At 36.9% G+C, this 465626-nt stretch overlaps 5 protein-coding genes, 5 long non-coding RNA genes and 3 other non-coding genes across 22 annotated transcripts; 7 read left to right on the top strand and 6 right to left on the bottom strand.

Annotated features, from left to right (window-relative positions):
• The first annotated feature begins 1088 nt into the window (after positions 1-1088).
• LOC101740429 (uncharacterized) lies at positions 1089-130449 on the top strand. 6 transcript variants are annotated; one of them, XM_038010926.2, is made up of 16 exons: positions 1089-1262; positions 116435-116639; positions 117130-117343; positions 117894-118174; positions 121321-121472; positions 122112-122263; positions 122673-122719; positions 122812-122994; positions 123405-125366; positions 126033-126128; positions 126320-126513; positions 127222-127447; positions 127689-127981; positions 128098-128242; positions 128460-128658; positions 128956-130449. In XM_038010926.2, exons 1-16 carry the CDS (start codon positions 1214-1216, stop codon positions 129112-129114), a joined length of 4557 nt encoding a protein of 1518 aa, XP_037866854.1. In that variant the 5' UTR covers positions 1089-1213; the 3' UTR covers positions 129115-130449. The 6 variants fall into 6 exon arrangements, with proteins under 6 accessions (XP_037866854.1, XP_062524545.1, XP_062524548.1 ...); XM_062668561.1 differs by lacking the exon at positions 127222-127447 and adding an exon at positions 126793-127018; XM_062668563.1 differs by lacking the exon at positions 1089-1262 and adding an exon at positions 76775-76815.
• A 922-nt stretch (positions 130450-131371) lies between these two features.
• Positions 131372-138233, top strand: LOC101740564 (ionotropic receptor 21a). The gene is made up of 9 exons (XM_062668484.1): positions 131372-132094; positions 132851-133047; positions 133532-133663; positions 133748-133909; positions 133985-134226; positions 135093-135233; positions 135484-135679; positions 136033-136231; positions 136391-138233. The coding sequence occupies exons 1-9, from the start codon at positions 131372-131374 to the stop codon at positions 136928-136930; spliced, it is 2532 nt and encodes an 843-aa protein (XP_062524468.1). The 3' UTR covers positions 136931-138233.
• A 4673-nt stretch (positions 138234-142906) lies between these two features.
• Mef2 (myocyte enhancing factor 2) lies at positions 142907-229663 on the bottom strand (the record flags this gene model as incomplete). 2 transcript variants are annotated; one of them, NM_001043440.1, is given in 9 exon segments in its annotated part: positions 142907-143765; positions 144935-145110; positions 148223-148344; positions 148908-149143; positions 149613-149913; positions 151188-151253; positions 154867-155004; positions 158892-159040; positions 229413-229663. In NM_001043440.1, coding segments are annotated over 8 exon segments (1218 nt in total). In that variant the 3' UTR covers positions 142907-143640.
• Positions 146142-146213, top strand: TRNAH-GUG (transfer RNA histidin (anticodon GUG)). The gene has a single exon. It is a non-coding gene; the product is annotated as a tRNA-His (tRNA).
• On the bottom strand, positions 189127-191902 carry LOC134198849 (uncharacterized). Of its 3 annotated transcripts, none has more exons than XR_009973096.1 (4): positions 191764-191902; positions 191373-191623; positions 191037-191223; positions 189127-190369 (listed from the first exon to the last, which is right to left on the bottom strand). It is a non-coding gene; the product is annotated as an uncharacterized LOC134198849 (long non-coding RNA). The 3 variants fall into 3 exon arrangements; XR_009973094.1 differs by having other exon boundaries at positions 189127-190242; XR_009973095.1 differs by lacking the exon at positions 189127-190369 and adding an exon at positions 190392-190706.
• On the top strand, positions 201416-203730 carry LOC134198882 (uncharacterized). The gene is made up of 2 exons (XR_009973146.1): positions 201416-203306; positions 203591-203730. It is a non-coding gene; the product is annotated as an uncharacterized LOC134198882 (long non-coding RNA).
• Positions 229664-248577: 18914 nt separating the features above from the next.
• Positions 248578-251628, top strand: ae3 (alpha-esterase 3). Its single transcript, NM_001128314.1, has 3 exons — positions 248578-248791; positions 249474-250735; positions 250838-251628. Exons 1-3 carry the CDS (start codon positions 248609-248611, stop codon positions 251343-251345), a joined length of 1953 nt encoding a protein of 650 aa, NP_001121786.1. The 5' UTR covers positions 248578-248608; the 3' UTR covers positions 251346-251628.
• Positions 251629-287620: 35992 nt separating this feature from the next.
• On the bottom strand, positions 287621-287692 carry TRNAE-CUC (transfer RNA glutamic acid (anticodon CUC)). Its single transcript has one exon. It is a non-coding gene; the product is annotated as a tRNA-Glu (tRNA).
• Positions 287693-312875: 25183 nt separating this feature from the next.
• LOC134198884 (uncharacterized) lies at positions 312876-316975 on the bottom strand. The gene is made up of 2 exons (XR_009973148.1): positions 316641-316975; positions 312876-313083 (listed from the first exon to the last, which is right to left on the bottom strand). It is a non-coding gene; the product is annotated as an uncharacterized LOC134198884 (long non-coding RNA).
• Positions 316976-320742: 3767 nt separating this feature from the next.
• Positions 320743-322332, top strand: LOC134198885 (uncharacterized). 2 transcript variants are annotated; one of them, XR_009973150.1, is made up of 3 exons: positions 320743-320871; positions 321148-321403; positions 322273-322332. It is a non-coding gene; the product is annotated as an uncharacterized LOC134198885 (long non-coding RNA). The 2 variants fall into 2 exon arrangements; XR_009973149.1 differs by lacking the exon at positions 322273-322332 and having other exon boundaries at positions 321148-321563.
• Positions 322333-341013: 18681 nt separating this feature from the next.
• Positions 341014-362214, bottom strand: LOC101742277 (peptidylglycine alpha-hydroxylating monooxygenase). The gene is made up of 9 exons (XM_004932331.5): positions 361794-362214; positions 357919-357976; positions 357208-357295; positions 354006-354081; positions 351703-351829; positions 350080-350128; positions 348860-349005; positions 347795-347984; positions 341014-346977 (listed from the first exon to the last, which is right to left on the bottom strand). Exons 1-9 carry the CDS (start codon positions 361899-361901, stop codon positions 346809-346811), a joined length of 1011 nt encoding a protein of 336 aa, XP_004932388.1. The 5' UTR covers positions 361902-362214; the 3' UTR covers positions 341014-346808.
• Positions 362215-363089: 875 nt separating this feature from the next.
• LOC134198848 (uncharacterized) lies at positions 363090-397209 on the top strand. The gene is made up of 4 exons (XR_009973093.1): positions 363090-363257; positions 363470-363588; positions 396261-396389; positions 396892-397209. It is a non-coding gene; the product is annotated as an uncharacterized LOC134198848 (long non-coding RNA).
• Positions 378344-378416, bottom strand: TRNAV-AAC (transfer RNA valine (anticodon AAC)). The gene has a single exon. It is a non-coding gene; the product is annotated as a tRNA-Val (tRNA).
• Positions 397210-465626: the final 68417 nt, after the last annotated feature.

The following is a 465626-nucleotide window of genomic DNA, read 5'->3' as shown; positions in this document are numbered from 1 at the left end:
TTAATATATGTCACATGAAGAATTAATACAATTTAATGTTTAAAATGAGATTTATTCGAGAGAATTGAATATTTGTATTGGATTTTCGAGTAATTGAGGATTGTTCTTTCTGTGTTAAATTTCCTTATTTGTGAAAGTGGAATCAATTGTTCGTTAGGAAGACTATAGATATAACAAACCATTTTATCATGTTCAGTTTTCTTAGTACTTAAGAAAGTGAAAATTTTTTTTGAATGAAATGCTGAAACCCTATTTTATTATCTGTATAAACTAACCACTGGTGCTAGGAGTCCGCACGGGTAGGTAGCACCGCCCTGCCTATTTCTGCCGTGAAGCAGTAATGCGTTTCATTTTGAAGGGTGGGGCAGCCATTATAACTATATTTGAGACCTTAGAACTTATATCTTAAGGTGGGTGACGCATTTACGTCGTAGATGTCTACGGGCTCCAGTAATTACTTAACACCAGGTGGGCTGTGAGCTTGTCCATCCATCTAAACAATAAAAAAAAGGTTATATATTGCAACACTCTTTTCTGTATTACATTTTTGTTGTTTAAATATTATACTATTCAATTGAGACTCAAACCTGATGCTTCCAACAGGATGGCTGCTTTAATATTGTGATGCGTATGTGTTAACAGTATTTATTTTATATCCGATGGACCGCGAATTCGTCGACCAGTCTATGCCATACAAAAATATATATTACTAAGGTGTAAAGTCATACTGAATAAATAAACTCGTTGTAGTCGTAATTCGGTATAATTTTGCATTATTGATTAATAATTGTATTAAAATGGTCAAACGGATGATGCGATTACTATCTTTTTAAGAAATGCCGATAAAAGATAATAGATTTTAAAGAGCTAATCCAATGTCATAACCTCATGACAATGGCATTACCCAATTTACAGGGTAGTGCAATCGTGTACATTTAAGTATGCTCAAAGTGACATTAGTGTTAGTGTGAGACACTCGCTAATCACTGTCACCCCAACCTCGCCTCGCGAAGCCTTCAAGTTTAACAAGTGTATCGTTCTCACCCCACCACGAGTCGATTCAACTCGATCGCGAAGTGCTGCAAGTTGATCACTCCCGCGCATGCGCGCTGAGCTTACGCGCGTCTTCTCGTGTACTATGCGTCGGTGGTGACTTGACGAGTGCAAGTGTTGTGTACTATTTCCTAAAGACCGTGATCTGTGTGCCTTTACGATGAGGTCTTGCAGCGCACTCGCGCTTTTTACGTTAGCCGTGTTGACAGGTAAGAAAATTTGAAAAGAAATGTCTATGAATTCTCTTTTTATTTTCAGGATTATTTTTTTTTTTTTTATTAAATTTACTAAGATTTATTTTCATGAAAATTACTACAACCGGATTCCAGCTGCAAATATAATACAGCAATTTTAATGACGTGCTATATTTCAAACGGACAATTCCGTCATTGTAGGAAGTATGGACGTTAATAAAGCCGATGAAAAACTATCGCACCTCGCCGCGAAACTAAATACTTTCCCGTACTTGCGCAATTACTTGACAAGCATTGATTAACTGCGATTCTGAACTCTAATTCGATGCTCTACGACTATCATTTTAAAATACATTTTCGCAATTCACATAGACCAGAATTCCGCAACTGAATAAAATTTAAATCATTCATTAACGTGAGGTTAGCTCAATGTCAAGATACTATACTATATTGATATTTTCTTGGGTTTTGTATTGAGTTGCGACATGCCGAATGGTAAATTACTTTCATTTTCTTTGAGCTGAGAGCGGTGTAGGATTTTCTTTGGACATGCGTATGGGAAATACTGTATTAAAGTTTAGCAATAACTGCAGCTCTAACAAAAGTTTCAACTTAAATCGAACAATGACCCGTTTGTTTAATGAAATAAAATAGGTTGCGGTAAGATATCGACTACCATTCATATTTTCACTCACGCGTTAATGCTGTCGGTGAAAAATTTTAAACATATATTTCCTGATATTAATTTACTTTTTTTTTGTGAGTTAATTTTCGGGATTGAAAAAAATGAATTTGTAGACATTGAATTCCATAATTCCCTCTAATGAAATATTTGCTATGAATTAAGGGATTGTCGGGTTTTTATCAAAAGTGTTTATTATTTGGGGCTTGAAGATAATCCTAAAGGGTAGGCCGTGGTTCAGCTCAGCATAACCACTGATGATCGCTCTCCATAGCTTGAGCGTTTACTTACGTGTCATTAAAGACCATAAAATTCGTTTTGTACAGTATTTAATTTATTTGTTTCTTTTACCAAATATTACCAATTTTATTGAATAATATCATTGCAGCACAAATTGTATTAATTAACCGTGCTATGATATGAATTATGTAATTTAATGATTATTATTAATAATTCCTTCAATGGCACAGCCAAGTCGCTGCCAAATTGCCTTTGGAACGCAAGTAAGTGTCAGGTGAAATCGATGTGTTATTAAATATCAATTAAATAGTTCAATCATCCGCGACCACGTATATTACAAAGCATATATACGAAACATCAAATGTTAATTCGTAAAATAAATGAACGTGAGATTAGCTCGAATAGGAGTTTAGATCGGCGTAAGCATGATTTGTTTATTAAAAGAAAAATCGCAAGAAACAATCGAATTTGATTTTACAATATTTATATTATTAAATCTGGGACAGATCATTGAGGGGGGAGTCTTGGACAAGTCTATATTTAACAGTGGAATTATGCCAGCCGATGAAGGATTAAGTTGTAATAAAATATTCTATTTAATATCATTTGTGTGTTTTAATTTTTACAAACTTAAAATCGAACTGATTTTATTTTTTTGTTCATACATTACTGAAATGTCAATCTAATAATACAGTTTTATATCTTGGCAATGTGGCTTTTTATTTTTCGTTTTAGAGTCGTTTAAAATGAAAACACATCTACATGTTTCTTTTAATTGTTTCACAAGATAAAAATCTAAAATCCTAACTTTATTTATATCTGAAACAAGATTATTACTGAGTATCATGGATAACATTTAAAAGCTGAAGTTTATTGGAACAAGCGACATAATGTTTATTTTTAACAATTTATTCATGCAACACAACTTTTTAAAATCGACCGCAAAATTTACGAATAAAATTTAAAGTAAGTCTCCCATGTCAACAAGAATGCATCGTATTTTAACATTACAGGTTATGTAATTTAACCTTTTTCCTCCCGGGTGAGCCCGTGGTTGCCCTCCTGTCCTGGTGAAACTGAAAAGGCTTCAGATTACCAAAAATCCTTCTTTCCTAAAAAAAATACGTAAGTTAATTGTAGAACCAAAAGATTCTAAGCTATTTAGTATAAATATTATTAATCAAATATCGAATGACCGAGCCACTGTTACAATTAGAAGTCGACGTGGCCTAAAGGATAAGACGTTCGGTGCATTCGTATCAAGCCATGCAGCTGTTTCGGGGTTCGAATTCCACAAACAGATACCAATTTTTCTAATGAAATACGTATATAACAAATGTTCACGATTGACTTCCACGGAGAAGGAATAATAACATATATTAATGAAAATAAAACACGCAAAAATTCTAATTTGAGTAATTGCTTGTGGTAGGACCTCTTGTGAGTCCGGTAGGTACCACCACCCTGTCTATTTCTGGCGTGAAGTGTGCGCTTATGATGATGCCCACGAATAGAGAGAAGGTGTGATGATATTCTAGAATAACACTGTACAACCAAAACTCATATTTCTTGCCTCATACTGTAATAACACACCATCTTAGAAATCAACCATCACTAGATCGAACTATAAATTTGACTTAGTAACAGCAATGTAACAAAATACACAGTCTAGTTACAGTCATTTTAATTTTTGCCTCAAGTCATACATAATTACATACATACATAATTGAACGGTGGGACAGTAAGTAGCTGTACAATGCAACTGAGACTTCTTCAACTTTAACCACACGACCCCGTTGATGAATGATCTCATGAAAAATGCATTAAACTTATGAACCGTTAAAACTGTTGGGTGATTGAGGTGTGGTCTCACATAATAAAGGCATGTTAGAATTTAAAAACGTGTCCTTTAAAGAACAAAATGAATCATCATGACCTGTAAATGCTAATAGTGGAAAGGTTGCGGTGATGAGCTAAAAATTGTATCTTTTTATTGGCATCGTAAGAGGTGTGTTTTAGGTAATCTGGCTGTTATAACCTTTTTTTTTTTTTTTTTTTTTTTTTATTTTTTTTTTATGATTGAAAGTTTACTGGTGGCCCGAAGGCCTTTCCAGTTTCACCAGGACAGGTGGGCGAGCAAAGGCTCAGCCAAGAGGGGTGGGATTTGCTAACAACTGCCCGAGCGCCTCCGAAGGAGACCTAACAACTCAAGAGCAATTGTTTCGCGAATGAATCTACTACCGGATCGGAATCGCGACCCGCTGAGAAGATCCGGCGAGAAACTCAGCGGGCTGATGCATGGGTTAGGTTGCACGTCGACCTCTTTGTCGAGTTCGACGAGTACGGTTACCGGGGTCCCTAAGCCTGCCCCTAGTATTAGAGCTGAAGGCATCTAATGCAAAGGTTATTGGATCTGATGGATCCGTAAGGACGTGTCTAGGGCGTCGACGGTGACTGGCTCCTGCATGATCAGGATTCGGGGAGTAGTCAGCGGCGGCAACGATAAGGCGATTATCATGACGCATAGCCTTATCGAAGTATCGTTCCGACGCTGACTTCATGTATTTCCGAATTGATTCGAGGCCCAGGTCGTCGTGTAGGTCAACGTTCCTCACGAACCACGGAGCCCCGACAGCTAACCTGCAAAAGCGGGATTGTAGGGATTGGAGGGTGTCTATGTGTGTGCGGGCCGCGTGAGCGAACACCACACTCGCGTAAGTCATGACGGGCCTTATGCAAGTTTTGTAAAGTGTCACCTTGTTCCGAAGGGACATTTTACTCCGCTTACAGATCATGGGGTAGAGTCTACCGAGAATAAACGCGGCACGGTCACGGACTGATTTTATATGCGGGCGGAATGTCATCGATGCATCCAGGGTAACGCCCAGGTACTTGACCTTCCTGGCCCAGGGTATGGGTTGTCTAAAGAGAGTAATCGGGGGTGTGAGATTCCTCCTCCTAATCCGGGAGGAAATCCGTGTGGAGCTTCCCCTCTGAAATAGCACCGCAGTACTTTTCGCTGGGTTGATGTCTATGCGCCATTTTCGGAACCACTGTCCTAGGGCTAGGGCTGCGCTCTGAAGCTTCTTCGCGATTAGGGACTTATTTCTACTAGAATAGTAAACAGTCGTGTCGTCGGCGAATAAAGCTAAATGGGTCGGCGGCGACCGGGGAATATCGTTGACGAATAAGCTAAATAGGAGGGGTGAGAGGACAGAGCCTTGCGGGACTCCAGCTGTGAGAGGTCGTGGGGAGGAGCGGGTTCCCTCGACTCGATATCGAAAAGAGCGGTTCGACAAGAAGTCCCGTATGATGAGCACGAGACTATCCGGCACGCCCATGTTGAATAGTTTGAAAATCAAACCATTGTGCCAGACTTTGTCGAACGCTTTTGCGACGTCGAAGAAGAGAGCTCCCGTGTATAACGGTTTTGGTCGATTAAGCCCCACAAGAATGTGCTCCGTGAGGCGGTGCACCTGTTGAACGCATGAGTGATTTGTACGGAATCCGAATTGTTCATCGATGAGAATGCCCTTGGATGAGACGAAGTCTCTGAGGCGTTTGTAGAGCAGACGCTCATACAGTTTGCCTAGAGACATGAGGAGGCTAATCGGGCGGTAGCTCGTCGGATGATTTTTTGGTTTACCGGGTTTATGTATGCCGATAACGTCCGCTTCTTTCCACACCGCGGGAAAGATACAGTTCGCCATAGCGGCATTGAAAATAGATGCCAACATCACGATGAGTTGGACGGGTAGAAGTTTAATAACGCGGTTAGATATACAGTCGGAACCGGGAGCCTTGCGAGGACGTAGGTCTTTGATCAAGTCTTTAACTTCCATCGGGGTGACGGGTGGTAACGCATCCGATGGTGGCAAGGAGGCTCTGCGTTCTACCTCACTGTCTACTAATTCTACATGAACAGGGTCCACGGATTGAGTGCTGGGCGTGCACTGGGTTTGCAATGTATCGGCCAGCAGCTCTGCTTTTTCGTCATCATCGAACGCCGCGAGTCGGCCTGAGGGGCCTACGAGGGGGGGCATAGTTACTACCGTATCCGATTTGAGAGTACGAGCTAAGCGGTAGTAAGACCTTTGGGAGGGCGCGAGTCCTTCTAAGAAATCAGACCATCTGGCATCTCGGACTTCGGCGATGCGAGACTTTACGTCGCGTTGTAGGGCACGCATTCGAATACGATTTTCCGCGGTAGGATACCTGTCGTAGGCGCGTATCGAGGCGTTCTTAGCTCTAAGGAGTTCCCTAATATCGTCGGACAATTTGAAGCGGTGAAGGAAGTCCTCCGCTACAACTTGTTTCGATGACCTATCTAATGTCGAGGTGATGTGTGACGTTAAGATGTCTATGGCTTCAGCGGTATCCTGAGGAGACGGGATAGAGTCCGGGTTAAACGGGAGCGATGGTGGATCAGATTCAGCCAGGCTGATGCCCAGCGTGTGCCAATCCACCACAGTCCTCGTGACGGGAACGGAATCGGGAGCGTGACCGAGCTTCATAACGACGGGACGGTGGTCTGAATCTAACTCTGAAACTACTTCGATCGAGTGTAAGCGCAGAGTTACGTTTTTTAATAACGCTATGTCGAGTATATCCGGGCGATGCGCGACATTTAGCGGGTAGTGAGTCGGGGTTAGCGGAGCGACGATATCGAAGGTGAGATCATCGACTAACGCGTCAAGCCGCCTGCCATTCGGGGTTGTGGTGTGTGAGTTCCACCTGATGTGTTTACAATTTAGGTCGCCCGCCAGAATGACAGAGCTCCCCATACCGAGCAGCGCCTCGATATCACTGCTTAGAACGATCTTATCCGGTGGAAGATAAACGGACGCGATAACGATCGCCGCGTGTCCCGTCAGTGAGATTCGGCACACTGATGCTTCGATATTAGCGAGCGCGGGAGGATCGAGCGGGAAGTTATAACCTACAAGAATGTCAGTCTCGACAGACATTTTATGTCACAAAAATAGTGTTATTTCTTTTGTTTTGTCACTTCTAATTTCCTTGTCATACACGCAGGCTATAATAAATTGGCAAAGATGTCTTGTGTTATTTTGTATTGAAATTATTAATTGTTTTAAGACGAACTTCCTTCGAGTATTAAGGGATTACCGGATTACGAAGAGTGATAAAATTAATGTTGTTACTGGAAACCTGAGATTTAAATTTCAAATGTATTGGAGTAGAAATTTAAGACAGGAATACATGACATGCAAAATAGTAGTAATTATTAAAACTTATCGATGACATTGTTAGACTATGTAGCATTATCATAGTACCATACGCCACTAGATCATTTGTATATATACGTGTCTACTTCGGAAAAATGGTGTCTTCAGCAAAATCAACGGCTCAGTCATAGTCTACAAGTAACTCAGTTCTTGCCTATTAGGCTGAAGAATTTAACAAATCTTATCTCAGCGATAAATCCTGAAAGACTGAATTTAAAATTCTCTATATTTCATTCAGCTCTTAACTAAGACTACCATATACTACTTCAAAATTACGCCACGATTTTGAAACCTAAAACCCTGTACAAAACTACGTAATATCATATGTCAAAGATTTCGCGCACCAAACGTTTTGAATGAAATGTCAAAAGATGCAATGTTTACTAGTCCGTGTGTACAGCTATAACATGCTCTCAACCCATAAGAAATAAGATTCAGTTTCGTTCGTAACTAAAATAAGCTTGCTACGGCTAAATCGATAACACGCGTATTTTTCACTGATGAAAAGCGTTGACAAAGCGAACGGTTGGCACATAGCGTATACGCATTCACAGATTATTCGCCGCATTGTTGTGAAAACGACTTACTAGTTCTGAATGAGATTGGTCGTGAATCCGTGATATGCCGGTTTTAGGGGGACAATGGGGATTTGGCCTCACGAATTGCATTTTAGATTGACATGTGCCGTTGCCAAGTTCGTAAATAAAGTAAATTTCTAGAAAAAACTGGAACAGGAACTTTTACAGTTACTTGACCTAATATGATAGGTCAAAACGGCATAAAAAGTTTTTTTTAAATTATACTATTGATAAAAAGAGAATCTTCACGGAGCTTGTCATATTGCTCACTAGACCGACGCAGACAGTCCGAATATTATTTGTTTGTTGTTCAGAATAACAATTAACATCACAATTAAAAAAAAAAAAACATTTGCAATAACATTATATTTTGTTCCATAATTTTTAATCGTAGTTTTTACTTGTATCTGTACTGCAACAAATTAATAAATCGAGTTAATGTCTTATGAGGGTGACCCTATTCCCGTTAGATACTCCTAAGAGCTCTTATATAACACCGGGTCTACCCATCGAAGTTTAAGAAATAATAATTAAGTTACGTCTGAGTAAAACATATGCGTAAGTAAGTTCATTTAATTTTTGAAGCTCCAAAATTCAATATTTATGAAGTGGTGGTATTATATAGAGATTTGTATACAAAAGCCACCTCCTGAACTCTGAGAATATTTTTTTTCATTACAAATTGAACTCTAACACAATGAACCGAGCGTTTACATCACAAATAAATAGGTTATTAACGAGAATAGAAATTTTCAACAATGCCGTATTAAAAAGTTAAACAAACCCAATCCTACTTTACAATATCCGATCAACTCGGTCAAGGACGGTTGAAATTTCACAAACAGCATTAGCTATTCCGAGCCGCCGTCAGAAACCCATATAGGAACAAAAGAAAATCTAGATTTGGACCGAACCTTGTCGAAATGTCAACTATGCATTCTGAATTCTTTAGGTATGTTTGCTCTAACGAATTCTCATTATGCGTTGTCTTTTGTCATTAACTCTGTGAAATTGCACAGTAGTATTGTTCTAAATAACTTTTCTTTTAAAACAGAAGGTAAATTTTCCTGCTTTTTACCGCATATTTATTTAATTTTTTTACGATGTTTTTACATTGAGGAGTGGTATCGACGCAATCCTAAAATATGTAGTTGGGATAGCCGGTATAGTAACGCTAATTTCAACTACATATCTCAATGTTGCTTAGGCATTCGGTCGGGATCTAGTAACAAACAACCATACGACTATCTTTGCATTAAAGAGCAGTAATTTTCCCTTTATATTCGAAATGGGGAATCGTATCGTACAGACCACAGACATTTTATCACAATATTTTCCGTTTTATCCAGAGAACTACAAAAATAAACGCGAAAGATGCTTTTAAATAATCTGAGCTGCTAATTCCTTAAATCGCCACTCGGTTTATTTATACCGAGAATTGATGATGCATTTCATAAGGCATTGTAAAGCAACTGAAGTTTCAATAACACGTGACATGCTAGTATCTGTGAACTTTACCATTTTGGAAGTTAAAATTCCAGTGTATGCCGAGTTGTTCCAAGTCTGTTAATTTGAAAAGGTCTACCTTCACATGCACATGACACATTCTATTGCAGATATGTATATGTAGATGTTTCTGTTAGAGCAACTAACACCATTTAATGAGTCCATCATAAACATTCACGGCGGTGTATTTTGATGTAGAGCCCGAGATTAGTGCACGTTTTTGAGAAAAATGTTTCGAAGGAAACATAAACCTTGTGTATATCAAAATATTAACTAGATGTTCTTAGAACAAAATTATATTTTTCAATGCCCGAGCATATGTAAATATATATTGTACCTAATAACCCACAGTCGATCTGATTAATTGGTTACCGGATTAAATAGCCATCACAACGTAACGCCACAACATATCTTGAGAGTTGAGGCAAATTCCTTTGCATTTAACGCCTAAGTCCTAAGTTTTCAACGGGAATCGATGACTGCTTCGTTACGTCTGCTGATATGCCTTGTCCGTACTCAATGTGGTTTAAAATAATTTTGTAAATAGAGGAAAACTTGAAATAGTGACTTCCTTAATTAAGTACTAAAAGATTTTTTTTAACTGATTATTGATACCTTATGTATTTAACATTTTGTGACAGATAAATTATTTACGATACTACGTAGTACGGTTTATTTAAATTAAATAGGCGGGTCAAGGGCGTATGTTAAATATCAATAAGTTTTAGAATTTGAATTAAAATTTTAAATGATGAATAATTTTGAGTATATATACACATTTTTTTGCAATCTATCTACGTATTGTATCAAGTTTTCTTGATTGTCTAGTTAATTATATTATTAAGTGTCAAATTGGGAACATCTGGAAAATTTAAATGTAATTTTTATTCATGTTCTTTAATGACGATCACGATACGGCTTTAGCTTTTTTGATTTCAGTATCTGTGTAGACATTGCGAAAAGATTTCATTCTATATGAATAATATTATTATAATACATTTGCCTTATCGATAACACTTTATTTGCACAGAAAACAAATTGAATTTATTTATAAAATTAGTACCTTATTAATAAAAATATTTGTCTAAGAGAGTTAGTTACTCTTTATCTAACTCGAGTTAAGAATAGAATATAGAATTAAGATTCATCATATTCTTCATCAGTTTGTAATGTGCAGGCGCGGTGTTTCTTTGTTGGTCAGCGTCAGCTTTTCCCCTACCTATTCGTTGTTTGCCTAAGGGACTATTCCAGTTACGGCAAGGCAGGTGCGTCAGCAAAATTGAATTTCGAATAGCAGTACGTACGATTTTGATAAGCAAAATGTTTTGTTTAACTATTCATTGTAATTTGTATATATGTAGTTGATTACTGTTTATTATTTATGAATGTCGCGCATACGTAACTTGTGTGGTATTAGTCTAGGTCGCAATACACCGTCTTTTTGTTTGAGCCGTTGTCTTATATAATAGCTTGCCCAATAACACGATTTGCATAAGGACTGTGCGTATTGCATTTGTACATGGCTTACGCATTTTTTGATTGGGTCACAGTTGTTGACTGCTTGCAGTAGGGGCAAATGAGTCCTGGTGTAAAGTGAGGATCTTAAGGAGACGCAGCTAAATAAAAGACAATCATAATGACTTTAATTGTATTACACAAATTGTTATCTTGCTGATGAATCGAATCGTAAGACAATGTAAGATGATGTATGATTGTATGATTCTTCTTCGTTGTTACATACAGCCGAGAGTTTCTCCTCCTTACGTCGATAATTCTCAATGCTGAGGGTCGTGGCCTCCGCTAACAATTTTCTCCTGTATTATCCTGCGCAATAGCAGGAATGCCTGATATCTTCGTCTGTGTACAGCCGAGAGATAGGGATTGTAATTGGTTGAGAAATGTGAAAAAACACTGTTTGAGGTTACTTGTATCTATGATTAGTAGCGGGATGGATTATTTTCATACACGATTTCCTAATAAAACGAATATAATGTGAAGTAGAGTATCTGATTTGTTAATTATATTACCAACGACTTAGTCTCGATGTGGTAAAAAAAATCAAACACAATATGTACAAAATTTTATTTAGAATCCAATGCCCTAAAATCTTCGATCGACAATAGTAACTATTACTATATATAAAGTTACTATTGTTGATCGAAGCCTAAAATAGAATGTTCTTCGGTTAAGAGCACTGATAATACACAAACAACACTTAGATTCCAAATTTCGAATATATTTAATTAACATACCGAGTTCATAACAATTGTATCCTTTTGTACAATACAACCAATAAATATCTAAGTTACCGACCTTATTATATATGTAGACAATTACAAAACAAAAGAGTTCTCGTAAATAATTCAAAGGGTTACGTAACACGTAGACGTCCACGTCCGAATGCACAATTCTAATTACGTTTAAGCTATAATTCCGAGCGGTCGCCAACATTAATTGCCCGTTTAAATCGTAACACGGACCATTATGCTACTCTTACCGGCCTTACATATTATTATACGTATTGCGTAATATACGAATGTACACAGAACCAAGGAATTGTACTTTTTACATTGTTTCAAACGCACTTTCACGGTCACGCGCTCGGCGACTTTCTTTTAGCGGACAATAGTGTAGGTCGTGTTTATATTATGTGTATAGATGCGTTAATACGGCTCAGTATTAATTCTAGTACTACTTGTCGTTATGATAGTCGCCTTATCGTTGCCGCCGCTGACTACTCCCCGAATCCTGATAACGCAGGAGCCAGTCACCGTCGACGCCCTAGACACGTCCTTACGGATCCGTCAAATCCAATAACTCTTGTATTAGAGGCCTTCAGCTTTATCGCTAGGGCAAGGTTAGTTATCCTAGCGTTCGAGCAGCTGTTATCTAATCCCACCCCTCCTGTCTGAGCGTTTGCTTGCCCACTTGACCTGGTGAAATTGGAAAGGCCTCCGGGCCACCAGTAATCCCTCATTAATAAAAAAAAGTACTACTTTTATCTACTCTGTGACTAAATAACATTGATAGTGCTGCGAACTAATAAACCTATGGTGTATATATAGTGACTTATTTCTGTAATGGAATATTAGTTTTGGTGAGATTTCAATTGTGCAGGTTAAATATTTTATTTTATTTTGAGCTTAGCAAAATCGGTATGATTTATTGTTGTTAATAGACTAAATTTTCGTTTATCTAATATGAGATATGGCCGTTAGTGTGAATTCCCGCTCGTCAATTTTCCAAAAAATAATAGTTGCTCTTTTGGTACACGAAAGAAGGTAAAATTAATAATACCTTTTTGAGATAAGCGTAAGGTGAGGGCATTTGATTTTCAGTGCCTTCAGGAATACATCACCAGGTTTTCAGATTTAATGATGTTTGTAACGAGAAATTTGTTCACGCGTAGTAATTGGGTGAACTGCAGGTAGGGAATATAATATGACAAGTACGAGTAAATCCCACCATTCTGCATATTGCTACCGTGAAGCAGTCATTTGTAGTGGTGGATGTAACACTGAAAATACAAATGAGTTAGTGTTGTGTTTGACTTTATATCCATAGGTTGAAAGCTTGTCTGTCTAACTCTAAAAAAATATACAAGTATATTGTGTCTATAATGAAATATGTATTGCATTAATTCTAGTTATAGTTATTAAAACAGATGTGTTCATCTTGTTAAATGATGCTATGTCATTATTCGTAATTATTCGAATAATCGCTACTATGATGCAACCGATTAAGTAATCGATACTTTTAGTGTTTCGATAGTCACGTCTTTCTTTTTGGAAATCGTGATCCGCAAATTGTCGGTTTGGCGGTACTTTTTTTTTGTTATTTTCAATGTTATTTCGTAAAGTAAGATCTTTATTTCCTTGTATTTCGAATTGTTTCAATATTTGAGTCAGTTTTTGTAATTGACATTGTTATGTAAGTTAACCCAGGGATTTCTTGGTTAGTCGAAAGTTTGATTATTATTGGCTGAATATTATTACTTTTATTGTAATATATGTTATGAGGTGATTAGATTTGCGACCTACTGCAACCATCATGGTTGCGATGCAAATCAGATAATATATCCATAAATTTATTATAGAATAAAAATACCTATATAATTAATTAATGTTTTAAAACTTTTTACAGTTATTATATCAGTTCGAAATTCACATATTATTTAACTCTAAAAGAAAAGAATATTATATTATACATTAAATATAGTAAATATTAATTAAATATTAGTAGGTATAACAGGTATATTTTTGTAAGCTTAAACGCAGCCTTGCTTCTGTATTTAAGTATCAATTTCGATTTATTCCCCATTAAAATTAATATATTCTCAATGGACACCTATCTCTAGATTCAGAGGTCAAAAGAAATTGTCTTAATAATCATAAATGACGATTTTTTCTGTATATCAATCTTAGTAGTATCATTGCACAAGTTAAGGCTTATCCGATAGTGGGATGTTTTCAGGTGATACCTTCTATAAGCTTTTTGCCAAGTGATTTTTGCAAGTCATGATTACATCTGGTCCCAGAGTGTCCCTCCCCCCTTATTTTAGCAAATTCCAAATCATCAACACTCTTCTTGCAAAAACTCATTCTGATCCAGCTCTTGAAATTATTATGTCTTTGATTTAATATATAAATCAGCTCCCAGCAACTTCACCTTGCTAATTAATTCAAAGAAACTGGCTTTTTCGTTTTTAACTCGCGTCATACTTTGAATTTCAGAGACACCACAAAAATTTTGTACGAAATACTAAATTGGAGTTGTAGTTATCAATATTATTGTCTTTGTTTTTTAATTGAAATTAATGATTAAAGTCGTCAATGTCTAATTCAAAATAGTTTTTGGAATATATGAGTTAGTATTGCAACTGCTATTGGGATAGTTTATGTCTATACGAACATCATCTCAGAATCATCATCAAAGAATCTCAAAACTGGTAGATGGATTTTTGCTTAGATGGGTGAACGAGCTCACGGCTCACCTGGTTTTAAGTGATTACTGGAACCCATATGTCCAGTATATCTACATACATACAACAGAAATGCCGTCACTTACTACGTTCATCCACAGTGCGTTTCCAGAGATCTTTTTTGCCACGTACCATCCGGTTTTGGAAAGAACTCCCCTCCACGGTGTTTACCGAGCGCTATGACATATCCTTCTTCAAACGAGGCTTGTGGAGAGTATTAAGCGGTAGGCAGCGGCTTGGCTCTGCCCCTGGCTTTGCTGACGTTCATGAGCGACAGTAAATACTCACCATCAGGTGGGCCGAATGCTCTATATGACTATACAAAAAAAATCCACCTTGAGACATCAGTTCTAATTCGTAGCTTTTTTGTATATACGGTAAAGAGTAAAACTTTATTTACTAATTTAAAAGTGTTCTTTGGACAGCCCTGGCCACTACTTTTCGTCGTTGTTATTACGTTGTGAAGCAAGCAACTTTATAGATACCGTGACAGTTTACATTACTGGTGGTAGGACCTCTTGTGAGTCCGCGCGGGTGGGTGCCACTGCCCTGCCTATTTCTGCCGTGAAGTAGTAACGCGTTACGGTTTGAAGGGTGGGGCAGCCGTTGTAACTATACTTGAGACCTTAGAACTTATATCTCAAGATGGGTGGCGCATTTACGTTGTGGATGTCTATGGGCTCCAGTAACCACTTAACACCAGGTGGGCTGTGAGCTCATCCACTCATCTAAACAAAAAAAAAGAAGTTTTCACTTGTGCTGATCCAACTGATTTTGAGATTTGTTTCTAAGTTTACATTTAAAAATGTATAATTATGATCGGTCAGCGTAAACTAATAAACATATACTCTTGATACTGCAATGTCAGCGTGAAATCGTCTACTGAAGTTCGCCAACAAGCCTCGTACGGAGAAATGACGAGTAACTTTCCAGTAGTTGCGTAATGACAATTGGTCATCTTATTTCCAACGTATATATTATGCATGATCTTCCAGAATAAAAAAATAAGACTCGACATCATCAAAGGAAAGTAAAAAAAGTACGTTACTAATTCGTTTATTTCCTTTTTCAAATTTAAGTCAGTTCAAATTGCTTATCTTATATCTTATATCTTAATTTGAAGACGTGCAAATCAGTATAACATTTAGGTATTTCATTAAATACAAGTATAATTAACTAGCGACCCGCGCTCGCTTCGCTTCGGAAACATTAAAACACATATGAAACCAAAAAAATAAATAAAAAATAAAATAAAAAAGTAGCCTATGTTCATCAGGGACAATGTCGGCTTCTAATGGAAAAAGAATTTTTCAAATCGGTCCAATAGTTTCGGAGCCTATTCGAAACAAACAAACAAACAAATCTTTCCTCTTTATAATATTATATACAAGTATAATTAATTGAATATCTTATTAAACAACAAGTTTTTCATTTATTTATGAGAGAGAGAGAAAGAGGGAGTGGAGAGAGAAAAGGTAGGGAGAGTATACTTTATTGTTTATCAAAATCAAAATCATCAATAGGCAGGTATAATTTGTACAACGGGCCGGGCGGTCACATCGTTAGAGCGGTCTCTTCCAGACAACCGTTTTACCACAAAAAAACTGAAAAAATGCAGTAGGTATCTTGCGGTGTGCAATAAACAAATAACTATTTATATACAGATAGATCTGTCAAAATCTGTGTAAAACTTTCAATAGATAATAAAAAAAAAGTCGTAAGTAAACATGTAATTATGCTACAATAAATTAAGTAATTAATCTGCCTCTTGCCAACTTAGCTACAGTATGGAAACAAGAATAAAATTTCGCGTTTCTATTAATATAAATGATGTGTGTACGGGACGTAATACGCCATATTGTGTAATAAGATAGTCTATTTTAAAGAGTTTTTAACGAAATTACTTCTGATAGTTAGAGAGCTATTTTTAGACAGGTATGTAACAGGGTATACAATTATTTTTTTAGATTTTGTTTTCAATTTTAAATTTCGAACAGTTTTCTGAACATAATTTAAAATTGTTATGGTACCGTACTTAGAATAGCATTAATTTAATGGTCATAATAATAATATTTATATACATGTAATAAACAATACAAATAGTTAATTAGGTACTAATTAGATTTAAGCCAAAATCAAAACAACAAGTGACCCCTTGAATCGAGATGAATTTAATGTAAATTGTTATAAATTTGGTTCGAAATAAAGTGTGGCGGTAGCCATCACAGAACACAAGATATTTGACAGATGCATGATTCTCGCTTACGACATTTTCAAGATAAGCTTGCATACCTATATACAAGTTACGTACAACAAAATTTGGACCGTCGCGTCGGTCTGCCGAGCAATATCATCGGCTCGGTGGAAGATCATCATCCCTTTTGTCGTTATTCCCCACAAAATTCTAAGTATGTACTTGTACGTGCGAAGTTTTGGTTTCAACTTTTTACTATTTATTTATTTTTTATTAGGTTGCCACAACTCGATATAATTAAGGTCTTATCGCTAAATTAACCGAACATGTTAAGATTGTTAAGAAACGAAAGCTTACTTTATTACTCAAATAAAATGTATAATATGACAATTTTAAATCCGCGTTTTATGATGTAAAAGTATGTGAGAGTAAGTTACAATGTGAAATGAAAGGATTTTATCCTTTTATTCTTGAATATTATTACTTCACCTATTTTAATGATTCTGTCATTTTAACCAGTTATTTAGTGTTAGTGTACTCTCTTTTTCTCTCGCGGTGCTAATCATTTCTCATTTAACATTTAATTCTTATTTAACATTATCAATGAGGTGAAGAGTATTAAGGAAAATCAATATGAAAATGTATTGATGAATCCTAATATTGTCAACAAGATCTATCTGAATGAAAAATTACAGACGGAATGCAACCTGGAACCACTGTGCTCACCCTGGGTATGTTCTCAAACTCAAACTTTTTTCTTATTTCCACGAAACTATAAGCAGCTTTCCTGGACCTATTTCTCCTATGAAGCAGTAATTCCTTTCGGCTTGAAGGGTGGGGCAGTCTTTGTACTATTAAAACTGAGATCTTAGACTCTTGTCTTAAGGTAGGTGGCGGTAATTACGTTGTAGATGTATATTGGCTCCAGTAACCACTTAACACCAGGTGGACCGTGAGCTCATCCAGTAATCTAAGCAATATTTTTTATTTAACAATCTTGAACCAGATATGCATTAGCATCATCTGCCTATGTTAGAAATAAAACAGATGGGCGGTCTTCACGTCTTGATTCTAGTGTTAATCAGAATGCAATATAACAGTTGCAAGCAAATCGATGTTAAGCATGCGTCAGTGCGTTCATTAAAACGTTTTCACTCGCTTCGAGAACTGGATGTTAACAAACGAATACGTTTTGTAACATGACGAGTAATTTAATCTGTTTGGAAAATTTGTTATGTATTTTACCGGGACGGCGGGATGGATGTAACGTGCTCTGCGTCAAACCTGTCCGTCCCGCCGTCTCAGTAGCCCCGACTGGGCTCCGGCCCGGTCCGAGGTAGGGGCGCGGTTGTGAGCGGCAGGAGTTTTTAGTGAGGTTCATCTCCCACATACGGGATCCGGCGATTTCCTCCTGTGGAAAAATTTTTTTTTACCGGATGTAGTTAATGTGGAGTATAGGACATTAAAATTATCTGAGATTTTAAAGTCTTTTTAAAGAACTAAAAAGCAGTAATGGATAGTAGGTCAGTCTTAATTAAAATTGATTTTTACTTTATTGTAAACAAAAATATCTAAAAGGGAAAATCAAAAACATAAAAAGCGGCATGTGAAAGAGCGGGCTTCAATCGTTCGCTTTTTCATAATCGCCTGTAGAGGAAACTGCCTAAATTTATACCAAAAAGATTTTCATTACGTATGTAAGTAATGAAGTTCATAAATCATACGGTTTTTGTACTAACATAGCTAGTTTAGCTTTCACGATTTCTTCAAGAAACTTCTTGTCACTCGACTTGATGAGAGGGAAACACGGAAAAACATTAATAATACATACAAGTAAAACAAGGAAATGAAATTTTTCTATCTTAAAATTTATAAATGCGAAACCGTGGACGTAATGTTTCAAATGAGTTGTTTGAGGAAAGGCTTGAACTTCATGTGTTGTTAGAGTATTCTACACGTGTGTGTAGCGTTTACTTGTACCTCGAAAAATGATCGCTAGCATTCTTGTTGACTCTCTGAGTCGAAGCAAAAGTACTCGTAATGTGAATCTCATTCAAATTTAGGCATGAGTCTAATAATAGAAGTTTCAGCCTTCAAATATATTTTTTATTGCTTAGATATGTTGACGAGCTCAAAGCCCACCTGATATTAAGTGGTTACTGGAGCCCATAGACATCTACAACGTAAATGCGCCACCCGCCTTGAGATATAAGTTCTAAGGTCTCAGTATAGTTACAATCTTGAAATGCATAACTGCTTCGCAGCCGACGTAGGCAAGGCGATGGTATTTACCCGTGCGAGCTTATAACACGTCCTACCACCAGTGATTACGCAAGAATAACATCGATGGAAATCATCATCGAGGAAGTCGTTCATGAGTATTTGTTAAGTCCGTATTTCATTAGAATAATATGTAATGTCAGCGAGATTTGAACACCGGCTTAGTCGCATTCTGTCCGCGAACCGGCAAACGTAGTGTAGGACGCCCTCCTGCTAGATGTAGCGACGACCTGCGCAAGGCACCTGGCAGTAATTGGATGCGTAAAACCGAAGATCCTATGTCCAGCACTGGACTGCCACAGGCTGATGATGATGATGATGTAGTCAGTAGATCAGGCGTCTTAATATTATTCTTTAAGCCACGACGACTTTAATGACGTGAAAGTGACTAGTTGCTTTGGAATAATAGTCCACCCGCCCTTCAGACCGAAACGCATCTTTACTTATAGTCCATCTGGGTTCAAAAGTTCCTGTACTATTAATTGACATAGACTAAACGTGCTGAATGAGATACGCCGCATGTGTATAGCACGCAACCTCCATTTACATCGATTAGGTAACTTGTCATTCGAGAATAGAGCTACATACAAAAAGTAGTAATGTACACCCGATTGCCTTGATCAGTGAAGGCTTCTAACAAAATAGTAGAAACTTGTTCTTACTATGCTTTACTACGAATATTTAAAACAAAATGTTTGAATATTCGGAAATAGAATTTGTGAAATTCGTTATTTCACCACCGCAAAGCGATTGACTGGCGACGATTGATAAAGAATTAAATTATATTATGAATATTGTGATAATTTGTTGTAATTTTTAAGAAAAATAAATCATTTTATACGAACAAATCTTAAATCTAAAATTATGTCAAAATCAAGAAGAACCATGGTTCAGTACGAATTCGACATGTTTTATCTCGCTTCTTGTATTGTTGTTATTTGTTTTTAATATTACGAATATACTTCTCGAATTGTATTGCGACATTACCTTATTCTAACATACACGTTAATAAAAATCAGTCTTCCACATAATTTTCATTTTCAAGCGAATATACTGCGCGTTCCGCACATTCCGTGGTTCGTAGTCAATCAATCGCGTCATTCACGTATCCGGTGTACGGCGATACCGAAGCGACGGATTATCGAAAACATAATAATAACACTGCTTTCTTTTCGTATTACGAATTATTAAGTGTTATTGAGAGTGTGGTAAGAACGAATAACGTTTTTAACGTTGTCGCTGTGTGTGGAAAGGTTAGCATTTAAACTTTCGTGTCTGTAAGCGATCGACCGTTAAATGTTTTAAAGTTTATTGATTACGCTAGTTAGAGATGCACGTTCAAAGTTTGATGTTGTCTGTGAGTACGTGTGACAATATACTTGTAGATCTTTCTTTCTGGTCGTTCCCTCAATGCTGAGGATCGTGACTGTATGTCAATCTTCTCCACTCGGTCCGGTTCTGCGCCATATGTACCGCTCACTGTATCTGGCCTCCAGTCACCTCCTTGAGTTGGTCCACCCATCTAGCTGGCGCTCTTCCTCTAGCGCGTTTCCCCTCCCTTTGTCCGGGAATGATGAGTTTCTCCAGGCTGTGTAATGGGGATCGTATTATGTGCCCAAAGAAACTCCGGATCCTTTCCTGGCATTTCCTGTAGTAAGATAAGTGTCAGTTATTGCAGGTAGTTTTCAAATAGGCTCGAAGGAAATCTAAAAACAAAATTAGTAAAACCAATTGTGAAATTTACTCATATTGAGAACATTCTTTTTAAAGTAGTTGAAAAATAAATAATAAGTTTATTTCAATTACTTGTAAAACTCCCGTAAATAGTAGATTTGAGTTAATGTTGCTGTCGAAATCTAAAATGATTCAAGAATAAAATTGTGTTCATCAATTAGTTAAATTGCAAGTTCTGCGCGAGACCCGACCGCGCAAAGTGCTAACTCGGTTTTGTTTTTCTGTGTGAACCGAGTTGCGAGTAAGCAATTAGTCTTCTTCTCACAGAAATGGTCTTGTGGTTCATTGCGTATTTGAATCAAGATAGGTTTCGCCACGAGCTGTGTTTTAATATTCAATTGCATTACATTTTAATTACCGAATGTTTACTGTGAATCTTTCGGTTTGTCTATTAAAGTACTCTTTGATGAACAACTGATGAAAATTATCTGTTACCGTTCGATAATGGCAACCCTAATTTAATTATAAAATGTAGTAATCATAATAGTGACTGATAAAAGTAAGGGTAAATAAAATGTATATATTGAATTTTATAAAGATTTAACAAAGCTATGTTTCTAAATTTCCATCAGATTAGATGGCAGGCTTAGTTGCTTCTGCTCCCGTGTGAAGATTGGACGTATGGCACGGAATGCAAGGGGAATCGTTTGGTGGGTTGGGCCCTAAAGCATCCTTGGGTCTGTGGTCTGTTCCCAACATCAGCAGACCGTCACGTCCCACATTCCTCGTGTGCCCGCTATGCGTGGACACCTTTAGATGTCAGGCTTAGTTGTTTCTGCTCCCGGGTGAAGATTGGACGTATGGCACGGAATGCAAGGGGAATCGTTTGGTGGGTTGGGCCCTAAAGCATCCTTGGGTCTGTGGTCTGTTCCCAACATCAGCAGACCGTCACGTCCCACATTCTTCGCCTGCTTGCTATGCGTGTACACCTTACGAGGCTCACTAACTGCCTGCAAAAGAAAAAAAAGATTTAGATGTGTCGTGATGAATGTCATATCTCATGTCATGTCATAAATGTCATGTCTTTGAGAGATCTGTCCTTAAGAGGTTATCAGGAACCCAAACGCAATATGAATACTGCTGTCCATTTTCCAAACAGAAAGCTAAATTCTTTTTTTTGGATAACCTGTAACACATAGGCTTCGCTATAGAGGTAACGCTTTATGATATAATCTGTGCGAGCTGTCATCACGTTTTCCGATCAATATATAATCTATGGTCAGCCCGGCGCTTAACGAAATCTACTATTAAGAGCAAAGCGTTTGAATTTAGGGTGCTGTGACCGTTCCCATAAGAAATACAGTCGTGACCGCAAATTGCTAAGTCATGTTGCCGAGCAGTTTAGGTAATCTTTGTGGTGCATTTACGACATCATTAATTCGACTCAGCATTTTAATGTAGCAGTAGTCCAGAAACATTGAATTTCTTATTTGATCCTTTGAATGTCCAATGAAAGGTGCTATATGTAAATTAGTTTTAATGAATTATTCCATTGAATTCAGAGACAAATATGAATGCGCTTAATAATTTTTTCTGTTTTCTGTTACAGGTAAACTGGCTTCTAATGCTAAGAAAACTGCAGCGTTGATAATAACAAAGATGGTATCGTATTTTTAGTCTTGCGTGTTGACAAAACGATAGAGAAAATCAAGTTTTTTTTTATTTTTTTTATTTTTTTTTTATTGCTTAGATGGTTGGACGAGCTCACAGCCCACCTTGTGTTAAATGGTTACTGGAACCCATAGACATCTACAACGTAAATGCATCACCCATCTTGAGATATAATTTCTAAGGTCTCAAGTATAGTTACAACGGCTATCCCACCCTTCAAACCGAAACGCATTACTGCTTCACGGCAGAAATAAGCAGGGCGGTGGTACCTACCCGCGCAGACTCACAAGAGGTCCTACCACCAGTAATAATAACGCAAATTATAATTTTGCGGGTTTGATTGTGTCCCTGTGCCTCAATAATCTCCAATAGAATCTGTTAGAAATACTTTTTTTCCTTGAATAGAACTGACCGCGACCGAAATCTTATTTAACTAAATGTACACGTTATATGTATACAGGAAAAAAAAAAACTAGAGAAATCACAATACATTACAGAATCGCAGCTGTTTTTCACACGTCCTCGCGTAATTCATTATGGCCGACACAATGGCGGATTTATTTTGTAACTAACGTATCTTTTTATGGTTTTTCTCAAGCAAAGGCTGAATGATTAAATATAAGTGTATTCACGTTACTAAACATTTTAAAATACAAAATTGGGCTTTATTGTTTTTATTTTTTTAATATGCTCGGAATGTCACTAAAAGCTTATTCAGCGTCGTTCGATTTTTGCGTTATTTTAATAATCAAAATTAAGATTAATTAGATTAGAATTAAATATTCACTACTATTTAAAATGTTCACCCCAAAACAAAGCCTTAATATTACCTTAATTTAAATTCACATGAAAAATAACAGTTACGAGAAATCATCTTTATTAGTCTTGTCGATGTCTCCCTCACCTTTGACCGCAGACGCTAATCTACTTGTAAATTCATAAGGTCATTGTCACCATCTGTCTACGTAATCCGCTACATAGTGTTTCACAATAAATAGCCAACGACTTGAGTATTGTAATATGCAAACATGCATTAGCGAGTTCTTCAGTAACTTACTGTTTGATCAATGCCCGTACTGTTTATTCAATATGTAATTAACACGTACACGGTTTGTGCCTTTTAAAGTGGCGACAAAGCTATTCTACAATATATTAGAAATAATAGCAGTATTCGTTTCAATGTCAATTCCTTTTAAACCGCTCACAACTACATATTTGCGTTATAGTATAAAATAAATTTCAAAGACCCATTCGCTCAAGATACATAAGAAGCGGCTAATTATTAAAATTAACGGATTACTGTTTGTTAACAGGACGAAATTTATCAGAAAACTAGCTAACCCGGTAGACTTCGTAGTGCCTCAATCGATAAATAAAAGACCTAAGTTTTTGTGTAAAATAAACTTAAAACAAACAAAAATAATTCGTCCGACGGGGGACACATCGAAGGAAAAACAAATTTTTTATTTTTATTTAATTCCGAGCATTTTCATATTTATCTACCTTTTAAACCTTCTCTGGACTTCCACAAATAATTCAAGATCAAAATTAGCCAAAGCGGTTCGGCCATTCTCGAGTTTTCGCAATATTAACGAACAGCAATTCATTTTTATATATATAGGTATAGATAGATGACATTCGAGTTTTATATGTTGGATCATTGCTAATCCAATTTGAGGAGCTGTTCTAGCACGCAGTGCAATAAATTTTACGGTAGGCAGCGGCTTGGCTCTGCCCCTGGCATTGCTGACGTCCATGAGCGACGGTAACCACTCACCATCAGGTGGGCCGTATGCTCGTCTGCCTATACGGCAATAAAAAAAAAATGAACGACGAATTGGACGCAAGATATTTTAACAAATGCGCGTATTATTTACAATCAGCGATATTTACAAAGAAGCATAGTAATAAAAGTAATTTGGAAGACTGTGACGCCGTATTTAAAAAATATGTGAAAAAAGTGTTCATTTAAAAAAATGAAACAATACATTTTAAAATTACATTCAGTTTACATTTTATATCATTTTTTTTCATTAAACTGTATTATTACAACTAAATGTATTCATAATTAAAGTAAATGCTACTTTGTTTTCTAATTATACAATAAATAAAATTTACGATGCTAGTTCGTAGTATTATTAGGCATGTCCAAAATGATTGCGATATTCACTGCATACATTTTTATTAGATGGTTTTAGGTGTTAATTTATGCTCAATGGCAAATCATTATTTATTGATCATTGCTCTTAACGCTATTAGGTTTTATAAGCAACGCGAAATACGTATAAAATACGACAATGTTTATTTTAATAAGTCCCAATTTATAGTATGTCCAAATTCGCAATACAGTGTACTTAACTAAGTTTCATGAAAATGTATTTGCTTTAAGTGAAATACGAATTTAATGTCGATTTTTATTCATTCAAATGCACTAAACATTGAATATTGGAAATGATTCAAACGAATTCATCTCCTAAAAACATTTTACTACATTTGACTCGAATGAAATTCAAATAGTAGTCCGGTCTATTTACACATTCAAGTTTACATAAATTCCCATAAAGCTGAATATTGGCATAGTTGTTCAAAACATCATTATAAAGAAAATCTCAAAAGTCCTCATCGTTCCGAGGTGTGCTAAAAATTTGGCACGGGGTCAAAGGTCAAAAAAATGAGTTTTTTGCGATTTTTAGCGAAACGGTGAGTTTTTTCGCAAAATTACCCCAGTACAAAATTGTAGATCACAAAATTCTCTACAAAAAATATATCAATAATTTTTTTCCTAAAAGCCACCATTTTGGAGATATAACGTTCCGAAAAGTTGGATCAGTCGTAATCCCTCTATTTTGCACACGTTTCCACGCCACCTATGAGGTAGTGTACAAAGCGCGTTTTTTTTAACGTGGTTTCCCCAGTAGGCCTATTCCACGGGTCTGCTGAGATTTTATATGTTTTAAAACTATTGCAAAATAATATTATATATTATAGTGGGCAAAAACAACGGCGGTGTAATTAAATAAAATACTTAAAATAAAAAGTTAGTCGTCTGATTCATAACTGTCCAAGATTTCTGTTTCTTCTTCTTCTTGATCTTCTTCTCCTTCTTCTTCCTGTTCATCCTCTTGTTCTTCTTCTTCTTCTTGTTCTATTTCACACGTAAACTGCCCCAATAGCGATTCCTGATCGGTATCAAACGAATCTTCAAGAGTTGGTGACTCAACATTCGAGCATGATCGGCCTTGACAGTGTGTGCATGCCAGGGAACAAAACAGTCCAACTTTTCTGCAACCACATTTTGCACTACACCCTTTCTTGCAGTTGCAAAATATTGTGTTGAGAAGTTTCTCAGGTGCTGGTGGAAGTAAAGTTTGAACTGGCTCTAGTGTATTGTCGATCAACTTCCAACCCCAGTCTTTAGGGTCCAGCTGATTACCAAGCCACACTTGAACTTGGTAATATACCCGAAACAGATGTTGATGAGCAGCTACTGAGGTTGGAGGAAGAGAAGCTAAGTTGACTTGTTTTTTATTACGCGTATTTTTCACGAAAGATGTGTATCGCAACTTATCTAAGCAAGTGGTTTTTTTGGGGGCTCCGTACATAGCAAGAAGAAATTGAACTCCGTTGGTGATAACATGTTGTTGAGTTGAATTACTATTTTTAAAAACTTCAGCACATTGTAGTAAATCTTTTTTTTCAAACATTTTGAAAACTTTTGTTTTTCCTCTCCTGTAAAAAGCAGATGTCGTATCGCAGCCAGTTATTGCGTGTAGAAACAATACATGATTTTGACATTTAGGAAAATTGGATAAACTGTTTGATGAATATATTTCCGATTGATTTTGGGCTTTTCCGGGTTTAAAAAAATAAATATTTTTTTCAGTTGGAGTTCGAGCAGTAAGCAAGACGAGTAAATCAACATCCTCACCAACAACAACAGTTGTATTTGTCACACTGAATTTCTTTATCGCTGTTTCAATAATCAATACATCAGCATCATCATTAGCTTGTTCAACGGATATATTCTCAGCAGTAAATTTTGCTTTCAACATCGAAATAAACCTAGATTTATTGTGATTATTTGCAAAGAATTTCTGTTGACTGGTAGGAACTGTCATTGATTCATCGAATATAATATCAGAAGAAGTTGATGAAGCAGCATTTCGACGGCGTTGCTCTGCTGCTTTAATATTTCTCGTATAATCATCATATCCGTCAAATACGACAGTAACTCTGGAACCAAAATGTCGACGTACATATTGAACGTATTTATCTAAGATAACGTTAAATGTTTCCTCGCTATCCCACACCACTCGATGTAATAAGAATCCTCCGTCAATTATGTACGTTGAATTAGTGTTATTAATATCAACATTTATAGTCTGAAAACAATCGTAAATAGCCGACTTCTGGGTCTTGCGCATTCCAATGTCATCAAATAATGTTAACGGATAAGGAGCTAAATATTTCTCAATTTCATCTTGAAAAGCCGCAGTAACACTCATACGTTGGAATAATAACACTGGGTCAACAGGTACTTTTTCTTCGTGAACTTTTACGGTGCTACTCATAGCTAAAAGAGGAACAACTTTGTCAGCGCGTTTAAGTTTAATATCTTTAAATGTCAGTCCAGTTATTTTAGCAATAGAGATAAGCCCAAGTTCACGTGCTTTATAGCAATTAATTGTATTATCACCAACGACACCACTTGCAATCGAGATGACTTTGTTAACCTCTGGGAAAGGATCATGAATCGAGAACCACTCAAGAAGCATTCGTATGTCTTTAGCGTCTTTTTTTACACGTGAATCACTGGCATCAACATGCTGTTCAGTCGTATCCATCCTAACATTAGCAAGATCTTCTAATTTCTCACAAACTGTGTTCATTGCATGCATGCTGTAAACCCATTTACTGATTACACTTTGTTTTGTACTTCTTCCTCGAGCAATACCTCCATCTGTCTTCATGGCTTTCATCATAGACTGTTCGATAACCATGTCTGTAGAAGTTCCACAACTCAATTTATCTGAGCGTCTCACGGTGAAAAATCCTTCGGTAAATTTTTCGTAAACTTCAGGATCCATCGAGTCCTGTAATTGCATCATGTCTTGTAAATACAAGTGTGCAGATTTAGCATATGGAAAATGTCCTGACGAGTGGAAATAAGGTAACATTTCTTTTACACAACTTAAATGAGCTTTCCAGTCCCCCATACGCTCAGCTCTCAAAAATTCTTTTGCAAGTGAAACCATATTAAAATATTGTATCCCAAGTTGCGCTGTTGGTCCTCGTTCCTCAAAATCTTTCAATTTCATATTAAATTTATGAAGTAAAGCACCTGATACTTCATTATCATTTTCAATATCTGAATATGAAAGAGTGCTATCTAATATATGGTCAATATTTATGATTAAATCTGCTCCCATGATATCATTAATATCTATTGTTTTTAATATTGTAATTGCTAAAGCCAGCTGGAGTAGTGTATGTGCTCGAACAGCTCTTGCGTAAGCATGACCATTGAGCATTTTTTCTAATGACTTTGGTGCATAGATTTCTGAGAGTACTTCTTTTATCCCGCTACCTTGCATAATATAACCAATTGCTCCGAGATAAGACATGAGTAGATGAAATCCTCCAAGTCTGACAATAATCTTCGATACTTCAGAGCCGTCAGGTGCGGCTGATACAATTTCTCGAGCTTTCGCATACAAGGGTTGGTCGAAAGTCACGATACAGTGTGGCCGTAACGTTTCGCGTTCTCTAATGCACAAAGTAAAGTCGTATAGACAGTATTATAGTTACTAGCTGGTTGATGGATGAATGGTAAAAATGTAATCTGAGATTTTGAATAATTTGTATGGTAATTTGTTAAGCGCTCAATAAAACCGTTCCAACCAGGTAATGATGTATTTTTCCACTTTCCATAAAACCATACTACATCAGAATTTTTATGAAAAGATACTGTTTCAGTTCCATATCCAAAATCTTGGACATATATTTTACTGTAACCAACTACATCACTATTCTGATAGATCTGTATTGGCACATGAGCTTTTGCTTTGAAGTGTTTTGCTGAAAGAACTTCTTTTATTCGTTGCATAGGTTCTTCTAGTAAAACAGAGTGCTTTGGAGTTACAATTTGAATTATACCCATTATGTGGAGTGAATTGTTACCATCTAGCGTATTAACATTTATATCAGCATTATCTGCAACGTATTGAATAAGTGTGCCACTTTCAGGTGGTAGGACATGAGGAAGAGGATGAAAAACTGCTGCTGACTCGTACATCAATGTATCATTATAAGAAGCACACAAACCAAAAGACGACAAAATTTGTATAAGACGCTTAGACCCGAACCTCCGATGAAAAAAAACTGAAAGACCTAACTGTAATTTGGACTTGAACGATCTTGGTCGAATAGCAGTCATGATACTATGACAAATATTGGTGCATACTAGTTTTAAATGATCGAAATTTGATCGTTTATTTTTTAAGATCATTTGCTCCAAAAAAAATGTCAGTGACTGTGGGATGTCATTATTTAAATCTTCAAACATTCGACCTGGTGGAGGGTAGTAGGAATTATCAAATACCGAGGATTGAATATCTTCTCGAATAATAGATGCTGCTGCTTCTAGAGTTTTTAATCGTTCTTCTTGTTTATTAATTTTTTTATTTTCGGACCAAGATTGATTTAAAATTTCATGGTGACTGTTTATCAAACATACAAATGTTAACGCTCCCGGTTTTTCAGTGATAATAATTTTATCGCCATATTTCAGTTTAAGTCGCAGCTTAATAGTCCTGTTATCTAAAGTTAAAATTTTGCTAACATCTTTTAACTCAGCCAAAGTAAACTGACAGTCATTGCTACTCTCAATGTATGTAAATATTTCCTGCATTGCCAGATCTGTTGCTTCATCTTTAGGACGACCAACTGTACCGCCAGTAGTCGGTTTCAAAAAAGAAGTATAACATTCTTGGTGATACTTTGCTTCAGCAGCAACTAAATCATAGTCAAATTCGATTCGAGCAACAACAGCTTTCGATATAGCATCGGAACGAGTTCGTGCTACTTCCAAAATTGAATGTTTGAATTGGAGTGTACTTACTTGACAAATTTTACTGCGACGATCTAAGGATTTTTTTCTCTGCAACTCTTCATTCAATTTATTGCCACAAAATAAACATAGTTTTTTAAAACAAAAAGCTGAATCACTTGAACGGGATCTAGTACGAGGAGGACTACTTACTGTAGATCCTGTAGATGTGTTAGCTTCTTGTTCTTCGCGTTTTCTTTTGATGGCAGCAGCAATAGAACACTTCCGCGTATAAATTTTACGACAGTTGCTATGTATTGTCACAGATTTTTGTTTTTTAAGAAATTCCGAGTATCCATCATCTCTTTCAGCACTTGCATTAATCAGTGTCTTCATACCACGATCAACAGTTACAGTTTCACTTTCAGTTAAAAGATGAGTACAAATAAAACAATATTCTGACATTTTTCTTATAAAAATCTAAAACGCACAAAATAGGTTAAAGATAGGTTAAGATAAGCACATGTTTTCCCTACGCAGTGGCGCTCAAGACTAACGGTATGTATTTCATATATTGGGCATGCCAACATAAAGCAGGTATACGACCCTAGCCACGCGGACAATAGAATAAAAGACAGATGTTATCCCAAGGTTATACTGACGTACAAATTTAGGAACGGGGTTTCATTATACCTGAGATTCTCGTAGTTTAACTTATATTTTACATAAGCAAGTTACAATAAATAATAGCGAACTTATTTTAGTTCTATTACACCTTTAGTGACTTTCATATGTGGCGTACGTGTGCAAAATAGAGGGATTACGACTGATCCAACTTTTCGGAACGTTATATCTCCAAAATGGTGGCTTTTAGGAAAAAAATTATTAATATATTTTTTGTAGAGAATTTCGTGATCTACAATTTTGTACTGGGGTAATTTTGCGAAAAAACTCACCGTTTCGCTAAAAATCGCAAAAAACTCATTTTTTTGACCTTTGACCCCGTGCCAAATTTTTAGCACACCTCGGAACGATGAGGACTTTTGAGATTTTCTTTATAATGATGTTTTGAACAACTATGCCAATATTCAGCTTTATGGGAATTTATGTAACCTTCCTCCTGATTTTAGGCTTAAATAGACCGGACTATAGTGATAGTCTTGTGTGCGCATACTCATTGACCGACAAAAACTTTCTTAAGTTACACAATGCCTAATTACAAGATGTACATATGTATGTAATAGGAAAATCACTTTTCCGTACTCAGGTGAAGCGTTACATAGCGTTTATTCGATAAACAGGATGTTTGTTATGTTATTGTTTTCCTTCCGAGATCGAGACAATATTGGCGAACATTATAAGAAAAACAATGAGCGCTTCCTTCATGTGAAAGTTCGTAATAAGAGTGTGAGAATGTGTTCGAGTAAAAACATTGTCTTCCTTGATTTAAAAGGCCTTTTAATTGATAAAATTATTTGGTTGCTGAACAATGTATTAAATAATCTAACCCGGTTTGAGAAATATTGGTTCATTTTAAATTTTGGAGTATTTGATTAAACATGACAAAATAGATTTATAGTGGTCGCTTTTTTGTTTGAAAGTAAATCTCTTCTTTTTCTAAACCATTATATAAGCAAGTCTCTATAATTAGTTTCCACAGTTAAATGTGATGAAATTTAATCAAACCAACAAAATATGCGAGTTCGGGTTTAAAATGTGGAATTGCAAACTATTGGGAATGAGGCTTCGTGGTGTCCTTAACCTTTCGGATGCGTGACGCGTGAAAATGACATTAATTTTTGACAACATCTTTCTAAGGGGATATAAACGTGCATTCAAATTTAAAATTAAAATAACTGTCCTTTATTTTAATTTAATCCTAAGCAAATTTTATAGCATACTTTATCAAGTAGTACGATTGGAAGATGTACGAGTATGTAGTTTGATATTGGCCGGCAGCTTTCAACTTCGCTAAGGAAATATAATATAATAATAGAAATTTCAACGCTGAACGAATAGTAAGTGTAATCAAATCGTTGTTTGAAGGGTGGAATATCCGTTAATAACTTCGCACAGTAAAGCTCACCTTACCACCAGATGAAATTAATAATCTCTTGCTATATGCTATAAAAATATAATACAACATCGTGAGAGAAGTCCTTAGTATAAAATGATACAGTACTGTATTTTTTTAGATCAAGGACATATTTCGTCTGTTCTACTCAAGTTGTTTTCCCACGATACACAGTGTACAATTTAAAAACATTACGTTTAGATATAAGCGTTTTGAAAACTGCGTGTTCTGTGTTAGTATCGGTGGAATCTGAAATTAAATACTACGTAATATGGTGTATAGTAAAATTTTAAAAAGGATAAGAGATTAAGTATTTTTTTTTAATTTGAAGTTCATTAAATAGGCGTTTCTCTTAATTTTACTGGTGGCAGGACGTCTTATGAGTCCGCACGGATAGTTACTACCACCCTACCTATTTCTGCCATGATTCTGAAGATTGGGGCAGCCGTTATACTGTAAAAACGGAGACTTTAGAACTCATGTCTCAAGGTGGGTTTACGTTGTTGATGTCTATGGGCCCCGGTAGCCACTTAACACCAGGTGGGCTGTGAGCCAGCCCACACATTTAAGCAATAAATAAATAGAAAGTTGTAAATTGAATGTCAATTTTACTACAACCAGTTCCGGGCTCCTGAGTTTCATTGTCAAATACACTTCTTGTTTTACGTGTAGTGGTCAATTCCAATTTTTAAAATATGCTCATTATGTTGCTTTCTTCAGTTTTAGAGTATTGCACACAATTAAAATAACTTTTAACATACGGACCTATCATAAGTAAGCCTATTCACTGAAATCAATGTCAGTTTTTAAGTGTGATCGTCAAGCTCGGTGGTCTAGACATGAATGGATGTCTTAGGTGGTATCTATTTGCATTAAAATGTCTACAGGCATTAATTCCCTATTATTGTGTCGAATCTTATGCTTTCTAGATGAACAGCTGATTTGAGGTACAAATAACAGATTCTCATAGATGTGTTGTATAAATATTCGTAGTAAGAAATAAGACAGACCTAAGTATATCAGTACTTTTCAGACGTGCTATTTGCTTGAAAGTTTGAAGATGTTATTTAAAATGTTTAAGATTAGACCCGCAAAACGCATGTCAGATAACGTAATACACAAATAATAATATATTAACATTACATTTTTTACAAACTTTATAGTTTAGTTACGTCACATTAAACTTGTTCATAGTTCGAATGAGGTTCTCGTATTAAGGTCGTTAAAGGTCGTGTCATCGATGTTTTTAGTATTGACGCAGATCTATAACCGATATTTGGACATAGCATTTTTATTCCTCACATCACTCTTCGAAAATACGCAGTGAAAACGAGACAGCAGATCTTATAAAACTTAATACTTGTCTATAGATCGGGCAGTGATCGTAGTGTAAATACATAATGTGGATATTAATGAGTTACCAGGCCGGATTCTTTCGGCAAATTTAATCATGTTTGTTTTACATACTTTTAAGCTATTTCAATTGTATTTATAGTTACATAGGTTGATGAGCTCATGGTACTCATCGTGTTCATTGGTCTTCAAAAAATATTGAGTATCGCGATTATTTTAAAGGCCCTATCAAAAATACCTGATTTAACACGTAACACATATTACAGCATCTAGTCGATAGAAATTCTGTGTCTGTACGTGTGTACGCGACCTTTATAAGGTGTTGTTGACATTTCGATGATTTTACGGTTCGAGCTCACAATAACCGGCAATTTACGTCAGGATCAACGTTTTTACGTATTTACCGTTTCGCATGGAATGTGTTGAAACGTGGAAAATTGCATTTTAACACACTACACACACACACACACACACGTTCTTTGTTGGAAATTGCATTTTAACACACACGTAGTGTGTTCTTGGTTGGAAACGTACAAGACATGGTTGTTAAGTTTGTGTAATTCGCTGTGTAATTTTTAAAACGCTTCTCTATATTAATTGAATTAACACGCTGATGTGACGTAATCAGTAATGTAGGAAATGTGATTTTACGAAAGAAAGAAAAAAGATGCTAACGTATTTGAAAGATCCAATTTATAAAGATGTCCCATATTTATTTTGAAGATATTCTTTAATATATTTTACTCGTAAATGAGTATAAGCTAAGCTCACACTGTCCTGTACCACTGTTCAGTCTGTTTCTATCACAAAACCATGCAATGTTACGCGGCTTCAAGAGTGCGATAGCCATAGTAACAATGCAATTCTGACTTCGAGCCCAATGGGGGATGACGTCATTCATGTGATATCTATAGGCTCCGATGATCATTTCAAATCAAGTAGGCCGTGCGTTGCTCCGTCACCGGTAAATTTACGATCGTTGGTTTGATCCTGTATTTGGTTTGATAAACGAGAATGAGAGAAAGATAGAGTGCGAGAGAAATAGAGATACATTGGTGACTGAATTATACTGTGTATTTATACATATCTGTACCCGTCCGCTTCGCTGGGCATTTAAAATTAACATTATTATTTCTCACCCCCACAAAGATTCTCATCATTAACGCCCCCGCAACTGGTGTAGAGAGTCTAACACTCATATAAATATTAGCCTATCCATTAAGTACATGGATACCATTTTATTATTTTCTACATGGATACCAAGTTTCAAGTCAATCGGATGCATGGTTCAGTAGTTATAACGGAACATCCGTAAAACACTGTAGTTTTATATATTAGTGTAGATTAAATGAATTACCTATCGCTCTTTCAATATTTACGTTCGTAGAATCACAGCAGGAAAATCTTAAAAATATATTTGATAAATTACACACAGGTTATACATATTAATTCGGAAAAATACCAAAAAAAGAAACACGTCGTTGCACGGTGATGTAATTTATTACCGTAAAACATTGTGATGTTTGATGATCATTCGTGTTTCCTGTATTAGGTTTTTAGTGGTGATGCGCCGTATTGTAATATAAGTCTGCATGGGTTAGTATCACAGTGGATCCATCCTGCTCATTTTGGTCAAGCAATCATTCATTCTAGAAGGTTTCAAAAGAATTTATACAATACAATTGAGATTTCGATGTCGTATCTTAAGGTGGGTGACGCGGCATTACTGATGTGATAACATAATACAATAAAAGTATCTATTTATTCTTTTTGTTATCCAAAATGTTTGATAGCGCGTTTTAAAATTGAGTTAGTTTTTCACTAAGTGTTTATTTTCGTAAAATTGTTAGTTATAGATATAAAGATGATTTGTTGTCCAAAATTTATGACATCATTGAAAGTGATGTATACTTTGAACACGTCTCGTCTATAACTAAATAAGTAATGGCATATGATTCATTAAAATATTTATACTTTATAAGCGAATTGACGACTCGCCTAGTGTGCGATGGTAGCGGATAATTGTGACCATCTATTTTGAGATATGAGATCGAAGTCATATTTAAGCTTGATATTATAGTCTTTGATCAATTTTGTACTATTAGATCGGTAGTTGGTATGTCTCAACTTTGAACAGACGAATGAAATATGGTTCTAAAATATTTAGCCTGCACGAATTTTTAAAAAACATAAGAATATCGTTCTCTAGGAGAACTGCTTAACCATAATATGAATTCGAGTCACTGGCAACACAAGTATGTATATTATGTTTGGCTCTAGCATTATTAGCATTTGTGTAATATATTTTATTCGAAAATAATTTATTTATTATAAAAAATATAACCAGATATTATCTTTTTTTATTGCCCTTGTAGACAGAAGAGCATTCGAACTACCTGATGGTGAGTGGTTATCGTTGCCCATGGACGTCAGCAATGTCAGGGGCAGAGTTAAGCTGCCTACCGCTTTTACCGCTATCTCTACTTTACATCGCCAGACTCATTCTTCTTCTTTCACTGCGACGGAAATTGTAATTAGAGAAAGCATAAATTGCTTATAACATGTATTCTAAAACGACCAGCTACAGAATTGTGTGTTAAATTGTTTTTACTTATCTACCGTTCTTATAGAAATCTATAAGATAGATTTATCATCTAGATAATATAATATCCGTACTATTTAAAAATACACATACAATAAAATAATACTACCACTAATTGGCAGTAGTATTCTATACGATTTTTTATTGCACTTTTGCAGTCGACTGCACACGCTTTAATTTATCACTGCACAACGGATAAGACTGTTAAGATAATTGTATCATTGTAATTATTTTTATTACTATTGCCAATGGAACGCATTATGATCAATATTAATATTATTCAATATTGTACACATTCAAATCGAGTAATGTTTTGAAAGTGAATGTGCAGCTTAAGCAGAATTTGTCGAAAGTAAATCTCAATCATAATAACTACATTTCGGTTACGTAATAATATTCATTGTTTAAACAATTTCATTTGAACTCTGAGTGAATGACAAAATTGGCGGGAAGTCGCAGTCTTTAGTTCCCAATGCATTTTACTGAAGTACCTGATCACTGGAATCACGGGAAATGGCTAAAGGTTGAAAATAATATGTATAAGTCTATGGAGAGAAGCGAAAAAGCAAATTTTCTAAAATTCATAGATTTTTAAAACTTTTTTTATTGCTTAGATAATTCTTTGATTAACACAAAAAAAGTCTAAAGTATATTATTTTCCTGACAGTCGCACTTATCAACAGTCTAGAGTTAGTGACGTCATTATGTACTATAATGTATTAAATGATTGTTTGTCTTAAAATATATTACATATGAATATAAAATATGTATGTAGATGGAATTTCTTGTAAATCCGACACCCAAAATTCTTCGGAGATTCTGTCGTTTTAGAACCAGTTGAAGATTAAGGTCAATAACCTTATTCAAAAAGCTGTGAATGCGAAATGCACTTCATCCCTTTTTTATTTATTTAAGTACACTTAGCTTAGTTTTTTTTTTAGTTTCAAATAAATTACACTTACTTCAAAAGGGGTTTGGAATTGTTATGTATCTATCTACTTGAGCAATAATAATATGGAATTACATATTATAAGTATCTTTATCTATTTTGGCACAGAATAATCTTAAATATGTAAATTTAAATAAATTTATAAGTAATTCAATTTACACTCGACTGTTTTTAATCATTACGAACAGTTCAATAAACGCTCTAATGCAATTTGTTTATAAAGTTCATTATCCTATAGTAGAACTTATTTCGGAACTGGTCATGACTAAAAAAGATATCGCTCCGTTATTTCGTCTGCAATGTTAATTTTGTATTTGAATTTTTATGGAGATGATGAGCAACAAATGGAAGGTCACGCTTGTTGAAATCGAAAGTGTTAAATATAAAAACTATGAACGGTTCGCGTAGGTACGTTTTTCGATTGTTTTAAGCACGTTTTTTTTTTCTTCAACTAGATAAATATTTTAGGAATGTGTTTTAAATATTGGTTGTTAAATTTATTATACTAAATTTGAAATCATTATACTAAATAGTTTATATTGCTTCAACATTCGCAAACATTTGTTTTTAGCTGGTAATTTTATCTTTAAAAATTTTCATTGCATGGTGGATTGCTACATATTTATTCATTCCGATTTGAGCAACCGACGCGCGTGGACGTGCTCATTGTTTTGTCGGAAGTGACTACCGGTGATAATAGATCATTGTTCGTGGCACATCTGTGGCCCAAGTGTTTCTCGGAATTTGTACCTGCGCCTAATTGCAAGGCATTGCCGCCCGGGAACTGTGCAGTGGTTCTATTCACTTTAATTCTATTCTATTTATTCTATTCACTAAAATTTCTAAAATTCCTAGAATCGCTTCGGCCAATTTAGTGTTACCGACGCAGGGGCCTCGCCGCAAGGCGAGCGCGTGTTTAAGTCCCGGGGCCGCCCCCCCCGGGCGAAAATCACGTAAAGATGGAGGAAAAACTTTTCATCGACTTCATTCGGGAAAAATACCCGTCAATCGCGCCCGAATTCGAAGCCTATAGGGCCTCATTTGGTAAATATTCTCCCTCCGCATCTCTCGCCGCCGTCGCCAAACATACCTCGCAGGCATGCCTCGCGTGCCCCGCCGCCGGTCCGTGTTCAAGCGCACGTACGCACGCCGCCGCCGTAGCGTCTAACGCCCCCGCCCCCGCTACCCCCGCGCCCGCGTCAATCACGTCAGTTTCGTCCGTCGCGACCTCAATAGCGTCTAGTTCAGGCTCCGATACCGAATCGGAGATGGACTTCGAGTCCGCCACTAGCCCTCAACCCGGAACCTCGGATGGGTTCCAAACTGTAACGCGCGGTAAAAAGCGTACTCGCGTCGTGGAGTCCCGGAGCTCCATGACGAAGCAAACCAAGTCCGCGACCGCCTCCCGACCGCAGGTAGTCGTAACGCCGGAGTCGGACTCCGCCCGCCGCGTAATCCCACCGCCGCGCCCAAAAACCGCGCCCGCGCCTAAAACAGTTGTCCCGCCCCCGCTGATACTCCAGGAGAAGTCAGCGTGGAATCGCGTATCCCAGGCCCTTCAGGCCAACAAAATTAATTATACCCATGCGCGTAACGTCGCGCATGGGATTCAGATTAAGGTCGCAACGCCGGGCGACCATAGGGGCCCTCTCTGCTTACCTCCGAAAGGAGAACATAGGTTATCACACCTATGCTCTTCAGGAGGACCGCGAACTCCGCGTAGTGATACGTGGAGTCCCCGAGGAACTCGACATAGACTACGTAAAGGAGGATCTGATCGGTCAGTCCCTCCCAATAATTAGTGTGCACCGGATGCACAGCGGACGCGGCAGACAGCCGTACAATATGATTCTCGTCGCGCTAGAATCAACCCCGGAGGCAAAGAAAAGAATCTCATGTCTCAAAACGATATGCGGCCTCTGCGGGGTCACCATCGAAGCCCCCCATAAACGTGGTACTCCCGGGCAGTGCCACAGGTGCCAGCTCTATGGCCACTCAGCGCGTAATTGCCACGCGCGCCCCCGCTGCGTGAAATGCCTCGGCGATCACGCAACCACAGAATGTTCGCGTGTTAGGGAAACCGCGACGGAACCCCCAAGCTGTGTCCTATGCCTTAAGCAAGGGCACCCGGCAAACTACCGCGGATGTCCTAGGGCTCCGCGTAAACGCCCGAACCACCCAGCCCCCCGAACCGTCGACCCAAAGACTTCGGCGCCTTCAGTGCTGAAACCAGCCTTCGTATCGGCTGCGGTTCCCACCGTCTCAGCGTGGAAAAAACCGCTGCCGTATACGAAGGAGGGAACACAAAACGTACCCCAGCTCCCGCCTGCGACACGTCACGCGCCTCAGCCCCTGCTCGCACCTCGCCCCGCGCCCGCGTACCGCCCCCCGCAACCCTCAGTCGTCAACGACTTCGCGCTCGTGCGCGACTTCGTCACCGCGGTAAACTTTGACCGTCTGCGATCGTTCGCAGATGCTATCCGTAGGTCGGTAACCCCCGAACAGCGGCTCGCGGCCGCTTTCGATCACATGGACATCTACGAGTCCGTGTCTCGCACGTTATAAAAATTCTTTACCGGTAATCAATGGCGCAAAAAGGTAGAGAAAAACCGTATTCCCTTACGTTAGCATTCTACAATGCTAACGGACTCGCGCGGCAACGCGATCAAATTTTCGAATTCCTCCGCGACAATCTTGTAGATATTTTGTTAGTGCAGGAGACCTGTCTGAAGCCCTCGCGTCGTGACCCGAAAGTCGCGAATTACGTCATGGTTAGGAATGACAGACTCACCGCCTCCAAAGGCGGGACTGCCATTTACTATAGGCGGGCCCTGCACGTTGTCCCTCTCGATACTCCCTCGCTCTTACATATCGAGGCGTCAGTGTGCCGTATCTCGCTGACGGGACACCAGCCGATCGTCATCGCATCCGTTTATCTCCCCCCGGACAAGCCCCTCCTGAGCAGTGACATCGAGTCACTGTTCGGCATGGGAGACTCCGTCATCCTGGCAGGCGATTTAAATTGCCACCACACTAGGTGGAACTGCCATCGTACGAACGTTAACGGTAGGCGTCTCGACGCGTTTATAGACGACCTCACTTTTGAAGTAGTCGGTCCCCCAACTCCAACATGTTATCCGTATAACATCGCGCTCCGTCCGAGCACTATAGACCTGGCATTGCTTAGGAACGTAACTCTGCGCTTACGTTCCATCGAAGCACTGTCAGAGCTCGACTCAGACCACCGACCTGTCCTTATGCAGCTCGGTCGCCCTCACAACCCAGTCACTGTTACGAGGACCATGGTGGATTGGAATAAGCTGGGCACGTGCCTAGCCGAAGCCGCTTCGCCAATCCTCCCTTACGGCCTGGATTCGAATCTATCCCCCGAGGACACCGTTGAATCCATAAACATCATTACCGATCACATCTCTTCCGCGATCATTAGATCTTCAAAAGAAGTCGATGTGGAGGACAGCTTCCACCGCATCAGACTATCCTCCGAACTTAGGAATCTCTTAAGAGTTAGGAACGCGGCAATCCGGGCCTACGATCGGCTTCCCACGCATTCAAACCGGATTCGGATGCGTCGTCTACAACGCGAAGTCCACTCCCGCCTAAGCGACGCGCGTAACGATAATTGGCATAGTTATTTAGAACAACTCGCGCCCTCCCACCAAGCATACTGGCGACTAGCTAGGACTCTCAAATCCGAAACTACCGCTACTATGCCTCCCCTCGTACGCCCTTCAGGCCAACCACCGGCATTCGATGACGATGACAAGGCTGAGCTGCTGGCCGATGCACTGCAAGAGCAGTGCACCACCAGCACTCAACACGCGGACCCCGAATACACCGAGTTAGTCGACAGGGAGGTCGAGCGCAGAGCTTCCCTGCCGCCCTCGGACGCGTTACCCCCCATTACCACTGACGAAGTTAGAGACGCGATCCACAATCTCCAACCTAGGAAGGCATCCGGCTCCGACGGCATTCGCAACCGCGCGCTAAAACTCTTGCCAGTCCAACTGATAGCAATGTTGGCTACAATTTTAAATGCCGCTATGACGCACTGCATCTTTCCCGCGGTGTGGAAAGAAGCGGACGTTATCGGTATACATAAGCCGGGCAAACCGACAAACGAAACATCTAGTTACCGTCCGATTAGTCTCCTCCCGACGATAGGAAAAATTTACGAACGGCTCCTTAGGAAACGCCTCTGGGATTTTGTTACCGCGAACAAAATTCTCATAGACGAACAGTTCGGATTCCGCTCTAAACACTCGTGCGTACAACAAGTGCACCGCCTCACGGAGCACATCCTGATAGGACTAAATAGGCGTAAACAAATCCCGACCGGCGCCCTCTTCTTCGACATCGCGAAGGCGTTCGACAAAGTCTGGCACAACGGTTTAATTTACAAACTGTACAACATGGGAGTGCCAGACAGACTCGTGCTCATCATACGAGACTTCTTGTCGAACCGTTCGTTTCGATATCGAGTAGAGGGAACTCGTTCTCGTCCCCGTCAACTGACTGCCGGAGTCCCGCAAGGCTCCGCGCTCTCCCCGTTATTATTTAGTTTGTATATCAATGATATACCCCGGTCTCCGGAGACCCATCTAGCGCTCTTCGCCGATGACACGGCTATCTACTACTCGTGTAGGAAGATGTCGTTGCTGCATCGGCGACTCCAGATCGCAGTAGCCACCATGGGACAGTGGTTCCGGAAGTGGCGCATCGACATCAACCCCACGAAAAGCACAGCGGTGCTCTTCAAAAGGGGTCGCCCTCCGAATACTACTTCGAGCATCCCACTCCCTAATAGGCGCGCAAACACCTCCGCCGTTAGCCCCGTCACTCTCTTTGGCCAGCCCATACCGTGGGCCTCGCAGGTCAAATACCTAGGCGTCACCCTCGACAGAGGGATGACATTCCGTCCCCATATTAAAACGGTACGCGACCGTGCCGCCTTCATATTAGGACGTCTCTACCCTATGCTTTGCAAGCGAAGCAAACTGTCCCTCCGTAATAAGGTAACTCTCTACAAAACTTGCATACGCCCCGTTATGACGTATGCAAGCGTAGTGTTCGCTCACGCAGCCCGCACCAACTTGAAGCCCCTTCAGGTTATTCAATCCCGATTCTGCAGGATAGCCGTCGGAGCACCATGGTTCCTGAGGAACGTGGATCTCCACGATGACCTGGAGCTCGACTCTGTCAGTAAGTATCTACAGTCGGCATCATTGCGCCATTTCGAGAAGGCGGCACGACATGAGAACCCTCTTGTCGTGGCCGCTGGAAACTACATACCCGATCCTGTAGACCGAATGGTAAACAGTCGACGTCGCCCAAAGCACGTCATTACGGATCCTCCCGATCCATTAACGGTGCTTTTAGGCACCACAAGCACCGGTCACCGTCCTCGTCGAACCCGTCGCTTGCGACGAAGGGCTCGACGAGCGAATTAACCCCTAGACACAGCCCACTGAGTTTCTCGCCGGATCTTCTCAGTGGGTCGCGTTTCCGATCCGGTGGTGGATTCTGCGAAGCACTGCTCTTGCTAGGGTCAGTGTTAGCAACTCTCCGGTTTGAGCCCCGTGAGCTCACCTACACACGTTAGGGTGAAGCTGAAATAGCCTCTCAAGGCTATCAGCATAGGTAGGGAAAAAAAAAAAAAAAAAAAAAAAAAACATATTTAAATAAAATTGTTTGTACTCTATGCGTTCCTAAAACAACTGTACTTGTTCTTACTTGATACAGTTGTTGTTGGCACTTAAGGGAAGGTTTTTATCTCAATACCATGAAATTACGATAGGGAAGCGCGCGTGTAGTTTTTCATACAATTAGCAGAAGTGATATGCAGAGCATGATCGCGTTTCATTAGTTTAAAATAAATTAAACTTTCTGGCGGCAATGTGAAAACTGACTCTGTATTGTAATATTTTATTTCGACAATTTAGTTTATCTTCAATCATCAATATAGTTTATCTTTATATTTGAAAGTTTAATAATGGTAAATTGGTAATGGAAACGTTCAGTATTTGAGCAAGTAAATAAATTTGAGGAAATCCAAAAATATCTCCCTAAGGTCAATTGAAGTATCAGTATTAATAAACTCTCGCCAGTTTTTGACATGATTATATTTTAATGATATTTAATAAATTCCATATTAGTACTTCTAGAGCGAAAAAAGACGAAGAGCATTTTTTTTTTTAATTGTTTGTTTGTTTGTTTGTTTGTTTGATAGTAGTTGATTTTAGTAAATCACAGTACATATATAATTGCAGAAATTATTATTAAGTTATTTAGATAGTAAAATTTATAGAGTACTCAATATTTCAACAGTTAACAGGTCCAAAAGTCTATTTTAAATTTTCCAATTTTTTGAGTATTAATTGAGAAAATAAAGTCTAAATAGAAGCAGTTATAGGCGCTAATGCTACGACTGCGGAGTTACGTGCATCAATTTCACTTATTCATAAATACATAGAACAATACTCATAGTACACGTATTTATTAGTGAAATCACAGGACATGCACAAGGTTCAACTAATGATAGTTTATTAGACAATAGCCTTCATATGTGTTTGCTTTACGCCTTAATTGGGACCCTCAGATGGACGTTTTAATGATGCTTATTAAGTAAATAAGAAAAAAGAACTCTTGCCTTATTATTGCGTAAGTTTTTGTCAAGACAAAAGAACATTGCGATTTCGTGGTAACAGTGACTCATGGCTAAAAGCTATTAAAACTATCTAGGTATTAGGCATAATTAAGTATGTGAAAAAATTATTATTTGAGCAGAACTCATGGTCTATGTTATTGATATTGCAATGATATGTGTGTGTCGCTATCTATCTCGAAATTGTAGTTCGAAGTCTTGAATATATTGTGATATCTTCGCACTGGTTCATTTTTAAATATCCCTTCAATATTGTTATTAATAGTACTTTACTAATTGTTACAATTTTTGTCATTATATGATTTGAATATTAAATTTTATTCTATTTAATGTTTTTCCTATTAACCATTATCATATTTAAGTTGCATTCTTATTATTGTTCAGAGATATCAAACGCTATAAATGAACTGACAATAGCGAAATTCTTGTAGTATCTATATGTGTATAATGACGGAGTTTGGCATTCTTATTGCTAATAAATTATAGTGTTCGGGTATTTGGAAATTCTATCATTGATATCACAGCATCGGAAAGCATTTCAAAACGCATCACGCCCACTCAAACGTTTCTTACAAAATTTATTAGTAAAATATTGTAGTATGCTAATATATTTAACAAAATTCAAAGTTTGTATAATCCTTTTGCGTATCCTTTGAACGATTTGTGAATTCCAACAATCGTTTAGTCTGCGAAATTTGTTTTCTTCTAATCTTTTCAAGGTTTTTAGATTGCAATATACATTACAACATTTGCGTACATTTAGTAGCGGTAGTTGTTACCATGTTAATCTGTTTATTAGTTGTAGTCCACTTAGTTCTTCTTTCTGGTCATCAAGTTTTAGTACAGCATTGATTATTTACTAATGTTCACAAAATTACCATACCATAAGAACTATTTTCGCGCAAATCAATCATGCTTTCATTTTTAACAAAATTAGTTCTAGATAAGACTTGTTTTAACATTTTTACTATAATAAAAGGTTCAAAAGTGTACAATTACGTTGTTATGTATTTTTTAGTAAATTTTTGTTTACTTATTATTACGGAAATACCGGAAAGGTTATTATTAGTGGTCCGTGAAATTTCACCAAGAATCTTACCACGCTAATAATGTTATTGTCTGTCTCCGTCGGATTCGGATACCGATCTCACACCATTGTGCTACTGACATCTGGCAGTGCTGCGGAGAAAACTTGAGTTTATGTAACTCTTTCTTTTGTAATATTTGGGGATAATTAAAATGACTAGAGGTAATTAATTGGAATTGTAAGTTTGTACACTATTATGATTCTATTTTATACTTCTATAATCACAAATTTCGCCAAGACTACCCTATAAAAAATATTAACAAAGACAAACAATATTTAATCTCAATTTGACAACAGACGTCAAGTAACAAAAGTTTGACAATAAATAGTATGCATGCGTGTGTGCGTCAAATACATGGTATGTAGTGTGTGTAATGTTTTCTTTATTGATTTAATGTATCTTTTATGCATTATTTTAAAAAAATATTAGCATTATGCACTTCTTCTCTATATTCTTTAAAAGTGTGGAAAATTTCATACTCCTCCGTTCGCGCAATTTTCGTAAAAAGGGATACAAACTTTTCGCTTCACGTATTAATATATAGATAATAATTATTGTTTTCGTTCTTTTCGGTTTATTAACTCTCCAAATGTAGTTGATCTAAAATCAATTTACAATTCGATTTAATGTTGTTCAATGTTGGGGATAAAAGGAATCGTGCTCTGGAATAAGCAAGTGATGTCAAATTGTTTAATTGAAGTTTTAGGGAATAAGCTTATGGCCTACAGTAAACGTGGTCACGACAATAATCATTCCCATGGTTCCCGTGGTTACCCATGGAGATTCCCCAGAGAATTGTTTTTTTTATTGCCTAGATGGGAGGACGAGCTTACAGCCCACCTGGTGTTAAGTGGTTACTGGAGTCCATAGACATCTACAATGTAAATGCGCCACCCATCTTGAGATATAAGTTCTAAGGTCTCAAGTTTAGTTACAACGGCTGCCCCACCCTTCAAACCGAAACGCATTACTCTTCACGGCAGAAATAGGCAAGGGCGGTGGTACCTACCCGCGCGGACTCACAAGAGGTCCTATCATCAGTAAATGGGTAGCAGTATTATCTAAATATGCCAGTTTACTATATGATATTGTGTTTATTACTGCTGCTATGCAAACGGTGCGCTTCGCTTCGGACGCATGGTCAGTCACAGTGGTGTGCATATAATTAAGTCTTCAATCCATGTGTACTGAAACGTCATCAAAACCACTGTTTATAAGCCACTCTGAAGTTGTGGTCTGTATTCTGCAGCACTTTATCAAATTTTAAAATACAATTTGAAAATGTCTAAATACAGTTTCCGGTTTTATAAATTAAAAATAGACATGTGTTCAAGCACTAATAATATTAATGATAAGATCGCCAAAATTGATTATCTGAATCTTAATTTTATTTTGTAGTAATTTTATTAGGTTAGTTTTATATTATTTACGTCAATTGTTATTACGCAACGGCTACTTCATTTGCAAGTGCTCAAGATCGTTATTCAATAAGCGGTATCGATTATCTGAGTATCACGATGTGTTGATGTTGATAGATAATTATTTATAAGTCGATTCCCTGCGCGCACAGGCTTAATACACAATGTAAAAAAATATTGTAGTATCTGTTTTTCTAGGTAATCATAAAGCATTGAATTGCCCCTTAAAGTGTCTATTTAGGAACTTTTAATGATAATTTATAGCTATTTTCAACTTCTGGATCATATTGACGGAAAGAACGGAAACTTATCAAGAGAACATTTTTGCAGATTAGAAATTATGTGATCTGCAAATACAATAAATATATTTACTAAAGCACTACAGCGCAAAAAATTCTATTACAATGATTTTAAGTCTTTATAAATTTTTTTTGCCGTAGTACGGCTCAATAAAGCGAATGAATGAGATTCGCACGTAATATGTGAGAGGAGCCTGGTATAATTAAAAAAACATTTAAAATATATATTCTCAATACTAGCTGCATCATAAAATAGGTGGAAAGTCTTATATAACCGAGTTTGTGATCTAATCAAAACTAGTGAATGCGTATTTGATATAACCATCAATTAAATCGTGTGGATTCAGCCAATGCGATTCGCCTCACTACAATTATTCGAAGTAAATACACAAAGTCGATAGCTTAGAGTAATAATATACCCGTCAACTAGCGAAAAGTAGTCCTATTATGTAATGCTTTCATGGGATCGGATGATTTAAATAGATTAAAGTAAATGCTGTAATAGAGAGTAGCGAATCGATAATCGGTTCTGAAGGTAATCGATGAATTGCGTGAATTAGATTAGTGATATTATGTTAATAATTTTGTCGGACATCAACTGTCAAAAGTTGACGTTATATTCGAATGAAGTTTCCGGCTTGATGGTTTCATTAATTAGATATTTCTAATTCAATTGTAAAACCTGGTAGTCCGGAAGATAAAAGAAAAAAATGTATTTTTTCCAGGAAATACTACCAGCTTTTTCAACTGTGGAGAAAATCTTATTTCAAAACGATATTTTATCTAAGCACTTTGTTAATTTTAATATCAAGTCTATTAAGTCTAATATCTAAGCAGTAATTGTCCAAGACCTAATGCACAAGGGTGCAATGCAATGCATCCACAGAATGATTCTAGACATAAATGCCCTTAGTTTTTATTGAGTGAGATACGTGAAGTATTCCTTGTACCTATTTTATTTATTGCTACATCATTTTATAAGAAATCCTTAAACTGTTTTGACAAAAATTATTTTTAATGTCCATTTGCTTTTGCCAGAAGAACAACGTATACAATGATACTTAAGACGTATTGTATATAATGATTCCGTAATTCAATGTCCTCCTCCTCCTTCAGTCGATCGCTCATTGCTGAGCATCGTGATGCGCCCGCCTGTGACTTTTTTTGTAGCTTGTAGCCACTTTTGTCGGTCAGTGGCACAGTGAAGTGCTTGGTTCAATTCAATGTAGAGTAGGGTTTATTGAACTTCGTTTCGACACCAAAATTACATATTAATAAATGTAGTAAACAATCCTTACATTTTGAAAAATGTGGACTTTATATGCATATTTGAAATTGTATTGTATTATGGTTTTTATTTCATCTTCTCTTCTATTTTATCGTTTTACGTGATTTATTTAAGACCTTTTAACTTCTTGACTAATTAATCATTAGCCGAGAGATGTCAAGTGTCAAACTTAGACATAATTAATTATAGTTTGGATTTATTTCATCATAAGAGGTGCTGTTTTAATGTTTGCACGTCTTAAATCGACAGAATGTACAGACGGAATTAACGTGTTTTTTATGAACCATTGTGAACACTACATTCTAAAAAAATTAAATATTTGCCTACTCTAAATGACCACAAATTACTCAGCCAATGTCTAAATTCCGGAATTATCAATTAGAACGAAAATATACCTCGTATAACGAATAGGTTTTACAGCGATGCTGACTCTGACCGAGAATCCAATGGATCTCATGTTATTGTCAGGGTCACTAACCAATTGACTAATGGGGCGGTCAAACAGTTAGATGATTTTTTTTATTTTTTTTTAGATTTAATACGCAGGCTAATTTATGAGAATATTTAAATTGGCAGTCACGATTTTGTAATTTTATTCGACGGATTTTTGACTGGTTTTGTTGATGGCACTGTTTAAATTATTGTGTTGATATTAAAATAGTTTTCCGTTTTGTCTTCATTTTGGTTGAATTTGATCAATAAGAAGCTAGCTTATTAGAATAGATTTAGTACTGACAAATGCTGTTCGTAACATTAGTTTCATCAATTAACTACTATTACAACAAATCTTTGATTAACCAAAACTTTCCTTCTTTAAACGAGTTTTAAAACACTCTTCATCCAGCATTGCTGATATCCATTAGTCACGTTACGGCTTGCACACTGATTAAGCTCTATTCTTGTTTGCTATAAATTCCGATAATATTGAAAAAAAAAACTTCAGAGGTGTCAAGGGACACCCGGATGGAACGAAGTTCCTTTCGATTAATTAGTGAAGGAATTGTAATATATTTTTTTAAGATATAATAATAAATTACGGCATTATGAAGAAGAAAAAGACAATACTATGAACTAAATTACTATTGTTGAAACGCTATCTCGAGAAACTGTACTCATTACGCGGACCAATCGGATACGAGCAATATCACGCGATAAGCGCCTACACATTGATTGGTCAGAATGACGGATTTAAAAAGTGTCGTGACAACTTTTCGTAAGAATTTTTTCCGTCTAGCCCCCTTTCACAACGCGCGATAAGGAACTTCGTTCCAAAAAGAGTAATTTTCGTCTAAGAATGTATGTGTTTAATGGTAAAAAAAGGGAATGGATAGAAAGAACAAATAAGAGCTTCACGAAGTCCTTCCTACTTGGTGGTAGGGCTTACTGTAAGACCGCGCGGGTAGGTATCACCTATCTATCGGGGTCGTCGTACTCCCTTGCGGGGGTGCGGAGCGGGCCTCGGGGTGAACCCCACTACCCGGGCAGAAACTTCCTGCCACTCAGGGCAGGGGTGAAGTGGTTGCTGGGGGGAGATTGGGGGGGGGGAGATATTCGTAAGCGCATCTCGGCATTGAAGGTCACCGCCCTGTCTGTTTAGTATACATATATGGAAGCGTAATGCATTCCTGTTTGAAGGGTTGAACAGTTAATATATTCAATCAATCAAATTACAAATGAATCTTGCCTTTTTAAAATCCCTCGCTAAACCAGATTCTCTCACTTGGCCCTAACAGCAGGCAATATAACCCCAATTTTATTTTAAGGGAATTCAACAGTGCCATGGAATTCACGATTTTTCCTTGTACAAATTTTGTGACAACACATCTTGATTTTGTTTTTTTTTTTCGCAGGTAAGGAATGCTGTTTTATTGAAAGGAATCGCATAAACATATATCTTATATCTGGTTTGGTCCTGAAAGTAAGTTGACTTGATATTTGAACGTTTAAATATTTTTGTGATCAATATTGATAAGAATGGTGATATTTTTTACATTCGCATTCATATTCTTACCAGAGTAAAGTTTGTATTATTATATTGTAACAAAAAACCGAAAGGAAAAGATACTGAGGGTGACAAATAATCGAGTTTGAAGCCATTATACACAGTTACATTATGGAACATTACTCATAACTCCTCACTTCACAATGAATTTGCACTTACATTTTATCTGTACTTCTATACTAATATTATAAAGAGGAAAGATTTGATTGTTTGTATGTATTGAATAGGCTCCGAAACTACTGAACCGATTTGAGAAATTCTTTCACTATTTGGAAGCTACACTATTTCCGAGGGACATAGGTAAAAATCTTTTCAAAAAAAAAAAAAAAAGGGAGCCTTACTAAAACTCCAACAATGTAACCCAAGGTGTAAAAACATTACCTAAAACATTCTTTACATCGCGTGCCCTGCGAAAACTATTGATGATAGGTTAAAATAATGTAGAACACATTATTATGATTTACAAAAAGTCTCGCGACAGCATATTTCTAACAATTATAGCGATGCCGTAATAAGTGTTCTTTTATTTAAAAAAATAAAACAACGTCAAATTTTAATATCGTTGAAATTTTTGTTAAACACCCGAGCGGACCCGTGCGGGCTGCTAGTTTAAAATAAATTTATACCCAGCAGTTTATTATTTTTAATTTATATCTAGTCGTAATTGTACTTGTTTATCACGAAGGTCGATTCTACTTTTTATACAATGAGTTCTAGTTTCATTAAAATACCTGGTCATACAGTTGCTCTACAATAATGTGGAACGTTATCAATAGTTGAAGGCCTTGTACTTAGTTTAGAGAAAGATAATGATATTTTCTGTTGGCGTATGAGGCCTAAGTTTTAATTTAATTTGTATCATGTTCTCATAATGTTCTTTTGTAAATTTGTTTTGCGTGTAACATAACGCCAACTTAGAGCTTGCAAGTCGTTTATTTATGGAATTATTTTAGCCAAATGTTCTTTGGAAACAGTCCAATTTATGTCTACTAATGATATGTCTGAGTATTGTTAGACTTTGTTTCAGGTTTCTCGATTTTTAAACTTTCTTTTCACTTACAAACGGTCAGTCGAATCGAATTTGCGAAGTTCCTGCGAGGTAAATTGAATCAAAACGTGTACAATTTCAGCATAGGCGTTACATAAAACGAACTTGCCCCAGATCGGGCCGTGCCGATCGTATCTCGCGGCGACACCTGATTATTCTTGTCCCACCTTAAGTTTGCGAAACGAACACAGCAAGCACGCTTTGCTTTTTATCTACTATAATAATAATAACCTTTTATTCAGATAAGTAATTATGTACAAATTTCAACATATTAATTGGTTTATTGTTACTACACTACTGGAAAAGGTGTCTCTCAAGCCTCAAATGTAATCACCTTTTTTTTTCATGGCTGATCTAGTTGAAGAACTTCCTGCTATCTCTTTGATCTCTTTTGCCGATCACCGAAATGAGTTTACTTTTGCATTTTATGTTTCATGGATACCAATTATAATATATTTACTTTTCTGTTTGCTTCTAATTATATCATTGGATTCTACGGCTAAGCAGAAACACATTACTGCTTCACGGCAGAATTAGACTATGTATCTACCCGTACGGACTCCCAAGAGGTCCTACCACCAGTAATTACGCAAATTATAATTTTGCGGGTTTGATTTTTATTACACGATGTTATTCCTTCACCGTCGAAGTCAATCGTGAACATTTGTCAAGTACGTATTTCATTAGAAAAATTGGTACCCGCCTGCGGGATTCGAGCACCGTTGCATCGCTAGATACGGAACGAATGCACCGGACGACTTATCCTGTAGGCCATGACGACGACGTATGCAGACGATCCCGCTTCTCAATTTAAACAAGATTTTTTAGATGCAGAATAAGTTATACTATGCTTTGAAACTAGTTTCCAGTAAAATTTCGATTAGCCACAATTGTGAAACAGATCAATCGCACGAAAACATAACAACAAAGGGAACGAACAAAAGACGTTTGTGTTACGTTAACTTCGGAAATCACGACGATTCCGTGAAATAATTCAATAGTTACACACCTTAACGAATGGACGAAGTGCGACTTGGCCGTTGCGTAATGTTGTTATCACGAATACTGTAACAGAACGTTTTACCGATCAGATATTGCGAAGTTTGCAAAATTCGTATCCCGTTCGTATCGCTCGACGTTTTTCCTGATTGCTAAATACGTATTTACTTATCGCTTTCGCTCTAACTATATATGTTCTTTTGGACACTGTCGTTTTAATTTGTATTTATAAATAGGTATTTATACTGGTGGCAGGACGTCCTATGAGCTCACGGTTAGGTACCACCGCCCCACCTGTTTCTACCGTGAAGCAGCAATGCGTTTCGGTTTGAAGGGTGGAGCAGCCGTTGTAATTATTCTGAGAACTTAGAATTGCGCATTTGCGTTGTAGATGTCTATGGGCTCCAGTAACCACTTAACAGTAGATGGGCTGTGAACTCGTCCACCCATCTAAGAAAAGAAAAAAAGAAAGTATATTAAAATAGAATGTTACATGATTTTGTTGACAGACATATCTTAAGTGCATTATGGTGAGGTGTCCGTGGTCAATAATTATTGGATGTTCGAATATATCAGGATCGCCGTATCGGACTTTTCTAGGGCTGTAATTGAACTATAACTCACATCTTGCCGTCAATCTTTAAGAATAATTACTTTCATCAAAAATAAACATCGGGCAAACCTAATTTAATAACTTTTTTTTATAAATTAATAAATTTACATAGTTATCCGTGGCTGAGCGTTTTGTGAGTCGATACCGGTAGATACCTCTATCCAGTCTATTTCAAGCTGCAACTACACGGTCCGATTTGAATGATGATAGAATTGTTATACGTTATAACAAAATTGAGAATCAACTTTATATCTCACAGTAAATAAATACAAAAATTTATTCCTTTCTTAAAAGTTTATAGTTAGTTGTTTTCTGTATTTTTGTGATTTTATATCACACATAAGCGTACATACGTTTAGTTTTTTCTTCTTTCTCTGTCAGTTGATTTTTTTTTTCTTTAATCGCTATGAACGACTTTATTTATTAAAAAAATTTTCGGGAGATTTTTTTTTTCAAAATTACAATACAAAAGAAAAATATCTATAAAACGTTTAACTAAACTAAATCTTGATTCAGTGTTTATGGCTGAATTTCGATCATTAAGTAAATAATAGTTATAATTCAAACGATTATTAATTATCAACAAAGAGACAGAGAGATTACTCGAAGTAATTAAATTTCGTGGCACCGAGATAATAAAACTGGAAATGAAACTGCAAACGGTGTAATCAAACCATTCTATTATAAAGCCCTCAGGCATTCCTTAACACACTAAAGTATTTTCGCAATACCAATGGCTTTAATTGGTTCAGTATGTCACAACAGCCTTTGGAGTTACTTGCCCAGTACAAGCGTTAAGAAACAAGTGTAGTGGGGTTTATGTAACACTGCGAACAGAACCGGAGCGTCGGATCGAGTTTGGGTTTATAGTCGATATAGCAACTTGACTCAAAGCCAGGGATTATAATCGTATACAGTAGACGCTTGAATAATAACAATTCCGAGATTATGTTCATTAGTCTTCAAGCTGCCTATAGTGAATTTGTACCTCTTTTCGTAAAATTTAGTTTAAGTTTCAAAATTAAGAGAAGATAATAACTGTATAAAAATGAAATACTTATTATTAATTATTATTACAATATTAATACAATGGTAAGGACTGGATGCGAAAGGCAAGAGATCGAAAATAATGGAGTGCATAATATGAATCGACCTACACTTAGCATTGGGTGTACACAGGTTGACGAAGAAGAAGAATACAATTATTCATAATGATAAAAATATATTTGATTGAATTGAACATATGGCATTCTTTCTTACGAATATTCTTATTATCATTTCATTTAAATCATTTAACGGCGTTATAAAACTAAATAAAAATATATAGAATATGAATCATTTTATTAATATGTTTGTAGTGACAATTTCAAAACCTGCTTATTTTATTCTGCTTTATTTAAAATCCACATTTAAGAACTTTTTTAATAAACACATGTGTATAATTTTAAAAGAATTTATCGAATAATAGAACAGAGAAAAAATTATAATTAATTGCATTATTCGCATGAGCTGTCACTAATAAATGTACGTTCATTGCCGGGTTAGAGCATCAGTCGTTGACCCCCTACATTTTGTTGTTCCGAACAGTTCATGTGATGTTTAATTTGCATTAAAAAAATATAGATGAGATGATCGAGTTGAATACATAGTAGGTACTGATTGATATGTTTTCATGTGTGTAGCTAATGTTTGAAATTCAGATATTAAGGGCTCGGCAGATTTCAATAAAAATCGCGGCTGTTATTAGGTTAGTTACTTATTAAAAAAATTGTCGAATGTTCTTGAAGAAGAATTCGATTGGTGTCTGCGCAAGTGTACTGTAGGTTTTTTAATGGGATGTCATCTATTTATCGTAATTACGAATCCAGAAGTCAATTTAATTTGTTTAGTAAAAATCAGGCCGTATGGCGTTTTATTTGGACATTAGCTTAATTAAAAATTTAACATAATAAGAGGTATTTTAGACGTAATCTATTTATTACCTTTTTTTCAACCGTTTTTGGGTCGTCAATAACTTAGGATATCGATATCACTTGAAAATATAATCGATTCTTAATCATCTAAATTGATGTCTCGCCTAAAGTGGCACCACTTCATCGTTTGCTGTCGGTGTCGCAAAATGTAACTGAGGCATTCTCCCGAGAATGGACAGCAGTGTTCTTCGAGTAATATACTAGGGTATATTGTAAGCATGGGTCAGTACCCGTCTCGCGATCAGGCTTGAAGCGTAGGATTGCTGTACGAGTCATAGAACGACGTCGCCTCTCTACGTGCGTAGCAGATGTCACATTCTGATGTCTATACACTCTGGAATAACTCCATACTAGGCTAGCCGTGAGCTCCACCTCCGATAAAAAATAAAAACCTTTTGATTAATAGTCGTGTAATCGATTTTCATTTCAGTTCCTGTTATGTCAATGCCCAAATATATAAAAGTATACAACGGTTTATTAGAGACCATTTTTTTGTTATCATGTTTGGTCGTGTCGTGGACATACAACTGACGCCTTTTGGGATGTAACAACATAACTAAAATTCAAATGTCAATATGTCATTCTCCTTATAATAAACCAAACTGGTCAGACACACCGTTATGATAGATAGCATTACCAAATACATTCTTACGACAACTCACTGTTTAACTTAACGAAAATTTGTATTATACTTCCTTCACGGATTATGTTTATTGCATAAAACAGAGTTTTTAGTCACGAGTAGTTTGATCAAGCGTGGCTTTAGAGCTCGTTAAAAAGCAATTTCAGTTTCAGATGCAGTACAAGTTTTTTCGTTTTTCGTTCAATGTTTTTTGAATGTGTAAACTCAGCTTTCACTGCAGTTGCGACAATTGTCAGATGAACGTAATATTATATTGTTTGCTTGTTTGTTTTTTTTGTCTTTGTGTACTGATACTCCCTGATAAGAGTCGTGACGACTAAATAGTACAAGGACTAATGCGTATAAACAACGCTTGTCTATTGTCAGGGTCAATAGAAATGTTACCGAAATTGCTACTTTAGATTTAAGGCCGTTTGTTTTCAACTATTTATTTTCTGAAACTTTTTGATAAACAATAACCTTGTGGTCTTTCAACGATTGAAAAGAAAACGATTGTCGTCTAGGACTTCGAAATCTGTAAAATATTCGTAACATCTGCAGGTCTAACGCCTGTAGCAAAATATTTCAAGAACGATTTTTTTCTAAATATTTGTGAATGAGCTCAATGCCTAGCTGATGCTAAATGATTACCGGAGTCCAGTTGTTGGCATTTTAATGAAATTGAAAGGTATCAATTAAATTGAATAACATTATTTTGTTTTTTTTCTTTAGTTAATAAAATCTACTAAATCTAAAATTGTTGTATGTTATGCTGAAATAATATGACGTTATATTTATATGGGTAAATTTACGAATGCTTAATATAAATTTTCTATGGGCAGACGAGATTACAAGTCTTCTGACGATGTGACGTTGTCGCGCTTGAGATATGAAGCCTCGGTTGTTTTACAATAAATTAGGATATACTCACTGAAAAAAAGGACATACTCATTACCCCTCAGCACATGACTGAGAAATAGGCAGAGATTTACAAATTAATTTCACCCTAAATTTAAATCGTTCGATGTCATCCGGCTCAAAAATGGTTTCAAAAGGTCTATTTCAAAAATAAACCGGTATACTTAGTATTATGCATAATGTAGCTTAGTTTCACCACTGGCTCGAGTTATTTTCGTAATCCTGCACATGTTAATACAATCCCCGGGTATGAAACTACGAAGCGGCACATTGACGTTGAATTTAATTTCGGACCTCCGTTTTTAGAGAGAGCTCGTTTTTGGTACTTTGTTTCTTCATGTTTATTATATAGACGATTGCTTATTATCAGGCTTTTCATATGTTCCTATATTTAAAAGATATTGTTCCTGAAGGTTCGTGAAGTATTTATTTTATCACATTTCTGAAATAAAGATTGTGTAATATTGTGAAAAAGATTCAACAAGAGTTGAATTTTTTTCAGTAGCAGCTCAAAACCCTAAAACAAGGTTATTTTCTGTTTTCATTCTTAAATCGAGTTTTAGTAATTTAATTTTTTTTTTTAAAGCATCTCAAATTGTGGATGCAATTCACATTTTTATTTTCTTGATTCGCATTTAGTTATAAGAACGCACTTTTTACTTATATATGAACAGAGTATTATATTTTTAATGTATTATATTGTTTGTAATATTTATATTCGTGTACAATAATATGGCCTTAGGTGTACAATATTATTTCTGTCGTTTTGAACATTTTACAGTTTTAACGAGACTAAAACTAATAACTAATATATGGGAGATTAAACGTACCTACTATAATTTTTTTAATTAAATTTAATTTTAAATACTAAATTTGTTTGTAATCGATAATCTAACATTAAGAACCAAAAAACCTTTAAGGCTTGCATGTGGTGCCTTATAAATTCGCCTACGTCTCTTATACAATTAAAAGTTATATACAGTGATTACAATGTGATTTTTGTATTAATAAAAATGTGTTAAATTCAGCTACTATCTAATTAATTAAAACAATTAGGTGATTGGGATAACCAAAATTCTATGAAGGAATATGAAATACGGCTTAGTTTTAATTTGACATTACTTTTCCGAAGAAACCGAAGAAAAATTCAAAGTAAGAAAGTTCAGTTCCATTTTATTTTATTACGTCCACGAAACTTCGGCGGCAGTTTTAGATGTGACGACATATTTCCTGTGCGGCTGGTTTCAATGGTATTTTACTGCATGAATTGTGTTGATGCTTATCTTATCTAATATTGTATTCAATCAATGTTAAGCAGCATTTTATTTCTAAGCTTTAGTAGTTGAAAATTGTAGTAATCGATTATGTATAAGGAATATTATCGTGTAAACATGAATACATTTTTTTTCCACCTAATCGCTGGTAGCCTAGAGGGATTATTCCAGCAGGTTCGCCAGTAGTCCGGTACTGGGACTAAATCGAACAGTTCGACAAAAAGTCTCGTATGATGAGCACGAGAGTACATCAAACCTTCGTGCCAGACTTTGTCGAACGCCTTCGCTATGTCGAAAGAAAGGGCTCCAGTGGGGATGGGTTTTGCGGTGTTGAGCTCCACTAAGATGTGTTTCATGAGGCGGTGCACTTATTGGACGCACGAGTGCTTGGCGCGGAATCCAAGCTGTTTGTTAATGAATAAACATTTCTAGATGGCTCGTAAAGTTTGCGTATATCTGGGAGGAGGATCATTGATCTAGTTCTTAATCACTCATTCCCATTTGGTACATAGGCCTCGAGTCCAACATATCGGTGTAGTACACCGGCGAATAGACCTACCCAACAAAAAAAAATAGTAACGTGATTTATTGTAGACACTTTGACATTTAACAACTATTTAATATTATTTACTGGTGGTAGGACCTCTTGTGAGTCCGCGCGGGTGGGTACCACCACCCTGTCTATTTCTGCCGTGAAGCAGTAATGCGTTTCGGTTTGAAGGGTGGGGCAGCCGTTGTAACTTACTTGAGACCTTAGAACTTATATCTCAAGGTGGGTGGCGCATTTACGTTGTGGATGTCTATGAGCTCCAGTAACCACTCAACACCAGGTGGGCTGTGAGCTCGTCCACTCATCTAAGCAATAAAAAACAAAAAAAAATATTATCAGTTTCCGATGTTTTCGTGCGTTCAAGTGTATTCGAATTAGAAATTCAAGGCGATTAAAATTTAATGCGATTAGGGGAGATCGTATAAATACTAATAATAGTTTTCTCTTTCACAGTTTATTATGAGATTTCAATCAATCCAAGTTTTAACGGAACTAATATAATATTATTGTAAAACAACCGATCAGTTAGTTCGGTGCGAGTGCAATTTTGTTTCATCTAGACTTTTCCGCATTTCCACGCATGCTTGAGCTCGTCTTCATTTTTAATTATATATGTAAGGGACACTGAAGTGTAACACCTAGAAATGTCTTCAATTCTAAGTAATTGTTTTAATATATGAGTACATGCTCGTGCTATTTGATATTTTTTGTGGTCACACGCCCACCTGTTCTTGTGAAACTGAAAAGGCCTCCGGGGTACTCATCTAACCAGTAAGCTCTAAGTCATAAAAAAAATTGTGGTCATCGATTACTTGACGCGCAATATGGTTTAAAATCTTTGCAATGGTGTAATCATTTTAATAAAAAATTATTACCTTTTCCTTTTTCGTGCCGTCTTTCAATTTGGAGCGGTATTCAAAATATATTTTAATTACTGATTTCAATCTAATCTGTATACACTATTATGATTAAAAGCGTATTAATAATTAGTAGTAAGAAGTAAAATGTTTATCGTAGAAATATTTTTTATCTATTTGGTTATCACATCTAGTGCCTGTTTATAAACACGGATAATCATATTCGCGTTTACTCCGCTTTCCGCGACGCGTTCACGGAATGTGGTTTCAATGCTGTTTCTCGATATCACTCTTCCGTGGTGAGATCTGAGGCGGTGGCTCCCTGTAATTTTTTTTTTTTTTTTTTTTATTTTTTTTTTTTTTTTTTTTATGATTGAAAGTTTACTGGTGGCCCGAAGGCCTTTCCAGTTTCACCAGGACAGGTGGGCGAGCAAAGGCTCAGCCAAGAGGGGTGGGATTTGCTAACAACTGCCCGAGCGCCTCCGAAGGAGACCTAACAACTCAAGAGCAATTGTTTCGCGAATGAATCTACTACCGGATCGGAATCGCGACCCGCTGAGAAGATCCGGCGAGAAACTCAGCGGGCTGATGCATGGGTTAGGTTGCACGTCGACCTCTTTGTCGAGTTCGACGAGTACGGTTACCGGGGTCCCTAAGCCTGCCCCTAGTATTAGAGCTGAAGGCATCTAATGCAAAGGTTATTGGATCTGATGGATCCGTAAGGACGTGTCTAGGGCGTCGACGGTGACTGGCTCCTGCATGATCAGGATTCGGGGAGTAGTCAGCGGCGGCAACGATAAGGCGATTATCATGACGCATAGCCTTATCGAAGTATCGTTCCGACGCTGACTTCATGTATTTCCGAATTGATTCGAGGCCCAGGTCGTCGTGTAGGTCAACGTTCCTCACGAACCACGGAGCCCCGACAGCTAACCTGCAAAAGCGGGATTGTAGGGATTGGAGGGTGTCTATGTGTGTGCGGGCCGCGTGAGCGAACACCACACTCGCGTAAGTCATGACGGGCCTTATGCAAGTTTTGTAAAGTGTCACCTTGTTCCGAAGGGACATTTTACTCCGCTTACAGATCATGGGGTAGAGTCTACCGAGAATAAACGCGGCACGGTCACGGACTGATTTTATATGCGGGCGGAATGTCATCGATGCATCCAGGGTAACGCCCAGGTACTTGACCTTCCTGGCCCAGGGTATGGGTTGTCTAAAGAGAGTAATCGGGGGTGTGAGATTCCTCCTCCTAATCCGGGAGGAAATCCGTGTGGAGCTTCCCCTCTGAAATAGCACCGCAGTACTTTTCGCTGGGTTGATGTCTATGCGCCATTTTCGGAACCACTGTCCTAGGGCTAGGGCTGCGCTCTGAAGCTTCTTCGCGATTAGGGACTTATTTCTACTAGAATAGTAAACAGTCGTGTCGTCGGCGAATAAAGCTAAATGGGTCGGCGGCGACCGGGGAATATCGTTGACGAATAAGCTAAATAGGAGGGGTGAGAGGACAGAGCCTTGCGGGACTCCAGCTGTGAGAGGTCGTGGGGAGGAGCGGGTTCCCTCGACTCGATATCGAAAAGAGCGGTTCGACAAGAAGTCCCGTATGATGAGCACGAGACTATCCGGCACGCCCATGTTGAATAGTTTGAGAATCAAACCATTGTGCCAGACTTTGTCGAACGCTTTTGCGACGTCGAAGAAGAGAGCTCCCGTGTATAACGGTTTTGGTCGATTAAGCCCCACAAGAATGTGCTCCGTGAGGCGGTGCACCTGTTGAACGCATGAGTGATTTGTACGGAATCCGAATTGTTCATCGATAAGAATGCCCTTGGATGAGACGAAGTCTCTGAGGCGTTTGTAGAGCAGACGCTCATACAGTTTGCCTAGAGACATGAGGAGGCTAATCGGGCGGTAGCTCGTCGGATCATTTTTTGGTTTACCGGGTTTATGTATGCCGATAACGTCCGCTTCTTTCCACACCGCGGGAAAGATACAGTTCGCCATAGCGGCATTGAAAATAGATGCCAACATCACGATGAGTTGGACGGGTAGAAGTTTAATAACGCGGTTGGATATACCGTCGGAACCGGGAGCCTTGCGAGGACGTAGGTCTTTGATCAAGTCTTTAACTTCCATCGGGGTGACGGGTGGTAACGCATCAGAGGGTGGCAAGGAGGCTCTGCGTTCTACCTCACTGTCTACTAATTCTACATGAACAGGGTCCACGGATTGAGTGCTGGGCGTGCACTGGGTTTGCAATGTATCGGCCAGCAGCTCTGCTTTTTCGTCATCATCGAACGCCGCGAGTCGGCCTGAGGGGCCTACGAGGGGGGGCATAGTTACTACCGTATCCGATTTGAGAGTACGAGCTAAGCGGTAGTAAGACCTTTGGGAGGGCGCGAGTCCTTCTAAGAAATCAGACCATCTGGCATCTCGGACTTCGGCGATGCGAGACTTTACGTCGCGTTGTAGGGCACGCATTCGAATACGATTTTCCGCGGTAGGATACCTGTCGTAGGCGCGTATCGAGGCGTTCTTAGCTCTAAGAAGTTCCCTAATATCGTCGGACAATTTGAAGCGGTGAAGGAAGTCCTCCGCTACAACTTGTTTCGATGACCTATCTAATGTCGAGGTGATGTGTGACGTTAAGATGTCTATGGCTTCAGCGGTATCCTGAGGAGACGGGATAGAGTCCGGGTTAAACGGGAGCGATGGTGGATCAGATTCAGCCAGGCTGATGCCCAGCGTGTGCCAATCCACCACAGTCCTCGTGACGGGAACGGAATCGGGAGCGCGACCGAGCTTCATAACGACGGGACGGTGGTCTGAATCTAACTCTGAAACTACTTCGATCGAGTGTAAGCGCAGAGTTACGTTTTTTAATAACGCTATGTCGAGTATATCCGGGCGATGCGCGATATTTAGCGGGTAGTGAGTCGGGGTTAGCGGAGCGACGATATCGAAGGCGAGATCATCGACTAACGCGTCAAGCCGCCTGCCATTCGGGGTTGTGGTGTGTGAGTTCCACCTGATGTGTTTACAATTTAGGTCGCCCGCCAGAATGACAGAGCTCCCCATACCGAGCAGCGCCTCGATATCACTGCTTAGAACGATCTTATCCGGTGGAAGATAAACGGACGCGATAACGATCGGCGCGTGTCCCGTCAGTGAGATTCGGCACACTGATGCTTCGATATTAGCGAGCGCGGGAGGATCGAGCGGGACGCAATGCAGGGCTCTTCTATAGTAAATGACGGTACCACCACCACGGGCAGAGAGCCTGTCGTTCCTGACCATGTTATAGTTCGCGATTTTAGGGTCACGGCGCGCGGGCTTAAGTAGGGTCTCCTGCACTAAAAAGATATCAATTTGGTGGTCATCCCTGTAATCTGAGGTTCTTGTGGCTATTCAATACGCTTGTGGAAATTCTTTGTTCATTTCTATGCAGTAAAACTATAATCATATTCTAATAGTGTGACTTCATTATCATTAGCTCTCAGACGTCCACTGCATAGATCTCCGCTAAGGTTCGCCACAAGGACAAATCTTGCGAAGCCCAGCCTAGTATGATCAGAATTCTCGAATGCAAGTCTTCCCGTTCTCCCATTATGAGTCAGCAATATACGCTGTAGCTTTATAGAGTAAAAGAGTTTCAATATTAAATAAAATCTGTAATTTAAAAACATTTGAACTAGTTTTATTGAGATAGATTTAGATAGATTTAAGTCGTCGTGGCCTAACGGATAAGACGTTCGCTGCATTCGTGTTGAGCGATGCACCGATGTTCGAATCTCAGGCGGGTACCAACTTTTCTAATGAAATACGTACTCAACAAATGCTCACAATTGACTTTGACGGTGAAGGAATAACATCGTGTAATAAAAATCAAACCCGCAAAATTATAATTTGCGTAATTACTGGTGGTAGGACCTCTTGTGAGTCCGCGCGGGTGGGTACCATCGCCCTGCCTATTTCTGCCGTGAAGCAGTAATGCGTTTCGGTTTGAAGGGTGGGGCAGCCGTTGTAACTATACTGAGACCTTAGAACTTATATCTCAAGGTGGGTGGCGCATTTACGTTGTGGATGTCTATGGGCTCCAGTAACCACTTAACACCAGGTGGGCTGTGAGCTCGTCCACCCATCTAAGCAATAAAAAAAAAAACTGGAAATTAGTAAATTTATAATTGAGAATATTCTTCAGAATTAAGGGTGTCAAGGCTTACAGATTCTATATTATTATCATAAATTATAACTAGTCATTCCAACTTTAAATTAAAATTTACGTATCGTTCCATTAAGAAGTATCCTCCAAATGGGGGAGCCACACAACAAATCTATTCGACTATCAATCGATACAAGAACGCAATAAAGTTTTAATGAAATGTAATTGCATCTTGTCGATAATGCCAGGCATTTGGTTTTGAAATAACAACGTTTTGGTTAATGACAGAGACGTACTTGAAATTTTGTAGATTATATTTGAATTCAATTGATTATATAATATGATATTATTTGCGCTTTATTTCGCGTATATGTTAATTTGATGACAGATCTGTAATTTATTTTTAAATTATTTTAAAAATCATTTAGATTTATAAAAAGTGTCAAATACAGTATATAGTTGGATTGTGAGCGACAAAAATATATCAAAACGGTAACGTACATTCTTTGCTATTATTTTTCATTTATATCGGATTTATTTTGCAACTTAATGCATAATTATGATGTTGTCATAAATCACTAAACTGTTTGTCCCAAAAATCGGAATTTCTTCGTTTTACCCCAGCTTAACATAAAATATATGTTCAGTACTAGAGAATTATATTGAGTAGTTAGCAATAATATAAATGCTTACGCCAAGAATATATTATTATTATGAGTGTCAGTTGATTTTTGCTAGCAATTGCAGGTCCGAGATGTTTTAATGTACGCATTGTTCTTATTTAAATATATTATCGACAGCGGCGTTAGTTGGAGTGTATGGTATGTTCAAAGAAACACAAACCAAAATTGTACCATTCATTAAAATTTTTGCAAGATTTATTTTAAAAAAAAATTACCCGTAAAATTAACACTTCCTGAATTGGACCCTGATTGTTTATTTTTATGAGGTGTTGCCGGGCCTCCCGGCAATTTAATAGGAAATGTATTTATGGCCCTCACGCTGCTCATTTCATATTTCATATTATAATCATTTTGTGCCCAGAGACGAAATTTGAAATGCACGTATTCAAATTTACATAATTAATTTGAGGAATTGCAAAGTAGTTGCTAACGTGTTATCGTACAATTCGTAAGGCGGAAGACTTCGAGACAGGTGTTCGGCGATCGTTAAAACCGGATCTCATTACGATAGTCGGCAGCCTCTAACATAAAAAAAAACATAATAAGACAATAAAATCGAACTGTCCAAGGAATGTTTGACGTAACAAAGACGATCGCTACGTAACTGGTTCGTTGTAGTATTACAACAGAAACTTTTTGTGCGACATTTAAAACTTAGTTTCTCGGCAGTTAACCCTTTGAGTTCGAACCGTCGATAGATCGACTTTCTATTAACAAAGTGCGGAGCGTCGAAATACCGACTATTGCGCAGATTTTTAAGTATGCATGAAGGTATTAGGTATCGACCCGTACGGATGTACCTCAAAGCGCGCATGCATAACGTTTTTAATAATTTAATAGCATTTATAAATATCGATTTAAGTTATATTGCTGTAAATTTACGTTTTTTTTTAATTTAATGTTTATAAGGTAATTTTTTTAAATCCTTTATTAATTTCTGCAAATTATGTAAAAATAAGATCAGCGTTAAAAGGGTTAACTTCCGATGTGAACGTTCTAAACCACATTACGAGGTCACGTAGTCGTGTTTTACGGGCAATCGAAAAGTATCAAGATTATGTCGCCGGAAGCCAGGGCGGACGCTTTGGCCTTGCACCGGCGTCTTTGTTTATTTAAAAAATTGATCTGACATGATCTTCGATGCGGATGAAAGATTGCGAACGCCTACTACATGTACTAAGGTCGGTCGGTAATACCCGTTGACAAACTAGATCTTTTACAAGACGTTATACAAACGCTGGAGATAAATTGTGTAACTGCAGTACGTATATTTTGATGAATCGTGCGCGACTAAATTGAGCTCTAGCAAAAGTCCTATGAACGAACCCAATATGTAGTAAGAAGACGATTATCTGAGACTTCTATCTATACTAATATTATAAAGCTGAAGAGTTTGTTTGTTTGAACGCGCTAATCTCAGGAACTGCTGGTCCGATTTGAAAAATTCTTTCAGTGTTAGATAACCCATTTATTGAGGAAGGCTATATAATATCACGGTAAGGCTAATACAAGTGAATCACCAATAAATAATGTTTCAAAATAGGGGTTTAAATAGCTCCTTAACATTCTATAATTCAAAAATATTTTCACTTTCTACGTAAATGAAGTGGGAGTAAAATTTATGCCAAAGTAACTATTCCACGCGGACGGAGTCGCGGGCAAAAGCTAGTTTACTTTATAATATTACGACAGTGCTCGAAAAAATAATAACGAAATGGGTTGTTGAATGGTAACCTAAATTAAATAGTTAATAATAGCTCAAGGATCAAACTAATTAATTGAACAGTTTGTTAATGTCACGGGAGTAGATCTGAAGTATGCACAGAGTCACGTTTTTTTTTGATCGTTAAACTATTCTGAAGACACATTCAGTAAATTACGATTTTAAGGCATTGTAATAAGAATGCAGTTAATGGATTAAATAAATTAGTATGTAAGTGACGCTGATTCAACGTCACGTCGAAAGGCCGACTGTTGCAAGGGCGCGCTCACAGAATACGTCCTACTTAAGAAATGTCGACATTGCCAGCTGACGTGTCAATGAAATATCACAGCTCAATGTTTTTGTTTCTTATAAATTACATTGATTATATAAGACAAAGATCATTTTGTAATAAATCTGCAAATACGTTCTCAAAAACAATAGTACAGTATCAAAAATATGATTTACTAGCGGTCCGCTACGGCTCCGTTCGGGTCTTTAACAAAAGTTTCAACGACGTTGTTTTATTTTTAAATAAAAGAACACTCATTGCGACATAAGTATAATAGTTAGACATATGCTGTCGCGACCCTTTTTGTAAATAACATAGTACATTATTTTATTCTATCATCAATAGTTTTCGCAGGGCAAACGATGTAAAGGATATTTTAGGTATTTTTTTTACACCCTGAGCTATATTATTTGAGTTTGAGTAAGGAACCCTAATTTTTTTTTAAAAAGAATACAGCCTATGTCACTCGGGCATAGCGTAGCTTCCAAACAGTGAAATAATTTTTCAAATCAGTTCAGTAGCTTCGGAGCCTATTCAATACAAACAAACAAACTAATCTTTTCTCTTTATAATATTAGTATAGATGTAAAATCTAACTCATAAGATTACTGGATGAACCAGTAGTTTTTATTATTTAAAAATCACAAAGATGCTAATGATATTAAAAATTTAAACGAAGCCGTATAACCAGTTAGCCGCTAGTTCTTTTCCAACGGCAATTATTGACATACAGTAAGTACTCTGTAATTTACGTTTTTTAATCGATTGAGAACAAAACGTCTCGACGACGACGACGTGAACGCGGAAATCGGGGTTTTACACGCGAAGGTCATGAACCAGTTTCGTTCAACCCTCGCCTTTCACTTACAGACACTTACAGTTTACAATGACGATTGCGGATTTATCGCGCCGACTGGTTCATAGACTTTTTGTGACGTGCGTTCGCCAATGTTGGCAGACTGTCGTCATAAATAAATTTCTTTACATGAGTGACGTGTAACTTTTTTTATTACGAATGTTAAGAAGACAAGCCTTTGGCTGATCAAGTGCGACGGTTTTTTTCCACCTATTCGCTGGTAGCCTAAGGAGCTATACCACTAGGCGCGAAGGGATTGGTGAGCTCACAGGCTCAACATGTGAGAATTGGCTAAGACTAGGGCTAACAAGAGCAATGCTTCGCAGAATCTACTATCGGATAATTCAGGTCGAAGACTCCATTGTACTGTATAACCGTTATTCGAACCCTTAAGCTGGAAAGCTAACTACGTTACCCTCGAAATAGGCAAATAGCTACGGGCTGGCAACACGCCCAACTCAATGAAGGTGGAAAAATTTAGGTGCTCTTATTTCTAGTTATTCTTTATAATTCCATTGGCTATTTCCGCGTAGCTACTGCAGCCCTTGTTAGGCGCGGTCAAATCGAGGCCAACTACTCCGCTCACTTGCAATCAGATCAGGTTGTTCGCTTAACTGGAGTATGGTACATTTTGATATCATTAAAATTTATATACACATATTACATACGCTTTTATCGGTTTCAATACACGATTTTGTCCCATATTTTGAGACCTTGTGGTAACAGTCAGGATTAGATTAGATCAACAATCATATCAATACAGTATATTATATTAGTTTATAACCCACTGGGTTTCTCGCCGGGTCTTCTCAATGAGTGGCGATTCCGACCCGGTGGTAGACTCAGGGAAGCATTGCTCTTGCTAGGGCTAGTGATAGCAAATTCTAAGAATGAGAACCTATGAGCTTGCGTTCAGCTACTCATCTGAACGTTGCTAGAATAGCTCCTTAGGCTACCAGCGATTAGATATGAAAAAAAAAGTATATACTCGGTTATTAAATAAAGAAAATTCTCCATTTGAAGCGGCAATACTAGACTATGATTCGGTACTAATAGTTGATACAGTCTACAATACCGTCTCTAACAGGTCCACCTTGCTGATAATACTATGATTTACAAAAATAATAAAAAGAAACGGTTATTCGGCTACAAATTAGGATCCCATGTGTTATGGGAACCAGATATGTATACTTATATATACATTTTCACCTCAATTTTGTTGCACTAGATGAATGAACGAGATCACCTCTGTTACTTTAGTAGTAAGGGGGGCTGATAGACATGAGTGCCGCTTTCTCACGTTAGGTACGTTTTTCTCTAGAGACGTGAGTGACCTGTCAGTGGGACTTAGACCTTGACACAGTCGCATTTCTCGATCGAGTACACCGGGCGTCTAATCCTTTAGGCTTCAATAGCCTTGGACATACAAAAGTGTTAGGGCATAACACTAAAACTAAATTATAAGTTGCTATTATTAAGACTTTTTAATGTGGTCGGAATTTCTAGGCTTAATGGCCGCAGAACCAGTAGTGATAATTGAATAATTAAATCATTAGAATTATAGGCTGCATTAAGCTTTTTTGTATTAGTGTCGAAACATAATTCGCTTTAAAAATCCAATAAAATGGATATAGCTGCTATATCTCATTACTTAAATGAGACACGACCTCGCTAGTGATTGCAATGTACGTGTTTTTGTTCTAATATCACAAAAATCAAAACAAACGATTTCTACTTGTGTAATATAACAAGGTAAATTACCCTTAACGACCGGTAAACTGTGGTTAATTATTGTGAAATAGTTTGATAGCAGACAATGTAAATATCGGGTGATTTTTCGTTTCCTAACAATTGTTTCCTTAATAACGAAAAGTTTCCACTATTCATTTTTTAATCAACGCTACCTCTGAATAAAAAAATGTCTCGTATCTGCTAGTATTATTATTGATATGATAGATAATAATAATAATAAATGGGAACAAATTACACACGCTCATTTGGCCTCAATTTAGGACTCCCTTTGTTTATGGGTACCAGAGACATATTTATGTACTTATGTATGCTTTATATCTATATACTTATTTACTATATACCTATCTACTATATATTACTATGAACCTTTTACGAAAATTGCGCGCATGGAGGAGTATGAAATTTCCCACACTTATAGAGAATATAAAGCAGGAGTGCAGAATGTTAATATTTTTTTTAATTATGCATAAAAAGTATATTAAATAAATAAAAAATTTACCCAACACAATTTGACTGTCAACCTTTTGTTGTTGTTCAAAGTCTGTGGTCAAATTGAAAATAGATTAATATTGTTTGTCTTTAATATTATATGTCTATCTATACTTCTATACTAATATTATAAAGAGGAAAGATTTGTTTGTTTGTTTGTTTCGAATAGGCTCCGAAACTACTGGACCGATTTGAAAAATTCTTTTTCCTTTAGAAGCCGACATTGTCCCTGATGAACATAGGCTACTTTTTTTAATTTTTTTTTAATTTTTTTTTTGGTTTCATGAGTGTTTTAATGTTTCCGAAGCGAAGCGAGGGCGGGTCGCTAGTAGTATATATAGCCTTGGCGAAATCTGTGATAATAAAGTAAAAGTAAATAACCATGTAACTTTTGTTTTGCGGGGTGAGAAAACGGAATCTAAGTATTTTTTTAATCATTTTCTTTGTGGGCTCCAACCTATTCCCTCGGGTAGCCTGGACATTCTCTTTAAATTTGTTTTTGTGTAGTTGCCTCTGTGGTACAGCGATGTGTGAAAATACAATGGCGGAAGAGAGTAACGAGGATAGTACCAAAAAAAAATTCTCTGTAAATTCATCGTGTTGCGCAACGCAAATATAGTGTTCAAGGGCACATAGGTGACAGCTTTAAGTCTGTTACAAGCGCACTAGAGTTGTTCAACCAGTATCGGCTTAAGTTTTTGTATTAGAGGCAAACTCAGCCTAATTTTGTTTTGAGTGCTTTTGTTTTGAAGACTCCGCTCTTATAAAGAACACAAAGTAAATGTCTCCATCTACCCCGAGATAAGCATTGGTAAATTGGCTACCTTACTAATGTAAGACAGAAAAGACAGACTACTCTCGTCCAGGTTCCTCTAAGCTGAAATTAGGTGAGGTTTTATTGCCATCGTCTAATAAAAATGCTAAAGTATTGCGATAGATAGCTAAAAACTTTTCAATAATACAATTAATACTATAACTACTGCACGCAGTAACGCGGTTGTGCTCATAAATTTGCTATTATCCATGGACGATCCCTCTTCATCAAATGAGCTGCAACCTCCTCTGCCAGTATTAGCAGTAACGACCAAATTAAAGAGATAACTAGTAGCAGCAATGAGTTCAAGTCCACGCGTAACCTCACCAAACGGAGAGTTTGCGTAATGATTGAATCTCGATCGGACGTCGCACTTTACGTTGGTGATGTAAACTGCTTTCACCTTCCACGGAGCCGGCCCAGCGACATTGACCTTGTCGTATTGTGTAATATTATGACATCTCGTATCCGTTTCATGATTCAAGTTTATGGTGGTCATAATGGAGAATATTCATCTGTATTTTAACGACACGCCTTTTTCAATTAATATAGATAGCGTTATCACTTATGGCCTTATGATATTGGGGCCGTAGGCTGTGTTGTATTCCCAGTTCCATTAGCGCAACATAACTATACTTGAGACTTAGAACTTATATCTCAAGGTGGGTGCCGCATTTACGTTGTAGATGTCTATGGGCTTCAGTAACCACTTAACACCGGGTGGGCTGTGAGCTCGTCAACCCATCTAAGCAATAAAAAAATAATAATTATATAGCAGTTCAGGAATGATTCGTTGCAAAATTAAGTGGGATGATATTATCTACTGGTGCGATAGTTAAATATGCCCGATTACTATTAAAAATTAAGTTTTTGCCACAATCAATTCTAACTTTTTCCTTCTAAACGATTCTTATACATTTCGCAGTTGTCCAGATAACGTGTTTCTTGCCGTAGACCTATTATAAAATTATTATACTTTGGATTTTAAATGGCCTTGTATGTATTTTTTTTGTTTTTTTCGCAATAACCCACGCCCTATGATAAAGGGGACGGCCCATTTCAGGCCCAAAGCGGACAATAGATTAGAGAAAAAATACTTAGTGCATTAATTTTGTCATAAATAAATATGCATTTACTTTCTTCCAAATAAGCGCGACTACAGTTTACAATAAGTAGTTTAAAAAAAGTAACTCTATTGAAAAAAACAAGAATTTTATTTTTGCGGGAAAAATATTGCCAGCTTCAAAACCTTTTACGTATTAAGTAAACATTTTAAGTACATATATAAAAAATAAATAAATCATTTTAAATATTATCATTAATCAATCGATTTTAATCGATTTTAAGCACATAAAATAACATCAAAGACATACCCATTGGACTTTAACTTGTTACTATACTTGAGACCTTAGAACTTATATCTCAAGGTGGGGTGCGCATTTACGTTGTAGATGTTTGTGGGCTCCAGTAACCACTTAACACCTGGGTGGCTGTGAGATCGTCCACCCATTTAAGCAATAAAAAAAAACTTAACTTGTATTGTTATTTAAATATGTACAACTAAAACAAAAACATTAAAAATAAAATATAATGTGTACTCGTAAAAAAAAGATTAAGAAATAAATCCAATATCGGTTATTTAAAAAAATGATCGATATATGAATTTCATGTAATTATTTTTCTTTATACTGACAACACTGATTTTAATCTGACTGACTGAGACTTCGCTTGCTGCTTGTGCTTGCGTTCAAAATGGATGTGTTTTGATTTTTCTTCGATTTATTTTGCTATTATCAATAACGTTTCATACTACGGCTGAAAACCATTGTGTGAATTGTGGTTTTAACCTCACCGAGATTTAAAACCGTGTATATGCTCTCCTGTGCTATTTTTAGATGATTTACTAATTGTGTATGAAGATGAAGAAAAAATAGAATAATATAGATATTTAAAGAAGTATGTGTGTTTATTATACCCTAATAACTACAATTGGATAAAAATACATTAGGAACATCTTAAACATTAAAAAAAGAAAAGTTCTTGAGGTATTTATATAGAAAATTAACCTCAAAACGAGTTTTTTATTTTTATTATATTTTTTATAATAATGGCGTCAATTTCAATATATTTTTTAGATATCTAATACATTTAAGAACTTGAATCAGTCCATTTTTATAGTAATATTTGATGTCCACCTTGGGCCTAGCACACTATGGAGAGTGGGCATTCCCCTTTATACATGGAAACGAAATGCATGGTTTTTTTGAAGGATTAGTCAGATGGCTCGGTTTAGTATGTGAACTAACTCCCTACCACGCGTATATAAGATTATATAAGAAGAGGAAGAGTTAGATAGGAAAGCTAGATGGGAATATTGCTAGCACGGATAGACAATTGGAACATATACCATATTTATCTGATCTTATCATAACTAAAAGTACATTACGGGCAATATTTCTGATCTTCTGATAGTTATGCACTTTGATGGATGGAATAATACAAATGAGACGTTGACACAATATCTCAAAGCGGCTTGTGTCATTTATGTTGTGATATCTACGTACTACGGTAACCATTTCCCTCCAGATAAGCCAGAGAAAGGTGACCTCACCTATGTCGTAAAAATAGGATTAATTTTTAACTAACTAGTGCAAATACTTTTTATTTAATGTCTCTATAATCGACTATGTTGCAAAATTTCTCACATTAGATATACTGATTTAATCAAAAGCTTAGATTCCGCTCACGGTTCGGCCAAGACCGAATATGTCAAATCGGCCAACTTTATTATACATGCGACGAAGTGGGAACTCTGAATTTGACTGTATAAAAAGTCTTACCGACACGGCGGAATTTATGTTAAAATCTTATAAGGATCTCATTTAGCGCTTGACTTGTTAGGTTCTGTAACTAGCCGACACGAATCGTTGGAGAGCGCTATTCCGATTTTATTTAATAATAAAAAGACAGATATTTTAATCACGATTAATGAATACAAAGTAACTGATCGATTGAGAAATTATTTGATTGCGATCGTCACGTCAAGATACTTGTGCACGACTTCTAGTAAAGTTATAAGTAAGAGGTTTAGGCCAGTTATAGTTTTTTTTTTGTTGCATTACATGATTCATCCGAGGTCTGTAGACATCAGAACATAACTATCGCCCGCCATTTTGAGACATGAGGTCGAAGTCATAATTGTTTAATTACTGTCTCATCCTTTAAGCCGGAAGTCACGATTGCTCGCGACAGAAATAGACAAACAAGATGGTGGTTATTTAGGTCCATGAGGTGAATGCATCCTGTCTGTCTTAAAATTCGTAGAATATTAGGTTTCTTGGAATGTAGGTGAATGAAAAACGTTTCTTACTTTTTTATGTTATATATTGCAGTGTTAAGACATTACAATCTGAACACGGCGCAGGAACGTTGCAAAATTAACTTTCAAAAATGCAATTCAATAAAATTCATTGCAAAGTTTCCACATAGTCATTTTAAACGGGAAACAATAAAAATAAACAAGTAAATGGTCCTTGTTTTTATTACAAAAACAATTATAATCACTAAATAAAAATGCGTAAAACGGTCCGAAAAGTTTCCTTAATGATACAAATAAATTCACACGGTCCGTAAATTTTATAATAAGAGTTACGAAATCATTGAAAACACTTGGTATCTAATATTAATTAATGTTTCAGTGATATATCCGAGAGCTGGATATTTTTGTTTAATAATATTTTATAAAAAAAAATTAACTTGGAAATCTTTAATTACACTTAAGGTACTAAACGGTAATTTTTATCATGAAGTCTCACATTCCTACACATATCCTATACATTCCTATACAATCTTTTTCATGGGTTTGTGTTTAAATATGTTAAATAAGATATTATGTTTATATGTTGTATATGTACACATATGTTCATTTCTCTCGAACATTATATATATATTTCTTATATACGAATTATCCACCAATATGTTTTATTTTAAAAATAATAACAACCTAAACTTTAATTTTCATTTTCGCTTTTTTTTTAAATCCATCTGAAGAAATTTGTTAATGGCTTTAGTGTATGTTACTTTATGTATCTAGATCTTTCTAACTGTAAATTTCTTAAAACTATAAAATGAAATAAACATGTAAGTATAACCGCAAGACACGCCTAGATATAAATATAATAATAAAATTATATTGCAATTTTTTATTTATTGTAACACTTCACAGAACATTAGGGTTACAAGTGGTTACAAAATATAACAAATATGATTGGACGTGACATTCTCGCGTACACTCTCGTTTATTCTTGATCTAGATTTTTGAAAGTAACCGTTGAAAGGTCATACAAACAATAATAGAACTAAAAGGAAGCCTTGATATTGTTATAGGAGTCGACAATTTTATATTGATTGTGAAAGACGGATCATTCCGACTTCTTCTATTCTGTCAATCATTGTGATGCGAAGGTAGGTGCTGGTCCTTAAAAACAAACGCTAAGTATATCGGTAAAATTTAGTTGTTTTTCCTACCTAAGCTGATAGCCTCGAGAGGCTATTTCAGCGTAACCTTAACTAGTAGGTGAGCTCACGGGGCTCAAACCGGAGTGATGCTAACACTGACCCTAGCAAGAGCAGTGCTTCGCAGAATCTACCACTGGATCGGAAACGAGACCCACTGAGAAGATCCGGCGAGAAACTCAGTGGGCTGTGTCTATGGGTTAATTCGCTCGTCGAGCCCTTCGTCGCAAGCGACGGGTTCGAGGACGGTGACCGGGTAAAATTTAGGAAGACTGGCTGAACTGACTATGAAATCAATGGTTTTTCATTATAATAATGATTTAGTCTTTTAGTTTCATTGAGAGAATGCATTAAAAAAAACTTGAAACACGTAGATTGCTCTGCTGTAACTAAATCTAAATAATTCACGCTCCACTTACAGACCGCAATAAATCAATTTTCAATTTAATAAACAAGCACTTTGTTCTTCAAATAAAAAGATTTCATTCTAAAACAACGGAGTTATCTAAGCGATATTGCGTACTTGTCCGATTTCAAAATTGCATTCTATTTTAATTTGCCAACGCAGGGCTGCGCGGGATATACCTATATATAATTCGCAATCGCTAACAAAAACTAACGCAGTATTGTTAATATAGTTTGTTGTAGAAAAGAACGGAATTGGTACAGAGTTTCACTTTCCTAGTTAAAGAATGAAACATATAAAATTATTTGAAATTTTTGATGTTCATTTATTTAGATGTTTCTGCAGTGCTAAAGTTCGGCATCGATTTCTCACGGCTTTTGTGCATAATTTTTAATGAATTCAAGTAATAAAAGTGTCTTATAATATTGATTATTCATATCCCACACAATTTTTACTGGTGGTAGGACCTCTTGTGACTCCGCGCGGGTAGATACCACCGCCCCGCCTATTTCTGCCGTGAAGTAGTAATGCGTTTCGGCTTGAAGAGTGGGGCAGCCGTTGAAACTATACTGAGATCTGAGAACTTATATCTAAAGGTGGGTGGCGCATTTACGTTGTAGATGTCCATGGGCTCCAGTAACCACATAACACCAGGTGGGCTGTGAGCTCGTCCAACCATTTAAGCAATAAAAAAAAAACTAGCTTTATCTTTTGATGACAGCATAAACTGCATTTGTTTGAGAGTTATCTATCTAACTTCATCGCAAAAAAGACGGTATCCGTCGTTAAATATGTAACAATGCAATTCAATTCGAACCCATCTCCAGCAAACAACGAAACATCACGATATACGTTCATGCACTATTCGTCCAAGGCTGTGGTACAACCGTTGCTTCCTCAGACATTCTTCAGCAGACATCACAATGTACGGCCCATTGTTCTCCTCGTCGTAAACAATCGCCGCTTATCTCAATGACATCTAGTTCTGCCAATCCATCTGCCTGTCTTCGGACCACGAATGAAAGAGATAAATCATTGACGTCAGCCACGATAGGTTTTATTGGTCAACATGTTTTAAGTATTGTTTTCTATAGACGCGCTTAAGTTTTTCATGTTCTGGGTTACAAATATTATTGCATATATGTATGTATTTTTTTTTATTTATTGCTTAGATGGTTGGACGAGCTCACAGCCCACCTAGTGTTAAATGGTTACCGTAAGCCCATAGACATCTACAAGGTAAATGCGCCACCCACCTTGAGATATAAGTTCCAAGGTCTCAGTATAGTTACAATGGCTGCCCCGCCCTTCAAACTGAAACGCATTACTGCTTCACGGCAGAAATAGGCAGGGTGGTGGTACCTAACTGCGCGGACTCATAAGAGGTTCTACCACCGGTAATTACGCAAATTATAATTTTGATTGTTATTACACGATGTTATTCCTTCACCGTGGAAGTCAATCGTGAACATTTGTTGAGTACGTATTTCATTAGAAAAATTGGTACCCGCCTAGGATTCGAACACCGGTGCATCTCTCAACAAGAATGCACCGGACGTCTTTATCATTTAGGCCACGACGACTTCTAAAACATGTCCTAGTTTTAGTTTTACTCGGTTACTAAAAACGATTTTTAAAATGTAGTCCTTCCACGTAGCTTCTTACTTCGATGTAGTAAATATTTACAATATATTGGAAAAGAGCAAGCACAGAGTTTGTTCCCGATTGTTTTAAGTTGTGAAACTGCATTATTGGCTTTAAAAGATTTTAAAAGATTTCCGTATTAAAAGTTCTACTAAAATAAGGAATCATTTTGAATTTGATTGATTTCGATATCATCCAACTCAATCTAAAGTGTCAGCTTATTCGTAGTCAAAAACCGTTTCTTATTCTATATAAGTTTAAATAACGTTGTGCGGAGTTTTGAATAATTCATCGGAACCCACATTTCGTGTATTTTTTCATGAACCATCAATGTACGTAACGCCCACTTTATTTTTAAATCTTCCATCTCATGATTATTTAATATATTCAAGAGATACACTCTGGTTTATTGATATATACACAGTTATTGATCCTAAATGTGCATGTATGTATGTATACTAAATACAGTAATTATTATTTTATTCATAATGTAATTACGATAATAGATTTGCGACCTATTGCATTAAAATGATGGAAATGGAAATCTCATTCTCAATTATAAATGTATTTCCATAAAGAATAAAAGGAATACTCGTAAAGTTAAAAATTTTAATGTAATCAGTTTTTTTATTGGCAAAGTCATATTCTGAAATATTCCCTGTTACTACCATAGATTATACACTTAATATACGAGTACCTATAGATAACATACAATAATTTTAATACAACAACTAAACCTAACAAGGAGTTTCATTTAAGTTCGGAATTTAAAACCACAGTGTCGGTAAACTCAATATACACCTAATAAAATATAACTCTCGTATGTATTCGTGTTGTGCAATATATTTCGCACTGGCAATATTCCGTTACTATGTCAACGAGGGGCGTTTGAATTCCAATCGCAATTTCAGCAGACACACAAGTACAACGTGCTCTGATTAAGTATCGATAATTTTTTTGGCGTTTGATTAAAATCTATATTTGTTTTATATATATTTTTTGGAAATGTTTAAGAGAACGTATTCTGTTCGTAGAGCGAAAAAATGCATTATAGAGAATTCTAAAAACGAACTATTGTAAACAAAATAAACTGTAAAAAGTGAGACCTTGGAACTCATGTCTCAAGATGGGTGACGGTATCTGCGTTGTACCACTTAAAACCAGATGGGTCATGAGGTCGTTCAGATGATTGGACGACCTCACGACCCATAGCAACCCAAAGCAACAAAAACAAGAAAGTCTTATTAATATCGTCATTAAGTCTGATCCAAACCTATCTGACCTCAACCTCCCTCGTTGTGTTATATCTCCAGTAGTATATCTTTTACAAGGGGCCAAGAAACTTTTCGGTTTCTTCTTTTGTTCCTTTTATTTCATTCTTAAACTTATACGATCAATGAATCTGATAATTAAATATAACATACGTAGTAAAAATTAGACTAATGAAATGGTTTTCTAATTTCGATTTGTATTTATTTCAGGTAAATAAACTTCACTTCAACCTTAGAAAGAGACGTATGCTGAGAGTTCTTAGTACTTAGAGAGTAAGTGCCACATAAACTATAATTGGTATTGATCATCGAACAAGTCATGAAAGCTGTTAGAACATAATCAAAATAGACGTTGAAGCAATCGATTTATATCACGACTGTACAGTATATCACATCACTACAGGACTTACCTCAGTCGTAACAATAGCTGTCAACAAAAAGCACAAGAATCGACCATTACATCAGGCCACCTAATAACTAGATTGTGGTAATAGACCACTTTCACTCGGGCCGAGTGCATTGGCGCAGGAAAACGTTGACCGATCGAGACCGCCTTACGCTAGATTGACAATCAATATAAATTACGACGCGACAAAATATCGATTGTGTTATCTTGTAAAACTAAATAACGCTCACATATGAATTTCAATAAGAATAAGATTTTTTTGTTATATTACTGATGGTATTTAACGAGATCTTTGTTTTAAATACATATTTATATGCTTTCTGTTTTTAATACGCTTTTATTAGCTTCATAATTCAAAATAGAAAATCAATTTTAATAAATTTGAATTAAAAATAGTCTAAGAAAAAAAAAAATTGTTGTAAAAAAAGCGTGGGGTGCATGGTATCAATAGTTATAAATATTTTATGAACAGTAGAAGGGTTATTTTGATAATATCCTGAAAAGCACCCCACTTAATTCAAATTTATTAAAATATATTTTCTACTATTTACTTGGATTTTCTATAAAAGAGAGTATTTTTTAAGTTTTTTTAAACTGTTTTTTTTTTTGATGTTTTACATAAATATAGTAAAAGTATCCGAAGAAGAAAAAATTAAGCGTTAGCCTAGTTTGATACTATTGTATATCCCACTATACATATGTAATATCCCATAGTATACTATACAGTATCCAACTAGGAAATACCATACCATAACTATCGATTATAGTACTTAAGTGTCGGAAATCAATTTTATATCGACATTGGATAACCATTTTCATTGTTCATTGAATTAATCATCGGTTATAAGTACAAAGAATAGAAAGTTTGATTCGACAGAGGTCAGAGTCGACCTTAACGCTCCAGCCTCGACCTTGTCCGTCATTATGTGTCGCAACGAACATCTCTATGGTCAGACCGTATTACCTAATCTTTGCAACCACGCATTCTGCGTCTATTCAAGAATTCGAGGACATATTTTAATGTTATGAAAATTATGACTAATTCATAAATTTTCGATTTCCGAACGATGTGTTTTTTTATTTATATTAAAATTAAATTTTAATGTTATGAAAATTATGACTAATTCATAAATTTTGGATTTCCGAACGATTTTTTTTTTATTACTATTAAAATTAAACTTTAAGAATCGGTAAAAAATCAATGACGTATTATTATATCCTATAAGGAGGTTTAAACCTCGCTGCGAGACCACGATTGATGCTTTCATCTAACACTAGCTTGCTGACTGATAATCTTTAACAGTGTTGCGCTCCCAAAAGTTGCGACATCAAGAAAGTCTGTAATGTCTTGTATTAAAAAAAAACGTCAAACGCGATGACAAGATCGATTGATCAAATAACATCCGAATTATAAACGATTGACATTTTGATACCTGTATGTCATTGAAAATGTCTTCATACGTCTTGAAACATGGTTTTGTAATCAGGAAGCCTGAAATATGTTAATAAGATAAAAAATAATAATGAAATATTAAATTTGCATTAGCTATTGAGTGCATTGCAATAATTTGAATCATCAATACTAACTATTGTTGGAGAATAGAATCCTTCAAATATAAACAGAACGTGCACACTTCATTTAACGGCATTCGTAAGGTCACGTATTGAGATATAAAATGTTGATTAATGCTCATTACGATCACAGTAATCGATATTGCCAAAATCGATATCCTTTTTTTTTCCGATGAATACAATCGATTCATCTTTGACGGCTCGTTCACTTGCGGTCAGTCGAAGCAAGGTCATTTCGCAATTGACCCGAATCAATGGATACTAACGATTTGTGATGGAAATGTTTATTGTTATAGTAAACTTGAATAGGATCATGTTAACAAGAACGTTGAACGAGTGCTTATGATTGATGGTCAACTTGATTTGTTGAAAGCAAGGTTCAAGTTCGTGACGAATGATCTGCATTCTTCAGGCGCACTGTTTGGGCGTTACGAGTAGGTTACGAGCCAAACAATGTATAGTTTTAAAATGTTTTGTTGGCAGTAGCTTGCGAAAAGAAATATTAATTAAATAAATGTTTCTCTTAAATATCGCACTACTTAAAAGTACTTGAAAATACGTGTTCAATGTTAAATGCATCTAATTTTCATTGCTTTGGATGAGTTGATGAGTTCACGCATACCCGATCTTGCGGACCGAATGGTAAACAGTTGACGTCGCCCTAAACACATCATTTCGAATCTTCACGATCCACTATCGGTGCTTGTAAGTACTTCAAGCATCGGTCACCGTTCTGGTCAAACCCGTCGCTTGCGACGGAGGGCTCGGCGAGAAAATGAATCTACAGACACAGCCCACTGAGTTACTCGCTGGATCATCTCAATGGGTTGCGTTTCCGATTCGGTGATATATTTTGCAAAACACTGGTCTAAAGCCAAAGCTAGTGTTAACAACGTCCTCAGGTTAGAGTGAGTTCACTTACTCGCCCGGTTACGCTGGCATAACCTACTAGGTTACTAGCTTAGGTAGGAAAAAACTAGACTTGGGGTTGAAGACTCAATTGTGTCTATTCTCAGGCGGTCCTATTCTTTAAGTCGTAACAGATTATTGCTTTGTGATAGAAGTAGGATAGACCACTGGTATCTATCTTGCAGACTCTCAAAATTACCTACAAGCAAGGAGAAGGACTTCAAGTATTTAGAAACCTAAAAACCAACACGTTTAGTGTTTTGTTAATATACCTTAACGTGTTTAGTAATGTATTTATTTGGTTAAAACAAGTACCTAGCGTTTCTCAATACATTGGACGGTAGTAAGTACGGAGATGCATCTGCGCGATTGCGTCCGCGGTGCATTGACCTCAATAATGCGTTTTGCGGTCAAGTTGCATCAAACCAACATAATGATAGCGGCGTGTAACGCCCTTAACATTTGTTTGGCTTAAGTTATAGGCGAGAGTCACGAAATGAACGTTTAATAAATGCGTCTGTGATTCAGCTGTGTTTGTTATTGTGAAATTATATATACGATATAATAAGACGCCTGGCGTATCTCGACCAATATTTGTATGCTTTGGTAATAAAAATTACATTGAAATTTAAGGTTGCAGTGTCGATCCTCGCTCTCAGTATGTTATCCGAAGCTCGCCTGAGCGTTTGTCGGTTATAAATCGAGTCGCTAGAAAATTAAGACAGTATGTTTTCCGCCAAAACCGTAATCGAAGTTCGACGTTAAGAAATTATCGGGTTATCACGTTTTTCACGGTCGCCTTTAATCCTTCTGTGTTTTTTTATGTATTTGGACCATCGCGCGATTTAAGGAAGTTATATCGATCGAGTCGTAATTATGTTTACCAACGAATATAAAATTTTCTTTTAAGTATTTACATAACGTAGATCTCTAGAACAGCTAAAAGAAACTGGTGGTAGGACCTCTTGGGAGTTCGCACCACCACCCCGCCTATTTCCGCCGTGAAGCAGTAATGCGTTTCGGTTCGAAGGGTGGGGCAGCCGTTGTAACTATACTGAGAACTTAGAACTTATATCTCAAGGTGGGTGGCGCATTTACGTTGTAGATGTCTATGGGCTCCAGTAACCATTTAACACCAGGTGGGCTGTGAGCTCGTCCACCCATCTAAGCAATAAAAAAAAAAGAAAAAAAAGAAAAAAATGGTAGGCTTAAACTACGCAGTATTATTACTTTAACGTATCAAAATATATTTTTGACTAAAACACACTACAATGAATGAAATATTGAAATTGTCGTAGCTTTAGCTTGAATATTAGAGCCAAGATATTAGCGCCAAGACATTCGAAATGTTTTTTTATTACTCGTAGAATAAAACAAATATGAGAGATATTTAATGGTCTAATTTTAAGAATTCCTGATCTATTCAAATAAAATAGCTTGCGAGTAGATTAGTCGGGATAGAAGTAAGCAATTTCATTTTGTGGTTACATCCAATCACGGATGTATAAGGTTAACGATCTGTGTATTGTTAGGGCGGTCTTATATGCGATGAACAGGATATTAAATTCCTGCTTATTGGATTTTCTGATTGTTCTTCTGAAACAAAATGCTCTTGAGCTGGAATACATTGTAATCGTATAGAATAATATCAGCCGAAATGTTTTCCTTTAAATATTTAGACATTGAAAATTGGACCGCATTTACGAAAATGTAAGGTTTGATTTGTTTTATAGTATATGTTCGTCGTATTCGTATTTAATTTCGTAAAAATAATTCTTTTCAATCCAATGAAGTTTAAGAGTTTGCAAGCTGCGTTCTTAATGCATCTGTCATTGTTTTAATATTGACGTGGTTTATCTTAAATGTAAATACCTATACATTTTCTGTTCAACTTTTAAGTGAAATAGTGGTCTCAATTACTCATTTGGTTCGAGATATTTTTTTATATATATACCAGAATTAATTCTTTTTTGAATATAAGTTTATGATACCCGATCAAACGAAAGAAATGAACAAAATGTTATTTCGTTGTTAAAATAAACTTTCAAATGTTGCTGAAATGTTAAATCAATTTGAATATTTTAAAACAACCTTATGACTCACAAATCGATGAGGACAATTATCATAAAAGCTGAGTTGATAACGTAGCTTAAACTATCCATAGATTATGACCGGTTTTTTTTTTTTTATAACGCCATATTGTTGTGTCTTTAAAGCGGTTACTTGCTCTCAATTAAGAAAAATAGTATTATTATTCGCCAATACATGTTGGAAAGAGTTGATCATTGAAAATACGAATAAAACAACATTTTCTGAACATAAATCGTAGCTAGATCGATTTATTGCCCCTGAAATCCCCTGTATACAAAATTTTATGAAAATCGTTGAAGCCGTTTCCGAGATTCAGATTATATACCTATATACAAGAATTGCTCGTTTAAAGGTATAAGATAAGATTCCTCACGGATTAAGGTTTTTTAACAATCGCAACAACACTAAACAGCTATTTACAATACGCAAATGCTATTTATCTTGCAAATAAAGACCTATTTCCAAATTCAATCGTGTTGAATTGTCATAACAATTTCAATCGAGACTTTCCATGCGGTGCTGTAATAGACACCTTAGCAAGAAGTAATGCAATCAGCCCGCGAAAGCGACAGTGGCCTCGCATGCATTTTCCACTGGCCGAGCCCGACCGAAGGTGAAAATATCCGCCATATTCAATCAAGGTTATTAGTGGAACCGTTTCGAAGGGGATTAATATAATTAGAATCAATTTCTGTTTCTTTATTTTATTTATTTATTTATTTATCACACTTCATGTAAAATTTACATTAGCGGCCTTAATGCCTAATGTATTCTCTACCAGTCAACCAAGGGTAGTGCAGAGTAAATAGTGGTAGGTGCAATGAAATTTATATTAAGTTACGAATACATATAAAAAAAAGTATATATATATATATATACATATATACAAAATCACATATACATATACAAATATATATACATACATACATATATACACACATACATACATACAATAGTTTTTTTTTTTTTTTTTTTTATTGCCTTTGTAGGCAGACGGGCATACGGCCCACCTGATGGTGAGTGGTTACCGTCGCCCATGGACTTCAGCAATGCCAGGGGCAGAGCCAAGCCCCTGCCTACCGCTTAATACTCTCCACAAGCCTCGTTTGAAGAAGGACATGTCATAGCGCTCGGGAAACACCGAGGAGGGGAGCTCATTCCATAGCCGGATGGTACGTGGCAAAAAAGATCTCTGGAAACGCACTGTGGATGACCGCAGTGGCCCCAGGTAGTATGGATGAACTCTACTCCGGTGGCGGGCGGTGCGATGGTAAAAACGAGATGTTGGTATCATCTCGAACAATTCCTCAGAGCACTCCCCATGGAACATACGGTATAAAATACAGAGGGAACCGAAGTACCTCCGCAGACCCAGAGGCGCATATACAGTATTAAGAGGAATATATTAATAAATTTACTTAACAAATCTTTATGTTATCAATCTTTATGTTTTTTCTTAATCTTTATGTTTTAGTTTAAAGCGGAGACGATCTTTTAGGTGGTGGTAGGACCTCTTGGGAGTCCGCGCGGGTAGGTACCACCGCCCTGCCTATTTCTGCCGTGAAGCAGTAATGCGTTTCGGTCCGAAGGGTTGGGCAGCCGTTGTAACTATACTGAGATCTTAGAACTTATATCTCAAGGTGGGTGGCGCATTTTCGTTGTAGATGTCTATGGGCTCCAGTAACCACTTAACACCGGGTGGACTGTGAGCTCGTCCATGAAATTAAGCAATAAAAAAAAGCTGTCTAATCGCGTTTTACTAATATTTAATGTTTAAATATTTACAGTTTGTTGTTCAAAGTTTGATAACATGTGGCTGACGAACAATTTATTTATTTATTTCATGCTTATTTCTGCCGTGAAGCAGTAATGCGTTTCGGTTTGAAGGGTGGGGCAGCCGTTGTGACTATACTGAGACCTTAGAACTTATATCTCAAGGTGTGTGGCGCATTTACGTTGTAGATGTCTATGGGCTCCAGTAACCACTTAACACCAGGTGGGCTGTGAGCTCGTCCATGAAACTAAGCAATAAAAAAAAAGCTGTCTAATCGCGTTTTACTAATATTTAATGTTTAAATATTTACAGTTTGTTGTTCAAAGTTTGATACCACGTGGCCGACGAACAAGCTATTTATTTATTTCACAATTTATCATTTTTAAAGTTTAATTAAATTATATTATTCGAAACGCTGGAATTTATAAAATGAAAACAGCCATTTTTCCTTAAGATCGACACTGAACTGAATGCTTTTGATTTTTAATGTTTCATTCAAGTTGGTATAATAGTCAGTATCGCAGTTGCTTATATGGATATCGATTCGATATTTACACAAACAATGAACGATTATAAAAAGTCAATTAAAATTATACATATTATATTGTTTTTTTTTTACTCCACAACATTTTATTTGCCTATTATTAAGATAATATAATAATTGACGGTAATAATTTTTAATATCAATTTGCTAAGGAATGTAACTAATTACTATATATTATAAAAACGCACTCGAGATGAACATATAAATTCGTGCTTTGGAGACGTGCTACGAAGTTGTAAACATTGAAACCGATAAATACAATATTATTATGATCCAAAAACAAATGTCACTTCAATCAGAAGTAGAATCTTAAAGATTTACTTATTTTATGGGCGTCGATAATTCTCAATGCTGAGGATCGTGGCCTCGTGATGTTTTCTTGGGACGATACACATGGTGGGGTCTCGCGTCCTTCCACGGAAGTGCTTTTGGAAGAGATTTACTTCTTCGAAGTCGCTGAAGCCTTATTTGTGTCCGGCTAATTAACCGGCACCAGACATTCGGCGTTGACTGTTTTACGGTGGAAAGGACGACCTCCAACTCAACCCTCCCCTTTTCTCATCCGGACTTGGGATCGGCATTTTATGGGCAATGAAATAAAAACTATATATATACTTTCCAAATAAATATTTTTTCTCATCGTTTTCAACTCTTCTGTTGCTGTTGCTGCTGAAGCAATATTAAGAAATATTACAACACTTTACTGTGGTAGGGCGTCTTGCAAGGTCACACGGGTGAGTATCACCACCCTGCCTATTTATACTGGGCTGTAAAAACTGAGACTTAGAACTCATACCTCAATATGGGCGGTGGCTTTGACGTGGTTTATGTCTATGGGTTCCTGTGACCACCCAGGTGGGCCGAAAAAACACCTATATAAAAAGTCCTAAGACGAATCGAGATGGGTATTGATACACAGTAGTCATTTCTATAGTACTCTAAATAATGAGGAATCGAGACCGGAGGTTTGAGTGTCCCAGTTTCACGGCAGTTATGAAAACGTGAGGATATATTCACGCACGTTGGTAAATCGTGACGCTGATGTAGATTTCGGTGTCGCGTCTAGGACAGACCAACGAAGGAACAGATTGGAGAGTGAGAAATAGTTTTTGAGCCAAATTCTATAGTTACCTAAAATGATCGAAAGTTTAATGAACCTTTTGCTCATTTATCCTTATTTTTTATTGGAAAAGAGACTTAGCTATATTAGCTATTAGGTTCAATTAAAATAATCGTTTTCTGAATTATTATTACAGCAGTAATATCAGCAGGGATGTCTCTATATTAGGTACCCCGAGGAGCTCGTGCTTATAATTGCTTATAGTTGTCAAGATATATTTGCTTAATACTGAGAAACAAAATATTCAAGTATACTAGGTGGGTGAAAATATCGCAATAATAAATGCCGGTACTTTAATTACAAAATTCCGATTCTATCAGTTTCATAACACTATGTAGGTACGTAGCGTAACACCCGTAACAGATGATTACGTCGGAAGCGTATCATGACGGGCGCGCATCGCATGCTTCACGCCCCAAACCATGATGCGGATTTTATGCATTATTTTATTGTTTTTATCTATAGTACATATTAATTTTGTAATAAAACCAAACCACATCGAATTTTCGTAACAATAAATCTATTTTAATTTTACAATCAACAAATCAATCTAAATGTCTAATGACAATGTTCAATAAAATCAGTCGTGGCTAATCGGTGTACTTATTAATTAATGTGTTATGTTATGATGTTATTAAAATTGAGAGGGTTTTTTTAAATCTATATAATAATATAATCAGATAAAATATGATTTCTTAGTGACTTTTCGTTAAAAGTTATCAAAATTTGTTTAGATAGCAAGTGTGATGATAAGTTAGTATTTGATTTTTTTAAATCACAGATTCAATAAGAATGCTACGATGTGAATTTAAATAAATGATTCAAAAATATACTTCAATACTTTACAATGTGGTAGGGTATCGGTTAAAAGGAAATAAAAGATAGTTACGTAGTCACTGGTTCCTGATTTCGAACCAGGGACTATTATTATATATTTTGATTTCAGTATCAGTCAGTCCTTTTCTACCCATCATCGTAATAAAATGCAATATGGAAAACAATTTCTATTTATTTTACTGACAACCCTGTACCTTGCGTGCAGATTACACAACAAATAGAATTAGGCCTTATTATAACAGCATGCACGACGCATGCACATGTAACAATAATTACTGTTATTGTTAACGATACGTAACAAATCGAACTCACATTAAACTTCATTAGTATCACGTACGGTGAGCCGGTAAGTTGATGATAGTGAAATGAATAAAAATCAATGTTTTGAGGCATTTTTGCACATTATAATAACGTGATTTTTCTATTAACTTGAAAATTTCTAACAGTTATGATTATCTGTTGAATAGCTATGAAGCTAATATATAATTAATATTACTTTATAATCTAGATTTACAGTAGTTTCGAACGAATTATTTTGCTATTGAATTATCGGTTAAAATCTTAAGTAAACAGTGAATGGAAATGTTAGTAAATATAGGCAAGATGGTGACCCTTACTAGTTATTTGTTTAAGCATTAGTTTTTTGCGACAACAAATACTTTAACAGTGTCAATTCGAAACATAGTCGATTCGTTTAGTATGGAACTTCTACGAGTATAATGATCTCAAATTGATATTGAAAAATTATCTTAAGTCAAATAAATTTGTTTACACGTCCACAATTGGTAGGTGCTCTCAGTAATTCTGTTTTATCATCTCTAGAGATAGCCTAGGCTTAAGAATACAGTTTTTATTATTGACTAGCTGACCCGGCAGACTTCGTAGTGCCTCAATCGATAAATAAAAGACCTAAACTTTTGTATAAAATAAACTTACAACAAACAAAACGAATCCGTTCGACGGGGGGGACATCAAAGGGAAAACAAAATTGTTATTTTTATTTAATTCCGAGAATTTTCATATTTATCTACCTTTCAAACCTTCTCTGGACTTCGACAAATAATTCAAGACCAAAATTAGCCAAATCGGTCCAGTCGTCCTTGAGTTTTAGCGAGACTAACGAACAGCAATTCATTTTTATATATATAGATGAGCAACAGATACTTGAATTTCGTGGTTCTATTGACTAGCGTCTTCTTCATTTGATGTTATTGTCGCGAAAAACGTTGTAGTGACAAGCCGGTCGTTTGAATACCTATAAAACTGGTAGTCTAGCTTTCGCTACTTAATAGCTAAAGGCCGACTGGTTTATCTAAATATGCGATTTGCATTTTTTATGTGTTTACGCTGCACTTGTACAACGCGTGCCTCTACAAGAGACTTTCGAGAACGCTCATCAAATGTGTGGTGAATTATATTTGTTTTGTTTTTGTTTAATTATTGTTTTGTTTTTTGTTTGTTTTTGTTTTTGTTTAACTGGACTCGATAAATAAAAAAGTACCTACGTATACGGTATTAGAATATTGGAATTATGGAAAATTATGTCTTTTCCCAAACTTGAATTCTAGAGAAGCTAATAAACTCAGAAAGTAATGTTCTGTGTTCGTCTCATGCTAGCATCTGAACAAGGAAAACAAATAATTTATTATCCTTTTCAGTGTATCGTAAAACGACAGGATTAATTTACTGTTTTATTATGTGATCTTTTCACCTTCACCTCAAATTTTATTCTGAATGATTTTTAAAGGCTCCTTAAAAATAACTTAGCCTGTCTTTAAATTTTTAGAGGGGTCGATAAAGTGAAAATCTTCCAGCGAATGAGTGAAATTCGTGGTACGCAGCGAATTAGATATGCTTCTGGTATTTCTGACATCCATGAGTGACGCTAACCAAATTACCTTCAGGGGTTCTGTATGCACAGCTGCCTACAAAGGCATTTAAAAAATTTCAGTAGACCATCTATCTGAATATATTATACTTTTTTTTTTAAATCTCTTCCAAAAGCTCTGCCGTGGAAGGACGCGATAATCCACCAAGTGTATTTTCTCAAGAAAGCCTCATGAGGCTACGACCCTCAGGATTGAGGATTATCGACGCAAGGAGGAAGAGGAGAAAGAGTAGAAGGCTTACTGATGGCCCGAACTGCTATGCTGAAGCTTGACTGGTGAGCGAGCGTGGGCTCAGCCAGGGGGCATCTCGATGCTATGCGGAACACCTATATACGCAAACGTATCTTGAAAATATCGTTAGCCCGATATCCGTCAGATATCTTCTGTTCTATAATAACCACCGCTACGTACTTAATGAGGCGATTCAAACATGCACCCATTGTTTACCGTTACGTAATCTTGACCAAATTTTCTATCGGGTTACATAATTTCGAACAATCAATCGAACACTACCAAGTGTCGCATCCAGGACGAACGCGATACTATTAGTATTCAGTAATCGTAAAACTTTCGCTACGTCTGTATCGATATCCGATAATGACGTTTTGGTCTAACCACGATTAAAATGGGATAATCAAAAGTAAGACACATTCTTTGATAGGAGATATAACCGGCCTAGACTAGTCGCTGTAAATTTTACAAATCACGTTTGATTACAATAGAGATGTGCCATAATCGAGGACTATAGTCCGTTAGCAGAGCTCATGTTTCGAACTAAAGCTAAATTGTGAGTTAAAGACACTTTATCAGACAAAAAAAGCTAAATCGTAAAAGGGAAAGTAGCATTACCAATTTTAATATCAACGGTAATCCATCAAAGTAATAACGAAAAATAAACAACAATATAATTAATCGACACTGATGTTAGTGCTGCTAAGTCATAATTAAATTGAAAATAATCATTTCCACAGTCGATGCTATCCGCCGCAGTTGCAAATTACTGTCGGTGACCACCTTGATTTTTTTTATTGTTATTTCTTTTGTTCGATCAATAAATTTGAAATTTCTCAATCTCTCATTTGTATATTTTACTCGTATTTTTTTAATAAGAATTTGACACTTACAAAATTTCAACGGAAAATAGGATCGAAAAATGTTATTTAAATTGCAAATTACCACAAACACAAAAAAAAACGAAAGTTAAGCTAGAATACTGATATAAACTATTCATAAAGAATGTGGACCGGTTACAAAAGAGAATTGTATCAAATCGTTGCGATAAAAAGCAAGTGCAATAGCTAAAAATAAAAATTTACTAAACGGTAATATCTATTGAATCACCAGTTTTACGCAATGCGAGATTTATTGGTAAATTATCTCTTACCACGTACGAAAACCGATGTCCTTCCGTTGGCTTTCTCTAGAACACGTGAGTGCAATAGTTTACTGTAACGTATTCATGTCGTAATTCGTGATAGGAAACCCTCAGGGGGTACAGTCCGCCGCACAACTATGTCAATGTTTAAATTTGCGTAGATTTATCTGCGTAATTAATAGAGTTAATGCAAGTTAGTTGCGTTTTCCAGGGTCTCTTTCGTTTATAATTTGATTCGCTAATTATAATTTGATAAACAAACTCAAGATACCATGTGTTCGTTTTCTTTTTTCATACATTTTTTCAAATTATTTAACTACTTGTTTTATTTTTATTATTTGGAAAATAATACTATTTTGTGATAAATTCAATCATCAAATCAAGGTATAGAATTCATAAAGGCCAATTAATTAAAGAACTGTATTTTTAGTTAGGGCAACCCTGTATATTGTCACTGATAAAAATAATCAGGTGAACTAAAGGCGTACACCACCAGTGAGTGATCTATAATTGTTATTCTTTTTATTTATTTTTTATTGAATAGATAAACTCACGGCTCACTTGGTATTAAGTGGTTATCGGAGCCCATAGACATCTACAACGTAAATGTCGCCCCACACCTTGAGATATGAGTTCAAAGTTTTCAGTATAGTTACAACGGCTGCCCCACCTTTCAAACCGAAACGTATTATTGCTTCACGGCAGAAATAGGCAGGGTGCCGGTACCTACCTATGCGGACTCACAAGAGGTCCTACTACCAGTAATTACGCAAATGATAATTTTGCGGGTTTGATTTTTATCACAAGATGTTATTCTTTCACCGTGGAAGTTGACTTCCACGTGACTCGTGAACATTTGTTAAGTACGTATTTCAATAGAAAAAATGGTACTCGCCTATGGGATTCGAACACCGGTGCATCGCTCGACACGAATGCACCGGACGTCTTATCCTTTAGGCCACGATGTCTTGATTTGATATTCGTATCAGGACTTACTAAATTACAGTTCGATACAGTCCCGATATCGGAATTCGCGGCTGATTGACATGACATTTCTACAATAATTATACACTTCAACACCGGATCTAATGACTCCATTTATGTTCCAACAATTTATGTCAAAACTAGTTTCTGATTCGCGCAGCCCATCAAAATAAATAATACGTGAAGCAAAAACTTTGTATCCCTTTTTACGAAAATTGCGCGGACGGGGGAGTATGAAATTTCCCATACTTGTAGAGAATATAGGGAAGGAGTGCACAATGCTAATTTTGTTTTTAATTGTGCATAAAACATACATTAAATCAATAAAAAAACGTTACACACACTACCATGTATTTGACACACACACACATACATATAATTATACTCTTTGTTTTTTGTCAATTGTCAAACTTTTGTTAATGTTTAAAGTCTGTGGTCAAATTCCGAATAGATTAATATTGTTTGTCTTTAATGTTATTTATCTATAGTGGAAGTTTTGCCGAAATCTGTGTTTATATCATAGAAATATAATAGTATTTGACAATAGAACCATAATAATGTTTAAACATACAATTTAAATTAAAATTATAGTCGAATTTCGACTACTGCGGGACCACTAGTCAAAATAAATAGTCATGCTGTGCTCGCTTTGTAGATTGAAAATTGAGTGACTAAAGCGTAATGAGTTTTTTAGTACAACTACGGGAGTAGAACAATGGGTTGTCCATCTGATATCAAGCAGTCACTGGACACAAGATCACCAGTAAAACATTCAAGGAAAGTTTTTAGGATAATTCATAAATCAATCCTTACGTCTCATTTGTATCATTTACACGACGAATAATAAATAATATGTTGCAATTTCTTTCGTTATTTCTTCCGATTATTTAGTTATTTATTGCATAAGTAAACAAGCTCACAAGTTATCTGCTGCGTTAAATTGCCCGCAGACTGCCTAACGTGACTGTCACTACTCACCTTGCAACAGGTTCTCTTGTTCCAAGTCCAAGTTCTAAATCTCAATTTTACTCAATCACGGATGTCTCACCCTTCAAATCGATGGAAAATAGAAAGGTTTGTTGAACCTATATCACTACATAGTATAAAACAAAGTCGCTTTCTTTGTCCCTATATCTGTCTGTCCCTATGTATGCTTAAATCTTTAAAACTACGCAACGGATTTTGATACGTTTTTTTTTAATAGATAGAGTGATTAAAGAGGAAGGTTTATATGCATAATAACATCCATTAAATAGTGGAGAAATCAATAATAAATTACAGTTTCCGAAGCGAAGCGAGGGCGGGTCGCTAGTTTTATATATTACGCTTACAATTAGCCCTAACAGTAGTAAAGGCTTCCTTCAAAAGACTAGTTTAGTTTGAATCTAGGTTTGGTATGGTGTCGTAACCAACCCCTTTAGGTTACCTAAGCTGTTTCACTCCAGTTGCGACTTATGCAAAATTATCAACGGCTATTCAACGATTTATGATTTCCCATTTGCGTGAATAGCATCTAACTGGTATCTATTTTATAGAGGTACATAACATGCGGTTATGGTGTATACAGATATAAGATGTTTTTTTTTATAGTTTGACTTTAATTAAAGTTTTAAAAATTTTCATATAATATTTTAAACATACTTTGTTACTGTTTTTAGGCTTTTTTATTTGTAAACGAGATTGATTATACTCCATTCCGTTTTAAGACGTCAATGGAGTTTATAAAAAAATCTATATACGTTACATGAATAAAATAAAATAAAATGATAATAATAATTATTATCTTATTTTTTGGGTGAGCGTATGTGAGTGCTTGAATGATCCCGTAAAATCGATCTAACCAAGTCATTTATTTATGTGATCAGCGAATGGTCTAAGTGATTAGCGATGGCTGCTTTTTGACATGTATTAATTTACTTGTCGCTTTGTTCGCCTACAAACATAAAATAATGAAAGAAGACTAATAAAGTTTTAAGATAATATTGATCTTGGTTTATAGTGGTTAGCAATTAAATTACTTGCACTAAAAAAGTATCTAGCTCTCGGCTCACATCTGTTAAGCGTCCAAATCCATAAAAACCACAACGCGAATGCCATTCAATGCCCACTTAACACGTGAGGTGGGAACACACACGCTCCACCGACCCACACGAAACCTTTGGCTCGCCCTGGATTAAATAATTGATTTAAATATATCGGGACGTCGGGAGGCCGGGCTGTCGCATGTTATTGTTGATTCGAATATGTATATATATTATTGTTATATAGTTATTGCTTTACTTAAACATACTGGGATTATAAAAATAATTAACTATTTAGAGTCAGTGGATTTTTGTATGACAACTGTGTGCGAGTCGAGTGCGACCGCTGTCAACCAGGATTTGGTATGCTTGATGTTTGCTCGCCATGACAAATGCAACTCGGTGCTACCCGCTCTTAATTAAAATTCTATTTAGTTAAATACAAAACGATTAATCGTCTTTAGAATATGAGCATAATTTATTTATAATTTAATATAATTGATAGTGTAATTTATTAAAAACAACAAAATAATTTATAACACTTAAAATTAACAAATTTTCATTATGTAAAAAGTCATATGACGTGCATAAACGTCATGCCAGAGATATAACTTCAACAATGAAATAGGATTGATTTCAAGAGCACATGAGATGTAGTTTTAACGGATGTTAGGTTTTTAATGAGTTTGGTAAGCTTGTGACTTGGACCAAACCCAAGTGGGAGGCGCGTGCCAGAGCAGTCGTAACGAAGGCTTATCAGCAGGCCACATAACAGTACTTTAGTTACGAGACAGTTTAATGGCTTCTGTTTGTAGAAATGTTGCCACTTTATAAATTTATCCGATTACTGATTAGATATAAATTGTTATCTGTGTGCTTTTAAGAGTAGGTTTTTTGATTTGTTATCAATGGGTTTGCTTTAACGTGCAACGTACGTAGATAGGCCTTAGTCTAAGACCAGGTCGCTTTTGATATTATTTATGTTTTAATATTTTTTAGATTGTGCCGTTTTTCTATTAATGTTATTTTTTGAAGTACGCCAGGAGATAACACAATCTTCGCCACATCACTTCTTTATTTCTCATCTATTAGCTATTTAACTCATAAAAATAATATAATATGTATATCTAGATGAATTTGAATTAGTTTAGAAAATAAATAGAAAATCTGCTCTCTTGAATATTTTTAAAAGCAAAAGCTACTGGATAATTTATGTATTTGTTTGTATTTCAAATGGCCAGTTTTAAAATCTGGTATACATATTATATTTATCACATCTCAATACATCTGTCGCAATCTTCCGCGGTCTCCCGATACGAAATGCCGGTCGTCCTTAACATCTAACCCTTTCATATGCTGAATAATAATTACATTATATTGCACAGAACACGAGTTGGTCCGACAATCTGTTAAAGGTCGCCGGAATCTATTGGTATTAGACTGCCCAGGCCCGGCCGTTATAGCGAACGTTAGGGAAGGCATAATATTATGTCCAACATTGGACGTCTGTGGGCTAATAGTGATTGTGACGATGCCCATCACTATGAATCGTGAGCACGAGTATAGCAGCTTCCAGAAAACAGTTCCACAATGCTTGTTCATTCAGACGCTTATCTCAGTTCATTTTACATCTAAAAATCAATACAAAGGCACACGTCAAAACATGTGTTTGGTAACACGTGTCTTGGGTAACTATTGATAAATTATTGCTAACGCCCATTCTCCATAGTGAGTATGCAGACAGTTTGAATTCGTGACCTAAGCGTTTGCCGGTTGGTTATTAACATGTAGGTGTATTATAGCCATTATAATGAAACCAGCTTAATAGGTTTTATATATGTATTATATAATACGTAATATAGAACGTAGCTTTCCGAAATTGGTTTACAAAATAATGTTGTGATATAAAGAAAATTTTCGGTGTCCAAGGTTGATTTATAACACATAAATGTTACAAATCAAATACCTAGATTAGAATCCCACTTAATTAAAAAATAAAATGATTTCGCTTAACAACAAAACTACACTTTTAATATTCAGCTATCAGTCGTGTTTTATTGCAATGAGTTTAACTCATAATTTTTATATCACTTGATACCTTTACCTCATACTAGCGGCCCGCTCCGGCTTCGCTCGGGACTTTAACAAAAAAATTCAACGATATTTGACGTTGTTTTATTTTTTTTAATAAAAGAACACTTATAGCGGCATAACTATAATGGTTAGACATATGCTTTCGCGATACTTTTTGTAAATAATATTGTGTTCTACCAAGTCGTAGTACATTATTTTATTCTATCATCAATAGTTTTCGCAGGGCACGCGATGTAAAGAATATTTTAGGTAATTTTTTTACACCTTGGGTTATTGGAATTTTAGTCAGGTTCCCTAATTTTTTCAAAATGTCCCATGTCACTGGGGAATAGTGTAGCTTCCAAACAGTGAAAGAATTTTTCAAATCGGTACAGTAGTTTCGGAGCCTATTCAATACAAGTAAACAAACAAATCTTTCCTTTTTATAATATTAGTATAGAAAATTACAAACTCGTAGACAATTAAATTAAATAATTCTAATAATGAAAATGGTTTGATTTCAGATAATATACTATATTATTATAATAAAATGCATAAAATTACAATTTTGTTTTTGTATTTGATAGTTTGATTTCAATCGAATTTAATTCAAAATTAAATTCTATCATCGAAAATCGATAATGTGTTCCGGTTTTTATTTATTAAGAATTTCTTCACACTGTTAAATTAAATGTCATAATTCGTTTTTTATTCTTCATAAAACTCGTGTCGAGTCCAAAGACCTCACGCTAAGCGATTATGAAATTTGATATCAAGTGCTAAATCATTTAGAAATTGTGATCAATTAATATTCTCTTACAAAACGTGCCCGCTGTCTTTGATAAATTACGTTCGTAATATTTATTTGTGTTTCATTCCAGCTGGTCAGAGCTGTCTTGTTAGAAAATTAATTTGCGTTGGGAAGCTTTTTGAAATAGCGCTTCTAGAAAAAAATATGGTCGTAGCATAAAATATTTAAGGTTTTTTAAGCTATTTAATAATTACATTCATATATGCTCTTAAACTACGTCATGCAAAATCGATATCGACAAAATTAAATGATGCGTTACAGATTTTAGTTAACAAATTAACGTTTTTCATTTGTCTTTTTCGCCTAGTGATATCAAGTGTCTGTGTGTGTTTATAACTTGCTCGTAGTGGTAAGTTATGACTTACACAATGAAGGGATAACTTGTACGGATTAAGGATTTTAAATAATCCCATCTATTGGTTTATAGAACATATTTGTTTTAGTGAAGCCAAGACAACTACTTATATATTACGTTATTTCATGAGATTTTGCCTACAGTAAAGTTCGTTTATAAATTCGCCCATAAATTTTGTCATGATATACTGCATTATGGGTAAACCTATCGGTTTCGTAAAGATTATGCCAATATAGTATTATCTTTTGGCTTTCGACCTGATGCTGCACTGATTGAGATACTGTAAGTTAATTCTCGGTGCAATGAAACGTAAAAGCTTTTTTTTTCAAAAACAAGCGATGGTTGCCATAATTTTCAAATGTTAACGATGTCACGAAATCCATAAAATATTCGAAAACTGGGAAATATGTAATAAAATGACAATTAAGATTAAACGCTAACAGTAATTCTATTTATCATTTTGTTAATGTATTGTAAAAATCTTCACGAAATTCCGCAAACAATAAGAATTCATATTTAAAAAAGGTAAACAATTTGAACGTCCGCTGTTGCGTAAAGCGATTGCATAATAATTATTGTGTTCGGTACTTTCCGTGAGATACGAGTACGGTCCGTTTGATTGACTGTGGCATTTAATGTTTTAGAAGTGAAGTAATGTATCGCGATGTAATAATAAAGATTATCTAGGGTCGATTATACAATAAGGATGCATACATAAAATTTATACTGAACTATATCTATATCAGAGGTAAATGTATCAAAGACGTTTTGTGATTGACAATTTAGATTATTTATTATCAGAAAACCCACTCTGTCTATCAAATCGTTTAGTATTTTTATGTAGGCAACACGGTTTTGCGAAAATAAATAGTGAAATGGAAATGATTTCAGAAGAACTTATAGGTTTTTTAGTTTTTTATTTTCCTTGTAGGCAGACGAGCATACGGTCCACCTGATGGTGAGTGGTTACCGCCCATGGACTTCCAGGCTGCTGCCTACTGCTTAATACTTTTAACAAGTCTCGTTTGAAGAAGGACATGTTATAGCGATCGGGAAACACCGTGGAGGGGAGCTCATTCCATTGCCGGATGGTACGTGGCATAAATATCTCTGGAAATACCTATACACTGTGGATAACCGCAGTGCCTCCAGGTAGTATGGATGAACTCTAGTCCGGCGGCGGGCGGTCTATCTATCATAGTCTATCTTATTAACTTTACATTTTTGTTTATATTGCAGAAGATGTGCATAAAGGCAGTGAACATAACATATAGGGCCTTCTTGATAGAAAGTGGTTACTGTTAATCGTGACAAGTGGAACAGTTATGATACTTTAGATTAAACTATTATTTCTTGCAATCCGCCCTTAGTAGTAGTGCATAATTTATATTTTTGCGCATCAATATCAATCCCAAAATTACCATGTGGAGTAAGTACTGGTCTGAGCCCAGACAAGCTACTATTCTGCCTCTAAGCTAATATTCTGCCTCTACGCTAATACGCGATCCAGTATGAAGAGTAGCGCAGTTGTTTTGCCAATGTAATTAAGACTTCGATTTCTCGTATCGAAAAAGAGATTGATATGCACATGCGAAAGCCCCTTAAAGATCAAGAGAGCATTTATTTATGCGGTGATTTTTTGTAAAACTTATGTTTATTAGTCTTAAAATTTTTCATATTGTGTAAGTCGCTTTTAACATTATAATTTCGGCTCACAATAGCACTAAACAAATCAATCAACGAATCACAAAACTAATTAGGTGTTTACTTATATATATTTTACATTCTGGAGATCCTTATTCAGCTAAGCATAAGGTTGAAAATTAATAAGCGAGTTCTTATGAACTTAAATTTCGAAGGTGTGAATTTAACAATGTGTAATCCAACTTGTTGGGATGAATCAGAAGAGCAATCGGTCAATGTGTCGTAGGTCAGGAGGTTATAATTAAACGTGACATAACATTTTGTTGCTCACTGTATGTAATAATATGCAAGTGTTTATTGTGTCTCAATGTACATATACATAGAAAAAAGAATAATACAAAAATGAGCCTATTAACTAATATCATTCAATTATATAATGCTAAATGCAAGTTTGATTGAGACGCACGATCGGAAGTCCGATTTGTTATTCTACACAATGATCTACTATGTTCCTCAATTTTAGGGTTCCCGCTAAAAAATAATGTTGAAGAGAACTTGGGAAATTTACAAAAGGATAACACCCTTTTTATTGATAAGTTGGGTGATTGAGCTCACGGCCCACCTGGTGTTAAGTGGTTTCCGGAGCCCATAGACATCCACAACGTAAATGCCACCCACCACGTTGAGAAATGGGTTCTAAGTCTCAGTCGTATAGTACAACAGCTGCCCCACGCTTTAAACCAAAACGCATTAATGCTACACGACAGCAATAAATAGGGTAGTGGCACTCAAACCTCCCAACAGTAAATCATACCCACTGCCAAAATCTTAAACAATAATTTCTTTCAAATATTATATGTATCTTCTCTTTAATGAGTTATTTTGGAAATGACCTATTGTTTCTTTTTCTCTAATATCTGGAAAAAAGGTATAACAATCGACAGAATAAAATCTCATGCTTCCTACGTTTTATCTCACGTTAAGACGATTCACATAACGTATTACGACACAAAATAAGGAACAGACCTCACTTCCTCATCACATTTCCACAGCACGAAAAACCCAGACGGAACCCGATAACTCAAGCAGTTCACGCAGTGTTTCATTAACAAAATCGAAAGTGATACAATTACTCTCTTTACATTCCGAACGGGTCACGATGTCAATATAAATTGCTCGCGACGGCTGACGTCGGCTAATCTAATTACGCCTTCATAATACTTAGGGCGGATTCGACCAAACTTAAATTTAAACTCGAGTAACTATACGAGGAATAACCTATTCCATGATTTTAATCTCGAGTAAATTCATAGTCGTTTTTCCACGTATACTTGCGCTAGGAATAACAATACGCGAATAGCAGAGTGAATGGTGAACAAAAATAAAATCCGGCAAATAAATGTTGTTGTACAACGACATAGTGTAAGAGCATACAAATCGTCAACTCGATTTTGCCGTATTTTAGTGTGAAAAAGTAGCTGTTGTGTAAGATATCCAGCTGTCAAACGTATTATTTTTATTTCTTGTTTGTTTGAGGGAATTGTCAAGTTTTGTCGTGTGGTTTTATCTTTTTTCGTTTAAACGTTGCATTCAGACTATTAATAATCATTTAGTGCATTGCGTTGACTTGAAATTAAAACAGAATAAATATTTATGAAATGACAGAAATCAGATGTTGGACTGACAGACGTCATTACTTTATTCTAGGAATAGCTCCGTTATTCCGTGCGAAACGGCGGTATAGTAACAATTCCCGAATAGGCCCACTATTCTTAGAATTGTAGTTGGTAAAACGTAAAATTGATTTACTCTCGATTAACTGACGAGTTATTCTAAGAATAAGATTTACTCTTGTTTGGTCGAATCGACCCTTAATCGACGTTCTAACAGATAAGAAGTTTACGCCTGTAACAAAAGCATTTCGAACGAAAGTGTTGAGGGTTGTCGGGCTTAATTTAATGTGACAAGAACGAGTTTATTAAAATAACTATTGAAACACGCTCCGTTTTGTTTGCCATTCTTAGATTTGTCCATACCGATACCAATATCAGACTTTAGATTCACACGCTAGGCCTTTCTGAAGATTTCCTGAATATTTCATTGAAATCGGCTCTACAATTTCGGAGTCTCAAGGGAACATATTACTGGTGGTAGGACCTCTTGTGAGTCCATCACTCTGCCTATTTCTGCCGTGAAGCAGTAATGCGTTTCGGTTTGAAGGGCGGGGCAGCCGTTGTAACTATACATGAGATCTTAGAACTTATATCTCAAGATGGGTGGCGCATTTACGATGTAGATGTCTATGGGCTCCAGTAACCACTGTGGTGGGCTGTGAGCTCGTCCACCCCTCTAAGCAATAAAAAAAAAGAACACAAACACACATACACACACACACATACACACACACACACACACATCGGCTTTTATATTTATAGGTTACGTTCAATTCGAATTCGCTTTTAGTTGGAACGTATTGTGTGTTTGTTATTCATTATTTATGTGTTACAGCCGATTTATACTGATGATGTTGTATTTGATTCAGGTAATTTCTTCACGATATTATCTAGGCCTCAGCTTGCAAGAGCAGAATTTGTTCCTGTCATTAAATTGGTGATTTAAAATAAAACAAAAATCATTTGTTGTTAAGTTAGAAAGAAGTTATTCATTCATTTACAAATAGATAAAAGTCTCAACTTACTACTCGGTTCTTTTAATTGATGATTAATCTAATGGCTTATCTATTATAGAACAAAAGCTGCCGCTCTCTCTTCTCCAGGACAGCTTTCTGTCATAACAATTATTGGCTTGAGTTCTTTTTTAAACTGTCATAAAGCCTTCAAAACATTTAGAATTAATATGTAACGGTTTGGTCCAAATAATAAGAAATGAGATGAAAATCGCAATTCGTTAACGTCAATAAATTATAACCAGCTAGAAAATGATAATTTAAATAAAATTATTAAAATTATTACGATCGTAAATACATTAAACTAATTAACAATTTAAAATAAATAAATACATTGTGCACTAAAGCTTTGATGTCGCAAATCTCTACCCGATAAAAATGCTGGATAATTATTATTATATATTTTTTACACAGACGGGTGAACGATCTAACGTCCAACTTGGTATTAAGTAGTTATCGAAGCCTATAGACATCAGAAAACATGTCATAACCCACTTGAGATATATCAGTCAAATTCTCAATTGTCTCCTCCTTCAAATCGAATTGCATGACTGCTTCACGGTAGAAATGTTAGGATTCTAGTACCTACCGGCGAGGGTTTACTATTGTAAATATTCCTTACCTCCAGTAAATGCCAAATGATGATCGCAGTAGTGTAGTCTCTCAGGAAATGCTACAGTCTATTCTCTGGTGAATTTCTTAATCGTCTTTTACGATATATACAGAAAAAGATGACATGGTGTTATTCTGGTCTGATAGCTACGGTAGCTACAATCAAAATGCTGCGGCTCCAAAGCGCGTAAACAACCAATTGCTATCAGAACTATAATTGAACTATAGTGAGACCTTAGAACTCATATCTCAAGGTGGGTGGCGGCATTTACGTTGTAGATGTCTATGGACTCCAGTAACCACTTAACACCAGGTGAGCTATGAGCTCGTCTAGTCATTTAAGCAATAAAAAAAATAACAAAAAAATATATATTATCTATGTATGTATGTATGTATGTATATAAATATCATTGTATTTCAAAATTCGGTCGATCGTGTTGTAAACGCGACTTTTATTTTCTTTTTTTTATTGCCCTTGTAGGCAGACAAGCACATGGCCCACCTGATGGTGAGTGGTTACCGTCGCCCATGGACTTCAGCAATGCCACGGACCGAGCCAAGCCGCTGCCTACCGCTAAAGAATAAATATAACAAGAACCTAATAAAATACAATATATTTCATAAAGACAAACCATACTATTTTCCTAAACTATGCGAACAAGAAACTATACATACGGCCGCGGAGTCTAATCGCTGCAATCTCATGACTTAAACCACGTTTGTTTGGGCAAAACAATAGTGTTGCGATAGTCACGATCACGACTTGCCGCTTGTTCGGGTGTCGGTGGTCGCCTCTAAAAAAAAATAAAGTCCCCTACCACGTGAACAATATCAAAACACGAACGAACATAGTTTTTGGAAATGAAAATAAATGTTTTTTACTGGTGGTAGGACCTCTTGTGAGTCCGCGCGGGCCTATTTCTGCCGTGAAGCAGTAATGCGTTTCGGTTTGAAGGGTGGGGCAGCCGTTGTAACTATACTTGAAACCTTAGAACGTATATCTCAAGCTGGGTGGCGCATTTACGTCGTAGATGTTTATGGGCTCCAGTAACCACTTAACATCAGGTAAGCTGTGAGCTCGTCCACACATCTAAGCAATAAAAAACAAAAAAAAAAGAATAGTTGCGAAGAAGTCTTAAAAAGAAGTTATAAATTTTAAGTTCAGACATCGTTTTATATTATTGATGTTTTATATAAAATTCAAGTATGTGTATCATGTTTTTAAAGTAAATTCGATTTGGAATTTTAATAACGTTGGGATAGATACGAGTAATTTTTAAACTATCTAACAAAAGTTCAAATAAATGTTGTTATTGCAACCTTCGCAAAGCAGTATGAATTTAAATTGAACAAACAAATTTTTGTAGTACAAGCCTCGGTCAGTACTCACGCCCACTTGCCTGTTCTCAGGCTCGAGAGAATGTCGGAAATGTTATAGAATTAAATTACAATTTCGTACTGTAGGTACTGAACGTTAAGTGTAAATGTACCTTACGACTTTAAAATGAAAAATAACACAGTAAAATTGTTTTAAAATAATTTATTCCAACTTCATTCATTGAACTTACGTGATAACGCCATAACCAGATTCTTAATTTATACATACATGAATTGTTATGTAAATATTTTTGAAAATTTTTCAATGCGCTTATTGTTAAAAGTATTTCTCTATATAGTCACTTTTTTATTCCGTATCATCAAATGTTATTAATATGTAGCATCTATAGAATTTATCAGATATGTTGATATTTATTAATTAAGCACGGCATTGCTCCACACAGAACCGAAGGTCGTTCATGGTAAAAAATAATTTAGTTGCAACATGTAAAGTTTTGATCATGCATTACCAAACGTTGGTCGGTAAATTATGATCATTTGGTCGATAATAATATGTTTAGTCGTGGTAGAATTTTTAAGGAAGAATTTATCGAATAATGTGGCAACCTTGTTAGCGAATTTATCGAGGTCATTGACATATCCACTTTTATTAGCAACTTTTTTTCTGTTACAGTCGTACGTTGCTAGACACATAATCTATAACTGTTATTCATAGACAATAACTATATCAGGAATCAGGGTACAGCCGTTACATTGTCTTCTAGGGCAGACGACGTAGCTCGTCAAAATCATCAACAAGCAGTAGCTTTAACCGACTTCAAAAAAGAAGGGATTTGTCAATTTGACTGGGTTTTTTATGACTCAGAACTTTTTTCTAGGTGAACCGATTCAGATTTTTTTTTTTTCATAACGAAAGTTGGAGTCTCATGTTTAATTCAAATTTTATCAAGATGCTACCGCTAGTTTTGGAGTTATCCTTAATAATGCATATTTAATTGACTCTGAGTAAATTATTGAAATTTCCATTTATTTTTAATCGGTTCTCTTTATTGTTAAATATTTAAATGTTTCTTTCAAATTTTAATATGTCAATTTAAAAAAAATAACGCCCTAAACATATATTTTTATGCTCTCTCGGGCTTAGTCAGGATTTTAAAATCAGATAACGCCCTTCAAGTGCTTCAGAATGGTTTCTAGACCCGGACACGTCTTGTGTTTCGCCTTGACATTTGAACGTAAAAGAAAACAACGCTATGCTTTATTGTCACGAAATAAAGAAAAAAAGTTCAAAGTGATCCAAGAAAACGCGAGCAAAAAGTTTCTTTGAATTAATTCGGCAAATGTCAAATACTGTTATGGCACCGTGGATTACTAAAATGGAAGTGGGAACGCTGTTAACTCGTGTTTACGAGCTTAGTGTCTATTAATATGTCTCTTTATCTATTTTATTGCCTTTGTAGGCAGACGAGCAAACGGCCAGCCTGATTGTAAGTGATTACCGTCGCTCATAGACGTCAGCAATGCCAGGGGAAGAGCCAAGCCGCTGCTTAAAAGTTAGTTAGTTATAATACATATATTTTTTAATTATTATTATTTAAATTAAAAACAAATAACTATAATATAATAAATAATATAATAAACGTCAAAGCTTAGAATACAATAAGTTAATGGGATATATTTGAACGATCGAACAAAGAACCCTAATTTTGAAAGTCTGTTGAATAGCTATGAACTTGGATTAAAATAATATTGTATTCGTCACATAGTATTGACATTAACGATCATAATCTAACGGAATGGGCTTATGCAGAAGGGCGCACAGTGCTTGCGTTCACTGTGAGAAGAATCATGACATGTAGAAATCTAATTGTATTTTCTATTTCACTCGCGTGTTTTGGTTGGGAGGTTGGACTTGGACTGAGGTCTGTCTCAAAGCTGGTAGTGATCGTTATGTAGTAGTGTTTACTCTTAAATGTTTCAGTAATCACTTAAAGCCTGGAAGACCGTGGGCTTACTCAAGTGATAGAGTTAAAAAAAAACGAATCTGGTGGTATAGGATGTTGTAAGATTAAGATATCCAACCAAGACTGTTAAGTGACTTTTATTTGTAGATCCTTAAACTTAAATTCTTATGTCATAGATTCTTCTAAAACGTACGTACCATGTTCTGTTGATACATTTTTAATCTGTTTCAAGGTTTTCCGGTGTTTGTGTAATTAGTGTATAAACATAGTTTATTCTATAGACTTAAATTGAAGTAAACTAGTGTAGGGATAAATGGCGTCTAACAAAATAACTCTGAATGCCAAGGTAATCTAGTTTTTGTGGCACGACAAGTGTATTTAATGAAGAAAAAAAATGTACTCAATCAATTACTGTCACATTAGACATTAAATAAATATTCAATAGATAATAAGCATAAATTCTGCTTTAATGAGAAGTACTGACCGTACCTTTTGGTTGTTTTTGACACTTTTTAAATTAAAGTTTAAGTTAAACTAGATTATTAAAAGGTCATTCGAATTGTCTTATTAATCTTAAGTCGCAGTTAAGAATCGAATCTTAATCTAAGGATAACATAATAACTACGTAATAGAATAGTCACGGGCACTAAGCAATAGGTAAAGCACTCTGAGGCAATACATAAAATCTTTTCAGTTCATTTATAAAAATATATTGTTTTTAATATCATTTTCTCAAACGGATAACAGTGTTAATAAAATTATAAATTTTAACTCTATTTATCAAAAATGTCTGGTAAAATTTAACCACACTACATCTGATCAAAATACAAGATCTAAAAAAAAATATCCTGTTTAGTTACATCTATACTAATATATAAATCTACAGCGGTTTTTACGGATGTTCCGTTATAACTACTGAACCACGCATCCGATTAACTTGAAACTTGGTATCCATGTAGAAAATACATGTACTTAATGGATAGGCTAATCGTTCATATATTTACTAATCGATTTATACATGCGATTATAAAATACGCAGTGCCGCGTCACGGAGCTCAGAAGACGATGCCGATATATTTACATTCGATTGTTTTTCCAAATACAACTGACAGACGTCGGATCGAATGAAGTATATTTTGTAACAAGCGCCACCGACGAAAGTGATAACGATCAAGTTAATTGCCTTGAACAGATACAATAATAAACTTAACCTTGTTACATTTATTCTGTTGCAACGTACATACATATTTTGGAGCACTTGTGCATAAAAAGTGAAATGTTGTTTCGATAGCAAGAGCGTGCGGCGTGACAAGCAAATTCAGGCGTTGGTTCAACTTGAGTACTTTCAACGAGTGCCTACGATTTATAAACTATTAAAGATTTCATTGCTGTTAGGGATAGGAGTCACAAAGGTTTTTTTTTTATGATTGAAGGATCACTGGTGGTCCGAAGGCCTTTCCAGTTTCACCAGGACAGGTGGGCGAGCAAAAGCTCAGCCAGAAGGGGTGGGATTTGCTAACAGCTGCCCGAGCGCCTCCGAAGGAGACCTAACAGCTCAAGAGCAGCTGCTTCGCGAATGAATCTACTACCGGATCGGAATCGCGACCCGCTGAGAAGATCCGGCGAGTAAACTCAGCGAGCTGATTCATGGGTTAGGTTGCACGTCGAACTCTTTTTCGAGTTCGACGAGTACGGTTACCGGGGTCCCTAAGTCTGCTCCTAGTGTTAGAGCTGAAGGCGTCTAGTGCAAAGGTTATTGGATCTGATGGATCCGTAAGGACGTGTCTAGGGCGTCGACGGTGACTGGGTCCTGTGTGATCAGGATTCGGGTAAGAGAGTCATACAGTGTAAACGCGACTAATACAGGGGAATCTATACTGCGAAGTGACGCGATGCAGATCTGATACTATGATATACAACTGTCCATGTCCTGCTAATCTTATGGTGATTTTATTCGTGTGCAACTTATATGTTCTTTTGTAACAGTACAAATGATAATTTAGTTATAGTCTTATTTCTAGTTATAGCCTTATTTCTATTGTTATAAAATAATGAAATTGTCCATTTGATTATGCTGAAACAAAAAGTGACGTTCCTTTGAAAGTTGTTAGTGTGTTTTAATTCAAATTAAGTTCTGATGTGAAGCGGTGTTTAGTAGTGCTATCAATGTGCTACAGGATATCTTACTACCACGTAAATGGGATAAAAAGACGTATAACGTATAATAGATACAGTGAATGGAATATATTGTTTTAATGAAATTCTACAAAGACGAAAGCTACTTGTATTTGAGTGTAACAGTGAGAAAGTGAACACTCAAGATAAATTATGCATGTTAAGAGCAAGAGTTTTAATACTTGCATTCTTCTGTGTGTTACATATGAGTGTCAAACATGGTCTCTAACTGAAAATCATCGAGAAAAACTAGCAAATTATGGGAAGGAAATGGATAAAAGCATCGTAAGAATTAGGCTTAGCGAATACGAAATCTGTAAAGAGACGAAAAACTAAGGTTCATATTTGCAATGAGACTGAACAAAAGATATGTTAAGATGCAAAATAAACAAATTGAAAAAACTAGAGGCCAAATGGTATTAAGGAGACAATTTTAGCGTCATACCTTAACTTATAGTTGCAGAAGACAGAACTTAATGGAGGGAACCGTAGGAAGCCTACGCCAAATAGAACGCCGCATTATGCGATATCTTAAGAACTCATTCGCTAAATCTGTTATCAATTTATTGTTAAATGTTGTGTTTAAGTCTGTGTAAAAGTCTTTTAAAGACTCGAATTCTAGAAGTAAATGCATTGTTATTATATTATTAATATCTAAACACCAAAAAGAGTATATGGCCATGTTTAGGTACTAGATACGATACATTAATTTGATATTACCTTTTTAGTTCAGTCGCCAAACAATCACGAACTACAGTTTTATGATTAAGTCGCTGTCAATTTTACTGGTGGTAGGACCTCTTGCGAGTCCGCGCGGGTACCACCACCCTGCCTATTTCTGGCGTGAAGCAGTAATGCGTTTCGGTTTGAAGGATGAGACAGCCGTTGTAACTATACTTGAGACCTTAGAGCTTATATCTCAAGGTGGGTGACGCATTTACGTTGTAGATGTCTATGGGCTCCAGTAACCACTTAACATCAGGTGGGCTGTGAGCTCGTCCACCCGTCTAAGCAATAAATAAATAAAAAATGCATTAGAATTGAAGCTGAAAACTTACAACTCAAGGCAAGGCTCAATATTCATGCCGTATTACGCTGATGCCAATAAAAATGTCATTGCATTTATTTAAATGTACTTTTGAATTTCAATTGGAGCATAAAGTGGAGCAATCAGTTCTATTGCAAAAAAGTATATTCGAATGTTGTTTACTTTGACGTGACAAATGATACACGGTAATTAAGAAGTGATACAATACAAGATTGTGTTACTTGAATATAAATGGATACTATGAATAAAAATAATTAAATTTGTCAATTACTACCGTCTCTACGAAGAGGCGTATCTGGGCCGTAAACAATGGAATAACGCATATTTGATGTAACTAGTGGTCCCGCAGTAGTCGAAATTCGACTATAATTAATTGGAATTGTAAGTTTGTACATTATTATAATTGTATTTTATACTTCTATAATCACAAATTTCGCCAAGAATACACTATAAAAAGTACATATTAACAAAGACAAACAATATTTAATCTATTCTCAATTTGACCACAGACGTCAAGAACAAAAGTTTGACAATAAATAGTATGCATGCGTGTGTGCGTCAAATACATGGTATGTAGTGTGTGTAATATGATCTTTATTGATTTAATGTATCTTTTATGCATTATTTTAAAAAAATATTAGCATTGTGCACTTCTTCTCTATATTTTCTGTAAGTGTGGAAAACTTCATACTCCTCCGTCCGCGCAATTTTGGTAAAAAGGGATACAAAGTTTTTGCTTCACGTATTAATATATAGATATCCGTAGGCTATTGGCCTCGGCCTAAGAATACTCTAACTAGAAATCGAACGCAGAGACATTTCTTAGATATAAATTCCATATTTGTTATTTTTTTGGATGAATTAGAAAAAAGGCTCGTGGCCTACTAATTTAAATTATTAGAGATAAAACTATTAAATTGACATAGCTGATGTCTAAAAACGATGCTGCATCTTTTGAAACAGCGAACGATCTCATGTAATAACATATTGAACGGTGGACAAAAACAATTTCAACCATAAAATTACAAGATCCGGTACGGTAAGTACTTGAAATAATTTAAGTCAATTAATCGAAAGCGAAAGTTTCAAGGCTCTGACACATTTGAACACACTACATTATAACGAATAATCACGAATGGCCAGTTTGGTGTAGTAAAACGATCTGTAGATAGGAACATAAGCCGAAAGGTCGACGTTCCAATGGGGCGCGCCGTCGGCACGAATTCAACACAATGTTTTGTATGTAACATGAGGTGGATATTGCTTAATACGACTTTCGTTACACTTTATATTGCTTAGATTGTTATTACATCTTGAAGGTCTCTTGTTTATTAAATAACCCATGCTCATAAATTTTTGGACGATTCGTGATACAACTATATGAGAAGCGTTCTTGAAACGCAATGTTTTGAAGATAATTTTTTTCGTTGTCGCTTTTGTAGTCTCCGATAATCTCTTTCTCAGAAAGTCAGAAAGTATTTATTATATTAATTGATTCGTGATACTATATGAGAATTTTACTGGTGGTAGGACCTCTTGTGAGTCCGCGCGGGTGGGTACCACCACCCTGCCTATTTCTGCCGTGAAGCAGTAATGAGTTTCGGTTTGAAGGGTGGGGCAGCCGTTGTAACTATACTTGAGACCTTAGAACTTATATCTCAAGGTGGGTGGCGCATTTACGTTGTAGATGTCCATGGGCTCCAGTAACCACTTAACACCAGGTGGGCTGTGAACTCGTCCAACCATCTAAGCAATAAAAATAAAAAAAAGCATTCTTGAAACGCAATGTTTTGAAGATTTTTTTTTTCGCTGTTGCTTTTGTAATCTCCGACAATCTATTAATTGATTATTATAAATATAGTACCTCCTTACATTTACGTAAATTTAAAACAATATAAGTACCATTTTCCAATTCGATTTCAGATTTCAGATGTGATTTCAATCTCGTTTTGTATCCGTCTAAACAAAAACATATTAAATATACAATAAATCATTCAACGCCGTGTATGTCGATCGCCTACTCGCGTCCAAGGAGTCGAGCACCCACCTATTGTAGCGGTCCATTAGCCTCCCACACAATAGCAAATATTCTATGCAAATATTTCCTTTTCGCCTGTATTAGGAGCTTATATCCTTTAAATGTTCACCCAGCCAAGAACTTATCGGATTATATCTCTATTTTGTACATTGACTATATTAAAAAAGAATAGAACTCTGTTGGTTTGCTTTTTCATTTGTTTTTGTAGGCAGCGGCTTGGCTCTGCCATTGTTCTCATTGCTCATGCGGCTCTTGCCATTGCTAAAGTCCATGGGCAACGGTAACTACTCACCATCAGGTGGGCCGTATGCACGTTTGCCTACAAGGGCAATAAAAAAAAAGGTAGCGCGTAATAACTACTGAATCGATTTTTTTTTATAAAGATATAAATTTGGCGGCAGCAAGCCTTTTGGGAATAATACTATTAAAGAAATAATGTTAATAAATGAATATTAATGGCGGTAAGTATTCAGATTTTAAGCGGTAGACAGCGGCTTGGCTCTTCCTTTGGAATTGCTGACGTCCATGAGCGACGGTTACCACTCACCATCAGGCCTATTGCCAAGGTCAATAAAATAATATGTACTTATATACGAAGAATAGCACTAGTCGTATGTGACGACGTAAATTGTAATCGGAACGTCAGAAATAATAACTATTGACAATAAATAAATAATAGTTTAAAAAAACAAAAAATTAAATAAATAAATACGCTTTTATATAAAATCCAACTATAAAATAGAAAATAAAATTTAATAGATTTGAATTAAAAACAGTGTAAGAAAAAATATTAAAATTTATTTTCTATTTTTAGTTATATTTTCTATAAAAGCGTATTTGTTAGTTTTTTTTAAACTATTATTTATTTTTATACATATTGTCCGTGAATCCATGAGACACTTCCAGTATAACATATAAATTAACAAAGTTTACACGATAAAATTGTGTGGTGCAGCCAACATACGAGCGCAAAAGGAACACGATTTATTTATTTGTTGTACATGTCTATATTTTTGTTGTCCAAATAGACGCTCCGGATAATGTCTCGCCCGTGGAGGGCTTAAATATTTTATTCTTACACATACATTGCTCTGATAGCACATTTATTTTAACTGATGCATGGCCACAGCCTTCCTTGCAGCTTAAATGCTTTAGAATACACAAATAGATCATTCTACGTTGTTGCCCGCTGTGATAATTCTTTCCATTGTTTGAGAACGGCTTAGATTTATTTTGTATTTGTGTTGGGATTTATTTTTACATTGCAAAATATAACCTGAAAACCTTCGGTTGATTTCGCGAGCGTTTGACTTTAATATACTTAAGCATTGTTTTTAATGAATATGAAAATGAATGAATATGTTAGAGCAAGTCTGAAAGTGGCACCTGTGACAGAGAAGCTGAGAAGTGCGCGTTTGGGATGGTATGGACATGTGATGAGACGAAATGAAAATGAGATTGGTAAGAGAGTGTTAACTATGAATGTGGAAGGATATAAAGGAAGAGGTAGACCTAAGAAGAAATGGATGGATTGCGTAAAAGACGATATGGGTAAGAGGGGAGTGAGCGAAGAAATGGTATACGACAGAAGAGTATGGAAGGAGAAAACATGTTGCGCCGATCCCAGGTAACTCGGAGAAGGGCAGGATAATGATGAATGAAGGTACTTAAGCATTGTTTTTAAACGATATGAATAAATAATTTTTGAGTAACCAAATTCAAAATAACAAATGATTATAATATATAAAATATTCATAGTGAATCACGGAACCGTCGGTGGGAGTAAGTAAATGTATTTTCAATTGCGGAATGCAAATATTTTAGCAATACGCGTCTCGGGCGCCCACGTTTTTCCTCCTCTTATCGATTAATAGGCCATCTTGTTCTTTTCATTTCGCTAACATGGAAACGCAATCAAAACGAACGCTTAAAAGGAACAAAAGTCGACGATCTCGGTACGGATCAGTTCAAAGGAATTTTGCAAACAATGAAACATGAAATAGGATTGCTTCATATCACAGCGCAATATGCAGATAAATCGTGGATTGCTCGAGCATTTCCCACACAACTGCCCATTACTATGTTGTACTCATGTTGTTCTAGTTGTCCACAAGGAATAATTTCGGTCTCGTTGCCTTTAACTTGCAACATTCTGAGGCACGATCTAGGGAATCGTTGTTTTGATTAATGAACGCGCCGTAAATATGGGGCCGCAGTATTGAGGTCGAAATTCCTTGATAATGCTACGTTTTGTTCATTTAACTACGGATATTTGCAGCTTATGCGCGCTAAGAACGGACGGCCTTGTATTGCAACATTAACAGTCATTTGTGAAGTTCTAACAAAGTAATTAGCCACAGGGGCATACCAAAATACCAATGAATGATCCATTTATAAATAGGCAGAGATAAAGAAAGAAAGCGGCTTCTTTTCCTCCGCTTGGGAATGTGATTAACCAAAGCCCGTCAAAGAATATGGTTTGACACTATATTTCGGATTATTTTTAATTTACCGTGCTAATTAATCTTTGATTTCATATGTTATGAAATAATTCATATTTTAAGTCCAATAATAAAATCATATAATTCTAATGTTCTTCCTGTGAATTGTTGTATATTATTGCAATATAATCTATGGTTAGGTTAGGTTAATTAGCGTAGACATTCCAAAGTACCTTAGGCTTATAGATGTCATTACCAGAGCGCGTGCGGCCTCTTGCAGCCTCATTTACGGCGGCTAAATGTCGTAACAGCTTCATAGGTCTCGTAACCTTTAAAATCATCACCATAGTGATCATTTTTGATTGACGGATCGATGTGTGTATTACTATTAACACGGATTAACAACCTGTGGGAAACTAAAAGTCTATGTTGTATTACAATTGTTAGATACGACGTTTACAATACAAGGTCCTATTGTGACATTATTTTGTTTGTGTACTATTGACAAAAGTGATTTTGTGCGTTTGCCTAGTGTTGGTATAAAATTATGTGAATTATGACGTCATCAGCGACTATTATTAAGCTGATTATGATGTCTTTCTTTAAATTACCACTTAATTATATCTCACATAGTTATTTACACAGCATCAGCTTTATTTGTTTTTAATTTAAAATAAAAATAATTGAAAAAAAAAATGTGAGCCGTCACGGGACGCCTGGCAGATGTGAAACATCGACATTATTTTGTAAAAATAATATGCAGAAAAGAACAGATTGTGATAGGAACTAAAGATGTCATAATGATAAAATAAAATATTACGAAAAAATAATTTGTTTTCAAGTAAAACACAGGTTATGTGTACTGTAGTACACAACACTGTATACACTACGGAGTATACACTATAGGTATCCGAGCTCATTGTAGCGAGAGAGATGGCTTAACGCCGGATCGAGTGGGAGAGAATCGCACAGTCGATTGCGCATGGCGACGCGTCGCCACGGCATGCGTCGCCACGCCAGAAATCGGTTTTACGTGCGGCTATAGACGTTTCACATTAAAAAATGTTTTATAACTCAATTCTCGTGGAAATATAAGTAAGTGGTTGCGGTAACTTTAAGGATCTTGTAACGCACTGTAGATACAACGGCTTTAGGCAGAACTAATGAAATGTGTTCCGATGGCAAGTTGAAAGGTCCTGGAAATAATTAGAATATAATATTTCTAAACAGAATATTAGAATTGCATTCTTAATTGTCATAAAACTTGCTTAACTTCACCGAAAGATCCGAGAGTGTTACTCAGGAATAAAATTTCATTAAACACATTTAAATTTAACAAAATAAAATTCAAGACGAAAGTTTATTTTTGCAAACGTGACTATTTCACTTTCTGTAACGCTAGCACCAAAACGAAACTCAATGTAATAAACATATAAAGAATCACGATGATGAATACCTAGCTAGTATTATTAAGGTATACATTCACTCTAGTCAATTGAAGTATGATTTCAAATTTAGTCATAGTTTTTTGACGTATCGCTGTTTTGATTCACCTGTTATCTTTATCGCGTTCACAACACGATCGACCTAATTTTGTAGAGTGGGTTGTTGTTTTGTTAATGAGTGGACGAGCTCACAGCCCACCTGCTGTTAAGTCGTTACTGGAGCCCGTAGACATCTACAACGTAAATGTGCCACCCGGCTTGAGATATAAGTTCTAAGGTCTCAAGTATAGTTACAACGGCTACCCCACCCTTCAAACCGAAACGTATTACTGCTTCACGGCAGAAATAGGCAGGGTGGTGGTGCCTACACGCGCGGACTCACAGCAGGTCCTACCACTATGTATAAAGAATAGCATATAATAAAATTTAAATGTACATATATATAAATGTAATATATTATATTTCATATCATCCAGTGTTGTACACAGTACATTATTTTACACGGTATTGTAAATTTAAATAGAATGTAATGCAATTAATCGCCAAAATAGAATAGATGATGATACATAGCATTATATTTGTAAGTACCACGATCGATTGTTGAAGGCTCAGTTTCACGAAAATTATGTAGATTATTATAATGTACATTAATTTCGTATGTAATTTCTTAAAACGTGTGCAAGAGACCGTCGGCTGTCCCAAATCCCACACTGTCTCGTGATCTCAATGCACAGACGTGACAAAATTGTTTTCCACAAGCAAGATAAGCTTCATAGTTCCATTCTCATAAGAGATTTTTATCTAAACAACCTTGTCTTCTTGTGAATATTAATCGAAATTGTGCTTGCGAAATTCCTTGCCCATGTTTTTGTAGTTTTTAGTACTAGTGAAAATCACGCTGTATTTATTTCTATCAAAATATTAAAAAAATTTGTAATTTTTTACATTTTATTGAATTATAAAATTTTTAGTTAAACAGTCAAGTTAATAAAAAACACGTGTGGCACTCGGGGACAGCCGCGGTAAAGCTATTGCAAAGAATTTTCATCAACTTATGCAATTACAATTAAACAATAATAATTTAATAATAAAACAATAATAATAATAAGACCACGCTATATTTATATACATGAACAAAAGCAAAACATTAACTGTCCCCTTCACACTCATAAGCTAGACTCCGTGAGAGACAGATGGGCAGACTTTTCATGATGCTCACACCGCGCGCTTATTCACAAACACTACACCAGCGCAACGTGTGAATGTGTTGAACGCGAGCTACATAGTAGGCGTAGTGGGGGTGTCAGGTTATTTTCGTTACGGAATTTCTTGATTCAGTCGCCGCGCTCAAAGCCCGCGATAAAAGCTATGCAATAGCTTAAAAACGAGAAAAGGGTGGTAATGGATGGCTTTATCTCAGGCTCTCGCTCGCTCTCGCTTGAAATGATTTTATAATTTACTAGTGGTCCCGCAGTAGTCGAAATTCGACTATAATTAATTGAACTTATAAGTTTCAACATTATTATGGTCCTATTGTTACAGATTTCGCCAAGACTACACTATAGACAAATACTCGTAATATTAAAGATAAACAATACTAACCTATTCTCAATTTGACTACAGACTTTAAGCAATAACAAAAGTTTGACAATAAACAAAGAGTGTATGTGTGTGTGTCAAATACATGGTAGTGTGTGTATTAATATAATGTATCTTTTATGCATTATTTAAAAAAATATTAGCATTGTGCACTTCTTTTCTATATTCTCTATAAGTGTAGAAAATTTCATACTCCTCCGTCCGCGCAATTTTCGTAAAAAGGGTACAAAGTTTTTGCTTCACGTATTAATGTATAGATTAATTAGGACTACGAGAAACTTAAAACTGTATCATCATAAAGATAAAGTAATGAACAAATGGAAAAAGTTTTGTTAACAATGTGGTCATCTAAACAGCCGTTTTCTTACAAAATCTACAAACAATTTACTGACGAAATACACCTAATATAATATGTAAAATTATATGTAGAACCGGTGGTACATTTACTATTTATCTGATGGTTACTTTACCTTATATAGTTCATATTCCATGCATGTTTTGTGTTAATATTATTTCGTCCGTTCTATAATTTTAAACGTAGTCGACACGTATCATTACGAAATTGAAAAAAGTCACTCGAATTTATTATTTCTTAATACAAAACATGCGTATATTTGAAATAGACTTATTTCGATATTTCAAGTAAAGTATGACTTGTGTTTTTAATATATATGGCGGAAGTTACAAAGATCTTTGAGACATGTCTGGATCGCGCTACTGTTATGTGTTAAAATCATGTGGGTTTCATCAGTTTATAGAATTCGATAAAGGGAAGATCCTCCACAGAGCGGATGAAATTGCTACCTAGACCAACGATCCGAATGTTACTTTCCGGACTTGTTAATATGCAAACATATAGTTAACATATTTTGAAAAATTACCTATAGCGCTTTACAGGCGTCTATCAAATAAATATCTTGTGTTCAATTAAAATATACTCACAAATTTTTTAATTAATTTTTTTTAAAATGATTTTATGACCTCGTTTTTAAGACCTTTCAGTCATGTCTTATTTTAATTTATATTCTTGTTTTTATGAAAAATAATAATATGGAGTGAAATGAAATGAAAATGATTAATTTGAGACATTAATTAACTGGGATGAAATTAAATGAAATGAGATGATATGGGATGAAATATAATCTTAGTAAAATGGTGGTCATTTACTAAGATTTTTTCAGTGGAGTTTTTGGAGGATCCCGAGAAGTTGCGTCCAGCGGCTTTGTTTCATTTTCCCATATTTGTGCACTTTCACAGATATTAAACAGTTAATAAACCACCATTATTACACATTTAAACCCGAAGAAACACTAAATAGACAAAATAAAACTAATCACACAACTGCACTCCTCGCGTTCCCGCCAAAAAGTCTTTTTAAATTAATAACTATAAGTAGTGTCATACTTTGAAAATTTGCTGTTGGTATTGCGAAATTAATTACAGCCCTATAATTTATAGTGACCTTAAAAATTTGAGCGAATTTCGAGAGAATGCAACATTATGCGCACGAACAAATGCTCAGACAAGGTCGCGTGCTGCAACTATTCTACATGCTTTTGTTTCAATACTACCTACTGCTAGCTTAAAGCCAATTGCTACAAATAAAGATGCACAATAAAGATATGAAACAATAGCAAAATTTCGTGAAATGTCTTGATTCGAAGTCGTCGTGGCCTAAAGGATAAGACGTCCGGTGCATTCGTATGCACTACTAGCGGTGCACCGATGTTCGAATCCCGCAGGCGTGTACCAATTTTTCTAATGAAATACGTACTTGACAAATGTTCACGATTGACTTCCGCGGTGAAGGAATAACATCGTGTAATAAAAATTAACAAATTATAATTTGCGTAATTACTGGTAGTAAGACCCCTTGTGAGTCCGGACGGGTAGGTACCACCGCCTTGCCTATTTCTGCCGTGAAGCGGTAATGCGTTTCGGTTTGAAGGGTGGGGCAGCCGTTGTAACTATACTGAGACCTTAGAACTTATATCTCAAGGTGGGTGGCGCAATTACGTTATAGATGTCTATGGGTTCCAGTAACCACTTAACATCAGGTGGGCTGTGAGCTCGTCCACTCATCTAAGCAATAAAAAAAAGTATCCTTCAAAATCCAATAGTATTATTTGTATTGTCTACAGAATGCCTTGCCGCCTCAGACCGTTCGCGGCATCGATCCGGCCCAGTCAGGAGTGTTCCCGTGGCGGCAAATGTTAAACGAGATGTGGACTTCGACTGTCCAGAGGAGTTCGGCTACTATCCTCATCCCACCGACTGCACATTGTACTATGTTTGCGTGTTTGGCGGCGCCCTACTTGAATCATGTACTGGTGGACTTATGTACAGGTAAGATTCAAGCAAATTTCAACATTAACAAACATTCAAAAATACAAATCATATTCGATTCAAAAAGAGAAATCAATGTTCTTAAATCCTTTGTCGATTGAGAACAGCGATTAGCTAACCAGGCACAAGATTATCGCAGAATAATAATTTTAAGTCTTAGAGGAAGTCTGAAAGTGGCACCTGTGGTAGAAAAGCTGAGAAGTGCGCGTTTGGGGTGGTATGGACATGTGATGAGACAAAATGAAAATGAGGTTGGTAAGAAAATGTTAACTATGAATGTGAAAGGATATAGAGGAAGAGGTAGACCTAAGAAGAAATGGATGGATTGCGTGAAAGACGATATGGGTAAGAGGGGTGTGAGCGAAGAAATGGTATATGATAGAAGAGCATAGAAGGAGAAAACATGTTACGCCGACCCCAGGTAACTGGGAGAAGGGCGGGGTAATGATGATGATGATGAATAATTTTAAGTGCGATTTACATTTTTCAGCCACGAGCTCCAAACGTGCGATTGGCCGCGCAACGTAGGCTGTGATGGTGCCAGCGCTGGTGGTGGCGAGGAGTTGGAGCGGTTCAGCGAGCGTGACGACCCACCGCCGCCGCCCCCACCGCCACGACGCACGCCGCCACCCCCACGAGCTCAGCCCAAGCCGATCATCACATCCAGAGGACAACCAAAATTCAATCGCGTGGAATACGAAAAGGTAAATTAAATTAGTTTTAATATTATATTATCAATCGAAGTTCTGATGCAAGATGATGAAGGTAAACGCCATAATAATATATTTTATTATGTTCTGTCTTTAACAATAACGCTTGTTAAGGACTTATTTACAAATTGCTTTGTTATAATTCGTTTTTTCCTATTCATTGATTTTTTTTCAATCATTACGCAACTTTTACAAATTATCGAAAACTAAGCTTAGCAAATAAATAAATATATTTTATATATTCAGAATGTTGTCTGCTATATTTTCTTTTTTTGTGTTACATATATGTGTGTCCGAGCTTACGGGTTCACCTAATACTGTCTGATTACCGGAGCCCATAGATTTCACTAAGTGAATGCCACCACCCCCTTAGGGATCTGAGGTTTAAGTCTCAGTTGTATAATATATCTGTTCAACTCTTCTAAACGTAATGCATTACTGCTTCGCGGTACCTAACGGCTCAGAAGACACTCTACCTGTAAATGTTGTAATATTGGGAACGAGTTCATGCTCTCAAAATAATTTCGTTTTTTTTTCTCGTCAGCAACAACAGCTGTATGCGGAAATAGATGATTTACCTCCCGTAGAAGAAATCGAAAGTGACAGACAGCAGCGCGTTTATCGAGGACAACCTTCGACAATAGGTCAAGTCCAAAAGGATAGAGATGGCTACGGATCTCAAGCTATTAGCTCCGGGAGAACTGTCAACTCGAATATAATTCCAGCATCCTTACCACAAGCCGGTAAAATTGGATCATTTTCTTTCGGCTCGCAAATCGATGACAGACGGGCTGCCACTATAACTCCTGCTCCTCAAAAATACAAGTTAGTATTAATTTTTCAATAAAAAAAAAAATGATTTACTAAATGACTGATGATTTAATGAGAACGATAAACTAAATAATAGTATGATGGTTTCAGTGAAGACATTGACGACGTGACTGACACTCTCCATGACCGACAATTAGACTTTAATACAAATTTAGTTGATGTTACTGACTCTATTCAGAAACCTCTTCTAAGGAAAAAAAGAGAAGTTGCAGTTGATAGCTTAGGCAAAAACTTAACTTTTGTTGAAACTGTAAATAATACGTTCGATAATCCAGAAAATATTTCTAAGCGAAGTGACAGTGGCGAAGAAATGGAATATTACGAAGCAGATCCAGAAGACGTTGGTGTTATTGATGATCACTTTATTCAAGATGATGTTGAAAGAGGGAAAAGGCAAATCAGATACTATTTAAAAAATGGTTACAAGCCTCCGTTAAAAAATTGGGCTATTGCTAAGCCTGTCAGACTTGTAGATCAACAAGCTAGACCTAGCTATAATCAAAATTCACAATCACAGAGATATCAGCCTACTTACAATAATAATTATAATAATCCAGGTCGACTATACTTTTCATATGATAGTAATAGACATTCCACCGCAAATCCACTGGTTTCATATCAAGAAAGTCAAACCGAAAGGCCATTTAAACCTAGTTTACCAGATCCAGCGCACCAGAAGCATGTCCATAATCCTATTAATACTGTAACAAACTTGATTACCAAAAGTCCGCCTATATCGTCACTTTCTAGCAATAATAATCCATTTACTTCGTTGAATGGAGGATTTTATAACAACTCTCCGCGACCGAATCACGAACAAATCCAATCGCATTATATTACTTCTTTACATCACATCAATGATGGCTTATATCACGATTCATCTATTCTCCCAAGTACAGTAGTGACTGGTAAACCGGTCCCAGTTTCTACTTCAGAACGATTACAGAGTACATATAGGCCAAAATCGAATAAGTCTCAGAGTCAGCAATCTGAAAATAAAAACGAATCGGAACACACCCACAAGCAGCCTCAAGAAGAAGAATATGATGAAGAAGGAAGCTCTGAAGAAAACCAAGAGTCTTCATCAGAAGAATACGACGATGACGATTTCAAGCATGATTTTCCGGAACCCCCATATGAATTCACTCATCCAAGCAATAAATACGCGGAAATTGAGAATCCTTTTGCTAATCCCAATTTTGATTTTGATGCATTTTTGTCGAAAATAAGTAACGGTCAGTACACGCCTGCTCCGAAAGTCATACCGAAAATTGTGAACTCTGCTGTAGGTTCATCAAGTCCAGCAAATGTTGGCTCTGTTTTGCCAAGCTCGACATTAAATTACCAGGGCATGAGTACTCCGAAACCATTTACACCTGACAATTCATTCACGACGCAATACAAAGACAAAAATTCAGAATTTCAGCCAGTTATCAAACAATCTCAATTATATGACCAATTCCAAAGTCCAAAACCTAGTTTGCAGTCATATTCACAGCAGCAGCAACAACAACATAACTATAATGAAAACGTCTATACCAAAGCTCAACAAACAGCTGGAACTCCACTTGATGCTATACGACCAAAATTGAAACCGCCGAATTTTAAAGATGACCGTCAGCTTCCAATTACTTACAGTTTCACTACACCCAACTCAATAGATCAAACTAAATTAAAAGAAGAAAATCAGCGCATCGTGGCTGTTACTCCAAAGCCACATCTATTTGCGAGTGGTACAGGTGGACCTCTTATTTTGTCCAACTCCAAACAGCAATACATAAATCTAGAGCATTTTACAGAACCTCAAAATCGTTTCTCGGTTACTACTAGGCCTTATTTCGCAACATCTGTTAAGCCCTATGAAGCACATGTCAAATCGACACAAAAACCACTCACGACTATTACTAATGAGCAACTTTCAGCACTGCAACAGTATTGGAAAAATAATCCAACGGCAAATCCACTTTCAGTACAATCCGTGACAATTCGTCCGGGCAGTAGTCCTAACATTGCGCAGTTCGAGACTTTCTTCGGGGAAACCATAAAGTCTTCCACGAATCCTCCAGTATTCAACCAAAATACATTCACTAGCCTAGGTAGAGAGCAGTTCATTACTACGGTAAAGCCAGCAACGAAACGTAGACCAATTCCTAAGCCCTCACCGGAAATGAATGACTATTATTATGATGATGAGGACGAACAATATTATTATGAACCTGTCGTAAAACCAAAATATATGCCAAGTACAGAAATCAAACCGCAGAGACCACCTCTCGCACAAAATTACAAGGAGTATGACGACAGTTATGAAGATTCCAGAGAAGAAACTGCTACTGTCAAACCATTACAAAAAGTAACACAAAGACCAACCAAATATTATACAATCAAACCAGAAACTACGACCAAAAATCACAACGATGTATCTGCTCCTATCAAGAGCTTTAGTAACAATGAAAATAACAAAATACCCATACCCGTTTTGGTGGAATATGCAAATCCGACGTCATCGGTTTTAATGCGTCCAGATGTTTCAAATTATGAAATCATTCATCACCATACCCGTAATCGCACCATTCATTTAAAGAAACCAATTTCAAATGAATCTGGTCCATACACTAGTGCACCTCCAAAATATTTGAATCAAACGACATTAAGACCATATACAGTTAGGCATAGATTAGCTAAACCGACAACTGTACCTGAGACTTCAAAACAGAATCACACACAAAATAGAGTTCGAATGAGACATCCCAATATTGTTGCTCAAAAACTGACTACTCCAAGAGACAGTTACAATCAAGAAACTCGATTTACTAAAATTAATCATGACGGTAAAACAAACAGGTAATTCAAAAACAAAACAATATTAAATAGTCTAAGAGCAAAGCATTTTGTTAAACTGATTATTGTATTGTTTTAACCAAAGCATCGTAACTAGATATTATTTTGTAGACAAGACGAAACTACATAATTAAATGCACATTATAACAGTTTGACATTATGTACTAACAATGACTTGACGATGACGATAGTGACTGCAAACGCTTTGTATATTGCAAATTGCACAGTTTTTTTCTTCATTTATACTAAGATTATTATTTTTCTATTTTCTCTATTTTAAAAATATGTTAAATTTGTAGCTTGGAACCGACAGAAAATCTATCTCCAGTATCTTATTCACCAAGCCCTCGACCTAAAATGTTGTACAATGGATCTCAAGCGTATAATCCCGATCAATATGATCCATACTATGCAGTCTATGATGAAGACGGCGAGTTATACAAGGATACAGGTATACACAACTCAACAGCATCATTATACTTATTATTTTGGTTGAGGGAATGATTTTAAAATACTTATTTATGAGTATTAAACTGTAAATAATTATCTAATCTAATCTGCCTTGAATTTAATATATTTTTGTAAAGTCCTACTAGAAAAAAGAATGCAAATGAATACGTTCATAAATAATTTAAAAATGAAATTCCATATTACATTCCACCACCATTCCACCAGCAATAAAAATAAAAACTTTCAATAACTTTATATTTGTGTAAAATTAAAGAATTAAAACAAAAAACAAAAAAATTATTGCTTAGTTGGGTGGACGAGCTCACAGCCCACCTGGTGTTAAGTGGTTACTGGAGCCCATAGACATCTACAATGTAAATGTGCCACCCACCTTGAGATATAAGTTCTAAGGTCTCAGTATAGTTACAACGGCTACCCCACCCTTCAAACCGAAACGCATTACTGCTTCACGGCAGAAATAGGCGGGGTGGTGGTACCTACCCGTGCGGACTCACAAGAGGTCCTACCACCAGTAAAAAATATTAGTATTAGGGCGTTGGGAATATACATAGTTCATAAACAATGGCACTTTGAATTTGGTTAATCGAAAGAGGTTCACTTGACGCTCGGGTGTTTGCAGATTATGTGCAGCAATATAACGTTGCATCGGTCCGCCCAGCAGTACAGCAGACATACAGAGGTACTCCACCTCCAGCCAGACGACCCGTCGAAACGTACACGGCAAGGCCGGTGTCGGCTGATGACTACGACGATGCACTCATCCAAGGACAGGTAAGAAATACCATTTTTTTTCCAATGAAACAAGTTTTTTTTTTTATTGCTTGGATGGTTGGACGATCTCACAGCCCACTTGGTGTTAAGTTACCCAAGGTAAGGTTACCCACTTAACACCAGGTGGGCTGTTCCAGTAAGGAACTCATAGACATCTATAACGTCAATGCACCACCTTGAGATATAAGTTCTAAGGTCTCAGTATAGTTACAATGGTTGCCCCACACTTCAAACCGAAACGCATGACTGCTTCACGGCAGAAATAGGCAGGGTGGTGGTACCTACCGGTGCGGACTCACAAGAGATCCTACCACCAGTAAATGTGTTCTTAAATTCAGAAATATTTATTATTATTTTCTTTTATTTAATCTCAAAAGTGTACAACTTTAACACTAAGTTTAATTTCTAGATTAGCAACCAAAATCAATACCAAGCACCCGTTCGTCATTCTACGAGGTAAGCTTTAACTTATTCTTGATTTTGCACAAATATTTTACTGTACGCAAATGGAACACCTACAGTCATAACGAATTAAATTACGTACCCAGGGGCGAAGGTAATGAATTGGGCTATGAGCATAACCCGAGCAGCATAAGGACGACACTGTATGAAACTACTTCTATTAGCACAACCTCTTCTACTACGACAAGCACTACAACTACCACGACTACACAACGCCCTACCACTGCACCATATACTGAAGCTATGACCCCGTCTCGATACACGCCAAGGTACTACAAAAGAAATAATACCCAATTTAAGTTCATCATGGCTTAATTCATAACGATCATAACGTCATATTAAAATATCATTCAATTGTCATTTCTTCTGGAAAACTTTCTAACCAGCATCTAACAAAATGATTACCATATTATTGCATACTTCTTTTTGGTTCAAAATCTTGATAAGCCCTTATCGTATAAATCGTAACATTTCCAATATTTCGTTTCTTTATCAGTCTTCTTTAGAGATGCTGTAGGCTTTTGTGGTATCTGTTTGTGTTACTTGACGTTTGTTAACATTTCCTTTACTAACTTTACCAAAATAGTTCGATTGATTACTGTATTGGTAACTATCTATCTTATATAAGTACATATTATACAGCTTAAATTAGATAGTGTTTTTGCTTTGTATTCAACAGATCATCCACAGATGAAAACCCTACTCCCAAATCTGATACTTCTTCTACTGCCCCTGAAAATGATCCTACCCCTTCGACAACACCGTCTCATATTAATTTATCCTATCTTGCAAAGCCTTTTGAAATAACTGACAATTTACATAGATTAGAACAGACCTTACCGACAACTGAAAAAATGTTGACTTCTAGACGTTCTTCTCGTGTGACTAACAATAACAATAATATCCCTGTGGACGTGGAACAAGTCTCTTCTAATAAAGGCAAGAAAAAACTAGTGTCATTAACGACTGGTTTTTCTATTAGACGAAATTTAAACAATACAAATAACCCATATACGTTGACGGTTCTAACGCGACCAATAGATGAATTTAATAATCCACGAAAAAACCATTCACGTATTAACAATTCTTCTACTGGTAAGCATTCGCAACGATATCGTTATGAAATCAGCGATAGTATAAGTAACGACAACATAAGTCGCAGTGAAGAAGAAAATAATAGTTTCAGTACATCCGCAGAACCAGTTAATCGTCGAACTGATATCACAAAAGAAATAACTGAAGAATATGATATTCCGATTCCTATTATGCCACCTAGTAGAAAATTAATTTCTGTTGAAACAACTACCCCTACAACCACAACAACAAAATACTACTTAAAAACTGTTATTAAACGACCAAGTTCTGTTAGTACTGAACAATTTCAAGAGAATACCGTCAGCACTGAAAGCATTCTAAGAAATCAAGCTGAAAAAGCCGACGTTAGGAGTCAAGATAATATTTTACTCAAAAATCAATCGAGATCGGATAAGTATAAAACACAAACTGAACCATTTGTTTCCCCATATCGTACTTTGGACAATTTACGTAATAGTTATCGAGTGGACGAACAAATTCCAGAGTCTTCTTCGGTTAAAACTACTTCATCTACTACAACACAAAAATTAAGAGATAAATCAAATTCGCTTTCAACAAGAAAAGCTGCACAACTTTCACGTGTTGCACCGTCTTACTACAGTTATCGTTTAGAAGACGAAGTTATCCCAAACCATACAACAGAAGTATTCAGTGGAAAAGTGAAACATGTCATTCAAGCTTTTTTGAACAATGTAGATAATTCACCGATACCACAACTTGTAGAAAAAATACCAGATCAGAGCTCTACGACTCCAGCTTCTTCTACTGAAGAAAGGATTGTGAACATAGGTTTTCAGCGAAAAAGCGTGAAATACACAACCGAAAAGCCTTTACGTAATAATGTTAAAAGGTTACAAATAGTAACTGAATCAAGCATAATTAATACAGATAGAACAAATTTAAATAAAATTAAACCTTCTGAAAATGATGAAACTGTAAATCAAGATTTTGCGCTAATTAACACTGTAGATAGTGTGAGTACAACTTCTGTGGTACATACAACGTCAACAGCAGCACCAGTCCAGAAAGAAAACTATGAACAATTGTATGTACCAAGCAGAGATTACTACTCGTTAAAATTCAACAGCTTAGTAAACAGTACAGATGCTCCAGCACGATTTGTGCCAGCGTCAGAAAAGTCGCAAAAATTCAAAAATGTAATGAATTTAGAACCGTCAACTGAATCTGTCGACGTTGTTGTAGAAGAAGATAGTGAAAAAAAAAATGACGATCAAATTGTTAATAACAACAGTTCTGTTGTTAATGACGAACAACAAAAATACGATAATGGGTTATTTAGTGATATTGCTTCTACGACAAGCACTACAAAAGCAACTACGACAATTAAATCCGAACAGACTACGACAACGACTACGACTGTTAAAAGCATTTCCTTCCCAACGCGAGCCTCTCGAGTCAATCCTGCCATTAAGTTAGCCGCGACAAATCTTGGAGGTGGGCGCAGGAGTTACCAATCTACATCGAAATGTTCATCAGACAACAGTCTGCAACCGAATCCCAAATGCAACGAAATCAAATACCAGAGGTACATCACTCGCCGGCCAGTAGTCTATGCCAGACGTTCTCACTTTAATGATGGTGGAGGCTTCGTCTATTGAAACATTTTTTTCCGCCTCGCGGGTAACTAGCATGAGGATAGAACATCTTGCAGAATCGTTTAATAGCACCTACAGCTAAACTCTTTCGCTTAACATTCTGTTCTCATTGGGGGACTTCATGTCGGTTGAGTCAAGTTTTCTGAATTGTTAACTCCTGACGCGAGACCTTTATACCATTTCCTGCACTGTATTATGGTGAATTTGTTACTTAGACTTAGAAATTATCTTGCAAACAGTTTAGCCAAGTGGAAAGTTCCTCAATGTAGTTGTGCACTTCTATAAATACGCACTTCATCGCAATCATCTTAAAGTAACTAAAAGTGCACAGACATAATTAATTATTTTGTACGTAAGTCGTCTAACCTAAGGCATACTACTTGCATGAATTACTAAAGTAGAATCGAGCATCTAATTAAAAAAAAAACGACAACATCACAAATATTATTAATTCACATATATATTGGTAAGAGATTTATAACTAAAAAAATAAGGAGATAATAATAATGTTAGTATGTTTCGCTTTGTTTTAAAAAATCACGCATACTAACTTTATATTTTCAGAAGAAGATAATGTAAGCTAAATTTGTTTACAGACCTACGAGTACACGTGGGCGCGGTTCAGCGCATTTCTCTACGTCGAGTGGATCAGATGCACCTCTGCCGCCACCCAACCGAGGAACACCCCCAACGTTAGAACCAAAACCTGCTAGATTTTTAATAGATGCATATTCATTTTATTTGTTCACGTCATGCTTTCATACAGCTTCACTTTTTAATTAGCTTTGTACACTATCATTGTTAGTATGTTGCACATGAAAAGGTATTGTTTAAAATGAGTTTATCGTTTCGGGATTATACTAAATGATCACTTTTTGAGCAGACGCAGCCGGCCGACATTGAAACCCTCCACAGCTATTGTCTCAAAAACGACAGAGTTTGTAGACATCTACAACCATCCGCCCAGTAGACCAGCGTCTGTTTATCCTCAACCAACACCGGATAAGACAGCGGCGAAATGCAGGAAAGACGTTTGTTTGTTGCCAGACTGCTACTGCGGTGGAAAGGAAATTCCAGGTTAGATATTTTATTTCCATACGAAATTAAGTGTATTAAAACATTTAAATTGCGTTTATACAATCTGTAACTTTATATTTATTACTGAAATTCTTGGTTGGGGAGATGGAAAATAAATCTGCCAAACATTGGGCATCCTTGATTACATGGTTATCTTACATGGTTTTTACAGAGTCACAACATAGTACATAACTTAGTCAATTAATCGATGAAATAATGTCCCTATTGCATTAAATATCAATATTATGTATTGGTTTTTAAAATTTATTTATGAAATAGGAAATTTACCTGTCAGCGAAGTTCCACAAATGATTTTAATCACATTCGACGATGCAGTAAATGACCTTAACAAAATGTACTATGAAGAACTATTTCAAAGGGGGCGAGTTAATCCAAATGGCTGTCCTATAACAGCCACGTTTTATGTGTCACACGAGTGGACCGATTACAGTCAAGTACAAAATCTTTACGCAGAAGGTCACGAATTTGCGTCACATACTGTCTCGTAAGTCAAAATAAGATGAGCTACTCGAATTCTGAACTGAATCTTCAAGGATAACTAACAATTTTCCGTGTTTTTTTTGTTTGTTTTGTTTTTTGGTTTCTTTCACTAATGGATTTTTATTTTCTCTTCCGCCTTCCCCCTCTTCTATATTTCCTATTCCTGGCACAATCTACACACCACATGCACGATTACCACTACAACAGGAGACTTACCGGTGGAGTCGGTCCCGCAAATTGTTCTTCTGACATTTGACGATTCCGTCAACGATTTGAACAAAGGCCTGTATACTGACCTCTTTGAGAAAGGTCGTGTCAACCCGAACGGCTGTCCGATTACGGCAACATTTTATGTCTCCCACGAATGGACTGATTACAGCCAAGTTCAGAACCTCTATTCTGCTGGACACGAGATGGCCTCACACACGATTTCGTAAGTTACCATAAAAAGATATGGCACAGTTACAAATTAAAGCAGCACCGAATGTAGAGAAAACTTTTACAACACAAATTATACTTTTCTTATCTAATCTGTCAAACTTTGATTACTTTTCTTCAAAACTTCTTCTTTATCAAATTCCTAAGGAAGCAGTAGTCTTTTTTATTGCACGGGCTCATATTGGTGACAAATTATAAGTATATATACATATTTATCTCATTATATTAAATTTCAGCCATAGCTTTGGTGAACAATTTTCTCAAAAGAAATGGAACAGAGAAGTTGCTGGCCAACGAGAAATTCTTGCAGCTTATGGTGGTGTAAAACTTGAGGATGTTAGAGGAATGAGAGCGCCGTTCCTTTCCGTTGGTGGAAACAAAATGTTCAAAATGCTGTACGATTCTAACTTCACTTACGACTCTTCTCTCCCAGTGTATGAAAACAGACCGCCCAGCTGGCCTTATACTCTCGATTATAAACTATTCCACGACTGTATGATACCACCGTGTCCGACGAAATCCTATCCAGGTAAATCAATTACTTTGGATCATTAACTAGTTAGTCAATAATGCCTGAAAAGCCTAAGTCAATCTGCAAGAAATTTAATCCAAGGATTTAAATTGTTTATGATCGTCGTGTTTCAGGTGTTTGGGAGGTCCCCATGGTGATGTGGCAAGACTTGAACGGGGGCCGATGCTCCATGGGTGATGCTTGCGCTAATCCACCTGAACCCGAAAACGTTTATAAAATGATTCTGAAGAACTTCGATAGACACTATAGCACCAACAGGTAATAATAAAATTTTAGTCATTTAAAACCATAACCTCTCGCAGCTCACCTAATTATAGTCTTGGCGACTGATCGCAGGTGATAGAGTAGAAAAAAAAAAGTAAAAGGAAATCGCATTAGAAGTTTGACTTCAATAATTAATTATATTTCTGTAGTTTATTATTTCGGTGCTGATTGATGTTGCTGACACTTTAAAATTTTAATGATCACATTCCAGGGCACCTTTCGGTTTATTCTATCACGCGGCTTGGTTCACTCAGCCGCACCACAAGGAAGGCTTCATTATGTTCTTGGATCACATCAACCAGATGCCGGATGTGTGGATAGTCACTAACTGGCAAGCTCTACAGTGGGTCAGGGATCCCACTCCTATCTCTAGGATAAATAATTTCCAGCCTTTCCAGTGCAACTATCAGGTATTTCATTCTTAATTTATTGTTTCTGTGTATTGTTCAAGTTCGTTTTTCTAACATATGAAACACTTTCGGTTAGTCTTAAAAAATTTCAGCTTAAAGCAGTAGCTTTTTCCACATACACAGAATTATACTTCGATATACCTTATGTTTAATCATCAACTAATTAAAATGGGCCATTTCGGAATATTTAGATCAGATTACCGATGCGGAAACCTATATGAGACAAATTGTCGAACACATAGATTTATCAGATTATTTTGCATGCTAATTATAATACTATCTATTATATCACTGTAGGATCGACCGAAGAAGTGCAACAACCCCAAAGTGTGCAACCTTTGGCACAAATCCGGAGTAAGATACATGAGAACATGTCAACCCTGTCCCGAAGTGTACCCATGGACCGGTAAAACGGGCATCAGATCTTCACGCATCGACAACGACATCGGAGAGTAATCCATACATTAACACAGGTAGAAATATTTAGCATCTTGTAGACGATGATGATCCTATGAATTTATAATTAGATGTCATAGCCAACGAGGCAAGGATCGTTTCATTTTGTAAATTATTTCACAGTAGAAATTTTATTATCACCTGAGATCAGTGCCATTTAGTTTTCGATGGTCACAAAAATAATAATAATATAAAAACAAAAAATGTTTTCGTTGTAAATCAATTCCATTGAATGTTGTGATCCGAACTTTTGTGCAGCGTGCTTTTTAAGACGTGTATAATGTATTGGAAACTGTGATATTTTGTGTTTTCAATCAGCTCGAATGAAGATTGTGTCAATTTTACGTAAACCATGCTTCCTAAAATCAAATTTACTTATATCCATTTGTCTTTAATCATAAATTTTTTTATCTCAAAAAAATACTCTCGTTATCTAGTGCTAGTTCGCTAAGCGCCGGTTATTTTTTTTACTTAGAAACTTTAAGATGATTTATACTAGCCATTTATGAGTATCGTGTTCTTTTAATCTTGCCAGCTTTGTGGTTGACACTGCCTTTTATGAATGTAAATATAGTTAATGTATAGTTTACTAGTAGGTTAATTATGTGTAGTTAAGTCTTCAATGTTTTCGTACTCTGAGTAATATTGAATCAAAATTCATTTTGTATACCACTGATATTTTCTCGTCTGTTACTTTGTGTAGACGTCTGATTACATCGTAGACAAATGATGTTGCACATGTCTATACGAATGTATCGATTTGTTGTAGCTACGAAAACAAAGTTTTAAATTAATTAATATCACAACAATGTTTTTAATCAAATGAATCAAAATTTTAATATAGTTAAAAATACAAAAATGTAAATCTACCCCCTTTTTTAGTATACAGATACAAAAATGATAACAATAATCAAACATCACATTCCATAATAATGTCAAATAATTTTTTTTAAACATACACTATACAATAATGACGTAATTTTAAGCACATAATATGTCTAATGACACAAATTATGAATAATGTTTTCAATTCAATTCAATTCTCGCATTAGTAATGTTTTGGTTTGCTATTGCAATCAAAGTTATAAGAAGCGCTTGCATTGACATTATTTAAAAATATCTATTAGTATTTATAAGTAAATTTAATGTAAATATTTAAAGAATATTATTTAAAATTGGTAGTTTACATTTTTTTTAAAATCTCGTCAAAATTACTGTTTTGAATATATTTCGTATATTTATCATACTTCGTTTTTGGCATAATACCTATTTAAGAGGACCATAGGAGGAGATATGTGAACAGTGCTAAAAAAATAAATGCTATAATTATATAAATATTGTTTTTTTTTCTACTCCTATTAGAACTATTTTCTATGCTTAGAAATGCGCAAGAGTACGAATCATCCAGGGAAGGCTCCGAAATCAATCCTTTGAAGCCCTCGTGGCCTAAAGGATAAGACGCCCGGTAAGTTCGTACTAGACGATGCAACGGTGTTCGAATCCCGCAGGCAGGTACCATTTTTCTAATGAAACACCTATGTACTTATAACCTGATGGATGGATGGATTTGGGTGATGCAGCCGTTGTACTATAAAAACGGAGTCCTTGGAACTCATATCTCAAGGCATTCACGTTGTAGATGTCTATGGGCTCTGGTAAGCACAGGTGGTCCGTGAGCTCGTCCACCCAACTAAGCATAAAATAAATAAATAAATTTGTACTTACAATAAAGCATATGCACTCTCTACTGTACTCATTCAGCGTACGACTTTTAAAGTAAATTTTGAACAAAAATATAATAAGTGAATGTACCGTACCTTCATAATTTGTCATCTTCTTCGGTTTTCGCAATTTTTATTAACCAATTAAAGTCAATATTTCATTGTCAATGTGGGAGATTAAATCATTTAGTTTTCATTAATCAACTATGATTACATAAATAAATACCTATAGAGTATTATAATAAATAACACGTATAGCTTTCTTCACACAATATAATCTTAATAGATCAAATTATTTTACACAAAAATCGATACTTAGTTTTCACATTGGATTCTGTTATAAAATTCTATCAAAATTCTTTTATATTTGATTCGTTCATTTCGTTCGACCGTGACCGCCATCAACCAGATATTGGTCATGAAAAATGAAATTTCAATCACCGCACCTGATCGAACTCGGCAAATTTTCAAAGATCACGGTCAAAAATAAACTTATATAAGAACATCGCTTTTTATTCTGTTCACTCGTCTAAGTCATGGATAGGAGAAGTTTGTACGGTCTTCTGTTCATTTTTTATATCATTTCAAGCCAAGAAATAATTTCTTATCATTCAGAATCTCTTCTTAAAAACGCATCGCGGAATTTATTGTGGAACAAAAAAATTACGTCAATTATAAAAGAACATAATGATTTCGCTTATCACTATGAAAGTGACTTACATTTTGGTAATCGAATCAAAAATGTTAAATCTAAAAGAGCCGTCGATCCAGTGTTTCACGGACATCCGAAGACCAGAGAGGAGTTATGGTATGAGCGCTTCTTAAATAGGAGCAGTGTCTTTGATCAAACGCCGTCGTTAATAAAACTGATACAGAACATAACTCTGACCTACCTCAATGAATGTACGCCGGTTATATTATACGATAGTCAAATTAAACTGAAGGAAAGTTATTTGTTTCAAAATTTACTTAGAAACTTTCCGGTATCGTTTGTCCATGGATACATCAATGAACACAGTCAATTACAAGAACCGAAACTACTGCAGCCTGTTCGGGAGTGTTTGCATTTCATAATTTTTCTCTCTGATGTAAAAGTCAGCGCAAAAGTTTTAGGCAAACAGTCGGAGAGCAAAGTTGTTGTAGTCGCTAGATCTTCGCAATGGGCGGTACATGAATTCTTATCTAGTTCATTTTCAAGAGGATTTATCAATTTAGTAGTCATCGGACAGAGTTTCAAAGAAGACGATGATTCAACTATAGTAAGTTAATTTATTTATTAAAGTTCTGAATAAAAATATACATCTACAAATTTTCTATCAATGCTTTCCGCTTTAAAGGGTGGGAGAGCCGATATATTTAGACCAAAACCACTTAACGTCAGGTGGGCCGTGACGGAATAGTATAGCGACCCCTTTCATTACCCCTTTTTCTCAGAAACGGTCCGTTAAAACAATTAATATTTATTTGGATTAAGTTAAGGTACAAATTAACTAACGTGACGGTTAGCAATCGCAAGATCATTGAACAAATAAATGTAATTGTAGTTAGGGTTCAAGTATTGAGGAGAAAAAAGTCTCGAAGAGTTTCAAATGTAAAAAAAAGAAATATATATTAGAAAGCTAAAGAAATAAAAGAAATAAATATTTAATTTTGAAGGTGATATGTACTGAAACTTTGATTATTTGTTCCCAATAAATTAGACCTCTTAGTTTTGTGAAAAAGAAACAATTTTTTTGATATTATAAAATCTAAATACAAGAAATTTTATGTAAATAGAATAGCGCAGCATGTATTACCGTAGTAAAGGTTGGAAGTAATAATAATTTAATTTGTTATAATTTTGGAACTGAGCTGACTAATGCATTAGTATTATGATGATCATGATCGACTGATCGTAACTTTACCTGATATCTTACATAATAATATTATAAACTAAATGGTACCTTGGGTAGATAATATTATTATACATACCAAAACTATCCTTACTAATCATACATATTTGTACACATGTCTAGGAATCACCGTATATATTATACACTCATAAATTATACACGGACGGATTGGGTGCAAGTAAGCCTGTCGTTCTCAATTCTTGGTCTCATGGAAAGTTTTCGAGGAATGTAAATTTGTTTCCACCAAAAATGACAGGAGGGTATGCGGGACATAGAGTCGTCGTAGCTGCAGCCAATCAACCACCTTTCGTTTTTAGAAGGTAAAATGAGCATTAATAATTTATAATTATACTAAATTACTAGCTGACCCGGCAAACATTGTTTTGCCATATATAAGATTTCTAGGGAATTTCTAGTGTAGAAGAAAAAACTAACTTATTGTAAGTGTGTAAGGATGTGGTAAATGAGTGAAAGAGGTATGTAGTGCTGTGAACGGTGAGGGAATATAATAATATAATAAAAATAACAAAACCTCATTCAACCACATAATACCTCATTATAACAAAAAAAAAGTCCAAATAAAAAAAAATATGTTAGGGGTGGACAACCCTAATCACTTAGTGGTATGAAAAATAGATAGTAGCCGATTCTCAGGCTTACTGAATGTGCATAAAAAATTTCATGAAAATCGGTCAAGCAGTTTCGGAGGAGTATGGAAACGAACAGTGTGACACGAGAATTTTATATATTAGATAATTCGCAAAATTAGTAAGCTCAAAGAATTTTTTATAAAAAAATTTATAGAATAAAATCTGATCTCGATGGTGGAAATCCAAGAGTTGTTTGGGATGGAATTGAAATAAGGTTGTTACATTTACTAGCCGAGAAAAACAATTTTTCTATAGAAATTGTAGAGCCTCAAGAACTTCATTTAGGGTGAGTTACTTTAAATTTTATAACGCTGATTGATGTTGAATGCAAAGTGATCAAACTTTTACGTAGTATCCTTTCATTGACCAGGTCAGGTGATGCTGTTGCCAAAGAAATAGCCAAAGGTCGGGCAGATATTGGTGTAGCTGGAATGTATCTCACTATAGATAGAACCAGAGAAATGGATGTCACATTTGCGCATTCTCAAGATTGTGCTGTTTTTATTACACTTATGTCCACAGCTTTGCCACGGTATCTCTTAATAGTTTTTATTCAATTTTCAATAGCTTCATTTCGTTTGTATTTACAAAACAAATATAATTTTAGGTACCAGGCGATTCTTGGTCCTTTCCATTGGCATGTCTGGGTTGCTTTAACATTAACATACCTGTTTGGTATGTTTCCTTTGGCTTTTTCTGATAAGCATACCCTGAGACATCTGATTAATAATAGTGGCGAAATAGAAAACATGTTTTGGTATGTCTTTGGTACCTTTACAAATTGCTTTACGTTCCTCGGCAGAAATTCATGGAGTAAAACCGACAAGATCACTACTAGATTACTCATTGGTAAGAAATGTTTTGTTTGTTCTAGTTATATCTATAATTTTAATTTTCTTTACCTATATAAATAAAATTAAAATTATAATTAAATTATTATAATATTGTTGCGCGCTGGGGTTTGGGATAAATAAAAATTCTACCGAAGTATAAATTAAAACTGTACTTAGAACACTTAACGAACACCTTAAAATTCTCAATTCACTTCTTATGCTTCGCTTCAGGTGATCCGTTCGCTGTTTCGCTTCGAGTAGTTCCGATTACTGACTGACTGCGTGCCATCTCTGCAACGCTTTTATAGTCAACACGAGATCCCTAGATTTTTCGAGTATATTCTGGGCAAGTCGAGTAGCTTCAATGTGTGTTTCTGCAATCCGAAAATAGATGGCGTTGTACTTCTCGATTTTACTAGTACCTTCGATATTCGTTCGGCAATTCGGCAATAGACTGCGTTACTCTTATCGACGTAACAATATAAGAAATGGAGTGCTAAGCTCACAGACTAATGTTTTTAAATACTTGCTTAGTAATAAGCAAAACTGATGTGATTCACCCTCCCCCTGAATGGGGGCCATTCAAACGTGTGGTTAAGCCCCAATTTTAAAATATTGAAGGTTCACTGACCCAGTTGAAGTGAATTCGTAAATAATTTTTCTATGTACAACAGATATTTATACTTATAGGATCTAAATACATAAACTACAGATATGTAAATAATGTGATGATTTTACTGACTCATGGAAGAATAGCATGATTTACAATACATATGTAACTATACATACATACATTGGGCGAGCAAAGATGCGTAGAAGTACAAATAACTTTATGAATTCACTGGAAGAAATTGGTAAAATTTTTCCATGTTATTATTTTAGGATGGTACTGGATTTTTACAATAATTATTACAAGTTGTTACACTGGCTCCATTATAGCATTTGTAACGTTGCCAATGTTCCCGGAGACTGTTGATACTATTCACCAATTACTAGCGGGTTTTTACAGAGTGGGGACTTTAGGTATGTGAAGAAACGTAGTATTTCATTTATAAGTTGACATTTTGAAGATAAGTGTTAAATTTCCACGTTAACATGTGTATATAAATATAATGCTATTTTATTATTACGAAATAAAAGAGTTATAAATTTTACTAGAAGGAACGCTAATGATAGGCACTACAAAAAAAAATGTTAAGAGGGTATTAATTACGTTATAATGGACTAGAGTACGAGTAAGTATGTAGAATATATTTTATTTATTGTCTTTTAGATCGGGGTGGCTGGGAAAGATGGTTCCTCAACTCATCAGATCCTAATACAAATAAGCTCTTGAAGAAATTGGAGTTAGTACCCAATGTCGAGGCTGGAATCATGAACACGACCAAAGCATTCTTTTGGCCGTACGCCTTTTTGGGATCAAAAGCTGAACTCGAATATATTGTGCAATCTAATTTTACGAAAACCACGTATGTATTCCGATGCTGTGCAAATGTGATACTCAACTGTTCACTGTAGGTGGTAGAATACTTGTTTTGGCTCATTTATTTCTATAAGAACTGTGCTATGACTAAGCTTCTGACCAGTGATTCTATAAATTCTGATAATCGGCAACGAATATAAATGAAGATTTTCAATTTGTTACAATTATCAACTTTACCTGGGATTTGATTGAAATATAATATTCTGCGTTGAAAAAATGAGCATCTTTTGCACTCTAATTTAATAGACAAAGTGAAATAAAAAGTTTAAATATAGTATAAGAATGAATAATCCTAGAATCTAATATGAAACAACTAATAATGTTTTGTAATAATTCTAGATCAAAAAGAGCCGTCCTTCACATTTCTAATGAATGTTTTGTACCATTTGGAGTTACTATTGGATTTCCAAATAATTCCTTGTATACAGCCAAACTGAATAATGACCTAAGAAGGATGGTACAAAGTGGCATAGTAGATAAAATAGTAGACGAAGTCCGTTGGGAAATGCAAAGAAGCAGTAATGGGAAATTACTTTCTGTGAGTGATTCACCTATTTTCTTCTTGAATAGGTATATTGGTAGCTCACAGATATTATTGAGACATTTGAGATAAAATGTTCCTTAAATTTGACCGGTAGTAAAATAAAATATTGCACTTTATTATTATTTAATAAAATAAATCGTTGTTCAAACATAGGCAGTTGGAGGTTCTTTGAAAGTATCTGCAGCTGAGGAGAAAGGATTGACCTTAGAAGACACTCAAGGCATGTTCTTACTATTAGCAGCAGGCTTCCTCATAGCAGCAACGGCACTTATATCCGAATGGATTGGCGGATTCTCTAAGCTATGTAGATTCAGAAAGAAGAAAAACACGCTTGTAAATTCTAGTACCAAAGAAGATTCAATAAATATGCCACCAACTGACAGCAAAGATTTTAAAACAGAGACAGAAAGTGTTCTCCATTTTTGTTCAAGATCTACTAGCCCTGGTTCTAATGAATCCTTAGACGGACAAATTATAAATGTAACAGAAGAAAGTATAGAAATTCATAAGCAATTTACCTCTGAATGGGATTCTAGAAGATCTAGTTCAGTCGATTTGGAGAAAGAAGTGAAGGAAATATTCGAAAGAGATCTGAGGAGACGTGGTGCTGCTTTAAATAATTGTCAGGATGTTGTTCTTGAAACTCGGCAAAGTACTGCGTCGAATAATGCTTTTGGGGATGCTGTTAAATAAATTGCAGAGACTAATTCGGATTCGCAGATCGACGAGGCTTCCTTCGAATTTTTAAATATATAAGCAGTATTTTATTGGTTAATACAAGCTAAAACAACAACCCTTGTCAATTTAGAAAACAAGACCGGCCATTGGTGCATCCCCAACACGTCTTGCCATCGGGGAATGTTGTTTCAAATATAAAATTAATTATTTAATTATGTTTTTATGTTATGTTATGTTTTATGTATATTAACTTTAGAAACAGGCGGGTATTATGAGTATTTTTTATATGTTTTACTAGTGGTAGGACCTCTTGTGAGTCCGCGCGGGTAGATACCACCACCCTGACTATTTCTGCGGTGAAGCAGTAATGCGTTTCGGTTTGAAGGGTGGGGCAGCCGTTGTAACACTATACTTGAGATCTTTGAACTTATATCTCAAGGTGGGTGGCGCATTTACGTTGTAGATTTCTATGGGCTCCAGTAACCACTTAGCACCAGGAGGGCTGTGAGCTCGTCCACCCATGTAAGCAATAAATAAAAAATTTTAAATGTGACACAATTCCCTGGTGACTTGTGGTGATAATCGTGTAGTTGAGCCGGTTTACTTAAGAGAATTATCGTTTTAACTTTAATTGGAGATAATAGATAATGGATACAATTGAAATGAAAACAACAAATGATGTTTATGGATGATTATCATCATATCAGTGATACGATATGTTTTAATTTGTGAATAGTTTTCCAGAGCATTGTGGCACATTACGAAAATGCACTTACAGCCAAGAAAGTTTTTTTTAAATCGACACCTGTATAGTACGTAGTATATGTTGAAAACAGTATACCGAAAGCCGGTATAATCGCATCGCTCCATACACTGTACGTCTTATTCTTTAGGCCACGACGATTTTTAATCTACTTATCTACTTAATATTCTCTTATGTTTTGTAAAAGTTTAAATAAAATACAAAACTGACATCCAACTCTTTATTATTCTTCGAACAGTCATGAAAATAATTTATAACAATTTTTCTAACACTGTCGATTAACATTAATATTCCATTCAGCCACTGAGATGTTCTGCATTCATCAAACAATCTTTTATTTTATACACACGACAGACAATTGTTTCAACGCAAATACAGACGCCATTAGACCTAAATAGATGCAGTATTTGGCCCGGCCTTAACTTAAAAATAATATTATGACTTAAAACATCGGTCACCCGATGATAGTAAAAATATCGAATAAAATACAACAGATTTCTCATTTTTATTGTAAACTCAAACGCTCGTATTCCTAAGTATCTACCTAACCAATTTGTTACATATGTATTGCACAAGTGTTAAGACAGAAACGAATTTGATTTTAATTTGAGTATTCAAAAGGATATGTATCATATTCCTATACTATTAGGGTGTAATCGACTGGTGCAATAGCAAACGCGGAGAGGGGTACATACAAAACAACGTAAAAATTCTAATGTGATTTAAGTTATTGTTACAATGATACTCTCATACTTACGACTACATTTTCATTAAATGCAACGAACTAGATTACAAAATTACAGCTTTGCTATTGTCACACAGCTGGATACGTACAGGTCGAATTATTTAATATTATGTATATACCTAAAAACAAACAAAGCAAACTCTTTTTACACAAACACACAACACCGTTGTGCGTCAATAAACGATTAATTAATATAATATAAAATAGAAATTTAATTAATTACAAATGAAATCATTCCCGATAGCAAAGTTCACAACCTCGGAAATAATGCTCCCAATACCAGCTTAACTGTTTAATTTATACAAAATATTTATTTTCATTACAACATTACATAATATTATTCCGCTGTGCAAAATTTAATATTGCATTTTCGTATATAATATATATTTTTTTGCAAATGTATAGTTTTGAATTTATTTTAGAGTACATGAATAATCCGAATACTAATTTGTGCAAAATAATCAATCTTAATTATTATAATCAATAGTGCAATCTGACTTAATTCTGGTAAATATTGAACAACATAAACAATTTGAAAATACGTTATGCAACTCATGCAAATGGTTTTATCAAATTATTTTATTGTTCCTATTCACACCAATTAGATTTAATTAGATTAAGGACTTTCAATAAAACTTTTATCTCTTAAGAATTCAATTTATCTCTACATCATTGAAAGTAATATTTCCTTTTTCATTTCTCTTCATAATTATATTATATACCTACAACTGATATAATTTAGACAACAAGAAACAAGGTGATCGCTTCATCGCCAACCAAACACGATTGAGCAAATTCATTACAAGCACATAACATAACCACAATGAAGTGTTTTTAGGAACAAACCACCAAACGACTAACGCGAATTTAAAACATTTGAAAACAGGTCCTCGTGTTATCCAATTAACAATGTCAGAAACAGTAATAATGACATTTGGGATGTCAATACGAATTATCTTTTTCTTTTCCATAACTTATAATAAAGATTTTTTAACTGTTTATAATATCTAAGTTAGAAAGAAACCTTTTTAGCCCGGTGGTATAGAGAAAATTTCAAAAATAGAAAAGATAGAGAATAACAGTCCGAGCAAAGAGACAGTGAGAATTTCCCACACATTCATCTTTATACCCATCTTTAAGATATTAATTGCTATGTCATGCTAAAACTAATTTCGATGTTGCTTTCATAAAAGGTTTCTTTTAAATGGTAGGTATTTTATGTTGCGTCTAAAATATATACGATCAAATTTGTGATCATTAGACAAATAATGATAATACAAAATCAATAAAGGTTTAGTGTGAAATTAAAATTGAGAAGTTAATTTTGACAATGCTCTTCTAATTCAGTAAATCGTTTTTAAACTTCGAAATACGTGATTTTATTCAAATCTAAATTACGCATGCTGAGCATTTGCAATTTTGTCACTACTATCTGCCCTATGTCCACAGAATCATAGAATACATCCTTATTCTGAACGTGGACGAAGCTACGAGTAATTACGTCTTCAAAAACATCATTGACCGTTTGCTTACACTATACTGTGTACAGTATACACTATATAACACATTCATCTACATAACATTAAGAAATATACAACATCAACGTTCATAAAACGAGTCTGCTGTCAAATAATGCTTCTGTTAATATATTTTATGACGTAAGCGACGGGCCTAACGTTTACAACAGTGAAGTTATACATATCACATCAACAATAATAATCCTAAACATTAAATTGTATTTTAAGTTTTACAGTTCCCTAAAAACAGGTTAACATTATTATGCTCGGGTAGTAAAATATTAATTCATTTTACAAACTAATCGTGTACTTATACAATGCGAAAATACATTTGATATTTCATCATCTAACGCGTTCAGACTTTTGAACATTGAAACTGGTTAACTTCCCTGTACAAATTTAACCAACACACAATTCACTATCCAAAATTTTGTTAGTGTGATTTGAAGTACCTAACATTACGTCTATAATATATATTGATTTACTTAACAATTATTTTTTACAATCAACCACACAAGACAGTTTCACTGCTCCGAAACGTGGTATAATTACATACGACCGCAGCTTTACTTTTCCGAGACATATAAAATGGCTACTTACATGTGAAGGTGATAAATATTTACCTACAATCTACGTTGTACGGTCGTAAGTTTAACATCTTCAAAATACTTATATTTATCAGGATGTGAAAAAATATTAAATCAAAATGTTATCGTACAAATTTGGTATAATATGGTATATTTAGGCACTGTGAGTAAGGCATCTACAGTGAGATGATATGAGGGGACAGAATAGTTACGTTGTGATATTCAATGACTAAAGCGGTCGTATTGTCTAACTTTAACTGAAGCTGACAGCACGTTAAACTTAATAATGCGGTAAAAATTATTTTATAATTCTTATCGGATAGTTAGTACAATTGCAGCCGAATGCGTTATTTTTTCACCGAATAGTTTATGACTTTCACATTGAATACCTATAGTGTGAATGCGGTTTATTTCTGTTTAGAACGCAGCAAATTAAATTCCATTTTTATTTATACCTGTATAATTCAAGAATTATAAGGGATTTTGGAAAATAACTGATTTTGAAAAACAAAAATAAAACTTATGTATCAGAATCCAAGGTTTCAAATCTTAGCGACTTCTGGGAAATTCAAGATAAAGGGATTGTGATTTTGATCGGAATTAAATTTTTATAAATCTAGAATCGTGTTTTTTCAGCGAATAGTTTTTGACTTTTACATTGAATAGTGTGAATGGGCTTTATTTCTGTTTAGAATGCAACAAATTAAATCCCATTTTCATTTACCTGTACAATTCTAGAATTATAACGGGATTTTGGTAAATAAAAATAAAACTTATGTATCAGAATCCAAGATTTCAACTCTTAGCGACTTCTGGGAAATTCAAGATAAAGGGATTGTGATCGGAATTCAATTTTTATAAATCCAAAATCGTTTTAGGATCGACTTAAATTTGGACAATACGGCCCCAGAACAAAGATTCATATAGTTAGTTATAATGTTTTATATCGAATCAGCATAATAATATTATGGTTACATGGCTATGCTTTAGTTCTTATGTTTCCGCTCCATGGAACCACAAGGCCAACTTGTGTGGCTTGTCAAGATGGAAAACGTCATTCGTTTGGCGAAAATGTTGCAACGGGGATATTATGCATTTATGTGACACAGAGTAAAACAGTGCATCCAATAAACAAACATATGGCATATATTTCGACAGACTTTTTATTATTTGATCTACGTAGTGCGGCATAGTTATGAAGTTAGAAGTCAATTTTGAAACGGATACTCAAGTTTCCTGTACGTTCTTGGATTTAAAAAAAAAAGTGTTTTTTTAGAGAATATAATTAATTCTTAGAATTCCGCTTTATCGTTTTAGGGTCTATAATAATTTGGTATTATTGAAAGTATTTAAATTATATTTTATTGAAATTTATTGACAGTAGTTAAGATAAATGAGTTTGATAAATCCCTCATTTGGACTACTATTCTCATCCAAGGCAGGATAACAAGTTCGCAACATTAGTTCTAAGTACAAAACGACAAAGATGAATCTAGAACGATGAAGATGAATCTAGAAGAATGACATTTATAAGTATTGGGTTTGTGTAAATTTTCTTCAGCTAAGCTGTTATTTTTGATAACATCTTCCAAAAATATATAGCAGGACGTGTTTCATATAGTGCCGTATCAAAATATTCTATATTCATTGTTATATAATTTTAATTTGTATGTGCGTTTAAAGCTGTGATTTACAATTACAGATTAAGTAGAAACTGAAAATATACAAATCTTCAGATCACATTAACAAAATAAAATTTTCTAAACAATAAATTTGTTCCTATACATCGTGGACACTAAACCTTAATTTACTTAAGAAGTACGTTACGAGTTTTACGATAGGTATCATAAATTGACTTTGCAATTGGGCAGATACGATAAAGACTTCGGAGATCAACTATAACTTCGGCCAATAATAAGCTCGAAACATTAGGGTTGTGCAACTACTGATTTACGACTTCACAAGTATGAATTAGATCCGTTACTTTCCCACAGTTCTAGACAGCTGGTGACAGCATCCACGAAGTGATGAATATACTTTGTCAAGGGCCTCTAAATTCATACATCATAACTGTTTCCTTAAAAATCTGCTTAAAGTGCAAGTGTTATCATAAGAAATCTTAAAGCTTCGTGTGGTACCATTACATTCTCATCTCTAGCTAAAATTACTTACACTTACATAACATTCGTTCCTAATAGGACGTGTATACATATTATGTAAATATCATTATGATTCTCATGTGTATAAATATGTCAATAGATATTATTATAGTAGATTTATTATACAATACATTATCTGTGATGATACTACGCTACATTTACAAAAGATTCAAGTTCGGATGTCACACTATATTTATATCTTTAAAATGGCACAAAAAACTTTTTTTTTTTTAAAACACTAACACAAAGTCAACAGTCGCTTGTATAAGTCTTCAACGCACTGATAGAATGTTACAGTCCGTCACGTGACACAACACACAACTCCGCCGGCTGATGCGTTACTAACTCCGAACCGTATTCTAGTGCAATTTATTGTATAAACAGTTACTATAATTAGATTGACTAACTTTAAGCTAAACAAACAATGGCACGGATTGCACATTTAATGACAACTATGTACAAGGGAATTACAGGAGAAATATCTAATACATAATATATTAAACAGTTCAAAATTGTTCTGAAGGGTTGCAACTAGCATTATTGTACTTAATAATTTTTAACATTTATTTATTTATACGAGTGTAATCGCGCGTGCAATTTAACATTAATTACGTATTATTAAATAGTGTAAACTTGAACATTTAACATTCGATCTCAAAGATCTGTGATGGGTCACGCCCATTTTTGGATGAGCCAATGAAAAGTCTCGTAAGAGGTCCATGTTTGATTTCTCACCGTGCCATCAAAAGCACCTTCAGTTTAGATGCACCTTTCTGTATAAGAGTACGCTGTGTTCGATCCAGCACCGTTTAGTGTATGAGTTATGTTCGCGGGCCGGTGTGCGGCGCCGTTGGCCTCGTGCGGCCGCGTGCGGACTCGTGCGGTCTCGTGCGGTCTCGCTTAGCAGTGCGGGTGGAGGGGCCTCGGGTAGGGACCGAAGGCCTCATAGCCTAGCTATGTGGCCCAACCCTCGATCCGCGGCCGCTTGGTATGGGGCTGCTCGTAGTCAAGCGCAACGGCGTTGGAGTGCCTCATGTCTTGGCCTGCCGGCGAGCCCATGTTACTAGACGAAACTGAGCCTGCAAGTAAACGATCCGTTGTAAGAGAAGTTGGACTAGTAATTTGAGACATGTTAATAGATTATTTAGGCGGTCTTTCTAGGCGTTTTCAATTACCCACGACTGAATTAGGAATGTAGTTTCACGAATATGAGGAATTTATTTTCAAGACATTATTAATCTTCATATATCTTGAAAATCGAAAACAAATTAGAAAATATATTAAATATTTTTCAAATGTAAATAAAATATTTATTTATTTATTCAACTTAATGCACAGAAGTACAATGGCGGACTTAATGCCTGAGGCATTCTCTACCAGTCAACCAAGGGTGGTGTAGAGAATCCTGAAATATGACTACACTTTTTTTTTTTTTATGATTGAAGGATTACTGGTGGCCCGAAGGCCTTTCCAGTTTCACCAGGACGAGCAAAGGCTCAGCCAGGAGGGGTGGGATTTGCTAACAACTGCCCGAGCGCCTCCGAAGGAGACCTAACAACTCAAGAGCAATTGTTTCGCGAATGAATCTACTACCGGATCGGAATCGCGACCCGCTGAGAAGATCCGGCGAGAAACTCAGCGGGCTGATGCATGGGTTAGGTTGCACGTCGACCTCTTTGTCGAGTTCGACGAGTACGGTTACCGGGGTCCCTAAGCCTGCCCCTAGTATTAGAGCTGAAGGCATCTAATGCAAAGGTTATTGGATCTGATGGATCCGTAAGGACGTGATGACTATACTACAACAAAATCTGCATTACTAAGTTTTTTTTACTAACTACTTACTAACTTTAATTTACTTTAATACTTGACACAGCTCAGTGCTACTGCTGTGTGAAGCACAATTTCAAAACGTACATTTTGAAGGGTTTTACCGTCTCAATTGCCGCTTCTTATACACCTATCATATTCTAGATATATTTAGTATTTAGAAATATTCGAATATAATAACCGAATCCAAAAAGATATCATCGTCTTTTTGTATTTCTAATCCCTTTGCAATTGTTTTGTTCCGAGAGCAGCGGCCGGTCTGGTGAAAGAAGTTAATGATAAAACAAAAATTGAACTATTGTCTATCGATAAAAACTATTCTTAGGCCTCATATGGATATCCTCCTCCTATAAAGACAAGTTCTCTTGTCAGTCCCTGAAAATACAAAAAAAGGAAACTAATCCTGTCTAAAGACTCTCACCATCAATGACTCCTGGCATTTGATGTGCGGGCTGTGGTACGCTGGCAGGAGGAGGGCCGCGATGCAAGTGATCTGGTGCGCGTGGCGGCGATACTGGTTCCGCTTTGATCTTCACATTGCTTGGTGACGCGGCCGGTGGAGGAGTTCCCCCACCACCCAATACCGGCAGGCTGCCACTGTATTCCAAACGATTGATTTAATCAATGACGACCAACGACCAATTGTTTTTACGGAAACAATAACCATATATTATAAATCAGGCCTCGAATAATTACACTTCAGTAATAAAAGAGAAACAATCAGAAGAATCAGATTATAAATTTAAATTTCATAAATAAGATATTTTCACACTGTGCAATGTTTGTGTTTGTTAGTTTGAGGTCGTCGTGGACTAAAGGATAAGACGTCAGGTGTATTCGTATCAAGCGATGCAACGGGGTTCGAATCCCGCAGGCGGGTAGGTACCAATTTTTCTAATGAAATACGTACTTCACTAACGTTCACGATTGACTTCCACGGTGAAGGAATAACCTCGTGTAATAAAAATCAAACCCGCAAAATTATAATTTGCGTTATTACTGGTGGTAGGACCTCTTGCGAGTCCACACGAATAGTTTTAACGAATATCGTAGAATAGACATCGGATTAATTCGGTTGAGTGTGGTCCTCAATACTTTCACTGTGAAACGTGTTACTGCCAAAGCCGTGAAATTTTAATCTGCTGTTACAGAAAACCTGATTAATTACAATTCCTATTTATTTTTAGTATTATGAATAACGCATTAGCTTAAACTTGAACTTGTTTGTGTTCGACATAAAATAAATAATTCATAACATTCCCCAAATACATATAAACGTTTTCCTAAATACATATAAAAGTTTGTATTTTATTCAATTAATTTTGTGTTTCATAAATATACTTTTGAGTTTAAAACTACATCACTTTTACATACATTCATAAACTTACTCATAGCATTAACTTCTAAATAAGCAACCATAATTTATTTGTGTTTTATTTAATCACTATCAAGATAACAACAAAAACATTTATTTAATAAAAGATGAAAAACAAAAAAGTCTATAAAACGATTCCAATTCTAAATTGCTTCTATTGTTAATTTTTTCAATGAAACGCTAACTTTACTTGGAACGCAGTAATTACATTTTGTATACGTAATTTTCAGCTAATCTCACACTTGTTTCGATAGCCGTGATCGTCTAGTGGTTAGGACCCTACGTTGTGGCCGTAGTAACCCAGGTTCGAATCCTGGTCACGGCAGTGAATTTACACTGTCATGGCGAAGCGTTATTTTTTTAATTTACGTAAGTTGTGCGTATTATTTTGTGAAAATTTACGTTATATTATATATTAACAGTTTTATTTCCAATTTATTTTTGTAATGAATTATCGTTATGTTTTTTTTTATTGCTAGATGGGTGGACGAGCTCACAGCCCACCTGGTGTTAAGTGGTTACTGGAGCCGATAGACATTTACGACGTAAATGCGCCACCCACCTTGAGATATAAGTTGTAAGGTCTCAAGTATAGTTACATAGTTATTTTCGGTATGAGTACAATTGGAACATTGGTCTTGAGGTACAAAACCAGTATTTCGTAGAGTACTTCATAGTTGTCAATCCCCGTGGATGACACCAGAATTACTTCTCTTCTGAGACTTAATTATGATGATCTGTACCGTTTATTTAATGAATTATACATTCATTATTTTATATTATCTATTCATCAACTATTATAAAGGTGTTTTTGGGATTTTTTTATTGTCGCTTATTTTGAGTGAAATTTTATTTATTCACAGTAGCTATCTATTTGAAAATGCTATTTTTTAGGTTTGCTTTTAAAGTTTTCAAAAGCAAACTTAGATAATATGAAGCTTAACATTCTTATTAATTTTCTTAAATTTTCGACATTACTTAATTGACTTAAAATTGTTCACGCCCGTTCTTTTATTCATCAAACTCATTTCGCATTAATTTTTTTTTATCTCGTTTACTTAAAAAAAATCGATTCATATTTTTTTATATCAATCTATTAAGTTGAAATCGATTTGCTTCTGTTCGAGTGGAACATGTTTTTCTTCACTATTATCCGAGAATCGTCACGGGTGGTTACCGTTCTTCAACACTACGTTTTTAAGTTTCGAATTTTTATCAATCAGGCAAAGACGTGATTTTCGAATCATCTACGTGACTTTTTTGTTGTTGCTTAGATGAGTGGATGACGGCCCACCTAGTGTTAAGTGAACCCACCTGAGAAAAGTGTTCTAGGGTCACAGTATTTTTATAGTATACTTTTTGACTTTCGCTACTAAGATATCCATACAGATATAATTCTGAAATTGAAGTAAATAAAGTGTCGTAAGAATATGAATTGCATCGAGCGAATTACGATTTTATGCGGTTTTTTGAGATTATTAAACCTCACCCGAAGTCTACCTTTAATCCAAAAGCTCTAGAAATATACAAGATTGTAGAAGTGGGGAGACGTGGGGTATTTCAAGTATAAACATAAGAAAAATTCACAGTAATCTCTCACTTTATTTAACAACTTACATTATGATGAATTAATGAATTAAAAGTGCATGCGATTTTTAATTTTTTAAAGCACTGTTAGTGTTCCAGGACTTTATGATCGATCGCTGTTATTAGGTACGGTTATAATAGAAAACTGCATACAAACAAAACGATATGAGGATTATGATACTTGAAAATGAACAAGCATGTTACATTGTATCTTATAGAGGTTTCGGACTGCCAACAGATTATTGTAACAAGAAATAAGAAAGCTGATTTAAAAAATCGGTTTTCTGTAAAGTCGGTTTACTGACGACAGTTGAACGTGACAACGTCATAAGAAAATACCGATGGAATGGTTTCATTTTTCAAAAGAAAATTTTAATTTTATTTTTTTGATAGATATTTTGTATGGATATAGAGAAGGAGGTAAATAGAAATCACTATTGAATTGACGCGTGACGCTTCAATTTCTGTCATGACGTTTTCAATGTTCAAATTAGACTCGAATTGACTACGGCGTTCCATGATCGCGTCTTTGTTGTCGTCAAATTGTCGTCAATTGGAGAAATTTAATGCCAGTTTAGCCACGTGATCGTGGAACGCCTCAGAGCGAGGTAACGCCGCACGAGTCATGTTTTTCGGGCGTGCAGCCGGCTCCATCGAACTATAAGACGTTTTCACGTCAAAATATGGATGATGATGTTAGGCGAGACTATAATTATAAAAATACAAAAATCAAAATTGGGCACAGACATGTACCTGTTGTGTTGTAACGTCTGCAGTTGGTGAGCGCCCCACGTCAGTCCGATTCCCATGTCCGAGGTCATACTGAAGTCCTGTGGTCCGAAGTTGGTGAGTGAATAGCTTAGTGGTGTCTGAAATACAATACAGTATTGTTGGAGAAGGAAATAAACTGGTATTTGAAAACAGTTTTAGAACCGCTGGATGTGTTTTTTAAATTTGTTTTTTTTAATGAAGAGCATTGAGTAGAAGATTCGCTTCGTACTAAGTGGTTACGGAAGGTCCCAAACATTACAATTATATTACAAATATTGATTGTACTAGACGGCTATTATATATATTTTTTGGCAAGTAATCGCGGCAGAAATTGGCAGAATGAATTATCGGAATTCGTCCCAGAATACTTTTCATATGCATTGTTAGTAAAATGGGTACTTGCGCACTGCATTTTAATAATAGAGTAGTAGCACTAATCTAACTATTTGTCGATTATAAATCATGAAGTATTAGTGAAATCAGTCACACTCCGTTGTGACTATTACTAATTGTATGAAAATCAAACATTTCTTGAAACTAATCGCACGCCATCGTACTTAGATGTTAGAATTCATCCAACAACCGTATTAAGTTTCAAAATAAGATAAACAGACTTTCGTTTTTATTAATATCTATATAATTAGATATATTGATGTTTTACCTCTGCATATGATATGTCATCTTGCGGTGGTGGCATTGAACTAGGTATAACGACGCGCAGGTTGTTGTGTCGGGGCGAGTGGTGCGGTGGCGGAGCGTGGGCATGGGACTTGTGCGGGTGTCGGTGGGGAGAGGGAGCGGGGCCGGGGGACGGCGACGGGGTACATCCCGCCCCCAGTGGTGATGCGGAGCCTGGGTATCCGTTTGACATTTCGAGCATTCCGCCGCTTGGGTATACTGTAATTCAGAACAATAAAACGGGTGAAAGGTGATATTCCTGTACACGGAATTTCTTGCGCAGAAATGCGCAAAAATAACGTTCGATATTTAGCTCTTTTTTATTTACTTTTATATGTCTGTTTCTGCCGTGAAGTAGTAATGCGTTTCGGTTAAAAGGGCGGAGCAGCCGTTGTACTGTTAAAAGGGAGACCTTAAAACCCATGTCTCAAGGTGGGTGGCGACATTTACATTGTAGATGTCTATGGACTCCGGTGACCACTTAAGATCAGGTGGGCCGTGAGCTCGTCCACCCATCAAAGCAATAAAAAAAAGGCAGACGAGCCTGAAGCCCGTGGTGAGTGATTACTGTTGCTAGTGTTGCTCATGGACGTCAGCAATGCCAGAGACAGAACCAAGCCAAGCAAAGGCTGGCGGAAGATTAACAATACGTCCCAGTAGATCCAATGAAATCAATGAGGTAATTCACCTGAATCGGTTTCCGAAGACGATGGCCGTGGACTGATAGAGGTATGCATTTGTGGACTAGCTTGGAGTAAGGATTGATCGTAGTTCCCGACAGGCACGCTGACCGGTAGGTTATAGTTGCTTCCCGTCACGCCAACGCCGACGCGGCTCCCGTTCAACTGGTTCCTTTGCATCATCATTTGGAATTCCTCGTCGATCTTCGAGTACTTGGCTTCGGTGCGGGGGGTCAGGTTGTATTCGGGTTCGGCTTCCGGGCTGTCAGGCGACATCACTCCGTTCTTGTGCTCTTTCTTTGTGAGTGCCTGTAAGTGTCAGCGGAAACAGCTCAGGTGGCTTGGCAACCCAAAATGGTAATTCCTATGTTGGATTAATATCGCATGCATTAAACGATTAATTACACCCTCATTACACACCGTTAAATTATCAAAATATGGATTTAGAAAAGAATGCCTCTTTCTTTTCGTTTTTTGACATTCGAGGCAATATTGATGATTCGAAATTCTAGTCTAGTCAAAATTAGCGTCAAGGTATACTTAGTATATAAAGAAATATTTTTGTATAAGACTTGATGAAAAAGTTAATCCAAAAGCTTTATATAATCTAGGTGCCGAGATATCAAGAAAAAAAATATTCTAAGAAAGATTAGATTCTTTGAATCTTTTTTTCTTGATTCGAAGTAAGGCTCAAATTTGTTTAGTCTGTAATTCAGTATGTAGCGAAGGGTAAATAAAAAAAATAAAAAGAATCAAAAACAAAAAAGTGCTTTCGACAAAATCTACAAAAGTATAATAATAATATAGGTAGGTAAGTGAATTTATTTAGCGTACATTTGTGTGTTGTGTCGAATGCAATGATGCAACGCTGACTTTGCCTTCATCAATAGTCGGACTCAGGTAGGCACGGTTAATTCAAATAAACACAAAAATATTTACAAAACCCATGCTCGTACAAGGAGAAGCTAACATAAATATTTGGGGTGTCCAGCCATAAACTGTATAAAACTGGGTGTCTGGTGTTTTGTACTTCATTTTTAAACAGGAAATGAACATGCTTCTTTACTACTTTTGGAATCTGATATCTATAGCATCTATCTTCTATTACATTCGTATTTCGGAATACATCAATGGATCTCTTCAGGTTTTTATTATTGCAGCAGATTTGAAATACAACTTGGTCACAATATCAATGTCTTCGCCCATCTTAAAACATCAGATTCTCACAGATTGGCAGGAGACTTAACAGTGGGACCTCACAATGACACCTACTACCAGCATTAACGCAAATTTACAAACTTCCATTTATAATGGAAATTCTTCGGGATTCAGTTTTAAGAACACATTTATTTCTAATTGATTCGAATCTCTGTACAGTCGGATTACTCTAATTGAGTGCAGCGTTTTATCCATTAGGGCGGCATTACTTCAAATATCTATATTGAGAGTTTTAGTAGGAACAACAACAACGTATGCATTAGGTTTGTGTAAGTACATAAGCACGCTGTTAATGACATAAGTCAAGTTTTGCATGGACATTGCATTGCGATCACTGCACACAGATGACGCCGTACTTAATGTACCTCGATGATGTTGCGGTTCGTAAGGGACTCGTGCGGTTCATTGTATTCCGTGTATTTCAGCAGAACCTGAGAAAGATGACAGAAGAGTGATTAATTTTAGGAAAGGAATATAAATTGACTGGTGGTAGGACGTCTTCTGAGTCTGCACGGGTAGGTACCACCACCCTGCCTATTTCTGCCGTGAAGCAGTAATGCGTTTCGGTTTGAAGGGTGGGGCAGCCGTTGAACTATACTGAGACTTTAGAACTTATCTCAAGGTGGGTGGCGCATTTATGTTGTAGATGTCTATGGGCTCCAGTAACAATTTAACACCAGGTGGGCTGTGAGCTCTTCCACCTATCTAAGCAATAAAAAAAAAACCTTTTGGATTTCAGTTTAGAGCCCATTTGTGTGAGCTTAGAGCGAGTTTTTTAAAGTTCTCGATAGCGTAAAAGTTAACTCAAATTTGTATGCAGTTGGAACAGTGCTCCTAGCGGCAAACGTAGGCAAACGTACCAACTTCATACAAATTGGAGTTAACTTTTACGCTATCGAGAACGTTAAAAAACTCGTACTAAGCACACTGGTGTTCATCGGAGCTTACAGTAATAAAAGTGTATAAATTGGCGATAGAATTGAAGTATTAGGTGAAAAATACTAGGTGTAGATTTTTGTTTTTGTAGATTTGTTGAATTTTTGGTTGACGCGTCGGTTTGAAGGTTGGACAATCTTTGGATTAAATAGTATGATTATTGTAATAAATTGATCTACAATATTATATCTTATTGTGAGTAGCAGCATTCAAGGGGTCTTACTTTAAAATTAACGTGATTGATAAACTTTGTGTTATTGAAAAGTCAGTTCATATTTTAATTATAACAATAAAATTTGAGTTATTAAACCTTAAGCATGCATTCCGTCGAATTCATGTAAACCTTAAAAAATACTATAGCGCAAATGTAGTTTAGTTTTATTTTTATAATTTTTGGGCTAATTATTTACTTGGAAATTTAAGTGTAAACGATAACAAAATTGTAACAATGTAATTATGATTTATTATTATACATTGAGGCGTTATTATCGCGACTTGAAAAAGTTTTGCATTTGTTTAAAGTAAATTTAAAAGTATCATATAACAATAATAGTGAACTGTGTTGGTGATTCGTAATTGATTAATTTTATTTTTGTCCACATTATACTTATTAATATGTTTCGAAGCTCGATCAGATTTATGTTATCATTAATTTTTGTCTTATCTCCAGTATTTTTAGACTTATTTATCTGTTAATTTATGTACGTAAATGTAGAAAATTAATAAAAAAAACTTTTTAAAATAAATTTGGTTAATTTTGTGTTTAAATAGAGCCATAATTAAATTATTATACCGCGCCCATTACAGTGTCAGTTTCGGTTCGTGATTTCATTTGTAATTTGTGATTTTAAGGTTTTTTTTTTTTATATTAAGCATACGTTTATAATTTTATGGCGAGTTGGTGAATTTAGAAACACTAAACAGCGGCTGATTTTTTTTTACTAACGTTGTTAATTTTAAGACAACAACGAACTCGTATTTCGTATAGTTTTTGTTTAATTTTTTTATCAACGCTCGATGCCAACGGAACCGAAGCAAATTAATGATAATGAAAAAAGTGGTGCTACAAAAGGAAATGTACTCCGTGAATACAGATAAAACTTTGTACGTAATGTGCACAAGAATCGTTATAATTACGTATGCCTATATTGTTTCTAAATGCGTTGAAGCACTGGAAACCATTTGCAATGCAACACACGAATTATTTTGCTACGTACAGTGAATCAATTGTAGGAAACGCTGTATCGAAATACGTGATAAATACAGTTAAGCTGTTAAACTAATGCTTAGAGAATATTCATTTTTATTTGATTCTCCAGAAGGAATCGTTGTATAAGGCAACCTAGAAAGAGTTGCTCGAGATTGTTGGTGTCCAATAAATGCGATATCAGATATTTTTACCGCCATTATTAAATCCAACGTCCGCGTATCTACAAAAGCTATAAACCTATAATATTTGACGGATGTTGTATAGAAATTAAATTGTGTATTTTGTGTTGACTATAAAAAATAAAATCCCTTCTCATAAATGAATAATAATTTAATTTCATGAAAACTGATCGCAAAAAGAGTGACCCTCAAAAAGAATACAAGCTACAATCTTAGTATGGTGCTGGTGAATGATAATATGGAAAAAATATGCAAATCGACACCTCCTACTGTTGTTGCGATAGTTAAAACTTCTGCCCAACCATTCAATGAATACTCTTTATTATTACTTAAAACAGAGCAAACTTCGTATTTATCTTAAAATATGAACTTTTATTACAATTGATTTTTCAGAATACGCAAGGAATTTAATATTAAGTTCTCATGATGTTTTCTGAAATTCTCGCGCATCGTAAACATAATTAGAAACGTACTTTCGTCGTAGCTGTCATGGAATTGTCAGTAATTAAATATATTTCCATAATTCTAATTATAGGAAATTAAGAGGTGTTGATGTGGTTTGTGGTGTTGAGGTGTGAGCTCAGAAATAAGAGAAAGCTTATTAAGGTCTATACTGGTGGTAGGTGGAGGATTATTTCGTGTACACATCGTGGCCTAAGGGATTTGACGCTTGTTACGTTCGTATTAAGCGATGCGACCGTGCCGGTATTCGAATCCCGCAAGCAGATACCAGTTTTTCTAATAAGACATGAAATGAAACCCGCAAAATTATAATTTGCGTAATTACTGGTGGTAGGACCTCTCGTGAGTCCGTACGGGTAGGTCCCACCACCCTGCTTATTTCTGCCGTAAAGCAGTACAGTCAAACCTGGATAAGCGAGAGTTCAAGGGAGCACAATCTCATTCTCGCTTATAGAGGTTTCTCACTAACCCGAGTTTCTCGCTTATGCTCCCTCTGAATTTCATTTCGCGATTTTCCGGATGCATTCACTATTTTAAGTTTATCACTAATTAATGACAGTACTTTAATTTTCCGTTTTGACGTGATCCAGAACAGAACTTTCTTTCGCAATTGATTAACGATTGAGTAAGTCCGACAAACAGGACGGTACACAGGCACACGTGTCCATTTGAAAAGAATGTGATAAAATAACAACGTCATTTAGTTCCACGAAATAGAATAGGTTTAATATTGACGAGAAAACAATACTAAAACAATGGTAGGAAGTTCCACGAAAGTTAAGAAAGAGTCATAAAATAGCAGATGTTAAATTTGTAATTTATTTTGTCATTTGTTCCTCCTAATAATAGATAAATAAAGCTCGACTGTCGCTTATAGAGGTATAGATAAGTAGCAGTCTCACTTACGGAGGTCCATGAGGGAAAAACGACTCTCTCTTACAGAGGTTTCTGTTTCTCGCTAATAGAGGTTTTGGGAGCTTAAAATGACGGGTCCTGGCTATTACTCTCACTTATAGAGTTTTCTCACTTATCCAGTTCTCACTTACCCAGGTTTGACTGTAATGCGTTTCGGTTTGAAGAGTGGGGCAGCCGTTGTAACTATACTGAGACCTTAGAACTTATATCTCGAGGTGGGTGGCGCATTTACGTTGTAGATGTGTATGGGCTCCGGTAACCCCTTAACACCAGGTGGGCTGTGAGCTCGTCCAACCATCTGAGCAATAAAAAATAAATAAAGGTGTGATCAATAATACTGACCTTGTCCATGTCCGTGCTTGCATATTGGTACAGTTTGTTGTTGGAGCTGAATATGATGAGTGCAATCTCACAGTCGCATAGCACGCTCAACTCATACGCCTTCTTCATTACGCCGAATTTACGTTTGTTGAAAGTAACCTGGAATAAAATCAATAAATAAATACAGGGTGTATTATAAGCCTTAAGGCAAAGTAGAAGGAAAGAGACCGCGGCCGATTACCTAGCTCTTGGTGTGATCAAATAACCGCTCTAACTGGGTTGCCAGTCGCAACTACCATTCGAGAAGCTGAGGACCGGACGAGATGCAAATAGCTCACGAGACAGGCTACGGTCAAGTTTCAGGAACATGACCTTCAGTAATGAAGAAAGCGACGAAGAAGAAGAAGAATTAGCCTTTTCGAATATAAAGATAGGTTCTGATGGTTAACCCAATAGTAATGATAAAATGCGATTGTATTTTTGCATTGAATATAATTAAAGCAAATTAAAGAATGCTAGGCTATTTATTTGATAGTTGTTTTGGTCTGCTAAATATGAAATGACCACAAACTGACTGCTACGACATGTCGAGCTCAGTATATGAATATGTTTTTCATTTAAATTATAGTTGGGGTTTATAGGCGCGTCGGTTCCAGTGTCTTGCCTATTTCTGCCATGAAGTAGGCATGCGTTCCGGTCTGATGGCAAAGCCGTTATTCAAATTCTACTTAATGTCTCAAAGAGGGCACCAGTATTCTAGTTTTAACGTTAATCAGCTTTGTTACTTATTAAAGTGGAAATAAGTATATAAAAGGCCAATTTTATAACATATTTTTTATGCAGTCGCGCTTGGAAGATTAGTACAGTTGGACTATGATCATCATTTATTAATATTGTCTAGATTTAGTGCTATTTAGTTTGTTGAAGCATCGTTATCAGTATATAATAGACAATAATTATTATATACGACATTTACTTGGCTTAGTTTGGATCAAATATTGGGTCATAGTTTGGATCTAACTAATAAGTAGAACTCGTCATGCGTCATAATGAATGCATATTGCAAATTTATTGGATATTTGTTTATTGGGTTTGTTTTAATTTAAGGCAATTTTCCTTGTTCATAAAATTGAGTATTTTCCTATGATCATGCTTTACGATTGTAATTATTAGTATATAATTTAATTTCAGCAGTTTCAAAGGATAATCCTTTTACATAATGTATATATTATCTGAATATAGAATCCCTTATCAGTATACCAATACATAAAACTACTGATAATATATTTAGTATACAAAGAAATATTTTTTTTAATCCGCATAACAACCACACAATTAATAAAATTTTCGCATCAATTTAAGAAACATATTTCTGCTAATTTCTCTACGAGCATTTGGCGAACCTTTAAATTGAATCGAACGATCAGTGTTAATTACAGAAGTGTGAATATTTTGTGTTAAATTTCATATTCTTCATTCATTCATTCTTGATAAAAAAATCATGTAATTGTAATGACTAGTGAAAGCCGTGTTTTCAAGGGATTCCTAGCCCGGATAGGTTATAAAGAAACAATTCGATTGCTTTATCCAGGGTTCTGGATCATACTATAACAAAAGCACCTTTATGCCCCGGAGTTGGTGGTAATAATCCGTGAAGAGACGTGAAGCGAGGAATTTTTATAATCTATATATATAAAAATGAATTGCTGTTCGTTAGTCTCGCTAAAACTCGAGAACGGCTGGACCGATTTCGCTAATTTTGGTCTTGATTTATTTGTGGAAGTCCAGAGAAGATTTAAAAGGTAGATAAATATGAAAATACTCGGAATTAATTGAAGTTTAGGTCATTTATTTATTGATTGAGGCACTACGAAGTCTGCCGGGTCAGCTAGTCTATACTAATATTATAAAGAGGAAAGATTTGTTTGTTTGTTTGTTTCGAATAGGCTCCGAAACTACTAGACCGATTTGAAAAATTATTTTTCCATTAGAAGCCGACATTGTCCCTGATGAACATAGGCTACTTTTTAAAAAAAAAAAAAATATATTATTTTTTTGGTTTCATGTGTGTTTTAATGTTTCCGAAGCGAAGCGAGGGCGGGTCGCTAGTTTATAATAAATTTTGACGCAAAATCGGCCGATCCCTAGTTTCATCCATAGATTATAGATTACTTTGTAAACATCGTTTTAGCCCGTATTTTTTTGCTTACGAAGTATTGTAAAGTAAATTCGAACGTCTTTATCTCCATACTAACTATGGTAAACTTAGGCCACTTTTGCGCTGACGTTTCAACTCGATCACGTTTGCCCTTTTCTTATAGCCACGTTTGTTTTCTATTACAAAAAAAAAAGATTTCAAATTGAACTAAGTTAATTTATAAACTATTAATATAATAATATAAACTATAAAGTATGTTATTTTTAGTTAAGTGGCATTCAAATGAGTCAATTATAACTTTCATCTAATATTAACCACGGGCCAGTTCTATTGAGTTCAAGCGAAATTATCTAACAACAAGCTTTCTAGTTTCAGTTTAGCCGGAGCAAAAGTTTAAAACTAAAGTCGTCCTATACAGCTGTTTGGATAACTATTAGAGTTGTACAGAAGCAGTCAGCCTAAGGATTAATGGCTTTTACTGGCTTCCTCTGAACTTCACAAACAAACTTTTGGAGCACTGAATTGAACATCCTTATGCGTGACTTTTGGATTACATTGAATCCTTTCATTGATTTTACATATGGGAACTCAAGAACCAATTAATTATTATTAGTTCCGTACTGCTTGAGTTTCATGTAGGTATTTATCGTGTCTTTTATTTATTACAAATAATAAATATTTGTAAAAAATGGATTTATTTTTTCTTATATTGTACCTTTTTATTAAAAAAATCACGGAATATTTATCTGTACTAGAGGTCCCGCAGTAGTCGAAATTCGACTATAATTAATTGGAATTGTTTGTACACTATTATGATTGTATTTTATACTTCTATAATCACAAATTTCGCCAAGGCTACACTATAAAAAATTATTAATAAAGACAAACAATATTTAATCTATTCTCAATTTGACCACAGACGTCAAGAACAAAAGTTTGACAATAAATAGTATGCATGCGTGTGTGCGTCAAATACATGGTATGTAGTGTGTGTAATGTTTTCTGTATTGATTTAATGTATCTTTTATGCATTATTTTTTTAAAAATATTAGCGTTGTGCACTTCTTCTCTATACTCTCTATAAGTGTGGAAAATTTCATACTCCTCCGTCCGCGTAATTTTCGTAAAAAGGGATACAAAGTTTTTGCTTCACGTATTAATATATAGATTTTGTTAACTATACCATCATTTTTCAACGAAATACTTGTAGATGAAGTAACAAAGAAACTTCCGGCAAACCTAAAGTTACATCAGGCAAAGCTCAAAAACTAAATTGACCTTCGCAACTGTCATTAATCTGCCTTTCAGTTAAATTACCAGTTTACAGAGACCCGTTACGACCTTTACATTACAAATATTAGCTTCCAAGAAATTCCCAGATTGGTATTTGTAGAGTCCTAAGTTTACTGGACAAGGGCCGAGCTGTGTAATCGTGTAATTAATAAATTACAAGTGAGTGCGGTCGTTGTACTTTTGCGATAATATTTTGCAGTGGGAGCGTTGATATACCACATCTGTTTAATCAGACTTTTTGGATCGTTTCATTCCCATAAAATATGTAGTGTTGAGAGGTAATGCGTCTGTTTTCATACAATTTTAGATCGTTCAAGAATTTAAAAAGGAAAAAATACAATTTTAACGTTTAAAATATCATATGTAGTATCAAGGATACATAAAGAAATTTCATAATACCACAACGCTATGCCAGATATTTTTTTTTTCGAGCTTTAAGAACTTCACAATTCACGGAAAATTCCATAGCTTTAAAATGTATTAGAACCTCTAATAAATATTAGAAGTTCGTAACTGAGTACTTATAATCTTCGTACAAACATTATTTTATTAGCCTTTAAAATTATTAGACAGTACTTTGTGATTCAAAACTAACCTGCCGATTCCGTTCGTCCGTAATCCGGGATATTTGTATTTTCTTCCGACCCATGGTGGCAGCAATCTTGAAAGGGGATGTAGGGAACGGGGGCGAAAATAAAAAGTGCCGGCAGGCTGGCTACTACTGCAGACGTCAACAGCTGTTATCTGTAAACAAAATAAATTATATCGTAAACGTTAACAATTCAGAATCGTTTCGAACAGAATAACGACATTTCGAAGAAATCCAACAAAAAAGACGTACTCATAATAAATCTTGATAGACATTTTTAATAAAACTAGAGGTCCCGCAGTAGTCGAAATTCGACTATAATTAATTGGAATTTTAAGTTTGTACACTATTATGATTGTATTTTATACTTCTATAATCACAAATTTCGCTAAGACTACACTATAAAGAATATTAAGAAAGACAAACAATATTTAATTTATTCTCAATTTGACAACAGACGTCAAGAACAAAAGTTTGACAGTAAATAGTATGCATGCCTGTGTGCGTCAGATACATAGTATGTAGTGTGTGTAATGTTTTCTTTATTGATCCAATGTATCTTTTATGCATTATTTAAAAAAAATATTAGCATTGTGCACTTCTTCTCTATATTCTCTATAAGTGTGGAAAATTTCATACTCCTTCGTCCGCGCAATTTTCGTAAAAAGGGATATAAAGTTTTTGCTTCACGTATTAATATATAGATGAGAAAGAATATCCAACAAAAAAGAAATACACTAAAGGCAATATCGTGTCAATAAGATTATTTACGGAAATGGAATCGACGATTGATACTAGATAAAGCAAACGAGTGATGTAAAGAGCGGGTTTCACACGGGCGATATTAGGAGACTAACAATTTCGAAACATTACTTACTATGATTACATAATAATGACGTCACAACAACACTCCGTATTTATGTAAATCGTATCGAAGATTCAATCGTCAATAACTAAATTCGATAGGAGTATTATTTTTTAATACAATTATAATACAACTAGTATTTAAAATGATACAAATGTTGCGTGCACATTTAAAATAGAATATTTTACAGGAGATGAGTATTGACATGTTCTCAACAGGAAAATAAAGATCAATGTTAATAGTGTGTTGGGTAAAAACGGGGTTATGTGGGCCGATAGTGGGGTCATTATGCTAATCCACATGACGTATCGCTTTGTTACAACAAATGGGTATGTTGACTATACTAACTGTACTTATTTGGAGTCTGCTAACTAATACATCGGTGCCTCTTGCACCGACCTATTAGTTAGTCCTTTTTGCAGAATTATTGTTTTTAAACGATTAGAAAATTTACAATAATCTTTCGAAAGGATGTTCCATCAAATTTGGTTTATTGGAATCTATATAGACCCTTATTTCTCGTAGTGCAAGGGAATCTAAGTTTTGCCCAAGAAGACCTTGTAATATTTGTCACGAATTTTTTATAGTATTTCATCTTTCATTTGACTGTATATACATATAATGAATTAATCAAATCAAAATAAATATTTTTATTATATACCTCATCACGACCACTCTAGTGCAGGTAGTTGCTGTAAGATTTTGACGATTAAAACATAATACATACATAGATAGTCTTATTACTATTTTTTATTATTTTCTTACGCTGGGAGAAGAGTGGCTTAAACGTAACCTTCACCTACTAATTTAAGTACATAGGTCGATGCGACACTTCACGCTTCATCAAATACTTATGCTCTATAAAGCATAGGTTTGGCTTCGGGTGAAGAATTGCTGCCATCTCTGGGTCGGGTTCCTAAATAATAGCCGCTTTCTTTTTAATCCATACCAAAGTAGGTATTTGGATTATCGAGTCTTGATCTCACGGAACGTTTGGAGCCTCTAGATCAGCGGTTTCCAAACTATCTTTTAGCAGGAGACCCTTTTTCTAAAAACAACTGATACCTTAAAGCCTCGAACCACTAGAGTCAAAGTGCTTTAAAATTTTTATTTTGTTTTTTTTGCTATTGATACAAAATACATACCAATTAAAAAAAATTGGTATTGGTTAAGTTATCAGTTAAGTGCACGAGATATCTACCCCTTTGGGAATCCCTGCTCTAGATCTAGAGGTCCTCTTTCCTATTTATACTGAGAAATTCCTCAAGAATTCATCCCTGCTGGTGACACTGCATACATACACATTGATGTTTTTTTTTCTATAGAGTATTTAAAGGAATCTTTACCGCAAGTGACAAGTTTGGCCATTAGTAATCGTAAACATTTATAACCAAATTTTATCATTTAAATCATTTAAAAACAAATCAGACGACTAGCATTGTCTGCCTTCGATGACATGAAGATGGAGAAATTACTTAAAACACATAGCTATTAACAATGTCAAAACACCGGTTAATCATGAGCACTTATAGATAAATTTAACGGTATGTACATTACGGTATAATAAAAATGAAACAAGATTTTGCTCCTTATTAATCAAAAATAAAACGTACAGCCCAAATTTAGAAGCTGTTTCGTCTCTTTATGTGATGTTAGTTCGAAATTAATGCAAAGTAATATATTCTAATTATAATATCAGTTCAAATAAAACATTATTTAAAGTAGCTCACATTCAACACGGCCAGGACCGGTATCTCGAGATGAATGATTACTGATTCAAATTATCGTTAACTTTTAATTTGTTTTCATTGCAAAAAAAAGGAATGATAAATCCAAATAGAAATCTAAATATTCATTGATTTTTAAGCGTTAGTGTTCTGCTAGAGTGCTTAATCTATTTTACGAGTCAACTAAAGTTGTAAATATTTAACGTGAACAACAAGATTAAATTTTATGTGTATTGTATCGGTTATTAATTTTAATCCGTAAATAAAGAATAAATAGTAATTCTATTTAACCAAATCTATGGTTTTGAAACATGCAGGACTTAAAAAGTAATTCAGTGAATACTTGACTTTTATATTGAAGATATTTTTTTGTATCCCTTATCGTGAAAGTGAAAAAAAAAAGTCTTGAGGGAACAAAACTGAATCTATTTGCGAATCAATATAACTAAGTATTGTTATAAAAGGAGAGAGCACGTTAATTTTTACCGTTCGATCAAACAGGTGATTAGATTATCTTTGTTCATGAAACCAATTGATTTAGCTGCTTTTATTTAATGATAATTCAAATGAAATATTAAAAAATAGGATGTATCAAATTAAATTAACACTGAAGCAAATTCCGCACTGTACTACTTTCAGGAATAAGTTAATGATTTTTGTTTTTAATGTTCATTAGAATTGAAATTTATTATAATAGCGATAAAGAATGTTTTTACAGATTTGAAATTTGTTACTGTTGCGCGACTCGCGATCGCTCGCATTTCAGGAGGCACTGAAGCTTGATTCGTGCACTTAAATTAATGCTATTAGTAATTGCAGCGAATACGCAATTAAAACGGAATTGTTATACATCGATCGAACTATAATGTTACTGAAATAAAAGATTAATTTTTCGTATCGCTATGTTATTGTGATGTTACAACGATAAATGTTATTTCCAGGCTTCATTTTAATAATGAAACAATAGAAAGGTGTTTAAATTTTGATGCATTAAAATTGTGTTCGGTGTTTTACTCGCAATTCTACATTCACTGATGATTTTTAGATTTTAAACACGCAAATCACAAATAGGACAACGAGCCCTATTCCTTTTAAACCTTAAGCCGTGAATTCGAACAAATAGTTTCAGTTTATTGAAGAAACTAAGAAAAAAGTATCAGGTGACAGTGGAACTTTTTTACTGCAGTAAATTGTAGTAGTAAATTGCTAATTGCAGTAGTAAATTTACTGCAGTAAATTGATTTTTTATACTTTATAGAAAATGCAATTTTCTTTTTCTTCACCTTATGTCATTAGGCGGTGTCGACACAGCAAATTTTTCTCTTCCATTCTCTTCTATCAGCCATCAGCTCAACACTCACTCCTTTCTCTCTCATATGGTCATTCACACACTCCATCCATGTCTTCTTCGGTCGACTTCTTCCCCCTCTACTTTTTTATTTTTTTATTGCTTAGATGGGCGGACGAGCTCACAGCCCACCTGGTGTTAAGTGGTTACTGGAACCCATAGACATCTACAACGTAAATGCGCCACCCACCTTGAGATATAAGTTCTAAGGTCTCAAGTATAGTTACAACGGCTGCCCCACCCTTCAAACCGAAACGCATTACTGCTTCACGGCAGAAATAGGCAGAGTGGTGATACCTACCCGCGCGGACCCACAAGAGGTCCTACCACCAGTAATTACGCAAATTATAATTTTGCGGGTTTGAAGAGTGGGCAAGCCGTTGTAATTATACTTGAGACCTTAGAACTTAATATATCTCAAGGTGGGTGGCGCACTTACGTCGTAGATGTCTATTGTCTCCAGTAACCACTTAACACCGAGTGTCCGCTGTGAGCTCGTCCACACATCTAAGTAGTAAAAAAAAAGAACAGAAAATATTTTTAAATACCTACTGAATTGTTGTCCGTCATTGTAATGTTTTGTTTTCTTTAATTAATTCTGTTCATGTATCTTATATATAGCGCGTAATTTATCAATAAGCTCAATATTTTTTTGACCGATGAAATTGTGTGACATAAATATATTCAAAAATGCAAAGGTCACTGATCGAATAATAACCAGCTGATATATTTTAAGTCAGAACTAGATTTTTAACGTACGCATGCTAATGTCCTTTTGGAAAGCTGTACATTAACAAAAGATAAGAGCTTCACCTAACCAGAATTCTAGTGGCCTAGAATTATTACAAGTCTAAATGAATACATTTAAAATTATAAGATCGTCTTTCTAACCCAATTTCTAATTAATGTGTGTCATAAAGAGCGGATACAGTTTTCTAAATGAGCATCTTTGTAAAAGAATTCGTTTTGTCAACAAAGCTCTGCCCAACAACGGAGTTTTAAATTACTAAATATAAATAGTAATTGCGGATGTGATTTTGAATACTTATTGTATTAAGGGTCGGTATGTGGGCTAGGTCATCTACTACGAATGGAAAAGATCGAAATACTAATTTGGCTTATTTTGAAGGGTCGAATGTTAGATGTCAATTTCAATACTACTGGGTTTAATACAATGAGTGACCTGTGAATACTGACATGACGAATTTGGAAGAAATGCGCGGTCCGACACTAGTAGTGTTATTTAATATCGAAGACTGAAATTGACTTCTTCGTTTACCTGGGCCATCCGATGAGGAGAATATATTTCACAAGTAATGATATAAACATCATACCAGCCACGCAGGGCAGGGAGCTTCGTTCCGGGTAGTGGGGCTTACCACGAGGCCTGCTCCGTGCCCCCGTAAGGGAGTACGACGACCCCCGAAGAAGAAGAAGCACAACACATTCCGACTCAAACAGCCGAACGGAGCGGAGCTCTCTGTTGTTATTACGTACTTTTATTATGTTATTATGTACGCTTGAAATTTAATAAATGTAATTTATTGAAAAAGTGAGTCTTAATCACTGTCACTATGAAAGGCAATAATAACAGCGAGTAGAGTATACCGTTATTTATAGAGATAAAGTTAGTTTTCTTAATAATGAACCCTTTAAAAAAAAATTCGCATTTTATTTTAGAATTATGTTCCAGTAGATCTAATCCGCTAGAGATGTGTGTGATGTTAAAGTTATTAGTGTGTGTAGCAAAGTTTTAGGTAATGAAATGCTTAATAGGGTTATAAAAAATCTAAAAATAAAATATTTTATGTATCGATATAATCAACTGTAATGTATTATTAATTCACTTTAGAATTCGATTATTCTGTGATGCATTGAGCTGCTTAGTATTATTTGCAGATTTATTTTATTATAAACCACACAACGTCTCATATAAAATGATCTATCCATAGATTATTCGGTGTCGATGACACATAATAGAAATATTTAACTTACAAAAAACCGTTCTCATCACAATAAAATAAATATAATAAATGCTGAATAATTTAATAAATGTATTATACCAAAATGTATGTAACAACTGGTCAGATCTTGATAAAATTTAATACGAACTCTGTAACGAATTCAGTTCACCTAGGAATAATTTCTGAGGTAACACAGGGTAACAACACACACAAAAAAAAACCTGTAGAATTTATAACCTCCTCTTTTTGAAGTCGAACAAAAATCTGATTATATCACTGAATGACGTTACGTTGCATAGCTCGGCTTCTAGGTTTGCTACAGAGCTGAAACTACGTAGGTTTTCTAGGTCGTAGGGAGTCGTAGGGTGAAGTGGGTGGTGTGTTACACGGGGAGTCTCTGCATTTAAATAAATTGCGTCGTATGGGTAATGAGAGAGTGGTCGTGCTAAGCCTTTTTGTATGAAATACATAAAGGGTAATCAATCATATACATGCATTTTCATTTTACACGTAAATATTACGTATAGCTTGATTTTAATATAATATGTTTGAATATTTTCGTAAGCGTATATTTCTTTATAACTATAACTTAAAAATACAACGTAAATTGTACTTTTTTTTAATTCAGCATCAAGCGCCCACTTCCATCAATCTGACTCAGAACTCTAACAAACGTGTTTAGAAAAATACTAAAAATAGACTTTTTGTTATCTAGATTCTGTATACAATTTTTATTGCATAAATGGGTGAACGAACTCACGGTTCACCTGGCGTTAAGGGGCTACCTCAGTTTACAGATGTAGAGGCTGTCACCCAGCTTGAGATATGAAGTCCAAATGGTGCAGCATAATGGCTATCCTACTCTTCAAACCGCTTTAGTAATGAGCTAGTCTCGGACCATATAAGCGCAATATTCGAATTTCACTATTAAAAACTATGAGACCTTAGGACTCATATCTCACGGTGGGTGATGACATTTACGTTATAAATGTCTATGCGCTCCGTTAATTGTTGAACACCAGTTGATCCGAAAGCTCGTCCAGCCGTCTAAGCAATAAAAACATAATCACTATTTAAAAATGTATCTTTAAGACTATTTTATTTTATGTTTGATGGCTTTTACTGGTGGCCCGGAGGCCTTTCCAGTTTCACAAGGACAGGTGGGCGAGCAATGGCTCAGTCAGGAGGGGTGGGATTTGCTAACAACTACCCGAGCGCCTTCAACAAGGGATACCTAACAACTCAAAAGTAGCTGCTTCGCGAATGCATCTACTACCGGATCGGAATTGCGACCCGCTGAGAAGATTCGGTGAGAAACTCAACATCTTTACGACTAGATATCTAACGATTGTATGTTTCGTCATGTGTCTTACGACACTAGTAAAGCATAGACCGAGTGCGCTTTCCGCATTTTATGTGTCGGTCAAGGGGTGTCCCGGTAAAGGGTCAGCGAGACTGGGTCACTGTGTTTGTAGGCTCCCCAGTACGCTGCGTGCGTTCAGGTATTATCGTGTTACAGTAAATATTTCGCAGCGCGGCGTTTTCTAGAATTTGAAGATCCGACAATACGCTATTGTAATTTTTAAAACAAGGAATTATATTTTTTCCAAATAAATCAAACTTTTAGTAGTTTCGTTAATAAAATATTTTATTTTCCTAATATCCTATGTTTATTTTGCGCAAACGATCATAAATTCCTGTATTTTATCTATATATATAAAAATGAATTGCTGTTCGTTAGTCTCGCTAAAACTCGAGAACGGCTGGATCGATTTGACTAATTTTGGTCTTGAATTATTCGTGGAAGTCCAGAGAAGGTTTAAAAGGTGAAAAAATAAGAAAATTGCTCAGAATTATATATAAAAAAAATGGTTTTTCTTTGATGTCCCCCGCCGGACGGATTCCTTTTGTTTTTTTTAAGTTTATTTTATACAAAAGTTTAGATCTTTTATTTATCGATTGAGGCACTACCAAGTCTGCCGGGTCAGCTAGTAGTACCTTGTTTATTAGTTATTAATACACCAATATTTTTTTTGCTGTTCATTATAAATATTAGAAAGAAAAAAAAATGTGTGACTAAGCTGCTATCGGTTTTTTCACGGCTCATTGGATTTTTTTCTTAAAAGGTTAACGAAGGCGTGAAGCCGTGAACCGACCGACCCTCGCTTAAAGGTATATAAAGCGAGAAAATCTTATACGCAATTGCATTTGTGTTATAACACTGGAAGCAAAATGTGAAAAGATTTTTTTTTTCTTTCTCGTAAACAGAGAGTTGCACTACATTCTGAGTTCGGATTTCAAAAACTTCAATCCACGAAACTATCAGTCACAGCCAGACGTTATTCTAAGTGAAAATCTTGAAATTCGAATTAAGTGAAACCGTAAACTACCGTTTTTTTGTTTTTTTCAATGTCTAACATTGAAATTGTGAAGAAATTTCAAAACAACTCTTGTGTAGAGGAACGTGATTGTCAATAAATAATCATAGTCTATTTGCATACATTTGACACGATTTCCTAATTTATTTTAAAGATTTACGTTTTAATTTTATCTTCAGCGCACTGTTTTTAAAATAGAAAAATATTCCTCATAAAGAGTAACACTGCCCTATGTGACTACTTCTTCTTAGTCCCATAGTACATTACTGAAGGATGTGTCCCTGAAAAGCCTTCGTGATTCTTTGTACCATCAGTTTCCATTTCGTTCGGTTTTCGGCTTCTCTCAGGGCGGTCGTAACAGAGAGTCTGTTGAGCGCGGTTACCTGATCTGACCAACGGTTTGGCGGCCGGCCGGCGGGTCTTTTCCCTTCTTTCCCTCCCAATTCCTCTTTCCTTCCCAATTTTTCAAGGTTGTCTGGAGATCGCCGAGCAATGTGACCAAAGTAACCAAGAACCTGTGTGACTTAGACGAATATAATGGAAATAAAAAAAGGGGATTTTTAAAATGTTAGGGGATTTTTAAATGTCAATCTGAAGTGATTCAGTGACTTCAGTATCCCATTTCTTGAAAATTCGTCTAATGAGCGTGGGCGGCTTCTATCCCTTACGCCCACCCACACAGTTAATTTTTCGTTTATTTTTAAAGCGGAATAAGATTAGCAGTTTTTTTTTTAAATGAAAGCTAGTTGACTCCATCCTTTCTAAAGTATGTTAATTACGAATAAATCTCGTTATGATAATTCTAACATGTTCTAAAACCATTATTTAACGTGATTGTCATCGTAGAATTCTTCGATATTAGAACTACCACAATAAAAAATGTTTTGTGGTAAACCTAAAACATATTGAGGGTATCGAAAAACAGCAATCTTTCTAGAAAAGTTGTTTAACGAATTTGTCGACGCCCACAGTATCTGATCTTCTGTACAATTCTTTGCGATCTGAGATCAAAGATACCCTGAGATGCTTTTGACGTTTGAAAAGAAAAACAAAATTGTCGTAAGTGTACATAATTGATAGGATGTTGTTTACCGTAAAATAATACAAACGAACGATATGCTTTCCGTTGAAGTGACAGTTTGGTCAGGACGATGCCTAAGGCTAAAGTAATAGATCCATAATATATTTAACTTTGATGTTTCTATATCAGTGCACAGAAGCTGTATCCACAGTTCGCCATCTATCGGTTCATTGACACGTAGATAAGTGTAATCTGGTATAGACAATTATATCTACCCCAGAATTTCTTGAAAATCACTCGCTTCACTTGATGTCATATAGAGGGTTTTTTTATATTGGTAGATCTAATGCATCAAGCATTATTCACTAGTTAACAGAATTTGATTCAGAAGTAGCCATAGTCGTTGAAAAAATGAAACTAAAAAAATATCCTACCCAGTGGTAAGTGGAACGCGAGCTAGGTCGTATCTCTTTTACGGGTTTAAAAAAATCTATATAATATAATATAAATGGTGAAGAGGTCGTTTCTTTTATACATATAATTCCCTATTACAAGAGATTTGATTTATGGATGAAAAATGTAGTAAACCACAATACTACACACCGCAAAAGAAGTTTCACTTCTTTCACGTGCACTGAGTTGCACGCGCACCATTTTTTATTTATTTTTGATTAGGTGACTTTTGAACTGTTCCATTCCATTTTTCAAATACAATTTTCTATTTATTCTGTTATATATTACGTATGTATAATTACAGGCCATGACGACTGTCCTATCGTAATTTGTTCGGTTTTTACGAGTCGTAGGCACAATTAAAACTAATTCGCATAATTTAAGTATTGTTCGTGATCACAAAAAATAAATGATGACAATATAAAACTCGGGATTAAGCCGTAACAGTAATTTTATTTATTTATTTTATTTTATTTCAGACAACAACAAGTCCATAAATCAACAAAACCAATCAAATAAAAAAGATACATTTATTAAAAATAATTATCAGTTGAATACATTTCAAATATTCCATTCAACTGATACTTACTTCGAACCACCATTATTATTTAGTCCGCAAGTGAACCATGGTCCAATGGTTCAAGTTATGACTTATCCTGTTCTTTAATCTGGAATTGTTTAGAATAAAAATATACTAAAGTATAGTATGTTTTCTGACCTATTGGTAGTCTCCCAGACATCGGAATTATTGTGATGAATCGGCATGTAAGCTTATTGAAGTGAAACTTCCTTATCGGCGTTGGAAAAAAATTTACCGTCACATTTTTCGGTTACGCGTCACATTTTTCCGTTACGCGCCATCTGTTTTGTATTCATGTCTATGATAATAAAATCCTTTTGTTTAAACTTTATCTAATTTAACTTTTTTGTATTCATGTCTATGATAATAAAATCCTTTTGTTTAAACTTTATCTAATTTAACTTTATTTAACCAATTTCTAGAAAGTTGCATGTAGATCATTTTTCGAAAAATAAGGCCATAAAGAAGTTTCACTTCTTACGTGTGTACACTAGTACACGCACACATTTTTTATTATTACAATTCTACGTTCCGATGTCAAACGTTACTAATGTAATCTCCGACACCCACATTTGTTTGTTTACGCACACTTGCGGTTTCCTTATCGGCACACACTGACGGATGCAGTGTTACAAGATCAAAATAACAAAACGTCTAATTATTTTCTTGTTGTATTCGTTACGTTTACTTGAAAATTGCGCTGAACACTGATTGTTTTAACGATAGATTGTTTTTATCAAATACTAGCTGATCCGGCAGACTTCGTAGTGCCTCAATCGATAAATGAAAGACCTAAATTTTTGTATAAAATAAACTTAAAACAAACAAAAGGTATCCGTCCGACGGGGGATACATCAAAGGGAAAGCCACATTGTTATTTTTATTTAATTCCGAGCATTTTTATATTTATTTACCTTTCAAACCTTCTCTGGACTTCCACCAATAATTCAAGACCTAAATTAGCCAAATCAGTCCAGCCGTTCCTGAGTTTTAGCGAGACTATCGAACAGCAATTCATTTTCATATATAGATTAAAATGACTGTCATCTTTGTGGGTGAAAAGATCGTAAGCATGTCTGTAATTTTTTTAAATAAACTTTTAGAACTAACGAATTATGCATCTAACGCAAATCTTTTGGTTACTTCATATTTTCAAACACAATTTTTATTTCTAAAATTATTAATGACCTTTATAGTAAATAATCATAATCCCGATAATTCTTCGTAAATCTTTTGATTGGCAACCCAACCGTGTAGATATCAGTGTGTTAGTGGATGACGTCATGCAATTGTCAGCGTTGTCATGGCTAACAGGCAGTCACCGCTTCTGTTAAACATTTTAGCATTTCGAATCATTAACTCGAAAGGATGAATTCTAAAATGCATTTGATTAGAGCTAGCTTTATTTGTGTTTGTTTAAAATATAAATTTAGCTATGGGTATTAATTGTTTTATATTGTAAAAAAAATTTACTCGATTATCATAAAACGGATTCACACGAGTGAATTCAAAAACAAAATCCAATGAGTTTACAATGTTGGCTTTGTTACATTGCTTGCTGCAAACTTATACCGACTAATTTGTCAGATTTTAAGGCAACAATGGAAGATGATTGCTGGTTAAATTTGTTTGGCAAGATGACCGTTTGCCTGACATTGACATTGTTGTTACAGCTGTGCCGGCCAGCTTGACATTACTTTAGAAAACAAATGATCGTATTGCGAGTCAATAAAAATAATCTTCCATTGTTCAATGTGATAATCAATGTAAAAAAGGCACGTTTATACAAACATAGCTTCATTTACGAAACTCGTCCGTTATTTTGCATATTGTTTTAATGCCACAATTTTGAGTGTTTTTTTGGTCTATAGGTCAGGTGTAGTGTAATAGTGATTTTAAAATAAATCATGTTCAGAAATCATAGTTTAAGCCTAAACATATGTTTGGCATTCGGAGCTTACTTTTATTGTCTTGTGTACATTTCTGCCACCACAGCAATTGTGTTTAGTCCTTAAGTTAAGATGATTAACGCTTTCATATTTATTAAACACGACTTACTGAAACCCTGACAATTTAAATAGCTGAACGACCTACGTATAGCTTAAGTGATTCCGCGACGCTCTTTTTGTCCTCGTAAATTCAAGGACACGAGCACTCTGGTATCTTATTCATCGGGAAATGATAACCTTGCCCCCACCTCCCAGGGCTCAGCTGACGTCACGGTCGCCATCTTGCACCGAGACGTTGCTTAGCAACCGTACACACGACGCAATTTAGAGTCTGTTTGTTTCGATTTTTCTTCGAAGTTGTTGTTTTTTTTTATTATAACAACTATTCTTGTTTTTATATTACGTTTTCAGAAAAAATGAAAAGGTTTTCTTTCAAGGTCATAATGCGTAGTTTTCTTCAGTGAGATTCGTTAAATTCTAGTAGGGAGCCACTATGACTATACATGAGACCTTAGAACTTATATCTCAAGATGGGTGGCGCATTTACGTCGTAGATGTCTATGGGCGCCAGTAACCACTTAGCTCCAGGTGGGCTGTAGCTCGTCCACCCATCTAAGCAATAAATAAAAAAAGCTAAGGAATTAAAATAAAGTAAAGCTAATTTAAAAAAAAAGAGTATTTCCAAGTCAAAATGATAATAAAATTTTGTAGTGACTATATGATTAAAAGATCCGCTCGCATTATACAATTTCGAAGAATGTTTTTTAAATTTAATTTAATTTATTCTTGATTCAAGAACGACGTTAGGCTAATGGGCAAAACGGTAAAACCTAAGATAGCTGCTACGATAAATGAATAACCTCGTGCAATAAATAAAATCAGCAAATTAGATACTAAATTGTGAGCCTACATGAGTTAATACGTGCCATGGTTCTGCTTAATTTTCGTACTTCGAAAACATTTTTCGAAACATCAATTCTCTAATTAAGGAAAGGCTAAGTTATTCAGTTTACTAAATACATCGACCTTGAAGGTGGGGTGGCTGTTTTTACTTTGTGGTGATCATTTAATATCACGCAAAACACCTACTTGTAAGCTTGCCTGCGTATCGAGGATACGTTTCTGTAAGCGTAAAAAAACCATTTAGAATACTTTAAAATCTCAACCATTTTATTTTATTTTATTACGCTAAATAACCCTAACCGATTAAACTAAATGAAAATAAGTCTGAAATTGTCCTGTATTTTTAGTTTGTTAGAAGTGATGTAGTGAATTATTAATAACGATTTAAAATTCCTCTCATTCAAAGTCGGTCGATTAGCAATATTGGATATTTTTTTTTAGAAATAATACTGTTGTTCCGTAGACCTTTCCAGTTTCATCAGAATAGGAGGGCGAGCAAAGGCTCAGTTAGAAGGAGGTGGGATTTGCTAACAACTGACGAGCTAAAAGAGATCTAGCAACTTAAAGGCAGCTGCTTCGCGAATCAATCTACTACCGGATCGGGATCACGACCCGCTGAGAAAATCTGGCGGGAAGCTCAGCGGGCTGATGTATGGGGTTAGGTTGTATATCGAACTCAGCTGCAGCTGGTTCGCGAATCACCGGAGGACAGCGACCCGCTGAGAAGATCCGGCGAGAAACTCAACGGGCTGATGTATGGTTTAGGTTGTATGTCGAACTCAGCGGGCTGATGTATGGGTTAGGTTGCATGCACGTCGAACACGTCGAGTTCGACGAGTACGGTTACTAGAGTCCCTAAGCCTGCTCCTAGAACTAAAGATATCTAATGCAAGAGTCTGATGGACCCGTAAGGACGTGAAACAATATTAGATTCCAAATATCACAGGATAGAAAAAAATCACGCTCGTCGGGTGCCTGGCCGTATTTGTACGATATAATTATCATGTTTTTTTTTAATACAGGATATAATAATGCATTTTAAATTAGAGCTATTAGCAAACAATTTGATAGGATGAAATAGTTGAGAAATTGTGGTTTGTTATAGAGCTCTCAGAATATTGTTTATAACTAAAAGTGTTGAAGAAGTACCATGTATGTTCCATATGTGAATTCCTCAAGTTTCCGTCGGCTGGCGCGTTCATAAATTTCAATGTGTCCTTGTATTATGAACCTGACATGATTTTTTAAGCGAAGCAGTTTTAATGTCACCTGAACGTCTCACATAACAATTATTACGTTTATGTCAATATTTATTTTTCCTCAAAGACTCTTATCGCGATAATTTGCAATGCTTACAAACGCGAGAGAGAGATCACGATCTGTCATTTGTATTGTAGATTTTATTTTGTTCGTTTTAGTTGTTGAGGAATTATTATATATGAACGAACTAGTGATAATATCGCTCTTTACATTTGTGTGGGGGTTTTTGTGAAAATATAATTTTATTACATACTGCTTGTTTTATTTATTTTATTTATTGATTCACTCGATTTGATCATCTAATTGGACTAGTGCAAAATTCAATAAAGACTTGTCTAAGTCAATGGAAAATTTTATGGTATGCGACATGTAAATGTGTTACCGTAATCATAAATTTTATTGTGGATTGAAATAATAAGTTCCATATTTTTGTAAGCCATGTGTTAATGGAATTTTTAGTTTTTTTATATTCCATTAATTTAATATGATTTTCACGGACAACAAAATTGCATACGCATCAAGGGCTAATTACAATAAAATAATATAATTCTATAACTTCGCTTTAATATCCAGATAATCAACAGGATAAAAATAGATGAAGTTAATAAGTTGTAGGTTCGTTTGCTATTTTAGCGTTTTTTTTTTTTAAAAGTTTTTAAGCTACATTATTTGTTTATTTATTGTGTAGATGCATTAAATAGCTCGCGGCTTATCTGGTGTTAGATTGTTCCCGGAGCCCATGAACATTATAAAGCGAATGCCGCCACCCATTTTGAGGTCGAAATCTCAATTGTTCTCAATTCTTAATCTCAACTTTTTACTAGTGGTAGGACCTCTTCCACACGGGTAGGTACCACCACCTCGCCTATTTCTGCCGTGAAGCAGTAATGCGTTTCGGTTTGAAGGGCTGGGTAGCCGTTGTAACTATACTGAGACCTTAAAACTTATATCTCAAGATGGGCGGCGCATTTACGTTGTAGATGTCTATGGGCTCCAGTAACCACTTAGCACCAGGTGGGCTGTGAGCTCGTCCAACCATCTAAGCAATAAAAAAAAAAACGACGAAAAATACGACGTGAATACGACGAATTTGTAATAATACGTTGTCAAGAATATTTTTTAAACTTGTTTTTTCGCGAGAGCACGTCGTGTTTTCATAAGAAAATTTTCTTTTCGTTCTTTTTTTATCTGAAAATGCTTAGAGTTCGGCGTAATTCGACTTGATTGGTTTTCTTTGCTTTGAGATAGTGTGGTAATACTTTATTTTCTCGTATTATGCTTATTCGAATATTATGGTTACTCATAATGACGACTCAAATTTAATTTTAAGAATATATAATGTAACGAATGCCAACGAAAAATGGGAAAAGAAGATGTGATAAGAAAACTCATTATTTTTAATCATCGTATATAAGTCAATCCTTACAAATGAATTACACTGAAAGCGTAACATTGTAACTCTAATCGCTAGATGCTCGATCGACTACAATTGTATATGTAACTATACTTGAGACCTTAGAACTTATATCTCAAGGTGAGTGGCGCATTTACATTGTAGATGTCTATGGGCTCCAGTAACCACCTAACACCGGGTGGGCTGTGAGCTCGTCCACCCACCTAAGCAATAAAAAATAAATAAAAAAGACTACGTCTCTAGCATTACCGATGTCCATGAGCGATAATAAGTCCTTAACACACGATATAAGCTTCATGTTAGCATGGCAACATTTTATTTCATCTTTGATTTTTTTTATTTGTGATTGTTTTTAATAAATGTATGATGCATAATATTATTATGGACGAAAACTTCGCTGATGATCGATCACTAAGTTTTTGCTGTAGATACTGTATAGAAATCTACGTAAGTATTTTATCGTAACACCGATTTTATGTTAATAAGTAGTTCGCAGTTCGTATTTATGGTATGAAAAATTCACAATTGACAGCCACGGAGGAATCGCCAGTAAGTGCAACCTACGGTTAACAATTACGCCCCGCCGATTGTCTGTTGTGTAATTACGGATTAGTTTATTTACACTTGGGTCACCTGTGAAACGTAATAAATTCTCACTGAAAATCATTATGGCTTTTTTTTTAACTGAAATTAATTATGGCAATTTCTTGTAAAATTATGAACGCTCCGAGGCCCATAGGAATAACAAATTGAGCATGAGTTTTTGTGTGACCTCAAAACTCAAAATGGGTTTTGAGGTCGAAATCGATAGAAATAGGCAGGATGGTGGTACCATCATTTTATGTGTTTTGTACTATAAATATCGCTATTTAAATCTTTCACTTCGTTTATTCTAGATAATGCATTTAAAGTAATAACAATTCATCATCATCATCATCAGCCTTTATCTGCCCACTGCTGGACATAGGCCTTCCCCAATGCCTTCCACATAATGCGGTCCGCCGCCTTCCGCATCCAACGACTTCCCGCAATTGCTGTGCTAAAAATAATTAGAAAACAAACAACAGTAGGCTTTCCTTTACAAATACGTATATATTTAACTTTATGCACAAGAGCATAGTGGTCTACTGAGGGCAGTGTAGGGAGCTATGGGAGGTGCATTGCTTTATTGAATAAAAATATGTATATAGTATACTGGTTTAAATTATGTGTGAATATATAGTGCCTTATTTAAATTATTCAAGTTTCAATCTAGCGAAATTCTAATAAAGTCGATGACGCATTATCTGCAGCTCGTAAGCATTTTGTTGTTGATGTCCCGTTTCAAGAAACTGTTGACACCTCAATTTTGGGGTCCATTGAAATCACGTTTCCAAATATAGGGTACAGTGTGGCCATAGTAATGCCTCGGAACTCCACGTGTCAACACAAAAGCTCACACGTGCCAAGCTCGCGTGCTACTCGGATGCATCTAGGGTTGAATCAAAAGTGATTTAATTTGATTGGAAATTTACCCTAATAATTTGAACGTAGTAATTGTGAAAGCTAATTTGGAATTTTGTTATTTAATCAATCTAAAAATTTATAATTAGGTTATTAGAAATTTACTTGCACGTAATGTTCCTGTGTATATACAAAATACAGTAAGAAGAATAAAAAATGTGATATTTTCTGGTATTTGAAAATTAATATTTTATTGTAAATGTTGAATACATTTATTAAAATGTAAATCACGGAACTAACAACGGATGAAAGAAAAGAAACACCAAAAGAAAAAATAGAAAAAAGGTACGCTGTAATGGATTTACTACTGGAGATACCGAAAGAGGGTTGACGTCATGCAGGTGACCAGTTGTAAAACACATCAGTGAAGCTAGAATAAGCCCACGAGGTTACTAGCATAGATAGTATATAAATAAATAAAAACTCATGCCAAATCCCTATGCAGAAAGTGGGATTAGGGGATGAAGAAGTACAGTGTTATTATATAATTTTTGTCATACAATATTTACATATATCTATTAACAAGTATTTATTTATTCAAACTAAGATTCCCTGTATTATGGGAAACAGAGTCTGATATACATGCAAACATACTTAAATACGATTAAATATGCAAATATGAAACATCTAGACGAAGAGCAAATAAACTGAATTATCACAGTAATGTAGGGAATCGAAACCACGACCCTCGGCGCAGAAGTCAGGGGTGCTACTGCACCACCGAATCAGTTGATTAAATTTACAGACAAATTGTTTTAATTATTTATTTTAAGATAATTTTATCTATGTGTGTTTCTAGCGATATTGACTATTATCTATACTAATCTATACTAATATTATAAGGAGGAAATATTTGTTTGTTTGTTTGTATTGAATAGGCTTCGAAACTACTGAACCGATTTAAAAAATTATTTCACTGTTGGAAAGCTACGCTATCCCCGGGTGACACAGGCTATATTTATTATATTTTAAAAAAATTAGGGATCCTTACTGAAACTCCAATAATGTAACCCAATGTGTAAAAAAATTTCCTATAATTCGTTACATCGCGTGCGCTACTTCCCAAGCGAAGCCCGGGCGAGCCGCTAGTATACAATAAGAACATCGTTCGACTGAAACGTGAAATTCCGTAATGGTTGTCCACTCTAGCGAATTCTCAGTGCTTGATTATTGTTAAAGCCTCTATTGTGAGGTAGATAGTCTATACTAATATTATAAAGAGGAAAGATTTGTTTGTTTGTTTGTTTCGAATAGGCTCCGAAACTACTGGACCGATTTGAAAAATTCTTTTTCCACTAGAAGCCGACATTGTCCCTGATGAACATAGGCTACTTTTTTTTATTTTTTTTTCTGGTTTCATGTGTGTTTTAATGTTTCCGAAGCGAAGCGAGGGCGGGTCGCTAGTGTTCTATAAATTACGTGCTACCTAGAAACTGGGTCAGCTGAAACTCTGGTAATAGGCAGCCCTGGGCGCAACGCCCACACGCTCATATGCTTTAGCCTTTAATCCTGTGGGTTCGCAATCAATGAGAGTGGACGCACATTGACGTATGCACATGTTGAAAGCCTTTCTCTTGCTTCATTGTGTATGTTGTTTTATGTTTTGCGGTTAATAAATTATCGATTATTGACCGAAGAGAACCGAGTTTAATCTGTTGTGATTGAGTTCATGTGATGTTAAGGAAATACTGCTGGTAGCACTTCTTGTGAGTCCGCACGGGTTGGTACCACCACCCTGCTTATTTCTGCCGTGAAGGAGTAATGCGTTTCGGTTTGAAGAGCGAGGCAGCCATTGTACTGTTAATACTGAGACCTACCAACTCATGTCTCAAGATGGGTGATGGCATTTAAGTTGTAGATGTCAAGTGGCTCCGGTAACCACTTAACACCAGGTGGGCCATGAGATCGTTCAACCATCTAAGCAATGAAAAAAACAGGTTTTTAAAGTCGAAGCAATTTAACATAAAATATGTACACATTGATTTTATCATAAGATTCTATCTGATTATGGGGTTATTATAAACAACTCTTTGGAATATGTCGGAAGATAATATTAACATAAATATTGTTATAATGCATACAATATTAGAGAGAAGCGAATTACACAAGTACAAATTGGATATCGTATCTATTAGGTCATGGATACTTCAATGAAGCCTTCGAGTTTGCTACCGGTGTGCAGTTTTCCAGAGCACCGGTACGCTTGGAAAAGTTTTAATTAAAGTTAATTCTAAAACTACTCGTGTTTTCATATAGTGCTTGTGTAGCTTGTGTAGTCAGAGTACACACATATGTGTGTCCTAAGTGACCTAGCAGAAGGTACTTTGTAAAACATGGATTAGAACGCAGTTTTAGGATTGTGAGTCAAGCAAAATTGAGCTGTACTGCGAATTGAATTGGGAACATAAATACTAACATTGTGGCCCATTGATTTACTATATTGATGATTAATTGAAATTTTACAGATCATTAAAAAACCGTTCACAGAGTTGACACGAGAATGAACTATGTACTAAAGAAGAAGAAAGAAAGAAAATCTTTATTCGCCAGAAATATAGTTTACAAGATATAGGACATAGCTTCATATATTTCGCCTGTTTAGGCATGCGAAAATTTAATTTATTTTTATATTAATTATAACACAAAATTTACTAAATCTATCTATTTTTACATTCTATCACTTCTTATTCTAATATTTTATTATGTACAACACTTATCATTTAAAAATTCTTGCACACTATAATAAGCCTTGTCTATTAGCCATAAATATAATTTTCTTTTAAATTGAGTTAGTGGAAGATCTCTTATGCTGTTTGGTATCTTATTAAATATTCTGATAGTCATAGGAAAGGAAAGAAGGAAAACGGAACATATTTTTCATTTATTTAGATTAGGGTTTTCTTAGTTGCCGAAATTGGACCATAATAATAACTGAGCCCTTTTTTCTTAATGACATATTATATTCTTTATTAAATAAATGGTTCTAGTGGCTTTATTGATGATATCAAAGCTTGGCAATGGCTAATAACAAAAAAAAGACCACCAGTGGCTAAAAATAGAGAAAGAGGTACTCAAATGAACCTTTGCCTATTTATATACGAGGGCGACACTGAAAATTTCGAGAATTAACGAAGTGACACAACATTACTATTTAAAAATGTATTTATTGCTTTTCGAAGTATTCTCCGCGAAATTTGACACATTTTTCCATACGATGGAACCAATCATTGAAGCAACCATTCCATTCGGAAGTTGGGGTCTCCAAAATGGCCGTTTTGTAGGCGTCCACAGCTTCTTTAGGTGATGAAAATCTCTGTCCACGCAATTTATTCTTTATTTTAGGGAAAGTATAGAAATCATTAGGGCTTAGGTCGGGGCTGTACGGCGGATGGTCTAATAATTCTATGTTTTCTTGCTCTAAAAACTCTTTTGTTCTGTGCGCGGTGTGAGAACTCGCATTGTCGTGATGGAGGATGATGCGGCGGTTGCAGTTCTCTTTACGGAGTTCAGAAACGACCTGTGGCAAACAAATGCTAGCATACCATTCTGCATTAACCGTTCTTTGTCCCACAAGAGGAATAGTCGTAACAAGGCCGGTTTTGGAGACAAACGTGGCCACCATTTTTTTTGCAACACTCCGTGAACGAACAGTTTTTGTTGGCTTTAACTCATTTTCGAACACCCAAACTCGTGACTGGTTTTTTGTTTCGGGTTCGTACGCGTATATTCAGGATTCGTCACCTGATACAATGTTGTATTCAGCATTTGAGGATCCTGCGTGGAATCTTTCGAGAGTTCTGACGCACCAAGTAACGCGAGCCGCTTTTTGCTCTTCACAGAGCGAATGCTGTATCCATCGGGAAAACAACTTTTTTACACCTAATTGTTCATGCAAGATTATTTGTATTTGACTCATGCCAATGTCTAAAGTTGCCTGAATTTCGCGGTATGTCACATGTCGATCTTCCTCAATCAGCTTACGCACAGCATCAACGTTTTTTTGGGTGACTGCAGTTTTTGGACGACCTTGACGGGGATCATCACTGAGCTTGACACGTCCACGTTGAAACTCAGCAAACCAGCGATAAATTGTGGTTTTGGATGGGGCTTCATCACCAAATGCAGAAATCATCCGGTCAACACACTGTTTTTGTGTTAAACCACTTCGAAAGTCATAATAAATCATCGCTCTTGAATTTTCTCGAGTCAATTCCATTTTCTCAACGACTAAACAAGTTTGACAAAACCTCGTGACTAGACCGAGAATCTTTTTTTAAATAAATAAATGGTATTCGATTTTTAAAACCAAGTAGTTTTCAATTAAAAAGATTTTAATATGACAGGAACAGTGGAAATATTCCATTCCCGATACTTTTAGTGCAGCCTAGTATGGATAAACTTATACACTCGTACTTGTCGTTTTTGTAACTTCGTATTTTGTGGAACCGCAATGTATTGCAAAATTAGGCGGCAAGGGCTCGCCGCGCTCGCGATTACTGTGCATTGCGCGTAACATAAGATCACTAGTAACATTGAATTATTTCGAACTGTTTTTTTTTTGTTATCCTATTTTATCCCTTTCTTATGGAGAATGTACAGGCCTTTTTTTTTAACGCTGGGGTATCCATTTACGGATACCCGGTCGAGAGGAGTAATAGACCGGGTTGTGTCAGACTCCGGCGCCTCTAGAGAAGAAGAGGGAGAAGAGGAGGACTTTGGTCTTCCTCTTCTCCCTCTTCTTCTCTACCGGGCGCCCCCGCGCCCGGTACCCATCAGTCCCTGGGGGGGATTAACCCCGCCTTCTTCGCTGAGGAGCCGAAGAGGCATCCCTCTCCCTTTCACGCTCCTCAGCCTCGCGGAACGCCATGACCAGATCGCAAAATCTGGCCATGGCCTCCCACGGACTCTCGTCCTCTAGCATGCGGGCAATGACAGCCCGCAAGGAGAGGTCCCTCCCCAGCACCGCGATGAGTTCTCGCCGCGGGTGCTCCCAACGCGGGCACGCTTCGAGTGCGAGCTGAGCGTCATCGTCCGGATGCCCGCACTGGTGACAACCCGGATGTGGTTCTCTCCTGAAGACCTTCCACAGGTACCTCCCGAAGCAGCCATGCCCCGAGAGGACCTGCGTTATGCGGAAGGAGAGCACGCCTTGTCGCCGATCTGACCATGTCTCCAGCACAGGCACCAGGGCCTCGAGAATGCGCCGGCGGGTGACTGAGGTTCGATTAAGTTCCTCTAGCAACCGCTCCCTCCATTTAGCGTACGCCAAATGACGCGCAGTACGCCTCCACCGACCGACTGCCGACAGGCCGGGTATCCGTCCCCGACTCAGAGACTGGGCAATCTCAATTGCATCAACCTTTGCGGCGCAGCGTTAGAAATATGGCTGGCAGATAGGCAGATGACAAGTGGGCCGACAGATAGGCAGGTGTTCAGTATTTGAATTAGGCAAGGTGGTGTTATCTAACAGTGCGAGAAATAAATCGTATTGCATAATTACCAGAATTTTATGTGATGGGAAAACCATGAACTTGAGCAATAAGCATTAAACGCGTAATAGGTGTTCGCCAAATATTTACAACAACTTAATCCTATTACATCTGCAGATAACGGCACTGGGCTCATTCGTAAGAGACGGCAACCTGTTGCTGTCAGTTGAGGGATTACATAAGCACGCCAAATATTACGGTACATGTTCGAATTCCGAAAAATAAAAAAAAACGTCAAACTTTATTTTTCTGTTTATTTTCCTAGTTATCTGTGAGAGTTGCTTTTGTGCTCCGGTTTACGTCGGCAGTCTACAAAGCTTTTAGTAGTAATATTAAAAAAAAAAAAAAGCGATAGTAGCGTCAACACGGTCCTAATTTTGCCTACCCGAATACAGCTGACACGTTGAGTTGATGTCTCAGTTGTGTTGCTTTATGATTGTTACACAGTTCAAATTGGAACATTTAGTTACTTCGCGGTGGGTATAGACAAAAAGAACGTTCAAATAAGATCCGGATTTCCTTGTAAGATACGTAAGCGTACAAATCTATGCGAGAAAAAAATAATAATAAAGACAGTAAAATAATTTAAAGGCCTTTAAAAGCCATAAATAGATAAAGTCCTGTTATCGTGTTTTTAATCTCAAATAATGTTCAACCAAAATTCTGAACTTAGTTCGGCCTAGACAAAAATCAATGGTTAAGTCGTTTCGTTCTTACAGGCAGGATGGTGGTACCTACCCGTGCGGGCTCACTAGACGCCCTACCACCAGTAATTACGTAAATAATCTGCGGGCTCGATTTATATTACACGACGCTTTTACGGTAGGCACCGGCTTGGCCTTGCCCCTGGCATTGCTGAAGTCCATGGGCGACGGTAACCACTCACCATCAGGTGGGCCGTATGCTCGTCTGCCTACAAGGGCAATAAAAAAAAAACGCTATTCCTATATAAAGGAAGTCATGCACATGTATTTTTTTTTATTGCTTATATGGGTGGACGAGCTCACAGCCCACCTGGTGTTAAGTGCTTACTGGAGCCCATAGACATCCACAGCGTAAATGCGCCACCCTCCTTAAGATATAAGTTCTAAGGTCTCAAGTATAGTTACAACGGCTGCACCACCCTTCAAACCGAAACGCATTCCTGCTTCACGGCAGAAATAGGCAGGGTGGTGGTACCTATCCGCGCGGACTCACAAGAGGTCCTACCACCAGTGATTACGCAAATTATGTATAATTTGCGAGTTTCATTTCATGTCTTATTAGTAAAACTGGTATCTGCTTGCGGAATTCGAATACCGGCACGGTCGCATCGGTTAATACGATAATAATAAATAATAATTTGCGGTAGGCAGCGGCTTGGCTCTGCCTCTGGCATTGCTGAAGTCCATGGGCGACGGTAACCACTCACCATCAGGTGGGCCGTATGCTCGTCTGCCTACAAGGGAAAAAAAAAAACGCATGTAACAGGCGTCAAATCCTTTAGGCCACGATGTGTACACGAAATAATCTAGTAACAAAACATTTTTCTGAACAAAAACGCTTTTATTTAATACCTACTGATGTTCATTGATCGAATAGCCACAGTTGTACGTTGGCAAACTTACGCTTACCGCGACGATAAATATTATCTTTAATGGTTACACTCCGTTTATGTGAAACGAACGTCTTATTTACGTTTGTTAAGACCGAGATAAGAGAAGTCAGGTCACTCTTTGTGTGTATTACAATGTCAAACTGTAGATATTCTGTTTCAATGTAAATTAGACGGAGGTGGCGCCACTCGAGATTTTATCGCTGCATACGAAATTAAGTATCGACTTAAAAACGAATTTTACTGTATACTAGCTGAGTCCTGCGATGTTACCCGCGGTTATTGTCGTACCGCGGGTGACGTCTAAGTTACTCCTTATATATCAGCTACCTATCAGTGAAAGTTCCGTCAAAATTGGGCCAGCAGTTCCCGAGATTAGCCTAAACAAACAGACAGACAAAAATTGTAAAATATGTTATTTTGGTGTATGTACCGTATATATATTCAAATGCATGTAGTAAAAAGTGGTTATTTCAATATTACAAACAGATACTCCCATTTTATTTATATGTATAGATATGCTGTTAAAGGTATATAGAATAATAAATACCTATATATAGATTGTAAGTAAACACGCTAGGAATAGGAAAAACGCAGCGCTGTACCCGTCAAACTCGTCGAAGATTTCGACATGAATCATAGCCTTAGCCCGCTGAGTTTCTCGACGGATCTCCTTAAAGAATCGCGATTCCTATTCGGCATCGGACTCATTCGCGAATCAGCTGCCTTCGAGCTGACAGGTCTTCATAAGAGCCACTTGGGCACCCCCACCCCACCTCACCTCCGGTACTGGAAAATATCAAAAGGCCTTCGGTTTTTCACTGGTGTACAGTTAGTACGTTACTTACAAAAAAAAAAAAAATCAGTCTAGAAACTTTTGCTACTAATAATTCAGTGAAAATACACAAGAAAACGCTCTAAAATTCTATCCGTTTGTTTTAAATGTAGCTAGATATCAATTTTTAAATTTGTGTGTCTCACTGTTAAATCAATAATAATAATTAATAATTAATGGTAACTTCAATACAGAGATTGAGAGACGCATACGACTGGGTTTGTCAGCATTTGGGAAATTCCGTGCAATCCTCATCTCGCAAATTCCTCAATGCCTGAAGACAAAAGTCTTTAACCAGTGCGTTCTCCCCGCTATGACCTACGGCGCGGAAACCTGGACACTGACGGCAGGGCTGGCCCATAAGTTAAGAGTCGTACAGCGGGCGATGGAGAGAGCTATGCTAGGTATTTCTCTAAGGGACAAAATCCGGAGCGAAGAAATTCGACGGAGAACCAAAGTCGACGACATAGCTCTCAAAGCTAGCAGGCTGAAGTGGCAATGGGCCGGTCACATCTGTCGAGCCAGCGACGCCAGGTGGGGGAGGAAAGTCCTCGAATGGAGGCCACGGATGGGTACAAGGAGCGTGGGGCGTCCTCCAACCAGGTGGACTGACGACTTAGTGCGCACGGCGGGAAGTCGTTGGATGCGGAAGGCGGAGGACCGCATTATGTGGAAGGCATTGAGGAAGGCCTATGTCCAGCAGTGGGCAGATAAAGGCTGATGATGATGATGATGATGACTGTTAAATCTAGTATAAAATTAATATGAAAATGCCGTTTACCTTATAAAATAAATGGAAGATAGATTGAGGAAAATACTTAGTAAAATTAAGTTTTAATCAGGTTTTTGTTGATTGAGAATTGATTTTGAAAAAAAAACTCGTTAGAATCAAGTTATTTTCCAAAAGCTATTATCGATTAAGTGGTGGTAAGTTTATCAACGGTTTAATTATTTATTAATTGTCACATTTTAATTGACACTTTGAGACCATACAAATAATTTGAAAATTTGGAAAATCAGAGTAATATAGTCTAGAATGGTGGGCCAATAAAAAAAAAATATTGGCCCACCACATTGGATTTTTTTTATTACGTTTAACTTTACCCTTACCTACCTACGTTTACCTACGTTTTCTTTACATAAACAATAAAGGAATTCATTCAGATATGAGTGTGTTAGATAAATTTGGTGGTGGGGATAATTGCGAACAAAGCAACGAGACTGATGACGGCTCGTGATTCATGATGTAACTAATTTTCAGAATCTGGCGTACGAGAGAGACAACAAAACTCTTCTCTTTCCCATCTCTAAATTATGTTATTAGCTGCTAGTAATGTTAGTGAGTTACTTTACAACTTATTTCAAGGCTGTTTCACAACATTGGTTTTATTACTATTGTTAGCTGTTGCGTATCAATTATATTAAACTTTACGAAGATGCAGATTTTTATTTGATTTGTTTTTATTGCTTAAATGGGTGGAAGAGCTCACAGCCCACCTGGTGTTAAGTGGTTACTGGAGCCCATGGACATCTACGACGTAAATGCGCCACCCACCTTGAGATATAAGTTCTGAGATCTATAGTTACAACGGTTGCCCTACCCTCAAACCGAAACGCATTACTGCTTCACGGCAGAAATAGGGTAGGCGGTGGTACCTACCCGTGCGGACTAACAAAAGGTCCTACCACCAGTAAATTTTCAGATGTTTGGCATAGTGAGTTAATTAGTGGGTAGTTCGACTATTTCGTATGTTATATTATGTTATTGTCACATTGTTGTCAGATTACATTAATATTACTAAGAAAAAAATTAAAAGTAATGTCTCCTTTTATAGAAGATATTAATTAAATGTACAAATTTTGTAATTTTATTTTTTTCCTTTCTATACGGTAGCCAAAGAGATTATTCAAGCAACGCTTGGATGAGTAGGTGAAGTCACGGGCTCAACCTGAAATAATTACTAACGCTAGCTAGCACTATCAAGGGCAGTGCTTAGCTGAATCTACCACTGGACAATCCGGCAAGAAACTCAGTGAGTTGTGTTTTTTTATGCCCTACCTATTCGCTGGTAGGCTGGTCGACTCTAACAGGAAATCCAGCACGAGCCCAGTAGCCAATAGACCAATGTGACTTAAAATGTTTTGAAAATATAGCGTGGTAAACTGATGCTGTATCATTTATTTGCCGCGTGTGGCAGAGTATAATCATATTAAAGAAAAATTAATTAAAAATATTAAATTAAAAAAACAGGACCGCCATGAAAAAAATAATTGAAAATATAAGTAGCCAGCGTCACTCAGGATTATGTAAGCATTCGAACGACCCGATTCAGTTCAGGCGTTTAAGGGAATAAAGAAATACACATGAGTATTTTTTGGGCAGTCGTGTAAAAATGTTTTTAAAGCTAGCAGCAACGTCTTTACTCGCTAAAATGATACTAGCAATAGTCGGCTGTATCACGACTAATAAGGACAGATAATCGTATGATCGTTTACCAATCGCGATATGTCGCAACTAAGGATTTTGTTTACTGGCTTCGGGCACCCGTCTGATCGGCCCCCTGATCACGTAAAAATTTGCGACAGCCACAATTTTGCAGATGCTGTGCAGACGCGTCGCGACCGATCGCAAAACGTCAAATTATTTCGTATCACGTACCGCGATTGTTCGCTTACCGCTTACTGCAGTTTTCTGTCATACAACTAGCGCCAGTCGCAATCGGGTAGCAATAATTGGCACTAAAAAGCCACATTACTTTTTTTTTTTTGCTGAAGAAACCGGCAAATGAATTTATAAAAGCGCGTTACATATAAACATTTCAAAACGTTTAAGTGGAATTCACGTTTGAAACGCCATGTGAGAGCTGCTAATTCTGTTCTTTTCGATGAAGCGTTACTAAAAATAAGTGATCTTATAATAATTTTTGCTTTATTTTGAATAATAGCTATAAAAACGTAATTGTGTCATATCAAACACTGATAACATTTTTTTTTGTAATCGTTTGATAATTTGTAATCAGATAGTTGTTTACGTTACGAACCTATTTAAAAAAAGAATGGATCAAAATTATAGCGTAATTTATTAATTTCATTATCAATTAAGTAAGTAACTAAGCTCACAACCCAACTAGTGTTAAGTGGTATAGACTCACAACGTGAATGCCGCCCCCACCTTTAGAAACGAGGTCTGAATTTCAACTGTATACCAAAACGGCTGCCCCATTCTTCAAATTGCAACGCATTACTGCTTCGCGGTAGAAATGGGCGGAATGGTGGTCTTGCGGGTTAATCAAACGCCCTACCACCAACGATTTCTTAAAGAATATTTGCTAATTTGATTTTAAATAAAAGATGAATGAATCCTTAATCATGGAAGTCTTCCATGTATATATGTCAAATACGTGTTTCATTGGATTTATTGATATCTGCCTGCGGGATTCTAACACTGGTTCAGTCGCATCTTTATTAGAAAGTCGGCAGTCTCTAATACACCGCTTAGGCCACGACGATTTCAAATTAAATAGTAAATTCTAGAATAAATGAGTTAGTTGTATGGTTTTATCAATAATAACGTGTACAACAGATCCATCTTACGCCGACATGAGGCCGACAACGCTAGAACAACCAGTCGATGATATTCTAGGCGAGATGCTGCTATTTTTTATCAAGTAATAGATAGTGGATTTGTTTGACTTGGCAAGAGTAGGCTTTGATTTGAATACCAGAAATATAGTGCAGTCTTTCACAGCTTGAAGGGAAATAAAAGCTATGCAGACTATTCAAAATAATGTTCACCCAAGGTCATGGGCAATATGACGTGAATAGGAAACTGCATGTCAGACATTAACTTAATGTTCTATATTATTTTTAAACAAATGAATCTAATATTTTAAGACAATAAATAAATATTTATTTTTATAATTAGCCCAGTTTTTCGTCGACGAAGCCATCTTAAGAGAAGCTTCATTGCAAATATCAGGCCGATATTTAGTAAGTTATTTGTATTCAATAACCAGGTACTCTTTGCACTCACTCACTGCAGTAAGAATGTTAATCAATCATTATATTATCTAGACTATAGCGGACAACAAACAAGAGTAGACACATCGTGAGCTGTAGTTGTAGAAAGAGGAGAAAATGGAAACTAAGGCGAACCACTGGCTCAAGCAGCTTTCATTTTAGCAGAGGCTGCTCGTACGCAGGCAGAGGCCGCGCATCTTCCAGCTGAGATATATAGAAAAATTCAAGGAATTGACCAATATCGGCAAAAACCATGTTTAAAATAATAAGTTCAATTTTGTTTTAATTTTAGCTGAGCCCGTAATAGTTCATATTACCATAAAAACGGAATAGCGCTTGTTACAATAGTCAAGCAAATCCAAATATATACGTTTTACTTTAGGCTGGTACTACAGTAAATTTTATGACACTAATGAGTATATTTTACGCTAATAAAACTACTCTCAACTTAGCATTTCAAAATGACATTTATTTTTTTATTGCTAAGATGGGTGGACGAGCTTACAGCCCACCTGGTGTTAAGTGGTTACTGGAGCCCATAGCCATCTACAACGTAAATGCGCCACCCACCTTGAGATATAAGTTCTAAGGTCTCAGTATAGTTACAACGGCTGCTCTACCCTTCAAAACGAAACGCATTACAGCTTCACGGTAGAAATAGGCGGAGTGGTTGTACCTACTCGTGCGGACTCACAAGTGGTCCTACCACCAGTAGAATACCAGTATTTAGCTTCATTGTATATTTTGTACTCACAGTATTTGGCATATTCTGCTTCTAGTCTAGGGTTATAGAGCTATCACCTTGCTATCATCCTACTTACCTCGGCCTCAAGTTCAGTTATGTTTCTTTGAAGTTATCGGCAGTCGATATTATATTTCAATTGTGGCTTCAATTTCATGCGGCAAGAAGTTGGACATGTATTACAAACAAACTACGATTTCCTAATTTAAGAATTATTATTCAAATAAAACAAAATTACACAAAAATAATAATTATCAAACTTATCTAACGGCCGTCTGGTGTAGTGGTAAGTGACATGGTCGCTACACAAGGGGGTCGCGGGTTCGAATCCCGCCAAGGGAAGATATTTGTATGATAAATATAAATGTCTTTTCCAGGGTTATGGATGTATATTAAATATATGTATGTGTATAATAAAAATCCTACATTTATTTCCGTTATCTTGTACCTGTAACACAAGTTCTTTACGAACTTATCACGGGACCAGTTAAATATTTATATTTATATTATTATTATTATTATTATCACAATGAACAAAAATGAGTGGTGGTTGATCCACATTTTGTCTAAATTATGAATTATGTTTTTCATTTTGTAAGTAATATTCATGTAAGTATCCAACAAAATCTAGAAGAATTATGAATTACTAGTCGATTTGTTATTCATTCTATTCTATTATTTAAAACAGCAGTATATACAATAATATATATAACAACACAACATACAAACGGGGTTAACATAAAGATAAAATGATACAGAACAAATTGAGCATGACAGATTTAAAACATCGTCTTAATAAAACAACCTCACAATTTTGCTTTCAAATTGTTATGAATCCATCCTTTACTATAAACACAAAAATGTTAAGGAAATATGTATATTTCCACTAAACACAAATAAAAAATTATAGGCAGAAATAATTAGGCTATTCTTGCCCTCTCAGTTCACATAATTAAGAACAGCAGTTTTAAAAATATCTACATAAAATTACTAGAATACAGAGGTTGGACTAAATTTAATGTCTGTTCTCCACAATCCAATTGAACCACCCTTGAATGTTGACATGGTGCTAAGTGCTGTGTTTACTCTTCTCTCCCAAAAAATACAATGTTATGAATTTGATAAGAAACATCAATTTCAGCATCTTCGTCAGAGAGTTGGGGCACTGGAAACCCATGTGTGTTTGCCATGTTATGCAATACAAGCTAACAATTATGGTCTTGGCCATCATATGATGATCATAATGCAGTACTGTATGTACCAACAAGCATCTCCAACTGGCCTTCAATACTCACAATGGTCAACAGTGTTCCTGGTATGACAATAAACATTACTATAGTACTATATATTAACGGCCTTCCCAGTTTTAAATATACTTTTAGATTGAGTATTACTTTGTAGTCAGGTTACTGAGACAGAGCTCATGATGTTTTACTTGCCTAAAAAACAAAACTTTTTCACTATTATGGTGCAGGTCCTGCATAGACATATTCAGTTGTGATAAGCCAGACAAATGTATCATGAAATGTTGCATCAATACTTAAAATGTTAAGATCACTATCACAGATCTGAAAAATTTAATTCTTTAGATAAGTACTATCAAATGTTTGTTATTGTGAATGATAGGCTTCAGCAAAATACTTAGTATTTGCACATTCTTGAAATGATAATGCTTGCGTTCTAAAACCTTTCTTCATATACAGAAGATCTGATAAGTGCAAATGAGTGCCATATATACACCCCAAAACCCCAGGATAGCCAAATTTATTGTAAAACCTATAATGAAAAGAAATTTATTTACTATTATATTATGATTTCAATCACAAAATTATTATTGTTCAAATATCTATGTACTATAAAAATAAGACAAATTTTGAATTAAAAAAAAATTATGTAGGAAAGATTCATGGTGGCCTGAAGGCCTTTCCAGTTTCACCAGGACTTGACATTTCTCAGAACTCTGTTTAAAATATAGCTATATATAGCTAAATATAGCTATAGTTATAAAGCTTCAAGAATATAACTGATCTATATGATTGACTCGTGGAAATTGTAAAATCAGTGGAACTCTTGTGCTCTATACTATAAGATAATTATTTAACTTACCCATTTATAATAACTTGTGACCCATTGTACTGTTTGCAGAAACTTTAAATGTTTCAATAAAACTGGAAGATTGTTTAATGCCATAGCCACTTCCCTAATGGCATTGGATTTGCTACAGTTTAACTCAAAATGCAAAAAGCTCATTCCCACAGGTTTCTGGTATGAAATTTTGCAATGCTGTTAACACCTGTATAAACAAGTTATTTAAAACATTTAGTTAAGAATAAATCTGAAATCAAAAAAACAATGCTACTTTTGAAGACAAGATTTTGTGAATCTTTTATTTTCTTCATTATTTACACATATTAAAATGTTAAATTGAATATATATAAGTACCTTGCATTTTACTTTCTATTCTTGTTCGTCTTGATGATCTAGGTTATTAACGGCTTTAATTCAGAGCACAATTGTAAATATTGATGTTTCGAAATTCTGTAATGTGTTCTGAACAAACTTTCCGATAGATTAAGGGGTCAGGCTTGATCACGAAGACAGACACGCATACGCACTAATTCGTATGTATCCGACCTAATTTCCTTAGACTCCAAAGCCCCATTTATTATTTGAGCTCTGTCCATAGTACATACCTAGAAGAAATATTAATTTGTAAAAAATAAACTTTATAACCTCAACATTATTAATGTACTTAAATTGCCCAGCGTGGTATTTAATGTTAATACTATGGAAAACACAAAAGCAAATAAAGATCTAAACCAATTACACTTACCTAAATCACGTTAAAATAATTTAATTTCACAAATTTTACACTTGCAGATAGTTAGCAACAATTCAGCACCAGATACAAAAGGTGTCGCAAATTTGACAAACGAAATTGCTAAATATCTGCTGTTGTGTGGCACACAAAAGCATCCGTAATACCGACTTTAGGCCAGTTGTTGTTAGTTGTATGGAAAAGAATGCACTAAAGTTTCACAAATCGCTCTGCAGAGGCAGCACTAGTGATGGTCCGCGATCTGCTTTTTTGTTGTAAGTCCGTAATACGAAATGGACAGTTGACAGCAATATTTGCACAATATTTGTCTTCTGCTAATTGTTTGCGAAATACGTGATACAGCTGCCGAAACACGAATCTGTGTCAAGCAGTTTATTCAATCTGCGGCCTGAGACACTCGAAAAATGTGTCACGGGAAAAGCGAACCTATTCTTTGAGTTGTACGGTTGAAAAAGGTAAGGTGTTGAACGAGTACGCCCTTGTAGGTGTGTTTTGTGTCCTTGAATATTGTGCTAACGATGTGTTGCTTGGAAGTAAGAAAGTGGAGCTGTTCCCCTTATGTTTTTTTTTGTTTCATGAAAGATTTTTAACTTAAACCTAATCACTATATAGTATAAAACAAAGTCGCTTTCTCTGTCCCTATGTATGCTTAAATCTTTAAAACTACGCAACGGATTTTGATGCGGTTTTTTTTTAATAGATAGAGTGATTGAAGAGGAAGGTTTATATTATAATAACATCCATTAAATAGTGGAGAAATCAATAATAAATTACAGTTTCCGAAGCGAAGTGAGGGCGGGTAGAGTGGTTTCATATATTATAGACTGAAGTTACTCAACCTTGATCTTTAAGTGCCACAAATAAATATTTGAATTCGAAATTTCGTAAACTAAAGACACTTTTTACCCAATTGTCTATATAACGATTCTTACAAAAATATAATATTTAGTTACTTTATCGTGTAATTTCGTTGACCTTTGATCCGAACAGTTATCGAGGGGTGAAAGGTTAAAGCGACATTTTTGGAACTTTACAGGAGAGCCATTGAAAGTTTAAAATTTGGAAAAAACTCATAACCAAAAACTTCTTCAACTATTCGAATGGGGTAAACTTAATTGAACTTCAATTAAACATCGAGTCGTTGATGCTAATACCAAATAAATCGTACCTTTAATTACAAAGATAAATGTTGCGAATTAAGCGCAATGTCACATAAATCAAATAGTCTTTCATCCTTGTTATTATGTATTTTTTTATTGCTTAGTTGGGTGGACGAGCTCACAGCCCATCTGGTGTTAACTTAAATATACAACTTAAATACGCCACCCACCTTGAGATATAAGTTCTAATGTCTCGGTAAAGTTGCAACGGCTGCCCCGACCTTCAAACCGAAACGCATTACAGCTTCACGACCGAAATAGGCAGTGTGGTGGTACCTACCCGTGCGGACTCACAAGAGGTCCTACCACCAGTAAAATTTGTAGTATAAAATTATAGTATATTTCAGAGGCATCTATTATAAAATTAAAAACAGAATGTTTAATATTATAAACAATAAGAAGAAGTATAGAATAAATACGAAATTAACTTTTCATTTCGGATCAAACTTCTCAACTCTACGTTTGTTTGTTATTTATAAAAGAAATTATAAAACTAATTACAAATAACGTATCGTCTCGTAGAAATGTAATCTGAAATAATTTGCTCTACATTAATTGAGTTGGTCCACAGTCCTGCCAGTCGCGTGCTCTAAGCTCTAACTAATGAAGACTGTTTCCAAAAGACTACTCTTAACAGTTGATTAGCGAATTTCGTCGCCGAATCCCGTAGACGTGCTATCTCCAACAGGAAGTGGATTATCAGGGCCCGTCAAGCGTAATAGATAACATTCATCACATTCGTCTCATAGGGGTGTCAAAACATAAAAAAAAAATTAAGAAGATAAACGTGGCCACTTTTTATTTATGAATAACGATTTTATGCCTTAAAATATATAAACGAAGAATAGACATGAGATCAAAAACTTATTTGCTATGTTATTTAATTACTCATAGCTACGGTGATCACGTGCCGCTAAATGCCTTTACCAATATTGTGGCTTCCATGGAAAATTCCCATTTTTGTCCTTGTTGTATTACGTATGTTCGATTAGAACTGGCACGTCAACCCGAGGTCGTTGTACCAAACACATTGAACGTAATAAAAGGATAAATTATAATGAAAACAGTTGAAAGCCTTTTATTTTATTTATTTATTTTTATTTATTTATTTATGTACACACAGAAAACAAGACACAGTAATGCCTTTTAATTATGTCTGGAAAACGAAAGTAATCACATTTAATTTTGCCACAGAGCCAGCCAGTGATATAACAATGTAAATGCCGCCACCCGCCTTGAGACATGAGTTCTAAATCCTAATCATTTAATATAACGGCTATTTTTGAATGGGCAGGATACTGGTATCTGCCCGTGCGGGATTGAAATATGACCTACCGCTAGTATGCGATCAGCGATCCCTTTTAAACTACAATAGTACGAACTATCAAACTGCCATACCTTTAATAATAAAGTCGAATATTTTTTTCATTGCGTGCCAACCCTACGAATCACACGGCATAATCTCGATCAATATTTTGTTTACTTGCACGAGTTTTGGCAAAACTGTAACGACGATAAGATAATTGGACATTGACAATGCAGTGTATTAAGTGTTATTGATAACAATGACCACGTCATTTGTATGCCGATTTTCTTGAATATATTTAAAAGTATAATATTGAAGTACCAAGAAATCCAAATTTCTTGATACACAAATACGCTGGAAGGGTTAGGTCAAATCAATTCGGTATAGAGATTCTAGATGCAATGCAAGATTGACTTCCACGGTGAAAGAATAACATCGTGTAATAAAAGTGAAACCCGCAAAATTATAATTTGCGTAATTACTGGTGGTAGGACCTATTGTGAGTCCGCGCGGGTAGGTACCACCGCCCTGCCTATTTCTGCCGTGAAGCAGTAATGCGTTTCGGTTTGAAGGGTGGGGCAGCCGTTGTAACTATACTGAGACCTTACAACTTATATCTCAAGGTAGGTGGCGCATTTACGTTGTAGATGTCTATGGGCTCCAGTAACCAGTTAACATCAGGTGGGCTGTGAGCTCGTCTACCCATCTAAGCAATAAAAAAATAATAAAAAAAATGCCCTGAGAAATGTGATATCAGTTGTAGCGCTTATTCTGACATGATTGGAACGCTCAAGCTATTTTCATTTTTCTAAGAGCCTCTTTTCTCGATTACGAAGCTCACGAATAGTATTATTGACAGGCGGTTAACAATGTTAATGACATTGGTAGCGGCTGTGATTCAGTTGCTTGCTCAATGAATCTTAATCTAATAACAATTACGTCCGTACTAATTGCATGCCAATTGAAAATCAAGCGAGTGCGCTGTTCATAAGAAAAATACTATTTAGTTAATCTTGTAGGTATTCCAGATCCAAATCTAATTGGACGGAGTTCGTTGGCATTACGGTCTACCCGTTATTACGACGTTATCAACTACCCACATTTACAAATACAGGAACAGAAACACTTTTTGACACAATAACCCGTTTTAGTAGTTGTCGCATCCCTAATTCTAAGTCTGCAAGTGCAGCTCTTGGTAAGGATTTTCTTGAGATATAATTAGTCAAAGCAGTCAGTCCTAGAATCACTACGAACCGGAAAGCGTGATTACTTTGTTTATTTATTTTTTATTCATGGTATAATAATATGGTGAACGAGCTTAGAGACCAAATGGTTTTAAGTGGTCACTAGAGCTCATAGATACGATAACGTGAATAGCGGCACTGGTCTTCATAATACTCTCTGATTACCGATACTGCTTTGGCAATTTTTATTCTTTTCAGACGTTGGCCTACATAATATGAATGTATCGAAACATAGCAATATACATAACAATGTCAGTAATGTGGTAGAAAGCTAATGTGATAGGAATGTAATAGGCAATCGTGTACACACTTCAAGGTTTCTGCAAAATAAATATTTTAATAAATCAATATTTTTTCCCGATGTTACCGGCCATAATTAAGCGGTATCTTTGTGGCCATTGGGCGAGCTATAAGCAGATTATAATATTTAAACGAAATTATCTTTTTACTAACACAGAAGTTAGATAGTTCACGTGAAAGGCTTTAAGGATCACAAATATTGCAAGATATGTTGCGTAAGGGATTGTCAGTATCGGAGAAAAAGGACCGTAATGTTGGCAACACTGAACGCGCAAAAAGTAATGGCCTCGACCAAGGTCGAATGACTCGGATGCTGTAGCGAAGGGCATTTACTTTTTTTTAAAAACAGTCCTATGGTTTATATTGAAACTTATTTACCAATACTATCAGTATTGAAGGTATACATCTACAATACTTTTATAGCCTTTTGTAAACAAATTACACGTTAATGTTGAATGTTTAAGTTTGTTCTTTTCTTTAAAATAAACGAATAATAATAAAACTAAATAGAAAATAGTCGAAAAAATCGAGGTAGTATATTCTATAGTGCAAGAAATAACAGAAAAGCCGGACAACAAATACATGAAAAATGGAAAATCCATCGGACCAGACAACACTGTTACAGTACGTGTTATATGAATACGATGAATATAATCTGCGTTTATAATAACCAAAGAAACGGTAGAAAGACAAAGAAAAGCCCGTAGAAAGGTTGCTAATGGTACAAATCGTAACAAGAAGATCTGAGTAAGTTTTAAAGGAATGTAGAACTATTTGAATGTTCGTGAACGCAGAGATAAAGTGATAACAAGGAGTGTCTATGAACACTATGAAAGAATTCATGTCACGACAACCGCACTTAGTGGCGTAAAGGACAAGAAGAAAATAACTAGTGAATTAAATAATCGGTTGTACTTGAAGTTAGGTTTTTCAAACAGTTAAAAAAAAAAGTTTAAGCCTAGTTCGTCGATAGCATCCATTCCACTATCGAGTATCGGCATTGGAACTCGCCTTGAAAAACCAGAATTCATTGTAGACCCGTTTAAAAAAGAGAGACAAAAAAAAAAAGAAAAAATCTGCATTGCATGGGAACGTCGTAAGTGCATCTTCGGTAAATTTATCACTGTAATTACGTTGGACTTTAACGCTTTGAATTATGGTATAAATTTCTTTGTGTGGCGCCAAAGGTGGTATGACCATTTAAGGCCAGCAGCACCTGTCAGATGTAGTGTCACGATCATCCTAGACCGGAATAAGGTTTTATATTTTAGTTGTGCTGTAGTGACGACCTGACATGCGAATTGAAAAAAAATACATTTTTTATAGTGAAAATTTAAACCGAGAGATGTATTCTTGATAAGGACATAAATTATTACGATTAATCTTCTGTAATCGTTAACTATTATTCAAGGTTATTTTTTGAACCTAGTTGAATTATTTTTTCAAATGGATTCAAGTACTAACTACGCATTTAATGTTTTCCTTTTTTGCATTGAAAGACATAGTAGGAAGATAATTGAAATGCGTTCCAATTTAAAGGATGGGGCAGCCGTTGTAACTATACTAAGACCTTAAAACTCATACCTCAAGGTGGGTAGCGGAATTTACCGAGTAGATGTCTGTGGGCTCCAGTAATCACTTAACACCAAGTGGGCTGTGAGCTCGTCTACCCATCTAAAGAATACAAATAAGAGGGCTCACATTATGCCCTGTCACCAATATAGCCCGATGGGCCATCACTGTACGCGCGTGTATACGCAGACTATTCAGAGAACACTGCCGCCTTTTCTTCTGTAAATCCTTCCGACAGCTTTGCCACACCTACGGGAAGGAATGAGGTGATGACCTACTGGGTCGATCCTATACAAGTTTTCTCTACCAACTGCATCTTCTGGCTATTCCTGTGGCATAATTACACAATAGAGTATTACTATTAAGGTACCAACAGAAACTAAGCTTTTGTTTACTACCTTATTTTATTTTTTGCTATCTAAGCTGATGGTTTCGAGAGACCATTTCAGCGTAAGCCTAACAAGTAGGTGATCTCATGGGGCTCAAACCTGACGTCGTTGCTAACACTAACCCTAGTAAGAACTGTGCTTCGCAGAATCTACGACCCTATCGGAAACGCGACCCACTGTGAGTGAAGATCCGGCGAGAAACTCAGTGGGCTGTATCTGTAGGGTAATTTAGTCGCAGAGCCCTTCGTCGCAAGCGACGGGTTCGACGAGAACGATGACCGGTGCTTGGGGTACCTAAAAGCACTGTTAGTGGATCGGGAGGATCCGAAATGACGTGTGTGTTTACTACCAATGCAAAACTGTAAACCGAAAATTCAAGTACATAACGTGGTATATAAACAAATAAAAAATCTTACTAAAACGTGGAATTCGCAAGTTAAAACGACAAAACTTATCTTGTTTATTTTTAATGTTTTACTGTGTCACTTAATTGCCCCACAGACCGGTTGGCTAGACAAGATCGGCGCTGGTTGGCGAGTAGCAACGACACTAAATTACTAACCGCGTTGAGATGCGCACACGCACTCGCGCCGCGCATGATTGGCGATTGCTGCCCTAGTCTTGCAGGGTTGCCGAAGAAGTGGAAGCGAAAAAAAAAAATCTTTATTTTCTTCATCTGAACGAAAATAGTGTTTGACGGATTAGCGCTGGTATACTAGCGATACTGTCACCACATTGTCAATGTAAATCAACCAACGCTTTGTTTTTTTTTGTATTTATTTTCAAATATGTCATTTGTTGTTTAATATTCAGGTTTGACTAAATTTTTTTTTTCTTTCAATATTAATAAAAGTAATAAGTAAGTATAATATCTCTACATAGTTTTATTTTCAAGAGAAATTGAGCATCATCCCTACTATCAAGTTTAAATCCTGTTTGAAAACTGCGTATCGTACCTATTACATGGCAGTAGCAGCTAGTAACATATTCTATGTATTCTCTGTATAACATGATTCTTAAAATATCGTGCTCATTAGTATGTATTGTAGAATTCTTACATATCTCGCGGAACTTGGGCGGTAGGAAATGAATAAATCGGAAGCACTATATAATTAAAATTTATCATCTTTATTAAGTCACGTAAAACTCCAAATTATTTATTCTCTTTTTGCTGTTGGTAACACTGACAATACTATTTTGTACAGTCAATGACCTGTTGTTCTGACGAAAGTGAAAATGAATAAAGGCTACTACGGTGGTTCTATATTGTTTGTAAACTATACAGTGCGTACACAAGTGCGTACAGTGCGTACAAGACAAATATTTTCTGATACTATTATAGATCAAACATCAAATGTGTTGGTAAATTTTTAGGTAGGGCGACGTATCGATCGTGGGACCGCAGCAATGATGCGGTTCAGCTTAAAAGATGAGGACGCAAGATTTAAAATACAATTGAATCTTCTGTATTATCTCTTATATCTTATATATTATCTTATACCTTTAAACGAGCAATTCTTGTATATTAATATATATATAATCGGAATCTCGGAAACGGCTCCAACGATTTTCATAAAATTTAGTATACAGTTTAGTTTAGTATACACTAAATATACACTAAGTATACACTAAGTATTATAAGTATACACTTAGTATACATTAAGTATACACTAAAATTTAGTTTAGTATACATAAAATTTAGTATACATTTCGGGGGCGATAAATCGATCTAGCTACAATTTATTTTCAGAACATGTTGTTTTATTCGTGTTTTCAATAATCAAGTTTATCACTAATCAACTTTATGACTCTTCCCGACATCTATTGGCGAATAATAATACTATTTTTGTTAATTGAGAGCAACTAACTGCTTTAAAGACACAACAAGATGACGTTATCCAAAAAAAAAAAAAAACTAGTGACTCATAAACATTGACATCGTCGAGCAGTCGTCTATAAAAAAACAAAAAAAAAAACAATTAAAGTCGTGAAAACTACGCATATTAATTAATTAAAACTGAAATTTTACCATATGCTTGAAATATTGGAGACTCATTAAATATTACTAAGAATGATGACGTAATGTTTGAAGGACACCTCGTTCAGTTAATGATTTCATGCCATGTTACTCGGGCACTATTGACACAGTTTTTAATTATTAATGATCGTTGATAAAATATTGTTTATTACATTATTATCGCGGTGAACGTGGTCCATTTTTGTTTATCGCAATTTACTTGTAGGCAGAGATGAACTAAAATAAAAATACTAAGAAATTTGACTTCATACCGTATGGAAAAACAAAGTTTACTTTGTGATTTAAAATGAAAGGCAAATTTAGATTATAAACTAATGCCGAGTATGCCATAATATAAATTATTAAGTCCTATAAAATGCATTTCGACATTTTTGGGTGGCTCTCAAATTTGTAGAGGGCGGTAAGAACTTTACTTTAATTAAAAAAAAACCATAATATTTTCGGTAAAGTTAATTCACATTTTATTACTACCTCATTCTAGTAAATTCTTGATTTCTTTATGATTATGTAATTTGAATCGAGGATTTGACGAAGCTACATCTAGTTTTGTTATTACGTTGAGCAGTGACGTCATATTTTATAATAAATCATTCGAAAATGACGGAAGACGGTGCTCAACTGAGAATTTTATTATTTCGTTAATATAGAAGAAAAAATATTAATTCTACGATTACTTTTAGTAAAATAATTTGAACTTTGACCTTATTTCGAAATTGAAACTAAATTTATGAACAAATAATGTTATTTCAATATTTGAATATTTTTTTTATTGCTCTTGTAGCCAGACGAGCATACGGCCTACCTGATGGAGAGTGGTTACCATCGCCCATGGACTTCAGCAATGCAAGGAGCAGAGCCAAGCCGCTGCCTACCGTTAATTCATTATTACCTAATTTATGCCTAAACTATGAACTTAGTTCCTAATATTAGAATTTTGAGGAATTTTATTTGAAATGGCAACGTTGATATGGCGGTTAGATTTTCCTAAAACGTATTACTCACGAGGTACGAGTAATTGAGTTTGAAGTGCGTCTTCACCTTAGCTGATCACTGCAATGTTATTCAAGACTAACCTGAAACAAATTCAAAATCATAGGTTAGATTATCAGTCCACTTATTATGTTAAAAATATTAAATACTAATACATATTACTACCAATTATAAATGCAAATATATTTACAATTTCAGTATAATTAAAAGATATTCGTATTTCTAATTCATCTTCAGTCATTCGATCTCAAACAAGCTCATACAAGTTCCAATTTAAAACACGTCGATAAACAACGTTTAGTAGTTCTTTTAAGATTGTTTTTCTGGTGCGTTCTACATATGAGAGCGTATTGAATATTGAGACTTAAAACATATTAAGAAGATGCATTTTCCCACAAATATTAATGCTGCGTGCGAAATAGCAGTTTCGTAAATAGGCGACCTGGATGAAAGATTCGGTTGACGTCATTAAAAAAGTTTATACGGGAAAATGAAAGCGTGGTATACACAGGGCATTTACGTAACACATTCTTTCTTGTATTTAGAAAGTCCATTTATGAGTAATTCAACAAATACTTTACGGAAAATTCCTTTGGGATAGTAGTCTGTTTTAATTCGTAGGTCAGGTTTTGAATTCTATATGTTGGGATTGTACCCGGATTGTTAACGTAATTGATACCATTTAAAATGTTTGCTAAATGCACCTAAAATAGTTTTGTAACAAAATCCTTTAATTCCGTCTTTCCAGGAATTTACTTGAAGCGTCTCGTTGTTTGAAAATGAAATGTATAAAACACAAAAGAAAAATTAGAAAATTGTTATCACGTATGTTTTTGGTCATGTTAAGTACCAAAGTCCTGGTGATTGCAAATGTCGCGACCTCAAGATAAACATAATGTTTACATAACAGTGTTGTATTTGTAGATCTGATAAACTATGACTTGTTTTCAAAGAAGAAAAGATCGCGCCGAAAAATTCCGTTCCTCTGTGAAATGAAGTTATAAAATATATACTTATATACATTTTTGACTCATTTTTATCATACCATTTAGGTAATTGAAGGTTTTCAAATATTTCCCATAATATATTTGAAAACAACAAAGTGTAAATAACAGACACATATTGACAATACTAGATATGTTTGAATATAACAGGTACAATAAATTAACTGTGATTTACTAGGTTGGACTTGGTAGATTGCATTTTTTATCGCGCGATGGACATATCCACGAATCATTTGATTTAGAATCAATTTTTATGGGTTTTTATCAATTCTACTTAAAAACGTTTGAGAGCCATAGAAAAAAAATCAATCATTTAAAAAGACAGACAGATTAAATGCAAAAAAATATATACAGTTAATAAGACCAGACCAAAAATCAGCTCAACTAACATTTTAAATCACCATTTCAAATTTCGTAACTTCAAAATGCGTGACGTCACTAAGCCCAATAAGCCGATAAGCGATTAATAAAAAAAATATCGGAACGAAACAAACAAACAAATCCAATATGACGCCTGTCACGTCACGACCGCTATCGTTCTCGGCTACGTTATCACACGCGCGTAGACGATCCGTTTTTAGAAATATTAATTCAGTAATAACCGTTACTATTTTTAGTAATGGCTAGTCTAAAAATATAACAGTTGTAGCTGCGAGTCAATGACGTTCGCACTTGATAATACGAACGTTAGTCAGTTGTGTCGTTGACTCGATGCATTTCCACGATTTATTGTTTTCGATTGATATGCGTGTATAGTAGTGTATATTATCGAATTAAATCGTCTATTAGATGGGTCAACGAAGAAGAAAGCCACCTACGTTTGCAAAATTAATTTGCTTGGAATGTTAAGAATGAATAAAACTAACAAAATGCATGTGAGTGCAACGCGAGTGACGTCTATGGTTTTGCCGACGTTTTTTTTTTTTTGCTGTGGCATCAAAATAAATTTCATGTTATTTGATTAGTTTTCAATGTTATTTAAATTTCGAATGGAATATCTTAATTTGATGACAATATTAATGCAATTTTTTTTTGTTGCAAACAATTATGACGGCCAGATGTTTTAAATATCTACACTATATTATGTACACATACATATGTATGTTCTTTCTCATGGTTATCAAGTGAATACCAGATGTTAAAATTAAAAACATCGTGTGCCCCTATCCATTCGACTTTTGCTTAAATCAACAAAAGAAAAAAAAACAATTCTAAGCAATAATAAACACAACATTTCAATTTTCAATGTTACATGAATAATTGTAGATCTATTGTGTTCGATGTATAAAAACAATAATCGTAAAATCAAAATTCTGCAAACGATTAGACATTAATAGTTAAATGAGTATGCTTACATAACTATAAGTCCAGTGCTTAGACGACGCGACAGTGGAGCGTGAGACGTGCTCGGTTGAACAAGGCCGACCTGTCGACATTGACCGTGAAGCTACATAAAAAAAAACCACAAAAAAAAAACTAATGTTTCCGCAAATGGAGACGGCTCGCTCGCTTCGAATCGAAATCTGGTCGAAAAGTAAGTTGGAGGTCGACGTACGTCACTCGTATAGTATTTCGCAGATTTTGTAAACATTCAACATATTTGCCGTGGGATTATGGACTTTATCGACATGCGGCTTGTATCTTTTTGTTACTCAAACTTAATGATCGGGGCGGCGTATTAACGATTTACCTACATAAATTTTGATTCGTTTTTTTTTGTACGAAAAAAAAGAGCAATGTTTACGGCTTTAGTTTTTCTGTGTTTGGTTTAATTGGTTTAGAACTCTTTTAGTTTCATAAAATTTCCATTTGTTTCAGGGCGAATGTGCTACATCTGCGGGCGTATCGGCTGCATAACCTTGTCATAACCTCGCTGTTGGTCTTGTATGACAATCGGTATGTTTTACTATTCGCTAATTTAATATTAATAAACTTTTTTTTTCAAGTAGCATCAATAAGTATTTTTATTTTTAAAATTAATTTACGAAACCAGCTATTCAAAATAGCGGTTCCGCGTCCACTTAATTTAAAAAAAATACAATTAGCATATCAAATAACGATGCACGGATTATAGTATAAGTATCGGTTCTAGAAAATAATCTTACGTAGTAACGTAAGTAGTTTTGTTTTAGGGATCCTTGCCCGGTTTTAATAGTCGTCCTTTGTGCAATACTTATTGAATAAGTATTCTAGCCTTCGTAGATACAGGAGTGAAGGCCCTTATTAACGCTGTTGGTAGACGCGGCGTTAAGCATAACTATCCTGTTTATCTATGGCGCAATGTCGCATGCATGACAGATTTGATGAGCATTCGGCTTGGAGGGTAGGACAACCAATATACAATTGAAACTTACATCTAAAGGCTCAAGTTTGGACGGTATTCAACTTATGCGGCTCTTATACTCACCAGCAGTAACAAAAATATTAAACCAATTAGTCCGTGAATTTGCCCATATCCATTAATACAATTAAAAAAAAACTAATTTACAGACAAGGGAATTATCAAAGCACTACGAAAACTGTTTGAGATGACTCCCATACTCATTGTTCTATAACAAGAGGGATCAAATTCTTTATTAGTCAATAAAATTTGAAAAAGCTAAAAATAGCCGCCTTAAGATCTAAAAATGTCCAATTGGTCGCATGATATATGCCAAGTCCGTTTCAATTAATGGAACATATTAATCTGCGCTAGTTAGCAGGCGCCATTGCAACTTAAGAGTACATGCCACTAAGTCTCCTACAACGCGATGATAATGTAGCAAGAGCTGCCGCTTCCCATAGTAACAGTTCGCCACGTTTCAAAATATATTTCTAGTTTTATTGTAGAACCCTGACCTATTGCTTCGAACGAGATTGGTCCTATGATACAAATCGGGCGACTTAAATGAGTTCTAAGATAGTCATGACAGAAATTAGTTTAATTTACTTCATTAGATAAATTGCCTTGTCACTTTAAGAATTACAATCGGCTGTGCTGCAAATACTATTATTTCTATTAAAATTATCGTTTAGAACGCTACTTTACTTAAATGATGCCTAATAGAAGGAATACGAAGTTTTAATTTTTCGAGTACGTAATGCGAAATCATAATGTTGACCTAGCTGCTACAGTTAATAAACCAAGGCAAGGTACTTAGAAACAGGAGATTAAGATGATGAACATTGTAACCGAATAACCAGCACTGCTGGTTTTAAAAAAAACACAAAGGGCCAGAAGTCAAATGGCATTTATAAAGAGGAACTGAGAATCATTTAATTACTCTACGAATAATTCAAATGTACGAATAATATTAAGAGGCATAGGCCTTAGTCTGTGTAATGCTAGTTACTGAAACCCTTGGATATAATGTGACAGCCGGTGTCGAAATGTCAGTGGCGATGGAATAACGGCTGTCCGCCCTTTTCCCTATCAATACTAGTGACCTCGAGGGGTCATAATAGATTCAACGAGCCATTAATGACACTAGTTACTAACACTGGCCCTAGCAAGAGCAGTGCTTCCCAGAATCGACCACCGGATCGGAAACGCGACCCACGACCCACTGAGAAGATCCGGTGAGAAACTTAGAGGCTGTGTTTAAGGTCTACAGAGCGGACTATGTTTCGAAACAGGACAATGTTCGTGGTCATAACCCACCAGTAACTGTATTAGGAATTACAAATAATACAGGATGTTAGAGGTACGCAAATGAATGATAACACTACTACGCATTGATGAAGAGGAATTAATCAAAGTAATGAGCCCGGGTCACAGTGGACGCGTTAAGATTTGTCACTAAATCGTATAAAATAAATTCTTCTGAATTTTGCAACTTCTGAAATTCACTGCCAATCGGATAATTTCTTCAGGAATGTTCAAATACTATTCAAATGTATTGTACAATCAAAATCTATGTATTCATGGAAAGAAGTGAAGTCGCTGTTTGTTTGTTCCTTGAAAGAAAACACCAAAACGGGTTCTCCAATAACATATCGACAATTTATGTTATTTTAGTTGTGAATTGAATAAATTTAGTTGGGGGAATCTAAGGTTTCCACCGCAATATTCCGATGTATCTGTGCGACAAAACACATTCTCCAATGCTATCTTTAAATTTACATTGTCTCGGAAAATCTGTAGCAGTTTGGTCACAACAGAACAGTAATGTAAATCTGTAAATTATGTTCACATCGTCGCTGTTAATATTACTCGAATGTTCATAGTACGTTGGTATTGCGACCTTGTGGTGTTGTCCAACCGTCCGAAAACAATTTAATTATTCATTATTTCGCATTAATTTATTCGATATCGTTTTTTTTGTTCTTTTATACAGAATCTTGTGCTGAATTTTAAGTAACACATGCTTAGTCAGATAAAGTTTTTTTTTTGTTTTAAACACTATGGTACAATGTAGTATGTATGAAGTTAGTTCAATTAAAAAATAAGACAAACATAGTTGAAATGCACGCATTCGTTGAGTGCAAGCAGAATTCGATTCAAGGACCATTGAGTTATGCACCAACTAAGAATTTAATGAAGTAATCAACGTTATATAGTACGTCACAATTTGTCTCCCGAGTTGAGTGTTGTCGTTTTAAAAATTTTTATTCCTACGGATTTGTGTTTGCTCATGGAATGGTTGATAAATCTAATTAAATCTATGCACTTTCTTTCAGAGTCTCAGCAAAAAATATTATTACCTTTATGTGACCAGACATTGGTGTCAGTCTGAGTGTCATTATGCGAATACCACTATGGCATTTCTACTGTGGCACGCATTTAAGACAATCGTGAATAAAACTTAGATCCACATTTTTTTTTATCACAAATAATAAAAATCACGTACTATTATTAAAAACGTTTTCCCAACAAATATATTTTTAAGAATGGCAACATTGTATTTGTTAGGATTTTTTGGCGGGAACGCGAGGAGTGAAGTTGTGTGATTGGTTTTATTTTGTCTATTTAATGTTTCTTCAGGTTTAAATGTGTAATAACGGTGGTTTATTAACTGTTTCATATCTGTGAAAGGGCACAAATGTGGAAAAATGAAACAAAGCCGCTGAACGTAGCGTCTCGGGAACCTCCAAAAAGTCCACTGAAAAAATCTTAGTAAATGGCCATCATTTTACTCAGATTTTATTTCATCTCATCTCATTTTATTTTATTTCATCCCAGTTGATTAGTGTCTCAAATTAATCATCTTCATTTCATTTCACTCCATATTATAATTTTTCATAAAAATAAGAATATAAATTAAAATAAGACATGACTTAAAGGTCTTAGTTACCAGGTCATAAAATCACTTAAAAAAAAATTAGCTTGAAATCGTTCAAGTTACGGTGCACGAAACCACGTCACAGTCAAGGTCGTGGGCGAGGAAATGTCCACTAGAGTTAGACAATGCGCAGATTTCACAACTACACCGCACAATCTGTGCACTCCAGGAAGTATCTGTCGTCAGTGACGTCACTTAGGACTTGATATTTTACTTTTAAATCTGATACATACAATCGCGCACTGGATGTGTACCTAACGTTTGCTTTATTCATAGAAAATTTTGAAGTTTCAGTTTTAACATTAAGTCGTTCTATGCATTCAGCACTTAGAACCTTTTTGTTCCCTACCTAAGCTGATAGCCTTGAGAGGCTATATCATATTGCCTTGTCTAGTAGGTGAGCTCACGGGACTCAAACCTGATGACGTTGCTAACACTGACGCTAGCAAGAGCAGTGCTTCGCAGAATCTACCACCGGATCGGAAACGCGACGCACTGAGAAGATCCGGCGAGAAACTCAGTGGGCTGTGTCTGAGGGTCAATTTACTCGTCGAGCCCTTCGTCGTAAGCGAAGGGCTCGACGAGAACGAAGACCGGCTTAGAACCGTAAGGTCGTTCTCCCGCCAATGCTTTCTATGGAAATGAAAAAATATTTAAATAATAAATATTAGAATTATTTTCCTTCTAAGATTAATCATTTGAGGATTGTGTCAAAGCAATTGTTTTTGTCGAGAACACACCACATTTTTCATTACTGAAGATTACACAATCACAATAAGCAAATTAAGATCCGTAAAAAGTATATTTTTTATATTCGACTGTTTCAGACGTCCACAAACTTATCTTGGCAAAACAGTTTTTTTTATCGTTCTGACGCCTCATAATCGCATAGATAACATGATTTATCGTCTTCGCGGTATAACAACCTCGCGGTACCGAAAGCTTTCCTTCGACCGATTCAATCACTTCGGTAACGTTTTGGGGAACAGTAAATTGAAGGCTTTTGAAAAATAGGCAAATAGGACTCTAATAAAACAATGTAAAAATTACGGTTTTCATTTAACGTCTTTTAACATAACTACATTATTTTCGATGTTCCAAACACTTTAGAGCCATAATAGTCGGTCTATTAAGATGTTATATGTCGACATTTTAATATTTTGCTAACTACCGTCAATTGTTATGTAAAACAAAAAACATTTCTAGACTTTTACGTTTATCATAAAATGAATACAATGACAATAATACACGTGAGACTAAGCCATAAGAGTAAGCTTTAATTATTTCAACCACTCAAGAAAACCGAAGAAAATACTTTACTATTCATTTTCTTTAATGAAAAATAGTTACATGTTTATTAACTTGGAACCACCATCCAATTACAGTCCAACCGACATACTTGAATTTTCTTTTACTAATCATTCATAAAATACAATGGAACGTCATTCAAGCTATCAAAAGGCTTGCATTGTCATTTGTATGGTTCTAACTGTATCAGCTAATCACATGTCATAAAGCAGTTACCGCATCAGGTTTCAATTTAAAAGGCAAGCTACAAAGAAAAGCCAGTTCATTACAAAGTGAAGTTGCTATTTGACGTGATTCGTTTTAGTGCAAGAATTTCATAGTTTAAGCGTATTATTGAATTCTACGATAAAATTGTAAAGTATTTTTTAACTTTGGAAAATGAAAAATAATATTGAAATAAAATTAACGGTTAATTCGTGGATGTAAATTTTATGAAAATTCAAAATTCAACAAAAAAAATAAAAAATTTCAACATAATATATAAAAACAGCATTTTATCTACAGTCGTATGAATAGGGATTTCTTAGGTCTTTAGTGGAGCCTAAACGTAAATGCCGCACCCACCTTCAGATTTGAGGTCGTAGTCTCAATTCCTTCATATAATGGCTAGTAGTCCATCCTTCAAACCAGAAGGTATGACTGCATCGTGCCAGAAATATGTAGGATTATCTAATTATGCATATTTATTGACTTTCATTGCGGCAAATTATTGTTTTAGAAAAAATTGTTCCAATAGTTCCAATAGCCTAGTAGCATCATCATCCGTATACATTGAGCGTTTTAAACCTGAATTCCAGACCTTATAACATACTGTTTTTTTTTTTGTTTTTTTTTTTATTATTATTTTGTAAAGTGTCGTCACTTTGTTCCGAAGGTACATTTTACTCCGTTTACGTATCACGGAGTAAAGTCTGCCGAGAATGTCAGTTTTTTTTTCTTCAGCCAACCGAATTGTGCTATACAGTTAAATTGTGATGAATATTCATCCTGGAATTATATCTCAACATATTTTAATCGTTTAGCATGTAGTCCAAGCCGGTCCGGTAAGACCGTATCGCGTGCTGGAAGGTTCTCTTTGCATACCACAGCATGTTTAAGAGATTGCCTTATCACGAATAACAGATGAAATTTCTCTTTCTGTTATAAAATACATAAAAATAATATTAACAACTGCCGCGTGTACGTCACTCCGAAATTTCAGTGATTTATTTGAATACAAATATAATAAAAATAAAAATAAAGAATACTTAAGGTGCTCTATTAAAATATATCCATAATATTTGATACGTCGCGTATTCATTCATTTAAAATACAGTTTAGATCATTTAAACTTCGGCAACTGAAGAGAACTTGGTAATTTCGAAAACTGGCTGTCCGGTAGGACTGTACAATAGACGGCCTCAGCTTAAATTAATTAAAATCAACTGAGAGAAGTAAAAAAAAACCAACATTTTAATAAACACAGCACTTGTATGTGTGTGTGTGTGGCCGCAAATTTGTACACAGGTTGAAGTTAGTTGTGTGTGAAATAATTTTTCAATTGTTTTGCCTGTTTCCTCGTAGTAGCATCATCATAAAGCATTAAATTAAACATAGGTTTTTAATAATTAAAACTAATTTTATGGTACAATCTCGCAATTTTTTATTGTTATTAAATTATTTTCGACGTACGAAACTTAACAGATTTCGTGGCCACGTTGTTATAATCATGTCTAAGACTCACATACTACAACTTTTTGAGATGATTTTTTTATATTTATTTTATAAAGGTGCTCAATCTGCAGGGAAGCTGTTTAAATTTTTAATACTAGTAGTAAATTGATAAAATTTTATAAATTTAAAACAGAAATTAATTTATATCCATTATAAGTACTTTTTAAATGTTTTGAATCAAATACTCTATGTACCAGTGTAAAGATTGGTCAATATTAAATTATATTATTACAAATAAATTAGGTTTCATTAGAAATGTGATTATAATGTTGATAGAAGCGATGGCAGTAAAAAATCTAGAGGTTCTAATAAAATTGGATCATATAGAACTTAACAATCGTTAAAGTAAATTGAATCAGAGTGGAGTACCTGTAAATGAACAATTTCCGACTGGATTTTCCTTTCATTCCTTTCTTTCGAAACACTATATAAGAATAGTATTATATGCCCTATAAATCGGCGGCAAATCGTAACCAAACATCAGACCACGCGTCGCTGGTAAACGCACGAAGAACACGTAAAGCGGCAATAATCAAAGGAATTTACTCGCCAGCATGACTCACTTGACATTGAATTTCGATGAAAAACCGAAACACCCCATTTCTGGGGCGCACGGGGCCACCATCGATCCCCGTGGAAACGGGGTCGTTTTCACCCCGCTCGCGACCTTGGTCTCGGCGATAGCGGTCGAGCTCCCCCGAAATTTTACGAAGTGTTCATTCATTCAACCTCTACACCTACGCTGGGCCCCGTAGTGGCATTAACATGATCTTCGGTATTTAATGCTGTTAAATGAAATTGAAAAAATAAAATTGGAAAATTTCAAAATTGTTATATTACATTTTCTGTATTCCATTTCAAAGCTCTCTCTTGAGTCTTGTGAAGTGACTTATCGTAAAGGTTAAGCACCTTTCAGGAAGAAATATGAGGACTTATTATTAAGTCAAATAATTCAAGGTAAGTATTTACGCAATGGAAACGGGTACAGAGTGATTATCGTTTTTTTTTTTTATGAAATGCTCTGAATTATTTAAAACAAATAACAGTTTTTCGACATGATTCCCTGAGGCTCGTATTAACATATTAATGAAACCCATCCCTTCAAGATGGTAGTGACGGTACTGTGCTAGACACCTCCCTTAGACTTCTAAGAATAAATTATACTAATTTAGTATTCAGGACACAGACAATCGAATAACACGAATCTATTTAGAAAATAAATCAATTAGCACGCTCCCTAATTAAAATGGTTATATACAACATACTTTTTAATAGCTAATAGAATTAAGCCTTTTCATTAATTTAATCAAATCAAAATCATTTATTCTTAGAAGTAATCGAACTGATTATAAACATTTCAAATGGTTAGTTGGGTACTTGAATAATACTATATAGAATATATTAAAACCAAGAAATGTAATCAAATGTAAAAACTTATTTGTCGAAATAGGTGATAGAAGAAAAATATACCTAAATGTAGGTTATAATTTTTTTGAAAATGGTCAGTGTAAACAGATATCGAGAGACATAACGGCAAGTGAATGAGTGTTGCCCTATAGTAGTTTTTAGACAAATTTTCAGCAATCTTTTTCAACATCGACAGGGTTATTTATATCAAAAAATATAAAAACCTATTAAAATTTAGTTAATAAGGTTTCTTTGAATTCCTAGAAAATAGCAACATAAATCATCCGCATGTCTGTAAACAGATATGGTTGGAACACAGAAACCTATGTTTGTATACAGTTTATGTTTGTTTGCATCAAGAAAGTGCGGAATCAGAATACAAGGAGAGATAAACATGCACACGAGACAATGCAGGGTCACATTATCAATGCGTTTCAATATTTGTTCGTGACCTTTGGAATGTTTTATTACAGTGTATTAGATAACTATTCTTCGCGAGGTTTGTTTATTCTATTTGCCTATTTTAAGTGTTTGTGGATTTAAGAGTTAGCGTGAAAAGAAAGTGGTGTTTTGAAAAGGATTTTCAAAATACGCGTCTACTGAGCGACTATAGAGAGAAAATATTCCAGACGTAGACCGATGATGCCTTAGACGCGAGGTGAATCTACCTGATCTAGTCATAGTGCTGCCGGAGGCTACTACCGAAGGGTTAGATCAGGCCGCTGTTTCTCTTAGATTCTTAGGAGGTATGCAATCCTTGCTAATAAATATCCTTTCTCCTCCTTTTTTTTTTTTTTTTTCTCCTGTTTTGCTCAACCTTCATGTTCACCATCTTCATAAAGGTGGGAACGTTCCGTAGCATCGGCAAATAAGGGTTGTCTGTACTTGTATACAGGTTAAGTAAGATTTTCTCAAAACTGTCGAGAGTGGAAATTGTTTGATTTTTTTCGGATAATAATATAAATACACATGCGGTATTCCATTTTAATTACTAAAATTTTGTTCATAGTTCGATTGCGCTGTATAGTGTTTGTATCGTAGTGTATCGCTTGACTCGGTAACATTTTTATATCCTCCGAATTAGTTTTTATGTTTATGTAGTGAACAAAGACGCATGGAAAAGTAGTTGAGATGGGATACGATTGGGACCCGAACGCCTTATTGCTTTTACAATAGCTCTTATTCTAATGCAAGTGAGATTTCATCTTTATGTTTAAGAACTCCTGCTTGGTTCTTGGCTGCCTATAGTGATCACGAAATTAAGAAATTAATATGTCTGTGAATGAAACACAATAAATAACTAAACGAAAAGCGGAACTAAGAAGCTTTAATATTCATTTTGTAATTTGAAACGTGTCTTGAAAAAAAAAAACATAAAGATGATTCTGATGTTTTTTCTAAAATATAATGAATAAAAAAGATTGAGACGGATAAGTTTTGATTAAACAAAGAGGAAAATGAAAGGAAAAAGAAATATCACGATTTACCTTCCATTTCGAACGTAATTCTTCATACGCTAACTTTTTCCATGACCTTTTACGATAAAGCTTACAGGTTGTAGTGACAATTGAATCTAACCAATCTATATTTCACGCCAAAATATATTAATCAAAGCTTAAAGTTCCGTTTATAAGGTTGAATTTGGTTTGATGAGGTAAAAAGTTGCAATTACCATCACCTTCGTCGAGACATGAACACGATTTTCATATAAGTCGATTGACCAGTTTTGTTCGTACTTGTTTTTTTTCTGCAGAACCAAAAAAAAATATTGACCGTGAGCATTAACTAAAACGTTTAAAAGTTTATTAACTATTAATTATGTAATTTTAATTTCAACATATTAAATTTTTATTTGCAATTCTTAAAACATTTTCATTTTGTAGAAGTTTTTTTTTTTTTTTTTATAGCTTAGATGGGTGGACGAGCTCACAGCCCACCTGGTGTTAAGTGGTTACTGGAGCCCATAGACATCCACAACGTAAATGCGCCACCCACCTTGAGATACAAGTTCTAAGGTCTCAAGTATAGTAACGACGGCTGCCCCACCCTTCAAATCGAAACGCATTACTGCTTCACGGCAGAAATAGGCAGGGTGGTGGTACCCACCCGCGCGGACTCACAAGAGGTCCTACCACCAGTAAAAGTTTGTAACGGAAACGATATTAGTAATGCATATTTAAAAAAAAACTAAAATTGGTTTTTAAATAGATTTTTGTTCATGTCCATTTCCTTTTACATGTTTTTATTCCGTATTTTACTATCAAATTAACGGTATTTTGTGTAAAGCTTTCTGACTGTGTCGTAGTACTTATTTAAGTAGACATACGTGAAGACCACCTTGGAAATTGAATGTGATAGATAATAAGATAACTTGTTATGAACATTTATTTATTTTTATTTATTTCTATTAACATAGAAGGAGAAAAACAATCATAATTTGCATCTTTTTTTTTTTTATTGCTTAGATGGGTGGACGAGCTCACTGCCCACCTGGTGTTAAGTGGTTACTGGAGCCCATAGACATCTATAACGTAAATGCGCCACCCACCTTGAGATATAAGTTCTAAGGTCTCAAGTATAGCTACAACGGCTGTCCCACCCTTCAAACCGAAACGCATTACTGCTTCACGGCAGAAATAGGCAGGGTGGCGGTACCCATCCGCGCGGACTCACAAGAGATCCTACCACCAGTAATTACGCAAATTATGATTTTGCGGGTTTCATTTTTATTACACGATGTTATTCCTTCAACGTGGAAATCAATCGTAAACATTTGTTGAGTACGTAATTCATTAGAAAAATTGGTACCCGCCTGAGCTTCGAACACCGGTGCATCGCTCAACACGAATACATCGGACGTCTTATCCATTAGGCCACGACGACTTCAAAATTAATTTGCGCCTAATTGAAGCAAAAATCTGTGCTTCAATTAGGCGATAAAACCTGTATCTCAAGCAATAGTGCTCTTCGTACAGAGAATACAACAGCTTTACTTCAGATAAACAAAAATAGAAAATTACTACACAAAAATTAAACAAAAATTGAATTAAACATTAGTTTGAAAATGTTAAAATTACCTAAGGCGGGCCGTAAACTGCTTTGCACCCATCTACGCTATAAACAAATTAAATAGAACAATTCCGCATTCTATTATTATACGAGTAATATAACTAAATGTGCTTGAAATCACATAAATTTTGGGTTTAGTAACTAAATGGGCATATGAACCCAAATTAATACTTATGACACTATGTCGAAGTCTCAGTTGCATTGGAATATCGCAAGGCGTAATTGCATTATTGCTAAAATAATCAATATGACACTTCCTTTTCATGGGGTCTCACATCACGCTCTACAAACTACAAATGCTAAAAACATTATTATTTAAGAGATTTTATGACCTGGTAACTAAGACCTTTAAGTCATGTCTTATTTTACTTTATATTCTTGATTTTATGAAAAATGATAATATGGAGTGAAATGAAATGAAGATGATTAATTTGAGACATTAATCAACTGGGATGAAATTTAATGAAATGAGATGATATGGGATGAAATATAATCGCAGTAAAATGGTGGTCATTTACTGAGATTTTTTCAGTGGACTTTTTGGAGGAACCCGAGAAGTTACGTCCAGCAGCTTTGTTTCATTTTCCCACATTTGTGCACTTTCACAGATATTAAACAGTTAATAAACCACCATTATTACACATTTAAACCTGAAGAAACACTAAATAGACAAAATAAAACAAATCACACAACTTTACTCCTCGCGTTCCCGCCAAAAAGTCCATGCTAAAAACATAAATTGAAGGAGCATAGATTACAACAGTTAAAAAATTTTAGTCATGAAATCGAAGAGCTTTGAAAATATATTAGAAGGTAATTATAATATACAAACCTCTTTTCAAACAAAACTCTTAAACTAAACAAGTTAAATAGTCTATTTATTAGATAGAATTGTTTGATTCGTTGATCTTAGTGAAGAGTGAAAACATATTTCGACAACTCGAGAGGCTTTGGAGGTAATTTTAAAGTGTTGCTTGAGAGCAAATCATATCCTCTGCTCCAAATTAATCTCTGTATAACTGCGAAATCTACATCCGTTCTGAAAATCCGTTTTATAGTTTGCGAAAAAAAATAAACAGACAGACACCAAAATATAATGCTTACTTTTACAGGCATACCGGACTTGAAGTCGTCGTGGCCTAAAGGATAAGACGTCCGGTGCATTCGTGTGTAGCGATGCAACGGTGTTCGAATCCCGCAGGCGGGTACCAATTTTTCTAATGAAATACGTACTTCATAATTGCTTACGATTAACTTTCACGGTGAAGGAATAGCATCGTGTAATAAAAATCAAATCCGCAAAATTATAATTACACTATAATTAAATTATAAACACTTAACACCAGGTGGACTGCGAACTCGTCCACCCATCTAGGCAATTAACAAAAAAACCACTATTTTACTCAATATTAGTGTTTACTGGTGTCGATGCGTAAAATAAGATCACGGTTAAAGGTAAAATTAATGTAACACGATATGGTCTCCATACTCATTGAACTGTACCGTTAACTTTCAAGATATGAACTGGCAATCTTCAGTGCGTTAGAGTATAGACAATGACTCGGCTGCGCTCCTGGCATTGCTAATGTCCACGGGCGACGGTGATCACTCACCATTATATGGGCTTGATTCTCTTTGGCTTTTTATCTGGCGTTAAATTGGGAATACACCTATACACTTATTTACACGGTACATACTTTGCACGATTACATTTTAATATTATTTATAAACTAACGAATTTTGATTATTTATAAAATATATTCGAATATAGATACATATCGTTAAAACATTTTTGGGTGTCATTCTCTTGGCAACACTGATGTCAATAGCATACGACTTCCCGTATGGTGATATAAAATTCAAATTTATTAAAAAAAGGCAGGTATGTATCTATATTAATCTATAAACACTAAAAATCTAAAATCGTTAGTCCAATAGATATGAAACTTTGCATACATTGCCACTCTGACGCCAGCGAAATAAAACTGATATATTTTATTATTAAAAATGCGAGCTTATTTATTAGAACTGGATAGTTATCAATTTTTTTTTTGAGCTTTATGTAGATTGTATCAAAAAATAGCGACCAAAAGAAAAATTTAGTTATATCTATGGAGACAAAAATTAATATTTTACTTCGGTTACGACTTTACGCAATAGAGAAGGAATAATGGATGTTGCTAATTTTTTTTTTCTATGAATTAAGACACAGTATTCTTAGGTTGGTTTAAGTAAGTTTCAATAGGTAGGTTTTGAGATTTACATAAATTAATGACTGAATTGAGCCCATAGTAAGGTTTTATTTCGTTTTACCCGGCTTTTTCAGGGACCTATTGTTAATGTAAATATGAGGATAGGTATACATACTTAATTGTAGTAGTCACACACCATGTGGGCCAATAAAATAAAACAGTATTAGAACATATGTATAAATGAAAAGAATCATGCGAAAACCTTATGGGCTCTTCCTACCTATCAACTCTTAAACCAGTGTCGGCTACCACTGTCTAATCGCTAAGTGATTACCAGCTCAGTGACCTTAGCGTAAAGATCAAAATCACGTATCATAATTGATGGCAACTCAGGTGGACTTAATCGTAAGTATTTTCTTTCTATCGATTTATTGAATTCAATTTAATTTTGTCACATTTATTTTATTTTACGATAGTCTTTTAAAGGTGTGAATTTTTTTAAAAAACAAAATAAATTACTTTTCAACGTTTTCTTTTGGTATTTTTATTTTAAAAAAGTAGATCTAACCAAACAATTTTTTTTTTTTTCTAATGCGATGCCACCTCTAACGATTTTTTGTGGCTTGCTATTCCGATTAAATGTTTACAATCTTCGGAACACGAATGACACGTACTACATGGCTACCGAGTGACGTAACGTGATAGCAAAACAGTCAATATTTGATATGGAGCCATTAGCCGCGGTCTGCGATAACACAAGTTCACTAATGAAAACTGAACATTACGATAGTGTCACAGGCCCTAGTGATGTTTTATTGTAAGGAACATAGAATGCAACTGCTGACTCGAAAATTACTAGTTATACTTTTAATACTGGATAATTTTGGAATGCAAAGCATCACTTATTGTCCACCATAAACCAGATTAATGTATTAGATAACTCTTAGATGGACTCAAAAATTAAGAAAAGAGAAATAAGACTACTATAATTTATAGATTTTATAACTTTATTATACAACTATACATTTATTATTAAAACCGTATTTCAGATCTTTTTTTTATTGCCCTTGTAGGCAGACGAGCACACGGCCCATCTGATGGTGAGTGGTTACCGTCGCCCTTGGACTTCAGCAATGCCTGGGACAGAGCCAAGCCGCTACCTACCGCAAAAACGAAACGAAGTGACGACGAAAACAAATGGAAACAAAAATTAAGAGATTAACTTTTAATACTTGATTTAATGTAATATACTTTAAAATACCAAATGCCACATTGTAATAAACAGTTCACTCAACAAGTTTCGCAAATTTAATCCTCTCATGTTTTCGGAACATCCCGTTTTTTTTAATTAAAGACGAATTAATTTTGTTCAAAGAACTAACTGTGTTGAGCAAAACAGATCAAACTTTGCAAAGCCCTTGACTTTGATACCAGAAACTTGTTAAGGCGAACGATAATTTACTTGCACTGTGTCTGTCTGTATTTAATTAGAGGTCCACTCACTTCGGTGAGCGACTTTTTGTAGTTATTATGGTTTCTCGTTAAGGTCGCATCGAGGTCAATCGAAAGTCCCTTTTCCACTTGATGAATACAGAATTGTACATTGAAAATTTTAATTGGACCAAAAAAAAACCAAAACAGGATTTTCCAGATTATATTGTATTGGATTATAGACTCTAAATTAATATTTTGATTCAGCGCGAACCCATTTTAGTTCATAGGCAAAATTCATAGAAGGAAATTACTGAATTAATTAATTAACATATCTAGCAGGATATTTTAAACGTTTAACATTTATTACCACAATATTTGTTAAACTTTTTTCCGGAGCCAATGGGTGTCACAAAAGTGAATACGGTTACCCAAAACCATGATCCTCAATTCTATTGTATAACAATTACCATCTTCAAGCTAGCAAGCAGAACTGATTTGCGACAGAACTACAGAGCTACCAGTATGCTCCAATAAGAGAACGTTTACTACAAAGTAAGGGTCTTATATATTGTTTGCCGCCAAAGTGTCCGAAGGCAGTCTGGAGTATTCAAACTTCTAGATTTAAGTACTTCAGGATAATTACCTACGGCTTACAAGTCAAGAAGCAACAATAGTACGAAATCTCTACGAGGTTATCTAAACGATTAACCTTCGTTCGAAGTAGATCATGTTTCTGACAACATTTGCCCATGTCACCTTCTTCCGCAAATACAACTTTTATATACCGTAAAATGTTACAGACACTGTTTTAGCTATAAAATTTACTAGCCGTTCTCGCCCGCTTCGCTGGGCATTTAAAATTAACATTATTATTTATTTTCATTATTATTTCATTATTAGGGAGTCCAACACTCATATAAAGATTAGCCTATCCATTAAGTACATGTATTTTCTACATGGATACCAAGTTTCAAGTCAATCGGATCCATGGTTCAGTAGTTATAACGGAACATCCGTAAAAACCACTGGATTTATATATTAGTATAGATTCCACATATATAGCAGAGAAATCTGCGAATTATTATTAGAAATATACCTAGTTTGTCATCTGATGCCGATGATACTGTAACAGAAACCATTAGTATTAAAACACTTTACGATTTCAGCAAGAGTCATGCATATACAGGGTGTGTTAAAGATGCTTCCGAAATCAAAGACAGATAACAGAGCCTGTTATATTTAGCACGTAGGAACAAAAAGGATAGTCATGAGATTGCAATGGATATATAGGAAAAACCTGCTTATATCAATCAGGTAATAACGAAAAAATATGTTTTACTAATATTTTTATATTAAATACAATGTACTTAACAGAAATTTATCGAATCAATTTTAATAAAATTTCTGTTTGTTAATTATAAAGGGCGTTACCACGACGTGCCGTGGACTATCAACACTACTTAAGTAAACCTTACAACACAGTATTTTTAATAGTTTCTAGTACAAAAAAATGCAATATTATAATTCGTGATACCTTATCAGCTTACGTTATGTACGCCTCAGATACTAAAATATTATTGTTTGCATATTTAATTATCATTATGGGCTCAGTGATGTTGAATAAGATGTTGCAGCGAGTGGCAAAGACTGGCAAAGAGCAGGTACGCATGGAGATTTCGGGAGTTGGTTTCCAAGATTTTTTTCGGGTCACCGAGCCACTGTAATGAGTATTTAATTTTAAATTAGTAATACGAAACGTTGCAGCTACAAATATGTCTAGGCTGGACAAAAAAAGCTTCGACTTCATGTAGATAAATATTCTATGTTTAAAGCGGACAGGATTACTTTTTTTTACCTAAGCTGATAGCCTAGAGAGGCTATTCCAGCGTAACCTTAACTAGTAGGTGAGCTCACGGGGCTCAAACCGGAGTGATGCTAACACTGACCCTAGCAAGAGCAGTGCTTCGCAGAATCTAGCACCGTATCGGAAACGCGACCCACTGAGAAGATCAGGTGAGAAACTCAGTGGGCTGTGTCTATGGGTTAATTCGCTCGTCGAGCCCTTCGTCGCAAGCGACGGGTTCGACGAAGACGGTGACCGGTGCTTGTGGTATTACCAAATACATATACTTTAAATTTATATATTAATACGTGAAGCAAAAACTTTGTACCCCTTTTTATGAAAATTGCGCGGGCGGAGGAGTATGAAATTTCCTACACTTATAGATAATATAGAGAAGGAGTGCAGAGTGCATTTTTTTAATTAAGCATAAAAATACATTAAGTCATTAAAAAAAAACATTACACACACTACCATGTATTTGAGACAACACATACATATAAAATACTCTTTGTTTATTGTCAATTGTCAAACAACATATTGTTTGTCTTTAATATTGTTTACCTATAGTGTAGTTTTGGCAAAATCTGTGATTATATTATAGAAGTATAATAGTGTTTGACAATAGAACCATAATAATGTTTAAACTTATAATTTCAATTAATGATAGTCGAATTTCAAGTACTCTGGGGTCACAAGTAAACTCTAAATGTGAAAAAAAAAAACTATTTACTGAACATGTTTGTTTGCTTAGTGCTACACTAGCAAATGACAATCCAAGATAGATAGATGCGTTTGCCTGTGGAAATGTTTCGTATGATGCGTTTGAGTGACAAGCTCGTATTGTGATGGATGAGCTGTTATCAGCAGAGATAACCTTCCAGTCCCTGTGCCTCACATAGTGAAAGTGAATTAATTCAACAGAGTATTGCTATTACTGACAGCAGAAGCGTAATAACGAGATTACTTTTTTTACAAATCGAGATTCGTATTTAGAATATTATGTATTCGAATATTACATTATGGTCGTTACTTGACGTGTTTTGGCGGTAGTTTCATTCTTTTTTTAAATTTTTATACATTGATAAACTGATATATAAACTAGATTCGTTTAGAATTATACTTTTTCTCATGATAAATGACATGACCCGGGCGAAGCCGGATATAGCTGATAAAATAATATGACAATAAGTTTGATGGTTCATTATCTTATATACAATAGCTCTATATATATCACCTAGTATTTTATTGACCGGAGAGTGTCATAAGTAATTCTATCTCGGAAAAATAAAACGTGTCTGTTCTACCTGATAATGTTGTTTTAAAATAAGTTTAACACATAATTGGCAATGAACACCATAATTTTGATTTACTTTATTAACTCTACACTTTGCTCTATATTGGTACTTTGATAATTACGTAGAGCAAAGTGTAGAGTTGATGATACGTTGATGAGATTGATACTTTGATAATTGTGTAGTTCGAAAATATACCATCCAAAAGTTAAGCTTAATTGAATATAAAGTCTTTAAAAATCTTATTTATAAATACTAATAAATTATGTAAATTCATGACCAGTAAGTAGCTCCAGCATCCAGTTTCTACCTCAAAACTAGCAAGCGTTCCGACTTGAAGAATGGGATATCCCAACAAATAATTCGGACCTTCATCGTAAATAGCGCCGATATGTTTTTTTTATTGCTTAGATGGGTGGACAAGCTCACAGCCCAACTGATGTTAAGTGTTAACTAGAGCCCATAGACATCTACAACGTAAATGCGCCACCCACCTTGAGATATAAGTTCTAAGGTCTCAGTATAGTTACAACGGCTGCCCCTCCCTTCAAACCGAAACGCATTACTGCTTCGCGACAGAAATAGGCAGGGCGGTGGTACCTATCCATTCGGACTCACAAGAGGTTCTACCACCAGTAACTACGCAAATTAGAATTTTGCGGGTTTGATTTTTATTACACGGTGTTATTCCTTCACCGTGGAAGTCAATCGTGAACATTTGTTAAGTACATATTTCATTACAAAAATTGGTACCCGCCTGAGGGATTCGAACACCGTTGCATCGCTAGATACGAATGCACCGGACGTCTTATCCTTTAGGCCACGACGACTACCACCAGTAATTACGCAAATTATAATTTTGCGGGTTTGATTTTTAAGATATTTTATGCGATATTTAAGAATCTGTCGTAGGGCATTGATGTCAAATCGATTTGAAAAAAAAAAACACTATTAGTACCTAAATCATTTCAAGATGTTCCAAAACATACATATTTTGTTCATTTAAAAAATATCCTTTTTTAAATGAACAATAGCTACTAAACGAGATAGTTCGCATTACCTTCGATCAATAATAGTACTAGATTAAGGATCAGGAACAAAAATAAGACGCTCCAGTGGCCACGTTTGCAGACACGAAAACATCTTCATTTCTTAGAAAAAAGTTTAATAATGTTAACGACTTCAGTTTATTATAAACCTTAATACTTAAACATAAAGTTTAATTACCATTGCAAAATATATGTATTTAGGTCCTTTCGTCAGAAAAAGAATATTATGGAATAAATTTAAAATGTCACTTGAACATAAAAAGTCATCAGTACAAAAATATTTATTCTAAAATGATACTTAAAGCCTAATTTATAAGGTTAAAAATATTTGTTTAAAATTTCGTGCTTATTGTATTGTGGAACTAGATGTAGTTCTTGGTATTACATTTCAATGCTCAGAACACAGTAAGTATTGAAAGACATAGAGTTGCAGAATATACATATTTGTTTTAGGTTTGTTTTGTATGGTCGCAACTATTTTTGACCGATTCAAAAAAGTAGTAGATAATATTTTACATTGCCGCTATTACAACAAATAGGTGATAAAAAATAAAATTGAATAAAGTAAAAAAAATATGAAAGGAAACACGAAACATGTTTTCCACGTATTCTTTATACAGAAGTAATTAAAACAATAATGTAGGTTTAATTACCTTTAAACGGATTCAGTTTGTTATAAAGCTGTCTTTTAGAAGTCATTTTTATATGAGCCGTTTCTTTTTTACAAATATAATGTAATCTTATATCAATGATTTTTTCTATAATCAGTTTAATTTAGGCTTATTTTATGGCTGTGTTCGTTTCCCCCAGAAAACAAATCCTTTTCAGCATATACGCTTAAAATATTTACACATACATATAAAGTTTTTTTAATACTTTTTTGCATTGATTTGCCACCACCATTGAACAATTCTAGAATTTTTATAAGGGTTCAATATTTCTTCTCCTCTTTCTTTCGCGACAATATATATCCATTGCGCACAGCGACAAGGGGCTACTAGGAAATCTACAAACAAAAATAACATTATAAAATAACAAAACTACTCTATGCATTCCCTGTCCAAGAATAGGTGATGTTTGTTACAATAGTTGGTGCCTTGTTGCAAACATTGGCCAAACAGTTACAATATTCGAAAATTGTGTTTTATTTACAATATAATTGTGTTTATTATTTTATGAAAAACACTTAATAATATAAATTTACCAAAAAAAGATATTCCTTCCAAAACCTTGGTGTTACGGTGGTTTTTTACTCAGTTTTTGAACGCGCATTGCAGCGTTTTGACGTCTTAGTGTTGGCTATGATTGGACCATACTAATTTGAAATAAGACCACAAATTTATTTGTGGTCTTATTTTTCGGGCCGTTTTTGAAGCGCTAATCGCGAATCTAGTAGTATTATTGATCGAAGCGCATTACGTAACAAACTCGTGACTCTTATTACGAAGAGCCCAATCAATAAAACGTAATATGTTCTATAGTGTATATTTCACAAATATGGACCTTCGTTACGTTATCATAAGTCACATTTAATATTACAGCTCCGAACAAAGCGCTACTGTGTCATATTAACACGTTTTTTTCTAGTTTCATCTTAAGTTATCACTTTATTTAGAGTCTCAATTGATCCATTTAATTCAATTACTATGTGGTGGAAAACATGTAAACGTCATTAATTTTGCATCATAGGTTCCAATTAAATATTAAGAGCAAATTTTCAAAGCTAAATAAAAATGAGTAATATTTGATATCGAATTCATAAAATGTATTATTGAATGAAACTCGTCCTAAAACAAGTCTTTGATAAAGCAACCACATCCACTGTTGAGTGCGCTGAAACATACCTATACCTGAAGCGAACGAATAAATTTGAATACATCAATACGCACATTTAGTCAATACTAATTATAATAAAATGCAAAACATAAAATAAATATTTACTCAGTAGTAAGTCGGCTATAAACTGTGAGAATATTAATAAGATAAGAAAAAAAAAGAAAAAGAAAAACAAGAAGACAGTTGAACACGCACGTCAAGAACCCACAGGCCGGGCTCTGGCGACCACACTTGCAAAAAAAAAAAAAGACGTTTTACGCACACACGTACACATGTAAAGACATTGCAGATGTGCTCACACGCGTTGTTACGGCAACAACCTACCGACTCGTCTTCATCCGTACTGGGTAGCTTTACTTTAAGCAGGTTAGCTACTTTTTTTTTTCTCAACGTTTATCACTAGACCAAGACGTGTTTCAGACACCTCAACTCGAAGCGAGGTTTCGTTCGAATTATATAGTTTCTTTGCAATTCAAAACGGAAGCAACCGCATAAACGCAGTGCGTGTCGAAGTAATTTCTAAATTCGATATATCTATACATATAAATAAAATTAGAGTGTCTGTTTGTAGTATTGAAATAACCGCTTTTTACTACATGCATATTATGAATATATATACATTCACCAAAATAACATTTTTTACAATTTTTCTCTGTCTGTCTGTTTGTTCCGGCTAATCTCTGGAACGGCTGGACCGATTTTGATGAGACTTTCACTAATAGGTAGCTGATGATATAAGGAGTAACTCAGGCTACTTTTTTAGACTAGCTTCGCCCCGCAGCGTCACCCGCGGTACGACAATAACCGCGGGTAACATCGCGGGTCTCAATTATCAATAATAAAATTTAATGTTTCCGAAGCGAAGCGAGGACGGGTCGCTAGTTTAAAATATTAACTGGTGGTGTATTTAAGCTTGACATGTCATTAGAATTCCATAAATCCCTAATCCTTTCCGGATTAAATTTCATATTCTTCAGTCGCGGAGATAGTTATGCTGCAATTTATTTAGAATAATTTTAGTCTTTTCACGTCCACGGCACGCAGAACCTGTGCAATTAAACCTTTATTATCCCTAAGACTCTCCGTCTGAGTTGTAACTCGTTTTTAATTACATTTTAAGTACACAACTACTTAGATTATTCAGAAGTAGTTACCCGACAATGCTCTCTATCATTTCACGAGACGTCATTACAATTAATATTGTCGAGTGCGCGATAAATTGTACTAAAGATATTGTTAATATTTTAACAGTTTCCTACGTAAAAACTTGTTGAAATCTAAAACAAAAAGTACATTAACGATTTGGCAAAACTTTTGTAAATTTCGAAATCAAAAACTTATGACAACTGATTTAATAACACTAATCTGAAACACATTCAAATTTTTTTATTATTATATTACATTATTTTGAATTCGCCGTCTGTGTAACAGCTTATAATAATAATAAAGCAGTCGTTCATTAATTTTATTGTCTTGCAGAACAACAATTCTCGTTGATACGTAACGTAAGTGGAACCTGTTTTGTAAATTTTTATGTAAAATGTCATAAATGAAGGTCAACATAGCGAAGAACAGACAATAAACTAAACTACTTCTGAATTTCTGATGTATGTTCGAAGTTTGAATATTTTCTATGAATGCCCAAACTAAGTTTACTTGTATATTGTAGATACTTAACAATTAGACTAATTTATAACTGCATCTTAAACAAAACAGGGCACAATACAAATCAAATGAAGAACGCCTTGCAATGATAGTATAATCCAAAGTGCTTACTTCCATTTTGAACTTACGGTTAACTCTTATTTTTAGCTTTTTCTCTCTTCACTACTGGTGGTAGGACCTGTTGTGAGTCCGCGCGGGTAGGTACCACCGCCCTGCCTATTTCTGCCGTGAAGCAGTAATGCGTTTCGGTTTGAAGGGTGGGGCAGCCGTTGTAACTATACTGAGACCTTACAACTTATATCTCAAGGTGGGTGGCGCATTTACGTTGTAGATGTCTATGGGCTTCAGTAACCACTTAACATCAGGTGGGCTGTGAGCTCGTCCACCCATCTAAGCGATAAAAAAAAAAAAAATTAGAAGGTTATTATTATCTAATTTGGTTGATTTTCGAAATTTGCGACACTCGACATAATTACCTGGCGTCAATTAAATTATAATCGTTCCATTTTGTATAATAAAATAATATTTCTTTTACATGGGACTGTACGGCTAGTTGTTGTCAGCGGAATGTATTTATTATTCATGCTGTTATTTAATTTGGTGTATAGTTTAGGCGGATTCCAGTCCGGAACGAGAAAGATCACTAAAAGTCGTGTGACGCGCTAAATCTGCCAATAACAATACTAAAAGACCACGTCAATTCTGTTCAGAATTAAAAGACACGGAACATTGTTTTATGAAAATTCGGCTTAACTCTCTGGACATAGTCTATAGCTTGGCAAGCCAAACTAGGAATAACTGGATGGAATTGGAACTTAAAGGCAGTAAGGATACTACGAATAATCAGGAAATTATAAAATCGGTTCGAGGTCGCAAACCCGTAGTCTAATAAACAGTTGCTGAGAGAGTTACGAAGGAAATGAAACGAAACGAGGGAAAATACTTTGATTTAAAATTATGGAAGATGTTTATCGAGTACAAAGTTTTAAATCAAAGAATTCAATGTAAAAAACACTGAAGCTATGAAAAGGGAAATAGCAATCAGTAGATAATAAGATGACTAGCTAATATTCAATTCAACCATCACCAAACCGGGTCCAACTAAATACGCTACTAAAATTATAGTAATTAAATTGCCTAATAAACTATCTATACTACGTAGCGATGCACCGGTGTTCGAGTCCCGCAGGTGGATACCAATTTTTCTAATGAAATACGTATGTACTTAACAAATGTTCACGATTAACTTCCACGATTAAGGAATAGCATCGTGTAATAAAATCAAACCCACAAAATTATAATTTGTGTAATTACTGGTGGTAAGACGTCTTGTGGGTCCGCACGGGTAGGTACCACCACTCTGCCTATTTCTGCCGTGAAGCAGTAATGCGTTTCGGTTTGAAGGGTGGAGCAGCCGTTACAACTACTCTGAGACCTTAAAACACATGTGGGTGGCGGCATTTACATTGTAGATGTCTATGGGCTCCAGTAACTACTTAACACCAGGCGGGCTGTGAGCTCGTCCATCCATCTAAGCCATAAAAAAAACATCCAGGACGTGCTTTAGTGAAATTTGTAGTCATGAAACTTACATTGGAATGCTATGGAGAATTAACATAAAAAGAGCATTGCATTTACCAATAGCGGCCCGAGAGTTGTAGGGCAGGTCATGGCTGAATGCGTAAACTCTAACGGATGTACAACCGATAGCACTATCACTATTTGAGCTTGCTTGCTGTTATTTAATAGATTTGTTTACTAATTTCTCGTTTAAATTGCAAAATGAATGTTTAAACAAATCATAATTCTTAGGGTCAGTGATTGTGTACGCTGCGTACAAGTATATTGAGGGGTGAAAGGTTTAAGCGATATTTCTCTTTGTAACTAAAAGCCCGTTTTATTTAGCATCAACAATTCGATGTTTAAATTGAATTACAATCAAGTTTATCCTATTGATATAGTTGAAGAAGTTTTTTGTTGTGATTTTTTTTATTCAAACTTTTAATTTTTAAAAGGTTCTCCTGTAATATTGCAAAAATACCGCTTAAACAAGGTAGGCTTTCATCCCTTGATATATTTAATTGTAAAATGGGCGTCACAACAAATTTTTTTATTCATTTTTGTTTCATATATAGTTTGAAGTACCAGGCTAACAGCGGATCGTGGCGGTGTCGCGTTACGCGGTGGCTGTTGACACCAGCGCCTGATTAATATTTATGATACGGCTGAGCATCTCGCATGGCCGGTTCGCTCACTCGATGCGAATTATCTCCGTCCTGCTCCTGCTTACATACATCTTGTATGTCAGATAGAGCGCATTCATACAGTACGGCAACTATTTTTTTCATCACTTGAATACGAGTACGAACGAGAATCCCAAATCTTAGTCTTCATTGTAAATTCGTTTTACGCTACTGCTTCTTTCAGATGGACTCTTATCGGCCGCGAAATGTGATAAGTAATCGTTGATACGGTGTTTTTGAGTACTTATTACGTCGAAATTTATCGCCAATTTATTGTCATTTTACTCAATGTTGCAAATTCATTAAGACTTTTTTTTGTCTCGCGCACACGGTACGTAGGCAAATGAGCTGTTTACTTTCATGCCCGCCAAGTTTCTTGATTACGAATCTAAAGTAGTATGTGGAACGCGGCGTGGGTCCGCCGCTCCGAACCTGACCGTATCGAGGTATTGCAACCGGACAGGCCAGACTTCTGCTAAAAAAACTGCAATCGACATACAGGAAAATTGTGCCCCAGAAACTACGCTCAATTTTAAATCAGAATCAAGAAACTAATTGTCGAACAAATACATGCTATACTCAGAATTAATATTCGGTCGGATTGTCCCAATGGTCTTATGTTTTGTTATTACTCTGAATTACTCATTTGATCATTTCATTAGTCATTTCAACAACCTCGCTTGTTGTTAATTGAAACGCATCCAAAAGTCTCGGGCTGATCTCTCGAGTGAATTATAGAGTCGCCCGACAAAAGCAATCTAATACGTTTATCAATTTTCTACTCATTTGTATATTTAAAAAAAAAGACTTTAGTAACCCTATTTTGCCAAAGAGTAACGTCTTGTTTCCTGTGGGATTAATTCATAATACTAGAATTGCTATAATTGAGCTTGTAGTCCCATTATCATTGTTTGTCTGGATGTTTTTCGAGAGATCGCGCGCCTCCATCGCCGGCCGGCGTTCGCGACTTCGGTCCAAGGTCACGTTATCGTGCTATCGCCAGTTCTCCCCGCTCCAAGGTCAGCGACATGTATTTTCCCGTACACAGTACCAACCGGGATCACTATCCTTCTAATAATTGACATAAAAGCGAGTCCTTCTTACTACAGGAACTGGGCAATCTGGACCGTCGCGCGCCGAGTCTTTATTGTTAATTTGCGAACGCCAGTAGAACATTGAGCGGACGTGCACTCTCGCTTTTAAGCAGCCAGACCGCGGTATAGGTGCTATCAAATCAAATTAGCTGCGTGTTTACATTTTATAAATAGAGCGCGTTCACGTGGCGCCGAAACGAGATAAGCGTCCGTCGACTCGACGAGATCACTCACCGTGGGCTGTTAACATCCTCCGCGGCGGGGCACGGGATCTTCTAAGACACTGACACTGGTGCGGGATAAGTAAGCACTCACTAACGGCGCACTATGTTCAGAGGCACACGCGAGGACTGCACAGCGCGACACCCACGACTAGAATGCGGGCGAGACGGCAGGTCGCGGGGCGCGGGGGGTGACCGGCGGCGACACACAGCTCATACGAAGGCGCGGCGATGAGGACTGCGGCCGAGTGCGAGAGGTCTCCCCTCTATTGGTCGGCGGAGAGATGACGTCACGCGGGGCAACCAATAATACAGCCGCACATAGTTCGTGATTACGACCGCAAGAGGCGCTGCAGTAGAGGAAGTCGTCCGCCCTACAGAGCTTTCTTCTTCAGCCAGGGCGTGTGCTTTTGCAGGCGGATGTAACTTAATAAACTCCCTGAAGAACAATTTTTATGTTTGGCTTAATTTTTTTTCTTTTTTGTAATTTTGTATGAAAACGAACGTTTTTATTACGATTAAGTTAATCCAATTTTTAATTGTAATAATAAATAATAGGTAACAAGAACTGTAGAACATTACAACAACAAATCTATTCAATAACCAAAATTATGGCAAAAATTCTAAAAAAAATATATAAAATATGGACCACAGAAACAAAAAGTAGACACATACGTTATGCAGTTCGAATATGGAAATTCGATAAAGATTTTTTGTGGCTGGTTTAAAAGTTCCAATAAACTGATAAATTAAAGCTTACTTAAAAATATTACTTAAAATAAAATTTAAATTCGATAAATAATAAGCCCCTACCTACAGATATTCGTTTTCACGGGATCTAATTTTTTTCTCTATTACCCAGGAGTTTTCAAGGAAATTGCACCCACGTTTTCTAACGAATCTTAAAAATAAATATACCTAATTGCGACGTGATCAATTCTAGACTTTTCTTTTTAAAAAAAACGTGATTCACCAAAGAAATTCATGATGAAAATTCCTTCAAGCTAATTTAAAAACCCAAAATTATTGAATTGCGTAATTGCGGATTATTGTTTTATCAGCCAGAATAGCACTGTCTTGTTTATCTTCTTCTTCTTCTTCTTCGTCGCTTTCTTCATTGCTAAAGGTAGTGTCCCTGTTTATCACTGTTGCTGTGAAAACTTGCTTTTCAGTTTTAAAGGTGGGTTCGTCTAAATACAATATTAATGGGATTTTAACCTGTTTCTACAAAATGGACGGTAATGTTCTTCAGTAAGACCATGAGGTAGGACGTAAGTACATAATAATATTATGTCAATCGGTCAATCTAAGACAAAAGTTGAACTCTATTATTTGATTAATTTAGAATACTATCGAACTGTTTATTGGTACAACTTGGTACAGTGATCTTTATCGAAATTATTTCTTTATTAAAGAAACAACTGTGCAATTTGATTTAAGATTTAATGGTAGAAAAGCCAGTACTTACTCTAATTTTACTGAAAATTTGAATTCATTGATAGTTCATAATCTTAATCCATATTTATTTAATTCGTTGAGATAGGTTTGAAATATTCATTTTATTAATGTCTACAAAATTTATCGTACGCATTAAATGGAAGCGCATGATTATCTCAAGACAGTCGTAGGCAGGACTGTGTATGCTTGCTTTTTACATAAAAAACAATGAATAAATTTCTTAATTAGATGACAGGCTACACTATAGCCAATAAACAATAGCTTCGTAAATACAATATAAATTCTGCTCGAGTCTTGAATGAAATAAGTTTTGTGATTCGCAAAATTAAACAGAATAGGGATACAAAGTTTGTTACCAAACTTTTTGGTAACAAATTATTCGGTTTAAGCACGTTTTTGTTTTATTGCTTTTGACAATGTAGTAGCTATAGGTTTCTGAGAGAGTAATAAATTATGTGGATAGTATTTATTATTAGTCGCGATTCATAGTTCCCTTCTCATTTTTTTTCGATCGGTTGAAGTTAGTATACTCATTAATGTGTGGTCAGATACAGCAAAATTATTTATATTTTATTTGTTAAAGTTTTGCATTATATTGTAAATGCCTTGAGCTATTTCTATGTTTAAAGAATGAACTCATTCCAAGAAAGAATAGCCAATTTGTATAATGACAATACACCAAATGATGTTCGAACAGATTACGAAAAAAAAATATTAATGTGCAAAATAAATCTGGAATGATTAGTTAGTTATATTGTGAAAGAATAGTCAATTTGTATACGGGCAATACACTAAATGATGTTCGAACCGATTCGGAAAAAACGAATTAATGGGCAAAATAAATCTGGAATGATTATTTATATTGTAATTTGATTTTTTTACATAGACGGTCACCATCTACGTAAAAAAATAAAAAAAAAATTTCAAGAATTCTGCGCACATTTATAATGAAGTGGAGGAGAAAATCGGTAAGAGACAAATTTGATCTAAAGTCATTACTTTTGTCTTATAACTTTTGACGTTTTTGTAAGCCGATTAATCGAAATTATAATCATGTGCTTGATGATCATAATAGGAGTGGGGTTAAAGTATGGAATTGTCAATTTAATGTAGTAGCTACTACTGTAAATTAGACTTTTAATTCTAATGTAAACGATTTAATTTGCATATTCCAAGATTCAGGATTATAAATAATAAATAATAAATATTTACTAACAATCACGCCACGTTAACCGGCCCCGTGATAAGTTCGTAAAGAACTTGTGTTACAGGTACCAGATAACGGATATAAATGTAAGATTTTTATTATACACATACATATATTTAATATACATCCATAACCCTGGAAAATACATTTATATTTATCATACAAATATCTTCCCTTGGCGGGATTCGAACCCGCGACCCCCTTGTGTAGTGACCATGTCACTTACCACTACACCAGACGGCCGTTAAATTAGATTAGATAAATACTTTTTAAATATAAAACTACCTTTAATATTTAAACTGAAACTTTTTGGTAATTGAATTTTTTATTTATTGTAGTTGTTGTTTAATTCAGGGTTTCTACGAAAAGTTTAGTTTGAAGTCATTGTGGCCTAAATTAATAAGACTTTATTTAAAAAAAAAATTATTGCCCTTGTAAGCAGACGAGTATACGGCTCACCTGATGGTGAGTGGTTACTGTCGCCCATGGAATACTCTCCACGAGCCTCGTATGAAGAAAGACATGTCATAGCGCTCTGGAAACAATATAATATAACAATATATACAAATGATGTATATAATAATACTAGAGGTCCCGCAGTAGTCGAAATTCGACTATAATTCTACGAATAAATCTACGAATAATGTATTTTTAAAAAAAAAATTAGCATTGTGCACTTCTTCTCTGTATTCTCAATAAGTGTGGAAAATTTCATACTCCTCCGTCCGCGCAATTTTCGTAAAAAGTTTTTGCTTCACGTATTAATATTTAGATACATATATATTTCGATATAAATATGATTTACAAATCAGCTGAATCGAGTCATAATTTGTAAAGCCGCTGTTTCGGAACAAACAAGCTTAGAAGCTTTTCTAAACGATTGCTCTTAAAGATTCAATCAGTGAGCCTTAATTAAATGATTAATATAATTTAATAATTTGAATAGGTTCCGGCTAATATTTTAGTATATACTTATTTAAAGTAAATAAATTAATCTTATACCTTTAAACGAGCAATTCTTGTATATTAATATATACATAATCTGAATCTCGGAAACGGCTCCAACGATTTTCATAAAATTTAGTATCCCCTGTATTTCGGGGGCGATAAATCGATCTAGCTACAATTTATTTTCAGAAAATGTTGTTTTAGTCGTGTTTTCAATAATCCTCTTCCACGCATCTATTGGCGAATAATAATACTATTTTTAAAGACACAATAATACTAAAGCTATTTCAGCAGATGGCGTTGTTAAGACTCCCGAAAAAAAAATACCGCTCATCGTCTAGTATTAGATTAATTGCGAAGATGAGTGAACGAGCGAGACATAATAACGAGAATGCCTTAAAACTCGGCGTCGTCCAAGTCTCATTTGTAATGTTAGAATAGTTTACCCACACTTCAAGTCCGGAAGGTGTGACTGCTTCGCAGCAGAAATATGCAGAACGGTGGCAACTATCCACGGGATTATAATACGACCACATGTCAAAGATGATGATGACGAAGATGGAACAATCGAGATTACGGAATACCGGAAGTTGAATGATTAATATCACACATGCATAGCGTGATTGTTGCTATCAATAATAATATTTTTTGCAAATTTTAAAAAATGACAAAACTTCATAGCATTCTGAAAACTTCTTGGAGGGAAGTTGATTGTAGAGTAAGATGAATCGTGGCAAAAATGTTTATCGGGGTTGTAGTTTTGCTCCGGTGGATGACGGCGCAAAGTTAGAACAAAAAAGACAAGAACTACTCAAGTAATTTATGGTACAAAAAATAAAACTTGATAATATTTAATAATTTTTTTATGTTTACACTTGAACGAATTCACCATTCACCTGGTGGTGTTTACCGGAGCCTATAGAAGACAGTAACGTAAATGCCGCCACCCATCTTGAAACACGAGTTCTGTAGAAAGTGTATTGTAATTTGTGTCATTCTATTTTTCTATAATAGTATGTATATTAAAAAAGTCATGTCATATTATACCGTGTGGATCTCTGATGATACATGATGTCATTTAATGCGAAAATCATCCCAAAATCTAGACAGACTAATTCTCGTATAATTTACTTACGTTACTGGTTTAATAATCTTATTTAAGTGACTTATGTTTTCACCGGAAAGTTTGAAAGATATGGATAATATGATTAAGTCTCCAACAACAATTCACACAAAGTTCGTCAGGGCTGAAAGACGACCATGCGAAATACCGCGAGAGATTTAAACGGCTCTGTCGTATGGAACCAAACACACCATGACAGCCACAAAATATCTATACCAAAAATGGCCATGTCAAATCTGATGATTAGATATTAACAAAAAAAAAAAAAAAAACTCTTTAATATAGAAAACGCTAAGTATAAAGCAGAGTAAGTATAAGAAACTGTCATGAAAGGTGAGTATCAATTATAATTACTTTTTTTTTTGCTTTATCTGAACGCAACCCCCTTTTAGTTAAGGTAGCGTTTACACTCGCAACGCCAATTACTTTAAGATATGAGGTCAATGATTCCATTGCATTTGTAATGCCACTTTCTATGCGAGCTAATAATACGCCTTAGAACAAGATCACAAGCTATGCGGGCTTCATTTTGTTAGACGATTTCACAAGTTCGCCGAATTTCTTGCCTGAATTAGGTTTTTTTTTTATACCCCTTGTAGGCAGACGAGCATACGGCCCACCTGATGGTGAGTGGTTACCGTCGCCCATGGACTTCAGCAATGCCAGGGGCAGAACCAAGCCGCTGCCTACGGCTTAATACTCTCCACAAGCCACAAGTTTAAAATTAATTTATCGGAAAGTACCCTAAGTAAGATCTTTGTCATTAGAGTGAGCTGTAAACAAAACCCTTAGCGATGCCCGGGGGAGCGACAGCTGTCTCCAAGCCTCAGCATTCAGCCATTAAACACCCACATTGGCTTGCGTAGGCTACATTCGAATTACGTCCTTACGAGAATACAGGTAGAACTCAGTTTTACGTAACTGGCATAAAGTTTCCTGAAACACTCTGAATTTTGTGAGAATTTAGATTTTGTTAGCCTCTGTTTAATGTTCAGATTTGATTGACCTTTTCAAATATGAGACAGGAAATTATATCTAACATTAAAGCAACGTAATGTAACAAGAAAAGTTGAGAAATATGATTTTCAATCATTAGGTACCAACTTTAATAAATAATTGTTTATAGGAACGTGTTGTAGATAGTTATTTGTGTTTTGTTAATAGATGTTCTAAGATATAAACTGCTAGTTAGTAACTTGTAAGCATTTTGATTTTGCTCTTAGAACTTTAGTAATTAAGTAAATTATTTCCCAATAATTGATTGTTTTTTTTTTGTTCTTTTCTGGATGATAAGGTAAGCTGATGGTTCACCTTATCTTAAGTGATCAGTATCATCACAATAAAAAGTCACCCACCTTTAAAAAAAGTCGTTTGAAGTCTGCATCTGTTTCAAAATACATCACACACATTTACATACAGCTGTATGTACGTAAAATAAATTACATGAAAAAATGAAGTAATATAAAAAACTACAATACAATTTCAATGTACTATGTATAATATAATAATTATAGATAGGAAAGTATATATGTTTGTTGGTGACGCAAAATGTCTCAACAGTTTTAGTGAAATCTAAATATATAAAAATGAATTGCTGTTCGTTAGTCCCGCTAAAACTCGAGAACGGCTGGACCGATTTGATTAATCTTGGTCTTGAACTATTTGTGGAAGTCCAGAGAAGGTTTAAAAGGTAGATAAATATGAAAATGCTCGGAATTAAATAAAAATGACAATTTTGTGTCCCCCGTCGAACGGATTCCTTTTGTTTGTTTCAAGTTTATTTTACAAAAGTTTAGGTCTTTTATTTATCGATTGAGGCACTACGAAGTCTGCCGGTTCAGCTAGTTTCAAATAAAGATTATCATAGTAAACGGAATGACACGGGCTATGTCGGGTGCATTTGAAAATAAATAAGATATTGTGTTCGTTTCCGTCAACGCATCTACAAATTGACCAGTAGTTTATCGACTAAAGAGTGACCCAAGCGAATGTTTATCCCCGGAAAATACAAATACTGATGTAATCGCGATGATGAGTAGTTGAACATGATATTCATTGCTGGAGATATAAAATTCGACTTCAAAATTAAATGAGGTGGTTTGATTGTTTTTTATTTTTATGTATGAATCTTTTTCTAGGTGCATCCATTTTAATGATTTTCTAGTTATTTGAAAGCCTATACTTCAATGTTATCAAGATCTAACATTAGTTTTTCAGTTATTCTTAATAATACCATTTTGAATTGACATCCACCACATCGACGATATTCTTATTTTATTTAGTTAAAGTCGGCTTGCTTTTTCTTTATAATACTCGTGGTCAATTGACCGTAAACCGTAAAAGAAGTTTTAATTATATATCTACGACTCGGACCAAAAAAATGCTATTTTATTTGAATATTATTCAACTCTGACAAAATAATAACAGGCTATATTAGAGAAAAATAAAACATAACAAAATTTTATAATTAATTATGTAGATATTTACTTGTCACGCTTCTCTAGTCTCACTTAAAATGAATTTAATTCCAGTAAATTCACGAGCTACACTGAATTGTAGAGCTTAATTTTTATTTAGTTTTTACTGCCTTTTGTTAGTTTTTTTTTAACATTATTTCTTAATTTTTAATATGTGATTTTTTTATATCCTAAAAGTCTGTTTATCTTTAAAATCTAATTTATGTAAGCTGCGTGTATACCTAGACGAGTGTTTTTATCATGTCGTTATTTCTAATTAATGTGAATTTTAATGTGAGTGGACTATATCCCGTTGTTTGAAACAATTTAAACAAAAACAGGAGTCTAATTGTTTCTTGCTTTTGCTGTGATGGAAACAATCTCATAGAACTTTTGTATTTTTTTTGTATTTTAAATAATTTTGCTTACAATAAATTAATAACATAGAAAAAGATTGTTTTGTTGAATACAACAATTTTGATGCACCAGATACCTGAAATTAAATACCATTGATATTTAACAATTACGCTGCACTAGACATAAGTCTTTTCTTGAAAAATATAGTTTAGATAAGTCTTTTTGCAAAGAAAAAAATACATCTCAAATTACTGGTGGTAGGACTTCTTGTGAGTCCGTAAGGGTAGGTACCACCACCTCCCCTATTTCTGCCGTGAAGCAGTAATGCGCTTCGGCTTGAAGGGTGAGGCAGCCGTTGTAACTATACTGAGACCTTAGAACTTATATCTCAAGGAGGGTTGCGCATTTACGTTGTAGATGTCTATGGGCTCCAGTAACCACTTAACACCAGGTGGGCTGTGAGCTCGCCCACCCATCTAAGCAATAAAAAAAATGCATACAACTCTTCTTTTTAGTTTTTAGCATTATTTCGCATAATGCACGTGTAAGCTTGGTAAACTGTGAACACAAGGTTGTGAAAGTAGTGCTTCAAACTTCTGTAATATGCAAGCTATTGAACACGTTTTCCACGAAGTGAAATAGTAATATGGTAAACAATCAGTAATTACTGGAGAAAATCCAACGTAAGCGAAACGGTAAATACAAACTGAAAATCAGACAAACATAATATTATGGGAATCGACCACGTGGTGTTTAAATGTGAAATTATTGAAAATTGTTAGGTAATCTAACGTCTATGGCAGTGATTCTCAACCACTGTTCCGCGGCACTTTTGTGTGCCGCCAAATTTCAAAAGTGTGCCGCCAAATTTCAAAAGTGTGTCGCCAAATTTTGCGAATATATAATAACGTTAATATTATTAAATAATATCATTTTAAAAGAAAAATATTTTAACATGAATATATATTTAAATCCACAAAAAAAATATTATAGTATATTTTAGTTTATTTAGTATATTAAAATTTTTTGATAAACTATTTGTGCAGTGTGTTGTAATAAGTAAATAATTATTTTTATCTCTATTTTTTGTGTGCCGCCAAATTTTGAAATCGTTAAATATGTGCCGCAACAAAAAAAAGGTTGAGAATCACTGGTCTATGGATATGTAGATTCATTATTATTGGTTTGGTAGATTTGTACGCGTTAAATAAAACTCACATTATTTACGTTCATACTGCTTAAAATTGAATGAATGGATTTTGATTAAATTTTGATTATTCTTCTAAATTCTTCTTCTTCTTCGTCGCTTCCTCATTACTGAGGGTTTTGACCACCTTGGTCTAGTTTTTGCACCAGATTCCTCCAATGCTGCCTGCAGCCGGCCTCCTTAATGGCGCTCGGCCGCCGATGACTATGTCCGTCCAACTGGTTGACAATCTTTCTCGATTTCTCTTTCCTTCCACGTGACCTACAACTATTAGTTTTTCCAAGTTGTCAGGATTTCGTCGGACCACGTGTCCGAAGTACTTGATTATTAGGCGATCGTTATTAACTATAATGTGTTTTATAACATCGACGACAAATATTAACAACATAATAAAGGAAAATCAACAAAGTAATAATGTAATACTTCCTCTATTTCCTGTAAGTGAAGTGAGCCGTTTGAGGGAGAATAATATCACATAACAGATTATACTGACTTGGAGGGGATTCATAGCTTGGTATTTGTAATAGGCGAACAAACTTTCTTTTTTCATATTATGTACTTTCGAAGACTAATTGCGGGCCTGTTGAAATATACTCCAAATTCTAACTATAGATTTTAATTGGAAAAAACTATATGACATTATTGCTGATAAAACAGAAAAGTAATAGTTGCGTTTGTATATGTTTATAATAATTATTATTATTTTTCTCTTTTTCTCAAAAAAGGCATGGACTTACCACATGACTCTACACCGCCCTTGGTTGACTGATAGAGAACTCCTTTGGCATTAAGTCCGACACGTTACTTTTGCGCACAAAGTGAATTAAACAATAAATAAATGTATCGCTCAAAGAAACAGACGTGATTCGTTTCAATTCCGTGAAGAGTTCAATGATTACTGAATATGAATTTCAGATAGTCTAACTACTACTCCGACTAATTTATTTTCAAATGTACACCTGTGTGTGTATTTAAAACATCTATTAGTATTAGCCTATGACTAGCCTTTTGTCAGGAGGAAATCACAAGACTTCCGACTAAAACCTCCTGTCGCTCAACAACCAGCATCCAAATCTCGCATGAGACAGAAATCATGAATAGACAAAGGGAGGAAAAAAGTAAAGCGTTTAGTGCGGAGCACATCTCTCCCATCACCCTCCCCCTCATGACTAGCCTAGACGAATATTTTTCTTATTAGGTAAATATAGAGTCGATTTATAAATTGTACGATAGAAAATAGGCAGAATAGCATACTCGTCTTCTTCTTTCTTTCCTATTATCCTCTGCTGGGGTGTGGGCTCGAATCAAATCCTTCCACTTACATCGGTTTTGGGCAGTCTGTTCTAGCTCCTTCCACGTCGTGCCCAAAACACCTAGCTCCTGCTCCACCGAGCGACGCTAAGTTGTTCTAGGACGATCTCTCTTCCTTTTGTCAGACACTTTCCAGGTCAATGCTCTCTTAGATAGGTGGGAATAGCATACGCTCTACTTATAGTGCAAATTTGAGACAAGACTTCGAGGTTTTAATGGTGTATAACAGCTGTCCGATCTTGCCTATTTCTACCGAGAAGCAATCATGTGCTCCGATTTTAAGGTATAGAGTAGTCCTCGGGTTCCGATAACAAGATTGAGGATAAGACGCCTAGTGAATGCGTATCGAACGTTGCGACAATTTAGGTGTTCGAATCCTGCAGGCAGGTAACAATTTCTGTAATGAATTTCACGAATGATTTCCACGGTGAAGGAATAACATCGTGTAATAAAAATGAAACCCGCAAAAAGATGTGTTAGAGCGTCTTGCGAACATGCAGCACCGTGCCTATTTCTGCCGTGAAGCAGTACTCACGTCTCAAGATGGGTGGATGCATTTGAATGCCTAATGTCCGTAAGCTCCAGTGACCACTTCATACCAGATAGGCCGTGAGCTCGTCCACCCATCTCAGCAATAAAGCATGTAGAGTGTACATAAAGTGACTCTTGGGCCTGCGATCTACCACAAGAGCAGCGCGTGATCAAAATGTTTCTCGAAATACTACCATACGAATTTCATAAATATGTTTCTATATTATGTTTGTTTCGCTAAAACTATGTGCCGTATCACATCCAAGCTGGCCTGATATTCGAAATATTCCATGACCGTATTTGTTATGAAACAGGATGGAATTCTAAGGAAAATCTTGCGCGTGATTATGTTTGAAATGTATAAACACGATTTAATAGGCGCGTGCGGCTAACGATCCTGCGCCGAGACGATGTGAGCATGCACAGGAATCCGTCGGGCTATTTCTGGTCGGTTCCCCTCGACGGTTGCGCACGCGCACTACGGGAGATTTACACGGCTGAGTTTAATGTACTTGGAAAATCGAGATGAAAACGAGCCGGGGTGTATGTAGTGCTGTTTGTGTTTTTTTCTTACTTCATATTGCAAAAGAGCGAACGTCGGTTTGGCTGGCGCTTCCATAGTTTAAATAAACATTAACAAATGAGGGTACGATGTTTCTAGGTTCCTGTTTGCCAACTCAAATGTATTCATTTTTTATCATGAAATGTGGCATTAAGATTTTTATAATAGATCTGAGTACTTACAAAGTATCTATTATTTGAATATTTTAGATATAAACGAGTCCTGACTTAATCTAGACCTTGTCACTAATATCTCATTAATTTTCTTCTATACTAATATTATAAGGACCGCAAAAGAGCAGCGTACATTAGATGTACAACAAAGGTGGAAGATGTACTAAAGAAGATAAGGCAGTTAAAATGGCGATGGACAGGACATATGACAAGGGAAAGCAGAATGAAATGGACTAAAATTATAACAGAATGGCAGCCACGTGATGGCAAAAGAAAAAGAGGTAGGCAAGCTAGAAGATGGACAGATGATATAAAGATGATTGGAGGGACAATCTGGTCCAGAAAAGCTAGCAATAGAGAAGAATGGAAGCAGCTGGAAGAGGCCTATGTGTCACAGGACACGCTGATCACTGAACCGGGAAACCCGATGTATTAGATTAGATTTAAGTTAAAACAATTTACTACTATGTGTAAATATCATTGATTAGTATCAGCAATAAAGGCTTACAAAATATTATAAAGAGGAAAGATTTGTTTGTTTGTTTGTATTGAATAGGCTCCGAAAGTACTGAACCGATTTGAAAAATTCTTTCACTGCCTGGAAGTGACACTATTCCCGAGTGACATAGGCTATAATCTTTTTTGAAAAAAATTAGGGATCCTTACTAAAAATCCAATAATGTAACCCAAGGTGTAAAAAAATTATCTAAAAAATTATTCACATCGCGTGCCCAACGAAAACTATTGATGATAGAATAAAATAATGTACTACGACTTTGTAGAACACATTGTTATTTACAAAAGTTGTCGCAACAGCATATGTTTAACTGTTATAGTTATGACGCAATAAGTGTTATTTTATTAAAAAAATAAAACAACGTCAAATATCATTGAAATTTTTGTTGACCCGAGCGGAGCCGGAGCTGGCCGCTAGTCTATCATATTTTCGGTAGCGGCATAGCTGTACCTCAGTCATAAATGATGTCCATTAGCGACTGTGACCATTCACCATCAGATGAGTGACATTTTATCTGTCATCGCAGGAAAAAGATCTGTTCGTAGCGTTCTAATATATATTTACTTTCCTGATTCTTGTTCTTTTATTTTTACCTTACCTTCTCGTGAAAGAGAAAGGGAAGAGAGAGAGGGAGAGAAAAAGAGAGACATATTTAAGAGTAAGAGTGAATTGAAATTACGATCTCACGTCTCGTATCCTCCTCCTTGCGTCGGTTTCCTCATTACTGAGGGTCGTGGTCATGGCCTTGAAACAGTTTGTTTTTTTATAATGCACCGCCATCTGTTCCTATCTGCAGCTGAGTGCAGAGCATCGTGCACTATGGTATCAAGGGCTGCGCGAATCTGGTCCGTCCAACGGGTCGGGTTCCTGCCTCTTGGTCGCTTGCCCTCGACCTTTCCAGTGACCACCAATTTCTCCAAGTTGTCACTGTTTTTACTTGCAGTGTGGCCAAAGTATTCAAGAATCCTTCGCAGGCAAATGGTGGAATCTTGAGCTGAGCTAGGATGGATACATTGGTGCGGTGTGCGGTCCAGGGAATACCCAACATCCTCCTCCAGCACCACATTTCGAAGGCATCAATCCGATTGCGGTCAGCTTTCTTTATAGTCCATGTCTCTGCTCCGTATATGAATATTGAAAACACTAGTGTGCGGACTAGGTTGCTCTTGGTGTTCATAGAGATATTTTTGTCCTTCCATATTTTGTCCAGCTGAGACATGGCACCTTTTGCCATCCCAATCCGTTTGCGAATTTCCGGTTCACAAGAGCCATTGTTGCTGATGTTGGAGCCCAGGTAAACAAAGTTGTCCGTTACTTCTAAATTAAGTGTACCGTTGAGCTCCAGTCTGCCTGTGCGATCAACGATCATGACCTTTGTTTTAGATCTGTTTATCGCGAGTCCGAGGTCTTTGTTAATGCGCTCCATCCTATCCAAGAACCTGCCCATCTCGATTTCGCTGGCTGCCAGGAATATACGTCCGGTATACTATACATATTTCTTAGCTAGTTCCTCTTTTATCTATATTCATAAATAAATTCGCCTGACTATAAAAACATGACATATGAACAGCACTATAACTTATAATCGTAAAGATAAGGCTTAGAATAGCGGCGCTAGATCTCTTCATGTGGGTGTCGTAAAAGACGAAAGAAGGATTCACCGGACAATTAGCACCGAAGTTATTTGAATATTATACCGGCGCAGTGCGATCGGCAACTGGTACTGGTTTACTGGTGTAAGCGCGTGTTGTAGCTACAAGTTTTTTACTGGAGATAGGACCTCTTGTGAGTCCACACGGGTAGGTACCACCTCCCTGCCTATTTCAGCCGTGAAGCAGTAATGCGTTTCGGTTTGAAGGGCGGGGCAGCCGTTGTAACTGTACTGAGACCTTAGAACTTGTATCTCAAGATGCGTGGCGCATTTACGTTTAAACGTCTATGGGCTCCAGTAACCACTTAACACCAGGTGGGCTGTGAGCTCGTCCACTCATCTAAGCAATAAAATAAAATCAAAAAAAACATGCGGTTCTGTTTCAAGGGAAGGATAGCCTTTATAGACCCGACCTTATGTCTCTTAAGTAGTGGCACTCACATTGTGACATCTATGTACTTCGGTAACTGCTTCGGTAAAGTAAAATATGAAAAAAACTATTGTAATGCGTTTATACGGTGGTAATATAAAATAAACGCTTTTAATCACGAGAATTTGCATTAAAACGGTATACTGTCAGCTACAATTTCCGTATTCTGCAATTATCTAAATTAAAATTAAAAAAATACGTAATATACACATTTTTAAACGAAGAGAGCTTATCATGAAAATATCTGGTAAAATATCAATTCTTAACGTAACAATATTTGTATCGCCTAATTTCCGTTTTCTGCAATTTTCTAAATAAAATTTTCAAAAATACGTTATATAGACATTTTTAAACGAAGAGAGCTTATCATGAAAAATATCTGGTAAAATATCAATTCTTAACGTAACAATATTTATGTTAATTAATATGGCATTGCGAAAGTCCATGAGCGAAGGTAACCGCTTACCATCAGATGGGCCGTATGCTCCTCTACCTCCTCAGGCAATAAAAAAAGCTTCCTTACTTTTGAACTATAAATTAAAATTCATAATCTCTGTACCCAGTGTCTTTAACATAGAAAGCTCAATTTAATTACGGTAAGTTTTGTGAGTTTCAAAAGACATATACCATAATAATATATACTAATAATTAAAATTTTAAGTATTCACGAGCGATAATCGCAACAACAATGTAGAGAATTGTGTACACGATACAAGTTTAACGATTTTAAAATGCACATTGCACAATATGGAACACATAACGTTTAACCTTTTGCTTGTCCCTGTGGAGTCTCCCACAAGGTAACAAGCGAGCAACCAAAAAACCACAAGAGACAGAACGTTCACAAAAACTTAAACTTTAAAACGAACGCGTTACAATCAATACTTATCTGAAGTTAATGTTTAAGATGTGCTGTTTTAAATTGTCGTTTTTTGCCAGGACCCACGTGGTGTCACATATGGCGTGGACCACGTATATCGGGCGGCCCGGGAGACGAGATAATGAAATTTTAAGGGAAACATCTCGTTTTCCGAATACCACATACGCATTTTTTTATCTGTTTTATCTCTTGAGAGATTTAATTAAGATAATTTAAGAGATTAACTTTTGATAAGGTTGTTTTTTTTAATTTGTGGGGGAATTTTAATTATATATCAAAATATATAGGTACTTATTAAATTTCCATTATTTTTATATTATGGTAGCTAATATTTACATAATTGCATATTTACGTTGTCGATAAAGTCAAACCATCCCGTCAAAATACTCTTTATGATTTCAATAATTTAAAACTGATTACAATTTTAAAACACTTTTATTGAAAGTCTTAATAAATTAAAACAATTTTTTGTATAATATACCTTTGGAGTATAAATACCGTATTTAGATTTTCACATCCAAAAATAGTCACATCATTATTAATATATGCACTAATCCGGTATCATAGCATATCACAATAATCTTGAGTGGTTTTGGACGATTTAAATTCAGTGTTTTGAGAACACGTTTTCGAATCTTGTTTAATATTTCATTAGCATGGGCATTCGGGTCTAGTGTTTTTAATAGAGACTAGATGATGACCGAGCTTCGCTCGGTTTTTTTTTTTTGATAATGCCATCTTGTTGTGTCTTTAAAGCTGTTAGTTACCCTCAATTAAGAAAAATAGTATTATTATTCGCCAATAGATGTCGGGAAGAGTTGATTATTGAAAACACGAATAAAACAACATTTTCTGAAAATAAATCGTAGCTAGATCGATCCCCAAATCCCCTGTATACTAAATTTTATGAAAATCGTTGGAGCCGTTTCCGAGATTCAGATTATATACATATATATTAATATACAAGAATTGCTCGTTTAAAGGTATAAGATTTGCAGATCGACTTGTGTTTTGTTTGATATTAAGTAATTACGGGAGGTCATATACGTCACAATATGCATGCTATCACCCTCGGAAATTAGTTCAAAATGTCATTAAGATATCGTCCCTCACGCCCTGTAAACATATAGTTGCTTTGCTACAGATGTAATTATTTTATTGTCTTTATGGACAGACAAACAACCCGTATAATGGTGAGTGATCAGCGTCGCTCATGGTCGTCAGCAATGCCAGGTGAACAGCCAAAACAACAGCACAGATTCATAGTAGCTTACAACAACTAGTGATTTCAACGATTGAGGCAATATAACCGACATCGGTATGTACACATTCTTACTGCATACGTGTGTTTCCGATATCCACTGGAGAAAATCTTATTTTTACGCCGTCGTATGTGATAGATACTTTATATTTGTATTGTTTAGTTTATTGTTTTAAATTTCTGAGCGCGTTTTTACCTATATCAGCTTTTTAGGATTAGGAATGAAAAGATGTCGTTATAAAATCGAAGTTGTCGTGGCCTAAACGAGAAGACGTCCGGTGCATTTGTATCTAGCGATGCAACGGTGTTCGAATTCCGCAGGCGGGTACCAATTATTTCTAATGAAATACGTACTAATTAACAAATGTTCACGGTTGACTTCCCCTGTGAAGGAATAAATAACATCATGTAATAAAAATCAAATCCTTAGCAAAATTATAACGGGCGTAATTACTGGTAGTAAGACCTCTTGTGAGTCCGCACGGGTAGGTACCACCGTCCTGCCTATTTCTGTCGTGAAGCAGTAATGCGTTTCGGCTTGATGGGTTGGGCAGCCGTTGTAACTATACTGAGATCTTAGAACTTATATCTCAAGGTGGATGACGCATTTACGTTTTAGACGTCTATGGGCTCCAGTAACCACTTAACACCAGGTGAGCTGTGAGTTCGTCCACCCATCTAAGCAATAAAAAAAAATGAAAAAAGAGGTTTTTGCAGGACCAAGGCAAAGCTTTTATTTTGAAAAGGATTGAAGCCTTGAAAAAGCGCTGGACTGGGTTTGTTGAGAAACTCGGAGACTATGTAGAAAAATAAATTATTAAGTTATCAATAGTCATTATATTCTATCTCATTCTCACTACTTTTTGATCTTCCTAGTATGAGCCCGCACGGGTTCGTACCATCATCATTTCAGAGGCAGCCATTGTACTGTTAAAAATTCAGGACTAGTGTCTCACGGTGGCTAGGGGCATCTACGTTATTTATGTCGACGAGCTCCGGAAACCACTTAACACCAAGAGACCCGTGAGTTCGCTCACCAATCTAAGAAATAAAAAATAAAAAATCTTATGATCTTATGTGTCTTATGTGTGGCACTTATTACCGAGCACTGAAATAAATAAATGAAAATATGTACGACACACCGCTTTGTCGAGAAAAGCCCTTTCAATTTATATGAATAAAAAATAATCTGACGAGCAATAAGTACCTAAATATTCAGCATGAATAATGAATCATTAGCGAAAGAAATGTATCCGACAATTGACAACAACGTGATTCAGAAATTCTCATGAGTTTTGAGACGCAACAATCATGTGTCGCGCACATTTCGTAAGCCCTGCTCCCCTCGACTTAGGGAACGCTGAAAAAAATCGGACCTCACAAAAAACTTGACCCTAATTTCTTAGCACATAGCGTTCAGTTTAGTGATTAAAATAAGTTTAAGTTTTGAAACGGTATCTGTAGGGACACGTTTTTTTTTTGTCTTCTAAGAAACCAATATGACAGGTCAGTGACCTTAACTGGCACACATTTCGAGTTTATTGTTTCGTAATTAAGTTTGTCTTTATATAATTGTAATATCCCTACTTTATTACTGACATATGAAAGAACTAACTACCTGTGTGTGCTTATATTTATGTCACTTTTTACAAGTAGAAAACTTTGATAAAGATTTTTAACATGTTTTTTTTTTCTGTAAATGAAGGAATATTGGAATGGAATTTATTTTAAAAAAAATATATCATTAAAGAAAGTTTCAAATTTTGATATTATCATGAGCTAAATGATTAAAATCCAGTTCAAAAATAAACACAGGTGTAGTCAATTCAAGAATTTCTGCAAATACTATGTACCTTTAAAAGTAAAGAATATTTGTTGCAGCTCTACTTCTATAAAGACGTCGTGGCCCATAGGACAATAACCGATGTTGTTACTTAAGCAGATAGCAATCCTGTCTATTTATTTCATATAGGATATAATAGTGGACGAGCTCACAGCCCACCCATAGACATCTACAACGTAAATGCGCCACACACCTTGACATATAGTTCTAAGGTCTCAGTATAGTCACAACGGCTACCCCACCCTTTAAACCGAAACGCATTACTGCTTCACGGCAGAAATAGGCAGGGCGGTGGTACCTACCCGTGCGAACTCACAAGAGGTCCTACCTACCACCAGTAATTACGCAAATTATAATTTTGCGGGTTTGATTTTTATTGCACGATGTTATTCCTTCACCGTGGAAGTCAATTGTGAACATTTGTTAAGTGCGTATTTCATTAGAAAAATTGGTACCCGCCTGTGGGATTCCAACACCGGTGCATCGCTCGATACGAATGCATCGGACGCCTTATCCTTTAGGCCACGACGACTTCAAAATACTAGGTGAGCCGTTTTACACCAGGTGAGCCGTAACCTAGATCACCCAGCAATTCAATTCTAACAAACAAACAAACAGTAGGACTATATTGTGATTATTATCCGTAGAAAACACAAAAAATATACCTATAATATATAGAAAAAATATACCTATAATATATAGGTATATTTTTTGTGTTTTCTACGGATACTAGCTGACCCGGAAAACGTTGTTTTGCCATATTATATTAGATTTCTAAGGAATATCTAGTGTAGAAAAAAACAACAACTTATTGTAAGTGTGTAAGGATGTGGTAAATGAGTGAAAGAGGCATGTAGCGCTGTGAACGATGAGGGAATATAAAAAAAACAAAACCTCATTCAACCTTAAAATACCTCATTATAACAAAAACAAATTGTCCAAAAAATAAATAATAAATGTTAGGGGTGGACAACCCTTATCACTTAGGGGTATGAAAAATAGATAGAAGCCGATTCTCAGACCTACTGAACATGCAAATAAATTTTCATAAAAATCGGTCAAACCGTTTCAGAGCAGTATGTTAACTAACATTGTGACACGAGAATTTTATATCTAAGATATAGTTTTACACAGCATCACTTTATCGTTACAGATTTTTGCGTATTTACTTTAAATTCCTTATCAATTGACATTATCGTTGACGTCCAAAAGATTCCTCATGTGTAGATAACACATATCGATCGATACTTGTATGAATTCATCTCAGTCTGATATGGTCAAATGAACGGTAGTAATGCGGCTTAAAGTTATATTACCTCTGCTTTTCTTCGCCAGTATCTCTGGTGAGGACTTTGAGTTGCCCATAGTAAATATAGGACAAGGCGCTGTGCTCGGTTCTCATGCTCACGATGGGGAATATTTTACGTTTTACGGGATCCCTTATGCCGATTCTACGTCAGGACCTCATCGGTTTAAGGTAATACTGAATTATTATTTATCTTTTAATTTAAAAAGAAACAAAGTCCATTAACGTTTTTGTGTACACATCATGCATGGCGTGTGATGCAAGATTATTAAAAAGTTTTTTGTAACACTAGTTGGATGAAACGAAGTGTACTAATACTTGGTATAGCGGCTATTCGACCCTTCAAACCAGTAAGCATATTCTTATAAGCTATGGCATTATGCCCCATCACCAGTAAATGCCAGTTGGCGATCGCTATGTGCTGGTAGGATCATCAAGATAACACTGCTGCCAGTTCAGTGCGATACCTACGGGAAGTGATATAGTGGTCCTATTCTGGGCAAAAAACTGTATGAATAACATTAAATTCGAATATGTTTTTTTGACTGTTACATTAATCGACAATTATTCGAATGTCGTCTTCGGCCTAATTCGGTATGAGCGAATGAAAAATTCTTATGAGTCGATATTTCATTAATTAAATTTAGAGTGATCCTTGAACTAAATAACCTTGAAACGGATCTTAATTTTAATTATTTTAAGTGGTTTTCTATAATTATAATAATTGATTCAAGATTTTTGAGACTTTCTTTACGGTCTGTCTTTATGTTACACAGCGGCTATATATCTCACTTAGTAATAAAAATAATCTGCTTTCAGTAAAAATGACAATAAAAATCTGTTTTCGTTTTAGGCACCATCATCACCTCCAAAATTTGAAGGTGCCTTTGTAGCGAACAGAAGAGATGTAAAATGTGTAAGACCACTTGGAGTGGGCTATGAAGGGACAGAGGATTGTCTAGTAGTTGACGTGTTAACGCCTAATCTGGATGCTGCAGCTCAACTACCAGTGATGGTCTGGGTGAAGGGAAAAGAGTTCGACAGTGAATATAATCAAGATTTTTCATTCCGTAATTTCGTCCAGAAAGATGTCGTTGTAGTTTCAATCAACTTCCGTGAATCTATACTAGGATTTTTATGTTTGGGCACTGAAGTGGCTCCGGGAAATGCTGGATTGAAAGATATCATAGCCGGATTGAAATGGGTAAAAGAAAATATTGCTCATTTTGGAGGAAACCCAGACGATGTTACTTTGTTTGGTCATGGTAGTGGTGCTGCTGCTGTTGATTTGGTTACTTTGTCACCCTTAGCTAATGGATTAGTACACAAAGCTATAGCACAAAGCGGTAATGCATTTGCTCCATGGGCTGTAACCCGTGACAACTTAAACTATGCCATTCAAGTAGCAGAGGCTCTTGGACATATCGTGACGAACATTCAGGAACTCTCCGAAATATTTACTAGAACCAGTGTAGCTGCACTTATGGCCGTAATTAATGAATTGGATCTTACAGATAACTCATTGGCGTTTGCTCCATGCTTAGAACGAGAAGCGTTGAGTGTAGAATCATTTATCACTAAATCGCCCTACCAAACAATTTTAGATGGAGAATTTTTACAAATACCTTTCATGACTGGGTTTGTAGAAAACGAAGGTACAATTCGTGCCACAGAAGCAATAGAACACGACTGGTTGCAAAGAATGGAAACTTCATTTCCAGACTTTCTCCAACCGGACTTACAATTTGAAAACGCAGAGGGAGAATCAGCAATTGCAGAGGAAATAAAAGATTTTTATTTCAAAAACGAACTTATAAGTATGTTCAATATTGAGGACTACCTATCGTATCATGGTGATACAATGATACTAGTGTCAACAATTAGAGAAGCTCGTATTCGTGCTGCAAGTTCAAGTTCACCAGTTTATTTATATCAGTTTTCGTACAGTGGATCTTTAGGAAAACCTTTCGTTGGACCTATTCAAGTCGACGCAGCTGCACATAGCGAAGAATTGGCCTATATGTTTTATGAAAAATCGGATGATAATATCCCTTTGCTCGATCTTACAATTGGAGATATTTTAGTCGAAAGATGGACAAACTTCGCCAAAACTGGGTAAGTTTAATGTAGTACTATAATTAGCATGTATTATTTTAACATTTGTAGTTTTAATAATAGTTACTGATTAAAGTTGACATCGTGTGATTTTTATTCCAGGGCACCGGTAAGTGAGACTTCTCAGGTAGTGTGGAGACCTTTTACCACCGAAAACAACCATTATTTAAGAATCCTTGATGACAGCGAAGTCCGAGGTGATCAAGAAACTACACTGGAACTGGATTTACAAAACCCTTATCCAGAAACACTATTATTCTGGGAGGAAATTTACAATGAACATTTCTTGGATGCCAGAGGTAAATGGGAACTAAGTGAAAGGACTGAGGGAACCGAAGACGGTGATGAAAACGGAAGTGGAGAAGAACTTCCGGAAAATGGTGGAGAGGCCGACAACGGAAGTGGTGAAGAAGTAGACGAGGGAAATGAAGGCGAGCCTGAAGAAGACGAGGGAAATGAAGGCGAGCCTGAAGAAGACGAGGGAAATGAAGGAGAGCCTGAAGAAGATAATACACCCGGATCAGCATCAACGGCTATAGCTTATACGTTTCCCATACTAACCGTGTTCGCGCTCATAAACAAATTGCACTTATCTCAGATCATGTCTTAAACCCAGTAGATAACTTCTTCTACTGATGTAGTTTAACGATAAGAAAGTTAGATGAACACTTCATTGGATTTCTCCGGAAATTCAATAAAAGGGTTCGCTACAGAATCCATTTAATTTCATATCAGACATTAATATAGTTGTAAAATCGTATGAATGAGTCGTTCGAAGGAATAATTTTATGTTTCTTACAACTTGTATGGGCATAAGCTATTGTATTTTACTAGTTTTTAATAATTTTTAGAAAATGTACACTTTATATTTCGAAATAAATAGTGAATTCATAGTGCCTTTTTTATTTTATCTGATAAAATGGCCTTCTAAACGACATTATCGATGATCGTTATCTAATATCATATGTCAAGATGTGTATATCTTTGTTTTTACGCTTCGGCTATATGTAAGAAAATTATATAACATGTTTCATTTTTAATACAATGAAAACGAGGTTGCTTCATCATCCTTTTTTTTCGTTTTTTCTTTTAGGCTTCACTCATATTTATATCTTTGATCCGAATAAAGTAAAAAAAAACTTTCAGCTTCAAATACATTGTGGTCACCGCCGCCCAGTAATAACAGCGAAATTTTTTCCGAGTTCTACTACTAAAATTCATTCTGTTTCATAACCAGGTGTTTAGCCGTCTTCTAATTTAGGCCAACTAATTTCTCTATGAATCTTCTCGTTCTCCTCCGTGTATCCCCAATACTGGCGTTTGAAACCTAACTATTTTGTGTAGTTATTATCTAGTAATTAGTTATTATCTACATATTAGTAGATATTATCATTATCGGTCTATAGCAGTTCACTGCTGGACATAGGCCTCTCCAGTTGCACGCCACTAAACGCGATGATCGGCTTCTCCCATCCAACACTCGCCAGCCATCCTGAATAGGCAGTGACTCCATCAAGCCTAAGGGCGTCTTGTACTACGCTTGCTAATTCGCGGTCTCCACTCAAAAACACGCTGACCCCAACGGCTGTTCGGTTGACAAAATATATAGCCGGATATATAAAAATGGATATATTACATAAAAAAACACGGCTTATAAATAGTACTTGCTATCATAAATCTAATGAGCTCGCAATTTATCAGCTAAAATTTCCGTTATCTACCTTCCAAGAATCGCTTTATTTATTGTACTATCATCAGAATCGCACAGAGTTGCATGGTTACTTGATGAATTATCTAGGACGAAATTCAATTTGATTAAAAATTCTATTATATTCTTGCAACAACAAAAAAATCACATATTTAAATTGTTTTAAAAAATAATAATCCGGTTTTATATTATTCAATTAGGAGCGAATTCTGAGAGCTGTAAAAATAAACAAGCAACCACCAGCTCATCAGCAAATAAATTTAAATCAACAACAAACAAGATAAAAAATTGGCAGTAAATTTACATATTATTTATGTGATCGTTTTCTACGAGTTGCCATTATTCACAATACTATTATTACCATATTTCCTGAATCAAACTAATTTAAATTACATAATCTTATCCTTAATTACACAGATTACAAAGTTGAATTTATTAATGATTAATAAATTATTAAACATGTATTTCCGATATCTGATAAGTGCTTTTCGTTTAGATGTTCCACTTCAATTCCGGTCGGTTCGGGTTGATGATTTACGTTTTCTTATTTTATCAAGATTGTTTCTTCTTCTTTTCTCAACCGTGGCTGATAAGAGAGGGCTGATATAGTGTATGTACATTTTGTTCTGTGATGTGCCTGACTGCTTTAAAACTGCCCTGTTTGACGCCATCCTATATTACTAGAATAAAAGCGCCAAACTAAAAAGCAAATACTGGCAATTTTTATAAGAAGCGGCGAAAATCGAAGCAATTTCCTTAGTTTGCGAATCGAGTATATTTCTATTGAGCATCAAAGCGAACTGATCCGCGTCAGCTCAAGAACAAATTGAATAGAAATGAATTCCTATGTTTCCAGTAATTACAGCATCAAAGCGGCCCCTCTTAGAAGCCATGTATAACATTTAATAAACCACCGGCATTGAATTTTCAAATAAAAATCCTTATGTACATTTCAATGCTATTACTTCTGCACTGATAATTATCTGCCTTTGACGTGATTCTAATGTATTATTTTATCTCTATACCATTTTACCCGCATTCATCTCCTTATTCGCAATGATCACAATCCTTTGACGTTTATTAATATTAATTACTAACAAAAGGCAAGGACCATAAAACATGGGCCTCATAAAGCTGCAGAGCATATTGGCGTGGTTGGACATTAATACTGCAGATGTGAACATAATCATAAACAAACTTTATGCAACTCAAACAAAGGGCTTAAATGTTTTTAATTAAATTTTTAATAATCACATCGTCATCGTCAAAATTAATGTTTTATTTCTTTAATGGAGAAACGAGATAAAACATGACATCAAGAGCGAACCGGGTACTTCTTTTTTATTAAAATTACCGCATAAACAATTGAATGCGGCTAGATACAATTTAAAAAGGTGTGACGTTATTTGTAGACTAAATAAGGAGGTAGCTAACTATGCAACAATTATGCTAATGCATACAAAAATCAATAATACACAACGATCGGCATCACACATGACATCTGACATTGTGACAGTTATCAAAATATGTTGAAGTTATCAGATTCTTTTGAATAGACATCATTAATGTCACGAAAAAGTGATTGGACGATCGTTTCGTAATTTGATTAATATCTTTATAAGTTAATTTTACATTCTTGCTCATAATAATATAGTGGTGCTTTATCTCAAAGAAACTGTATTCTCATGGATGACTGCAATAAGGTTTTTGTGATGAATAAAGTAAACAAAAAAAAACTTAAAAATATGTAACTCACAAAAACCTAAACAGTATATTATTGTTATGTTTGCCATAACAAGCTACAACATTGCCGTACAGGGTCTGGCTTATTTTTTAATTGTGGATGACTAATTTGTTCCTCTACTTCGTTAGTACCCTCAATTGTTTCTCGTTACCTATTACGTATAAGTACTTGTGCATTTGTCTGGAATTGCCGCGCACACGTGCTAGCCACGGTTTTTAATGTTACTCACCGTTCTGAAAGCTAGTATTAATGTGGATAATACGTTTTTGTTGAAACGCAGTAAAATGAAAATACCATAGCTACGATAGTTTATGAGATTATTTTGATATTTGTTCGCTTCCTTGATCTTTCTGACAATTTTAAATATTAGACAAGACAACGCGAGTGATAATCGCAAATGTTTTACATATAGCGTTTGCACAAAATATTTATTTTGAATAAATTTACTAATAAATATGTAGTAGATTAGTTAATCGAAAACTTATTGACAGGACCATAAAATTTTGTTTTCTACTTTAAACAAAGAAGCAATCGAAGTAACTGACGATCAATCACACTTTGTCTATAAAATTAAAATTTCAGTCAGTGCAATAAATCATAGCTTAGACCGAATCTCCCAGGCAGCCGCGTACAGGCAAAAGTTGAAACGCAAAAAGAATAACGGTTTTAAATTACTGTATTTTAAAATAGTGCTATCCAGTGTTGTTCCGACCCAATACAAACGTCGCGAAGGCGCCCGTGCCGCAGCCGCCTCTTGCGGGCCATGTGGCCTCACATCCTGCCGCCGCCCTCACCTTACACGTTACAGATTGTTCATTACTTACGAATCTGCGGCTTGTGAAATATTAAATGTTAGTTCAACAGACTATTGGGAGTGCATTTTGCGAGTACGTTATACTGCAGTTATTACAAATGTTTTATCAGAGAATTAATGAAAGTAACGAAATCGCTTCGTTTGATAAAAGCAATATAAAAGATTGTGCTTAATAATTTCTTGATCTACTAGAATTTTTTTTTTTATTGCTTAGATGGGTGGACGAGCGCACAGCTCACCTGCTGTTAAATGAGCCCATAGACATCTACAACGTTAATGCGCCACCCACCTTGAGATATAAGTTCTAAGGTCTCAAGCATAGTTGCCACACACACAACGGCTGCCTCACCCTTCAAACCGAACCGCATTACTGCTTCACGGCAGAAATAGGCAGGGTGGTGGTACCTACCCGCGCGGACTCACAAGAGGTCCTACCACCAGTAAAAAAATAGAAAATTTAAAAAATTTCGGTAAATCTAAGGAAATCTAAGGAAATAATACAAAATGTCGGTACATCTAAGGAAATTTATAGTTTTTAGTGGGGATGATTTTAATGACGACGAAACAAAAACGAATATGATGGAAATTGCTGAATTACTGATGTCTATGTCCAACAGTAACGACTCACTACCAGGTGAGCCGTATGCTAGACTGTCTAGAAAAATAATAAAAAAAATTAATAAGTTGACTGATATTTTACACCCCGCGAAATGCAAAAAAAATCAGTTCATGCGGATTCCGAATTTCGTATTACGCGGGAGAGATCTAACTTCCCTTTAGATTGCGCGTTCACAAATGATTAATTATGTCTATTTCACTTACTAGATATAATATATACTTGCAAGAACGATATGGCATCATTTGCTTGCATTTTCAAAAATAAATTACGGTAACCAAACTTTTGGAACAAATAATGCATTATTATTTATTACTAGCTGACCCGGCAGACTTCGTAGTGCCTCAATCGGTAAATAAAAGACCTAAACATTTGTGTAAAATAAACTTAAAACCAACAAAAGGAATCCCCGTCCGACGGGGGACGCATCAAAGGAAAAACAAAATTTTTATTTTTATTTAATTCCGAGCATTTTCATTTTTATCTAACCTTTTAAACCTTCTCTGGACTTCCACAAATAATTGAAGACAAAAATTAGTCAAATCGGTCCAGCCGTTCTCGATTTTTAGCGACGAACACTAACGAACAGCAATTCATTTATATATATATTGATTATTAATTAGGTAATGAAGTATTTTATTTTCTTTTTTGTTGTAGAATCAAAAGTTGTGAAATACATTTTTTTTTTGTAATACAAAAAAACTAAGAAGCACAGCTTATAATATAATGGTACAGGATTCTTGTTCAAACATCCACGAAGATTAGTTAGTTGTTTTTACACACAAAGCGATACTTCCTTACGATCTGTTAATGAGAACAAAGTAAATTTTAACGATTTGACACAGAGAATACTACGATTTTATGGTAGTATTAAACACTCGTTTAGAGTTACCATGTTTTGAAAGGTAGCATCAACGCTTCAGTGGGGACTTTAGTCGTAAATAATCAATTACCACGCTTAATAGTTATTGTTTTAAATGTTTCATGTTTGATACAGTTGTCATATTAAAACTAAAGGGGTTTATGTGGAAAAAGGTAAGCTTACTGTAGACAACGAATTGGCTGTTCCCCTGGCAAAGCTGACTTGCGTTTACTAGCGACCGTGGCCACTCACATAAATACTTCATAGTAATCAGGTCAACCGTACGTTCGTTTGTTTATATTAGTAACAAATAAAGGGATTTTTGAAATTACTTTCTCCACCTCCCTCAAATATTACTACCAAATATACTCTCTCAAATATACCCTCAAATATTGCCAGCAATGATTGTTTTCAGTTTTTATTTTATTACTTAGATGGGTGGACGAACTCACACTCCACTTGGTGTTAAGTGGTCACTAGATCCCATAGATATCTACAACGTAGATGCGCCACCCACCTTGAGATATAAGTTCTAAGATCTCAGTATAGTTAAAACGGCTGCCCCATCCTTCAAGCCGAAACGCATTACTACTTCACGGCAGAAATAGGCGGAGCGGTGGTACCTACCTGTGCGGACTCACAAGCGGTCCTACCGCAAGAGTTATAAGGTAGTGGAATACAGAGCTTGGTGACACTTTTGACAGTAAGGTTGGCTCTGGTCCTGGTATTGCTGACGTCCATAGGCGACGGTGACCACTCAACATCTGGTGGGTCGTATACCTACAAGAGCATTAAAAAACAAAAGGTAAAAATTTGCTTTGTCAGTAATGCGGCGGTAAGAAGATGACGGGACCGACATACAATTTCTAATGCATTTTCAAACTTATCCTATAAAACAAAGTCTGCAAAGTATTTCGTCATTAAACGAATTTTTTAACGAATTTAGAAAAAAAATACTACAGGATTCAATTTCGATCACCGGCAAGAGCTAATAAGTAGTGTTATTGTTAAAGACTAATCAGAGCTTACTTGTACCTGCTTGAGTTAAGAGGAAAAACTTAGCTTAGTACATGAAAGTAGATTTTTTTTATTGCTTATATGTGTGGACGAGCTCACAGCCCACCTGATGTTAAGTGGTTACTGGAGCCCATAGATATCTACAACGTAAATGCGCCACACGCTTTGAGATATAGTTCTAAAGTCTCAGTATTGTCACAACGGCTGCCCCACCCTTCAAACCGAAACGCATTACTGCTTCACGGCAGAAATAGGCGGGGCGGTGGTACCTATTGTAGGTGGTAGCTATTAAAATTATCATGTCAAAATGAGTTGTTTCGTAAAATAGAATTTTCTTTTAAACAAGCAAAATAAACTTGTATATTTACACTTATGCGCCGGTATTGCGAAATATTTTGACAATATAGGTATTCGAACAAGTAAGTTTTATTCCACAGAGCATGCCCCGGACCCTCGTCACGCATCAGATAAAACTTTTATGTCGTTAATGTAATTTGAAAAATGTGTCGTTTGAATAAATTTATACCGTCTTTACAATAGTTAAATAATAATATCAGCAGGTACCATAGTTTTAAAGAGTCTTCATCTTGTTCTTCATCTTGACTAGAGTTGCCGTGGACGCATGTACCTGTATACAACTCTTTGAGTTACTACTATAAAATTTGTTAAAAGATAAATATGAGATTTTATTAAATTAATAACAATAATTTCCAAAAAGGAACAGCATAGCTATTATATATCGATAAGATAATATTGTTTACCACTTAGCAACTACACCAAATTATTGATTACTAGCGACCCGCCCTCGCTTCGCTTCGGAAATTGTAATTTATTATTGATTTCTGCACTATTTAATGGATGTTATTATACATATAAACCTTCCTCTTCAATCACTCTATCTATTAAAAAAAAACCGCATCAAAATCCGTTGCGTAGTTTTAAAGATTTAAGCTTACATAGGGATATAGGGACAGAGAAAGCGACTTTGTTTTATACTATGTAGTGATACAATCGTTTCTATATTAGATTTGACAATACCTGTTTTAGTAAAATGTTCTCCTTGCTGTTATTGAATTATATAATTAAACATCTAAGTGTCTTAGGTGATAAAGCGCATGCAGGTGGATAGTATATTTCTGTTGCGAAATTGAATCATGAATATTTACAATCAGATTGAATGCGCATTAATTTATTATTTTTGCTTAAGATTGAATTAACTTCTTGCATACAATAATTGACACAATTGATTAATTGTTCAAGCACATCTAGATCCGTTAAATGTTATTTATAATAACAATGTACTGATAATAATGAAGACTATTGTGAGAAAGTGCAGGAGTTTCAAACACAAATCACCACGACCAATAAAGAAAAGTAGGTCTAAATACAAAATTGCACCTTTGTGCTTTACAAGTCCACTTAGCTGAATAGCTTAGATTCAACTAGTCATGTGTTATTGACAGTAGGCGGCTTGTATTTATTCATAAGGTACTATATTGATCGCATCGCGGTATTGCTACAGAAAAAGGTCTGTTTAGGTTTTTCTTGAAATGAAAATATGAAATATACATCGTGATACATGTAAAAAAGGAATTTTGAAATGTGTCAATTTTATCTGATCCAGACGATGATGCAATGCTTTGATATCGTAAATGTTTTCTGTTTTCAGAGGTGTAAGGCACAAACTATTATATATTAAACTATTATATTATACCTAGTGCAGCTATAAGTTCCGTTACAAATCAAAACGCATTTTTTTTTAAAAGAAGTAGTGTAATGTTATTAATATGTATACCTACATACTTATTACAGTCTCAGCAAAAAATAAAACTGGCCCCATTTCATATTGTAATTTGATAATGAACACGAGAAAATATTATGTGGAATGGCGCAAATCGAAACAAGTTTTTTAAATATTATACGTGTTCCAAATTCAAAATAATGAAAAAGTTGAAATAAAGAAAAGTTTTCATGTAACAGTATTTATGGCCAGACTAGTTGCATAAAGGTTATATCTTACTGTGAAATCAACCACCTGATACTTTACTGCATGTCTTAAGGCGGATGCTGGCATTCTCAGTGTAACATCTATGAACTCCAGTAGTCAGTTAACACCAGGGCCATGAGCCCAACCACCTCTCTATGGATTAAAAAATAATTAACAATTGAATGTGTGTCCATAACATTAAAGTTTAATATTGAACATTTCAAACTTTGATTAGTTTTAATACCTACACGATCTGTATATTTACATAATACATTATTTAATTTTATGTTACATTTTGATACAAATTTTATATAAAAAAAAAACGTAATATTCCAAAGGCTTACTTAAGTATCAAGAAAAAGACAAAAACTACACAAGGAATCGTATAAAATTAATTGAAAATAACTAAAAATGTTTTATAGTCGATTTCGAGACTTAATAGTATTGATCAAATCGAAATTCAGAAAAAAAAAACAATCAAAAAACTAAATTAATATGGTTTATGGTCCACAGTTAATTTACTTGCAAAAACCAATTATTTCACGGCACACATATAATTTTGTTTGCGTGCACTATAAGCACCCTCACATAAGTCGGCTTTAACGACAACTGTTACCGGATCGATGTTCCGAAATCTATAATACACCTTTAAATATAACCTAGACATCCTTGACCGATTGTCCAAAATATCCTACAACAAAAACATGGTAGACTAAATATACCTGGTGATAAAATTATCCTAATCGTTTTTGTATGGTAGCGGGTGTGGGTGTGCGCTCTTTTCTGTACACACTGTTTACTGTTGTCTATTTACGTTTTTATTTATTTATTTGTTATTTTCTTACGTACTTACGTATTTATTTCGGTACAATCAGTTTTTCGTTTACCGAATATAAGGCTAGGGTTTTTTTAATTGACGGTAATAGTAATCAGAAGATACGAGATTGAGACCACAATCGCTTCAATTCATCAGCTCTGCTAGGAACATTTATCGGAAGGCAGCGTCTAGGCTCAGCTCCTGGCATTGCTGACGTCCATGAATAGCAGTATCCATTCATAATCAGACAGGCCGTATGCCCGTCTGCTAGCAAGAGTACTAAAAAATACCTTAATTTTCTATACTCTTAGTTTCCATTTTCATTGGATACCACCGTCTTGTCTGTTATTACCGTGAAGCGTGGGGTAATTGCGAGCTCCAAAACTCGCGTTTCAACTTATATAATATCTCTTCTTTTTTTCTCCACCTTATCCCACCAGGTGGGGTCGGCACAGCTAATTTTTCTCTTCCATTCTCTTCTATCAGCCGTCATCTCAACACTCACTCCTCTCTCTCATATCGTCATTCAACACTCCATTCATGTCTTCTTCGGTCGATCTCTTTCCTCTCTACCTTGTACTACAATTTCCATACATCTCTCACATGCATCTTCTCTCTACGCATCACATGCCCATACCACGCTTACAGATTATATAATATATTAACGTACAATTCAAATACTACGGATGATCACTTCGAACGTATACAAAACATAAAGATAGTCTCAAGTGAATGTAAAGACCATTGTGAACATTACTTTAGAAATACATCGTACAAATTGCTTGAAGCTATGAATTATGAAATCGTTCGATGTGCTTTCAGACAAATGAACCGACGGCTTGTTGGGCACTTCTGAAGCTTGAGATCTGGATTCCGAACAGCGCTGAGTAATTGAGGCTATATCGGGAAGTCCTCGAACACACGAGAACTGTGATCGGCATTTAAAAGTTTTGAGTAGCTATGAGTTATGGGATCGCTGTCGTTTTATTGTTTTTTCTTCGCGTTAAGCAGGCAACTGCAGGTTGACTGAGCAGCCAAAAAATTTAAAGATCAAATAATAAATAAAGGAAGTATTTAAAAAAGTATGCAACTTTTAGTATGCACTAACTGCTTACTCTTTAAGTTATATTGCTTATATTATTCAAACACGAAATATGTTTTTGTGTGTAACCTATAATTTCGTGTGCATTAAATTAGTATTTATATATATATGTCCATGGGATATACCTACAGTATCTATAGTCTACATGTGGTCTTTAACTTCCATCGCCTGACAGACCACAGTTATTGGATGAGAAAATCCCTTATATAACATAGCATCGACTTGTCCAATGTCCTGTTTATTTTGGACTAAGTTTTTTCTACTTTAGGACAGTGATAAAACTTACAATTGAGAGTTCGATCGCATGTATCAACATGGTTGGCAATATTGATACGCCAGTAAGAGTAACGCCATCTATCGCCGAATAGTCAAACGAATATCGAAGGATCTAGTAGCACCTAGAACGCTCGATAAGTACAACGCCCTCTATTGTCAGATAGCGGAAACACAATACTCGAAACGTGTGGAATATTCTCATAAATCTAGCGATGTGGTATTTATTGGCTATAAAAGCGCTGCGGAGATGGCACGCAGTCAGTTAGTGATCGGAACTACTCGAAGCGAAACAGCGAAAGGATCACCTGAAGTGAGGCGGAAGAAGCGAACTGAGAATTTTAAGGTGTATTAAGTGTTAAATACAGTTTTAAGCGGTACTCCGGTAATTTTTTATTTATCCCGAACCCCGGCGCGTAACAATTTTCAAGTTTTCTGTCTATGGGCTCCGACTTACTTAACACCTCGTATCCGCAACGAATAAAAGCCACCCAGTGAACATTACTTTAATAAAATCAGAGTAAACAAACTGAAACAAATCAATATATGTGTACTCGAATCACATGGCAAAGTTGATTCGTTTGTTACGAGCACGTGTGTACTGCATCCGGCAGCTTTCCTCTGTCACATGAATACAAGCAATTATTGGAAAACGATTCGCGTGTACGCAGTACTATTAAACGTGAGTTGAGATGTGGTTGTATTGTTTCAGAGATTATAAACGTTTGTTTTCGTCATTCGTTTCCATACAAAACGTCATCCTTCCTTTACCTGCTACATAGACGTATAGAAAGACACCAACTTGTATTTTTTTTTGTTGCTTATATGGCTGGACGAGCTCACAGCCCACCTGATGTAAAGTGGTTACTGGAGCCCGTAGACATCTACAGCGTAAATGCGCCACCCACCTTGAGATATAAGTTCTAAGGTCTCATGTGTAGTTACAACGGCTGCCCCACCCTTCAAACCGAAACGCATTACTGCTTCACAGCAAAAATAAGCGGGGGGATGGTACCTACCCGTGCGGACTCACGCGAGGTCCCGCCACCAGTAATTACACAAATTGTAATTTTCCGGTTTTGATTTTTATTACACGATGTTATTCCTTCACCGTGGAAGTCAATCGTGCATATTTCTTAAGTACGTATATTATTAGATAAATTGGTACCCGCCTGCGGGATTCCAAAACCGGTGAATCTTCTTATCCTTTAGGCCACGACGACTTCAGGTTGAGTCCGTGAGCTGGAATAGCCCCTTAGGCTACCAGCAAATAGGTAGGGAAAAAAGCGTGTTCAGACAAAAATGTAGTACAATATTTAGTGTTTTAATTTTAAACCATTGCATTAAACAATCAATTCCATGTCCGCGGTCCTAGATTTTAGTCTAATTTCAATAATGTAAAACCACACCGAAATATCTTGTCCTAGATCCGGAAGGCAAAGCCTAGTGTCTAAATCTGGCGTGTTGCAATGGCCGTCTCTCAATTTTCATTAATAAACTAGCCGGTTAAGCGGTTTTCTGTGTTCTATGTGTTCCTAAAATACTTCGCTCTGATACTGTTCCTCGTTCGGATCGCTTAAAAACGTCGCTTTAATTAATAGCATTAAGCGAACGTAGAATGGCTTTTCGTGTTTTTTTTTTTTTTTAATTCAATTTCTCATTAAAATTATTTAATTTCGTTTGCAAAGAGATCATATTTATATTTTTATAACGACTAGTGGTCCCGCAGTAGTCGAAATTCGACTATAATGAATTTAAATTCTAAGTTTGAGCACTATTTTGGTGTTAAAAAACTATTATATATTACTTCTATAATCACCGATTTCGCCAAGACTACACTAAAGACACATCATATTTAAGATAAACAATATTAACCTATTCTCAATTTTACCACAGACTTTATGCAATAACAAAAGTTTGACAATAAACATGGAGTATATAAATGTGTGTGTGTGTCAAATACATGATAGTGTGTGTAATGTTTTATTTATTGGTTTAATGTATTATTAATACTTAATTTAAAAAAAGTATTAGGTTTCTGCAGTCCTTCTCTATAGGTGTGGGAAATTTCATACTCCTCCGTCCGCGCAATTTTCGTAAAAAGGGGTACAAAGTTTTTGTTTCACGTATTAATATAATATAACGATTATATGTAATTATTTTTTCTTTTTACTAATTTAATTACTAGCTCGGCGAGTGTTATGTGTTTATGAGGTCTATAAATAATACCTACATACATATGTTAACGTTGCCATCCGATCCTGAGTCATCAGATCGTAAGACTGAATCAAATTGTTACAACAAAAATCTGAACCCTCAAAACGGCGTACTTAGCGGAAGAAATAAGCAGAACTGCGATACTCCTTCTAGTCTACAACAGTTAAAATCATTTCATTCACACTATGTTAATCCTTCACAGTTTTCAAGAAAATTCTATACATCCAAGAATTGTGTATATTTACCTGTCATGCCATACAAGCTTCTTTATTCATTATTCATCTATTAAATTTCGAAGAATATGTATGAATCTTTTTGCACCTATTTTTTTTTCAATTTTTTTTCCAACGTACTCTAAGCTCTATGATATTCATTTTTCCACAGAATTCCTTGGATAGATAGATATTTAATTATCTCTCATATTATCAGCATGCACTTTATTACGACCTCCAGCCGTTACTTAGTCTGTACGAAAGAAATAACCCCGTTTTTTTTTTAAACTGTCACTCTGACCGCATTCGCTTGCTTGCTGAGTAAAACATCCATCAGTGACCTTGCTTAATTACCTTTTAACATCCTAACCCACACAAAACACTAAAATAAAAGGCCATTGGGTCTAAGGGTCATTTTGCGCTAAGTGACTGTGACATTTCAGGTGCATAATTGGGGATAGGACTGACGTATCCCCCCTTCAGTGGGTAGGTGGTGTAGTCAGGCGTCGACGTGTCAAGTCGAGGACTGAATAATATATATGGACAGAGGCGGATGGCTCTACCACTTAGCTGTCTATCAATAATGTATGCAGTAGACTGTTTGCATTCCTTTAATACACCTACTATTTTGCTAGCGTTTGTTCTTTGATGACTGTTGCTTTGATTGAGCCTTAGGATGTATTTTTTGAGACGTTTGGAAAAAGGATCGAGATTATTTGGATTGTTGTTTCTTTCGCGAACGGCCTTTTAACTGTTTCTATGATGAATATGGGTTTTAAATAGAAGGTGGTTAGCTATGAGCTTGAATTTCCATCTGCGCCAATGAAAAATATTGTGTGATATGGCTTCTCGAATGTAAGTTCAATACAGGGTAACATCTTAACAGCATTGATAAATAAAATTAAATGAGCTTTAGTATGTAAAGAAATTAATGATAAACAAATATTGTCAAATCTACACGAAACTTTATTAACACAGCCCTCTCAATAAGGTAGCCATTACTCTAAATGTCAACAGCTATACAAAAACTTCATTAGAGACTCATCGTGGAAGTGAATTATAAACGCATAAGTCTGAGCTTGCAGCGTTCCCGGGAGGCCTGTTCAACATAAATTGTATCTTCTGTCCTTATCCCACTTTAAAACTGTACTGTAAGAGGGAGCAGAACGCAATCACTAGCGCCAAAGATCAGTCTGGGGCGCGAGCGCAGGTGTGACGCCGGATATGCCTGAAAGTACATACACACGAAGGGGAAGGGGGAACAAAAATAATGGGGGGACAAGGGAGGGGAAGCGAACTGCTCGCGTCAAATTTAATACGACACGTATGGTTGGTTTCTTTTGGTTTATTTCGAAATGAAATAAAACGCACGTGTAGAATTAATTGGCTGGGTTTGGTTTCTATTACATTTCTTTTGTGTGTGTTGTTTACATACAATTAAATTATCTGAATTAACTTAAAGAATAAAATTAAATTATTTTAGACACTGGAAGTGTAATTTGAAATGGCTTGTGGGCGTAGCTAATGCAAGGTGACCAACTATTTTTTGTTCAAAAAGAGTAGTACACTTTGCAAGTATTTCATAGGTGAAAAATAGAAGAAGAAAAAACGATAAAAACTTTATTTTCTTTTAAAAACATATTTTTCTTCGGAGTGGATTTTTTTTGCTAAAGGAAATTTCTATTAAAACTTTTAAATTTTCATGTAGGATATGTCCTACTCTAAAATGCCGAATGATTTCAAAGAAGAAATTATATAAACGAGTACTTTCAGAGTACAGGATTTGAAAAAAGTATGGTTAGCAAAAAAAGAGTACAGAACGCAGTAAATAAGTATAGTCGGTCACCTTACTAATGTAAATGGCCACCGAAATGGTCATGGATCATCAAAATTCAAAATGTCAGTCAAAAAGTATAAATACATGATTTTATACGAATCAAAACATTCGAGAACGGATGCCATTAAGGTGGGTTTACATTTACCGGCAAACGTGGGTCAACGACCCGCTTTTTGTGCGCAGCGGCTGCAGCAGTTTCCTGTGACAATTTGTTTCTTTTTTTCTCTCAGAATACCGTTACGGAGTCACATTTTTAATTTCTAAACGACTTTTTTAAAGCATTTTTAAAACGTAATTAAGATAAACTAATGATTGATTTAGAGAATAGTCATACATTAATTAGAACGGCACAAATCGACTATATAGGCTTATTAACTATTTCAAATGGCTTAAATAAAACACTTAAGTCGAAAACAAAATATTATAAGGCCTAAATTAAACGCAATCTCCTTTTGTTCATATGATTTTACTTCAAATTTACAATAATATGTATAAAAACATTATATATATTTTATATCAAAATATAATAAAAAATTTAACACCATAGATGTAGGTATAACGCTGTGTTACGGCTTTTGCTTTGTTTTGTTCTGATGTATATTATTATTGTTGCACTTCTACTTTGAGTGTTGTACAAGTCTGTAACGGTATTTCAATCGCCATTTAACAATATTCTTGTTATTTTACGTATATTTTTTTTTGAAAATGGCGATGGTGTATCTTTTAAATTTTTTTTTCTTCTAAAGTTTTTTTTGTCAATTTTAAATTAACGAACACCGTGCTACTAGTATTTTGGCCTTCGATTTATTATTGTATTAACGACTAACCGATAGTGACTTTTAGGTCGACATGTCCTTCGAATGTGGTTTGTAAATGACCTATAGAGGTAGGCGGCGACTGCGCCGTGCCTCTGAACTTGACGGTAGCCGCTTACCGTCAGCCGTAAGCTTTTCAAAGGCTATCAAATAACCCATATGAATAAGCATTGTTTATTTGCGTTTAAAAGTTTTAACTGACAGCAAGGTAATGAAGGATATTTATGACTTACTAGAAGTCAATCACAAATTGTAGCGTGAGACTAGTCTTGAACTTAAGATCTCTCGTATGAGAAGAACGAATTACATTGAGGGAACGAGCACGATTAGGAATCCCCGGCGATGCCTGGATCGCACAGTCAGTAGAAATACCGTCGCCCACTTTGAGAAATCACCTCGAAATCTCGATAGCCGGTGTCTCAATTAAAACAAAACCTGTTGATTACAAAATAGTTTACATTTACATTTTTATTGCTTCGATGAACGGACGAGCTCACGGTCCACCTAGTGTTAAGTGGTTACCGGAGCCCATAGACATCTACAACGCAAATGCCTTCACCCACCTTGAGGCATGAGTTCTAAGTCTTAGCTTTTACAGTATAACGGCTGCCCCGCCCTTCAGACCGAAACGCATTACTGCTTCACGGCAGAAATAGGCCGGATGGTGGTACCTACCCGTGCGGACTCACAAGACATCCTACCACCAGTTTACTATAAGTTTCATATTCTGTGGTTATCCACTGAGTGTCGCAGCGTCGCGTTCAATTATTTGCCATTCGGATGCTGCACTTCGCTAATTCAAATTGACACATCAGGCCAGACGAAAATATCCGCGACCGTCTGGCGGTCCGGGTGTGAGTCAGGTTGTACCACCCCCCTAACTCTCGGTTCGTACTCAACTCCGATGTTGTCATAATAGTTTTTGACAGTGTAAAACTGCCTCCGCTTGAGTGCATCGAATTTTAAATTCATTTCACAATTGGCCGCTGAGTTGCAAGCTAATTTTTGATATTGTAGTTTTTTTTTTCTAGTAATGCCTAATGTTCCCCCACTATTGTGGGTTAAAAGAGTCGTTGGTCACAAGATTTTAAATATGTTATTTTGTATTGTAACTGTTCCACAAATCACTAACGATTGTTAAACATTACTGAAATAATTACAATCTCAATTTTTTTGCTATTTTATTGCTGTTAAATTGTTTTAATTGCTACAAGGACCTACGGCAGGTCTACGACTCTACGGCGGCAGCTACATAGGTCCCGCTCGGTGCTACGCAGGGCCACACGTGAATGGACGCGCTCGCTCGCTTAGAAATCCTCACGATCAATGTATAAATAATCGTTTACCAATGCGTCCGAAAACACGCAAACCATCGTCCGTAGTACGATATTTCAGGAAGGTATTCCCCCGTCCGTCAGACGCAACTTCAGCACATCCTATTTATAAGCGTCTATGTATAAATTCACTAAAAGTTAACACCGCAACACACGTAACGAATATAAACTCGGAAAAGCCTCTATTAATAATCGACCGACTGACTTTGCTACCAAAAATAATAGTCTAATTGTGAAAAGTTTATGCGCGATGGGTCGTGGACCGGGGCTATCTTGGGGCGGCTAAACTTAGTGGTGCGTGCGAGCCAGATGGTAAAATTAGTGCTGAGACGCCGTCTGGTGCGGTGGTCTTCATGACGCCATCGCTGCCACGTCCATTCACTGCGGCTCACCTCGCGCCGCCGCGCAATTGCCAAACTTACGACATTCCATTTTCGAACTGGCCGCCATATTGTCAACTGTCAGGTCGGCCATTTTGTTATTGATTTATTGGCACAGAAGATCAACAAAGTAATATGTACATTCTTTTAAGAAACAAGCATGACAAACTCTGAGTTGTTTCCGTTACTATTCGTGTTCTTCCATATCGGCCACATTACTATCATAGTGATGTAATTTAAATTAATGAAATCTATGGATACTAGGATTACCCAAACTTCATATTTTCTAGTTTGGCTGTCCATTACAAAACATTTGTCCTCTCATAATACAAAAAATAACGCAAAATGCGAGAGTAATTCGGAGTGGCTCAAATTTCAAGGCCTGTTGAGTCCAGAGGCTTTGACCCGGGGAAATGTGGTGGAGCGGCAAATCAAAGGGTTTTTAAAGGGCCTTTTGTTTTCATCGGTTCATTAATGAGAGGATAATTACATGAAATGTCCGGTGGACAACCTTTCCAGAGGCGTTGTTGTCGTCACGTTGTTAACGCACCAGTGTCTTCATATCAGAAGGCTTTTTATCTACTTTCAGTATACTGACATACTATTTGTTTCAATATTGTCGATACGAAGTAACGATACTAAGCTGATGAATACAAGGTTGCTTCTTGTGACGTGTAATTACATGAACAAGAATCCTTGTGTGACTGTATTGTAAATGAAACATAAAAGAGTAGGTGTGAGAGGGGTATTTTCTGAGACTTTTAATTTCAACGGCTCTTAGTGAAAGTACTTGAATATTTACACGATTTTTTAGAATATAATATTTATTATTAATATTTATTTAATTAATATTTAATGGCCGTCTGGTGCAGTGGTAAGTGACATGGTCACTACACAAGGGGGTAGCGGACTCGAAGCCCGCCAACGGAAGATATTTGTATGATTAATATAAAAAATGTATTTTCCATGGTTATGGATTTATATTAAATATATGTATGTGTATAATAGAAATCTTACATTTATTTCCGTTATCTCGTACCTGTGACACACGTTCTTTACGAACTTAGCGCGGGACCAGTTAACGTGGCGTGATTGTTAGTAAATATTTATTATTATTATTATTTATTTATTTATTAATTATTTGCTGCCATTGGTTACTCTACTCTTTCATCAAGCGTACTTGTTTTATAATATGTCAATAAGTGTATTGGTTTTATCAAAAGATCCGAGAACCAATTATTTCAACCCACACGTCGAATAAATTGACAATTTTTTTTCTAGAGTTTCAGCCTCTTAGACTTACTTATTTTAGACAGATTCTTTAAAGAAAGTCGATAATAAGAATGAAGAACATTTAATGCGAATAAATAAAATGATGGGTACCTATCTACTCGTGAATATTTAGCCTCAATCACAACGTCGATATACCGTAACTACATTGTACATTTCAAGCTTAACAATAAGATCACTTACATTAAATATGTAAGTGATGTTCAGTCATGATGAAGCCAGAGTAGCTTCTCGAGGCTGCTAAAACATAAATTCGTTGAAATATATACCCTTTTAATAACCTAACTAAGACGATTTCACTACGCATCTGCTTTTGACCTTAACCACAAAAAACCACAGCTCAGATTGTGAAATCTTGTGAAAGATTGAGAGAAAGATTGTCAGAATCTGCTGTCTCATTAGATTAGATATTTTAATCTGAGACGATGGTGTAATTCCCTCTTAAAACCAACCAATAATATTTTCTTTTTTAAATTCAAAATTGGAAGATGATCACCCTGCACGCTTATTGTTAGGTAGTTGGTTGCATATATCAGAACAATATTAATGTCCCTATCTTGAGGCCTAATGTTGGTTGATCCTCCTTATACACCGGAATTCCGCTTTACCGCAGAAAGGGTACGTTGTATTTATAAATTTAATGCTGGAATAAATGTAACACTGTAATTATCACTAATTGCTCTTGGCCTTATTCACAATGTAAAAATTGTTACTTACACCAAATTATAAATCGTGGTAAAAACCCGTTAAACTGGTTTATAAATCTGGTATTACGTGAAAAGGTAAGAAAATACTGTCTAGGGCTTACTTTCTTTTTTGAAATTATGAATTTACTTAAAAAATCAAAATCCCATTCATTTTTCAATACAATTTTTCTTGTACTAGGAACGTAAGCCTGATTAAAATAATGTTATTTCTATGAAAATTGTGAAAAGTAGAAAAGCGATAAAACAATTTTTTTTATTTTTTATTTTACAGCTTGCAGTATCATAATATAAATACAATGAGTGTACAGGAGGATTATGATGTAAAGGTTGATCCGTAATGATTAAATACACAATATTAACCACAATCTTCTTCATCATTGATATCATTTATAGTAAGTACCGAAAAATTACTTGCATAAATTCCATCACTATACTGCCTATTTCTCCAACGAATCAATCGTGCTTATCGTATTGATAAACATCTTTTTACGATAAGACGAGCTCTCTTATCTATTTGGAAGACAATATTTTCGTGTACAGTAGAATAGGCTAGTAAGTCTATGATCATTTAAACAAAGCGATTGAAAATACGACTCTATGTCTCAATGTTAGCATTGGCAATGTCCGTGATATTCACTAAAGGATTGAGGAATGTTAACTAAACATTGTCACAGAACTACAAAGCGCCCAAAAGAACAAACAAAACAAGATAAATAAAACCACAAAATGATTCTCATCCGATCATCCGAAGCCATGGGAAGTTTTACAACTGCATCATTTGACTATCGGATCCTTGAGATTTCTATAAATATAACTGGCATTCGTCCAGTATCTGAATGATGGCAATAAAGTACCAGTGATTTAAGCGAAGCGGTCGGGAAACGTTAGGTACTGAATTCTTTCGGCTCGATGAAAACAAGAACGAATACGTCAGAAATTATTGAGCTGTGACTTTGAAGGTTTTGAAACATTATATTTTTATTAGATTATATTGCGGTTCTTAACAAATCAGCACCAAAACTTTTTTGCGTAAATTAGCGGTTGACTCACTTCTATACAACTACTGGAATATAAATACATACGTCTGTATAACCACAAGATATAGAAGAAGCCACCCACAAGATGGACCGACAACCTATTGAGGTTCGCGGGGATCCGCTGGATGCAGACAGCGCTGGGGCGATCTTTGTGGCGAGGCTTGGGGAGGCTTTTATTCAGCAGTGGACGGCTATGATGGGCTGATAGTGTTTTTTTTATTGCCCTTGTAGACAGACGAGCATACGGCTCACCTGATGGTGAGTGGTTACCGTCGCCCATGGACTTCGTGGATGTGGATGATCGCAGTGGCTGCAGGTAGTATGGATGAACTCTACTCCGGTGGCGGGCAGTGCGACGGTAAAAACGAAATGACAGTATCATCTCGAACAATTCCTCAGAGCACTCTCCATGGAACATATGGTACAAAATACAGAGGGAACTGAAGTCCCTCCGCAGACCCAGAGGTTCCAAGCAATCCGTGATATATCTATCGCAATGTAAGCACTGTTTTCCACTTCGCGACAAGAGGTCAGACTCACATATAGTAGGTTTACGACGAAAGGAAGATCTTCCACCGAGCGGGTGATATTGCTCGGTGCGACGGTCCGAATGTTGTTCTTCGGAACTTGTATAAATATTATGCTAGCTTATCTTGAAATTGTCGTAAGCGAGATTCAGGCATCTGTCAAATATCTTCTTGTATTGTAAGATGGCTACCGCCACACGCATCATGGCAATACGTCATCTTAAGTTACCAGCATGAGATTAAAATCTCAATTGTAAAATTATAATAAGTGCTTTTTGAACCGAGACAAACGTTATGTAGACATAATAATATGTTATGTAGGATGGTGACGGCTACCCCATAATTTTCAATCAGGCTTTACTTGCAAATAATGAATTAATATAAATAACGAATTAATTTACCAACATAAATATTTTTTTTTATTATTATTATTTATTGCAATGAATTAGTTTTATCGAATCAAAAACTTATTTAACACCGTTGTGTTTGATGTCATGATGAAATGAAAAAGCGATGCTAAAAAGATACATGCATTAATTACATCTTCGGGATTAAAGCTTGTGAGAAAGTGAAATAGAATATTTCTGAAGGTTTCATTACTAGGGCGTGTGAATGTTCACATATTTTTAGTGATTAGTTTTATTCTATTAATTCAGATTTTTTGAAATAAATTTGTTTTAATAATTAAAACTCAGTTCAATCTCTGACTACATGTAGGTACGTAATAAATTTATAAAAATCTAACTTGTTGCTAAGTAAATATTTTGAATTTTAATACTTAACATTGAATTTAAATTATGCATGGATATCAATGTCTCTAGTTTTCTATGTTCCAATGAATATTAAATATTTTTAATCACTACAAATTTATGCTGCTTTCAATAAAGAAACCATGGTCATATAGAAACCGATTCTTTAGGAATAGCAAAGAAAACACGAGTAAAGAACAATGCTTCCGCACGATACGTTACGATTCAATAATCTTTATGCAGTCACGAAATAAAAAGTTAAAGAATATGCATATAATAATAAAGTTTATTTTTAAAGTTGATTTTATATTACTTTCCGTCTTTTGGTTGGGACAAGTTGTTCTTCTTTTAAATTCACACGTAGATTTGATCTCTTTATCAAGAGATATGTGATGCGTGATAAATATGATCATAATAAATATATTAATCGATTTCACGCAGGGAAATTAATTTTAACAAAACAGACATTACATTAAATATACATTTAAATTTCCAGAATTACGAGCACTGACCGATAAAATCATGGTCTAAATCTATGGCTTACAAATTTTGCACCAGAACACAGAGTAAATGTTTAAATATGTAACATAATCACATCGTTGATATTTCCAATTACATTTTTTCTCTGCGTAATCGTTGACAGCCTAATGGGTTGTTCCAGCTACTCAGGGACCGGTAGGTGAGCTCTTGAGCTCAGTCAGAGAATTTAATATAACAATGGCCCTAGTAAGAGCAGAGCTTCGCTGAATCTACCACCGGATCGGAAGCGTGACCCGCTGAACATATCCGGCGAGAAATTATGTGGGTTCCAATTCAATAAGAAGCACGCTATAGCGATACTCATGGTCAATACTCCGTATTAGTTACCATTGATGTCTTTAGATATCTTTGTTTGGGCCTCCCAATTCAGTGTACCAAGCGGATTATTTTTCCTGGACAAATATTATTTTATAATGTGTCCTCCTCTGAATATATCTTCCGAGCAGTGAATATTGTCTAAGGTAACAGCTACTACATTATGAGGGATTTAGGCCCTTTCAAAGCATTACTTACCCAAGTTCCAAAGTATAATCCAGAATCTACCTCTAAACGTACGAAACTATTTACTTCTGGGCCCCAAGAATCAGTACATAAATGCGCCACAATCAATTCTCAAATAGAAACAGAACAATTTCGAACTGGAAGTACCTACAAGACTCGACAACCATCGTAGCATTTATCATTTATTCACTGCTTTACGAGTGCAGTCGTGTGGCGTTGGGAACTCCTTCCTGCCGCAGACGCGATCATTTGACTCGAGACAGATTTTCGAACATCGTGTAGTTTGTGTTTCAGTTATGGTTCTAAGTTTAGCCGGTGTTAAATGCATGTTTGATGTTACAAAAGCGTTAGGGGTAACTACTATTGTATTCAAGACTGGCTTTTATTTATCTACCAGATTTATCTATGTATGTATATATTTTAAATAGACCTTTAGTAAAGTAGAAACTTGTTACTAATTTGTCAATTTGAAACTAATTGCGACAAAAGCAAAAGCGGATCTTCCGTTATAACTACTGAACCATGCATCCGATTGACTTGAAACTTGGTATCTATGTAGAAAATACATGTACTTAATGGATAGACTAATATTTATATGAGTGTTAGACTCCCTAATAATAACGACAATAAATAATAATGTTAATTTTTTAAATGCCCAGCGAAGTAGGCGAGAACAGCTAGTAGAAATAAAAAAGTGCTAGGCGATTTCATTATTAGACTGGATTTTTTTCTTTTATTATACATGTTCGTGCAGGTAGTGGATCGCATGCAAGTTGGTTGATTACATAGATATTCCTATTATGATATATAATTGTAAATAATATATTGCATGTTAAAAAGCATCTTCAAATTCTCATCGTATATCTTAATGAGATTCTCATAATTACGAAAAAGCGTTTATTTCTTCCTAGTCAGTATCGCTCTTGACAAAGTGGTCTTGATCATCACTTCAGGCGTTGGTGGCAAGCCTCAAAACACGTCGGCACTCATCTATGACAGCCGCTCTCCTCGTGCATTCGTGTAAGAATGATGAGCCATTTACTGCCGCTTTTATGTGGTCAGTCCACTTCATAGGCGATCTTCCTCGTGGCTTGGTACCCTCAACCTTTCTCTGGACCACAAGTCGCTCAAAACCTCTCCTCTGCGGCTAATACGTGACTAAAAAAGGCGAGAATCTGATACTGTCCCAAGGATGATAAACGCTGCTTGATGCCGAGTTTTCGAAGTATAGACTCCTTGCTACGGAATTTAGACCACGATACTCTGAGCATTCTCCTCCAGCACCACATCTCTAAGACGTATATCTTCTTCTTCTCCACTTCCCGTAGGGTTCACGTTTCTACCGCGTACAAGAATACAAGTGTTTACAACCATGATTAAATCCGATATTGGCGTGTATCGATTACTATTACCCATATAACTCAATGCCGAGTGTGTGATACATTTTTCATAACACTCACCTGAGTGTTTCACAGGAAGATTGATGGTTCTCGTGTTTCAATCTCACGTCACGTCGCTACACGAGGTTGCTTTTCTATGTGCTAGCATGAAATGTCAACTCTAACTCGAATGCAAAAGGTTAATATAACAAAATGTTCAGACAGCACCACTACAGCTTTTTTACGATGTAACACGATGTTTTATGATGAACGTATAGATACCATAGCCTATATTGAGACTCTAGGGACTGGGCCAAGCCTCAATTGAGTCGTAATAACGAATTTATAAAACCTTTTAACACAGACTTGCCAAAAAACACCACAACACACAACAAAAGGCACCACAAGTGCGAACTCTAAACCCTATCACGAGTAAAGATTGTGGTGAAAACAGATTAAGCTTGTGTTACTAAAAATACAACTTTTATTTTATCACAGATAATCTCAACCGATGTAACCCATATTCTTTATTGTTTTTGTAAAATTAACTCGACAAAAGATTTGACTTGTAAACTTTTAAGCTATTGCATAAATTTTATCGCGGGCCTTGAGCGCGGCGACCGAATTATGAAATCCCGTAACGAAAAAAACCTTACACCCTTCACTCCGCCTACCATGTAGCTCGCGTTCAACACATTCACACGTTGCGCTTGTGTAGTGTTAGTGAATAAACGCGTGGCGTGATGTCACACTGCATGCGCATTATGAAAAGTCTGCCCATCTCTCTCTCGCGCGGTCTAGCTTATGAGTGTGAAGGGGACAGTTAAGGTTTTGCTTTTATTCATGTTTAATATAGCGTGGTCTTGTTTTATTATTGTTTTAATATTAAATTATCATTGTCTAATTATAATTGCATAAGTTGATAAAAAATGATATGCAATAACTTTACCGCGGCAGTTCCCAAGTGCCACACGGTTTTTCTCCTTAAGGAATAGTTAAATGGTAAAAAATTGTAGGGCGTTTGTGCTTTAGAAATATTCAAATATCATATTTAATTTGTTTGTCGACATAAAATTATAATATTTGTAAGAATTATTACAGCATAAATTATTAATTAATGTAACAATACACATGATTGTAAATACATATTTACTTCATTGCAGGAAAATAGCGCGTCATGTCATTGATAAATTAGTAAAACTATCCTAACAAAAAGGGATGACGAAAACAAGATGGCGCCTAAATCAACAACATTATTTTGTTCCGCATTTAAGTGATTAAAGTCATAATCTGCCTTGAACAAGGTTCATATTTCGTTAGTTAAAACGATTTCAACGTAGGTATAATATTTTATAAACTACGACTGCCCAAACGAAATAAACCAATTTATGACTGTTTATAGAGGAACAAGCATAACAGCACGTCTACCATGCGCGTATAGTAAACGGATCATTAAAAAGCCGCCATCAAACTGGAAAATGTGGAAGGGTCGATGATGGTCACCACGACGGTGAGGCAAAGACTAGTACTTGATAGAAGTCGCAAATATTTTGATATTTTTTACCAATTGAAACACAAACGAACAGGTTCACCACGTGTTGATCGTAAATTACTCTAAAATGGCAGGTTTGTAGCGAATCGTCCGCAAATTCGATTCGTGAAATTTTCTTGTAAACATCTGTTTTTATTTCTTAGGCTTACTCCAAAAGTTGTGAAAAATTAATATAGAAGCTCCATTTTTTAGTAACTAAACTAATTAATTCACAAATTGTGTCTTCATACAATCTTAAATGAAATTTAAAACAACTGGCACATCTACACGCGGTTGTTAAGTTTCATGCTCGGTGCGGGGCACAGTGGGCGCCGCCCGAAATAGCACGCACGTGCCGCTTCACGGCTGCCCACGCGCCGACAAGATGGCCGCCGGCGCATGCGCATGTGTGCGTTGTGTTGCAAGCTGTAGGTACTTGGGTTACAAACAAACAAAGCGGTTTTTATTTTATTTTATTATTTTGTGTCATAGAATGACAATATGAAAGTTGTGAAATATTGAAAAACCCAAAATGGAAGAGTGTCTGTCAAATTTATTTTAATGACGAATTATGGGTGCAACGATAGCAAATTGTTGTTCAGTTGATCTACATAGGAAATTGGATTTTATACGTCACAAAAGAATGCCCAAAATGTTCATCAAAAATTCAATGCTACATTTCCCAATGTTACTAAAACTTTTTACCTCGGTATTTTTTGTGAACTTCTCATATTTTTCACCAGTTAGGTGCACCAAGCAGGTGAGGTCGCTGTCTACCCAACAAGCGTTACTGGAGACATTCCAACGCGGATAGAGTTGTCAACCTTGAGACCTAACTTAAAGGCTAAATTGCATTGGTACAACGATTTTTAGAATTCTGCTGAGCGAACTTGCAATATCAGTTCTACAGAACAAGAATATTAGATACTAGCGACCCGCCCTCGCTTCGCTTCGGAAACATTAAAACACACATGAAACCAAAAAAATAAAATATTTTTTTTTTTTTAAATTAGCCTATGTTCATCAGGGACAATGTCGGCTTCTAATGGACAAAGATTTTTTCAAATCGGTCCAGTAGTTTCGGAGCCTATTCGAAACAAACAAATCTTTCCTCTTTATAATTAGTATAGATTGGGAATTTTGGCAGGAAACTAAGTGAAAAAAACCTATGACTATAGAAAGGTAAATAATCGTGAAACTTGCAAATAGCAAAATTTCCGATGAAACATACGTAGCACAAAAAATATATATGGATTATTTTTTGTCTTCTTCTGTGTTATACTAGTGTACATATGATTCAGTCAAGCTTTGGTATCACGTGGCTAGAAGGTGAATCATTTACTGAAGCTAGCTTTCTTATTTCTGATTTTGAATACCCCCACTAGAGTTATGTATCACAAAAGGAACATGATATAATAATGACCATGGGAAAATAAGACAAACTCCAAAAATTTTTACGGTCCATTTGAAGATTTCAAAAATACTTGCTAATGTCTTGCTAAAATTATGAACACCAGACGGCATTAGTAATGCAAGCTCAGAGCTCAACTATTTCAAGGGTTGCTTCAATTACATTCGTTTAATTCTGTATTTAATAAATACTAAATATTTTGTAAGCCTCGAAGGTTTCAGCTTTTAAAAAAAGTTTTCTCCCCATTTTGTCAAATGATTTTCTTTATCGTGTAGCAGCAAGCTATTAATTACTGCGTCATTAATATACATGATCTTTTCATTTATTTGAATCAACAAATTAAAGATTTCGTAAATCTGGAAGCGGATCGTTTTTTTTTATTGCTTAAATGGGTGGACGAGCTCACAGCCCACCTGGTGTTAAATGGTTACTGGAGCCCATAGACATCTACGACGTAAATGCGCCACCCGAATAAGCAAAAGTCTAAATAATAGAAAAGCTTACAAGCTTGTTTGTATGACCTAAAATTTGGATGTTTGGAGCTTCACCCACGTGTGAGGTCGACTGCTGTGAGCGCTCGTGACGAATTGCTTCAACGTTATAATCAATGCCGATGATCAGCTCGTGTGATGTGAAGGCTGCCGTTGTTTCGCCACAGATCGCTAATTTAAGAAACATTCCAAGAGCGCCGATTTTTCCAGGAACTTGAGAAGTGAAATTTAATATTTCTTGATCACCAAACATTACTTCATTTGTTAAACGAAGCGACGTTCAATAAATTACTCAAACATTAATTAAAATATCGACACTTAAGAGCTTAAGAATTAAATTTTACAATCTAATTTAAGTATACCTACATCGAAGTTTTCGTTTTTTCATTGTTTTAAAAATACATCAATACACAATTAAAATAAACATATGAAACAGCAGAAATTGTGCTAAAACAATAGTCGAACATTTCCATTTCATAATTAATCAACAAAGAAATTTATTTTCATTTAAAAATCTGTTAACGATTAAATTTTCAGTACCGATTTTCTCTTCAAGTTTCCATTCATCGGTTTCGTGGAAGAGAACGAGTCAAGTTCAGTGATCCAGACGTAGGTACATAACTCATCGGGCGTCCATAGTCCATGCTCCATGCGCACACGCTGTGGCTCTGATCTTCATGATGTACGACTTTATGTCGAATCGTGATGACATTTAGAAAATTAACAGTGTTTTTTAGAGATCCACATACATGCTCATATTATGTAAGTCAACATCGAACAAAGAAAGATGCAGCTTATGTATAAACATTTAACTCCCCCACAAGTGACTCATAATGGATTCATGACGCCACGATACTCCATAACTTCTAGCGTGAAACAGAAAAAACTGAATTTTGATAGTTGTGTCGTCACATAAGCGTCGTAAATAAATGATTTATGTATGTAGTAATGACAGAGGTATAAATTTTTCGTAAATTTCAAAATATTCCTAATTCAAAGTAACAAGAATGGGCACAATACGAAGGGAGCGGCGCATGCGCAGTTGAGCACGCGTCGCGGCGCGCGCTTCTAAATATAGCGACGCCTCCCGTGAAGCCAACGCTCTCCGGAGATTTCCAAGATTCCATCATTATGGTTTTTTTTTTCTAAGCGACAACACATAATTTTACGACGGTTTTGAATTTTGACAAATCGCTCTCAACCCTTAAGCTTTGCGGGAGTTGAAGTAGACATAGGTGTGGACGGCAGTCAGCTATGTGATATTTATTGCTTCAGGACACAAACAGTCCCTTACAATAAAGTATACCCACAAATTAGATATTACAAGACAAAAATAATTGTGTATGTGAAGTGGTAGTCAGATACAGATTTCTACAAAAAAAATATCTACCTATCTACATATTATGTATATCATAGCGCCAAATTGTATATAAATATTTTTTTTGATTTCTTTACTGCAGTTGTATTCGTATTATATTCGAGTGAAATCTCTCCTAACATCTATTAATATATTTCACAAGAGATATAAAAAAATATTGCTTTTTCAGAAAGTGATTCACGAGTTTATTCTTTTTGTCCTACAAATTACCAGACCGCACTTTAAGCTAGCGCGAGGGAGAGGGATGGAAAATCGACAGCTGCACGCGAGCAACGCGATCGTAAATATTCTCAAGGGAGGGTAAAACTAATGAAAATGAGACATTATTACCGGAATATTATAATATTATGTGATGTCTTTGCTTTTCATAAGCGTATATACAGACTAATAGTGTAGCAAATTATCACAATAGACCAGTGCTATCCATAGATTAATAAATCGCGATAAGAAGTCCAGTATCGCGTCTGGATTCGACATGGCTTTGAATTAAACATTTATTACAGATTAGTTAGATTAGTAACAGACAGTTACTCGTGGTAGAACCTCTTGTGTGTCCGCCAGGGCAGGTACCACTACACCGCCTATTTCTGCGGTGAAGCAGTAATGCATTTCGGTTTGAAGGGTGGGGCAGCTGTTGTAACTATACTGAGACACTAGAAGTCATATCTCAAGGTGAGTGGTGGCATTTACGTTGTAGATGTCTATGGGCTCCAGTTCTATCCATCTAAGAGATAAAAAATAAAATTATTGTTTTTTAAATATCAATGCTCAACGCTCAATGGCTATCTCTAAAAGTCTACTACATAAAGTACTCATCAACTCAATTGAGGCTCGACCTCAGAAGACTTGCTAACACTAGCCCTAGCAAGAGCAGTGCTTCGATGAATCTACCACCGGATCGAAATCGCAATACTCTGAGAAGATCCGTCGAGAAATATCTATGAATAAGACGATGACGGCGTTTGCATTTGACCAATTTGATTTTTCTTTTTGTCAGGAATCAACATTATACCAGTTCATATGAGAGAAATTCAGTAATTTCAGTATTAAATATTAATATCCTTAGAAATATAGGAAAGACTGCTTGCTCTCTTTGAAAATTTAATAAAAATGATATAAAATACTATTTAATCGGTTTCATTTAATTCATTTTCCGCATTTTTCACAATATCCGCGCTGTTTAAAGCCCTATTATCTTGGAATGTAGAAGTGTTAGAAGCAACTCTGTCTGCCCACTTTCGGGTATGTTTTTGGGTGCTACCACTGAAACCCGTTGACCTGTTCCGACAAAATGTATTATAAAGAACGGCGACACTTTAAAATAATCTTAATGTATTTACTGATTAGACATACATTAGCATAGCTATTGTCGGAGACCTGGAGATCATAGTGGTGGTCCTAGACTTGTGAGACTTCAGTTTGAGTTGAATTACAAGTCTCCACTGCTCGAACTACCTCGAGGCATTTTCACATAACATATATTTTGTAGAGACATACGACACCAAAGAAGTCAGTTTAATGTACCTTGGGTTTATTTTGAGATTTAAAAAAAAAAGTACTTTCTAAAACCACAAGTGCTTGAGTTTAGTGAAGCAAACAACTATTCCATTGTTACCTGTTACAGGAAAGGTATCTTCTACTTATATGTATAAACTAGTTCATCTATATTCAAAGAAACCTTGCGAATCTCCTCATTTCTCATTCGATTTTGCAGGGAAACTCCGAGCATAGCCCTCTGTATTGCTCTTTGAGTGACTTTGAGCCTTCTGATAAGGGCCATTGTCAGCGATCACGTCTCTCTGCCATGATGACATACACTTTACAAATCCCGCAATTAAATTCTTTTAAATTTAATTGCGGGATTTGGACGAACAGTTTGGACAGTTTCAAACTTTATTTATATGTTTTCGTTTGCCAACAATCGAATTTCAACCAGGTCAATGAACTAAGAAAATCACTATTCATTCAAAATAATCGATATCTGTAAATACATCTTCTACTCGGCTGTTCTTGGACTGCGTTTTATAATATTTATAAATGTTAATGTAATTAAATAATGTAAAATATAGACAGGTGGACTGATCATTACGGCGAGGTTTGTAGGAGACCTATGTCTAGCAGTGGAGGTCTGTGGGTTGTAAGTTAGAATATGTAATAATAAATCAATTCCTGATTAATGCATTTGTAATTTCTGGTTAATGATGTATCTGACGATACAGCTTACGGAGATACGTTATTAGCTTTCGATAGTTTTCAACTTCAAGGTTCGCATGAGAATTTTTACATAAAAGTAAAACAAAGCTTAGTGTTCGTAGTTCTAGAATTTTCTTTTCTGAGTTTAGGCTTGTGAATGATGTTTCTTAGTCTTCTTTATTGGCTTTGTGAACAGTTGAGTATGGTAGCCTATCTCATGGTTTACTATCGTTCATCACCATACAGAAAGAACTATGAGTTGATGCCCGTCACTGTGACTTAACGTTTTGCAAAGAAAATTGAAACTAAACCACTTCGTCTACAACAATTCTAAACGATTAATTTCTCAATAAACTTTTCAAATTAAGAATACAAGTTTTAAGAACCACATGCCGCAAATCAAGTTCCAAATAAACACAATGTGAAGGTATGCAACGGTCTATAGAACTATGCACAAGTTTTATGGAAGAATGAACGGTATAACGTGAGGAATAAAAGGCGTTTTTGCGTGTATTCTTTGCGTGTTTTCAGCAGAAAGAGACACGTGCGCCGTGCGCAAAGTAAACCGAGATCCTTTGGCAGCTGCGGCTCGATTGTGACGCTTTGCGTGACTCAGATTTGACGGTCGATTCTTTTTTTTTTTTTTTATTTACCTTCGACCTAAAAGATTAGTACAGAAAAATGAGTAAATCTTTCTAAATAAGCAATTTCTAATTATTTTTTCACAAGAGGTCCTACCGTCAGTAATTACGTAAATGAATTTATTTGCGGGTTTGATTTTTATTACACGATATTATTCCTTCACCGTGGAAGTAAATCGTGAACATTTGATAAGTACGTATTTCATTAGAAAAATTGGTACCCGCCTGCGGGATTCGAACACCGTTGCATAACTAGATACGAATGCACCGGACATCTTATCCTTTAGGCCACGACGACTTTAGCCTTCATTAATATAAATTCACCGAATGAAGTCCATCTCATAGTTTAAACCTAGGATCAAGAAAAGACTGGTTTCAATGTTTCAGTTTAATTGGTTAACTAATAAGATCACACACAACAAAATTGTAAAGCAAAGCAGAAAGTAGCATTACAAACGCCCAACCATATTAACTATTTAATACGAAACTACAACTCAGACCTCTGATATGTATGCAACATAGAACGCATTGAATTACTAATGTATCGAGGTACTTCAAAAGTCAGGTCGAGTACTATTTATAGATATCAATTTCATTGATTTTTTTTTAATTATTCGGTGAATTCAAGGTCTCACTCATAATAAATTACTCCGTTCAGTTTTTATCAGATTTGTGACTCCAGTTTTCTCTATATACTGCTACTATTGGTCCATACTCAGCTCAGTCATAGTCAGTCAACTCACAGACACAGCCTACTGAGTTTCTCGTCGGATCTTCTCAGTGGGTCGCGATTCCGATCCGATGGTAGATTCAGCCCTTATGTCACTGTAGATTAGATAGATTCTGTCACTGCTCTTGCTAGGACTATGAGCTCGCCTACACGTTATTTGAGCCTACTATAACTCCTCGGGACTACTATGACAGTATGCTCAGTAGGTTTCCTATTTTTATTGTAGACAAGCGGTCCGCTCCGGCTTCGCTCGGGCCTTTAACAAAAATTACAAACGATATTTGACGTTGTTTTATTTTTTTAAATAAAATAAAACTTATTGCCGCATAACTATAATAGTTAGACATATGCTGTCGCGAAACTTTTTGTAAATAAGAATGTGTTCTACAAAGTCGTAGTACATTATTTTATTCTATCATCAATAGTTTTCGGAGGGCACGCGATGTATAGAATATTTTAGGTATTTTTTTTACACCTTGGGTTTCATTATTGGAGTTTTAGTAAGGATCTCTAATTAAAAAAAAAATATATATCTTATGTCACTCAGGAATAGTGTAGCTTCCAAACAGTGAAAGAGTTTTTCAAATCGGTTCAGTAGTTTCGGAACCTATTCAGTACAACAAACAAACAAATCTTTCCTCTTTATAATATTAGTATAGACAAAGCAATGCCAGTAAATTGATTTGATTTGTTCACAAGGTAAGTTTCGTATGCTTGACAAATATTCTTACAAATGTGACTCAGATAAGGCGAAATTATGAGTTGGCTTAAAATTTGGTGGCGGTTGGATTATGTTGGACTATGAGTTAGAGCCCAAAGCTCGGACAAGCGTTCTTTAATGACTGGGCTTTTAATTAGTTCAGGTCGGAAGTCCAATGATTTTCTTCTGACCCATAAAATGTTTGACAATTATTATACATCCATTAATTTGAAGTACTAAAATATAGTTTCGTGTAATATATGTGTTAAAATATTATCGAACAGATTTAAGAAACTTGATTCCATGTAAAGCAACTAAAATACTAAATAAATGTCAAAATCTACAAAATGCGTTTTCTAATTTTAATGTAAGTAATAAATAAGAATCACCCAACGCTTTTACGATCATGACGTGCGATATAGATAGAAGGAGTTATTTTAATGAAAACAAACGCGCCTACATTAGCCTGAAATTACAGCATTAAGGAAAAATCAACAGAAAGAAGATAAAAATCGGCCACAAGAAATTCTAAATTCTAAAATTGAAAGTGCATCGATGTTCATCATGTATCCGCGATAAGGGCATATTAATACGATCGGCAGTCTGAATGTACTTGCCAGTTGTACTTTTCTAAAAATTAGGAAAGTGAACGAGACGAAAACTTTTACACGTAGGTTTTAAAACATAGAAAATTTGAAATAGAATAAAAGTTGCAATTTCTAAATAACTCCTTTCCTCATCATCGTAATTATCATAATTTTTAGTCACGATGTTTTCTTCTCGTTTTTGTAACTATCATCGAACTGAATCACCGAATATGCTATGCAACATAATGATAGCTGTATAATAACAAGAATCTATTGAAAATTTAAAGACCCAATATGTACGGATTTTTGGAAAATAAATCAGGACGACAGTTTTCATTTTACACAATGTACTTATATTTTCTAAATGACGGTAGATAGTTAAATAAAATTAACACTTCCAAATTTATAGGTAAATCTGAAAATCAAAGAAATACGTTTAAAGAAAATTCAGGGTTGTCCCACTGGCCAGTGCTACTAATGAAAATATCGGACTTTTGCTTTATTTTACTTTTTAATGATAATTAGAACTTGAAGCAACAGACACGACTTTTTATAAACTCATTTAAGTGACGATCAGCAAATCCGTCGTCCGCCTAGAATCCGCTAAGCCATAGGGGTGATACGCTTTGGCATCGAGCCCAGTTTCGTTTTTGGCTCACAGCCAAATTGAGAGCGTACGTCGAAAAAAAAATGGCGTCGCGCATCTTTGATATGCGTCACAGGCGCGCGCGCATCCAGACCTAACATGATTTTTACGTTATGTAAAATAGGTTTTATTGTCGTTTCGTAACCCTAGAACGTTGTTAAAATCAAGTGGACGACGAATGAAAACATGTTTAAATTTAGAACGGTCAGTACTATGATATATTATATTTTGTGAACATATGTATTTTTTTTATTGCATAGATGGGTGGACGAGCTCACAGCCCACCTGGTGTTAAGTGGTTACTTGAGCCCAAATACATCTACAACGTAAATGCGCCACCCACCTTGAGATTTGCTTTAATAAGCAACAACAAAAAATTGATACTTCGATTCCAGGTCTCAAATTGGGGTTTTCGAATATATACTTATCTTACTTATTTCATAATTGTATCTTTAGTCAAAAATACCATCACCAAGCAAGTTAAGAAAGTCAGTTACATAAATTAAATACATTCATATTTATTACGAATTGTCTCTTCAATACACAAAGTTCAGTAGCTATACCGTAATATTTCTTTTGTTACAAAATGTTTTCATAATGTAATCTTATAAAACAACTTAGCATTACAAATACAAAGTTTAGAAGCTCTATTTCATTATAGAACAATGCAAAACAATAACATACATTCTCTTGTAAAAAAACAACGCTGACAACAAATTTGTCAAAACTTTTAGCTTCATCTGATACTTAGATAAAAATACCAGCAACCCGCCCTCGCTTCGCTTCGGAAACATTAAATTTTATTATTGATAGCTGAGTCCCGCGACGTTACCCGCGGTTATTGTCGTACCGCGGGTGATGCCGCGGGGCGAAGCTAGTCTCAAAAATGTAGCTTAAGTTACTCCTCATATCATCAGCTACCTATCAGTGAAAGTCTTGTCAAAATCGGTCAGCCGTTTTAGAGATTAGCCGGAACAAACAGACAGACAGACAAACCGACAAAAATTGTAAAAAATGTTATTTTGGTGTATATACCGTATATAATATATTTATATTATGCATGTACTAAAAAGCGATTATTTCAATATTACAAACAGACACTCTAATTTTATTTATACGTATAGATTACATCTAAGTTTCCCTCAGTGACCTACCCCAAAACGAAACAAAGGGAACCTTGAACCTTCAGTATCGCTCAATCGATCTTCATCAAGTATTCATGGAGAGGCATTTTCCGGATTGTATTAACTTACATTAGCGGTTAAGAGGTTACCATAATCTACTGACAGTACAACCCACCATGGAAATGACGTCAAACTGTCAGTTGCAATGACTCATAAGTTCGAAAACACGACATTGTTCTACGGGAAATATAGGCAGGACTATGATAACCCACTCTAACCGGCGCCATCTAGGTGGGCTTCGGACAGTCTGCCGACCGAGAGGGCTGGTGGTCGTGGCGCCGACGACCGCCAGTCCGGCGTCCCGAGGGGGAGGGTGATGGGAGAGATGTGCTCCGCACTAAACGCTTCACTTTCCCCCCTTTGCCTTGTCATGAGTTCTGTCTCATGCGAGGTTTGGACGTTGGTTGTTGAGCGACAGGAGGTTTTAGTTAGTTCGACTCTGACATACCCCGCCCAGTATCTCCAGAAAAGGGCGGAAGTCCGGTGATTTCCTCCTGACCAAAAAAAAAAAAAAAAAGGACTATGATAGACCTATGCGAGCTGTCAAAGCGTTCTAATAGCTATCTACTACAGCACTAGCTACAGTAGGTTACTACTGCTGATGTAATTTTGAGATAATTATTAAATAAGTATACCTTAGGGTGGCGCCCGTTTTCAACTATTATCTACAGTGATTTGTTATGGGATTCTAGTGATTTCGTTCCGACTTTTTTAAAGCTACTTCCATACTGTATTTTCAGATATCATTACTGATATATATTATCCGAATTTGGTACGAAATCGCTTCCTTAGAGTTATGAAAGCTATCATCATAATATTATGTACTATTTATTATCTTCTTCAATAATGTTTCAAGCTTAGAGCTATAAGCGACGCTTTGGCCCCTTGCATAGCTAAGTTCACTTAGCAAAAAAAATCCAAAAAGGAATTCCGATACCTGGAATCGAACCCGAGCCTCCTGGGTGAGAGCCAGGTATCCTAGCCACTAGACCATATCGGATCATGTACATTGATATGAAATTTATTATAATTTACAAGTTATCACATACATAGTTTCACACTTTATCTTAACTGATAAAATTGTTGATTATACCAAAATTAATCAGAAAGTAGTTTGACGGATACACAGTCTTTGCCCATTCAATTAACGTTTACAAAAGTTAAATGAATTTAATAATTTTCTATATCAAAACTAGACGGATACGTGTGTTTGTATTTTCAATACACTTAATTAACTAAATCTATAATATAAGTACTATTTTCTTTGGGCGTCACGGGTCGTAGACCTTATTTAAACTATGTTGAGATACGTATTTGAGGTCTGACTTGTAGTTTCAACTTCATCATATATCAGGATCCTAAGGATTAGCTAAGCATCAACCTTCTTCTATATTAAATATAGATATTTTTTTTACTTAATATTATCATGTTTTTTTTTATTGCTTAGAGGGTGGATGAGCTCACAGCCCGCCTGGTGTTGAGTGGTTTCTGGAGCCCATAGACATCAGCAACGTCTAGGGAAGTAAAATGAAGTCGCCGTGGTCTGTAGAATAAGACGCCCGGTATTTTCGTATCAATCAATTCGACTATGCCGCGGCCAGGGTTCAAATCCCGCAGATAAGTACAAAATGTTTGTAAGGAACATATTATTATGTACATAATGTACCTACGTGCTTAACATTTCATTCACAAGTACGTACACAGTACTTTTTTTTTTTTTTTTTACCTCTGGGGAATCCATTTACGGATACCCAGTTCGAGGGGGTAACGAACCGGGTTATGTCGGACTCCGGCGCCTCCTGAGAGGAAGAAGGGGACGAGGAGGGCCAAGGTCCTCCACCTCCCCGAATTCCTCGCAAGAGACTACGCCTTGAAAAAGGCGCGCGAAGCACTTGCCCCGCAGAACGACTACCGACTAAACCCCATCGAGACGTACACAGTCCTGCTTATTTCCACCGTAAGAACGTCGCTTTGCAATATTTTTTGTGTCCCGTTTAAATAGGTGGTAACCTTATGCCGACCTGGTTTAAAGAAATTAACTTGGGCTACAGATATGGCAACGTGAACGCCGACTCCTCAACTCGAGATACTCGTGTCTGTGACTGCAGCCAATGGACATCACAACATCAATCCCGTCACACATCTTCTGATATTAAGAATCCAGAAACCAGTACTGGATAGAGGAAGCTTCCAGATGTTTTACCATCTACATTAATAAAAATGGTTTAGATACAGCATTTTGAATAACTGAATAAGATACCTAATCCTTCAGAAAATGTAGCCTATGCAAAACACATTTTGAGTGTACATTTCATATTAATTAGGTTCACCTTCTCTTCGTATCCCAAAATAAAACAAAAAACAAGCAATTAACCCGAAAATACAGAAAAAAAAACCGTATTATCTAGCACTCGATAAATGTCACTGAAAGCCACGTACGAGCCGGTGTAGAGGGTTGGCATGGAGCCAGAATCAACAGGCGAACTGCTTCCAGCATCAGGGCTATATGGAAAAACATCTTAACACTCTCCGTTGACTATGATAGGGCTGACAAAAGTGGACATAAAATTTGACAGATTTTTTTTCCTATTGAGGGTTGTACTTTTTGTTTGTAGCAGATAGTACCTTAGAAAATATCTAGACGATAATACGTATTTAGTAAATTAGACAAAATTTAATATTATTTGCGATGGTCGAGCTGATAAAAGACTGATTAGTATAAAATACCAGCGGAAGTATCAAAATATCCAGCAAAATCGAATGAATTTGAATATTTATCAGGGAAAACAGGTTTAAGATAACACGATGATAGTATGGAAATGATCTTCAATTTGCAAAATCACGATAAAGAACATTTGAAATTAGTCTTAACATCTGAAGCTTTATAATAACCAAATATATGTATAATTTTTGCACAGAATTCAAATTCGAAGAGCTTCGTTTAAATCACACGCATCAAAAGTACATTGTAATTGAATCAATTTAAAGTATGTAGTTGTTTTTTTTGTAAATCCTAAGAATTATATTGAAATAATGATTTGTTTTTTCAATAATATTCGAATAATAAGAACGAATCGTATATAAGTACAGGAGGCCTGGCTACGTGCCAGCTCTGAAAGTTGTAGTCGTGAAAATTTATGTGTGCGTGTTGAAAATGTACCGACATCACAAAACTAATAAAGTTTTTTTTTTAAATTTTACATTAAAATACTCGATAGATACCTTACACTTTGAATTCTACATTAAAACTTAAAAAGAAAATTAGGTTTTGCCTTTTAATTTTTCATCGTGACATTCAAGAGTTCTTTGAATTCATTTTACTAATACTTTCAATACATTTTTAAAAACATTGAATTCGAACACATGTCTTAGTAGTACGTTTTCTAGAAAAAAATATTTAATAATCCATACTCAAACATAATTAAAACTTTTTTGCAAACAGCGACTGCTACTCAACAATAGTATGTGGAGGAGGCTTTCTCAGGTGGGATTTTATCATTGCCATAAGAACGTGCTTACCAATCAAATGGACTCTCTGCTCAACTTTATATATATGCAGATATGTTTTAGTTCAGTCCCGCGCAGTCTTATTGCAGTTGTTTCTCCTAGATCGATTTTGTAGTAATGAACAAAAGAACAAATATATTTGAAACAAAAAATAAATATACGAAATATTTTCGCTTGAATGAAAAAAAACCTTTTAATGTTTTTTTAGGTGTTTTTACAATTATTAGAAGTGTATTTTTATTTTAAACCAGAATTCGAACGCATTCAAATCATATTTTAAAATCGGGAAAGCTCTTAAAAAAATTATCGCAGTGATTTTGCTGACGGTACATACAAAGAGACGATGACCTCGAATGGATGTCTAGCCAAATGTCGGCGTGCCGATCTCGCGGTGCGTCCCTACATAACAGATAAACAACTCGCCGGACTTGTGCCGTTCCTATTGTAATTACATTTGTGTAGAACCTGTCTTTATAACAGCTAATATCTATGTAAGATACTGGTGTATAGTACTGGTGGTAGGACCTCTTGTGAGTCCGCGCGGGTGGGTACAACCACCCTGCCTATTTCTGCCGTGAAGCAGTAATGCGTTTCGGTTTGAAGGGTGGGGCAGCCGTTGTAACTATACTTGAGACCTTAGAACTTATATCTCAAGGTGGGTGGCGCATTTACGTTGTGGATGTCTATGGGCTCCAGTAACCACTTAACACCAGGTGGGCTGTGAGCTCGTCCACCCATCTAAGCAATAAAAAAAAAAGATTAGCCAACCAAGAAACGTATTTTATTTTGGATTCTTTAAGCTGTTCAAATACAGCAAGCGATGATTCATTTTTTTTGACTCTGAGATTTTAATCAAACACAATAACAGAACAAAAATGTGCTTGTAACGAAATACTAAAAAATAAAATAAATATTTTGTATGCTGCTTCTTCATATGAGCATAGAAAAACTGGACGAATCTAGTTACTTTTACGTTGATTATAGTCATAGTAGTAGAGAGAAGATGCCAAATATATAAATTTATCGAAATTCAAAGAGGACATTTACCTGTTCAACGCGTTTTTTAAATAAATTTTCTTGAAGATAGCTTTTCTTGTTCAGACTCCATTTCACGCAATCAATCTAGTCGCTACGAAAAGGAAAAGTTTCATTAAAATATTTCATGAAGCGCTGGTACAATTAGGTAGAAATAAGCCGGGCCTCAGATGTTCGCTAATGAAGATTGATACAGTAGATCGCATGAATTTTCAAGACAGGAATACAATGAAAGCTAAAAGGCGAACAATGAATTTTCGTACGAAGAAATTTTTTGGTAAAAAAATACTTTGAAAATTTAGTTTTTTTAAACAGTAGTCTGGGGAACTCACGACACATCTGGAATCAAATAGATCCCGAAGCATATCTCATCTCGATGCTCGGCAGCATCTATTGTGGTCTCTCACCTTGAAACATCGAGATGAAATTTCAAATGTATTGCAATAACGACTTTCTTGTAGGGCGTCGTTTGAGCCCCCTTGTAAGTAAGTAAGGTAAGGGAAGTAAGGTAAGGCAGTCGTTGTATTATACATTAAAACTCGTGTCTCAAGATTAGTGACGGCCCTAACTTTATCGGTGTCTATAGGCTCTGATAATCACCCCGTGAGTCGTCTACCCTTCTAAAAAATAAAAAATAAAAACAAAAAGCAAATACTCGTATTTGCCGGCATTTTCTCTTAATTTGGCAACGGATTCGCGTCTCTTACAAATAATTCAAATATTTTTATCAGAAAGCCATTAGGGCTGACAAAAATCTCGGTGTATTTTGTGAAGGTTATTTATTAATGATATGAATCCCTATCCAAATAAATACGTTATTTAATACTTTATTTTTTTCCTACCTAAGCTTGTCTTGAGAGTCCTGAGAGGCTATTTCAGCGTCGCCTTAACTAGTAGGTGAGCTCACGGGGCTCAAACCTGATGACGTTGCTAACACGAACCCTAGCAAGAGCCGTGCTTCGCAGAATCTACCACCGGATCGGAAACGCGACCCACTGAGAAGATCCGGCGAGAAACTCAGTGGGCTGTGTCTGAGGGTTATTATTCATTACAAGTATTTAATTTTAAAGAAAATGGTCTTGTACATAATTTGATTTTAATGATTATCTTAGAAGATATCTCAGTTTTAAAATAACATCGCAGCAAAATAATGATCTAGCGCGTAATAACGATGTACAAGGCGCCGGCCGCCGGTGTGCGGCGGCACAGAATAAGAAAACTAACAAGAAGCACCCAAATTACTTCAAGATAGGCTTTGAAAATTGTAGATTTTTCTGGATTTCTCCAGGATCCCATAATCAGATCCTGATCCTACTGATTACAGGATCATTCGGAAAGTCTACCCTTTTGAACGATTTTTTTTTTATCATAATCGGTTCAAGCATTCTCGAGAAATCGGTGGACATCCATAGATTTAAAAAAAAAGTGGTCGAATTGATAACTTCCTCTTTTGAAGTCGGTTAAAGCATGCTTTTGGTACCTTTAATACCTAGCTCCTTAAGATTCTATTATTCAGAAATATTTTCACCTTCTACGTAAATGAAGTCGCGGGTAAAATTTAAAGTTATCCTAAAGTAACTATTCAACGCGGACGAAGTCGCGAGTAAAAGCTAGTTATCTATAAAGTAAACAAAAAATTGGCCGCAATGAAAATCAGATTACGACGACAATCTGACACACCTATGACTGTTTGAGTAATATTTATGTTTCCTTTGCCAAGTGTGGACCGACGGTGGGCGTTCTGAGTTCGGATCACCATAAGTTTTTCTTTCTTCGGATACTTACTTCTATTGATACCTTTAAAAATTAAAGGGAAAGCACTATCGCTATGGACACTATTTAGACAATTTAGTTAAGACCTTATATCTCAAGGTGTGTGCTGCGATAGTCATCATAAAACAGAAGAAGTCGTCGTTTGAAGTCGTCGTGGCCTAAAGGATAAGACGTCCGGTGCATTCGTGTTCAGTGATGCACCAGTGTTCGAATCTCAGGCGAGTACCAATTTTTCTAATGAAATATGTACTCAACAAATGTTCACGATTGACTTTTACGGTGAAGGAATAACATCGTGTAATAAAAAACACACCCGCAAAATTATAATTTGCGTAATTACTGGTGGTAGGACTTCTTGTGAATCCGCGCGGGTAGGTCCCACCACCCTGCCTATTTCTGCCGTGAAGCAGTAATGCGTTTCGGTTTGAAGGGCGGGGCAACTTTCCTCTGTCTTTACTTTCCAAGTGTGTGTCAGCAATTACGTTTTGATGTCATTGAATTCCAATCGCCACTTAAAGGGCCTTATAGCTAGCTAGGCTTATTCGTCCCCCCAGAACAAAAGGTTGTTAGTCTTGACGGTGTAATTCATTCAAGAATTCATTGTTATCGGACAGGACCAGCTTTTGTCCCTTTTTTCGCGTCGAATTTCGAACCTCCTACGAGATCCCCGTGCTTAGAGGGCGCACAGGGTATGTCAGACTTGACGATCTAGCTTCTGTCACCTATTTTGACACTTCCATCTCATGTAAAGACGGTGACGCCTTCTCTATGAACTCACTTACTTAAAGTAAACAGACAGTTGCTCGCCTGACAATCTAATAACATATAATAATAAAAAATATTACCAAAATTAGCTAGACTACGGTAATAAACACTACCCATAAACAGCAGCTTTGCTCAGCCCGGCATTGATGACGTCCACGAGTGAAGGTAAGTACTCAAAAGTGGGTCGTATGCTCATCTGCTTATAAAGGTAATTAAAAAAAAAATTTTTTTTTTTTCGATCACTCAGAAAACATGGTCAACCTACCACTTGATTTTCCATGACGTTGTGACAGTGCTAAGGGAAACGGTTGAAAAAAAACAATTAAAGTAACATCCGTAGCAGCGACACTAGGCTTGGCTGTGTGGTGGTTTAAAATACCAGCACCCAAACTCTTCCCGTGGTTGACATACTAGGCGACGAAAAGCTTCACCGAAGAGAAGCGTGGTTCCCGTTTGAACCTGATATAATATAATATGTTGTATCAATTCTACCTACTACAGTAAACGGCATGCTTAAACAGGCTTGCTATAGCAAAATCTTCATTTCATACATAAACCATAATAAAAAAAAAACCTAAAACCGACTTCAGTTGAATGTACATTAATTGACCTCATTAAAAAGCAAAATACGTAAGCTCGTTTACCGGGATGATATGTTTTTTCGGGTTGTTTTGATTTAAAAACGAAACTACTGAAAACTTTTTGATGAAGTTTCAAATCAGTTTATAACGGAGGATGAATGAAAGACGGAATTCTGATGTTACAAACAACAAAATACCCCTTTTTTTAAGCCAGTATAAAACAAACACATATTCAGAATATACAATATAGTATTAAAGGCTTGGCTCTAATATATTAATATTTTTATTGTAACACATGATTCATTGCATCAACGAATATATATTTCAATTTTGAGTGTTAAAATTCGTCAGCTCTCACGCGATGACGTCTTTTGTGAATCATTAAAGTGTCGGAAAGTGTGAGTGCTGTAATTTTAAAATTATTCTCCAGTACTTATAAATTAAAAAAAAAACACAAATCTTAAAGATGCTACATAGGTTTAAAGTGACGTGTGTTCACGAGATTGCGCAGTTGACGACAGGCTGCTAGCGTTGATGCTCTAGCGAGATGATGGCTAAACGGGTGCTAAGTATTTCTTACAAAAGATAGAGCATCGTAAATTTAATCACTGTTTAACCCCAAAGGAAAACAATCATAACAAATCTACACTTGCCACGTACCATCCGGCTATGGAATGAGCTCCCCTCCACGGTGTTTCCCGAGCGCTATGACATGTCCTTCTTCAAACGAGGCTTGTGGAGAGTATTAAGCGGTAGGCAGCGGTTTGGGTCTGCCCCTGGCATTGCTGAAGTCCATGGGCGACGGTAACCACTCACCATCAGGTGGGCCGTATGCTCGTCTGCCTACAAGGGCAATAAAAAAAAAACAAAAAAATCCTTCAAAAAGGAACACAATGGCTTTGCGACAGAAATTGCGTGCCCATTGCACACCCTACAATACAAAGTACGTTAAAATCGCACAGCTATTGCTCAATTCGGGTGAAATTTCATAAAGAATTACACCGTTTAGCAGTAGAACCACGTGCCAAATATTTATCTAATCAGCAACGGAAAACATTTAGCTAGCGATGAGAAACGAGCAACAGGCTCCTTTGATTCTTTGGCCTGATTACGTCGAACTTGTGAAAAGTTTTGTCTGAGACAGTGTGACGTTCGGCTGGAAAATGTTTATTAATCTATGTAACTGGGTAGCATCGATTTCTTTTGTCAATATACCCAATATTGACACCCTGCAGAGATTAATCGTTCTAAATTTTTTTAACGGACCACATGACAACGACTATTCTGAGTACTGAAATGTCTTGTGAATAACAACAACACTAAGACAGTTTCTTACGTAAATTATAATATAACAATAATAGGTGCACCACGTCGTTGTTAAATTTATAATTATAAAATATTGAAAATAAATATATAAAAAAACAATCTGGAACCAACTCCTACTATGCTGTATAATTGACGGATAATCAAACAAAAACAAAGAACTTTGCGCCAGTGATATTATTTGTGTGTACTTCAAAACATTGTAATTGTAACAGTTAAATCTCAAACGTAAATTTTATTACACAAAATAATAGTGAAGTTTTATTAATTTTGAAACTACGACACTCTCGAAAATTAACTAGTAAATATGAATCCCTGTGTTGTTTTAAACAGATTAGTTGCAACATTGATGTAATGGTCATTTGAATAAATTAACACATTCCTAATTACAATAACACATTCCTAATCACAGAAATACATACACATTCCTAATATGAAGAGCCCTCCGTTTGACGGCGCAGTATAAATTATCAAGTTTAAAGCAAAAAATGCTGGTCAAAACGACTATGGTCTAATGCATGAAGTAAAATAAACGGTCTAATTATGTATTATCACGGTCTATCCAACGTTTCGATCTTTCCTTCGGCAGCTAGCATTATTTTTGTGAAAGAAGGCATTGACTTCTGTAAGTCAGTATCTCGGTTAATAAGGAGTGTGAGGGCTCCAGCTTGATTGAAAAATTTAGAAAATCTAGATATGACTGGCCATACTGAAACAGTGGTTCAAGAAATTTGCAAATGTAGCCGTGATTCGCCCTTACTTTGGGAACTGGGTGAATAGTGACCGAGGACATATCGACTTGGCATCACACAAGTGTTACAAACTACTGATGCGTTTTTTCATTACCCTGGGTGCTCACAAGCGAGTTCCACGATAAGGGAACTTAAAAAATTGATTCATTTATTTCACGAAATAACGATAACTCCTAGTGCTACACCACACGAGTCAGCATTACTGTCTAGCCTGATTCTGCTTCGAAACAGTTGATCTTTCTGGTTTGATGAGTATCGTAGCCGTTGAATGCTTCGGAGGACAATCAAGAGAATAGAAGGACAAGTACAATAGAAAAATCCGTCACACCACATAGGTGCACCAAAAAAGTATAACGAAAATTATTATATAAATTATTCAGATATTGATATCTTTACAACATCCAAAACTATGTTCAAAACTGCAGTTCATAAGCTTAAGTTAAGTTAAGCTAAAAGTTTGCTATTGTTTGAATCTTTAAAATATTTACAAATTGAAAAATAATAATCTTTAAAGTATTTTGGGTGTTCTACAATTAACAATCAACGTTCATAATCAATTCGAGCGTCCATGTAAACCAACCGCTACATTACACTCACACGCACTTACACACATCGACAAAACACAATCAGATTCAAACTTATTCTGCAAGTTATCATTCGACAAAATTCATCTACCTATTTAACTGCCTTACCTTCACCTTAGTTGGATTACCTGTGTTCATTAATTATGTTAACATTTTTTGGAAACATAATGTGTTTCTTTAATTGGCTCATGTTTGGGAAAACATCCTCTGTACCCTGTGTCTAGTGCTGTAAATGCTGTTGAAACATTGTTGATTAAATAAATAAATTAAATAAATAAATATTTCATTTATATTCGAATTCATTAATTTCAGCCTTAGTGCTTACTGTGGTTTGATTACATAGTCTAATTAACTCAACAATATGAAGCATAATCACTTTCGAGAACCTTTAGTTATTGGTTTCAATCAAATGGAGTACCTACAAATATATGGAAATGTAATGTAAATTGTGATCAAAATAATACTCATTGTTAGTCTAGTGATTTTGTGATTGCGTGAAGCGCTAAATTAATAACGAAAATTATCAAAATCATCTCGTTGATTCCAGATCAGTGTAGTTTCCTATTGTGTGTTGGTAGGGTCCATAACACAGGAGAATCCTAATCTTAATAGTCGGAACCGATTTTGGAACGTTTTTAAAATATATTATCTATACTAATATATAAATCTACAGTGGTTTTTACGGATGTTCCCTTATAACTACTGAACCATGCATCCGATTGACTTGAAGCTTGGTATCCATGCAGAAAATACATGCACTTAATGGATAGGCTAATATTTATATGAGTGTTGGACTCCCTACACCAGCTGCGGGGGAATTAATGATGAGAATCTTTGTGAGAGTGAGAAATAATAATTTTAATTTTAAATGCCCAGCGAAGCGGACGGGTACAACTAGTACATATTGAAGATTAACATCATAGAGAAGATCTCCACCTAGCGAATGATATTTCTCGGTAGACCGACGGTCCCGTATGTGTTGTTCGGAACTTGTATAAGTGCAAGTTTATCTTGAAAATGTTGTAAGCCAGATTCAGGAATCTGTCAAATATCTTGCGTTAAATGATGGCTTTAAATGATAGCCACCACAATGTATTGAAGACCGGATGATTTTTACGACAACCATCCTATAAGACATTTCACACATATTTCAGTACCATATAAAGAAAATAAAAAAGCCATAACCTAATTCGTTCGAGATGTAACCAGTAGGAAGACGTCAAACGGTATATAGGTCGAGCTACTGGCCACACGCCAGGAATTAGTCACTCGGTGTTGTGGCCAACGCGTGACGGCAAACGTAAAGGTTACGTCTGGATTAGAGGCGGACCGTACGCGCAGTTCCATAATACGAAGGTGGTGGCATACAAAATTACCGCTGAAATGAAAAAAACGCGAGATAATTTTAAAATAAAGACTAAATTAACTAAGACAAAGTTTAGAGCTTGCCGCAAAATAGACAAATTATGAATTACTAATAAATAGCTTTTGGCCGCGACTTCGTCGGCACGGAATAGTTACTTTGGCATAACGCTAAATTTTACCCACGACTTTATTCACGTAAAAAATGAAAATATTTTTGAATAATATAATGTTTAGAAATTATTTAAGGTACCAAGTGATGCTATATAGCCTATACCCTTTCTCAATAAATGGGCTATCTAACACTGAAAGAATTTTTCAAATCGGACCAGCAGTTCCTGAGATTAGCGCGTTCAAACAAACAAACTCTTCAGCTTTATAATATTAGTATAGATTGGTAATGTATATTGCTAGTAAGTTCCACTATCGAAACAGACGTTGAATGCGTCAACCGTTATCCATACAATTGAGTCTTCGACATTATTAAGATGTTTATAAGCTCAGAGGTATTATCGACACAATAAAAACTAATTTGGCAACACATCTGTGTGTGGAGCACGGTTAGGAATCTAGAGCTACATAAACTCATTCAAAATTGATCAATTGTGAATTTTGAAGCATATAATTCGACAATAATAATACAGTATGAAATTAATCTTAATAACGTAATTTTCTTTATACGTTACAACTCGCAAATGCTATTTCGATTGCCTCGTTAAAATTTGTGCAAATGCACCCAAAACTATGTGTTCCAACAAAAGATAAGTAAATTATCATGACTCCAGAATTTAAGTCAGTAATTTGGAATTTAGCTTAAAAGCTACCTCCTAAAAGCCGTTGAAGAGATTTTGGATAAGATATGTTATTACTAGAAGTAGCTATATTAAGTGTTGACTCAAGGACGGGTCACCGTCCTCATCGGACTCGTAGATTACAACGAAGAGCTCAACGAACAAACTAACCAATAGACACAGCCTACTGAGTTTCTCGCCGGATCTTCTCAGTGGGTTGCAATTCCGGTCCAGTGGTAAATTCTGCGAAGCACTGCTCTTGCTAGGGCTAGTGTTAGGAAATTCTCTGAGGTTGAGCCCGTGAGCTCACTTTATCTATGCGAATGGGTAGGGAATAGGTAGGTTATATAAAAAATATTTAAGTGTATTAAGAAGTCTATGAAACAGTACTGCAATGTGATACCGAAGTAGCTCTTAAGACATTATAGCACTATTGAAGGCAAAGTACCATTGTACATCAGACTATCGTTTAAGAAAAGAAGACAAAACGAACTATCACGAAAGTTTCGATACGAGCCGATATTTATCTACGATCTGATTCATATACCAGTATCTCATGACGGAAGTGTTGTGTTTCAGTATTGTTCAGCTGAAGTCGTGCTGTGCGTGTTGTGAAGACTGGATGGCGTCAGAGATCACGCACACATCGACGTGTGGGCGGAGCGTCGTGTGCCCGACGACTGCCGGCGCCTCGCTTGTACTGGTTCGAAGATAATTTTAAACTCATATTTTTTTTAAATATAATTTTTTTTAATTTTTTTATTGCTTAGGTGGGTGGAAAAGCTCACAGCCAGCCTGGTGTTAAGTGGTTACTGGAGCCCATAGACATCTACAACGTAAATGCACCACCCATATAAGTTCTAAGATTTCAGTATAGCTACAACGGCTGCCCCACCCTTCAAACCGAAACGCATTGTTGCTCCACGGCAGAAATAGGCAGGGCGGTGGTACCTACCCGTGCGAACTCACAAAACGTCCTACCACCAGTAATAAATGATTCATTTTATATATTACGACAATGAATCCAAATTATAACTGTAATCTGATATTTAACATATTATAAGCATCTCGTAAATTCGTCTCCGTGCGATTGACGAATTCTGGAAGCATTTTATAATATTATTATATGTTAGATAAAATTTGTAAGTTTTAAATAAAATATTCAAAGCAAACTGTCGTTCGAGTAACACGATCGGTCGATCAAAATCACGAGTAATTTATTTAGCTCATAAAGTACTAAAGAGTTGTTCCAACGGAATCCTCTTTGTGTATTTTAATTTGCATTCACAAATTAAATTTGGTAAGTTTTGAGTTACTTATTGACATTTTAAAATAATTCAATACAAAGTTAATGTTATTAATGTTCTTCTTATACTATACTCGTAATGTATAATACCTATCTGTGATTGATATACTTGCAACGTTTATTTACCGTTTTAACTTTTTCTATTAAATGTTTGGATATACATTTTTTTATTGCTTTTTAGATGGGTGGACAAGCTCACAGCCCACCTGGTGTTAAGTGGTTACTGGAGCCCATAGGCATCTACAACGTAAATGCGTCACCCATCTTGAAGCATAAGTTCTAAGGTCTCAGTATAGTTACAACGGCTTCCGACCTTCAAACCGAAACGCATTACTGCTTCACGGCAGAAATGGGCTTGTTGATGGTACCTGCCTTGCCACGGTTTGAACTTAGTTGAACGAATTTGTTAATGTTCAGCTCATTTTTACGATTAACCGAAGGAACTGTCTTACAGTAATTTTGTGGTCGAATTTCAGAGCTGTCACCCAACAATTAAAATAATGAATAAATTAGCTTTTTATGTAGCTACTAGTTACGACCTAGATTTTTTTTTTATATTTTTAACGTGATTTATATTTTTGTAACTTTAACCACGTTTGAGCTTGATGTAACCATTGTGGGATACCCTGTATATTATATTGTAGGTATAGAAGCTACGCTTTGATTTAGTGTTCTATTTTTGATTATAATGTAGTCGTAGAATTACGTATTTTGATTATGTATTCCATTAATACCTAATTGTTTTAAAGTTTGGTAGCTATCAACATTATGGCTACTATTATTTAACGAGCTCTTACCACGATATTACCAGTGGAAATGGCGCTTGCAGCGGCTATGAAATATCGGAAACTCACTAAAACTAAAAATCGTGGTAAGGAAACTAACGTAGCACGTGGTGAGAACGTTATGGTAACAACACTCATTTTACATTCATTGTATATCACCATAATTATTCCTCACGTAGCCCTACCCGACCAGGTTCTCCCGAATAAAGCACTATTAGCTATAAAACAGTCCAAGGTGCTTTTGGATCATATATTACGCATTTACATGTACAAAAGAAGTAACTATATAAATATATATATAAATTACATAATCAGAAACTAACTTGAATATTTTTGTTTATCATGCCACAAGTACCATCTCAATCAAATTAACGATCAAATATATGTTTTATGTCATCCTTCTTCAAAATTATGTTTGAAGAGGCCTTCAATTAAAACCGAATAGTTTAATATAAAGTTTTATTGACTTTCCTTTGAAATTGGAATTACATCCAGTTGAAAGGCATTTCGATGGTTTCATAAGCAGCTTTGTCCTCAGAATGAAGTGAATATTATTTTATGAAATCAACGTGAATGTTCTAAATACTTTTTACTGCACTGTTAAATGAATTAGCACACGGGCCAACATACAAGATGAGACTTGAGGACGTATTCTCAATTATGTTGTTTGAAGACGGTCCCATTCTTCATTGTCGGTGACCTTCGCGACCTTCGAACTCTCAAAGCGGCATTGACTTTGTTACTTTGTGCTCCAGTAACGATTTTAATTAGTCACCAACAAGATTAATCAGAAACACGTTATTCGTATAACAAAAAAGTAATACTATCCCCCGAGTTATATCTTATAACAATAATATGAAGAAAAAAAAAATGTAATCTGCTTAGTCATAATTTTCCAACACAAATATTTTATTCATATTCAATTTCTTGTTATAGCTTAAGACATCAAACAGTTTCATTGAATCTGAATGTAAATAAAAGATTATTGCGTTACCAGTACCTTAATCTTATAGTAAGTAGCCTTAGTAATTCCTTCATCATCACTATCATCATCATTAACAGTCTATTACAGTTTACTGTTGGACATACGCGACCTTTGGCTTCACGTCTCAATTCACTGCCCGCTATCCTGTCTATTATCGCCCCCCTTGTTACTGGTATTACTACACTACCTTTATCGGTCCGCGAGCGGTTAGCGTGGTATGGGTATATGATGCGTAGAGAGAAAATGCTTGTGACTAAAAGATGTACGGAAACGGCAGTGCAAGGTAGAGGGGGAAGAGGTCGACCGAAGAAGATGTGGATGGAGTGTGTGAAAGACGATAAGAGAGAGAGATGTGAGTGTTGAGATGACCGCTGATAGAAGAGAATGGAAGTGAAAAATTAGCTGTGCCGACCCCAGCTAGTGGGATAAGGTGGAGAAAAAGAAGATCTCCACTCTATGTAGTTCTTTAGTAGCTTTTAAGTTTTCATTTATTAGTAATCTCAATTTTTTTTTATCACCTTTGTAGGCAGACGAGCATACGGCCCACCTGATGGTGAGCGGTTACCGTCGCCTATGGACTTCAGCGATGCCAAGGCCAGAGCCAAGCCGCTGCCTACCGCTTTGTTATGAAAGCCGGACAGAAAAGATCAAATAAAAGTATTTTCAAGCGTCCTAAATACGTTTAGCCCAATTTTTTTCGACATCTTCCCTGGGGCAGTCGTTAAAAACACTTTGTGGTTTTTTTTAAAGTATTGTGTGATGTAAATTTCTATATATTTGTTTTAATTATGCTCTACACTTTAGCGAGCGACTGTACATAGCTGCGCTGGCGCACGCCATATACGGGGCGCGTCCCCCTCCGCGCTACCCGCTTTCCAGCCACGTTTGGCTCACATTTCGTCATAGAACAAGTAGCTAAGACAAGCTTATGTGAAAGTAAATCTACCTATATATATATAAATGAATTGCTGTTCGTTAGTCTCGATAAAACGGCTGGACCGATTTGGCTAATTTTGGTCTTGAATTATTTGTAGAAGTCCAGAGAAGGCTTAAAAGGTAGATAAAAATCAAAATGCTCGGAGTTAAACAAAAATAACAATTTTGTTTTTTAACTTTGATGTGTACCCCGTCGGACGGATTCCTTTTGTTTGTTTTAAATTTATTTTATACAAAAGTTTAGGTATTTTATTTATCGATTGAGGCACTACGAAGTCTGCCGGTTCAGCTAGTCTTAAATAATTTTTCACTTTCCGAATTATTTTTGATGATTTGATGATTCGATAACTAGGTTGTTCTATTTAAATTTTAATAATAAATTTTCCTGCGAAATTTACATTAAGCAAAACCCTGAAGCTAGCTACCTTAAAGTACGTGCCAAGAAATGAATGCGTTACACAAATACGGAAATTTTCGTGAACGCTAAATGCACTTTGTTAATCATTTCGTAACACCACATCTACATTGTTGTCTATTCATTACGTTGGAGAGTTGTTTACGGGTCGCCTTGCACTTTTGCTCAACTTTCCGCCGATAAAATTGTATGACGAATTTAAGTTCAAATGGTTTGGTTGATTTAAATAATGTAATCGCGAGATTCAGATGTGTTTAAACTGATGGAGATGTGAATGTTGGTGGCATTTAAATTACAAACCAATCATCATCAATAGTCGTTGGCAGCCGCTCAACCTTTACCGGCTTATACAAATATTAATCATATAAAACTCAAAAAAAGGCACTTTCTTGAGGTTGTGCTCGTGAAAGCGCATCTAATGAGTGAAAATTCGAGTATTATGAAAGCGTGCCCAAGTGTGCCTACCATTAAACCAACCAGATACTCTGTAATGTCAAATAAAAAAAAAAACTTATTCTCTAGTATCTACAGGTGCTTTTGCATAGTCATGGCTACAATCGATTCGGAATTTTAAGGCTGAAAATATTTGGCAAGACGCTCAAAGCTTGCTCTTTTCAAAACATAATATGTCACGTCACAAATAATTTGAAAATTAACAAACCGTTTTAAAAGTTTGATGATCATAGAAAGATTAGAAGTCATTGAACTTTAAATTGAATTCATCCGTAACTAAATAAATAATCAACATAAGAACGACCGGATTTGAGAGCTACAAGGGAGCAAACGAATATTGAATGATTATTAAATTGTAGTTCTAAAATTCTCTCTCCTTACAACAGCTGTCATTTAATGTAAGACTGGCTTTAGAAGAAACTCCTTAAAGACCTTTACGGAAATTATTGCCGAAAATATAACTAGACCTTATTTTTGTCTCTAAATTCATCAATTAAATAACTATTCGAATATTTACATGCGTTCCTAAACCATTCAATTGATTATCATAAAAAATAATGCAATTTTTTTAGCAATTCCTAGATAGGTTTTTTTTCATAGTAATAAATGACGCGCGAGTAGTTATAATAAATCCATGTCTTTCATATAGAAAATCGTATAATGTCATTTAGTACCTTCTTGAAGTGAAGCGACATTACACGTCAACTTATAATTTGTGCACATATTTTGAATATTTCACGATTTGCATCAATAACTCGATGGCGTCAATATCCAGTTTTCCTATAGATCGTTTATTAAAGAAATGACTGACCCTTAACTTCATGCACGAACCAAAAATATAACGCATGAAATAAAATTACTCGAAATGTCAATCAGTCAATCAAATAAAAGGTCAATAGACAGTTCGCGGATAGCAATGAGCTAAAAGTCAAAATAAATATATTAATAATTTATCCTATATTTATGCGGCAACCATAAAAAAAAAAACACAAGTTATCAATTTTTCGATTCTGAGTTTGTAATTATTCGCGTTCAGGGTTAATTAAGCTGCACCACCCATCTCTGTTTTCGGGGTCTGATTTAGTCCATCCTGTATAATAATATGAGGATATAGTATTTAGTATATATGTCAGCGCAGCGTCGCTATTTACTTAACTAAAAATAGTTAAAGTTAACTATTTCCTTGATTTTACGCATGTCAACAACTTTTTTGCGGCCTTCTCGGCGTCACTGATGTCATCATTTTAAAGACACCATGGAAGAAGCCAATCTCTGTCATATGATATATTATTTAAATAAGAAAGTCGTGGTCTTTAATTTTCTCTTACCTTTCTTCCTGCGCATTTTAGTATTCACAGAATCCACTTGACTGAAGTGACTAAATTCAACAAGCATTTCTTAAAAGTCTCCTGATTAGACCCTCAGGGATACACGTTCACTCATCGATTTTTCATCAATTTGCGAAAGAATATGTCTTTCTATTCCCAAGATGATAATTTTGAGAGCACTCAGATTATTTATAAAATAATCCCTTGATTGGAAATATTGAACAAAATTTTCTAACAATTTTCATTTACTACGGCACTTTAATTTCTATTTGGGTACTAGAATAAGTACAGCATTGACTCTTAACCCGAAAAAAAAAAAACATTTATATCAGAGATATTTCATATTGAACTTAAATCCCAAATCACTCCGTATGCAGTTTCATTTAGCTTATGGTCTTCAAATCTCGATTGAAACTCCGTTCAAATGGTATTTACAAAACCAAAGACTTCCTGACTTCCACCGGTTGAATTGTTTATGTTTTAACCACGTCGATAATTTGTTGTTGTTTATATCCGGCTGCACCGGCTCAGCTTTTCAACGTTACGACTCTCGTAGGGTTGACACAAAACATTTGCATACAATACAGTCGCAGAAGGGAACCTCAGTTTTAATCTAATTTCAGAATTTTAATAAAATAAAATAGGAATATAAATAAAATAAAATAAATAGGCAAAGACAAAACAGTTAAGTTCCATTTTCTATACTGTTTATCAATTGAATTTTTTTATCCGACTATTTTGTTTTTATTTTTAGTGGCTATTGACGGACTTTAGTACTGTAAATATTTTGTTTGGTAGGTCTTGTTTTTGTTTTTATATAAAATAACTTTTCGGGTACCATTTTGTTTTCTATTTTATTGCTTAGGTCTGTGAGCGCGTCCGACGAGCCCGCGGCCTATCAGGTGTAATACAGTTATGCCCATAGACATAGACACTGCAAGAGCCATCACCCGCCTTGACTCATGAGCTCTAAGTCTCAGTTTTACAGTATAATAACTGTCTTCCTTCAAACCGAAACGCACGACTGCTACTGCCGCAACAATACTGATCGGATCTTGTTGTGTTTAGTGATATAGACCTGCTCCAATTCTGGGCATTCTCATTTTACAAACTAATTTGATAATTTTAGTGAGTTTCGTGTTAAACGGTGGGCATATTGATATTGTAAAACATCATACCATGAGTTTCTTGCCGATTCTTTTCAGCGGTAAAGACAACTTTGACAACGTTCTCTAGATTCTATAGAATTCTTACTGCCTCCCCTGGATTTTATTAGAGAAAAGAGCACCCTATCTATATATGTGGTGAAGTATTGCAATATAATATATGCATTATGCACGGGTACTTAAACCGTATTAAATTACCTCATATTATTTGATGGGAGATGATTTCCAAGCTTATCTACGGGCTCCAATAACCATTAAGCAACAGGGCCATGGGTACGTCCAATAATGTAGAGGAATAAAAAAACCCATCAATTTGGAAATTTAATTTTGTTTTCAAAGTATGTATTTCACAGCCCTGAAAATCAATTTTGTGTGGAGGGTAAACTCGTTCATTATCGAGTTATAAAACATGTGGCCGGGATAAATTATTGGTTCCCTTCGAGCTAATAATTACAAGCATATAACGTGATTGTTGTTTCTTTTTCGAATGTCATCTTTAGGTGCTTTAGATATGTGTCGCATAATGGCCTCTGATGACTACATAGATAGGTGCCACCACTCTGTATATTTAAGCTGTGAAACAGTTATGTTTTTTGATTTGAGGGGTGGGGCAACCGTTGCACTGTAAAAACTGAGACCCAGAACTCATGTCTTGAGTTACCAACCTTACGTTTTTACGGTAATTACTTTTTAGATTTTTATGAGCTCCGGTAACCCTTTAATTTTCGTGGTGGACAGTGGGCCAACGACTTTGGGGCATAAGATCAAAGTATTATTTGTTGTCATCTTGTAATTGTTTTATATTCCGTTGCATTTTTCCCACTTGATTCTTGTCAAATGGAAGTTACACTCAAGTAATAAACAGCATGAGACATATTCCACGATTCTCAATCACTCTTGGAGAATTTTTCACTGACTTGGTGGTGCCATTGCTTGCGCTCCTTATAGGCCCAGGGTCGCGGGTTCGATTCCCTTATCCCAGCTTGGGGCCAGATCACCGTATGTGATTTGTCGCCGAAAGTTATTTCGAGGATCAGAGCTGTCAGATTAGTTGAAATTTTAACGTGCTGTATTGAGTAGTTTTATTATTAAATAAAATGCAACATCGGTAAAGGCCAATATTAAATGCGTTCTAGTTAGCTATGACACACTCGCTTCGGTATTACGCAGTAGCAGTGTTGGGCGGGATGACCTCTGATTGGCCGCCAGCTGCCCATTACCGACGTATATGGAAAACATGGCCGCGCGTCGCATTACGTGCGCGTACGCTTTATTAACATCATGTTTGTTAGAAAATGACGACGTGTGAAGCGATTTCTCTCGAGGAGTCTCTTTCCTTTCACCTTGCCCGTCACAATCACTACTGCTACTAAATTCTTATAATTTACCCGTTGTACCAATAACACCTCCTTTATCACCTTGTTTTTTTAAATTTCTTGCTATCGCTCCTATTTTCACCCTAAATTTGCGGCTAATATCGCGTATTTAAAGGTCGCATCTACGCCATCTTCTATTGTAAAGGTACCTAGCAAAATTTCGTGTATTACATTATGATAGAGTAATAGATACTTTTGTTGCAATTCTCTTGAGAACACCTAATGTCTCACGCTGAGTATTTCGTTTATGATACCAGATGGTCTGTCAGCCCTGCTGAAAGTGGGCGATCGTATTTGAAGGTCTCGGATCTAAGCGATCAAATTAAGACGAAGAAATTAAGATATGGAAGGTGTCCATTAGTCTCTTCCACGATTTAATTTTTATTGCTTAGATGGGTGGATGAGCTCACAGCCCACTTCTTCCCGTCCAAAACGAGAAAGCACTTGTCAAATCATCAGCAAGAAAAAAACCAATAGGAATTTCATTAATTACTGGTGGGCCTGACAAACATTATCTTGCCCTGTAAATAAAATAAAAACCTATACTCCAATGCAGTTCATCTTACTATTCGAAATATACCAATTTAATTGTAAATTTTAACTAATCGTGCGATCCTCTCAAATACTCATAAAGCATTTGATCAAATTCGATTCCACCGAATTTATGTGAGGAGTAAAATTCTAAGATTTATTAAAACAATTCTAAAATTTTGCTAAACTGATTCGTACCTATGCCTAATGTTTTCATAGAGCACGTAATCGTAGACAAAAAAAATCGTAATTCATATCGATCCGTCCAGGTACTTGAAATCTATATATATAAAAGAAAGTCGTGTTAGTTACACCGTTTATAACTCAAGAACGGCTGAACTGATTTGGCTGAAAATTGGTGACGACGTAGCTTAGAGCCAGGAGAAGGACATAGGATTTTTATCACATTCCCGTGGGACGTGACATAAAACGCGGTATAACAAAACGCAACTGATATGGAATAACAAAACGCAACTGACAGCTAAACGTTCTATGGTTAAATTTTGAAGTTGACCGGTTGATGTGTTCGAAACAAACCGTGTGGCGGAACAAAGCTCGCCGGGTCCGCTAGTATTGTATAAATCAAGCAAAAAATAACTCAACCCTAGCACAAATTAATTTCAGTGATTTTACAGAAAAAAAATTGATCGAAACAGACACGTGGAAGGTATTATTACCGTGAAGGACAACTCGTAGCAGTGTAGATACCCGGGTGCAGGACCACCCCGACCCCACGTGTACGGAGCCCACCCCGTGCACCCCGACGCCCCTTGTCCCGGAGTTCCACAGCCACTTGTTGATCGACCGGGAAACTTGTAAAGAGGTGCTCGGTCGAGTGACGTGGGCGAATAACTGTTTCACCATTCAATCTCATTATTTTGCATTTCGACTGATTATTTTATTCATTAACTGATTATATTATACATTGAGAGATATTTATTTTATTTAAATCAGATTTTTACTGGTGGTAGGACCTCTTGTGAGTCGATGAAGCAGTAATACGTTCCGGTTTGAAGGGTGGGACAGCCGTTGTAACTATACTGAGACCTTAAAACTTTTATCTTAAGGTGGGTGGCGGCATTTACGTTATAGATGTCTATGGGCTCCGGTAACTACTTAACACAGGTGGGCTGGGAGCTCGTCTACCCAACTAAGCAAAGAAAAAGAAAAGAGAATGTTGATTTTGTACTTTACATACCTCCTAAAGATTATTTCAAGTAATTTCAAGCTTTTAATAGATTATAATTGTGAAATTTATTTATTTATTATTTCTACCTGAATGTTGTGCGTATGTTTCTTAATGTTGTACGCCGCTAAAGTATTTGTGTTTTATTTTACACTAGCGAACCGCCCTCGCTTCGCTTCGGAGACATTAAAACACACATGAAACAAACAAAAAAAAAAAAAAAGTAGCCTATGTTCATCAGGGACAATGTCGGCTTCTAATGGAAAAAGAATTTTTCAAATCGGTCCAGTAGTTTCGGAGCCTATTCGAAACAAACAAACAAACAAATCTTTCCTCTTTATAATATTAGTATAGATATAGATATATTTATGTTGATCAAACATAGAATACAACTTCAATTAGTAAACTGAACTTTTCCAAATAGCTGTGGCGAATTCATTAAAGTCTTGTTCGATAAAGGAATCTCATAGTGACATTTGGCTTAATACGCTTTACTTAGAGTAGAGTTTAAGTGTTAACGGTGCTAACGTGTTTATCTTTATAATTAAATGTGCGTTTTATTTGGTATCAGCATTGAATCTCAATTAACTTTACTCCCTTGAAATAGCTGAAGAAGTTTTTTTTTTATTTATTTTTTCTCAAATTTTAGACTAAATGGCTCTCCTGTAAACTTACAAAAAATTCACCCTTGAAATTAAGCCTTTCAAAACGAATAAATTTGTTGTTATGGAATATGTGTGCGGGTTGCAATAATGCAGCCGTCCTACAATCAAATTAAGACTTGGGCTTCGTCTCTTAGGGCGGGAGGAGCATTCACGTTGCCATTTCTATGGGTTCCGATAAACACTGAACGGAACGTGAGACAGCTAACCCAGCCAGAGCTAAACAAAACAAAAACTTTTACTGTTAATTTGGAAGATTAATAACAACTGTTTAGCTGATAGCTACCAGTTACACGTAGTACGTGTAAATCTAAAATTGTTGATAACTTCAATGAATGTGGCTATTATCGCTTATTATTCAATAAGATTAAAAAATCGTTAGTCTAAAATATTGTGTACACAAGCTGAAAATTACATTACTTTTTTTTTTTATTGCTTATATGGGTGGACGAGCTCACAGCCCACCTGGTGTTAAGTGGTTACTGGAGCCCATAGACATCTACAACGTAGACGCGCCACCCACCTTGAGATACAAGTTCTAAAGTCTCAGTATAGTTACAACGGCTACCCCACCCTTCAAACCGAAACACATTACTGCTTCACGGCAGAAATAGGCAGGGTAGGTACCCGCACAGACTCACAAGAGGTCCTATCACCAGTAATTACGCAAATTTTAATTTTGCGGGTTTGATTTTTATTACACGATGTTATTCCTTCATCGTGGAAGTCAATCGTGAACATTTGTTGAGTACATATTGTAGAAATATCAGCTGCGCTGCTGATCGTAAAAACGTGAAGCCAAGTTAAATAATGTTCTTATGAGCTAAACCGAGAAATCACTCTTTGGCCTTTGGCATTTTTAGTTCTTTGTAAGAATTTCAGCGTTCCCGATTGTATTTTTGAGTGGTTTCCGCAAATCACTTAAGTCGCTCCCATTCAATTCAGGTAAACACGGCCCGGCTAATCCTGTTTACGTGATCGAGGCGCTCGTGAAACATTCAGGAATAATGCTTATTGCGGTATCGATTCAGTGACATCGAGTTATCTGCGAGGAATTTATTTTCCGGTTTCGAACTGATTTTTTGTAGCTAGCGTTTTGTTTTCCGTTTGTCCTATCGTTTTGAAATCGACTGAAATTAGCGAGATCGAGTTCTTGATAACTCATAATTTTATTAATTGTTTTGATTAGTCATCATCATTCCTTTGCCCTTCTCCCAGTCACCTGGGGTCGGCGTAACATATTTTCTCCTTCCATGCTCCTCTATCATATACCATTTCTTCGCTCACACCCCTCTCACACATATCGTCTTTCACGCAATCCATCCATTTCTTCTTAGGTCTACCTCTTCCTCTATATCCTTCCACATTCATACTCTCTTACCAATATCATTTTCATTTCGTCTCATCACATGTCCACACCATCCCAAACGCGCACTTCAACTCAACTTCTCTGTCACAAGTGCTACTTTCAGACATCCTCTAATATATTAATTCCGTGTTCTATCCATTCGCGTTACTCCACACATCCACCGCCACGTTTGCATCTCTGCTGCATGCAATGCCTTTCATCTTTCAATTGTTTTAATTAGTATACTAACTAATAATCGTGTTAGGTAAAAACTCTCTGAAGCCAGAATAGGACAAAATTACAACTTTAACGGAAAATAATATGTATTCACTTGTTGTAAGCAATAACTTTGGAAAATTGGTACTTAAGCATTCACTTTAAAGACAAACGCACAACGGATTTTATTTATTGCTGTCATAGGTAGACGAGCTGATACGACCTGATGGTAAGCAGTCACCATCGTTCATGAACGTCAGGAATGTCTAAGAAGCCTACTGCTAAGGACTTACTTTATACCTCATTTGAAAAGGACATGTCATAGCGCTCGGGAAAAACCACGGGTGGAGTGCCAAAAAACACGTCCTCGGACGCATTTTATTTGAACGCAGCGATTCCATATATTTTGGACGTACTCTGTTCCGGTGGCGGGAGGTGCGATGTTACGATTAAAAAGGAGATGAATGAATTATCTCAAGCAATTTCTCAGAGCGCACAGATGACCTACTCGTAGTATAGAATATTCACGATCTTTAGCAGCCCTATTCATGAAGTATATTACCATTCTAAACGATAAGTTTAGTTGTGTTCTTTATTTTATTTATTGCTAAGACGAATCGAAGGTCTCGCAGTCCACTCGCGGGGAAATGGTCGCTGGAGTCTACAGACATCAACTACGTTAGTGCCCCTAATCACCTTAAGACATGAGTTCTAATACTCAGTTTTTACAGTACAACGTCTGCCCCACCCTTCAAACTGAAACGCATTACTGCTTCACGGTCGAAATAGGCTTGGTGGTTGTACCTACCCGCGTTGGCTCACAAAACGCCATACCACCAGTAGATGCCCTACCACCAGTTACAATAAGACCGATAATTATATTATGCCACATGTCTCTCTATGGATCTTATATTGGCAATATACCTATAAGTAAATTCTGTAGATTTGAGATTAAAAGCTGAATACATATCTATTACATAATACTACACGTAATTTAAAATCCATTCTAAATAAAAATTCTATTAATGTATTCCATATTTATTATCAAATTACATTTAAAAATTATTTTGTATTGTCATTATAAGCAGACGCCCAGACGACCCATATGATGGTGGATGGTCACAATTGATCATGAAAACTGCTGCCAGCTACTGAACTAACGTTGAATAAAGAACGTTGCAGGCCGAGGTCTTGGAACGAAGTTCCTTACAATGCGGAGGGGTACCTAATCGGGAAAAAACGTCCGTAACGTAAGATTTTTATTAGTAATGCACACAGTGTACGACTTAACTTTGTAATAAGGTATAAAAAAAAAAATTTTTTATCATTCATTGACCACGATCTCAGAGCGTTCGTTTGCGCAATACATTAATGAACTCTTATGCAAACAACCGTGAATGAAGTGTACCAGAATAAGTTCGCACGTTGTTACCGAATGACCGTGGGTCGTTGCGAAACCTCCAGTTTTATTTTCTTTATACCTCAAATAGTTCCTATCCGGTTTCCCACGACACCACACATCTTTTTTTATTAAAACAAAGAATAAAATCACAAAGACAATCTAACACGTTGCAATTACAACGAACGCCAGCATACAAAGGATTTTAACATCAAAATGACATGTCATTTTCATAATAAATCAATAACGGCAAATGACTCGTGTGTATGACTTTTAATTTTTTATTTGTCACTTTCCCGGGAATAAAGAGAAATTTTCACATCAAAACGTGTCATAATAGCTAGTGGTATTTATTTTAAATGATGTAGGTATGTATTTATGAAAGTCTATTTATTATTTTCTCTGAATTACGGTGATTATGTCCGTAATTTGAATCCCTTAAGTATGCCGTATTGAAAACTGCGAAGAAAACCCAGGAAGATGCCGCGTAGGAGTAGCCGGATGACGTATTACCGAACTCTCCGATCTACGATGGTTTTGATCCAGCGGGTTATCCCAGGGGTTCGAGTTGGCGGAGGCGTCTAGGCGACTCTTTCTTTCGATAGCCCGTCTACCGACGTCTGACGATTCAGCGTCCATTGGGAGACATGTGCTCTGCGCGACACTCCTCGCCTTGCCCTAAGTCTGACTTCAATGCGTCCACCAAGCCGTAGCGGCAAGTGGCGAATGTTGAGCGATAGGGGTTTTAAACCAATTCTATTCAGCTATGCCCTTCCTACCTATTGATAAAAAATACCGTATATGACTAGACAATTTAGCGCCATGCTCATTCATCACCCATCTTACGAAATGGCATTACCTTCTCAATTGTATTGTAATAATGGCTGACCTACCCTTCAGGCGGGAACGCATGTACGCTGCGTGCTGTACATGTTCGCTTTTTTTTTTTTTCCTACCTATGCTGTTAGCCTTGAGAGGCTATTTCAGCTTCGCCCTAACGTTTATAGGTGAGCTCACGGGGCTCAACCGGAGAGTTGCTAACACTGACTCTAGCAAGATCGGTGCTTCGCAGAATCTACCACCGGATCGGAAACGCGACCCACTGAGAAGATCCGGCAAAAAACTCAGTGGGCTGTGTCTATGGGAGTGTCCGCTGCAAAACTAGACGTAATAGTACACCCCTACGCTCAAATTATGCGTCGGCAAGTTTGCAAATGGTATTTTACTGTAGTAAATCGAGATTGTAATGGAATTTACCGAATGACAACCCCTATATTACACTTTAGTAAGCAATGGTGGCATGGAAGTAAGATTAATAATGGAGATCGTAAAAATAATGTTTCCGTTTGTAGGTTTGTTTTTGAGATGATCGCGTGTAGTTTATTTATGCAATAAAATTTTCATAGTAAAAAGTAATCATTGTTTTTATTTTAGCTTTTTCAACAACAACTCAAATCGTTTCAACATTAATGTATTTCATTAATTTGTAAATTAGTGGCGGGATTGATTTACTGTTTAAATGTAAAAAAAGTTCTACCTTTAATGATACAACTACTGACGAACTCAAGTCTAAAATCACATCCTAAAGTTGCAATTATTATATAAACGATGGCAAATGATTTTCGGGAAATCGGCATCTAATTTTACCACCAACTTGCCACAGGCATTCAGTTCGGAAAACAATTTAATTTATAGATTCATAGAAGGAATAACATCGTGTAATAAAAATCAAACCCGCAAAATTATAATTTGCGTAATTACTGGTGGTAGGACCTCTTATGAGTCTGTGCGGGTACATACCCTGCCTATTTCTGCCGTGAAGCAGTAAATCTAAGCATCTAAGCAAAAAAAAAACATCTCTGTGAAAGCTGGTATTCCTTTAACACCATATGGGTCGCATGTTAATCTGCCCTTCCATAGGCCCTATTAGTTAAAGACCCTCTTACATTCTCGACCAAGCGTCCGATTCCCCCCGAGGTCAAAACCCGGGCTAGGTAAAGGGGAAGCTAATAGGCCAATAGATAAAAACTTTTTTCTTTTGACGCATGAGGTAATTGAGTTCGCAGACTACCTAATATCGTTGCTACGTTATGGAAAATTATAATATTCTTGGAAATTCAAATTAATAAGCACTTAAGTACGACAGCGAAATCCTGTCTAAGTACCAGCTTAATTTCGCATTGTAAATTTTAATAAATTGTTTTTCTCCACTAAATTTGTTTACGATATAAATATTTAGTGAATTATTTATTGCGATACTTCATTTTGCTGTCTTCTTTTTAACTTGTCTAACAGTCTATAAATCAACATAAGAAGTAAATACATATAATTAAAATAAGTAAATTGCTACTATATTTTCTTGGGTCTCTTTGAAACGATTGGGTTATTTCGTAACGATTTTACAACTATGTTGACTACGACGACGTCAATTTATATAATTTTTGTGCTTATTCACTATATGTAACATGTTGCCCAGAACTATTATAACACCTCTTCATTACTAACAAGAAAGAGATTCTTAGTTTAAAAACGACTTCAAATTTTTCCTTTTTTTTTTCATTAGTTTATTATGTGACTAACAACTATTACCCAAAAGAATAAACTACACAGATTGTCAGATTTAAAACATTTAAGATGGATGCTAATCTAGTCGAAAACCATTCGTACGGGAACTGTCTAAATTAACTATAAAAACACTGTTGTCAGGACTTCGAATCATGCACTTACAACTTCAACTATCCTACTTTCCAAATAAAAAATCCAAAGCGATTACAGATCGTATGGTGTCCGGTGCTACCGCTGAGGTAATTCAATATGGCATTTGGATAAGAACTTGGCGCCATGCCAGTTAAGTGTGGACCACACGCGTAAAAGGAAAAGCAAAATGGATTTGATGTCTTCACTTGAAAATTATCTACTTTTGGCTTTTTCGTTTGTATTAACTGATTCAATAATTGATTTAGTTTTAGAAAATTTGGCGTTTAATGGCTATGTTTTATTAAATACTGAATAAAATATTAATTCAAGGAGCAACCTTCGATCTCAACTCGCTTCAATGAGGTCACAAACCTGTTACAGTGTACAGTACAAAGTGACGGCACTTTTAGTGTCGGCAATACAAAGACCTACACCTGATCCACTCAAAGACAAGTGCAACCAGCAATCGAAACTTGAATGCCACTTTAAATTGGCTTTTGAGTAGTAGGGGAATGTTTTGTATTGTTGCATGGGGGATATATTAATTAAGACTAGGTCAAGAAAGTGAGCAGTGGTGTTTTGATCGGTGGCAAAATAATGACATACTTGATTAAAATAATTTTTTGATTGTATTTTGCAGGATTGTAGTTCTTAATTTTTAAGTTAAATATCGTTTAGAAGAATACCTTCATTTTCACGGTCGAGGGTGAGGTTCTCATGTAGTTGTCGGGTTTTAGTATTTATTTGTCTTAAAATTGTAAAAAATGTGTAAAATTTTTAGTATTTCTTGGTTAATAAAGTTGTTGTTCGCTTCGTTGATTTGGTCCCACATTTTTACTGTTTACGTCTAACCAGTACTTGTTGCACACTTTGTAAAAATTAATATCTAAAATAAACTCAATTCTGATAATCACATTATTATTTATGCCTATAATATCATGTACTTAGTCTGGCCATAAATACTGTCACAATTTAAAATAAACAAAACATTACATTTGAATTTGGAATCTGTCATTTTTATATGATTGCTCATTGCATAGATTATACACTTAATATATTTGAGAGCTCATTGAGTTTTCTCATTTAAGCGCCAGTATATTGTACAATATTTTTCGATATTAAAATGGAGTGGGGTGATAAAGAGAACCGAATCGCTGTGATTGCATTACACAAAGTAGGTATGGAGCCAAATGCAATTTTTAAAACTCTCCATACGCTTGGTATTGGTAAAATGTTTGTGTACCGGGCTATTAATAGGCGCAATGAGACCTCCTCTGTTTGTGACAGAAAAAGATCTGGCCGTCTACGTAGTGTTCGTACGAAAAAGGTGGTCAAAGCAGTAAGAGAAAGAATTCGAAGAAATCCTGTCCGAAAGCAAAAGATTTTATCTCGGGAGATGAAGATAGCACCTTGAACCATGTCGCGCATTTTAAAAAATGACTTAGGACTTGCAGCCTATAAGAGACGTACTGGTCATTTCTTAACTGATAATTTAAAAGAGAATAGGGTGGTAAAATCAAAACAACTACTGAAGCGGTGCGCAAAGGGAGGTCATAGAAAAATTTTGTTTACGGATGAGACATTTTTTACAATTCAGAAACATTTTAACAAACAAAATGACCGTATTTATGCTCAAAACTCTAAGAAAGCTTCCCAATTAGTCGACAGAGTGCAACGTGGGCACTATCCGACTTCAGTGATGGTTTGGTGGGGTATTAGCTATGAAGGAGTGACTGAGCCATACTTTTATGAAAAAGGTATCAAAACATCGGCACAAGTGTATCAAGATACCATTCTTGAGAAGGTAGTGAAGCCCCTTAACAACACCATGTTCAATAATCAAGAATGGTCCTTCCAGCAAGACTCGGCGCCAGGTCATAAAGCTCGGTCTACGCAGTCTTGGTTGGAAACGAGCGTTTCGGACTTCATCAGAGCTAAAGACTGGCCGTCGTCTAGTCCCGATCTTAATCCGCTGGATTATGGAGCCTCTGGGTCTGCGGAGGGACTTCGGTTCCCTCTGTATTTTGTACCGTATGTTCCATGTGGAGTGCTCTGAGGAATTGTTCGAGATGATACCAGCATCTCGTTTTTACCATCGCACCGCCCGCCACCGGAGTAGAGTTCATCCATACTACCTGGAGCCACTGCGGTCATCCACAGTGCGTTTCCAAAGATCTTTTTTGCCACGTACCATCCGGCTATGGAATGAGCTCCCCTCCACGGTGTTTCCCGAGCGCTATGACATATCCTTCTTCAAACGAGGCTTATGGAGAGTATTAAGCGGTAGGCAGCGGCTTGGCTCTGCCCCTGGCATTGCTGAAGTCCATGGGCGACGGTAACCACTCACCATCAGGTGGGCCGTATGCCCGTCTGCCTACAAAGGCAATAAAAAAAAAAAAAGGTTAGTTTTAGAGAGTACGGCTTGCTCTAAGCGCCATGATAATTTGGAGTCCCTAAAACAATCCGTACGATTGGCAGTGAAAAATTTTCCCATGGAAAGAGTGCGTGCTTCTATTGATAACTGGCCTCAACGTTTAAAGGACTGTATTGCAGCCAATGGAGACCACTTCGAATAAGCTTTTTATACTTTAAATTGTTTTATATTTATGTATTAAACTAACACACTGTAAAAGTAATAAATGTTATTTGCTATAGATTTTTTTTGTTTCCCTTTGTCTCAGTATTTATAGCAAGACTAGGATTTTCCACGTTTAACGTAGCTGCGTTGTGCGAATGCACTAGTGTCAACTATTTTCAACGTGTGACGCTATAAATCTAAATAAACAACTTGGATTTCTCGCAGTATGTGAACAATGTGTCCAGCGTGAAAGGATTTCATGGGTCAATGCGTGTGCCGTCGACGCTTGGCCGCGCCTCATGGTCCCTTTGCCAGCCTATCTACGTCGAGTGAATTATGCACATATTATGTATTAGCAATTTTATGCGCGTAACCTATCACCTGTTTTTTCTTGCCGTAGCAGGCTGACGAGCATGTGGCCTATCTAACGGTGGCCATCGTTACTCCAGGACTTCAGCAATACCAGAGGTAACACCAAAGGTGCAGTCTACAAAAAACAAAAAACAACAACAAACAAACGTTTTACTTTTTCGCGATTAAACCCTTCTTTTTTTAAAGACTGTGTGTCTGACTGTTTACTATACAAAATAATACTGTAGCCATAACATATGACCTATCACAATGGAAGTAATGAAATATTATTGATTTTCGTTTAAAATTTAATTGTGAATGGATTGATGGGGGCGTGTGATAGCTTCGATCATCAGAACTAGATATTCTGTCCCGTTACGGTTTGAATTTTAGGACAGCAGTTTTATACGATACACGTTGTGCCTTAAAATAGTAAAAAAGCTAAAGTATCTATGGAACTTTAGACGTACTTGTAGTGGTCTCGTATGTGAAGGCTTCCAATACCAACAGGACAAAACGTAGCTTGGAGTTCTTCGGCTTGAACACATGAAAAATAGGCATTTATATCTAACTTAGCAAACAATTTACTCTTTTACGCTAATAATGACACACGAAACGAAAAAAAAACATGTGTGCAACTCACACGTGGTAGAAGTGAAACCTTCCAAAATTAAAATACAATTATCCTAAACGTCTTAAGTATATGTAAAATTTTGTCATTAGTAAATAATTGTAAGGTAGCGCCCTCTGTGAATTGATATTTTAATTTCACGTATAATCCTAAATTAAAATTCACTACAAGAGCTTTCATACACACGTTAGTATTAAAAAATCTCACAGATGCGCTGTATTAAATAGTATGTATATTTCTGTCTCATTCATCCTACACATTTTTGTATTTGTGTCTCTTACCTGTCGTTTTTTCCGTTGCATCCGGTTTGAAATCACAACGATTCTAAAGAAGTTTTCACATCAAAAAAATAATTACACATTAAACATTGTTTTCCCGTATTTACACAACAGCAATCATAAGTTTTCATTAACTAGCGTTGGCGTACTAATTATTACCGATCGATTATTAGATCAGTTCGTACGTGAAATCGCGAATTGTCGTATTATTATTATAACAAATATACATTACCCGGATCAAGTCATTTACCATGATAAAATGACCCTGTACAAGAATCCAGGCTAAGTGATATTTGTTAAAAATATTATTTAAATTCGTTCAGCGATTGCGTGATTGAGTAAGCATACAAAGCCTCATAGACACAGCCCACTGAGTTATCTTCTCAGTGGGTCGCGATTTCGATCCAGTAGTAGAATCTGCGAAGCACTGCTTTGGTTTGGGATAGTGTTAGTAAAATCTGTCAGGTTGAGCCGATAAGCTCACCTTCCCGTTCGCGAGAAACTGAAACAACCCCTAGGCTACCAGCGAATAGGTGGTATATAAACATACAAAGTTCACTTTTATAATATTAGTATAGATTATCACTGGTATAGACCCATAGACACAGCCCACTGAGTTTCTCGCTGGGTCTTCTCAATGGGTCGGGTTCCCGATCCGGTGGTAAATTCTGCGAAGCACTGCTCTTGCTGGGGCCAGTGTTAGCAACACTCCCGGTTAGAGCCTCGTGAGCTCACCTACACGTCAAGGAGAAGCTGAAATAGCCTCTCAAGGCTATCAGCATAGGTAGGAGAAAAAAAACTGGTATAGATTTTATTTTAAATAAATTAATGAAATGCTGAAATTTCAAAAAATATTCACCTCAAAATAAATCAACACAATGCAACGTTGCATGTGCGTAAGCGTTGTGTATTACTTACTCTATGTTCTATGATTCATTTTTACTGGCCACAAATGATATCACACGTCATGTAGTAGCGCTCAAAAATTTTTTTGTAAAGTTAGCACGGCAATATTGAATATATTTTTTTCCAAAAGAACTTTTTATGGCTATCTGAATACCTACACTAAAGACAAAAAGGTGAGTTCTCGGCCCGCTAACGTTAAGTAGATTTAGAACCCTATAGATACCACAATATGGATATTGCGGTCCATCGGACGGGAAAGGTTAAATGAGTTTTAAATTAGGAATAGGTCTAGTAATCGATCTCTTGAAAATAATGAAAGAATTTCAACAAAACCACCTAAATTAACTATAATATTCAGATCTTCAAACGTAATTACACGTACATTACATAAGATCGTATACTCTAATTAACGCAGATCAAAATTAATTCCTCCCATTGCATCCTTATAGCGCAGTTCATTAAGCCAGAAGTGTGTTCGCACCGATAATTGATTGACTACCTGGATGGGGGTGGCGTGGGCCGGTTGTCATGGTGACGCCCACGCGAGCTCCCCGCATCCCTTCTCCGCGCCCCCTCGGAGCCCAGCATTGACCCGGGAAACCTTGAACTCTACAGCTGATCGCAGAGCTCCCGGCTTACAGATTTTTTTTCGGCTACGTATCTTTTATCACTACGTCACGGAGTGTTAATACGTATTTATGTGGAGTGCGTCTGAAAGTTTTTATTGTACTTGAGTAGGTTATTTCATAGGCTATTTCGTGGGATAATTCCTTTGTTCTCTGCCATTTGTTGAATATATTTTATTCTATATAAACGTACCTATTGATATGGTGGATAATACACATATTTAGTGCACAAAAATGTATGCAGATACTTACTTATTTACTTACTTATTTTTAATATTTTTATGCATGCAAATTCAATGGGTTGACGAGCTCACGGTATGCCGGTAATAAGAAATTATTATTATCACAACATGAATTTCCTCTCCCACTATAAGACGTAAGATCAAAATCTCAATTGCATTATATAACGGCTGCCGCATCCTTCAAAGCGGAAATATTAAGTCCTTGGCGACAGAAATAGGCTCAATAATGAAACTTACCATCCAACTTGGGTCACAATATGCCCTACCATCAGTACCACAATACGCAAAATAATATTTTCAGGTTTAATTTTTATTATCTTCTATCGTAGAATTTCTTTACGATCTCATGCCTCAAGGTGGGGACGGTATTCACGTAGAGATGTTAATTGGCTTCGGTAACTGATTAATCAATAACCAAATGAGCCGTGAGCATGGTCCTTCAATAGAAAATATTAAAAAAAAAAAGAAACATCGCTTCAAATAGTAAAACCGTTTTAAATAATTGAATTGTAAACAAAAGCCGACGAGATCTTCAAAGAAAACGATATCTTGGATATTCTCCTTTCCATTAAATAATTATAAATATCTCGAAGTAAACCAAGATTAATTAAAAGTTTAAATATTTAATATCCGATTCCTAATCGCTTAACTCTCCACTTGGCGCTTTGTTTTGAAATACTATTGTAAATTCTAAATAATATTCCAGGTACGCTTTGTTTGTTGGATGAAGCACGGAATTTGTAATTATATTTTGAAAATTATGACAGAGGATTTTTAAGACGTATTGGATTCACGTGACTGTCTTTTATTTTTATTTTTTTATTGCTTAGATAGCTGGACGAGCACACAGCCCACCTTGTGTTAAGTGGTTACTGGAGCCCATAGACATCCACAACGTAAATGCGCCACCCACCTTGAGATATAAGTTATAAGGACTCAGGTATAGTTACAACGGCTGCCCCACCCTTCAAACCGAAACGCATTACTGCCTCACGGCAGAAATAGGCAGGGTGGTGGTACCCACCCGCGCGGACTCACAAGAGGTCCTACCACCGGTAAAATGTCTAATATAATAACATTAATTAATCATGTTTGTGATCACTTGTCCCGGGATGAAATATGCTAACACTGAGAATTAGGTCGTCCTGTAAAGTGAGTTTCATATATTGAATGAAAAATGAAAATAAGGTTATAGTGTCTTAAATACTTGGACCAATACTAATGCATATAAGGTGACTTTTTTCGGGTAGTGCTGGACTGGCCGTTTGAGAAGGTAAATGTCAATAACAATGATAATGAATATATAAATATTTTTTGTCAATATTTTTTATATATACTCAAATCGCTTGCCTTTTTCCGAGAACTAATTTGATAGCTATTATGCTATAAGGGTCTGAGAGATACGGATGTACATAAATGTTTATGTTTTGGTATTAGTTTTTGGATGGGGATTCATGCGTATTCAGGTAACTTCCCCAACAATTTCCGTGAAGGCATTGTTTTTGTTGCGAAGCACGCTCCTTCCTATTAGGGGTGGTGCACACGCGGATCCTGACGTCATGAAAGGCGTCAGGCCAGCGGACACGCGCCTTTCTGACGTCATTCACGCCCGGTAGCGATCTGAAGGAACGTTCCTGGAAAATGGAAAACTATGTTTATGTTGATATAAACTGCCAGACCTCACAATACTATTCGTTTGTTCTGTGTAAAATGAAACGCAAAAATCTAGTATTTTTTTTATATAATCAAATAATAGACGGTCGTAAACACAATATTCAAATTTAACCAAATATAAATTTAATCAAACCAATAGTCGCTAACAAAATTGTAAAGTACTGGAAACGTCGGAAATAATAATAAAAAAAAAACGTGAGATTAAAAAGTCCACGACTCACGAAAACCGGCGAAAATACTATAATATTCATTATAAGGTTGATTTATAATTATTGGTATGGTTCATCGTGAATAGTGGTTACAATATCCGTGATTACTATGGCTATGTTCTTTGACGAATCTCTCGTCAAATTCGAATTAATGATTTTTCATTTTCTCGCTATGAAAAATCAATGCTTAATAGAAATAACTTTTTTATTCATGTTGGACTTTACAGGCAATTTTAAATGTTCACGGATTTAGGTCTACGTGGCCTAAAAGATAAGACGCCTAGTCTACTCGTAGCGAGCAATGTGACTATGCCGTTGTTCAAATTCCGCAGGCATTGCTGACGTGCTTGGACGACGCTAACCACTCACCTTTAGGTGGGCCGTAAGCTCGTCAGCTTACAAAGGCCATTCAAAAAGGACAGGTATCAGTTTTCTAATAAAATACGTACTTGAGTCTCATTCACGAATAACTTCCAAGATACAGAAATAGCATCGTGTAATGAAAATTAAACCACCCCAAAAATCGTAATATAACACACAATTGAGACTTTTCTTTCATGTCTTATGGGAGGTTATGGCATTCACGTTGTGACATACATATATGGGATTCGGTGATAACTTTACATGGGGTGGACTGCGAGTTCGTTCACCCATTTAAGCAATAAAAAGAAATGAAAATGAGTAGACCAAAAAACTTTAAAAGTACTCATTGAAAATTATTCCTATGATAAGGTTTTCAGGAAAAGGTTTTCACTACTACGAGGTAATTGCTATAATTGTTACTGTGTTTTCCTCGTGACAAAACGTCGAAGCTTCCGGCCCTTTAGACTGTGGAATCCATTGTAGAGACGTACTGAACAGAGTTAAACGAAATTTAAACTCTAAAAACAAATGTTTTATTATTATTTTTTACACAAGCAAACTACGAACCATCAAACGTAATTCAATGAGAAAAGTATGTATAAAGATTACCTTAATCTTCAAAGCATTGCGACATGAAAATGATTTAAAAGTTTCGAGGTCAGTTTTTACTAACAATACAAAAACAATCGGATACAGGTAAGAGCTTGAAAAAAGTTGGACACTGGACAGGCGCGGTTACCTATGAAATTGAAAAGTTGAAGTTTCTAAGGTTTCAATGGTTTCTGAGTCGGCTACCAGTATATTTTTATTAATTTCAAACTAAGAATACTCCTAGGTATGCATTCATTTTTGTTTACATAATAGCGAACATAGTGAAAAAACATAGCTAAATATCTTGAGCATATGATTGGTTTAGCGTAGTTGGAGAGGGAGAGAACAGCCCTACTGATGTTACATCGTCACATGAGCTCAGGGACTACGCAATATGCCTTTGCGTATCTTTGGAGATTAGGATCTCATTTGCAGAAGTACAACAGATATCTTATTTATAAAATCGATGTCAATGTCATAGGGACTATATTATGGATGCGGTCCCAATACTTAAGAATACTTATTTAATACTTAGCTTACTTTAATGTGCTTGATTGCTTGAAATATTGTTAACAATTCGGTGGCATCCAGATCGAGCACCGAATAAAGTGATGTGATTGAGATAATTGCAGAATAAACAATCGGTACCGTGCCACTTGAGTTTCCCAAGCAGGTACACTGAAATATGAATAACATAATATTTGAGCTGTCCCTCCATTTTTGTTACAATCGACTCCAGTACTTGTAATTAAAACGTCAACTTACCCAGTCGACTTATTAATAATTCTATATCAATCGCGATTTATACGAAGAATTATGGTCCGTTGGAAATACCTTTTTACCAATTAAATATTAATGTTCTAACGGTTTGGTTTATGTCACTTAGTTTTCAATGAATAAAATATTATTTTCACGATCGTTTTGCCCACAGATTTTAACTGATTTTATAGGGTAGATAGACTTTAGCTTATAGCTTGTTTTGATATATCAAGCGGTTCCCAGTCCATAGAAATCTCTAATGAAATCGATTGTCTTCTACTAGAAGGAATAACATCGACTAATAAAAATCAAATCCGCATATATTGTAATTTAAATAATTATTGATCTAAGGGACTGTTGTGATCTTGCATGGGCAGGTATCAACACTGTTCGCTGAAATAAAAACAAAGGCAACGCTAACTCCACGAAATGTATCGCACATATTTAGCATGATATGTTTCCTTGACCTTTCGAAAAGGTAAATATTGGTGGAACGAGAAAATTACTTGATCTGCTCCTGACAGGTTATAACAAATGCCCAAACAATAGGTAACAGCACTGTACGATTTAATTGTCTTTCAGAATTCAGATGTGTGGGCGACTAGAAACACGACGTGTGAAATTAAGGCTTTGTATTGCTTAAAATTGGTATGAAACAAAAGCTGTCTCCGGGCGGATTTTTTTTCTCATTACGCTTTGAACAAACAATAATAAAATTGGATGAAAGTGTGGTTTACTAATGATAGAACAGTATTTTAAGATTACGCATTTGTTCCAACTTTAATTATTACGTTTATAATAAAGGTTAAATTTATGTTATTCTCTAGCATTAAGATATAATTCTTTCAAAGCGTCTCAGGTAGATTTTAAGGTTGATATGGGAGAGATGGGTGATCCGGGGGACACTCCAGTTTGAAGAGGGCATTATTACAACGCACTTGGAGCGGCCTCGTCATCACAAGGATGTGAGGTATTGAGGTAATTTTTATTGGATAAGATAAATCTGTTATTATTCTTTCCAACTTCCAAATTGCGGTGTTTCCACTCCTGTAGATGTTGAGGACGCCTGGACGGGATTACACAAAGGAAAATGTATTTCTATTATGATCAAATACCTAACACGTACTCCATAGAAATTTATGAACTTTTTAATATATGTTTAATATATTTTTGGGTGAGTTTACAGCTCAGCTAGTGTTCAGTGGTAACTGGGAATCATGGCATTATGTAATAAAATGTTTGATAGCTACGTATAGCTACACATCAGTGATTCTAACTACTACATACATCAAAGTTTTAGTCGCAGCCTTAGTGAGCATCGATCAAAGATATTAGATATTCTTGATCTGAGTGTAAGTAGGAGTTGCTCACTTTCAGATCCTGGTCCCTCGTTTGTTGGGGGTGGCCGGCACGTTAAGCCGGCTTTTGCCCAACGTCGGGGGGCCTGACCAGGTGACGCGCCGTCTCTATACAGGGGTGGTGCGAGCAATGGCTCTATACTAGGCGCCCGTGTGGGGCCAGTCCCTAACCGTGGGGGTAGCGAAGTTGCTGCAACGGCCGCAACGCACCATTGCGGTTAGGGTCATCCGTGGCTATCGAACCATCTCTTTCGAGGCGGCGTGTGTACTGGCTGGGACGCCACCTTGGGTCCTGGAGGCGGAGGCGCTCGTCTCTGACTATCAGTGGCGGGCTGACCTTCGTGCCCGGAGCGTGGCGCGTCCCAACCCTAGTGTGGTCAGAGCACGGAGGGCCCAATCTCGGCGATCCGTGCTGGAGTCATGGTCCAGACGGCTGGCTGATCCTTCGGCTCGTCGTAGGACCGTCGAGGCGATTCGCCCAGCTCTTGTGGACTGGGTGAATCGTGACAGAGAACGCCTCACTTTCCGGCTCACGCAGGTGCTCACTGGGTATGGTTGCTTCGGTGAGTTTCTGCACTGGATTGGAGCCGAGCCGACGGCAGAGTGCCACCAGAGTGGCTGCGACTTGGACACGGTGGAGCACACGCTTGTCGTCTGCCAAGCATGAGAGAGGTGGCGTCGAGACCTCGTCGCAAAAATAGGAAACGACTTGTCGTTTCCGAGTGTTGTGGGATCGATGCTCGGCGGCGGCGAGTCGTAGAAGGCGATGCTCGACTTCCTTAAGTGCACCATCTCGCAGAAGGAGGTGGCAGGGCGCGTGAGAGCCCGCCGCCGTCGAGCGAGGGCCAGAGAGGCAGATCTCGCCCTAGCCCTGACCCTCTAAGTGTTTCGGGTCCTCCTCACATGTCGGTCTGGGGACCGGCGAGGGGGGCCTAAGGAGACGACGTGCAAGCTGCTCTGCACGCGTTTTACGCACAAGCATCCGGGTGATGGAAGGCCGACTAATCTCGACCCACGCTGGTTTTGACCCAGCGGGGTATTCCGTGGGATAACCCATTCTAACCGGCCCCATCTAGGCGGGCTCCGGATAGCCGGCCGACCGAGAGGGCTGGTGGTCGTGGCGCCGACGACTGCCGGTCCAGCGTATGAGGGGGAGGGTGATGGAAGAGATGTGCTCCGCACTAAGCGTTTCACTTTCCCCCCTTTGCCTTTTCATGAGTTCTGTCTCATGCGAGGTTTGGACGTTGGTTTTTGAGCGACACGAGGTTTTAGTCGGTTCGACTCTGACATGCTCCGCCCGCCATCCCCAGTGGAGGGCTTAAGTCCGGCGATTTTCTCCGGCGGTCCTCCTGACCAAAAAAAAGTATGTGTTTTTGCATCCACCAGATCCTGCGAGCTTCACTTAGAAATTTAAAATGTACTACGTTGTAAATATACAACATCGTAATTTTTTTTATCGTTTCTAACACAACCACAATAGTAGTAGCCTTGAACTTTAAAGCACTAATCATAATTAAAATCGTAAGTTACTTTATCGAAATATTTGCTTAAAGCTTCACTGGCATCGTGTTTATATTAAACTTGATTAAGGTTATAAAATTTTTGTAATAATGCCATTCTTATTGGCTTATCTAATCTTCATCTGATGCCGATAGCCTCGAAGGTACAAGCATGTGAGTGAATCCAGAGTGATTGAACATTTCAAATATTACTTACTATAAAGAATCAAGTGTGATAGTTACAGTTATAAATTACTGTTCAGATGATCTGAGCCGTCAAGACACCTTTTTTTTTTTTTTTAACGCTGGGGAATCCATTTACGGATACCCGGTCGAGGTGGGTAACGGACCGGGTTATGTCGGACTCCGGCGCCTCCTGAGAGGAATAAGGGGAGAAGAGAAGAGCCGAGGTCCTTCACCTCCCCCAATTTCTCACAGGAGACTACGCCTTGAAAAAGGCGCGCGAAGCACTTGCCCCGCAGAACGACTACCGACTAAACCCCATCGAGCCCCACCACTCCGACTCCACGAAACCCACGGTACCGCACAGTGCGCGCCGAAGGCTCGCCGTCGCTGGTACCCATTCTGTTAATAGGACGAGCCGTCAAGACACTTACTCATCCGAATTGGAAAAAAGATTAATACAAAAAGACCTATGCCAAAATTCTAATATAGCTACAAAGCCACAAAGTCAAGACTGTCAACCTGTGTTACGTAATCCCACGTTCCATTTCCTAAATTAGTTTGGGTTCAACTCTTCCCCGGAACCAGGGTCATGGGTTCATTCGAACACAACCTTCATCCGTTACGTAACGTGTAATCGCTTTTAAAGACAACACTTTCACATATAATCCAGCTGAAGCCAATTATGGTGGCGCGATACACGCGTCGCCCCATGTGACCTCGTCACGCGAGTTTCCGACTATAAGCCTGAACGTGTGAAACATTGGGTCGAGGAAACTTATGTAATTCAAAGTTTTCGATTTTCTACGATATTACGGACATGAACTTCTATTATGACAATACAATTACTGGCGGTAGGACCTCTTGTGAGTCCGCGCGGATAGGTACCACCGCCCTGCCCATTTATGCCGTGAAGCAGTGATGCGTTTCGGTTTGAAGGGCGGGGCAGCCGTTGTAAAATTATACTTGAGACCTTAGAACTCATATCTCAAGGTGAGTGGCGCATTGACGTCGTAGATGTATGTGGGCTCCAGTAACCACTTAACACCAGGTGGGCTGTGAGCTCGTCCATCCATCTAAGCAATAAAAAATAAAATATAAATAAAAGCTAAATATAAATAAATCCGAAAGTTTCTGGAAGTTCACATATTAAAATATATAAATATAAATAAAACATTAGCTAATAAATATTGTTTACCATTAGCATATTTATAAATGTAAAAGCAATAAACTTCTGCACTATCAACTTCATATTGTATATAAGCCAAAAACGCAATAAGACCAATTACGACAAACTTATTAGGTTTTTTTTTTGTAATACAGATCGGTGTACGTGTTTACGGCCCGCTGATGTTAAGTGGTTACCGGAGTCCATAGACATCAATACCGATATTCTTCTTGAGACACGAAGTCTATGTCTCAATTGTATACACTTGTCTTGTACACACTACGTCTTGTGAAAGCCGCCCTACAGCCAGTTATTAAATAATTGAACGACATTGACTCTTTAAGTTGTTGTGTCGGCGGAAAACTTTGTAAAAACGTCATTGTACACATTGAAATAGGCTTACGTCGCGTAATGCCTATGTGCTTATAGGCTTTCGTAGGCGCGTCTTAATACCTAACTCATCTTACACTTACGTATTTACCTAGCATGTCTGCGTCTATAATGGTACTCAATCATTACTATAATGTTATTCTTTTTTTTTTCCTACCTATGCTGATAGCCTTGCGAGGTTATTTCAGTTTCTCTTTGAAGTGTGGTGAGCTCACGGGGTTCAAACCGGGAGTGTTGCTAGGACCGGTCCTAGCAAGAGTAGTGCTTCGCAGAATCTACCTCCGGATCGGAAACGCGACCCACTGAGAAGATCCCGCGAGAAACTCAGTGAGCTGCGTCTATGGGTTAATTCACTCGTCGAGTTCTTCGTCGCAAGCGACGGGTTCGACAAGGACGGTGACCGGAGTTACTCAAATGTGTTTAATATTTCGCATTGTTCATTTTGTTGGTGTACAATAAAGAATACTCTCTCTCTCTCTCTCACACACACACACTTATTTATATGCTATCATAATAAGATATCCGTTGATAAACAAGATCGTATAACGTTATATGTTTAGTTTTTACAAGGGCACGCCCTCGATTTCGTACCCTATTATAAATCACCGTATCTTTTTGTATTGTCCGACTGTATTTTTCATGTCGCGCAGTCTTTCGATCTGCAAATCCGCACCACTCTGAATACCACCGTCTACGATGCCATACGCACCGCCGAGAACAGAAGAAGATGGCGAAACATCATCCAGAGAACGAGATGAGAATGGGAGGTGGGTGGAGATGCTCACGACCCTCAAACATGAGGAATGCGACTCAGGGAGGAGGAGGAGTCCTTCGATTTTGCTTGAGTCGTCAATGAAAAGTATAAGGCAATGTATCTTAGGTACTTACTGTCTTGTTTACATAAGTTTATTTCAGAAACCTTTTAATGTTTGGTTTGTAATTGCTGCAATATGTGTAGACGCGTTGACGCACACGCAGAAATACATATTTTTTTGTCCCTTTGTACCTAGATGTAGGTATTTAAGCAATGGCGGATCCAGGGGAGGGTCATGGGGGTCATGACCACCCCCTGAGCTGGGTCCAGGACTCAGGTGGACCACTAATTGAATATAATGATTTTAATTATATATTTTGTCACCATACAGATTTTATGTAACTACATACCTTCAATATTTAATTAATTTAATATAATATAATAACTTTGTATAATGGCAAACGTTTGGGAACGAACGCATCTAAATTTGACTATGTGACCCCCTCCTGGCGCCAAAGCTGGATCCGCCCTTGTATCTAAGTAGGTAACTTAACACGTAAGTTTAATTCATGCTATTAGTTGCTGTACGACCTGATTAGTATGTAAGCTTTTGATCTACTCACTTTCAGATTTAGAGATTCAGAATTAGAATTTTCTCGTTTCCATTGGAAGATTGTTTTTTGCTCACAAAACGTGTTACATCAGTTTTATGAATATAGATAAAGATCAAAGATATAATTTTTTATTCCATTGAAATCTCATTTTTTTTTATTTGGCTCCCATCAAAAGCTGATAAAAATCAAATAGGGTTATTTCCGTTATGACGTCTATTAGGTAGCACTCAGGAACTAGTAAGCTGAATATTTCGTATTCTACGTATTTAAAGTAAGAAAAATAAATAAGGGTGTCATTGGTTTACGTAAAATATTTGTATTTATAAAAATTGTGATAAACAAGTGAAACGCAAATCCGTAAGCTACAAGCTGTCAGGCCCCCAGCACACACATGACGGGAGACCGGAGCATCTGCGTTGAAACGTGCGACCCCCGCCTATGCGACACACCTCTGCGGCCTTGTTGTGAACATGTGACTAATACATTTCTATATACGAGATGAAATGAACTATCTCAATAAATAGTCTGTGTTTTTTCACCTAAGACAGATTGATTTTGTACTAAAATGGTAATAGTTAAATTAATACTAATAATACTACTAGGTATCTCGTTAGTAGTAGTAGCTAGGCAGAACGGGAAAGGTACCACCACACTTACTATATCTGCCTTAAGCAATAATGCGTTTTGGTTTGAAGAATGGAGCAGCTCTGTTAAAAAGGAGACTTTAGAACTCATTTCTCATTGGCGGCATTTAGGTACGTTGTTGATTTCTATGGGCTCCAGTAACTACTTGGCCACCATGTGGGTAAATGGATATATAACTATATATTGTAATGTAGTCGTAAAATGAGTACCTAAGCAACGCCATTCGCGATTTCATAATCTTATATGAAGGAAATATCCTCGTCATATGCCCACAGACGTCCACTGCTGGACATAGGCCTTCCCTAAAGTTGGCCATAATAACTGGTGATGCACAGCCTGGTCGCTGAAAATGGGCCCTATCAGAAACCTTATCAGAAGACAACGTTTCGAATCGGGAACATAGCACGAAGAAATTATTGCCGATTTTTTTTCAATAGGAGATTTATGTAAAATGCATTTCGACGCCCCCGTGCAATAAGTCGGTAATCAAAAAAAGCGAATTTTACAGGAAAAATGATTTGCTGTTTTTCTTGAATAACATTCTAACAACTGGGACTATTACGGCCATTGAAACAGCAAATGAAAGCTATTTTTATGAAATACTCTTTTGCCATCTGATTTAAATTATAATTGTATGGTATCTATGCAAACACTAGAGGTACAGATCAGTAGGTATATTCCATTCCGATTCAGGCACCCGTCGCGTGCTGACGTGCTCATCGACCGTTCGATTGCCCGACCTCGGTTCGGGGCACATCTGGCGTCCAAGTGTTTTTCTCGGAAGTGACTACCTGTGCTAATTGCGTCGCATCGCCATCTGTGAGCGGGCGGACCTCTAAATTCCAGGAATTCGTTCGGTAACTTAGTGGCCCGTTTGCAAGCGGACGGCTGTGTGCCGTAATTAATTGCGATTATTACAATTGTTGGGGCCTCGCCGTAAGGCGAGTGTGTTTTTAAAGTCCCGGGGCAGCCCCCCCTGGGCACTCGTCTATTATAATGGAGTCCACGGTCGATCTGTTTGCAGAATTTCTTCGCCTTAGGTACCCAACGCTATCGGCAGAATTTTTAGAATTCAAGACCCATCACGCAGCGAACTCGCCGGCGGTCTCTGTCGCTCCCGTCGCTCCTGCGTCGTCCATCGCGGCCTCCGTCACACCCGCCGATCCCGTGTCCCCGATACTCGCGCCCAAAACTTCTGCGTCGACCGTTGCAGCTTCCGCCTCAACCGTGCGTTCGTCGGCGACCTACGTTGCTTCCGTGCGTTCGTCCACGGCGTCCGTCGTGCCTGCGTCGTCTACTGCGCCCGCTAAAACACCCACCCGCAGGTCGCCCGCGCCCTCCTCATCCGATTCAGAGTCGGACATGGAGGTCGACCCTTCCCCCGCCGCCACGACTGATGGATTCACAGTAGTCCAAAAAGGTAAAAAGCGCGCTGCGGAGGCCCGAGCTTCCGCGGCCGCTAAAGTAAGCAAAGCCGCGAACGCGTCGCGTCCCCGCCCTCCAACCCCCGTCGCTCCCGCTGTCCGTGCAACACCGTCGCCGCGTCCAGTGGCACAATCTAAAACTCAGACCCCTCCCCCGGTAATCCTTCAAGAGAAGGCAGCTTGGGACCGAGTTTCCCTGGCCCTTAAGGCCAAAAATATTAATTTTGTCAGCGCCCGTAATCTCGCTAACGGGATTCAAATAAAAGTAACGTCACCCGACGACCATAGGGCCCTCTCAAGTTACCTCCGAAAGGAGCGTATAAGCTTCCACACTTATACGCTCCAGGAGGAGCGCGAACTCCGCGTTGTCATACGTGGAATCCCGAAGGAGCTAGATGCTGATCTCGTCAAGGCTGATCTGATAGAACAAGGCCTACCAGTAAATTCCGTGCACCGCATGCACACCGGCCGCGGTAGGGAGCCATACAATATGGTTCTAGTCGCCCTCCAGCCTACCCCCGAGGGTAAGCACATTTTTAACATACGGACCGTCTGTAAGCTCTCCGGTATCGCCGTCGAAGTCCCCCATAAAAAAGGCACTCCTAGTCAGTGCCATAACTGCCAACTGTACGGGCACTCTTCCCGTAACTGTCACGCGCGCCCCCGATGTGTTAAGTGTTTGGGCGATCACGCCACGGCCCTCTGTACTCGCGACCAGAAAACCGCCACCGAACCACCTAGCTGCGTCCTGTGCCGAACACAGGGTCACCCCGCGAACTACCGTGGATGCCCCCGAGCTCCAAAAATAAATCGCCGCGTCGCCCGCCAAAACCGCCTCCGAGCTTCCCGCCCAGACATCAAAGTCTCAGCACCCTCTGTGCCGAAGGCTAAGCCTGCCTTCGTGCCGGCGCCGGTGCCCAGCGGCTCGGCCTGGGCTAAACCGTTGCCGTACACGAACACGGCTGCAGCTCCTCCCTCCGCGATTCGTCCCGCCCCCGCGATTCGTCCCTCCCCCGCGATCAGTACTCCGACCGCGTCCGATAATCTCGCTCTAGCGATCGACTTTTTTCAGTCGATCAACTTTGAGCGTGTTAACGCCTTGGGTGACGCCATTCGCGCCGCCTCCACTGCACAACACTTCATCGCTGTTGTGCAGGAATACGCTGACGTATACGCGTCGTTAAATACGTACGTCCTCCCCTCACTCCGCCGGTAATCAATGGCGTACATTAGTAGAATAAAGCCCTTATCCGTAACGATAGGTTTTTTTAACGCTTACGGTCTCGCAAATCAACGTGATCAGGTTTGTGATTTTTTGCGTGACCATCAAATTGACATTTTTTTAGTGCAGGAGACCCTACTCAAGCCCGCGCGTCGCGACCCTAAAATCGCGAACTATAACATGGTTAGGAATGACAGGCTCACTGCTCGTGGTGGTGGTACCGTCATTTACTATAGAAGAGCCCTGCACTGCGTCCCGCTCGATCCTCCCGCGCTCGCTAACATCGAAGCATCAGTGTGCCGAATCTCACTGACGGGTCACGCGCCGATCGTTATCGCGTCCGTTTATCTTCCTCCGGATAAGATCGTTCTAAGCAGTGATATCGAGGCGCTACTTGGCATGGGAATCTCTGTCATTCTGGCGGGCGACCTAAATTGTAAACACATCAGGTGGAACTCACATACCACAACCCCTAATGGCAGGCGGCTCGACGGGTTAGTCGATGATCTCGCCTTCGATATCATCGCTCCGCTAACCCCGACTCACTACCCGCTAAATATCGCGCATCGCCCGGATATACTCGACATAGCGTTATTAAAAAACGTTACTCTGCGCTTACACTCGATCGAAGTAGTTTCAGAGTTAGATTCAGACCACCGCCCCGTCATTTTGAAGCTCGGTCGCGCTCCCGATTCTGTTCCCGTCACGAGGACAGTGGTGGATTGGCACACGCTGGGCATTAGCCTGGCTGAATCTGATCCACCATCGCTCCCGTTTAGCCCGGACTCTACCCCGTCTCCTCAGGATACCGCTGAAGCCATAGACATCTTAACGTCACACATCACCTCGACATTAGATAGGTCATCGAAGCAAGTTGTAGCGGAGGACTTCCTTCACCGCTTCAAATTGCCCGACGATATTAGGGAACTCCTTAGAGCTAAGAACGCCTCGATCCGCGCCTACGATAGGTATCCTACCGTGGAAAATCGTACTCGAATGCGTGCCCTACAACGCGACGTAAAGTCTCGCATCGCCGAAGTCCGAGATGCCAGATGGTCTGATTTCTTAGAAGGACTCGCGCCCTCTCAAAGGTCGTACTACCGCTTAGCTCGTACTCTCAAATCGGATACGGTAGTAGCTATGCCCCCCCTCGTAGGCCCCTCGGGCCGACTCGCGGCGTTCGATGATGACGAAAAAGCAGAGCTGCTGGCCGATACATTGCAAACCCAGTGCACGCCCAGCACTCAATCCGTGGACCCTGTTCATGTAGAATTAGTAGACAGTGAGGTAGAACGCAGAGCCTCCTTACCACCCGTCACCCCGATGGAAGTTAAAGACTTGATCAAAGACCTACGTCCTCGCAAAGCTCCCGGTTCCGACGGTATATCTAACCGTGTTATTAAACTTTTACCCGTCCAACTCATCGTGATGTTGGCATCTATTTTTAATGCCGCTATGGCTAACTGTATCTTTCCCGCGGTGTGGAAAGAAGCGGACGTTATCGGCATACATAAACCCGGTAAACCAAAAAATCATCCGACGAGCTACCGCCCGATTAGCCTCCTCATGTCTCTAGGCAAACTGTATGAGCGTCTGCTCTACAAACGCCTCAGAGACTTCGTCTCATCAAAGGGCATTCTCATCGATGAACAATTCGGATTCCGTGCAAATCACTCATGCGTACAACAGGTGCACCGCCTCACGGAGCACATTCTCGTGGGACTTAACCGACCAAAACCAATCTACACGGGAGCCCTCTTCTTCGACGTCGCAAAAGCGTTCGACAAAGTCTGGCACAACGGTTTGATTTTCAAACTTTTCAACATGGGCGTACCGGATAGTCTCGTGCTCATCATACGGGACTTCTTGTCTAACCGCTCTATTCGATATCGAGTAGAGGGAACCCGCTCCTCCCCGCGACCACTCACGGCTGGAGTCCCGCAAGGCTCCGTTCTTTCTCCGCTCCTATTTAGTTTATTTGTCAATGATATTCCCCGGTCGCCGCCGACCCAGCTAGCCTTATTCGCTGACGACACAACCGTTTACTACTCAAGTAGAAACAAGTCCCTAATCGCGAGTAAGCTCCAGAGTGCAGCGTTAACCCTCGGACAGTGGTTCCGAAAATGGCGCATAGACATCAACCCAGCGAAAAGCACAGCAGTGTTATTTCAAAGGGGAAACTCTCCGCTTATTTCCTCCCGCATTAGGAGGAGAAATATCACACCCCCGATCACCCTCTTCGGCCAACCTATACCCTGGACCAGGAAGGTCAAGTACCTGGGAGTAACCCTGGATGCATCCATGACATTCCGTCCGCATATAAAAACAGTCCGTGACCGTGCCGCATTTATTCTCGGTAGACTCTATCCCATGATCTGTAAGCGGAGTAAAATGTCCCTTCGGAACAAGGTGACACTTTACAAAACTTGCATAAGGCCCGTCATGACTTACGCGAGTGTGGTGTTCGCTCACGCGGCCCGCACACACATAGACACCCTCCAATCCCTACAATCCCGCTTTTGCAGGTTAGCCGTCGGGGCTCCGTGGTTCGTGAGGAACGTCGACCTTCACGACGACCTGGGCCTCGAATCGATCCGCAAACACATGAAGTTAGTGTCGGAACGTTACTTCGATAAGGCTATGCGTCATGATAATCGCCTTATCGTTGCCGCCGCTGATTACTCCCCGAATCCTGATCACGCAGGAGCAAGTCACCGTCGTCGCCCTAGACACGTCCTTACGGATCCATCAGATCCAATAACTCTTGCATTAGATACCTTCAGCTCTAACACTAGGAGCAGGCTGAGGAACACCGGTAACCATACTCGTCGAACTCGACAAAGAGGTCGACGTGCAACCTAACCCATGCATCAGCCCGCTGAGTTTCTCGCCGGATCTTCTCAGTGGGTCGCGATTCCGATCCGGTAGTAGATTCATTCGCGAAGCAATTGCTCTTGAGTTGTTAGGTCTCCTTCGGAGGCGCTCGGGCAGTTGTTAGCAAATCCCCCCCCTCCTGGCTGAGCCTTTGCTCGCCCACCTGTCCTGGTGAAGCTGGAAAGGCCTCCGGGCCACCAGTAATCTTTCAATCATAAAAAAAAAAAAGGTATATTCCGTACGCATACCCATAACATCGCTCTTCAACGTAATGTGTCTAATTAGTATGTAGCGTTTCATTAGTGTAGTTCTAAATAAAAGATCAATGAGATTTATTGAACCCATCCAAAAGAGAAAAGAAATAGATAAGTACAATTAAATATTCAAGATGACTGTTTCGTTACTAAACTATGCGTGTAAGTTTCATGTACGGAACCAATAACTTATGTTCCACAGAGGCCAACCCCAATAATCAATAAGCGTTATATTATTCAGCCGATACTTCAAGACACGGCAACGCTCTTACAACACAATAATTGTATTAAGCCGCTGATAACTTTATATTGCGGGGACTGAAAATACAACGGAATCGAGTTACGTTATTATAGGCTTTATCAAAATTATTTTCTTTAGGTTCGTTGTTTTCTTATCTTTAATGTTCTGTATTTTTATTAACCATTACCGAATTTTTAAAATTCACGGTCTTTTTGGAACGAATATCCTTATGGGACGATGCGGAAGGGTACCCTAACCGGGAAAAAACGTCCGTAACGTAAGATTTTTATTACTAATGCACACAGTGTATGACTTAACTTTGTAATAACGACTTTGTAATACGAATTAGTAATGCACACAGTGTACGACTTAACTTTGTAATAACGTACAAAAAATAACATATTTTTATTATAACAGCATATTTATGCCGCGAATCAGACACACGTTACGATAATTTAATACGAAAACATACGAGACTTCGACCTATGCCATTCTGGGCTTCGATAACCACTTAACGCCAGGCGATCCATGAGCTCTTTCACATACCTAAGCAGAGGCCCATATAGACCACATAGCGTCAATACTATCACCCCCCCTGAGACATGAATACGAATTCTAAATAAAACTGAACAAATGCTGTAGTATCCTTCAAAACTGAACTTTGTATTTTGAAGAAGCTTAGCTATTTCTGCCGCGAAGTGAGTTCCTAAAATTGAAACGGGAATCAGTTTCGTGATGTCTATAAGCTATCAGATCGGTTGCAAAACTACACCGATGAAATTTATATACCGAAAAATCTCAACCAACGAACATAGGAACGCGGTAATCACCTTCCATGAATTTCCCGTATAGCAATCAAAATATTTTAAATAATTGTTTTAAGTAAGTGTGCCGCTGTCTTTTCTTATCACCACTAATTTGTCCTAATGAAAATCTACCGCAGGTGTTCACTGTAATCACAATCATTAATGAATATTAAGCTTCTCCAGAGACTACTAAATTGTTATAGGACCCCCAAATTAATGTGAACACAGAACAGAGTGGTAATATTATGTAAATAGATTCAAAAGGTATCTTTGATTCATAAGGCCTTTACATTTATATTTATATTACATTAAATTTATCCACAACATTTCTAATAGGATTTTTTTTACAGTTGGCGCCAATTAAAATCATTACGTGACTTCAAAGACACAATTGCAATTGATAGCAGCTGTAAGTATCCTGGAAACCGGAACCGGTGGCTGCGACCCGTACAAGTCCATATTGTACTCCTCGATCAGTAATTATGAATACCTATTAATTTTGCGCGCTTGAGAGACCTCCATGGAGGAGTTACGTTGTTCGTTTGGCTTGTCGACTAAGAAATGCGGAGACCCGTTGAACCACTCAAGATATATTTATTTCAATGGGTTTTTTATTGATTTGGTCTGTGGACGAGCTCACGGCCCACCTGGTGTTAAGTGGTTACCGGAGCCCATAGACATCTATAACGTAAATGCCGCCACCCGCCTTGAGATATCAGTTCTAAGGTCTCAATATAGTTACAACGGCTGCCACGCCCTTCAAACCGAAACGCATTACTGCTTCACGGCAGAAATAGGCAGGGCGGTGGTACCTACCCGCGCGGACTCACAACAGGTCCTACCACCAGTAATTACGCAAATAAAATCTATTTATATCTAATTATCTAATTAGCCTATCCATTATGTACATGTATTTTCTACATGGAAACCAAGTTTCAAATCAATCGGATGCATGGTTCAGTAGTTACAACGGCACATCCGTAAAAACCACTGTAGATTTATATATTAGTATAGATATCATATTATGGTACAATAAATTATAGAGTATTATGATATAGAAACGGTGAACCCGCAGTTTGATCAAAGTCGTTTACATAAAAATGCAATTTAGAAATATGCTAGTCACACCAGGTGTTCAGAAACAAAAACAAAAAGACACTATCAGTGAATCTCACCGGTCGCTAACTTTCACTGTATATCGAAGTGACAAAATTTGTTGAGACATTTCGCAACTTAAGCCGGTATTCTACAATAATAATGAGAGTGATAAATATATATTTATTCTCGGAACAATGGGCAATGCAATTAAGAAATAATCTCGGATTTTTAACCTAAATATGGGAATATCACTGCCGATTTCGCAGCGTAGTTTGATCTACCGTCGAATGCGACGACGGGTTCGGCGAGCAAATTAACCCTCAGACACAGCCCACCGAGTTTCTCGCCGGATTTTCTGTGGGTGGCGATTTTGAGCCGGTAGTAGATTCAGCGAAGAACTGCCCTTGCTAAGACTAGTGTTAGCAAATTCGCCAGGCTGAGCCCCGTGAGCTCGCCTACCCGCTCCTTGAAGCTGGTATAAGCCCTTGAGGTTACTACTTCTACCCCTTGAGGTTATGTTTGTACTTTTGTGGTTTGCCGTACGTTTATGATACAAGGACTCTATATGAACACCATATATTCCAGGTTGCCAGGTTAACTTAGGTATAACCCAATATTCTCAGCGCCGTGCCGCCGCCGCCGAGCCGGGGGTCTGAGGAGGGCGGTTGTCCAGCTCCGGCCCCTATGAGGAGGCAGTCTCCTTCCGGTGATGGTCACGGCGACCTAAGGGGGTTGAGGCTGCGCCGCACGCTACGGTCACTCTAGCGCGCTGGCATCAGGAGGGCATGGGACGACGCGTCGGCGACTACAGACTGTGATGACCGCGGGAACCCCCCTACTCTGACCGGCTTTTGACCCCGGACGGAGATCGGACTTCGGGTGTAAGAGTGCAGGGGTGTCGTTTAGTAGGTGGGCCCTAAAATTCCTAGGGCCCGCGGTCTGCTCTCAACACCTGCAGATCGTTGAGTCCCACATACCCCGCGCGCCCCTTAGGCGCGGGTACCTCGTAGGAGGTTCGGCCCCCGGCCCGAAAAAAAAAAGAAAGGTTCCTAAAACCGTTTATAACCGTCGAAAAAATGCGAGATTATATATTCAATTGCATTGCTCGTTCTTCCGAGAATAGAACTATATTTATTACCTCGTTATCATCATAGCAGCTATATTTTCATAATAATCTAATAAACTATCAGTTTACAATACTACTAATCTCCTTAGTCGATTTCGGCCACGGTGACCACTTCAACTTTCTAATTGTCACGGTGTCCTCGTGTGTGGCTAACATAGCCGATCTTATTCCTAAACATTACAATAAAAAAACCAATAAAATATGTTTTTTTTTATTTTATTTTTTCTTTCCGATGCACTATTCACACATACATGACAAATATATATTTGGTTTTACGGAAACCTACTACATCTTATATAGAGGTTACACATAATAACATTCAATAAAGATATGAATTTTATTAATACATCAAATACCATAAGTATATTATGCTGATACATATAAAAAACACGTTCAGATCTGAAAGCACAGCGTTATAACTGCAAAATAAAAAAATGGATAGTAAAAAATACTCTATAAATATAACAATACAGTATAACATTTTCGCTAGGTATATTAATTATACTATAATAAAACGTGTTACAAAAATAAGAAATTAAAATTATCTCTTTAAGTACATTTTTAGTACTTATTAAGTTTAAGTTGATTGCAATGATTGATAGGTAAATTGATATACTTAAAATTATAACTAAAATCTTAATTTATTATAACGTATGTGTTTTTAGCAGTAGAAACAGTGAGATGCTTTTCGAAACAGATTTGAATTCAGTAAGTGGCTTTCCAATATTTGAAAATACCATACATTACAATGATAAAATATGTAAAACAACAATATGAATTTAATAAAATGGAAGAAAAATTTAATTATGATACATCTATTTAACATACATAGTTTTTCTTACAATCGTAAGTTATTAGGAAATATAGATTTTCCAGCTACACTCAAAGAACGGTAGATTAAGAGATTTTATTTTTAAATCAGTCTAAAAGATTGTTATTAAGGTGTAGCCTCACATTTGAGGCGTTTCGTCAAAAGGAGAAAACATGTTTTTGCCAAAATTTTAAATAAATGTATTAGAAATTTAGGATAAACTTTTGATGAGCTCCCAATATTTGAATTATCATAAATTTGAATGCAATAACATCAAGCATACATTTGGCGCAGAACTCAATTCTTGTAATAATGTTTGTTAGTTATTTGACATTGCTTCGTTTCTACAGTCCACTGTATTTTTGGGTTGTATGACAAACATTAGAATAATAGGGTTTGAAAAAAATCACTGGTTTGTTTTTATTTAATAATATCTAGATATAAATAGAAGTTTAGAAAAGATATATATTCTATAAATATTATTTTAATAGGAATTTTTATTAATAATTCTAGACATTTTTCTAAGCCAATAAGGATCAATTATTTTGTATTTAAAACGATATTTCTGATTTTATGAATATATTAAATATGCATGTTACGCATTTATGCGAATTCAATTAAAAAAATGCTTAATTTAATCAATAAACTGTATTCAATTACAGTTTTGTAGTAGTTTAAGGGACTGTTTCACTTAATACTATTCCTTCAGTTTCATAGTCTTTATTTATTTGTTTGTTAAGGTGATAAAGCCAGTAGTAGTACTTGGCAACGATCTTTACATTATGAATATGTATTAACGGTATGCAGATGAATGTATCCGTTTTTTTTAATTGATAGATTCAATTCATAAGCAATAGTTTTCACGGCTGGATATCGCAATCCATCGTAACATATTAGTCCGTATTCTCACTAGGTAAACTAAAATGATTACTAAAATTTGTTTGTGAAACAGTCACTCACTTAATTGGAGTCGTACTTTTAAAAACCACGTTGGACACGTTATAGAGAAAAATAAAGCATCTGAAAAAGTATGTATAATAATAGTATTTAATACTAATTTATTTACATAAATCGAAATCCAAAATGCGCGCCGAGTCATCAATTTAAATAGATGTTTAAATTTATTTATATATGTATGCATATAATTATTCATTGAGATTTTGTAAACTTGAGAGATAGGTATAATGTAAACTACTTGCGATTTGTTTCATTCCGCATTAAAAAAAAAAAAAATTTTTTTTTTTATTGCTTAGATGGGTGGACGAGCACACAGCCCACCTGGTGTTAAGTGGTTACTGGAGCCCATAGACATCTACAACGTAAATGCGTCACCAGGGCGTCCAGGGCTCCAAGGGTCGGAGCCTGGAAAATGGAGACATCAAGCGTCCCAGCATCTGGATAGGAGATTGAGTGACGCACATCACTGTGCTACGGACCTACGTAAGGACTATAGATCACAAGAAGGATCAAAAGCTCAACAATGAGCGAACGATTAGAGGAGGAAGATTATTTCATGATCTCTTATTGTATTTTACTTTATTTACTTACTAGCGACCCGCCCTCGCTTCGCTTCGGAAACATTAAAACACACAGGAAACCAAAAAAAAAAATTAAAAAAAATATAAAAAAGTAGCCTATGTTCATCAGGGACAATGTCGGCTTCTAATGGAAAAAGAATTTTTCAAATCGGTCCAGTAGTTTCGGAGCCTATTCGAAACAAACAAACAAACAAATCTTTCCTCTTTATAATATTAGTATAGACTACAATAGATAGATTAGTTAGTAGATATGATATATAGTTTAGTATTAGATAAATTACTATAGTAATCTACATACACTATATTTTTGTGTTTTTTTTTTCAAATATAGCATAAAATGTAAAAAAAAACCTATGTTACATATTATTTTGCAGAAGATAACAGCTACCCGTTTTAATATAAATACTTGCTTTCGTAGGTAAATCTTGTAATGAGTAAAGTTTAACACAATATCATATTAAGTTTACAAAATCTCTGAACAATATATCTCTTAATACTAAATACAGATAATTCATAACTACACAGACAATTATTCAATACAACGATTAATAAATTTTACAAAGATAAATATTTAAGTATTTTTCTTATTATGTATTATAGAAGGAAATATTTCAATTTATTTTAAAATGTTTAGTCTGACTAGAAACATATGCCTTATAATACGTACAGTATTATAGTGTTTAAAATAATCAGGAAGATTTTAATATGTGGTCATTGTGTGTATCGAAGAAACAGTATTATTTTTTTTGGTTAGATTGGTGGACGAGCTCACCGTCCACCTGGTGTTAAGTGATTACTGGAGCCCATAGACATCTACAACGTGAATGCGCCACCCACCTTGAGATATAAGTTCTAGGATCTCAGTATAGTTACAACGGCTGCCCCACCCTTCAAACCGAAACGCATTACTGCTTCACGGCAGAAATAGGCAGGGTGGTGGTACCTACTCGCGCGGACTCACAAGAGGTCCTACCACCAGTAATAACGATAATGATGCTTGCTCTAGATTAATAGATCGATTTTGTGATACAAAGCAACAAATAATAACCGGCTTTTTTGCGGACACCTTGCAAGCTCCCTGCTCTTTATTTTAAATAAAATACTCATTGTATATTATTCATATTCATTTTGTGAATTATCATTTTGAAGCGGATAAGCTTTGAAATATGTAAATATTTGAATATTTCAACGATTTAATGTAGCACAAAAAATTAATAGCCCGTCTCTTTAGCGGCGTCATAATTTGTCAACAATATCCTTAAGCTTAAGCTTTAACAGTTTTAAATTCAAATTTCCTAAACAACGAAGGTTTGTTGGTTTAATTATTGTATAATCATCGACTTTGTTTAGCGACGAAAACCGAGTGTGGGTTTCATATTATGCATACAGCACAGATACGTATCGATCTATTGTCGATGTTGGGTAATGCGAACCTATTTTCTAGTTCAAATCACTCTTATAAAATGTACTAACTGAAATAAATATTTTAACTTTTCTATAGGTACGCTTTTATTTATTTATTGCATAGATGGGTGGACGAGCTCACAGCCCATCTGGTGTTAAGACATCTGCAACGTAAATGTCGCCACCCACCTTGAGATATGGGTTCTAAGGTCTCAGTATAGTTACAACGGCTGCCCCGCCCTTCAAACCGAAACGCATTACTGCTTCACGGGCAGAAACAGGAAGGGTGGTGGTACCTACCCGTGCGGACTCATAAGAGGTCCTACCACCGGTGAATATTTCGGAAGAACTAAGCCTGATTTTGTTATAGGTTCTTCTAAGCGACGTATAAACATGAATTTCAAATTGATGATAGTCATGGCGATTTAAGAGCGCTTGTGAATTCATTAAAAATTTGATTTTATTTTGTACGAGAAACATGTATTTTTTTTTTTTCTTAAAAATAACTAGATACGTTTCCCCGATGAAACGGCATTGTGTTAAAATTTAAATTCTGTAAATTGTTTTAATTTCCTTTAATTTTTACAATAAATAAATAATCCAAGTTTATTTTTTTTACAATTGACTTTATAATTGTTTAGTATAATTATATGTAAAATATTAAAATTTGAATGCTTACATTATTTGTAAGTTGCATGGTAGTTTTTTTTTTAAATAAACCCGGTTTCTTAATTTGGATAGATTTTTCTCAATTAATACTACTCACTACCTCAAGTACTAACTAAAGTAAAATTGTTTTTGAATAAGATGTCTTTTAATACACTGTTTTATATATAATATTCTTACGGAATGTTCCATACAGAGGGTTCACTTGATTTAGGTCCGTTGCGTTTTTTTTTAAATACGTCTACTCCAAGCAGTTGTCTTATCAATTATTATGCTAATACAGCCATAAAAATATGTGTTTGTTAAATAAATGAATAAATAAAAATATGTCTTTCAAAATCTTTAAATTTGTGTTATAGTGGATTTATTAAAAAAAAAAACAATCTCTTATTAAATACACTCTGATGCGAAACTATATTTAAAGCCAAGTTATTAGAACTAAAAACGAAACGCTATTTTTTTTTAATTTAAAAATGATCTCAATATATAGTATTTTTTTATAATTTAAAAAAGTCTTGCCAAAATCAATAAAACATTTGAAAATTACTAATTAAAATTAAAGCATTTCATGGAATGTCACGTTATTATATTTCAGATCGTTCGAAAAAAAAATCAATAATAATATAAGGTACGTTGTGAATTATTGAGAGTGACAAAGATCAAAAATACAAATTAAACCTTAATATTTCTTATTTGAAAATTGTTATATACTAATTTCGAAAAATATTATCAATATAATTCATTGATTTCTTTTAACATCTCCTATATCACAAAATATTAATATTGGTCGAACGAAAATCGACTTCAGAACCAAATAGTCGGATATCCATTTAATTTTTTTTTTTAACTTAAATACTTTTTTGCATATAATATCCTAAACGATCATCGAGTGTCAGAACTCGAGTGACTTCGTTAAGAGATGTCCCACAAAGATACGATAAAACGGATATATCTGGCTCCTTGTGAATTTCATTCTACAGATCATCTTTTGTTTAATATACAAATACGTACATACATAAATAGTTTATCAGTAATTTGAGACACAAAATATAACAGGTTCTTTAAGGAATAATGCTTACTAAATAATATGAATACAATTTTTTTTTATTACTTAGATGCGTGGACTAGCTCACAGCCCACCTGGTGTTAAGTGGTTACTGGAGCCCACAGACATCTATAACATAGATGCGCCACCCACCTTGAAAAAAATTTACATTTCCAAAGTTTTTCTTCGAAATATTTTTCTCAATATTAATTTCGTGTCTTTCTGTGATACTTGAAGACCTGTATCTATCAAACCGAAACGGCTTGACGTGAAGGTGATAATGATTACAGAAGAGAGTCGAGTACACGTGGTTACGAAACGGACGAACATTAATAACATTACTAAACTAAAATTTAATGGAATCGATTTAGAACACCCTATATAGTCCGAAATTTTCTATACAAGATTTTTTTTGGATTTAAAATAGTAAATAGTCTAGATTAATTGATTGTATTTCAACATTTGGATGCTGACGATCGCGGTGTAACATTATGAAGCCAGTTGTAGTATGAAGTACCTTTCAGAGTTAAGGAGTGCTCGCTTCAAGATCCGGGATCCAGTTGAAGTTCTCGTGGGCTTCGCTCCAATAGTAGTTTGGAGGGCCGGCCGTGAAGCAGTACTTCTGTTTCAATGGCGTGTCATTTTCAACCCAATACATCAGGTAGAAGTTGCACATTTCGTCTTGATTTGTGGCACTGCAATTGTTGATGAGTTTTTTTTAAAGATCAAAGCAACTGAGTCAAAACTATTTTTTTAAATCTTAATATCAGATCACAATACATGTATGTTTTTTTTATTGCCCTTGTAGGCAGACCAGCATACGGCCCACCTGATGGTGAGTGGTTACCGTCGCCCATGGACTTCAGCAATGCCATGTGCAGAGCCAAGCCGCTGCCTAATGTAGCATGAAGTGTTTATGGGTGCTCATGTTTTACCCCTTGGCAATATATTGACAGTTTCATTGGCTTTAGTTGCGTTTACCCAGTACTCATTGGTCTGTGTAAATCAATAAAAGAAGCATAAAGGTCATTGAATTTAGAATTATTTATAAAAAAAGTGAATAAGTTGAAACGACTCCGCTGCATAACTGTCATTTTGAAGCTGAAATTTAATGGTAGGTAAATCATTTTTGAGTTGTTCTATTAATCAAAACGAATTTATTTAATTGATATCTTCAAAATCAAAAAGACATATGTTTGTTCAACAATAAATTTTCGACCTATTCACGTATCACTACATAGTATAGAACAAAGTCGCTTTCTCTGTCCTTATGTATGCTTTAATCTTTAAAACTACGCAACGGATTTTTATGCGGTTTATTTAATAGATTTATATGTATAATAACATCAATTAAATAGTGGAGAAATCAATAATAAATTACAGTTTCTGAAGCGAAGCGAGGGCGGGTCGCTAGTTAGTTTATATTTATTAAAATTTATATTTGTATTTTTTATTATACTATACCACAAGAAAGGGTGCGATAAAAGCAAAAACAAAAAAGACAAAACAAACCCGATCTTGACAACGTATTCGTGGCTATTATTCATGGTGCATCGAGCAGCCAGTACATCATTTTTCTTGATCGGATCTCGGTTTTCTGTCGGATAGAACATCTGGGGCAGCTGAGGGTTCTTCTTGCCGAGCAATGTCCATTCGTCTCCGTCCTTATTCCGGTGGACGACGTAGCCGCTCACGAGGGTGCCTGTTAAATCATCAAATAATAATCATAGCTTTATTTCTTAGGAGTTAAGGTTCATTTTATAATGAGAATTTGTGTCAATGATTATCTTTACTCAACGAGTACATCCGTAAAGTAACCAAGACGAAACGACAATACACTCCTTCCCCCACGGAGCGCTCACGAGGGTGCCTGTTAAATTGTGAAATAATAATCGTAGCTTTATTTCTTAGGAATTAAGGTTCATTTTATATTGAGAAGAATTTGTGTGAATGATTAGCTTTACTCAACGAGTACATTCGTAAAGGAACCAAGACAAAACGACAATACACTCCTTCTTCGACGAAACGAAGAAAATGTATTTACATTCAACTAGGTATTAATTTATTCTTCGAATCCGTAACAGCAAAGGAACAAAAATTCTATTACATATTGCATTTCAAGATAATATGTATAATAGATAAATTTTTCTCGACTAAATGTTTGTGTTATCGGCAACTAGTGTTCCATATTCGTTGTTGAAATCAGTAATAAGCAACTAACAGTATTGTATATTTAGTATCATAATGAAATACATTTTTTTAAGCAAAACACCCTGTATATGTGGAAGTTTAGTAAGATCATGTGTGATGTTATGTTTCAACAATCTAATTGTATCTTTTTTATTGCTTAAATGGTTGGACAAGCTCACAGTCCACCTGGTGTTAAGTGGTTACTGGAGCCCATAGATATCTACAACGTAAATGCGCTACCCACCTTGAGATATAAGTTCTAAGGTCTCAATATAGTTACAACGGCTGCCCCACCCTTCAAGCCGAAACGCATTAGTGCTTCACGGCAGAAAACGGCTTTTTTGTGTATAAGCCTATATAAGCAAGCGAAAAATCTAGAAAGCTCACCAAGCGAATGCGTGTGAGTACGGAAAGCGAACGGGTGGATCGTCTTGTCTTCAGTCATGGTGCAGGCCGTCTCCATGTGTTCCACCATGTTGGGCATTATTATACCGCTGGTGCCGAGGAGTATTACGCCGGCTTGACGGGGCATACTGGAATAAATTAATAAGTATCAGTTAGATCGCAAGACGTTACATTTATAATAATGCAAGACGTGTTCCATGATTACACTCGCATTGAGCATTTAATTCAGATAAATGAATCTCGTAATAAATTTTTTTATCGATTAGATGGGTGGACGAGCTCACAGCTCACCTGGTGTCAAGTGGTTACTGGAGCCCATAGACATCTACAACGTAAATGTGCCACCCACCTTGAGATATAAGTTCTAAGGTCTCAAGTATAGTTACAAGTTTTCTAAGCTAGGGTTGTCATTCTCTGAGTTTGTTGCGGTGGTATGTAACACTACAGACCGGCGAATAGAATGTAGTATTTTTTTAGGATTGAAGGATTACTGGTGGCCTTGGTGACTTTATAGTTTCACCAGGACAAGTGGGCGAGCAAAGGCTCAGCCAGGAGGGAAGGGATTTGCTAACAGCTACCAGAGCGCCTCCGCAGAAAACCTAATAACTCAAGAGCAGCTGCTTCGCGAATGAGTTTACTACCGGATAGGAATTGTGGCCAGCTCAGAAGACCCGGCGAGAAACTCAGTGAACTGACGCATGGGTAAGACTTTTGTATTCATTATGGCAGATATAGTAACTGTAGTTGTACGGGTCATTCACCATAATAAAAATATCCTATATGTTAACCCAGGTCTGTGTGGGATATTTCATAATGGCTGAATTAATTTGAAGTAATTTTTGCTTATTAATGCTTTATGAGAATAAGTATTACTGGAGAGTCGTCAGATGTTAATTTTTTCAATGGTAGCAGTATCTAGTCCTTAATTATTAAATTCATCCAATTTTTCCCACTCTCGACCCTGTCTTACAGTTGATGGGAAAGGCTGTTTGTGGGTAAATTTGGGTACAGCCGTCCTAATTACAACCCAGCGTGTACGGTGAACTGTTTTAAAATTAAGGTAGTTTGAAAAAAAAAAACACCTAAATGCGGTGTCCTCGAGTCGTTTTACTAAAGCGTGCATTTCCGATAATCTTTCGAGTTATAGCTGGCTGAATTCATAAATTACGAATAATTTATTGAGAATGGAACGTTGAACTTACTGTGCTTTAGTGTACTTCAAGAATACACCTGAATTGTCCGTGTGGCCCTCTGGAAAAAAAAATACACGATATTGAATAATAGCTATGAATATTGAAATTCTTCTTTTCAGTCGTTTGCATTCTTGCCAGAGTGGTCGTGGTTATCATTAATAAATAATTATCAATAATGGTTACTTAATTTAAAGATGAAGTCAAAAACATGAACACTGCGAGTTATCTTTGGTTGCCGATTAAGGATTATATATTGTAATATTTTACTGGTGGTGGGAACTCCGAACTTATACAGCATTTTGACTATTTCTGCTGCAAAGCAACTGTTTAAAGGTGGTGGTAAAACTCGTTATTCATTTGGCGCAGCTTAACTTTCGCATGTTATCTATATATTAATACGTGAAGCAAAAACTTTGTATCCCTTTTTACGAAAATTGCGCGGACAGAGGAGTATGAAATTTTCCACACTTATAGAGAATATAGAGAAGAAGTGCATAATGCTAATATTTTTTTTAAATAATGCTTAAAAGATACATTAAATCAGTAAAGAAAACATTACACACACTACGTACCATGTATTTGACGCACACGCATGCATACTATTTATTGTCAAACTTTTGTTCTTGACGTCTGTCGTCAAATTTAGAATAGATTAAATATTGTTTGTATTTATTAATATTTTTCATAGTGTAGCCTTGGCGAAATTTGTGATTATAGAAGTATAAAATACAATCATAATAGTGTACAAACTTACAATTCCAATTAATTATAGTCGAATTTCGACTACTGCGGGACCTCTAGTTTATTCAATTAGTCGGAATCTAATTCCGACCGCGATGTGGATCAGTATTGACAGAGCAAGGAGGCATATCGAATAGTCTTCAAAACCGTTATCAAAGTACCAATGCGTTTATTATTCATATGATTGAATCGTGTGCCTTTGCAATAAAGGTGAAATTTTTAAACATTCCTCGTAGTGAGATTAAAATTTGAAGAGTTTATGAACAAGTCTAGACTTGACTTATATACTAGTTGATAAGGTCGTATATTTTATTGTATTTATTGTTTGAAATGAGTACGAATATTCGTTGCTCTCGGTATATCTCGCTGGTACCTTATTGAAGTGAAACTTCCTTATCGGCGTTGGAAAAAAATTTACCGTCACATTTTTCGGTTACGCGTCACTTTTTTCCGTTACGCGCCATCTGTTTTGTATTCATGTCTATGATAATAAAATCCTTTTGTTTAAACTTTATCTAATTTAACTTTTTTGTATTCATGTCTATGATAATAAAATCCTTTTGTTTAAACTTTATCTAATTTAACTTTATTTAACCAATTTCTAGAAAGTTGCATGTAGATCATTTTTCGAAAAATAAGGCCATAAACAAGTTTCACTTCTTACGTGTGTACACTAGTACACGCACACATTTTTTCTGAATCTGCTCAACTTTTCATGAACGAAATTTCACCTATTAATTCAGGGATATCATCGTATAGTTGAAAATAATTATAAATTAAATAGTTTACTGATTCCGACTAGGCTTTTTATTATTACATCAAAACCATTTTTATAAAATTTTAGGGATACCTACTCTGTCGATAGTAATATAAGATATTCAGGTTACTTACTAGGGAATCGATGCATGTAATGAACTTGGAGAACCAGGTATTTTATAGGCGACCCTTGTCCAACGAGGAAGCCGACGTCTTTTGGAAGATGCAAGCTTGGAGCGTCTCGTGCCCAAGCGTACACTATCTGTTTGAGTTATAGAGTTAATGAGTCTTCGAAAGGATTTTTCATAATCGACATGAACAGCTAATAAGACATTTAGAAAACCTCTAAAATAATAAAATATATCGAGGGGTAAAAAGGTAATTAGTTTAAGCGACATTTGCCTTAATACTCGAAATCCATCTGTATAATTAAAGGTCTATTTTATTTGTTATTAGCATCAACAGTTCGATGTTTTTTTTATTCGAGCTTCAATTATGTTTACTTCATTCAAACAGCTTAAGAAGCTTTTTTCATGATATATGTATTCTAATTTTGTACTCTAAATTGCTCTCCTGTAAAGTTTAAAAAATGTTGCTTAAACCATTAGTCTTTCACCCCTTGATATGGTTTATAAAGTAATTAAAAAAAAAATATATTTTAAAAAAAGTTTTATAAAAAATCAACCAAAATTTTAACATTTTTTTCGTTGTAATCTATCTATATATTAGGACATTAGGTCAAAGTAAAAAAAAATGTACCGCCACACGTCCTTCATACGCGTGGAAATTTTCAAGTAAATGAGACTTTGGCGAAAATCACGTTGAAAAATACAGGATAAATTTATAAATGTTAAAATTGTATATAAAATCGATTTTTTAGGTTCAAACAAAATGTACTAAGAAGGATTACGTTTGATAGTGATTATACTTTCATGATACATTGTGTATTACTTATAAAACGTAATATACCTAATCAGGTCATAAATTCTGTCACATGTTTAATGTAAAATAATTGAAACATGTTTATACATTATGTAACCATTCATATACCAAAATGAACTTAACAAAACATAGATTCTTATGACACTAAAGTTTATTCAAAATGACCTCCGTGATTTTGAATACAGGCCTTCAATCTACGCGGCCAGTCGTCTATCGCAGCACGAACGAGGTCCATGTCAATATCGGCGGCTGCCTTAATCACGGATGTCTTGAGTGACTCCAAATTGGGATGAGGCTTTGAGCACGCCTTTTCCTCCAAGTGTTGCCATATCTTGTAATCTAACGGATTCAAATCTGGACTGGAGGAGGGCCAGTCTTCGTGCCGGATGAAGTCGATTTCACGCGCCGCCAGCCAGTCTTGTATGCTCTTCGCTCTATGAGCTGGCGCCGAATCTTGTTGGAATACCCAGTGCCCGTTATTGAACATGGTATGAGAAACAGGTTCCACAAGGTTCGTCAGGACTGTATTTTGATACACAACTGCATTCGTTTTTACACCTTTCTCACAAAAATGTACCTCTGTTAAGCCCCAATAAGAAACTCCCAACCATACCATGAGCGAGGATGGAAAATGACCTCGTTGGACACGCGGAATACGGTTGCTCGCTTCTTCACTACTGTGCGCGTACCCTTATCATTTTGTTGGTTGTGGCTCTCTTCTACGGTAAAAAATTTTTCATCCAAAAAAAGAATTTCCCGATATTTTTTTCCCGCGTACCGCTTCAACAAAGCGCGGCATCTCTTCAGTCTCAGGTCCATTAGACGAGCATTCAAACGATGTCCTGTTTTTCTTCGATATGCCCGAAGCCCTAAGTCTTCATTTAACACCCTTTTCACCGAGGTTCTGCTTAACCCCATCTGAAGGGCCAACAGTTTCTGCTTACGTTTGGGATTTCTTTGAATTCGCGCCTTCACAGCTTTTATCACTGCTGGAGTCCTAGCAGACCGAGGGCGACCACTTCTTGACCTGTCATCTACACTAGAGTCTTCATTGTATCGTTTGATGGTACGATAAACGAATCTTTTGGTTATATTCTAATTTTTCAGTATGTTAAAAATTTGAATTGGCGCGTAACCGCAACGATGCAACGCAATAACTGCAACACGGTCTTCTTTAAGCGTCCACTCCATATTTAAAAATGAGTAAAATTCTAAAAGTATACATTTTTATTTTCATGAACAATTCGAAATTCGAATTCAATAAACTTTTTTGTGGCCAGCATTCTAAAAGAAAAGTTTTTACTGTGTGACAATACTTATGACCTGACTAGGTATTATATGATAATCACAATATTATCCAGATTTACAAGATTTTTTTATTCCTTAATTAATCCGTATGCTACTAGCAGAGCTATCTTCGTGTTTTACGTTTCTTAACTCTTCTTTAATTTTAGACTTTACGTCCCATGAAATAAGGAATATAATTGAAATCTTACTTGTGATCCGGAGCGGCAAGGACTAGCCGTGCTGTATATTTCGTCGATAACATTTCTTTGCATTTCACCGCAATTCCTGTAAACGATGAATGCTCATTCGTAATATATTTAATATCATAAAGTGATATTGTAACTATTAGAAACTTTGGTACACCGTCATTTAAGCCATCTAAAAATATGATAATATAAAAACGTTTAGCGACATAATATGACGATGTAATTTTACGTAAAAAGTTAAGGCTTCGTCAAACAGAAGGCGTAATTAGCGCGCGTCATAGCGCAGCGTTAGTTTAGGGCTCTGACGCGCGCTAAGTACGCGTTCTGTTTGACGAAGGCTTTAGACGTAAAAAATATTAACATTATTATATTCTATTTAGTGATTTGAATTGTAAATCGTATGTGTTTCACAAAAATATTGATTTGATGATCTGATCATTTTAATGTAATTAAGATTTCTTATAACTACATAAAATATAATAAGTGGAATCAAATCACGCACAGTCATCCGTCCCCAATTTAGGATTCCATGTGTTATGGGTACTAGGGACTGACATACATACTTATATACGTTTAAATATATACATATATAAGTAATATACACCCAGACAAAGAGCAAACAAACCTGTTCATCACACAGTGTTTGCCCGATGCGGGAATCAAACCCACGACCCTCGGTGCAATAGTCAGGGGTGTTGATGATACACCACCGGTACCATCAGTAAATATAACAACAATAATCTTTCCAATAACAACAATTTAGTATTTTTGGTGTCAGACTATTTATTCATGGTGAATGTATCAAGGAAAAACATATAATAATATGAAACTATATGATGAATATACAACATAAAATATATGATGAATATACAAGACAAATCATTCAATCGTAACGAAGACGAATGCAGAACTTATAATATGTACATTTTTTGCACGTCCTACATATTCTTATCTTATACCTTTAAACGAGCAATTCTTGTGTATATATATATAAGAACACAAACCAATACAGTACGTGGAACAATATATCTACTTAGGAAAGCAGATAGCACTGGACAACAATAGCAATGAACTAGAGGTGGAGCGCAGAACAAGAATTACGTGGAATAAGTTCTGGAGTTACAGAGAAGTAATGAAAAGTAACATGCCAACAGAAAATCAAGAAAAAGAAAATCATGGACACTTGTATATTGCCGTGTCTTACATACGGTTGCCAGACGAGGAAATTTAGGCGTAACATAAAAAATAAATTAATAACGTGCCAGAGGGGAATGGAACGCAGCATGCTCAACATAAAAAAGACACACAGAGTCCGTCATACAAAGATAAGAAGCATAACCAAAACAGTGGATGCTCTCAAATATGCTCAAAGACTGAAGTTTAAGTGGGCTGGCCACGTAGCACGACTCGGGGATGGGAGATGGACATCGAAAGTAACTGCATGGGACGGTCCACAGGGCAAGCGGCGCGTCGGTAGACCGTACACGCGTTGGGAGGACGATATTAGAAAGGTTGCTGGACCACACGGGATTTATGTCGCCGGAGACAAAGCAGAGTGGAAATCTTTGGAGGAGGCCTTTACCTGAGAGGGGTCCATACATATATCATATAAACTAAATATACAAAAAAAATGTAATGGCTTGGAATAAAGGGCTTTTTTATTTTATTTTTATATATAATCTGAATCTCGGAAACGGCTCCAACGATTTTCATAAAATTTACTATACGGGGGATCTCGGGGGCGATAAATCGATCTAGCTACGATTTATTTTCAGAAAATGTTGTTTTATTCGTGTTTTCAATAATCAACTCTTCCCGACATCTATTGGCGAATAATAATACTATTTTTCTTAATTGAGGGGATCTAACCGCATTAAAGTTATAAAAAAAAAAAGAGCAAAGCTCGGTTATCATCTACTGTTTGTCAGACTACACACACCGAACTAAAAAATTGGCAAAAACAAAAAAAACTTAATGACATTTATCTTTATTTTCTAATACCAAAACAGGAACGAAACTAATAGCTTTAATCTCTAAATGACGTTTATTTGCTTTGCTTGAATAATACGAAGTGAGTAATGCCTAGGAATTCCCAAGTTAAACCGTTCATAACAATTTAGTCGGATTATTCGAGAAAACATTACCAAAGTTCTACCTATTACTGCCTAAAAGGAAATCTTTTGATATTTGGCATTACCATTATAACTCGAACCGTATTTATAGCGTTACCACTATAAATGCGGTTCTAGTTTTGATGTAATCTATTAAACCATTACCGATTACGATCAAATACCTTGATTTTGACCGAAAACTAAAACTCGATCATGGAATTTGGTACAGGTGTTGTCTCTTTTTGGGTGCTTCGGATGGCAACCCGAATTAAAATCCTCTCTATGCTCATTAATCAAATAATCTGATAATCCGATAATCAGATTCCTGTTGAGACAAAGCCCGAAAATGTACCTAGCCATAACATGTGACTTTTGAGTATTCGGGTACAAAATAAAGTATATTTATGTTTTTCCCTACCTAATCCTTGGTAACCTATATAGCCTGGAAGAGATCCTATTCTAACTACGCGCACTACGGTAGGTGAGCTCACGGACTCAACCTGAGAGAATTGCTAAGAAACACTGGCCGTAGCAAGAGAATTGCTTCGCTGAATCTATCACCGGATCTTTTTTTTTAGGATTGAAGGATTACTGGTGGCTCGGGGGCCTTTCCAGTTTCACCAGGACAGATGGGCGAGCAAAAGCTCAGCCAGGAGGGATGGGATTTGCTAACAGCTGCCCGAGCGCCTCCGAAGAAGACTTAACAACTCAAGAGCAGCTGCTTCGCGAATGAATCTACTACCGGATAGGAATCGCGGACCGCTGAGAAGATCCGGCGAGAAACTCAGGGAGCTGATTCATGGGTTAGGTTGCGCGTCGACCTCTTTGTCGAGTTCGATGAGTACGTTTACCGGGGTCCCTAAGCCTGCTCCTAGTGTTATAGCTGAAGGCGTCTGTCTAATGCAAAGGTTATTGGATCTGATAGATCCATAAAGACGCAAATCAGAATATCGACCCACTGAGAAGATACCGCGAGAAACTCAGTGGGCGTATATGTATTGTTAAGCACGATACATTAAGATTCAATTCAAGTAAGCAATCTTTAGTCTGAATGTGCCGAGTGCTTAAGGTGTCAAATGTTGTAATTAACTTACCAAACAGAGTCATTAGATCCGGGTTCAGAACATCCATACAGGAGCATGTGGTGAGCGGTGTGCATGCTGGCATTGGGTTGAAAGCCGACTGCAAATTAAGGAGGCGGTGCAATTTAATAACGAATTTAGATGATGAAGTGTGAGAAGTGTATTTAGAAATATACTCTTGTGAGTCCGCGCGGGCCTCTTGTGGGCCCACGCGGGTGGGCACCAGCACCCTGCCTATTTCTGCCGTGAATGAGTATAACGTAATGAAGCAGTAATGCGTTTAGGTTTGAAGGGTGGGGCAGCCGTTGTAACTATACGTGAGACCTTAGAAGTTATATCTCAAGGTGGATGGCGCATTTACGTTGTGGATGTTTAACGACTACAGTAACCACTTAACACCAGATGGGCTGTGAGCTCATCCACCCTACTAAGCAATAAAAAAAAAAAAAAAAAATGACAATATAAGCCATCCACGGTTCTAATTCTGATCTAATATCTATCTTAAAACTGTAGATATAATTTTCATACCAAACAGGTTCAATAGGCCTAATTTATTTAAATAAAACATGGCCAAACGTGTATAAATATAGACTCCGATACCAAGATACAAGGTAGACTATGAGTTAGTTGGTAACCTATTGAATTCAGTTGAAATTTGCGACTACTTATATATTTCTAATATTATCAGTTCTTTAAAATGAGATATTCAAGTACTATAGTTACCTATGTTAAATCTGTTACGAGGACTGATCCTGATTGGTGTGCAGAGGTACAATTCGTCCTGTGAAAAAATAACTAGTATTATGTGAAGTAGATACTTTAAATTCTTAAGGAAAGTCCTAAAAGTATATTCAAAATTTTAGCTAAAAAGAGAGTAGCCTTCTTCGTCTAATGGTTAATAAGCTAGCTATACGTTTATCAAGAGTTGCTAAGGCGCCGGGGTTCGGATTCCACAGCGGGTACTATTTTCTTAATAAATACCTATGGTTTTTTTTCATTAATGGGAAGAACTAACCCTAGTAGACAGCAATCGAAGTCTTTTGATTGATTATCTCGAGCGGTTACCACTGTCCGAAGGGACCACAGCGTTTAGGTATACCCAAATTTTCAAGTTCATAAGATTATACTCCTCAAATTGGTCCATGTAATTGATTTAGAGCAAAAATCGGCGTGACAGCGGACCTAACCGTGCGGGTTCACAATAAGCTTCGCTATCAATTCAAATATCGATCTCATGGCAAAACTTCACTGACAAATCGTAACACCCACATTGTTTTAGTGTTACGCCTACGCCGGTAGGCTTCGTGGGCGTTTAGAGACGCGACGTCATAACTTAAACAATATAAAATTAAAAGGGTCTCCTGCTATGTTAATCTATCTTTGACATATCATAAGTCGTCGTGGACTAAAGGATAAGACGTCCGGTGCATTCGTTTCGAACGATGCAACGGTGTTCGAATCCCGCAGGCGGGTACAAATTTTTCTAATGAAATACGTACTTATCTAATGTTCACTCTTGACTTCCATGGTGAAGGAATAACATCGTGTAATAAAAATCAAACACGCAAAATTGTATTTCGCGTAATTACTGATGGTAGGACCTCTTGTGAGTCCGCACGGTTAGGTACCACCACCCTGCCTATTTCTGCCGTAAAGCAGTAATGCATTTCGGTTTGAAGGGTGGGGCGGCCGCTGTAATTATACTGAGACCTTACAACTGATATCTCAAGGTGAGTGCTGGCATATACGTTGTAGATGTCTACGGGCTCCAGTAACTACTTAACACCAGGTGGGCTGTGAGCTCACCACTCATATATGCAATAACAAAAAAGTCAGTAGTTAGGTCGAAAGGTTACAGACATCAAAATGTGGCTGCCCATCGTAAAGGATTATGTTGAAGTCTCAATTGTATCGAAAATCAAGTATTCCGCCTTCCAAAACCAAATATGTGACTATTTTTTTTGTGCTAAAAAACAGTACAAGTCCTTGTGAACTCACAAGATTCACCCTTGCCGGTCCTGCTAGTATAGAAACTAACAAAGGGGTCAAAAAGAAATTGAATACAAACTCTAAAACTATGGTCAAATACAACATTTCTATGTCATTATTTTGGCCACAAAATATTAATTCAGACATAAAAATAATAATTATTTAGGTAAAGCTACTTATAAATAGAAAATCTGCGTTAGCTCACCGCCAGTTCGCAGAGTTCCCAGAAGGCCGGCAGCATTTCCACGCTGGATAGCAATGCTAATTCTTTGTGCAAAATACGTACCGGCCTTCTGGTCTAAATTATTCTATTAAATTTACCATTCACTTGTCATTAACTTTATAACGGTGTCTTAGGTATTAATGTACCTTGACACTTTTTAAAAACGAAATAATTATTTATTCTGGACTATACTTACATTAGAAAATTTCAAGATATTTGAAATTTTACTGTATTATTATAATAAAAAGGTAATGGTATAAGCTTCACACTGTCATTCAATAATAAAAATCTATACAAAAGTTGGCAAGGACTCATTGCTCAGTTTCAATTAATTCATTAAAAAAATGTATTGGTATACCACTATTCACTTTAACCTGCAAGTAGCTCAGTTAATATGCTGTTTAACACTAGGTATCCTTTAAAAACTTCATTTAAATCAGTATCAATTGTAATGAGTCAAAATATGTACACCAAAGGTGATATTATTTCAGTCTGTTGGTATGTGGTATAAAGATGATCTTTTGAAATATACTGTAGATGAACACAGAGGTTTCAATATGAAAAAGTGAATCTATTCCATTGGTGAGTTCCGAGGCAGTAAGAGAATAAATTATGAGTTAGACAACAACAAATAGATTTTGTGAGCACTCCCAAGGATCATACATAGTCTATCCTTATACATAGAGGTTACAAACTGTATAAGAATTTAAAAAAGTATTACAATTTCTAGTCAAAATATTAAAATTTATTCACCTGCTCTTATAATGAAAGTAGCTTAAATATAATAAACTATTATCGATCTATACTCTTATCAACTTTTCATTTTAAGATAAAAATATGATAAAGCACTTGAGATTGCCATATTTATCCACATATTAATGTTTAATTAAGACACAATTAAGACAGCCTCTTTTATCTCTATAACATGCTTTTAAACTGAAATTGCTTTATCTTTTTTTATGAATATACGTTGTGTTGTTGGAAATTGAGTATTTTCAAAGTGACTTATTTATGTGTGCTTGTGCCTTAATTTTATTGATTATATAATAATATTTTTTTTTAATTTTTCCTTTTACTGAACTACACACAGTTTTTTTTAAATACTCAGACGAGCTATGTAAATATTTTGTTCCATAGTTTAAAAATAAGGGAAGCCCCATGATCAAACTAACAAGTAATTATTATTTTTGGCTACATGATTTGAAAGCCATGATACTACTACATTCATTTTAGTTTAAATTTTATTGTAAATTTCCAGTAATACACAAATCTACTTCAATTACCAAGTAGTCCTAAAAAAATCCTATTTCAAAAAGTAGGATTTTTTGTTTATTGAACAGAGTTATAAAATAGCTTTTATTACATTTAAGAAAAAATATGTATGATTGAGACATCAAATCATATCAGTTTTCTTCCAGCAAACAACAAGCAAAGTGAGACAATTTCAATTAAATTAGAAAAAAATATGCAATACATTATAATTACAAATGTATTAAATAAATAATTTATTAAGCTCAGCTGCAATACAATTTATTTAAAGTTTAAACTTAAGAACTTAAGCCATTTAGTTTTTATTTTATCAAATACTTAATATTGTACTAAAAATATGTAATTTTACATCCAGAAAAGTCTTTATTTTTTATTAAATGGAAAATAAAAGTTAAGCTATGGGTAACCCATTTTATTTCTCATAGAACAATTCAAAGTCAAGTGTAGAGTAAGAAATTTTATAACGAAATCTAACAGGAATATAAATCTATGTGGAATTTTGTGTTATACCAATTCTAATTAAAGATAATCAGGTTTTTCTAAACCTATACTGTACCCTCAGGAGACTAGAGTTATACATACATGACATTTGACATAACACTATGACATTTAACTCGGGAAAACCACTGAAGAGGTAGAACAATTTGGTGAGGATTATGAGATTTGACATGACACTGTGGAGAGGATAAAAAATATACTTTTTATCATAAGAATTCAATACATATAAAGACAATAAACATAAAGTTTTCCTTCATTAAAACATATAGGAAGAACTGGAGAATATAAAATAGGAAAGATTCAAGGTAGCAGAAGGTCTTGCCGTAAGCTGAAGTGTTTAATCGATAGGTAGTCAATTACTACAAGTAGTCAATGATATTATTTTATTGCTGGTACAAATGTATTATGAATGCTTATTCAACTTAAGTTTTTAAGTACAAGAATATTATATCAAAGTAGCCAATTTCGTTTAATTGTTTTAATAATAAATGGTAAATGTGTTAGTAAAGGCTAATAGCACGAAAACGTTATGGAAAATACATTGGGGATATTATTATGGTTAGTAATTCAAGCAGCAACAAAAATATTTCTCATAATTTTCATTTTAATAAATACTTACCGAGTGCGGCCATACATTTGGCATTAAAAATTCGTACATGTCCACCTCGTACGCGTTAACATTATAAACCGCAGCCGTGGCAAAAACACAAAATAATAATTGAAACATTTTACTATTTAATTTAAATTTTAGTTCCAGAGCAATTTTTTTATTAGCGCAACCGTAATTTTTTCTCCGGTTATTTACCGTCGAATGGGATAGCTATTCGAATGTTATTTATGAGGATGTTATCGTCATCACATAATTCACGTACGCTTCTAATGTGAAGCGACAGTATACTCTTCGCTAGAAGTAATAGTGTTCTGTGGTATACTCCGACAAGTGTTTGTAAATTAATTCTACAAATAAAATCGATAACACTTCTTCGTTGCAAGTTTACAAACGTCACACACTCACGCTGTAGTTACCAGCCTTAAAATCTGTTGTTTTTTTTTTGTAATCTTAAAAGTTGAAACAGTTTTTTGTTTTAGTCAAGACGATCGATGTATGCGTCGATGTTTAATGAAAAGTGCAGGGCAGCGTCAACGAAATTATATTTGATTTAGATTAACAATGTTAATAACCTTTTTTTTCAAAGTACAATTTCTACACGTTTAATTTTTGGGTGAGCTTTCTGTTTTTCAGAATAATTTATTAATTATTACCTACCTGTTTTTATTCAAAGCCTTTTAAGGCACTTATTAACTCCATGACCCTTATTTAGTTCATTTTTGTAAGGGATTTTATGACCTGGTAACTAAAACCCTTAGGTCAAGTCAGGCATAAAATGAAAATGAAATGAAAACGAAATGAAATGAGATGAGATATTCTGAGATGAAATATAATCTTTGTGTTTACCACAAACTATATCACTAAATGATAATTGGTGCTGCCAATAGTTGACCTCTATGAACTTAACACCCGAAAATATTTTTTATCAACTAGCCGTTTGTTCGTGGTTTGTTCATAACTGTTTGTTAAAATACTTAATTGTTCGTTTCATATTTAATTTAAAAAAATTACAAACTTATTGATAAGTTGACGCATAATAAATAAAATTCATTTGTTTTATTTTTATTATAAATGTTCTTCGATAGCTTGTGTTTTTTTACTATTTGATAGATTAATTGAATCATTTGTTCGATTGCCTTTAATATGTATTTCTTACTTGATTTTTTCCAGAATTAATTTATAAATTTTTAATTGTCATTGTATACATTGAATCACGTGACCTTAAAGCATATTCAAAACTATAGGTGCGGTACTATATGTGCATATTTTTGCTGAAATTAAATAATGCGACTTAGTATTGACTGACGAGTCAACTACAACATTTCAATAAATTATACAAGTAATATAGCTTTATTATAAATTTAAGTTTGATAGATACAAATTTTGAAAACTTAAGCACACAAGGGGACAGTTAAAAAAAATTGCTTTTGAAATTTATTACATTACGTAGGTACTTTCTATAGCTGAAGATCGGTAAGTTTAAAAAACAATACATTTCATAGAAACTCCTAAGCATAATGTCTTGTTGTGTTTATTTAACTACTCTAGTACCCTTTAGTAAATACTAAAACACCTCTAATAAATATCGCATTTATAAATATAGCAATAATTTAATAATTCAAACGATTCCATACCTAATTAATTTATTGGTCATTTTTAAACTTAGTTTACTTCCAAATTTTCAGTGGCCAACCGTTAATCTGCCAAAGAATAAATAATTTACCATTGCATTTATCAAACGGACTTTTTCGATATTATTATGAACAATGAGGTTCAGTTACCTATTACGACTAAATTGCTTAAGGTAAGACTTCAGACAAAACTTCACTTATTATATAAGCACTTCATTTGAGATTTTCCAATACCACTATTTGTTAGTTTTGGTGTATTGTTGGTATCCTGAGGCGCTATTTCAAATATGCCCGGACAGGTAGGTAAGCTCATGGGGTTCAACCTGATAGGAGCTAGCCCTAGCAAGAACAGTTCCTTCCCTGAACCTGCCACCGGATCAAAGTCGCGATCAGAGTTGTGTTTATGTGAACTAAGGTAAATAATTTAATTTTAAGGTCCCATGTAAAGTTTGTAAAATAAAGTCTTTTATATTTTGGAGGAAATTATAAAATACAAATGATTGCTTTTTGCCTGTTTAGCTTTTTTTACCTACATATGTTGATAGCCTTGAGAAGCTACATGTATCAGCTTCGCCCTAACCCATAGGTGAGCTCACGGGGCTCAAGCCGGAGTGGTGCTAACACTGGCCCTAGCCAGTGTCAGCCAGGTCTACCACCGGATCGGAAACGCGGCCCATTGAGAAGATCCGGCGAGAAACACAGTGGGCTAATGCTCAGCAAGAATTTGACCAAAGCCCGGGGTCATTCTGGGCATATAAATAAGGTTTAAAAAATTGTCTTCCTCATTTGGACTTCCTCAACTGTTGGAGCTACAAAAACTGCTCATTCAGTACAAAGTGGATTCTATTAATTTAACGATCACTAGAGGTCGCTTTACGCAGGAAATTTTGTTTTAAATAAAGGGCAGTAGATGGCAGTAAAACACAGAACGGCCCATTCCTGTATTTTTTCCGAAAATGTATTGTTTATTATTCAAAAATTTTATAACATATAAGCTCTTAATATTTGTTAGTATAAACCAACAAATGTTAAATAAAAAATTATGTGTTATTTTTCTTATTTATTAAGATTTTTTTTTTTTTTTTATTTAAACAAAGAATAACATTCAGGTTTTTAATTATACAAAATGAATTAATGAATAGTGACTGACCGATTAACTTTTTTTTCTATTTTTTTCATCAAATGATTCTTTTTTTTGTAACCTTTATTCCTTAATATTATTTTAGCATAGTTTGGGAGGTGGATATTACCGTTCCGCCGTTAGTAAAGTATTTTTTAAATATAAAGCGTTTCTGAAAGATCACAAGTGTAGTGAAATGATATCAAATCCATATTAATATTATAAATGCGATAGTAACTCTGTCTGTCTGTCTGTCGCGCTTTCACGCCAAAACGACTGAACCGATTTAAATGAAATTTGGTACACAGATAGTCTAGACTCTAGAGCCTGAGAAAGGACATAGGCTACTTTTTAATGCGAAAAAAGTGTTGTAAAGGGTTGAAAGGGGGGGATGAAAAGTTGTATGGAAGAACTTATAGTCATTTTAGAGCTAATAGTTTGAAACTTATTTTTTAGGCTATGGATTCGATGTAAATAAATATGACACTAAGCTTACACATCAGTATAACAAATAATTTATAAAAATATAGTGTCAATTACTCAAAATATAACGATAAGTGTCAAATGTAAGAAGGAAAAAAATCTACCATTAGGGGGCTATTTTTGCGTGCGCCGCAAAAATCGTTAGTTACACGTTTATAACATAAAATGGAAATGTTTATCTCAAATAGACCTACAAAAAGCCCGTAACAGCATTTATCTATCTTTTATTTGTAAGCCATTATCGCCAAAATAGTGAACCATTGATATAAGAAGAGAAAAGATTAGATTTTTTGTTTGTTATACGTTTTTTTTTTATTGTGTTTGTTACTGTCAGGACCAGATTTGTAGAAAAAAATATTCAATAAGATCAATAATAAATTACAGTTCCCGAAGCAAAGCGAGGGCGGGTCGCTAGTCATAAAATAAAAGAACAAACTTAAACAACGACATACATTGCAGAAAAATACATAATATTGTCACAGATCTGTTTTTGTATAATATTTTACGTTTACTAGCAGTAATATTCTAACGGTCTATCGAGAGATCTAATAATAATACAGCATTCCTGAAAAACTTAATAAATCGGTGACTCTTAAGGCAAATTCCGGACTATAGTCCTGGGGGAAATTGTGCCAATATCAATTTCAAGTAAGTTTGTGAGATAAGGATGATATACGTTACGATATTATTTTATGACTTTCAGATATTTTCGGAATGAAATCGAGTCATAGAATTGACAATTTTCGATAGCTTTAGTGCCTTTTTGTTGGGAGAAAATTGCTGGGCAGAGCTCAGCTTTTGGGGCAATGGGGTGGCAATTGGGCAGTCGAACCTGAACTAAAACTCGACACTCTATACCCGAGAGTCCGATACCCATTGGAACTAAAATTGAATAGGACAAGAGGAGCAACATCACCCGGTATTGTTTAACCATTATATTTTGCTGTTTGTCGTTATAGTACGAGTATCTTATAGTTTTCATATAGACTGTTCTCTTTCAATGATCAGATCAATCATCAATGTGAAGATCATAGATGAGCTTATAAATGAAATGAAACATAAACACAATTTTATACTAACACAATCTTATATATATTTAATAATAATATCTTTTATATAATTAAAAAAATAATGCCGAGTTCTTCTAGGGTTCAATTTAGATTACCTTATAGAAATTCAGCACAGCTTTGCAGTTGACTATACCCTTTAATAATACTAGACGGTGACCGGTATTTTTTTTGTGATAAATCGTAAGTTAAAAGACACAAATAATATAAATAAACAATTCATTTTCTTTGTCTAACCTTAAACCAAACACTCATTGGCTTCGGGTGGCTTAACAACGCCATCTGCTGAAATAGCTTTAGTGTTATTGTATCTTGCTCTCAATTATGAAAAATAGTATTATTATTCGCCAATAGATGTCGGAAAGACATAAAGTTTATTATCGATAAAGTTGATTATTGAAAACATGAATAAAACAACATTTTCTGAAAATAAATCGTAGCTAGATCGATTTATCGCCCCCGAAATCCCCCGTATACTAAATTTTATAAAAATCGTTGGAGCCGTTACCGAGATTCAGATTATATACATATATTATATTAATATACAAGAATTGCTCATTTAAAGGTATAAGATAAATAATTTTGTTTTTAAGCTCAAGATAAGTGAACAAGTTCACGGCCCATAGACATCAAAACGTGAATATCGACACCGACCTTGAAACGTGACGTCTTTAATGTATTCAGGCCAGGCCATCCCACGTTTCAAGGTAGAACGCATGAATGCTGCGGAGACAAATAACAGTGAAGAGAGAACAGTACTGGGACCAGTTAAAGGCACATTATAATCATAATCAATAAAATTGAAGTCAATTTATTTTTCATTTTAAACCAGCCGTTCTATGAAATTCTATTCTATGACCGAAATCCGTTAGTACAAACGTCACGTGCGCTCCCTTGTATCGAGAGATAGATCAAGCGATACCGATCTTCTACATTCACGTACGACCTTGACGTAGATTTACGTTTTGATCTGATCGGACACGTAGGGCAAGAAGCTGTCAAAACGAGAGGTCATAAAAATAGTAAATAGTGAAAACTTAGGAGAAATAACTGAAATGCAATATTCCCTAGGCTGTAAATAAGATTATGCTTGAACTAGAGAGCGCGATACATTGTGAAGCCTGTTTTGTGTATTTACGATTTCAAGATCCTCGCAAATTTTAAGAACTACTTTTTTTAGTTTAAATTTTATTTCTATTTACTGATCTGTTAACCTGCTTGGCCTATTCTTCCTGGGCCCCGCACGATCATGCCCATTAGATCAATTTTCGCCAGTTTTCCGAGTAGATGTTTCGTATAATGGAGAGTCGCCATCAAAATTGGGATGGCAAATAGAAAGAGTATGAGACGCGGCTTTTTTGTCGTTCAAATCTGATCACGGCATAAAAGCAGCACGGCAGTTTATTTATTAACCGATTTAAAATCTGACGTAAGCAATTATGCACTTAATTGCACTTTAAAATTGTAGGTCTAACCCCATGATGCTCCATCATCGTGAATGTATAAAAAAAAGCTTATCCTAGTCATTTAAGTTTTTCTCTCTTTCAAATTATGTTAGCTAATACTTTATGCTAAACAATCTAATATTTTATGGCCATTGTGATGTCCATAAAACGTAGGGCCTATTTCCTATCAGCCTGTATGTTTATCTACGACAGTTGCAAATTAATGAAAGTTTTAGAAATAATTACAAAAAAGGGTCGAAAGGACCCGTGAGGGTTAAACATGCTAACCCGGTACTTATTGGACTAAGAATTTGACGTAGGCCATCAAGGGCTTCCTAGCAGTAACGGTGTCAAGTCATAAACGTATAGTGAGTTACAATAAACAAAATTCGTTAGAGCGAAAGGAATTGTTGCCGTAGTTAGACGAGCTGGTGGGAGATGCTTACCGAATCCGTAGACAATCCGTAAACGATAACTCGGAGACGCGGAGTCGAGGTCTTTATTACTTTGTTAGACAACGGCTGCTCTATGACGTAAATCGGAATTCACTGCTCCGCTGCAAACCTACTAAGCCCCACCAGCTGCAAACCACTAAGCCCACCAAGTGATGTTAGCTAGACACAAGTTCTAGAAATTAATATTTTTTTGAATGCTCATTTTTTTGATCATCTGCTTTTCGTCATCATTCTCCTGCCCTTCTCCCAGTCACCTGGGGTCGGCGTGACATTCTTTCTCCTTTCATACTCCTCTATCATATACTATTTCTTCGCTCACTCTCCTCATACACATATCGTCGTCGACACAATCCATCAATTTTTTTCTTAGGTCTACTTGTTCCTCTAAGTCCTGATCATCTACTTTGATAATCATAAATTCGTATACCTTCGAAGGCAATAGAAAACAAACATTAACGTTCTCGAAAAAAAGTCTAGGATTTTTTTGCATTTTTTCTGAAAAAGACACTTGAGTCGCTTACTCTTTGCACCATAGAAAATCTTTGAACCCCTAGACTTCAAGTGGAATGAATCAAAATACCGATAACATATCGTAAACTTGCAATCGTGGTGCATTTGTCCCTAGCTGAAATGATTTCTAATATTATTTTGTTGGTAAAATAAAATAGGGAAGGAAAAATGATGAGGGAATTCCATTTCGTTCGTTTTTTATTTGTTTAAGTGTTTTGAAGTGAACACTTCTTAGGCTATGATTTGAAACTCGATGAAACAAAAAAGCGACACTAAAACGAGACAAACATAAACTTCTATAGGACTTAGTTTGCTTTTTTTTCCTACCTATGCTGATAGCCTTGAGAGGCTATATCAGCTTCTCCTTGACGTGTAGGTGAGCTCACGGGGCTCAAACCGGGTGTGATTAGTTTCCGATCGAATGAGATATATTTCTGAAGCTTTAATTACACCGCGTGTGAGTAGCATGTTTTTTTAATTACTAAAGAAGTCTATTTAAAAGCAACGTAAGCCATTGAATAGCACCCACAATAGAATGTGTACCGTTTGACTGACTCTGTTTATAAATTGATTTTTGTAGAGAATGTCTACATTGTCATATTCCGCAACTAAATTGTTTTTAGACGTTCGCATGGTTTAAAATCTTTTTTTTATTTAAACCATCCCATAATTATTTAGGGTACTTGCGTTATTGCTATTGGATAGTTATCTTATTTATATACTTAAAAGCTTTAAATACAATATACCAATAATACAACTTGATTTTATGTGTAAATATAATTTGTACATATTAAAATTTGAAAAGTGAATTTTCATTATGGATCGATATAATTGAGCCAAGCGCGCTCGTCTAGCTATTCAATATTATTAAAAAAAAATGCCACACTTAATATCTCACTGGTTTAATTAAGTACTTTTGCGCTCTGTTCACAATTTCCTCTTGTCACGCAGGGCCGTACCGAAAGAATTCCAACAGTTTTGATAAGGGACACGGGACACTTCCTGCTTTTTCTATCCTGTATATTTAAAATACAACCACTACGGCTAAGGTGGCTTTTAATATAAAATTAAGTAGGCTAAGTGGGATATCATTGAAGATACGGTTTTTTTAAAAAATCCTTTTTTTTTTTTTTTTTTTTTATGATTGAAAGTTTACTGGTGGCCCGAAGGCCTTTCCAGTTTCACCAGGACAGGTGGGCGAGCAAAGGCTCAGCCAAGAGGGGTGGGATTTGCTAACAACTGCCCGAGCGCCTCCGAAGGAGACCTAACAACTCAAGAGCAATTGTTTCGCGAATGAATCTACTACCGGATCGGAATCGCGACCCGCTGAGAAGATCCGGCGAGAAACTGAGCGGGCTGATGCATGGGTTAGGTTGCACGTCGACCTCTTTGTCGAGTTCGACGAGTACGGTTACCGGGGTCCCTAAGCCTGCCCCTAGTATTAGAGCTGAAGGCATCTAATGCAAAGGTTATTGGATCTGATGGATCCGTAAGGACGTGTCTAGGGCGTCGACGGTGACTGGCTCCTGCATGATCAGGATTCGGGGAGTAGTCAGCGGCGGCAACGATAAGGCGATTATCATGACGCATAGCCTTATCGAAGTATCGTTCCGACGCTGACTTCATGTATTTCCGAATTGATTCGAGGCCCAGGTCGTCGTGTAGGTCAACGTTCCTCACGAACCACGGAGCCCCGACAGCTAACCTGCAAAAGCGGGATTGTAGGGATTGGAGGGTGTCTATGTGTGTGCGGGCCGCGTGAGCGAACACCACACTCGCGTAAGTCATGACGGGCCTTATGCAAGTTTTGTAAAGTGTCACCTTGTTCCGAAGGGACATTTTACTCCGCTTACAGATCATGGGGTAGAGTCTACCGAAAATAAACGCGGCACGGTCACGGACTGATTTTATATGCGGGCGGAATGTCATCGATGCATCCAGGGTAACGCCCAGGTACTTGACCTTCCTGGCCCAGGGTATGGGTTGTCTAAAGAGAGTAATCGGGGGTATGAGATTCCTCCTCCTAATCCGGGAGGAAATCCGTGTGGAGCTTCCCCTCTGAAATAGCACCGCAGTACTTTTCGCTGGGTTGATGTCTATGCGCCATTTTCGGAACCACTGTCCTAGGGCTAGGGCTGCGCTCTGAAGCTTCTTCGCGATTAGGGACTTATTTCTACTAGAATAGTAAACAGTCGTGTCGTCGGCGAATAAAGCTAAATGGGTCGGCGGCGACCGGGGAATATCGTTGACGAATAAGCTAAATAGGAGGGGTGAGAGGACAGAGCCTTGCGGGACTCCAGCTGTGAGAGGTCGTGGGGAGGAGCGGGTTCCCTCGACTCGATATCGAAAAGAGCGGTTCGACAAGAAGTCCCGTATGATGAGCACGAGACTTTGTCGAACGCTTTTGCGACGTCGAAGAAGAGAGCTCCCGTGTATAACGGTTTTGGTCGATTAAGCCCCACAAGAATGTGCTCCGTGAGGCGGTGCACCTGTTGAACGCATGAGTGATTTGTACGGAATCCGAATTGTTCATCGATAAGAATGCCCTTGGATGAGACGAAGTCTCTGAGGCGTTTGTAGAGCAGACGCTCATACAGTTTGCCTAGAGACATGAGGAGGCTAATCGGGCGGTAGCTCGTCGGATGATTTTTTGGTTTACCGGGTTTATGTATGCCGATAACGTCCGCTTCTTTCCACACCGCGGGAAAGATACAGTTCGCCATAGCGGCATTGAAAATAGATGCCAACATCACGATGAGTTGGACGGGTAGAAGTTTAATAACGCGGTTGGATATACCGTCGGAACCGGGAGCCTTGCGAGGACGTAGGTCTTTGATCAAGTCTTTAACTTCCATCGGGGTGACGGGTGGTAACGCATCAGAGGGTGGCAAGGAGGCTCTGCGTTCTACCTCACTGTCTACTAATTCTACATGAACAGGGTCCACGGATTGAGTGCTGGGCGTGCACTGGGTTTGCAATGTATCGGCCAGCAGCTCTGCTTTTTCGTCATCATCGAACGCCGCGAGTCGGCCTGAGGGGCCTACGAGGGGGGGCATAGTTACTACCGTATCCGATTTGAGAGTACGAGCTAAGCGGTAGTAAGACCTTTGGGAGGGCGCGAGTCCTTCTAAGAAATCAGACCATCTGGCATCTCGGACTTCGGCGATGCGAGACTTTACGTCGCGTTGTAGGGCACGCATTCGAATACGATTTTCCGCGGTAGGATACCTGTCGTAGGCGCGTATCGAGGCGTTCTTAGCTCTAAGGAGTTCCCTAATATCGTCGGACAATTTGAAGCGGTGAAGGAAGTCCTCCGCTACAACTTGTTTCGATGACCTATCTAATGTCGAGGTGATGTGTGACGTTAAGATGTCTATGGCTTCAGCGGTATCCTGAGGAGACGGGATAGAGTCCGGGTTAAACGGGAGCGATGGTGGATCAGATTCAGCCAGGCTGATGCCCAGCGTGTGCCAATCCACCACAGTCCTCGTGACGGGAACGGAATCGGGAGCGCGACCGAGCTTCATAACGACGGGACGGTGGTCTGAATCTAACTCTGAAACTACTTCGATCGAGTGTAAGCGCAGAGTTACGTTTTTTAATAACGCTATGTCGAGTATATCCGGGCGATGCGCGATATTTAGCGGGTAGTGAGTCGGGGTTAGCGGAGCGACGATATCGAAGGCGAGATCATCGACTAACGCGTCAAGCCGCCTGCCATTCGGGGTTGTGGTGTGTGAGTTCCACCTGATGTGTTTACAATTTAGGTCGCCCGCCAGAATGACAGAGCTCCCCATACCGAGCAGCGCCTCGATATCACTGCTTAGAACGATCTTATCCGGTGGAAGATAAACGGACGCGATAACGATCGGCGCGTGTCCCGTCAGTGAGATTCGGCACACTGATGCTTCGATATTAGCGAGCGCGGGAGGATCGAGCGGGACGCAATGCAGGGCTCTTCTATAGTAAATGACGGTACCACCACCACGGGCAGAGAGCCTGTCGTTCCTGACCATGTTATAGTTCGCGATTTTAGGGTCACGGCGCGCGGGCTTAAGTAGGGTCTCCTGCACTAAAAAGATATCAATTTGGTGGTCACGCAAAAAGTCAGAAACCTGATCACGTTGATTTGCGAGACCGTAAGCGTTAAAAAATCCTATCGTTACGGATAGGGGCTTTATTCTACTTATATACGCCATTGATTACCGGCGGAGTGAGGGGAGGACGTACGTATTTAATGACGCGTATACGTCGGCGTATTCCTGCACAACGGCGATAAAGTGTTGTGCAGTGGAGGCAGCGCGAATGGCGTCGCCCAAAGCGTTAACGCGCTCAAAGTTGATCGACTGAAAGAAGTCGATCGCTAAAGCGAGATTGTCGGACGCGGTCGGAGGGCAAGTCGCGGGAGAGGGACGAGTCGCGGGGGCGGGACGAATCGCGGAGGAGGGAGTTGTAGCCGTGTTCGTGTACGGCAGCGGTTTTGCCCAGGCCGAGACACTGGGCACCGCCGCCGGAACGAACGCTGGCTTAGCCTGCGACGCAGAGGGTGCCGAGGCTTTGATGTCTGGGCCGGAAGCTCGGAGGCGGTTTTGGCGGGCGACGCGGCGATTTATTTTAGGGGCTCGGGGGCAACCACGGTAATTCGCGGGGTGACCCTGTGTTCGACACAGGACGCAGCTAGGCGGTTCCGTCGCGGTTTTTTGGTCGCGAGCGCAGAGGGCCGTGGCGTGATCGCCCAAACACTTAACACATCGGGGGCGCGCGTGACAGTTACGGGAAGAGTGCCCGTACAATTGACAGTTATGGCACTGGCTAGGAGTGCCTTTTTTATGGGGGGCTTCGACAGCGATACCAGAGAGCCTACAGACGGTCTGTGTGTTAAAGATTTTCTTACCCTCGGGGGTAGGCTGGAGAGCGACTAGAACCATATTATATGGCTCCCTACCGCGACCGGTGTGCATACGGTGCACAGAATTCACTGGTAGGCCTTGTTCTAACAGGTCGGCTTTTACGAGCTCTACATCTAACTCTTTAGGGATTCCGCGTATTACAACGCGGAGTTCGCGCTCCTCCTGGAGCGTATACGTATGGAAACTTATACGCTCCTTACGGAGGTAAGAAGAGAGGGCCCTATGGTCGTCGGGTGTTTGAACCTTAATTTGAATGCCGTTCGCGAGGTTACGGGCATTCGTGAAATTTATATTTTTGGCCTTAAGGGCCAGGCAAACTCGATCCCAAGCTGCCTTCTCCTGAAGGATAACCGGGGGAGGGGTCTGGGTTTTATTTTGTGCCACCGGACGCGGCGACGGAGTGGCACGGGCTGGGGGCGCAACGGGAGTCTGAGGGCGGGGGCGCGACGCGTTCACGGCTTTGCTAATTTTAGCGGCCGCGGGAGCTCGAGACTCCGCGGCACGCTTCTTACCCTTCTGTACCAGGGTGAATCCATCCGTCGATGAGGCGGGGGCGAGGTCGACCTCCATGTCCGAGTCAGAGTCGGAGCACGAGGAGGCGGGTGCAGGCGACCTACGAGCAAGTGTAGGTGTTTTAGAGGGCGCGACGGAGGCCGCGGATGATCGCTCAGCTGAAACGATGGTCACGGCGGACGACGCAGCAGTTTTTCTCGCCAGTATAGGCGACACGGGAGCGGCAGGCACGACAGAGGCTGCGGTGCTCAATGCAGAAGCTCTGCACGCAGGTACAGGCGACGCAGGAGCAGCGAGCGCGGCGGAGTCCTCGAGAGGGCTCGCAGTGTGATTGGCCTTGAAGGCCAAAAACTCCGAGGCGAGCTGTGGGTGGCGAAGTCGGAGGAATTCCGCGAATACAGCGTCCATGATCGCTGAGTACCCAGGTGGGGCGGCCCCGGGTCTTGAAAACACTCGCCTTGCGGCGAGGCCCCAACTTCTCGGACCTGAGCGGTTCTATTGAACACAGGTGGCAATGCGGCGCGATTACTACAGGACAAAGAAAAAGCACAACAAAACAGAAATTACGAAAAGAAACAAAACAAATAAATACTTGCAGGAAACCACTTTGTCGGCAGATGTACCACGAACACAGAAACAACAAAAGGAAACAAAACAAATAAAAACTTCCAGAAAGAGCACTTAGTCGGCAGATGTACCACAAACACAGGCCGCGCGAACAATGGCCGGGCTAACAAAAGCCGGGCGAACAAAGACCGGGCGATCGAGTGGACGATGAGCACGTCCGCACGTGACGGGTGCCTCTATCGGAATGAAAAAAAAAAATCCTCTGAATAGATCGTGAAATTCCAGAACGATACGTATTAATCACGTTCACTAATTACGTTATCAGATCTTCAAAATCCCTAGAGATGTTCACGTCTTCTCCTTTAACTATAATCATCTCGGGGTAGAGCTCATCTCTACTACCTGATTCTACAGTAACAGTCCACACATCTTGCTGCTACGGACGGTTGATAAGAAAATCCAGTTGAGCAGATCGGAGTCATGGTATATTATCATGTTTTTGTGAGTCATAGACATAATTAAAGCTACTCTTATGGCTTAATCTTAAAAGTCTGTTTATTATTAGTGATATACCTATATGTCGTTAATTTCCAATTTTAATGGTCCCGAACGACTAAGGTGTTGCTCGTCAACTTTTGAATATTATGTCAACTACCTTCAAATTATCTTTAAAAAATATTCTTTCCATATTTTTCCCGTAAAAGTTTTAATTAACACCGAGATTACATACGTATCTTCTAATCATTGCCATCCTCCATTTGTTTCTCAAATAACAGTAACGGTTGAGAAAAATACATTTTTAGTACGAAATGGACATTTCTCAGTTGATTTGCGTGTCGCAGGGTAATTTAATAAAAACACATCTATCGTAGGGGAAGTACGGGTCAGTGGGCCAACTAAGTCATCGGCTTTAGGGCATTCTCCATACTTTGTATTTTGTGTTAATTATTATTCATTTACTTTATTTAATAATAATGATAACTTTATTAGATAGTTTTATTCTTTACTATTTTAATTAAAGTGCTTTTGTTTGGAAGAATACTTGCATACTTTTTGGTGTTTCTAAATCAATCTTTCAACGCCTAATGATTAAAAGCACTGTGAATAAACAGTGATGTCATTACTCGTATAGGAATTTTAGTCTGCAGTATTGAAATTCAGATTTACTCACGATTGAAGCATACTTAAGCTAGGAGCAACTGTATTTTGAATGATTAAAAACAAGTATATCGACTACTAAATATTTCACTTTCATACAAGATTGACATAATTGTTGATTCACACATTGAAGATCAGACACACGTACGAGAATACATAGTTGAAAATTGATGCATTTTAGTTACCAAGATTAAAAAATAATTTAACGGTATATTTCTTTATTTATAAACTAAGACCAGGGTCCCAATCGGAATAGAACACTGTATTAAAAGTAGTATATCACTCAAGTTCTTAAATTAGATATAACCGGTTACCTTTTGGGGTTTTCAGGTGACAAATCAAAGCGAAAGACACCATCTACCTTGTAAATTGAGATTCAAATCTTAATTGTCCTTCAGCTCTAGAAATTTACTATCGATCCTGAGATCTCTGTTCTCAACCCAATTACGCAGTAACTCCATCGAATTTCATACGCGAACGAATTGTTTCCAGTAAGCAATTTCATTTCATCTGCATAAATACACCCGATAACAACAAACGCTGAGAATATTCATGCGAAATTCGATGAAGCAATAACACAAACAAATTTGAAATTAGGAAATGGCTCGGTGTACGGTAAAGCATTGGCCCGAAACGATCCCTCCGTAAATGTTAATACACTTGTTTACTTTTTACGGTACATTTAATCTTTTATGACTGACGTACGTATGGTCAGCCTGTTCAGCATCGAGGCTGGCTTTAATAGGACTGTTTCAAAGTTAAATGAGGCGGGAATCTCATTTTCTGACTCAATAATTCCTAATAATAATCGTTAGAATTTCGCGATCGTTATAAGTTAGCCGAAGTCGTAATTCGAACTGAGTAAAGTTGCGAATTCGAGAAGTAAATTATTATTCTTCCACAACAATACTTATATTAGTTGTGAATATAATTTCGACTGTGATATTACAATTTAAAGTTCAGTTCGTGTTAAACTGAAAATAGTATTGTACGTATGGACTTAGCGATGAGCCATTCATTCAATCTCATATTATAAGGTACTAGCGACCCGCCCTCGCTTCGCTTCGGAAACATTAAAACACACATGAAACAAAAAAATAAATAAAAAAAAGTAGCCTATGTTCATCAGGGACAATGTCGGCTTCTAATGGAAAAAGAATTTTTCAAATCGGTCCAGTAGTTTCGGAGCCTATTCCGAACAAACAAACAAACAAATCTTTCCTCTTTATAATATTAGTATAGACATTGGATGGCCTAAGGATTTCATTACATAAGTCGAGTTCGAGGTCGTCGTGGCCTAAAGGATAAGACGTCCGGTGCATTCGTGTTGAAACGATGCACCGGTGTTCGAATCCCGCAGGCGGGTACCAATTTTTCTAATGAAATACGTACTCATCAAATGTTCACGATTGACTTCCACGGTGAAGGAATAACATCGTGTAATAAAAATCAAACCCGCAAAATTATAATTTGCATAATTACTGGTGGTAGGACCTCTTGTGAGTCCGCGCGGGTGGGTACCACCACCCTGCCTATTTCTGCCGTAAAGCAGTAATGCATTTCGGCTTAAAGGGTGGGGCAGCCGTTGTAACTATACTTGAGACCTTAGAACTTATATCTCAAGGTGGGTGGCGCATTTACGTTGTGGATGTCTATGGGCCCCAGTAACTACTTAACACCAGGTGGGCTGTGAGCTCGTCCACCCATCGAGGTAATAAAAAAAAAAACTCATTAATCACAAGATGCAGCCTACTTGAGCCCCAAGTTTCCCATAGTCTACAGACTCTTATTTTATATGCATAGCTCTCCTCCTGTTTTTAACTTAGTGTATGTGTTGACGAGTACTGGGTATACATGATTCGTTTACTCCAAATGATTTTGTACGAGTATGTACTGAATGTTAAAAAAGGTGTGCGAGACAAATGTAAGATCAGTTTGTAGGTTACTTCTGCCAGGTCTATGGACGAGACAAATATGTATCACTTTGATGCATCAATTGAGATTTCGACCTTAGTGGAGGACTAGACTACACTATTAGGCTTCGATTACTTCTCTTAGTATAAGAGCGAGCTAGGAACTTGTTCGTTCATATAATTTAAATTGTAAATTAATAAAAAATACAACTTTTATTAGGCTAAAGTCTAAATGTGGTTTTCAATTCGAAAAACTAGTCCTATTTTATAATTTGTAAAAATAAACAAAGATTATTAGTGTATGTATTTTGCATAATATAATAAAATAATACGTGAAGCAAAAACTTTGTATCCCTTTTTACGAAAATTGCGCGAACAGAGGAGTATGACATTTTCCACACTTATAGAGAATATAGAGAAGAAGTGCACAATGCTAATATTTTTTTTAAATAATGCATAAAATATACATTAAATCAATAAAGAAAACATTACACACACTACATACCATGTATTTGACACACACACGCATGCATACTATTTATTGTCAAACTTTTGTTCTTGGCGTCTGTTGTCAAATTGAGAATAGATTAAATATTGTTTGCCTTTGTTAATATTTTTTATGGTGTAGTCTTGGCGAAAATTGTGATTATAAAAGTATAAAATACAATCATAATAGTGTACAAACTTACAATTCCAATTAATTATAGTCGAATTTTGACTACTGCGGGACCTCTAGTATATTAAAATTTGTATGGCGCAAATAGTTTTCAACAAAATGCAAAAACTATGTTTCCGCCCGGGATCGAACCGGGGACCTTCTGCGTGTTAGGCAGATGTGATAACCGCTACACCACGGAAACGCTGACGGAGTGAATGAAACAGCTGTATACTACTTAATACAAAAATAAATGTTCTATTTTTAATATGCATTAAAGCAACTGTTTTTAATTATGATGATATTATATTAAGATAAAGATTTGAATTTACAAATTGTCATTAAAGACAGACCTTGAACTGTAACTTAGTTCCACTTTTAGCTGATGTCATCAATAAGGTAGAATGTATTCATATATTTTTACCACCTCGTGGGACTATTAATAAAATACACTATGGCGCTGGTTTTGACGAATGTTCTTATCATTTTATTACTAATATAATATAATCTACTATATTGTTTTTGGGAGATATAATATTAGTTACAATCTACATATTGGTAATCCATAACTAAAAAAAGGCGATCATAGAAGCAATTGTCTTAAAGTTACACGAGATGTAATTATTAGGCATAGTTAGATATTCTTGGTTTGTATTTTGATAGCAATTTCAGTAGATTACCAAAATTGTCGAAACCTACAATGAGGTCTATAAAAAATAACTGACACGATAATAATATTTGGGTAAATGGGAATTGAGTAAAACTGAGCCCAAAACATTTATTAAAGCTGCATTACTGTTTAAAAAAATAAATGTTCACATATATTTATGATAATCATTCAGGAATGGTCTTTCCATTACCAAACATCCCGTCCATAACAATAAACAATCAATGAAATATTAATAAACAAACAATAATTCATTTCAAACAAACGAAAGCAAAATAATAATTATAATAAATAATAAATAAATAAATATTTACTAACAATCACGCCACGTTAACTGGTCCCGTGCTAAGTTCGTAAAGAACATGTGTTACAGGTACCATATAACGGAAATAAATGTAATATTTTTATTATACACATACATATATTTAATATACATCCATAACCCTGGAAAAGACATTTTTTATATTTATGATACAAATATCTTCCCTTGGCGGGATTCGAACCCGCGACACCCTTGTGTAGTGACCATGTCACTTACCACTACACCAGACGGCCGTTAATACAATAACAAAGGAATGTCTCGAGGATTTATTGTTTAACGTTAAGTTAATGGTGGATACAAGGAAAAACTTTTTGTAGGTCCATCTTCACTGAAAACTGTTTCGAGTTTGGTTTACGTCTTAGCCACAGTAGCGGCACGGGATTAATGTATTGCTTTTTTCTTCTCTACTTAGGTACTTTGTTTAAAATATTTTTTTCACCTCAGCACCTCAAACATGCCGCTTTTGTTGCGAGACAACAGTGAACAAAACGCGATTTTGATTCGAGCGTGGGTCAATGTAGCTTTTTAATTTTTCAATCTTCAGTGCCACGAATTGACATTGTTCAGCCATCAATTTGAAACATTCGAATTTTACTGTGCTCTATCTCTTTCACATTCTGTCACTTTCATTGAAATTACTATTAAATAAAACGTAATTTCTTTATTACAAATATCTTTAAATTTTAAGGTATTAGGTACGCGTTTCTGAACGTGTTTTCTTTGAAGTCGAAATCCAAAATCGAATTTCGAAGGGGTTTTTTTTTTATTGCTTAGATGGGTGGACGAGCTCACAGCTCACCTGGTGTTAAGTGGTTATTGGAGCCCATAGACATCTACAACGTAAATGCGCCACCCACCTTGAGATATAAGTTCTAAGGTCTCAGTATAGTTACAACGGTTACCCCACCCTTCAAACCGAAACGCATTACTGCTTCACGGCAGAAATAGGTGGTGGTACCTACCCGTGCGGACTCACTAGAGGTCCTACCACCAGTCAAATTATCATTATATCCCTTTCAGGGACGGGAATCGGCAATTTTTTAAACAAAATAAAATTGACTACGTTGTCATTAAGCGCTATAGTGTTATTATGCTTATATCAGGGAAACGAAACTGTATGAAACTCGGCGTAATTGATTTAGCTTCGCTCGCCGGCAGGAAAACGATAGTAATGTTATTATAAATGAGCTTTTAGCTCGCAGGGACCCCGGACTAATTCTATTAAATCGCTTTAAAACGCCCACTGAGATTTACCTACGCTTCTTCCACAGACACTGATAATATTAAAATGATTTCGAGAAAAATATTTCAAAATGTCAACGAAATCTGAAACGTACTTACTGATTCATATAATAAAAAGAAATTGTTTTTGTTTCTTCAACGATTTAATTAAAATCCCCAAACTAAAATCAATAGACATATTTTATATAAGTTGAAATTTAAGTGAGTTTTAGATCCGTAATTTTTAACAATAGTTATTTTCACTTTTCTAACTTACTTATAGGATCTAAAAATTAGTCTAAAACTCTGCCTGTTTCTTGTCTACGCCAAGATTAGACATATTGTAATCTTAACTTTAGTTTCGAACTGATTCAAAAATGATGGGTATTGAGAATGCATTTCTTCAAGAGGAAAAAAACATTAAAAGTAGAAGTGAATTGCGACACAAATGCGAAATGATTTTTTTATGCAAATGATCTCAAATCTCAGATCGTTTATTCGTTTATTGTTAATTCGTTTAGTTCATTAAGTCCGGAATTCGGAATAACTCATTTCGAATATAATTATGTTCGCAGGCTTTAACGGCTTTCCTACTCTGTACACCAAAGAAGGCGACTGTTACGCGGCGGAAATAGGCAAATCGATACTACGATAGTATCTATCTGCTTGCGCGAACTGCAACTGGAGTGAATCGTCATCAGTACATTTGTGTAAGGTAGTAAAATGTAGGCTACGCTGGTGGTAGGAACACTTGTGAGTTCGCACGGTACGCACCACCCTGCCTATTTCTGCCGTGAAGCACTAATGCCTTTTGATTCGAAAGGTGGCGCAGTCGTTGTACTGTAAAAACTGAGACCTAAGAACGCATATCTCAAGGTACGTGGCGGCATTTACGTTGTAGATGATTATTCCGGTAACCACATAACATCAGGTTATCTAAATAAAATAAAAGTATATCATTTGAATATTATACTTTGGTTTCGAGAATTTTATGCATCTAAGATATTCCGCTAAGATTTTTGACAAGCGAAATCATTAAAACATAATCTCAGCATAAGACAAAATATTTCGATACATATTGTCTATGGGGACATGTGTGCGCGGTGGTTAACGCTCTCTTGCTCGACTTAATTGAATGTGGGCTCCGCCGTATAACGTACGTTTGAGAAGTTTGTTTATACCGTTTGATCGTGTTGTTGCTTTTGTCTGAATGCGGATATTAAGGAAACGTGTTTTGACAGGACGCGTCGGTTATTTGAGAAGTCAGAAGTTTGAGAACCAAAGACCGCTTCGACAATATTTACGGAGTTTGTTATAAACGTATGAATTAAGTTATGTATTTGATAAAGGAATAACGCGGTGTCGTTGACTCAAAAATTATAATAGTGTTGTACATCATTTTCTAGCACGGGTATCTTCAGTTTTCATTCTCTTTATTTAAACTATTTCTTTTACTGAATATGCATTTTAATCTACAGCCGAGTGCTATGAAGCGTGCTTCTCAATCACGCTGTAGTTATAAAATTTGCAATCATTAATGTAGCAATGTGCTTAGTGTAGCCCTTGGTATTTGGAAATGGTATTTCATATTTCAATGTAGCATTGTGCTTATTGTATTTCTTGGTATACCGAAATGGAATTTCATATGTACTTTCTATATGATTCGATTATCTTTTACCGAAAAAACCGATAATTCAATCTTTGTCTATTTTCTGCTTCTTGGTAAACACTGAGTATTAAGCGGTAGGCAGCGGTTGAGTATTAAGCGGTAGACAGCCGCTTGGCTCTGCCTCTGGCATTGCTAAAGTCCATGGGCGACGGTAACCACTCACCATCAGGTGGGCCGTATACTCGTCTGCCAACAAGGGCAATATAAAAAAAATCACTATAATGCTTTATTGTGGAAATTGCAAAATTATATCTAAACTGTCATAATAATATTATGTCTTCGGTGTTATAAAAAGAATCTTCCTTGAAATATCAACGCAAACACAAACAAAAATACAAAAATTTATCTTTGCATATGTACGTATGTCAAGGTGTATATTTGTATTTTGAGCTTAGTTTGCTATGTAATAAGGTACACTCTCTCTAAACTCTAACACTCAGCTATATACACTATATATAACTATCGTATCAACAAAGATAAAGTATCGAAAAAAATACGCGATCATTGGCATCATTGTTCTCCTCGTTCGCCAAACTTCAAAATCAATTTAAACTTATTAAACCAAATCAGAAGTCCTCCCTCAACTAAAACAGGAAGTAGACATTCAATAGTCTATAGACACCCTAGGCTGCGTAATTAGCATCCTTCCCCGTCTGAGAGATATTTGAATAACGTAGGGCGGGTGTCATTTATTAGGGCTCGTACATACTATCAAATACTATTATTCGTATAGTAGTCTTATAAGAATTAAATTGCCGTTTTTCATGTTTGTTAAAGTAATAAATGCAACGGCTAAGATAATTTTTTATTTCAATTGGCAGATTAATGTATTACTCTCGTGGTGGAGAAGCTCTACTACTAATACTAGAACCTCTATTTACCTAGAGACGTAAGCTCGATAGGTCCATTGTAATGCTTAATTGCTGTATGATCCTTCAAGCTGGTTTCCATGATTTCTTTTTGGCAAAACAATGCTGAATGATCGTACCTCCTCATTCGTTTACACAATGACGCCAATAATTTCGCGTAGAAATCGTTCTTTAGCACTAGCTCGTTACGTATAGTAGGAGCCATATCACTTAATCCAAATACAGATAATATTATATTGTAATAGATAGCAGGGTATCTGCTGTCATTCAAATATCAACTAATATATATGTGTCTTTTTTATGACTAAGTTCATTCTACTGATCTGTTTTTTGTTAAAACCTCACTCGATATTAATTAAAATATTAGTTTAATATATTTGATTCAGAGAGTTCGAAGTGTGCACCGAACTTTACACCACACGCGGTGTAGGGCGGGCTCGGCGTTAACGCTTCTCTGGACACGTTAATTGAAAGTGGATTCGAGGTGACAGTGTAGAACGGGGTTTTTATTTATTTTCCAACGATTCAGATTTATACGTCCCACATTTGAAGTAAAGTGATTTCATAAAATTCATTTCGATGCGAGTGATTATGAATTTTTATATCTTTGACCGGAACAGATAAAATATGTGAAAGGATAATTAGCATGAAAATCGTGAAATCAAGACTATCTACGGCTCGCTGTAGAAGCATACTTTTTGATCAACTGAAACAAATACAATAACGCCAACCATTTTGAGAAATCAAAGCGCCAACGGCTTTGTGTAACGACTTTTCTAGCAATAAAACCATTTTTCTTGCGAGTAAAATACTCCAAAAGTCTGATCCGTTTGTACCACAAGCAAAAGTTCTTAAGACCCATATCGCTATCCGTTCTCGCGTCTATTCGCCCGGCAAAATGAGATATCAGTGGATATTGAATGACGCGAGTGAAACCGTGTACTTTGGTTCTGATATGTTTGTTACTACTAAAGTTTGAACTTATTCACACGCTAAAAAGTCCATTTCTTAATAAGCAAAAAATCAAATGTTGTTCGTTCGTAAGCACATTTAGCGGTTTTTTTTTTGTTATAATAAACGAATAGGGTAAGAAAAATTGAAACTCGTCTGTGAATCAGGATATTTCGAAAGCTATGAATAAAAATTTACTGAAATTTTAATTATCATTTTTGCTAACAACTATTGCCAACGCCATTTTAATTTTCCTATAAATGAGTCGTCTATTATCAAAGGTGGCAATCTGTGCATTTGGACAAAAAAATGTTATTGATATGTCAATACAGATTTGTTTGAATATAATCGTCTCCTTCAAAGAATTCGGTTCAAAACCTGCATTAAATAAAGGTTAATACTTTACCTGTTATTTATCTAAGATGTCGTTCAGAAGAGTTTTGTGACTGCCAATGGAATACAAAGTCAATAATTCGTTTTTCTGATTTACCAATAATTGTCCAAAAGTCACATTGCCGGCTTTGATAATAGTCGACTCAAATATAGAGTAACTTGTGGCCTATCGGATGTTAAGTGCTGTATTCCGTAGTGCCATTTCATAGCCACCGGATTCCATAGATTACGACGCTATTGTCTATGTATGCAATAGATGAAATCAATTTCAAACAAATTCGAAAACAAACTGAAGCTGAAGTTGGACTGCGGCACATCACTTCTTCCGTATTTCTTTCGATATAAAAAAGGGTTTTCGTTTCTGGCTGTTACGATTGTGCAAGGCGTGGCATAAATTGTATTATGCGGTCGGATTAGAGATAATAAACAGTTTGTTTGGCCGAATCGATACTAAAGCCGAATTCTTATTTACTTTTGTATAGAAGAATCTAGCGTGTTTTTTTTTTGTTTATTTCGTCTTAAAAATAGTTTGCTCAGAGCCAAAGTCATATATTTAAGAATGTTTTCTCTCAGTTAGTATTGTTTCAGTACAAAATTTGCATTTGCAATTTTGATAAATACATAGTTGGCTTGGTTAGTTAGTTAATAATAAAAGAAAAACAACTATGGAAATTGATACAACTTAGGCGTCATAGACTGTTTATTAATCTATGTCACGCACAAAAACTGCGCGGACAGGAATGCCATCTTTGATTGATGGAATTGGTGACATAAACAATGCGTATCCGTACAAAACGATTTTAGCAAAAAAAAGTAGAAGAATTCTGACATCAAGACTTATTTATATCATTCTACATATATTTGACTAACCACGTATGTATGTGTATATTATAGTTGTTTACCACCGACTCGACTGTACCAGGACTCTGTAAACACGTCATTAGGATGTATACAGGCGCGGCGTTTTACTGTATTTAACCTGTCACTACCACGCGTAGCTGACGAGGGTCGTATCAGCACATACGATTATTTACTTGACCTCTATGATACGTTTGATCTATCTTGAATTTTTCGTCGTGATAAATTTTGATGGTGTTTTGCGTAAATCTATTAATTGTATATGAATTATTTTGACATTTGTTCTTAGTGGTTAAATAGTAGCAAATGTGTCATTGTTAGCGCAAAAGATATAACTAATAATCAACGCCCCATTTGTTTACCAAAAACATAATGTCTCAGCAAATCGTAAATTATTAATATTAGTTTGACTGGTTACATAAAAAATTATTAAACATGCCTTGCGTAATATAATTTTATGAATGGAATTAATATTATTTTTTTATCATATGCATTATTTAATTGTTAAGAAAAATTGAATTTACATTATGAATAACTTAGAATTAAGATCGATGTATTACCCGTTTTGAGACAAGAGTCAAAGTCTCGATTGTATTATTTAACGGCTGTGTTATTTTCATATCAGAAGGTATGGCTGTGTGGCGGCTAAGCAATTGCAGCCATAAGCAGCGTTCACAACATAAAGTATAATAATTAATAGACAAAATAGACAAAAAGCCTGCCAAAACTGAAACATTTAAAATGCACTCTTAATATTTTAATAGTAAATATGCTGTATTTAAGCTTACTAATTCACTTCTGTTTTTTTGCTGCTGCTGTTTCATTAAACATCTATATCAGTGTAACCCTAATGCTTAGATGAGCTCTCGGGGCTCAAACCTGGAGGCATTGCTAACACTAGCCCTAGCAAGAGCAGTGCTTCATAGAATCTGTCACCGGATCGGAAACGCGACCTACTGAGAAGATCGGGCGAGAAATTCAGTGGGCTGCGTCTATGGGTTAGTTGACGTACCATCCGGAACTCGTCGCTTGCGACGAGTTCGACGAGAACGGTAACCGGATGGTACGTCATCAACACCCAAAAGTACAGAAATAGGCAGGATGGGTGTGTCTATAATGCGCTTTACCGCCTACAACTATTACAATACAACAATTCATATCCACGATTGTTGATCCAAGGACTTGATTTTTTAGAGCATCGTTTTTTTAAAAACCTATTTTAGCACGAATATTTCATACATATAACTCCGTTCGCTTGCACGTCCTCACGTAGAATCACGTAACTCAATATCACCTAGACCGGACGCTGAACGTCGAATTGACCATTGAAAATTTCCGTCCGTGAAAATGATATTTCTATATTTACATAGACGATATTAGATTTTTAAAATATAAAGAAAATGTATCTTGTATTTTTGCATTTATATTGAAACTTTTGAGTGGTTCAACGAATTCACGGAATAGCACGTGAATAGGAAAATAAGTCGTAAAGGTTTTGTTCTATTATTGCAACTCGTTTTTAATCATGTTTACACCTTCTTATATGACATTGTATTTTGCTTTATATGAAAATAACTACAAAGGCTGACATATGATCATCGATTCTGTGTGTACCCAAAACACCTGCAACTGATTCAGAAGTAGACTCAGGATATGGTTATAGATCAACTTTGTAAATTTTTGTTTTTTAAATGCGTATTGAATAATTTGTTTTAACTTTTTTTAAGCTGCCATAATAATATCTCTATATATAAAAATGAATTGCTGTTCGTTAGTCTCGCTAAAACTCGAGAACGGCTGAACCGATTTGGCTAATTTCGGTCTTGAATTATTTGTCCAGAGAAGGTTTAAAAGGTAGATAAATATGAAAATGCTCGGAAGGAATTAAAGATAACAATTTTGTTTTTCATTCGACGTGTCCCCCGTCGGCCGGATTCCTTTTGTTTGTTTTAAGCTTATTTTATACAAAAGTCTTGTTTATCGATTGAGGCACTACGAAGTCTGCCGGGTCAGCTAGTATAATATTAAAAATATATTTTATTTATTCTAATCCAAACGACACGTCCTTTAATTTTTATGACTTCTTCGGTTGACTCGACACTATAATTAGTTGCAGATTCGCTTTTGATTTTCACTGTCGTATGACGAATTGGGAGCCCCCGGGCTTAGACACTACTATGTATGTTTTTTACATTATAATTAATTTAACTCGTCTGCTTGTAATAAAATACTTACTCTGTATATTTAAACAAAAGTGACATTGTTATTCTATTGTTTTTACTATGACGATTTTGTGTATAATTTCAACAATAACAATATCTATTTTGTACATACCATAATATTTATAACTTCCAAAGTGTAAAGTAATCCATGGATACGGATGATTCGTGGACAATGAAGTTTTAATCATGTCTGGAACTTTTGAGAGGCTCCAACTAAAAACTGATATACATGCTTGACCCGTAACAAATAAGTAAATCGTATCTTCGGACGATGTGGTCTGGACTGCTTAATAACAACGTATAGGAGTAGTGAAGTTTTCAGGAGTAATTCTATCTCATCTTCATCTATTCTAAGCCCAAAAGATGAATATGATTGTCTATTTTGAGTCGAATGTCATTTGATTTCATCGAATGTTAAATCAGGACGGTGTTAAAGAAGTTTACGCTAAGTTTTTCATCAGTTTTAAATAAATAAAAAACACGTTTATTGAAGCTGATAAATCTATTTATATAAAAATGAATTGCTGTTCGTTAGTCTCGCTAAAACTCGAGAACGGCTGGACCGATTTGGCTAATTTTGGTCTTGAATTATTTGTGTAAGTCCACAGAAGGTTTAAAAGGTAGATAAATATGAAAATGCTTGGAATTAAATAAAAATAACAATTTTGTTTTTTCTTTGATGCGGCCCCCGTCGGACGGATTCATTTTGTTTGTTTTAAGTTTATTTTATACAAAGGCTTAGGTCTTTTATTTATCGATTTAGGTACTACAAAGTCTGCCGGGTCAGCTAGTCTCAAATAATTATGTATACAGCAATTTTGTAGGTAAATTTGGTGTAAGTACCGTCATATAAAGCGTCAATACAGTATTGAACAAAACACCATTCAGAGTTCAATACGATATTTTCAATCGTCAGACGTATTCATTTTCGCCATCCCTGTCCGAGGTCCGGAAGTGCTGAATATCTCGACTCGACGCAGACCCCTGCAGCAGACTGCTACATCCGGTTCCAACTTCCCACTCCGCGCAAATAACGGTTTTTAGTTTGAAACGTTACAGTACTGTTTTATTTATGCCTTCCTTCGCAAACAGAGGGTGTGGTGCTTTTTAAATGCTTGTTTAATTTCGGCAATTGAAATGGTGTTGAACATTTATTTTATTTATAAGGTACCTACCTACTAGCTGACCCGGCAGACTTCGTAGTGCCTCAATCGATAAATAAAAGACCGAAACTTGTCCGACGGGAGACACAACAAAGGGAAAACAAAATTGTTATTTTTATTTAATTCCGAGCATTTTCATATTTATCATCTACCTTTTAAACCTTCTCTGGACTTCCACAAATAATTCAAGACCAAAATTAGCCAAATCGGTCCAGTCATTCTCGAGTTTTAGCGAGAGTAACGAACAGCAATTCATTTTTATATATAGATAGATAGATTTAATTTTAATAGCAATTTGTTTCACCGTTTTGGAAATTCAATCGTGAATATAAAAGTAGTAGGCTGGAAAAATAGATTTTAATATACAAAGAGAGATCGCAGTTCAAGATGAAAGCCGGCGGCTCCAAATCCCATATTTCATTTCAATAGTATAATATTTAAATAAGAATCTAGTTCTATCTAGTCTGATTTTTTGGGTTGATTCTGTCTTCGCCTATCACTACCGCCACATACTTAGTGCATGTTAGCGGAGTTTTTGTTTTACGGGGGGGAATGGCTGATGAGGAAACGGATCGGATTATGTGGGACTTCTACGCCATCGGAGTTTTTCCTACTATCCAAATCCACTGCGTTCACTCACCGTTTCTTTTTTATTCCCAAGAGCTTCATTGACACGTACCATACAGCGAGGACATTTTCCGTAATGTTCTTTAAGCGACGCTTTAAATCTTGACAATATCGCAGAATCCAACAGCGACGGTCAGCAACTCAGCATTTGGTGGGCAGTAAGATAATTTTTTATCAATGTCGAATAAAAAAATACACAATAACAATACTACGTCCGTTAGTTCTCAATATTTCAATTAAAAAATCGTCAGCTACCTGCATTTTTTTTTAATAATAATAAACCACTTTCACGACTCTGGCGTTAAAAACTATAAAGTACTCGAAAGGACAAAAATAATATAATAATAATAATAATAATAATAATAAAAACGGAAAAAATTAAATCGTAAACGTAGTTTAAATTAAAACTACGATTTACAAAACGTGAAGAAACTACTTTAAATCTTTTAACATCTATCAAGCTTAAAAGTAAATGCTTTTAAAAGAAACGACAAAAAATCTCGAATATTACTTGCTATTACAGATAAAAGCTTCCATAGCGAAGTACTCAAAACCCCGGTGTAATCATGTTACAATATGATCGAGTTACGTTCCCGATTCCGCGCTTGATCCCGGGGAAAGGGAGACTGAGAGTATGCCTCAAATGAAAAGCTGAAGCGATTTTTTTTACGCTGAAATTACCACTTCATCTTGCGTTTATTTCTTTTATTAGTGTTATTTGTGACGTTTTGAATACCGAATAGTTTTGCTCTCACTGACTGACTGCCGTCTATTTTGTTATGTTATTTGTAATGAATGAATGAATGAATGAATGATTTATTTTATTTCAGACAACAATAAGTCCATATGTGTACATAGTATCATTGAAATATACTTAACATTAACAAAACCAATCAAATAAAAAATATACATTTATTAAAAGTAGCTATCAGTTGAATACATTTCAAATATTCCATTCCACTGATACCTACTTCGAACCAACCATTATTATTACTAATATTATTTAGTCCGCAAGTGAACCATGGTACAATGGTTCAAGTACCGACAGTCATAACGGTCTGTTAATGCCTTCAGGATGCTGTTAGGGCTGACCCGGACCCGGCCAATCAGGGATGTGCATCTTTTCCGCATGGTCGTAAAGAAACAGTCGACTCGTGCCTCGGCGAACATTCCCGACGCGCTACAGAACCGAGGCAGCCCCAACAACACCCTGAACGCATTGTTGTATTGGACGCGTAAGGCGCTGTACTGCTTTTGACTATAGAACACCCACAGGCTGCACGTATAGAAGGACGTACAAAACGCTCTAAATAGAGTGATTTTGACATCCCGCGAACACCGAGCGAACCTGCGGGCAATCATATTAGCTCTTACAGACAGCGCTCTCCGCTCCCGCTCAATGTCTGTATCATCCCTCAGGTCAGAGGTTACAAAGTGTCCTAGGTATTTAAACTTGTCTACTCTGCGCAGTGGCGTACCATTCAGTTTGACGGAGGGAATGTTATCCAGACACCTGCCTCTGGCCTGAAACACCATACACTCACTTTTCTTTGTATTATACACCAGACCGTGACTTAGAGCATAGCTTTCACATATGCCAAGCAGCTTAGACAGCCCACAGGCCGACGCACTCAGCAGCACCATGTCATCAGCATAACTGATATTGTTGAGACATATTTCATCAATATGGCAGCCGACATGAGTACTGCTGAGCTCCTCGATTAGAGCATTCACATACAGGTTGAAGAGCTTGGGCGAGGTCAACCCCCCTTGCCTCACCCCGCACTCCATCCCGTATGGCCTCGAATAGACACCCGACCATCGTACCACGTTCAGCTGGTTGGCGTACCAATATTTGAATATCTGTACTAGTTCTTTCGGCATTTTAGTATTATTCAGTTTTTGCCATAAGATGTCATAACAAACCAGGTCGAATGCCTTTGATAAATCGAGGAAACAGGCAAAAATTGGAGTTTTTCGATCAGTATAGTACTTGACAGTCTGCTTTAAACACAATACGGCTATTTCTGTAGACATTCCTGATTTAAAACCAAACTGGTTATCATGTATCTGAAGATATTTATCAAGTTGTATGTTAAGCAAACTGTCAAGCACTTTCGCTATGATAGTTGCTAACGAGATGGGTCTGTAATTGGTTTTATCACATATATCCCCGGTCCTATTCTTCACAATTGGCACTACCACAGTCTTCAACATCTCCTCAGGCAAGTAGGAGTGTCCTATACATAAATTGTAGAACATAACCAAGACTCGGGGCAAGTGTACACCGGCATACTTTAGGTGTTCTATGCTCAGCTCGTCATGACCCGGAGACTTACCCCGTGACATGGAGTTAATAACTTTTCTAACTTCGTTAGCCGTAAACCTAGCAGTAACTATCCGCCCCTGAGAATCACCCACACACCTTGACTGTGATGGTCCCAATGGCGAACTAACCGCAAAGTGTTCCCTAAACATATTCGTGATGCCATCGTGATCACTTATGCCACCGACGCTCACGGGCAGGCCTGGTTTACCATTAAGTTTAGTGGTAGATTTCCAGAAGCTGTGAAAATCGTGCTTGGAGTGATGAGACGCGAGTATATCCATTCTTAACTGCTCGCTGTGGTTTTGACACCATTTCAGACGTGATTTAAAAATTTTCCTACTCTCTTGCATTTCTTTCCAAACACGACCCGACCTCGGCTTACCATGCCACACCCATAGATTAAACTTACACCTCGCCTCCCCGTGAGCATCACTAACATATCGATTCCAGCCAATAACAGGTTTTTTACAATTAAATCTGCTACGGGAATAACTGTCGCTAGCCGCTTGACATAGTACGTCAACAATATCATGATACATTTTATCTAAAATGTGTCTATGGTCAGAATTACTACAAACACAATCACAACAATCACTTAGAATGCCAGGAAAATCTATCTGTCTCAGTTTATCATGACATATCTTATGATAAAATTCAATTTGCTCAGGTTTTCTGTCCCCCCATCGCACAGTACTACACAATTGAGTAACATTATTAAATTTCGGTTTTATAGTGTTAAAATCACACTGTGCTACTACTGGAAAGTGGTCAGACCACAAGACATCATACAGTATATACGTATTGACAATGGTCTGCATAGCTGACTTCGTGACTACACAGTGGTCCAGCCAACGTCTGGACCCATTCGCCTCACTAATAAAACTATACGTGTCTGAATTTACACCTAATAGTTCAACGTCCGCACAAGTCCATCCTAATTCCCCACAGACACATGCCAACTCCCTGTAGAAAGGTTCATTAGGATGGGCGTTAAAATCGCCGAGTATATACACTGATTCGATATTTTCGTTACTAATAATAGCGCTCATCAGGCTGAGGCAATCCATGAACTCCGTTAGGTTCACTGCATTATCCGTAGGCATGTAAATACTGAACACCAATAACGATCTCTGATCTATTGTTACTTTTATAGCACACACACGCGCGTTATCACACTGCACTATCGACACATTTTGAAAGATACTTTTCTTCCATAGTAGCGCCACTCCTCCGTATGGACGCCCCCTGAGTATCCCGGCCGCAGTGTCTACGGCCGAAGTCCCGGTGCAGCCATATTCGCTATCAATGGCACTGAGAAACTGTAAATCGTCCGGCAATAACCACGTCTCTTGTAACGCGATTATATCCGACGTCCGACACAGCTGTCTTACATGTTCCACAGATCGTTTCACTCCTTTGCAGTTGAAACTAACTATATTATAAATAGAACCGCTGCTATTCATTATTGAGATGTATTGGTACCGATCACAGCGTTGATGTCACCGTTCGTATTTTTTTGTTTTTTCCCTTTGAAGTTCACAAATTTCCTAAATATAATACCCTGTGGCCATAGGTTGCTATCTAGGAATATGGACGATTTGTGTTCTAAAACATGGAATTTATAAGCTTTATAGTCACTCTCGAATGCAAAAGAGATTTTCTCTAAAATAATAGTTTCTTGTGTTTTTCTGTACACATAATCGATTATGTCATTTTCTGTTGTATCTTTATGTATTTTAGTGATAAAAATGGTCACTCTTTTGTCCACGGCTTTGAATTTTCCTTCGTTATCTCTGCAACTGCCTGCCTTGCCTATATATCTGTATTTGATAGGTTTTCGGCGTTTAGATACCCTCTGCCATCCGTTATCATTATCATTATCTGATGGCTCGCTACCTTTAACTAATTGTGTTGTGATCATCTGATTTGTCGGCCCACGATCAGTTGCCGTCGCGGGCACTGGAGTTTCACTTGTGTGCGTAGGCCTCTTTATCCCCGCTACACGTAGTTCGCCATCGCTGACCGGTTTTGATAATAACGACTGTTGACACACAGCTGATTCACACTCGTTTTGTTTCGTATCTACCCTCATTGTGCCTTTGTACGAAATATCTTTGCACTGTTTCGAATTATTTTCGTATCCTATTTTGGTACTTTCATTCCCAATATTGATATTATTGGTTTCAGATAACGAAGAATTGCTCATATTAATGAGTCCAACAGGATCGCTATCCAACATCCATCCCCCTCGCTTTGTGTTTACATTCGATACTGAAGGAGTTAACGAGTTATTTTTCAATAACAATAGTTCAGTTTTTAGATCGCTTAATTCATTTTTTGTCACATATGTCGCCTTTAGATCGTTAATTTCAGTTTGAACTTTTAGTAAGTCTTTTAATATCTTACTACAATCAAAATGGTCATAAACTAGGGGTGGTAATCTGTCCAGATCTCTCGCAACGTAAATCGGGAAAAGATCAGGTTCCATAGATTTAAAAACATTCACAATGTCCACGAGATCTCGTTCTTCTTTACCCTTGTTTTTGCGCTTAATTTTCAACCTGCCCACAGACACGGAATCAAACAATAACGTTTTCGACTTACTGATTTCCTCAGCTGAGAATGACGTTATACAAATTCGCACTAACGTTTCCTCATCTATCACCGACACCTTATTTTGAATGTACGATAGCATTTCGTCGATCACTATATTGCACGCATTACATTTCACAATTTGCGTCATTTTATCGCGATACGCACTAGCGTTTAGCAACACGCGCCCACACGGAGGGATGCGCGCGCGCGGTAATTAAGTCTACGATTCGCAAAATCCGGCGAAACGGTTAGAAATGAGATTAATAGAGAATTTTACATTTTTTGTTACGGTTTACAACTCCGTTAAAGGCATTTGTTTTGGTTGTGAAAAAACCAACAACTATTAACTAACCTAACGAATGTGTGTACACGAACGACATACATAGTGAAGTGATATTATTATCATCGTCTAATAACAATGAAATGCGCAGTTTTTGTAATTATACGATGTTACTGGCACAGCTTCTTTGACGGTGAGGCAGTAAATTTTACAGGATCTAATATAATTATGATCTCAGTTATTTTGTAGACAAAAAAAACTTGTATCTATATATATAAAAATGAATTACTGTTCGTTAGTCTCGCTAAAACTCGAGAACGGCTGGACCGATTTGGCTAATTTTGGTCTTGAATTATTCGTGAAAGTCCAGAGAAGGTTTAAAAGGTAGATAAATATGAAAATGCTCAGAATTAAATAAAAATAACAATTTTGTTTTTTCTTTGATTTTGTTTGTTTTAAGTTTATTTTATACAAAAGATTAGGTATTTTATTTATCGATTAAGGCACTACGAAGTCTGCCGGGTCGGCTAGTATTAAATAAATGTCAATTTAGAATATTTTTCTGGTAAGTTTGTACCAAACGATTTCCGTTTCCGCCTCCAACTTGTGTTATTGAATGAAGTCCTTGAAAGTACTGAAAATAATTTTGATTAATTCTTGTAAAATATTGATCAATCGTTTACTTTGTTTAGTTGTTGATCGAACGGAAAATGTTGTCAGATTTCTTGTTTATTATTGACTAATTTCCGAACAGTGATTCCAGATTTGGATTTAAGTCATATTCAAAGTGGCTTAAATGATTGTGTTATTCTTTGTTATAAATTCTATTCATAAAAAATCGATCGCGGAAAACGCATGCTCCGTTTTCGATAAGAACGAAAAATGCAGTATTAACAACAAAAAAAAACGTGTGGCACTCGGGAACTGCCGCGGTAAAGCTATTGCATAGCATTTTTTTCAAGTTATGCAAAAATAATTAGACAATGATAATTTAATATTAAATAATAATAAAGCAAGACACGCTATATTATAAATTAATAAAAGCAAAACATTAATTGTCCCCTTCACACTCATAAGCTAGACCGCGCGAGAGAGAGATGGGCAGACTTTTCATGATGCGCATGCAGTGTGACGTCACGCCACGCGCTTATTTACAAAAACACTACACAAGCGCAAAGTGTGAATGTGTTGAACGCGAGCTACATGGTAGGCGGAGTGAGGGGAGTTAGGTTTTTTTCGTTACGGAATTTCATGATTCGGTCGCCGCGCTCAAGATCCTCGATAAAAGCAACTTTGCCTAGCAGGAATATTAAATGAAACATAGAACTTTCAATACTATTTGTACTTGTACTAAGTCGTCGTGGTCTAAAGGATAAGACGTCCGGTGCATTCGTTGTTGCGATGCACCGGTGTTCGAATCCCGCAGGCGGGTACAAATTTTTCGAATGAAATACGTACTTAACAAATGTTCACGATTGACTTCCACGGTGAAGGAATAACATCGTGTAATAAAAATCAAACCCGCAAAATTATAATTTGCGTAATCACTGGTGGTAGGACCTATTGTGAGTCCGCACGGGTAGGTACCACCGCCCTGCCTATTTCTGCCGTGAAGCAGTAATGCGTTTCGGTTTGAAGGGTGGGGTAGCCGTTGTAACTATACTGAGACCTTAGAACTTATATCTCAAGGTGGGTGGCGCATTTACGTTGTAGTTGTCTATGGGCTCCAGTAACCACTTAACACCAGGTGGGCTGTGAGCTCGTTCACCCATCTAAGCAATAAAAAAAAAAAAAAAAAACATATTTTTAATAGATCTATGAAGTTCTATTCTGCCAGTGCGCGGTGTGAGCACATACATAAGTTGCGTTATTCAAATCTACAGGTGCTGTGGGGAGGAGGAAGAAGCCGCTCAGTACATAGGATTTTACTTCTGTCCTTGAGACAGTCTTTCAATGAAGAAGGTATTGTTGATTTGCCTCAAGGAAATCCGGAAGAACATTATCCGCCTAAAGTAAGCAGACCAGCTTATCCACGATATTATAATACTTTATTATGTAATGTAATTTAAGGTAATGAGTACGATCTAATTGCGGTACGAACAAACGAAATTGTACTTTATTTACATAGAACAACAATGATAGTTGAAACAATATAAAAAAATTAAACTCCTTGATTTTTCTTCCAGTTCAACTATAGCTATAAAATATATACTTAGTCTGGCCATAAATACTGTTACAATTAAAAATAAATAATTACATTTGAATTTGGAATCTGTCATTTTTATATGATTGCTCATTGAGTTTTCTCATTTTGGCGCCAATACATTGTACAATATTTTACGATATTAAAATGGAGTGGGGTGATAAAGAGAACCGAATCGCTGTGATTGCATTACACAAAGTAGGCATGGAGCCAAATGCAATTTTTAAAACTCTCCATAAGCTTGGTATTAGTAAAATGTTTGTGTACCGGGATATTAATAGGTGCAATGAGACCTTCCCTGTTTGTTACAGAAAAAGAATTATTAGAAGATATGACTCATTATTAGAAGTATGAGTCAACCTTCGAAAGGGGATGGCCCATTTTAGGCCCAAAGCGGACAATAGATTATAGAAAAAATACTTAGTGCATTAATTTTGTCATAAATAAATATGCATTTACTTTCTTGCAAATAAGCGCCACTATAGTTTACAATAAGTAGTTTAAAACAAGTAACTCTATTGAAAAAACAAGGATTTTTATTTTTGCGGGAAAAATATTGCCAGCTTCAAATCCTTTTACGTATGAAGTAAATATTTTGAGTATATAAATAAAACATATAAATAAATCATTTTAAGTATTATCATTAATCAAACGATTTTAATGGATTTTATGCACATAAAATAATATCGAAGACATACCCATTGGACTTTAACTTGTAACTATACTTGAGACCTTAGAACTTATATCTCAAGGTGGGTGGCGCATTTACGTTGTAGATGTATGTGGGCTCGAGTAACCACTTAGCAACACCAGGGTGGCTGTGAGCTCTCCCACCCATCTAAGCAATAAAAAAAGCTTTACTAGTATTGTTATTTAAATATGTACAACTAAAACAAAAACATAAAAAATAATGTGTACTCGTAAAAAAAAGATTAAGATATAAATCAATTATCGGTTATTTAAAAAAATAATCGATATATAAATTTCATGTAATTATTTTTCTTTATATTGACAACACTGAATTTAATCTGACTGACTGATACTTCGCTTGCTGCTTGTGGTGTTGTGCTTGCGTACAAAATGGATGTGTTTTGATTTTTCTTCGATTTATTTTACTTTTATCAATAACGTTTCATACTACGACTAAAAAACATTGTGTGAATTGTGGTTTTACCCTGACCGAGATTTAAAACCGTGTATATGCTCTCCTTTGCTATTTTTAGATGATACTAATTGTGTATGAAGATGAAGAAAATATAGATATTTAAAGAATTAAGTGTGTTTTTATACCCTATTGGATAAAAATACATTAGGAACATCTTAAACATTAAGAAAAGAAAAGTTCTTGAAGTATCTCACAATCCGACACTTATTTATATAGAAAATTAACCTCAAAACGAGTTTTTATTTTTATTATATTTTTTATAATAGTGGCGTCAATTTCAATATATTTTTTAGATATCCAATACATTTAAGAATTTGAATCAGTACATTTTTATAGTAATATTTGATGTCCATCTTGGGCCTAGCACACTATGGAGAGTGGGCAATCCCATTTGGACACTGGAAATTCGAAGTCAATAACGCTATTGTCACGCGCTGGAGCTCGGGATAAATAAAACTTTTACCAAAGTATAAATTAAAACTCTGTTTAACGCTTAAAATACTTAACGCACACTTTACAATTCGTAATTAACTTCTTCCGCTTCCCTTCAAGTGATCCGTTCGCTGTTTCACTTCGAGTAGAACCGATTACTAACTGCCTTCTTCTGCAACGCTTTTATAGTCGACACCACAAGTCTACAATTATCGAGAATATTCCCGGTAGGACGGGTCGCTTCGATATGTATTTTCGCTATTTGATAATAGATGACGTTACATTTCTCGAGCGTTCTCGGTATTACTAGTTCTTTTGATATTAGTTTCTACCATTTAATGACAGATGGCGTTACTCTTACCGGCGTAATATTATTATTAACACGTCATATAACAATAATCCTTGAAGCTCCTTATTTAGTTTGCGTACCAATTTTTTTTTAATCTAAGTGAATTCAAGTATATATTTTAATTTAGATCGTTTATTTCGTTAGTGAGTTCTTTTTTAATTATCTTTACTTTTTGTATATACATGTTTATTGCAGCAACATCCTTGTCACTCGCAGCGTAACGAGGGTGCCTCTAATTTCTGCCGGTCGAACACTCGTTGGTTCCATAAATCCACTTAAATATCACAAATGTGAGGGGACGCAGGCAAATATCCAGTGTAATCACATTATCGGTCTCTAATGTTTTGATGTTTACGGGATCTTACAGGGTGAATGCCATAAACAGATGCGATGAAAATATACTAAAATTTTAATTTTCTTTCTCCCATTTCGATTGATATTAATTTGATTCAGTCCGTGCGTAACTGGAATAACGACAACTTACAACAGATTTTTTTTGTTTTTCATTTTTCCAAACATTTATGTTATTGGATTAATTTGTTTATATATATGACTCGAGAATGACTCGAGAATGACGGTGAATTAAAACACCGAGAGCTTTCAATATGATTGGAACTGTTCATATTAATCCGAATATCGCAAAAGTCGTAACCATAAAATCGAAATGCGTTCATATTTGAAGGATTTTAAAATCATTTTACAATACAATATATCGTAGAAGGGATGTAATGGGGCAATTAACACCACACTGCCTCAAATGCCAACCCTACCTGCACGTGGTGCATCCTGCTGATTGACGAACAGGGCTCTGGCGACCGATAGATGGCGGAATAACCATCAACAAAAACCGCTCGGTGCGGAAATCTCCTGGCCGGTAACGGGCAGCAGCATTACCGGTGCAAGGCACCGAGTACTGCGATCGCCAACCCGCCTGCCAAGCGTGGCGATTACGGCATAACCCCCCCTTATGGCAGCTACAAATAAAAAACGGCCCCCAGTTCCCGGCAGCTTTACTATCCCTGGCTACGGTAGCAGCCATGGTAACGGTAAGGCAGGGGGTGCGAAGAATCCCCGGGCTACGGACAGCTACCACCAAATGACCCTGGCGACTCTCAATACCCGGACTCTGCGGCTTGACGAACATATTGAGGAACTGGAAGTGGAATTAGGAAGGATACGATGGCACGTCCTAGGGTTGTGCGAAGTCCGAAGACAGGGGGAGGACGTCATAACTCTAGACTCAGGCCACCTATTCTACTTCCGGGAAGGAGACCAACCTGGACAAGGTGGAGTTGGCTTTCTCGTCAATAAAGTCCTCACGGGCAACATTGTAGAGGTATCCAGTGTGTCGACACGGGTAGCGTACCTCATAATTAAGCTCACCGAAAGGTACTCCCTTAAGGTGGTGCAAGTATACGCACCGACTTCGTCATACTCGGATGACGATGTGGAGTTTGTGTACGACGATATCACCAGGGCTCTGCACAATACCACAAAAGCCCACTTCAATGTTGTCATGGGAGATTTTAACGCTAAAGTTGGAGTACAGACTTGCGACGAATCGGTGCTAGGATCCTTCGGTTATGGATGTAGGAACCACAGGGGGCAAATGCTAGTCAACTTCCTTCAGCGCGAGAGGCTCTTTCTAATGAACTCGTTCTTTGAAAAGAAGCCACAAAGAAAGTGGACTTGGCTAAGCCCCGACACTGTGACGAAAAACGAGATAGACTTTATTATGACGGACAAGAAACATATATTCAGGGATGTCTCTGTGATCAGCAGGTTCAATACCGGTAGTGATCACCGACTTGTCAGAGGCACACTGAATATGGACTTCAAGTTAGAACGCAGCCGTCTAATAAAGTCTACGCTTCGACCCAGCCTACATCACATGGCTGTAGATCCGGAGCAATTCCAGCTAGATCTCCACAACCGATTCGCTGCCTTGGAAACCACCACAGACGTAGACGAGGCCTTAGATGGCGTGGTGAGGACACTGAGACAAGAGGGACAGAGATTGTGTCCAAAGGGTCGTACAGGCAGAAAATCAAAATTATCATCCGAGACTCTCCGGTTAATGGAAGAAAGGCGAGAAAACACACAGGCCACACAATCAGAGAAGATGGCTCTTAGTAAGAAAATCAGGACGCTGATACGACGCGATCTCCGACGGTACAATACTCAGCGGATCAATGACGCAATTGAGCAAAACCGAGGAGCCAAGGTGTTCGTGCAGCGTCTTGGTAGAAGCCACCTTACAAAACTGACCACAAGGGATGGCCAAATTCTCGCCTCCAAACCGGAGATTCTCAAGGAAATTGAGGACTTCTACGGACGTCTCTATATTTCCAAAACCACCAAGTCTGCCTCTGACCCAGCAGATGTCCGAGCCACACTATCTCGCCACTACACCGACGAGCTGCCACAGATTAGTGTGGACGAGATCGGGATGGCTCTTGAAAATCTTAAAAACGGAAAAGCCCCGGGCGAGGATGGTGTTACTTCTGAGCTCTTGAAAGCAGGAGGTCTTCCTGTTATTATGGAGCTCCAGAAGCTCTTTAACACTGTCCTCTTTACCGGTAGAACTCCAAAGGCGTGGAGCAGGAGCATAGTTGTCCTTTTCTTTAAAAAAGGAGATAAAACACTTTTAAAGAATTATCGCCCCATCTCGCTCCTGAGCCACGTCTACAAATTGTTTTCGAGAGTCATAACGAATCGTCTCGCTCAGAGACTTGACGACTTCCAGCCTCCGGAGCAGGCAGGATTCCGAAGAGGATTTGGTACCGTGGACCACATTCACACAGTTCGGCAGATTATACAGAAGACTGAAGAGTATAATCTGCCACTATGTCTGGCGTTTGTGGACTACGAGAAAGCCTTTGACTCGATCGAGACCTGGGCTGTTCTGGAATCCTTGCAGCGGTGTCAAGCTGACTGGCGATACATCGATGCAATAAGATGCCTGTACGATGCCGCTACAATGACCGTCCAAGTACAGAAAGAGCAGACGAGACCAATCCAGTTGCGCAGAGGTGTAAGACAGGGGGATATTATATCCCCGAAACTGTTTACAAACGCACTGGAGGACGTCTTCAAGACTCTGGACTGGAACAGACGCGGCATTAACATAAACGGCGAGTACATCTCACATCTTCGCTTTGCCGATGATATCGTCATCATGGCGGAATCGCTGCAGGACCTACAAGAAATGGTGCACAGCCTTAATACTGCATCCCAACGGGTTGGCCTCGGAATGAACTTGGATAAAACCAAGGTAATGTTTAACGGAAACGTCATTCCGAGACCAATCGATGTGGATGGTACACCTCTCGAAGTTGTTCAAGAGTATGTCTACCTAGGACAGACCCTACAACTAGGTAGAAACAACTTTGAGAAGGAGGTGACCAGAAGGATTCAGTTGGGCTGGGCAGCGTTCGGGAAGCTTCGTCAGGTCTTTTCGTCGCCCATACCACAATGTCTGAAGACAAAGGTCTATAATCAGTGCGTCCTACCCGTGCTTACCTACGGAGCCGAAACGTGGACACTGGCTGTGCGACTAGTCCACCAACTAAAAGTTACTCAGCGAGCTATGGAGCGAGCTATGCTCGGTTTGTCATTGCGAGACCGAATACGCAATGAGGTCATTCGGGCAAAGACCAAAGTGATCGACATAGCTCGCAGAGTTAGTAAGCTGAAGTGGCAGTGGGCTGGTCACATAAGTCGCAGAACCGATAACCGTTGGGGTAGACGTGTTCTGGAGTGGAGACCGCGAACCGGCAAACGTAGTGTAGGACGCCCTCCTGCTAGATGGAGCGACGACCTACGCAAGGCAGCTGGCAGTAACTGGATGCGTAGAACCGAAGATCGGGTTCAGTGGCGAGCTTTGGGGGAGGCCTATGTCCAGCAGTGGACTGCCGCAGGCTGATGATGATGATGATGATGATGATATCGTAGAACTGACGATCGCTGGAGTTGACGGGTTCCTTCTCGAGTGGCGAGCCCGCAGGGAGAGTGGAACGCCCCCTGGTTAGGTGGTGCGATGACCTCCGAGCGATGGCCGGCAAGAGGTGGATGAGGAGTTCCGAAGACCAGGCTCAGTGGTGTGGATTGGGAGAGGTCATTGCCCAGCAGTGGACGACCGTGGGCTGATGATAATAATGACGATAGAATACAATTGAGAAAATTTCGACGTCATGTCTCAATGCTGTCTTTGTAGTGACATCAATAACACAAGCTGGGCCGAGGGAAAGTTGACCCCACGCACGCAATAAAAAAGCTAAGAAATCAATTTAAAATTAACCAATTATTGAATTGCCAAAGTTCAGAAGAATGAAACATTTTAACTAATCTCAAAAATTAACCTTACCTCATAGAAATGAAAACGACAAAATTTGTAAACTATCTAACGAGAACATTAATTGTTGTAAAGTGATTTCACATTAAATTACAAATAAATTCTGAGTTATTAACTTAGCATCGGAGCAAATAATAATTGCTAAAGTTATAGCAGTTCAGCTATAAATATTCTATTAAGGTGGCCGATAAGTAACTAACTATAGAGCAGTTTTTTCTTTTGTTACCCTAGAAGGGCAAACGAGCAAAGGGCATTACTAGACCCTGTAGATTTCACAATGTGCAATGATGGCATTCACTTCACTTATAATATTCATGAGTTTGAGTATTTGCTTATCTCTAGGAGAACCGTCTGTCTATTAAAGTCCATTAAAATAATAACAAAAGTAGATTCGCAATTTCAAGTCTTAAAGTCAACAAGTCTTACGGGCATGTAATAAAATTAAGGTTATTGTCAAATACTTTAACAGACCCTAGTATTTATACATAACAACGCCAATGCAACAATAGTAAGATCAGTAAGCAATCGGTAAATTACATTATATTTATAAATGAAAACTCAGCCTGGGAAAATCATTTTTTATGTTCAAAAACGGCACGCTAACGCTCATTTAAAATTTTATTATTCAATCAACTGTTTGAATTACTAATGAATCGAACGTAATAAAAACGTTTGTTTTATGAAAATAGTTCCCAATGTGAAATGTTTGTAAAAAATCGTTAATATTAAATCTGTGTCAACATTTGTCAGACGATGGCAATTAATAAAAAAAACAGTTGACATTAAAAACTGCATTAAGGTTATCGTGACGCTATCTAATTATGTTATTAGGAAAGGTTACAGACATTTAAAATCCTTCTTATATTTATTTTTGTATGGCAATAATTTTGTTTTGTCATTTTTTTTAAGTATCGCTATTGGCTTCTTGCGACGTCATTGTTGTATACTTAATGTTATAAGAAAATTTGTATGAAGTTGATTAATCTGAGAGTTTAATCAATACGGATATAATTATATGAAAAAAGACGAGATGGAATGTAAATCAAGTCTCAATAAGATGGTGATTATTTACTGAGACTATATCGTCGACTTTTCGGAAGAACCCAAGAAGGTACTTCCATTGGATTTTTTTTATTTTCTCACTTTTGTGCACTTTTACAGATGCTAAAATCACCGTTATTACACATGTAACCGGGAGCTACACTAAATTCACAAAATAAAACAATTCATTCAACTTCGCTCAACCTCCAATTTTTTTTGAGACGGCAACATTATATTAGTATATAGTTCATAAGTACGCTTACATACGTACGCATACGCTTATAAGTATGTTTAATATACTCTGCGATATTATTAAAATTACCGACAAAAGTTGAAGAAGTGAAAATTTATTGTATACCTACTAGCGACCCGCCCTCGCTTCGCTTCGGAAATTGTAATTATTATTGAATTCTCCACTATTTAATGGATGTTATTATACATATAAGCCTTCTTCTTCAATCACTCTATCTATTAAAAAAACCGCATCAAAATCTGTTGCGTAGTTTTAAAGATTTAAGCATACATAGGGATATAGGGATAGAGAAAGCGACTTTGTTTTATACTATGTAGTGAACTGTAGCGTATAAATATTAATTAATTAGTAAATAAGTAACATCGCAGGTTTAAAAACGAACTTATATATATTAGCCACTCGCAAACTCAAGTTTACATGGACTAGGAAAACGATGTATAAGCTAGTGCAGTCTCCGTTTATCTATCGAGACTATAGACATTGAAACTTGAGGTTAAAATCTTACTGGAGCACAAGACTGCTCACCGCATAAACAGGCGGGATTGCGTTATCAGCCCATGCGGGCTAAGAATGCAGACAATTAGCAAGTAATTCTGAAAACTTTTAATTTTTTTTTTTTTTTCTAAACTACAGATATGTGACACGCGGTCTTCATCTGCCAAGGCGTAGGTATATTTTATTCGATGAACAAAAATCAATGGTCTAAATTTAACAGTTCGATAAACAGCCGTAAAACATAAGGCTATTAAAATAACGACGGTCATAACAATAACGTGAATGCAAGCAAACGTTTATGATTTTGTTCCCAAACGTTGATGATCACAATTTTATGATAAGCAATTTGACAAGATCATTATTTTAGCGGTGATGAGTATAGGGGACTAAAGTGCGCACGGTCCGAATTGCTATTGATACGTCATCGTAACTTGAAAGCATCAGTCGCCTAATAAACTCGCTTAACGGGAAACCACTAAATTTAAGCAGAAAAACTTTAAAAAAAAAGTAACTGTAACTGTAACTAAACTATCTGAAAAATATAAAAATAAAAAAGTTGTTTCTGATACATAATAATAATAATACTAACTGGGGACAAGTCACACACGATCATCTGGCTCCAAGCTGGGATTCCCTCTCTATGGGAACTAGAGACTGTCACACTTATATACTTAGTCTGGCCATAAATACTGTTACAAAGGAAAACAAAAAAAATCTATGGCAAATAACATTTATTACTTTTACATTATTTAATATATATTTATGTATTAAACTAACACATTTGTCTGGCCATAAATACTAAAAAGGTGGTCAAAGCAGTAAGGGAAAGAATTCGAAGAAATCCTGTCCGAAAGCAAAAGATTTTATCTCGGAAGATGAAGATAGCACCTAGAACCATGTCGCGTATTTTAAAAGATGACTTAGGACTTGCAGCCTATAAGTGACGTGCTGGTCATTTCTTAACTGATAATTTAAAAGAGAATAGGGTGGTAAAATCGAAACAACTATATATACCTATATATTAATACGTGAAGCAAAAAATTTGTACCCCTTTTAACGAAAATTGCGTGGTCGGAAGAAACCACCGTTTTTACGCATTTAAACCTGAAGAAACACTAAATAGACAAAATAAAATAAATCACAGAACTTCACTACTCGCGTTCCCACCAAAAAGTCTCTTTATGGTCAAACTTTTCTTATTGCTTATGGTCTGTCTGTGGTTAAATTGAGAATAGATTACATAAATATTGTTTGTCTTTATTAATATCTGTCTAAAGTGTAGTCTTAGCAAAGTCTGGTGTCGAAATCTTGGCGTGATTTATAGAAGTATAATATAAGATTATATAAGTCTTCGACAATAGAATCATAATAGTGTACAAACTTATAATTTCAATTAATTATAGTCGAATTTCGGCTACCGGATGAGATTATAAGAAAGGATATTATAAATATAATAAAATATATATCTGAGGAATGCAAAATAGAAGTCGTTATTAGTCAGGACTACATAATATACTGCAGTGATAGCACTAAAATAGCCGTGAAGAAAATGTTGCCGAAGTCCAAACAGGGTTAAACTGTTAGAATAAAGTAAAGGGCAAACCTATATTGATTTAATAAACTAGAAATACTTGCAGTTTTCGTAAGTTAATATTCCGTGAAGCCGTAGTAAATGTTAAGACAGCTGGTGGTCGCCCCCCGTGTCCCGAAAGATTGTAGATTTCGCGCGTCACACTACAACATTTTATTTTTAAACATCGATCAAAACTGATTTAAAAGTTGATTGTTATAAACCTCGATTAAGTCACGCATTATGATTAATCGATTAATAATCGGGCTGTTAAATGTAAAATAAATGGATGTAGGGATGTCATATCGCAATGCACTAAATATGTATAAAATTTTCTCACACCCATCAAGATTGGATGACAATAGTATTATTTTATAACTTCGTTCTAATATATTGAACAAATCTTAATATGTATATTAGAATAAAAAAATAAAAAAATCCTTAGTTACTTTTATGTAAGCGTGTTTTTTGTTATCATAATAGATGCATATATTATTATTGTTGCAATACTGCTTGTAATCAGTAATACTACTAAAGCTAGTTTTTACTTTCACACATAGAACACCCTGTATAGAAACAACGCAGACAGCGTATACCAAAGTTCGCAGATGTCTCCGTATTCGACAACCCCTTGACTATTAAGGGAACGTCTGTTCTTTGACGTAATTACTGTTAATGTTATTTTTTTTATCATATTTAATTGAGATATTTTTTTTACTGAAGTAAGTATTTTTAAATTTTCACACATTTACCACTAAATCTGAGCGTAATTTAACCACCGAGAAAAACGGACCAACTAAGGGCTTGCTTTGCCAACGTAAACCTATTAAAATTACTTAAAAGCTCGTAACTAGACGTACACTTCATGAGACCACCAAACCTAAGCAATTATCATACTTTGATCATTACTAGAAATACAATTAAAAATTACGAAAATCACTGAAAAAGAAAAGCCTGCGGTATATGTTCTGGCTAATCAACTTGAGATAGGAGTGCTATTTTATTCTTCAGGGGGCCACAGTCGAAAGTTTGAAGAACCAGGCTGTGTCATGGTAGCCTCTAGTTAATAATATTCGTAAATGTTAGACCCTTAAGTACAACACAGTACTTTAGCTTTGGAACGTCTAATTAAAGTTAGTAAGTAGCACTAGTTCAGGCCGCCCGCTGGTTGAATATCACTTTGTACGTGTTTTGACACAATGTGTTCACATCCTATTGTCTAACGTCGCTTGTTTCTCAAAACTATGGAGGAACGTTCACACAAAGAGCGGAACACTACAGTTTGTGATGAAATACGAATTCAAAAGTATAATTTAGTAAGTTCTCATATATTATGTCTGAAATAAAATGAAACATGAAACATGTTGTTTAAGGATGCCTATTTCTCTTTACAAACAGATTTTCATACAATGGACAGTATTTAAACGCCGTTATTTGGTTACTGCAGACCACAGACATCAAAGACGATTGACTTTTTTTCCTACCCAAGCCAATGGTCTTGAGAGACCATTTCAGCGTAGCCCTAACAAGTAGGTGAGCTCAGGGCCCAAACCTGACGTCGTTGCTAACACTAACCCCAGCAAGAGCAGTGCTTCGCAGAATCTACCACCGGGTCAGAAACGCGACCCACTGAGAAGATCCGGCGAGAGACTCAGTGGGCTGTGTCTGTGTAAGCGACAGGTTCGACGAAAAGGATGACCGGAGCGATTGACGCTACCCACCTTAAGACCGTGTCTCATTTGTTAAGTAACTACGCATAAAATATTTTATATTTGGTTTGATTTTTATTACACAATGCTATTTTTTCCTCGTGGCAGTTGTCCTTGAGCAGTTTATTAAGTACCAACTCGTATTTCATTATAAAAATTGGTACCAGCCTACGGAATTTGAACACCGGCATAGTCGCAACACTCTATCACTCGATACTGAATAGAGAGGATAAGATCCTTTAGACCACGACAACTTTATAACTGTTATATAAATTTATAGAAGTGAAATGCTACATTATAATCTATACTAATATATAAATCTACTGTGGTTTTTACAGATGTTCCTTTATAACTACTGAACCATGCATCCGATTGACTTGAAACTTGGTATCCATGTAGAAAATACATGTACTTAATGGATAGGCTAATATTTATATGAATGTTGGACTCCCTAATAATAACGACAATAAATAATAATGTTAATTTTAAATGCCAAGCGAAGCGGGCGAGTACAGCTAGTAAGTGTATAAAAGTGAAATGCTATATTATAATAAGTAATATAGATATTCCGAGAACCTGATGCCTTCCATTGTTCTGAAATAAAAGTAGTGTGGCGGCATATCTGAGGACGACAATAACTACCTTCTCTGACATCTTATAAATTGCTCATCTGATAGGCTACGTCGTCTTTGCCTTTCAATTTTGATCTTTAAAATATGTATTTTACAGGCAGAAATTACACACCGGTACGTATTTAGTTTATTTGATACATACACGAAATGCGAAAAATGTTGAAAGCTTTCTAAAAATTCTCTACATTCTCAGAAAATATAGCCAAAATGAACAGTAAATTCTTTTATGGGTTTGGTTCGTAAAAATGAACAGTTTATAGCTGGTCATGGTAATAATGTTTTCAGTGTCGTGCCGCTGTAATTCATAAAAGTGGCGTTAAAGGCTATTCATCATTTCGCGTCGACGTTCCTTGCGAAGATGCCTCACTTTACAATATTTTATCAATACAATGAAGATTAATCTTTTTCGAAATGATAACGGGTTGCTTATGAAAATTATGAAACAGAATTTATGTATTACTTTGTAGTTGAGCAGAGGCACTAAAAGTCTAACATTAGCATGAATTTTTATTTTTATTTTTTTTGTTGCTTAGATCGGTGGGCGAGCTCACAGCCATGCGCCACCCACCATGAAATATAAGTTCTAAGGTCACAAGTATTGTAACTTACGGCTGCCCCAGAAAATAGGCAGGGTGGTGGTACCCACCCGCGCGGACTCACAAGAGGTCCTACCACCAGTAATTACGCAAATTATAATTTTGCAGGTTTCATTTTTATTGCACGATGTTATTCCTTCACCGTGGAAATCAATCGTGAACATTTGTTGAGTACGTATTTCATTAGAAAAATTAGTACCCGCCTGAGATTCGAACACCGGTGCATCGCTCAACACGAATGCACCGGACGTCTTATCTGTTAGGCCACGACGACTTCAAATATAAATGCTATCGTCCACTATTGAGATACTTTGGGGTAGAAAGGGACATGAGTAACATTGAGCTTAAGGAGGGCCAATAGAAAGAAACAGATCGAAAAGGGTTATTCACTTGGAACAATAACTGCATTTGAAACAGGTACACGGCACTTGGTTGAGAAATATAATGAAATCGCTGCATTCTTCCATAGCGTTTTCAGAGACCACTATTGAAACATAATAAAACATAATGACCACCCGGAGCTACGAATAGCCTTCCTCGTTATGAAAAAAGTGTTATGAAATGAGAAGGATTTTGTGCTCTAGATAACGGATGGGCTCAGTCACTGGCATTGTCAATGTCCAGGAACCGTATGAATATCGCGGGTCGACTGATGTAGCTAAATTTTTTTTGGTCGAGTTTTTTAATACAATTAGCGATAGTCACAACCGTGACTGTGTTTCACTACTGAATAATAAAGATACAAGATATACCGAATGAGCTGTAGGATCGTCTGTACAACTCGTCTGTTGCAATTACGAATGACTAAGTACAATCTTGATAAACTAATAAAGAAAACTGAACAAAATGATTCCTTTATCGTGTTTAACAAAGCAATCAAGTCCAGACACTACCCAGAGTAAACTACTCCGAAATCTGTTAATTCTTTGGAACGTTAGAACAGTCCTTGAAAGTTATAGTAAATTGCTATAGCTTTCGAGAACGCAAGGGAAGACTTGAAGAGCTCTCGATATCTGACGTACATCACACCGGGTGTGAAGCTCTGAAGGGCTGTGAGTGGCTGTTGGATAAATAATGTAGGAGGTATTAGTTTAATCAGGTTTTTTTTCTAAATGGAATCCGAGCTTTTGCTTTCGGTTCTTATCAGATGCTTTTATAAGTGGACTATTTTTATGAATAGTATTTTATTGTATTTTCTGAAAAATATGATTTTAGCTTTTTGGGGAAAAGACGTAAGAATTATTTTTGGCTAGGCTTTAGGTTTAGGCTTTCGATAGACTGACGATTCGAGTGTTGCTATTCGGAACTTGTATAAAATCAAACTTATTTCGAAAATGTCGATAGCGTTATTTAGGTTTTTTTTTTATAAAATACTCTTCTAGTTAATGACGCTACAAGATATTCTACACAAATCAGAATCAAAGAAATATGATAATATATTATTTTGTGAGGTGAGATTATATAGTATTAGGCGCTTTCAATCACAGATTCGGAATGTAGATTCATCACTGAGAAAAGTTGGAATAAAGATGATGAGCAGTTGTCTCTTTTTTGCCTTTGGTATTGGTGTTTGAAGAGACCATACATATGGGTGCCACCAGCTTACTTATTTGTGCGAAACAGTAATTTCGGTTAAGCAAAAAAAAATGAAATTATTAGCTATAGCTGACCGGCCTTTTTTTTGCTCACGAGGAAATCGCCTGACTTCCGCCCTCCACTGCGGATGGAGGGCGGGGCATATCTATCAGAGTCGAACTGACTAAAACCTCCTGTCGCTCAACAACCAACGTCCAAACCTCGCATGTGACAGAACTCATGAAAAGGCAAAGGGGGGAAAGTGAAGCGCTTAGTGCGGAGCACATCCCTCCTATCCTCGGGACGCCGGACCGGCGGTCGTCGGCGCCATGACCACCAGCCCTCTCGGTCGGCAGGCTATCCGAAGCCCGCCTACATGGCGCCGGTTAGAGTCGTACGGAATACCCCGCTTGGCCAGAACCAGCCTGGGTCGAGGATAGCCGGCCTTCCATCACCCGGATGCTCTTGCGTAAAACGCGTGCAGAGCAACTTGCACGTCGTCTTCTTAGGCTCCCTTCGCCGGTCTCCAGGCCGACATGTGAGGGGGATCCGAAACAATTAGAGGGCCAGGGCTTGGGTGAGATCCGCCTGCCTGGCCCCCGCTCGACGGCGGCGGGATTGTGCGTCTCTCACGCGCCCCGCCGCCTCCTTCTGCGAGATGGTGTACCCGCAGAAGTCGATGACCGGCCTTAACCTGAAAGTCGCATATCAATAGATGATACTACTCAGATGACATTCGTTCCTAACAATAGGCTTTCCTTCTTAGAACGTACTATTTTTAAATTTCATTCGCATTGTAATTCACAAAATCACATGTTATGTAAAATCGTAATACACAAAATACGCTGTTATCACTGGCTAACGAACATTAGTATTCAGAAGTTTATTGCTATTTTTTTGTACTTGTAACAGTTTTTATACTTTTTTGTTTAAATGGCACCTATTTAAGATATGTATGGTAAATCGCTGTGTCACCATACATTTTTCCGTCACGAATTTCCTAACCCGCTGTCACTTCTTAGAGCACCGCGCGATAAATCATACATACCCCCCGCCACAAAAAGTATACCGTGTTCAAAGCGGCCGTCACGAGAAAATTTCCTATGAAACCCAACAAAAACGAAACAGGGCGGAATGAAGTTTCATCTTAATATGTTTCTGAATTGAGTATCGGCTCAGACTTATCGGTGAGGCTTAACATCATTGACATAAAAATCAAAATCGCTTGTGAGTACCTAATAACTTATTTCAGTTTTTTTTAAACTTGATTGGTCAGGGTTAGGTTGGCTGAAAATTTCAAATTAATTTCGATTTTTCCATCGTGATCGAATTTGTCGGTAGTATGTTTTATACACGAATATTTTTAAATGAAAATATATGTCGCTTTCATATTTGACATTTGATATTTAATTTAAAAACTTCAAGCATACATCTATTACATATTTCACGATTACTATTTATTTCGGCAGAATTGTTTTGTTTGGATTGTTCCATCATTGTAATACGCGTGAACTTTATCTGACATTAGTTGTCTTTACAATAAGATTGCGTTTTATTTACAATTTCAACTGACCACAAAATCTTTACTAACACTAACTACCTATATCAATATATAGATTTAGATTAATATTTAACAAACATCTAAAGTATCGACTAATATGTAGCCGCTAATTTGTGTGCTAACTTCATTAAATAATGCACTGAAACTTGTCCAATGAGAGCGTAACTGAGAATATTATAAACGATTATGAAATATCTCGGGAAGTCTGCTCATTGGATGCGGTATATTATGAACTAGTAGCAATCTGACCTAAAAAAAATATTACTAGTTAGATATGTGGATATACTCACGGCTCATCTGATAATAGATTTGTATATCTTGGATAGACTTGGAGCCCATAAACATCAAATTTCACCTCCTCTCCCATTGTCATAAAGTATATATGGGATGTCATAATCCCCATAATAGAACGCACGAATGATTCGCGGTAGAAATAGGCAGGGTGTTGCCTATAGTATGTCTGAAAAATCTGTTCGACATCTCATCCATAGTTATCAAAAAAACAATAACAAATATCGTGTCCAAATATTTGTACGTCCATGTTAAAATGCACTGTAGTGTGGGAATATCATCACCTGAAGTTTGAAACTTCTACGTTAATATGAGCTAACTTCTACTATATTGAATTTTATGAATACTCTAAATACTTTCATAGTTCTAGTGTGGAATAATTCAAGTAGTCATTAACGCTGAGAATGTTTAGAAACTAAAGGGAATGGATGAACAGATTATGATTTAAATCGATGATGTGTAACCATAATATTTTGTTGTATTTTTTGTCAAAAATAATTTTTTTAATATGTATGAATATTGAACATTTTGGAATACCTATTTAAATTTTCATATTTGAAAATGTGGAATATTAAGTTAATGACAGAAAATGCAAATCCAACGTTATGTATGTAATATGGACGTACCCGAAAGTGGTAATTACACGGGTTTTTCGATGTATGTATAATATAAATGATATACATTGAAAAGTCGTGCAATACCCGGGGGTATATAAAATATATGAATTATAATAATTTATAAATAAAAAAATATTACTAATTAATATTACATATAATATAAATTCTAATGATAACCGTTATTGCATATATGTATTACTCGTATAGCCCGGCTTAATACCACTATCCTACTTATTTCTACCGCCAACCAATCATGCTTTCCAGTTTGAAGAGCCGAACAACCATTCTGTAAAACGATTTAGATTGCGACCTCATGTCTCAAGGTAGGTGGTGGAATTCAGGTTATGATGTCTATGGTCTCAGGTAACTACTACACTAGAGAAGCCGCAAACTTCTTAACTAGTCTACACAATCACCAAATAAAGGCTTGTGGGTGTCAATTAGGAAAAACTTACCATACTAGTAAAACAATGCTTAAAGTGTCAAAACTTTCCTACAAAACGGTAGAAGGAAACAGTTCTTCTGTGTAACAACCTGTCATTATATGTATCAAGTGAATCAATTCTATTTCCATTCAAAATGTCCTTGTCAAATCAAATCCACAATATAAAGCTGATCGCGACTTGGATTCAGTGTGCGGAAAATCTTATTCTTTAATCCGAACATTTTCCTCTTATCGCCTATTTTTGACGATATTCAGCGTAAATTTATGTGATGTATCTTGCTAAGTTTATTTGCTGATTTATTATTGAACTTTAACACGAAAAGCGCGTTAATTCTATATCTTACATCTTAATACTTTTTATACTTTTTACTATACTTTTTTTTTTTGGAGTTAAAATAATTTGTGCGTTTTCGTTTATCACTACATAGTATAAAACAAAGTCGCTTTCTCTGTCCCTATATATGTCTGTCCCTATATATGCTTAAATCTTTAAAACTACCCAACGGATTTTGATGCGGTTTTTTTTAATAGATAGAGTGATTGAAGTGGAAGGTTTATATGTATAATAACATCCATTAAATAGTGGAGAAATCAATAATAAATTACAGTTTCCGAAGCGAAGCGAGGGCGGGTCGCTAGTTTCAATTATAAAATAATTTTCTCATTTCAATGAGAGTTAAAAAATTCTGAAGAAAGATTTAGAACGTTTCCCTGAGGTAAGCACGGTAATAATTTAGAAAATTACCATAAACTGTTTTAATTAATTAACGAACAAATGGAAAAGAGAAATATTGAGAAAATGTGTTTTGAATTTGTCAGAGTTTAAATACAGCGCAGAGATCCGAAACAGCTCCTGGCCTTCGATGCTAAAGAGATTCCGAATCCGTGCGGTCTTTTTATTGCATTTACAAGTGAACGAGCTCCCGAACCATATGATGTTAAGTCGTTACTATATCTACATAATATTAGCCTAATCAGGATAGCAGCATTGTCAAAGTCATTCGTACATATAATATATTAGAGTCATAAACAAACTTCTGAATAAGAATAAAAATTAGTCGAACACTTGAAAACGTTGAACGAATGTAACTGAACGAACTTATTTCCGCCCCTGGGTTATCCGGTAAATCCGGAATCTATACACATAATTCAGTATATTTTTCAACTACGATCCAAGTCGATCGATTCGCATATATGCTATTTAATAATCAAAACATGCATAACAATAAATATGGTTTGTTGGCACTAAGTAGGCACTTAAGCTGTGAACTTGTAACGTTTCACTAAAGACTTTCATTTAATATTGTACTGATATTTAAAACATATTTAATGAAAGGCGATTGCATGCAGCTAATATGCGAATGTTGCATTGAATGTGTGGAGTAACGAGAATGTATAGAATACGGAATGAATATGTTAGAGGAAGTCTGAAAGTTGCACCTGTGACAGAGAAGTTGAGAAGCGCGCATTTGGGATGGTATGGGCATATGATGAGACGAAATGACAATGAGGTTGTTAAGAGAATTTTAACTATAAATGTGGAAGGCTTTAGAGGAACAAGTAGACCTAAGAAAAAATGGATGGATTGCGTGAAAGACGATATGTGTAAGAAATGAGTGAGCGAAGAAATGGTATATGACAAAAGAGTATGGAAAGAGAAAACGCCGAGATTGCGCCGACCCCAGGTGACTGGGAGAAGGGCAGGAGAATGATGATTTAAAACATATATTTTTTTTAGATTTGTTTTATATGTTATTTTGTATATTATAGATAAATGTATCTTACATAGTTTTGGAATAATATTCATCATTGAATTACGTTATTAAATAATGTCCTTAAATTACTTTTTTATTATTATTGCTAAGATGGGTGGACGAGCTCACAGCCCTGGTGTTAAGTGTTTACCGGAGCACGTAGACATAAAAAAACGTTAATGCCGCCACTCACTTTGAGAAATAATTTCTAAGTCTCAGTTTTCAGTACAACGGCTGCCCCCCCCTCTTCAAACCGAAGCGCATTACTGCTTCAGGTAATAACATAAATAATTAAGGTAATAGCGCTATAGTTGAGCGTTCCTTTTCTAGTTTTATATTGAGCAATAATATTGATCATTTGATTCTAAAAGGCTTTTATAATGATAAATCCAAACACATTTAATTATGTAACACATATACTCCTGAAATTATACATTGAGTTGTTGTTTTTAAAAGTGAAAACTACGATCATTCTGTTACTCTCATATCACACATTGGTCAAATTTACTAAAAAAACAAGAGTGAAAAATTCTTGCAGATTCTTGGCAAAATTATCTAAAATTTGTAAAGTTTGCAATTTATGTAGTGAAATCGTTTATACAAATTTAGTTCTTAACCCTACAAGGGGACTTCAAGAGGGTGCTTCAGAATGCAATTTCCTTGACAAAAGCCTCCGGGCATCGCGTCTTGGGGAATATTCGGCCGTTACTTGTGTTTGAATTTTTATGTACAACTTCAAATATACCCAGTAATTGTGTAGATTTAGATCTATCCATACTTATACATAAAAATTTACTGCAGGGTATAAATAACATGGTTCATATTTTAAGATGGTTGAATATTTTATTTAACATTACATAATATTATCGTGCTTTATTTAGCTAAATTATTGTATATAGGGAAAACAATACCTAGTATGTACAATGATTATGAAGCTACCAACACCAGTTCTTGCTCTTCCGTACATTTAGTATCCTCAATTTATGCCAATACCATATCACTCACGGAATAGATTTATCTATTGAGTGATATCACGGAATAGACAAATCTATCTATTAGATATTACATAAATTTGCATAAATTTGTAAGGATCACGTACCTAAGTTAGGCGTCCGACCGCAAAACTATTAAGCAAAATTATATTTGAAAAGCATAAAAATCTAGAAGATACTAGGATATTTTTTAAAGCTAATTCTATGAAGGAGAAATAGGCACTTAGCACACCATACTTACTATAAATTTTGTTGTTTAATTTGGGTACATCAAAATACAGGTCTCTTGAATGTCGGAAACCAGTTTGTTATTCTAAATTATCGAATTACAAATGGACTATTAGTTCATATTCTATCGTTAATTCATAAATTTATTTCAAATTCCAGAACACTGTATTCTCTTATGAAATACACGAACAAATTACTGGACGTATCCGACGATTATTCTTCACAACAATCGCTTCTACCTATTGATGGCTGTCAAATTGAAATGAAAAGCCGAAATATTGATCAGTCAGCCCCTTACTTGGGGTCAATAACCGCTGATTGCCTTCATTGACGGATGGATTGGTAGGTGTCGAATAAAATCGACCGATACACCTATATAAGCACATTGGAAAGTAGGTTTACGGTGTTTGTGCGTTGACGGAATGTCTCCTAAATAACTTATAATTTAGGTATACGTTTCTAAAACAGTAAATGTTATTGGATATACCTGTCTATTTAAAATTTAGACCTAAGTTAAGTAAATTTTTCAGTATCCTTAACCTCTTTAGAAACTATATAAGGAATCCATTCATCAATGCATATTTAATATCTATGTATATACCTATATATAAAAATTTATTGCTGTTCGCTAGTCTCGCTAAACCTCCAGAACGGCTGGAACGATTTGGCTAATTTTGGTGTTGAATTATTCGTGGAAGTCTAGAGAAGGTTTAAAAGGTGAAAAACTATTAAAATGCTCGGAATTATATAAAAAAAAAACAATTTTGTTTTTCCTTTGATGTGTCCCCCGTAGGACGGATTCCTTTTGTTTTTTTTTAAGTTTATTTTATACAAATTTTAGGTCTTTTATTTATCGATTGAGGCACTACGAAGTCTGTCGGGTCAGCTAGTTATTTAATAAAAAACTCCTATTACAAAAACAAAGAAAAACAACTCGATTGGATAATTATTTTGAGTTGGTTTGAGGTCGTTAGACTACATGTTATTTTGTAATTAAATAATTATCGGATTGCATTGAGTTTTTCTATTAATGGAACCCCGGCTGACCTGTATTCAATTCTAATAACGTTAAAAGCCGAACGATGCTTGTATTACATACAGAAGCTATTTTATTTATTTGAATCAAGAGGGTTTACTAATTATTTGGAAAATGATGATAGAATTGGATTTAGATGGAAATCTTTTTAAAACTCCAATATAACGAATAAAAAGTGATGTTACATAAGTAATTTTTTGTGAATTTGCACAACAATTTGTTTTACCTGCAGCTTGTGAATGAAATCGTTGTGCCACATTTAATAGAACATTTTCGCGATATCGAAGAAGAGGGCTCCATGGGGGCGGGTGTTACTCTATTTAGCTCTTCTAAGTTGTGCTCCGCAAGGCTGTGCACTTATTAGACGCACGAGTGCTTAGCGCGGAATCCAAACTGCTTGCCGATGAGAATAACTTTCGAGGTAATGAAGTCCCAAAGGCGTTTATGAAGCAGGTTTGTTTTTAAGTTAGCCCAACTTATTTATACCGATAACGTCCGCTTCTATCCACAGCGCGGGAAATACGCAATTCGTCATAGCGGCCATCATGATTATCACTTGGGCGGGTAAAACTAAAACGCGGTTGCGGATGCCGTCGGAGCCGCAGGTTGTCCGTGGTTGTAAGTTTTCGATTAATGATTTTACTTCGGTAGTGGTAATACCGGGGGTAACGCATCCGAGGGTGATACCTTTTGCAGACTAAGATACTTTGGTGTAGTGACTAGTGCATAGGACATTTTATCTATTTATTATTTTCATCCTAAATTAAAAATAATGGTAAAGGAAAATCAACGCAAACGGTTTTGAACAATAGACGCGCGACTTTACCGCCTGGGTTATGGAGATAGGGACATTCCATCGCGTATGAGCGAGCACGTATAACGTAGTCCGAGTGTACTTTTAGTTTTTGTTTTGTATGAATTCTTTCCTAAAAATAACGCATCAAAATGTTCTGTTTCAATTTTGTAGATTGACAGCCGAGTTAATGGCCAACTCGACGGTCTGCGGCCGTGGAGATTGAAGGGTGGAATTCGGTGTTGTGGTAAGACCACTATGACCTTATACCTCAACACGGATGATTACGTAAAGGTTTGTATATATCGCACATATGGTGCTATAAAGTCACTTATGTAATTTTTGTTAACACTGAATTGAGTATGAGAAAATACATTTTTTTTATAGTTATTAGTGAGACGAGAGAGATGCTGGTTTTACTGATGAAGTTTGTAGTTCATTTTATTTCTATAGCCTAGTAGAACTATATAAGAATTATATAATAAGAATGTTGAATTTTTTGAAAAATTACATACTTTACTGGTGGTAGGACCTCTTGTGAGTCCGCACGGGTAGGTACCATCGCCCTGCTTATTTCTGCCGTGGAGCAGTAATGCGTTTCGGTTTGAAGGGTGGGGCAGCCGTTGTAACTATACTGAGACCTTAGAACTTATATCTCAAGGTGGGTGGCGCATTTACGTTGTAGATATCTATGGGCTCCAGTCACCACTTAACACCAGGTGGGCTGTGAGCTCGTTCACCCATCTAAGAAATAAATAAATATTTTTTTTTTTTTTTTATAAGTGACGTTATCGCATTTTATGTGCTATATGTGTCCTTTGTTATCAAATAATAAAGCAACCGTAGAAATAGCTTTGTTTAAATAGTCTCGTACAGCATCGAAAGCACAATCGGATTTTAAAACCAATTAAACTGAAGTTTTCAACGACATTGCCTCCGTATTAATTTAATAGTTCATTAATATCTCAATTAAAGCATGTGAGATTTCACGTTCAATTAATTGGAACCGTTGAATATCATTATAAAAAGGATCACAATTTACCGTTTCATTTTAATTATTTGTCTTTTTCAGTAATGTTACGGAGTCCATATCTGATGCGATACTCTCATTCAAAGTATTGTTTGGAATCTCTGTGTCGTCTATTCAGGGACTTCTGTTCCTTGTGTGTTTGGCACCAGATAAACCTTACTTCAGCTTTGCTATGTGCGGTGGTGCGATGATAATGGCTTTTCTTGGACAGGAATGACGTAGCTCAAGATGTTTTCCTGATCGACTCTTCACTACATACTATAAAACAAAGTCGCTTTCTCTGTCCCTATATCTCTATATATGCTTAAATATTTAAAAATACGCAGCGAATTTTGATGCGGTTTTTTTAATAGATAGAGTGATTGAAGAGAAAGGTTTATATGTATAATAACATCATTAAATAGTGGAGAAATCAATAATAAATTACATTTTCCGAAGCGAAGCGAGGGCGGGTCGCTAGTCTATACTCTATACTAATATTATAAAGAGGAAAGATTTGTTTGTTTGTTTTCATTCTCGCTCACGACTCGGTCGTGCGCGGACGTGCTTTCCGATCCGTGGCCCGCTTGCGAGCCGCGTCTCTGAACTCACAGTTGTGCTCGACAGTGTAGTGACCGTGAATACATCGTGCGTACAATTCGGTAGTGCGGACGTGCCGATCCGTTGGTCGCTTGCGATCTGCGTATCGAGGTCCATTTTTGTGCGCTAAAGTTTTGTAACCGCGAACCCACCCTTACCAACTGCCTTTTTCAAGGCAAAACCAATCGCTACGTTCAGCTTCCTGTGGCACTCACAGGCTAGCGATTTCCTAACCCTTCCCAAAAACAACAGTCTTTTTCAAGACTAGACCCCCGCTCGCGATTCTGCCTGCTGTAGCACTATACAGCCCGAGCGGGTTCCTTTCCTTTTCCCCGCCGATTGCCGTTTTCACGGCATAGGCATTCCCCCCCCCTGCTCCTTGCTGTCCTGCAGCACAGGGGGGTTACAAATCCTATCCGGGGCCTCGCCTTTCGGCGAGTTCAACAAAAGTCCCGGGGCCGCCCCCCCCGGGCAAGAAGACAGCAAGATGAGTGAAGATTGTGTCAGTGAAAGTGCTAGTGACATTGTCGGGTTCCTCCGGGATAGGTACCCGTCAATTAGGGCCGAGTACTTAGCGTATAGGGCCTCCCGTGGCAATCCCTCCCCCCCCGCGTCCGTCGCCGCGTATTTCAACCGTGCCTCGGAGGCACGCCGCGCGCCCCCCGCCGCCGCGTTAAGTTCGAGCGCACGTTCCAACGATGCGACTCACGAAGCGCCTAGCGCTACCCCCACCCCCGCGCCCGCGTCGGTTACGTCATCACGCGCTACGTCCGCCGCGACCTCGATCATTTCAAGTTCAGGCTCCGATACCGAATCGGAGATGGATTTCGAATCCGCGTCAAGCCCTCAGCCTGGAACTTCGGATGGGTTCCAAACCGTAACGCGCGGTAAAAAGCGTACTCGCGCCGTGGAGTCCCGGAACTCCACGACAAAACAAACGAAATCCGCGTCCGCCTCTCGTCCAAAAGTAGTAGTAACACCGGAGTCGGACTCCGCGCGCCGCGTAACCCCACCGCCGCGTTCCAAGCCCGCGCCCGCTCCCAAAGTAGCTGCCCCGCCCCCGCTGATACTTCAAGAGAAGACAGCGTGGAATCGCGTGTCCCAGGCCCTTCAGGCAAATAAAATTAACTACACCCATGCGCGTAACGTCGCGCATGGGATTCAGATCAAGGTCGCAACGCCGGGCGACCATAGGGCCCTCTCAGCATACCTCCGAAAGGAGAACATAGGTTTCCACACCTATGCTCTTCAGGAGGACCGCGAGCTCCGCGTAGTAATACGCGGAGTCCCTAAGGAGCTAGAAATAGACTACATTAAGGAGGATCTGACCGCTCAGGCCCTCCCGATAGTTAGTGTGCACCGGATGCACAGCGGGCGGGGCAAACAGCCCTATAATATGATACTCGTGGCGTTAGAACCCACCCCGGAGGCCAAAAAGAAGATCGCATGTCTCACGACAATTTGCGGCCTATCCGGGATATCGATCGAAGCCCCCCATAAGCGTGGCACTCCCGGGCAGTGCTACAGGTGCCAACTCTATGGCCACTCGGCGCGTAATTGCCACGCGCGCCCCCGCTGCGTGAAATGCCTCGGCGATCACGCTACGTTAGATTGCGTTAGAGATAGGGAAACCGCGACCGAACCTCCCAGCTGTGTCCTATGCCTTAAGCAAGGGCACCCCGCGAACTACCGTGGATGTCCCAGGGCTCCGCGAAAACGCCCAACCCACCCAGCTCCGCGAACCGTCGGCCCAAAGACTTCGGCACCCTCAGTGCCGAAACCTGCCTTCGTGCCGGCTGCAGTTCCCACGGTTTCAGCGTGGAAAAAGCCGCTGCCGTATACGAAGGCGGGAACGGAAACCGCACCCCCGCTCGTGACACGCCCCGCGCCCCAGCCCCTGCTCGCACCTCGCCCCGCGCCCGCGTTCCGTCCCCCGCAACCCTCTGCCGTCAACGACTTCGCGCTCGTGCGCGACTTCGTCACCGCGGTCAACTTCGACCGTCTGCGATCGTTCGCAGACGCGATACGTAGGTCGGTAACCCCTGAACAGCGGCTCGCGGCCGCTTTCGATCATATGGACGTCTACGAGTCCGTGTCCCGCACGTTATAAAAATCTTTACCGGTAACCAATGGCGCAAAAAGGTAGAGAAAAACCGTTTTCCCTTACGTTAGCATTCTATAATGCTAACGGACTCGCGCGGCAACGCGATCAAATTTTTGAATTCCTCCGCGACAATCTTGTAGATATTCTATTAGTGCAGGAAACCTGTCTAAAGCCCTCGCGTCGTGACCCGAAAGTCGCGAATTACGTCATGGTTAGGAATGACAGACTCACCGCCTCCAAAGGCGGGACTGCCATTTACTATAGGCGGGCCCTGCACGTTGTCCCTCTCGATACTCCCTCGCTCTCACATATCGAGGCGTCAGTGTGCCGTATCTCGCTGACGGGACACCAGCCAATCGTCATCGCATCCGTTTATCTCCCCCCGGACAAGCCCCTCCTGAGCAGTGACATCGAGTCACTGTTCGGCATGGGAGACTCTGTCATCCTGGCAGGCGATTTAAATTGCCACCACACTAGGTGGAACTGCCATCGTACAAACGTTAACGGTAGGCGTCTCGACGCGTTTATAGACGACCTCACCTTTGAAATAGTCGGTCCCCCAACCCCAACATGTTATCCGTATAACATCGCGCTCCGTCCGAGCACTATAGACCTGGCATTGCTTAGGAACGTAACTCTGCGCTTGCGTTCCATCGAAGCAATGTCAGAGCTCGACTCAGACCACCGACCTGTCGTTATGCAGCTCGGTCGCCCCCACAACCCAGTCACTGTTACGAGGACCATGGTGGATTGGAATAAGCTGGGCACGTGCCTAGCCGACACCGCTCCGCCAATCCTCCCTTACGGCCCGGATTCGAATCTATCCCCCGAGGACACCGTCGAATCCATAAACATCATTACCGATCACATATCTTCCGCGATCATTAGATCTTCTAAAGAAGTCGATGTGGAGGACAGCTTCCACCGCATCAGACTGTCCCCCGATCTTAGGAATCTCTTAAGAGTTAGGAACGCGGCAATCCGGGCCTACGATCGTCTTCCCACGCATTCAAACCGGATTCGGATGCGTCGTCTACAACGCGAAGTCCACTCCCGCTTAAGCGACGCGCGTAACGATAATTGGCATAGTTATTTAGAACAACTCGCGCCCTCCCACCAAGCATACTGGCGACTAGCTAGGACTCTCAAATCCGAAACTACCGCTACTATGCCTCCCCTCGTACGCCCTTCAGGCCAACCACCGGCATTCGATGACGATGACAAGGCTGAGCTGCTGGCCGATGCACTGCAAGAGCAGTGCACCACCAGCACTCAACACGCGGACCCCGAACACACCGAGTTAGTCGACAGGGAGGTCGAGCGCAGAGCTTCCCTGCCGCCCTCGGACGCGTTACCCCCCATTACCACTGACGAAGTTAGAGACGCGATCCACAACCTACAACCTAGGAAGGCACCCGGCTCCGACGGCATCCACAACCGCGCGCTTAAACTCTTGCCAGTCCAACTGATAGCAATGTTGGCTACAATTTTAAATGCCGCTATGACGCACTGCATCTTTCCCGCGGTGTGGAAAGAAGCGGACGTTATCGGTATACATAAGCCGGGCAAACCGACAAACGAAACTTCTAGTTACCGTCCGATTAGTCTCCTCTCGACGATAGGAAAAATTTACGAACGGCTCCTTAGGAAACGCCTCTGGGATTTTGTTACCGCGAACAAAATTCTCATAGACGAACAGTTCGGATTCCGCTCAAAACACTCGTGCGTACAACAAGTGCACCGCCTCACGGAGCACATTCTGATAGGACTAAATAGGCGTAAACAAATCCCGACCGGCGCCCTCTTCTTCGACATCGCGAAGGCGTTCGACAAAGTCTGGCACAACGGTTTAATTTATAAACTATACAACATGGGAGTGCCAGACAGACTCGTGCTCATCATACGAGACTTCTTGTCGAACCGTTCGTTTCGATATCGAGTAGAGGGAACTCGTTCTCGTCCCCGTCAACTGACCGCCGGAGTCCCGCAAGGCTCCGCGCTCTCCCCGTTATTATTTAGTTTGTATATCAATGATATACCCCGGTCTCCGGAGACCCATCTAGCGCTCTTCGCCGATGACACGGCTATCTACTACTCGTGTAGGAAGATGTCGCTGCTTCATCGGCGACTCCAGATCGCAGTAGCCACCCTGGGACAGTGGTTCCGGAAGTGGCGAATAGACATCAACCCCACGAAAAGCGCAGCGGTGCTCTTCAAAAGGGGTCGCCCTCCGAACATCACTTCGAGCATCCCACTCCGTAGTAGGCGCGCAAACACCTCCGCCGTTAGTCCCATCACTCTCTTTGGCCAGCCCATTCCGTGGGTCTCGAAGGTCAAATATCTAGGCGTCACCCTCGACAGAGGGATGACATTCCGTCCCCATATAAAAACGGTACGCGACCGCGCCGCGTTTATTCTAGGACGACTCTATCCAATGCTTTGTAGTCGAAGCAAACTGTCCCTCCGTAATAAGGTAACTCTCTACAAAACTTGTATACGCCCCGTCATGACGTATGCAAGCGTAGTGTTCGCTCACGCAGCCCGCACCAACTTGAAATCCCTTCAGGTTATTCAATCACGATTCTGCAGGATAGCCGTCGGAGCGCCTTGGTTCCTTAGGAATGTGGATCTCCACGACGACCTGGAGCTCGACTCTTTTAGTAAGTATCTACAGTCGGCATCGCTGCGCCATTTTGAGAAGGCGGCACGACATGAGAACCCTCTCATCGTAGCCGCTGGAAATTACATACCCGACCCAGTAGACCGAATGGAAAACCGTCGACGTCGCCCAAAGCACGTCATTACGGATCCTCCTGATCCATTAACGGTGCTTTTAGGCACCACAAGCACCGGTCACCGTCCTCGTCGAACCCGTCGCTTGCGACGAAGGGCTCGACGAGCGAACTAACCCATAGACACAGCCCACTGAGTTTCTCGCCGGATCTTCTCAGTGGGTCGCGTTTCCGATCCGGTGGTAGATTCTGCGAAGCACTGCTCTTGCTAGGGTCAGTGTTAGCAACTCTCCGGTTGAGCCCCGCGAGCTCACCTACTAACGTTAGGGTGAAGCTGAAATAGCCTCTCAAGGCTATCAGCATAGGTAGGAAAAAAAAAAAAAAAAAAAAAAAAAAAAATTGTTTGTTTGTTTCGAATAGGCTCCAAAACTACTGAACCGATTTGAAAAATTCTTTTTCCATTAGAAGCCGACATTATCCCTGATGAACATAGGCTACTTTTTTATTTTTTATTTTTTTTTTTTGGTTTCATGTGTGTTTTAATGTTTCCGAAGCGAAGCGAGTGCGGGTCGCTAGTGTTTAAATAAATTAACTTGATTCGTGTTAGGATGTCTTGAGAGCGCGCACAGGTAGGTACCACAATCCTACCTATTTCTGCCGTGAAGCAGTAATTTGAATAGTGGGACAGATTTAATACAATACAATTGTGATTTTTCGTATCGCGAGTTGGGTGGTGGAGGGGTATTTTAATATATGCGGGAAATTGTAAATAATTTAATGTTTCGGTAAAAACTTAAAACCAAGTGAACGATGAGCTCATTCACTTATCTATGTAGGTAATAAAATTGTAATCGAGTTGTATAGAATCTTCGCTACTGGGTCATACTGAACATTCATGAACTGATGAAATATTTATTGACTGACTCATACATTAATATTGAGTTCGCTTTGTTGTACATGAAAACATTACATTACAAAGAGAAAATACTTTCATAAATAGACAATGGGAGGTATTATCGTTAAAAATGATAATATTCTAGATTACCATTAGATAACAATAAAGGAACAATATCAATGCAGTGTATTGAACATACACTAGTAAATTATACTCAGTTGTTTTATGAACACAAACGACAAGAAAAAAGCGATAAATTTGATATACTAATGCTTTACGCAATAAATAAATAAATATTTAAATAAATATTTTACTAACAATCACGCCACGTTAGCTGGTCCCGTCATAAGTTCGTAAAGAACTTGTGTTACAGGTACCAGATAACGGAAATAAATGTAAGATTTTTATTATTCACATACATATATTTAATATACATCCATAACCCTGGAAAAGACATTTATATTTATCATACAAATATCTTCCCTTGGCGGGATTCGAACCCGCGACCCCCTTGTGTAGTGACCATGTCACTTACCACTACACCAGACGGCCGTTATGAATGATGAAATGCAATAAAAAACCACGCTACACAAACACACGTTTCCCATGATCTCAAGGAAAAACAGAGTTTGCATTCCATTGAGGGTTCACTAATTTTATCGAAAAGAATTTTAATGCTTAGCTTCGTACCATACCATTAAGGATAAATCGTTATTATCGTTCCGGCTTCCGGGATGAAATGTCTACACCCTGTATATGGGAGAGTCATCAAGCTGCACACATTCAAATATATGACCCAATTCTTCCCAAATCGACATAAATAGTAGTTATCGTAATTCTTGAGACGATAACAAAAGAAAATCGCATTAGCATATAGTCCTTTATTCAACGAAAAAATCAGTTGACACATACGATCAATGGTCGCGTTACGATGCGTAAGAGCCTCCTTCATATGCTTTTACGGATTCTGTTAATATGTACTCACTAAGATACTTTAAAAAGCATTTTTTTAATGCTTAGATGGGTGGACGAGATCTCAGCCTACCTGGTGTTAAGTGATTACTGAAGCCCATAGACAATCTACACCGTAAATGCGCCACCCACCTTGAGATATAAGTTCTAAGGTCTCTATAGTTACAACGGTTGCCCCACCCTTCAAACCGAAACGCATTACTGCTTCACGGCAGAAACAGGCAGGGTGGTGGTACGAACCCGTGCGGACTCACAAGAGGTCCTACCACCAGTCATTACGCAAATTATAATTTTGCGGGTTTGATTTTTATTACATAGGTACAATACTAGTGATGATTTTTTCCCCTACCTAATCGTTGATAGCCTAAGGGGCTATTCCAACTTCGCGTAGACCGGTAGGTGAGCTCACGGACTCAAACTGAGGGAATTGCTAACACTAGCCCTAGCAAGAGCAGTGTTTCGCAGTATCTACTACCGGAGTGGAATCGCGACCCACTGAGAAGATCCGGCGAGAAACTCAGATGATAAACATCGTAAGTTAATTCCAAACGTGTAAAGTTGCAGATTCGGGATCGTTTGGCTAATGAAAGGAATAAAAAAAAACATTCGGCTTAAGAAATATTGCAATGATTATTTGTAATATTAAAAAAATGAGTGAAAGTATTTGATCACTTCAAGTATCTAATTAGTACTGATAAAAATTCTGGAATAGAAAGTAGAGTAGAACGAAAAATAAGATATAAGAAAATCAATGGCATTTTCAATGGCAGATTCTGCTATTTAATTAATGGAATGAATGAAAAATACTTATAAAAAATTTTTATTTCCTTTCAAATGAATACCCAATGTGTTTTATTTTTCATCAAACATCAAATTAAACTTTTTTTTTTCAAAAACACATTTTCCTTAAATCCAGTTTGAATAAAATAAACAAATGGTAAAAAAATAAATTGACTGGCACCTATCCTCCCCATTCGTCACGTCGCGTCAACGTTCGTGTGAATCAGCCCCTATTTTACATTTAATTGCATTTCTTTGTCGATAGCGCGCATTAATCTGAATGCGGCCCTAAGGAAGGTTCACACTTTGCTACATTTCGTATCGAAAATATCGTATTAATTCAAAGTTTATTGATATTACTGGAAAGTTTAGATGGTTCTAGTTTTAGTGATGGATTTATTTAATTCTTTATAGTTTCTTATAATCATAATTTACAAATCAATCCACGTATCGATATTTGTTGTGGTCCTCTTTCATGGATTCGTTGTTTGTTTGGGTCGTGATTTCGGCCTTGGAATATTTTTTGGAGAGTTATGACACTACCATCACTGCACCGAGAATTGGCAGGGGTAAAGTATTTGTGTGCGCACTTTCTGGAGTAAATTTCTGTCAATTTTACCAAAATTAAAAAAAAAAAACAAGAGAGACCACTATTACAGATAAATTATCAGAGTACTTGGCCATTTTGCGCGTGCTGTTAGGAAGTTAATAAGCTACATAGGAAAGCAATCGTTATGACAAACTTTTGGAAGCCTATATCTAGCAGTGGACGTCTTTCTGAAAATTTTGATGATAATGACGAAGAACCTTAAATTATTATAATTTAAATTAAATTTTATTATACCAAATATAGAGTTTTGATTACGGGTTAATTTACCCATAACTTAGTACCTTCTTCGCAAGCTTTATTCAACATCGGCACGAAAATAAATACGAAACAGGATTTTTTGTTATGAATTAACAATAGCTACTAACATGTGAGTGTGAACCGACCTACACTTTCATCTAACCTGTTCACATAGACCTCTCCTTCCCCTACATTGTAAACCAGATTTCGATGGACACATAGTTCAAGAGATCTTGTTAAATTGGTGATGTCTAGACTTGTTTGATGTTGGGGAACAGTATGTTTGGTTTGTTTGCGGACGCACTTACTTCGATAATGTGTACTTAAAGGCTTTTTTCTTAAATTGAACTCCATCGGATTTTCTCCGTTCGCTATTTGAGAATTTGATGTTTAAATCTATTTTTAACGTTGTAGTCAATAATTATAATTTGATTTATTTCTATGTTTTAGACCGTTGAGAGTAATGTAATAGAAGTCGACGTGGCCTAAAGGATAAGACGCCTGGTGCGTTTGATTTGAACGATGTGAGTGTGCCAATGTTCGAATCTAATGAATGAATACGTACTTAACAAATGAAGGAATAGCACCGTGGATTATATATAAATCAAACCCAGAAAATTATAATTTGCGTAATTACTGGTAGTATAACGTATTGTAAGCCCGCACGGGTAGGTACTAGCACCCTTACTATTTCTGCCGTGAAGCAGTAATGGATTTTGGTTTTTAGGATTGTACTATAAAACTGAGATTTGGAACTCATGTCATAAGTTATTGATGTCTATGGGCTCCGGTAACCACTTAACACCAACTGGGCCGTGAACTCCTCCACCCATATACGATTAAGATTGACGATATATACGATTAAGATTGGTTTAAATATTCATTATCTCGGGAAACATTAGTGTTCGTTCGAGAGAATTAAATCAAATATTTAAATAACTACATTATATAAAATTACAATACCTGTAGGTATATACAAATATATACATGAATAATTACATAACTAACCATTACGTATTCATTAAATGGAAAGGTAATTCTGCTGGGAGACCTGTTAGTTAGACTGGACAAAGGCATTTATGAATTTTTAACTTTGTAATTACTCTTCCAACGTTTGAGGTGCTTAGAATATGCGTTTTATTTTAAATAGGCGTAACAAAATCTCAAAGAATAAACATAACTTCGTTCATTTTATTTCGATTTTGTAGATGAACACACTACGCTACGACAGGCTACGATAATTTAAAACAAAAAACATACTATATTATAACGATTACTCGATCACTGCTTTTATGAAATATCAAAAATTTATTCGTCCACACGGGCAGGTACCACCACCTTGCCTATTTCTGCCGTGAAGCAGTAATGCGTTTAGGTTTGAAGGGTGGGGCAGCCGTTGTAACTATACCGAGACTTTAGAAGTTATATTTCAAGGTGGGTGGCGCATTTACGTTGTAGATGTCTATGGGTTCCGGTAACCACTTAACACCAGGTGGGCTGTGAGCTCGTCCACCCATCTAAGCAATAAAAAAAGTAATAATTTAGATAAAAAACCACATTTCTATCGATTCGTTATTTTTTGTCTTTATTAAAAACTAGAGGTACATGCCTAAAGAATACTTACTGGTATTTTAAATTGGGAATAAAATTTTGAGACTTAATCAATCTTCTTACTTTAAAGTTGTTAAAATCTTAAAAAAAATTATTAAATTTTCAAGAACCAATTTACCAAATACATATTCGCACCTAACAAATTAAACCATATCACTTCGTCCCTAAAACAGAATTTCAAATGATCATATTATATTGTTTTATATTGGATTCCGCAATAAAACTAATGCAACGCTTGATGGAAGACGCTCGTGTCTAAGGTCGGGGGGACTGCATCAGTCTTCGGCGGGGAAACATCATCAATCACCGGTCAGTCTGATATACGATCTGGAAGATATTCGAAATCGGAGATAATTTTCGCGCTAGGAACTAAATAGCTTAATGTAAAAAGTACATTTATTGAAATAAATAGCGCGGGTAGGTACCAACAAACTTTTTTTTTTTTAACGCTGGGGAATCCATTTACGGATACCCGGTCCGGGGGGGTAACGAACTGGGTTATGTCGGACTCCGGCGCCTCCTGAGAGGAAGAGGGGGACGAGGAGGGCCAAGGTCCTCCACCTCCCCAAATTCCTCGCAAGAGACTACGCCTTGAAAAAGGCGCGCGAAGCACTTGCCCCGCAGAACGACTACCGACTAAACCCCATCGAGCTCCACCACACTGGCTACACCAGACCTACGGTACCGCAGTGCGCGCCGAAAGTCCGCCTTCGCCGGTACCCGTCCTGATGATAAGACGGGATTTCATCTCCGGGAAAATCCCGAAGGACGTCATTTCGGGAGATATACCGTGGGCGGCGCACAGGAGCCACCTTGCACCGCCTCACCACCGGACCGACAGTCGAGTACCGGGCGCCCCTGCACCCGCCACCTGAAAGTCCCTACGGGGGCTGAGCGGGAGCTTCACGCCCACGCCGACCATCCCGCCTTCTGCGCTGAGGTGCTGAAGAGGGATCCCACTCCCTTTCACGCTCCTCAGCCTCACGGGACGATCCGACCATGCCTCCAGCACGGGCACTAGGGCCTCGAGGGTGCGCCGGCGGGTGGCCGAAGTTTGGCCAAGTTCCTTCAGCAATCGCTCTCTCCACTTAGCGTATGCTACATGACGCGCAGCACGCTTCCACCGACCGACAGCCGACGGGCCGGGCGACCGTCCCCGACTCAAGGCCTGCGCCTTACGCCGATACACCGCAGCCAAGATTTCGGCCTCGAGGTCCCAGGGTAGGGATCCGGCGAGAGCGCAGGCCACATCTTGAGAGATGGTGCGGTACCCCCTGATGACCCTCACCACGAGCGCCCGCTGAGCTCTGAGCAGCAGAGCCGCGTTTCTCGCGGAGAGTGCGGGCGACCACACGGAGGTACCAACACCCTGCCTATTTCTGCCGTGAAGCAGTAATGCGTTTCGGTTTGAAGGGTGGGGCAGCCGTTGTAACTATACTTGAGACCTTAGAACTTATATCTCAAGGTGGGTGGCGCATTTACGTTGTAGATGTCTATGGGCTCCAGTAACCACTTAACACCAGGTGGGCTGTGAGCTCGTCCACCCATCTAAACAATAAAAAAAATATGTTATAATCATAAACATTTTTAAGAGCACACACACCACATGTGGCTTAATAATTTATTTAAAAAAAATGTCCTAGTTTCTCTAGATCCTAAGCAATTAGTTAGATCAGGATTGTCGATAATTCGTGCGATTCTTTTAATTAATAATTTTTTAAGCCTCAAAAAGTTTTGAGATTAGTCAGTCGTATAGTACGGTGTGTTCTTAAAAAAAGTTTCACAAACGACTTCCAAGGCAAAGGAATAATCATCTTGCAACAAAAAAATGAAATGCGCAAAAATATAATTTGGGTAATTACTGATCGTGAGTCCGCACGGGTAGGTACCACCACCCTGCCTACTCCTGCCATGCAGTAGTGATGCGCTTCGGTTCGAAGAGCAGGGTAGCTGTTGTACTATGAAAACTAAGACTTAGAATTCGTGTATTTAAGTGGCGGTATTTACATTGTTGAGGTCTATGGGCTCCGACAACCACTCAACCACCTCCAGGTGAGCAACAGGTTTTTTTGTATGTTACTACGAATCATATTACTGTATCTTGCCTTGGCTTGTGTACAATTCAAGGATTAGCAGACGAACAGTTCGTTCGATATATTCAACTACACTGAATACACAACTACACACACACAACCCACCTGGTGTTAAGTGATTACTGGAGCCCATAGGCATCTACAACGCAAATGCCGCCACCCATCTTGAGATATGAGTTCTAAGGTCTCAATACAGTACAACGGCTGCTCCACCCTTCAAGCCGAAACCCATTACTTCTTCACGGCAGAAATAAGCAGGGTGGTGGTACCTACCTGTGCGGACTCACAAAACGTCCTACCACCAGTAAAAGTTTTGTAACGCATATTACAATAGAATTCTATATGCAGCTTAATATACCTACCCTTTATTGGACACCCTGTATAGTTGCGAACGCGGTAGGTTCGCCTTCATTACTGAGCCAAGGCTCTCTGGTAGATGCTCCATGACGTAGATTCGAAACTGTACACTTTCAAACACTTTACAATTAAGTTATTCATTTCTATTAATAATTATGATTTGAGGCAAGTGAACCAACGATCAAGTTTTGAGGCTAAAGCTGCTTTGTATGTCCTCAAATAGTGAGACAGAGAGAGAGAGTGGGAGAGCCATTCGAATTCGTATCGATACTAAATAACCTATTACCTCTCCTAATGATTCCGCTCACGCAACCCTCCATACGTCACGGCGTTCCTCCGTACTTTAAAAATCAATTGAGTGTCCCAGAGTGTCCTATATACTAATAATATCATAATCTCCGGCATAGTCTATACTTACAGACCAATTCGTATTTCGAATTACTATAATGACTTCTTAACAGCTACAGCAGAGTATACTTGTCTTCGGAGTAATAAAAATTATATAAAAGAAAAAGTGTGATTTTTAAACGCGGCTTAAACTGTGACTGGAAGGGTACGATGCTCCCCTCTTTCGTCTGCAAGGGACGGCATTAAGCAAAAAGTAAACGCAGGTTAGAATAATAAGAAAACGTATAGTGGATGTTCTTATCGCTTTATTTCGTTTTCTATGTTTTTAATATTATATTTTTTATAGATTTTTCATATTATTAGTGACCGTTATTATTGACTATAAGACTATAGTGATGAGCTGTGAAACATTTATTTGTATAATAAATATAATATTCAAATTTTCAGCTTAAATTTTCATTTCGAATTCTGATTTTTATAAATATTAAAAACGTGATAAGCAATGTGCATATGCGTGTGTAATGTGGAAAGACGCGAAAGTTTAAAACAATAATTACAGATAAACAAAATTTGACGAATTTTTTCAAAAATTTCCGTTGTGTAACTTTGTCAATATGTCTTTTATAAGAATTTATAATATTCTGATCAGATAGTAATCTTCAAACTAAATCAAAGCCTTAATTGAATGATGGTAATGAATAGTCTATCAGTTTAAACGATATCATATTTTTTATTATCCTTGTTAAGATAGCGTGTTGCCAACGTAGCGCGCGCAGAATGACAGTTTGATTCACTTAGCTCGAGTAACACAGTATAAACGTGGTATCAACCAGGATCCCTCGGTCTACCTTTGTTCGGGGGGAGCTCACACCCACCGAGCCGTTTTTTAATCGCATTTTTTTCAGACACCCAAATGCCTTGTGTGCAATATTAAATGTTTATATGGTAACATTTTCGCGTCAAACGTCAACTCGCCTTGCCAGTTTTGTACAAATTTTGATCGATTAGCGTATGTTGAGAAGACGGGTAGTAATAAATTGTATTGTAATATTAGTGTAGATGTTTTCTCGGAATATCAATCGTTATATAAAAGATTAAATTAAAGTTACAAAATAAAATTAGTGTCCACGTCATATTCAATTTCAAATCCTTAACCGTATATAGTCTTTGGAAAACTAGGTATTATTTCATGTCAAATCGTCTTCTCGCACTAAAACTGTATAATCTCAAAACTTACTAATTTTACAGCAGAGTGTGTTTAAAGGTTTCCATGTGATATTTTTAATATTAATCATATTTGCAAATATATTTTTTTATACCAGTAACATAATCTGTATTTTAAAGTAAGATAAAATTATGTATTAATTTAGTTAATAGTAGTCAAAATATAGGTAAACTAAAAAAAAAACTGAAACTAAACTACGCTCTTTTGACAGTATTTATGAGAAAAATTCTGGTGAAACCAAATGACTCATATTAACTCAATTTCGAATATTTTTGGAAATTGTACACTTTTAATGCGAAAAGACGAAATATCAGAAGGCTCCGCGTTTTTTAGAAACTAAAGTGCTATTTAACAGCGTGTGCTTGAGCTTGTTTCTTTCTACCTAATCTTAACTAGACACCTGAATGAAATGATAAAAACCGTCTTGACAGAAATTATTAAATTTTATGTTAAAGCAGACATAACTATGGATACTCTGAGACCAGTAATTTAAGGTAGCGAAACTTTTAATGCCGAAAGTCTTCAATTTTCAAATTTATTCATTAAAACGAAAACCAAGAAAAATTTAATGTAATAGAATTTTCATCAGGTCAACGTTTTAGCTTCGTTATAGCTTCAAAATAAGTCGGAGATACGTTAATAATGTGAACGGTGTCTCATTAGCGTAGTATTATTCTACTAAACTAAATCTTATGAATACACATTTTTTCTCAGTACACAGGCTCTAATTATTCAGCATTAAAATTACTCAATGAATATCATTCAACGGCCGGAACATATCCGACATGAACCAATAAATACAAAATTGCTAATGCTTAGTATTATCATAGCTTTTAGTGAACACGCGTTGGACGGCGGTATCAATCCCTGTGGGATCATAATAAGTGAAGCTGTAATGGCGACTCAGGCAGGCCTGTACAGTCTCTAGCCCCGATCCGTTAGACTAATTAGGCAATAATTTTTTCATTGCTTTAGATGAGTTGACGAGCTTACATTCTAAAACGTGCGGTTGCCTACACTGTATGTACATCTTGATAAAATTTGATCAAATTATATTATAAGTTACATTGGTTTGACCCTTGACATAGTCTCGAGACGAAAATGCTATTTTTATTTCGATCACCATAAAACTGTCCTGAATTTTCTTACACAAATTTTAAGACAACATTGCGGCGGACGCGGCGAAAGCGGGGCAGTACGCGTGCGTGTGCTCCGCCGTATCCTCGTTATTTACTTCGGGGGTCGTCGTACTCCATTACGGGAGCACGGAACGGGCCTCGGGGTAAACCCCACTACCCGGGTAGACGCTCCCTGCCACACAGGGCAGGGGTGAAATGGATGCAAGACGGGGTGAGGAGGGGGGGGCTGTTCGCAGCGTGCTCGGCACACTCACATTGACAAAAAAATATATAAATAAACATAATAACGATGGGCTTGATTGGCTCCACGGATGACGCCCGGCAGCAGGATCGTCCGGCGTCGTGTTGTCCTCTGTTCTTGAAACTAACTACTAACTAAAACTAACTACTGTACTATATAAAGAGACGAACAACAATCAGCACGGGGGGCCCGCCACCGGCCCCATGCCGCGGCCCCACCTCTACAAACCAAAGGGGGAGCCGCGGCACTAGTTTGGCGCTCACCCGTTCTGGGCACCCCAAAAGGGGAAGACCATCGCGGGGAGGGACCGATGTGAAACACTCCCCAGACAGGGGAGTGGTGCACCCAACGGGGGTGGAAAATGGGTCCCCATAGGGGGGCACCCCAACGATGTGGGGGGAAGTGAAGAGTGTGGACAGCTCAGTCCGATGGGGGCACTCATTATGAGCACTCCCATATCACTCCGGTTAAGCCGACTATCTTACCATAGCCGGGGGTTCCAGTAGCTCCCTTGGTAGCGCCCGACCATCAGGTGGTCTGGCGTGCAAGGGAGCTATATTGTGGAGGTGCTCGTGGGGTCCACCGTCAGCCCGCTCGTAAAGATTACGAGCTAGCCTCCGGATGAACTCCTCGAGCGACTCCACATCCAGATCCCGGGCGATTACGTCATTTCTGACGTAACGCCCTGCTCCGACTATCGTGCGAAGAGCCAGATTTTGCTGGACCTGTAACCTCGCCCGCATACCCTGCGGGATGAGGTGATACCAGGCCTCAGCTGCGTACGTGATACGGGAACGGACATACGTCTTATGAATGCCGAGCTTAGTCCTGACCGGCAACCTGGAGGCCAACACCGGCCGGAGGAGGAATCTCGCTTAGCGAGCGGCCGCCAACGCCTTATTGGCGTGGGCGGTCATCCTCAAACTCCGGTCGATATCGACCCCCAAGTACCGGACGCTGGATCTAAACTCGACATTAGCGCCACGGAGACTGAGCTGTCCCGGGACGACTGTTGTGCGGACCGGATCGAAGAGGATAGCCGCAGTCTTCCCCGCGTTGACCGCGACCCTCCATCGGTCCAGCCACTGGGGCAGTAAGTCCAAAAGCCTCTGCATCCTCAAAATGGCCGCAGAGGGGACGTTGGATGACGAGAAGTAGGCGCTGTCGTCGGCAAACAGCGCCAACTTCAAGTCTACTTCCCACGCTTGGAGGTTGCCCTCGAGCGTGGGAATGTCGTTGGTGTAGAGAGCGTAGAGGAATGGGGCCAGGACGCTTCCCTGAGGAACTCCGGCCGTGACTGGGCGCATCGACGACTTGGCGCCCTCGACCGCGACAAAGAAGGATCTTCCCTCCAGGTACGACCCCAGCAGTCGCACGTAGGCGTGCTGGAGGTCCGTGTTCTGCACCAGCTTGTGGATCAGTCCCGCATGCCAGACACGGTCGAAGGCTTTCTCGATATCGAGAAAGACTGCGGCCGTGTACTGGCGCGCGTTGGACCGATCCGCCAAGTGATGCATGACGCGGACCAATTGCAGCGTTGTCGAGTGACCGCTGCGAAACCCGAACTGCTCGGGTCTGAGAAGGATGTGCGGCGACACCCTTCTCAGCAGCAGCCTCTCGAGCAACTTGCCCACATGCGACAGCAAAGTGGTCGGACGGTAACTGGAGGGATTCCTCCTATCCTTGCCGGGTTTGGGCAAGGCCCAATTTCCAAATTCCCGGGAAGTGTCCTGTGGACAGAATGGAATTAAACAGCCGTGTCATGTATGACACGACCGTTTCAGGGAAATGGAAGAATGCGAGGGAGGGAATAACGTCCTCACCCGGCGCCTTGCGCCTCTTCATCCGCTTAATGGAGAGGCACAATTCGCTGGGAGTGATTAAATTACCATCTCCCAACGGTGGCACCGGGGAGGAGAGTAGGTTCGCTACGCTCTCTTCCACCGATTGGTGGAATGCGGCCTCTGAGGGTACAGAGTCATTTGGAACGAACTTCCGCTCCAGCATTACGGCCAGGACATCGGCGCGGGCCTGAGCCGAGAAGCATTGGTTGCCCCTCTCGTCCACTAGTGGACAAGTAGGGGCAGGCCGATTTGAGAGCTGGCGGCAAAGTCGGTGGAGGGACACGGATGAGGGGTCCTCCCGGGCCTCCTCAATCCGTTCCTCCCACGTATAGCCCTGAAAGGAGCTAATCTTCGCCGCCAACTCCGCTTCCAACTCATTAAGCTCGCGCTTGATCCTGGGACAACGAGTTGTCGCCCAGAGCCTCCTCAGGCTCCTCTTCCGGCGAATAATCGCCTTCAGATGGGCCGGGAGTCTACCTCTGGGCCCGCCGCTGGGCACAAGAGTCGTCGCCTGGTCGATCACTCCCTTGATGGAGTCGACAAGGCGGACTGCCGCATCGTCGACCCCATCAGGGGTGTTGGGGTCCTGAATTACGGGAAGGTCGATTAGTCGTCTCTTAAAGAGCTCCCAACGACCTTCGGTCGTAGGGGCGAAGTCGCAACCCGGGTGAGCCCCATTCCCAGTGTCACCAGGATAGGGAGATGGGGGGTACCCAGGTCGTACAGTGCCTCGATCGCTACGGGGCACCGTAGCCCCTTATGAACACACACGTCCAGCACATCGGGCTGGTATCGCGCGGCGGTAGGGACGTGCGTGGGTCGTATCCTCGTTACAGCTACTGCAGTGGTGGCACTTCGCGTGGGCTCCCTACGGGCGACGAGGTGCAGGTAGCGACCGAAACAGCCGTGTCCCGCGAGCACTTGCGTCGCTCGGAAGGTGAGACGTCCTCGGTCGCGATTCACCCAGTCTGTGAGGACCGGGCGGATCGCTTCGACGATATAATATACTCGTAAACACATTTGTCAACATACTGCATGCATGCGTACATAGCTTTAACCCTTCAACTCAAGTGCTTAAATGCCATGTGGAGTCAAAGAACACGAACATTCAAACAAGGAAAGTAGTTGTTATCCATTGCATTCGTTTCTCCTATAATTTTATTACTTAGAATATCTGTCTTTTGTGAAGTATTTGTACACGATATATTCTATTCTTGTTTTCAACTTAATATCAAATCAAAATATTCAATGAACACGAATGTTACGACTCAAATATATCTATTCTCAAAAGGCGCACTCGCCATAAAATTTATGTGTGACACTTGGAAAAACGACACAAGGATATTAGTTAGTTTGCCCCGTAAATACAACATAAAAAATGTGATAATATTTTTTTATACTTTTCCAATAGATATGATGTGTAAGAAAATTCAGGACGATTTTATGGTGATCGAAATAAAAACAACATTTTTATCCCAAGATTATGTCATAAGTCTCATATGATAGACAAGAGGTTTTGGACAGTAAATAAGTAAAACCTATAAAATAGAGATTTTTTTATTGCATAGTTGGGTAGACGACCTCAAGACATGTGCCTAAGTGATTATCGAAGCACTTGAGACGTTCTATGTCTCAGGTTTTACAGTACAATGGCTGCCCCACCGCTAGAATCGAAACGCATTACTGCTTCATGACAGAAATATGCAGAGTGGTGGAATACCTACCCGTGTGGGCTCACAAGCGTACCAATCTACCACTAGTAATAACGAGAAAAAAACGCGGTTTCCATTTTCATTATACGATGAACTATGAAATTCTTCCCCATGAAAATTGTTTGTCAACAGCTGCTAAGCACGTCTTTAAATATAAAAATTATTACAGCATGCTAATGTATATTTTGAGCACTTGTAGTAGTAGAGGGTTTTGTGAACAAGCACGAGTTGGTATCGCCTCTTCAACCATTGCCCTCGCGTCTCAAACTGGACCGCGTTATGCAAGGCTTAGTCTCAGAGGTCCAGTGACTTTTAACAACATTGACACTGTAAGCTAGTCGGTCGCCTACTAATCAAAATCGAACCCACCCCAGAATTCCGACACGCAGTCACAATTCCGGAGATTTTCCAAGAAGCATTTCAGTCGTAATTACCTAAAAGCACATTAATACAAATCAGCATAATCCAGAAGCGAAACTAAATGCAACATTTATGTAAATGATAATTCTAGTTTTAGGAATAATTGGAACCAATATTGGCACCAACTCAGAGTGGCGAACGCGTCGGCCTTCCACCACACGCGGTTTCGCAATTTCGGCTGAACAGTCCGCGCTGTCCGCAGGCGACGAAAACTGCCCTTATTATCTAAATATCTTAAAAATTATAAATTAGGATTTAGTTATTTTCGGAGAATTTGTATTTGGGAATTTTTACGATAATTGTAATGTAAAATAATTTAATTGTAATTTTCTTGTAATTTAATTATAATTTCGCCTGTGTCGTAACATGAGAGTACGTCGTAGCTGTAGACGGGCCTGAGGCAGAGATACGATTTTTTCCAAATGATTATAAACTAAATTTGAGAGCACTAATTATTTCCACGGTGATGATCGTGGAATAAACTAAAACCCGCAATAAAAAACCGTAACAGCTAGCCACTACCTTGTGCTTTTCTATGACAAAAACTAGTTTTTAAATTCTAATTTCTCACCGTCCTTCCAACCTAGGAGTCATAATAACTGTTGCTCATCTAAATCATTTAAAAATGTCTAATCTTAAACTTCATGCTCAGTATTATTTGGCGATTAACATTATTAATATCGCATGAAAAACGTCGGCGACAAAATTCAATCTAAAATATACTCGTAATCGGATAACAAGAATGTTGATAGCAAACAGTCGTCATCGCGATACCTAATACGTGCTCTACTCGTGCTGTCCGCCGGGTGGATATCTGAAATCCGTCGGCCGTGAAATCCTTTGGCTTAAATCGCTTAAAGCGCTTAGGCATTGCCTCGTCGCACCAGCGGTCGCCCATACGATTTATTTGTTGCGCTTTTTGTTGATTTGAACGTTATTAAATTTCTATTTGGCTGTTTAAAGCGATCGTTCGGAAAACAGCGCTTGTTTGTCGGACGAAACCGCTGTTTTAAACGTTTTAATGAAAGGATTAATTAAAAATGTTTTCAGGAAAACTTGATTATTTTTTTACACGTTATTTGAATTTTATAATCTCTTATTATTTTTTCTTCGTTTATGAATATTCTATGAAGATATATTCTAAGTAATTTGCGAATCAAGTTACCTAACAGTTTCTGTGGTCGAATTTTGCACAATGCTTTTTCAAGTTTATTGTTGGTACTTTTGGTTTTTTAAACTGTAGCAGTCCTTACAGACCATTTAAAAGAAGTTGAATCGCCCAGATTCGAATTAGATTATTCGCCATCCCGACCATTTCATAACAGTGATTCAGTAGCAGCTACTTCATTTTTAATTTAATAATAAGAGAGAAAAAAACACCGAAGTTTCTTGTTTGAATTGAAATGTTTTTAATAATTGTAAAAAAATATAATTTTTCACATATCAAAATACTTTAGCATGCTGTATTATATATGTATTTGTAACGGATGTATGTTTTATTTTTCTATGTTTTTCTTATTTTTGAGTGTATGTATATTTTTTAATTGCATTTTGTGTACGTCGAGCTTGATCTCTAGGTTTGGCGGAGAATGAATCTATCTCTATATACGTATAAAAAATATGAATGGTTTTTTTTTATTGCCCTTGTAGGCAGACGAGCATACGGCCCACCTGATGGTGAGAGGTTACCGTCGCCCATGGAATTCAGCAATGCCAGGGGCAGAGCCAAGCCGCTGCCTATCGAATGTATGTATGTTCCCTTTATACTTCGAAACGGCTGGACCGATTTCGATGAAACTTTCAGGAAATCTTCAGATTGGCATACCGGGTGATCCTGTTTAGCAATCGGATCAAAGTCAAACCAAATATAGGCCACTAAAGCGGGCGGGGTTTGATTCTCATGTCGAAATATGTTTCATTTTCATACTGTTTTATAACGACTGTCATTTTATATGGATAAGTTTATAAAAAATATACATATACGAAGGCTAAGGATGAAAGGCTAAAAGCTTGGTTTAAAGGCCCGATTTATTATGTATTACTATCAACAATTCGATGTTTTTTAATTGAACTTCAATTAGTTTTTGATTATATTAATTTTGTTATATTTTATCCAAATTTTAAACTTTTAATGGCTAGCCTGTATAATTGCAAAAAATGTCGTTTAAACCAAATCGTCTTTCATCCCTCAATAATATGTACCTATATAACCTAAAATGAAATGGCAGCTAAGTGAATCTTCATGTAATCAGTTAATAACAGTCTACCCTTGTATCCCCAAGACATCCTAATACCGAAGTCAAGTAACCACTAATTTACTTCGCTTGCTTAAGCGGCTAAGATAAATTTCTTGAGTGCTTGGTTCGTTCGAAACTCGTGAGGTCTTGAATTTCTTAACTCAGTCTAATTACTAAAGCGGTTCGTGCTCTAGCATCTTATGAAGTTCTTATGCTTGAAGTTTTGTTGGCGCGAGCTTAGGTAGAAAGTATCATAAATTCAGTAGGGAATATCGAGGGGATGTTCAGAATAGTTTGCCTATTCTGCATGCACTCAAGCTGGTGCTGTTGTATGTTTATCATGTTAATAAGACGATACAGGTAATAAATTTTGGAACGAAATTGCTTATGGGATGATGCAGAGGGGTACGCTAATCGGGAAAAAACGTCCGTAACGTAAGATTTTTGTTAGTAATGCACACAGTGTACGACTTAACTTTGTAATAACGTACAAAAAATAACATATTTTTTTATCATTCATTGTCCACGATCTCAGAGCGTTCGTTTGCGAAATACACTAACTCATAAGCAAACAATCGTGAATGAAGTGTAGCACAATAAATTCGCACGTTACTGAATGACCGTGGGTTGTTGCGAAACCTCCAGTTTTATTTTCTTTATACCTCGAATAGAACTTAAAATTAATATTTTTATAATAAGGAACTTCGTTCCTATCCCCACGACACCACACATCTTTCTTTTTTAAAAACATCGCTAATAAGAGCGCCAACTAATATTCTCCAACAGAGCACGAAAGAGAAACTCTCACTCAAATTCAAATTCTGCGAATAGTTTTGGATATGCTTTTATTAGTATGAGCTGTGTATGTTATTTTAGACAATCCCAAGATGTCATCAAAAATAAAATTAATCATTTTTAAGTAGCAAGCGTATCAAGATCAATGACCGAGCTATATTTTAAATATTTCACCCCAATATACTCATCAAGATCGCCAGGATGATGATGTTAATTCATTTTTGTAGTTCCGTTTTGTTTAAAAATTCTGTTTTATTTTTTATAATAAGGTTTACAAAGCTTTTACCTTACTGTTAAAATATTTATTAACTTTATCTGTACATACAACACAAACATATTTTTATATCATAATTGTCATTAATCTTAAGACTGATGAGCTCCTTGGAGTAAAAGCTGCAACAACTGATCCTGCGTTATCAGCTACAGCTGTAGCTTATACAAGATTGTTCGTCTAATTTCTGGCGGCTCACTCACGCTGCATCTTCTGATGCTTCTGATGGATGGTGATAAAATTGCTACCAATTTTCATTCTCAGCAATGTTTTTTCCAAAAATTATAATAGTAAAAAGTACGACCTATAGTGCGTTTAAAGGGTGTTGTTTTAGTACTTCTTGAAGGCAGTCCAATGATCGGCTCATGGCCTGTTCGCCATGGCTCATGGACATTAGCAGCGCCAGGGAGACGGCTCAAACTTCACCTAGAATACGGCTTGCTGTCCATATGTGTGTGTCTAGTTAACAAAAGTCACGCACAAATCGTTCGATAACGCAAACGCGTTACGTCACGCCTTACCCTAAGCGAAAATTCGAACGTTATTTGAATAACCCCATCCTATGAAGGAGAGATGATTGATTTCTGTTTGCGAAACGGCCCAGCACGCAATTTAATATCTTATTGTTAATCGGCGGACGAAAACGTTTGCTTAGTTGGAGCGTTTGTTAATTATTATTATGAGCTTAGAGTTTGTTCAGTCTATATTGGAGGAGGACGAAATTGGCGGATGTTTAAAAAGGAATGTTGTAGCGCGGAGCGGCGGTAAGGAAATTGGATGTTAGTTTAACAGCTACGTTTGTAAGTTTTTGTAATTAATGTACTAAACGGTGAACGGGAATTGGGAAACTAATAAAATTAACTTTTAGTGAATTGCAACGAATGGTATTTCGAGTAAATAAAAGACGAAAAGTTAAATTAATGACTTTTTTATCGCCCTTGTAGGCAGACGAGCATACGGCCCACCTGATGGTAAGTGGTTACCGTCGCCCATTTACTTCAGCAATGCCAGGGGCAGAGCCAAGCTGCTGCCTACCGCTTAATACTCTCCGCAAGCCTCTTTTAATGAAGGACGACCGACGGGCAGCGGCGAACACCGTTTCACTGGGTCTCTCTATACCCCCGCCAAGCAATCACGTCCCGCAAGCTCGCACGCATGTCTGCTCTGCATGTTTCAGGTGTCATCAAGATTCACCCCCAACAAGGAAGAGGAAAGGAAAGGAATAAAACTGGCTAGACAACCCACACGCTGGAACACAGCTTGGCTATTTCACGGCTGACTCTAGTTGGAGGGTGGTCGCCAGCCAGTCGGACTAGTCCTACCACCGATTATGTTTTCGGCTCCCGTTTAGCACCACCCAGGGGTCACTTGTAGGGAATCGCGGGCTAAACCTATGGATGCGGGAAGCAATCGACCCCCAAAAAAAACTTATTTAGACAATGGAGATTATATTTTATATTTCATTATTTATTTATTACAATTCATGTATAGGTACTATTTACATTAGCGGACTTGATGTCTAAGGCATTTTCTACCAGTCAACCAAAGGTCTATACTACCTTGACTGTAAATAATCCCCCGAGTTTCTCACCGGATATTCTCAGTGAGTCGCGATTCCAATCCGGTGCTAGATTCTGCGAAGCACTTCTAGGGCTCCACTTGCCAGGGCTAGTGTTGGCAAATCTTCTCAGCTTAAGCCCGTGAGCTTACTTAACCATGAGGGTGTATCTGAATAGCCTCATAGGCTACCAGCGAATAGGTAGGAAAATAATATGCATATACTAGAATATTATTATGCAAATTATGTCTTTATTACTACTGTGATCTCATCTAAAATCATAACGATGTTTCAAACTTATATAATACTCAAACAACTATAACAAAACACACTAAGTATATAAATTCATGCCATTCGATAATCATCAATCTCCATTATGTAGTTTACAGAATTCGTATCCCTCGGTTTGAATTGTCTAAACTATAAACAAACTTTCCTATTTGTTGGAGTGGCGCCTCGTGCATTGTCCTGTGAACCGCAGAAGGGCTTACGACGAATTGCACACATTGCTTTCGAGAACAACCAACTCCTACTAATACTAGTAGGTACTACTAATGCCTACTACCAATACTACTACTAGCTAATGAAATAATATTAGTTGAGTAAAATTAAAATTACAATTTTGATGAATTTGTGATGTAATTGGAATTAATTAAATACTCCTTATGCCTCAAGGTGAAAAGAATTATTTACATGTCTACGGTCTATGACTGCGACTCCTCGTATTGACTTTAGTGAAATGGAAAATGTTAAAAAAAATGGAATGATGTACAGAACTTTATTGAAGTGAAAACTTCTTTAGAATCGTTGTGATTTCAAACCGGATGCAACGGAAAAAACGACAGGTAAGAGACACAAATACAAAAATGTGTAGGATGAATGAGACAGAAATATACATACTATTTAATACAGCGCCATCTGTGAGATTTTTTAATACTAACGTGTGTATGAAAGCTCTTGTAGTGAATTTTAATTTAGGATTATACGTGAAATTAAAATATCAATTCACAGAGGGCGCTACCTTACAATTATTTACTAATGACAAAATTTTACATATACTTAAGACGTTTAGGATAATTGTATTTTAATTTTGGAAGGTTTCACTTCTACCACGTGTGAATTGCACACATGTTTTGTAATTCTAGTTAGTGTCTATAACTATAACGTAAATATGTAATTAATATTTTTATCGTTAGTACAATATAGTTCGCTAGCTCAGGAAATATAATTATTTACTTTAAGTTTCAGAAATACGAAAATCCGGCTGGCTCACTGTTCTTTCAAACTGTATGTATTCCCGCAGAGAAAATTCCTAATCACATTAATGTAATTGCAATGCAAGCCGGAAAGTTGGCCCATTATGGTATTATTGATGGGTTTCAAATTGCGCGTTGTCTAGTGGGACGGGTCCCTATTTTCTATAACTGAAATATATTTTTTGGTGATGTGCACTATAAAATATGATCGAAGCGCATCATAAATCTGAAACTTTTGAATATTTGACATAGACGAATTATATTATTATATAAAAATATTTCATGATCAAAAGTGCGTGGTTGTTCACATGTTGTAGAGAATCCTTAGTTAAAATAACTATTCGTGGTTCAAATTAGAAGTCGATAATGTTAAGTTCAGTGACAACGTTGACTGTGTTGATTGTGACCGAAATTAAAAACGATCTCAATTTTTTTCACCAATACAAAAATAAAAGTTCCTAATAATATAGTCCCTAAAATTAAACAAATAAAAATGTACTAAATTATCATAAGAGAAACACATTTGTGAGAATAACTATTATACATAAATATATCGAGGGGTAAAAGGCTATTTATTCTATTTAGTTTAAGTGACATTTTTGCAACTGTACATGAGAGCCCTTTAAAGTTTAAAATTTGGAAAAAAAATAACACCAGAAAAAAATCGGTTGTCTGTTAAGTCGGTTTACTGACGATAGTTGAACGCTTCAATTATCGCAATTATCGTTGCTATAAACAATTGACATCGCATTCACTTTTCACTGAACTTCATACTTGACGAAAACATGTAAATGTATTATTGTATAGCAGCTGTCCACGCGGATGCATCGCTCACTCAAGTACGAGAGAGACAGATGTCGAACGCTGCCGAACGCGGAGGCCGATTGTGCCTCTTTGTCGCTCGTTGCGCACTCTCACTTGCACTTCAAGCGTTAAATGGAACGCCTCAGAGCGAGGTAACGCCGCATGAGTCATGTTTTTTGTGCGTGCAGCCGGCTCCATCGAATTATAAGACGTTGTCACGTCAAAAACTTCTTCAACTATTATTATTAAACCTAATTGAAGTTAAATGAAAAACATCGAATTGTTGACACTAATACCAAATAAACGCACCTTTAATTACAAAGTATGATTTCGCGTATTAGGCGTAATGTCGCTTAAACCAAATAACATTTCACCTCTTGTTAAATTAGAGTTTAAAAAAAAAAATTTTTTTAAGAAACAATTTTTTGCAACTAAGCAGAAAGCTATCTCAAAGTATAAGTAACTGCGCAGTAGTTCATAGCAGTTAACCTCCTCGCACACAGGAAGAAACTTTACGTAACTCTATGGCTATTTAAGGTTACTCTGTAAATTCATGATTCCGACCTTTGAAGACCTCAATTTCCCGCTCCAGGGCTTGTTACGGAAGCCTGAAAGTGACCCGTACCAAAAACTTGGTAGAGTTTTTGGCAAGCTCACAACTTCGTTACTGAGTTACCGAGGAGATAAAATTGGCCATCCCCTTGTTATTTTGTGTTAAGTTAGAGTCGTTTCGCGTAATTACTTCCCCGGAAATTTACATACCATTTCATAACTTTTGTGTCTGGGGATTTTTTCAATCAAACTTATAATAACTACATCTTTATTTATTCTTCTATTCTATTTACGAAACAAAAAAATAACAAGATAACAGAGCATAGTTGGGCAGTACTATTACAAAAAGAAGATCTTCCACCGAGTGAGTGAAATTGATTTGTAGACCGACTGTCTAAATGTTATTGTTCGGAGCTTGTATTTAAGCAAGCTTATCTTGAAAATTACTTGAAAAATTTGCCAATATCTTGTGTTCTATGATGGCTACTGCCTCACATAGATAGAAGCTTTCGCTATTCATCACCTTATGAGCGCCAAATGCAACTAACATTTGGAGAAATTAAAATTTCACACTAAAACCTTGACCGAATCTCACGTTAATTTTACTTCAGAGACAAAAACCTATTTGCGGAACAGGTCGGAACGAAGGCCATTAGAATTTGAAACGGGGCCAACTGCACGAATCACAGTCATATATGGGCCAAGAGACTGCGGAAGGCTCTTCACTTTTTATCATTCTCTTGCCTAAAGAAACCTAGTTTTAAGTCGTGTAAAAATAGCATAGCGCAGGTTGAAGATTTACGATGGAATACAATGGTGTTTACAAATGTAAGGATGTATATTTTTTCATAAACATATATCAAACTTTAGTTTCTAATTTTATCATTCAAATGTTTTGAAATGAACATGAATAAGGGATATATTTTAAGTTGTTTGTCTGTATTTTTAGATATTAATTTGCTTTGCTTTATGATTTATCAATTTCTTTAGAGTTTTACAAAAAAAAAAGCTCCATGTTTTAACGAAATTATGAAGTATTTCAATAAGTATATCGCCAAAATTGCCTAAATTGCGATCCATGAAACCGTAAAGACTAATATAAAATCTAAACGCTCTTCGCGTATAGTATCACAAAACTGTCATGCCCATGTTTACAAGTAAATATGTACCGGCGATCAAACAACATAATATCCTGTTCGATATTTACACTCGTGTCTTACGGATACTTAATGTTGCACGGTTTAAATTACAAGCGTAAAGATTATACCTATGTTGTTTTAGTTTTTAGATTTTTAGCACTAAATACGTAAAGGAGTCTATGTCGTTATGGTTATCCCATAGATATCAGAGCGTGAATATTTAAGAGACATGAAATTGAAGTATCAATTGTGTAGCTGCCGCACTTTGCAAGCTGTATGACTATTTTACTGATGAAATTGGTTGAACTGACTACCTACTTGTCAAGGCTACTACGCCATATCAAAACTATAAATACTAATTGTAAAGATGGCCAAATAAGTTGTGAACTGTTGGCCACACGACACCTTGAATCAAAATAAAACAAGCTAGTTGTTAGTATCAATAATTATTAGATTATCATAAAGCATATACACGCCTTTGAGAAAGTCATGTCATGAAGGGCAAGATTAAGTGGAAGAGGCCTCCAAAACGAAGTCATACACATTACATAGATCAGAATTACAACACCATCATTGACGATAAATTATGATCTTCATGTAGCCCGGAGGTCGAAGGAGGGCGTTCGTCCAGCTCCGGTTCCTGTGAGAAGGCAGTCTCTTCCCGGTGATGGTCATGGGGTGACCTGAGCCCCCTCAGTCAAGGCTGCGCCGCACGCTGCCGTCATTCTAGCGAGCTGGCAGCAGGAGGATAGGATGACGCGTTGGCGATGGATGTGAGAGTGCAAGGTGGAGTCGCTTGGTGTGATTGGGCCCTAAAAATACCCTTGGGCTCGCGGTCTGGTCCCAACATCTGCAGACCGTCAAGTCCCACGTAGCCCACGTGCCACCTAGGCGACTAGGCGCGGATACATCGTAGGAGGTTCGGCCCACTGCATTAAAAAAGGTCTTTATATAACAGCTGACAGATTCTGATGCTACTCGTACCTAACGTTTTAACGGTAACGGTAATCATAATTTTAACGGTACATTTGAGATATAGAAACTCATGATTCAAGGTAGATATATAGTGGCACTAACGTTGTTAATGTCTATGGGCTTCAGTAACCACTTATTACCAGGTGGACTTGTTCAATCGTCTAATATAAAATTTTAATAGTGTTATGTTAAATGAAGCAGGTAGGCAGCGGCTTGGCTCTGCCCCTGGCATTGCTAAAGTCCATGAGCGACGGTAACCACTCATCATCAGGTGGGTTGTATGCTCGTCTGCCTATACGGCAATAAAAAAGGTATGTAATATTATTTAAAAAAATAATTGATTGTTATTATTTAATTTTAATCTGTTTTTTTTTAGATTACATAAATAGCTAATCTAAGAAGTAATAATATAATGTATGTGCTCATTACTCTTGTTATTTGTGTTACTGTCTCTTCCAATAAATAATCAGTGAATACAGGTGTACTAATTAATTCCACAAATATGGCTTTTGTTAATTTTATATCACAAAAGAACAACATTAATTTCAATATAATTTTTAAGATCGCTGTGCGTTTTAAAATAAGACCGAATCATGAACCAGTAAATCTGACTTTCAGGTGGTTATTTCAGTTTTCCGTGTCGCTGGACTGGAGCTATGAATTTTTGAGAAAAATTTAAATTGGATTTCACGTACATTTAAGAAGCAATTTACTAGTCGCTGACACCAAAATACTTATAAGCTCGCATTTATCTCAGCTTAAGTAGATTATCTTTGTGAATACTTATGACCTTGTCCTATAATTTTTGCTGGTAATGTGTAAATGGTTGTACCTATTATTTCCAAAAATTAGGCTATGGTATTCCCCAATGAACACTTTTCATATTTTTCAAACCCGTTGATTGACCACGAGGCGGGAATACAATAAAATATAGAACGATCCGAAATTCCCAGTAGGATCTTCCACTCATACAGACATTCCCTAATTTTACAATAATTGAAGGTAGTTTAGAGTAAGTATTTATTGAACACAAAACCAATGAACAAAGTCACACACGTATGTGAAGTTACAATGGTTAAAGGGTTTTTTTTTATAATAATTTTCCGAGCCTCGGAATTATGGAACAATAGTTGGGAGACGTGAAATATTAGATAAAAATAAATTAAAATAAACAGTCAAAGTTTATTTTGAAATTAAAAGAATTTTCTTAAGCTTTCAATAATCTTAGAATTGATTTATTATAAACATCTGGTTTGTGTTATTATACAGTATACTCGTATACATTATCGTGTCGATATGATTTACTGGATGTATCAATTTTAAAAAGATTAACGAAGCAAATCTAGCTACAGTCTACGTCACTCATAATATTTTCCGTATTCAAATTCTGTTATTTGAAACAAACATTTTTTTTCGCAGAAAATTGCGAAGCGGATGGGGTATGTGGGAGTTGAACCTCACTAAAAATTCCTGCCGCTCACAGCCAGGGTCCTACCCTGGACCGGGCCGGAGCCCAGTCGAAGTTATTGAGACGGCGAGACAGGGTTTACGCAGAGCATATTACATTCACCCCGCCGTCCCCCAGACGCCGGAACGGCGGCCACCGGCGGCACGACCATCGGTTCCCACGATCGACGGGCTGGGAGCTCACCTTGATGGTGCCACGCTGCACCTTTCCCCGGAGCGGTCGGGGGAACGTGGTCTACCATCACCCGGCTTTCTATCCCCACGGCTGGATCTCTCTCCGCATAAAGCGGGTGGAGCCCGAAGATCTTAGAGGGTCAGGTTACGAATGGGACCCCGGTCCCGACCCCCTGCTCGGCGGCGGCGCATTTTTGCGTTGTGAGAAGAGCTTTGCCTCACCCGCCACGCCGCGACATGGTGCACTCGCAGAAGTCTAGCATAGATTTCCAGGACTCGTCGCCGCCAAGCATCTACGCCATGACGCTAAGCAGCGACAAGTACAGTCCTATCTTTGCGACCAGGACACGGCGCTGCACCACCCAAGCGGGGCAGACAGCGAGCGTATGCTCCACCGTGTCTAGGTCGTGTCCACAATGGTGGCACCTCGTCGTCGACTCAGCTCCTATCCGAAGCATCAGTGCCCGGTCATTCCGATAGAGGCACCCGTCACGTGCGGACGTGCTCATCGTCCACTCGATCGCCCGGTCTTTGTTCGCCCGGCTTTTGTTAGCCCGGCCATTGTTCGCGCGGCCTGTGTTTGTGGTACATCTGCCGACTAAGTGCTCTTTCTGGAAGTTTTTATTTGTCTTGTTTCCTTTTGTTGTTTCTGTGTTCGTGGTACATCTGCCGACAAAGTGGTTTCCTGCAAGTATTTATTTGTTTTGTTTCTTTTCGTAATTTCTGTTTTGTTGTGCTTTTTCTTTGTCCTGTAGTAATCGCGCCGCATTGCCACCTGTGTTCAATAGAACCGCTCAGGTCCGAGAAGTTGGGGCCTCGCCGCAAGGCGAGTGTTTTCAAGACCCGGGGCCGCCCCACCTGGGTACTCAGCGATCATGGACGCTGTATTCGCGGAATTCCTCCGACTTCGCCACCCACAGCTCGCCTCGGAGTTTTTGGCCTTCAAGGCCAATCACACTGCGAGCCCTCTCGAGGACTCCGCCGCGCTCGCTGCTCCTGCGTCGCCTGTACCTGCGTGCAGAGCTTCTGCATTGAGCACCGCAGCCTCTGTCGTGCCTGCCGCTCCCGTGTCGCCTATACTGGCGAGAAAAGCTGCTGCGTCGTCCGCCGTGACCATCGTTTCAGCTGAGCGATCATCCGCGGCCTCCGTCGCGCCCTCTAAAACACCTACACTTGCTCGTAGGTCGCCTGCACCCGCCTCCTCGTGCTCCGACTCTGACTCGGACATGGAGGTCGACCTCGCCCCCGCCTCATCGACGGATGGATTCACCCTGGTACAGAAGGGTAAGAAGCGTGCCGCGGAGTCTCGAGCTCCCGCGGCCGCTAAAATTAGCAAAGCCGTGAACGCGTCGCGCCCCCGCCCTCAGACTCCCGTTGCGCCCCCAGCCCGTGCCACTCCGTCGCCGCGTCCGGTGGCACAAAATAAAACCCAGACCCCTCCCCCGGTTATCCTTCAGGAGAAGGCAGCTTGGGATCGAGTTTGCCTGGCCCTTAAGGCCAAAAATATAAATTTCACGAATGCCCGTAACCTCGCGAACGGCATTCAAATTAAGGTTCAAACACCCGACGACCATAGGGCCCTCTCTTCTTACCTCCGTAAGGAGCGTATAAGTTTCCATACGTATACGCTCCAGGAGGAGCGCGAACTCCGCGTTGTAATACGCGGAATCCCTAAAGAGTTAGATGTAGAGCTCGTAAAAGCCGACCTGTTAGAACAAGGCCTACCAGTGAATTCTGTGCACCGTATGCACACCGGTCGCGGTAGGGAGCCATATAATATGGTTCTAGTCGCTCTCCAGCCTACCCCCGAGGGTAAGAAAATCTTTAACACACAGACCGTCTGTAGGCTCTCTGGTATCGCTGTCGAAGCCCCCCATAAAAAAGGCACTCCTAGCCAGTGCCATAACTGTCAATTGTACGGGCACTCTTCCCGTAACTGTCACGCGCGCCCCCGATGTGTTAAGTGTTTGGGCGATCACGCCACGGCCCTCTGCGCTCGCGACCAAAAAACCGCGACGGAACCGCCTAGCTGCGTCCTGTGTCGAACACAGGGTCACCCCGCGAATTACCGTGGTTGCCCCCGAGCCCCTAAAATAAATCGCCGCGTCGCCCGCCAAAACCGCCTCCGAGCTTCCGGCCCAGACATCAAAGCCTCGGCACCCTCTGCGTCGCAGGCTAAGCCAGCGTTCGTTCCGGCGGCGGTGCCCAGTGTCTCGGCCTGGGCAAAACCGCTGCCGTACACGAACACGGCTACAACTCCCTCCTCCGCGATTCGTCCCGCCCCCGCGACTCGTCCCTCTCCCGCGACTTGCCCTCCGACCGCGTCCGACAATCTCGCTTTAGCGATCGACTTCTTTCAGTCGATCAACTTTGAGCGCGTTAACGCTTTGGGCGACGCCATTCGCGCTGCCTCCACTGCACAACACTTTATCGCCGTTGTGCAGGAATACGCCGACGTATACGCGTCATTAAATACGTACGTCCTCCCCTCACTCCGCCGGTAATCAATGGCGTATATAAGTAGAATAAAGCCCCTATCCGTAACGATAGGATTTTTTAACGCTTACGGTCTCGCAAATCAACGTGATCAGGTTTCTGACTTTTTGCGTGACCACCAAATTGATATCTTTTTAGTGCAGGAGACCCTACTTAAGCCCGCGCGCCGTGACCCTAAAATCGCGAACTATAACATGGTCAGGAACGACAGGCTCTCTGCCCGTGGTGGTGGTACCGTCATTTACTATAGAAGAGCCCTGCATTGCGTCCCGCTCGATCCTCCCGCGCTCGCTAATATCGAAGCATCAGTGTGCCGAATCTCACTGACGGGACACGCGCCGATCGTTATCGCGTCCGTTTATCTTCCACCGGATAAGATCGTTCTAAGCAGTGATATCGAGGCGCTGCTCGGTATGGGGAGCTCTGTCATTCTGGCGGGCGACCTAAATTGTAAACACATCAGGTGGAACTCACACACCACAACCCCGAATGGCAGGCGGCTTGACGCGTTAGTCGATGATCTCGCCTTCGATATCGTCGCTCCGCTAACCCCGACTCACTACCCGCTAAATATCGCGCATCGCCCGGATATACTCGACATAGCGTTATTAAAAAACGTAACTCTGCGCTTACACTCGATCGAAGTAGTTTCAGAGTTAGATTCAGACCACCGTCCCGTCGTTATGAAGCTCGGTCGCGCTCCCGATTCCGTTCCCGTCACGAGGACTGTGGTGGATTGGCACACGCTGGGCATCAGCCTGGCTGAATCTGATCCACCATCGCTCCCGTTTAACCCGGACTCTATCCCGTCTCCTCAGGATACCGCTGAAGCCATAGACATCTTAACGTCACACATCACCTCGACATTAGATAGGTCATCGAAACAAGTTGTAGCGGAGGACTTCCTTCACCGCTTCAAATTGTCCGACGATATTAGGGAACTCCTTAGAGCTAAGAACGCCTCGATACGCGCCTACGACAGGTATCCTACCGCGGAAAATCGTATTCGAATGCGTGCCCTACAACGCGACGTAAAGTCTCGCATCGCCGAAGTCCGAGATGCCAGATGGTCTGATTTCTTAGAAGGACTCGCGCCCTCCCAAAGGTCTTACTACCGCTTAGCTCGTACTCTCAAATCGGATACGGTAGTAACTATGCCCCCCCTCGTAGGCCCCTCAGGCCGACTCGCGGCGTTCGATGATGACGAAAAAGCAGAGCTGCTGGCCGATACATTGCAAACCCAGTGCACGCCCAGCACTCAATCCGTGGACCCTGTTCATGTAGAATTAGTAGACAGTGAGGTAGAACGCAGAGCCTCCTTGCCACCCTCTGATGCGTTACCACCCGTCACCCCGATGGAAGTTAAAGACTTGATCAAAGACCTACGTCCTCGCAAGGCTCCCGGTTCCGACGGTATATCCAACCGCGTTATTAAACTTCTACCCGTCCAACTCATAGTGATGTTGGCATCTATTTTCAATGCCGCTATGGCGAACTGTATCTTTCCCGCGGTGTGGAAAGAAGCGGACGTTATCGGCATACATAAACCCGGTAAACCAAAAAATCATCCGACGAGCTACCGCCCGATTAGCCTCCTCATGTCTCTAGGCAAACTGTATGAGCGTCTGCTCTACAAACGCCTCAGAGACTTCGTCTCATCCAAGGGCATTCTTATCGATGAACAATTCGGATTCCGTACAAATCACTCATGCGTTCAACAGGTGCACCGCCTCACGGAGCACATTCTTGTGGGGCTTAATCGACCAAAACCGTTATACACGGGAGCTCTCTTCTTCGACGTCGCAAAAGCGTTCGACAAAGTCTGGCACAATGGTTTGATTTTCAAACTATTCAACATGGGCGTGCCGGATAGTCTCGTGCTCATCATACGGGACTTCTTGTCGAACCGCTCTTTTCGATATCGAGTCGAGGGAACCCGCTCCTCCCCACGACCTCTCACAGCTGGAGTCCCGCAAGGCTCTGTCCTCTCACCCCTCCTATTTAGCTTATTCGTCAACGATATTCCCCGGTCGCCGCCGACCCATTTAGCTTTATTCGCCGACGACACGACTGTTTACTATTCTAGTAGAAATAAGTCCCTAATCGCGAAGAAGCTTCAGAGCGCAGCCCTAGCCCTAGGACAGTGGTTCCGAAAATGGCGCATAGACATCAACCCAGCGAAAAGTACTGCGGTGCTATTTCAGAGGGGAAGCTCCACACGGATTTCCTCCCGGATTAGGAGGAGGAATCTCACACCCCCGATTACTCTCTTTAGACAACCCATACCCTGGGCCAGGAAGGTCAAGTACCTGGGCGTTACCCTGGATGCATCGATGACATTCCGCCCGCATATAAAATCAGTCCGTGACCGTGCCGCGTTTATTCTCGGTAGACTCTACCCCATGATCTGTAAGCGGAGTAAAATGTCCCTTCGGAACAAGGTGACACTTTACAAAACTTGCATAAGGCCCGTCATGACTTACGCGAGTGTGGTGTTCGCTCACGCGGCCCGCACACACATAGACACCCTCCAATCCCTACAATCCCGCTTTTGCAGGTTAGCTGTCGGGGCTCCGTGGTTCGTGAGGAACGTTGACCTACACGACGACCTGGGCCTCGAATCAATTCGGAAATACATGAAGTCAGCGTCGGAACGATGCTTCGATAAGGCTATGCGTCATGATAATCGCCTTATCGTTGCCGCCGCTGACTACTCCCCGAATCCTGATCATGCAGGAGCCAGTCACCGTCGACGCCCTAGACACGTCCTTACGGATCCATCAGATCCAATAACCTTTGCATTAGATGCCTTCAGCTCTAATACTAGGGGCAGGCTTAGGGACCCCGGTAACCGTACTCGTCGAACTCGACAAAGAGGTCGACGTGCAACCTAACCCATGCATCAGCCCGCTGAGTTTCTCGCCGGATCTTCTCAGCGGGTCGCGATTCCGATCCGGTAGTAGATTCATTCGCGAAACAATTGCTCTTGAGTTGTTAGGTCTCCTTCGGAGGCGCTCGGGCAGTTGTTAGCAAATCCCACCCCTCTTGGCTGAGCCTTTGCTCGCCCACCTGTCCTGGTGAAACTGGAAAGGCCTTCGGGCCACCAGTAAACTTTCAATCATAAAAAAAAAAAAAAAAAAAAAAGTGCCCGGTCAACACCTGCACCAGACGAAAGGTGAGGCGTCCTGCGTCACGTTTCACCCAGTCATCAAAGACCGGGTAAATCGCCTCGACAGTCCGTAGACCCCAAGTTGGGTTGGCCAACCGCCTCGACCACGATTCGAGCACGGACCGTCGAGAATGGGCCTTCCGCGCTCGCAGCTCACTTTTGGGGAGACGCGCCACATCCCGAGCACGAAGCTCGCTGCGCCACCGATAATCGGCAGCGAGCGATCCGCCTCCAGATCCCATGGAGGGGTTCCCGCCAACACACACGCCGCCACGAAGGAGACGGTGCGATATCCGCGGATGACCCTGATGGCAATGGTGCACTGCGGCCGCCGTGAAACAAACAATGTGCAATATTACCATAAATCTGATATGTTAAATATCTATTTGATTAATTACATGTACATTACTTGTCTATTTGATCTTTTTGAATATAATTTTGATCCAGAGGTCGGAGTCGAAAAAAATGGAGTGACCAAGTGTCCGAGTGTCTGGACATGAGACTGAGCCACGCACTTCACTGTCCCACTGACCGACAAAAGTAACTACAAATTACAAAAAACGGTCACAGGCGGGCGCATCACGATGCTCAGCAATGAGCGATTGACTGAAGGAGGAGGAGGAATATAATTTTATATACGTCAGAGAAACCGCGGGTTAAATAAACAAAATGGAACAAGTGGGAATCAGTCGGATATGTCATATATTACCAATACATCTCTTAGTATCGTTAACCTAACGTAGCATTACGCTACGGTGTCAGTGTTGGGTAAGTGACGTTGAATTTTCGGCGTAGCGAATCGATTCCCACAGGTTTATGAATTCGGAATTATTATTGTGGTTCGCTGTATGTGCTCATTACATTTATATTTAATTACAATTAAGTTTACTTTTTCATTACGTAAAATTCAAATTAAAGTATTATTTCTTTTTTTAATATTACTGATGGCAAAATATATTATAAGTGTGGTGGATCCTATTTCTTTCTACGGTAAAGTATTTGATTTTCTTTCCCTTCTTAAAACTTCCGGTGCATCGCAATGTGTTCAAATATCATACACAACTATCCTAATCTAAAGGAGCGCTGGCCTGTTTAAATATCTACAGTAATAAAAATAAAAAAACACTAAGCTATGTCAGAACAATTCACAAAATTTCAGTTTAAAAAAAAAACATTTAAACTTAAAAAAACGTCATAAATACGAAATAAAGTTGTAATTTTTTATAAGCCATATCTTTATCCTTTTGATTACAAATAGGTTTATTGTAGGTCATCATGCCACAGTGGACTATGACCACTTGCATGTCTGTCAACCATTTCGTTCAATGCCTTTTTGTTTGGCTCAAAATATAGACGAGAGCGACTTAATTTTTAGCATAATCGAGTCACCGACTAGTTTCGGTTTATTCAGTATAAATGAACAATTTTTCTAATGAAATACTTGAAGTACTAATGAAATACTTAACTAATGTTCACGGTTGACTTCCACGGTGAAGGAATAACATCGTGTAATAAAAATCAAACCCGCAAAATTATAATTTGCGTAATTACTGGTGGTAGGACCTCTGAGTCCACACGAATAGGTACCACCACCCTGCCCATTTCTGCCGTGAAGCAGTAATGCGTTTCGGTTTGAAAAGTGGGGCAGCCTTTGTAACTATACTGAGAGACTTATATCTCAATGGTGGGTGGCGCATTTACATCATAGATGTCTATGGGCTCCAGTAACCATTTAACATCAGGTGGGCTCAGAGCTCGTCCATCCATCTAAGCAACAAAAAAACTTCAATAATTTTTCAATTTAGATTTTGTTACATTGGTTGGTATTTCAAAATTTTATGTCAACTGTAAGGCAAAAAGTAGGACTGTTGCAAGTTTCTTCTCTGTATTTTTTTACCTCTATATTAAGGCTGTGAAAAAAAATCCTTCATTGTAAGCGTAAGGAATGGAGATTTTTGGACTATCTACCGGACTGTACACACATTAGGCCGCGAACTAGATATTAAATTGCTTAAAAGATGCGAAGCCTTACAAACGCTTAACTTCAGATACGCTTTTAGTGTGAGATTGAAAATAATTATTATTTGACTTTATTGAATTTGAATTTATTTGAAAATTATATTAATTTTTGTTATTGCTCAAGACTAGTGATCGAACTTGTAGCCCAACAACATGAAACTGTGATCGAAGTCTCAGTTGTATAACCCGCCCTTCAAGTAATTGGGAAAATTATACTTTTTACGAGTTATATTTTTATTAAACGAAAATATACCTTTATCGTGATCTCATTTGCGAAAATATGCCACGTATGTTTTTCATTAGAAAAATGACACCTTTTGTGGCGGTAGTTATCATACAACGCAAGATATTTCACAAATGCCTGAATCTCATGAACGACATTTTCAAGATAAGCTTGTATATATTATGATACAAGTTTATCTTATATAATACCTACACCTGTCTACGAGATTTGAGCGCCACTATAGTGACATCACTTGATATGAGTACACCGGGCGTCTATAAGCCTACAACGACATCCAAATATCTTGAGGTCAGCTGATTTGTTTGACTTTTAATGTTATGCGAACCATGTTTAGGCCACTACGACTCATTTTTCCTATTGTTGGAACGAAATTCCTTATGGGACGATACGGAGAGGTACCCTAACCGGGAAAAAATGTCCGTGACGTAAGATTTTTATTAGTAATGCACACAGTGTACGACTTAACTTTGTAATAAGGTACCAAAAATAACATATTTTTATTTTATATATAATATTTTTTATAAATCATTGTGAATAAAATAAAGTTGATAACTTTGTAAAGTAGTTTTATTTTTATTTTTATCATTAAAAAATCATAATATAAAATGTATACCCCAATAATTATAATAAATAATTATTTTCTTTATACCTCGAATAGAGCTTAAAATTTATATTTTTAAAATAAGGAATTTCATTCCTATCCGGTGTCCCACGACACCACACATTTTTAATTATCTAGAACGAGATATTGTTGTATTGTTAGATAGTTTTATACTGTATTATATTTGATTTCAAATGTTGCTGATTTAAGCATGTTGAATAAAAGTTCGTAACTTACACCGAAACCAGGAACACGAAGGATTAGAGGTTTTTAGGTTTACGACTTTATAACGACGCGCTAAAGAGTGAATTATGTGTTTAACCTCACCTGATTACTTTAGTATTATCGCGGCCGAATATACGATTGTGGTAACAACTTATTTCTCTTTCTAGTTATAGTATTTCTATTCAACTCAAATCTATGTAAGAATTGTTGGAGTATTGCTATTTCGTTTTACAAGGCAAAGTACAACGCTGCTTAAGTTTTATGAGCATTTCGTGTATAGTTTTACGAGTGTTATATTTTTTTAATTTTGCAGTCTGCTGGTTGGCTGTTAGCTTTATTGGAATTGAAGTATTTTTTAAAGCTGGTAATGACACTTTCCGTTTAATTTTATATGAACTTAATTTCTTAATTACACAGAACTTGAATATGAATTTTCAAACACAATCACAGGCTTTTGGATTTGAACGTTGTGAAAAAAAAATTTTTTTTTTTTCTGCTTAAATGAGTGAACGAGCTCATAGCCCACCTGGTGTTAAGTGGTTACTGGAGCCCATAGACATCTACAACGTAAATGCGCCACCCACCTTGAGATATAAGTTCTAAGGTCTCAAGTATAGTTTTAACAGCTGCCTCACCCTTCAAACCGAAACGCATTACTGCTTCACGGAAGAAATAGGCAGGGTGGTGGTACCTACCCACGCGGACTCACAGACATGGTCAACCTATAAAATATTACATCGTGGTAAAACATTACATTTAAATTTACAGTTTGAATTCGTACACTTACTAATTTCTGTATTTCAGTTTACAGAATACCTTCTATTCGTAAAGGCCAAATTCAAATTCATTTTATCCGACGGCCTTTTTGCTCCCTGAAGTTTACGGTCCGAATTCAAAATTACCATAGTACGTTCAAGTAACTGTAACCAATAGAGCGCGAAGTTCACATACTTGGGTAAACTTCGCACTCCGCGAAGTTTGTTGTAGCAACTTCGGAGAGTACCGTGGCGATCGACTGTTAACAAAACAATAGCAATATGGTGCGCTTGAAAATTGAACTTCGTCGCATTGCTGGCCCTATGCTTAGTAACTTCTATTGGCTAACTTAAATTAGTCACTCGTGAATGTTTCCATTTATTTTAAATGTGCTTTAACATTATTTATGGTATGTCGGAGAAGCCACAATTATTAACACCATCGTCAGACGTCATAGGGGCGAATAGGATGATCGAGCTAAGAGAAATATTGAGTATACCAATCATGTTTGTTGTCTTAGAGCAATATAGAAATCTGCTCTTGACTGAACTTGAGTCTTGATACTCCATACCATACTTAATTTTTCGATGTTATAAATGTATGTGAATGTAATATGTTTGTCCTTCTTTTACATCAGAACGAAGCAACGGAAGCAAAGTTATAGTTTTAGGCCAGAAGAGCTACAAGAGCTATTTTTTTTTTTTTTTTTTTTTTTATTGCTTAGATGGGTGTACGATCTCACAGCCCACAGTTTACATTATATCCCGAAAAAATACTTCATTCACAAGGGAAGCTCTATTTTATTATCTCCAAAAAAAAGGGGCTTCAGCTATTGTTCAAAAATAATATGATACTTATAATAAGACAATAATTAAATGAATAAGCGATTTAAGCTCAGTCCATTTTATATACAAAAAATATTTATAGCATACGAATTACACAAATAATGGGAATTGGTGAAATTGGTTTAATGCTGAACGAACAATAAATAGCCTTGTCTCGTCAACGTGAAAATTAGTTTTGATGGTTTCTTTTCATTTTCATGCAATCCAATTATCTCAACTGCAACCATTTTGATATTTTTGTAGGTTAGACAATTTCTATGTGATGTTGAGGAGAACGGGTGCACTCGAGATATTTTGAATTATTCATACTACAAACTCGTGCTCAACAAGACGACAAGACACGGGGAATAAAATTCAGTCTAAATTGTGTACTAGAAAATTGTACGAATATGGCATTATTCATGAATTTGAAATAAAAGGTATCTGTTAAGAAAATGTCTGCAATTGAGCCACTTACCACGAAAAAAAAATTTTCTGCTGAGTCACTAGATTTGTTCAAAACTTTTTTTATTTTTATTGTATTTTTTTGTAAGTTTGTATATGCAGTTTTTCGTTTTCTCTTTTTTTTTGATTTATTTGTCTTAATTTAATATTAGTTAACGATATTTTCATCTTAAGCACTAACGCTCTTAAGCAAGATGTATTCACACACAAAAGGGTGAATTCTATAGGTATAATGTTTTATTTTATGTAAATAAGTTCAATATTTATGTTTGCAGATTTCATCCAGTTATGTGAACCTAAATGTGTTTTTTTTATTTATTGCCCATGTAGGCAGATGAGCGTACGCCCCACCTGATGGTGAGTGGTTACCGTCGCCCATGGACTTCAGCAATGCCAGTGACAGAGCCAAGCCGCTGCCTACTTGCTTCATTTAACGTAACACTATTAAATTTTTATATTAGACGATTTAACGAGTCCACCTGGTAATAAGTGGTCCCTGAAGCCCATAGACATTAACAACGTTGATGCCACCATCTATTTACCTTGAATCATGAGTTTCTATATCTCAAATGTACAGTATAATGACTATTTCACCCATCAAACTGTGACACAAATAGACAGGGTGGTAGACAGACCTATCCGTGCGGGCGCACAAAAGGTCCTAACTAATACGACAATAATTATGTAGGCAAACGAATATTTTACTGGTGGTAGGACCTCTTGTAAGTCCGCATGGGTAGGTACCACCACCCTGCCTATTTCTGCCGTGAAGCAGTAATGTGTTTCGGTTTGAAGGGCGGGGCAGCCGTTGTACTGTATTGAGACCTTAGAACTTATATCTCAAGGTGGGTGGTGCATTTACGTTGTAGATGACTATGGGCTCCGGTAACCACTTAACAACCAGGTGGGCTGTGAGCTCGTCCACCCATCTAAGCGATAAAAAAAAAGTTATCCTAACTAATGGTAAATAGTCATCGTCGTCCATGGAGATCAGCAAGCTAAGCCGTTGTCCACTGTTAAGTACATATTTTATTAGTAGAACCATTATCTTCCCACGGGATTTGAACCCTTGCAAAGTCGGATAAGTTCGATAAGAGTACACTAGGCGTCATATCCTTTATTCCCCGAACACTAAATTTGACAAAATTTTGATAATTCTAATTTTGAAACTATTATTCAAAATAATGTACTACATAAATTAGGGCTTTTTAGGACTTTTTAGGGTTTTTTTTTAGGACTTTTGTTCATCATTCATTTTTGAAAATACTTTCTCATACACGAAAAGAAACAGACAAAAATAAAATCAAAAAATCATAAGCGTCTGCTGACGATTTACCGCAAAGGGTGCGTGCGGTTTCAAAACAGTCAAAAACAGGAACGTCACAGGGATGTGGATTCAATGTTTACTAAATATTTATTAACAAAACCGAAATATAACAAAACGAAGACGCCAACAATTATATTCTCACCTATCAAGCGATGCGACTGTGGTGACTTACACGTGATTGCGTAGTTCGCAAGTCTTTATGTGAACGGCGAGAGGTGCGCCGTCGCAGCTTCCTGCGCTAGTCGTCCGCAGATCTCTGACCCCGAAGCTCACGTCACATTTACTCGCATATGCCTGTCTCGATCAACTAAGTTTATATTGAATGTTTAGTGTATAAATATAAATAAATAAATATAAATAAATAAATATTTACTAACAATCACGCCACGTTAACTAGTTCCGTGATAAGTTCGTAAAGAACTTGTGTTACAGGTATCAGATAACGGAAATAAATGTTAGATTTTTATTATACACATACATATATTTAATATACATCCATAACCCTGGAAAATACATTTATATTTATCATACAAATATCTTTCCTTGGCGGGATTCAAACCCGCGACCCCCTTATGTAGTGACCATGTCACTTACCACTACACCAGACGGTCGTTACGTATACAGGTCGGACGTATACAGTTTATGTCTCCTTCTTTGCCTGGACTTTTTCTTACCGTTTGCTGTGAACTATCCAACTGTGCTTGTGCTTGTTGCTTTTCTCCTTCTAATCGTTTTTGTTTAATAAATCGCTGTGTGTGTAAAATTGGACATAGTCATCCCGGTAACGGACCTAAGCCCCATATTGCCTGAACCAAGACTCACGTAGCAGACCCCATATTTTATGACTATGTTGAAAACCTATAGCCAAATAACTGAAATATTATTGCTACGTCATTTCGTAATTATTTCCAAAGGTATGTTCTGTAGCGTGTAAATTAATGTAGAAATTTCAACAGCCCTATCCAGATTACATTTTGCGGTTACGCAGCACCTACGAAGCAGAATACCGAATGTTATTGCTTTAATCAGCCGTCCCCGTGTGATTACTGGATAATATTTTGCAATCTAGGTTTGCTTCTACAAGTATTGTCATTAATTTTCAATACTAAACGTGTACATATTAATTGTATTAGAGATCTAGGCACCGAATATGTTTTTGTCCCATTCGGCGTCGAGACCCTTGGTCCGTGGGGTCCTAGCGCTATAAGGCTTGTTAAGGAATTAGCAATAAGGCTAGTCGACATCACAGGAGACCGAAGAGCTGGCAGTACCTTGGACAAAGAATTAGCCTAGCTATTCAAAAGGGGAACGCTGTCAGTATCTTCGGAACCTTGCCTAAAGGGACTCCTTTTAATAATATATTTTAGTTATTAAATTATTATTATTGATATTTTGTAAGATTTTATTTCATTGTTAGAGTTGATTGCATAATTTATCAATGTACTATTCTACTTTGTCATTATCTTTGTATAATGTATAATATAAATAGGTAAATGTAATAGGTTTTGTGAAAGTAGATTTTCGATATTGATATTTATTTGGAATATATTTTTTGTTAAGCGGTTGGACAGATACTACAATGATAATCGGTCACTTTGAGACATTAAGTCAGTCGCAATTGTAAGAACATCCCTATCCTCGTAGTAATAGCATGACATTTGTGTTGATACTTTAATCAGTCAGTTAAGATTTCAAATGTTTACGGAATCACTCACACCCATCCTAATAATTACAAGATTAGTTAGATTAGAATTTGATTACTGTTTGATTTGTATCAGATATAAGCTTTAATGCTTAACTAAGTCCCTCTGGCCATTCATACCACAGTTTAGTATCAGCCGGAAAGATAAGAGAGCGAAGAACGACCTTTTATCAAAAACATTTGTAGAACTCCGATAGCTGAAATAGTAGAAATTTATACAAAAACTACAGAATGCTTAGAATATAAAATCTAGTCTTTGTATTCACGGTTCTGTATATATACATGTTTTTTTTTATTGCGCGAGCACGCAGACGATCATACCGCCCACCTGATGGTAAGTGGTCACCGTCGCTCATGGGCGTCAGTAATGCCAGAGGCAGAGTCAAGCCGCTGCCTACCGCTTAATACTCTCCACAAGCCTCGTTTGAAGAAGGACATGTCATAGCGCTCGGGAAACACCGTGGAGGGGAGCTCATTCCAAAGCCGGATGGTACGTGGCAAAAATGATCTCTGGAAACGCACTGTGGATGACCGCAGCGGCTCAAGGTAGTATGGATGAACTATACTCCGGTGGTGGGCGGTGCGATGGTAAAAACGAGAGATGGTGTCATCTCAAACAATTCCTCAGATCACTCCCCATGGAACATACAAATTGTCAGTAGACAATTTCAATTTGATATAATAACGATCAAATTACATTAGAACTGAATTTCAAAACAAAACGTATACTTGAATTTAAGGGATTCCCCCTTAAATTTAATATTACGTCGTGTCGAAAGAGCCGCTTCATCGAGATCCCCTTAAGAATCCTCAGAGAAACTCGTAAAATAAAACTCCCCGAAAATATATGAAATTGGGTAATTTAACCTAATTGTCGAAAACTCCATAACGTTTTCGTTTTATTCGTCACGAATAATTGTTTGCTCTGACCCGGACCACTCGATTCGGGTAAAGTACCCGGCTAACCGAGATTTAAGGCTTCAATATTAAGAGGGCGCATGAAATATGATATAATGTGTTTGGTTTGAGATTTCAACAAAATTTACTTGATATTTATTTTGCTCGAACGGGCCTTCGGATCGTTTAATTTTGATTTGAATTTCACGACAAACCGTCATGAATAATCTGCTACCAAATATTGAGAATAGTTGAAAAGGATTTTTTTTTATTTGT

Source organism: Bombyx mori, chromosome 5 (genome assembly GCF_030269925.1).
Source record: "Bombyx mori chromosome 5, ASM3026992v2".
In the NCBI taxonomy this organism is placed as follows: Eukaryota; Metazoa; Arthropoda; class Insecta; order Lepidoptera; family Bombycidae; genus Bombyx; species Bombyx mori.
This window is presented reverse-complemented; position numbering and strand designations above follow the sequence as displayed.

Bases quoted from the DNA above. Each gene is read 5' to 3' on its own strand.
- LOC101740429 (XM_038010926.2), top strand. From the start codon at position 1,214: ATGAGGTCTTGCAGCGCACTCGCGCTTTTTACGTTAGCCGTGTTGACA. The intron at 122,720-122,811 runs GTAAGCTTTAAC...TTACGTACCCAG, and splicing joins CCCGTTCGTCATTCTACGAG to GGGCGAAGGTAATGAATTGG. The intron at 127,448-127,688 runs GTAAGTTACCAT...ATTAAATTTCAG, and splicing joins ATGGCCTCACACACGATTTC to CCATAGCTTTGGTGAACAAT.
- LOC101740564 (XM_062668484.1), top strand. From the start codon at position 131,372: ATGGATAGGAGAAGTTTGTACGGTCTTCTGTTCATTTTTTATATCATT. The intron at 133,664-133,747 runs GTGAGTTACTTT...TTCATTGACCAG, and splicing joins CCTCAAGAACTTCATTTAGG to GTCAGGTGATGCTGTTGCCA. The intron at 133,910-133,984 runs GTATCTCTTAAT...ATATAATTTTAG, and splicing joins ATGTCCACAGCTTTGCCACG to GTACCAGGCGATTCTTGGTC.
- ae3 (NM_001128314.1), top strand. From the start codon at position 248,609: ATGCGGCTTAAAGTTATATTACCTCTGCTTTTCTTCGCCAGTATCTCT. The intron at 248,792-249,473 runs GTAATACTGAAT...TTTTCGTTTTAG, and splicing joins CAGGACCTCATCGGTTTAAG to GCACCATCATCACCTCCAAA. The intron at 250,736-250,837 runs GTAAGTTTAATG...TTTTTATTCCAG, and splicing joins ACAAACTTCGCCAAAACTGG to GGCACCGGTAAGTGAGACTT.
- LOC101742277 (XM_004932331.5), bottom strand. From the start codon at position 361,901: ATGTTTCAATTATTATTTTGTGTTTTTGCCACGGCTGCGGTTTATAAT. The intron at 347,985-348,859 runs GTGAGCTTTCTA...ATGATTTAACAG, and splicing joins TACTCACACGCATTCGCTTG to GCACCCTCGTGAGCGGCTAC. The intron at 346,978-347,794 runs GTTTGTTTTGTC...CAACAATTGCAG, and splicing joins GAATACGTTGTCAAGATCGG to TGCCACAAATCAAGACGAAA.